We start from the raw sequence: 576716 nt of genomic DNA, 5'->3' as shown, positions 1-576716 counted from the left end.
GCCGAGAAGCTGAAAAGAAGCGCTGCTCAGCTGGGCTTCAAAAAGCCCAATTGTTGACAAAACTGCACCGAATTCGATCCAGTATTTGAGCCACGATCCGGCAATCAGCCCAGCCGCTTCGGCCAAATAGCCGTCCGTCCACGAATCTCGATTCAATTCGAGCGCCCCCGTGCCCGCCATTAATGGCAGAATGTACCCCAAGCAGGCCAAAACCCCCGCGCAGAGTAGCGCCCGGGGGAAAGTCCTCTGCGGGTTATCGACCTCCCCTGCGAGAGTGCTCGCGTTGTCCCAGAAATTGAGGTTCCAGAAAAGCGTGTTGAAGTAGAGCGACCAGTCCATGTCGCCCTCGGGCAAAAGACCCCACCTTGAGGGTTTCAATTTGGGAATCGAGAACAAAAACATGAGAACAAAGGGGGTGAGGGATACTAACCCTAGCGTGACGGCCGTCCATCCGACGATGCTGAGCCCCGTGAAATTGAGGTAGCTTAAGCCAATTGTGTAGAGAAGAATCGCTACGCTTCTGACGGGACCGCCATTAAAGGCCGGGAAGAGAAGCTTCAGGTAATCGACGCAGAGGACCGGATAAGCGGCGTTGTTAATTACGCCGCTGATCCATTTCCACCAGCCCATGAGAAATCCGCAGAACGGCCCGAACGCCGCCCACGCCCAGACGACGTAGCCGCCATTGCCGGGATACGCCGTCGCAAGCTCCGCCGTTACCAGGGCCTCTGGTATGCTCCATACGAACGGAAAGATTACAAACCCTAGCAGGGCTAACAGAGGTCCGGCTGCTTTTACCGCTGTTTCTTCGCCGAATGGACCACCGGAGACTTCGAAGTAGATGAGGAAGATCAAAGGGATCAGCTTCAGCTTCTTCGATTTCGACCCCGTTTCGTCGATCCGGAAGCCCTTGTTTGTGCTGTTTAAATCTTCTTCGTCGCCTCCTCGTAGGGTTTGCGACGATTCGCCCATTCAAGGGCTTTTTACGTGACCTGGGTGGACAGAAAGTTTGGCCCGATTTGGATCTGCGTCTCCGAATTTTGGCCGATTTGGATCTAAACCTTCGGGTTGTGGCCGGTTTTAAACTTGAAGATCCAAGTATTCGCGTTTTGGGCAGAAAATATTGGCGGATTCGGATCTGGATGAGCCAGTTTTGGCAGATTTCTAGCTGGATCTTCGAGTTGGGGCCGATTTAAGACTTGAATCTACAAGTTTTGCAGAAACAGTGAAAGGAATCTTTCACAATTCGAAGCTATTTTATTTGCGAAAGCTATCTTGTAAGTATGGTGGCGTGTCGTTGCGAATGAACGCATAAAAAAATCAACAGTAATATCCACGAGGATAACGGAATGTCATAAGACTAATTTTTTAAATGGGATGCGTCTGATCGGAGGATTAGAAACATCAGTTTGTTTTTTAATTGTTTAAAGGGGATTATGATTCAGTACTAAGTTCTCTTTAATTTATTTAGGGTTGATGTGAAATGGTCCCACGAAAGATTCTTTGGACATTTAACTATCATTGCAGGGCGATCTTCTGAATCAACGTGGATTCTGTGTAAAATGCAATAATAATTGTTATTATGTCGAAAGCGTTTTACATATGAAATGGACTATCTGGGATGAGCGATGGACGGTTGGCAATATGGGAGATGGGCGAGGATTGGGCTAAATGTGACGAGCAATTCCATTCGACAGTGAGATGATCATGACCTTGTCCACCGGCTGGTTTGACAACCGGAGCTGTTGCGGAAAGTAGATCCAAATCAATGCAAATTGTAAGACCGTCACGGCTAAAGTTGTGGACGAGTGCGATTCGAGGCATGGATGTGACCAAAGACATGATTTTCAGCCCCCCTGTGGAAATAATTTTGTGGACGCTTCTTCTGTTGTTTGGGATGCTCTCGGCCTCAATCAGGACGATGGAGAAGTTGACATCACCTGGTCAGATGTAATATCGTTTTAAACTATTTTTATAAATGTAGCATGGCCCTTCTACTTCTCGTGTATCAAGAGCAGACTAATCTTTAACGAGGATTTCAATTGAAATTTTGTACGGAGTTAACTCACATTAACAAAATGGAGTTAAAAATTTGTGAGTGAGGCTTGAATTCTTTTGACATTTCAAATATGTTCACCTCGAAAATCTACCAGTTGTTTTAAAGAAACTTTTGTCAAAATGTTTGATATGCATTTCTTATTTGGCATCCTAGCTTTCTTATAAAGGTGTAGAAAATATTAAAGAAATATAAATTTCAAAATATTTTACCAAATTCATGAAGTAACATATTTTTTACTTATCAGTTATAAAAAAATTAATTCTATTTTTTACTATTTAGTTTTCGCTGGAGGGTTGCAGTTAACTTGTCATTCTTGGATAGTTTATCACTAGCATATAAATCATAAATTTATATAGATTATGTGAATAAATACATTGAGTTATTAATTGATTGAAATAGAAGTATGCTCATGCTCTCTCCTTTCTATGATTAACCTCATCTTTACAAATGAGTGATTACTATTTTAAAACATAGAAACTATTCTATGTTTAGCTACATATTTAATAATTTTAAATTCCAATAACTCCATTCAGGTTTAATTTAATTTATGATACTCTCAAACTTCATTATTGCTATGATTTCTTCAAAAGGTAGGGACTATAGCTTGCCAAGAGCTCTTGTTTTTAGAGTGTATTTAATTTTAGTTTTAATTGTTTACAAGTTACAGTTCATAATGCGATATCAATGTTCATAATAAATATGATTGAATTTGTTTACAAGTTTCCATTTCATGTTCATCAAACTAGATTATATTAAGATTTTCTTATCTTAGTCAGTCTCTTCTATATGTGCAGTAATTTTACAATCATTGTTATTTTTATTTTGACAAAATTTTTAACAATTTGTAGACTAGTAAATTAACAGTAATAGATTTCCACAATCCATTTGTAAAGTACTGAGTTTTCTGGATTCGATTGTGTGTGTTTATTTATCATCAACGTTTCGGATCACACTACATGATCCATCATCAGGATGAGAAAGTGTAGGATAGTAAGATAAGCAAACTGGACCTTACTCAAGCAATATAAGAAGAGAAGGGGGAAGCTCGTAAATCAATGCACAGAAAATACAAAAATAAGAATTAAAGAGGTGTACCCACAAAAATATAAAAAGAGATAAAAGGAATATATATATATATATATATATATATATATGGTGTAATAGCTATTAAATTAGAACTATATAAGCTATAATATTATAATATAGCTATATATGTAGTGTATAGCTATGTATATAAATATAATAGTTATTATATTATAATATAGCTATATAAATTAAAAATATAATGCAAAAGCTAAATAGAAATAGAAATATATATATATATATATATATATATATATATATATAGGAATATATATGTATTATATATTTATTTATTAAGAATATATCTATAGGATGTGTGTGTGTGTGTGTGTGTGTGTGTAAACATGCTAAAAACTCTAAGAAGGCAAGCAAATGTCTAAATACATGCAAAATTAACAAGCAAATAAATGTATACACATATGTATATTTATATATATATAAAACAACGATGAAAATGTCAAACTTACCAAGCATGTAAGGATGAAAGAGAGAATCTAGTAAATTGTTAATTTATTGTGTCTATCTACATATATTTTTGACATACCCATTGCACATCAAGTTGCAATTGTTCATATAACAAGAGCTCTGAAGAGCTTGAGTCCATGTCTTACGTAGAGAAAGGCAAAATAAGAAGCATTGTTCATATAGTATTATAAATAGATGTGGTAATTATAAAATTTATTAAATATATTATAATAATGTAAGTTATAACAAGGCAATCATGACAAGCAACCCATGCATACTATCATATAGAATTAGAAACACTAATCTTATATTTATCTATAATGATCAGATCTAATGCAAACTTTGTATACTTCTAGGATTTTGCAATAAACCTAATTTCCAGTTATATTCAAGCCAAATACTTAGGTGGTTGAAATTTTTTTATCACACTACCTTTAGAACCATGTCACTATTATATTCTTCCCAGCCTTTGATACCTCTAGGATACACAAAATTGCCATTGGTCTATAGATATGCAAACTATTGGGGTAATACTATAATACACATCTCCACGGACTTAATCACATCTCCCTTATTATTTTTGTTGTTCGCAATTACTTGATGACTTCTACTAATACCTTTAATTGCTAACCTTGAAATAGTTGTCTCAAACATGAAGCGGTTTATAGTAGTGACACTTCATAAGTCCCACAATATGAACATGAATCCACCACTATCTAAGTGAATGAATGATTACGGGTTTGTGTCACTCTCTACCACTATAGTGATTTCTTGTGAATGGATATATGTTTCACTACTTTAGTGAGAGTTATTTTACACCAATAGACATCCTTTTGAAATATGTTCAAGCTTTTTTGTATTGATCACAATGGTACCGGTTTGGATATATCATCACTTTACACCCAACCGTGTCAGATGTTTGTCCTTAAACCAACTTATAACACTTGAATTTAGAAGGATCAACTTGAATCATTCTCCAATAACTTGAATCATATTTATGTTGTTATAACATTTATATTTTGTATTTCTTTTTTCTTATAAATTTTATGTTTCGTATGAGTCTAAATGTAATATTTTGAAGTTTGTAATTTAAAAAAAAAATGGATTGATTTAAATTACAGAATGTCTTAATCTAAAATACCTAATCAATAAATTTTGATCTTGAAATTAAAAAAACTTTTATCCTCCAAGACACCCAAAATAATCAATTCTAAATATTTAAATATTTCGAGTATATTTAAGTAAACTATAGGATCATATGTACTATTCATCAACCATGAATATATTGAAAAATGGAGATTCTATAAAATGTTTATGTTGCACTTTCACTACTTATTTAAGGATTGTATGAAATCAAGCTAGAGAAATCCCTAAAATATGAGGCTTACAAGGTCACAATAGAAGAGGTGGGGCGCAAAACTATGTCCAATTTTTTTTTGCAAAATGCATACAAATAAGTGGATATTATATAGCACATGTCTGGTCATTCCAACATTGATGCTTCATTCAATGTACTAAGATGCATATTCTTTGCATCTTGTAATGAAGATTTTTCTTTGGGGGAAGCTTGGTTATTTCTCTCATAAAGAATGACATTAAGATCATTTGGCATATAAAAGAAAAATTCACAAACTAGTTTAATAGAAATGAATTATTACAACAAACAAATAAGTCTGAATAGATATATTAAATCAAAACAATAAGGTACATGAAACTCCATAATAATTAGGCACAAATGGTTAGCTATTTAATGTAGAGGAGAAAGGGGAATTTATGACAATATTTATGAGATTGAGAGAGGAGATTAATGTTGGACATAACTAGTGGACGTTTGGTGGCCAAGGGAAAAACGTATTTTTTGGTCTCAATTCCGTAAGATGACAAGACTTTGTTAGAACTATATTGTAAGTAAACTTTATTTCACTTGCAACTAAACTTCTCTAGCCTAGTATTAGAGGATTATGGCTTCAAATTTTTCTTTTACTAAATAGAAGAATAATGTAGGTGGGCATCTACATTAATGACTATATGATCTAGTTTCTCTAACATTTTAAGGCAAGGATTGTATTTTTATTAATCTACTTAAACATACACCAGCAAATGTTCTCAATACATGTTCATGTATGTAAATGTGAAATCTTTAATGTTAGGGTTGAGTTATGTTTTAACTATGTGCCCAAAATTATAGAGAGATTTGGCAATGATTAATCACTTTTATCTTATTATACATCCCTAGTCCCTATTCACTAAGAGGCCCTCTCAAAATAGAATTTTTATATAATGCAATAAAATTACCAGAATTAAAAGGCTTGATGAAAGTTAAATCTCGAAAGCCTAAATTGAAAATATAGGTGTACATAGGAACACAATGCCTACACAATTCTAAGTTAAATTAGCCCTCTAGTCTCTTTAAAAATTAGACATTGAAGTTAAGTGTAAGGCCTTTTCTACATGCCTAAATGATAGCTTAGTTTAAAGACAACCCTAAAAGACCTCCATGTTTTAAGGATGCTTAAATGTCATGCCTTCCCAAACAAGACTGAATAACATAATGATTAAGTTTTTTAAGTCTATTATATTAAAAGGAAATGGCAATCCAACATTCACTTATTAAAAAAAATGTAACCAAAAAGTATGGGGTACATGAATAGGATTACTAAATTGTCTTTTGTGGTGAATAAAAACCTAACATTTAGAATAAGATTAAATGTAAGCCTAAATTTCCATAGAGAGGGAAGGAGAGAGGGGGAGAGGGTAGAGAGTGAGAGAGAGTAGAGGATGGGGAGAGAGTAAGGAGTTGGGAGAGGGTGGGATAGGGTGAGAGAGAGAGAGAGAGAGAGAGAGAGAGAGAGAGAGAGAGAGAGAGAGAGAGAGAGATGTGTGTGAGAAATATATATAGTAAAAGAGAGGAGTGGGAGAGAGATTTAGCTAGAGAAATATTGAGATGAAGATCAAGATATATATATATATATATATATATATATATATATATATATATATATATATATATATATATATATATATATATATATATATATATATATATATATATATATATATATATATATATAGAGAGAGAGAGAGAGAGAGAGAGAGAGGATGGGAGAGGGTGGGATAGAGAGAGAGGGTGGGATAGGGAGGGGGGAGGGGGGTGGAGAGATAGAGAGAGAGAGAGAGAGTAGGGAATGGGAGAGGGTGGGAGAGAGGGAGAGAGAGAGGGAAGGGGATGGGAGAGGGTGGGATAAAGGAGAGAGAGAGTAGGGGATGGGAGAGGGTGGGATAGGGGGAGAGAGATTTTTCACATAGTGTGTACGCACTATAGTACATGCATGCTTTATAGTGCATACGTACATGCTATACTGCATACGCACTATATGAAAACACCAAAAAATTGTTATAACAAAAGTTTGGGTCCCTACTGACCCATATTTTCTTTTTTGTCTGTTGTTTGTTCTGTTGTTCTGATAGAAAACATGGGTTTCATGTTGTTGGAAGCTAGCAAACACCAAATTCAATCATTGGATACACTATTTGAAGGCTTTTTGAACATTCTTTCTATAGAAAAGGTTAGTGCAATCCTTTTTAAATATTCTTTGTTACTATAGAGACAAATTTCATTATAATTTGACAAGTTGTTTAATATATAGTGAATTCATTGAAATTTGTATGTTTAAATGAATTTTTATTTGAAAATGGTTAGAAATTTGACAAGTTGTTTAATATATATTGTGTATTCATTGAAAAAATTATAATTTGTATATGTATTTGAATGATTTTTTATTTACAAATTGTAAGTAATTCAAATGTTTGAATAATTTGACATATAGAAATCATCATCATGCCAAAGAAGAAACTAAAAACTCAAACAACAGAAGAGAGGGAGAGAGATTTGGCAATTAAAAAAGATAAAATGGAACTACTACATGAACAAAGAAAATTGCAATGCAATAATGAAGAATTGTCTTTTGAAGAGGAACACGAACCACCAATACAAAGAACAAAGAAGAAGAATTGCAAAGACAAAGAGAATGAAAGAGACTCTTATGCTCAAGAAGACAATTGAATTGTGAAGCTACACCATCTTCCAATGTTGGAGTCATATCATCATCTCATGTTGAAGAAACACTAATTTCTATATCCGACAATGTACACACCTCATTATCTCATGTTGAAGGCACAACATCAACATATCAAGTAGGTGATATTCCATCTTTTGCATCTTATTACCAAGGCACATCATCTTCGATTCAAGGTATCAAAACACTCAACCTTATGTTGATGTTCAAAATGTTGAGGGAATGAAAGAGATTATAACACCTTTTAAAATTTGTTTTAGAAGATCAAAATATTTGATTGATTGTGAAGCCTCACCCCGACCCATCCTAGCATAGACCTTTTATTTCATTTTGATATTCGAGATTTTGATATTTTGACAGCTATTCGAGACTTAGATGGGTAGTGGATTGTTTTATCTATTGATTTTGGCACTGTAGCAATATTTTATACTATGATATGCACTAAGAACTTGTTATTGTGTATGAAATGATTAAACACATATGGATGCAATTTTATGACATTATACTATTAGATTTTGATGCGATGCGAAATGTTAACTTGATTATGATGGTTTATGATTTGTAGATAAATGTTAATTTGATTATGATGCTTTATGGGATGAATGATTATAATATGCAAATAAATGTTAATTTGATAATGGTGACTTATGACATGTAGATTTTGATATTTTAACATTTCAAATGGAATAATTAAAAATGACTAGGAAAGGAAATTAATTTGAATTATGTTAATATGGATATTATTATATGCATTATGGTTATATATGTTTATATGACCCCTTGGACTACTGATGCTTGAGTTTAATGTGCAGGAAGTGGAACCATGGAAATTCTTGGGGGGAAACAAGTTCCAAACCTATGTGAACACCGTTTAATCAAGGCAAATCTTTGGAAGATTCAAAAGCCTCGTTGTGAAAGTATTTTGTGTCGTAATGTAATTTTTCTTGTATGAGGAAATGTTAATCATAAAGATGCATTAGGAGCATGTCATGGTAATGTGAATGTATTTTTATTTGTCACTTGACACTTGTGAACTTTGTGTGTAATTGATATATCATTTAGGGTTTTGAACAAGGTGGTAATTTACCCTAAAACTAATTACCCTATTAATAAGTAAGTAAACCCTCTTGATAAGGTGAAGGATGGGTCTCAATCATAAGAAATTCGAATTTGGGCTTGACTAGGGTTTTGAGGGGTCATTAGGTGGTCCCAAGATGTCTTTTATGTTAAAATAAGTTACCCACATGATAGTATAGCAAGTTAGGGGCCTAATTTTGACCATGTGAGTGCATATATAGCCTAGGGGGCCCCTTTACCCATGCATTCTTCCGTCAATTCGAATTTGGAGTTGTCACATGTGTTTTCTCCCATGTTCCCACTAAGTCAAATATAGAAAATTTAGAGGAGACAAGTTTGTAAGAGGAAGTGGCTAGGTGTTTTTGCTAAAATAGATAGTGAGAAGGCCTTATTAGGGAGTCTTGGTCAAATTAGTGGGTTGTTCAACCACTCTCTAAGTTTAGAGACAGTTAGATTTTGGAGGGAGACTAAGGGAGCTCTACTACAAGTATCATTACCCTAGCTTGGACCAAGGTTGGTGTTTCAAACTATGCTTCATTTTTTTTCTTAAGTATTGCAAAGTAGATCTGCAAGTATGAGGAATGTGTCAATGGAGTATGCATTGTAGTGAGATTCTTTGCATTATGGATTTTGATATTGTGTTGTGGCAATGTGAAAATGTATTGTGTTCTTGAAGATTTCTTGGTTTTCCTTCTTGGTTTTATTTTCTTGTTTGGATTGGAATGTGAATGTGATCATGGGTGTGAGGACTTCACTCACCCTTTGGGAAGGGAAGAGAAGTCCAGGGTGAAGGGCATAGTTGGGCTTGAAACATAGTTGAGGACCTTGGAGTATGGGCTCCATTATATGCCATTTTAATTCATATCTTGCTTTAGGGGTGATAAGGTAAAAATGGTGAAGAAAGGAAGTAAATGAAGTATGGGTTTTCAAGGAAGCTACGGTGGTTGGTAGAGTGTTTTGGAGGATGTTTATGGAAGCCCCAAAAGGGCATGATAATTTGTTGATTTTTGAAGCCCCGAAAGGGCATGAAAGTTGTTTATTGCAGATATTATATGATATGGAAAACCTCCTTTGAAAAGCACACCTTCACCCTATGGTTAAGGTTCCATTGGTGAACCTTTGTGAAATACCTTGGGATGGGATTGTTGAAACTTGTAATGTGATGTTCATGCATTTGTAAGCTTGGAATGAAACCCGATTTGGTTCTTGTTTCTCCTACTTAGTGGGTGGCTTCATAAAAGCCTAGGATGGGAGGTGAGCCTCCATGGTTCCTAGTTTTTGTGTTATGTGTAGGTTATGTGAAGATGGATTGCTTGGAGACATTAGGGTTTCACGCTTGATAAAGTTGAAATGATTCAAGTGTGCAGAGAGAGATTATTATTCATGTCATCTTAAATGTGTTGTGTTTTCAAGTCCCCATTGTTATTTCAATGTGATTTAACATAAAAATTTCAGATTATTGCACTTTGTTAAAAAAATGTAAGAATTGATTTAGAAGTTGTATTGTAAGAAAGATCCATTCTATGTCTTTATGTTGAGTGATTGTGAAATTGTAAATAGTTGCTTGTAAGAGACATTCAATTCAAACTTTCAAATTTTGTAATTTGATGTAGTAGTGAGCATCATGAAAATGGGACATTTTTCCTTAGAATTCAATCAGTAAAATAAATTTCATAGTTGTTAGATCCCTTTGATATAGTTGATTTTATTTAGTGCTTAATTGGTTGTGTTGTAAAAATATATATTTAATGAAATCAAAGAAAGTTAACAAGTTGATAGTTCATTTTATATGCATGAAGATTAGTTCATTTGGGTGTCAAGCACTAATAGATCCTATTATGAGAGTGGAAGAAAACAAAATCCATATATGACATGGCTTAAAACAAACCCACAAAAAAAGAGTTGTTGTAGGTGCATTATCTCCACTCTAGAAAATGTATGGGAATGGAAAATAAATCCATTCCCATTGCAGACCAATATAATAATATAGGAATATGCCTTAGTACCCCTAGTAGGAGCCTATGAGTTGAGGGGTTACCATGTAGATTAGAAATCAAGTGACTCCTAATCCTTACCCCAAAAAAATCCAAATCATCCCAAGGAGTGGTACTAAAGTCACTCATAACACCTTACAAGAAAAAAGAAGAATAAAACAATTAAATAATCAAAAAACATAGAACCCAAACAAAATAAAATAAAGTAAATGGAATTTTTTTTTTTAATAAATAAAATGATATACTTTACCAACTTCCTCATTGGTAACCAAATCCTACCTAGGTGTCACCTTAGCATTTTGGTCAAGTAAGACCAAGGGAACTTGCAAGAAAAGAGGTCGTGGGACCCACTAGATGGTCTTACCCCTTGGGTTACATGAGCACATGTTATAGAGATGACAATAATTTTGTTGAACTAACCTTAGACAAAGTTCCCCTTCTAGGTGCCCATCATTGGTAGGAAGGAAATTTATTTCTTATCTATCACTCCAAATGCTTAAACCAAGAAAACTCCACCTTAACTTGGCGCATGCACTTCCCTTTAGGCGGCCTTGCTTGGGACATAACATAAGTCCATATCAAAAAGAAATTTTGGGGACATTTCCCCTTTGTTTGACTTGACATAAGGCATGCCTCCTCCCTAGGTGACTAGCCACTTTAAAAAGGTGAGGAATTATGTTAGATTTTCACTCAAATCATTACATGTCTAGGTAAGGAGAGTTAGGCATTTGTGCAGTAAAAGGTATGGATTAGTTATGGATCATGGTCATGTCAGAGAGTTAGGCATTTGTGCAGTAAAAGGTATGGATTAGTTATGGATCATGGTCATGTCAGACCACCTTGGGAGTAATGCATACCCAACCTTGCACATAGATGGCATAAGGAGGGAAGGTAAAGTGTATTGGGAGGAGAGATAAGGGGGCATGGGAGTCTGGCACCAGCTATGGTGCAACATATTTGCACCGAGCCCTGCCCATCTGCATGCCCGACCTTGCTTTTGCTCGTGCAATGACAATTTGGTCTGTTAGTGATTGTGCTATCCTTTGCTAATAGTGTAAAAAATAAAAAATTTCCCTTTCTCATGCAAGATAGATATTATAGCAGCAAATTAAATAATTAAAAGTGATTACTTTATTCTTTTTAAAACTAAAGCTTTAATATGTCCAAAGAGCGATTCTTGACTTTTTTTAAAACCAAACCATTTTTATATATTTTAACGTTCAGTTTAAATTCTAAAATCATAAGTTTAGAATGATATGTTAATTTTTTTTAGTTTAATCTTAAATTATTTTAATTTAAAGAATACTAAAATCATTTTTTTAAAAATAAAATATTTAAAATAATGATTATAATAGAAAAAAACTAATTTAGTTTTAAGATTATTTACATTAATTTCTAGTTATATTTTGACAAGAAATTTCTTTATTATTTTGTAATGATTTAAGTTTTATTCATATTCTTATATATAGCAATAATTATATTATTGATTAAAAAAATAAATAAATAATTTATCATTTTTTATTTTGATTAGCATAATAATACTCAATCTCTTAAAAATATTATTAATTTTTTATAATATTATACTCTAATAATTTTTAATAATATTATACTCTAATAAATTTCATAAATTTAAGTAAGTTAAAAACTTACTATTAAATAAATATTTAAAAGTAAATAAAAAACATATTTTTACTCTATAAAATAGAAAAATAAAAATAAAAAATTCTAAGATTATATCCATACTATTATTTTTAATTAAAACTTAGCTAACATTTTCACTATTTTATATGATTTAAGTTTTATTAAATACATAATAAAAGTGATGACCTAATATTAAAGAATTATTTAAAATTAAAATTTTATTTATTTTTGCCTTACTTAGAGTATTTAAAATGATATTTTAAATTATTATTAAACTTATCATTCAATTATTAAAAATAGTATTTGACTATTTTATTTATTTATTTAGTAATTATTAAATAATAGGCAAAAATAAATAAAATTCTAATTTTAAATAATTCTTTAATATTAGGTCTTCACTTTTATTATGTATTTAATAAAACTTAAATCATATAAAATAGTGAAAATGTTAGCTAAGTTTTAATTAAAAATAATAGTATAGATATAATCTTAGAATTAAATTAAATTTTTTTTCTATTTTATAGAGTAAAAATATGTTTTTTATTTACTTTTAAATATTTATTTAATAGTAAGTTTTTAGCTTACTTAAATTTATGAAATTTATTAGAGTATAATATTATTAAAAATTATTAGAGTATAATATTATAAAAAATTATTAGAGTATAATATTATAAAAAATTAATAATATTTTTTAGAGATTGAGTATTATTATGCTAATCAAAATAAAAAATTATAAAAATATTTTTTGATTTTTTTAATCAATAATATAATTATTTCTATATATAAGAATATGAATAAAACTTAAATTATTATAAAATAATAAAGAAATTTCTTGTCAAAATATAATTAGAAATTAATGTAAATAATCTTAAAACTAAATTAGTTTTTTCTATTATAATCATTATTTTAAATATTTTATTAAAAAAAAATTAAATGATTTTAATATTCTTTAAATTAAAATAATTTAAGATTAAACTAAAAAAAATGAACATATCATTCTAAACTTATGATTTTAGAATTTAAACCGAACGTTAGAATATATAAAAATGGTTTGGTTTTAAAAAAGTCAAGAATCGCTCTTTGGACATATTAAAGCTTTAGTTTTAAAAAGAATAAAGTAATTGCTTTTAAGTATTTAATTGGTTGCTATAATATCTATCTTGCACGAGAAAGATAAATTTTTTATTTTTATGCTATCAGCAAAGGACAACACAATCACTGACAGACCAAATTGTCACTGCACGAGCAAGAGCAGGGTCGGGCATGCAGACGGGCAGGGCTCGATGCAAATATGTTGCACCATAGCCGGTGCCATGGGAGCCTAGGGGTTAGCTCTTAAGAAATTCACTTGGGGAAGAAGAAGTCTGAATTTAAGAAGTTAGGGTGGATAAATGTTAGGAGATAAATGGGTTAGTAGAGCATTAAAGAGAGTTTATGTTATTTAATTATTTTGTTGATTAATGTGTAAGGAATAGAATGTAGGAAGTAATTAGTTAGTAGTTAAGGTAAGGATTTAGGTGATATGCTAGCTTAGGAGCAGAAATTATGGACTTAGATATTAATTGATTTATTTTGTTAATAAACCCCTTAATAGACATTCTTGATGCTTGCATAACAAGGATTACCTAGTACTTATTATAGCCACATAAAGATTAGTACTATTTTTCAAGATATTTAATCCAAAAGTTAACAATAAAAAGAGGGTTAATATGAATGATATTAATGGGATAATAAATAAATTAGTAAAGTAATATATGTATGTATGTATGTATGTATGTATATGCATATTGGCTCACAACTTGTTTGTTAGGATATGTTGAGACTAAAGTACAAATTAAGAAAATGTAAGAATCTAGGTAGATGTAAATGGATTAAAATGAGATTTGACGTCAAATAATATGAAAGAGACTAGTGGGAAACTCCAGGTTAGTAAGCAACGGAGTATCTGAAAACATGTAAGTTTAGTGTTAGAAATATTAAGATATTAATAATTAAAGAGTGCAAGTTCTAAAATTATAGTTAAAATTAAAATGGTAACTAAATCTATAATCAAAATAGTAGAGTTTAACGATGTGTGAGAGAATAATAAAATAAAGTAATAAAATAAAAACTAATAAAGGATAAAATGAAAGCATCCTATTTAAATAGCACTAGCTATACTCTATAGTATCAAACATAGAATGAAATGAGTAAGGTTACATGACATAATGTCGAAACATCTAGGGCAAATAAGAAACATAGTTGCATTCAAAAATGATGGAATCATCACAACATCATGGATATACAACTAGTATGTTACATTATACTTAGCACATTTGAGGATTGGATGTAGAATCAAAAAGATAACCTAACCCTATGATTGAAATTGTACCATTTTAACATTCTCGAGAACACATGTAATGTATACTCCGGACATTCCATGGGTCAATGGAATTTTTTGAACATAGTGTAGGTCTATATATGTTAATCTTTAGTGTACCTTTTCAAAAAAAATGGTGGTTGTGTTATGTAAAATTTAGGGCATGACATTGATATTGATACTAACATTTTGAAATCAATACTTGACAAGATTAGCAAGCATACTTGTCAAATAAAAGTTAATCATATCTGGAGATTATTCATTGAAGAATTAAATATTACAGGTCAATGCCAATTATTCATTGAAATAATGAGGAATTTAAAATTTAGGCCTATCATGAAGATTCTTGGGCTAAGAATGATGGATGATTCAAATAAAAAAAAACATTGCAAAGAATCTAATGAGTGCATATGACAATGTGGGTTCTAAATCATGCACCAAAGATAGTGATATCACAAGATGTGTACTTACATCGACATTAGTAAGTAACCAAATGAAAAAAGTTTGACTCATGAGAAAGACAAGAAAAAATTGAAAAACGATAGAGGTATTTTAAGGAGAGCCATGGTAAGACGTGAGAGAGTGGAAGATCCAACAAAAAATGAGTTACGGACATTTAGTGGTAGATTGCCATGAAAGGACAAAGAAATTAGTGAAGCTTTGAAATCATTGATTGAATATTTTTTGACAAATGACACATTTATTTCCCCTAATCAAAGAGATGTTTTAAGAAGGATGATTGGTAGCTGAAATCGTGATCCACATGCAAAAAACATTTTTTGGACTCAACTCAGATACATTTTTTTGCAAAGTTTTTTGGTATGTATCCTTAAATTAGAATAAGTCAAAGATTTTTTGAGATGGATAAGCCTTTTTATGGGAAGATAAATCACACACACACAACTTGTTGTTGTAGGATACATATTGAATTTTCTAACCATTTTGATGTTTTTAGGCATATATGTGTGTTTTTGCATTCTAAGTTTGTTTTGCAGGATTATGACATGAATGAGCCACTTAGATATTTAAGGGAATTCATATCCAACATTTTATGTGAAAGAGGGGATAGTCAACAATTTTACAAGATGTCATTCTTGGATGGTGCATGCTTATTTTGTGGTTCTTTGAAACTTTTATCAACTTGTGAACATGTGGATAGTACACATGCAATTGGAAATGAAATAGTAGATTATGGAAAATATAAGACAGTGAAATATACTCTAAAAGATGGGAAAGAAGGAAAAAGATGTGATTTAGTCATTGAATAGATTCCAGTGTATGAGTTCATGAAGATTTTTTATGAAAATATTATTTATGAGTATGCAAGGTATACACATAGAGCTCGATGTCTAGATTTGCAATTCAAGTTGTGCAAGGATACATTTCCACTGGATACCATTGTTTCATTTTTAGACTTCACAAAGAACTACACACTACAACCACAAAATGAGGTGTAAGCAAAGTAGTATACTTCTCAACAAGTTTCCATATTTGTTCACATAATGTTCATGCATTCACCTACAAGTATAGAGTATGACATGAAGATATTTAGGGAGTACCATTTTTACATCAATGATAATTGATCACATTCTACAGAGTTTGTATATGGTTGTATTCAACTATTTTATGGAGATTTGGCTAAGAAGGGCATACCATATCGCCAACAGATTATTTGGTCAGATAATCATGCATATCAATTGAAGAATGCACAAATGTTCTATTGGTTGAGTACGATGCACAAGCTATCTAGAATGCAATACATGTGAAATTTTTGAGAGGTTGATCATGGAAAGGGAGAGTACAGTGGTGCAAGTCCATGCACCAAAAGTGCCTTAGCTCGTGAAGAATTAAAGTACAAAGATGGAGCAACCTTAACAGATGCAAAATCCATCGTCCAATGGTGTAATGCTATAATGGGTCAGGTAAGGAAGGTGAGTCTATAGTTCGTAGATTTTTTTGGTTGATAGATAATACTAACATTGAACCATATGAGGATTGTTGCACACTAAATGATCAAGTGAGTTGCACTCTTTTAGAAGCTCTGATGCAAGTTCATGGAGTATCCACACACGAAAAATGGCATGCTTTTGTCCATCATGTGTAGAGGAAAATTGGGATGAGTGTGAGTCGACTGAATGGGTGGACAAATGGGATATATGAGATTTGGACTCAATTGACACCTATAGTCCCACAAACACTGGAAATGGTAGAGATGGATTCATCCATTGACTTTGGTCACTTGTCTGATCTAGTGCAACGTAGTTATATATATATATATATATATATATATATATATATATATATATATATATATATATATATATATATATATATATATATATATATACATACATATACATATATACATATATACATATACATATACATATACATATACATATATACATATATATATATATACATATATATATGTATATATGTATGTATACATATGTATGTATGTATACATACATATGTATGTATGTATACATACATATGTATGTATGTATACATACATACATATGTATGTATGTATAAATACATATGTATGTATGTATACATACATACATATGTATGTATGTATACATACATACATACATACATACATACATACATACATACATACATACATACATATATATATATATATATATATATATATATATATATATATATAACTTTATAATGTTTACCTAAGTATTTGCTGAATTAATGACCACATTTTGTGCATTGTCACTACAGGCCATGTTTTTATTGTTATTGCACCTGAAGACAATGAAGAAGGGACAAATTATTATTTGTGTCATTGTGTCCAAGCCAAAACAAATTGGATCACTTGGTTATAGATGGTGAAGGTTTAGATTACCATATAAGTGTGGTGGTTGTAACTGGCACATGGTTTAGAAAATATTATATGAAGAACCCTAACTTGTGGTTGTTCGAGGATTGGCAAATAGAGAAGAAGATTATTCATTATTCAAACCTTGTTGTTGCATAAAATGTCCACTTGATAAAATATGATGGAAAACCACATAATAAGACTCTTTGGAAGGTTCACAAGTCAGACCATGAGGCAATACTTGAGACATTAAAATGTGGAGTAGATATAGTTGGTTCATTAGATTGAATATAATTACTAAAACATGGACCTCTCTCACTTTTTTCGATGCAGAGTGGACAACTATGTAGATTCAAATGGACTTTCCCACTCTTTGGTGCAGGGCACCTCCCTTATTTTTGGTTTTTGAAGTTTTGAAAGGGTTAGTTAAGAGGTTGTGTGTGTCTAATAAGTTCCAAGAGTCCTTTGAATGCAACTAGTCCCATTGTGTTTGTAAAAGAGCCAAAATTGCTCATTAGGTCCTAAGTTGGTCAAAAGTTGTTCAATGAACCAATAGTTGCTCAATAGGTAAAATATTGTTAGGGTTGGAAAACTAAGGTATTTGGTTACCTAATAGGTCCTAGGAATCCTAACTAGGGTCCTAGAATGGTCTTGGATGGACCCATTTGATCAAAAGATGTAAAGAGCAAAAATTGCTCAAAAGTTGTGTAGTTGCTTGAGCAACTTTTGCATTTTTTGCAAAAAGTTGCAAATGATAGTTTGGGAAGTTGTAACTACCCATGCTCAGGTATTTGAGAATGGGGAAGCATATTTTGGAAGGTTAGAAGGTTTTTAGCATGGGTAAGTGTTACAAGCTAGAGTTTTTGTTGCACCAAAAGATTGACCTGTCAATGCCCAATACAACCACTAGACTTATAGAACATAGGAGGTGGTTAAGCCATGTCACGAATCCCAAAGGGGAATGTTGGTGGTTAGTCCAACAATCCCAACCCTCAGCATTACCCGAGGAGATTTGAACCTATGACCAAGCTCTGATACCACTTGTTATAAGCTATAGTTGTCGTTGCACCAAAAGATTGACCTGTCAAAGCCTAATACAACCACTAGACTTATAGAACATAGGAGGCAGTTAAGTCATGTCACGAATCCCAAAGGTGAACATTGGATTTTAGTGCAACAGTAAGCACTCAAATTCCTCAAAATTGCCTAGCAGCCCTAATTGCCTCCAACTAAGTCTCTAGCAAGAAAGATGTTAAGTTTTCTCCCAAACTCTCCAAAGAACTTCTCAAATAAAATAGGTTTTCAGATATCCATTTTAGACTTCTTTAACATATCTCAACCTTAATATAGGTTGTTTTGGACCAACAAACAAATCCTTCAACTAGGCACCCTTTTTAAGCATAAAATAAGGTGGTTTTCAAAGAAACTACCTATTTCCCTTGCTTTCAATGCTCCAGACTATCAATGGTCTCCTCAAATGGACCCAATAAAAGGAATATTAGGTCAATTTGATGCTCCAACCTCTGCAAGTAAGAAATCCCCAAATTGGTCTCTTACAAATCCTCAAACCTAGGGCTTTCTAAATGTATGAATTTCCAAGAGAAATTAAATCACATAAAGGTTGATTCACCATATACATGGCATATGTAGACATAATCTACCATAAAATACCCCTCTCCAATGGATAGATATCTTGTTGCTACTCCTTAGGCATGCATTTCATGCACCTATAGCCACTTAAACTCTGTTAGAGGCCTTCAACCATGCAAAATCCTTTCCAAAAATTATTATAAGGATGATTTACATAGTAATATAGGTTTTGTGTGTCTAGTAAGAAAATAGTCCCAAGGTGTTTGTAAAAGAGCCAAAATTGCTCATTAGGTCCTAAGTTGGTCAAAAATTGCTCAATGAGCCAAAAGTTACTCAATAGGTTAAAAGTTGTTAGAGATGGGAAACTAAGGTATTTGGTCACCTAATAGGTCCTAGTAATCTTAACTAGGGTCCTAGAATAGTCCTAGATGGACCCATTTGACCAAAAGATGTAAAGAGCAAAAAATACTCAAAAGTTGCAAAGTTGCTCAAAAAGTTGCTTGAGCAACTTTTGCAATTTTTGCAAATGGAGGTTTGGGAAGTTGTAACTACCCATGCTTAGATATATGATAATGGGAAACATATTTTGAAAGGTTAGAAGGTTTCCAGTCATATTTCACACTCCTTTCCAACCAAGTTGCATTTTTGAGCAACTTTTACAACTTTTGCAATTTTGCACAAAAAGTGCAACTTTTGCAAAGTTCACTAGATTTCACTTCTAGGACTTGGAAAAGTTTCCAAGTTATTTTAAAAAAACTAAGAATGCCTAATACTAGGTTATCTTGACCAAAAACTCAAAAAGACCCAATTTTGCCTAATTAGTAGCTTTTTCTCATATCTTGCACAGAGTGGCCTAGGCATATATATCTTGCTCATATCTCTCTCATTGTTCGTCCTGGGATTAAATTGTCTGCTCTATTAGCTTTGAGTGGTTAGGTAAACCCTTGTCCCAAGATCTTCCTATCCCATTGACTACTTGAACATTCTCAGGCACACCAAATAGAATTGACCCTAAGAGTCACTAAATGCCATAGGGCAACGATCTTTGACAGAACATATCTTGGAACTTATGTGAGGTATGGATGCAATTTTGGGTGCTACAAGATCATGTCTTTGACACCTAAAATAACCTCTCTCTTTTTTTGGAGATTGTATTTTTTTAATTTTGCAGCCGCATCTCGGGTGATGCTGAAACTTGTACTATTGGTCAGTACAAAGTCACCAACTAGCATATCTCTCTAACCGTTCATCATGGGATCTAACTGTATATTTTGTTAGCTATAGGTGACCACGTAAACCCTAGTCCCAATCTCATCCAATTTTTTTGACCACTCGAATATTCTCAGGCACACTGAATGGAATTGACCCGAAGAGTCACTAAATGCCATAGGGTAGCGATCTTTGACAAGGCATATCTTTGAGCTTGTACAAGGTATGGTTGTAATTTTGGGTGCTATAAGATCATTTTTCTGACACCTACAATAACCTCTCTCACTTTTTGGAGATTGGATTCCACTTTGATTTTGTGGCCCCATCTCAGGTGATGTTGAAACTTGTATTGTTGGCCAGTACAAAGTCACCAACTAGTGAATCTCTCTAACCATTCATCATGGCATCAAACTATATGTTTCATTAGCTCTAAGTAGCCAGGTAAACCCTAGTCCTAATCTTTTCTCATCTTTTTTACCACTTGAACATTCTTAGGCACACCGAACGGAATTGACCCTAAGAGTCACTAAATGCCATAGGACATCAATCTTTGACAAGGTATATCTCTGAGCTCGTGTGAGGTATGCATGCAATAACCTCTCTCTCTTTTTGGAGATTGGATTCTATTTTGATTTTGCAACCCCATCTTGAGTGATGTTGAAACTTCTAGTGTTGGCTAGTACAAAGTTGACAACTAATGAATCTCTCTAACCGTTCATTGTGGGATCAAACTATCTACTCTGTTAGCCCTGAGTGGTTGGGTAAATCCTGGTCCCAATCTTGTCCCATCCTATTGACCGCTTGAATGTTCTTGGGCACACAAAATAGAATTGACCCTAAGAGTCACTAAATATTGTGTGTCGATACTTGGAAGAATGAAAAAGATACATAAAATTGAACACTTAAAGAAAAGTTTAATGAAGCAAAAAGTATTGTACAAACATGAACTAACTTAATCCAAGGTAAAACTTCAACATTTAATGCAGTTTACTCTTTGGTCCCTCTCATGGAGATTGTGTTAGACATTCTTATAAGTTGTCTAAATCGATATTGCTTATGCTCAAGCGTTTCACAGATAGTGTTGCATTCTCATTTCCTTTTTATATTATTGTAGATAAGAAGCCCAATGTCATGATTATTTCTCCATGTAGGAAGTCGTGGATTCAACATACATTTTGTGTGGAACATTAGTTTATTTAGGACTTGACATGAAAATGTACGGAACACCGCCAAAAGGCTTCTTAGAAATGTTTTTCCCTACCATGACTTTCAAAATCAGATTTCTCATTCTACCATTGCCCTTACAAAGATATATTTTGAGGAATATCAGAGGCACAACAATTGTAGAAAACCATGACTCCCAATTTGAATCCATGGGTGCAAGAATTTATTCCTCCTATAGTACAATACATGACTCTCCCTCCACGTCCACCCACTTTCCTAACTGACCCTCCAATAGTGAAGGCAACCTTGTTGATATCATACAATATAGTTCTAGATCCATTCCAACCATAGATAAATTATGTTCCGCACATCATGAATTATATTCTAGAAATCTCTCCACCAATTTTCCCTCTCATGGGTTGCCCAATTCTTTTTTCTCCTATAAATAATCCCTTTCCTAGTGGAAGAATAGTGGAACCATCTAATTGTTTGCCCAAATTTTTCAATTTTCCCTCATGAGCAGAAAGATGTGAAGGGTCCTCTTCCACAACATCATTGTACTGACTTTGACACACTTTGCCAACCTAGTGTTTATTAGCTTGTACATACCTAAACAAGACTTGGCAAAACCAACTCGATCTAAACACACCAACACACCACCCTAACTTGGCTAGAGCCCACAACAAGCCTCAAAGTAACAACAACACAAACAAAACCTAAACAAGGATTTTTAGGTGCCCTGCACTAGGATAATGACAGACAAAAGATATCCAAGAAAAAATGCAACACCTATAGCTATAGGAATCATAAGAAGAGTATATATAATGTGTTTCCATGAATGAAGCTCTCAAAGAGATGGATAAGCAAGAAATATTGATATCAAATTCCATGAATAAATTAAAAACTTTATTTCAAGTCTTCTTGTGTTATGAAGATAAAGCATATAATATAAACTCTTCAAATGTTTATGATGACAATAAGATTCAAGCTTGGACATTTACATAATGTAGCCAACTCAAGACTTAAACTTCAATATTAATTGTATAATAACTTAATTATAAGAATTCAAGTTTCATTGTTCTTATCCCAACAAAAACTAGAGATAAGTTACTTATAATCAAAAGTACTCATAACTTGTACATTTTAAATACAAATTAATACCATAGCCTTATCCACATGTCAAAAGATACTATCAAAGCTTATATAATGATTCTTACCCTTATTTTGGATTCAAATTACATTAAAATGAAATACATGAAATACTTAAAATGTAAACAAGAAAAATAAGCTATATATCATGATAACCAATAATGTCATACATGAACAAATCGATGCATCAAAGAAGTAAGTCTAATAATGTCATGCATCAAATATATGTCATACATCAAATATAAAATGTCATATATACATCAAATGTATGTAGAATATGTCCACTGACATAAAATCTAAGATATATGTCCACTAATGCCTATACATGTGTGTCCATCCCTGTATCTTCTCCTTCCCATGAGGAGAAGGAAACAAATCCATAGAGGTCTTTAGTTATTTCATAGAGGGAGATGATGAGGATGATGGGGTCTTCCTCACATGCTTGTTCATCCTCTTGTTTAGGCTCCTCTCTAACTAGAGTTGATACAAGCAAAGTATATATGAATCAATAATTATTAAACATTAAAATAAAATATATGTACACACAAAATTAATTATTTTCTTACCGGCATCAAATAGTCACTCTATACATCCACCTCAAAGGCTTGCGAACAATCAGGAGTAACAAGGCCCTACAACAATTCAATCAATATAATCATTTGATCATACTTATAAATACCATTTGAAATTTCAATACTAACCATTATAAATAACAACTAAAACTATGAAAACTCTTTCATACCTCACTTAATGGCTCTGAACTAGCCATTGCAATAGCAACTCCACAATTTATGGACTTGCAAATATGAGGAGGAGTCTTAGACATCAACAACTGTAAATCATATAATAAAATTTATATATTTTTTATAGAATATAATATAATCAAATAAATTAAATTAACATAAAACAAATGTACCTCTATGAAGCTCATATCATGTCTAGGCTTAGAGTCCCTTGTGAATGTCAATGGCCCAGTAGAGAACTAATGCACATTGATGAGAGCCATTTACAACCCATTTAATACCATATTTTAATCCATCTCACACACTTTCCTACTTACTTCCTTATTCCATTTCTATCCCATTTCATTTCATTTTACCATTATAAAATTGCATACAGTTTAAAATAAATAAGTAGTATTCAATAATATTTTGGGATTAAATTTTGGAGAATTCATTATTGATTGCTTATACTAGTATGTTCATAGGTAAGTAGATCTTCTTGTTTTCTACAGATCTTCCTATCACATCTGAGACATCAATTATTGTGGATAATGTTGGCTTACAACTTATTCATGTTATTATTTAAAAACATAATTGTGGCTTTCATGGTGGCTTTACCTCTTCCAAATGAACTGTGTTAAAATGCATATTTATCAACTTGAAAAAGCATTGCCTTCTCCATCGCAGATTTCATACATTGAGAGAACATCCACGGTGAATTACATGCCAGCAAATGGAAACAAATGTGGTCAACCATGAACCTATTTTTCTGCCATGAATAGTATATAATGGATGTATAAAAACAAAAGAAATATCTCAGCTAAATTCTTATGTGGAAAACAAAAAATCCAATCAAGCAGTTGCTAAGAAGATGAGATTGTATAGTCTCACATGAAAATAAAAACCACTAAGCTCCAAACTATTTTCATTCTATATTATTTGCAAATCATTTTGGTTGAAGACAATGTTGCTTGCTGGAAATGGTTAAAATACATTACCTATTCCTAGCATAAGATTGGTTTTTTTGTTATGTAGTAGCTATTATCTGTATGGTTTATATCACCCAAATAGCTATATAACTGTTAGAGCTGCGTATATATAAATAGGGGGAGATAGAATGTAGGGTGTTCAGTCTTACAAAAATGCAGATTTCTATAGAAAAGAGGAAGATTTAAATAGATAGTTTTTGGCAAAGAGAAACTATTATATGCAGGTTGGAATGAAATTGTTTTGAAATAAATAAAAGCAACAGATTTTTGCATGGTTACAGTAGTGTAGATTTTGTCTTCTCTACTCATCGTGCAAACTAAGGAGTTTGGGCCTGCTCTTTGGTAAAGCACGATGACTAATTTATTTAGTGTAGTTTATTTGTTATACAATGTTAATAGTTCTATTATTTATTCATGTCTTTTAATAAATTAGATGTTCAGGTTTTCATCATTTTATTGATTTCTAGATTAGTTGATTTATATTCTAGATTAGTTAATACTTTAAATTATTATTGATATTATCTTATTATAGATTGATATTTTTGAGTTTGCTTTATTTCTGATGTTCCTGTTGCTAGGAAGTGATAGTTCTTGTCACTAGGATTTACTTGGCTTTTTATAGATTCAATTTCATGTGTTGTAAATGCATTCATAAATTCTCATCTCACAACTATCATCCCTTGATAGCATATTGCTCGGACACCTTTCAGAAGTTTATGCTCTCGGATTGACACATATAGACCAGATAAACTTCGTCATAAAATTATTAATTCTTTTGTTATAATTTTTTTTGTCAATCCTTTATACAATTACTTGATAAATATATGTATTAATTTAAATGACTAAATCGATACATACCTCTCGACTCATTGATGAGATGTAAAATGGGGTCAAGGAATCTGTACTAGGGCCATCAGCACTCTTACCCTAAATTTTGAACAATGTCAAGACATGCTAATTAATTAGTCATTCATTGTACATACGAAATGTGATCATATTAGTTTATTATAATTGTAATTTACCTATGTGTAACTCAGGAACTCATCAATGACTAGCCCATCATCCATAATATCTCCAACATGACTGCCAAATGTGCATAAGGATCCACATGACATGCACATGTGACCATGATGCAAAGAAGGCTCCTCCTCAACTAATGGACTGACACAATGAATGAGGGTTTGTGTCAAAGCACTGATAGTCCCTAGAGTACTGGTCTCTACATGTTCCTTCACAACTGAAGGAATAATTATATGCTCACCCTATGGCTTGAAAACAAGTGTCCTAACTACATTAGGGTAATGACATGACCTTGCCCTCTCAAATGATGACCCCTCACCTCTACCTTAAGAATCTAACATGTCAAAATAATTGAGGATCTCCCCAAGGACAAATTCACAATACAATTTCTTTAAAAACTACATTGGAACCTCATGATTATTGCAAGGAGGGGAATCAAATACCATCCCCTATCTATCCCAAAAGTTATTTCTAATATCATCATGTATGCACTAGTGGATGGGGAACTTTTTAGTTGTATGTTTAACAGTGTCTTGTTCTCCAAGATTTTTAAATAATGCACATATGATACCTTTTGCATTGTCTTTTTTTCTTACATCTTTATAGGATAATTTGTTTGTATAATATCTTCTTTGTTCTTCTCTCTTAACATGTTAAATATCCAACTGACCACTAACATAAGCTACATGGCTCATAATGGACTCAAGGGAAGATGCCAATTGTGCTCTCATAGGATTAGTTTTCCCACAAGCTTTCAACCTACCAATGATTGATTATAATTCATTTTTCCCTCTTTCTATTTCATTCAGTATATTGTCTTCGGTGCTAGGAGGAGGTCTCTCAATTGGTGGAGGTTGTGGAAGTTCTTGTCTTCTTATGGAGGCTTTTGATTTTGATCTTGTAGAGGCTTTTGATTTTGATCTTGTGGATGGTTTTCATTTTGATTTTGTTGATTAGGCTGGGGATTTGGTTGTTGATTATTCACATTTCTTGATAAGAAACCAATTGCATTTTAGATAAATAAACAAATTTGAAGTAAAGCTAAAAAAATATACAAAATAATGCAAAAACATACAAAACAATTCAAAAACCTACAAATCAATGCAAAAACAAGAGTAGAAACCACACTTGATGACATTGATCTTGATATCCGGCAACAAGGAGGCATTTTGAGGAGGAGAGTGAGAAAATTCTTCAACTTCTACAAACCACATGCATGTTGTTGAGGGGAAAGAAGGCACCAACAAAAAGAAACAAGAGAAAATGGAATGGGTTGCAGGTTTGCAGCCCATATATAGAAATTTTAAAATTTTAGTTGTGTGTCATATTTTTGGCACCACAACTTGGTGCATTCACCCTTATACTTACCAGTCATTCCAATGCTTTTGGTATTACCATTCAAAGGCATCCCAATGATCATTTTGTGCCCCTTTAGAAAAGAAAGAAAAGAATCCATTTTTATTCTACTAAATGAAACATAGTGAATCTACGGACCAAAACTTAATGATTGCAATGTGAATATATTTGTAAAACTTTTAGATTAAATATATTAATAAACACATTCAAACTTCAAACTTAAATCTACACTATAGAAGAAAATTGTCACTCCAAGGCCCAAAACACCTGCAGTAAAATAATCAATCCCATTACTATAATATAAGAATTTTATAATTGATATTATTTTTAGATTAAATATTGTAGAAGAGATTTTTTATCAATATTTTTTTTGGATCATGCAGTATGATCAATCATCAAATGGAAAAATAGAACAAATAAATGTAAAAATGTAAGATAAAAATAGTACCCTAGAAGCAAAGAAAATGAAAATGGACCTGAACTTAGAGAAACATGTATTTTTTTACTTATTTGGTGAATCCTAGTTATTCCAACCCAGAGACATTCTCTAGGCATCCATCCATGTTTAAGAAAATATAACTCTAGCTAAGGGGTTCCATGGGCATCTTAGATATGCATACACTCTATTCCCATTATTAGTGTTACAACATCTATACAGGAAAGCCAATATTTTTTTTTTCATTCCTTCCTTTGTAGAAGCATAATGTTGAATGCCATTTTTTAACACTACAGACTACTGCAACTTAGGTTTTTTCATTGCTCGACCACTACCACTATTGTTCTTGTTTCTGTTGCCACTACCAATAATGAGACACTTTACATGAGAAATTAATACATTGTAGTAGAGAGGAAGAAATTTGGAAAAAAAGAATTATAATGTCAATGCTGCAACAAGATTTTGTTTCTCCTCAAGAAAATCTCAAATGGAATGTAGATTTCTCAATATTGATATATTTACAAGAAAATTGTAATGAAGGTCTTTTTAATCTTCTAGGTTGTTCTTCAAATTTTCTATGTGGAATAAGAACCTTCACACAATTAAAACTACCTATAGATAAAATAAAATTTTGATGATAACACTAACATGCATGATGCCACATGAATTCTTATGTAAAATGTAAAAGACACAACTTGTAGCCCCTACAAAGTGCCATGCTCCTATCTATTTTTGTTGAAATTTGAGATAGAAAATTAAAAAGACTACCAAGAAAAGGAGGAATGTCCAATCAGAAAATAGATAAAATACATAAATTATGTTTAATACACTAATTTATAATTACCATAGCATAAGCACAATATTTTGTCAAACTGCACAACCTTCAAAGCATAGTTTAATTGAAAAAGAAGACGTGAAAACTATAGTCTCCTTCCTTAACGACAAGGACTAATAATACAATTATTCTAAAATATTTTTTCATTGATTGAATTCAAATTACATGGAAGGTTGAACTTGAAGATTTGTATGAATAAGCTAACTAGCAATATAAGAGAATAATATATGGATACAAAACTTAAGCAACAACTCATTGACATGGGGCTCATAGGACCTTTAGCTTTGAAAGTACAAATATTTATAATTCTTTTCTTTGGTGTGAGATTCAAAAGAACTAAGAATTAGCATGGGATTCATAGTGTCTTTAGCTTTGAAAGTGTAGATATTTAGAGTTTTTTTTTTCCTATATGTGGGATTGAGATACTGTAGTGTTTGATTTGATTTGATTTTTATTTGTATCATAAAATTTTGTTATAGTTATTTTTCATAAAGGAAACCTTCTTGAATTAGACTCCGTATATTTTTCTTTTAAATGTTATTAGTAATATAAATTTGACTTTGTCCATTTGATGATAAAAAAATTAATTAACATGGGCTCAAATTACGACAATTAATAATTAACATAACATCATACTTTCTAATGACAATTAACAAGTGATAGAAAAACAATCTTTCTTAATATCTAATAAACATAGACTTGCAAGATAATAATTGAACTAAAACATAATAGCATTCATTTGTCTAGTACCATAAGTTTTTTCGAAGCTCTTAAATTATACTCCATGTTTAACATTTTTTTTTACTAATTTTTTTTGTAATTTGAGCTTTGATTCATGAAATTTAAAAGTCCAACTTTATGTTTATTTTGGTTTTTTAAGTCTATATTTAAGAGAATAGATATGTAAGACAATAAAAAATGTATAAAATGTCAAGAGTAAAGGCTTAGAAACACAAATTCTTAGTGATCATTGTTATTATTAAAGATAGATTTACTCCTTGTCTCCAAAAGTGCAACAAAATAACCTCTTACACTATCAACCACATAATATTAGTACGTAAACCAACTCCAAAAAGAACCTCCTTCTTACTTAATTTGTGACACAAAAAAATTGTATGCAAATGATTGAAAACAACATCCTATTGCTTTTCAAAAGCTAGTATATTCAGAAATATATATGTTATGATTTTTCACTTATAACATGACAAACAATTGATCAAATGGATAACCATGCATCTCAATCTATGTGGTATGTGTTATTTGTAATGTAATATCTTTCAATCAATCAATTGAGCATTTGAACTAATTTTTGACTTCCAAATTTGAACATAATTTTTTTACCAAAAAAGATTGTTGATCTAAATTCTAGATGCATTTGAGAAAGCAATTGCAAGTAAACCTTATTTAAAAGTGAAAAAGAGAATATGAAGACAAACATCGACTCTCTTTGAAAAAATCACATTATAAAAGTGTGTAATTTTATGATTATATCTAAATTAACTAAAGATTTTATAAAAACTAACAACACTCTATAATTGTTACTTAAGCTAAATTGAATTTTAAGAGTATATCATTATGTAAGTACCCAAATTTGATTAATTATGTTAAGTAAAGTTAATTATCCTTTGATTCATTAATGGGAAGCCATACCAACACCTTTCCTATAATTCAAATTATTACTATTGACTTGTATTATCATTTCAAAAGTATATTTTATTATTGTTACATTATATTTGCATGTGGCTGTAAATTGAAAGCTTCACATTGCACTAAGTTGGATGACACCTTTAAATTGACATTTGAATTTGATTGGAGTAGAAAACTGCAAAAAGAAATTTAATGTAGAATCATTAATGAATTTTGAGCCATGAGAAAATGAAAATTGAGAGCTTTCCACATTACATGATTTTCCTGTGAGTGCATGTAATTAAGATTTTTTTAATCTTTCCTAAATATTTGACATGTTGATTCTAACCTAAGTTGCATGCCTAGTAGTGACTCTAAAATGACAATCATGAATTGTGTAATTGTTCTTTTATCAAGTTTTGTATTTTTTTCAAAGTGTGTGAAAAATTGAAATTAAATAGAGTTGCATAAATTAGGTTTTGCCTTATTTAAGCTTTATCTCATTGTAATTTCTTTGATACTTTTAAATCTTGATAGGGTGGTCAATGGTATATATGCCTTGAATGTGTCAATAAATTTTCTATGTTACACATTTTTGAATGGTAAATGTACATTATAAATAGTTGACATAGGTAGAGCCTTCTTTCTATACAAAGTGCATGTACATACATGAAGGAGAGATATGTAGAAATTACATTGTATTCTTAATTTTAATAAGATTCAAATGATTTAATATAATGCAAAGCTTCGCTTGATAACAAAAAAAAAATTACTCCTTGAGAAGCATTGATGTTTTGTAGCTTATGTCAGATAAATCCTATGATTTTATATATATATATATATATATATATATATATAATATTATTAAGAGAAATTAATATAATATATGGTTACATAATTAATTAGTATAATTATTATATTCACCTTAATGAACACACATGTTCCTTCATGGGACATCTTTCTCTCTTTTCCTTGTTCCCAAATATAAATACGAGAGAGATTGTTAGATTTGAAACACATAGAAATAATGATAGTGTTATTACATCTACCTGGAGATCATATACCTTCACATGGTATCAGAGCATGGTGGAAATGTAAAATAAGGAATAAAGAATACATTTTATTATCTAGTAATCACTTCTATAGGAGCATGGAATGATGGTTCAATTAACCTGAGATTAAAAAGACTCTTTACTTTCAGTCTTTTAGGTCAAGAACTGGAGGACAAAGATTGATAGTTCTCAAGAGTTTCATGCAAAGAGCATCACCGTGCAAATCTAAGTTTGAATTAGTATAACCTTACAACCAGCCATAGATTGTTACTTTCTAGGGATAAACTTTCAAAGGAATATTTTGGTACATAATGCAGAATGATATAAATCCTTCAAGAAATCAGAATAACAGGATAAGCACTTTAGGAGTGAACAATTGAAATCATAAAAACTACAAATAGAGAACAATTGTTGGTGTTAGGAAGATTAAGATTTTCTAGAATGATCTAGAGTAGATGGGAAAAAGTGCCTAGAGTCTTCTATGGAACATTCCAAATTGTGAGTTCTATCTCTCTTCTATGGAACATTCCATATTTTGAGTAGAAAATTCTAGGATGTAGAATATTCTATAAGAGTAACTTCTAGATATTTGTATTACCACTAAGTTGGTTGACTACCTCTTCATTCACTGCTCCTTCTCTAGTGAGGTGCAGTCCCTTTTCTTTAGCAAGCTCAATCTTTTTTGGATATTTTCTTCTTCTTTGGCTCACTATGTTACCTAGTAAAGAGGTCAAATTTTTATGGGCCTTGTCTCTCCCTCATGTGGTTTGGGGCATTTGGAAGGAATGAAATAATAGCATTTTTAAAGATGAACCTCCCTCTCCATGGGTGGTCTTCTCCAAAATTGAACATGTTATTTTGAAAACTTCAATTGTTATGGGGGATGAATCTCTAATATTTGAATGATTATTGATTCTTCTCCAACACCTAATCCATTTAACTATAGGATAAAAGACAACGGGTGGCTTTTTCCTCCTATGAACTAGTGTAAAGCCAATTTTGATGGGGCAGCTAAGGGAAATCTTGAACTAGTTGGGTGTGGGGGAGTGATAAGAAATAAATTTGTTCATTTTCTTTCCGCTATGAAACTTCCCTTGGGAATATATACTAACCATTATGTGGAGGCGATAACAACCCTCCAAGCCACTAGATTATCTAAAGACATGGGAGTTTCAAAACTATGGTTAGAGGGTGATTCAAACAATATAATAAATTTTCTAAAAGGGAAGTCCAAACCTACATGGACCATTGACAACATTATTCAAGAGAATTTGGAGATCTTGAGAACCTTAGAAAGTTATTCCATTTCTCATATCTACCATGAATAAAATATGGTAGCTGACTCCATTGTCAATGCGGTAGTGAGACTTAACCGAGGTATGAGGTGGCAGGGGATGTAGTGCTTCCAACAGAGGTCATGTTGTGTATTAAATATGATTTGATATATTGAAAATAAGGAGTTATTTTAATTGATGAAGATGGTACTTTGGAGGGATGAATTTATGATTATGAGGAGTTAGGAGGATTGTAAGTACAAATTTCAAAATTATGTCGACTTTATCCTGCATTTTTTGTGGGTATTTTTGGAAGCCTTGGTTTTTATTTATTTTCTTACTCAGTTTTCCTCTACAAATATTACCTCTAGTTTTTAGTGACTTATCTGTGGTGTGTTAATGACATGGGTGGTCAAAAAAGGAGAAGAGAGTTGCCTAACTATAATAAATGGTAGAGGAGAACCAAAGTTTGGGAAATTCTAGAGAATGGGGGCTTAACTCCTTTCATGAAGGGACTGCGTAGTGGTAAACCCAAGGTTACCAAGTTGTTTCTTAAGTGATGGAATGAGGGTAAGTTGGATTTCATAGGATCAACCTTTACTATAACTAAAGACCTCATTTCCCAGGTAACTGGTATTCCAGTTCTTGGAAACAAAAATTACAGTGATAGGAAAGTGTCAGATGTTGATATGGAGGAGTTTCCTAAGGAGAAGGAGGAATGTGTCACCTTGATCAAAGGATGCAAAACCTATTATCAACCAAATGTATCAAAAAGATCTTGAGATTTGTGTTGTGGGCTATTGTGTATTATATTACCTTGATGGTATATTCTCTCAGGTTTGTACCCACTATTTGTGATTTTGAACCATTTTAGGCATGCCATCAAGATTTCCATTCTATTCTAGCTTTACAGTTCTATGAACGCCAATATTCATGGTCTTAGGGAAAAAGTTCTAACTAACCCCTCTCTACATGATTTGCAACTCATTTTGTGGGTAAGTTTATTGATGAGGAAGGGGATTTGGAGGTTGATTCAAATAAATCTGAATCTCAGCAGGATTAGTTAGATACTAAGGATGGTGAAGATATGCACTCAGAGGACATGGATAATTCGGCCCACAAGAGCAAAGGTAAGGGGCCCAAAAGTCACATGAAGAAGGTGAAGAAATAATTTAAAGCATTTAACTCAAAAAAACTGGATGAATATTGTCATTTTTTTGGAGGAGTATAATAAAGAAGATGATGACATGGAAACAGACATTGAGGAGTTGGGCAGTAGCATGAAGAAGAATAATTCCTCTTTAGATGATTAGGAGAACCCTATTGAGAGTTGGGGTGGCCTAGGTATAAGGACCAGGTCCAACATCAAGAAGAAAGCTTCTAAATCCACTAAGGAGATCACAAATAATTTTTTTTTTGAAAATATGGACCATCTTGAGTTGTAGACAATAGAGCTTCTTAAGAATATGGCCTGATTAGCCTTTATGTTGTGTGGATTCTGCTCTTTATATTTTCTTTTTTCTTTTTTGTGTTGTCTTTTAGCTACTATTCTTTGTTGGCTTTCTTTTTGTTCCTTCGCTAGCCTATTATGTTTTATCTTGTTTAGGCTATGTAGACTTAATGGTTTAAATATTTAGATCTTTGTACAAGGTTTTAGGGGCCCTTCAAAACCTATTTTACCTAATCAAAAACTTTGGATGCCTTCTTCTTTATTGTAAAATTCTCTTTGCATGCTTTGGTAAGATCTTATACTTTTTTTGGATCTTCATCATTTCCATTATTACCTGATACCACATAGTTAGAGCTTTTATTAGACAAAAGCTTCAACATTCTAGAGGAAGAAGTGGTACTACATGTACCATTTTTCTTCATAAGATTACCTCCTTTCTCTTAAGGACAGGTGATTATGGCTCCAATCATCTTCTTCTTAGTCAAGTCTTCAATTATCTTTACAATTACATTAGTTTTTTTAGGTTTTGTTCTTAATTTTGGTACCTTCCAATCCATGGGTGGCGACGACAACAACTTTAACTTCTCAAATAAAAAGGAATAATAGGATCTAATTTGTCATCCTCTATTCCAGTTACATCCAATCCTTATTTAAAAGAAATCAACTATCTCATAATGATTCAAGCATCCAATACCTCCTTCTAACTTCAAAATCATCTTCAAAAGTCCTCCCAAAATCCTCAATAGTAGGAAAGCGATCAAATATTTGACCAAGTCCTAACTCTTTTACCAAGTCATAGGTTTAAAGGTTGATTTTAACAATAGATCTCTAACTGTCCTTAACATATGCATAAGTTTCACATGTGTAGTGGCCAATACCTATTGGAAATTGAATGCTAGTGACTCACGTTCTTGCAAATTTAGTTGATCTAGCTAACTTGCCTGCAAACTTAAATAAATGTCAACTTGTTGTCCACAAACCTTGTGAGCATGAAAGGGTACTCACCATAACTTGTCAACCTAGAATAGGTAAACTTTGAGAATTAAATCAAATTAACTACCAAAATATTGAATCATCGTTGTTGCATCTAGTGAAATTTTGAGCCTTTGCTTTGAATTTCTTTAACTGTCAGCATAGTAAAGACATCATTTACCCTCTTGAAATGGTGATAAACATTCTCCAACTATAATTTTGGATACAAATTATAAATTAATGTGACATCATCATATATATCATATTCATTTAATCGTGGCTAAAATTTCAATCTGGGTATGTGCAGGATCATGGTCAACCAAAGTATGCCCTTAAGTGGCAGTGAAAAACCAACAAATCAGGGTTATGTCAACTTGACACATAATTTTAAAGTAGTTATGGACTTTATATCAAAAATTTGTAAGAAAAGAATTTGTAGTAAATTGAATGCAGTTTCTAAATTACTAGGCCTTATCTGAAGAAAAAAAATTGATTTGTTAAAATTTTAGATTTTAATGCAATGGTACAAAAGTTTCAGGACAAAAATAAGTAGGTGTATATCTGACTACCTTAATCAAAATTAAATGATAATTAATTTTTAATAATCTTCTAGAAATAAGAAGTACACTCATGCTTGGATGTGACATATATTTTTGGGTATTTTTATTCCAAATAAATTATTAATTGTGAATTTTCTACTATACCATTTTCAGAATTAAAAAACTCTTGTGTCTAGCCACCTTAACTAATTCAAAATTAATTTATTATTGTATAGTAGTCGAAGCATAGAATGTGACACATATTTTGGATTTCAAAAAATCTTATACTGTTTGAAAGTTATAACTATTTTTCAATCAGTATGTCAATCAACACTTTGTAGCTAGCTCCATTAAAAAATAAGTAATATTATTTACTAAACTCATAATTTAACAGACATTATATCGATGGAAAGCTGAGAACTTTCTCAAGAAACCCTTTTTGTTTCATCAAATTTGGATGAAAAAAAGTCGTAAGCTACATGGTTGAAGTCAAAAACACACAATAACATGACAAAAACACATTTTGGGAGATTTTTGATGTTGACTATGGAGGGTTGGTATCTGAAGCAAACCAAGCCTAATTGGATATCCATTCCCAAATTAGATACCCATTCTCAAATCAGATACCTAATTTTCTCAAATAAAATAAAATAAAATATATAATTTATAATTTAATAAATTTAGAATAAAAATTTTCATTTAAAAAAAATAATAGTATGACCCCTTTTTAGGATCCTTAGTATGATTTTTTAAGGTTTTAGGACACTTAACCATAAATATAATGGTTACAAAGGATCAAAAGTGGTCATAGGGTACCCTTTGACACTCTTTGACCCATTCAATCACAATATGTGTGCTTATGGATCCTAGGACCCCCAACCACATAAATGATGTGATCTAATGGCTCAAAAGGGGTTCTAGAATACCCTATGACCCCTTTTGACCCATTTGATGACATTAAGTGTTCTTAAGGGTCATAGGGTGCTCTATTACCCTTTTGACTCATTTGAAAACATGATATATGTTCCTAGGACCCCTAAGAATGTATTTTCTTGTCTAATGGGTCAAAAGGGGTCATAGGGAACTTTATGACCCCATTCAACCCATTCAAACACATAATATATGTCCCTAGGGGTCCTACCTAGCAACATATGTTGTCATATAATTTATCGAAAGGGGTCATAGGGTACTCTATGACCCCTTTCAACTCATTCAAACAAATGATATATGTTCGAAGTGGTCCTAGGACCCCTACGAACATATATTCTCATTTAATGGGTCAAAAGGGGTCATAGGGAACCCTATGACCCCATTCAACCAATAAAGACACATGATATATGTCACTAGAGGTCCTAGTACCCCTAGGAATATATCTTGACACATAATACATCGAAAGGGGTCATAGGGTATTCTATGACCCCTTTCGACTCATTCAAAGAAGTGATATATGTTCTAATATCATTTCATGGGTCAAAAGGGGTCATAGGGCACCCTATGATCACATTTGACCTGTTCAAACACATGATATATCTCCATACGTTGTCATATAATGGGTCGAGAGGGGTCATAATGTACCCTATGCCCCATTTTTTTATCCATTCAAACACATGATGTATGTTCCCAGGGGTCCTAGTATCCATAAGAGCATACATTGTCATATAATGGGTCAAAAGGGATCATAAGGTACCTTATGACCTCTTTGAATCCATTCAAACACATGATGTGTGTCCCTAGGGGTCCTAATACACCTATGCATGTATTTTGTCATCTAATGGGTTGAAAGGGGTCATAGGGTACTCTCTAACCCCTTTCAACTCATTCAAACACATGATATATGTTCCTCAGTGTCTAAGGACCCCTAAGAATGTATGTTATCATTTAATGGGTCAAAAAGGGTCATAGGGTACCATATGACCCATTTTGACCCATTTAAACACATAATGTATGTTCCTAGGGGTCCTAGGATCCCTAAGAACATATACTATCAAATAATAGGTTGAAATTGGATATAGGGTACTGTATGACCCCTTTTGACTCATTCAAACACATGAAATGTTTTTCTAGGGGTCTTAGGACACCTAGGAACATATATTCTCATTTAATGGATCAAAAGGGGTCATAGGGCACCTTATTGTTGGAAGATTAGGAAGATTGTTGGAAGATTGGTTGGAAGCATGAATGCTAATGATATTCCTATGGGGGAGTACTACTATGATAATATGTTACATTCATGACTGATTTTTTCATTGATGTCAACATGGCAAGTTTGATGTCAACATAGCAAGCTTTCTGTAGTATTTGACAAAAGAACAATGAAAATATCAAGTTGGTACAAATGGCTAGTTGAGCATTGTAACCACTCAAGGCTATGGGAGATACTTCTAAGTATCTGGTATATGAAGTTAACATTGGAAGAAGAAAGGACAAGACCATAAGAAGTTATGTAAGTTTTGGTGATGTTTTTTCTGAAATAGAGTTTACAGAGGCATGTTCTGATAAACTTGTTACATCTCTTAGCAACGTTGATATCTTGAGGATCAAGGTTGAGGACATAGAGAATACATGTTGAGGATGACATGGCTAAGCTCTCTTGTCATAATATTGCATGTAAGGAAAGTTATTCAAGTTGCAAGTAGAAGATTAATGTTATCGCTAAGTGTAACATGTTCTTAATGTGGTCCTATAATAATTAATTGAGAAGGTCTAACAGTCGACTCTGAAAATTGTTTTATGGACTTGGTATAAAGGAAGGACATTTTCCTTTATCATGAAAAAGAATGAGTGTGATGAGATGACTTTATGATCAACGATAAGAAACAAAGAGTGTGGAATACAAAGTTGAGCAGAGCCGTGCAAAAGTGAAGGAAAATTCATTGCCGATGTTTTGTTGAGTGATTTGAGGTTTGGTATTTGGATATGAGGTTTTGTGACCTAGTCAACAAGGTCTGACATGATTGGTCTAGTTAATAGGAAAAAGGAAACATCAAAGGAAAGAAGAAGATAATAGTAAATTACTTGTTTGAGTAGTGAGCTCTTCTTGTAGTTGAAATTGCATGTTTGGACAGTGGGCTCTTCTTGCATACATTATGCTGCAACTCCTAACAAGGTTGGAATCTTCTAATAGGGATTCAAAGTCTCCTAATAGGGACTCATTTTACTAAATGTTGTAATATACTCCTAACAAGGTCCATCCTCTAACAAGGAATATTTATATTAGTACATCATCTTGTGGGCATCATTTCCACCGAAGTTTTCCCTCTAATCAAGGGTTTCCCTAGTCAACATATCTGGTGTAATTGTTTATGAGAATTTTATTATGGTTGTTGTTTACTTTGGTTGATTGGTTAAGTTTGTTTAAAGAAGATGAATTTTTTAAATGTTGGATAACTGATTCAACACCCCCCCCCCCCAACATTTCAATTATCTTGGTGGACTATTGTTTCTAACAATTGGTATCAGAGCATCAGGTCCTTGAAGAAAATGTTTAACAACTTTGGGAGATCCATGGAAAACATGTTCAAGAAAGATAGTTTGAAGTTTGATGGAACAAATTATGATAGATGGAAGGAAAAGATGAAGCCACATTTGTTGTGTATGGGTTTGAGATATTGGATCTTGACAAAATTAGCAAAGACAATCATTGAGGAAAAGGATTCACAAATTTGCATTGAAGTAGAAAGAGATATTTTCATGTGTGACATGAGATCTAGGGAAACATACTGATTGCACTTCATGAAATTGAGTACAATCAAGTAAAATCACTTGCTACTTCACATTTGATTTGGAAAGCTTTGGAAAATAGTTTTGAAGGTGATGCACACTCTAAGAAGTTGAGGCTACAAAGTTGGACTTGTGTGTTTCAAGATGCAAAAATGATGGAAGATGAATTTGTAAGAAAATATATAGGCAAGATATTAGAAATTATTGTAGGTATTAAAGTTCAAGGAGGAACCAAAGAAGATGATGAGGTTATATGGAAGATATTGAAGACTCTAACACCACCATTTAAGTCAGTAGTTCAAATGATATAGTTGTTGATATCATGTACCAAAGATTTCACAAAGGAGACATTGCTTAGAAGACTTCAAGAAAGTTTAGAATGAACTTAAATAGTCCAAAGAATCAACCAGAACAGAGATAGCTTTCAGTGCCTTGAATATTCAACCTAACTTATCAAGGAGCACAAGTGCTAGAGGAGATTTTGCTAGTAGCAGAAAATTTGAGGAAGACTGAAAGATTGAAGGAGTAGCCCTTCTGGTAAGAAGAGAAAAAGGAGGTAAGAAAATCTTTAAATGTCAGACTTGTGATGAATATGGTCATTATTCATCTAAGTGTCCAAAAGGGAGAAAAAGTATAAGGGAAATCATAAACCTAGAAAAGATAGAGAAGGTTTGTATGCAAATGAAGATAACGATTCTAATGAAGAAGCATTAAGTGCTAATGATGATGAAATTGGATTTCTAGCAATTAAAAAAGAAAGTCCAGAGAAGGTAGCTTTGGTATCACAGGTTGAGAAGAAATAAAATTGGATAATTGACAGTGGTTTTTCACATCATATGACTAGTGATATGAACAAATTTGTTGATTTCAAAAGTTAGGATGGAGGAATTGTTAGAGTTGGAAATAATGCAATGTTATTTTCCTAAAATTGGTCAATTTTGGCATTATGAGCAACTTGTGATAAGTTGTCTTGTTCATAGGGTCCCTAGTGATTAGGGTTTTCCTTATTTTGGTGTAGGGTTGTGATAACCTAGTATTATCCTTATAGCCCAGTAAAAGGTATTGGATCTATAACTCTTGATGGTAAAACTAATACTGAGGATGTATACTTTTTTGATGGTTTAAAGCACAATCTTTTGAGTGTTGGACAGCTAGTAGACAAGGGTTATTAGTTGTAGTTCACAAAAAAGACTTGCATGATTCAAGATAAAGATGTAAAGGTAATTAGAATAGGAACCAAATCTAGAGGTAATGTATTTCAGTTGAATCCTACTGAAATGACATGTTTGGTTGCAAAGGTAGATGACAATTGGTTATGGCATAAGATATTTTGTCATATAAACTTTGACAGTATTGTGAAGACTAGTAGAATGTTTGCAACTAGAGATTTGTTGAAGATTGTAAAGCCTACTAACACAATTTTCAAGGAATGTGTTTTGGCAAAGCATAACATAACTTCTTTTCCCAACAAGAAGTTTACTACTATAGAAAAGTTGGAGATTGTACACACACATCTCAACAGTCCTACAAAGACTAAAGGATTCTATGGTGAAAGGTATTTTATGATTCTAGTTGACGATTTTTCTAGAATGATGTGGGTTACATTTCTTAAAGAGAAATATGAGGCATTTGACAAGTTCAAGATATTTAAAAATAGAGTTGAGAATGAATCTGCTGTAAGGATTAAATGTTTAAGATCATATAGAGGAGGAGAATTTACTTCAAATGAGTTTAACATGTTTTGTGAAGAAAATGGAATTAAAAGACAACTATTAGCTCTAAGAACCCCTAAATAGAATGGTGTTGCAGAGAGAAGGAAGAAGTCTATTACAGAAGTTGCAAGAGCTATGTTAGCAGAAAATGATGTATCCAAGACATTTTGGAGAGAATCTATGAATACAACAGTCTACATTATGAATAGAGTGCAAGTTAGGAAGGACACAAACAAGATACCTTATGAATTGTGGTTTGGTCACTCACCTATAGTTAAGTATTTCAGAATATTTCGAAGTAAGTCTTACATAAAGAGAGATGTTGACATTGGTAAGTTTGATGTTAAAAGTGATGAAGGTATGTTTCTTGGTTATTCACTGAAAAACAAGGCTTATGGATGTTATAATCAGAGAACTAAGACTATTATGGAAAGTGCAAATGTGAGAATTGATGAAAAATTCAAAATACAAGAGAGAATAGTTTATTACAATTCTGATGATGATGTTGTTACTAAGACAAGGAATAATGAGGTATTTCTTGAGACTAATAATGATTTTCAGAATGAATGAGATCCAAGGTAGGAACAAAGCTCAGAACCTTCAGTAGAACCAAGAATTGAGATAGCAACTCCTACTTCAGGAAATAACATGATAAAGAATCACCCATCCAAATAGATCATCAAAAGCAAAGACAAAGGTGTGAAAAAAAGAAGCAAAGTAAATGAAGAATTATGCTTGATATCTCAAGTTGAGCCTAAGAATGCAAATGAAGTATGTAAAGATGACTATTGGAAACAAGCTATGAAAGAGGAATTGGATTGAATAGAAAAGAATGAGACATGAGAATAACAAGAATGTAATAGGAACTAAATGGGTGTTCAAGAACAAGATGAATGAGCAAGGAGAAGTTGTAAGAAACAAAGAAAGATTGGTATGTAATGGTTACTCACAACAAGAAGAAATAGATTATGAGGAGACTTATGCTCCAGTGGCTAGAATAGAAGCAGTAAGATTATTCTTAGCCTATGTAGCACAAAGAAAATTCATTTATGTTAAGTCAACATTTCTAAATGGAGAACTTGAAGAAGAGGTATACATTGAGTAGCCTGAAGGATATCCTTTGACATATGACAAGGACATAGTATGTAGACTAAGGAAAGCATCTTATGGATTAAAGTAAGCACCCAGAACCTGGTATGCAAGGTTGGACAAGCATTTGTCAAAGCTTGGATATAACAAAGGTATGGTAGATAGTAATCTATATTGGAAAGAAATTGATGATGGTTTGATGATTTTGGTAATATTTCTTGATGATATTATATTTGGAGGAAATGATGAAGAAAGTAAGAAGTTTGCAGGAGAGATGAAGAAAGAATTTGAAATGAGTAATAATAGGAGAGATGAAATATTTCCTAGGATTGCAGATTGTACATAATAAAGAAAGAATCTTTATTTTTCAGACTAATTACTTGAAGGATTTATTGAAAAGGTTTGGTTTGGAAACATGCAAACCCATTGGAATACCTATGGTAATTGGAACAAGTTATCTACAAAGGATGAGACACCTATTTTTGAGTAGAAAAAGTACATATCTATGATCAGAGGATTGCAATATCTAACTCACAGAAGGCTAGATATAGCAAATGTAGTTGAAATTGTTGCAAGATTCCAAGCTGATTCCAGATAAGCACATTATGTAGTAGTGAAAAGGATATTTAGATATCTAAAGGGAACATCAGAGTAGAGATTGTGGTATGAGAAATCTAATTTTTTCACTCTAAGTGCTTATACTAATGTAGATTGGGCAGGCAATATGGATGATAGAAAAAGCACTAGTGGAGGAGCTTTTTTTCTTGGAGGAAGATTGGTTTCTTGGTTAAGTAAGAAGCATGATTGTACATCTCAAAGTACAACAGAAGTAGAGTATGTTGTAGCAAAAAATAATTACAATCAATTCATTTAGATGAAGCATATGTTGAAGGATATAAGGATAGAAATCAATGAATCTATTGTTATACATTGTGACAAGACAAGCATGTTAAATATGTCTAAGAATCTAATATTGCATTTGAGGACTAAGAAAATTTCTATTAAGTATCATATGTTGAGAGAAAAATTTGTAGAAAAGGAAATTAGATTGGAGTATGTGAGTACTAAAGAGTAGACTGCAGATATATTCACTAAGCCTCTTCCCAAAGAGACTTTTGAGTATTTGTGAGGTGTGCTTTGGGTTATGCCCCTTCCTACATCATAGTAGAAGATGCAAGAGTGCATCAATCCAGGGTAATAGAGTACCATTGTTGTCTAGAATGAATGATGATGATTCCTAAATGGGGGAGTATCTATGATGGACAGAGTCATCTAGGACACTTGTTGATGTTGTTTTGAACAATGTCTTTTGACACTCAAGTATCAGTTGTTGCAAAGTTTGATGTAGTTGAGTTGGTTAACTTTGACATTGATGTCAATGGAGGAGAAGTTCAACATAAGCATAGTATACAGAATGATAGTTTGGTATAGAGCACATTGAGGTATGTCAATGGGGGAGAATGATTGATGAAGAGGATTTGAATATGAACAATATTTTGTTGGTATTCTTGGAACTAGATGTTTTTCATCTATGTTGTCATCAACGCCAAAGGGGGAGATTGTTTGAAGATTGGTTAGAAGCATGAATACTGATGATATTCCTATGGGGGAGTACTACTATGATGATATGTTACATTCATGACTGAGTTTTTCATTGATGTCAACATAGCAAGTTTTTTGTGGGATCAGATAGAAGACTAGTGGAAAGATCAAGTTGGTACAAACAACTAGTTGAGTATTGTAACCACCTGAGGTTATGGGAGATACTTTTGAGTATCTGGTATATGTAGTTAATGTCAAAAGAAGAAAGGACAAGCCTAGAAGAAGTTATGTAAGTTTTGGTGATGTCTGTTCTAAGATAGAGTTTACAGAGGCATGTTCTGGTAAACTTGTCATATCTCTTAGCAGATTTGATATCTTGAGGATCAAGGTTGATGAAATGGAGAAGACATGTTGAGGATGATGTGGCTAATCTCACTCATCATAATATTGCATGTATGAAAAGTTATTCAAGTTTCAAGGTGGAACATTAATGTTATCACTAAGTGTAACATGTTCTTAATGTTGTCCTATAATATTAATTGAGGTGGTCTAATAGTTGACTCATGAAATTTTTTTATGGACTTGGTATAAAGGAAGGACATTTTCCTTTATCATGAAAAAGAATGAGTGTGATGAGATGACTTTATGATCGATGATAAGTAGTAGAGAGTGTGGAATGCAAAGTTAAGCAAAGCAGTGTGGAAGTGAAGGAAACTTCACTACTAAGATTTTGCTGAGTGATTCGAGGTTTGGTATTTGGATCCAAGGTTTCATGACCTGGTCTACAAGGTCTGACAGTGATTAGTCTGGTTGATAGGACAAAGGAAAGACCAAAGGAAAGAAGAAGATAATAGTAAATTAATTTTGAGTAGTGAGTTCTTCTTGTAGTTGAAATTGCATGTTTAGGTAGTGGGCTCTTCTTGCATACATTATACCACAACTCCTAACAAGGTTGGAATCTCCGAACAGGGATTCAAAGTCTCCTAACAAGGACTCATTATATGTAATAAACTCCTAACAGGGTCCATCCTCTAACAAGGAATATTTATATTAGTACACCATTTTGTGGGCATCATTCCCACTAGGGTTTTCCCTCTAATCAAGGTTTCCCCTAGTCAACATATCTAGTGTAATTGTCTATGAGCGTTTAATTATGGTTGTTGTTTACTTTGGTTGAATGGTTAAGTTTTTTTAAAGAAGATAAATATTTTAAATGTTGGAAAACTGATTCACCCCCATCCCCCCCCCTTCTTTTTAGTTATCTTGGTGGACTATTATTTCTAACACTTATGACCCCATTTGACCTGATCAAACACATGCTGTATGTACCTAGGGGTCCTAGGACCCCTAGGAAGATATGCTATCATTTAATGGATCAAAAGGGATCAAAGCATACCATATGACCCCTTTCGACCCATTCAAACAAATTAAATAGGTCCCTAGGAGTCTTAGGACCCCTAAAGACATATGTTGTTATGAAATATGTCGAAAGCGGTCATAGGGTACTCTATAACCCCTTTCGACTCATTCCAATACATGATATATGTTCCTAGGGGTCTTACGACCCACAAGAACATATGTTATAATTTAATGGGTCAAAAGGGACCATAGGTTACCCTATGACCCCTTTCGACCCATTCAAACACATGATTTATGTCTCTAGGGGTCCTACAACCCTTAGGAACATATGTTGTCATATAATATGTTGAAAGGGATCGTAGGGTACTCTATGACCCCTTTCCACTCATTTGAAAGGAACCCTATGAAAAAAGGTCATAGGGAACCCTATAACCCCTTTCGACCCATGTAAACACATGATGTATGTCCCTAGGGGAACAGACATACACGATGTGTTGTATCGGGTCAAAATGGGTCATAGGATACTCTATGACACCCTTCGACTCATTACACGAAAACTTATGTTCGTAGGGGTCCTAAGACCCCTAGGAACATATATGTTGTGTTCAAATTGGTAGAAGAGGGTCATACGTCATGCCATGGTACATTTCAACCCATTACATGACAAAATATGTTCATAGGGTTCCTAGGACCCCTAAGGACATACATGTTGTCTTCCAATGGGACGAATGAAGTTAAAGGATATCCTATAATCCCTTTCGACCCATTACATGACAAAATATGTTCTTGTGGGTCCTAGGACCCCTAGGGACAAACATGTGTTCAAATGGGTTGAATGGGGTCATAGGATAACCTATGACCCATTTCAATCAAATACATGACAACATATGTTCCTAGGGGTCCTAGGTCTCCTAGGGACATACATGTTGTGTTACAATGGGTAGAAAGGGGTCATAGGGTATCCTATGACCCCTTTGGACCCGTTACATGAAAACAGTCTTAGGGGTCCTAGGACCCCTAGGCACATACTTATTATATTCCAATGGATAAAAGGGGTCATAGGGTATCGTATAACCCCTTTCGACCCATTACACAAGAACATATATTCCTAGGGGTCCTGAGACCCTTATCATCATGTGTATTGTGTTCCAATGGGTTGAAATCCTATGACCCCTTTCAAGCCATTACATGATAACATGTGTTCCTAATATTAGGACCCCTAGGCCATACATGTTGTGTTCCAATGTGTCAAAAGGGGGTCATCAGATACCCTATGACCCTTTCAACCCATTACATGATAGCTTACATTCCTAGGGGTCCTATGGAACATACATTCCTAGGGGTCAACGTAATGGGTCAAAAGGGTCATAGGATACTCTATGACCCCTTTTGATCCATTGGAACACAACATGTATGTCTATAGGGGTCTTAGGACCCCTAGGAACATACGTTATCATGTAATAGGTCAAAAGGGGTCATAAGATACTCTATAACTACTTTCTACCCATTGAAACACAAGATGTATGTCCCTAGGCATCCTATGACCCCTAGGAACATATTTTGTTGTATAATGGGTTGAAAGGGGTCATAGGGTATCCCATGACCCCTTTGGACTTATTGGAACACAACATGTATGTCCCTAGGGGGACCCCTAGGAAGATACATCATCATATAGTTTATTAACTTAGGTTACTAATATATAAAAAAAATATAATTATAATATTTATAATCTATAATTATAATATATATGATATATAATTATATAATGATATATAATAAGTACTCACTATATATAAAATAATCATATAATAAATTATAATTATAATTATTTAATACTATATAGTAAATTTTAGTAACTATATATAATAATTGCCCCCCTCCCCCCCTGAAATTATGCTATACCTATATTATACTAGGACAATATAACTTAAAAATTGGTCCCCACTCCCTTTACATTTGAATTTGGCACTATGATTTGGGTGCATAGATCGGGTATTTGATTTCCAATTAGATATTCGTTCTCAAATCGGGTACCCAATAAGGAAAGATATTACATTTTTGGTTTGGTATCAGGATGGGTGAGAAAAAAGTCAAAGTAGATTTTGAAACACTTTTAAACGTTTCCAAACTACACATCACCACTTTTTGGCACACCATGATCCTACACATACCCATCTCAGAATAGCATAAAAGAGATAATAGATCATATAAAAAAGATTATTTGCTTCAAGTCTTATTAGTTGATTTTGTAGGTTGCACAAATAATTTGTGCCCAATCAATAAATTGCTTACCCTTGCATATGATGTTGGTAAAAAGAGACATCCAACAGGTTTTAAATTCATGCAATTCCTTATTCTTCCAAGAAAAATCACTATCTTAGCAACATTCTCTTTCAATAAGGATCAATGAATCACTTTTGGTAGTTGTGACTTACCTTTCTTCTACTAAAAGCCAATTTTTAGCTAGGCTATTAAGGTGAGTGTCCTTGTTTTTAGTAAAATATTATTTTGTGTATTCATTACTAATATATTTGTATATTGATCCCTGAGTGGTAATCGAAGCACACTTTCCATGGATATTGGGTTCACCCATGCCACTATCATGTTATTCAATGATATCACCTCCCACATATATGGATTATATATCTTCATGCATTCCAAGATGACCACCCTTAAACATCACACACTAACAAAGAAATTAAGCTTGCAAAAATAAGTCAACTTTGACTATTTAACACTTTTAGCCTAGGAATCAAGCCTTAGTGTGTGATATTTAAATTGTCGTTCCAAGACCAACTCTAGACATTGTATACATGTGAACATCCCTCTACATGTTGCCAAGCCACTAGATAGCATCTATTAGGTCAGTGGAGCATTTTCCCACTCTCCATTAATATCCAAAAACATCAAGTTTGCATTTTAAAATTCAAGCATAATCATATTTATGATACTTATAATTCATTTTTCCTCAACTCTACACAACTGGTTACAAAGTACCAGAATATTATTTTACACCATTTGTGTCATGTCACCTACTGATTACATGATTAAACGTGGATTTTAAAAATTTTGATAACTCAAACTTGATTACTTTTTATAAAACTCTTATTAGCTTTGATAATTTGGTGGAAATTCACATAATTTGACTCTGTTTCCATATGAGTTGGATTTATGTATCGAGAGGACATTTGTAGAGGTGTTCTTTGTAACTAATTTATTTGTTCACTTTAGAGTCTTCATCCTTCACGACATCTGTACCATATGTATTATTTACTGTATCAAATCTACAAGTTGTATCGCCAAACTCCAAGAATTAGGCAACTTGGAGGACACTAATAAGGGTGATGAAGAGTGTTTCATCTTTGTACAATGTTCCTATTAGGGCAAGCCATAGTTTCTTCAATCAAGCAAGAGCTTGAGTCCCTGCCTTGTGTTGTCAGTAACCATATGTAGAAATAAAGAGCGAGTTGTTGAATAACTATGTACATAACCACTTGATTAGTTTGAGGTTTTAGTTGAGAAGGGTAGGAAATTATTGATTTTTGTCATCCTAAGTTTGTTTTAGTGAAATTGAATTGGAATATTGAATTCAACAAGAGATCACATCACTGGAGAAGGAATTGAGAGGTGTAAGTTTAGTAGAAGAAAAATTGAATGGTTTTTTTTCTTTTATTGAATATATGTTCATTCCACTAAATTTTTTGAGAAGTATAACTTACATTCATTTTAAATTGAATTACAATTAAAGCTATAAAATAATTAAAAATATAAAATACAAAATCATAATGCTAAATGGGGTGCTCATGAATGTTAATGACAATTGGATTAGAAAAATCTTAGAATCATGAACAAATCAGAAACCATCAAGTTTTAGCTTTATTTGTTATAATATGATGATTGATAACTAATTAATTTTTTCAGGCATAGGCCATAGTTTCATCAAGTCAATCGTTTTGAAAATGTATATCTAAGTTGCCATACACAAATATTCGATTTAGTTTGTTGCATATAAGGTAGTTTTCATATTCGTTAATGAAAAAAAGATTTAGATTTAGATTTGGATTTTTTTTAAATATAAATATCTATTTATATTTTGGACACTATAATAAAAATAGATCTTAATGAATGAATTTCACATTTACTTTAAATATTAATTTTACATTTCTTTTATTTCTATTTTATTTTTATAACAATATAAAAATATTGTATTATGTATTCTTATATGATTGAATCACATAATATTGAATCAAACCAATTTAATTGCTCGATCTCCTAATTAATGGATTCAAATCTTAATAAATAAATATATAGTTACTCGTATTATAATTGGCCTCTCAAAAAGAAAATAGCTACATTTATATAATCCAACTTATTTGTTGGCCCATGTAACACCTCAATTTTGTCGTAAATCTCATTTCTTTTTAAATTTCCCTAAATTGATTAGCTTTACAAGGTGGCTTTCCTAATTAGCTTTGACATTTGAGCACTAAAATAGGTGGTCAGATGAACAAATTAATTATACATGACAATACATATAACTAAGATAGAACTAAAATCAAAGTCCACTAAACAATCGGAAAAAACTTATGATTTAAAAAAAAAAATTTAATTATCAAATACATAATTTAATGCACCAAAAAGCTTCATCAAAATTATATGAAATAAAAATAAATGTAACACATTTCTGATTATGATTACACGCAAAGCATTGAAAACAAAATATTGTTGAAAATGCGGCTCCATTGATAAATTGAATACAACCTAAAAAAAACATAATCAAATTGATAAATATTCATTTTCGTAAATAAAAAATTTGACATAGACATCTAAGGAAATAGTAATTAATATATATAGTCTAAATCTGATAGTATAAATTCTCCAGACTAAACATATTTCCATATGGTCATCTCAGAGAGAGAAGATCTTTGTATTTATGTAAGTTAAGTTCACAAAATTTGCCGACTGATGTGTATGTAGACGAAAGGAAGGGTGGCTGGCGTTTGAACGATTAAAACAAGATAAGTATTTGCAAATTTAAGATTTCAGTGACAATTGCATTGGAAAAATAACTATCCACCATAGTGAAATGGCAATCAAAATAACCCATTTTAGCCTGCTATGAGCTAGCATTCAAAGTGACTATTAATAATTAGTCTCAATACTATGATATCTCATCCTATGGCCATCCTAATGTAATTCAATATCAAGAAAATCCATACACAAAACAGCAATGACAATCGATTGTAGCCCGCTAATATCCGGTATTCAAACTAACTAAAAATAAACAGTCAGTCTCATTGATTTCGTTGTTATAGGTCAAACTGTGTGGGATGTGTATGATGGCTAGCAAATGATTTCACTGTTACAGGTCTTACTGTGTGGGATGTGTACGATGCCTAGCACGACTAGGCCACGGGGCTCTTGAAATGAATTGGTTAGAAGTTTCTAGATGCAGTACTTTTTGGCTGAATCGAATTCGAAAGAAGTTTCTGGAAATCTTTTTTCTTTAAATTTTAGTGGTATCATTCTTCCCTTACCTGCAACACATATTGAACATAACCAATCTACCCATGCACGACATTGCTCAACAAATTCATTAATTAAAATATGCTGATAATTTTTTCATTTAATCTCAAACCACCATATCAAAATCTGCAATCATAAGATATATGTGTATAGAATAAAATGGTATAGATTCTATTTAGAAAACCCTTCCATCCAAAACTCTTCTTTCATTTACTCTCATTTCTCTCTCTAGCAAACCTTCTTTATCTTACTCGTCAAAATTACATTACACTACATTAATACATATTTTGTATACACGTACTTTTAACACCAACATCACTTCTCGTTTCTATGAAAATATTACCTTGATATTGCTAAGCTATCTCAAAACTTCAGAAATGCTTTTTTCATCTTTATATCATCACACTTGCAATGTGACTACACAATTTCTTCTCCTCTCAAAATAATTAAAATCTCAAAACATGAACATATTTTCTCTGCATATTTCTCTGTCATCTACACTCAAGATGTCAGATTTAACCTTCATCTTTCCAATCAATTGTGTCTTTAGAAATATAAATAGAAAACTAGTCTCTTCAACTTCTAGCAAGTAGTTAATGGTTGGAATTTAAGATTGATACTTTTTTCAATATTAAAACATTTTTACTCATGTAAAATAGGATGCAAATACCAACCTTGATAGAAAATATCCTCTATAGTTTTTACTGACTTTAACATTTTAGTCATTTTAGTCATGTGAATAGGCAGGTACAAGACTCGTGTTGCACTTGTGTCATGAACTATTCAGTTTTTGTACATATTCATGTCACACTTTTGACTTGAACCAAAAATTTGAGCTACAATACCTTGATTTCAAACTTCAAATAATTTTTTTCCATTAAGACTTTGAGAAAAACATTATGATGAGGTATTCAACTCATTTTGATAACCATTAACCTTATTGCAAAGAACTTATATCTTCAGCAACTATGCACAATGCAATAATCAAACATGCCTCTTCAATGAAGCTCACTCATATCAAACTCACCTCTTTCATGAACACCTTTTTTAATCTCATACTATGTTCACCATATTAGTTGTTCCCAATAGGCTAACCATACTAACATTGTTATGAATATTAAAACTTGAATATGCTAACTAGTTCCATTAGCATATAACTTCTCCTTTGACAATGCACTTGGCATTGTTGAATCAATGCCAACGTAAACTCGTATTCACTTGCCAATCATGTCACCAAAAAAAAAATCTCTTCTAACCATATGAATAGAGGGATAATGCCCTCAAACACTTCTCCAAGCACCAAGTCATGGACAAGTGTTAGATTGATACATGAGCTCGATAAAACAATAGAATTAGTGAATGAAGTTCTGTTAGTATGAATAAAGTTATAAAAGGTTTGGTGGAAGAAGTACTTGTATGTGAGAAAATATACTCATTGGGATTAAGCTCAAACAATTAAGGGGTTAGTTAACAAGCATATATACATACACATGAAATCACAAGCATTCAACTAAACTAAGCATTGCAAATGAAAAGAACTTGGGTTAAAAAAATTATTTCATCAAAACTTTGTAGTAGTTCAATAAGGGCACCCAATCCTTGTCGGTTTCCTTATGGCTGAGGATTGTGGACGTGCTCTCCCAATACAAGTGTTTTTAATCTCACAACGAAGGATTAAAATGATATGATTAATGCAAAGAGTATGATACAAGTACATGAATCTTAGAATGAAGATAATTAATTAACTAAAGAGATAGTTATGGAATAACTACTCTCAAGCATTTAGTCCAACTAGAAAATAGAAGTAGATATAAATGCAAGAATTTTGTAGTAAAATTGCAACAATATGTGAAAATATATGATAATGCAACTAGAATTGAATACAAATCTACCAAGTAAAATTTAGCACATGAAAATCTAAATCCTCTAGAACAATACTAGCATAATAACTCTAATGCGAATAATAGGAGATGAATTTTCTTGAGACAAGGGCTATATTTATCTGATTTTGGGGAAGCCTGCAAAGGTAGCATATATGTGGCATCCACGTAGATGCTAAGGGAGACACATAAGCCATGCAAAATCTATAGTTCACTTACACATGTCATGTGAGCAACTTGGGATGTGATGGGTCAAAGTGTACTTGGAGTATAATGTATAAGTGTGTGCAAGATGTGTAAGAGGAAGACATCAATAAACAATTTTAGAAAGTGTAAGAGATTGTCATAAGAGGTATAGGAGTCCCTTGCTTGGGAGAAAATAAGGTAATTGAGTTAAAAAGTCAACTTGTGTGAGCAAATAATTAGGACTACTTTTTGTAGGAAGTAGGAAATTAGCCTAATTAACCTTAGTTAACTAGTGGATAGGGTTATTAGCTATAAAGGGATGTTAGTAAGGTAGGGCCTTGAGCTAGATTAGAATTAAATTAACAAAGATATTATTTTAAATAAGTTTATGCACTACGGTAAGTTTAAAATAAGGTTAATAATGAAGACCTGGACACAAATGCTAAACTTTTGGAATGGTTTGAAAGAAAATTTTAGGAAAAGTCAATGAGAAAATATTGGTGAGATAGCATAGTCACAAGCTGCATTGGCAACAAAAATTGAGGATGTGAAGAAGGTACTTGAGAACATATTCTCATTGTACACCAAATTGTGTGACCCCACACTCTTCACTCAAGACACCAGACATAGAATTCTGAGCCTGGAGAGGAATCTAAACATCTCAGGTACATAGCTACCTCAGAACCCAGCTCAGAGTGAGAAGCATTTTCATGCATTGCTTCAATCACAGAGTCAGTTAGTTGTGTTAACAATAGAAGGGATAATGTAAGAGCCAAGTTGACAAATATTCAAGCCTCCCTTACGCCACACATGAAAATTCTCCATAAAGAGCTAGGCTATGCAGAAACTTTACTAAAGAAAGCTCCCAATCTTTCTACACTAGATGGCCTAGTACACCTTGCAGCAGAGCTAGCTATCCAAATAAAGTTATTGGATGTTGCATGTGACAACTGGGATGCAGCTCTTAAGATAACAATGGAAGTCCATAAATCCTTTTTGGACAAATACACTATAAGTGTATAGCCCATTTGACAAAAGTGTCAAAAAGGGGGAGATAAAAGAAAAGGGGAGTAAGTAAGCAAGGCAATAGTGGGAGATAAAAGAAAAAAGTGAGATCAAGCAAGGGGGAGAATGACAAAAGGGGAAGATATTCATGAAGGGAAAAATAAAGAAAAAGGGAGAACATGCCAGAGCAAGAAAAGAGTAGAGAAAGGACAGAAACAGAGCATATCAGATGAAAGAGTATAAGTGCATTGAAGTCAAAGAGTATCAAATTTTGGATACAAAATAGACACATTAACTCAAGGGGAGTTATACATTTTGAGGTACATAGGTTATTACAAAATTTTGAAATTTTGTAGTTTTTTATATAAGCCGAGTCATGGATATGTTATACTCGAGAAGATTAGATTGATTATGTATATTCAAGTGTTTTTGACATTCATGTCGAAGGGGGAGATTGTTGATCTCAGATTAGTTTTGACAATTGAGTGTCAACACACTTAAGTCATTTACTTAGTTCATACCGAACTAGTAATGCATCCCAAGTACAACATGTAAATATTAGACCATGTCGAGTTGCAATGAGTGCCAAGTCACTCAAGTGCCGAGTAGACAGACCATGCCGAGTAATTCAAGTGTCGAGTAAAACAATAGATGCCGAGAAGTTCAGGTGTCGAGTCAGAAGAAAAATTACAGTATATGCCGAGCATTAGTAACTTCATATGCTAAGTAACACAAATTGGACATAGTTGTTTGTAATTGCACAAAAAACTATGTAAATCATTTCCAACCTGACCTAAGGATAGATTACGATCTTTTGGAGATAAGGATGAATCTATATGCAGAATCCCTATGCAATTACATGCAACCAATCAAAAAATGGGAAGGTTTAAATGACAATATGGATGAATCTCAACCATAGATTCATACCTAACCCTAAGCCACCAAAATATTTATAAGGAAGATGAAGCCCTAAAATTTCATATAGAAGGAGTTAGATCAAGTTACAGGAAGATAACAAAGGAGTGAATGATAGAGTTTATGAAGCAAACAAGAGAGTTTGTAGAGCATTCAAGGTGACTTAGCAGTAAGAGCAAATTTTAGAATCAGTTAGAGGAGAACAAAGGACAGAGAAGGATATAACATTGTTACATCTGATCTTGAAGGATCAAGAAGCACATTGTGTAGAGTTGATCTTTAATCAGGCAATCTAGTTTCAATCACAAGATCTATGTTGAGACATTCTAGCGGGTGATTTCAGTTAAATCTCCTAGGTGGAGTAGTCCTAATAGGCTTTTACCAAATCCTTTAACAGGGTAGCATTCCAAGAAAATGACCAAAAGTCCTCTAACCAGACACACTTCTAACAGCGTGTTAAAATCATCTCACATGGTGGGACTTAACAATCTTTGTAATCTTTTAACAAGACAAGCCTTCCACAAGGAAAATCATGATTCATGGTCAACCATTGTAACCTTAATTGGCTACACTTTACAAGTACAGTAGTAAATATTTGTGGGTGTCATCCCCACCCCAGTTTTACCTTCTCATTTGGAGGGTTTCTGGGTGACCATATATGGTGTTATTTGTTCGATTACTTATATGTTTTAGATGCATTTACTTTACATCTTATTTCAGTATGTTAATGCATGTGATGTATGAAAGGTGAAAGTTGTATGGGTACATGTTTAAACTCCTAATTCACACACCCGCCCCTGCTCCCGTCTCAGAAGTTTACTCCTTTCGTACTTGTAATTCCAAAAACACACACATACACATTATGTCAGATGTATATATAATTATATGTGTAAACTATTATTAAGAGAAATTAATAAAATATATGATTACATAATTAATTTATTATTATTATTATATTCACCTTAATGAATAGACATGTCCCTCCTTTCATGGGACATTTCTATCTCTTTTCCTCATTCCCAAATATAAATGTGAGAGAGAGTGTTAAATTTGAAACACACATAAATAATGGTAGTGCTATTACATCTACAGAGATCCTATACCTTCACAAGAAGAAGATCCAAGGTGAGATTTAGCTGGAATTTAGTTTCAAAAAAATTCTTAATGCATATCTAAATATTTTTTCTATACACTATATTATTTATGGAGATGTCTATATTCATGCATGAATGAAAGGCCCAAAGCTTACCATGCAAAGGAAGAGTATATTGTTTAAACAATTTGTTCATATAAATTGGCATATTTTGACTATCGATATCCAAATAAGTGGACACTAATGTTATGTTATTCCATTTATTTTGTTAAAGGATTTTTTAGGAGACATCATAGTTTCATGACCTAATGAATTGAAGATCAAAGACATCTCATTTTATTAGGAATAGACTTTTGTCCCTACAAAAAAGTCACAAGGATAAAGGAATAGGTTCCTTTGGTGAGAGTTTAGATCATAACATCACTAGCAAAGACAAGGAAGTTGAAGATGAAAAAAAGTTTGAAGTAACAAGAAAGGTATGGAATTTGGGAATAGCTACAAAAATACCTCCAATCAAGAAACCAAATTCTCAAAGGAACTTATCACTTAATAATCATTTTTCTCTATACAAAACATTTGGACATAATGTTTAGAGTGTAAAAGCAAGAAAGAATAAAGTGTTCAATGTTTTAACTATAAGAAGTCTGGTCATAAGGCATGTCAATTTTCTAATCTAGCTAGAATAAATGTGTTGAATAATATGATTCAATATAATTTCTATCTATGTCTTAATTATGGTCACAAATCTCATCAATGCAAATTGAGAGTTCAATCAATTAGGTTAGGATAAAGGAATATCAAATGCTACAAATGTAGTCATATTATACATTATGCTAACACATACAAATCTATGGTTTCTTCAAAAAATCTTGGAAATGAAAAGAAGGTTGATGAATCTAATGAATCTAAGAGGAAAATGATCATGGTATGGAGAAAGAAGCAAATAAGTGATAAGAGCTCATCCATGGTATTAAGTCTTGGTCCAAGCTCCTCTATAATTCTTAATCTCTTGATTCCCCCTTTCCAAAATGATATATGTCATGCCTCTAGTATGATTTGGTTTATTGAAAGGTGAAGTTGATGTAGTGCAAGGTAGGAAGATCCCCGAAGGAGATGTCCTAGCCCCCAGCAAATAACCACATAACGAAAACAAAATATCAATTTAAGATTTGAAGCTAAGTCACAATAATTTATTCATAAAATAACTGTTACATGCAATGTGTTAGGCTATAAGGCCTTCTCAGTTATGGCCAAATATAATAGCAATTACAATAACAGCTTTGCAAGGTCCCTCGAGATCCAATCTAAACCCTAGCTAGTTCAGATCCACACTCTGGTAGAAACCTCCAAGGAAGATCCCAACTTGTGCTCACAAGCCAACCAAGTAATCTCCTTGTTTTCTAGCTGCAGCCCTAGCTCTACTCCAACTTATCCAAGATCCAAGTGTAGACTACCTCACATTTAGTGCTCTATCCACACATTCACAACTCCATCACAATCCTATTGTAAATTGCCTCACATTCAGTGGTCTGTTCACAGACTCGGGAAAACTTGCTCTTCAACTACACTCCACACTCACTCCTCCTCCTCTGAATGAATAATGACTAAAGACTCCACCACAACCCCTATTTATACCCAACTAACCACAAGTCAACCTAGCAATTACAAATTAAATAAACCCCTTACATTAAATATATGTTAAGCCACAAGTCGGCTACAACACAAATTAAATACCCTATACACAAATTAAATGTCAAGGTCAGTTCATAGACAACTCGACACCAATAGGAACCAAGACCAAGCTAAGTGCCAGAGAAACCAAGCTGAGCATTAGCAAAACCACAAGAAATGCCGAGCTCCCAGACCATGCCGAGCTCCATATATCATGTCAAGCTCTGAGACCATGCCGAGCTCCATAGACCATGTCGAGCTTTGAGACCATGCTAAGCACTAGTCCTTCTTGACTGAGTACTAGGGACAAGCACCCTCCAAAGCAACTATCGAACCTCCTCCCATGAACTCCAAAGTAGTCACTGAGCAAACCCAAGATGCTTCCGCATCAGAAGTGTTGTTCTTTGGTGTCATCAATATATCATTTTGGTCAAAAGTTTAATCATGACTAATTAAGGTACAAGTGTTCAGTTCCAATTATTTGTAAGAAAGGATGAAAAGAAGTTTTAGAGTGTCAAAGGGTATGAAAAAGATAATTTGGTTGCTATCAAATAAAGTTGAAGTAGGGTCAAGATGGATAAATTTGACCATAAGAAGATAAGATAAATGGAAGTAGGGTCAAGAAGGTCATTGAGTTGTTTCATATTCAAACACTTTGTATGGATCTATGGGGGGAATTCCCCTAGTTTACTAATAGAGGGTGTATATAGTTCTTTTTTATTCAATTCAAGGATGGAAACATCATATTGGAAAAACCATATTTGGTCACAATGGAAACCATTGAAGTTATTATTGGATTATGCAGTGTTAGAGACCTCCTTAGGAAGATAAAAATATATACAAAACTTGAGGAACTTACTAGTATCAACATAGGACCCCATGCTTTACTAATAAACAACCTTGTCAATCATGTAGTAAGATATGTTGTGGATATGATATCTAATTGTTGATAAACATATTTTTCACTTTCATAATCTTGTATTTCAAATCAATGGAATAACTATGACAAACTAGTTTTCAATAGTACCTAATAATTAAAGTTCAAATCCTTTTCTTCACATAAATTGATAGTCTATTAAACCACTTATGTTGATAATCCTTCTATATAACTGATAACATTAATGATAGTTAATGTATTCATATAATGTGTAGTAATATAAAGTAACCAAATGAACCATAAACACATAACACAATAATTTTGGTATCGCAAAAAACCCTTGGTCAAAGGGGAAAAATGCAATGGGGACGATGCCCACAACTCATCACTGTAGTAACAAGATGCCTTGTTAAGAGCTTACAATAGTGTCATCTTCTAAATGACTACGCTCTATTAAAAGTGTCTAATAAAACACTACTAAGAGTATCAACAATCCTATTAAAGACTACTATGTTAAGAGATTCAATCACACTAATATAGTGTTCACCCTATTAAAGGATTTACAATGAGTTAAAATTAAGAATTTCTTAGTCTTGCTAAAGAACACCTTGTCAAATTATTTTACAATCTTGTTGACAAACTTGTATGGAAAAAGCTACAAGAAATTGACTTGTATTTTCCTTTCTTCTTTCTTGATAGTTCCACTTTACTCTTTATTGTTTATTCTTCTTCCAATCACTTGTTGTACTATTCACTATTTCAATAGCCATAGTACTCATGCTGAACTCAACTTCTCCAACTCTTTATTTTCTTGTATACATATTTTTGGCCTCTCTTTGTTCTCTTTTTTTATTAACATCCTTTTTGCCTTGCTTCATGACCTAGTTAGGGTTTCTAGACTATTCCATAAATCATTTTTTACTTTTCTTCTTTTGCTATGCCAATAAGTCTTATTTTCTCCAATAATGTAATAAATTTATAGTTTTGAGATCATTCTATCATCTAATAGAGTGCACTAAGCCAATAGTGTGACAATCATTTTCTTTATACTTTTCTTTAATCTCATTTTTTTTTTATTGAATCTTTTTTACAACAATGAAAAGCTCAAAAATCATTATCAAAAGGGTCTAATATTTTTTCAAAGTAACATTTCTCTCCACTTCATTAAGTTTCAAATTTTTCTTTTAAAATCCTCTCATGCCCCTTATATAAACATGTCTCTTTTCACTACCCAAGGTTGAGTTAGTGACTAACTATATTTCACGTATTTTAAGTGTAGTTAAGAACCTAAAAAATTATATGTGAAAGTAGTCAATTTTATAACTTTGACCAAAATACCACAATTGATTATTTACAAACAAAACAAAGAGATGTTGCAAAACTAAGACTAGGAGAATGCACAAAATTTATGTTCTTGTAACACTGTAGTATTTTGAATGAAAATTTTTGAGTCACCACCTATACTTGCAAACTTGAGGATTTAACTTTGTAAGATCTGTAGGCATAAAAGGAATTCTCCTATAAGTTCATATCCTAGGTTAAAAACATTGTTCATCCTTATTTTTGAAGTAATGTTTTTTCTTATATTTTATCTAGCTCATATTTAAATGCTAGTGCATCACATCCTTCTAAGGTGATAGAAATAAATCTCATTTATCACATCTTTATTAGATACTCTATTCTCAATTTATAAGTTGATACTTTCTATGAACATGTCTAAAAGGAGTTGAGAATCAATACAATGTAGTTCCTTTTCCTTTGATGAACCTATAATGATCGTGACAAGTTCCTCTAAAACCTTCATTCTAATATGATCACAGAGAACCTTGACTAATGTTTATCACTTTCTAGTTAATTTTTTTACACCATATATATGATTGGTTATCTTGTTTTGTCAAAAACCTTTTCACCAATTAGAATATCCAAATCAACTTTTGACATCTCTTGAACTTCATCTATCATGGCTTACAAAGAAAACATTTTCTCCTTGGTCATCTCCATTTCTTTTGTCACTTCTTGTTCCTATAAAGGAATCTTTTCATATCTATGTCTTTTGTTTTAGTCAAAAAATCTAAATTTTCTTTCTTCATGTCATCAATCCATGCTATCATTCTACTATGAGCTCTATACATGTGAGTATTCTTGACAACTCTCTTCTTGAGAATTTCTTCTAGACATGTAAGCGATGGTGTTGAAGTTGGACTTAAGGATGTAAAGTTTGAAGAATCAAATACATAAATAGTATATGATATCAAAATTTTCATTTGGTTTGTCAGTTATTCATTTGATTTCTTGTCTTATTAAGCTCTTTGCAATAGTTGAGTTGTAGATCATTTTAAATTCTAAAAATCTCCATTAGATGATGGTGATCCAAGGTCTATTTTTTATTATTTTGAAATCATCCACATTGGCTTCATTGACTTGCTTGTCTACAACTGGTCTAGCTACTTCAACACAAAGGTTTCCTAAGGTTACATAAACTATGAGCCTTTTCACAACTTCATCTTTGTTGACTTTTGTTGGCTTCTAGAGGATTCTCATAATTGTAGTAAGACCAAGGACTACTAACTTCTTTACCCTTTTCTTTTTAAGAAAACTATTCTAGAACCAAGATAAAGAAGGGGTATGCAAGGGTTTTTATACATCAATGAATGTTAGATTTAGGGATTTTCTAGGTTAGAAACTGGTGGTACTTGTTCTTCATCCAAAGTAAAGCCTATCATTGGTATTTCAAATGAGACAAAAACATCATGAGAAGGAGATGTCTCAATGATAGGTGAAGGGACATTGGGAATCTATTGACCTTTTTGAGCTAAAGGTTCTTGTATTATTGCAACATCCTTTTCCTCCACATATTCAGGAATTGCATCTGGCACTTTACTTTTAACTTTGGAACTCTTCTTACTTTTTGTTGACCCTAATATTTCTTTGAATGACCAGGACAAACTTCTCTGGGGTATTCCCTCAATTATTACTAGAGATCAAAATAAGATTATTTGTGCTATTCCAAAGGATGAGGAAGTTAAGAGGGATATATTTTCCTTTCAAGGAGGTAAAGCTCTGAGCCTAGATGGATTTCCCATGTTTTTTTTCCAAAATGTTTGGGATATTGTAAAAGGGGATGTCATCAAAGTTGTTCAAGAATTTTTTGGTTCCAGAAATCTTCTAAAAAAAATTAATATGACCTTCCTTGTTTACATTCTGAAGGTGGCTAGAGCAAACACAATGGATTAGTTTTGTTCCATTAGCCTATGTAACTCTTTCTACAAGATTATCTCAAAGGTCCTCACTCTTAGGATTTTGACTATTGTCTCTTCAATTATTTCACACCAACATCAGGTTTTGTATTGGGCAAGAATTTTCTTGATTCCATTTTGTTCATGAAGTGATTCACTCTTTGGCTAATTCCATCGATCAAGGATTTCTCCTAAAGCTAGACCTTACCAAGGTTTATGATCGTGTAGATTGGAATTTTTTATCTAAGATCCTAGGGGCCTTTGGTTTTGTTAATAGAGTTTGCAAGATTATACTCAACTTGTCTCATCTACTTCTCTAGAAATTATGGTAAATGGTTCTCCTTCCTCTTTCTTCAAAACCTTTTAGAGATCTGAGACGAGGAGACCCTCTCTCTTTGATTTTTTTTAATTTTTTGTGAAATTCCTTGGAAGAATGATCAGTGTTGGCATTTTTGCAAGATATTTACAAGGCATTCGATCCTCTTCTGCTGGTACCACTTTCTCACAAAAATAAAATATAGATAATACTATTATGGGAGGAGGGACAACTATAAAGAAGCTAGTAATATTAAAAGGGCTCTTTATTGTTACAAGAACTCTTCAGGGGCAATTGGTCAACTATGATAAGAGATCTCTATACTTCACCAATACCTCCCAGGATAGAAAAAGGAAAATTGCAAATATTCTTAGATGCAACATCACTGATCTCCCTGCTATCTATCTAGGGCTCCCTCTTGGCCTAAAACCCCCATATTTCTTTTGGAGTGACCTAGTAGATAAATTCAACAAGTTGGTTGGTTCGAAAGGGGTTATCCTTAGCTAAGTATGTAAGATCCAACTGCTTAAATCCATGCTTCAAAATCTACCTACTTATGTTTAAAGACTTTTTCCAATTCCTTCTAAGATTGAGAAGGTTGTTGAGAGAATTTAGAAGAATTTCTTATGGTCAGGAGCTCATGACCATAAGAGACTCCCTCTGATTTCTTGGGATAAGTTTTCCTTCCTAAGAGTAGAGGTAGACTTGGTTTGAGGAAGATCAAGATCTTTAATCAAACTTTGATGGCTAAATAGGCTTGGAAAATCTTTCTTAAAAAAGGGGAATGTAGGGGGTTATTGGTATAGAGAGAGATCAAAAAATGAGAATCCATATCAAAATATGTAGGAGAAGAAATTATCAACATGTTCATACATACCACTTAACATTTCTTTTCACTGAACAAAAACTCTTTCATATTCCATTTTCACAAAGCAAGAACTTTCCATATTTCCAAATTTAAGTCATTCTTCCATGTCAACAAAATAGAGAAAATGTTTTCATAATATTAGAAAACCTTTTCAACATAGCAAGAAATGCCCACAAATGAAATTAGTTTGAAGAAACCTTTCAAGTCTACCACAATAAAATGACATATGGCACCAACACTTTTCTAATAATAAATGCCACGTTCAATTGGGTATATCAAATGTAGGTTATTCATAAATGCCCCAAGTACATGTCATTTCTCTTACACATTTTAATAGTATTGAAATGCTTTGATTATAACAAAATTTGCCACCTTGCATCTATCATAGTCCAATAGAATTGACACCTTTGAATGCCATGTCTTTATTCATTTTTCCATCTTTCATATGTAGAGTGTGGTATGGTCAACAATCTCCCCAATTTTTTGAGGAAATTTTTTAAACTTTCATCACCTAATATATACAAGATGATATACAAAAACATAAATTCAAACTCTTTCTCATTTACCATCTAATATATAGCATATAATGAAGAGAAAATATGCTAAATAAAGAACAAGTATGGTATATACAAGTAGATCATTGTCACAAAAAAAAAATGATGAACACAAAACATTGAACACAGATGCTGAACTGATCACTATTACATCAAAAATGTTGAACACAAAATATTAACATAGATGTTGAACTGATCACAAAAGAATATGCAGGTGCTGATCACTATTAAGAAATATGCTGAGTGTTGATCATTGTTAAGAAATATGTTGATCACTAAAAATATGTAGGTGCTGATTACTACTACATATGAATGTTGATTAATCACCAAACATAACTAATTTTGATTAACCACCAAACATAAGGAATGTTGATTAACCACCAATTTTGATATCTCCCCCAAAAATTTTGAATCAAAAAAAAAATTGGACCATCAACTTTTGATGTAGAAGAAAATTTTTGTGAATAGGAGTAGAAACCTAACGCACAATATTTGTTTGCAAAAACTTTATATCAGCATTGATTGAGAGAAAACTCCCAATCAATTTCTTAAGTGCTCAAAGGATTCCCTAGGTAGAGCTTTAGTGAAAATATTTGCTACCTGTCCTTGAGTAGAAACATAGATCAACTTGAATTCATTATTAAGAACTTTATCATGCAAGAAGTGAAGTTTAATAGCCACATGTTTTGTACAAGAGTGCATTACTAGATTTTTACTCAATTGAATAGCACTCATATTATCACACATATAGAGATAGACTTTGGGACTTGAATATCTAAATCAATCAATTGATAATCCATCCAAATCAATTGAATACAATAGGTAGTAGAAGCAACATACTTAGATTCACAGGTAGATAATGTAACACATTCTTGTTTTTTGCTATGCTAAGCAACTAAACAATCTCCAAGGAAGAATGTTGCTCCACTAGTACTCTTTTCATCACTGGATCCACCCAAATCTGCATCGGTATAACCACAAAGTGTAAAATCATTACTGTAAGGATACCATAAACCAAAGTCAAGTGTACCTTGAATGTACTTTAGAATTCAATTTACTGCATTAAGAAGAGATTGTTTTGGATCATACAGGAATCTTGAAACCATGCACACTGCTTGCATTATATCAGGTCTAGATGTTGTAAGATATAATAGACTTCTAATCATGGATCTATATACTATTTAATTTATAAAAAGTGAGTCATCATTCTTTAATAACTTGCAGCTTGTCTCCATAGGAGTACTAACAGGTTTACAATCAGTCATATTAAACTTCCTCAACATTTCCTTTGCATATTTTGTTTGAGAAAGAAAAAGACCATGTTCAAGCTGTGGGACCTGTAGTCTAAGAAAAAATGTGAGCACACCCAATAGTGACATTTCAAACTTAGATTCCATAATATTTGAAAAATGTTTTTTTGATTCATCATTAGTAGACCCAAAGATAATATCATCCACATAGGTTTCAACTACAAAAATATCATCATTTATAACTTTGATGCATAGAGTACTATCTGCTTTTCCACAAGAGAATCTATTTGCAATCAGATGTTTATCCAACCTGGAATACCAAGCTCTAGGAGCTTGCTTTAGACCATAAAATGCCTTTTTGAGTTGGAATACATAATCAAGTTTGTCAGAAGATTCAAAGTCTTCTGGCTATTCCATATAGACTTCCTCTTTAGGGTACCCATTCAAAAAAGTAGTTTTAACATGCATTTGATAAATAGTAAACCTTTTATAACTTGCATATGCAAGAAAGATTCTAATTGATTCCATCCTTGCAACTGGTGCAAATGTTTCACCAAAATCAATTCCTTCCTCCTGAGCATATCCTTTGCACACAAATCTAGCTTTGTTCCTTATTACTTTGCCATCTTCATTCAGTTTATTGCAAACCCATTTTCCACCTATGACATTTTTGCTATCAGGTCTAGGAACAAGTTCACAGGTTTTTTTTTTTCTCAATTTGATTTATTTCATCTTGCATAGCATTTTTCCAGCAAGAATTTGATAAAGCTTCAGATACTATTTTGGGTTCAAAATCTAATATCAAACAGAAATGTTTAGCAATATTTGCTTGTTCATCTACTTTGGCCTTTCCTCTAGTCAAAATTCCCTTTTCAACATCTCCAATGACTTAAGATTTAGGGTGTCTTTTAGCAATAATTCTAAATGGGGTTTTTGTCATTCTTAAACCAGTATTTGTTATTTTGGAATTTGAATAGTTTTCTTGTTCAATTTCATCAGCAACTTCTGACTCAACATTTTCAAAGTTTTCATCATCATGCAAAGTTTCTAGTTTTTGAAATGATACTTCTTCAGGATCCTTTCTATTATTGTAAGATAAACAGTTTTCATCAAATACAACATTTATGGCTTCCACTATCTTATTCAACCTCTTGTTATAGCATTTAAAAGCTTTTCTATGTGTAGAATAGCCAAGAAAAATTCATTCATCAGATCTTGAATTGAAATTTTCTAAACAATCATCATTCTTTTTGATGAACCATTTACAACGAAAATTTTTAAAAATTTTAACATTAGCTATTTTACCATTCCATAATTCATATGGTGTATGAGTTGTTCTTACTCTTATTTGAGCTCGATTTAAAATGTAGACAGTTGTATGAACGGCTTCTTTCTAGAATTTATTAGGTAATTTTACTTCATTTAGCAAAGTTCTAGCCATTTCTTTAACAGTTCTATTTTTCCTTTCCACAACACCATTTTCCTGTGGTGTTCGAGCAGTCGAGTATTGTCTTTTAATGCCATGTTTCTCACAATACTCAATGAATTCTTGAGAAGTGAATTCTCCACCCCTGTCTAACCTTAAACACTTTAACTTTAAGTTAGTTTCCCTTTCAACCATTTTTTTGAAAATTCTGAAATGATCAAAAGCTTTTGATTTGTGTTTTAGAAAAGTTACCCAAACCATTCTTGAATAAACATCTATGAATAACATAAAATATTTCTCACCATTTAATGATGTTGTTTTAGTAGGTCCACATAGATCAGTATGCACAAGTTCAAGTGGATTGTTAGATAAGTATTCTCTTGTTTTAAAAGATAGTCTCATTTTTTTTTTCCTTTCACACATTCTTTACAAATGTTCACTAGTTTGCTAATTTGAGGTAGCCCTCTGACCTTTTTATTCTTACTAATCCTAGCAAGATTATCAAAGCTAAGATGTCCCAATCTTTTATACCACAACCAATTTTCTTCTACCTAACTCATAAGACAAGTGTTAATTAATGATGTTTCCTAAACTGTAGAATCAATCAGATTATAAAGGTTTCCCCCTGTCCTTAAGCCACTAGCAATGACTTTATCCCTTCCATTTTTAATGAAGCATCCTTTAGCATTAAAGGAGATAGAATACCCACTATCACAAATTTGACTAACACTCAAAAGATTATGTTTCAAACCTTCTACAAAGTATACATCATGAATATGTGTATCTTTGTTTAAAATTATTAAACCTCTTCTGGTTATATAGGCTCCTAAATTATCACCAAAACAAACAAACCCTCCATCAAAATCTTCCAAGCTTTTGAGCTTACTTCTACATCCAGTCATATGATGTGAGTAGCCACTATCCAAAACCCATGTTGTAGGCTTTTGAGCAAATAGGGATATTTCAACTATTAAAGATTTTTCAAATGTCTTAACTTGTTTCCAAATCTGTTTAGGTTTTAGATTTAGTTTGCACTGATTTGCAAAGTGACCATAATGAAAACATCTAAAACATCTGATGACTTTTCTTTTACCTTGACTAGTATTGGTTTCACAAAAAGTTTCTTTATGCCCAAAAATATTATAGTTAAAATAGTAGCCCTTAAAGAAGAATTTAGTTTTCTATTTAGAAAACTCCTCAGATGAGCATTGCAAAGGACTCAATTTTTTATCCTTTTCAACAAGTAAAATTTTGTGATTTTCAATGACTTGATTTGCTTTTTCTAATTCTTCTTGAAGTCTTTTATTGTTATTTTCATGGTTTAAAATTACCTTCTTTAATCTGTTAAGCTCTTGTAGAGATTTTAGAAGTTCTTCTTCAAGATCAATTTCTTCATCTAAATTAGATGAAGATTCAGATTCACTAGATTTAGATTTAGAAGTGTTGACTATTTCAGCCATGAACAACCTTTCCCCTTCTTCATCAAGATCAATAGACTCTTCATTTGAGTCTTCTTTTGACAGAAGACTTCTCTTTTTGAAATCCTTGAATCTTTTGTTTTGATTCCAAGGTTTCCTTTTTGAAAACTTTTTAGTTTTCTCATCATTGTCTTCTTGTTCTACATTTGGGCATTTTGCTGCAAAATGTCCTAATTGACTACAACTGAAACACTTTGGTTTTCCTTTGTATTTCTTTCTCATTTTCCTGACTAATAATGCTTCTAGAGCATATGTTAAATTTGTATCACTTTCTTCAACCTTAAAGGCTATCTCTTTTGATGTAGAACTAGCTTGATTGCTAATTCTCATTTCATAACCAGTTAGGGTTCCTTGTAATTGGTGCAAAGTCATTTTAGAAAAACTTTTCTTTTCTTCTAAAGTGGAAATTTTAGTTTCAATTTTAGGTAGAATTGACCGTATAACTTTTTGAAATTATATCATGTTCTTCAATTTGTTCACCTAGACCTTTTCTAGCATTGACTATTTCATCAATTTTCAAGAAGTATGCTGAAATATTTTTATCTTCATTCATCTTTAAGTTATCAAATTGTGTTTTGAGAGTTAACAATTTTGACTCTTCAACCTTTTCATCTCCTTGATAAATAGTTTCCAATTTTTCCCAAATATCATTTGTTGATTTATAGTAGACTATGTTTGCAAACACATCTTTGGTGAGACCACACAGAAAAGCATATCTTGCCTTTTTATCCAGTTCATATGTTAGTTTATCATTAGCATTAGTAGATACTATTGGTGGAACAGTATACTTTGTAATAACAACATCCCACATTCTAACATCTAAAGAATGTATAAATGCCTCCATCATAACCTTCCAAAAAACATAGTCATTACCATCAAATAATGAAGCCTGGTTAAGGGAAGCTCCTTCACCCTATGCCATTTTACTTCTAATAAAAATCCTTGGGACAATTCCTAAAAGGAATCCTACGCTCTGATACCAATTGTTGGAAGTATTAGAGTTCTAAGAGGGGGGGTGAATCAGAACTTGCTGTTTTTAATTAAACAAGTTACAAATTTCAACTTAAAATTTTCATAAACTGAATGCATTCAAATCTTGCTCAAATAATAATCATTCACCATGCATGAATAAGAAAACATGAACTCATAGAAGATAGAAACACAAACTTTTTTCGAGTGGGAAACACTTAAAATTCCTTAAGGATTCGTCATAGGGAGAAAAACCACTCCATGAACCTGTAATCTTTATTGAGCTTCAACTCTTTACAATCAGCAACAACAATTGCTTAGGGATTCAACCCTGTTTATCTCTTTTCAATTGTATTACAACCTTACATACACATATAATTGTATGTAATATGCCATACACCTATACATGTAGATAAGTTTATAATCAATCCTTCAGATCATTCTTACACAATTTGAAAATGTTTTGTGTCTCTATTGTTTACATCACTATATCACACTTCTCATTTCAAGTGTTTACAACAATCTCTTTAAATAGAGATATAACTTGTACATAAATAATCAGTTTTAAAACAAACTGAACCAGTTGGGGCCGTTTTAGAAATGCCCTCATGATATATATGGTTTAAACAACCTTACAACTGTTAAACCATTGAACAAAAATCAGCATAGGCCTTTTATAATGATAAACAAATAGTGAATCTTCAACTTCTGAGAAACCTTTTGAAATGGTGCTATCAAGATTTGTGAGTAAAAACCTTTTATATTTTACACAAAAACCCATTCCTTCAAAAAAAAATCTTTTATTTTTACAAAGAAAACTTCATTATCATTCCTTCAAAGAAAACCTATACAAGATTTTCAAACAATATTTCTTTTTGAAGGAACTAGACTGTGAAACATTCCAGTCAAAAATCATTTAAGTAATTTAACAAGAAGTTGGCCATTATGCATACATGAAAGAAAAAAACATTCTCTTCCATTTACCTCTTTCTCAATAGTGGTTTTTACCACTTTTCTTCTGCCCTGTTTGTAACCATTTTGCCATTCTTTTTCATTTTCCCTCAGCCACCATTATCATGCACAGAGAGAGATCAAAAAATGAGAATCCATATCAAAATATGCAGGAGAAGAAATTATCAACATGTTCATACTATACCACTTAACATTTCTTTTTGCTAAAAAAAACTCTTTCATATTCCATTTTCACAAAGCAAGAACTTTCCATATTTCCAAATTTCAATCATTCTTCCATGTCGACAGAGTAGAGAAAACGTTTTCATAATATTAGAAAACCTTTTCAACATAGCAAGAAATGCCCAGAAATGAAATTAGTTTGGAGAAACCTTTCAAGTCCGCCAAAATAAAATGAAATATGGTGCCACCACTTTTCTAATAATAAATGCCACGTTCAATTAGGTATATCAAATGCAAGTTATTCGTAAATGCCCCAAGTACATGCCATTTCTTTTACACATTTTACATACCATTGAAATGCTTTGATTATAACAAAATTTTCCACCTTGCGACTATCATAGTCTAATAGAATTGACACCTTTGAATGCCACGTCTTTATTCATGTTGCCATCTTTCATATGTAGACTGTGGTATGGTCAACAATTTCATCTCTATACAATGTTCCTATTAGGGAAAACCATAGTTTCTTCAATCAAATAATGGAAAGACTTCACATTTGAAATGTAGAACCACTAAAATGCATGATACCATGATGTGTAGATTATTGTTGTTAACATGCTAAAACACAATTTTTCTTTATCGACATGAATCGCTACGATTTCTTGTTGTAGATCAGTAGTAAAATTCAATACATGCTATTTGGGAAAATGCACCTATTCAAAGGTTTTTAAATTCCATAAAAGCTTATGCCCATTGCTACCATTGATGCAATTTGTCAAATAGTTGGCATGCATGCTTTAACTGGCAATACCCCTGTGAAGCCATTCGATCATAGACGTGTATTTCCAAATGAGTATTTTCCCAAACAGCTTGGGCTCCCTTTCTTGTCATTCCCACAGCTTATTTAGACACTAAATGAAGTAGTAATGCCCATAATCTTTGACCAATCTCTCTTTCTTTCAACTCCTATGTCTCTACTCCTCTTCTAGGGTATCAATAAGTTTTCAATATCGGCGTTTTGGCTTTGTTTTAATCAATCTCAATAGAAAACTCCTAAGGATAAAAAATCACTTTATAAATAATTTATTAGGCTTACTAGCCAGAATTTAGATCACCCACTCTTGGGAAACCAACACCTTAAAATTTGAGGAACACCCATTACAAGGAGAATCAACACCTTATTAACTTTTAGGAATACCCATACCAAGGAGCATCAACACCTTAAACTAACTTTAGAATATTAAATTAGAGGGTTACTCTATTTCTGTGTATATACCTTGATGCAATTTACAACCATAAAGATATTGTCTCTGTTTCACACATCTCCACCTTACAATATATTCATATCAAGAATGATGATTAAGACAAAACCAATCTCTTCTATCAACACTACAAATTTAGTGGTATATATGGAACTAAATTGAACATAACCAATCTACCCATATGCAAGATTGCTCAACAAATTCATTAACTAAAATACGCTAATAATTCTGCCATTCAATCTCAAACCACCATATCAAAATCTGTAATCATAAGATATATGTGTATAGAATAAAATGGTATAGATTCTATTTAGAAAACAATTCCATCCAAAAGTCTTCTTTCATTTACTCTCATTTCTTTCTCTAGCAACCCTTCTTTATCTTCTCATCAAAATTACATTACACTACATTAATACATATTTTGTATATACATACTTTTAACACCAACATTACTTCTCATTTCTATGAAATTTATATTACCTTGATAGCTAAATGTATTTTTCATCTTTATATCATCACACTTGCAATGTGACTATACAATTTCTTCTCCTCTCAAAATTATAAAAATCTCAGAACATGAATATATTTGCTCTGCATATGTCTCTTTGTCATCTGCACTCAAGACGTCAGATTTAACCTTCATCTTCCCAATCAATTCTATCTTCAGAAATATAAATAAAAAGCTAGTCTCTTCAACTTTTAGCAAGTAGTTAATGGTTGGAATTTGAGATTGATACATTTTTTTTAATATTAAAATATTTGACTCATGTAAAATAAGATGCAAATACCAACCTTGATAGAAAATATCCTTCATAGTTTTGACTTGACTTTAACAATTTAGTCATTTTAATCATGTGAATAGGCAGGTACAGGGCTCCTGTTGCACTTGTGTCATGAACTGTTTAGTTTTGTACATATTCATGTCGCACTTGTGACTTGAAGGAAAAGTTTGAGCTACAATACCTTGATTTCAAACTTCAAACAAGAGCCCTACTTATAGTGTTAACAAAGGGCACTTAGATGACTTATTTTACAATGTGTTGTATATTTGTTTGAAGGTCATATATTTGTCTAAGAAACTATAGGGCGAGAACATGTTTGCATATTAGTAAAAAGTTATTTAGTTGTTAATTGTAAAAATTTAAAATCATTTATCTTTCTTGCGTCTAAGCCCTTTCTGCATTACTGCCTATCATTCCTCATTTAGTGCAGGATTTTATTTTAGCTTATAATGGCCTTGGCCCTCTCTAGCCCAGTAGTTACTACTGGTGTTGGAGTTGCTACTACATGTGATAATGGCCCTGCCGAGAAAATGCCCACACAAATTTGTGCCCAAGGTATTTCATGAGGTAATTCCTCTCCCAACTTGGTTTTGAATATTTCTACTTTTGAATCTTTTTGCCAATGGCTAGTAACCCAAACCCTTATTGGGTATTTTGTGGGTTGCACTCCATCTAAAAGCACACTGTGTGAAGGGTATCCAAAGCCTGGTCTCCCCAAGGGATTCGTCTTGAAGGGATTCAAAACCTCACCAAGGGTTTTTTCTTGTTTCATTTTGGTAACCCCTCCCAGGCTGAGAGTATTTTCAGCTATGGGTCATGGACAGTTCATTCATCTTTGCTCATTTTCTAGAGATGGTCTCGAGACTTCTGCATCTTAGATGACTGCAAACTAAGGGTTCTAGTTTGGGTAGAGTTCCCTGGGTTGCCCATCCCTTGCTGGTCTTTTCTCACTAAAATTTCCCAAACTATGGGCAAAGTCATTTGCATGGAACTGGACAAATTTTTTAATGCCCATCCTCAATGGAGGGTTTGTGTTGAGGTCGACCTTTCTAGGGACCTTAAAGAGACTAGAAATTCAGATTGGTGCTACCAACTTTTCTCAAAAGGTTCTTTACTTGAATCTCTCAAATACTTGTTTTCGCTATCAATCTACGAGTCAAAAGATTAAGGATTGTCCTCTTCTTGAGCACAATCACTCTCCAATGCAGGAACCCAAGCCAGCTTCAGCTATTAAAAAAGATGAGTGAACAATGGTTTTCAAGAAAGGCAAGGGCATTTCTAAGCCAAACTCTGTTTCTCAAGAACCTAGCTAACCCAGTTCCAGTGCAGCTCCTCTTGTGCCCTTGACACCAGAGGCTCCTCTGGGTGTGTCACCTCTGCTCATTTCAAACCTTGCATTGTAGGGGACAACTAATCCAGAGGTACAAGTTGTCTAGGTTCGGGCACCTCAAGCAACATCTATGATTTCTTCTTCATCTCCCCATCACTTGCGCAACCTTGAAGGCAATAAGCAAAGAGCCATCACTTTGGGTGACTCATCATTTGAACCCTCCGCTTTCTTGCATAATAGTTTTTCCTTGCTTGAGGACGAGGAGAATATGCAAGTTAGTTTATGATGAATTTTCTCTCATAGAATGTGTGGCGGCTAATAGACCTCCCTAGAAAGTATTCTATTCATGATACCAAGCATAGGCTTGGCAATATTGATGTTCTATGTTTGCAAGAAGTTAAAGTCTCTAGGTTCCTTCTCAACTCAGCTTACCATGTGATATGGCCGAATGGTGTTAGTTTTGCTTCTTAGCATGAAGCATGTCGACGTGGTGTAGTCACTCTCCTCTCCCCTTAGCTTTCTCCTTTTTTTTATTTCTCATGGTTCTAACCCAATGCAGAGAGTAGTTTGTATTTTGTTGTCTTTTCAAAATCATTCTTTTGGCGTTGTCAATACCTATGCTTCTAATGATGCAATTGAGCATTCACAATTGTGGAGGTGGCTAGCTGACTCTTTGCCACTTGCCACTTGGTTATTCTACAGGGATTTTAATATGGTTGAGTTGGATGTTGATGAAGTGGGTCTTCTGCCTTTTTGATGGTCAGTTGGTGAGCAAGAAGCTTGGTTCTACATGCAAAACAAGTTGGGTCTTTTTTATCCCAATGTTCATCACTACCACACTGATGGCATCTAGTACACATGGTCCAACTTTTGAGAGGGAGCTGACAGGGTCCTTAAAAGGTTGGACCATGCTATATTTTTTCTCAGTCCTATTTTTCTTTTTCTTACATGAGTCTGCTACTTGTCACTCCGCTCCCTGACATGACTCTTTTAGACCATTTTCCCATCCACTTCTCAATTACCTAGCATTCTGCCCCTTCTCATAATTATAAAACTCAATTTTACCTTAATACTTATGTGTTGTCCCATCCACCCACCACTGCCCATATTTTACAAACTTGGAACCTTGAATCTAGGCCCCACTCATCCTCTAGGTGGATCTAGTGGTGGAATGATGCCATCACCCGTATTGTGAGGTTTCTTCACATTTATGGGAGGCAATTGGCTACGTATCGCAAAAGATCCTATAAGGCCACTATCAAAGATCTCCATACGGCCACTGAAGCTCTTGCCATGAATCTGTTTGATACAGACCTCTAGGTTCGGCTTGCCAACCTTCGCCATTAGAAACAAGTTGCAAATAATTATCCTACCTGGGAAGCTCAACTCAAAGCCTTCTTTCACTGGTTGGAGGTTGGTGATCAAGCTTCAAAGGATTTTTTTAATGTGTTGAGGGCAAGCCACTCTGTGGTGGGGATCAAGTGCATTCAGGAGGGTTAGCATACCCTCTACGAGCTTCCTGATATTCTTCAAGCCTTTGTTCACCACTATGAAAAAGTTTTCACAACTTAGGGTCCCTCAGTGGCTAAGGACCAAGCCTTGCAGGCTTGTTTGGCTATCAGGCCTAAAAAATTCACTCTAAAACAATATGCATTTTGTGAGAAGAAGCTCACTCTAGAGGACCTTAAGGAAGTTATCTTCTCCATGGCAGATGATAAGGCCCCTAGTTGTGATGGCTTCCCTTGTGAATTTTACAAAGCATTTTGGGATGAGATTGGTCCAGACCTGCATAAGGTTTATATCAAGGCATACAATTCTCGTTCTTTGAGTAGGGAATATTAAGTTCATACCTAAGGTAGGCAACCCTAAAGACATCTACAATTGGAGGCCCATCACATTGTTGAATTTTTCATAAAAGATCATTGCCAAGGCTTTCTCACTCAAAATCCGTCACCTTCTTCCTTAGATCATTCACCCTGAACAAACGAGTTTTATCAAGTCCTATTATAATTTGGATAATATAATTGTTGTGTGGGAAGGGATGGAACAGGCTTGTCATTCCAAGCAATAGGCCATTTTCTCAAAATTGATTTTGCTAAAGCTTATGACAGGATTGAGTGGCCTTTCATTCTAGCCATGCTTCAGGCTCTTGGGTTTGGCCCTACCTTTTTGCAATCAATCCAAATGCTCTTTGGAGATGCCTCTACTTGAATCTCCATTAATGGCTATCAATCTCAAGAATTTGGGCTTTATCGTTCAATTTTCTAAGGCTACCTACTAGCGCCCTCATTATATGTCTTGGCAATAGAAGGTTTTGGGTATTTGCTCGCAAATGCCATCTCCCAAAGAAGGGTCTGAGGTATTTCCCTTTCGGATTCCCTTGAACAACTTGTGAATGGTCATTTTGTAGATGACTCTTTCCTCACTCTCATTGAGGATCAAGAGAATGTTGCCTCAGCTTTGCAATGTCTTGACACATTCTGTCTTGCTTTAGGGTATGCCATTCAATGACACAAAACCCTTTGTTACAAACAATCTTACCTTCCTTGTCCTACTTGGCTTGAGAAATACCAATAGAAATGGGTTCAACATGGGGAAGTTTTTCATTTTCTAGATATCCCCTTCACATTCCAAGCATCAACTATTGAGCTCTGGAATGCGGTTCTTGCCAAAATAGAGAAGAAGCTGGAGTATTGGATCACCAAACCTCTCTCACTTGCAGGAAAATTTTAGATTTGTTCCAAAGTGCTAGCTACCACCCATGTTTATTATTCTTCCTATTGGGCTCTGTCAAAGGACGTGTACCTCAAACTTGAACACCTTTTATATGACTTCCTTTAGGCATCAAACGCTTCTCACTAGGGCTTTCATAGAGTTGCTTAGGATTTCTACTATCTTCCCAAGGAGTCTGGTGGCCTTGGCTTGTTGTCCACCCAAAAGAAAGGTACTACTTTATGTGCCAAATTAGTGATTCAAGCTCTTTCCAGTAATGAAGCCTGGAAGATTTTGTTAAGGCATTGTATTTCTTCAAGATTTCCAGTTCACCGACCAGCCTGGAAGGGGATTGGGTTTCAAACCCTTCTGATTACCCCTGAACCTATTCAAATTCAGGGTACATTTGTTTCCAAGAGTATTTGGAAAGCCTAGGAAATAGTTAAGCCCTAGCTTCACTAGGTTGGCGATGGATTCAGAGATGGGCTTTCCTTGAACTAGCATAATCTCTAGTGGTCACCTTTATTTTCTATACAAGGTGTTCCCTTGGCTAAAGTGCACGGGGCTAGTGCTTTGCATTTTTTTAGATGTGGCATAAGGACCCCTAAAGATATTTTCTCCAGGGTTGCTATGAGCTTGCGGTCATGGGAAGACATGCAAGTACAATTTTGGTTCACTTGTCCAAATCAGTAGACTTTTGATCTTCTAGTTTCCATGGTGCCTTCTTATTTGTTACACAAAGTGGGCATTCAGTCTTCTCACCCTTGATGGAAAGATTGGAAGTGGTATTAAGACACTCTGGTAACCAATGATAAACCTAGGCTAGGTTACTAATGGCTAGTTCCTCACCTGTCCATGGTTGATGTTCTCAACCAACGTTGGCATTTACAATCTTCGCATCGCACTTGAAGTCATAGGTTCTCCACTGTATGACATGCCATTACTGAACCCAAAATTGCACACTTCGCCTAGTGTATTCTTTTCTAGGGCTTGCCTTTGGGCTCCCGATTGCGGCATCTGGGAGTTTCTGACCTATCTTGCCCTTTTTGTGGTCAACCAGAGTCCTTTTTGCACATTTTTTGGTTATGTAGACGGGCTCAGTCTTACTAGTGATGGATCCATGATCTCTTTCGCCCCTTTCACCCAAAACCTTTTTCTTGGCATATGGTTCTTCTAGGTGATAATACCTTGATTCCCTTCAAATATGCCCAGATATGGCATGCTTTCAGATTGGAGATCTTATTTACCATTTGGAAAGATCGCAATGCAATCATTTATGCTCACAACACACTTGCCATTAATGTGGCTATGTACTCTAAAGCATGTATTTATAACAATGTCATGTTGTAGATTCAAGTACAGACGGATAAAGTGGCTCTAGAGGTGGTGCACTTACAAGGCCTTTTGGCTCATTAGGGAAATACCCCCTCTACGGTTACACGTGTTCTACCAGATTTGGCCTTTGGCGACCATACCCCTTGTCGCGGTCACAGTCAAGGACGTAGCAGTTTCATTCATCGCTCGCGCACGCCTCACTCTCAACAACACCGCTCTACCAGCAGTGGTGTTTTTGGTTGGCACCGCATTTTGGGAGGTTCTGGTGATTGGCATCGCTCGACCTCACCTCCTCGAAGGTCTAGTTTGGGGTGGTCCCTAATGGCTCCTCCTGCTGCTTCTACTATTGGTTGGCCCTCTACTCACCCGAACCCCAAGTGGGTGTTTCCCCAGTTGGATTTAGCCATTTCTCCTCCCAAGCCTGAGGGAGAGAAAGATGAAGATAATGTTGTTGTTGCAGATGATGGTTGGGCTCCCCCTGAACCATCTACTCTCCCCACTTTTGGGTGGGGCTCTGATGATAAGGATCCTCCTTCCTCGGCTGGCGTTGCGCTAGCAACTTAAGGATTTTGTTTTTTATTGTTATTTTCTACAAGTTTTTGATGAATATTTGATTTCCAACCAGTGGTCATATGAACTCATGAGGTGATCATGTATCCCCTAACCCCTTTTTTTGTGAATATGTAACTTTATTGGTTTTTTTTAATATAAGGAAGGGACTATTCATAAAAAAAATTAAAAATTAAAATCAATTGAACAAATAAAAATATTCTTAGAATATGATTTTGAATAGCTAAAAAAATATTTTGGTGAATTGAGAAAATCTATATGTCTAATAATCAATTTATTATCAATCAAACAAAATAATTGTCTTAATTGTATCTATTAATTTTATTTTTATTAAATATTGATTTATTTTAAATAAATTTAAGATATGAGTTTGCATATTGTGACTAGTAATTGGAGAAATAAAAATATAACAATTAAATAGAAAAAATAATTTTAATATTTTATAATAATATTATGATTAATATACTAAATTTAATCTTTTCTAAAGATATTTCCAATTCAAAGTATTTTGTGCTCATGGATATTATTGTGAAAAAAAAAATTAACACTACTCTAATTTTAGTTGGAAGTAGGAGCAATTTAAAACTTTTGATTTTTTTATACAATTAGATTTGTAAGAAATGATAATGTTGAGCAAGGAACGAGAAACAATCCAAGTAAGTTAAGTGTGAAACAATGTTACCATAAGATAAGCAACTCCAAGAGCATACACCAAGATGGTTCAACAATGGAGACACAGATTTATAAGAGGAAAGCAAAGAAAACCCCTTGTGAGTATTATGAATGAAGGCAAATGCCTAGAGAAGAGAGAGAGAGAGTGTTGGAGCAAAAGTAGCTCAATACAATAACATCAAGTGCTAAGAGTGTTGAAGAAAGAAGGAGGACCGTCTCTTATATAGAGATGAGAGAGGAGTTGCATTTGTAACTCCCATTTCTATGAATGCCACATTCATAATAGGTGTGTGCAAAGTGTCACAATCCTCTTAAGGAGGATAAACTAAATAAAGAAATAAACAAGAGTTTTCCTTACATGTGGAATAAAGGACAAACAATGACATGGCCTCCACATGTGTACAAGTGGACAAACTACATTTAGGGACCCTTGGAATATCCAATTAATATATATCCAAGGAAAGATTAACCTTTATAACACCCCCCCTTAATCTTTACTTGGGGAGTTTACTTCAACGGGTTGTAAACCCAAATTTTTACAATGGAACTGAAATCTCTCTTTAGAAAGTGGTTTGGTTAAAATATTAGCCACTTGATCTTCTCCTTTACAATAAAGAAGAATAATTTGATTGTCTTCAACTTGTTCTCAAATGAAGTGATGTTGAAGTGAAATATGTTTGGTGCGTGCATGATAAACTAGATTCTTTGCCAAGGCAATAGCACTTTGATTGTCACAATGTATAGGTGTAGGTGATTGTTGAGGTAGACCCAAATCGTCAAGAAGTCTTCGAATCCAAAAAGCTTCCTTAGTTGCATTGGTACAACCTTTTTATTCAGCTTCAGTTGAGCATAGGGAAATAGAGTGTTCTTTTTTGCTTTTCCAAGAAATTGGACCTGAACCAACAAAGAAAAAATAACCACAAGTGGATTTCCCATCATTGGGATTTCCACCCAGATCGGAATCAGTATAGCCATGTAAAATAAATTCAGAATTTGCATCATAAAATAATCCCATAATAATAGTTCCTTTAATGTACCTTAAGATGTGTTTAGCAACTTTAAAATGAGTTTGTTGAGGTTTAGACATAAATCGAGAAACTAAACCAACACTATAAGCAATATCAGGTCTAGCAAGAGTTAAATAATTTAAACTTCCTACCAACTGTCTATTCAAAGTTTCATCAACAAAAGGAGTATTCATATCATTAATTAATTTAGTTCCTAATTCACATGGAATTGAAACATGGTTAGATTCATTCATCTTAAATTTTTCTAAAAGATCAGAAGCATACTTGCTTTGAGAAACAAAGATACCTTTAGGAGTTTGAAAAATTTGCATACCTAAGAAATAATGTAAGATTCCTAAGTCTGTCATTTGAAATTTTTGTTTAAGTTGGAATTTAATATCAGAAATCAAAACGTCTGAACTAGAAGTGAGTATTAGATCATCTACATAAACAATAACAATGATAATATCATCATTAGTATGTTTAATATACAAATTAGGATCATTTTTACTTCTAGTAAAACCTTGAGAAATAAAGAAAGAATTAATTTTAGAATACCATTCTCTAGGTGATTGTTTAAGACCATAAATAGATTTGTTCAATTTGCAAACCAGATTTTCACTACCTTTCTTAACAAATCCAGGAGGTTGAGCCATATAGATTTATTCATGTAAATCACCATTTAAGAAGGCACTTTTAACATCCATTTGATGAATGGGCCAATTCATTTTAGATGCTAAAACAAGAACTAATTTGATAGTAGGCATCTTAGCAACAGGAGCAAAAGTTTCATTATAGTCTAATCCTTCAATTTGGGAAAAACCTCTAGCAACTAGTCTAGCCTTGAATTTACTAATTTCATTATTAGTATTCAATTTTGTTTTGTATAACCATTTACATGAAACTAGATTCTTGCCAGGAGGTAATTTGACTAAGTCCCAAGTTTGATTAGCAAGTAAAGAGTCATATTCCTCTTGCATGGCTTTCTGCCAATGAGGTTGAGAGTTAGCTTGATCAAAAGACTTAGGATCGTTAGAATTCATAATAGTAGTCATCAAAGCATAATTACAATAATTAATCCTTCTATGTTTAATTCCACTAGATTTAGAAATATAATCATCAGCTTCATTGATTAGGTTTTGAGCCCATTTAGGTTTACGTTTAGTTGTAATGGAATTATCACTAGAGGAAGAATCATTAGTAATAAAAGTATCATTAGTATCTACTTGAGTATCATGAGATGTAGGAGCAGAAATAATCGGTGGTACTTGATTTGAAGGATTAAGAGAAAGAGTAGGGTTAAGAGAAGGAGGTTGGTCCTCCACCAGCACAATTTTAGTGCCACTGAATTCTTCATCATGTGTAGTAGAGCAATCATGAACTCCATTTTCTGCAATACAAACATCTCTAGCAACTTGAACTTTGTTAGTAGTGGAATCATAAACACGATAACCCTTAGTGTTTTCATCATACCCAACAAACATATAAGGAGATGACTTAGCATCTAATTTATGCCTTTTCTGTTTAGGCGTATGAACATAAGCAATAGAACCAAATATCCGTAAATGATGTAAATTCGGTTTCCTACCAGACCAAGCCTCTTCGGGAGTGATAGCCTTGAGAGCTTTGGTAGGAGTCCGATTAAGAATATAAGTTGCACAAAACATGGCTTCAGCCCAAAATTTATAATGCAAATTCTTAGCATGCAACATGCTTCTAGCCATTTCAACAATGGTTCGATGCTTTCTTTTCGCCACACCAAGGAATAGTAAGCTCGTGTTTAATTCCACATGATTTCAAATAAGAATGAAATGCATTATTCACATATTCCTTCCCATTATCAGTTCTAAGAATTTTAAGTTTATACCCAAATTGCCTTTCAACATATAACTAAAATTCAATAAATATATCAAGAACTTGATCCTTGCTATGCAAAAAATAGATCCAAGTTCGTCTAGAAAAATCATCAACAAAGGTAAGTGCATACCGAGAACCTTGGATGGAGGTATTCTCCATGGGGCCCAAAAGATCACTATGGACAAGATGCAACTTATGAGTTGCTCGCCATGATTTTCCACTTGGAAAGGGCTCCCTATGCATCTTACCACTCATACAACCTGTACAGGCAATCTTGGAAGGAATAATGTGAGGCAAGCCATCAACCATATTATGCTTTTGCATGAAAGTAATATAGTCAGAATTTAAATGACCAAGTCTTTCATGCCATATATTGAAATCAATAGAAGTATGTAAAGAATATCGTGAACTAATAAATTCATGGAATTTAAACAAATTGTCATTATCCATTTTAGCATGAGCAATGACTTTGAGAGTTTGAGGATCTATGATATAACATGTATCTTTGTAGAATTCAACTTTATAGTTCTGACATAGCTGTGAAACAGAAAGCATATTAGTTTTCAAGTCAGGTACATATAAAACATCATGCAATTTACCATTAGGAATAGTAACATCACCTAGTCCTTCAAATTTACAAGTATGATTATTAGCTAACTAAATAGGAATGTTAGCAATATCAGGTTGTAAAGAATCAAAAATTTCTTTATGAGAAGTGACATGTTGTGATGCACCACTATCAACAATCCATTCTAAAGGTCTACAAAGATTAAAGCTACAAGTAAAAGCATGACGAGGATTAGAACTAGTCGAGTTACCTTTTTTATGGTTTGAGGTTTGATGATTGTTACTATGATTCATAGGTTTTTTATCATTTTTCTTTTTAAAACAGTTATTGACAATGTGACCATCTTTGCCACAATAAGAACAATGAGGTTTGGAATTGAAATGGTTCCTTTGATTATTAGTATTACGAGTATTATTATGATGATTGGTATTATTATTATATTTGGCATGAAATTTATTGTTGGAATTATTTGAATTAGTATTAGATTGTTTGTAATTATTATTATTGGAACGAAAATTATTAGTTGAATTTCTAGACACAAATGCATGTTCAGTTGATTTGAGGGTACCAAACTGAATTATCTTAGCTTCTTCCTGTTTTAATAGAGTTTGAAAAATAACATAAGTTAACTGAGAAGTTAAAGTAGGAATAGCAAGCTGTGCATGAATATTAGTTATAAACTGTTGAAACTGTCTAGGAAGACATTTTTTAAGAATAAGATGAATTAAATGAATGTCCTCTAATTGAACACCTAAAGCCATAATTTGACTTTTAAGAGAATCAAATTTTAAGAGAAATTCATCCATACTTTTAAAATCTGCATACCTGAGATCTTCGAGTTGATCCTGCAATTGTATTTTGCGGTATTCATTGCCATTGTCATACTTGGTTTTCAAGATGGACCATGCATCATGAGCTTTAGAACAGTGAGCAATTAAGACATATAAATCTAGAATAATGGAAATACCAATTAACCCTAAAGCTTTTTCGTTTTTAGCTTTCCAAGTATCTTTCACGTCTTGAGTAGCCGCTGAACCGAGTTCAAGAGAAGGGTCAGTGGCTATTTCAAAGAGGTGTTTAAAACGAAAAATAAATGAGATATGAGTTTTCCAAGAATGATAATTAGAATAATTAAGTTTGATCTCTGGAATTAATGTTGACATGATTAAGAAAAAAAAAAAAAAAATTTATTAAAAAATTCCTTAATTTGAAAATTAGATTAATTGAAAAAAAAGTTGTTAAATGAGAAAAAATAATTTTAATTTTATTAATGGAAAAAAATTTGTTTTTTTTTTTATAAGATTAAGATATATATTTTTTTAATTTCAATTATTTGTGTGAGAGAAAACAAGAAAAAAAAATTATAAAATTAAAAATTTGATTTATTAAAAATAAAAAATAAAAACAATAATATAAACACGTTTTATGAGTTTGATTTTTTTTTTTTAATAAATAAAACAAAATTTGGAAAAAAAATGAAAAGGTGGGCAAAGAGGGGGAAAAAATAAAAAAAGGTTTAAAAAAAAAAACGGAGCTCTGGCGGTGGCTGCCGCGTGGCCAAAGGGTGGCCCTGGTCGGTGGAAATGGCGGGTTAGAGAGTTTACAAAATGCGAACAGGATAAGGATGCAGGCTCTGCCCGCGTAGGCGATGGTTGCGGCGTGGCCTAGACGCGGGCCGCGCCGAAAGGTTTGCGCCTAGTGTTATGGGGGCGGCGGAAGCGGTGGTCAGGGGTTTATATTGCGAGCGGCAGTGAAGAGGGCGTGAGGGCAGAGTTATAGATCTGGCGGCATTGCAGACTGGTGGGGCGCGGTGGTGCGTAGCAGCGCAACAGGCTTGCGTCGGCGAGAGGGTGTCGCACGGCGGTGCCTCTGGGAACGCGCAGTGTCACGCGGCGGCGCGGGGGTGGTGCTGGCTCGCAGTGGCGCAGGGGTGGCGCGTCCGCCCAACAAATGAATATAAAAAAAATGTGTGTTTTGAAAAAACAACAAAGTTATTTGATTTATAAGGATGAAAATCCTATAAAAAGATGTATGTTGTATGCTTGAAATTTTCAAGAGCATACAAAGAAATATAGAAATTTTTTTTTTTTTTTTAAAGAGTAGGAAATTTTTTGTTTAAAATGAGTATAAAAATTAGAGAGTTATTTAAAACTTTACTAATGTAATACTTTTTGTTTTGGCGGCATGCTGTCCAAAACAAGAAAAAAATTGAAATTTACGAAGAAAACCCTTTGGCGGCAAGCCTTCCAAAGAGGGTTAGTAAAAAAAATATGAAGCTTTACAAGAAAACCCTTTGGCGGCAAGCCTTCCAAAGAGGGTTAGTAAAAAATATGAAACCTGCATACACAAGATTTGTTAAAAAGAGCTAAAATCACAACACAAACTTCTTTTCTCGATAACGTCTCCAAATAAGGTGTGCTCCAATGAATGGCAACCTTCACCACAAAACTTAAAACAAGGATTAGATAACCAAGCTCTGATACCATGTAAGAAATGATAATGTTGAGCAAGGAACGAGAAACAATCCAAGTAAGTTAAGTGTGAAACAATGTTACCATAAGATAAGCAACTCCAAGAGCATACACCAAGATGGTTCAACAATGGAGACAAGGATTTATAAGGGGAAAGCAAAGAAAACCCCTTGTGAGTATTATGAATGAAGGCAAATGCCTAGAGAAGAGAGAGAGAGAGTGTTGGAGCAAAAGTAGCTCAATACAATAACATCAAGTGCTAAGAGTGTTGAAGAAAGAAGGAGGAGCATCTCTTATATAGAGATGAGAGAGGAGTTGCATTTGTAACTCCCATTTCTATGAATGCCACATTCATAATAGGTGTGTGCAAAGTGTCACAATCCTCTTAAGGAGGATAAACTAAATAAAGAAATAAACAAGAGTTGTCCTTACATGTGGAATAAAGGACAAACAATGACATGTCCTCCACATGTGTACAAGTGGACAAACTACATTTAGGGACCCTTGGAATATCCAATTAATATATATCCAAGGAAAGATTAACCTTTCTAACAAGATTCTACTTGAATGCATCAAGTTATGATATATGACATCTTTGGTTTTTTTGTGTTGAAATTAATATTTTTCTAACCAAGAATATGACAATTGATTTTAAGTGTAAGATGATTTTAAGTGTAATTGTTTTAACTAAATTAATCTCATACTAATCTTACAATAATTTGGACTAACAAGAGCTCGTATGAGCTTGAGTCCCTGCCTTATGTTTGAGTGGCAAATAGGATTGGAAAGAGAAGAAATTGTTTTCATTTTTTTTTATGATTCTTATAATAAGTTGCCATACACAAAGCAATTGTTCATACCAAAGTGGGTCCTTGGTCTATTGTATGATTTATAACATATATGAACTTGGTGGTGATAAGTTCTATATAGATTGAGGACAAGAGGATATATCAAGAAAAGAGGAAGCAAATTTGAACAACACATTTATGCAATTCTATTGGAAGCAAAATTAAAATGAACATCATTAAAATCATAATATATTTATTTTTCTTCTATTAATTTTTTTTTTTACAATAGTATTGTTAATATACATTAAAATTAGAATTTAGATATAATAATTTATTAAATAAATACAATTTATATTTATTCATAAGTTTTGTTGATTTAATCAATTTCTAGACATATATTGTATTAAATAAATTTTACCATTTTAACTTGATTATGTTTTTTTTATTTGAATTTATTAATCTAATTAATTTATCAATAATATAATACTTATTATTAAATTAATAATTAATTACAAATAAATTTATATAATTATAATAAATAAATTACAAACAACTTTGTTTAAAAAATATATATCTATAGTTCTATTGTTAAAGATTTAAACATTTGAAAATAAATAAGTATTCAATTATTTAAATGTTTAAACATTATATAAAAGTGGTTGCATAGTTTTATAATTATAATATTCTTCAAACTTTAAAAAATGGTGGAGCATTGGGGTCATTATGTTTTGTTGAAGTTAGATTTTTTTAAAATTATTAGTTCCTGCCATGGGTAGGATACTATTGCATCCATTAGATGCAATAGTAACTTTTAACTAGTCAATCAAAGTCAAGAATTTTTAAAACATATGTCTATAAACTATAGTTTTAAATTTTCCATCTGTTTAAATGATTTAAACAAAATATTTTTTCTCTTCTCTGATTGGCTTAGACCAATAATAGTAAGGAGTAAAATTAATTTTCTTGATAAAATGGATGCAATAGTAACTCTTTTATATGAATATTGACCTTTTCTATTAATAAAATATACTTAGCTTACAATTCACAAAAAAGGGGTCGGTGGATACAAGATCACCCCACGAAAGAGTTCACACAACCGAAGCTAGACTAAAAACAAGGCTGCAACCAGAATCAGAAACTATACATCAAAAAAAAACATATAAGGCAACCTCAGGCTACCAAAGCAGTGCCAGCCGAGGGTGGTGGATCATCTTTATCTCAAAAACCCCAATCATCTTTAGGATTGGGGGACAGGTTGGGAACAATCCAGCCATCGTCAACAGCAACAACAATAGTGGCAGGCTCTGCATCTTTAACCTCTGGCTATAGAGGAGAAATTGCCAAGTCCAGGTGAGGCCACTTCCTCGAGTGCACACAATGAGAACCAAGAGGAGGAGCCAGGGACCAACCAGTACCACCATGGGGTGGGGAAGTTGAGTGACACCTCCATCCGCCATCACCACCATTGGGAGAGTGATGGTGGGAAGCCTAGGAGTGCGGGGTGTGCGAGTGGCAGCTAGAGGAGTGGCACCGAGGATGATGACCGCGGGGCGTTGAGGTCTTCGTTGAGGCATCAGGAGAAACTTTGGTGACAGTACAAGGAGCATTGCCCTAGTGATTGAGCAGCTCCTGTAGGTGAGCAACTTCGAGTGCAACTTTATTAGCTTGCACCTAAATCTGCATAATTACATTATTAAAAATGCATGCCTTAGTATACATAGCAATGTTAACATCCAAAAAACTGTGTGAAAAGAACAACATTCCTATATTTCCATAGAGAAAATAGGATCTCTAGCCTGAAGGTATGCCAAATCTAGGTGAACTTCTGAAAAAAATTGGGAGAATCACCCAGTAAAATCATATGCCAAGAGAAAGACTCAGGTCTGAATGGCTTGAAAAAATCATGAATCTAGTGCCAATAATTATGAGCATGCTTGTAGAACCAAAAAAATGCAAGAAAGACTCTAGTTTCCCACAAAAGGGGAATCTAGGGTTAGGAACCCTAATGTGTTTGAGCCAAGGCCCTAGGGGAAGACCTTGGAAGGCCAGGCACCAAGCAAAATGCGCAATCTTCGGTTCAGTTATAGCATTCCATATGGTGTCAAAGCATTTTCTCCATTGAGAAAGAGAAGATTGCAAATGTCATCTATGGTTTAGCGTATCCATGATGGGAAGATGAGGCGAAAGCCATCTATAACCTAAACTTGGCTTGTAATTAGAAAAAGGAGTGGCAAGAAACCACCTCCAATCAAGCCACCAAGGGTGAACAGACTGAATCCCCACTTTATGAACTAAGTGAATAGCGATGGAAGAAAGCAGAAGGTCAAAAGTTTGCCGATCTGAATGGACAAGGTGGTACTATACTTGCATATCTTCCCAGGTCCTGAAACTCATGGTGACCTATGAAAAGAGATCCTTAGGAGTTTTGATGCCATGTTTGAAAAAATGCAGAGCACTGGCTCCTTGAGTCTTGGCGAGGGGAGTACCCTGAATGGCAAACAAGGGAGACCACCACATGTTATGCTAATTCAAGGAGAGGCCATTACAAAATTTATCTCCAGCCCATCGAATCCAGGGCTTAACAGCCTCCCAGGCTTTCCAAATGCTCATGATGATGAAGAAGCCCTGAATGACCACAGGTTCACGCATAATGAGAAGGGTTTGGAAACCAATCCCCTTCCAAGCAGGCCTGTTGATAGGGAAGCCAGAAGAAATGCAGTGCCAAACCAAAATCTTCCAAGCTTCATCTCTTGAGAGATCCCTAATAATCCATTTTGCACAAAGAGCAAGGCCTTATCTCTGAGTGGAAAGCAAGCCAAGACCATCAGACTCTTTTGGGAGACAAAAGAAATCTCAGGCCACTTTGTGAAATCCATGGTGATCAGAACTAGAGGCCTAGAGAAAATCCCTAAGCAATCTTTCCAGCTTCATGTAGGAAGCTTTGGATAGAGCCTGGTAGGAGGAGTAATACACATGAGTGGCCTCAAGAATCTTAGAGAAAATCTAGAATTATCTCGCGAGGCAAAGGCACTTGGTGATCAAGTAGTCGAGGTTTTTGCTAATCTTAGCCAGCACAGCATTCCAAAGTTCCATAGGCAATGCCTGGAACACAAAAGGAATGCCAAGAAAGCAGAATATTTCTCCATGAGCAACCCATTTCCACTCAAACTAGCTGAGCCAAGGTGGAGCTGGCAGAAAGGACTGGTGGAAGCAGAGCATTTTATGCCATTGGATGGTAGAACAAGAAGCTTGACAAAAGGTGTCCAGGCAACTTAAAGCATTATTCATGTTTTCTTCATCCTCTAAAAGAGTGAGAAAAGAATCATTAGCAAAGTGTCCATTGACTAATTGGAAAGATGATTCAGGCAAGGAAATGCCACGAACTAGTCCTGAGGACATAGAATGCACAAGTAAATATCCAAAACCTTCCGCAACAAGGACATAAAGTGTAGGAGCTAGGAAACATTCTTGTCTGATAGAATGAAAAATTCCAAAAGCCTCTGATTGTGAATTGTTGATGGTAATGTAAGCATTAGCATCCCTAAAGAGCATCTCCATGCACTGGAGGAAGTTGGGGAAAAGGCTAGAGCCTGGAGCATAGCCAAGATGAAGGGCCATTCAATGCGATCATAGGCTTTAGCAAAATCTATCTTTAAAAAGATGGCCTTCTGATTGGACTTGCAAGCCCATTCCATTCCCTCCCAGAAAGCAATGATGTTGTCAAGAATATATCTGGACTCGATGAATCTAGTTTTCTTTGGTTGCACAATTAAGGGCAACATGTGCCTGATTTTGAGAGAGAGAGCCTTGGCAATGATCTTGTATGATGCATTCAGAAAGGTAATGGGTCTCCAATTACATATATCCTCTGGATCACTAGCTTTAGGTATGAATTTGATATTTCCTTTGTTTATAATGGCTCCTAAACTTTTAGAGTGATAGGCTTCAAGATAAACTTTGTGCAAATCAGGACCAATATGCTCCCAAAGGCGTTTCTAGAATTCACAAGGGAAACCATCACACCCAGGGGACTTGTCATCTGCCATGGAGTAGACCACCTCTTTAAGGTCTTAGAGGGAAAGAAGTTGCTCACAGAAAGCACGTTGCTCAACTGCTAGATGGTTTGGAGTAACAGAAATACACTTTTTGAGAGCTTCCTCCTGAGCAACTGAATTTTCCTGTGAAGCAAACATATTCTCATAGTGATGAACAAATGCTTGCAAGATGGTGGGGAGACTTGATAGAATAGCATTTCCTTGTTTGATTTTTTTAATCCCAAAATTGGTATGATGGGCATGAAGAGCCTGAAAAAACTCCTTTGAGGCTTTATCGCCAACCTCCAACCAGTGGAGACAGACTTTGATTTGGGCTCCCCGCATAACATAATTATCAACAATTTGTTTGTCATGGCGAAGCTTGGCAAGCTGAATTTGCAAGTCCACATCAAAGGGATTGAGGGTGAGGGCCTCAGAGGCTTTTTTGAGGGCAATCATACTGGCTTCATATGACCATTTATGGAACATAGCCAATTTTTGCCCATAAATGCACATGAACTGAGCAGTTCTGGTAATGGCATCATTCCACCATTGAATCCATCCCCTTTGAGAATGCGAACATGGCTCCAAGTTCCAAACATGTAGGATGTGTGAAATGGTGGAAGCATGCATCAGCACAGACGTGTTCAGGAAGAACTGAGACTTGGCCACTTTTGGGACAACTGTTTGCCAAGAAATGACAAAATAAATGGGGTAGTGGTCAGATAACATCACATCTGGTAGGGGAATGACAAGAAAATCTTGATCCTTAGAAAAAGAGAAAAAAGATTGCACAGTGATCATAACATGATCAAGGCATTTTAATATGTGGTCAGAGCAAGTTTGAAAGTTGGACCAAGTGTGCCAAACCCCACTATCCTGGCGGCAGTTGGTATTGGGATCAAAAATGCTTAATTTATTGTGCATGTAATAGCAGGCTTGTCTTTCCCTAGCTGTCCAACGAAAAGGTAGAAAGTCATCTTTTTTAGAGGCCACTTCAACCATATTAAAGTCCCCACACATAACCATGGTAGCTGGAGGCAAGTTGTCAGCTAGCCAAGCCCACATCTAGGATATTTCCACATCATCATTAGAAGAATAAACATTAATGACTCCAAAAGAATGATTGTTAATGGAAAGCAAAAGCCAAATAATTCTATGTGTGGGGTCAGAACCATGCGAAATAATAGAAAAATGAAGGTGAGGTGATAAGAGAGTAACTACACCACCTCAGCCAGCTTTGTGCTAGGAAGAAAACATCACGCCATCCTGCCAAATTACATGGCATATTGAAGAAAGCATGAAACCATAAATTTTAACTTTTTGCAGATAGAGAAAATCTAAATTACCAAGTCTATGACAGACATCCTAAACATAGTACTTTTTGGGGAGTTCTATGAGACCTCGAACATTCCATGATAGGAAGTTCATGAGAACTCTTCCATTTCATCTTTTTCCTCAAGAGAGGAGTAGTTATTCTATAAGAAGGTAGAAACATCATTGAAGTCAGATGGAAAACCCTTTGGACTTACAACCTGATGTTTCGCCTCTGGTATCTCCACATGTCCAGGAGGACTGCAAGAATGCCATGTTGCTGGTGGTGCTATGGAAGAGGTAGCAAGAGGAGTATGCACCCCAGCTAAGGCAGAAACCTTGGTGGCTGCCTTAATCCCCTAGGAGCCAGTAGGGTTTGAAACCTACGAAACTCTGGAAGCAGTTCCTTTGTCCATCGTTTGTGTCCCTATAGTGGCTAGAATTGACGCTCCTATAGGGATAGGAGGAACCATGGCGATCGCATAATAAGACTGCTTGGAGGGCAAGGGATTTAAGGGAGCCTTGCCCTTACGCCCAATAGTAAACCATTCTTCATTTTTCCCTTCGGCCTATTTGACAAGCGTGTCTTTAGGCATGGGCTTGACCCTAGGTGTAGCCATACGGCAGTCCTTTATCTTGTGTTCCGCAGACTAGCACCTATAACAGGTGTTGGGGAGGTTCAAGTAAAGAACCTTCTGAGAGAAGGTTTTAGTCCCAATCTGAATTCCCACATAATCCTTGAGATCCTTGGAAAGATCCACCTCTAAGAAAATGCGTCATTGCAGGCAGGCATTGAAGAATTTCTTAGGCTCCTTGGTGACAACTTTGCCAAGGGCTTTGGAAATAGACTCAATGAAAGGCCAGCAAGGCAGGTGTAAACCTGGGAACTCGACCCATAGAGGAGCCCTAAGCTTTTTATCATCCAAGACTGTGAAGTCTCGTGACCATTTTCGAAAACAAGCAAGGAAGAATGCACAGACCATGGTATGTTGTTAAAGACAACATCTACCTACGAGGGGTTGGCGAAGTGAAATTAAAAAAAACCTTTGGTATGGTTTTGCACAACGTTAGGGTGGACTCCATGAGGATTCTAGCTCTTGTTAACCCATTCTCGGAGCATAGCTTCAGGGGGAGTCCTACCCACAAAATAACCTATCAAGGTGTGTTGTTCTAACCAATCACATGCAGCATCAAATTGTTGCAAAGGAAGGATAATGTTAAGATTACCTTGTGAAAAACCTTTGGGACAAACTTGCACGGACGTTTTTTCTATGGAGGTGTCATGGCAGACCGAAGCAGTAACGTGAACACTAGAAACAACTAGTTCACCACTAGCCGGAGCCATTATATCCTAGCCTAAAAAACTCCTGCAATAAATGTGGTGTGACAAGTGGAGCTAACAGAGGGAAAGTTCAGATGAAAAGACGTATACAAAAAACTGGAAGATCACATGAAGCAAGAAACCCTCACAATAGTAACTTTTAACTAGTCAATCAAAGTCAAGAATTTTTAAAACATATGTCTATAAACTATAGTTTTAAATTTTCCATCTATTTAAATGATTTAAACAAAATATTTTTTCTCTTCTCTGATTGGATTAGACCAATAATAGTAAGGAGTAAAATTAATTTTCTTCATAAAAAATTAAGATATTTTGTACACTCTACTTTAATGCATTAATTATAGCTTGTGTCATCTTTTCTAAAAATCTTCCTTTACCATGGAAAATCATTTTTGAAACTATTTTAAACATAAAGATCAAATAGTAATTATATCAGTGACATGACATGTTGACTATTTTCTTTATATAAGAAATAAAACTTAAACCTTAATATTTTTCAATATAGTTTTATTTTATTTTTAGTATTTTATATTATTATCTTCAATTTTCTATTTTACTTCAATTATTGATTGTGAACTAGAATATTTATATAAATATTTAATGAAAATAATTTAATATAAATATATTAAATTTTATTTTATTTATAATTATTTATTTATTAAAGTTTATTTAAGAACATTATATAAACTTTAGGAATTAAGCTTTTACATTCTAAAAAATCAAAGATATTAAAATAAAAATTTAGCAGTTTTTTACATTTGAAATTATATTTGTAAATTTTAAACAATATCAAGACCAGCAATTCAAATATTTTGTTATGAATATAGAATGATTGTATAAAGAGTTCTTCCATATGTCTTTTGTCTTTTATATTTATTAATTTGGAATATCTCTACTTAAATATTGAATTTTATATAAAAATTTAACCTTCTCTCTTCCTCTCTTCCTCTATCTGCATCCCTATTTTTATACTCTATAAACTATCCACAAGGAACTTGTAAATAAATAATCTCTTTATTTTTAATAATGATTTGATAATATATTTATTAACTTTCTAATTTTCATTTTTTTAATTTTATAGTTATATTGTAAGGGTGCACAAAATAGAAGGCTTACATTCTTTCTATTTTAACATTCTATGTACTCATTATCAATGAATAATCTAATTAATCTCACATTGTATTCATACACAATAAATTTTGTAAATAAGAATGTTGATGACTTTTAATTCACCTACAATTGTTTATGAACTATGTGACTTGTCTATTTTTCTCTATTCTTGCATTATTTTCTTTTAGCTTATTTATCTTTTATATTTCTTATATTATAAGGTGAATTTGGTGCTAATATACTAGGGCACCATCTTATCTGAAGCTAGATTTTCTATCTAATGTGAATAAGCTAGTTTTACACTGTTCAAACCATAACAAGTTACTCACATCAAGATTCAGCATAGACAGCCTCATGTAATTATCAATGTCATTGATGAAATATATGAATAAAGATTCTGATTGCAATAAGACTTTGTATCCATTGCAAAGCAAGTTTTACATTGTTCAAACAATAGCAAGTCACTCACATCAAGATTCAACATAGATTATATCATACAATTATCAATGTCATTGACGAAATATTTGAATTAAGACTCTGATTGCATACATTATAAACATGTACGGTTGTAATGAATGTTGACTTCTAGATAGTTAGTACTTTTTGAGCACCTGAATTTCTTTTGAAAGTTACCATTTAATATATCTTCAATGGGAACATTGCTACTTCTATTTTGTTTAAACTAAAAATTCAAATGGCAGGAACTATGACACTTGTGTCTCTTGTTAAAATGTTGCATTTCATACATTTTGATGGGATGGTGTGGGTAGGGCAAAAATAATGGGTGCAAATATGTTCATCATACGCTGACAATAATTAATTGTTCTCATCTTTTTGGTTGATTAATTTTTAGTTTGGAAAAAAGAATTAGTCCCTAGCAAGGTGGTGCAAGAGAAATATGATCTTATGAACAATATATGAAGGAAAGAGGAAACAAATAAACCTTGACCTTTGTGAGCTTCTGCTTGGCAGCCAACAGTAGCTTTTATTCTGAACTCTGCTCAAAAGCATTATTAACTTGAATGTGTTTTTAGAAGTTAGAAATGAATGATCCTCATATTAAATGAAGTTATATTTAGATTATATTCTTTCTTTAATTTAAGATTCCTTCTTTTTTTTCTCTAGTTTCTAAATTTTGAAATATGTTAAGTAGTTTAGAATTTAAGGTTATAGATAGACAGATAAATGGGCGCGACTTTTGTTTATATATTAATTAAGTTTATAATTATATTTAAGTTGTTTATATAATTAATTTAATTACTAATTAGTAAATATATAAGTTTATTGTAATAGAATTAGCTAATTAGAGCTTATCAAATTAGCTTATCAAGTATTTTATAAATGATATTTTTAATAGAGTTTATTATTTTAATCATATTTTATCTATTCTAAATGAATGGTGATATTAGGTAAGAAAATAATGAAGTTGTTAGATTAAATTACTTACTATTGGGATTGAACGAGGCATCCTAACATTATAATTGGACATGTCAATTTATAGTTATGATATTAGATTATTTAAATTTAATGACTTTAAAGTTACTCATTGCATAGAATAATTTGTAATGTCTAGTCCAATATTGTAGTTAAGTGAACATATGAATATTAAATAGATAATCTTTGAATCAAATTCGGATTTCTCAAAGTAGACAAATGATTTATCTTGTGAATTTAATTAATAAATATAATATTTTTAACAAACTATTAGTCCAATAGCAATGTTGGATTTTCACAATTGAAAACCTCACAGAGCTTTCTGTGTGTGTTGAACTATTTGTGTTCAGCTTTATTATGCTAGACACATATTTTTGGTCCAATATATGTCAATATTTACTTTAGATGGAAAATATTAAAGGCTATTTATTATTTCCATTTGATTGCCTTCCTGCACATTCACAACTCATTACGGCTCATTTTGTATTCCCTATGCCAAGGCAATCAAATGACGCATGAAACCACAAAATATTTATTGTTTTTTAAAACTTTCTTCTTCATTCATTGAATCGAGCTACCTATATTTTGAGCAGAAAATTGGGGAATAATACGTATATTGGGTGGGTAGTTTTTTTTTTCACAAGACAGTGACTATGATGTCATAATTCCACAATGGAGTCGAGAGATTAGATTCGTAGTAGTCTGCAACAGCTTGGCTTTGTGTGTCGATCGAAGGTGAAGGTAACAAGAAGGATTGAACAACCCTTGCTTGCCTAAAGAGAACTACAAGATCGTTTCATTCCTTGGCCAAAAGACTCAGCAGTCATTCTGTATCATTTTGATGTTCAAGGAATTGAATCTATTCATAGTTGGACAGATTAGAAATTGTGTCATACAGACCTTTGCAATCAAACTTGAGGCAAAAGCAACTGACAAAATGTGGGAAAACTCTTCATTTGCTAGCCCTTCAGACAAAGATGGAGTTTTTTTTTTTGGTGTGTGAATAGAGACGGTGGAGAAGCAAAGCACGCCTGAAGATAGGCTTCAATGTTTTTCCGCTCGTAGTCATTCATGAAAACAATCATTTGTGTCATTTAATGCTCTTCTCGCCATGGTGGTAGACCCAGTTTCAATGCCCTCGAGATGGAATCTCCCTGTAGAAGAAGTTGTTGGAGAGTTTTAGAAACTGCTCATAATTTCTTTATGTTTTTTGAATTTAAAAAAATAATTAACCCTTGGGAAAATTGGTGTTGTCCAATAAGAAATTAGAAATAAGCTTTCAGAAAAACATTTTAAAAATAAAGATTTTCTAAACTTTAGACATAGAATAGTTTTGATTACGAAATTAATTAAAAGGGAGCAACCAGGAACATTAGTTCCCTGCCTTATAAATAAAGCAAAGCAAGGACTAATAAAAAAATATTTATATTAATTGATTATATAAAAATATAAATTAATTAAAATTGATAAAATTTAAAAATAACACTAAAATAAATTATAGATAGCTTTATAATAGTTTTTATGAAACATACAATGATTAATACTATTTAATCACCCACTATCAAACTCTTGGAAACTTACTTGAAGTTGAGTGCTTATACGACTAAAGTTAATAATTAAATAAAATCAATTGTCGTTGTCCTTTTTCTATAAATTATCAAAATTAGATATTTGCGAAGAAGAGTGTAGATTAGAAGAGAAGCATTTTGATGGGTTTACAGAGGGAAGGAATTTGAGGATTTTAACTTTTAAGAGGCATTTCCATGAATTGAGCGTTGGAATGTCGTCCCACCGTTCTGATTTTGTGCGGTAATATGCTCGAGATATACTCTTCATTTTGTGGGAGAAACATAGGAAAGGCATGATTAGTGGTGCCATTCGACTTCTCAGGGATTGTTGATTTTGGAGGAGTGTAGTTTTCTAATTAATTTAAGTTTGGAGGCAGATGACGTTTGCTTACAGTGTAGACATATAAGCTGGAAGCAAAATGGTGAAGAACACTAAATATATGTGGCACATGAGCTTTCAGCGTAAGCACTACGTCCATCACAAGAGCTTGGGCCCTCGTTGGATGTGGACTCTGGTGCTTTAAACTCCTCAGGGGCATACAATTTCCCCTAAAAAAGTAGGCCCAACGAAATCATTCACCTCAAACTTATCTTGATTCTGAAACTCCCCATACTCCTTCAGTGCCACTGGTATTTGGCACTGGCAGAGCCGCTATGGCTGATTGCAAAGTGGCTGAAGTAGATAATCTTAGCTTCGAGAAGATTCCAGAGCCTCCGCGTTTTTTAGTTAAAACTTTTAGAACATTCGAGAGTTCTATTTTTCTAATTTTTTTAGTGAAGAAATTAATTTTATCCCCAGGAAAAATGTCACCAACGAATCAGAAAATAGAAATTATTGACTCAAAATTAATTTAAAAATAATCTGATTTTTCAACTTTAGAAAATCATTGATTATAGTGATTAAAATTATTTGTCACCACCATAGTTCCTATAGGCCGAAACTAATAAATTTGTTCCATTAGACTTTGAGAAAAACATTATGATGAGGTATTCAACTCATTTTGATAACCATTAACCTTATTGCAAAGAACTTATATCTTTAGCAACTATGCACAATGCAAAAACCAAACATGCCTCTTCATTGAAGCTCACTCATATCAAACTCACCTCTTTCACGAACAACTTTTTTAATCTCATACTATGTTCACCATTTTAGTTGTCTCCAATAGGCTAACCATACTAACATTGTTATGAATATTAAAACTTGAATATGCTAACTAGTTCCATTAGCATATAACTTCTCCTTTGACAATGCACTTGACATTGTTGAATCAATGCCAACATAAACTCGTATTCACTTATCAATGATGTCAACAACAACAAAATCTTTTCTAACTAGAGGAACAAAGGGATAATGCCCTCAAACACTTCTCTAAGCACCAAGTCATGGACAAGTGTTAGATTGATACATGAGCTCAATAAAAGAAAGGAAACCATTCTAAATCCCATAGGCTCTGGCTCAAACCTTACCTTATTACCAAGGTATGAAAATTCAAAACATATCACATCAGTTCATTGACTAGAAAGATCATCTTGAATCCAATCAAAGATAAACTCCTATATCATTACTTTGGGTAAGATGTGAGCTTTCACCTATTCTACTTTTTATGTAAATTTCATATATCTCCCCAATGCAAATATCCTAGTGCACATGTTGTGCCTCTCTTACATATTGTTTTAGTGTCCCTATATATTTTTGTACACTTTTCCTCTCCTTTTCTTTCTTCTATCATTGATTTTGTTTTGATTCCTTTTTCTGTCTAATTTAACTAGTACATCCGAAATTGGCTACCCATTAGAAGACTCACCATGTACATATTAGGAGTTCAGTGTCTATTAAATGAGTTTGATGGGTAAATCTTACATTCATCCAACATGTGTTCAAAGTAATGACAAGAGAAGAAAGTGATTCACCATAAAGAATGGACAGATTTGTTGATTTCACGGTGGGATATTTTAAAACCTAACATCATTTGAAATAGGAAGAGGAGAATAACAAGGCTTAATCTCCCCTGAAGAATAGATCAATGATACTCAATCCAGGTCCAAGTGTAAATGCCTAAAGCCACCATAAGTTTTGATATTTTATTTATCTTAATGATTTATAAAATCGATAGAATTAGTTAATAAAGTCTTATTAGTATGAGCTTACTGATAAAGTTATCATAGGTTTGGTGGAAGAAGTACTTGTATGTGATGAAATCTACCCATTAGGATCAAGCTCAAACAATGAAGGGGTTAGTTAACAAGCATATATACATATATATGAAGTTACAAGCATTCAACTAAACTAAGAATTGCAAATGAAAAGAACTTGGGTTCAAAAAAATCACTTCCTCACAACTTTGGAGTAGTTCAATAAGGGCATCCAAGCCTTGTTGGTTTACTTATGGATGAGGATTGTAGATGTGCTCTCCCAACACAAGTGTTTTTAATCTCACAACGAAGGATTAAAATGATATGATTAATGTAAAGAGTATGATACAAGTGCATGAATCTCAGAATGAGGATAATTAAATAATTCAAGAGATGGTTATGGAACAACTACTCTCAAGCATTTAGTCCAAATGGAAAATAGAAGTAGATCTAAATGCAAGAATTTTGTAGTAAAAATGCAACAATATGTGAAAATAGACGATAATGCAACTAGAATTGAATGCAAATCTACCAAGTAAAAGTTAGCACATGAAAATCTAAATTCTCTAGAACAATACTAGCATAATAACTCTAATGCAAATAATGGGAGATGAATTTTCTTGAGACAAGGGCTATATTTATCTAATTTTGGGGAAGCCTACAAAGTTGGCATATATGTGGCATCCACATAGATGATAAGGGAGACACATAAGCCATGCAAAGTCTATAGTTCGCTCACACATGTCATGTGAGTAATTAGGGATGTGATGGGTCAAAGTGTACTTGGAGTACAATGTGTAAGTGTGTATAAGAGGTGTAAGAGGAAGACATCAATAAACAATTTTAGAAAGTGTAAGAGATTGTCATAAGAGGTGTAAGAGTCCCTTACTTAGGAAAAATAAGGTAATTGAGTTAAAAGGTCAACTCGTGTGAGCAAATAATTAGGACTAATGTTTGTAGGAAGTGGGAAATTAGCATAATTAACCTTAGTTAACTAGTGGATAGGGTTATTAGCTATAAATAGACTTTAGTAAGGTAGGACCTTGAGCTAGATTAGAATTATATCAACAAAGATTTTATTTAAAATAAGTTTAGGAAGAAATAAGTATGTTGAGGAATTAAATAAATATAATTTATCTCTCTAACCCTTATCCCCCCTCTCTCTAACCCAGCCCTAACCCCCCCCCCCCCCCTCTCACTAACCTTGAACCTCTCTTTCTCTAACCCATAATCCCCCCACCTCTCTAACCCCTAACCAACAACCTCCCCTAATTCCTCTCTGTCTCTAACCCCTAACACCCTGCTCTCTTTGACTAACCCCTAAAACCCCTCTCTCTTTGACTAACCCTCACCTCTCTCTCTAACCCCTAACTCCCTCTTTCTCTGTCTTTGCCTTTGTTTCTCTCTATCTTTGGATCTCTCTCTCTCTCTCTCTCTCTCTCTCTCTCTCTCTCTCTCTCTCTCTCTCTCTCTCTAACCCACCCCTAACCCCCTCTCGCTGGTATAGGAACACCTTCCCATTCACTCATGATCCTTGAGCAAGTTGTCCATCAAGGAAGGAGGGTGATTTAGTCCAAGGTGGCATGGAGAAGTTTTCTCAAGCTTGTAATAAACTAGGGTCCAATTCGGGACCAAAATGTCCTCTAGGGTCATTTAGGGTCAATAGATCAAATAGTTGTATTAATGGCCAATAGAGCCAAAAAACATGGTGTAATGACATGTTTGAGTTGTTTTTGCCATATTTAGACCCAATTTGGCCAAGTTGGAGTCACGGGTCAATATTTAAGCACATATGTGAAAAGTTGCAAAAGTTGTTGATGCAAGAGCATCCTGAGTTGCCTTGTAATCTTGCTCATTTTTGTTCATCCTATCTATTAGTGTCAAGTTGTAGTTAGTGCCTAGTTCTCAGGGGTGTCATGTTGCAGTTGTTCAATGTTGGCTGAGTTGCCCAATATTGATTGAGTGCTTTCGTGCCCAAGTGTTCCTTCATGTATCGAGTGAACCTGATTGTAATGGGCACCCCTGGATGTCCCAAAAAACTAAACCAAATTGCTGAAAGGAATTATGTCAAACAGTTTGCATTCAACTTCTTATTTCTCCGTTTAATGTTTTAAACCCCTTATAATTCTGGAAATCAAACATTTATTGTTTGTTGTGTTTCGTGCATGGAATTGGTATCATACAACATAAACAAGAAAGCAACTACAATGATATGCAAAGTGGAAATGAACTGCTGCTAATAAAATGTTATTTTCAGAATTCATAAAATCAAATACATAGCAGATTTATCAACTCACTAATTACTTCAGCAATATTGTCATAATACTCCAGCCCATGCTTACGAACTTGCTGCTACAATACTTTGTCCTCCAATCAGTCCACTACCTTCATAATACCATTCCCTCCAAGCGGCATAAGCGTCGGACAAGTAGTGAAGAAGATATGAGCTAAATATCAAATCTGCCTGTAGCCGGAAATGCAACTAAACTGCCTGATAATGAAGCCAATAAGAAAGAATTCCAAAGGCCAAACCCCAAGGGAATGACGTCTAGAATGTTACAAGAGAGGATAGATGTCCTCAAATGCCAATAACGGAGCTGCAACTCACACACCAATTTCTTCTCATATTCAACTTGTCTAATGAAGCCACAAATGCTTCCTTTTATTCTATTCCCACGGGTCCCCTCAACTCATATGGGCAATGTGGGATAAAAGATGTGTAATATAAAACATATATTAAAATACCCCTTATGTCTCCCTTGGGTACACATCACCATAAAATATATATTAAAGTAACACTTTAATATTTTACAATTAAATTAGACGTTACTTTAATAAAACTTCAGGCATTAAAATGTATTAGGAATCGGACTCCGAATAATGCGAGTGATAGCTCATCGGAAAGCTCTCACCGAGGAGTATCGAGTCCAATCACCAAAATTGACCTGCATTGTGTCCTGCCGACTTACTAAAAATAGTAAGTATGCCTGAAACTAAGTAAATCAACTTCATTTTGGCCCAAACTGGAAATGACTAGGCCAAAACACTCCAAGATCCCATTAAACCCTTCGTTAGCCCTCGGGACCATGTAGAACAAGGCTAACGCGCACACACTTGGTCATCTGCTAAAATGGGGACATTACAGTCCGCCCCCCTTAAAATTGCTTGTCCTCAAGCAACCTCAGTCCAGCCTGCTGAATAACCTGCTCACTCTCCCATGTAGAATCTTCCTCCGGCAGGTCTTTCCATTTGACCAAATACTCCTTCACTATCCTGTTTCTAAGCTTCCTCTCTCTGGTATCCACAATAGCCTCAGGTACTAACACAAGCTTCCCCTCCTCATCCAAAGGGGGTAAATCTGCAGAAGGCACTACACTCTGACCAATGGCTTTCTTAAGCCTAGACACGTGAAACACATTGTGCACTCGATTGCCCTCTGGAAGCTCAAGCTCATAGGCGACTTTGCCCACTTTGCGAATCACCCTGTAGGGACCATAAAATCTAGGTTTCAACTTTTCAGCTCCGCTCTTCTTGAGCGATGACTGTCTATATGGTTGTAGCCTCAAGTAAACCATATCCCCTACCTCGAAGCTACGCTCTATTCGGTGCTGATCAGCATACAATTTCTGTTGATTCTGGGCCTGTTGTATATTCTCTTTGAGCACTTTCAGGATGTCCTGACTATCCTGCAATAAGTTTTTGGCTTTGGGCACTCTACTGTCCCCCAAAACTAAATCCATGAAGCTAGGTGCTTCATAACCATAGAGTGCCATGAAAGGAGTCATCTTGATGGACATATGATAAGTGGTGTTATAACAATACTCTCCCATATGCAACCATCTGATCCAAGCCTTTTGTTGTGTAGTTACATAGTTCCTCAAATATCCTTCCGCCCATTTATTCACAATCTCTGTTTGCCCATCTGTTTGCGGATGATAACTAGTGCTAGGTGTAAGATCTGTACCACACAACCTAAACAACTCTTTCCAAAAAACACTCATAAACTTACTATCCCGGTCGCTGACAATGAATCTGGGCAGCCCATGTAACCTGAATATCTCTTTAAAGAAAAGATCTGCCACCTGTGCTGCTGTGTAAGTGGACGGAATAGCAAAGAAGTGAGCAAACTTCGTCAAGCGGTCCACCACCACATAGATGCAATCCCTTCCCTACACTCGTGGTAAACCAGTGATGAAGTCCATCGAAATACTTTCCCATTTCCTATCAGGAATGGGCAAGGGCTGTAATAAACCTGCAGGAAATGTGTGTTCTCCCTTATTCTGTTGACAAACCATACACTCCCTGACATACCTCTGAACATCATCCTTGAGCCCTTTCCATGAAAATCGCTCTCGGATCTGCCTGTAGGTCTTGAAGACCCCCGGATGTCCTGCTGTGGGTGCATCATGAAATGCCTTCAATATCGCCTCTCTCAAATGTGATGACGAAATCAAATAAACCCTGTCCTAAACTCTGATCAATCCATCTATCACCTCATAGCGATCATCCTGTATGGTACCTGAAATCAATCCAGAAGCCCAAGCATCTCCGACATACTCTGCTATAATCCGATCTCTCCAATCTCCTGAAATCTCTGCCAGAGCACATAAGTGAGGTCTCTGAGATAAGGCATCAGCCACCACATTTTTCTTACCTTTGACAAACTCTATGTCAAAGTCATAAGCCTTCAATTTAGTCACCCATTTTTGTTGCCGGTCATTAAGATCACGCTGGCTCATGAAGTATTTAATACTGTTGTGATCAGTCTTGATCACAAAACGTCCACCTACCAAATATGATCAAAATTTGGCCAATGCATGCATTATGGCCAACATCTCCTGGTCATAGACAGAATAACTTTTCTCAACTCCTCGCAGCTTCCTACTCTCGAATGCAATGGGATGCTTCTCCTGCATCAATACTGCTCCAATCCCATCACCTGATGCATCACAATGAAGCTCAAAAGGCTTTGTGAAATCCGGTAGAGCTAGAACTGGACATGAAGACATTACCTACTTGAAATGCTCAAAACACCTCTGTGCTGCCCCTGTCCACACGAAGGCTCTTTTCCTGGTAAGATCTGTCAAGGGTGTAGCAATCTGTGAGAATCCCTTAACAAACCTTCTATAAAAACCACATAAACCAAAGAATCCCTTAAGCTGTGTAAGGTTTGTGGGAGTAGGCCACTCTACAATAGCTCTAATCTTTTCTGGATCAACCCGAACGCCATCGGCACTAATGATATGCCCCAGGTAAAGGAGCTCAGTCATGCCAAACTCACATTTAGATTCCTTGGCATACAATGACTCTCTCTCCAGAATAGATAACACCTCCTCCAGATGATGTAAGTGCTCCTCCCAGGTCTTACTGAAGACCAAGATGTCATCAAAGAAGATCAAGACAAATCTCCTCAGCTGCTTCCTGAATACCTGGTTCATACAACTTTGAAATGTAGCAGGTGCATTGGTTAGACCAAATGGCATAACCATGAACTCAAAGTGGCCATAGTGACATCGGAAGGCTGTTTTCTCAATGTCGTTTGCTCTCATCCTGATCTGATGGTATCCGGATCGCAAATCAATTTTGGTGAAGAATCATGCCCCATGCAACTCATCAATCAGCTCATCAATCCCAGGAATGGGATACCTATTTTTAATTGTTTTCTTATTCAGTGCCCTGTAATCGATGCACATGCGCATTGTCCCATCCTTCTTCTTTACCAATACTACTGCTGAAGCAAAAGGGCTCTTACTGGGCCTGATATGCCCCATCTCCAACAAATCCTTAATCGCCTTCTCTATCTCATCCTTGTGTTTCTTAGGATGACGATAGGGAGTAATCATAACTGGTTTGGCTCCCTCCTCAAGCTCAATAACATGTTCCATCCCTCTGTCAGGAGGAACCCCATGAGGAATATCGCTAAATACTTTAGCGTGTCTATCAAGTATCTTCTGGACATCTAGTGGATGACTCTTTTCTTGTGGCTCTGGTGAAGTTGGCATAATGTGGCACTCTGCCGCCCACTCTATGTCATCATGACGAAAAAGTCTCTGCATTCTCCTCAAGGACACTATTCTGCAACCTCCATTTGAAAGCCCTCTAAGTACCACAGTTCTCCCCTCATGTTGGAATCTCATCTCCAATTTCACTAGATTGAGTGTGAACTCAACTAGTGAAGCCATCCATGTCATGCCGAGGATGACATCATAATCTCCCATGTCCACAACATAGAACTCATCTTCCAACTCGTAGCCATCTCCAAACCTGATGCGAAGATTAGATATCTTCCGAGTGCATAATAACTTATCACCATTAGCCACCATGACTCTAAACCCATCATGCTCCTCTGTCTGTAACCCTCTCCTGGCTACCAACTGTGCATCAATGAAGTTATGTGTAGCCCCAGTGTCAATAAGAGATATCACTTTCTGCCCCTGGATAGTACCCCTAACCTTAAATGTGATTGCCTTTTGGGCCCCTGTCAAGCGTGCCAACGATCTATCATCCTTAGGAATGTTGCTCTCCTCTATAGTGTTACCCTCATCTGAATCGGAGTGCTGATCCTCCCCTTCTGACTCTGACTCTTTTGCTGAAAAATACTCCATTTGATTTGCCTTAGCCTTGAGAGAACATTTATGAGATAAGTCCCAAGGCTCTCTACAATGGAAGCACAGCTTCTTCTTTCGAAGTTCATTCAAGGTTTCATTGTCTAGTCCTTTTGATCCTTCTTTGGGTTTGCTATACTCTTTCTGAAATGATTTTTTGTCTTTGTCCTTGCGGTAGGAAGAATCTGTTGAATGGTTTTTTCCTTTGTATACCGAAGGGGCTAAATCTCGTGCCTTTTTAGTTGCTTCAGCTAACGTGAGTGGATCATGTCCCTTCACCCAACCTCGTAATGGATCAGCAAGACCATCACAAAATAACACCACCAATCTCCTAGAAGAGATATCAGTAACAAGTACAGACATGCGCTGAAACTCGGCAATGTAAGCATCCACAGAACCTGACTGTTTTAACTGTGCTAGCTCCTTGAAATGTAACTTGGGATCCTTAGTGTCAAATCTCCCAATCAATGTTTCGGTGAATTCCTCATAAGATGTAATCTGATTATGCCCCAAAGTCACCATGCCATGATGCCACCATTCATGTGCAACGCCATCCAAGTGCATAGCCGCATACTTGATAGCCTCCTCCTCAGGCATAGGATTAAGCTGCAAGTATGTATCTACCTTCTGCACCCAAGCTCGTGCAGTCATCTTCCCTGAAGCATCATAATAAGGTAAAGAAAGTTTTCCAACTTTCTTCCTCAGCTCAAAGTTTTGATTCCTCCCTCCTGCTTTAGGCATGTGTCTCATCCTCAAGTCCATATAATCTCTAAGAGAAATATCCGCCTAAAACTCTGGTCCACTAGCCTCCCAGTCCCTCCTGAACTGATCCTGTAACTCGGTAATCTGCGGTTCGTTTACTGGATGAACCGGATCTCTGGGTGGAAAAGTGGGTAGAAGATGTCTCGAGCTCACAGTCCGTGCTGGGCGTGCAACGTGTCTAAAGTTATCAGCCTCATTCCCATTGTTGCCGTGTCCATTATTACCATTAATGTTATTCTCAGGACCATTGTTGTTGCCTTGGCCTTCATGGTTATTGTTTCCCCCGTTGTTATTGTTTCCCTCGTTGTTATTGTTTCTGTTGTTGGCATCACCTGGATTAATATTGACACCCATCTGTCTAGCCATGAGCTGCACCATCATGTCCATTCGCCTATTCTGCTCCTGCTGCATACGCTGCCCCTGCTCTAATGTATCCAGTAACTGTCGGAGCAGTACCTCCCCTTGATCTGGACCAGCATTTCTGCCTCCGCCTAATCCTGTATTCCTGTCATCTCGATCACCCATATTATTGTCCTGATCACAGAATATCTCCTCTGTGTCTGTATGGTTGAATTCAATGTCCCCCTGCACGGATGTACTAGACTGTTTGCTTTGCAAGTCTGAAATCCTATTTTGTCTTGCTCTGGTATCGCGGAAATTATAAGACCCCTGTCGCATGCTCAAACATAAATGCTTAGCCTGTGTTTTTTTTACTTACTTTTTCCCTCTATCCGGCTGTTCCAAATTCCCTATAAGACCTCCACAGGATGGCAGGACTTATAGCTCTGATACCACTGTAATGGGCACCCCTGGATGTCCCAAAAAACTAAACCAAATTGCTGAAAGGAATTATGTCAAACAGTTTGCATTCAACTTCTTATTTCTCCGTTTAATGTTTTAAACCCCTTATAATTCCGAAAATCAAACATTTATTGTTTGTTGTGTTTCGTGCATGGAATTGGTATCATACAACATAAACAAGAAAGCAACTACAATGATATGCAAAGTGGAAATGAACTGCTGCTAATAAAATGTTATTTTCAGAATTCATAAAATCAAATACATAGCAGATTTATCAACTCACTAATTACTTCAGCAATATTGTCATAATACTCCAGCCCATGCTTACGAACTTGCTGCTACAATACTTTGTCCTCCAATCAGTCCACTACCTTCATAATACCATTCCCTCCAAGCGGCATAAGCGTCGGACAAGTAGTGAAGAAGATATGAGCTAAATATCAAATCTGCCTGTAGCCGGAAATGCAACTAAACTGCCTGATAATGAAGCCAATAAGAAAGAATTCCAAAGGCCAAACCCCAAGGGAATGACGTCTAGAATGTTACAAGAGAGGATAGACGTCCTCAAATGCCAATAACGGAGCTGCAACTCACACACCAATTTCTTCTCATATTCAACTTGTCTAATGAAGCCACAAATGCTTCCTTTTATTCTATTCCCACGGGTCCCCTCAACTCATATGGGCAATGTGGGATAAAAGATGTGTAATATAAAACATATATTAAAATACCCCTTATGTCTCCCTTGGGTACACATCACCATAAAATATATATAAAAGTAACACTTTAATATTTTACAATTAAATTAGACGTTACTTTAATAAAACTTCAGGCATTAAAATGTATTAGGAATCGGACTCCGAATAATGCGAGTGATAGCTCATCGGAAAGCTCTCATCGAGGAGTATCGAGTCCAATCACCAAAATTGACCTGCACTGTGTCCTGCCGACTTACTAAAAATAGTAAGTATGCCTGAAATTAAGTAAATCAACTTCGTTTTGGCCCAAACTGGAAATGACTAGGCCAAAACACTCCAAGATCCCATTAAACCCTTCGTTAGCCCTCGGGACCATGTAGAACAAGGCTAACGCGCACACACTTGGTCAACTGCTAAAATGGGGACATTACATTGATATTTGTTGATGCCCAGTTCCTTATTTGATCGAAGTTATTTGTGATTGGTTCTTAGTTTGATCCAACTTATGTATTTAATTTGGATCGTGAATTTAATGTAAGGATATTGTCTTGGGATGTGTGTAGGTCATTTTAAGGTCGGCCTTATATTACATAATGATCTACAATCTTTTGTAAGCTATTTTGGCAAGCATAAATAGGGGTGTTTAGGTTTAGGTTAGACAAACGAAGAGATGATTAGGGGAAGAGTGTGAATTAGAATAGTCGAAAGTCCAAATTAAGGACATGTGAAAATTCTATGTCTGGGATTTTGTTAATTTTGTTGGTCATAACCCAGAAGGCCTCACAATCAGGCACATATGCTGATAATTGGATGAATCAATAAAGTATTTGTTGTTCATTCTTTCCTTGGTGTTATTCTTTTTATTGTTTTCTTCCGTTGTGTTTACTTGGAAATGTGGTTGGATAGTTAGGTGTGCCTCGGGCCCTATATATGTGTTCATCCCTCTTTACGCTAGGTGGTATCAGATCTCAAGGTTCATCCTTGAGGAGATTGGATTGTGTAGAACCCTAAGTCAATTTTTGTTGTAGGTTAGAAAATTTTTTGGTTTAACTTATAACTTACAGAGGGTTACGATCTGGCCAGATTCTATTTGTCAAGATGGTATGAGGTAGAGGAAATGTTGAAACTACTATTATGGATATGTTGAGATAGATTGCAGCCAGATTAGATGTTGTGGAGACAACCTAGAGGAGAGGAGTGCATCTTGATGATGTGAGTGATGATGAAGGAATGACACTAAACCCTAATCTAGAACCTGAGAAACATCAAGAAGAGGAAAGATTGTTGAGAGTGTTGTCTAGGGCACATTCAAAGTCTATTGTAGAAATTGTTTCTTATAATGGAAAATTGGACACCAATGTTGTGTTGGATTGGATCTCTGATATGGAGAAGTTATTTTCAAATTTGAAGGCACTCCTGATAATAGGAAGGTGAAAATTGTAGTCACTAGATTGAAAAGTCATACCTCATTGTGGTGGGAGCATTTGCAAACTAATAGACAAAGAAGAGGCAAAGAGAAGATCAAGAACTGGCTGAAAATGGTGAACAACGTGAAGAAGAAGTTCCTTCTTGTTGATTACCAAGTTAGGTTGTTAAGAAAGATGCAAATTTTGAGACAAAAGGACATGACTGTGAAGGAATACACTGATGAATTAGATTGGACATCAGATCTGGACATGCGGATGATGAGGTTCAAGAATAACTTTAAGAAACCTCTCCTAAGAAAAATATGTAAAATGTTGGCAAAATCAACATTAAATGTGTAGGAAAATTTTCTAATCGATGGCAATTTTTTAGTTCGAGGAAAGGGAGAAAATTATTTCCTATTGGTGAAATTTTCCTTTGCGCATTGAAACTTGATAATAATTGTGGCAAATTAAAAAAAATCGATATGCAAATAAATGTAGGCAATTTTCTTTTGTTAGTCATACACATTTTTGTAATATAAGAGGCTAATTAATATTTTCTTATACTGCAAAATATTAATATAGTTGGCTAATATGTCAGTTGTTACAAAGGGATTATTTAATTTTTTTGGTGAATTTACAGTCATAGGTGGTTCATGGCCCACATGCCCAGTGTACATTGTACAATGTACTTGTAGTCTTCCAATCCATTAAGATTCAATTATGTGTCTTTGTTTATTGCCAACTTGGTCATCATCACTTTTCATGTTATCATTTTTATGGGGAAAGGAATTAATCTGGACCGTCAATGTAAGATAGATCAATGACCTTGGCTCTATTTTGGGCCTAATTTTAAATATTATAACATAAAGTCTATTTCTTCCTTAAATTAGGACATCTTTCCCAAAGCCCAAAATATAAAATAATTGGCTAAACAAGGTTAGTTGGAGACATGTGTAGGTAAAATGGTAGGCGATGCTCAACCCCAGGGAAAATATTATCTTTTTCTACGGGTGAAATAACATTGTCCAATAAGAAAACATTAGGGAAAGGCTGAAAAAAAAATTAAAATAATTGTATCCTAAATGTAGATTACATTGGCAATTGGACCAGGTTTTGGGACCAATTATATGTAAACTAGTGAAGGATTAGCCTAGGATTTGGACCCAAATTATTTAATATCTGGGTGACATGGTTGACCCCATATGTAGGTTTTACTTGCCTAATTGTGATTTCCCGAAGAGACAAAATCACCAATTGGCAAAGATTCGCCACTAAAAAAATCACTATTGAGGTTGAGAAAGTTACAAGGTACCTGAATGGGTTGAGATCTAGAAATCAAGATGAAATATGTTTTGTGAAATTGGAAAGTGTGGAAGAAGCATACCAATATGCCTTGAAGGCTGGGCAGATTTTGACAAAGAAGCATGAACAAAGACAAAAAGGTAGAGGTGGTAGATTCTAGAGAGGTAGATGTAGATCTTATGGAGAAGGTGGCATATTTGACAATTATGTGCAAGATAAGGAAAAATATGAGTGGAAAGTGATGATAAGTGAAAGACCAAGTGGAAAGGTCATAGTTCTTACTGAGGAGGTACTAGTTCTTATCGAGGAGGAGGTAATTCTTATTCTAGAGGAGGTTTCTATGGTTATTGTTTCAGATGTGGCAAAGAATGGCATAGATCCTTTAAATGTAGATACTTTGGTGAGAATGAATGTGGTAGCAAGAATGTTGTGATACAAGGTGAACTTGTGCACCCTTAGAGTGATCTTGAGGTTGGAGAAAATTTTATGGTGAGAACTCTAACTAGTGAGAGAATTGAGGATAAAGAACCTATTCATAGGAGAAGTCTTTTCAAGACCCAATGTAAGATAGCTAGGAACGGTGCAAAGTGATCATTGACAATGTTAGTTCAGTGCATTTGGCATCAGAGGAGTTGGTTACAAAGTTGCAATTCCAGAGACTAAATCACCCTAAACTCTATCATGTTTCATGGATCAGGGATGAGCAATGTGTTGTGAAATTAAAGATTGGATATTACTTTGACGAAGTTCTATGTGATATTATGCCTATGGATTGTTGTCATATTTTGTTGGGTAGACCTTGACAATATGTAAACATGATGTATATGATGGAAGATTGAATCAATATACCATTTTAACAAATAGAGTTATGGATACATTGATGCCTTTGATTCAGTCTCCTTGTGAGATCAATTGTACTACTGTAAGAATTTGCATGGTTAGTGGAAAGTAATTTGAAAAGGAAATGAAAAAGAACCAAGCCTGTTTTGCTATAATTCCTAGAGGGTCGAATCGTAGTGGTAATGGACAAGCAATAGAATATTGTAATGACTGAGTGACAAATACAGGCCGAGTGACAACATAAATTAGTAGTATTAGCCAAGTGCCAACATAAATAGAAATCTTGTTAAATGAGTACAAGGAGATTATTGTTGAGGACATACATGATGGTTTATTGCCAGTGACAAGTATAAGTCATTATATGGATATGATCCCTTGAGTTAGTTTTCCAAATAAAGCACCATATAGATTTACACCTACTGAGAATAAAGAACTTAATAGACAAGTGCAAGAGTTGTTGCAGAAAGGTTCAATTAAAGAAAGCTTGAGTCCATATGTTGTACCTTTGGTATTGGCACCTAAGAAAAATGGGGAATGACAGATGTGTGTTGATTCCAGAGCTAATAACAAGATCATAGTGAAATGTATGTTTCCTATGCTAAGGATGGATGACATAATGGATTGTTTGAGTGGAGAAAAGTATTTTACCAAGATTGATTTGAAGAGTAGTTATCATCATATCACAATCAAAGAAGGTGATGAGTGGAATATTGTTTCAAGACAAAAGATGGTTTGTATGAGTAGTTGGTAATGCCTTTTCGTTTGACTAATGCACCTAAAAATTTCATGAGGTTGATGAATGAAGTTCTTAAGAGATTTTTGGGTAAGTTTTTGATTATTTATTTACATGATATACTGATATTCAGTAAGACTAAGGAAGAACATTTTGAGCATATTAGGCAAGTATTGCAGAGATTGAAAGAGAGGAAACTATTGATTAATTTGAAAAAGTGTTCCTTTATGTAAGAGGAGATTGTGTATTTGGGATTTGTGATTTCAGCTGATGGTTTGAGAATAGATCCTAAGAAGGTTAAAACAATTTTGGAATGGCCTACATTTGAAAATGTCAGTGAGGTAAGATCATTTCATGGTTTGGCTAGTTTTTACAGGAAGTTTATAAAGAATTCCAGTCCTGTTTGTAATGCTATGACTGAGATTATGAAAGTAGATAAAAAAGATTTGAGGTGAAAACATGAAATTGATAAGAGTTTTGAAACGTTGAAACAAAAGGTTGCTAAATTACTTGTATTGGCTTTGCCTGATTTCAATAAGCTATTTCAAGTTGAATGTGATGCAAGTGGCTGTGCAATAGGAGCTATGTTGAGTTAAGAAGGTAACCCTGTTGCTTTCTTTAATTAGAAGTTATACAATGTTAAAAGAACATATTAAGTGTATGATCAAGAGTTTTATGCTATTGTTCAAGCCTTGAAGAAGTGGAGACATTATTTGATTCCTAAGGAATTTGTGTTGTATACTGATCATAAAGCTTTACAATATTTGGGAAGTGAACATAAGTTGAATCAAAGACATATGAAATGGGTTGAATATTTGTAGAGTTTCACATTTGTGATAAAGCATAAGAGTGGATTACTAACCAAGTTTATGATGCATTGAGCAGAATAGATTGTTTGTTGATTGAGATGAAGGTTGAAGTTCTTGATTTTTATGAGATGGAGGAGTTGTATGATACTGGCCCTAATTTTTCTAAGGTGTGGAGAGAGTGCAAAGAACCAAATCTATCAAGTCAAATGAGTAAGCATACTTAATATTTCATTCAAGGAGGTATGTTGTTCAAAGGAATTCATTTGTGAATACCAAGAAGTTTGATGAGAGTCAATTTAATTAAGGAAAAGCATTGTGGAGGATTGGCTGGACATTTTGGAATTCAAAAAACATTGAGTTTTCTTAAGGATAAGTATTATTGGCCACATATGTATAAAGGATGTTTAGAAGTTTGTATGGAGTTGCGAAATTTGTTAAGTTGCAAGGAGTAAATTAAAATATTAGATTGTATACACCTATTTCTATTCCTAAGAAAACTTGGAGTGACATCAGTATGGATTTTGTTCTTGGATTACCTAAGACAACAAAAGGGCATGAGTCCATATTTGTTGTTGTGGATAGATTTTCTAAGATGACACATTTCATACCATGTAAGAAGACATTAGATGTCATGCATGTTGCTTAGATTTTCTTCAAAGAGATTGTTAGATTGCATAGATTACCAAGAAGTATTATTTCTGTTAGAGATAGTAAGTTTGTTGATTATTTATGGAGAAGTTTGTGGAAGATGGATACTAAGTTGAAGTTTACTTCTATATTTCATCCACAACCAGATGGAAATACAGAGGTTGTGAATAGAAGAAACTTGGATAATTTGTTGGTTGGAGATGAGTTGAGTAACTGGGATATGGTATTGGCACAAGTTGAGTTTGCATATAATAATTTTGTGATAGAAGTACAGGGAAAACACCTTTTGAGATCATTACTAGAATGCAACCTAGAGGTATATCAGATTTGAAGGATGTTGGTAAAGAGAAGAGAAGTGTTGAAAGGGAAGTATTTGTTGATTTGATGAAGTTTTTACATGAGGAAGTGGAGGTTGAGGTTGGAACAAAGTAATCCGAAGTATAAGGAGAATGTCAATAAGTCTAGGAGACATGTTTTTGAAGTTGGTGATGAAGTGATGGTTCATTTGAAGAAAGGTAGATTCAAATCATGGTTGAAATGGTTTCGGATGCCTGAAATATGATCATATAAGACCTCTAACATGAAAAGATGTGTTGTTGAAGAATTTTCGAAGGCCAAAGCAAATAGAACCACAAACTTTCTTAGTAATTTCCATGTTTTTCTTGTAACAACTATTTGTATTTAGATTAGCAAGGAAGATCAAGTGACATGGTAAGAAACTAGTCCAAATAAGCTTTCAAATGCAGTTGGTTTAAAGTTTGTATCTTCTCATAGGCGAAGTTGGCTAACAAATCTTTCTCGGGTGATTAGAAACCTTGATTGTTTGAGGGTTTGAGAAAGATCATAGGATTAAACCTATCATCCACTAGTGTAAACCATGAAACTTGGAGGAATGATAGCCTATTCATGTATTTTAAGAATTCAAAACTTGCAATTTGGCCCAACAAGCAGTGAATTTTAAGATCAACCCCTAGGCCTAACATTATATATGTTACATGTCAGTTTGATGCATTAGGCAATAGGATAATAGCCTAATAAATGAACTTGAGGTTTGAGTGAATGGAAAAAGTGAAAGATGTCTTAATATACCATTCCTTGCATGTTGGTGGTATCCTTGCATTATTCGAAATGAGTTTTGTGTAAAGTTGTAGGTTATGTTGGTGAATTAGGTCAATAGACCTAATTGGAGGGTTGTAAAGGAAGTAGGATTAAATCAAATAGTTGGAGTTTGATTTTGGAATATTGGTGAACAGGTTGTGCTAGTGAATTAGGTCTTTAGACCTAATAGGAGGGTTGTGAAGGAAGGAGGGTCAATTTAGAGAGTTGAATTTTGATTTTAGGTATTGTCAGAAGAGCCAAATAGGATATCCCAAAATGGTTTTAATTTCATTAGGGTTCTTTGGAGTCAAAAACGATAGTCGATTTCTACTATGAGGTCAACACAATTGGGGCAATTAGGCCTAGTTGAGAAAAACCAATGGATTGAGTATAAATGTAGGTTTTGGTCTCTAATTCTTTCATAAATTGGAATGTTTTGGCCCTAAGACAGAGTATCCAAGAGGTTGGAATCAAGAGTTAAGGGTTGGCACTCAAACCTCACATTGGCTACCAACCTTGGAAGGGAGCAAATGGTGTCTGTGAAAACAAGGCATAATATTAATGTGAGATCTACCTGGTCACAAGTTTTTAACATTCATTGAAAGGCCCAAAGGGAAGTATGAGCAAGTTGAACACTTTAGTATGAAGGCTAGAAGGCCTAGTTGGTTGAGGTTGGTTTAGTAAGAGCAAACAAAGAAGGATAAAGGGTAAAAGGCCATCAAGAAGTCATCACTCCTCATCACTATCCCCCACAATAACACACCTAACTCTCTCTCTCTCTCTCTCTCTCTCTCTCTCTCTCTCTCTCTCTCTCCCAAACACACACGCCTGTGCCCACACACATACACACCTCTAACCCCTTGTAATGCCCCACCCGGAGATCCTTGGAACAAGGATATATATAAGCCAAGCTAATATTTTTTCTTTAAAACAAGTATGGATGTGCACGGCAATCAACATACAAGGATCCCAAAGATCACAACGAAAGACTAAACAATTATCCAAACACCAAAGGACCTCCAAACGCCACTACTAACAAAAATGACAAAATACAGAAGATAGAAAACACATTCAAATCTGAAACATCTCGAATTCAAAAGGTCAAACACTAGGGTTCAAGAACTCCGCAATGGGTATTCCAAACACCTCTCAAAACCATTCGATCAAATCAAAAAGTGCTCACTGGTTGCCCAAGCAGGGTTTTCTCATAGGCCCAGGTGATACTTTCATACAACTTGGGTGATACTTTCCAGTATCGTACGACATTTCTTCAAAGGTTGTGCGATACTTTTAGGGTCTAGGCGATACTATATCTAAGGTCATACAACACTCTTCCAATGTCGTACGATAGTTTACCAAAAGGTGTGTGATACTTTCTAGAATCACGAGAGATTTCCCCTTAAGGCATGCAATACTTTCCAGTATTGCACGATACTTCTTCTTTGGGCATGGTATACTTTATAAGTATCACCTAGTGCTAGAACATTATCACCTTGAAATAGCATGAATTGTTCCAACATACATTTAGAGGGGTAAATAAAGAGTTAGAACCTCCACATCGGGGAGTATTGGATCTATGAGTCGAGGCTTGGTTGCTTGAACACAAGAGCAATATGATGGATAAACAACTAACCATCTAAACCATAGCAGTATAAGAAAGCGTACTGAAAGCAACATCACAATCTACAAAGACAACTAAACTCTTCCGTGGTTCCTCCCAACCATAATACCAGCATGAGACCTCGAAGGTCCTAGCCATCCTGGCGTATAACATCCCAAACTACCAACTAGATAGTCGGAGTTGTCTTATGAGGGCATCACTACTAAAACATAATAACATCATAAGAACAAGGAAATCTAACATGCTAATCCAATAAAGCAATATATACTCCAACTAAGTAAAATATATCATATAATCATATGCTAAACATCATAATGTAGGAATGCGTCCAATAAAATAACATCATTTAAACATGATATCCAAGCATTCCAATGAAAGCATAAATCACAAGGAAGCATACTATGAAATCCTGAATATATCATGTGAAACATCAAGCACTGGTCGCACTAGAATAATAGACCTTCTCTATACACCGGTCCCCAACAATGGTATAGATAGCTATGTCTCCCATGTGAAACACATAGGTTCACTCATGCAGTGCTGATGGAGATAATGATCCAACCACAAACACACAAAAAGAAAACGTCCATGGCTCATGCCAGACAATAAAGATGATTGAAACCAAGATCATGAGGCAATGCAAGTACAACAGGTCCTGGCAAGACACCATTGGGTAACTATGTAGGGACTCGCCTGAAGGGTAAATCGCTTGACATCAGGAAGCCCAAGCTAAATATCATACAATTCAACTTCCCAACAAAAGGCTCTCACATTGCGTGCTTTTATTATCTTGAATTTATTACCCAGTTAATTTATTTAATTATCACTTGTTAGAACTTCTTCATGCCAACCCTCTGGGTACAAAAATCACCAGGCTGCAAGATAGAAGCCCCCACCATACTACCCTACCTTACCCATACTCATCTAATGATGAGTGCCTGAAGGCATGCAAATTTCCAATCCCACCCCAAATGAATATACTCATCGAAATACAACTCGGAGTTCCAGCCTTGCAAGTCACCCAACAAATGCAGTGCACATGCTCGTGTGTGGCACACCACCATCATGAAGATCATAAGACCAGGGTTGGACAAGAACACGAGCAAAAGAACACTCAACTGAAAACAAGCTCCGAAGGATGGATGTGACACACATCCCAATGCAACATTAAGATGCAACAATGGTCTAACTGACATCCTACAGATAATCCAAGTCCACGACCAACATCATGCCAAGAAAACCTAAGAAAACTGGGTGGCACACAAATTGAGGTGAAAACTTCAAAACTCAAAAACTATGAAATTAAAACCCATTTGGTCTTAGGGCACAAAAGCCACGAAAATCCAATTAAATTCAAGTTCGAACGCCGAATGCAAAAATAATCACCATATTGGTGCGAAACCACAAACCCTCATCCCAAAAATTGGGGAAGCGTTCATACCCATCCAACCGAGTAGAACTAACAATCAGAAGCGAAGGGAAACACTAGTTCTCAACCTCCTAACATACATCTACCAGAAATGGAAGCAGAAACTGAGTAGAAATAGAAAAATGAGAGAGCCCTACTTGACAGCCAAAAGGGCTAAAACGAGAATCAACCAGATAAAATAAATATTCTTCGGAAGTTACTAAAAGTTGTGGCAAACCAAGGTCTCCACGAGCTAGATCCAATGAGACCAATCTTGCGAAGATCTCATGCCCGTAACTCTCACAATGAATAGAAACGCAATCCTCCAAAAGAGGATTTTGAAAAAAGCTCTCAATTTCTAATTTCCAAAGGTGAGAAGTAAGGAATAAATTTTCTCTTTGAATACTTATTCACTTTTCGAGTGAATAATCGTTTAGGGTAAATAACCAAGTAACCTAGTTAAACCCTGAATCAACCCAAACGAAAACATGATATTCCAAGTAATTGGAATTCATCTATGGCAAAGTTGCCAGACACTAAAATCAATTAAAATAAAGCCTAAAAACCCTTAAACCCAACATCATAGAAAACTTTACAAACTTTTGTGACAAATGAACCTCTAGATGCATAGATGCATTCATAGGTCTAGTCACATAATGCAAATGAGTCCGGATTTAATCAAATCACTGGAAGGTTTAACTCAAACAATCAAATATGATACATCGACCATACAGGGACGTTATTGGTTAAAATGAATGGTTGAATCACTAACTCCATGTGCCACTGTCAAGGATATAAATCTTGCAAATTAAAACACATGATTAAATGCAATTGCATATAATAACATAGTTGAAGCAATAAATGCATTATAAACCTAATTTAACCATTTATTTAATTATAGTGAATTTATTCATTTAAATCACTCAGTTTCGCATAAAACATAACAAAGCAAGAATGAAGTAAATTACCATAGCATTAAATCCAACATATAACATAATCAAGGATATCTCCAACTACCAGATAACCAAGTATCATCATAAAACATATTGTCATCTCAAAATGGCATCATCATGCAAATATGATCAACTGAACATCATAGTAATCTAGCAACTATGATACTGGAAATCAAAGTATAACATCTGACCCTCAGGTTATCTCAAATGTATAAATAACATGAGTAACAAGTATCTCTCAGATCAAAATATAACAAGGTACTAACTACAAACACGAGAGGCACTACACCCCTAACCTCTCCGTCACTAACCCCTAACCCCCCTCTCTCTATCACTAAACCCTAATCACCCTCCTCTCTCTCTCCCCACCTAACCCTAACCCCAATCAATTGTGAGATTATATGGATGTTGCATTTATGTCTTCAAGACCCTATCGGGTTATTGAAAAATCGTAATATATAAAATCCCCAACAGCTTAAAAGCTGTCATTTTGTCTTCTTGAAGGTCCCATTGTTGTATCACATGTTCTTCTCTCAAACAAGATTGCATATGTTTTATCACATTTGCCTGAAAATGATTGGTTTTATCTATTTTTTGGTGCCTTGTGTTATTATATCATTTTAACTTGACATTGTAACAAAACCATTAATTTCTCTTGTTTCTCACTTTGTTGTTTTAATTCAAATTATAAAATAATGATGCAAATTTTTTGCTTTTGTATTTAATTGTTTATTTTGACCATGATATTGTTTGTAGGACAATCTACACTATGAGAAGTATGAATGAAAATTGTTCAACTTAACTTCTTGAAAGGAACAAAATGTAAGTCTTCATCTTAAGCATCAAAAAATAAGAAATAAAATAAGTCTCCATCTTAACAAAGAATCTTTAATTATAAATATTCTTTGGGAGTGGTGAATCGCTCCCACTCCTCTCCTCTGATGTTTCTTGAGGTTTCTTTGACATTCCTTGATATTTCATCATAGCTTTAGTCTTCTCTAATTTCTTCTCTCCTAGTTTTAACTCCCAATAAATAAATTATTAAGCCTTATTAGTAACCTGGAAATCTAATCGTTAATGTCATTTTCTCAAAACTTTTTCCTCATTTGCTTGTCTTAACTCAGATGTGATGGATTGAACAATAACTCCTGATTTTCATATAATGCATTTTCTTCAATAGCATAGGCAGCAACGGGAATCAATATCTAAATTAAATTAAATTGTATGTGTTTTTCTCATTTAAATTTCTAAGATTTTTCTGGGATTGGTAATTGGCAGATCAATCTTCCTTCGCATGAATTTCTGCGCAGTAATTTAAGTACTTCGTAGAAAACAACTCACACCTCAGATACAGTGCTCATTTGTTCTTTACATTGGTCCATAGTCTAGGCGCTTATGCATCGTTTTATGCAACAGACAAAGCAACATTATCAGATTTCCACAATCCATTAGAAAATGTCAGTTTATTTCTGAATTTGATTGTGTGTGATTTTAGCATCAATGTTTCGGATCACACTCAGTGGTCCATCATCAGGAAGAGAGAGTGATCTGAAACGTTGATGCTAACACAATCGAATCCAGAAATAAACTGACATCAACAGACAACTTTATAAGCATCAAATCCTCTTTTTGTCTCTTGTTCTCTTTTGACATCTTGGTCTTTGTATTTTGTTCTTTGTTTAATACAATTTGGTCAATTTCTTCACTCAAAAATGTTAAGTTCTCAATGAATCCAAAAACTAGTTGATTTCTTGGAAACTTTCAGATTCGAGCAATAGCAAGAGTTGTATGCTAACCCTTGTTAACACATACCTATCCACTAAATTGCACAAACTATTAATCCTGGGAAAGAAGCACTAGCTTTTCCTTGGAGCTTTTGAGATTCGAGCAATAGCAAAAGTTGATATGCTAACCATCGTTACCACATACCTATCCACTAGCTTGCACAAACTATTAATCCTGAGTAACTGTTAGTCTGGAAGCAAAACAATCTTTGCAGATCACTTCAGATTTCTATAGTACAGGCTGGTAACAGTGCATCCAAAACTGTCCACTGGATCAGGAGATGAAAAATTAACTTGATCTACACCAGTATGAGGAAATATTTAATCAAGTTTTATAATTTAAAATTAACAAAAAATGTTTCAACCCTAAATACGAAGTTTTTTAGGCCATATTTAAATATTTGCCAACAATGAGATGTTTTATACCTATTATATCTTCTGCAGTGATGCCCATCCTTCCACCCTGCTGACCTTGTGTTGCTAAGAATTATGCTCTTTAAATCTGCTTGTCTGAGTAAACAAGAATAACCTATCACATCAAACTTTTGCTGCACTATGCAAAATTACAACAGTAGAAGCAATAATTCTCAAATACCTAAAATACAATATTAGAGTTGTAAAATTCACGGTAGCTTTATATTACTTTATGATGCCTTCAGCAAAAAATAGAAACACACAAAACTGTGCAACAAAATGTAAACAAACTTCAGGTTTATGCATAGCAGTTGCTATCATTAAGCCAAAAACAACAGCTATATCCAAACTCTTCTATTCTTATACCACTGTACTAAACTCACTGATTCATAAAATTTCTTTATACAAATAAGTGTCACTGCAGCAAACAATAATAAACAATTAATCACAAACTATCTTGGAGTGACTGGAAGGTTTATATAACTGGAATTAAATAGAAGTCATCTATCAGCCTTATTGGGTCCCAGTCTTTTAGATGGATGTACTCATTCTACTTTGCAGTAGCTGCTGTACAAATATATCTATATTACTTATTACAGAAAAATCATTCAAAGACTAATTCTTGGAAAAGTCTGAAGGGAAGATTTTCAATCCAACTGATCACTTTTTCATCTTTTATTCAGGTTGCCAATATCATACATCATGTATCATTCATCTCATGTATTGATATCATTGTTGGGAATCCTTAATTCAGTGATAGCTACTGCAACAAACAATAATAATTTAATAAACAATTAATCACGAATTATCTTATAGGGTGACTGGAAGGTTTATTTAACTGGAATTAAATAGAAGCCATCTATCAGGCTTATTGGGTCCCAGTCCTTTAGATGGATGTACTTATTCTACTTTGCAGCTGCTATGTACAAATATATCTATATTACATATACAGATAAATCATTCCAAGAAAAAATCTTGGAAATGTCTGAAAGGAAGATGCACGATCCAACTGATCATTTTGTTATATTTTATTCAGGATTCCAATATCATACATAATGTATCCTTCATCTCATGTATTCATATCATTGTTGGGCATCCACTTGATTCAATGATAGCACTTGAAATATTCTGTAGTGATGATATCATTTTTATTCTTATTTTCTTAGTTAAAGCTTCCAACACAGTTTAAGAACCATTACTTATGTTGCCGGGGAGTCTGTCAAATCAATGATATTCTTTGAAACAGGCCGAGGTGTAGATAGTACTGATATAACTTGTCTCTGAGAAGCTACTGGAGATGAAAAGGTACATCTTACACTAATTTGTTTCTTGGTGGGAGGGGATTTGAAGGGTGATGTGAATGAGAACAATACTTCCTCAGACATTTTCAGAGGCGAGATATAACACACAGGGCTATATTCCTGGAGAGATGGAAACTCTATCATATTTGAGCTTGCAGTTCTACTTTTTATGCTACAATCATCAATATTATTTACTATCTTGTCAACTTCACTATCTTTGGTAACACTGTAATCAATTTTCAATTCATCAGACAAATTATACTCCAATGAATCTGAGGCAGCAAAAATTTTACGTTTTATGCTGAACTCGTCTAAAATATCTTTTAGCTTGCCAGAGTCGTTAATATTGGGTGGAGAATAATCAGCTCTGAAGTTAATGGACCAATTATTTTTAACAGTAGTTGATGCTTCCTTACTAAGATTGACTGGTAAAGAGGTATTTGGCATTACAGATGAATCTGATGCACCATTACTATCCTCACTGTTCTCACTGTCTGATATTTGAATTTGCCAATCACTGTTGGAAAAAAATCTGTTCAACCTATCTGATCCATCACTTTCGGCACCTGTCTGTACTGAACATAAAGATATTTTACTTGGGGAAGGAACTTTAACTTTAGCACTTAATTCATCTGAATTACATTTAAATTGTTTTAAAGAGCAGCCTCTTCTCCTGCATTTCTTAGCAGTATTCTGATCACATTCTCGCTTTTTCTGCTTTTTTATTTTAGTATGTTGTTTCATTAATGCTGGTCCCTTCTCAACCTCCATTTCCTTTTCGGGATCACTGGCATCACTTTTTCCAATGTAATGCTCTTCTTCCAGATCATCCTCACAATCTGACACCCAATCATCTGTATAACAGGGGAGTTCATCCACAGCACAGATCTGAATTTTCATATGAGAAGGCAGAATTGGGCAACCCTTTGTATTACTCACGTACTTCGTTGACAAGAAATTGATAGTAAGATTTAAGCTACAAAAAAAAAGATATAAAAATTAGAAAAGATAGAATATTAGTTCCTCTGTAGAGATTTAAGTTACACAAAACAAGATATAACAATCAGGAAAGATAGAATATTAGTTCCTCTGTAGGCACTATATTATTTATAGAAAGTCCTCCAACTAAATCAATATGTTTTCTTATAACCATTGCCATAAATTTTATTCCTACACTCCTTTTGTTGTTGGAAATTCTTGCAGTTCTTAAGTTGTTATCCAGAGGCTATACTAGATGCAATCTAACCTTCTCCATTCGGAAAGTGTGAGCATAGTGTAAGCAAGCCTTATTTTACCCGCAGTGCCACCCAACTTCATTCCTTTGGCTGCTTCCCTTACGGCCAGAGATTCTTTTGGATGCTGCCAAGCCCACTCAAACTGCACATAATAACGATTAATGAAGAAATTGCAATGGAAAACAAAAGATACTAATTGAAAGACTGGAGTAGTGAAATACTAAAAACATATAGAGTAATATAATTTATTTGCACAAACTTATCATCTCCAAACATAATCACAAGCATAGAATTCAAGTATAATTGTAGGAAATGGATGAATTGAATTTACATGCAACTATTGTACAATCTTCCTGAAAAAAATGAAACTATGGAAAATTTTCAATTTTCAATTTTCAATTTATCTTCTTTCAGCATAAAGATTAGAAATATATAGGACAAACTGAGCAAGTCCACATTTGTCCAAAATTACAATGCCGAGAACATTACTGTCTGGTAAAACAATGATCCGTAGGGTTAAAATTAACCCATACTAGCATGACATTGGATAGCTCAAAGAAGAACCACATACATAATTGCAAGTATCCAACTAAATTTTTATTAAGAAAGCGGAGAGGGAAAGTAGGCTTTTCTAAAGTTATTCAAGAACAGGTCTGATCTATAGATGTCCTATCTAATAAATGGAGTTTCCACATCTCATAATAAAATCCAATCTTCCTAGAGCAAGTCTATGTCATTAACTATCCTGTTCAAGTACAATTTTCAATAGCTTGCTTATTTTGTGTAGTCAGTAGCTTGTTAATCTACTATACATTAGTAAAATGGTATGCAATTCTAGATCATGTTTTTGGACCCATGGCAACTACCTTATTCTTATCAATTTATGAGTATGCGAGTTGGTGCAATTTTGTGCGAAAGTTGGCGAATAACCATATCCCAGCCTTCCATCCACAATTCATCATCTTGGTTAATATGCTAATATCTGCATGTGCAAAATCAACCGTGTCACTTACAGGCCTACAAATCTTAACCTCAAATTTAAATTTGAATTCTTACATAGGGTAGATGCTTCCATCCTTTACCAGCTATCACCAGCCAACTAAAACATGAATAATGCTATACTGCTTCTGAAGTTTTGAATCAAGCTTTTGCTGGTCCAATTTTTAGCTGTTGATTGATCAGCTGCATAAAAATCTATTTGGTTTCCCAAAGCCTTCTACTGCACATTTATGACATGGGGCCCAAGGTTCTTTGATGTGAAGCATAATGTTTTCTTCCTTGGGTCAATTAGTTCATCACTATCTAGTTTGGAAGTTGTCTTTGTTGGCCGATTGAAGTCCATTGAAAAATGTGCAGCTCACTCCATGCTCTGTACTTTAAATAGCTTCTTACAAGGATGGGAGATCAGATGCCTCAACTCATTCCCTAATAGGATCCGCAAGTCCTTCACTGTAAATGACTATTAGTCTCCTCTCTGTAATCCCTGAAACCATCACAAATAATCTTTGCTATTCTGATGTGTAAGCCTCCAATGAGCCATACTGTTTCAACTGTGACAACTCCCTAAAATACAACATGGGATCCTTATCGAATCTCTCAACGAACCTATCAATGAACTCATCATATGTAGTAAATGACCTGTAACCCGATGTGATAAGGTCATGGTACCACCACTCTGTGCACAATACCATCTGTGTGTAGATTGGCAAACTTTATTGCCTTGTGCTCAACCATTGACCTAAGAGCCAAGTAATTGTCCAGCTTCTGAACCCATGTTCTAGTTGTGCATGTGTCACTACCACAAAGTGAGCAAGTGTAACCTTGCTCAGGGCTTGTTGTAGGTCTCTTTGAAGTTTGAACTGCTGGACCTCTATGATATATACCCCTGATTTATTAAAAAAACTGATGTAGAAATTCGACAAATAATTGCTTGCCAATACAAGTACATGCTTGCAAAAACTGACCTGATTTGTTTCATTCATATATAGCAAATACATGCCTATGGAGAAGCAACATCAAAATCATCTAAAAGTGAAATATGTGCACCATTTGTGCTGCTGTTCACAAAATAAGTATGTTTTTCCATTCAACTTGGACATTACTACAATCATGAATCAAGTATGAACTTGGCAAATAAACTAAACATGAGTACCTTCAGAATAATGTGTCTTCTTGCTGCTTCAAGTCTGAAAAGTCTTCCAAATCACCACCAAATACTCCTCGAAAGGCTACCATAGATACTAAGATATGCTATGAATTTTCAGTCACAACTCAATCACTATTCAATATAATTGGTCCCTTTCTAATTCACAATAATGACGATAATCATCTCTTGATCCCCAACCTGATATGAGCTTTTCAAACCCTAAGTAGAAGCCCTAGAAGCCTCTGTACAAGATAATATGCAGTTTATATCCTTTCAGAAACTCCAACACTGTTCCTAGTGGGCACTACTTCCAAGGTGGGGCAAAATTTCCAGAAAATCAAATGCATACCAATAAATTCAAATAACATATGCAAAACTGTAACTTAGGTGCAAGAAATCTATAGGAATCATACCCACAAGCGAGAAATAATTGTTTCAGGAGACATGAGCCAAAAGGCAATTATATGTGTAGCTGGAATGGTATGGCCACCACTAGGAAACTGTCTCCAGTACTTCAGAAACTCAAATAGCACTCAGAAAAAGCATAAATCACACCAAAAACATGAAATCCAAATGAAAAAACTTCACTAATATTCATCTCCATCAAACCCTTATCACCATACATCAAGACAAAGAACCTGAAACTCAAATTGAAAGCGAAAACCAGCTGGAGTGACTATTGCACCACTAAAACCAGATCAAAAGTAGAGAGTTTTTGCCTTCAGCAATCTACAGAAGAAATCAGAATGCAAGAATGAGAAGCCAAACTTCAATTTGTAGAGTTGGAGGGAAAATTAGGCCAATTCAAATTTAAAATATTTACATTCCCTCAAAAAACTCTTGTAAATTCTTTCAAAGAACACCTTATGTCTCCCCCCTGCCTAAGTGTTCTCCTTTTCGAGACATACATTATAATATATTTATAACTTGAGTTATAATAAAGTTACTTTTCTCGACACTTAAGTGAGAAATATAAAACATTATTTCTGTCACCTTAAAAACTTCGCCAAGGCATTTGAATTAACAACAATTCACATAGAAGCAAAAAGAAAACCAAAACTAAGACCAAACACTTACTAAAAATAGCATATGCCAAAAATATAAATATCGTCGGCACACACTAAAGCAAGCTGTAATCTTGAGCTCTCCAGAGAACTTTGAGTTCCCTAACCAACTTTAAATAGCTTACATGGACTTGGGAATAGGCTAATTTGAAGCCAAACTAAATAGGTGTGAAAAGGGGACCATTAAAATCTTTAAATTGCATTTGGTTTGCCTAGGGATCCATCTCCCCATCAATCATTTTGGTGAGCCCGATTTGTCTTATTCTTGAATATACTTCTACTTTAGATACAATCATTTCTAAATTTTGTTGCTTATTTACTTGCACATTTGGTGGTTAACTAATTACATAATTATTTTCGATTAATTTTAAAAAAAGGTTTTGAAGAGACCCAAAACCCTTTGCAACAACACAATGTAGAGATATTCAACAAGATCCCCAAAATAAAACACTACCAAAGCACCTAAACTAGCAAGCAACCAAAACAACATCAGTATAGAGAAGAGATCCACAACCGTTGTGATTCAAGCGATCCTAGTGATTTCGTGATACCAACAACCTTGGGCAATTTTTCCTAACCTCATGAATTGGATCACTATTTTTTTCCCATGAATCACCAAAAATTGCCAATTTAGGCAATTTGACCAAAAATCACAAAAAATGGCCCAAATCAGCTCAAAAAATAGGCCACATGGCTGTTTAAACTAGAGCCCAGAAACTAAAGATGAAATACAATAATAAAGAAAACATTAGAGAGAAAATCAACACCAGAAGATATCCTGGGAAAACCCTTCTAGAATGAAGGGAAAAACCCAGCCACACAACAAACAATCATTTTATTGATAATAAAAGTTCAAGTGTACAATATCCTTTAGTAGCTGCGAATATATAACAATAGGAGAGAGACTTCACATTATAATAGAAGGTCTCTTGAGATTCCCATAACTCTTATAATTAATAATAACTCTTTGGATATTCATGCCTCAATGCATATGAATGACACATGTCATTAAACTTAAGTGTCCTTTTCAGCTGAACGTAACAATAACGGTAACAACATTCATATTTCCAAATATAAAGATCTCTTTCGCAACTACCATCTTCAACACTCCCTCTTAGCCAGAGAGATCTTTAGCTGAACAATCACACAAGACTGCAACCAAAATGTTAATGATAAAATCTCATTGCATATATAAGATTGATGAAAACCTATAACAATCAATCACATTCATGGAATCGCTAAATATGAAACCATGTAACAATTACTTTGACCCGGTCTAACTAAGAGAGAAATTATTGGGTTACTTGCATTACATCTTTTCATGCACATGCAACTCGCATTACATGTACTTACATCTTTTCATGCAATGCATTCTCTTAGACCTATAAACAGAAAAAACAAAAATAACAATCTTAAAGATTGTTTTTTAGTGACTTGAACTTGATGATGACATCGCACACTGTAGGAAGATCATCAATCTCCATTGTCTTTGATATGGCTTCAATCCTCACTACATTTGCATATGCTGATTGCACAACCTTGGAATTTGTCGCCATAGAGTCTAACAAGTACTTCGTAGAGGATTTATACAAGACAAACTTGTTCATCGTGTGAGAACCAAAATCTTCAAAATCCAAATCAGCATTGATCCTAAATGTATATTCTGAACTTGCCCTTTCAACTACAATGAGATTACCGCGTTCATCAAGAACCTCGCATCCCATTTGTTCCAAATCACAAGTGACACCTATTTCAACTACTTGACAATCTCCAAGGGCTGCTTGCAACTTTGTAATCAACTTCTTCAATGTTTCTTCTTTGTAGCCCATAAGTCCTTGAAATTTGAAGAACATTTTGCATGACGGAAGAATGTCACATGAGACCAAGGTATCTAGATCAAATTTTGCAATTTCAACCCAATCATTGAGGATTTCCTTCAAATCATCTACTTCTCGAGTGTCACATGAGACCAAGGCATCTAGATCAAATTTTGCAATTTCATCCCAATCATTGAGTATTTCCTTCAAATCATTTGCTTCTCGAGTCAAAGAAGAGATCAAATTTTACTTCATTTCATTCATCTCTTTGACATGCCTAAGAACTACAAATATTTATGTGATGGCTTGAACTCCTTAAAAGATGATTTCTCCTATCCAAGACTTAGCGGCTTCAATCAACTTTCCTTCCTTGGATATCTAAGACATAATAATAACACTTTGAGAAAATTGTTGCCAAATAACTTCATTTAGGCGAGAAACCTCCTATTTGAGTTGATTTTTCTTCTCCCATAATTTCTGATTGCTTTTCAATACATTAGCTAATGCATCTTGAGCATCTTGCAAACAACTCAAACGTGATTGTTTCCCAATTTCAACCTTAGTGAACTTATGATCAAAACGAGTAAGTTCTTCAACAAGTTTGTCCCAGTGGCTCAACAACTTCTACAAACTTAGTTTTATCCGAATCAACTAAGATCCTCGAAACAATCTTATCTTTCAAAGATTTGGATTTGGTTTTCTTGACAAGGAGATTATCCGGAGATATAGCCAGTTTTCTTCTCTTTGTTGTGATTCTGCTCAACCATATAGGCAAGCCAAAACTTTCATTTGTTGAAGCAGGTATAGTGGAGACCATTGGCATTGATCCTGATTGTATCTCCGTCGTGACTGAATAAGATTCAATCTACACAGTTGAATTCACTGGTGCATGATAACATGATTCCATCATAAAAAGCTCAAAACCCATCAAAGATGTATCAAGTTGGGAAACTTGACCATCTGTAAGAGTTGGAAAATCCTCAAACATGCTTCCCAAATGCTCACATTGTTCATTTGCCAGGATGAGAGGAGCAACAAAAGAAATAGGAAAAGCCATTGTATTGACTTCCGAAACTGGAATAGAAGGAGAGAAAACAATGGAGAATGAATCCACATCATTATCTGCTTCATCCAAAAAAGGTGCTTCATGCATCGATGGTGCATGAGTTTGTGCAGGCCTTGGGGAAGATATGATCATAACTTTCCCTTCTTCTTCCTCATCTTCTTTGTTTGATTCTATTTCCAATTCCTCTTCTGATTCTTGAACTAGTTCAGAGATTAGAGATGTCTTAGATCCCTTACCGCCCTTTAACTTGAATTTGAGGGAACTCTTCACATCAGAAGAGGAAGCAACATCTTTCCTTGTAATTTCCAACTGTGACTTCCTTCCAGGAGGGTCAAAGCTTCCACAATCCAAACCCAACTTAGCATAACTCTTTTTAGGCCTTTAATTTTCAGCCACTTGTTGGTGTTTGCCAAAATAGATTGAAATCTATCCAAGATAGATGTACCTTCTTTCTACTACCATTGAATGGAAAAAGGGCACCTTTTATCGAAACCAGCCTGATGAAATTCTAGATCAAGGATGTTGCCATCATCTTCAATTTGTAAATCTGAAGGGATCTCCAACATGTTAAGATTGATTATCTATTGCAAAGTCAATTTGCAGTAGTCCATCTTCATTATATCCAGCTCTGTTCTCGTATCAATCCAGACATCCTCGATGCGATGAACATGTGTGAAAGCACTTTTGATTTGAGAATTCATTTCTCAATAATCAAAGTCAAATATGGCTTTGAACTTCTTCAAGTTGATCAATTACAGCTTTGCTTCTATATTCTTTGCTTCGTGCGTAGAGTTGATCGAATAGTTACCAATTGCCAAGGGTTTGGCAAAAGTGATACCGAAACCAAGCCTATGCAAAGTATGCTGATCACACTGCACTTCCATGAGTTGTTTGGCTAACTCCATCAGGATGATCCTATAAGTAGCATACCTAGGTAAGGTATACGACTCTCCTTTAAAGTATCCAACTCTCAAGTATGTAAAAGTTGGAAATTGGATGAAGAAAAAACCGTATTAATTCACCTTTTCCCAGGCTTCATTTGATACCCTCTTGATGGACAACTATCTATTGAACAAGCACCAGAAATGCCCAGAGAAGCATCTTGGACTCTTTTGTAATGAAACTTACTATTGGCTAGAGTGATCTGGTCATAGTAATCCCAAACTAGAATCTGAAGACGATCTCCTTTAGTTGAGAGACCAAAGAAAGATCCCATGGCAATAGCAATGTAGACGAGGTAGGAGTTCATGTAAAAAGGTGTCGAAGTTCCTATGTTGAGCAACTGCTGGTAGAGTGCAGTGCTAATCAACTCTCCCCAAAAGATGTGTTTTTTGTTTTCCATGATTTGAAAGATGAATTTGTACATCCATAGTTCGAAATCAGTGGAATCTTTAAGACCGCAAACTCTACTGAGAAGAATGATAAGGTCTTTTTATTCTTGCTTGAAGTTAGACCTATGAACGGTCTTTGGCCATCTTGAGAAGTTTTTTCTTTTATTATCTAACTAGTATTAGTTAACATACTTCTGATAATCACCTTTCTTCTCATTCTATCTTTTCAAAGATGATTCTTTGGTCAAATCTGCACACTACATTTTGTGGTACCTTGAAGATTTGTTCAATAACCTCTGGATCAAAACTAATGATAACCTTGCCATCAACATCTTTGATTGTTTTCGATTTCAGGCTGAAATGTCTTGCACATCCAAGAATGAAATCAGGTTCCATGGCAGCCATAGGAAATGCAGATACCAAGTGAATGTGACTTCTTTTGATGCGCTTCATCTTGTGGCCAACAGGAGTTTCTACTCTCCACAGAAAATCAGCCATGTCTACATAATCAATCTTTGTGTCTAGTACGTTGTCAAAAATAGATGCAACTAATGATGGAGTTGCATGAGCCAACTCTTTATCAAATTGATATTTCATCTTGCCTTTGAATTTTGATGATGAGGGCATCTCTTGCGCTTGTGCTGCAACACAAAAATCCCAAAACAAAAACACATCATCAGACGGATTCACATACAACTTGATTCTCAATCAGCAACAAAGGTTCGTATATGGATTGGAAACTTATTAGATCCTATGAAATGATCTCAAAGAGAAATCATATACAATTGTAGTGAATGGAGATGAAAATGGAAATGGAATGTGGAATTAAGTGTTATGAAGGTGGAAAATGGAAGATGAAAAGAAACAAAAAGAAATGAATGTGTGAAGGTGGAATGTATGGGAATGCATGCAAATGAAGATTGTTGATTTTCAAACGTGACTTAGGATTTTCAAAACATTATTGCATGGAAAACAGATTACGTGTAAGTGCAACATGTAATAAGAGATGAAAAGTGATATGAGATGTGAATGCGGATGGAGAATGAGCTTTACACACAAGTGCAGATAACGGATGAGATGCAAAGCATAGAAAGACATGGAAAATAGAAAAACATGTATTTGCTCATGAAAGCGTGAGTGCATATGGAGAGATGGAAATGGAAAATGAAAGAGAGAAAATGAGCTTTATAGTCTCGTTAATGGAAAAGTGAAGTCAAAGTACATGAAAAAACATGCATATGACATTTTTGACTTTTCAAAAATTGACTTTAAGTCAAAAATGGGTTTTGTAGATACATTTACACAAAACTTTTTCATGCAATCGTGTCATGTGAGTGGATATGGAAAGTGAGATGAGTGAAAATGGAAGCGGAAAATGAGATTATATGCATATGCAGATAATGGATGAGATGCGAAACATGTAATCACATTTGTCGGATGAGATGCAAAGTGTTGTGACATGGAAGATGGAAATGAAATGTGATGATGCTTTCGCATGAAAAGGAGGATGGAGTGAAGTGAAACATGACCAAGTTCTTGACAAAGAACTTGCAACTTCTCCAAAATGAAGAAAAAACGGAAAGAAAGCACACAAAACACAAAAACTTCAAAAGAAAAATGTACCTTTGGCAAATGACTCAAACATGTCAACAAGCAAAGCACTTCAATATGCAATTTTGAATTTGGAGTTTGGGAAAAAACCAAAAACATGAAAATGAACCATTTCATCATTTATAAAGGAAAAATGCCCTTTTCATGGCATCAATTTCAACAAGTGGCAATCATTAAGCACAAATGTGCATAATCTCAGCAAGATAAGCACAAATTAAATAACAAAAAAGAAAATGTCCACTTACATGAAGATTAAGTGCCAAAAATGATGGAGGGAAATGCTCCAATATTGAAAACTTCTTCAAAAAACTTGGACTCTTTCAACCCTTGCAAGGAGAATCCATAGAAGGCAGCAAAAGAGGTGTTTTCAAAGGCAAATACCAAAAACGTGCCTTGAAATGGTTCACAATCCAAATGTTTTTGGTATGCACGTGCTTATGGGATGTTTTTCTCCAATTATGTGTATCTTAAAACATGGAATGAAATTGTTTTGGCTGTTAAAGACCAAAACATGTACCAGGATGCAATATCAAACACTTAAAATGCCAAATCAATTCCTCTTTGGACCAAAACGTGAGCCAAAAATGGAGTTTTTGAAGATTTTCCCAAAAATGTGCCCTTGGAAGGAGTTGAAAAACACATTTTTTAGCAAAATAAATCCATTTTCATTGTTTGAAAACCCATGGATAGGCAAAAACGACCCTATTAGAGAAGATTTCGTGAAAAAACCATGAAGGAAATCAACCACAATCTTCAAAAACGGGATCTTGAAGGCTCTTTGCATGTGTTTTCTTCACAAATGTGTTTCTCAAGAGCAAGAACATGAACTTTCATGCAAAATGCACCTTTCTAAGATCAATGCATATTTTAAAATCTCTCCATAGTGAAAAACGCACCTTTGAGGAGTGATAGCATGTTTTAAAAACTCATCATGGTGCAAAATGCACCTTTTCATGGTCATTGCATATTTTAAAACATGCTTTTAGCTTGAAAACTCACCTTTTGGAGGTGATTGCATATTTTAAGTGAAAACTCACATTTTTGATGCAATACCATATTTAAGTTATAAAACTCACCTTTTTGATGTCATTGCACATTTCAAGTGAGTTTATATGCAATGGCATCAAAAAGTTCCACATTTGATGACTTTAACATGCAAAGACATGGAAAAAGTCCAATTTTGATGGATTTATGTTTCTAAGTTGAATTTGATCTGTAATATTAGCATGTGAAAGGTCCACTTTTAATGGATTTATATTTCTAAGTTGAATTTGATATGCAATGGCATGTAAAAGGCCCACTTTTAATGGATTTTACATGTAATGACATATAAAAAGTCCACTTTTGATGACTTTAAGTGATTTAATAAACACATGTCAATTTAAATTCATTAAAATATTACTTAAGTGGGACATAAATTATATTTGCATGTCATATTAATAATATAACATATAAATATCATTTAAAAAGTAATATTTACTAGAGCATTTGATTTATATTCTAGTTGTAGGATTTGAGCAAATATGTAAATCAAATCCACGAAGCCCATGAATATCTGCATGCAAAAAACCTGTCACGGAGAAGAAAAAGACAAGAAGAGGCAAGGGTTTGATCTGAAAAACATGTAAACTGTATATTCAGAATTAGAAAAGATAATTATTACAAACAGATCAATCCTTATAAAAGGAGATCGAAACCCAAAAAGGGTAACCTAATAAGTTACAAAGGGTAACCTAAAGGTGAAAGCTATTTAATAATTATTATAAAAGAGAAAGCTAAAAAATGCATAAAGCGAAATCTTAAGAAGGAAGAAAATATAATTTAATAAATAAAATATGATTAGTCTTTTTCTCTAACGCCCCCCCCCTTAAGATGAGCAACAATGCAGCTACAAACAATGCTGAAAGCAAACTTGGGTCCCGGCAACAAGGCCTGATGAGGTACCCGATCACAACAAAATCTCTATGAAACAGAGAAATAGAGAAAACCCAGTGGGAAAAACTCTACTCCAAAAAGAAATAGCAGAAAAAAACTAGTGAAGGACTGCAGAAGCCTCCAACTAAAGGAATGTTCCAGAAAATAGGAACAAAGAGTGATCATGGAGAAAACCACTGAAGCATGAAGAAGCCACAAACTCTGTCAAAAAGAAACTGCTGATCTGTAGAACCTCCTCTGAAATAGAACAAAAAGAAAAGTGTCTATATGGTAGATGATCCATCTCACCGAAATGCATAGGTATCCAATCACTGCAATCGCTTAATACATAGGATCAAATATTGAATACATAGCTCACTCCAACGAACCAAGGAAGCATTAGCAACAACAGAAGAACCCCCCCTAATGGACACCAGGGTGAGGTGACAAGCAACTGAGAAAGTGGGCCAAAATGTCCTGCAAAACAAAAAGAACCAAGAACATCAATAGTGAGGAAGAGGTACAAACACCTATAAAGGCATGTGTCACCGACACATCTTGGGGCTAATGTCATGGAAGGGACACTCACTTGACAAAGGAAGAGGACCTAAATGGCAATCAACTATCCCCCCATGGCACTTTATAATATAGTGCGAGTACAATAAATCACAATGATGAAAGAGACCCCGAAAAGCAACGAGTGGCACTTTATCTCAGTGCGTCTACATAAAAATGCTTACAAATGATATCAACAATGATTAGAAAGGGAAAAACGTTGATACAATAGATAGTATAGCCCAAAAGAAGAGATCCCATGCCAAAAATATGATAGAAACAGCATGGAGCAGAATATGGAAGAAATTACATCATTTCTGAAAAGTAGACAAAACCAGCTTTCCAAAGAGATAACGTTTTCGAAAAACGGAGATGGGACGCTCAAGATATGCCCTCCGGAGTGAAAACTGAACATCTGGCTTTGACTGCCAAAACAGGCAACCAAACTGCATCAAAACCCAAAAACGCCTACACCAATGTCTCCATCTCAAAACCAACTTTCTAGCACATTTTTCGGATCGAAAAAATACATCCATATGCTCAAGTTATGGAGAAAAAACCAACAGGGCCCTTGGAAATGCACAAATTTTTTTTTTTAATAAAAAAATAATTTAAAAAATTTAAAACAAAAAACCCCACACCGTCGGCGAAGCGGCGGTTGGGCAATGGGTGGGTGGATCTTTGGGTGGCCACAAGGATGGGCAGGAAGCGGTGGCGGCGGTCCGCTAGGTAGTGGCAGTCGTTGGGAGCCGCTGCGATCAATGGGACTGCCGGCGATTACCGCCAACCGCTAGTGGTCTCGGTGACTGCTGGTGGTTTTCCAAACCATTGCGCACAAAAAAATTGTTTTAAAATTTTTCTTTTGATTTTTGCAAAAATTTCAGCCTCAGAGTGCGTGCAAAGGTCGTACGGCCTTGCCGGGCAAAAAAAATTCTGCCTCCTGGGTCAACATTGTCCAAAATGGACAAACTTTATATGGAAAGAGGGGTTTTGATGCCTTCTGAATCCATCCGTGAAGTCCATTTGGCCTCAAACTGTTCCAAAAATCGATGACCCCCCAATTTTCTCAAAAAATACCCGAAAAATACTAGATTTGATCCGCCAAACCCTTGTTCTCCCTTTTTCTCCAAATACCGAACAAGCTACAGCAGATTTGGCTCTGATACCATGTAGGATTTGAGTAACTATGCAAATCAAATCCACGAAGCCCAAGAATATCTGCATGCAAAAAACCTATCACGGTGAAGAAAAAGACAAGAAGAAGCAAAGTTTTGATTTGAAAAACATGCAAACTATATATTCAGAATTAGAAGAATAATTATTACAAAGAGATCAATCCCTATAAAAGGAGATCGAAATCCAAAAAGGGTAACCTAATAAGTTACAAAGGGTAACCTAAAGGTGAAAGCTATTTAATAATTATAAAAGGTATAAAATAATTAATAAATAGAGAAAGCTAAAAAATGCATAAAGCGAAATCCTAAAAAGGGAGAAAAGGTAATTTAATAAATAAAATAAAATTAGCCTTTTTCTCTAGCACTAGTCACTTAAGTGAGAAAACAAAAAGTAAACTCAACTTAAAAATATAACATAAAGTGCACTATAGTTACTTTAAGTGAAAATTTAAATGATAAAGTAACTTAAAAACATAACATAAAGTGAATTTAAGTTATATTTTACAAAAAATGAATGTCAAATTAAAAATATAACATGATATTTTTTATTCATGCTGTTGCATCAAAAATGTCCACTTTTTGGGCACTAAAATGACCATATCTCTTGACTAACAACTCTGATTATGCTCTAGGTTAGATCAAATCGAAGGGGAAACCGAAAGCCATGACTTGAGCAAAACCAAATGACTAAAAACCAACAGACGCACACTCACAAAGAAAGAAAAAGACGATAAAGGCCTAAAAAATCAAGCATAGGCTCAACAAACAAAAAAACGAAAAAGGCTTGACGAAAGCCTTCACTAAAAGAATTTGATATGTGAATTGGAGTTGATTGATCGATCAACATTAAACAATTGAATAACAAATTCAGCTAAGAGAGATGCGAAACTAGATTGAAAAAGTTTTGTACTGTTACCTACATTTTGCAGTGACAAAATGCAGGACAACATCATTTATTCACACAAGAATAGAAATATGCATAACTATTAGTTTTTTAGTGATCTCTGATAGATAAAACTACTACTATAGATATAGACAATAATGGATATCCTTACTTGTATAATCGCTGAACCAGAGATGCAGAGTTTGTTCTCCCAATGGTGATTGCTAAGTCTTTAACTTTCGTGGTGAGGGTTGCTGAAGATATAATGTCTTACAATGCAGATTGCTGAGGATACAGAGAGAATATGTAAATTGACTTCCAATGAATAATGCTGAGAGTTATCCTGCAAAGTGATAATGCAGATTGTTATGACTGTAATGCCGTAGATTGAGTATTTTTCCCACCGATCTGCACCTACATTTATATACATTTGTGAAAAATCATGCCCTGTAGAGTCATGACTAACCATCTGTTAGTTAAGGTAAACAATAACAATGTACTAGTTTGTGTGATTGGCGGTAAAAGACAAAGCCCCTCGATAATATACACATCGCAATGTTTGCCGATAATATGGAGTGTTATGATAATCATCCAAACGTGTATATATATATATATATATGATGAACAGATTTCACATAACATAATTTTATCATTACTTCTACTGATGCTATACATCAACACTCCCTCTTAGCAAGGGAGAAGTAATACACTTTTTAATAGATTTCAGAATATCTGAATACATTATCTAATCTTAACACTCTGAAATAGTGACTAGTCAAATAATTAAAATCACCATGCTATGAACACTAACATAACATATATTATGATCTCTAATCGTCCGAAACAATATCTAGAGTAATCATAATGGATTCGTTACCAATGATCTCTAATTGTCCGAAACAATATATAGAGTTTTTCCATGATAACAGGCCTATCATTTGCAAGATTGTCACCTTACAAACGATTACCTTCTCAATATATATGTCTATGAAAGATTATCAACTTTCATTACATATTTGATGCAACTAAACAACAATAGAAGCATAAACTCACATGAATTGAAAACTGAAGTTCAATATTCAATATTACAACTTAATCATACCAAGTTTTCCTCTGAAGTAATCCAACTTTACTTTAGCAAGAGGCTTAGTAAAGATATATGTTGTTTGCTCATTAGTACTGATGTACTCTAGTTGAATGACTCCTCGATCCACCATATCTCTAATGTAGTGGTAAGGAATTTCAAATGTTTGGAACAATTGTGGAAAACTGGATTAGCTGAAAGCTTGATGCAACTTAGATTATCACAATGAATCACAGTTGACTTCAAAAGTCTTTTGAACAAATATATTAACAACTTTCGTAGCCACACCACTTCTCTAGCACCAAAGGAAGAGGCAATGTATTCTACTTGGGTAGAACTTAATGCAACTGAAGACTGTTTTCTACTAAACCAAGAAACCATTCCAGATCCTAGACTGAAGCAACATCCAAAAGTACTCTTACGTTCAATAGGGCTGCCTGCCCAATCGAAATCAGAATATCCATGAAGGTTGATGTTTACTTAATAATATTTGATTCCCATACCAATAGTTACTTTTAGATACCTCAAAATGTATTTAGCTGAATGTAGATGTGTCTTCTTTGGTGCACACATAAACTGACTCAAGGTGTTTGTTGCACAACATATGTCCGGACAAGTGTTCACCAAATACATTAAAGATCCGATAATCTGCCTATAGTAAGTAGGATCTATTGATTCTGATTTGATCATATCATTCTTCAATTTGTATAGATTGACTTCCATAAGAGTAGAAGCTGGTTTACATTCTATTATTCCAAATTTTGTTAAAATATCAACTATATATTTTCCTTGATTTAGAAAAACATAGTTACGCTTTGCTAGACTTCTAATTCAAAGAAGTAGTGTAGACGACCTAAATCCTTCATATCAAACTCTGTTGTGAGTTCTTGTTTGCATTTCTTTATGAGATGTTCTTCACCTATTATCAATAAGTCATCAACATATAACACAAGAATAATCATATCATCAACATCTATTTTGAAGTATAAGTTATGATCAGCTTCATTTTTAGAATATCCTAACTTCATTAGATAGTTGTCTATCGTTTCATACCACGCTCTGGGAGCCTGTTTAAGACCATATAGTGCTTTCTTTAATTTACAAACGTGAGTTTTGCTGTCGTGAGTGCAGAACCTTTTGGTTGCTCGATATTAACTTCTTCAAATTTTCCATTTAGGAATGTTGTTTTGACATCCGTTTGATGAATTTTCCATCCTTTGGATGTTGCGATAGCCAAGATGGTTCTAACTGAAGTGTATCTAGCAACTGGTGCAAATGTTTCTTCATAATCGATGCCTTCTTTTTGTGAAAAATCTCGTGGTACAAATCTGGCTTTGTACTTTTCAATGCTGCCATCAATGCATGCTTAATTTTAAACAACCATTTAGAAGAAATGACTGATTTGTTTTTAGGCCTAAGTACAACATCCCATACATCATTTTTTAGTACAGAATTATATTCTTCAATCATTGCTTCTTTCCAAGGTTGACTTGATAGAGCTTCTTTAACATTTGAAGGTTCTACTTTTATAAGTTCAGTTAATAATGCAACATAACATGACTGATTTCTCCTTCTTTTACTTTCTCGAATCACTTCATTAGGTTCAACCTGATTTTCTTCTATTATTTTCCTAGCCCAAAGCGGCCTCTTCTATTGTTAATGTTTTCAGAATCTTTATGATTAGATGTAGTGGTAGATGTTAATGTATAGCATTAGTAGAAGTAATGATGCCCATCTGATACATATACAGATCTGCATTTTGGGTTCTCAGATAAATGGTTATTATTGCTTATATATATATATATATATATAGATTTATGTGTGTTTGGATTAATATACTTATAATACCATTATCAGCAAACAAACCATGTTCTATTGGCAGCCTCTATTTGTATCGGCATGTTATTGATGTGTGAGTTATTGAGAGCACTACTTATGTGTTATCCTTGGAGACTACTTTAACTAACGGTTGTTAGTCATGCTACCGTAGAGGCATGACTCTTCGTGGCCAAAGGCCACATAGAGTCATGACTCTACAGGGGTCATGACCCTTCACCTCTATACATATGGGAAGGCAGATCGCTTAGGAAAGACATCAATACACTGCATCTTAGAGGCCACGAAGAGTCATGCCTCTACAGGGGTCATGACCCTTCACCTCTATACATATGGGAAGGCAGATCGCTTAGGAAAGACATCAATACACTGCATCTTAGACCCAACGATCTGCAAATCAAACATTGCTAATATTTTCCAGTACATTTCTTTTGAAATCTAATCTACTGGAGCATTATAATATTCGGCATACAATCTATATTATCAGCAATATACAGAGGAGATACTCAACTTAAGCAATTCAAAGGTCACCATTATTTGAAGAACAACTCTGCACTACTGTAATACAAGTAAGAGTACCTATTGTTCTCATATTTATTGTAATTGTTTTATCTATCAGAGGTCCACAAACTTAACATGGTATCAGAGCCATTCTGATAAGAAAATCTATTACTTAGAATAAAATCTAAAATTTTAGATTTTAAAAAAAAAGGCTAAATTATATTATTAAAATGGTGAATCATGTGAGACTAGAAGATAGGCTTGAGGGTGCATCTAATTTGTCATCATGGAAAATTAGAGTAATGATAATATTAAGAGAAATGGAGTTAGAGGAATATATTGAATCAAACATATCCATGCCTGAAAATGAACCAGAGAAAGTAACATGGAAAAGACATAATAATAAAGCAATGAAAATCATAATAGATTCTATAAAAGATCATATTCTTCCATCCATATCCAATCTCAAGACTGCATTTGAGATGTTCACTATTCGAGATACATTTGAGATCAACAATACCAGTAGATTATTAACCCTAAAGCAAGATCTACTATATATAAAAATGAAAAATGGAGAATCTATAACTTCATATTTTTTAAAGATTTCTAAACTAAAAGATCAACTTGCAACAATGGAAAATCGAATTGATGACACAAACTTAGCATGATAGCACTAAGAGGTCTTCCTCTATCATGGAAAACATTTATTTGAGGTTTAAGCTCTCGACTCAAACTCCCTAAATTCGATTTATTAAAGAATGAATACACACAAGAAGAATCTAGATTAGTCTCAAGAGGACTAAGTACAAATCAAGAGGGAGAAATTCAAGCACTTCATGTGTGTTAGAAATGGAAAAAAAAATCTGTAAATAAACAATACCAGGAAAGAATCTAAGTGAGTAAATGCATGAAAAGATATTACCATAAAATAGGAGAGAGAAAGCTTCAAGCTCCAACACCATGAGACAAGATATTTGGAAAGGGGAAAGCAAAGAAAACCCCTTGTGATATTATGAATAAGGCATGAAAAGCCTGAGAAGAAAAAGAGAGAGAGCAAGAGAGCAAGAGAGCAATTGCTCATACAATAATTAAGAAGAGGAAGAAACCTCATTGTTGTTAAATGAGAGAGGAGGGTCATCTCTTAAATAGAGATGAGAGAGAGGAGTTAGAATGTAACTCCCATGTCTATGAATGCCACCATTCATAAGTGTGTGAGGCCAAGTGTGAGATTCCTCTTAAGGAGGAATAATCTAAAATTAGAAATTACAATATATATTTGTCCTCACATATTCCACTAGATGACAAAATAAGATGTAGTGGAAAAAGGACAAAAAAGAAATATATTAGGATACCTTGGCTTATATCCTAATATATTATAATAATAAATAAATGAGGTCTAACCTTGGTTTATAAATACACCAAGGAAAGATTACAACTTCTAACAATGTGAAATCAAACAAGAAATGAAAATTCAAATAGAACAAAAAGGAATCTAACAAATCGTACAAGCAACATGATTGGTCCAAAGTTAGATGTTTTAAATATGATAAAATTGGTCACTTCCATAATTTCTGCCCTGAAAAGAAGAAAATTCAAGCAGCCTTAGCAGAAATCAAAGGAGAGGGTGTAGAGAAAGAAGAAAGAGAAAACTATGTTTTTTACTTAGCCCTTTCAAGTGAATTAAACTCTAACCACAACACTTGGATCATAGATAGTGGAACATCTCGGCACATCACCGGTTTTAAAGACAAATTTGAAACCTTCTCTGAACAAGCCTCAGAAGAAGTTACCATTGGAGATAACTCTACTCATCCTATTAAAGGAATTGGTTCCTATTCAATTTACCTAAATTCAGGTATTACACTACAACTCAAAAATATTCTATATGTACCAAGAATTAAAAAAAACCTAGTCTTTCTAATCAAGGATTCAAAATCACATTCCAAGAGGACAAAGTTCTATCTTGGCCCAAGAACTCTAATATCAAAAAAGCCATTTCCATCAGATTTAGAGATGGAAGTCTTTATAAACTTTGTAATAATCAAAACTTAGCTCTTAGTCATGAAACTTCAAATTCCACCAAAATTTGGCATAGGAGGCTAGGTCACCTTCACTATCGTGCATTATCATCCATAGGAAAGATTGTAAAAGGTTTACCTAGTCTCAAAATTGATCATATAAGTATTTGCAAAGGATGTGCTTTAAGCATAATTACTAAACAATCATTTCCTAAAAGTGTTCAAAAATCTAAATCCATTCTTGAACTAATCCATACTGATCTTTGCAGTCCTATGTCTATACCTTCTCTTAATGGGTGCTTCTTCTATGTAATTTTTATTGATGATTACTCTAGAAGAACTTGAATCTATTTTTTGAAACAGAAAGAATCAGCTGAAGTTTTATCAAAATTCAAAGATTTCAAAGCCTTAGCTGAAAATCAGTCAGAACAGAAAATAAAAACTCTAAGGTCAAACAATGGAGGTGAATACATCTTTGATATTTTTAAGAATTTTTGCATTTTTGTTGGGATTAAGAGGGAGTTTTTTGTACCTTATAATCCTCAATAGAATGAAATTGCTGAACGTAAAAATAGAGCAATTGTTGAATCTGCCAGAGCAGTGATGCACAATCAAAACCTTCATACTTTTGGGTTGAAGCATCTAACACTACAGTCTACATTCAAAATAGATGTCTACACTCAGTATTAGAGAAAACCACTCCAGAAGAAGTATTCAGAGGCATTAAACCTGATCTAAGCCCTCTAAGAATATTTGGATGTTCAGTTTATATTCACATTCCTATAGAGAAAATAACAAAACTAGAACCTTCTGGGAGGAAGGGGATATTTATTGGATATAGTGAAACAACAAAAGGATACAGGGTCTTCGTTCCAGGTCAAAAAACAATTGAGATTAGCAGAGATGTGAAATTTGAACAAGATATTGCCTTTAATATTTCTAGAAACAGTGATGAATCCATTACTGAATCTATTCCCGAAGTAGATGAAAATCAATAAGCAGAAATTGAGAGGGAGAATGATATTGAACCATCTTCTTCCACTATGTCTAATCATGAAGATTCTGAAAATGTCAATAATAAAAAGAGGCCACTTTGGGCAAGTAAAATGATAGAAGAAAATCAGGTTGAACCTAATGAAGTGATTCAAGAGAGCAAAAGAACAAGAAATCAATCATGTTATGTTGCATTATTAACTGAACTTATAAAAACAAAACCTTCTAATGTTAAAGAGCACTTTCAAATTAGTCTTAGAAAGAAGTAATGATTGAAGAATATAACTCTAAAAAATGATGTATGGGATGTTGTACCAAGACCTAAGAACATATTAATTGTTTCTTCCAAATGGCTATTTAAAACTAAACATGCATCTGATGGCAGCATTGAAAAGTACAAAGCCAGGTTTGTAACTTGAGGTTTCTCACAAAAAGAAGGCATTGATTATGAAGAAGCATTTGCTCCAATTGCTAGATATACTTCAGTCAAAACAACGTTCCTTAATGGCAAGATTGAAGAAGTCTATATCGAGCAACTAGAAGGATTCAACACTCATGACAGCAAAACTAATGTTTGTAAATTAAAGAAAGCACTTTATGGTCTCAAACAGGCTCCTAGAGCATGGTATGAAAGGATAGACAACTATTTAATGAAGTTAGGATATTTCAAAAATGAAGTTGATCCCAACCTATACTTCAAAATAGATGGTGATGATATGATTATTCTTGTATTATATGTTGATGATTTCTTGATAACAGGTGAGGAACATCTCATAAAGAAATGCAAACAAGAACTCACAGCAGAGTTTGAAATGAAAGACTTACGTCTACTTCACTACTTCTTGGATTAGATGTCTGGAAATAGGATAACTACATTCTTTTGAATCAAGGAAAATATACAATTGACATTCTAACAAAATTTGGAATGATGTTATGTAAACCAGCGGCTACTCCTATGGAAGTAAACCTGCATAAGTTGAAGGATGATATGATCAAATCAGAACCTACAGATTCTACTTACTACAAGCAGATTATTGGATCTTTAATGTATTTGGTGAATACTTGTCCTGACATATGCTATGCTACTAACACCTTGAGTCAGTTTGTGTGCACCAAAGAAGATACATCTACATGCAGCTAAATACATTTTGAGATATCTAAAGGGTACTATTGTAATGGGAATCAGATATGATAAAGTTAACATTGAACTTCATGGATATTCTGATTCTGATTGGGCCGGCAATCATACTGAATGTAAGAGTACTTCTGGATATTGCTTCACTCTAGGATTTGGTATGGTTTCTTGGTCCAACAGAAAACAGACTTCAATTGCATTAAGTTCCACCAAAGCAGAATGCATTGCATCTTCTTTGGGTGCTAGAGAAGTGGTATGGCTACGGAAGTTGTTAGCAAATTTGTTCAAAAGACCTTCGAAGCCCATTGTGATTCATTGTGATAATCAAAGTTGCATCAAGCTTTCAACCAATCCGGTTTTTCACAATCGCTCCAAACATATTGAAATTCCTTACCACTACATTCAAGATATGGTGAATCGAGGAATCATTCAACTAGAGTACATCTGTACTAATGAGCAAATGGTTGATATCTTCACCAAGCCTCTTGCTAAAGTGAAGTTGAAATATTTCAAAGCAAAACTTGGCATGATTAATTTGTAATATTGAATATTGAACTTAAAAAATTTAATTCATGTGAGTTTATGCTTCTATTGTTGCATCATAAATGTAATGAAAGGTGATGATCTTTCATGGACATATTTATTCAGTAGGTAATTGTTTGTAAGGTGACGATCTTGCAAATGATAAGCCTGTTATCATGGACATCTCTAGATATTGCTTCAAGCAATTAAAGATCATAGATAACAAACCCAGTGTGTTATCATGGATATCTCTAGATATTGCTTCGGGCAATTAGAGATCATAGATAACAAACTCATTTGTGTTACCATGGACATCTGTAGATATTGTTTCGGACAATTAGAGATCATGGGTAAACAAATTTTATGTTATTACTGTAGACATCTCTAGATATTGTTTCGGACAATTAGAGATCATAGATAACATATTCATTATGATTACTCTAGATATTGTTTCAGACAATTAGAGATCATAATGTACGTTATGATAGTATTCATAACTTCGTAGTTTTTATATGACTAGTCATTGTTTCAGAGTGTTAAGATCAAACAATGTGATAAGATTTTCTACTCATTGGTGTATTAATTCTCCCTTGCTAAGAGGGAGTGTTAGTGTATAGCATTAGTAGAAGTAATGATGCCCATTTGATACATATATAGATTTGTGTTTTGGGTTCTCAGATAAATGGTTATTATTGTTTCTTTTATATATAAATATACTTATAATAACATTATCAGCAAAGAAACCATGTTCTATTTGCAGTCTCTATTTGTATCGGCATGTTATTGCTGTGTTATCCTTGGAGATTACTTTAACTAACGGTTGTTAGTCATGCCACCATAGAGGCATGACTCTTCATGGCCAAAGGCCACATAGAGTCATGACTCTATGGGGGTCATGACCCTTCGCCTCTATACATATGGGAAGGCAAATCGCTGAGGAAAGACATCAATACCAGAGTAACATGACTCGCGGCGAGTCACACGAGTCCACGAGTTATGACCACCCTCCTTAGTCATAATGACCTGTGACTCGCGAGCAGCAAGTCAGTTGGCGTGACTCGTGAGTCACGTGGTGACTCGCCTGACTCGGCTCAACTTGACTCGACTGCGGCAGGCAAAAAATCAGGTAGTTAAAATAATATTTTTTGCAAAGTTTTTTAATGTTTTTTTTTGTTCTTCATCACTCTTATAACCCTAAAAGTGCTCCCATAACACTCTATTGTGAGAAGAAGAAAGAGAGGGAGAGAGGTAGAAGAGAAATAGAGTTACTTGTTTTGCAACCAGTTGAAAGGAACAAGAGAAAAGCTTGCATTTGTGACATTGGAGCTTGCATTTAGATCATCAAGGAGTTTATAAGAGCTCTTCTCAACACTTCCCAAAGCATTTGAAAGAGGTAAGAGTTGATTTTTTAGATTTTGATGATTTTTTTCTCTATGTTTATGAGTTTTTTGCATGAATTTTTTTTGTTTGTTTATGAGTTTTTTTTGACGTTAGATCTTCATAAAATACAATGCTTAAATGGTAATATTTGGTCTAAAATGTCTTATTGCAGCAACCTTTACATTTTTCCTTACTCATAATGGCTCCTGGAGGTAAAAAAACCCAAGCTCTCTAAAGGCAATAAAAAAGATGAGTGTTGGAAGTTCACCATAGACTTTCCAGGTAGAACTAGAACTCAAACAAAATGCCTATTTTGCAAAACCATTAATAGTGGGGGGATAAATAGATTGAAATACCATATTGCTGGCATACATGGTCATGATACTGAGCCTTGTAGAATTGTAACTATTGAGGCTCAACGTTTTTGTTATGTAGCCTTGGAAAAATATGAAGAAAAAGAATTTAAAAAAAACAATTAGACGAGTTAGCTCAGATTGGTTCTAGTTCCCTTCCACGCTAATCTAGAAATGTTTCTAAGTCAGTAGGTTGTGTTGGAGAAGGTTCTTCCCTTCTCCCCATCGTCCTAGTGCTTCTGCTAGTCGTACTTCTACATCTATGCCTTGCACTACTAGTGGTGCTACTGCTACAGCTGCTGCCCCTTCTAGTAGTACTGGGCCTATTGGCTTTACCTTTCATCCTAGAGTCAGAAAATCTAGGTTGGACAATTTTTTTGTATTACGCACCACTTGAGAGCTTGGGCTGGAATAGGGAGGTAAATGAAGCTGGAATAAGAGCAATTTGCAAGTTTTGGTTTTTCTACAACATTCCATTTATAGCAGCCAGGTACTTCAACTTCATTTATATTTTATTGTTTTACGTTTTAAGTTTTAAAATTTAAATTCAATTTTATACTTTTAAGTTTTAACTTAATGTTGAAAATTTGAAATATGCTAATTAAAATGTTTTTATAAATGTAACAAGACTCCTTATTGGCAGGGGATGATTGATGCAGTTTCCATCTATGGTGCGGGGTTAAAAGCCCCCACTAAAGATGAGTTGAGTGGCCCCCTCTTACTAGATATAGTTGAGGAGATGAAACTTGAGTTGGAGGACCATAAAAAAATTTGAAGCCAAAAGAGGTGTACTATTATGACGGATGGATGGACAGATAGGAGGAATAGGACCTTCCTAAATTTTTTTGTTTCTAGCGGAGGTAATTCATCATCCTCTACTTCTTGTCACTTGAAGTCTAAAATTTAATGTATTATTGAATAACGAAAATTTTGTTTTATTGACTATTGATTCTTAAATGATAATTATTTTATTTTATTTTCACTTTTAGGATCCACCATGTTTTTGAGGCCTATAGATGCTTCCTCACATGTGAAAAATGCAAAATTCTTATGTGAGACTATTGAGGAGGTCATAAGGGAGGTGGAGGTAAACAATGTTGTCCAAGTGGTGACTAATAATGCAACTAATGATAATGCAGCTAATTATGTTGCTGCAGGTAAAATTTTAACTTCTAACTTTCTAAGTTCTACTTTTAAAAAATTTGTTTTAGTTTTTCATTAAATTTTGAAAATTAAAAGTTTTTAAATACATCAAAAATTTTCATTGTTTACTAACTAATTTAAAATTGCTGCAGAAAAACTTTTGATGGAGAGACACCCAAAAATCTTTTGGACTCCATGTGCGGCCCATTGCATCAACCTCATGTTAGAGGATATTGGCAAGCTTGCATGGGTGAAATCATGTGTTACCAAGGCCAAAAATCTTAGTAAGTTCATCTATAATCATGCCTTGGTCCTCAGCACTATGAGGCAATACACGAAGGGAAAGGAGATGGCTCGTTCTAATATCACAAGATTTGCCTCTAATTTTATCACACTAAAATCCTTGCTGACTACAAGGTTAGATTTGAGGTGCATGTTTGTTGGTCCAGAGTTCCTCCTCCTTTGCCACCAGCCCTACAGGGATAGATGCAACAAAATTCATTTATAATGATGAAGGTTTTTGGGAGCCATGTTTGAAGATTGTGGAAGTAATTGAAATTTTAAATTTTAAAAGCTTAAGTCTTAAAATTTTATAAATTAATTTATCTCATACATATTTTTGTTTTATTTTCATTGTGCAATTTTGCAAAGTTTCATCATTCACTAAATTGTTTTTTTTATTTAATTGTTTTGTAGATCACTGAGCCCCATGTAGCCCTCCTACGAGTTGCTGATGGCGAGAAGCCCTCTATGGGCTACATTTATGAGGGCATGGATAGGGTCAAGGAGGCTATTAAGGCCAAACATGTAGGAGTTGAAGAAAACTATGGCCCTATTTGGGACATAATTGATAGGAGATGGAAAAATCAGCTTCATAAACCCATCCACGCATACATATTTTTGTTTTATTTTCATTGTGCAACTTTGCAAAGTTTCATCATTCACTAAATTGTTTTTTTGTTTAATTGTTTCATAGATCACTGAGCCCCATGTAGCCCTCCTTCGAGTTGCTGATGGCGAGAAGCCCTCTATGGGCTACATTTATGAGGGCATGGATAGGGTCAAGGAGGCTATTAAGGCCAAACATGTAGAAGTTGAGGAAGACTATGGCCCTATTTGGGACATAATTGATAGGAGATGGCAAAATCAGCTTCATAAGCGTATTACCTCAATCATGCATATAATCCCGGGAGATTCATAATTCCATGACGATTTCAAGGCAGATGAGGAGGTTCTTAGTGGCCTATACATAGTGATATCAAAGATGTCCCCTAATCCCACAGATATATTGCTTGAGATGGATGCCTATAATTATGAATCAAGGCCCATTTTTTCAAGTCAAATTTGCAAAGAAGGTCGTACAAAATTGTAGCCAGGTAAAAATTGCAACTTAATCCTTATACAATCTAGTTTCTAAATTTCTAGCTTTAAACTTTAAAGTTCAAATTTTGAAATGAGACATTTTTTTGTTTTCCTTTTTTCAAAATTCAAATAGATGGTGGAAAATATTTGGGCCTTCAACCAAAAACTTTCAGCAAATCGCCATCCACATTTTGAGCCAGCCAAGTAGCACATCCACTCGAAGAGGCGTAACAGGTTGTCTGTGCAAAAAATGAATAGGCTAGTCTTTGTGCATTACAACCTAGGCATTAGGATCAGGGAGATTTTGGATAGTGGCACCTCTTCGATTACTCTAGAGGAGGTTGATCCAGAGTTTGAGCAGATCATTGAGGCTACTGATCCTGTATTTGATGATGAGGACCTATAGTGGCTTGACTAGGCAAATAGAGAGGGCCAGGCTGAGGTTGTGGCTATGGCAGCAGAGGACTAGAGAGCTCCAGTTGTTCCTAGTGGCACCTCATAGGCATTGGCAGAGCCAAAGACTACAGTTGATCCTAGAGGCACCTCACAGGCTGATGCTATGGCTACTCAGACATCCAAGACCTACCTTAGATGCCTTACTAAGAGGTATTTTATAAATTATACTGAGGTTGAGGTTGAGGCTAAGGTTGGAGATGAGGATGAGGATGAGGATGATGATGATGATGAGGATGAGGATGAGGATGATGATGACTCTGACTAGGAGCCATAGCTATAGTCTTGTTTTAACTTTTTGTTTAACTTAATATATGATCAGAATTTGGAACATTTGATGATGACTATTGATTCATTGTATCTTGATGTGTTGGATTTATCATTTCATAATACATATACATTTTGATGGGTTGCATGGATTTATCATTTTATATATGATTATATGTTTTACTTTTATAATATTTCCTTCAGCTACTGTTTAAAATTTAAACTTTAATTACTAGTAATATAGTATTTAGCAATTTACCTTTGTAATATTGTACTTATGTAATCGATGTATGTTTGACTTTTAAAGTTTTAACTTTTAACTTTAAGTATGTGCATTATGATCAAATTATCTTCTATTTAATGATGTTATTGTGCCTTTATGCTTTATTCAATAATGGGTGCATGGAATGTTCTTTAAATCCTAAAAAGTCTAAAAAATTTGAAATTTTTTCAGTTTGTTGAGTCATCGTCGAGTCATTTCCGAATCCAAGCCGGGTCACGAGTCAAGTTACCCTTGCCGAGTTCGAGCCGGGTCCGAGTAACGTTACTTTGATCAATACACGACATCTTAGACCCAACGATTTGCAAATCATTCATTGCTAATATTTTCCAGTACATTTCTTATGAAATCTAATCTATAGGAGCATTATAATATTCGGCATACAATCTATATTATCAGCAATATACAGAGAAGGAGATACTGAACTTAAGCAATTCAAAGGTCACCATTATTTGAAGAACAACTCTGCACTACTATAATACAAGTAAGAGTACCTATTGTTCTCATATTTATTGTAATTGTTTTATCTATTAGAAGTCCACAGACTTAACAGTAGAGAATGGTTCAATATCATTCTCCCTCTCAATTTCTGCTTGGTGATTTTCATCTAATTCAAGAATAGATTCAGTAATAGATTCATCACTATTTCTAATAATATTAAAGGCGATATCTTCTTCAAATTTCATATCTCTACTAATCTCAATTGTTCTTTGACCTGGAATAAAGACCCTGTAGTCTTTTGTTGTTTCACTGTATCCAATGAGTATCCCCTTCTTTCCGGATGGTTCTAGTTTTGTTCTTTTCTCTTTAGGAATGTAAATATAAACAGGACATCGAAATATTCTTAGATGACTTAGATCTAGTTTAATATCCGTAAATACTTCTTCAGCAGTGATGTTCTCTAATACTGAATGTGGACATCTGTTTTGAATGTAGACTACAGTGTTAGATGCTTCAGCCCAGAAGGAAGTATGAAGATCTTGATTGTGCATCATTGCTTTAGCTGACTCAACAGTTGATCTATTTTTACGTTCTGCAACTCCATTCTGTTGCAGATTATATGGTACAGAAAACTCCCTCTTAATCTCAACAGCAATGCAAAAGTTTTTGAAAATTTCGGAAATGTATTCACCTCCATTATCTAACCTTGGTATTTTTATTTTCTGTCCTAACTGATTTTCAACCAGGGCTTTGAATTTTTTGAATTTTGACAATACTTCAACTGATTCTTTCTATTTTAGAAAGTAGATCCAAGTTCTTCTAAAGTACTCAACAATAAAAATTACATAAAAGAGATACCCATTAAGGGAAGGTATAGATTGTGTTTTTGCCTAGAGCACATCCTTTGCAAATGCTTAAGTGATCACTTTTGAGACTAGGTAAACCTTTTACAATTTTTCCTATAGATGATAATACACAATAGTGAAGGTAGCCTAGCCTCCTATGCCAAATTTCTGTTGAATTTGATGTTTCATGACTTAGAGCTAAGTTTTGATTGTCACAAAGTTTATATAGACTTCCGTCTCTAAATCTGATGGAAATGGCTTTCTTGATATTAGAGTTCTTTAGCCAAGATAGAACTTTGTCCTTTCGAAAAGTGATTGTGAATCCTTAATCAACAAGACCAGAAATAGAGACTAGATTTTTTTTTATTCCAGGTACATATAAAACATTTTTGAGTTGGAGAGTAATTCCTTAATTTAGCTAAATTGAATACGAACCAATACCTTTGATAGGATGAGTGGAGTTATCTCCAATGGTAACTTCTTCTGAGGAGTGTTCTGAGAAGGTTTCAAATTTGTTTCTAAAACCGGTAATGTGCCTAGATGCTCCACTGTCTATGATCCAATTGTTATTTGAGTTTAATTCACTTGAAAGAGCTAAATAAAATGCATAGTTTTCTTTTTCTTCTTTCTCTACTTCCTCTACTTTGATTTCAGCTAAGGCCGCTTGAATTCTTTTCCGTTCAGGGCACAAGTTATGAGAGTGACCAATTTTATCACATTTGAAACATCTAACTTTGGACTAATCATGTTTCTTATATGATTTGTCAGTTTCCCTTCTATTATGTTTGAATTTGCATGAAGCGCTTGAATGTCTCCCTCTTGATTTATACTTAATCCTCTTAAGACTAATCTAGATTCTTCTTGTGTGCATTCATTTTTTAGTAAATCAAATTTAGGAAGCTCGGGTCGGGAGCTTAGGCCTCGAATAAATGTTTCCCAAGATAGACGAAGTCCTCTTAATGCTATCATGCTAAGTTCTTTGTCATCAACTCGATTTTCCATTGTTGCAAGTTGATCTTTTAACCCAGAAATCCTTAGAAAATATGATGTAATAGATTCCCCTTTTTTCATCTTTATATATAGTAGATCTTGTTTTAGGGTTAATAATCCACTAGCATTGTTGATTTCAAATGTATCTCTTATAGTGGAGAACATCTCAAATGCAGTCTTGAGACTGGATATGGATGGAAGTATATAATCTTTTACAGAATCTATTATAATTTTCATTGCCTTGTTATTGTGTCTTTTCCATGTTACTTTATCTGGATCATTTTTAGGCATGGATACGTTTGTTTCTATATACTCCTCTAATTCCATTTCTCTTAATATTATCATGACTCAAATTTTCCATGATGAAAAATTTGATGCTCCCTCAAGTCTATCCTCTAGCCTTACATGATTCACCATTTTGATTTAAGAATATAATTTAACTTTTATAAATCTGAGACTTTAGATTTTAATTCTGAGTAATAGAGTTTCTTATTAGAATGACATTGATACCATGTTAGTTTTTTGGTGATCTCTGATAGATAAAACCAATGCCGTAGATATAGACAATAATGGATATCCTTACTTGTATAATCGCTGAACCAGAGATGCATAGTGTGTTCTCCCAATGGTGATTGTTGAGTCTTTAACTTTTGTGCTAAGGGTTGATGAAGATATAATGTCTTACAATGTAGATTGCTGAGGATGTGGAGAGAATATGTAAATTGCCTTCCAATGAATAATGCTGAGAGTTATCCTACAAAGTGATAATGCAGATCGTTGGGACTGTAATGCCATAGATTGATTATTTTTCCCATCGATCTGCACTTACATTTATATACATATGTGAAACTTGAAAGTTCATGCCCTGTAAAGTCATGACTCTACGTGGCCTTTGGCCACATAGGGTCATGCCTCTACGGAGGCATAACTAACCATCTGTTAGTTAAAGTCAGTGTAACGAGACTCGGACTCGGCTCGGACTCGACAAGGGTAACTTGACTTGTGACCTGGCTCTGACTCGTGACCCGGCTCGGCAGTGACTCGGCAAAGTGAAAAAACTTCAAAATTTTGAGATTTTTTAAGATTTAAAAACATTCCATGCACCCATTATTGAATAAAGGGTAAAGACACAATAACATCATTAAATAGAAGATAATTTGATCATAATGCACATGCCACATACTTAAAGTTAAAAACTTAAAACTTAAAAGTCAAACATCGATTACATATGTACAATACTACAAACTTACAAACTTACAAAGGTAAATTGCTAAAAGTAAATACTATATTGCTAGTAATTAAAGTCAAACTAAGATAAATCCATGCAAACCATCAAAATGTATATGTATTATCATTTATGCATTATGAAATCCAACACATCAAGATTCAACAGTCATCATCAAATTCAAATGTTCCAAATGCTGATCATATATTAAGTTACTGTTAAACTATTAAACAAAATGTTAAAACGAGACTATAAGTCTACAGCTATGGCTCCTAGTCGGAGTCCTCATCATCATCCTCACCCTCAGGCTCATCCTCATCGTCATCGTCATCATCATCGTCATCCTCATCCTCATCCCCAACCTCAACCCCAACCTCAAGCTCAGGCCATAGCATCAGTCGTCTAAGGTAGGTCCTGGATGTCTCAGTAGCCATAGCATCAACTCGTGAGGTGCCTCTAGGATCAACTGTACTCTCTGCCTCTGGCTCTGCCAATGTCTGTGAGGTGCCACTAGGAACAACTGGAGCTCTCTGGTCCTCTGCTGCCATAGCCACAGCCTTAGCCTGGCCCTCTCAATCTGCCTGGTCAAGCCACTATAGATCTTCATCATCAAAGACAGGATCAGTAGCCTCAGTGATCCAATCAAACTCTAGATCAACCTCCTCTAGAGTAATCGAAGAGGTGTCACTATCCAAAATCTCCCTGATCCTAATGCGCAGGTTGTAGTGCACAAAGACTAGACTATTCATTTTCTGCACAGACAACCTGTTACGCCTCTTCGAGTGGATGTGCTCGAACATGCTCCAGTTGCGCTCACATCCAGAAGCGCTACTTGGCTGGCTCAAAATGCGGATGGCGATTTGCTGAAGGTTTTGGGTTGAAGGCCCAAACATTTGCCACCATCTTTCTGAATTTTGAAAAAAGGAAAATAAAAAAATATTAGTCTCATTTCAAAATTTGAACTTTAAGTTTAAAGATAGAAATTTAGAAACTAGATTGTATAAGGCTTAAGCTGCAATCTTTACCTGGCTGCAATTTTGTACAACCTTTGCAAATTTGACTTGAAAAAATGGGCCCTGATGCATTATTATAGGCATCCATCTCAAGCAATATATTTGTGGGATTAGAGGAGATCTTCGATACCACTGTGTATAGGCCACTAAGAACCTCCTCATCTGCCTTGAAATCATCAAGAAAATGGTATGCGGGATTGAGGTAATAAGATGCTACATGGATGGGCTTATGAAGCTGATTTTGCCATCTCTTATCAATTATGTCCCAAATAGGGCCATAGTTTTCCTCAACTCCTACATATTTGGCCTTAATAGTCTCCTTGACCCTATCCATGCCCTCATAAATGTAGCCCATAGAGGGCTTCTCGCCATCAACAACTCGTAGGAGGGCTACAAGGGGCTCGGTGATCTACAAAACAATTAAACAAAAAATTAATTTAGTGAATGATGAAACTTTGCAAAGTTGCACAATGAAAATAAAACAAAAATATGTATGAGACAAATTAATTTATAAAATTTTAAGACTTAAGCTTTTAAAATTTAAAATTTAAATTTAAAACTACCTCCACAATCTTCGAACATGGCTCCCAAAAATCATCATCATCATAAATGCATTTTGTTGCATCTATGCAGGGTTGCTCGCAAAGGAGGAGGAACTCCATTCTGGACCAACAAACATGCACCTCAACTCTAACCTTGAACTCGGCAAGGATTTTAGTGTGATAAAGTTAGAGGCAAATCTTGTGATACCAAGACGAGCCAACTCCTTTCCCTTCATTTGTTTCCTCATAGTGCTGAGGACCAATGATGGGGACACAACCCAAGAACAGAATGGACACAACAGAAAAAGGGAAATTGTATTAACTGAAAAAATAAGCTAGTACATTCAGTATAGAGAAAATAAACTTCAAAACATGCCCTAAGGGCTTACAATAGCATAAATGTGGTATCAGAGCTGGTTTTCCTGAGTGTATAGACAGAGCGCCGACTGTGAGGCAGTTTGCACCAGGACTGTGTGGTTGTGGGTTTGAGTTAAGAAGATGCCTCCACGAAGAGAGCGTGGCAGAAGGGCCAGAGCTATTAATCCTGAGGAGGTTAGAGCCCTCCAAAGGCAAGTACAAGCATTGCAGGAGGAGCTCCGTAGAGGAGCAACTGTGGCCGCAGGTGATGAAAGTGAAGATGACAACGAAGAAGATGAAATGGGACCAGAAGGGGAATTTGACGGGGAAGTTCTGAATCATGCAGAGGAAAGGCTTTTTAGGGCCATTACTAAGTTTGGGAAAAGACCTACAACTGAAGTGGGTGTATTTTCAAGAAATTTGAAACCAGATGAGTTGATCGATTGGATCAATGAACTGAAAGAATACTTTGAGTATGAGGATATCAGGGACCCAGATAGGGTTAAGTTTGCAAAGGCCAAACTGAAAGGCCATGCCAAAATCTGGTGGCAAGAGGTTCAATTGGAAAGAAATAGAAGAGAAAAGGAGATCACAAAATGGGATCGCATGGTGGACAAATTGAAGAAGCAGTTCATTCCTATGGACTATGAACTTGATTTGTTTAAGAAGATGCATGGGTTAAAGCAAGCAAGAAGATCAGTCCAAGAATATACAGAGGAATTTTACCGACTCTTGATTAGAGCGAGGCATGCAGAAGCAAATAAGGAGAAGATTGCTCGTTATATCAGTGGGTTGCGACCTAGCATCCGGGAGGAATTAAGTCTGGTAAGAATGACCAGCGTTGAAGAGGCATACCAGTTTTCCCTACGGGTTGAAGAGAAGCTGAATAAAAGGTTTGAAGGAAGACAAAGAGGGCGCGGTCAAGGAGGAAGGGGAAGCGGTAGATCATCTGGAGGCCGCAATGAAACCCAAAAGAAAAATGAAGATGTGGGTACTAGCAGGAACCAGAGGAATGAGGGTTTCAACCGCTCCGATGATCAAGACTTTGGAAATCAAAGAGGAAGAGGTAGAGGACGTGGACAAGGAAGAGGCGGCTTTCGTGGTACCTGTTTCCATTGCAATGAAGAAGGTCATCGTGCCTTTGAATGCCCTCAACGACAAGGAAGGAGAGATAGGAGAGCTGAGGGCCAAGCTAGGGTTTCTCATGTGGATGAGGATGCACAATCATCACATTCAGAGGATGCAGAAAGAGGAGAGACCTTGGTAAATGAAAGTGTCCTACTAAGTGGTGAGATTGAACCAGGACAACGGAGAAGTTTGTTCCGTACCAAATGCAAGTGTGAGGATAAATGTTGTGACGTGATCATTGATGGTGGTAGCACTGATAACTTGGTATTAGAAGAGATGGTCTCTAAGCTGAAGCTCAAGAGGGAGAAACATCCCCAGCCCTATCGGATTGCTTGGGTAAAAGATGATCATAAGGTCTTGGTAACTGAACAATGTTTAGTGAAATTCAAAATTGGGAGTTACCATGATGAAGTTCTCTGTGATGTTATTCCGATGGATGTTTACTATCTATTATTGGGTAGACCATGGCAGTTTGATAGACATGCAGTACATGATTGACATGCAAACACATACTCTCTGACAAAGGATGGAGTTCGCCACAAATTGAAGCCCATGAAAAAGGAAGGTGAAAAGGTATGTAGCAGTGCTAGGATTTGTCTTGTTGATGAAAGGAAGTTTTTAGATGGCATGAAACATCAGCATATGTGCTATGCTTTGATTCCTAGGAAAGATAAAGAAGGTAGTAGTGAAATACCACTTGAAGTTTCAGATTTACTAGGGGAATTTGGAGATATTATCTCTGATAATGTTCCAGATGGATTGCCACTAGTAAGGCAAATCAGTCATCAGATAGATCTGATTCCAGGAGCTAGTTTGCCTAACAAGGCTGCTCACAGGATGATTCCTGCTGAAACAGAGGAGCTAAATAGACAAGTTCAGGAGCTGTTGAGGAAGGGCTTGATTCGAGAGAGCCTGAGTCCATGTGCAGTACCTGCAGTACTCGCACCAAAGAAGGATGGAGAGTGGAGGATGTGTAAAGATTCTCGAGCTATAAATAGGATAACCATCAAGTAGTGGTTTCCTTTGCCAAGGATGGATAATCTTATGGACTGCTTGAGTGGAGCTCAGTACTTCACAAAGATAGATCTCAAGAGTGGCTATCATCAGATACGGATTCGAGAAGGAGATGAGTGGAAAATAGCCTTCAAGACCAAGGAGGGTTTTTACGAGTGGTTAGTCATGCCCTTTGGATTGACGAACGCCCCAAGCACCTTCATGTGGCTCATGAATGAGGTACTTAAGAAGTTTTTGGAAAAATTTGTTATTGTCTATTTGGATGATATTTTAATTTTCAGCAAGACTTTGGAAGAACATTTACTACATATTCGTAGTGTCCTTGAAAGGCTAAGGGAAGAGAAACTGTTAATTAATCTGAAGAAGTGTATCTTTGCAATAAGGGAGTTAGTCTATTTGGGGTTTGTTATATCACCTGAAGGTCTCAAAATGGATCCAAAGAAGGTAAAAGCCATCTTGGAATGGCCTACTCCAAGGTCTGCTACTGAGGTAAGATCATTTCATAGTCTGGTTAGTTTTTACAGGAAGTTTATTAAGAATTTCAGTGGCATATGTGCACCCCTAACTAATACAATAAGAGGGGATAGAAAAGAGTTCAAATGGACTGCAGCAGCTGCGAGAAGTTTTGAATTGCTGAAGAAGGTAACAGAACAACCTGTGTTGGCACTTTCAGATTTTAGAAAGGTTTTCCAGGTGGATTGTGATGCCAGTGGTAGCGCTATTGGGGCTGTATTAAGCCAAGAAGGTAAGCCTATCGCATATTTTAGTGAAAAATTGAATAATGCAAAGAAGAAGTATTTTGTTTATGATCAAGAGTTCTATGCAATAATTCAGGCCTTAAAGAAATGGAGGCATTATTTATTGCCAAAAGAATTTGTTTTGTATATTGATCATCAGGCATTACAGTACCTAAATAGCCAAGGTAAATTGAATCAGAGGCATATGAAGTGGGTAGAATTCTTGCAGAGTTATACATTTGTGTTGAAGCATAGAAGTGGAAAATCTAACAGGGTTGTAGATGCACTAAGTAGGAGACAGTTGTTGCTTACAATAATGCAGGTTGAAGTAGTTGGGTTTGATGAACTCAAGAATTTGTACCCCGAGGATCCTGATTTTGCTGAAGCATGGAAAGCTTGTAAAGAACCTGTTGCTGTAGATAGAACCAAGCAGTTAGACTATTTGATTCAGGATGGCATGTTGTTCAAGGGTAGCCAATTGTGCATTCCAAAGAGTTCCATGAGGGAAAATCTGATTAAGGAGAAACACAGTGGAGGGATGGCAGGACATTCTGGTCGAGATAAGACCATTGCCATTCTTAGAGAACATTATTTTTAGCCTCAAATTTCACAGGATGTGAAGAAGTTTGTACAGAGTTGCCAGGTTTGTCAAGTTGCCAAGGGTTTAGTCACAATACTGGCCTATATCAGCCATTGCCTGTTCCATCAAGGCCACGAGATGACATAAGTATGGATTTTGTTCTTGGATTGCCAAGGACACAAAGGGGTAATGACTCAATATTCGTGGTGGTTGATAGGTTCTCCAAAATGGCACATTTCATTCCAGGCCACAAAACTCATGATGCTGTCCATATTGCAGACTTGTTTTTCAAAGAGGTGGTAAGACTACATGGACTTCCAAGGAGTATAGTTTTTTACAGAGATACTAAATTCGTGGGGTATTTCTGGAGGACATTGTGGAAAAAGTTAAGAACCGACTTGAAATTCAGTTTCACGCATCACCCACAAACTGACGGCCAAACAGAAGTGGTAAACAGAAGTCTGGGCAATTTGCTGAGATGTTTAGTTGGGGATAAGCCCAAGGGATGGGATTTGATTCTACCACAAGCAAAGTTTGCTTACAATAACTCTATAAATAGGAGTACTGGAAAATCACCATTCCAAATTGTATATGGGAATAGCCCAAGGACTGCACCAAAATTGAGGAAGATAGAGCAAGGGGAGAGGACAAGTGCTGGAGCAGAAGAATTTGCTGAACATATCAAGCGTCTACATGAGGAGGTTCAGGCACACATTACCAAGATGAATCAAGAGTATAAAGCTAGGGCTGATCAAAGGAGAAGACATAAGGAATTCCAAGTAGGGGATCTAGTCATGGTGCACTTACGAAAAGAAAGATTTCTAGCCAGTACTTACAACAAGCTGAAAATGAAGAAATTTGGCCCCTGCAAAATTTTGAAGAAACATGACTCAGGAAATGCATATGAGGTGGAGCTGCCAGATCGTATTCACATTTCTCCCATTTTCAACATTGCAGATTTAACAGAGTATCATGATGATGGTGCAGATGAGGAGCTGGTGTTAGAGCCATGTCCAATTCCTGCTTCTAAGAAGGAGGAGATAGAAGACATTCTAGATCATCGTGTGGGTAGGAGTACAAGAAACAAGCAGTATGAAGAGTATTTGGTCAAATGGAAAGGACGACCGATCGAGGACTCAACTTGGATTTCAGCAGCTGAGGTTTCCCATTTGGGATTTCCTCTACCATTCATAAAGAGACAGGGTCACTTTTCAATCTACCTAGGTGTCTGATGCAGGAGCATCCAGAGGTATAAGGGCAATCCTGTGTCACCCAAAAAAATGTACTTAGACTTAGTTTCTGATTCATGTGTTTTCATTTTTGGACACCCATTTGGGTCAATTAAAGGTTCCAACTCTTACAATCCCACTATCAGTGTGCTAGAAAATCTCGAAAAAATAGGAGCATGTAATTGGGCCATCATTTTGGTAAACGAGAAGGTGTGAATTGGCCAAATGAATGTAATTGTGATTTAGAACATTCCAAAAAAAGAATCAGGTCAAAAGGCCCCACGGTTTGAAAGTTATTGCAGTTTTTCGGGTTTTAGAGACCTCTTAAGAATGTTTCAAAGTCAAGTTAGGGGCATTAAATGACCTCGAAAAGGGTCGAAACGGTTCATCAATCGGAGCTACGGTTCAAAAGTTATGCCTCCCGAAAGTTCGGTTACCATTTTTGGATTCTTCTAGATTTGCGCCGACTTCTAACGCAGCTTCTGGAGCCTTTTATTTGGTCGGTGGATGCCTACTAGCACTTTCTAGAATGTATTCCTAGTCCTTAACCCTCCGGGGTCTATTTAAGGAGATTCCTGGCATTGTAAAAGGCAGTTCGGAGTGGAGTTTGAGAGGAGGTACTGAAAAGGAGAAATTATCTCCACATTTATGCTATTGTAAGCCCTTAGGGCATGTTTTGAAGTTTATTTTCTCTGTACTGAATGTACTAGCTTATTTTTCAGTTAATACAATTTTCCTTTTTCTTTTGTGTCCATTCTGTTCTTGGGTTGTGTCCCCATCAAGTGGTATCAGAGCTGGTTTTCCTGAGTGTGTAGACAGAGCGCCGACTGTGAGGCAGTTTGCACCAGGACTGTGTGGTTGTGGGTTTGAGTTAAGAAGATGCCTCCACGAAGAGAGCGTGGCGGAAGGGCCAGAGCTATTAATCCTGAGGTTAGAGCCCTCCAAAGGCAGGTACAATCATTGCAGGAGGAGCTCCGTAGAGGAGCAACTGTGGCCGCAGGTGATGAAAGTGAAGATGACAACGAAGAAGATGAAATGGGACCAGAAGGGGAAGTTCTAAATCATGTAGAGGAAAGGCTTTTTAGGGCCATTACTAAGTTTGGAAAAAGACCTACAATTGAAGTGGGTGTATTTTCAGGAGATCTAAAACTAGATGAGTTGATTGATTGGATCAATGAACTGGAAGAATACTTTGAGTATAAGGATATCAAGGACCCAGATAGGGTTAAGTTTGCAAAGGCCAAACTGAAAGGCCATGCCAAAATCTGGTGGCAAGAGGTTCTATTGGAAAGAAACAGAAGAGGAAAGGAGAAGATCACAAGATGGGATCGCATGGTGGACAAATTGAAGAAGCAGTTCATTCCTATGGACTACGAGCTTGATTTGTTTAAGAAAATGCATGGGTTAAAGCAAGTAGGAAGATCAGTCCAAGAATATACAGAGAAATTTTACTGACTCTTGATTAGAGCGGGGCATGCAGAAGCAAATAAGGAGAAGATTGCTCGTTATATCAGTGGGTTGCGACCTAGCATCCAGGAGGAATTAAGTCTGGTAAGAATGACCAACGTTGAAGAGGCATACCAGTTTGCCCTACGAGTTGAAGGGAAGCTGAATAAAAGGTTTGAAGGAAGACAAAGAGGGCGCGGTCAAGGAGGAAGGGGAAGCGGTAGATCATCTGGAGGCCGCAATGAAACCCAAAAGAAAAATGAAGATGTGGGTACTAGCAGGAACCAGAGGAATGAGGGTTTCAACCGCTCCCATGATCAAGACTTTGGAAATCAGAGAGGAAGAGGTAGAGGACGTGGACAAGGAAGAGGAGGCTTCCGTGTTTCCTGTTTCCATTGCAATGAAGAAGGTCATCCTGGCTTTGAATGCCCTCAACGACAAGGAAGGAGAGATAGGAGAGCTGAGGGCCAAGCTAGGGTTGCTCATGTGGATGAGGATGCACAATCATCACATTCAGAGGATGCAGAAAGAGGAGAGACCTTGGTAAATGAAAGAATCCTACTAAGTGGTGAGATTGAACCAGGACAACGGAGGAGTTTGTTCCGTACTAGATGCAAGTGTGAGGATAAATGTTGTGACGTGATCATTGATGGTGGTAGCACTGATAACTTGGTATCAGAAGAGATGGTCTCTAAGCTAAAGCCAAGTGATCAGATCATCTCTTAGAGACCATCTCTTCTGATATAAGGTTATCAGTGCTACCACCATCAATGATCACGTCACAACATTTATCCTCACACTTGCATCTGGTACGAAACAAACTCCTTCGTTGTCCTGGTTCAATCTCACCACTTAGTAGGACTCTTTCATTTACCAAGGTCTCTCCTCTTTCTGCATCCTCTGAATGTGATGATTGTGCATTCTCATCCACATGAGCAACCCTAGCTTGGCCCTCAGCTCTCCTATCTGTCCTTCCTTGTCATTGAGGGCATTCAAAGGCACGATGACCTTCTTCATTGCAATGGAAACAGGTACCACAAAAGCCTCCTCTTCCTTGTCCACGTCCTCTACCTCTTCCTCTCTGATTTCCAAAATCTTGATCATGGGAGCGGTTGAAACCCTCATTCCTCTGGTTCCTGCTAGTACCCACATCTTCATTTTTCTTTTGGGTTTCATTGCGGCCTCCAGATGATCTACCGCTTCCCCTTCCTCCTTGACCGTGCCCTCTTTGTCTTCCTTCAAACCTTTAATTCAGCTTCTCTTCAACTCGTAGGGCAAACTGGTATGCCTCTTCAACGCTGGTCATTCTTACTAAACTTAATTCCTCCTGGATGCTAAGTCGCAACCCACTGATATAACGAGAAACCTTCTCCTTATTTGCTTCTGCATGCCCCGCTCTAATCAAGAGTCGGTAAAATTCCTTTGTATATTCTTGGACTGATCTTCCTGCTTGCTTTAACCCATGCATCTTCTTAAAAAAATCAAACTCGTAGTCCACAAGAATGAACTGCTTTTTCAATTTGTCCACCATGCGATCCCATCTTGTGATCTTCTCCTTTCCTCTTCTGTTTCTTTCCAATTGAACTTCTTGCCACCAGATTTTGGCATGGCCTTTCAGTTTGGCCTTTGCAAACTTAACCCTATCTGGGTCCCTGATATCCTCATACTCAAAGTATTCTTCCAATTCATTGATCCAATCGATCAACTCATCTGGTTTCAGATTTCCTGAAAATACACCCACTTCAATTGTAGGTCTTTTCCCAAACTTAGTAATGGCCCTAAAAAGCCTTTCCTCTGCATGATTCAGAACTTCCCCATCAAATTCCCCTTCTGGTCTCATTTCTTCTTCTTCATTGTCATCCTCACTGTCGTCACCTGCGGCAACATTTGCTCCTCTACGGAGCTCCTCTTGCAATGCTTGTACCTGCCTTTGGAGGGCTCTAACCTCCTCAAGATTAATAGCTCTGGCCCTTCCGCCACGCTCTCTTCGTGGAGGCATCTTCTAACTCGAACCCACAACCACACAGTCCGGGTGCAAACTACCTCACAGTCGGCACTCTATCTACACACTTAGGAAAATCGCTCTGATACCACTTGATGGGGACACAACCCAAGAACAGAATGGACACAACAGAAAAAGGGAAATTGTATTAACTGAAAAATAAGCTAGTACATTCAGTATAGAGAAAATAAACTTCAAAACATGCCGTAAGGGCTTACAATAGCATAAATGTGGAGATAATTTCTCCTTTCAGTACCTCCTCTCAAACTCCACTCCGAACTGCCTTTTACAATGCCAGGAATCTCTTTAAATAGACCTCGAAGGGTTAAGGACTAGGAATACATTCTAGAAAGTGCTAGTAGGCATTCATCGACCAAATAGAAGGCTCCAGAAGCTGCGTTAGAAGTCGGCGCAAATCTAGAAGAATCCAGAAACGGTAACCGAACTTCCGGGAGGCATAACTTTTGAACCGTAGCTCCGATTGACGAACCGTTTACATTTTCGAAAAGCTCTCGAAGCGCTCTATAGCCCTATGGACCAACTTTACTTGTCTCCCATTTTTCGGCCCTTTTCGAAATCATTTAATGCCCCTAACCTGACTTTGAAGCATTCTTAGGAGGTCTCCAAAACCCGAAAAACTGCAATAACTTTCAAACCGTGGGGCCTTTTGACCTGATTCTTTTTCTAAAATGCTCTAAATCACAATTACTTTCATCTGGCCAATTCACACCTTCTAGTTTACCAAAATGATGGCCCAATTACATACTCCTATTTTTTCCGGATTTACTAGCACACTGATAGTGGAACTGTGAGAGTTGGAACCTTTATTTGACCCAAATGGGTGTCCAAAAATGAAAACACATGAAACAGAAACTAAGTCTAAGTACATTTTTTTTGGGTGACACAGGATTGCCCTTATACCTCTGGATGCTCCTGCATCAACCAAGGCATGATTATAGATGAACTTACAAAGATTTTTGGCCTTGGTAACACATGATTTCACCCATACAAGCTTGCCAATATCCTCTAACATGAGGTCGATGCAATGGGCCGCAAATGGAGTCCAAAAAAATTTTGGGTGTCTTTCCATCAATAGTTTTCCTGCAGCAATTTTAAATTAGTTAGTAAACAATGAAAATTTTTGATGTATTAAAAAGAATTTAATTTTCAAAATTTAATGAAAAACTAAAACAAATTTTTTAGAAGTAGAACTTAGAAAGTTAGAAATTAAAATTTTACCTGCAACAACATAATTAGCTACATTATCTGTCACCACTTGGACAACATTGTCTTCCCTCACCTCGCTTATGACCTCCTCAATAGTCTCACATAAGAATTTTGCATTTTTCACACATGAGGAAGCATCTATGGACCTCAAAAACATGGTGGATCCTGAAAGTGAAAATTAAATAAAATAATTATCATTCAAGAATCAATACTCAATAAAACAAAATTTTCGTTATTCAATAATAGTATACATTAAAATTTAGACTTCAAAAAGTAGAGCATGATGCATTACCTCCGCTAGAAACAAGAAAATTTAGGAGGGTTCTGGACCTCCTATCTGTCCATCCATCTATTATGATGGTACACTCCTTTTGGCTCCAAATCTTTTTGTGGTCCTCCAACTCAAGTTTCATCTCCTCAACCATATCTAGCAAGAGGGGGCCACTCAACTCATCTTCAGTGGGGGCTTTGAACCCCGCACCACAGATGAAAACTGCATCAATCATCCCCTGCCGATAAGGAGTCCTATTACGTTTATAAAAATATTTTAATTAGCATATTTCAAATTTTCAACATCAAGTTGAAAGTATAAAATTGAATATAAATTTTAAAACTTAAAACGTAAAACAATCAAATATAAATGAAGTTGAAAACTTGAAGTACCTGGCTGCTAAAAATGGAATGTTGCAGATAAACCAAAACTTGCAAATTGCTCTTACTCCAGCTTCATGTATCTCCCTATTCCAGCCCATGCTCTCAAGTGAGGGTTGTGCACCAGGAGTGGTACGCGGTACAAAAAAGTTGTCCAACTTACTAGATTTTTTGACTCTAGGACGAAGAAGAGCAGCACTACTAGAAGGGGCAACAGCAGTAGCATCACTAGAAGTGCAAGGAATAGATGTAGAAGAAGCACGAGCAACAGAAGCACTAGGACGATAGGGGTGACGGGAAGAACCTTCTCCAACACAACCTACTGACTCGGAAACATTTGTAGATGAGTGTGGAAGGGAACTAGAATCAATCAAAGCTAACTCTTCTAATTGTTTTTTTTTTAATTCTTTTTCTTGTTCATATTTTTCCAAGGCTACATAACAAAAACGTTGAGCCTCAATAGTTGTAGCTCCACAAGGCTCAATATCATGACCACGTAAGCCAGCAATATGGTATTTTAATCTATTTATCCCCCCACAATTAATGGTTTTACAAAATAGGCATTTTGTTTGACTTCTCTTTCTACCCGGAAATTCTATGGTGAACTTTCAACACTCATCTTTTTTGTTGCCTTTAGAGAGGTTGGGTTTTTTACCTCTAGAAGCCATTATGACTTAATTAAGGAAAAATGTAAAGGTTGCTGCAATAAGACATTTTAGAGCAAATATTACCATTTCAGCATTGCATTTTATGAAGATCTGAAGTAAAAAAAAAAACTCATAAACAAACAAAAAAAATTCATGCAAAAAACCCATAAGCATAGACAAAAAAATCATCAAAATCTAAACAATCAAGTCTTACCTCTTTCAAATGCTTTGGGAAGTGTTGAGAAGAGCTCCTATAAACTCCTTGATGATCTAAATGCAAATTCCAATGTCACAAATGCAAGCTTTTCTCCTCCTTTCAGCTGGTTGCAAAACAAGAAAACTCTATTTCTCTTCTACCTCTCTCTCTCTTTCTTCTTTTCACTATAGACTGTTATGGGAGCCCTTTTAGGGTTATATGAGTGAGAAATGTAAAAAAAAAAAAAATTAAAAAAAACATGTAAAAAATTATATTTTAAAGGCCCGGTTTCAAGCCTGCCACGGCCAAGTCAAGGAGGCCGGGTCACGCGAGTCACGCAAGTCACTCCTCGTGACTCGCTGCTCGCGGGTCACGAGTCATTGTGACTTGGTGAGGTCAGCGCAGCTCGCTGACTCGCGTGACTCACCGCGAGTCACGTTACCCTGGTTAAAGTAAACAATAACAATGCAACAGTTTATGTGATCGGCGGTAAAACACAAAGCTCCCCGATAACATACACATCACAATGTCTGCCATTAATATGGAGTGTTATGATAATCATCCAAACGTGTGTGTGTGTATGTGTGTGTGTGTAAGCATACATCTGATGAACAGATTTCAAATAACATAATTTTATCATTACTTCTACTAATGCTATACATCAACAATAACAAAATAAGACTTAGATCGACTTAAGTCAAATTTACAAATACCAAAAGCATCACAAGCATATATAACAATGAAGGGGATTCCATAAGCATTCCCTCTTAATTATGTAGCCTCCCTCTGAAGCTAATATCTCCCTTTAAAGCTAATATCTCCTTTAAAGCTCAACATCTCCTAAAGAAACCTACTGCCTTTCTTGTTGCATCCTGCAACGAAGAGAGAATAAATGAATTTATATAAAGATTAATTCAGGACTATTTTGATCATTAGAAAACAACAAATGAAATCTCCCTCTCAAGCTGAAACATTTCCCTCCGGATGCAAAGCAACACTCTCATCTTGATACTTCTTGTAGCATCCTGCAAAAGAGAGGAAAATCAACATACAATTTCAAAAACATTATGATCTATATGGGAAATATAATCATAAAATATTTTTCCTCTATGCTGGTGAGAAAACATTATTCTCTTTCTACAGCTTCATAAATATAAAATAACATACACTAATCAAATCAATATTCAAGGAAGAAAAGCTTAGCTCTTTGATTTTCTCCAATGTTGTTATTAGCCTTATCAACTTCTGATAGGTCTTCCTCTTCAACTTTATTCAATGCATCAAAACCTGGAACTCACACATATTGCAAATAGGAAATTTTGATGCCAAAAGATCAAACTTATAGCTAGGCCATTTTGATCCGATATACAATAAAATCTAATTCAATTCCCATAGAAACTACATGCCACTATCAAGAATGAGCACATAAATTGATAAATAAAGAGTGGATATAATGCACATCCTCACATGTGTTGAAGAAGACGTGGCAAGGAGAAACGATTAGGAAATCATAATAGCAGTATTCCATAACTCCCAATTACCATGCCGTTAGGAGCTCACATATCATAAGGCCAAGACAAAAAAAACTGACAATCATTGTCATTGCATCAATGAATAGCCACATGCAACACCTTTAACGTCTTCATTCCAATACACAAAAATCTACAAACTATCCACTCATTCCGTGAATTCTGAGAAATGATTTCAGGACAATTTCTTTCGTAGACAATTGCACATAGGCGCCTCCAAATACATATCACACGAGAGTACAAGACTCTCTAACATATTCTGGAAAGATACTAATAATTCTGAATAATATATGCAGTATTGTCATTATCAAAATCTTTTGCGCATTTAGAAGCTAATCGAGTTTTGACAAAAGACTCAATGCTCACACAACTGACCTCGTCAAGGAAAAATAATAATTTCAAATGCTGCCAATGAGACGATCAAGCAGTCAAGAGAATAAGAAATGGCACAAATGACAAATTGTCGACTTACAAAGGCCAGGCAATAGAAGAAGATGATGACGCCAAAAGAGTACATATTCCACGATGATGAACAGAAAGGAATAACAAAATGAACTAAGTAACGTGACATAGCTTAGGTATTTCCATTTCTAAATAAGTACAATGCTCTTGAACTGACCAGAACAACAACAAAAAAAACCCGATGATCAATATGCCATAATACTGAGTAAGACTTGTTCTTCATTGTAAAAACCATTGCTTTGAATTAAATCAAATACAAAAAAGAAAATATACGAGTTCCTTCAACAAATTTGAACATCCACAAATGATTAAAAAAACCATGAAAATAAACGATACTCCCTGATCATGCATGCAGTCACTGCAACCAACATTTAACCTTCATGACAATGCCTCCCAACTTTTTCAAAAATGTATGCATATATATTGAGCCCCATCTCCAGTCACTTGTTGTTTATTGCTTCCTTGAAGACATGCGACATCAAAAGAGTACTCTGTGATTGCATGCAAACTTTCCCTCTGTACATGCAACCGAAACTCTAATGATTCCTTCTAGACGATCAACCAATCTATATGCTTCCAAACATGGCTCTGATACCATGTTAAAACTAGAGCCCAGAAACTAAAGATGAAATACAATAATAAAGAAAACATTAGACAGAAAATCAACACTAGAAGGTATCCTGGGAAAACCCTTCTAGAATGAAGGGGAAAACCCAGCCACACAACAAATAATCATTTTATTGATGATAAAAGTTCAAGTGTACAATATCCTTTGGTAGCTACGAATATATAACAATAGCAGAGACTCTTCACATTATAACTGAAGGTCTCTTGAGATTCCCATAACTCCTATAATTAATAATAGTTCTTTGAATTTTCATGCCTCAATGCATGTGAATGACACATGTCATTAAACTTAAGTGTCCTTTTCAGCTGAACATAACAATAACGGTAATAACACTCATATTTCCAAAGATAAAGATCTCTATTGCAACTATCATCTTCAACAATGGCAGCCCAAATTAGCAACTTAAAAACATAAAAAAATAGAGCATTTTTGAATGATTTATTTTGACATTTCTCTTTCTTATAACCCTGAAAGGCCTTCTATTTGTTGAAAATGACAAAAAGAGAGGAAGAGAATAGAGAAACCATAAGTTTGTAGCCAGCAAGAAAGAAGAGCATCAAGGAGATCCTAAATCAATTTGGGGAGGCAATAAGTTTGTATTGGGAGCACTAAGGAGTTAATAGCAACACTCCTCAACTCATTGCAAGAGGCATGTAATAACCCTGCTTTTGCATTGGCAGTACATTCAACCTTTCTCAATGTCCTTTCTCAATGTCCTTTATCCAAAATGAGAAATGATCCCTTAGACAACTGGCGGCAGATCAGAAAATTGCAGAGACATCCCTTTGTGAATCAAATCACAAGTAATGTAATGAACTCGCTAGCCCTCAAATTCAATTTGCTAGCCCCAAAGCAAGGTCACAGATCCAATATATGTGCATTGACCTCCCAATCATACCTGCAGCTAATGTAAATGCCTCCACGCGACTAAATGGAAAATCGCAGGTTCATGATGTGTGTTGCCCAGCCTCTCACGTGAGGAATTGGCTTTATTATTTGCCAATGACAGCCAGAATGGTAAGAGCACTGCCTTCAACAGTCAATCGGCAACCTGAAATAACGAAATCGTGGCCTCAAAAACCCAATGCAGATTCGCAACTAAATTCACCACGTAATTACTAATCAACTTCTCACAAATACCTTCAACAATTTGATCTCCTAGGCACAAGTATTACAGTAGGAGAGAGAAAGAGATGCAAATTAAATACTTCAACATAAATTGCTTTCATAAACTTAGAATTCTCAGAACTATGATTCTAATCCCCCAGTCACAAATAATAACACTATGGGGATTTAACCAATAAAACCACTATAACTCAACAATGACTTCAAACAATCTTCAAAAACTCAGAGTCCCTTATACTTCATCAAGGGCATAGAATTTAGAAAACTTAGGAAAAGCCACAAAGGCAACAAAAGCAAATAAATTATCCAAGTGTGTTTTTCTCAACAAATGGGCTTGTATTTATAACCTCTAGGTGCCCTTTTTGTTGCCAAAATGTAACTTCACTCAAGAAACTTCACCACACAACATTAATTCGAAGTTTCCATTAGATTATTTCACTTGACTTGGCTTAACTAATTAATAAATGGCTCTTTCCAATGATAACTCAACTCTCAACTTAAGTGAAATTATAAAGTTAAATTATAACTTTATAATAAGCCATTTAATAAATGAATAATAATTTGGCCACTAACAATATAATAACTCCCAAAATACTCATCACTTAAATAAGTCAATTGATATAGGAGCCATACCTATTATTTCTCCATGTGACCAAATGCACTTTCCAAAAATAGAAAGGCTCCATCTCAATCAACACCTAACTTACCACAAATAGTAAGTACACAAAACTAAGCCCAAACGAAGTCCAATCTGAGCCAAACGAAGACCAACCTATAGTTTACTGAATTGTGGAGAAGATAAAACCCTCCTAAGCCAAGTCACTACCTCAGAAGACCCTCTATCCACAATAATTACGCTACGAGGATCACAATAATAGGCTAATCCCTGAAACTTTGATGCTGGCAAAAATGGGGACATTACAATCCTCCCTCCCTGAGATTGCTTGTCCTCAAACAATCCAGCAATATAGTGAACTCCAACCTCCACCTGGATCCCAAATGACGAAGTGTATGACATCCCTGTCGACACTAAACCAACTGCAAACCAACATCATCAAGACCAACCACATGTCCTACAACATAGCACTCAAAACTTGTGTTGATAACGTAGAAGTCAGAATGTAACTAGAAGGCAACCCCATAGAAGATCTATGCATCCTCTTCTTCTCGGTTTCCACCCACATAATATATATTGGACTGGAATCATGATCCTTACCAACAATCACTGAAAAAGGCATAGCGACTGGAGAACCATATGCACTCATGCCAGTTGTATCAACAATAGGTGTAGCCGTGTCAAAATATGTGAATGTAGGAACATCACAAACTGTCACAACAGAAAACTGAACCGAATTTGCAGATGGTGAAAACTGAGTCCAACTCCACTTAGGTGAGTGATCAACATCAACCTCAAACAGTGGATTGTCATAAGACAATAGTGTATCCATGTCAAACATAGGATTTTCCATGAAGTGAACCTCATCACTGTGTTGATCCGAACTATAACATGACACTGCCTCGACACCACTAACCTCATCATCAATGACATGTGTACGATCATAAAGGCACACATCTACAACCACTCCATGCATATTGCTAAACTCCACAACAAATGGCTTAACTGGCACAAAAGTGATATGATAATATCATCGCATGCTCTTGTTGTGGTTCCACAATGCACACCCCATTTCCTAGCAAAATGGGGACTCCCTACTTTATTTTTTGGATTTTGGACTCCTAATCTGGGATCCAAGTCATTTTTGAGGTCTTACCTAGCCCCCTAGTTCACCTCCCAAGTCTTGGCGAAGAAACCCAGTTGTTGAAAATCAATTTGGAGGAAAAATAACCCTTTTTGAAAAGATAAAAGGCACACCAGTGCACCTCAGAAGGTGTGCTAGTGTGCCAAAATCCATTTAAAAGAAAGAAAAAGGAAAATTTAGTTGTGCAACAACGCACCTACGCATCTGCATAATACCCAAGAAGTCTGGATCTATTTAACCCCTTTCACCCCCCTTTACCTTCTACATTGCTTTTGTCACCTTCATTTTTTGCATCTCCTGCTCAAACGCCGTAGCTCCGCATAAAACTAAGTGCGCTTCCTCCGCATCCTCCAAGTGCAACACCGCACCAGGTAAGATGCGGCTCCTTCCGTCCTCCGACCTGCAAGAACACAAATAAACATCAAAAGACCCGAGTTGGGTGCGCATCAGTGCACCTTCCCGAGTGCGCTGATGCACACCCAACTTACTCCACAAGACCAAAGATAAAAAGACTTCAAAAGACAAACCCAAAATGGGTGCGAATTAGCGCACCTACTTGGGTGTGGTGATGCGCATCCATTTTGATTACAAAACAACTTAAAAACAAAGCAAAACCCTAACAAGGGTGTCCAGTAGCGCACCTAATTAGGTGCGCTACTGCACTACTACACACCCCTCCTAAGCACAAAAAACGTAAACTTTAAAAAAGGAAAAGCCTAAGGTGCGCATCAATGCACCTCATGAGATGCGCTGATGCGCACCTTATCTTATGTTTTTCTTAGGGAATGGACGCATCAGGCACACCTATCAGGTGCGCCTATTTTGTTTTTTTTACATATTCGAGCTTTAAATAAGGGTTTTTCAATTTTTTCCGAAGGCTCCGATTTTCTGGGTTTTGTCTAGGTCAGTTTTAGGGTCTAAATCAAATCATCTTTTCTCCAACCTTGAACTAATGGGTGTCCTTTTGTGCAGATATAATGATATCCTCTTCAGCATCAATGGGCGAGAAAATGGCACTGAAACACATCGTCTTCAAGTTCTAAGGCATTCCTCCAGTGAAATCAAGGTTTCACGATGACAACTCTGAAATCAGAGATACAGAGTTAGGACACACAGATTTGGGAGAATTCTTGAAGATATGTAACAAACCTACTGAGAGATCGGCTATGGTTTCCGCTTTGATTCATTCGGGTTTAGTGAATGTAGCATCTCACCTGGTGTTAGTGCAATCTTCAAAGGTCGTTATGACACTTGCACAACACTTTGTCCCTGAAGAGAGGGTTGTTAAGAGTGTTACAGGAGAGATCGTTCTCAATCTACAACCCAACAACATTGAGAAAGTATTCCATCTCCCAAGGGCAGATCAATTTATCAGGTTAAACTATGAGGCAGCAGAGAGATGGTATAGAGAACACTTAGAAGAGGCTTCTGAGATCATCCAATCCTCTTATCTTGTAGAGAAGACTCCTCTAGGGAAGACAACCGGTAAATTGGACATGACAAGGGGATATATGAAGGAAGATATTGGGTACTCGATCATACTTTTGAGTAGAATAATGGGTCTTTCGGCAGCCGGACACTTAAATATCTTTATGGTACATTTTATTGAGACTATCAAGATGGCGAAGATGCCACTTGATTGGGCCACTACTTTGAGTGAAAATTTGTGTGAACAGTTGGAGACGACAAAAAACAAAAGGAAGTTCTACATGACGTCCTACTTGGTGTACTTATTAGCCGCGAGGGCGACAGACTATCCAAGGCTATACAAAAGAGGCAGCATGCAGGATCCTAATGCTTGGCCATATATTGTCTATCCACAATTGATGAAGAAGAGACTCTCAAGGCAGAGCAAGGAATATAGAATTGTTAATGATGCCTTCATATTCGAAATAATCAAATTCATAGAAGCAGACTATGTGAAGAGGTTATCAGATGATGCAATGGCATAGATAACGGCACTCAGAGCATATTACATTCATTTCAGAACATTCACATATCTAAGGGTAGTTGGTACCACGGTCAACCCGAAGAAGCTTCCAAGGTATCCTAGTCACAGACTTGTTCTCTTAGAGATTGCCCGACAACTCTCATCTGCATACAACCTAGTTAGAAAACAACATAAACAGTGTTGGGCATGGCCTCTGATCGTAGGACCTTTTCAAGTGAAACGGAAGCAAGATATTCCTTCTTTTGAGTGTGAATGGGATCAGCATCACTTGGAAGAGTACAATTCTCCACGACCATGTTTTGATAATATTGGGAGAATACAGTATCTAGCAAGTAAAGCATTCACACATGAAGAAGCTATTGAAGACCATTGGATGAATGTGACAAATGACTACAATATACCGTATCAGGGATTATTGCAGGATGACTTTGTATTTGGCAGAAAAGGCCTTAAAAATAAAGATTTCATTGCAGATATTGCAACAAGACTTAGGAGAGCTGCTTGACCCTTTGTTTAATGAAGATAAAATTGGGGAACAACCCATTATGAATGCTAAGGTTGACAGGCAAGAGAATGATGATATTAACCATCGGGCAAGGCACATCATCAAAATGACCCAAAATTGGATCAAGAAACCATTTAAACTTGATCCAATACTTGAGATAGTAATTTTCCATGCACAAGCCTGCCCAGCCAAAGGTAGAGGGATGAAAGTCACCATCCCTACCTTTGCAGCTCAATCACCAATAAGGCCTGAAACGGTATACCAACTTAACCGACCAGTTGGATACTATCATCCTCAGGAGAGAAAAGGAAAGGGCAAAAGAAAGAGGAGTTCTCCTCAAAGAGTCAAGCCAGAGGAAGGTGAAATCCTAGCACCTCCACAGCAAGAAGAAGCAAATGTACAAGGGTTCGAGGATATTGGGGCACCACAGGTTTAGATTGACTCGCAACTTCCACCAGCTGTTGTACCAAGCCAAACGGAGACGGAAGTTGAGATTCAAGAGGTTTCTCCACCTCGACAGACAGAACAAGCATCCCCTTCTGCCCCAAAGAAAGGAAGAAAGATCAAGACTCCGATTAAGAAGAGGCAAAGGGTGATCAAGAGAATGGTTCCTATCCCATCAATCCTCAAACCTATCCCTGAAGATGACAAAGAGGAGGATGATAAGGATGATGTACCTTTGAATAGAAGAACACGGCTAGCAAGAGCCATAAAACGAAAAGAAGTTACATTGTTATACTGCCATCAATCCCAGAAGAACCTCTGCAAACAACTACATCAGAGGATGAAATGCAAACAACTACATCAGAGTACTAACATATTTAAGATGTCAGATCTTGATTTTATGCCTGTAGGCACCGAATTGGTAGGAAACAAGGTCCAGGATACACCAACCAATGAGCCCCAACAAGAAGATTGGACTCAAATGCCTCCGGAATCACAAGGCCCTGAGCTTCCTCCTCCATCCCCATTGCAAATTTCAGTTGTGGAAAAAGGCTCTGCTACTCCTCTACCATTAGGTATAGAAGAAGAACAAATTCAAAAGGAGCAGGAGGAAGAGCCACAACAAATATCAACCGATGAAGTGTCCGGGGAAGGGAAAATGGTTCAATATCCTCAATAAGCTCCCCAAGACACCAAGGTAAGAACTGTGGGATCCACGGAAACAAAAACTACAAAAGAAGAACCTTCACAAAGGGAAAAGACCCCAGAAAGGAGAGATAAGGGAAAAGGGGTAGTAGAGCAAACTCTTTCATCCTCAAGAGGTAGGCCTTCGGTGGAACGAGTCCCAAGGTGGTTACACGAAGAAATGATAAGTAAAAGGCCACAATTCAACGCCGATCAAGAGGATATGATTGAGTTGATTGAGGTTCTGAGAAAGCCCGAGTCCCCATCAAAAGAGGCCAAAGCATTAACATTCATCAATAGTGACCAAAATCAAGATTTATTTGCACAAGTGGCTATTTCTCCTCCTGATGCTGATGTAGAAGATTTGACTCCGCAAGATTATCAAATCAAAGAGGTTATGCTTGGAAAGCCCACATTGGATACAACTAGGTTGATGGTCACAATGGGGATGAAGGAGGTGTTCAAAAGTTTAGAACATGAAGGGGCAGAACTAATGACACTTCGTAGGCAGAATGAAATCCTAAAAGGATATTTAGCTGAAGTGGTTGGTCCCTTGGATCTCGAACACCCCAAGGAGACTCTGAACGCTGCACTCAAGAGGAGTTAGGGGAGAAGTACAGTTAGATCCATTTTTGAATGCCTGTCAGCAATGGCGGAAAAGTTTTGAGGAAAAGGGCATTTTGATCATCCAAGGAAATCTAAAGCTACTACATGCTATGCTAGAAAATGTAGATAAAAAGGTAGCAATTTTGAAGCAAAATTTCAGTATTATGGATGAAGTACATGCATGGGAAAAATATTTATAGGTACTACAGGCCATAAAGAGGCAAAGGTATAGAATGCTCGTAGATGTATATACAATAGAGGAGTTAGATTTAATTGATAATTGATAATTGGATAATAAAGTAATGGAAACATTACATGTGGAGATCCACCAGCTCAAGGACCAAGCCCGAGAGCAGATTTTGTAGGCAAAGAAACATTATAGTGATGCATGTCTCGACATATTCGAAGACGATGCGTGGGAGAAATTGATGCCAGTAGAGGTAGTAGTAGAGAAATTCAAGAAGATTTTTGAAGAAGCTTCTAATGATGAGGATATCCGGTAAGCATTTAGAATAGAAGAAGCCTTGTTAGAGCTGGATACCAAACTCAGGGATTTTGCCGAGACCCATATAAAGGTAGATAACTACAGACAAAAGGTCAAGGATAAGTATGATGCCTTAGATTTACTGGATGCAATGAAAATCAATGAGATCATTGAGAAATTCAAGAGCAAGCATCTAGACATATCTCTAGTATGAAGAGGGACAAAACCCAGGGGCTAAAATTTCAATTTTGACACTTGGTGAAATTTTTGCATTTTTTGACCTTTGAGGTGTGCTGCTGCATTGGTGCGTTTTTTGGTTACAGAGTGTTGGAAGATTTTGGAGAAGTCAGAGGTGCACAGGTGCACTGGTGCGCTTCTTCAGAGGTGCACTTTTCCAAAGGTGCACTGACAGTTAACTGCCAATTCCAAGATTAGAGCTTTTCATGCATCAGAAACGCATTTTGACAGCAATTTAACTCCGACTGACGTCCAGTGAAAGTTGAGCTTCTATTTTTGACACTTCTACTTTGACTGAAGACTTTCTTCTTCTTATTTTCTCTCAATTTCTTTGTTTTATGACATGTAAAGGCTCATGCATCCAATTAATGAATATAAAAATGGATGGAGTCCTACTAAGCACCAGTTAGATTGTTAGTTTGTACATAATTAGTTTGTTTTATTAAATTAAAAGTACATTATTGCATGAAGATATCTCTCACTCTCAACACAAATTGAGGAGATGATTTCTTATAAATACAAGATTGTAATATGTAATCGGGGCCACTGTTATTTTGCAATAATATTATGCTTTTGGTGCTCGCATTTGGAGTGTAGTGATTCTTGCCTAAATGTGTCATTGTTTTGTGAATTTATGTTCATGGAATTGTGATTGAGCCAAAAGTTTAATGCGTTATTTCTGGTTGTGTGATCTCTTTTAATATTGGTGTTTGTCACGGTTTAACAAATTCCGCTGATGTATCTAGCTCGAGAAGAAATCACCAAATTGTGCCTGCATAACTTTTTGTCTCGCATGAGCGCACTTTCCGTGGCCTTGTGATTTAATGAAGACTGAAACATCATATGGTTATTAAGTTTCCCATCAACGATTGCATCAGTGGAATCAAGGAAGCGCTGCTCCTGTTTTCATTGGTTACCCACTGATTTCTTCGAAAGCTTAACTCGCAAACGCATCATTTATGTAGCTTATGTCCATTAGGATTTTATTTTCACGTTATTTGCTTTAAAGTTCTTGTTATTTGCTTTACTAACCCCTTGTTAATTAGGAATTCATATTAGCTACATTGTTAGATTGCATTCATTAGAAAACATAAAAAATACAAAAACATAGTTCTTTTGTGTGTTTATTTTGAAGCAATGTACAGATTCTACATCTCATCCGAAGTCATTCAAACCAACAAAGGCCTTCTCGTGAACAAAAATATTTATCTTCAACTGAGCGGATTTCAATAGGTCGCAAGATCACCCGGAACCTTGGAGTTGATTCACAAAATTGACTTTTCAAGAGAGGAGTTCAAAAGAATTCCTGTCATTTAGCATCGCGCATAACAATAGCTCAACAGCTCCTACTCCCACTGTCGCTACATTGCCATAAAATACATGATCCTGGGAACTCATGCCAACAACTTCATCATCTGACTCAACCAGAGATGAATTCTCGTCACATTCGACCTCAATTGTGCCCAACTCATGTGGTGTCTCATAAGAAATGTACCTCACATTTGTAGCCACAATTGTATTATCACATTTCGCTCTTCTAAAAAGCGATATCATGCTCTGCTCAAATGTCGGATTCGAAATCAGTTGGGCCATCCTTTTGTGAAGTTGATTCATCTCATTCACTAGCACATCCAATTGTTTCACAATACCCCATATCTTAGATTCTCCATCCCTAGGCGGAAAAGTACGTCCTCTATGGGTACAATGAACACCAAACCTCTTGTGACCATCCATAACACTGAAAACCGAATCTCCAAAACTAAGCACCAATCAAACTGAGCCCAATTCCTACAGGCTGGCAAGAAACCGCTCTGATACCACTGTAATAACCCTGATTTTGTATTGGCAATACATTTAGCCTTTCTCAATGCCCTTTATCCAAAATGTGAAATGATCCCTTAGACAACTCGCAGTAGATCAGAAAATTCCAGAGACATCCCTCTGTGAACCGAATCACAAGTAATGTAATGAATGCGTTGGCCCTCAAATTTAGTTCGCTAGCCCCAAAGCAAGGTCACAGATCCAATATATATGTGTGTTTACCTCCCAATCATACCCGCGGCTAATGCAAATGCCTCCACGCTGACTAAATGGATAATTGTAGGTTCAAAATGTGTGTTGCCCAACCTCTCACGTGAGGAATTGGCTTAATTATTTTCCCATGACACCCAAAATGGTAAGAGTGCTGCCTTCAATAGTCAATCGGCAACCTGAAATATCGAAATCGTGGCCTTCAAAACCAAATGCAGATTCGCAACTAAATTCACCATGTAATTACTGATCAACCTCTCACAAATACCTTCAACAATTCGATCTCCTAGGCACAGGTATTATAGTAGGAGAGAGAAAGAGATGAAAATTAAATACTTCAGCATAAATTGCTTTCACAAACTCAGAATTCTCAGAACTATGATTCCAATCCCCCAGTCACAAATAATAACAGTATTGAGATTTAATCAATGAAACCACTATACCTCAGCAGTGACTTCAAACAATCTTCAGAAACTCAGAGTCCCTTATACTTCAGCAAGGGCATAGAATTTAGAAAACTCAAGAAAAGACACAAAGGCAACAAAAGCAAATAAATTATCCAAGCGTGTTTTTCTCAACAACTAGGCTTGTATTTATAAACTCTAGATGCCCTTTTTGTTGCCAAAATGTAACTTCACTCAAGAAGCTTCACCACGCAATATTAATTAGAAACTTCCATTAGATTCTTTCACTTGACTTGGCTTAACTAATTAATAAATGGCTCTTTCCAATGATAACTCCACTCTGAAGTGAAATTATAAAGTTAAATTATAACTTTACAATAAGCTATTTAATAAATGAATAATAATTTGGCCACTAAAAATATAATAACTCCCAAAATACTCATCATTTAAACATTTCTCATACCTATTAATGTGACCAAATGCACTTTCCAAAAATAGAAAGAGTCCATCTCAATCAACACCCAACTTACCACAAATAGTAAGTACACAAATCTAAGCCCAAATGAAAGCCAATCTGAGCCAAACGAAGACCAACCTATAGCTTACTAAATTGTGGAGAAGATAAAACCCTCCTAAGCCAAGGCACTACCTCAAAAGACCCTCTATCCACAATAATTAGCCTACGAGGATCAAAAATAGGCTAATCCCTGAAACTTTGATGCTGGCAAAAATGGAGACATTACAAGGCAAGTGTTGATTTTTTTTGTATGTTAGTGTATTTTTCATTTTTGTTAAAAAAATTAGTTTTAATTTGTAAATCTTGAATGCTTTTTACTAAATTGCAAAGTGCAATCATGCAAACCCAATAATGATTTTAGAACAAATTTGCAAACATGTATTTATAATTTTCTCAAAAAGAATGTAGGGTTTGCTGTTTTTTTATTAGTTTTGAGTTTTTAATTGAATTTTCTTATTGCAGCAGCCTTAACTTTCATTTTCCACAATGCCTAAAAAGGATGAGACTTGGCAATATATCGAAGAATTTCATGGAAGAACAGAACATCAAACTAAATGTATGTTTCATAAAAACATAAATTATGGTGGCATCTATAGATTCATATACCATTTGCTAGCATACCTAGACATGATGTTACTATGTGCACTAAACAAACTACTAAGGCAAAACATTTTTGTTATGTGGCATTAGAGACATATGAACAAGAGAAGTTAAACAAGAAAAGGCAACTTGAATAGTTAGGTGTTATTGGCTGCAATGCTCTCGCATCTGCATTCCCATCCACAAGTTGTGTTGGAGAGGATTCTTCCAAGCCTCCCTTCATCCTAGTGCTAATGTTAGTGCTAGTTGTTCTGCTACTGAGACTAGCCCTATTACATTTGGACCTAGAGTACAATTGTCCAGATTGGATAGTTACTTTGTGTCGTGCACTACTTCTGGCTCACAACCCTCATTTGAGAGCATGGGTTGGAACAAGGATATTCATGATGCTGCCAAGAAAAAAATTTGCAAATTTTGGTACTCTTGCAACATTCCATTTATTGCAGCTAAGTGATTAATTTTTTTTATTTGTTTTCTAAAGTTAAATTTTAATTATTTCTACTTGTCTTATCATAGACTCATATTACATAATGATTTGTCATCTAATCATAATCTATGTCACAAGACTCCTTCCCAAGGCATGATAGTTGTAACTTCTTGTGGTATGGGGTTTAAAGCCCCTACTGAGGCTGAGTTGAATGGCTGCCTCTTAGATGAAATCGTAGAGGATTTGAAGCTTGAGCTAGAGGACCACCAAAAGGCATGGATCCAGAAGGGTTGCACCACCATGACTAATGGTTGGACAGATACGAGGAATATAACATTCCTTGATTTTCTTGTTTCCTATGGAGGTGTTGATCATTCTACTTTCCTACATGCATTGTGAATTGTGATTGAATAGCTTCAATTTTGATTTGTTGATTGCTAATTTGTTGATGATCCATGATAATTAATTATTTTAATCTATTTAAATTTTGTAAAATCCACCATGTTCCTCAAATCTATTGATGCTTCCTCTCATGTCAAAAACGCCACATACTTATGTGAGGTTATTGAGGAAGACATAGCAGAGGCAGGGATAGAAAATGTGGTGTAGGTGGTGACAAACAATGCAACAAGTGATGTTGTCGTGGTAAACTTTTAAGTTTTACATTTTAATGTTTCAAGTTTTGAAAATAAATAATTTGAGTTTTTCTAATTCTAAGTTTTTTAACATATGTAAATTTCTAATTAATTTAAAATTGTTGCAGCTAAACTTTTGATGGAGAGGCCCCTCACAATATTTTAGTCTCCTTGTGCGGCACACCTTGACCTCATGTTGGAGGACATTGGTAAGCTTCAGTGGGTCAATTCATGCATAGAATGGGCCAAAAAAATATGCAATTTTATCTACACTCATGCATTCGTCTTTAGCACAATGAGGAAATACGTAGGGGAAAGGGAGTTGGCTCATCCTAGCATCACGAGGTTTTCCTTGGATTTCATCACACTACAATCCTTGTTGACAACAAGGGAAGAATTGAAGTGCATGTTGTTGGGGAGGAGTGGACTTCCTCTTCCTATGCTACGACCACTGTAGGGATAGATGTGTAAATCTCCTCTTTGATGAGGATGGTTTTTGGGCACCTACTAAATAAATATTGAAGGTAAATTTCTTAACATTTAACATTTAGTATTTATTATTTAATTGTTTGATGATTTAATTTTACTTTTAGTTTTATATTTAAGTTTTGACTCAAATTTTTTTTTCCATTATGTGCAGGTCAGTGAGCCCCTTGTATCTCTCTTACGAACCACTGATGGGAGAAGCCCTCTGTGAGCTATATATATGAGGGCATGGATAGGGCCAAGGAGGCCATTAGATCCCACAATGCAAGAGTGCAGGAGAAGTATACCCCCATTTGGGAGATCATTGATAGGAGCTGGCATAATCAGTTCCACAGGCCCATCCATGCATCAACTTATTACCTGAATCCAGCATTTCGTTTTCATCCTGACTTCAAGGTGGATGAGGAAGTTCCAATTGGCCTATATACAATGATGCAGAGTATGAGTAGTGATGGAAGTGCCTCAGTTGTAACCATTGAGCTAAAGAAATTCAATAATCAAGAGGGGGCAATTTTCTCTAGCAGGATAGCCATAGATGCTCAGACATCATTAAGCCCAAACTGCCCCAATGGGCTTTAAAACTAGGACCCAACAACCTACATACCAAAAGGAAAAACTAGGACTTTTGCCTCCCTTTATTGGGAGCGTAGAGACATGTCAAAATGAGGGGAGGATTTCTTATGATGTTTTTCGATAATCAAGATCCAACCCTCCCCCACCATAGTCGCCTTATCCTGCCAATCTAGAGAGAGTCCAAAGATCTAGGGACAACAACAAGACGAGCCAACAACACTTGAGCCAGGAAGAAAATTATGTACAGGACTAGCAATGGAAATCTCCGACGAAGAATCCCCATTAGTATTAAACTAGGAAGAACCAACAATAATAGTCATTACAACATCATGCTAGATGGAGCTAGCCCCAACATACCACCACCAATTAGTTGGACAGAGTCGGCAATCACAAATCTAGCAACCTTGCGTTGATTAGAACTAGTTTGACCAATGACAATCTCCACCACCTCAACCAACTGTTCCAATCTAGCACTAACGGTTAACCTCAACAGTCACCATAGTGCCTCCATGCTTTTCCAGAAACAAGTTTTGCTTTCCTCAATATTTTCCTCTCTCTAAAAGATATCATGCAACTTCTTCAAAAACCTCTCATGAATTATCCAAAAAATTTCAAATCTTTCCTCTCAATTTTCTCTTCAATTTATGTGAGTGAGAATGAAATGGGAAGAGTTTCTTATACAAGCCTTTGTCTAGAAATGTTGTTATAATAGTTGTGGTCTAAACTTAGGCAATCACTTTTACTTCTCTTCCAAATTTCCCTAAATCTGCTACTTGTCTTGAATTTGGCCTTGTTTTTACAAAGATGTCAAATTGGGAGTTTTAACTTCACGAGGAAGTTTCATCATGCATATTGGATTTTTTAAAATTTTTTCCTGAATAAATTGTAAATATTAGAAATAATTCTCCATTTTTAATAACCTTTTCCTACACAATCCAAAAAATGATTTATACCATTTTTTGAATAATTTTTGCCTCTTTATCATTTTTTATTTTTTTAATATTTATTAATTGAATATTAAATTAAATCCAGTATTAAATTAAGATGAGGCTTAAATCCAAATATTGCTTTATCACTTTCCTCAATTTTCAAAGGTTTAAAAATTTAATATTAAAGATAAACTATAATATTCATTTGATTCTTAATTTAATTCAAAAAATTTGATTTATTTCTCAATTTGCCACTTTTTCAAATCAAATGATTAAACAATAAATATTCAATTCAATATTCAATTAACTCACAATTTAATTTCTAAAGCCGACTTCTCCACTTTTATTCACTTGGATTTACCCCCTCTAATGAACTTTCAAAATCCATTACTCCAACTTTCACATACCTCACAACACCTAAAATTCTCATGATCACCTCCATCTTTAGTCACTTTTCAAAACACTTGCAAACATGTATAGGACAAAAGGGGAATTTGAATGTTAAAACTTAATATTTCTAGACATCCTGATACTTCTCCCCACTTAGATATTTCATCGAGCTCCCATTATGGATTTTTGAATTTTATAGAATTTGTTGTGTACTCATGCCTTTATGTAATTGGGTGCACATCGATTATGATTATATGACAACTTTCATGTTCACCTCAAGATATCCCTGACTTTTGCAAATAAGTGTCTTGAGCACATTTTGAAGGCACTCATGGATATTTCCTTTTAAATATTCCTTCATTACCTATACAATACGCGCCCGAGTGCATATGGGGGTAGTTGGTGGACTTTTCATTTTTTCCAATTCCATGACTTACCCAAAGTAGCCCTCAAGCACACTTTAAGAGGATTGGTAGACAATTTGTCTTTGGCATTATTTTGTGAATGTGGTAAAATATCACTTGAGCACGTTCGGAGAATTATGGGGCATTTTCCTCTTTTTCACCATTATGTGACTCATGGAAACACGTGCTAGAATTGTACTCAAAGCATGTTTGAGTCCTCCTAATCAACTTTATTTTTGCTTCATTTGTTCATGCTAATTCATGTTGGGCATCCACAGTGAATGATCTTACATACCTAGTTCCTTAGGTCCTTTTGCACTAGGGACACATTCTTGGGGCCTCTATGGAGGATTTCATCTCTTGAATATCTCTAGTTCTTACATTTTGTGCCCAATGCAAACCCTAGGTCATTCGACAGTCTTTTAGACTTACTAAATTCCTTTATCATTGACAGTTGGCAGCAGACTTGTCTCTATGAACAAGGTATTCGCACTGGGCATCAATGGTGGATTGTCATTCACACCTAATTCCTTGACTTAGTCATGTATGTGCTATGGGCACACTCTTACGATCTCTATGGACAACTTCATCTTTAGAATACCTCTACTACTTGCGCCTTGCATCCATTGCACACCCTAAGTCATTCAATGATCTTTTAGACTTAGTAAACCCCTTCATCTTTTACGACTTGTGGCAGACTTGTCTCTATGAACAGGTTATTCGTACTAGACATCAATGGTGGATTGTCATTCACACCTAATTCCTTAACTTAGTCACGTATGTGCTATGGGCATGTTCTTGGGATCTGTGTGGGCAACTTCATCTTTAGAATACCTGTACTGCTTGCGTCTTTCATCCAATGCACACCCTAAGTCATTCAACGATCGTTTAGACTTAGTAAACCCCTTCATCTTTTATGGCTTGTGGCAGACTTGTCTCTATGAACAAGGTTTATTATACCCATAGATTTCAATTTCAAGGAAATTCTTTTGTTTTGTAGAGCTTGCACTAAGAGCACACAGAGGCATCCATTGGGGATTATTATGGTATTGTGACGCAATGCGAGGCAGGAGAATTCCCAAAGGAGATGTCCTAGCCCCCAGCTATACAACCATGCAGCGGAAACATAATAACAAGAAGCAAAAATGCAAGATCTGATACCAAATCACAATAATATATTCATAAAATATAACTGATTACATGCAATGTGTCGGGCTGTAAGGCCTTCCCGGTTACGGCCAAATACAAAGCAAGTAATAGTTCTGCAAGATCCCTCAAGATCCAATCCCAAACCCAAGCTAGTCCAAATTGGATGAATAATGCCTAAAGACTTCCCCACAACCCCTACTTATACCAATCTATGCCACAGGTCGGCCCAGAACACAAATTAAATACAAATGCATAAATTAAATGCCAAAGTCAGCCTTCTACAACAATTAAATTCCCAAAATTGATGTCTTAGTAAAATTGCGATATCTCCTAGCTCCGGATGAATTAGAACTCGAGCTTCAAACTGTAGTTAGAAATCTAGGCCCTCTTCCATCCCTGAAATTTTCACCCTCTAACTCATTGTAGAAAATTAGATACATGGCCTAAAACAGGTAAAAATTCTTAAGCAAAGCCGAGCTCCTCCAAGACCATGCCGAGCTCCAAAGAACATGCCGAGCTCCCAGAGCATGCCGAGCTCCAATCCTTTTTGACCGAGTACCAGTCCAAACACCCTCCAAGAAACTACTGAGCCTCCTCCTATGAACTCCAAAGTAGTCACCAAGTAAATCGAAGATGCTCCTGCATCATATTGATAACCATAAGTAGATTAGAGATTTGAAGTCTAGTTTTATTTGGACGAAATTCCTTCATTGAGTGTGCTTTAAGTTGTGAGTGTGTCCAAATTCTTTTGTTGTGTAGAGCTTGCACTAAGAGCGCACAGAGGCATCCATTGGGGATTATGATGGTATTAATAACCATAGGTAGATTAGAGATTTGAAGTCTAGTTTTATTTGGACCAAATTCCTTCATTGAGTGTGCTTTAAGTCGTGAGTGTGTTTCAGAATGTAGATAGACCATTTTTGCAACTTTCCCTCATTCATCATTCTCCAACCAACGTAGAAACACATTAGGTGCCCATTACGGGTTCTTGCAGATAATTCTTAGCATGTTGTAACTCCCTCATGTCTGTGGAATGGTAGTTGCCATTGTGAAGACTTCTTTGGCAAAGGTTTATTTTTTTATTGGGTTCCATGACTTCGCTATGTTCAAATCAATGAAGGCAGATTAAGGGCCCCAAACATTTGCTTTTTAGTAAATTTGTGCTCATAAATCCATGGTCCTTTGAGAGACTTTCGTACCTAAGCACAGATGTTTTACTACCTATAGATCAATGTTGGATCTAGCCTTTGTTTGAGGATTTCATTTGTGAGTGTCATCCTTAGTGTGACACTCCAATACTTCTAACAACCAAGTAATTTGTTGTTGTACTATGGGTGCTCTTTTCAAGAATCTTGTTTTTTTCTTCACATTCATCTACATTCCTAAAGGGATTTCATGTTGTACTTTTCAACTATCATTTCCATAGCGTCATCTATATGCATTATGCTTAATGTCTCTCCAAGAATTTTTTGTTTATATGTTACCTATCCACTAGATTCATGTCTCGTCTCATTTAAGGTATGAAAGGATCTTCAAGGTTTACGTCTTCTCTCTGTTCATCAATAACTCAGAATGTCAAAATAGAGGCTTCAAAATCTTATTGATTTTCAACAAAGGATCTAACCTCAAAAACTCAAAATTAGAAAGCACTTCAAAATCTAAACCTGAATAGACAAAGAGACTACACAGGATTCAAGACTCGGTAAATGCATCATTTCTCAGTTGGAACGAAAGGGAAACTAAGGAAACTAAAGTTAGAGCCACTGTGATAATGCAAAACAAGAGGGCTAGGCAAACAAAAAGATAGGCGCCCCATCTTCAATCCAGGATGTGTGAATCGATCACAACACACCCCAAAGACAGGTTCAAGGGTTCAAGACTTTTATTATTGTAGAACGGCATCACGAGTTATTTTCTCTATTGGCTAACAATTCTTACCCTATTTTTGTAATCAACATAAGTCTTGTTAAAATGCCTTAGAGTTAGGGCTTTTCAAATGAGAATTTGGTAGCTTCTTGCAATAGTATTGAGTTGCAAGGGATTGCAAATTGTAATCGGGTTGATTTATTGGACTCTCTATTTAGTGGATATAGCCTGAGATTGGGTGAACGACATCAAATCTGTCTCCTAGTTCTATTTTTGTGTGCTTTATTCCTGCACTTTATTAGTTAAATTAGCAATAGTTTGATATTTGTCTTTATTTAAACTGTAACATCTTTTGCCTTTAAACAATGATTTTAGACTGTGGTCAAGTTTTAATGAAGAAATTGTTAGCAAGTAATCAATGAGTTTTAATAAAAAAATCGGCAAGTAATCAGAGAGTTTTAATAATCAAATGGGTCTTATTTCTTTCTCATGGTTTTTCATATGTAGATATATAAAGATTATAATATATATATATATATATATATATATATATATTCTTTTTCTTTTTCTCCTTTTCCCATATTTTTCTAATTATTGGACCTCAAACTTTTCTTGATTGTTGTGCACCCATCCCCATGCCTTTCTCTTATTATCTACACTTGGTTTGCAATCTTACCATATGTTTCCTTCAGCTCTCTCATCCTAATGATGGATCACAAAGTGTGATCCGAAATGTTGATGCAAAAATTATAACACAATCTACCCAGAAAATATAGCAAATAATTCTAATGGATTGTGAAAAACTACTATCTAAAATATAAAGACCATAAAACATACATATTTACGAGGAAGGAAAAAGAGAGCAATATGATTTAGAAGGCCCGAGTGTGGATTATAGTACAGGTGAGTACGAAAACTTCACAAGGAATAGAATGCAGCAAGAAATTCCCCTAAAGCAGCAAATTTCCACGTAGGAAGAGGCAATGAAAGCGTGTGTGCCTTTGGGATATAGAGTCCAATGCACGCATTTTCCCATTCCTCTTAATGAATGTAGGGTCAAGGAGTTTTATTTTCCATGAAAAGTGCAAGCACAAAAGGCACACTTATGAGAAATGTGAGTACGAGTTGTTCATGGAACACGTCATGAGTACGAGTTGTTCATGGAACACGTCAAGAAGATCCACAAGATCCACAAGTAGGCTAAATTACTCAGCAAGGATCCCATGGAGTTGCTCGTAAAACGCGTTGCTATATATAATTGTCAAAATTTTGTAAAACTTTCATGGCGGAAAGTATAAGTTTCGCATTGGTCATCACCACGTAAAATTTGAGAGTTGTGATGGAACGTTGAAGGAATCAGGGTTGTATTTTAAGATCTACCGACTATCAGGGGAATGAAATCCAATGTTGTCGACTATCTTGCTAAGTTTCTTCACAGTCCTATGGTGAGTGTGTTCTATTTGTTGACATAGACTACTTCATTCGTTATCTATTATTTCTAGGCATACCTTTTACTCTTGAATTTATGGAATTTGTTACCCCATGTTATGCGTTCTTCCAAATAGCAAGCCTTGGTATTTATCTCAACCCCTCTGAGGCATATGCAAGTGGTTCTTGACTCTGTGTGTGTCAGCATCAAGTTTTCAGTGTCCCATCCATGGTGGTCATCTGTAACCACATGGAAACATAAGATTTTTATGTTGTCATTGGCTCTCGATTGCCGCTTCGTGATTTTGTGGCACCCCGTCCTCTTCATGAGCGAGCTCGACCATGACATCAATATTTGTAGCAAGTTGCACCATAAATATTGACTCGCAATGGTTGTATGCTAGTCTGTTTTCCTTTAGCATTGTTAATATTCTTTTATGGTTCATTTTATTTCTATCTTGGTACCCTTTTTAATAACTCGTTGATTATTTGTTCAAATTATTATGGTAGTCTTGTGTTGACGTCGTCAGTTCAGAAATTTTGTTGTTCTTGGCTTGATGTCCATTAACCTTATTATCTTTATTGTGTTGCTTGAACACTTCATGCTTCTTGTGCATCTATAGGTGCAGGATGATATATGTAGACTTTGCATAGAATTTGTGTTGTTCAATAACCAGTATTAAAGAACTTCATAGTGGTTGTATAATCTGTCGTCGTTCATTTATATCTCGAAGAAATCAAGGCCATTTGGGTCTTTGTCTTATGACAAATAAGAAAGAACAATTTAGAGAAGATAATTTTTATGAAGTTGCAATAGGCATTTTTCAAGAAAAATATGTACTTTGGATTGGCACCAGAATAGAGATAAGTATTCTATGATCATAGTTTTGTATAGATCATGAATTTTGGTATATAACTAGAAATAGTATGCTTTTAGCATTAATATCTATGATAGGTTGATCTCTTTTGGTTATAAGATGCAACAAGAAGCAATGGGATGAGGATGTTGCTTTAATGATACATATTTAGAGGGAGATGTTTTGGCTTCAAAGGGAGGTTTCATTTGCTATCTTCTTGTGATGATCAAAGTTGTTCTTGTTGAGAGGGAGTATTTTTATGGAATCCTTGCCATTCTTATACATGTTAATAAGTTAATGGTATTGTAGAGTTTAAGACTCTTGTTGGAAACGAGCCTCAACTATGATCTTCCTCCTTGTTGATTATGAGTACTCATTCATGTGAAAACAAATTTTAAAACGGAAGGCTAATGCCTATATATGTATATATAAAATTTTAAAATGGTTACGTAGACCTATACATTTTGCAAAATACATCAAAGGGGAATAAGAAGAAACTTAGAACCAAAGACAGAGTTTGAAAGAGCCATGAAAGACCCAAAAGGTTATACAGCTTATGACTAACCTATAACTATGAAATTTACAGACCTAGAAACAGAGCCGAGAACCAAAATCTTCATGCTAAGTGTTAAACTTTATTCAGCTGAAATTAATAAAGTTGTAAGAACAACTATGAAAACTCTTTCACTTATGAGGGAAATCATAGTGAACATATTGTAGAGAGAGTCCATGATGTCATCACATTGAGAGATTTTGTAATGGGAGTTGGATGTCATATTGAGAGATTCTGTGACAACATCACGTTGAGAGAGTTTGTGTTGTAAGCTAGTTGTCATCCTTGCAAGCCTTTCATGTTGAGAGATCTCATGACAACATCATGTTAAGAGAGTCTATGATATAAGTTGGTTGTGATCCTTGCAGACCTATCATGTTGAGTGATTCCATGATTTTTTTAAATATTAATTAGTTACTTGTTCTTTTATTGTTATGTTGAGAGAGTCCGTGACTGATAAATCCAGTAAATTTCATATTTGGTAAGAAGGAAAGCCCTCGGACCATCCTCTACAAGTAGGCATGGTGGGAGTCATGACTTTTATTTTATATAGCAACTATGGTGAGTTATTTTATGCTGAGATAGCATGTTTTAATGAATTTATATGATGAAAAACAAACTATCATTAACATCTTTGGTTGCAGCTATTTGTGCCTGCTTTTCTAAACATCTCTCTTGTGAAGACCGAGTGTTGAAGATTGTAGCTGCAATAGCGATCTTTATATTTGATTTAATAGAAATATGGCTGTTAGTACCATTATGGTCATCCTTAGCTGAAAGAGAGATTTATGATAATATTTGAGATAATATTATATAAAGTGACATGTGTCATGAATCATGCAAAGAGGCATGAATATGGAAATATAAAGAGTTTTATTTGGAAATTGAAGAGACCTTCAGTTGTGCAATGAAGTCTCTCTATTATTTATATATATTTTATCAAGTGAAAAGCATTATACTCGTACAGTTCTTTATCAATAAAAGTAATATTTTTCCCTTCACATGGAAGGGTTTTCCTAGGATAATCTTGTGTGTCTCTTGTATCTATTTTGTTCTTATTGTTATTTATCTTCATTTCTGGGGCAAAACTTAACACTTTTTTCATAAACTGGAAATAATATCATTATATCAAAAATGATGAGGAAAGATACCAAATAATTTAACCCTATAAGTGAAACCATAAAAAGATTACCTGTAAAGCAGAAACTTGTGAAGGAAAACCATATATACATAAAATCATTTCCCATGGCCTCTTCTTTTTAGTTTGTCGTGCCCCTGCCTTTATTTCTCCATTATGTTGTCTTATTCGACGTCGAGGATTGACAGTAAATCTATCAATTCAACACACAATAGACAGCCACCAAAATCATAGATCATAAGATAGGAAGGATAATAGAAAATAAAGAAACAATTTTCATAACTCAATGACTAAGTGCTCAATAACCTACATAGAACATAGAAGATTGCATTCCAAAAGATCAAATGTTAGAGCCAATTTTTATTTTTGAAAATCAAAATTACATGTGTTAAGCTAGTAATTAATTCACAGTTATTCATTAATTCTTTGAAATCCTTAGCCATATAATCTAAGTTAGACTCTACAAAAAAAAAAAGTTCAATTCAAGGTGAAATCCACAAATAGACCTCTACAAATCCATTTTGACCTAAAGAGATAACCATCCATTAAAGGTGACCATGAGGACTGCAAAATTATTTATAATGTCCCCATTTTTATGACCATGAACTCTCAAAGGATTAGCCTGTTTTCTGACCCTCCTAGGCTAATGGGGTTGCATGGAGGGTCCTTTGAGCTAGAGACCTAACATTTGTATAGGTTTTAGGAAAGGTTGCATGGGTATGCATACCCACACACCTAGGATACATACCCACATGCCCAAGAAGTACTCAGTAGAGAGCATCACAGCTAAGGAACTTGATTAAGATTTCTAATTTTTGTTTCAGTTTTTTGTTTGTGTATCAGCTTGTTATTTATTAGGTTTAATTTAATAGGTAATCAGTTGGAAACTTTGATACAATACTGATTAAACTTTATCATTGTTCAAGTCAAAAGTTTACCTTTTGTAATATGTCATTGTAATATGATTTATGAACTTCTTGTTCATGTTTAAAGTCCACCTTCTTTGTTATGCATCTATAACATTTAGCATATATTATTATTACAAACAGTTGGTTAACAGTTTGTCTCCCTTAATTCTTTGGTTTATACCTTAAATCTTCAAATGCCCAATAGCTAATGGAGAATAAAGAAGTTAACTACAAAATGGGTTAGTGTATTAATCTATCAAAGCCCCCTGAATTGAAAGGTACAACTCCCTTTTAGATGCAAGATTTGCAATGAATTTTGTTTTTCGGGTTTTGGGGGTATGCTCTTAACCAGAGAGCAGAAGAGGCCAATAACAAGATTGTTCAACACCTTAAACAACCTAGGCAGTTTGAAAATAGGGATTAACTCTTGAAATGCAAATTGTTCTAACTTAAATGCAAAGATGGAAACATGCAAGGCTAGCTACGACAACAAGAACGTAGAAGGAATGACAAAATCGAAAATACCTGGATCACTGAGTTAACTGATATTTGACAATACTTAGATTGTCTACTTTCAAGCTACTTCATTTATCAATTTCCAGCACTCTCATACATTGAACTAAACTACACGTATAAACTACAAAGTATGGCACAAAGAGCAGAATAGTGCTTATGCTGAAGAAAGTAAAGCTTACAATCCATTGAATGAAGGAAATAAAACCAAGTTCACTTGCATTCATTCAATTTTCAACGATAGCATACTTATTCCAAATACTATACTGTAACTAAATGAACAGCAAAATTAAAAGTAGACTCAGAATCACACACAGTAGTCCTAGCTACAGGGTTTCGCCCACAAGTAATTTTGTTGATCTTATTAACTTCTCAAAAAGTTACATATACAGGCCTTCTCAAATTGGCCAGTTACATAAGATGATTGCTTTGCAGAGCATCTCTGAACGGAATAAACTAAAAAGAGGACATGATTGAATCATTGTTTGTTATAGAGACTAGGCTAACTGACAGAATGCCATGAATGGCTACAAAAAGAAAGAGAGAGAGGGAATGATAGATGTCTGGAAGAATGTTAGAGCATCATGCCTTCTTAGGAGTAACTGCCTTAGCTCTATAAGCTTTCATTGCATTAGTTACTTTGTCTAACTCCTCGACACTTGGGATGATGATATTGTCAACTTGAATCATCCAGTAGTCGTGCATATCTGTTAGCTCATCCACTCTAGCAATCTTTAATTGGAACTTCTATAATGGCCTCCTTACTAGCTCTAAAGCTTGTACAGCCATGGGAAATCCGACCGCTTATACCAATCCGCTTTCTTTTAACTTTCGAGTGATCGGGTGAATAGGCTGAGAGAAAAGTCTTCTATGGAGATCACCTAAATCATAAAACTTGAACAATGTATTTGTGAAATCCTTCAATTCACTCTCTAGGCCTATACGCTTATCATAACCTGCAGCTCTGATTGCCATTTACTATGATTGCCCAAGATGCAATTCTCAATAAATAGCCCTTTAAAATACTTGAGGAAACGAATTTCAAGCAATTTCGATGAAATAGATATAGAAATCCAAATGTTGGCGCCACACGAACGAAATTAAGTTCGGCCATCGATCATAACGGCAAGATTTGCATTAAATTTCATAATGAAAGGCTATTTAAACTTTCCTTTTTCATGCACATAAAAACTCGTAACAACCGAAAGCCTTGTTACTTTACTTAAAGTAAAGTCTTATCATTAAAGGCCACTTACCGAAACAAGGACTTTAGTTTAGCGGAAAGTGTCTCTTTTCCCTTCAGAGTCCAGAATGAAGACTTAGTAGATAACTTAAAATGTGCGGAGGAGAGAGAGAAGATCAATTTTTCCGTAAGTGCAACTTTTATTTGATTCGGAATCGTAGTGCGGGGAATGATCTTTCAATAGCTTGCGCACTTCATTCTTTCATTTTTTGCCCTAAACATTTAACACTTGACTTGCTTTATGTTGGAGTCGCACCTTCATAGCTTACTTTGTCATAAGCATCTTTTGAGCATCTCCAAAGAATATTTGCATATTAAAGTGACTTGGCTTTCTATTTTCAAAGCCTTGGGAGATGTGGGCTTTTACATTACCCAGGGACGGAAAACCCTTCTGAAGACAGCATTTTCCGAAGCAAAGAGAACTCTATAGCATTTTTCAGAGCAAAGAGAACTCTATAGCATTTTCCTTTTAATCTCGATCTGATGGCCATGATGTGAGATCTCGAGTATGGATCATTCATTATGGGCTCAAAATAGTTCCTTTTAACATCATGCTCATTCTGCTTGTATATAAAGACTTAGAATTGGCACAAGTCATATTAGTATCGGAAGCAGAAAAGACCTATGTTTCCATTAGTGAGCTGTTGCAAACCCGCAGACCCGTCTTTCTTCAAAGAAACGGACATTACCTTTCAAACTCAATTCAAGACTTTCTTAGCTTCAACTTATACTTTCCTGGATCTTTCCCTTATGATATAATCATGGGTACAGCTTGTTAATCATTACCACGGCTTCGTTCCTCAGATACATGCTTGATCAACTTCGCCCACGGGGAAGATCAGTTCGATTCTTCAGAATCCGAAAGAAATGGGAATGTTGGAGTGAGATTGCAAATACAGAAACAAGAATAACTTCTCATCAGGAAGATGCTCGAAACACATCCAATCCCAACCTAAATTATCTAGACCCCAAACGCATTTGAATAGCAAGAAACCTGCATGGAAGAATAGGAAAGGCAAGGCAAAGGAGACCCAGAAAAGGTACAAAGTGAGAGCCTTGGGAATGGATGAGAAGTAAGTCACCTAGAGGCTACTTAGACATGCAATTTGAACAAAGACTCAATGAATACCAACAACTCTAACTTCACAAGAGAGAAACTAAAAGTTGGCAACACAAACATATTGCAAATCTGAAACTGAAAACAGTACATTAAATCCACAAACATTTATACCCTGTCCTTGTGCAACCTTGGTTTTAGAGATCAGTTCCTCATACTTAGTATTTATAGTAAGTTAGGAGATGATTGAAAGGGACCCTTACTATTTTTAGTAAGGAAGTTAAATGCGCAGTGGATGCAATAGTTGACTCCCTAGTTCAGATTGAATCGAGGAATAATAATATTAATAACGTAATTCCTTTTTAATAATTATTCATTTATGGCACATTATAAAATAAGATTTAAATGCACTTTTTAAAAGGGGTCAATTCACTTAAGCGCCTAGACCAAGGTGACCTTTTATTAGTTATAAAGTGCAAGCTCATAATTTACTAAATGCCAATGAAAAGTTTTTGAAAAAAAATGATTTTATGAAAGGAGAATGAATTAATTTATTAAATGTCAATGTTGCCACTTTAGCAAAATATATTTTAATGATTTAAAAAGGCAAAAGCAAAGCTTGGCATTAAGAATATAAGGATCCCATGAATGAATCAAAGGGCATTATGATCAATTTACTTTTAATTTTGGGAATTGGCATGAACCTCTGGAAGTGGTTCACTCTGCATCTGCGTTTCAGCTTTGAAGAATGGTAATTCTTCAGAGGAGATTAGGGCCTTGTGATGTTTAAAGATGCACTGAAATTTTGTGATTGGAAGATGTCGTCAGTAAATAGTGTATCAGGATGTATCTCGTTAGTGTATCAAGATGCATCTCGTCAGTGTATCAGGATGTACTTCGTCTGTATCAGGATGTATGTCGTTAGTATCGGCTGACAAGGTGTGTATCTGGATGTGTGTATCGGGAATGTTCTGTCAGTATCGGGAAGGTTCTACTATTGTAGCCGACATGTATGTGGCCGACAGATACCTTCGGGAAGGTTTCTCGGATAGTATTTATATCCCCCTTCGGGATCGTTGTAATCATCATATCATGGTATGCATAATGTGATATCTTGGCGTATGCGAATATAGTTCTGCTATTTTGTTCCATTATCTGTATGCATTATTTTCTTTACCCAGTACAGTAAACATTTGGCGCCGTTGCTTGATGGACCTGGAAAGGCAGGAGACTAATGGTGAATCAGCTAAACAAGAATAAGAGCAAGCTGAAGGACAAGGATGAAATATGCACAGCACACGGAGATCTAATTTTGGTGCAGCAAGCCGAATGCAAAAGGAGGTTCCAGAAGATTGCTGCCGACGAATGCAGAAGCGCGGAAGCATTGCTGGAGGAGACTCGACAGTGGGTAGAGTTGGTGAAAGAGGCAAGGGAGGAGTTTTTGAATTGGTGTTCGCCGAGGGAAGACAATTCAGACGGAAGAGAATCGACTCGCACGGCTTGAAGTGCCGAAGGAGCAAGAGCACGAAGTGAACTCTTTGTTTGGGATCCACTTCCAGAAGGAACAGATTCGCTTAACAGAGACCTTTCTTCATCAAACAACGTCAGCGTCGGGATACCAAGCGTCGGTGTCAAGATGGCAGGACCAAAGGAGAAGTTGCCTAAATTTGATGGTGATGGAGCAGTTGATCCCATCCGACATTGTAAAAACCTGTTAAAGGCCAATGGCATAATGGATACAAACGAATGGATGAGGCAATTTCTGACAACCCTACGGGGGGTGGCAATTGATTGGTTTACTGATACCGATCCACAAGATTTAAACAGTTGGGATAACATTAAAAAGGAGTTTATCGCAAAATTTCAACTCTTGTGCGACGATAATGAAATTGTAGCAGAGATATTCAATACTAGGCAGGGGAAGAATAAAACAGTCTGAGTCTTCGCCCAGAAGTTAAAGGACTTGATCAATAACATGGAGAATAAGCTGGCTAATGGTCTACAGAAAAGATGGTTCATTGAAATCCTTCACCCAAGGCTGTGAAAGAAGATGAAGATCGTGCCACCATCAACCTACACTGAAGCCTACAACTGGGCAATGAACCTCGAAAGTGAGCAGAAGACAAAGAAGAAGAAGAAGACTAGCTCATCCAATTCAGATGACGACGCGTCTTCAGGAGAGGATAGCAGCGATGATGAAGGCAGCAGCAAGAAGGTCCATGCCCTCCAGAAGGACATGATTCGAATGATGGAGTTCAAGAATATGAACAAGGAGACTAAGGGCAATGAGCTATGGTGCACAGAGTGCAAGAAAGAAGGCCATACGAAGGGATGTTGCCCGAAAGCTCAATTTTGTGAGATTTGCCAGATTATGGGACACTCGGTAAAGGAATGCCCTTTCAACATGAAAACAAGAACACCGCAGCAAGTGTTCCTAACACAGGTAGCGTCCGCGTCCGAAGGGAGTGGGAACAACAATATGGAGGGTGCCACGTCAGGAGGATACAGAAATAATCGATGCGGCCAAAACAACAACAACAATAGTGGCAACAACAATAATGGCAAGAGGAGTCGAATTCAGTATGATTCGAATGGCCCGCTGATAGTTCAATGCCGATGGTGCACTCTATAGGGTCACTTCGCCCGAGAGTGCACGACGGTGAACACACTGAAGTTGTTATGCAGATGGTGTGGACCTGGCAATCATGACAATGCTAAGTGCCCGAAGTCTGGAGTAAACTTGATCACCGTCGGGATAGACGAGGAAGAGGTTCTGGCAATCACTCGGAAGCAAGCAAAAGTGTATCCTGACCCGACGGAGGAAAAGAAGAGACTAGAAGAAGCACGGGTCGAGATCCAAAAAGCAACATAGGCAGAAACGGTACACCTGAAGGACACGCCTGGTACCTCCGTACGGAACTACGCAAAACATAACATTGTATGGCAAATATTGCAAGCCGAGGTACCTGTCAAGATAAATGATCTATTGCTCACTATGCCTCAACTCCGTACGGCACTCATGAATATAGTACTGATTGCTAAGCAACCAACAGAGCAAAAAAAGGAGAAACAAGGGGGCGCAAGTGCAAAAGACCCAATGCTGTTAGCTCTTTCATCTGGACGCTATCCGGCGGTTGTTGAAATGGGCATTCTCGGGACTGTGCTAACGGACGCGATCGTGGATGGAGGGTCCGGTGTCAATGTGCTGCCAGAGGATACTTGGAAAAAGTTGGGACAGCAGACATTGTAGCCACCTACCTTCCAGTTGCTAACAGCCGACCAACATGGAATCAAGCCATTGGGAATCCTGACAGCCCAACCAGTGACGATTGGAACCCAACCGTTCCTATTGGACTTCGTTGTGATCCCATTGAAGCGAAAAAGATACAATGCCATTCTGGGCCAGGGGTGGCTGATGCAAGCCAAGGCGAAACATGATTGGAAGAACAATACTTCATCACTTGAAAGCAAAGGCCAGAAATATGTCATTGATCTGCACACTCAAATGGTCGGGGAAGAAGCTCTGTCATCAGACTCTGAAGGTGAAGAGGATGAAGTCACGCAATGTCTCGACCCAGATCACGAAGGAGTCCTGCGATTGGAAAGGGGATCAACAGACGACGACTTGGATTTGGTGAGCGGTCTCTACCACTGGCAAATGGAGGAATACGAGCTGTTCCAGAGCTGCAACGTCTTGACAATTGAGGAACGACGAAACATAGAAGAATTTCCAAGCGAATTCACCAAGATAAAGGAAGGAGATGCACCATTGGATGTGACACCCACTCATAAGTTCACTGAAGGGGAACCCATCAAATATCATGAAGCCACACTACAAACTAGGATTTTGGGAGACGAAGCCGAACCACGAAACATACTAGTCAGAGACAAATAGGACCCAGTACTGAAGGCAACAGCTTTTAAGATATTTTTGGAGTATAAGGATGTGTTTGCATGGACATACAAGGACCTAAAAGGAGTACCCCTAGAGTTGTGTGTGCACCGCATCCCGTTGATTGAAGGAGCAATACCTGTACAGAAGTGGCCCTACAGGATGAACAAGAACTATGCGGCACGGGTTACAAAGGAAATCAATCACATGCTAGAGGTTGGCATTATCTTCAAGGTGCAGACCAATGAATGGGTGTCGCCGATAGTAATCTCACTGAAGAAGGATACCACTCAGATCCGGATATGCGTCAATTTCAGATGCCTAAATGCAGTCACCATCAAGGATCCATTTCCGATTCCATTCACGGACAGCATCCTAGAGGAGGTAGCGAGACATGAGATCTACTCATTTATGGATGGTTTTTCCGGATACAATCAAATTTCAATCGCAGAGGAGGATAAGTTGAAGACGACATTTGTCGTAGAAGACAGGATGTACACCTATAATTGGATGTCGTTCGGTCTGTGCAATGCGCCTGCGACATTCCAGCAGATCATAATGCACATCTTTGATAAGATGTCCATCAGAAACTTCAAGGCATTTCTAGATGATTGGTCGGTGTTCAGCGCAGAGGACAAACATCTGGCAGCATTGGGCGAATGTATGGAGAGATGTCGATGTGCATGCTTGGCTGTGAATCTGAAGAAGTGTAGGTTTATGGTCCCACAAGGAAAGTTGCTCGGACACATAGTTTGTAAGGAAGGGTTGAAGACAAATCCGAATAAGGTGAGAGTGATATTGGAGATGCAGTCGTCTACCAATGTAACGGAGATAAAATCTTTCCTCGGACATATAGGCTATTACAGACACTTCATAAAAAAATTTGCCAAGGTAGCATACCCACTAGACAGGTTAACATGCAAGGAAGAATCATTCCGATGGGAGAAGGAACAGGATGAAGCATTTGAAGGGCTCAAAGTACGATTGCCTATGGCACCCATCCTGGCGTATCTAGATTGGAGCAAAAAGTTTCATGTACATGTCGACGCGTCCAACTATGCAATTGGAGCAACCCTGGCACAAACAAGTACCCACGGGTTGGATCACTCGATCTACTTTGCCAGCCGCTTGCTATCAAGAGCCGAACAAAATTACAGTACGACCGAACTGGAAGCTTTGGGGATGGTCTACGCTGTACAAAAATTTCGTCATTACTTGCTGGCAACACCGTTCGTCTTCTATGTTGACCATCAGGCTCTGCTGTATATGATCAACAAACCTGTTATTCAAAGAAGGATCAGCCGCTGGTTACTTCTGCTGTAGGAGTTTACCTTCCAGATCATCGTACGAACGGGGAAGAAACATGTCAACGCAGATCATCTGTCATGCCTCAAGACAGGAGAGCCGCCAGACGGTGTGAATGATGACTTCCCTAATGCACAGCTATTTTAAATTGTTGTACTACCAAAGTGGTACACAAGCATTGGAGAGTACTTGTCGACAAGCCAGTTTGCAAGTAGCATGCCACCGAATGAAAGACGAAAATTGGTAATACGGAGCTGAACATTTCAGCTGATTAACAGGCTGTTATATAAAATGGAACTCAATCAGACCCTAAGGTGATGCGTCCTGGAGGAAGAGATCCCAAGGGTACTAAAGGAAGCACATGAAGGACCGGTAGGAGGACACATGGGCCCAAACACAACTGCACGGAAGATACTCTTAGCAGGACTATGGTGGCCGACGGTACAAAACGACGCCAAGGAGTGGGTCGTTTCATGCGATACATGTCAGCGAGCCGGGAAACCTTTGAAGAGAGACTTCATGCCTCTGAATCCCTCTCATGCTCCGGAACTCTTTGAACGATGGGGATTGGACTTCGTCGGACCTCTGAAGGCGAGCAGAACCAGAAGGTGCCGATATATTGTCATAGTGACGGAGTACCTGACTAAATGGGTGGAGGCACGTGCACTACTAGATAACTTGGCAGTAACCATAGCAAAGTTTATTTATGAGAAAATTGTTACTAGGTACGGGATTCCATTGCAACTAACGAGTGATAGAGGAGGACATTTTGTAAATCATGTTATCCGCTTGCTCACCACAGAGTTCAAGATTTATCATTCGTTATCAAGTCCGTACTACCCAAGAGCAAACGGACAGGCTGAGGCTACTAATAAAATCCTAGTATCAATTATATACAAATCCTGCGCAGTCGAGGGCGAGGACTGGGAGGAAAAATTACCCTCCGCCCTTTGGGCTTACCACACGATGTATAAAGTTACAACAGGGCACATGCCGTTTCAACTGATGTTCGGACAGGAGGCCGTAGTACCAGCGGAATTCATGATACCAAGCCTGTAGATAGCACTAGAAAACAAGTTGGGCGATATGGAAAGCTTAAGGGAGCGGCTGTACAAATTGAACAGGCTGGAAGAGAAGCGATTATTGGCGTCGTGGGCGACTGAGGTAACACAAAACAAGCGGAAAGCATGGTATGATAAGCACTTGAAACTGAATAGGTTTCAACCCGGTCAGTGGGTGTTGAAGTACGACGGTCGGGATGAGATCAAGCCAGGCAAGTTAAAGGTTAACTGGGTCGGGCCGTATCAGATTCGGGAGGTAGGCGACAATGGAGTGATCAAGTTGTGGATGCTGGATGGACAGGAAGTTTCGAACACCGTGAATGGGTGCAAGTTAAAAATTTATCGCGCGCCCGGTAAACCGTCGCCATCCACATGAAGGAATAGTTGAATTTTTGAAAAAAATTAAATTAAATTAAAGAATTGAACAAAAAAAAAACAATGGAAGCAGACATAAAGTGCACCGTATGGTGTTCTTCATGGTCATCGCACGGCAATCTTAACCCCAGCCACCGTATGGCATTCTATATGAACCGCATGACATTATATTACCTTCACAGACCAAGGGCGTCAGGAACATTAGCAAACAAAAACGTATGTATGGCGATCAAGCAAGTCTGGAGGCACACGTGAGCACCGTAAGGCATAAATTTAGCTGCACACTTTCTTCACCATACGCCTCTGTCCTAATTCATGAAGTAATCACTGTACGGCATTTTGGTGAAGTTGAACATAGTTTGCATTAGACCATCGTATGGACTCCCAGGCGTCAATATAAGAAGGATATGTATGGCTCTGGAGATAAGGCATTCTTTGGGAGGCATTCACTGCACATTTGTTGGGAAGCATTCACTGTACGGCTCTTCAAGCGTAGGTGTTGAACAAGTGTATGGGTTAAAACCCTTTATAGGCAAATATAATCGTTGTACGGATTGTGCATAGGAGGGCTGCCCCACAAGCTTTGAGGCTGAGTATTAGTTAGAAGATTGCTCTCCGAGGTGGATTTTCATGCAAAGGCAAGAATGTGGAGTGGTAAAATCATTCCAAGTGCCCAGACTGGAGATGTATAAGAGACCTAAGTAGCTGCAAATTGCTGGTGTACGGCATTCAAGAGGAGGGTTCAGTATGGCATACAGAGGAAAGAAGTCGTATGGCATACAAGAGCACAAGCAAAGGGCTAGTATCCGTACACATGTCTGGAAGGGGATTTTGCAGCCGTACGAACGAATAACTGCCCTAACGGCTTTATTTTCAACAAATTTGTAAAGCCATAATATGCAATCAGCTAGTAAGAGGGCTTGGAGGAAGCAATTGGAACAGGATTCAGCCATGAACCAAGATGTGCAGGCAAGACCTTCTCAAGCACGGCCGCGGGGAAAGGACAAAGGCAAGCACAGGGCAAAAGAGCAGAATCAGACTGATGTGCAGACAACCCCACGGACTGTTGTCTTCGAAGGGTTGAATGGATGGGATTGTCAGAAATGGTGGGATGAAAATCCAGATACTCACCTAGTAAAGCAAGCATCAGGAAGGCGCAGGTGGAGTGGGCTATCCGGATGCCCCTTTTTTGTATTAGAGATTTTGAGGGCGTCTTGCGTCCTATGATTGAGGCGTATGACAAGCATTCTCAAAAGTGCTCCATTTCGTATCTGGGGTATGACATAGTGGTATCATTTCGGCCAACTGATTTTACAAGAGTATTTAGTATAACAGGAGCGGCGCAACGAGGAGCCAAGATTGATGGTAAGCCAAAAAAGATGAGCAAGGAGATGAAGTTACCGCTGATATGGATGGTGTGTAACGACCAGGTACAGCAACAGATGGATAACCTTATAGACACTTCGAAGGGAAGAGGATTGCGAAAGTCTGATATTCAAGAGGGCCATTGGAAGTGCTTGATGGATGTGGTAAAAAGCAGGCTTACAGGATCCAGCAAGGCGTGCGACATTTCCTTTCCGTTGGTCAATATGATGAACGGGATCATGAATGGGAAGGTGTACGATTGGGCTTCTTTGTTAGCCATGTGCATGGATGAGTTCATGACCCTGCAGCACAAAACATTCTATATGCCGCACTACGCCATCAGACTCTTTCTGGAAGCTACGGCGAGGACGATACCCCATGAGCAGCTGGAAATTAAGCCAAGTCTGTCGGTACGTAGCGAGCCTCCGGTGATGCAATGGAAGCATTTGGATTCACCTACAGGGTAGAAGGGCATGGGCCAGAAGAGGGCGCAACAAGAGATGGAGGAATCAAGCAATACGAATAGTGGCCACTGGGACACATCTTGCGAGGAGGATGACTCTGAGGATATGGAGGTGGAGCAGGATGAGGAGGAAGATGATGAGGAAGGCAGAGTAGTTTTAGCAGTCCCACTTCACTTTCCACGTCAGTTGACGGCTGCACCAGTAACTACTACTTCTACTACTTCAGTTTAGGCAAGTCCAACACCACACATACACACCATGGCGGATGTCCACATCCCAGGATTCGGATAGTTTCAGCGTCCAATGGTGATGACCCCGGTCACTCTACATTCTAGATCACAGGCAGCAGTAGCGCCAAGATCAATCTCACATTCAGCAGCTGTCCAACCTAGAGTGAGCCAGAGGACAGCATCACTAGAGACCACAACTATGGGTACGCAGCCAACAGGATTGCTGTCGCAGCCAGCGGTTTAGGAACCGACTCCCGTACTTGTAGCAGAGAGTTTGCCTCAGCCCCTTCCTGTAGTGGAGCTAGTAGCAGAGGGAGGAGGCAGTCACGAAGGTGCACAGGAGGAGCAGGTTCATCTAGAGGTGATTGGAACGGATGCAGTAGTCACCATAGCAGACACTCTGTTGGATGAGGATCAAGATGCTGATTTCAGTATTCTGGAAGCGAAACCCCAAGTGCCAACAATGGACCGAATGAGTACAGCGAGTTAGGTGAGTGAGTACTTGAGGCGACGGCTGCTTGCCCTTGTTGCCAGAGGTCCTTCCATTCAATCTCCTATGAGAAAGCACACGCAGTTGGGAGCCATTTGGTCGATCAGCAAGGTAGTCGAGGTACCGGCATCACCAAGGGTGGAGGATCGGAGTCCAGTAGCAGCAGCAGAGAAAGTAGACAAAGGGGCACAGGCGACGGGCCCTCTACCCATAGCGGAGGAGAAGGATAAGGATGTTCATTCTAGCCTTGTTGTTATCACAAAGCAGAGGAAGTTCCTGGCAAAGTTGGTGCTTACAAAAAGAAGACGGGAAAAGGCTAGGCAAGAAGCTCAGGAGACGACCGAGAAGGCTCGAGAGGAGATGGCCAACCGACTTGCCACCCAGCAGAGTGTGTGGGAAACAGAGCGGACAGCATTGTTAGCACAGCTCGAGGAAAGTGCACAAGGGAAGCAGCAAGTGGAACAGCAGCTAGCAGTAGCGGAGCAGCAGTTGGTAGAAGCTCTTCAACAAAAGGACTCAGCAAAGAAGGCTCATGATCAGAAAGAAGCTGAGTGTCAGGAGGTTGCATTGATGCTGAAGGAAGTAGTGGAAGAGAACTCTCAGATCAGAGCTGATTTGAAGGTCCGGACAGATCAGGTGTGCTGGCTTCGACGCAGTCGGAGACACAGCCTTCAGGTTCATGATGTATAAGTCCATGTTTTTGTTGTGTCGTCATCGAAAGACGACTTTTTTTTTTGGGGGGGATGATGTTGTTAGTGAATAGTGTATCAGGATGTATCCCATTAGTGTATCAGGATGCATCCCGTTAGTGTATCAAGATGTACTCTGTTTGTATCTGGATGTATGTCGTCGGTATTTGTCGACAGGGTGTGTATCGGGAATGTTCTGTTGGTATCGGGAAGGTTCTACTATTGTAGCCGACATGTTGTATGTGGTTGACAGATATCTTTGGGAAGGTTCCTCGGATAGTATTTATATCCCCCTTCAGGATCGTTGTAATCATCATATCATGAGAAGCATAATGTAATATCTTGGCGTATGCAAATATAGTTCTGCTATTCTGTTCCATTGTATGTATGCATTATTTTCTTTACCCAGTACAGTAAACAGAAGAAATTAGCAGTCTTCATTTGAGCCGAACTAATTGACAATTCATTTGGTTTGCAGCATTGCAAGGGTTTGTTATCAAAGGAATTAAATGATCTTTCAGTTGCAGAAATTAAAGACTACTGACATCATAAATTGCAGCACTATGCACTTGCATTGGAATTTATTTGAGAGCCTCTAGGGTTTTAGCGGTCATGTGAGTCCTTGCAGGGAGACATCAGTGTTAGAGAGGCACGATCTTGGGGTTTCTGAGAGCCATTAGCCCATCCAATGTTGCCGTCCCAGGATATGCAGTTTAAGACAAGCTGCATTAATTCTTGGTTAAAAAAGTACTAGCTACGATCCAGTTTCAGGTTTTGATAATTGCAATTAATTAGTTATTCAATGCATTGTTCATCATTGTAATTGAATTCAAATACTTGAATTGCAAATAGAGTATTTGTGCACAGATTTAAGGTTGCATTTCAAATGTTTGACAAACTATCTGTTGCAGTTGACGAAGCTGATTCATTCTGAGTTAAAAAATTCTAGCTGCAATCCAGTTTCAGGTTTTAATAACTCCAATTAATTAGTTATTCAATGCACTATTTGTCATTGCAATTGAATTTGATCAAATACTTGAATTACGAATAAAGTATTTGTGCATAGATTAATGGTTGTATTTTAACTGTTTGCAAATTGTCCACTGTTGTTGACAAAGATTTCAGTCTTGAATATATATACCAAGTGTTTGTATAAATGTCCCTTGGGCCTTTTCTATAGATTAGTATGGCTTTTTCTAGGATGCATGGAAAGTGTTTTCCAATATGTTGTATGTTGATTATACCGTGTCATAAATTTGAAATATGGAAATCTAATATATGATGTATGACAAGTTGAACATGGTTCGAGCTAAGGGTGGTGACAACCCAAAGTCAAAAAAAGAAAGGGACTAGAGTGAAGATCTTTAGGAACATGAAAAGCGTGTAGCAATAATTTCAAGCAATGTACAACATGGAGGCTTCATAGATCAGAAAGTACAACATCATGATCAGGTCTACCAGCCAAAGGGAGACATTATCAAACTGAGATATTTCCCAACATCAAAGAGGGTATTTGTTAAGCCTATAAGGTGCACGCTGAGGTGGCACCTATTTCTTCAAACAATAAAAACGCGCCAAGTGTCCTAATGGAATAACTTCACCATATTGTGTCTAGATTAATTGAAGGTGCCAAGAGAGAAAAAGATAAAGGATAGAATACTCTTAGAGATAACTTGGTATAAATACAAGTGGCATCATCTTATTGGTCTACCAAATGGTGGATTCTTCTACAAGTTATCTTGAAAGCTTCTACCTAATATATTTTCTTATTGTCCGAAGAAGGCAATGTAATTTTCTAATTGGTCCACATGGTGGTGCTTAATTGTAATTAAATGCGCATTTAGTAATTGTTCTTGGAGGTTATAAGACCCTCATCAAAATTGTTGCCATAATGCTACCAAAGTAATTGTTGATTCATTGTTGGTCTTTCGGTGGATTACTTGTTTCTTTAGAATATTGCATGGTTTCTAGATTTCCTCACTTAGATTAGGATTTTGTTTCATGTTAAGCAGAAGTAGATGTAGATGAAAGGAAGACATTATTCAATGGTGATTAATGGTTAAGAGTCAAGACAGTGTTCATACATTTTAGTACTTGTTGATTGTAAGTAACAATGCAAGGTAAGGTTGGGTATAAATTGCAAGTGTTTGACTTTTATTGGAGATATTCATTTAGATTGTGCCTTCATAGGGTATTTGAAAGAGTATCAACAGTGTGACACCATTTTCACATCTGTAGAAGATAGTGCCCTCCTACACCTAGTTGACATAGTAAAGCAAGGATTAGTTAGAGGCTCGCCACATCATCAACATGATCTTACATTCTTAGACTAAGAATTTCTAAATTCTTATCTCTTAAAAAGTTGTTTGGTAGGAAGTAATTGAAGAAGTTAAAGTCAAGTTAATATCCATTGAATGATCAGCATAAGTCCCTTTGTCATAACCAGCATAGCACATCATTAAACTGAGTGAAACACAATAGGAAGGAACCTTGAGGTTGTCTCATTTGATCACACATCCATATAAATTGTTTAGCATATGAACATCCTTATTCAAGAGAGAGTTGAAGATTTCTCATCCTATAATACTAAGTATTCGATTTTGCATTTAATAGTCAAAGCTAGGTACTAAAGTAGTAAACGCTAGGCATTGTCATGCTCCTACCACAAAAACATGCTCAGGCAAAATTAAATTGCAGCCCTTCAAATACCAAACTCGAGGAACAGAAATAATAGGGGGCCGACTGTTTACCTCATAGATTAATTGATTGATGCACACAGACAATAGATGGAAATTGCAGAACTTCTTTCTTTATTCGCATATGCCAAAGATATTACAATGCGCTTCTTATGATTAGATGCTTTACAATGACCCAAGAGGGTGTATAAATACTTTCCGAAGAACCTTCCCAAAGAGGTCTGTCAGCCACATACAACATGTATAATAAGAATCTTCCCGAAGGGACCCATCGGCTACACAATATCTACCGACGAAATACATCTTGTTGGCTACACAATATTTACCTATGACACCGACCCATGTTTAAATGCAATAATCAGTAAAAAGGGGTGGGAGGTGAGGAGTGATGGCCGCAACCAAGGAACAATATTTATCTTTCAAGCCGGCCAAAATTAAAAGGGAATTCAGTAGGAGGGTTGATTAAATTTATTAGGGAACCGAACTTAATGGAATACTTGTTCTTGGCAAACCCTAATTGGATAAAGACGCACAACACATAAGGGTGTTCTACGAAGGGGAAAACAATTCCAATAAAGCAGTGAGTTATATTAAAAGCGAAGATTATGTATAATACGGCAATTTCCTGGGATTAAAAAAACTACATTTTTAATAACACTAACTAATAAATGACAGCAATTAATTAAAGCATCTAAAGCAGCTATTAGTGAATATGAAAATGGCAGCAATCAGGGCTGAAACGGCATGTCCATCTTCTGAAAAAGCAGCAACCATACAATTTTTATGAAAGGGTGAGTTAAGCAAGCAAGCATACAGCAGTGATTAGCAATTAATAATACAATGATTGAGTTGTTCATAAAGAGATACCAGTCCTCAAAAGAAGATGGCCACCCAAAAGGGACACCACCTTTCAGCAACAAGTAAGACTTTAATAATGGAAGATTTTGGATTGAGTAGTAGGAGGGAATTAGCAAGCAATCGGTTTAATGAGGCACATTGAACTGATATAAAGAGAAATAGAAGAAATGAAAATGAGCATTTGACCAAGGAAGACACTTTGAAATAGCCTATTAATGGGCTTCCACGGGTTGATCTGTGTCACTTGAGAAGTGAAGTTCAATGGGAAACCCTTGAAGAAGGATGGGTCAAAATAAATTTTGATGGGGCCTCAAAAGGAAACCCAGGACCTTCAAGTGTAAGGTGTGAAGCATGAGACTCTACAAGCAACATTTTCTCAACTACAGTCAAGAAATTGAAGGATGTAATGAATGATGAAGTAGAGGCTCAAGCTACCTTATAGGCAATCAACATGCCTAGAAATATAAAGGTGGACAGTTTACATTTGGAGAGTGATTTGCAGATTATTGTAAATGCAATAGCAACAAGGAAGTCCCATGAGTGGAAAATAGGCAAATTAATATAAATAATCAGAAGAAAATGGCGAAATTTTTGCAACTTCAAAATTTCCTATGTATACAGAGAGGATGATGTTGTAGCAAACTCACTATCCAAGTTGGCAGTCGACATACCACCCCAACAAATACCATATAATGTGGTGGTCACAATGTATGGTGGATGACATAGGTGAATAAATGAGGTGAGGTGGGAACGGTTTGGAAATGACGCAAGTTGAGACAAACTACTGTTGTCCTGCATTTTGTCACCACAAAATGTTGGTAATAGCACGAAACTTTTTCAAGCTAGTTTTGTGTTTCTCTAAGCTTGAATTTGATATTCAATTTCTTACTGTTGATCGATTGATCCATTTCAATTCGAATATCAAGTTGTTTTATTGAAGGCCTTCGTCAAGTCGTTTTTGTTTTGCTTTCTATCAAGCCTTTGCTTGATTTTTAAAGCCTTCACAGTCCGTTCTTTGCTTTTGAGTTTGTGTTTGCTTGTTTTTTGTCCTTTGAATTTGCTCATGTATGGCTTTCGATTTTCCCTTCAATTTGGTCTAACCTAGAGGTCAATCAGAGTTGTCAGTTAAGAGATATGGTCATTTTAGTGCCCAAAAAGTGGACCTTTTAGGTGCAGTAGCACGAATTTAAAAAATGATGTTATATTTTCATTTTGACATTCACTTTTTCAAAAACATAACATTTATTCACTTTTTGTTATGTTTTGAAGTTAATTTTCATTTAAATTTATAACTTAAAGTGACTATAGTGCACTTTATGTTTTAATTTTAAATTGAGTTACTTTTTAATTTTTCACTTAAAATGACTATAGAACTATATAGTTACTTTTTAAATTTTTTATTTTTAAATCAAATACTTATATAAATGTCACTTTAACTCAATGTTTATGACTTATATTGATTAATATAATGCATAAATGTTATTTTTGACCCATATTGTTGACATTTTTATAAAAATAAGTGAAATGCATAACTTCAAAGCCTAAAAATGGACATTTTATGTGCACATGCATGTAAAAAACCATAAAAAGTGGAAACTTTTCATGCTAATGCATATGAAAACTCATTCTGAGGACCTTTTTCAAGTCATTACATCAAAAGCTTGTAAAAGTGGACCCTTTTGATGCAATAACATGAAAAGTTGAGTTTCCATGCTTGTGCATGAAAAAGGTGAGATATGTTTATAAAATATGTAAGTGACTCCAAAAACTGAATTTTGGAGACTTGCACATTTTAAAATATGTAATGGGCTTCAAAAATTGAGATTTTGATCAAAGACATTTTAAAACATGCATTGGACTCAAAAAGGTCCTCTTTTGCCTTCCAACATGTTTTAAAATATGTAATGAACATAAAAATGTCCTATTATGTGAAGAAAACATGTTCTTGCTCCAAAAACCTCCGATTTCGCTCATAACTTTTGATTTTCTCCATGGATTTGAATAAAATCAGTTGCATTCATCATGTTTTGGAGAGGTGATCATTGTGCCCTCATCAAAAATCAAGTTATTGCACCCAAAAGCGTGCTTGAAACTCCCAAGCTAGGGCACATTTTTTGCATAGAACTCCATATATCTGCCAAGTTTGATCATGTTTTTGCATGAGATCAAGTCGTTTTTACCTCATTAGGTGATTACATTGGTTGAGGATCATTATTTTGGTGTTAAATCATCAAAACGTTTTACTTTGAAGATCACATTTTTTGCTTGTTTTGGCAAAAACGGCTCAAGAACATGCAATCTTTAAAACGTTGCAAGGAGGAGCTAATCTAGGGCACGTTTTGGCATTTTGCTAAATAATCTCCTTGTTTGCTGCCCTTCATCATTCGGATTTTGGAGATTTGAAAAGTTCTCATCACTTTTGAAGAAAATTTCAAACAAAGAGCATCTTTTCCTTCATTTTTGGCACATATTCATCATGTAAGTGGACCTCTTCTTTCTTACATTTTAATTCATGCTTATCCTTGCTGATTTTATGCATGAAATCCTTGAATGGATGCCATTTGTAAAAATCTTGGCCTTAGAATATGCATTTTTCCTTTAAATATGAATTTCTTTTTCATTTTGATGTCTTTGGTTCTTCCCCAAGTTCCAAATTCGAATTTCATCTTTGGAGTGCATTGCATCTTGGCATGTTTTGAGTTGTTTTCAAAGGTATGTTTTTCTTTTGTTTTGATTTTGTGTGTTTGTTTGCCGATTTTTCTCCATTTGGAGAAGTTGCAAGTTCAAGTTTTTCCTTCATTACATGCGAAAGCGTTATCATTTTTCACATTCCATTTCCATGTCATTACATCTCACATCTCATTCAAAAAATGCGATTACATGTTTATCATCTCATTTGCCATCCGCACATGCATGTAATCCCATTTTCCGTTTTCATTTTCATCTATCTCATTTTTCGCTTCCATTCGCACGACATGATTACACTAAATGCCTTACGTGTAATTGCATCCAAAAGGTCCGATTTTGATCAAAAGTCATATTTTGAAAAGACAAAAAAGATGTTATTTTCGCTTGCCATGAATTTTGACTTCTTTCTTCCTCCAAAAGTGACTATATAATTCATTATCTCACCTTCATTGTTTCATTTCCATCTTCATATATGCATTCGCACTTACATCAATGAGTACATGTTTCCACCTCATAACATATTTTACGTGTTATCCTTCATTTGCACCCACATGTACACGTAAAGTGTACCTTTCATTTGCACTTACATCTCATTTCACTTTCCACCTTCCGTTACATATTGCATTTTACATATATGCATGTTGCATTCAATAAAGCTTTGAAAACATTTAAATCACTTTTGAAATCAGCAACTTTCACTTTGCACGCATTCCCATGCGTTTCACCTTGGCGCATTTTCATTCCATTCTATTTCATTCCATTTTCCATATTCATACTTTCATTTCATTTCATTTCACATTCCGTTGTATATGCATATGCTTTCTCTTTGAAAGTCACTCATTTTCGAATCTTCACTACTACTCTGGAATCCACTTACATGGAGATTCCTTCTGACGATGTATTCGTGTTTTGAAATTTTTGTGTTATAGTACGAACACAAGAAATGTCCTCACCTTCCAAATCCAAGGGCAAGATGAAATACCAATATGACAAAGAATTGGCTCATGCAGTTCCTTCTTCAGTTATGTCTGTTCTGGATAACATACTGACACCAAGATTGGTCACGTAGATGTAGCCGATTTTCTACAAAGGATTGAAGCTCAAGCTATGCATGAGATGAAACGCATTAAAAGAAGCAACATTCATTTGGTTTCTACATTTCCCATGGCGGCCATAGAACCTGATTTTGTTTACGGATGTGCTCGGCGATTCACTCCGAAGACAAGGAATATCAAAGACACTGATGGCAAAGTCATCATTAGCCTTGATCCTAAAGTGTGATTGAACAAATCTTCAAAGTTCCTCGAAAATTAGAATGTGTTGACTTGACCAAAGATTCATCATTGGCTTGTTGGAATGAACAAAAAATCAACTATCAGAAGTATGTCAACCTTTACTGGTTAGACAACAAAAGAAGTAATTTTTCCAAGTGGCCAAAGACTCTTCATCAGTCCAATTTTAAACAGGAATACAAGGATCTCATCATCCTTCTCAGTAGGATCTGTGGTCTTAAGGATTCTTCCGACTTTGAGCCATGGATGTACAAATTTATGTTTCAAATCAAAGAGAACAAAGAACACATCTTTTGGGGAGAGCTTATTAGTACTGTGATCTATCAGCAGATATGCAATGTAGGAACATCAGTACCTTTTTACATGAATTCATATCTAGTTTATATTGTTGCTACCATGGGATCTTTTTCAAGGCTTTCCACCAAAGGTGATCGTCTTCAAGTACTTGTTTGGGAATACTATGACCAAATTACTTTGGCTAACAGTAAATATCATTACAGAAAAGTCCAAGATGCTTTCTTTGGACATTACAGATGTCTGTTCGACAAACAGTTGTGTATCAAAAGAGTGTCCGATGCAGCACGGAAAAAGGTAAAACTAGTACGGCTGCATTTTTCTTCAATTTTCCACTTTCACATACTTGAGAGTTGGATATTTCAAAAGAGAGCCGTATACCTTACCTAGTTATGCAACAAATCCAATCATTCTAATGGAGTTAGCTAGACAACTCATGGACATGCAGAATGATCAGCATGCGTCACATAGGCCCGGATTTGGCATCACCTCAGCTAGGCCTTTATCTATTGACAATTATTCAATTGTTTTTGTGCCTAAAGCGAAGAATATGGAAGCAAAGTTGCAATTAATTACATTGAAGAGGTTCAAAGATAGATTTGACTTTGATTATCGAGAGATGAACTCTCAGATAAAGAGGGCTTATACTCATGTTCATCAAATTGAAGACATTTGGATTGACTTGAGAACAGAGCTTGATATTATGAAGATGGATTATTGCAGGTTAACCTTGCAACAAATAATCGATCTTAATATGTTGGAAATCCCTCCAGATTTTCAAGTTAAAGATGATGGCAACATCCTTGAACCGGAATTTCATCAAGCCGGTTTTGATAAAATGTGTCCTTTCCTATTCAATGGCAACAAAAAGAAGGTACATCTATTATGGACAAGTTTCAATCCATCTTAGCAAACACTAACAAGTGGTTGAAAAGTAAAGGCCTAAAAAGAGTAAATCCTAAAATGGGTTTGGATTGTGGAAGCTTTGGTCCTCCTGGCAGGATGTCACAACTGGAAATTACAGGGAAAGATGGTGCTTCATCTTCAAATGTCAAGAATACTCTCAAATTCAAATTAAAGGGCAGAAAAGGGACTAAATCATCCCAAGTTCTTGAACCAATTCAAGAATCAGTGACAGAATCAGAAGAAGAATTGGAAACAGAATCCGAGAAAGAAGATTCAGATGAAGAAGGAGAAATTAGAATCATATCTCCTCCCAAGCCTGCACAAGCTTGCACATCTTCTCCACATGAAGAGTCTTTTTTGCATGAGGTTGATGATGATGTAGATTTATTTTCTACTGTTTTCACTCACTCTATTCCCGTCTCAGAAGTTAATACCATGGCTCTTCCGATTTCATCTACTACTCCTCGTGTTCCTGCACATGATCAATTTGAACACTTAGCAAATGTGTTTGAAGATTTTCCAACTCTTACTAGTGGTCAAGTTTTCCAACTTGATACATCTTTGACAGGATTTGAACTTTTCATGACAGAATCTTCACAACATGTTCCTATGCCTACAGCAGTGCAAACTAAATCTTGTTCAGTCACTACAGATATACAATTTGGATCAATGCCAATGGTCTGCACTGTGCTTGCTTCTACAGATGAAAGTTTCAGCCTACCTGCATGGTTGAGTAGAATAACAATGAAGAGAAGGAAGGTGGTTGTTCCTCCTGACAATCTTCCTGTGAAGAAGACTAAATCCAAATCTCTGAAGGACAAGATTGTTTCTAGAATTTTGGTTGATTCTGACAAAACCAAGTATGTTGAGGTTGTTGAGCCCTTAGTAGATAAACCTGTTGAAGAACTCACTAGCTCTGATTATAAATTTACCAAGATTGAAATTGGAAAGCAATCTCGTTTGAGTTCTTTACAAGATGCTCATGATGCATTGGCAAATGTATCAAAAAGCAGTCATGAGCTTTGGGAAAAGGAGAATCAATTGAAATAGGAAATAGCTCGTTTGAATGAGGTCATCCAGAAGCAATCTTCTCAGAATGTTGTTGCATCATAAACATCTAAAGAGAGAAGGTTGATTGAAGCTGCTAAGTCTTGGATACAGGAAATCATTGTTGGAGTTCGAGCTATCACAGAGACACTTGCAGTTCTAAAGCGTATCAAAGAGATGAACAAAATGGAACTAATTCTTTGACTCAGGAAGCAGATAACCTGAAGGAAATCCTTGAGGATTGGGATGAAATGATAAAGTTTGATCTAAATGCTATGGTCTCATCTGACGTTCTTCTGTCATGTGAAATGTTCTTCAGATTTCAAGGACTCATTGGTTACAAGGAAGAGACCTTAAGAAAGTTGATCACAAAATTGCAACTGGCTCTTGAAGATTGTCAAGCAGTTGAAACAAGCCTTACTTGTGATTTGGAGCAATTCGGATGCCGTGTTACTGATAATCTTGGTAATCTTTTGGCAGCAGAGAGAGTGAATTCAGAATATACAATCAGAATCGATGCTGATGTAGATTCCGAAGATTTTGGTTCACACACAATGAACAAGTTCGTTTTGTACAAATCTTTGACAAAACACTTGTTAGATACCACAACAGAAAATTCCAAAGTTGTGCAATCAGCATATGAAAATGTAGTGAGAATCGAAGCCATATCAAAGACTATGGAGATTGCTGATCTTCCAACAGTGCGTGATGTCATTGTGAAATTCAAGGCATTAAGAAGAAATCTTTAAGATTGTTATGTAATTTCTACTTCATAGTTGTTTAAAATGCATTACATGATAAAGTGTAATTGCATGTAATGCGAATTGCATGTATGTAAAAGATGTAATGCGAGTTGCATGTGCAGTTGCATGTAATCTATTAGTTTCTGTAGTTAGACTTGGTCAAAGTTGGTTGAGTTGCTCCCACTTTTTCCTCTCCCTTTTTCTCAACTTCTTTGCCTATATAAAGGAGTGCCCCCTCATTGTAAAATCATCATTATCTTTATGCAAGAGAGCTCTGGAGAAATTGTGCCAGCAGAACTTTGTTTGTATAGCACTATTTTGAGAGAAAGTGAATACAAAGGAGCATTTGAGATTTAACTTTGATTAAGTGAGATTGTTATTTGTGTGAATTGTAAGCTTTGTCTATAATTCATTCAAGTTACCTTTGATTCGTACTATCTTTTGTCATTGATATTGTATCTTGTGATTGATAGCAAAGAGTTAAGAAACAATTGAAGCTCGGGCTTTGACCAGGAGCAATTGTGAAAATCCATAGCTAGAAGCTTTGTCTGTGGCTTGTATTTTCATCTTAATTCGCAAAATAGTTAGATTGTTCTTACTTTTAGGAGTCTTTGTGCCCTAATTGTAAAACTTTTACCATATAGAAGTATGACCAGACTTAGAGCCAAACCGGTATGTTTTAGCTAGCCTTTGAGTTAGTGAAGATTTATCGGTATCACTGTTTCCAGCTCTTGATAGAAGTGTAGTTAGAGATTTACCTTGCCCATTATTTGTTCTACGAGTAAGTGGATCCTTTCTTGGAAGTTAAGAAGAAAGGATATTAGTAATACCCTGTTTAAGATCTCTCGACTTCTTGCTTACCTTGAGTTGATCCAAGGAACAGTGAGAATGGGGAGCCTTCCCTTTAAGGTAGGAGAGACTCTGTCTCACACGCTGTGGCTGCTCATCCTATTTTGCGACTGAATTTTTACCCAAAACTGTCGGTTGCAAAATATCCACACAACAACTACAATTGAAATTTAAATACAGACGAAGGTATATGGTGATATGACCCACATTCAATGTGAAGGGAATGTTGATGGGAAAATTCACGCACTCAAAGGACAAAAGTGAATGAACACACTACCTGGGAACACACATATCAAGGCAATAAAAATGGTCACTTTTTCCCTATGTATTTTCATTGAGAATGAAGAGGTTGGAGGTGAAGTGGCTAGTGATGGAGGCGAATTTCAGCCTATGCTCCTTCAAACAAAAAATGTCATTTTAAGGTAGAGTGTCAAGAGAGAGACTCAAGAATGTCTTTACTACAAATCATCCCTACTTTATCATTATAGTTTGTAGGTTTCTTGGAATCGATTTCTTGATTGCAAACTACAAACCATGGGCAAACACGGAGGGCAAACGCGGATAGGTCCTCTCTTTTTTGTGCATGGGGTTTGGAACGTAGTAGTATTCAAGAGGTTTGGAGGGTCATGGTGACGTTTGTAAAGCCAGAGTGGAGAGTTGGGCTTCAGTCTTTCTTTTAGAATGCAGAGCTAGGTATAGGGTTTCCAATAGGAAAATGGCGATTGGGTGTATGTCCCTAGATACTGATGACATATCCACCCTTCGTGCTATATACAAGGTAAGGACCAACTACCAAGACATGAAAATGAATGCACAAAAATGTGGCGAGCAATGTGCAATTATATGGTGGATTGGGAGATGGTGATAAATTCTAGGCAGAGATAGGAGTTTGATAAATCATGCCTCAAACTAAAATTGGCAAGCTACTAGAGGGATTCAACTATCAATCAAGTTGATCTCAATAGAGATTTGGGGGTGGGTGAGGGAGGAGAAATGGTTTTGCAACAACCACCTTAGAAAGCCAATGGGATCCACGACAAAGGAATCCTAAAGGCAATCGTAGGGGAAGAGGATTAGGTGTGTGATTGCAAAGGAGGGATCACATAAAACATCAATGAGAAGGAAGGATGGCATTGAGGATACGAGTTCTTCAAAACCTCGGGTATGATCAATCTCAATTGTAAATTTTGTTTTTTGTTGAATTTGAGATGTTGTTTGCAACATTATAGTCAATCAAATTTTTGAGATGATAATAAGTGTAGCTTTGATGTTTGTGAATGGTTTTGTATCAACTGTAATGGGCACTACTCAGATTGATACTACCTTTCAAGTGAAGAGGATTTTTGTGGTATACAAGTGATAACCAATGTACAGGGGTCAATGGTTTTTACGATGGAAGTACACATGGAATTTTCTACATATGATGGAAGTATTGGCATGTAATGCTCATTTTAATATTAATAGTAATATAAAAAAATTACCAATCCCAAAGAAAGGAAGAAACTTTGAGTTTCATAAATGATGAAACTAGACTACAAACTTATAATTGTTAAAATCATTTGGTATGATGCATAGTGCATTTTGTTCTGGCTGATTCATTATTTGTGTTCCATTTGGTATGATGCCTAGTGCATTCTGATCTAGCTGATTTATTATTTGTCTTCCATTTAATAGGGAATAGGAATGTTATACATATCACATATTCCTGCAATCATATATATACACACACATATATATAGAAGGCCAAATGGTGAGTGTCATTCCATGCTCTTAGGCTTGATGGAAAGTAATATGCTCGAGGCTACTTATATGCTGTTTCGAAGGGACTCACAATGACAAAAAGTAGTTAGGGAATGTATTATTGAATCCCAAGTGTAAATTGTAATGATCATTACAATTGTCTTTATAACATTGTTGGTTATATGTTTCTTCATCTTTCATAATGATAACTAGCGCAGTTGCTCACTTTTCTGAATCGAGATATAAAGTTGGTAATTTACATTCCTCAATATACTCCATACCTTATTTGGGAATCCTAGGAGACATTAGAGTAAAATCCCAATGGGGAGTTCTACAGTCATAGTGCACACATTTGACTTTCTAAATTAATATCATCCAAGACATTGAAAATACTGAAAAGAACTCTAGGCAAGATTGGAAAGTTGGCTCTATAAGCATTCCAAAGAAGAGGTAATGAGTCATTCAGAGTACAACCTTACACACAACCATTTTGGCTGTCAAGAAAAGTTGTTTACAAAACCATAAGATCGAATTGTTTTCTAGCTTCAAACAATCACAAGGAGAAAATGCATCAAACTCTGAGTTTGAATTCATGTGATTTGTTCAGCGGATAGTTTAGATGACCCATGGTCATCATTTACCAATGTTTCAATATGTCTCTGGATAAAGCTATTTAACTCAAATGCCTAAAATTACAGTACAAGGATCAACCATACAGGAGGCAAGGAAGGAGATAACATGTAAAATGCATGATGTTTAAAGCAATAAAACACGCTTGAACCATTATAGTTTTCAAATAAACTTATCTTCGTGGGTATCTAAAGGCAGTAATATGCAGTAGAGCAAGGACAGCAAATGAAATGTTCAATGAATATTATTACCCACTTTTGTAGTAGACTGATTTGAAAACATTCCAATTAAAAGTGAGTTTGCAATTAAAACAAATATTGATTATTACCAAATAAATTTAAAATCTCAGGCAAGGAAAAAATTCCCTCTGCAAAAATATACTTCATTTGACCCATATGATCGGTAACTATAACAAGATCTAGCATTATCTAAATGTTATGAACTATCATTTCAAACTTTATACAGTTGCCTAAAGTGTTTTTCCTTGAATTAATGAATCTCATGTAAAGGTCTTCTACTCTATATTTTAACTTGCCTCTTGCCAACTTGGACTGTTACTTCCAGTAAAATAAAGATGTAAAGAGATCATACCCGATATAGGTGCAACCCTTATAACGAGGACTCAAAGAACAAAGTAAGTAGCAGGCAAAAAATGACTGTTGCTTGGACCTCTGAGATGTATATGTTTCATCCATACTGGTTTCCATATGTGTGCTGTATAAAAAAATGTAAAATTAGGTTATAAAATATCCTTGCCTTGTGAAAATTATACATCGAACAACTGCAAATATTCCCAATAGTCTCTTAAGACATTTACAATTACTACATGAGTTCAAATTTTGGTATAATATACAAACATAAGTCAATAAATCTATCATTAATAATTTAATAGTAACAAGCAAATCCTGGACCTTAGCATAAAAGATGTCAACCCATATTAACCATAATAACACTATGGTCATTGGTAGATGCTTGTACAATACAATCTAAAGATAAATTTAAAGATAGTAAACGCTTTGTGCATCATGTAAATATATACAATATTCCGTGAAAAGTGAGGATTTGTCAAAAATAGAACAAAAAAAGATTTTACATCAAAAATAGAACTTCTTGCCCGTTTACTAACTCCATTGCAGACAGTATTTCTATTTGTCATAAAATTGCAGTTTCAGTCTGCATATATGCTTGTAGCTTAGAGAGAAGCTTAGGAAAATCTTGCTGTATGTGATGCTTTCGTTCATAGCGCCTCAATTCCTTTCACTCAAAATCACAATAAAGGACAGAAGAAAATAAAATACAATAGAAAACAGTTTGCATTTTCAAAACCACTAAATATAAATACATACAGAGGCTGGGGGTCTTGAAAAGGCATTCATAAAATAATACAGCTAGAAGACCAATTTAAGCAGCAAGAAAAAATATTTTTAAGGTTACAGGTGTGCTACAAAGTGAGGTACTACAAATTTGGATTCAAAATATATTGTCGTACTTCTATCATAATAAATTCAAGTCTACACTTCAGATGGTCTCGTCTCACAAAAATTCTCTATGGAGAACTAATCAAGGCTTCAGCATGTAGTCGTATCACATTTAGGTTAAGTGACTCAACACGCGGAGAATTTGAAGAGAGAGATACATGTTGGGTGGATACTTTGCAACTGATAGTTTTGTGAAAATCCAATTGCAAAATGGGATGACCAGCCACAGTGTATGAGACAAAGTCTCACCTACCTTAAAGGGAAGGTTCCCCCTTCTCATCATTCCTTGGATCAAATCAAGGTAAGCAAGAAGTTAAGAGATTCGTAAGGGGTGTTACCAATATTCTTTCCTCTTAACTTTCAGGAAAGAATCCACTTACCTGCAGAGCGAGTAATGGGCAAGATAAAATCTCTAACTACACTTCTATCTAGGAGCTAGAAACAGTGATACCGATAAACCAACACCAACTCAAAGGCTGATTGAAAGCATATCGGTTTGGCTCTAAGTCTTGTTTGTCTAATTTATAAGAAAAATCACTATCATTGGGGCGTAAAGACTTCCAAAAATAGATGATCTCTATTCTATAACTTATTTTTAGTTTTAATCTATTCTATAAGAAAAACCTCTACCATTGAGGTGCAAAGACTTCCAGAAGTAGGGAAATTCTAACCATTTTTTGTGAGTTTGAGATTGTAACACAAGCTATAGTCAAAGCTTCCGGTCTATGTATCACCACAAACGCTCTCAGTCAAAGTTTCAGCTCTGATTGCTTCTTAACCCACTATGCTCTTATATTTGAACACACACAATAATAACATGACTCAAAGACAATAGGCACAAATTATAGTCAAAGCTTCTAATTTGCTCTTTCACAATTCCTTCCAGCCAAAACTTCAAATCCAATTGCCTTTTTTATTCACTTTTCTCCCAAATTAGAACTACACAATCAAACTTTTGCTTGCACAAGTTTGGCAGAGCTTTCTTGTGTACAACAAAAGATGATTTTTTACAATGAGGGGGGGCACTCCTTTATATAGGAAAAGGAGTTGAGAAAAAGGAGGAAAAAGTGGGAGCAACTCAACCAACTTTGACCTTTTCTAACTAAACGGGAGAAATTATTGGATTACATATCATAAGGACATGTAATTATACAATTTCATGCAATACATCCTCTCTAACTACATGCATGAAAATAAAGAAAGAAGAAGACAGAAGTAGAGAGAATAATCCTAAGGATTATTCTGAAGTGCCTTGTACTTCATGATGATCGGGGGATTGAGAATTCCTGTATTATGCACCACTACATTCTCTTCGATGAGTAATCAAGATTTTTCTCATTCGAGTTGTCATGAATTCTCCTTCGTAGATTGGCATATTCTAGAGTCTCTGATACTTTTTGAGAACCTTCTCAATGGTGTCCATATGTAAACTCCGAACAATATTCCATCAGCACCTTAACTTTTTTTTTCCTTTTTTTTGCTTCGAAGCAAAGTGCTTGGCGCATTCCACACAAACTCGCGTTCTCAGACAACCATTGGGAAAATGGAGACCAAATGAATTACTAGTTCCTAAGGATCAAAGCATATCTTCTTGAAGAGTGCACCAAAACATGAAGATGAAAACATCTTCCAATGAGATTGGATCCATGAAAACTTTGGGATTTGAGTTACAATGACAAATCCATGAGGGATGAGTGTTCGAAGTATGGATTAGATACTTATGAAACACATATGTTGGTTGGAAATGAATCGGAAAGCATATGTATTTAGATGGAAAGGGCCAAAGTCAGACTTAGAAGGATGGATTGCGTGTAATGGATTTTTGTGGGTATGGACAAGAATACAAGTTGGTTTGCATATGGATGCGTGCAAATGGCGACTTTGGTGTTTAAAGAGTGACCTTTTACCAAAGTTGGATTCTTTGGATGCAATTACATGTAAAGTGATTTACATGTAATTGTGACTTGATGTAATCATGTTATTAGGTTCAAAGGATGAGATTACATGTAAGTGGGTTTGGAAAATGGATTTATATGTAAATGCATATGAAAGATGGAATTATATGTAATTGAGGATGGAGAATGAGATTACATGTAATTTCTGTCAATATGTAATTGTATATGAACGAAATGGATGCAATATGCTTTGAAATTAATTGGTGAGATACGAAAAGATGTGATACATTTGCATGGAAAGGTGGAAAGTGGATGGATGCAATATGCACTTGCATTCTTGGGAAAAATTCTTCAACTTTCTTCCAAGACAAGCAAGCAAACAAACAAGCAAAACAAAAACATACCCCTAGCTTTCAAACATGACAAAATATCAAGTTGCTCTCCTATATGCAATTTCGAAATTGGAATTTGGGGAAATTCCAAGCATTCAAAAATTGAAGTTTTCATCTTATTTAAAGGAATTTTGCACAATACATGGCATGTCTCTAAACAAGTGTGCAATAACAAGCCTTAAAATGCAACAAAATAGCAAAAATGCATGAATTGACAAGCATAGTTGAAAGAGCCAAAAATCCAAAGAAAGAAGTTGCAATGAAAGACTTATCTCCAACTTTGAAACTTTCAAACCAAATTTTGACCTTTTCAAACCTCACAATGATGAATCCGAAATGAGCAATAGATGAGGCATTTATGGATGGAGAAGCCAAAAAGATGCCCTCAAATCCCCACTATGAAAGACATTTTTGCAAAATACCATGTCTTTAGATGGTTTTGACCAAAAATGTGGTCTCAATCTCCCATTACAGGAATTGGTTTTGGCATTAAGAGGTAATAACGCAACCTCCAATGGCAAGATCAAGTATCCAAAGGTCAAAACGACTTCTCTTTGGCCCAAAACATGATCTCCAAACTCCAAACTTGGGCATTTTTTTGGGCAAAATGTGGACTCAAGATACAAAGAAATGAATCGGTTTTGCAAGGAAAAGCAACGCCTAGGGCATGGAAATGCATGAGAATGAAAAAACGCCCCCTATTGCATGGATATCATGCCATGAAATGAGAAGATCTAGACATTCTTGGTGGAGAACAAAAATGTGGTCTCAAAATGCAAATGCATGTATTGGGAGTCCAAACGCATTCTTGGAGAGGCATTACATGTTTTAAAAATGCATCTATGTTGGTCTTTTATGCAAAACGCACTCTTGGGGTGCCTTTGCATATTTTAAATAACATGTAAGAGGCAAAATGCACTCTCCAAGCCTCATTACATATTTTAAAACATGCTTTTGGAGTCTAGATGCAAAACGCACTCTTGGAGTAACTTTACATGTTTTAAAACTTGCAACAAGGGCAAATGATACAAAATGCACACTTTGGGCCTTGATTACATGCTTTAAAGTTATACCTTTAGAGGTTGAGTAAGCAAAATGCACTCTCCAAGTCTCATTAAATATTGTAAAACTTGCAACATGGGCAAACAATGCAAAATGCACGCTCGAGCCCTCATTACATATTTTAATAAATATGCAACATGTAGCATGCTTTTGACAATTTTGACCTTGGAAAGCCAAAATGTGGACTCAACATGTAATTACATGAAAAGTGGATTACATGTAAAGCAAGTTTTCTATGCAAAATGGACTCTACGAAGTCTACTACATGCATTTTTAGTGCAAAACGCACTCTCGGAGGTCTATTGCATGGAAAAATGTAAATGAATTGAAATTTGCTTTTACACAACTTAAATGATCAATCAAGCACATATTTAATTGATTTTTGAGGAAACATCACTTCATTGGGTCAAAAACAATATTTACACTATATATTTTAATATATCATGTGCAAATATCATTCAAAAACTAATATTGTTAAGTAACATGGATTGGTTTCTACAAATGTAATTATATCACCATTGTTATAGATATGTTCCAAATGCATATCTCAATCTCTTGTAAATATAAGAGTAGGAGACATGTCTCATGAAGGGAGATGTCTCTATGATTAATCATTATAACAATATATATTAACAATATAAATCAAAATATAACATATGTATTATGTATAATATATATGTATAATATATATTATATATATAATAAAATATATATATATATATTTATAATATTATATATATGTAGTATAATTATAATATTATATATATATGATATGTATATCAACATTGCATCTTAAGATGAAACCAATCCAACTATAGCTATAATCTTAACACTCCCTCTTAGCTAGGAAGAATTTGTTATGGAACACAACATGCTCTCAAGCATATGGAGATATGTCATCTCAATGTGATATTCTTGGAATGGCATATTTACGGATATCAACATAAATCCATCAACACACACATATATATTAACGTATATTACATATGGAATTTGCTTCAATTCACTATGAGGCTAAATTTTTTAACAAATATTATTTTAGATGTTTTGAATTAAAACATAAAGTAACTCAAAAAATAAATCAAACTATATAGTTAAGAAAATCACTTAAGTGAAAAAATTAAAAATTAACTCAACATGAAAATATAACATTAAGTGCTTTATAGTGACTTAAGTGATAAAGTAACTTAAAAACATAACATAAAGTGAATTTTTATTATATTTTTCAAAAAGTGAATGTCAACATTAAAATATAACATTGATATTTTAAAATATGCAATTGCATCTGGAGGTAACACTTTTTGAGCACCTAAATTGTCATATATTTTGATTGTCAAACCCGATTAAGCCCTAAGATATACCGAATCGAAGGGAAAACCAAAAGCAAGAGATTGAAAAAAACTAAAATACCAAAAGAAAATAAACACACACTCAAAAATGTGAAAAAGGACATTGAAGGCTTCAAAAATCAAGCATGCATAGGCTTATTAAAAAAAAAAAATTAAAAGAGACTTGACGAAAGCCTTCAGTAAAAGGATACATTATAGCAATTAGGGTTAATTGATTGATCAATGTTAGCCAATTAAATAATGAACTAACTAAGAGAAAAACAAAACTAAGTTGAAAAAGTTTCATACTGTTACCTACATTTTGTGGAGACAAAATGCAGGACAAACTCTATGGAGAAGTAATCAAGGCTTCAGCATGTAGTTGTATCACATTTAGGTTAAGCGACTCAAAACACAGGGAATATGAAGAGAGAGATACAAACATAAAATATCTTTCAATGTGATGACTTTAAGAGACTCCAACTAAAAATCTGCAATTGTTTGACTTGAAGAGTCCCACAATTCTACAAAATAAACAAATATAAGATTTGACAAAGTAAGAAACATTTTGGAGACATGTTGTAGTTGACAGAACAAATACAATGAATTGATATTCAAAGCTTGATGTGCCTTTATAAAGGAAAAATATATATAGTTGCAGCCATTAAACAGTTTTATAACCACTGGAAAGCAACAGTGGTTGTTAACAAACTTTATTTATAAGAATCTAATCCTACCAAAAATGTAATATGCCAACATCCCCCCCCCCCCTATTGCATTAATCCAAATAAGAGTGGAAGTTGCAAGGGTTTTAACCCAACCCTCTAGAGACTTCGATGAAGCATCTTCATCAATCCTCCTCACTTGCTCAAGAAGTACCAAACTAATCGCATCAGTAGATCTCCTGACCGCAAAAACTATCTCTTGTCTTCACAACACGAGTGTTCCCAACTCCCTTGCACAATAAGACACATTTCCTCCGAAATTCCACAACTCCTCTCAGTGTCTAATGCCTCCTCTAGTGTTGCACATGAGACGCCTTTCCTCCAAAAGTCCACATCTCCTTCGAGTGTGTCTAACGCCTCCTCCACTGTTATGAAAACAATCACCACCAATCTATCTGTGCATGAGATGCCTTTCCTCCGAAAGTCCACATCTCCTTCGATGCTCAATAAATCATATTCAAAATTTAAAGATATGAGAGAGAGGTTACAAATGACTTTAAATTGTCTCCACCAAAAGCACTTTCACGATTGAGAAGGGAGTCGTGCTTCCAATTAGCCACCAAAAAAAAAATCTACAATTTTGGCAACAAGACAGAAGATACACCAAACATGAGTCCCTTAGCAAGAACAACACATCAGATCCCTCATGCATCCATATAATTAATTACAGGCATTCTGTCAAACAGTATGTCATGCTTCCTCTATGCGCTAAATAAAACTATAATGTCTGTCAATCTCCTTCACAACTTCAAAATCAAACAACTCACACATTAATATACTCACACCACCCGTTAATGGAAACTCTATGAAGTCTTGCCTACCCTAGGAAGAGTTTACCTTGTACTATGAAGTACTTGCTGTGAAATTTCAGACAGAATATGCTCCATCGTTTCATTCTACTGGCAATAGCACTTAAATTTCTATTGTAACTTTCTGCAACTTCATGGACATTACACTGCTGAGAAAAATGTCAGTGGAGGATTAGCGACATTCGAATGATCAACCAAAATACATAAAATGATATGATAGTAACACTCTACAGATATGCAGCACATCTTTGGTAGCCATGCTCATCCAGTCACAGGCTCACTCTCTACCATTTCCCTTTCCATCATAGATTACAGACACGGTAGGGTTCAATGCTCTGATACCAAATGATAGAACAAATACAACAAATTGACAATTTATTCAGAACTTGACATGCCTATATAAAGCCAGAATACATATAGTTGCAGCCATTAATCAGTTTTATAAGCATTGGAAATGAACGGTGGTTGCAACCAAACTTTATTGATAAGAATCTAGTCCTACCAAATATGCAATATGCCAATACCTACACTGCTATGGAAACAGGTATGTAGAAAAAATCATATGCTAGTACCTCCTATTGCCTCAGTAGACATCACCTGCTATAAGATGTTAAAGACAAATATAAAAAGAGGATAAAACACACTAACCCTAAAAGTTAAATAAAGTACAGCCAAGCCACTTTCACTCAATGAAACAAAATAATGTGCCAAAATTTTGGACACCATGCAAACGATGGCACCTCTATTTTGAAGAAAAAAGAGAGCAAGCGTGCAAAGTTATAAAAGAAAAAAGACAAATGATTGATAAATAAAAGTTGGGTCGCTTGCCAACAGCAGCAAAAAAAAGGCATCCAAAGTAATTTATAGCAATGTTGTTGCAATAATATCAGTCAATTAGACCACCATTACTTAAGGCATTTTACCATGTGATTTCAGCATGCATCCACATTTTCATAGATTTTTTTTAGAACAAAAATATATTTCTTAATTCCTCAATGGAAACGCCTACATCTCATAGAGACATTATGACATATAGTTTATGAGCTATGTCTGTGTCTTTATTGTCACAAACTAAACAAGTTTTATTATGCCCTGATGAATATCCATAACATACAATGTAGCTTATGTCTCACAATACATTATAACAAACAGTTTCCAAGCAAAATGTACGATCCGTAGGAATTCATCAGATAAAAAAGTTTGATAGGCTCTCTCTGTATGTTTTTATTCAATATTGTGACACAAAATATAGTTCTATTATGCTTTTATGGATATCCATAGCATACATAGCCTGTGTCGCAAAAGACATTATGACAAAATTTACAAGCCATATATATGATCCGTAGGAATTCAATAGATAAAAGAGTTCAATAAGTTCTCTGAAAAAGAGTTTGATATGTTGTCTCTATGTAATTTTTGTGACAAACAAAAGAATTCTTATTATGTTTTGATGGATATCCACAACATAAATAGCTTAAATCCCATGAGACATTATAATGACCAGTTTTCAATGTATGATCCATGGGAGTTCATTAGATAAAAGGGTCGATATCATCCTTGCCAATTTTATGAATCATTACAGCCAATGAGACCACCTATTTTTTAAACCATTGAAGTCAATATGAACGCATATTTTTAAGTTTTCTAGAAAGAATAATGTGAATTTTGTATTTGTTTCCACATCTTGCATAGATGTATTAATGATAAGCTTACATTGGATGAAATTATTTGATAATTAACTTTTAAAAATCATTGTCCGCATAGGGCACATATAAAAGAGAACAAAAGCTCTGAAACTTTCTAACAGTTTAAAAACATAATACAATTAAATGTTGAATGACTTCGGACTGTTGAAATAAACAATGTATTCATCTTTACTAAGGCAGCAATGAATTGTTGAAATCGTAGTCCCAAAGCACATTTACAATGAACAACAAGAGGAACAACAATTTTCAGGCGGTAAAGGTAACTTAAAGAAGCTAAGATTTGCATTGGAGGATGAAACAATACAAAATGTAGAAGGTTCTTTTCATTTAGGGCAACAATGAAATACTACTAGTGCTTGCCCCAAAGGAGGTGCAATGGTTGCACCAATAGTAATATATACTCTATGATTTGTTGTAGAAGAAAAATAAGGAAAGTGAATTATGAATCTTACTTAGTAGGGCAGCTTGAATACGTTCATTTTGGAGTGAACAACTTGAGGGTAAATGGAACATTGCAACATGGAACCACCAAATTCCAAGCGTCACAAATAGATCCTTAGCATTAAATATTTTTGAATCTTCAAAATGGTTTGAAACATGAGATTATATGGTTTAAATTGATGAGTTATTTTTGTTGCCATTTATACTTATAATCTAAGTTACCATATTTGTTGCTTCACAGTAATGCAAGTCAATTCATTGTGGAGTTGTATGTGATTCAAAATCACTCAAAATTCTTCAACGGCCTGATTCATTCATGACAAAATTCAGTCCATAGGACCCTGGACGAATTTGCCACATTTGTCAATGAAATTTGGTTTTTCTTTTCGAACCCAGAACGACTTTGACTGTCGTCAAGCAAATTGAAGCTGAATTTGGACTTAAGTGCAATGTTTTTTCAGCTTTTAATGGCTTATTTTTTACATGTCATCCCTAAAGCAATGATTGACCAAGAATTCCAAATAAGTTAAAAAGGTAAAATGAAGGCAGCCATTTATTTTATAAAGGTTTAGAAACGAAGATAAACGTTTTCTAAAAGAACACGAACATTTACCCAACGGGAGAATCTAAGAGATTGGGAAACATTTACTTGATGACAAACTGTGAGACTAGGAACCATTTACCTGGCAATAGACTTGTTGGAGGCTAAGTTGCCTGTTTGGATTCTAGTACGGACGCAAGTTCGAGATTCAAGCTCGAAAATTCATCCAAATATTTTTTGGGTTGGGTTCGGACTCATTTTGGGTTCCTCTATACCAAAACATATGTTTTTTTATAATATGTGTGTGTGTGTGTATGCAACAACAAATAAATCCATACACCACTCTACTAATAGTAAAGCAACATAGCAAAATACACCACCATGTCTATGTTTCAATATAATAGGATATTAATTGCATCATTTAGCCATACATACAACATCATACACTTGTTTGGTTGCACGCATGGACATATTTCCCTATCAAGGGACACTTTGAGAATGAAAGGAATCATCAAAAGCTAAGTGCAGTTTTCTTAATTTTTTTTATATTGGTTAGAGGATTTCTAACCAAGCTAGATCGAAAGCTGAGATTCAGATTTTAAGCCCTAGATTCAATGAATATATCATAGTTTTTTTAAAGAAATTCCTCTATAATCGTCAATTTGGACTTCACTAATTGTCAATTTGGATTTCTCTATAAGCAAGTTCTCATTTTGACTCACAAATGCATAAATGACATATAAACCATATTTTTTGGCCTTTTTAGTGGTCACTTTTAGGGTTGGGAGGATCAAATAAACTAAATTAGGCAAAAAAAACTTTTTTTTAAAGTAAAAATAATTTGTGTTGAGACCGAATTCAGCTCGGGTTCGGCTGTTGGGCAGCAAATTCTTCAAAATTCGCTCTGAATTCTGCCCAAATTCCTCTGACAAAATTTGCAGAGAATCTGTGGCTCTCTAGGAGAATTTGGGGAGAATTTGACAAGGACCAGACTTTGGATAGAATCGAACCAGAATTTGAGGGTTGCTGGAGAGAATCTGGTAACTTAGGCTGGAGAAAAACAACAATTGGAAAACTTGAAGTAGAGATACACAAAATGGTTGCTTGATACACAAAAAATGAGGACTTGAAGCAAAGATACACAACCATAATTATATCTATATGTATAGATATGCTAACAAAACAGAAAATTATATTTTTATGTAAAATGACCATATTAAAGACCATATAAAAATAGAGTAGATGAATTAACACGCCGATGCGACTCTAATTTGTGAAAGTATTAAATTTATCAAATGATACGAATTTCTTTCAAGAGGTTGGGACTTAAGCCTCTAACCAGAAAAAAATGGGCTAACTTGGCACTAATGAAGCAAGAAATGTGTCTTTCGAAATCTTTGTGGGATGTGTATTTTTTGCATGTCTATTGTGTCCTTGATTTTGCTAAATATAAACAATCTTGTTTATTGTCTCACCACCTACATTGATATTCCTGGTAGAGGGTTGTGTTCTAGTGGTAAATGTGGTTTTCCAGTAAGGTGGAGTGTTTACTATAGTTTATGATAATGACCATAGTCAAGCCCTGTTGAGTATGGTCTCCTAGCCTTGGTTTACAAGCTTGACAATACTCTTGATAGTACCTCTCCCTTTCACTTGATTAGCATTAATAATACAAGAAGTATATCTTTATTTGCAGCAGTAATTAAGTTTTGAATACCACATGTGCATCACATAACAAAAAACCTCCATAAAAGTTAAATACGATTACAATGTCGAGCATTCATTTCACATAGTCAAACTCTTCTTTTCTTCTAAATCACTATTTCATGGTTCATAATGGTTGCGTGTTCTTTGTACATTTACAGAATGGTTGCAAGTGGTTCTGGCGCCAAAAAGCCCCATTTCAAAATAGACAGGCGTTCCCCGTTATTGAAATATGTGGACAAGGTTTGACCAATGCCCAATGGAGGTTATGTGTGGATTTCCAACCATTACAAAGAGGAATCTAGTAGCTCTTATAGGGAAGCCAAGAGTTGACGGAGTGCTACCTAAAACCCTCCTTCCAAACCACATTGTGAACAAATACATTCAAGAACAAAAGCAAGCAGATGAAGTTGCTGGGAGGACAAGTTCTTCTCACCCGTTGCAAAGTGATAGGCCTTCAAAGAAAGGAACAATATCGTCTGACTTCAATTACTAGTCCCAATGAACCACCCGCAAAGTGCCATCCATTCTTGCGTTCTCCTCAACAACAAATTGTAAGTAAAAGAGCAATCATTTCAAAATGAAGCTAGACAATTTGTCAATCAAGCCATAGCAAGATGTGCCTATGCAAACAGATTGTCATTTCACCATATTGACAATACATGGTGAGAGCAGTTAATGAGGCTCCAAAGGGGTTCAAGGGCCCTAGTTATGAGAAGATACACACCACTTTATTGGATGATGAGGTGGCTAGTGTAGAGGCTGCCATGTTGCCCATCAAGGATTCATGGATCGAAATAGATGTAACAATAGTATTGGGTGGATGGAAAGAGGTGCAATGTTTTTGAAAGTTGTGGGTTGTGAAGGAGACGTAATGGACGGTCCTTTATTGCAAACATTCTCATCTAAGTCATTGAGCAAGTTGGCCCTCAAATTGTTGTCCAAGTAGTAACCGACCATGCCAAGAATTGTAGGGTTATTGGCTTATTGTTTCAGGAGTGGTACAAACAAATTTTTTGGACACCTTGTGCTATGCACTCACTCAACCTAATGCTGCAAATAATTGCACTAAGGTTGAGTAGACAAAAAAATTGTATGAAGTGACATAGAATATCCAAATGTTTATCAGAAACCACCAAATGACGCAAGCCATATTTAGACAATTCTTGAAATTGGAGCTCTTGAGGTAAGTTCAATTGTTTAAAATTTAAACATGTTTTAGAAATCTAGTCACTTTGGTTTAGTAAACTTTCAATATTTTTAAATTTTAATTTTAATCTTGATTTTAAATTTCTAATCTATTATTGTTTTGATCTTAAAATAGGTTGCTAAGACAAGCTTTGCCTCCAACACTATTATTTTGAGACACCTTGTCAAGGTTAAAGAGGCATTATCTAGAATGATAATCCGTGCTAATTGGAGCATATGGAGGCAATCTAATAGTGCCAAGGAAATTGTCATTAAGGCATTGATACTAGATGACTCTTGGTGGGGTCGTGTTGAGTACCTTCTTGTTACACTTATATTTTTCTTCAGCCTTAACGTCAAACATTTAAGTCGTGGGAGTGTCCAAGTTGAAGTTGAAGTTGAACCTTCGGGTCAGTTCAACTTCAAGTTCAATGATTTCATAATATACTTTCGAGTGTCGAAGTCGAAGTTGAATCTTCTAGCCAGTTCAAGTTCAACTTCAAGTTCTGTCATTAGCACAAAATGTTAAAATCAGGCCAGCCATTCTCCTATTTGTCAGCATTCCTACTCACATATGGGGAGGTTGAAGTTGAAGTTTCGTGTCAGTTCAACTTCAACTTCAAGTTCATGTTGGAGTTGGTGCAAAGTGCAGTGTTAGTTCAAAGTTTCAGTTTCAGCCTTGGCAGTCAGAAGTTCGAGAATCATTATGATTCAATCAAGATTGGGAGCTTCAAAATTGTATTTGAAATGGTGAAGCCTGAAAAGAATCCACCATTCTTAAGTGCAAAGCTCATGGACAGTTTCAAGTATGCAGTTCACAGATCAAAGGCTCAGATTCATCAGTTCGAATTTGTGGCTCAAGTTTAAAATCAAGCTCTGATCCTGTTTCAAGGTTCGAAGTCCAAGATCCAAGGTTTGAAGGTGGTGGTGGATAACGAGATGTACAGAAAGTAAATTCCAACATGAGATTCAAGTGCAGGTATTGGTGTTTATATTGTTGTCAATTTTAATACAGCCTGTAACTACAGATTTCTGTCTGCATTAAAATAACAGTCACAATCCGGAGAGCATAACTTTTTATCCCACCGTCGGATTTTGCTCAATTTTCGATAAGTTGTAGAAAATCAAGTTTTATAAATCTTCACGGAAGCGATTTTCAAAATTTGGTCAAAGTCAAAAGTTATGATGGACTGTATGCAGGTCTGTCAACATACCAGCAAATGCAAAATGTTCTGCAGTCAGAAAAACAGTCATGTTGCAGGGCCCATAGATTTTAATCCAACCATTGGATTGAGCTGAATTTTGGATATGTTTGAGGAAACCTAGTTATCTAAATTCCCTCCAAACCGTTTTGCAAAATTCACAACGGATCAAAAGTTATGACTGTTACAAGATCATGACAGTACCCTGTAACCAGCATACACCACCTGTCCAACCTACACATGCAATTCATTTTTGTAGTGACAGGTGTCCATAAGAGGAGTTTGGACGAATGTAAGAAATATCATAATGTTTATTAAACATTATGTTTATCTTTTTTGATACATCACTCTTACTCAATAATGGACAGTGGAATACGAAAGGTTGGGAGCAGTTTCAAGAAACAGTTATTCAAACTGAAAAAGAATCGACAGAAGGAGAAGATAAACAGTACAGAGAATAATAAGAGAAAGATTCTTCTTTTTCTGGGGGGAGTTCTATAGCTGCTGCTACAGGGAGAAGAGATTTCTATTTTGTAACAGAGGAAGCAGTTTCATTTTATGCAGATTGACTGTGATAAGGGGATTGAACAATACTATTATTGTTTTATCATGTCTCTAAAATAAAGAGGGACATAAGTGTGTTAGATTTTACAATCATATACATTTGTGTTTCTTATCTGAAAGGATTTTGGAGTCCTTTTATTTCTGTTTTAGATGCGGTTCTTTATTACTATGTCTAATGTGATATATGTAGTCTTGTGGTTATGTATTCACATTTTTGCATAAAGATGTTTACAGCTTTCTCAATTTTCTCTGTAATATGGAAACATAGTAGATAGTCCTGTGGTTGTTTACTAGTTTTTCATTCATTTCTAGTTTAGCAATCTATTGATCGCATTTATTCCATATTGATGGATGAATGTCTGAAAAACCCTTCGTGTCTTCAGGTTAAAGACATAGCCAGATATCACATTCATTGAATATCTTTTATGAGGGAGCTATACCTCTCAATTCAAAGGAAGATTATCAATAAAACGATAATCTATCCAATCGTTAGTGCATTTTGTTCTTCTTTTGAAACCTATTGAGTCATTGTTTGCATTTCTATTCTAAGGACAAAACTGTTTACTAACACTTCTGAAGTTCACCAAGCCTATATTAGGCATGATCCAATATACTGACATGGATAAGCCTTGCTTGGGTGAGGTATATGATGGCATTGACTCCATGATTGAGGATATTTGAAATATCATAAATGAGAAAGAGCAAGATCCTGTTGAAATGTTTTTCGAGGAGCTACAGGTAATCATGGTAGAGAGATGGAACAAAATGACTACCCCTTTGCATTGAGCCCCAGCATCTGTAGCGAATTGGTCCTCAAGGAGTGCACAACTAGAGTTACCCCATACAGAGATCCTAAAGTTGCTCGAAGGTACAAGGAAGCCCTTTGAAGACTCTTTCCCGAGAATCTACAACCTGTTGTTTTGTCTATATTTATGAGTTTATGAGCACTAATTATTGTGGTCTTGAAGCTCTTGAAGACAAGAACAATGTTGATGCTCATTAACGATGGTATTTCCATGGAAAAATCTACCAGCACTTGCAAACCATTGCCATTAAAATTTTACCATGGGTAAGTTCTTTAATCTTGATATTCTAATTTCTTGTTGATTAATATTCAAAACTTTTCACTCTATAATTTCAAAAAATCTTGTTAGGTTGTTAGTTCATCATCATCTGAGAGGAATTAAAGTACATAATCCTTCATCCACTCAATAAAATGTAACCAACTAAACTCCAAGAAGGCAAATAAATTTGTCTTTGTGCATTCAAACTTGAATTTCACAAACTCACAAAGATAATACCTACAAAAAAGGAGAGGCAAAACATTGGGATGTTGAACCAGAGTATGCGGAGTTGGAAACTCACTTTGATGCACTTACAATTGATGATGGTGATCATGAGATACTTAATGATGTTGAAGTTGATCCTGAGACTATGGCTAAGACTATTAATACTAGTGGCACTAATTGTACTTCTAATCTGCTAATATGTAATTGCATAATAATGAAGATTTCTTTGATGGTTTTTGATGATATTTGATCACATGTGACTGATTAGTAATGTTGACATCACTATTTTTGAATTGAAACATTGATATGGTGGTGTATTTTGACATTTTGTCATGTCATTCGAACTAAATCATTAATATATGTCGTGGTGTATTTTACTAAGTTGCTTTAATATTAGCATAATGGTGTATGAATGTATTTGCTACAAAATGTTTTTACATTTTTCTTTTAACTTGTATAGATGAACCCAAACCCAAGCCCAAAAAAATTTGAGTGAATGTCAAACCAAAATGTTGAACCCACATCTGAACCAAAATCCGAACCGGTAGCTTAGCTTATTATTGTATTTAATTTTTAAAGCATAGACTAGATATTCAATTTTACTTATTGTTAATTATTTTAGAAAACTTTTACTCACCTATTACTATACTAATATTATCATTGTCCACACTCGTTGTGCTTTTGGTTGGGGGTTGTTCTAATTTTATTCCATTTTGCTTTCATTTGCCTATGAGGAACTATTTCATCCTTGTTGCGGGTATAGTAATCTTGATTTTTCTGAAGACTTTACAACCTCCTCAATTTCATTAGTTGGACTTCATCTCGATCTTTTACATGGCAAGAGTCCATGTTCTGCATGCTGAAAATGTTAGCTATATAAGTGTCTATATTAAGAAGAATGTTTTAAAACAAGTGCACATTGCAAGAGTACAAGATGGGTGCAATATCGAACAAAGAGTAAATATGTTTTCTTCAAATGTGGCAAATTTAAAGAACGTGTAGGAAGTGCATTGCAATTATATTGAACCGGTTAAGTTTTGCTGTACTTTTTTTATATTCATGTTAAATTTAGGATAATGATATTGGCAATTTTGTTCAATGCATCATTACTGACATGGGTTGTTTTTAATTTTAATATTTTATAACAAAATAAATTGTTGTATGACATATAATTCCATTTTTTTCTAAACTTTTCTATGGTAGGATACATTCCAATATCATTTATTTAGTTTATAAATAATTGTTTACTCTTTAAACCAGAGTAACGAGAATCGCCCAAAAATCGCCTGAATTGGCGATTCAACGATTAGATTCAGCGATGGCGATTTTTTTGGAGTCGGAAATCGCCATCGCCGATTTCATCAGGTGAATCGCCTGAATCTCCAAAAAATTGCATGAATCGCCTGAAAAAATGGGCATGAATCGCCTGCGGCCAATAAAGTATAGACTTGTAAAATTTAAAAAAATTGCTTGTTTTTTTTACTTTGTTTTTGACCTATTCTCTTTGTTATAACCCTAAAGGGCCTTCTATTTGTTTAACATGAGTAGAAGAGAGGAAAAGTGAGAGAGAAGAAGAGAAAAGAAAAGCCATAGGTTTCTAACTGGCAAGAACAAAGAGCACAAAAGAGATCAGCAATCCATTTGGGGAGGCCATCAATTGCATTGGAAGCATTAAGGAGCCAATTTCAACACTCCTCAATTCATTTGCAAGAGGTAAGTGCTCTTTTTTTTTTTGCATGTTAGTGTATTATGCATTTTTTGTTAAATTTTTATAGTTTTCAAGATTTTTAGTTTAGATCTTGAATGTTCTTTATTTTTACTAAGTTGCAAACTAGGGTTTGTTGTTTTGTAGCTTTTATTAACTTCAAACTTTGATATTTTACATATAAATTTTTATTGCAGCAGCCTTTGCTTTCATTTTTCGCAAATTCGCAATGGGTAGAAAAGATGAATGTTGGAAATATAACAAAGAGTTTCCTGGAAGAACCAAATATCAAACAAAATGTATTTTTTGTAAAGAAAAAATAACTTTTGGGGGTATTTATAGATTGAAATACCACATTGCTGCTATACCTGGACACGATGTTACAATTTGCACTCACCAAACTCCTGAGGCAAAACGCACTTGCTTAATGACATTAAAAAAAATTGAAAAAGACAAAGCCAATAGGAAAATGCAACTTGAAGGATTAAGGGGTATTGGCTCCCATGTTCCCGCATCCGCATCCACAGCCGCATCCACATCTGCATCTGCGTCAACTTCTGCATCTGTAGGTTGTGTTGGAGAGGGTTCTTCTAGGCCTCATTTTTCTCCTAGTTCTTCTACTCGTGCTAGTGCTAGTCGGTCACATACTGAGACAGAGTCCCACACCAACCTATTGCAGCCTAGAGTGCGGAAAAACAGAATGGATAGTTACTTTGTGCCCCACACTACTCCTGGTTCCCAACCCACGCTTGAGGGCATGGGTTTGAACAAGGAGATTCATGATGTTGCCAGAAAGGAGAAATGCAAATTTTGGTACTTTTGCAAAATTCCATTTATTGCAGCCAGGTAATTGATTCTTTTTTCGTTGTTTTCTTTAAAGTTAAAATTAAAAGTAAAAGTAAAACTTTAATTATATCTACTTGTTTTATAATTTGAGTCTTTGACATCTAAATTTTTATTTGTGACAGGGCTCCTTATTGGCAGAACATGATAGATGCGGTTGCTATTTGTGGTCCGGGGTTTAAAGCCCCAACTGAGGCTGAGTTGAGCGGATACCTCTTGGATGAGATGGTAGAGGACATGAGGGTTGAGCTCGAGGAGAACCGAAAGGAGTGGATTGCAAAGGGTTGCACCATCATGACTGATGGTTGGACAGATAGGAGGAATAGAACTCTCCTCAATTTTCTTGTATCCTGTGGAGGTAATTGATCATTCTACTTTCCTACATACATAATTGTAAATTTTGATTTGTTGAATGCTAATTTGTTGATGATCCATTTAATTTTAATATTCTAATTCGTTGTTTTGTTACTTGTAGGATATACCATGTTCATCAAATCCATCGATGCTTCCGCACATGTAAAAAATGCCACATACTTATGTGAGGCTATTGAGGAAGTCATAGCAGAGGTGGGAGAACAAAATGTGATCCAGGTGGTGACGGATAATGCAGCAAGTTATTTTGCTGCAGGTAAACTTTTAACTTTTCAAGTTTTGAAAATAAATTTATTTGAATTTTGAAATTTGAATTTCTAATTGACTTAAAATTGTTGTAGGTAAACTTTTGATGGAGAGGCACCCCACCATATTTTGGTCCCCTTGTGCGGCACATTGCATTGACCTCATGTTGGAGGAAATTGGCAAACTTGAGTTTGTCAAGTCATGTGTGGAAAGGGCAAAAAACATATGCAAATTCATTTATAATCATTCATTTGTCCTTAGCACAATGAGGAAGTACACAGAAGGCAAGGAGTTAGCTCACCCAGGTATCACGAGGTTTGCCTCAAATTTCATCACCTTGCAGTCCTTGTTGACATCAAAGGATGAATTGAGGAGCATGTTTGTTGGGCGGGAGTGGATTTCCTCTTCCTATGCTACGACCACTGCAGGGATAGATGTGGCGGATTGCATATTTGATGAGGATGGTTTTTGGAAACCTGCTAGAGAAATCCTGCAGGTAAATTTATTGCAATTTAACATTTAGTATTTTACTTTTACTTTAAGTTATATTATTTTATATTTAAGTTTTGACTCAAGTTTTTTGTTTCACTTTATATGTAGGTCACTGAGCCCCTTGTAACTTTGCTACGAACTGCTGATGGGGAGAAGCCCTCTATGGGCTACATTTATGAGGGCATGGATAGGGCCAAGGAGGCCATCAGAGCCCAATATGCAGGAGTGCAGGAGAGGTATGGCCCTATTTGGGACATCATCGATAGGAGATTACAGAATCAACTCCATCGACCCATCCATGCAGTAGCTTACTTTCTAAATCCGGCATATTGTTTCCGTCCTGAGTTCAAGGCGGATGCGGAGGTTCTCACTGGCTTATACACAGTGATTCAGAGGTTGAATAGCGATAAAGATAGCGATGCTGCGATTGTTGAGCTAGACCAGTTCAACAATAAAGAGGGGCCACTTTTCTTTGGTAGGATGGCCATAAATGCTCAGACAACACTACAGCCAGGTAAAAATTAAATAATATATTCAATGTTCATGAATCTAGATTCTAAACTTAAAATTGATTATGTAATTTTAGAGTTAACTTGTAATTTGTAAATGAGACTAATTGTTTCTATTTTCAATTTTTCCCTTATTGCAAATAGATGGTGGCAAATGTTTGGGGCCACAACCCCAAAACTTCAAAAAATTGCCATTCGTATTCTAACTCAGCCAAGGAGTGCTTCTGGATGTGAGCGCAATTGGTCCATGTTCGAGCACATCCATTCGAAGAGGAGAAACAGGTTGACAGTGCAGAAGTTGAATGATATTGTCTTTGTTCATTACAACCTCCGTCTTAGGATCAGATAGATTTTGGGCACTGACTCCTCTCCGATCATTCTGGAGGAGATTGATCCAGAATCAGAGTGGCTCACAGAGGTTGTGGATCCAGTCTTCACTGAGGAAGACCGTGTGTGGGTTGACGAGGTGGATATAGAGGCTGAGGCAGCTAGAGCACGTTCTTTAGGCATTGGTAGACGCACACGTGCACGCACAGGCACAGGCCCTAGCAACGTTTATGAGCCCATCTTACATGCGGGAGATATGGCTCGGCAGTCCTCTAGGACCTACATTAGACGCCTTGCTACTAGGCAGACTGGATACTCAGAGGCTGAGGCTGCAGTCGAGCTTCAGGATGATGTTGAGGATGATGATGATGACTATGAGTCTGAGGCTTGAGCTGGAGCCTTGTTTTTATATTTTGTTTATAGATATTGATACTGAATCATTGATAAACATATGTTTCAAACTTTCATGGATCTTCATCTTAGATTCTTACATACATTTATGATTTGATGTCTTATGGATCATCTTACATACATTCTATGATTTAAATCATTATAATCATTTGATTTCTATTTACTTCAGCTAGCCTACAATTTACATTTTAGATAACATAGTTACATATGTGATGGATTTTATGTTCCATGTTTATGTATGTTAAGTTTTAACTTCTATTTGATGATGTTATAGTGTGTTTAAGTTATATTCAATAAAGGGTGCATGAAATAAGTTTTAAATTGTTAAAATCTTTAAATTTAAAGGGTTTTTTCAAATTTGCCGATTCATCGTCGATTCATTGCCGATTCACGATTCGATTCGGCCTTGCCAATTCCGATTCTTGTTACTTTGCTTTAAACAACTGTTTGCTCTTTTAAATATTACATTTAACTAATTAACTTCTAATTGCACTTAAATATATAATGATAAATATAGGAATCTTCACATTAACTTTAGTGCTTGTAATGTCTGACCTCTCCCTATTTATGGCAATAAATTGAATTTCTTATAAACTAATTTTAATAAGTATAATATTGATTTTATGTAATATAAAATTAATTAAAAATACAATACTAATATATACATATGATTTTAGAGTATTGCATTATATTATAATACAATATATTAATTTAAATTTTAAATTACTATAGATATCATATAATGTTTTTTAATATAACTTTTAAATATTTGTTTAATAAATATTCAATATTTATATTTTTTATATATTTTAAGTTGATGTTTATATTTAAAATAAATTTAAAAAACTATCCTGAAATCTTGTGCATCATTGCGGCCAAATATATGGGATAAATTTTTTTGGTTGTCTGAAATTCTCTAAAAAAAGTAGCAAAATTTTGTTTCCAAGCTGTGGCAACGCAGACAGAGGTCATTGGCTTTTTTGGCATTGAGATCTCGTTTAAAGATGCCAATTTTGAAGTGGAGGCTCTGTCTCTCCCTCTATCCCTGCCATAGATCTGCCCACTCCCATTCAAGACATATCAAATTCTCCGTTTACATGGTTAGACTTTCAATCTGGAAATGTGTGCTGGAGAACTGTAAGGATTTTGTGCCACAAAATAAACAGACTAAAGAAGATGCGAGAGAGTGCATGCAAGAAGATTAGCTAGCAGAATAAATGAGATGATCTAAGTTAAATGCAGCCTTAAGTCTTAGACATCACTATTGAAAAAGTTGAAGGGCATGGAGGAAATAATGGTGCAGTTATAAATAGGAGATAAAAAGAAGAATATAAAGGTTTGAAGCTGAACAAAGATCAATACGCAGACTTTGCTAGCAATAGAAATAAAGCTTCTTTAAAACAAACAATAAAAAGATTGATTCCTAACATTTCTTAAGAAATTGTTCAATTGATTTATGACCATTTTGGGCATAATTAAACTTATGACAATGAAATTCAAAATTTAGTTACTCGAAAGGAAACATTTTTTCAAATAAATAGATGTGGGTTTCTATGTGAGCTTGAACTTTATTTTGACAACTGTACAAACACAACCAATTGAATTGTATCACAACTTGTAAGATATTGTGCTCGAATCAAGCCTAAGTTTCAATCACATAGTCATTTGGACAAACACATTGCAGGCTTTGTTTGCTAAATCTTATAGTTCTCCAGTTCACCTGCCTTAAATGGTTGAATCAGCAGCCTACCTCCTCTATTCTGTTTGTCTTCTTTGGAAGTGCGAGTGTTTTCTCCAGGGTACAAATTACATATCTAGCAACTGGATTCTAAGCTAGCAGCCAACATTTCCTACGGTAGGTACAAATCTAGGGATTCTTCTTCTGTAGAATATGACATTTCTCAGCTTCTACCAAAAGGTTTTGATTGCTGAACCAGGGACCAAGAATAGTTGGCTCTTAATTGGGCTCCTTAGGTACCTGTTCATTCTCATCCCTCTATCTGAGGCTTCATTTCTCATTGCGGGTGGAATTTTAAGGTGGATAGCGTCTGTCATGGAGTGCCTATGATCACTTGGCCCCTGTTTGCAGACAGAGGATGAACAAGGTCCTTTTGGTGAAGCAGATTCAGGTGGCCATTGATTTGAAGATGGACAAGAAGGGATTTGTGAAAAGAAAAGAATTGCAAAGAGCAGTGAAGGAATTGGTGGAAGAAAAAGAGGGAAGAAAGGCGAGGGCAAATATGAAGGAATTTAAGGAGAAGGCCAAGATGGAATTTTGGAAGAAGAGAGTACAATCAAGGACACAACCCGTGTAGCTGAAGATGTAGCAAATTCAGCTTCAAATGTTAAAAAGTAATTTATGTTTCAGTTGGTTAAACAATACAAATTGGGGAACACTGAGATATGGTTATGGTTGTTGGAGTTAATGTTCCAATGGGAGTCAATAATAATTGTTGCATATGTGGCAAGCCTTGTTGAGTTGCTAGCTACACAAGTGTAGTTTAGGATTGAATCAAAGAGTTTTAGTTTGAATCAAGTTCTTATTGTAGATGTGTTGAGTTAGGTGTCCATAAGTTTCAGTTAGTGTCAAGTTCATGTGTGTGTTGTCAATCATGAAGTAGTTTGTTGTCAATCTAATTAGCAATCATTTAGGAATGTTGTTGAGTCAAGCTATTGGATAAATTGGTATCTATTATTCAATAAAAACAAGCTGAAAGTTCTTTCTTCTCTTCTTTTTTACTGCTGTTCTATTTTTCCAATATGGTATCAAAGCTATCATCATATTAAGTTTTGTCTATTAGAGAAGAAATTGTGAAAATGAGGCCAGGAGAAGAACCACCAGATGATTATGTTTTTTATTGAAGAATTTGTTTTATTTTGAAGGAGTCTATGCTCTGAAAATAGGAAAGAATGTGGTAGAGGCTAGATGTATGCTCTTGAATAGCTTGAGGTGCTATAGGATCGGAGAAGCTATACCTTAACAAGGTCATGAGGCATTCCATGTGGAGATGGTGTGCCCAATGGTTCAGGGAGATCTGAAAGTCTGGAAGCTTGGCATTGTTTATGAGACATTTTATGTGGAGATGGTGTATCCAATGGTGTTTCGAAGCTGGATGATAGCTGCATAACTATGAGAAAGTCTTACTCCTCTATGCCATATTTTCGAAGTATAATTTCTAGATAATATTTCCCTTAGTTGTCACATTAAATGGGGGTGTTGGAGTTAATGTTCCAACAGTAGTCAATAATAATTGTTGCATATGTGGCAAGTCTTGTTGAGTTGCTAGCAACACAAGTTTAGTTTAGGATTGAGTCAAAGAGTTTTAGTTTGAATCAAGTTCTTATTATAGATGTGTTGAGTTAGGTGTCCATAAGTTTCAATTAATCTCAAATTTATGTGTGTATTGTCAATCATGAAGTAGTTTGTTGTCAATCTCATTAGCAGTCATTTAAGAATGTTATTGAGTCAAGCTATTGGATAAATTGGCATCTATTATTCAATAAAAATAAGCTGAAAGTTCTTTCTTCTCTTCTTTTTTACTGCTGGTCTATTTTTCCAATAATGGTATCACTATGTTTCTCAGCATACCAAACTAAATTTCAACAGAGGAAAAATAGAAGTCAGAAAATAACATACAGTACATAATACAAATGTTGAGTCTGAAATTTGTTAACAAACAATGCTATAGCCAGAGCGAACTGGTCATTTTTTTCCAGGCGAAAAAACATAACGTTTCAGACAGTTTACTTACCGGGTCACAGACGATGGTGGCTTTGGCTGATGCGGACAGGCATGAGGTCTTTTTCAAATTGATAGATTGTCGAAGGCCTATTCAAGCAACTCTATGTAAACCTCAAAAAACCTAGCAACTCGGCAGATTTGTCCAAGTGATACAGAGCTATGTGGGACCCTGTGCAACGAATTACTGAAATAGCGATGATCTTCTGGCCCAACGATAAGGGTAATTATGCATATCTCATCCACGAGCGGCCAGAATCTGAAAGGTGTCTGCAAGAGCTTTAGATTTAACCGATTCTGTCCGTGCTTTCTACAGAAGGTGTTACGAACAGCGTAAAATTGTATCAGATTTAAAGATTTGGCAGCCTTCTAATAAATGCACACGATGGAATTTGTTTATCTTTGCCGAGACCGCCCCAAAATCGTCGTAGGAGTCGAGTCGAAGCTCAATCTTTATTTTCAAAATCCGAAGACAGCTTAACGGTAATATTGATTTGAATTAAAAATATATATTCAGTTCGTCGTTAGGCTAGGTGTTTATGCCGAGAACTTACGCTAACAAATCAAATAGGGAATATTTTGCGGTTCGTCGGTTTCATTTTGCCGTTACCGGGAAATTTCGAAGCCGGAATTTTCCTTTTCATTTCGTCGTCCGTACATGCCGAGGGGGGCTACTTGTACGGATACAAAAACCCTAACCGACTCGGAAACCCTCATCGTCGCTCTTTTACACGTGTACCTAAACAGCCAGCTAAAACGTTTTAGTTTGCCATGTTATTCTCCCATTGACCGGAAGCCAATAGGTCGCTTTATCATGGTTTTTTTTTTTGTATATTTGGTTTTGCATTGTTTAGATATTTGATTTTACTAATAATGACTTTTTGAGGTGTTGTGTTTATAACTATAGGTACAATTTCTACACATATGGGTTGAAAATCATATTTTTAGCTTCATTTTTGTATATTTTCATATCTTTTATTACTTTTTTGTAAGAATTTGTTGAAATATCATGTGACATTGGATCTAGGCTTAGTTGAGAATTAAGTACTTGGGAAGACTTGCATGACACAACATCGTGGCTTGCATAAAACCTCAACTTACACAAATTTTTGCCTAGCACTATATCTTGTCTCATAGAAGGCAATACTTACTTGTCTAGTAGCTATGAACTTTCACGCAAGTTTTAACATCAATTTTTATGTCATTTCATAAACAATGAGCAAATTTTAGGATTTCTTAATTTATAATTTGATTATTACTAAGGTTGATCCTGGAGTGTTCATTGTGGTGATTCGATTTTGAAACAACTTAACGCATTTTTGCAGGACATATTATTGAAGACACTCATAAAACAAAGAGTATTGATGAATTGTTTTGCAAGTTGCCTCTGAAACATTCAAGAAAACATTATGTCTTCTTACTACATTTCATTTCTAGGAATCATAATCCCTTGTAACTTCGTCCAATTTAGAAGTTAGGGGATTACGCTTTGCCTTCTTAGTTTAATCAGAAACCTCAAAAATTGAATTGGGAGTGCTCATAAGGGGGTTTAATTCATGAATTACCAAATTTGTTTGGCGTGTTTGAGAGGATTCTAAGGATAGGAGAGTATGAACTTGTCCTTCTTGGTCCAATCATAAATCCTGACCTAAAAAATTTTCTAAGTCTTGTGAGTCTCTTTTAGAGGGCTTGTGACTGATTAAACAAGCATTGCACGAACAACCCAAGTGGGAACAAGAGAACCTGACTAATCTTGCCCACTATAATCAACAATCATTTGGGAATAAAGTCCCAAGTGGCATAATTATTTTATCATGTTTTACTCTAGTGAATGTATGGGGCCCTTGGGTTGTAATCTCAATTGCAAGACCATTGTTATCCTTGTACTCATAAAAATATGACATAATACACTAGTATTTGTACAAGGGCTAGAACTCTAAATCTTGTTTATGAGACCGCCTTATATTTGAGTTCTTATGAGGGGTGTGAAAAGTCCTTAATCTTGCTTTGTGGGGCCATGTGAAGTAATTATAATTAAGAACTCTAAGATAGAAGCTAATAGGCTCACCTCTGAAAGGGGGCATAATCTTTGTGCTTGGAGGGGGAAGAATATCTCCTTTAGATCCTCATAAAGGTATATACATTGACGTTTGACGGTGGCATATGACACTAGCCCCAAATACAGAGCAACCTTTGAATATATATTATTGAGTCATTGGAAACACCAAAAATATGGGTGCCCTCTAGGGGGTGAGATGACTATGTGAGGTTAATGTAGACACATAAGATGTGAGACAATGGTTTTGCCTTCTCTACCAATTTGTCCTTAGGTAGCTATGTACTTGAACTGCCTTCATTGATCTATACTAATCAAACCATTCTTGAACAGACACATGTCACATATTAGTCCATGAGTTAGCCTTCCCATGATTTTAATTCTATGAGATTCATTTGTCTCTTGTGGAATTGCTTGTTGACTACTGGTAAACCTAGTCATGTCATATCTGAGATTCACTATTACGTCATTGTCAAAATTGTCTTGTCTAGGAAGGTCAGTTGTCAAACCTAGTTTCAACATATCTAAGATTCATTATTGTGTCATTACACTGTCAGAATTCACCTGCACGATGTTGTCAAAACTATCAAGTCAAGGGAGATTTGTTGTCAAAACTAGTTCAAGTATCTCTAAGAGTCATCATAGTGTCATTAGCTATTCAAATTTTTCTATGAAATATCTCAAGCTATCAAAAATTAATAAATCTTTGTCTTTACTCATCTAGAATGTGGGAAAATTTTGTGCAAGTCAAAAACTTTGGGTCTAGTGCATTCTTTTACTCACAAGGTGACTACCTTTTTTTTCCTAGTAATTACCTTTTTGTCACATGAGAAATTGATCAAACACTACCAAAATTATGGTCAAAGTTGTCCAACTGTTAGACACTCTAGCCTAGTAAAGTCTTTACTCACCTAGGCCTTGCATTTACTTTCATGAAATTAGAAAAAAATTCACCTAGGAAAGAAAGTATTTCCTCACATAATGTATACAAAAATTGTCAAAATAGTGAGCTATTTTTCACCAATTGGGTCTCATATCTGATCTAGTCTTTTTTCTAGAAATTATCTAGTCTATCCTATGTCTTCGACAACCACATCTGGAATTGAAATCTTTATTTGAAAATGGGTCAAACATCTTGATTTGCATCCAAACTATTCTCATATACTTACATCTACTATTCTATATTGTGTTGTCACACCCATTACTGCGAGGGTCATTATCTCGGCTATTTAGCCACTTATTCTTTGAGGGTTCATTCCTTGGTGTACTTTACCCATTGGCATCTACCTACAAATTGAGACAAAATTTGAAATGTAATCTTGGTTTAAGCCTACTATATTGTTGCTATTACAAACTTTGATGCCTGCTAAAACTAGGAGTACTAGAAACTTACTGTTGAATGATCTAAGAGAGGTAAGATTCTTTCTCAAGTCCTAAAATTCTTTGGTGATTTGGATAGATCTCCATCACCACCAAAATGCCCTTATGTGAAATGAATATTTACCAAAAAGGTCAACCCTTTGTTCCAAGAAAAAAAAATTGAAAAGATATTTGACAATTCATCTCCTAAACCTGAGTATATCGCCAGGAGCATAACATATACACCAGCTAGACCTAACATTGAGATACCAAGTAGATAACCTTCTGCAAGGATTTTTTAACATAACATTGAAAATGATAAATGGAAAAGGAACAACAAGGATCAAAAAAAAAAAAAAAAACCAACAATATCCTTGATGTATCAAATGATGAAGAACCACCCCTTGAAAAAATTGAAAAAAATTTGAATGGCAAAAAAATTCCTTAAAATAATAGAACTATTGATGAAACAAGAGTAGGAGAATTACTTCCTTGAACTCGCTCTTGAAGGATCTAAACTATTCAAACACTATGGATTTGAGACACTTGTCACTGAGGAAGAAAAAAAACCCATGTCTCTTCTAACTAAAAAAACACAAACTATGCAAACACAAATGGAACTAATGAAGAAAGAGAAAGATAAACATACTACAAAATTCTCATTAAATGTCATTTAATCATTTCCTTTTAACAAAGACATGTACATGCCTCCTTTTCCTAAAGGGGTGAAGATGCCTAAATTGACAAGTACTTGGGTACATCTAACCCCCAATATCATATGAGAGAGCTTGGTGAACTATTTATGGAATTCATGCATGATCAATCTTATCTTATCTACTTCTTTTCATGAAGCTTAGGTGGATAAGCTATGGAACAATTTTCAAAACTACCTTTTGGAATTAAAACTTTTGACAAAATTGCAAACTGGTTTGTACAACAATATGCCTACAACATTCAACATCCAACTACCATGAAGAATCTTTGTAACATTAAGTAGATAACTGAAGAATATTTCTTGAACTTCCTTTAGTGATGGAGGCAACTACGTTCTAAGTATACATGAAAGATGCCTGAGGAAGAGAGACTAGACATCTTCTTGGACAACCTTGTACCTGAACTAGGTTATAAAATACAATTGCAAGGACAAACTTCATTTGATGACATGATCAAAATGTTGTACAAATAGAAGACTTCGTGATCAAGAAGGGAGAGCGGGAACTCTATAAAGAAACTAAATAAGGATCTAGCTCTAACAAATACAAGAACAAAACTGGAACAAAAATTGTGATGTTGTAGACGACGAAGTTGTGGAGATTGTAAATTCTAAGGCAACTAAAACTACTTTCAACTTGACGAGAAACTTACACACTAGCAAGGTTGTTGAGATGAGTGCATCAAACTCAAAAGATATTGGAAACATATCCAAAGATGGACCATGGATTTCGAGACCTAAACTTGAATTTTCAGCTTAGGGAGAACCTCTTGAAGTGGTTTTTAAAAACCTATTGCAACACAACATCATAATCTTATCAGATAACTCAAAACCTCAAGATAAGTGCATGACATCTATAGGATCCTTTGTATTCCATGTACTGGATAGATGGCAAGTAGTGTTGATAAGTTCCATAGTTACTATATGTACTTAATCTTTTTTGTATCAATTTTGACATAGAAAATTTGTTGCAATTGTACTTCAACCAGTCTCCAAAGGATGGTAATGCCACATAGGTAGTGTTTGCAGATGACACCATCCTAGGCAGATTCATTATGAGGGATATGGCACCATCCTAGATTGATAAACCCTTATTCTCAAAGAATCTCATGTAAGCAGTGACTTGAGAGGTGACTTATAGCTTCCTATCTATGGCATGCAAGAATAAAAGAGATGTGATCAATTAGCTCTCAAATGAACCTAGTAGTGAGTCTTGCAAGGTATGCCATATAATGGAAGATTCAAAGGCAAAATATATAATACTAGTATTCAAGAGTCAAGCGAATGCAAATGTGATGCAAAGTAATCTAAGATGATAATGCAAACTAATCTAGGTGTTATGCAAGTACAAGAAAGAAAAGCTAATCTAAGTACAAGGAAAGTCAAGTTCTGTGTTATGATGCAAGAATTAAGTTGCAAACCAAGCTAAATGAGTGCAAGAGTGCTTCGACATTGCAAGAGTGTAATGAAAGAGTCTCAATGGAGTAGTTAGTGCTCCAAGTGCTCTAGAGTAAAACCTGAAGCATAAAAATAACATGAACATGAGATGGATATGAGAGAGTGAGGAGAGAGCCTTTTTCTAAAGAAAAATGGATGATAGAGATTAAGAGGAAAAATTTACAATGGATAATTAATCTGATGTTGACTTTGTTAGCTTAAAGAATAAATTTGACAACTGAGTGTCAATACACTTAACCAAGATCAAGATAAAGTGCCGAATGATAACAAGTGCCGAGTGCAATAGGTGCCGAGTGATAACAAGTGCCGAGTGCAACATGTGTCGAGTACAACAGGTGTTGAGTGATAACAAGTGCCGAGTGCAACAGGTGCCGAGTACAACATGTGCCGAGGGATACAATTTTGTTCAAATGTCGAGCTATCCAGGAAACAACATGTGCCGAGTATCAAAAATACTTCAGGAGCGGAGTAACTCAGTATATCAATATAAGAGTTTGTAATTGCACAAACTATGATGCAAACAGTTTTTGCAACCGACAGAAGGTAAATTTTGAGGGATTTAATGATAAGATCGAATCTTTTATTTCTCCTATGAAATTTGCATGCAGCCAATAAGAAAAATGCTAAGGGCATGCAACCAATCAGCAAAAGATAATTATTGAGCGAAAAATGAAGATTGAATATGGATCGTAGATCCAAATCAAACCCTAAATCTTCAAATGTCTTTATAAGGAAGACGAAATTTCATTGTAAAAATATATATGTAAGGAACAAGCAATGTGAAAAGATATACAAGGATTCGTAAGGAATTTTATTTTCAAAAGCGAGGACTATCAGATCAAAAAAGGATCCAGATCAGAGAAAGCAGAACAAGTGCCTGCAATCAGCAATCAAGGATTGTAATCAGTCAGGTTCATTGTACCTAATACTTTCTAGCAATTGTATTAGAATGAAAATCCTATGGTGATAGGTTAGCTTAACAGCTATTTTGTTGAATCCTTTAACTAGGTGATGAAATCCTTTAATAGGGTAACACTTCATGTTAAGTGTTTGAAAGCCTCTAACCAGGTCACTATTGACACAATGTAAAGCCTTTAACAGGGCAAACCATCAGAAGTGGTTAAACATTAGTGCTGCAGTAATTTTTGTGGGTATCATCCCCACCCCAGTTTTACCTTCTTATTCCTGGAGGGTTTCTGGGTTACCAAAATTCCAGTGTTATGAGTTATTGATGCATGAGTTTTGTTACATGTTTATTTACATGCATGCAACTTACTTTCAGTTAAAATTTTATTGGCTAAAGTTTGATACTTATGATTCCCCCCCCTCTCATAAGTACTCTTTCCATATTTGAATATTCCAACAATTGGTATCAGAGCTAGCCAGGTTCTCACAAGGAAGAGCCTAACAACTTGGAGGGAAAGATCTAAAGATGGAAGCTTTCAAACTTGGAAAGATCATTGAAAATCAGGTGATAGATGTGCAACTTGCTCTGCATAGCTTGGAGGAATTCAGAAACAAATTGAGAAACTCATTAAAAAAGAGGAAGGATCTAGCCATAGCTGAAAATGATATACACTAAAAGGAGATTGATACCACCAATATATTTTCCAGTGGAGACACTAAAGAGTTTGATGCAGCAATAGCAGAACTGATGGAGAAAAATAAAATTCAAGTAGATGAGATAAGAACTCTCAAAATGGAACATGAATCACAGGCTATAATGATATGTGAAATTACTGAACAAAAGAAAAGAGCAGTTGATGATAAGGTCATGATGGAAAATGACAAAAGGAATCTTGCAAACAGACTTGAAGAAAAATGTACTGAACTGACAAGGATCTCAAACATGCAGATGGATACACTTGCCCAAATGATGAACCTTCATCATGAACTCAATGTAAAGGATATTGAGATCTCTACCTTGGAGATGCAAAATGAACAAATGCAGAATGAATTGAACAGGGAAAAAGAGGTAGCAGAGAATCTCAACAAATCAAGTGAAACAATCAAGTATTTTGAACAGTTGTTGAAATCACCAAAATCTTCCCATGATACATCAGGACTTGGATATAACAGCACGGAAGTTGGAGAATCATCAAAGAGTGCAGAACAAAGAAGTGAAAAAGGTAAAGATGTTAAACCTACATGTCATTTCTGTGGAAAGAAAGGACATACATCTAATGTCTGTAGAAGCAAGAATGCCCATCAGCATGATAAACCCAAAAGCATAAATCATTGTCATAAATGCAAGAAGCAAGGTCATCAAGCATATGAATGCAGAACCCAAATTATCAAGACATCAAGATTTGATGGACATTGTTATAATTGCAAGAAGTATGGACATAGAGCTTTTGAATGCAGATCAAAACCTATGTGGACATTAAATCAACCAACAAAAATAGAAGGGAACGAAAGCCATTATCATTGGGATTACAACACCAGGTATAGCTGTCACTATTGTCAACAATATGGACATATCCCATAGAACTGCATAAGAACACATTTTAGAGAGAACTACAAAAGATGGTTGAGTCAAACCACATGTTTCAGTTGCTTAAAAACTAGTCATGTTAGCAAAAATTGCCCAACAAGATCAAAGGCATCAAGTTCTTGAGTTCAGCAATGGAAAGGCAAAGATAGATGTTGGACATATTAGAAGTGAAATGAATAAGACATGGAGGAAGAAAGATGAGTCTAGCACATCAAGTACATAGAGCACTTCACCCAATAGGTCAAGTGATCACACTTCATCAAATTAAGCAAAGAACAAGTGTGAGGGATTGATAAACCAAGTTACATCATAAATTAGTCTCGAGACATATAAGAACTACAAAAATAAAATCAGCATAAACAAAGATGCTAAGTCAAAATTGACAACTTTTGTGAAGATCTGTCAAAGTTGCCTTCAGGAACCGAGTTGCTAACAACGACCGAGTTGATAGTTGATGTCGAGCTATGAAATATCAATAGGAGTCGAGTAAAGTAAAACACAATGGGAGCCGAGTCATGATAAAACTTTTTAAGTGTCGAGTAGACAGTTGGCAACGTACTAAGTATTTATTACTCTATTTTGAAGGGTACATAAATTTGATTTTCGATCATTTTCCCATCATTTGAACAAGAAGCAAAGCCGAAAAAGAGCGGAGAAGATCAAGATCAGCTCAAAAGCCATTTGTGAAGATTTCAACAGCGATTCAAGAAAAATTTCATCGATTTAAGGTATTTTACTTAAGTGTCGAGCTACATAGGACTTATAAACTTGTTTAAATTATAAACCCTAGTTTGGCAAACAATGGCATCTGGGTCAAGAACCACTAAGGGTATAGAGAGTCATGAAGTTCAGTTGGTTAGCAACGAAGTTAAACAACCTAAATTTAAGCCCATTCCAGAAGTAGCATACAAGAATGATCCTGTAGGTGCATTATCAGTTATTCCGGATAAAGTTGTTATGGTCCAAGATGTTCGCAGATGTTATAATTGCAAAATTGGTGCCATAGGAGACTTAGAAATTCATTATGCATATGATAAACTATGTAAAAACAAAGTACTGAAAAATGAGTTTTCAATAATAGAAAGAAAAGGATTGACCAAAACCCTAGCATTTTTTACTATTTTCAAAACTGAATGGGTACGGATAGTCTTGAGCCGAATACATGATAGAGCTTTTTGGTTAGAGTCAGGGGCAGTAAAATTTACCAAGAAAACTGTTCATAGGGTTACTGGTATTCCAACCCTAGATTGGCCAAAGACCCTGCAAAGTGACAAAAGGGAAATAATAGAAAAAAATACAAGTGCCAAATGGAACAATAGAGGAATGACTATCAACACAGTCACAGATCCCCTACTAGATTTTGCTGTGAGAGTCATTTCACATAAATTCTATCAATCAAGTAGGTTGAACAGTGTACCTTGTATAGCAGTTGATGTTGCATACAAGATAATCAAAAGAGATCACACTTATGATCTGGCAGAGCTCATGTTTCAACAGATTAATGAAAATCTGGGAGCTATAAGGAAGAGCAAGGGAGCTCAATGCAAATTTGGATCAATTTTGATATGCATGTTTTTCTATCTGATGAAAGAATTTCCTTCTATGGGTAAGGTAAGATGAAATCCAGATAAAACAATTGTTGAAAAAATTAATGGATACATTGAACAGATGGGTGAAAATTTTGATGCCCAAATGACTGGTTATTTTGAGGACTTCAAAAAGTCCATGAAACAAAGAATGAGAATTCCAGTCTCATTGACTGAGAAATATGAAAAAGACATTTGTTTCCTTGTAGATATAGATTATACTTACATACAAGCTGTTATACCTAGAGTAATATGGCTTAGGCCACTAGGTTATGAACTTGATGTTGATCAAGCCTCTGCAGCAATAACAACCCTACTTGCAGAAGAAGCTGATAAAAATGCAAAAAAAATTGGAACTTATGATGTTGTCAAATCAAAGGTAATAACAAATTTGAAGATTGCTTCAGCAGTAAAGAAAAAAGAGAAAATGGTGAGACAAATCAAAAGAAAATTTGGCGTGGAAGAAGAAGAAGGAACAACATAAGAAGAAGGAGAAGACATTGAAGAAGAAGGAGATAAATTTCAAGGTCAAACTCAAGGATTAGGAGAAGACAAAGAGGAAAGTGCTGAGGTAGAAGAAGCCAAGGAAGCACCAGTTAAGAGAAAGACCACAACTCCTTCTGCTCCTAAATCCAAGGGGAGGAAAGAAGTTGCCCCTACACCTAAGAGATTGACCACAAGGGCTGCAGCACAAAAAGCCCAAGAGGAGGCAAAAGGAAAGAAGAAAGACTCAAAGAAGACTACTGCTGAGTCAAAGAAAAGGAAATTTATTCCCCAACCTAAAATAGATGAGGAGAAAATAGAGTCATAGGACAATAGTCAATTTCAAGTGGTAAGACACAAACCCCAGACTACTGTTGATAAATTATGTTCAAAAATTAGAAATAATGATTTAAAAGGTCTAAAGAACCTGAATTTTTCTAAGCTCACCAAAGAAGAGCAAAATAAATTAGAGGAATCTGTGTATGCTATGATGGTTAAGTATAAGCACACACCTCTAGAATTAGATGAATCTATGCCAAGAGAATTGTATAAAATTGTAGAGGATAAATGGCATTTTTGTTTACAAATGGAGAAAGAAATAAGGGAGTCAACATTAGCCAGATTGTTGCCTGATTTGACTAAAGATCAAATAATAAATGCTGTAAAAAGGCATAATAACATATTCACTCCCAAGTATAGAGCATTCAGCATATTGCAGAATAAAATTGAAGAGGTAGTTACTAAATCCACAAGATTGTGGAAAATAGTTTACAAGAAAATTGAAGATGTATATAATGAAGAATATAAGGCAGAGGCAATTGCCAAGACAAAGGAAAAGAAAGCATCAGAAACCAAAGAAAAAGAAAAAGAACTAGTGGAGAAGAAGAGTAAAGAAGAAAAGGAAGAAGAGGCACATAATGAGGAGAAAGAGGAAGAGAAAGATACAGCTGAGCCACAAGATCAAAGTATGCAAGACATACAGGTATCCCCTCCCAGTCCTCCTCACGCCACCATCACACTTGCAGATATCATAAAAATAAAGGATGTTACAGATACTTCAAATCTAAACATCAATCCATTAACTGTAGAGGATTTGGAAATCCTTGACCAATCATCACTAGTAGCAAAATTAAGCTCAAATCCTATATTGGTTAGTGTTGATGAATTATAGAATCCAGAAGTCAAGGTAAAAGCACAAGTGCCACCTTTGACCATACAAGCTAATGGTATTCTATTCCTTCCACCACCACCTCCACCAAGTATAGTCACTTATACACTCCAAATTCCGAGTATAGCAGCAGGGGAAATAAAAGAAACATCTGAACAACCAACAAGTTCAACCCCACCTAGCATTCATAAAAGGGATATTCAAGCTGAAGAAAAAGATGAGACAAAGAAAAAGGAGGAGACTACAATACAAACACTGGTTGCATTACCAAAATTTGGTACTCCTACACAAACTCTTCAGCAATCAAGCACAGATGGATTACAGCTGAAAATCAGAACACCAGGCTCAAGCTCATCAAAGGCAGTCAGGAGACTTCACTATGGAGTTCCTTAGCTTGATGAAGAAATAAAGATCCCATATTATGAATCAAGCACTCTTACTGAAGAAAAGATTAATGAAATTCAGAGTGCATTGGACAAAAGAAGGAGACAAGAAGCACTAAGAAAGGACTACAAGCATAAGCTTACATTGAATGAAATTAAAGAAATATTCACAGAAGCTTTTTGCTTACAATCTCCAGATGAGTCAAGACCAATTATTGAGCAACTATCTGATATAGTTGACCAGGTGACTAATGAAGACCAGGAAACAAATGCCAGATTGCTTGAATGGTCAGAAAAGAAGTTCCAAGGTAAAGTAAATAGTAAAATATCTAGTGATATAGCACTATCTAAAGAAGAACTGGCAAAGAAAGTTATAACAGTTAAAATTGTACTAGGAAATATCTTTTCCCTATACAACAAGTTGTGTGATTTTTCCACATTCACATAGGACACTAGCCAGAAAATGCTGAGCTTGGAAAACAATCTGAAAATTTCTAGCACGCAACTTCCCACAGATCCAGCTCAGAGTGAGAAGCATTTTGTCCAATCGCTTCACACACAAAGAGAGGTAGTTGTCTTAGCAGGAGAGGAGGCAACCACAAAAGCAAAATTGATACAAATTCAATCGTAAATTACTCCTTATTTGGAATTACTTCACAAGGAGCAGATAAATGCAGAGACAGTCCTCAGGAAAGACCCCAATCTTTCTTCATCTGATGGACTTGTACACCTAGCAGCAGAGATTTCCATCCAGCATAAGACATTAGATGTCGCATTAGCAAATTGGGATGTAGCTCTGAAGGTACTCCTTGAAGTAAATAGCACATTTTTGGCTAAGTATGGCATTTCATTGTAAGACCCTTGACATAAGTGTCAAAAAGGGGGAGAATAAGTAATAAGAGTTAAGTACAGGAATGAAATGATAAGTATAATAAAAGGGGGAGATAGAAAAAAGGGGGAGATAGCGAATTTTGAGCAAATTTTGATAGCAAATTTTGAATGAAGGATAAATTCATGAGTTACATGGATCTTAATGAAGTGTTTTTGCCACTCATGTCAAAGGGGGAGATTGTTAGCTTAAAGAATAAATTTGACAACTGAGTGTCAATACACTTAACCAAGATCAAGATAAAGTGTCGAGTGATAACAAGTGCCGAGTGTAACAGGTGCCGAGTGATAACAAGTGCCGAATGCAATAGGTGCTGAGTGCAACAGGTGCTGAGTGATAACAAGTGCCAAGTGAAACAGGTGCTGAGTACAAAATGTGCCGAGTGATACAGTTTTGTTCAAATGCTGAGATATCCAGGGAAAAACATGTGTCGAGTATTAGAAATACTTCAAGAGCCGAGTAACTCAGTATATCAGTATAAGAGTTTATAATTGCACAAACTATGATGCAAACAGTTTTTGCAGCCAACAGAAGGTAAATTTTGAGGGATTTAATGATAAGATTGAATCTTTTATTTCTCCTATGAAATTTGCATGCAGTCAAAAAGAAAAATGCTAAGGGCATGCAACCAATCAGCAAAAGATAAGTATTGAGTGGAAAATGAAGATTGAATATAGATCGTAGATCCAAATCAAACCCTAAATCTTCAAATGTCTTTATAAGGAAGACAAAATTTCATTATATATATATATATATATATATATATATATATATATATATGTAAGGAACAAGCGGTGTGAAAAGATATACAAGGATTCGTAAGGAATTTTATTTTCAGAAGCGAGGACTATCAAATCAAAAAGGGATCCAGATCAGAGAAAGAAGAACAAGTACTTGCAATCAGCAATCAAGGATTGTAATCAGTCAGGTTCATTGTACCTAATAATTTCTAGCAATTGTATTAGAATGAAAATCCTATGGTGATAGGTTAGCTTAACGGCTATTTTGTTGAATCCTTTAACTAGGTGATGAAATCCTTTAACAGGGTAACACTTCATGTTAAGTGTTTGAAAGCCTCTAAGCAGGTCACTATTGACACAGTGTAAAGCCTTTAACAGGGCAAACCATCAGAAGTGGTTAAACATTATTGCTGCAGTAATTTTTGTGGGTATCATCCCCACCCCAGTTTTACCTTCTTATTCCTAGAGGGTTTCTAGGTTACCAAAATTCCAGTGTTATGAGTTATTGATGCATGAGTTTTGTCACATGTTTATTTACGTGCATGCAAATTACTTTTAGTTAAAATTTTATTGGCTAAAGTTTGATACTTATGATTCACCCCCCACCCCCCCCCCCCCCCCCCCCCCCCCCCCCCCTCTCATAAGTACTCTTTCCATATTTGAATATTCCAACAGACTTCACGCACAAGCTTCCAAGAGGAAAAATCAATGGATATGTATAAGAGGTAAAAGGTTTGTGGAGGGGAATTAATGTTATTAAATAAAAAAATTCCTCTCACATAAGAAATGTGCCTCCATGCATAGACAAAGGGTCATTTTTTATTTCATTTTTAAAATAGGAAAATGTATTCATGTGCATATAGGAGTTATATGAGATTTGGGGATTTTGTTTAATTAAAATAGGGAAAGTTCTTATAATTAAACAAGACTTAGGATATGATGACCAAACCATAGGATATATTCAAATTAATGATCAATTGATGATTTGATCAAAGATAAATTATTGATAAAATATGCAAAATGATTAATCATAGGATGTGATCATACATTAAAATTTTGAAAGGGGGCTTGTGATTTGGATGACCATTCTTTGGTTATTACATTTTCCCCTTTTTTACTAATGTGGGAGATATCTAGGAATACATTAAGTCAAAGAATGATGATGTTAAGATAGATGACAAAATTTGACTCCGAACCTAATCGAACGAAGCACAAAGAGATAGATAGAATGAATCAGAACTCATAATGATAAGATGATAATTGATATGTCCAAGATAGATATATAGATCAAGATGAATCAAGATGCATAATGATATGATGAAAATTGATACATCAAAATAGATAGGTCAAGAGTCTTCCCCATGGGAAGCCAAAATTAGATATATAGCAGAATCAATTTGAGGATAGATTATTCCTGGCCCCTTGGCATCAAAATCAAAATGATGTAGATAAGATGAAGAAATAAGAAAAATATGATCACATTGAGAAAAGATAATGCCCATAATGATGGACAAGAGATTAGAGATCAAAAACCATGTTTTGACCAACTAATAATGAAGATATGCCCCAGTTTGACTAAGCTTGACCAAGAAAGATAAAACATAAGAAGTAGGGAAAAGAAAGAAGAATCATAATGAAATGATGATGAAAGATAGAGAGAAATGATGATAAGAAATATGGAAATGATATAGGAGGAAGAAGTAATGATTTGGCTCAAAAAGTTAGTCAAATGTGTGGAAGATGGAAGATTTTAAAACAACATTTTGACAAGCATGATGAACTTGGATTTCAATTTCAATTCTAAAAATTGACCCAAGATGTTAAAATTAGGTTAGGCTCATCGAAATCCAAGATGTTGAAAAATTAGGTCAAAATGTTACATAAGGGGTCCAAAAGGATATATAGATGTGATGATAAGATTAACTCCTTTTGATGATAGGAAAAGAAAGAATATGATGAGAGAAAGATAGGAGATATGATGAAGACAAGATTGGTAAGAATAAAGAAGATGAATGTAGTTGACTGACATACCCATGAAAGATGAAGGAGGCTCTCTCCAAACTTGAATTCAAACTAGGATCAAGCCCTAAAATCAAATGTGAAAGTGCAATTGTAAGGGTCAATTAAGTAGGTCCTTTTTTTAATCATCGAGCCAAAATATGGGAACATAGAATAAGCATCAAAGACATAAAGGTTAAGATGACTCATTGGTAGATTTCCTAAGTTTAATATTGCAAGATTTCACCTTTACCAAGGCATAAGTGCCAAGATAACTATGAGTGTGGTCATTTGTGAGAAAACACAATGTAACAAACAAGAATGATGTCCCAAATCTCTTAAGTGTCTAATGGGTCAAAGAAAGAGACACCTAGAATCATCAAGGCTACACCCATAAGCATAAGATTTAAAAAACATGACTTGTGCCCCTAGTCCTCTAATTCAATGACATCTAGGAAAGACTACGAAGGGAACACTCTTCAAAAAAATGCATAAGCAACTTATAGAGAAAAAATATTTCTAGCATACATCTCAATCAATTTTAGTTTAAGCATGATGTAAAAGTGAAAATGTTGACTCTCTAGGACATGTCTGCAAGTGATAACTATCATTGCCTAAGACTAACAACAAGGTGTTAGCCTACATAAAAAATGATCATGTAAAAGTGTGCGTGTATAAAATAAATAGGCAAGTGGTGTGATGTGTAGATCTTGAATACCAGGTGACTATGACTCCATTCATTAATCTCATCAAACGTGTCAAGCAAAAATGTAAAAAAACACACACACCATACACATGCAAGTATGGTGTAATAATTCATAATTATTAACATAAAAATCATCATCATGTATAAATAATAATTTAAAAGTATCAATGTGGCAACCAAAGGAACCCCTAGGATGGCTAGGTGTAGGGGAGTGATACGAAATCAATTTGGTCATTGCTTGGCTACAGTGGTACTTCCCTTAGGAACTCGGACTAACCATTTTATAGAGGTGATGGTTACCCTTTAGGTTATCAAATTGGCCAAAGACAATGTTGTTACCAAGCTTTGGTCAGAGGATGATTTAATGAATATTGTTAAATGTCTCATGGGGTTATCTAGTCCCTCATGGACTATTGATAATATCATAAAGAAGATCCTTGATATCCTTAGAATAATAGAAAATTATTATATAGCACATGTATATAGGGAGTAAAGTAGGGTTGCTAACATAATTTCTAATGTGGCAATGAAGTGCAATCATAAGATGATATGGCAAGGTGACACAAATTTACCTATGGTTGTCATGTCAAGTATTGATTATGACTTAATTAACAAGAAGGAAAGATTCATAAATAATGGGAATGAAGGTACCTAGAAGGGATCAGTTTATGATTATAAGGTGCTAGTTGGGGTGTAAGGAAGGGAAAATTAATTATATCACATTTTATCCACATGTATTTTGGGTTCCTTTTAGTGCCCTGACACTTATTTACACTTATCTACTCTTGGATTTTGGTGCAAATACTTTCCTTTTTATAATAGAGACTTGGTTAGTTTATTGCAAACCAAGAATATGGGTGACCAATGTAGAAGACGAGAGCCTTCAAACTTTGAGAAAGGGAGAAGTAGAACTGAGGTTTGGAGGATTCTTCAAAATGGAGGTCCAACCCCATTCATGGAGAGATTATATGGAAGAAAACTTGAAGCTAAATAGTTGTTTTTGAGGAATTGGAATGAAGGAACATTGAATGTGGGTGGTGTGACTGTCAATGTTACTAAGGAACTCAATTCCAAAGTGACATGCATTTCAATTGTGGGCGTAATGTTTTACAAAGATCACGAACTTATGGATGTTTCTATTGATGAATTCCCTAAGGAGCCAGGTGATAGTGAGGCCTTGATCAAAACTACAAGTAAAAGATATTTTTAAACTAAATGTATTAAGAATCTATGGTGTTTTGTCTTGGGTGCTATTGTGTACTATGTAACTTTTGATGCTAGGTATATTAGGGTGTGTTCCAACCACTTTTCCATTCTAAATCATTTTAAGCATGGGATAAGGATTTGTATTCCCTTCTATCTGTAGTCATCTTTGAATTCTAGCATTAATGGTATCAGGGGAAAAAATATCTCTACCCTACCCCTCCATGAAAGCCTCATGTTACTCATTTATGAGTATATTAGGGCTCATTATGTGGGGAAGTTTATTGAGATGAAGGGTAGGGTGGATGGAGATGAGGAGTATAAGGATTCTTAGAGCTTTTCAGAAGCTAAAGATAGTGATAGTATGAACTTGAAGGACATTGAGGCTACCAATACCAAGGGTAGGGGAAATGGGTCCTCATCTAAAGCCCATGTGGCTTTTGCCAACAAATTAATGAAGATTTCACTAGCTAAGAGACAAGCTAATATGGAGACATCCTCTTATGAGGATTACTATGAGTGGGGGGGGAGATATGGTGATGGATGATGAGGAGGTTGATACTAGCAAGAAGAAATAATGAAAGAGGACCAAGAAGAAATAAAAGAGAGTGAGCCCTGTTAGGAAGGATATCAAGACTCTTGTAGCCAAGAAATAAGCTAAAGTGGTCTTATCTTCTGATGACTAAGAAATGGATATAGAGAATGATGTTGTAGGAATCAACAAGAAACTATTATCTTTGAGGAAAAGAAAGAAAAGGAGTGGATGGGTGAAAATGACAAGATGGTTTCAAAGTCTCCTCTAAAACTTACCCAGGATCAATATAGGGATCACTCCCTTGGTGATGAGGACAACCAAAGAATTAATGTTTCCATCTACTAACCCCAACAGGTTATAACTTCTTCAAAAACCAAATCCTTCTCAAATTCAATTTTTTGACATTTTTTCAAAAACTTTGCAAGCAAGCTCTGATACCAATGTATATCCCTTGCCCAAACTGACTGATTTTAGCTCAAGGAATATTGTCAAACACTTGTATACTACCTTGAATGCTGAGGAATTTAGAATGATTTCAAATGATATTGCCCTTACAATGAAATATTATGCAAGTGCAGTTCTTTTAGTACTTTCAATGCATATACATGAAAACTAGATATGGAATGCATACCTACAACTGACTGATATTTTGACAAACAATTGACATACAACTATTAAGCTGATCATATATGCTATTAGATGGAAATTTCATCAAACAAATGTCATGCAACATGTATTTCCTTTATTGGATTCATTCTCATGTACAATGTTGCTATGAGTTTGCCAAGACAAATGGACTTACTATAATGACTACAATAATGTCAAAATCTGATTTTGAATTATCATAGCAAAATCATATGCCTAAAAATTACCATGCTAACTATTAATATTTGCAAGAGGAACTTGATAATAGTGATTCCCAAGAAAGGAGATGAATCGAGCATAAGTATTGTAACGTGTCATCATTCTTGCATGTTGTAGCAGCCAATAATAAATGATTCTCCAATTTAATCACAAATAGAACTCCTGAATAAAGCCCTCTTGAATACCAAATTTAGTAGATATTTCACCACCTCAAATGGTTGCAACAGTGAAGAGTTGTCATTCTCCAATGGCTTACTGAAATTAGAAACCTTAGTTTCTTCTCTCAAGTTCTTATCAAATGCAATTCACAATAATCGGATGCTAAACAATGAGGCTCTCACCCCTATTTATTCTCTTCCTTCACCCTTCTAGAAGGACAATTAAATTACTAGAAGCTTCCCCCTTCCAATAATTAATGCACTCTCTATAAGTTTCTCCCTTGTAATACAATAGTTAATTGTACTTATAGAAAATTAAATTACTAGAAGCTTCCCCCTTCCAATAATTAATGCACTCTCTAGAAACTACTCCCTTGCAATACAATAATTAATTGTGCTTCTAGAATATTAAATTACTAGAGGCTTCCCCATTTCCAATAATTAGTGCACTCTCTAGAAGATTCTCCCTTGCAATATAATAATTAATTGTGCTTCTAGAAAATTAAATTAATTAAATATAAGTCACCTTGTAATTTTAACTTATTTAATGACTTTATAAGAAATTAATTTAATCAATTTCTCATTATTTCTCCACTTAGCCTTTGGAGAACGTAAAGGCTAAGAACTCCATTGAGTTGCTAAAAATATGGGGACATTATAGTCTACCCTCCTGAAATTGTTTGTCCTCAAGCAATCCAACAACACAATGAACTCCAACCTCCACTTGGATCCCAAATGAAGTAGTATGTGACATCCCTATGGATATTAAACCAACTGCAAACCAACATCATTAGGACCAACCACATGTCCTGTAGCCTAGCACCCAAAACTTGTGTTGATGACGTAGAAGTCAAAATGTCACTAGAAGGAAACTGTGTAGAAGATCTATGAAACCTCTTCTTCCCTGTATCCACCCACATAATATATATTGGACTGAAATCCTGATCATCATCAACATGCATTGAAAAAGATGTAGTAATAGGTGAACCATATGCACTTGTGCCAACTGTATCAACAATAGGTGTAGCCACATCAAAATATATGGACATAGGAACATTACCAACTGTCACAACACAAAACTGAATCTTTGCAAATGGTGAAAACTAAGCCCAACTCCACTCAGGTGAGTGATCAACATCAACCTCAAACATTAGATTATCATAAGACAATGTTGCATCCATGTTGAACATAATACTATCCAAGAAGTGAACATCAATACTTTGTTGATCGATAGTATAACATGACTATATCACTATATCACTCACCTCATTAGCATTTATAAGTGTACTATCATTAGAGCAGACATCTACAACCACATGCATACTACTAAACTCCTCGTTGGATGGTTCAACTGACACCAAAGTGGCTGCTGATATGACAGAATCCCCACATATTCCTACTCCTACTATTGTTGCATCGCGCCATCAAATACATGATCTAGGGAACTCATGCCAACAACTATATCATCTGACTTAACCTAACATGAATTCTCATCACCTTCCACCTCAATTGTGCCCAACGCATGTGGTACCTTATAAGAAATGTCCTACAAATATGAAGCCACAACTATGCCATCACATTTTTCTCTTCAAAAATGCAATATCATGCTCTACTCAAATCTTGAATTTGAAATTAGTTGCATCATCTGTTTGTGATTTTGATTCATCTCATTCACTAGCACATCCAACTATTTCACAATACCCTATATCTCAAAATCTTCAACCCTTAGCGAAGAAGTACAACCTCTATGAGTATAATCAATACCAAACCTTCTGTCACCATCCATAACGTTAAAAACCAAGTTCTCTAGCCATGGGTCAAAAGAAAAGTGATGCACACTCCTCACAGTGTAATGCCGATAAAATCTCCCAATCTCGTCATCATCAAACTAGGAATCAGAAGATGGCTCCACTTTTTGACTCTAAACTATTGGTCAAGCAAGATCCTGGGCAACCCTCTTAGCAAACCCAATCAGAAAATCCCTATTTGGAAGCATTGTAGCCAAGGTCTCTACAATCTTCCTCACCAATCGTCGTATAGCATGAGAGCCTCGAATAAGGGTTCCCTCAGATATACTATATGAAACCTCCAGCAAATCCAAGCTCTCAAGTAAATACTCCATGAATGACTCAGTATAGTAGAAATTATATGTGGAAGCATAAATTTTCTCCCTCGTAATCCACGTCTGATCCCTCTGAAAATGTGGCAATGCCAACTATCCAATTCTACCAATTGTATGAAAATAAGAAATAGATTTACTCCCATTAGAAGAAAGAAAATCACCATGAGAGCCTGTCTCAACTGATGCTCCCACCTCCTCTGTACATACTACACTCATATCTTGGATGAATGTGTTTGCCACATCATCACGTCCCTCATCCTCAACTATAGAAGCAAACTCATCACTAACCACAATATGTAATTGAATAGGATCTAGGATTGGTGTCAACTGTACCCATTCTAACTCCATGGAAACCTTATCCAATAGTGATTGTGACTCCTAAAGAGCCAACTGAGTATACTAGAGAGATTCCATAGTCACTTGAAGCTCCTAAGTAAGCTCAACCACCTCCTCCTCTTTCCCTAACAACATCTCATTGCAGGTGCTACCCCACTCTAGAAGGTAATCACTATCAACAACTAACTGAGAGTAACTATGCTTAAAGATCCTAACAACCTCTCGAAGCATATGAACCTCTGCTACACTCCAACCAAATGTAGCTAACATCTGATAGATAGCATCATAATGTTCAAGAGCCAAAGAAATATTACTATCACTCACCTTCAACTAACAAGTCACATGATGCCTCAGTAATCCCTGACTCCTATGCAAGCTCTCTATCTCACTAATTACATTGAAATAGGAAACTAAATTGAGCCTCTCCACCAAAAGATTGCTCATACATGTGTTATCTTCCTTTCACAATTATGCATCCTACATACAACTTCCATTCACCTCAACCAACTCCTCATCTAAAGAAATGGAAGCCCTTGCTGTATCAATCTCCCTGCATGTCTCAACTTCCAGCTCAATAGTAAGGTCCTATAAGCATCGATCCTAGAACCCATCCAAAACCTCCTCAGAGTCGTCACCTAGTATCTGACAAGGGGTGTCATGCCCAATACATCTCATAGCATCAGCAAATGGATCATCAAATGTGTCCATACTATCTGCATCAACATCTCCTAACAAAACTTCAATTGTGGACTCCTGACTCTGCACACTTGACTCAACACCAGGCTGTGAATCAGTAATACTAGAGCATAAACCCACATCTGCTAAAACAAACACATCACCAATATCATAGCTGAGTGACTCTATACATGCCTCTGTCCCACCTAAGGAAGAAACTACCTCTTGTACTATAGCAACACCATGAGATCTCAGATACAAATCTCCAATAATAATCTCATCATCAAGAAAGCTGAAAGTATTAGTAGTAACAACTGCATTAACCGTCTTTGCACTAACTGTAACAACTACTCTAGAAGCCTTAACCCGCTAAATCTTGGCACCGCTAAATTGATTGTCAACACTACATATAGGACTAGTAGGTGTCATACCAAATATAGGTACATCTGCATCAGGGAAAAATCAAGCTTCCTTCCTTGCAACCTCAATGTCGGCCTTCTAAAGGTGGAAACCATACACCTCACTACCCTTTCAATGGTCTCTAAATCTGACAAGCTCTTCCTCAATCTCTGTTGATGAAACTTAAGTTTCTCCATACTCTCTTGCAAATAATTCATCTTCGCGCTAACTTTCTCATTACTCTATTGACATTTATAACTGTCAGTCCTCTTATGTCTATCCATGGCTAGAAAATGCTAGAGTGTTGGTCACTCCAAATGCAATAGCAAATCTATCAATAATTAATATTTCCCTACCCCATAGGATGGTAGGAAACCACTCTAATACCATTGTAATAACCCCAACAAGTTATAATTTCTTCAAACACCAAATCCTTCTTAGATTCAATTGTTTGATATTTTATCAAACACTTTGCAAGAAAGCCCTAATACCAATGTAATATCCCTTGCCCAAATTAAGTGATTTTAGCTCAAGGAATATTGTCAAACACTTGTATGTTGCCTTGAATGCTAAGGAATTTAGAACATCACAAATGATATTATAATGCCCCTTACAATGAACTAATATGCAAGTGCAGTTCTTTGGGTACTTTCAATGCATATACATGGAAACTAGATATGGAATGCATACATACAACCAACAGACATTTTGACAAACAATTGACATACAACTATTATGCTGATCTTTTCTGCTATTAGATGGACATTTCGTCAAACAAATGTCATGCAACATATATTTCCTTTATTGAATTCATTCTCATGCACAATGTTGCTATGAGTTTGCCAAGACTAATGGGCTTATAAAAATGACTACAATAATGCCAAAATCTGATTTTGAATTTTCACAGCAAAATCATATGCCTAGAAATTAACATGCTAACTACTATTAGCTTCAAGAGGAACCTAACAATAGTGATGCCCAAGAATGGAGATGAATCAAGCATAAGTATTGTAGCATGACATCGTTCTTGTGTACTATAGCAGCCAACAATATTTGTATTCTCCAATTTAAGCACAAATAGAACTCTTGAATGAAGCCCTCCTAAATACCAAATTTAGTAGATATTTCACCACCTCAAATGGTTGCAACACTGAAGAGTTGTTGTTCTCCAATGGCTGACTAAAATTAGAAACCTTAGTTTCTTCTCCCAAGTTCTTATCAAATGCAATTCACAATAATCAGATCTAAACAATGAGGCTTTCACCCCTATTTATTCTTTTCCTTCACCCTTACAACAATATCATATTCTTAGAAATTACAATGATAACTACTAATAGTTGCAAGAAGAACCTGATAGTAGTGATGCCCAAAAATGGGAATGAATCAAACATAAATACTATAGCGTGACATCATGCATGCATACTGTAGTAGCCAAAATATATTCTCCAATTTAAGCACAAATAAAACTCTAGAATGAAGCTCTCCCGAATACCAAATTCAGTAGATATTTCACCACCTCAAATGGTTGCAATGCTGAAGAGTTAACATTCTCCAATGGCTGACTGAAATTAGAAACCTTAGTTTCTTCTCCCAAGTTCTTATCAAATGCAATTCACAATAATCAAATTCTAAACAATGAGACTCTCACCCCTATTTATTATTTTCCTTCACCCTTCTAGAAAGAAATAAAATATTAATTAATTTCACTCACTAGAAGCTTCCCCTTTCCAATAATTAATGCACTCTCTAGAAGCTTCTCCCTTGCAATACAATAATTAATTGTGTTTCTAGAAAATTAAATTACTAGAAGCTTTTCCCTTCCAATAATTAATTCACTCTTTAGAAGTTTCTCCCTTGCAATACAATGATTAATTGTGCTTCTAGAAAATTAAATTATTAGAAGCTTCCCCTTCCAATAATTAATGCACTCTCTAGAAGCTTCTCCCTTGCAATACAATAATTAATTATGCTTCTAAAAAATGAAATTACTAGAGGCTTCCCATTTCCAATAATTAATGCACTCTCTAGAAGATTATTCCTTGCAATACAATAATTAATTGTGCTTTTAGAAAATTAAATTAATTAAATATAAAATCACCTTTTAATTTTAATTTATTTAATGATTTTATAAGAAATTAATTTAATCAATTTCTCCTTATTTCTCCACTTAGCTTTTAGAGAACATAAAGGCTAAGAACTCCATTGAGTTGCTAAAAAGATGGGGACATTACATTCCCTATCCATGCAGACTTGGGGTCCTTAATGGGGCTTATTATTGGCTTATAGTTCTTTTGGTTTTTATGGTCATTTAGAAGATTTTTGTACTTTATTCTCAAAGACTTTTTTTATCGTATTTCTAAATAAACTTATGAATTTTTATGATCTCCCATACATGTTATGGTTTCATAGTTATAGTACTATAGTTAGAACTTATAGTTGTTAAATGAAATCAAATGTTTGCATATGAAAGAATATATTTCTTCTCTTATGTTTTAATGGTTATGTTCCTGTAGCCATGTGTACCATGAGAAAGAATTAGTTAGCTAGTACATTTAATATTTTTTATGGATTATTGAGATAAATATGTGTTAGCCCCAACTATTAATGTAATTGATAGAGGGAGATTACTAGATGATAACTGCTATGAATGTATGTAAAAGATTCATATCAATTACTTTAGTGTCATTGATGTCGAAGTCTTAGTTGGCTAGATATTATGCTAACTCAGTAGAGTACCATATCATTAGATTGATGAAAGGATTTGAAAAAAGTATGATGAAGATAAAAGTGATATGTAAGGTATTCAATAAGTACTTGAATGAGCTAGATAATGGTAATGTATTATTGAATGAGTTGAGCAATAAAAGGTAGTTTTCATTATAATAGATCATTTGTATATTGTTACTATTTAACCATTGTAATATAAAATCTTGGAAGTACTAAGTGGACCTAACAAGTCTATGACATCCTATATGGTAACATCAATTAGTGTTTTTTGCAAGTCCTTTAAATTAGACCACTCTTTTAAGTCAATAATTGGGAGTGATAAGGTCTAGATGATCTTTTGATGAAATCCTCTAACAAGGTCACATTAACAATATGTATGTAACCTTTAACAAGGTTGGCTTCCCAAGTGTTTTTTCTCTTCACAAGGTTTCGATGTTAAAACCACAGTATCAAATGTGTGAATTTTATTTGTGTTGAAAGTTATTTTATATGTTTTTATAGTTTAATACAAATTGGTAATAACTAAGATATCACTAGGTAATAATTGAATTTTACTGTCAATTGGTAATGCAATGAACAATGAGGTTACAATTTTCATTAAAGTGAATGATAGAGTTGATTAATGTTTCCACCTAGTGATTAGAGTTAATGCTTATGATGTTTACTTGGAATTGAAATGTTTGAAGGGACTATATGATAACTAAACATAACTAATTCACCCCTCCCCCCTCTTAGTTATCTAACAACTTGGTATTATAACTAAGTGCTTGGAAAAAGAAGTTTAAAGGAACTTGAGCCAAAGATCGAAGATGTATAAGAGAGAGGTACCAAAGATAAGAAAGGAGAACTATTTGCCATGGCAAGACCCAATGAAGTTGCATCCTTTTGCTATTGGAGATGATGTCACATACTAGTTTTAAAATGAATATACTATCCCTATTGGTCTCCTTGCTGTGGAGAAAATGAATGTGAAAAAGAATCCTAAAAGTCTAATGATTGATATTACATCTTCTCTCAATGATGTTAAATTTAATGATATCAAGAACTATGCCAATGATAAGAAAATGTGGGATAAACCAAAATTGGTACATGGAGGAGATGGTAATGTTAAAAGAGACAAGGTTGGAAGTCTTAGATGTAAGTACAATGACATGAGAACGAAAGAAGGAGAAAATGCTACACAATATGTAAACCAAATAAAAGATATTGTAAGTGAAATTAGAGCCACTAGAGGAACTATAATGGGCTCTAAAATTGTAAGTAAGGTTCTCATAAGGTTCTCATAACTCTTCTGCCTATTTATGCTACTAAAGTTTCTATAATTAAAGAAGAAAGGGCTATGTTTGGAAATGATTTGACACTTGATAATTTACTTGGCTAGTTGACTACATTTGAGCTGAAAAATTATGAAAATGGTGTGGTTACAATGGGTAATGCATTTAAATCCTCACTAACCATTAATAATTCAAAGAAAGAGAAGAAAAGTAAAGAAGAAAGTGAGTCTAAAACTGAAGATGATATAGTTGAGCTTGAAGCATTGTTTGCAAAAAGGTTATCATGAGGTAAGGTAAATACAAAGGTAAACTACCCTTGATTTGTTTCAAATATAATAAGGTTGGTCACTTTGATGCTAAATATCCTAACAAAGTTAAATCAAATACATCTGATAGAAATGACAAGAAATATTTCAAGTAGATGAAGAACATATAATATGAATTACAAAGAAAAAGGAAATAAATCATGCTACATTGATGAAGAAGAGCATACTGAGTCAATTTCTGAAGATGTCATAGAAGTAGTTGAGATGGTTTATGTTGTAATCAAGGAAGATCCAAATGGTGAAAGGTATGAGAATTAAACTGCCCTAACTTTACATGTTAGTAACAATGACTTGTGGATTCTTGATAGTGGTTGTTCACATCACATAATTAGCTACCTAAGTAAGTTTGACAAGGTTGAAGAAATTAATGATGGTGGAGCTATTAAGTTTGGTAATGATGTTCCATACTCCATGAAAGATAAAAGATTGTTAAAGTCTTAGTCAATTCATATGTCTTTATCTTATATGTGTATATATATCATGAGATATAATTATATATGTGATAAATTAATATAATAATATATATATATATATATATATATATATATATATATATATATATATATATATATATATATATATATATATATATATATATATATATATATATATATATATATATATATATATATATATATATATATATATATATATATATATATATATATATAAAACTATGGTTATATTTATTATATTTATATAATAATATTATTATAAATACGTTATAATACAAATTATTAGATTAACAAATAGACATGTCCCTTAAAGGGATATGTTTAAGGGACATGTCTATTCATGGCTTATGCTTATTAATATGAGGAGAGTTGTCTTTGGAAGACATATACCAAATTCATGACAATGATATTACATTTGCAATGACCTAAAAAATTTGACATGGTATCAAAGCTAGGTTGTTTGCTAAGAATAATTAGAGTACAAAGATCTAAACTTACAAAGTGTATTTAGAGGATTCGTAAAATCTAGTGTAGAGCTGCACTTTGAGAATAGTTGCAATCTAGACAATATGAAAATTTTATTGTCATTTTTAAAGAAGCTGATGTATTTTGATAACTAGGAGATTTCACAAAACCTGTAGATGAACTTGTTCTAGAAAGGATGTATGGTTCTATTTGGAAGACTATGACACTTTCTTTTTTCCCAGGTAGTGAAGGGAAATGACTTCATTGTTATCGAACTCTGATAAAATATGTCCAATTTACTGATATCAATATTTATGGAAATAAATATTCTCCAGCGTAGATGGATTTTGACAGTGGCCATAATAATATTTTTAGTGAAACAAAAAAAAAATAGACATTTATTAATATGCATCCCAAATTTTATTTGGAAAATATTTAGATTTTTATGAGCTAATTTGGTTGCAAGAAGATGCGGCGTGAAATAGGGTTACGGGGGCAAAAATTGGTTATGGAGCTAAAGATGGGCATTTGGTTCATCAAACTCAAAACCTAATTTTCACTTCCATCTTCCATTTTTGGACAAATATTGGAAGATGCATCTTCTAAAAAAGAGGTGGAATTCAAAATTAAAACCTTATTATTGTAGATTATGAATACATTTTAATAAATCCACCAGGTCCACAAAAATTATGGTTAGGTTTTTGGAAAATGAAAGAAGCATTTGGGAAAAGGAGGCGACATTGTTCTTGTGTGAGTTTTTGGGGGTTTTTGGCACCATTTTTCTTCAACAAGTTTGGGGTTTCTCTAGCTGTAGTTGTGGCTATGGCTGTTGGGTTTGTCTCACTTGTTCTTGGCTGATAGTTGTGACTGTAGGGTTTATTTGCCTTGTTCTTTGCTAGCATCTATGGCTGTGAGGTTTTTCTAGCTTTGGATGACAGTGACAACTTTGTCTAGTTCTCTTCTCCTGCCTACCTTTGTATTTTTTGTTTTTTGTTCAAAAGCCTCTTTTATTCAATCTAAGGCTAACAATGCATTTTGGGTTTTTTTCTTTATATTCAAGACATAAATAAGTTCAAAATGATAATTGTTTTTTTCTAGTCTACTTAAGAAAATGTTCAATATGTGTTTAGTAATAAGTTCCAGTATGTGCTCATGTCATTACCTTTGATTACATGTATATCATAGTTAAAGCTCTGATTATCTGTACCAATAACAATAAAATGTACAACTATAACAATAGTTTATGAGGTCATAAACTATGAATAGATCAAGTATATCTAGATCCATGCAATACCATTATACATAGGAAACTCATAAACTAGAACTACTTCAGATGCTAATCATGCCAAGGCCAATGAAATGAACAACTAAACTATGTAACAGTTTGTTGTTATAATGAGTTCTAGTTTAGTGTTGTGAGAGATCAATGCAATACCACTAAATAGATCCAAGTCATAAACTATGTATAGATCAATGGAAATCATGGCTTTTATCTGTACATAGTTTATGAGATTATAAACTATTGGATCTGATCTATACATAGTTCACATACACATAGTTTATGAGGTCATAAACTATGTATAGATCAATGCAATACCATTAAACACAACCAACTCATAAACTATATATGGATCAACTCAATAACAATCGTAGCTTTTATATACATAGTTGACCTATACATAGTTTATCATGGCTCTATTTCTATCTTCTTAGCAAAATAGTTAATATATGTTGTAACAATTTGTTTCGAATTTGCTTCGCAAAATAGTCAATATGTGCTCAGTAATAAGATCAATGCAAATCATGCCAATTAAATGAGCAACTAAACTATGTATAGATCAATGCAAAGATAAACCATATTCCCACATACCAACAATGCTCCTTTTCATCTTCTAAAAGATGAACCTTGGTTTTGATGGACTTAATGGTTTATTAAAACACATTTATAAAAACCCAAATTCAGGTTATAATTTTTACTTGTGTGTGTATATAGACATGTGTATACATAATACATACATGTGTGTGTACATATATACATGTGTCTTTGTATGCATATACATGTGTTTGTGTTCATATATACATGTATGTGTGTACATATAGACAAATTTAATCAGTAATATACATTCATTGGTATAGAGTACAGATAGATTACATGGAGTAGAATGACATGCTATTGTTGCATTGTTCATTATGGGCTTATGACCCTCACCAATTTGTATTCCTTGTTGTATTTGAATAAATAATTGACTTCTTAATGCAACGAGGCTAGCAAATAATCATGTTGTATCTCGATAGGTGATAGTTCATATCTCATAACTGATAGTGTATAATTTGTCCACATTTTAGGCCATTGATGGATCCTATGGACAACATAAAGGTTCAAGGATGCATAGTAAGGAAGACCACATACACCTGCATTCTCATAGTTCTTTTTTCTTTTTTTTTCCATAACCTAAGTACTGGTAGCCTAAGAAGGTAGTCAAATGGGTAAATGAATAAGAAAAAGGAAATTCCTTTTGTAGATACATTATTCATTCCAATGAGGTGGATTGTCATTATTAGATTCGGATGAGTAGGGAAGCCTTCTTTTGTCTAGCTAGTATTCTCAAGCTGAAAGGAAGCTTGAGAGACATGATTCACTTGAAGTTAGAGGAACAACTAGTGTTGTTCCTCTACACCCTTGGGCACAATCTGAGGAACCAAAAGATTTCCCATAACTTTGGACACTCAAGAGAGAGAGTAAGTTGGTACGCCCACAAGGTGTTGACAGTTGTCTCAGCCCTTCACAGGGATTACTTCATACCACCTAGTCCAAGCACTCCTCTTGAAATTAGTGGGAAGGACCATTTTGATCTATTCTTCAAGGTAAATTATACATTGTTACAAGTTTATTGTCTAGATTATTATTCTTATCTTATTATTTCTTGAGTATAGATTTGATCAGTATATCATAACCTATAGGATTGTGTTGGAGCTAACAATGGAACCCATATTCCAGTGTGAGTCAATGTCGACATACAAGGCAAATATCATGATAGAAAAGGGAACCTATCACAAAATGTTATGGGTGTCTGCTCCTTTGATTGTAAGTTTCAGTACTGCCTTGCTGGTTAGGAAGGCTCTGCTACAGATAGTCATGTTCTAGCCTCAACTCTCTCTAGAGAAGATCCACTTGTAGTTCCCCCTAGTAAGCCAAATCATATTTTAATATACTCAAGGGTATGCTAAATGTTTCAAGTATTGAAAATATACTTTCTTTATGTAGGAAAATATTTTCTAGTGGATGTTGGATATCCAAATGCATTGGATTTCTCTCTTCTTATTGGTGTACACGCTACCACTTGAAAGAATGGTCAAGAGAAAAACCAATAAAGTCTGCACATGAGTTGTTCAACCATTGATGCTCCTCACTTATAAATGTAGTAGAATGTATGTTTGGTATTTTGTAATAGCATTTTCCAATCTTGAGACATTCAACATCTTATGGTATCATGAAACAATCCTATATTGTTTTAGCATGTTGCATACTTCACAATTTTATTACAATAGAGGATGGCCTTCCATTGGAAGTAGCTATTGAAGAGGAAGATGATTGTGATGGAATAGAGGTACTAGTTCTTGAGACATATGGGTTTTCTCAAGAGGATAGGAATAAGTGGGCACAATTTTGAGAAGATATAGCAAGTAGGATGTGGGAAGATTATAGATATGGAGAATAATTGAGCTTTTATGGGACAATGTGTTTTATTTGATTAAAGTGATGTATGCATATACAATGATGGATGATTCCTTTTTTTGATGTTTATACCTATTGAATATGTTAGTCTCATTGCATTACAATGTATTACAAATGATAGCCCTCTTAGCCTCGTTGAATTAGGATGTTTAAATGAAATACAACAAGGAGTACCAAATGATGAAGATTATAACCCTACTAATAACAAGAGAACAATGAATTTTCTAAAAATCCTATTTTTATGATGTTAGTCCTTATTGCATTCCATTAAAAATTTAAACAACATTAACTTTCAATTTCAATCATATGATTTGTTTAAATTTTTAATACATTTATACCCATTGAATATGTTAGCAAGTAGGATGTGGGAAGGTTACAAATCCTAAGAATAATTGAACTTTTATGGGACAATGTGTTTTATTTGATTAAAGTGATCTATGCATATACAATGATGGATGATTTCTTTTTTTTGATGTTTATACCTATTGAATATGCTAGCCTTGTTGCATTAGGATGTTTAAATGAAATACAACAAGGAGTACCAAATGATGAAGATTATAAGCCCACTAATAACAAGAGAACAAAAAATTCATTGAAAATCATATTTTTCTGATGTTAGTCCTTGTTGCATTCTATTTAAATTTAAACAACATTAACTTTCAATTTCAATCATATGATTAGTTTAAATTGTAATACGTTTAAAGAAATGACAACAATATATATTTTGTGAATAGAAATTGTAGAATATGGCATATACTAAGCTCATAAACAACATGAACAAACCCGTTAGTGTAAGCCATATGTATTCTCTCATTAGTTTGAGTGGCATGGATGGATCCCTCAATGTGAGCAACAAATCCTCTTATTGTTCAAAGAAGATAATGTGGACAAATCATATGGAACACAAGTTTATAGACTTGCTCCTTGAACAAGTTCATCTCAGATGAAAAGGTGAAAGTGGTTTAAAAAAGAAGTGTGGATCACTATAGAGCGGACATTCAATGCAGAGGAACTTGAATCTATTATGAGATCATTTTAAGAATAAGCTAAAATCATGGAAAGCAGGATATAGAGTAATGAAGGACTCGAAAAATACAAGTGAGTTTTCTTGGAATGAAGCAACTCAAACTATGGATGCTAAGGATTATGTTTGAGATGACCTCTTAAAGGTAGGATGATCTTTGTACTCTTTTGATTGAAAAAATATTGCCTTCTTATTTTAATATTGAAAGACTAACAACCTAATCCATTTATTTGTGCTTACATGTGGAGGAGAGAATTAAAAAATGCAAAAATGTATAAGAGGTCACCCTTCCAATATTTCAATGAGTTTTTTGTAATTGTTGACAATGGCATTGCTGAAGGGTACACAACTTCAACACCTCTTGATGCTAAAGAAGGGCACCCTATGAATGATGCATTGCACCCACTTGATGAAGATGATATCAATTACAATACACCTCTTAACAACCAAATGGATTTGGATGAAGAGTTATATCATTCCAATTAGTCAAGTGCAAGTGCTAGAGGTACTCCTCGACCACCATCATCAAGGAGGGGAAAGAGGAAGAGGACAACTTTGGGTGTACCATTGGATGTGATATGTGAAACTATGAAGGAACTTAAAGATGGCCTTGGTAAGCCTTAGATTGTAAAAAAGGATAAATTTGAAGATGATAATGTATTGAGTACCACGTATACCACTCTCAAAGCCATCCCTGAACTGAGTCGAGGTGTTTTTGTTAAAGCACATGACACCTTTGTGCTTCAACATGAAAGATCCAAAGGGTTCTTGATGTTAGATGATGTGGAGAGAGTGGAGTAGATTGCAATGACATTTGGTTTAGTTTAGCTATTTCAGCTATTAATTACTAATTTTAATGATTAGCATTGATCAATACGTAGTTTAGTTTTTCATGAGCTGCCTCTGTTTAATGGTTTTGCATTCATGGAACCCATACCACTAAAGTGGAACTCATTACTAAGAACATATTAACTATTTTTGTAAGCATTCTAGAAAAAAACTATAACATAGTTTAGTTCATTTTATTGGAATTGGTATGATTGGCATCTGAAGTAATTCATGTTTATGAGTTGCCTCTGTTTAATAGTTTTGGATTGATCTCTGATAACACTAAACTGGAACTCATTACTGAGCACATATTAATTGTATTGCTAAGTAGACTAGCAATAAATTATCACATAGTTTAGTTGTTCATTTTATTGGCATTGACATGATTGGCATCTAAAGTAATTCCAGTTTATGAGTTGTCTTTGTTTAATGGTATTGCATGGATCTATACATACTTGATCTATCCATAGTTTAGTTATTCATTTTGGCATTATTGGAATTCATCAATACATAGTTTAGTTTTTCATTTCATTGACATTTTCATGATTGACATTTGTAGAAGTTTCACTTTATGAGTTGGCTCTGTTTATGACCACATAAACTATTGCTATAGTTGTACATTTCATTATTATTAGTACAAATAATCAAAGCTTTAACTATGATATATACATACTTGATCTATGCATGATTGGCATTGATAAATAAATAGTTTAGTTGTTCATTTCATTGACATTGGCATGATTGGCATCCGAAGAAATTCCAGTTTATGAGTTGGCTTTGTTTAATGGTATTGCATTCATCTGTCACAACACTAAAGTGGAACCCATTATTGAGCACATACTGACTATTTTTCTAAGTAGACTGGCAACAAACTATTACATAGTTTGATTGTTCATTTCAATGGGATTGGCATGATTGGCATCTGAAGTAATTCATGTTTATGAGTTGCCTATGTTTAATGGTATTGTATGGATCTATACATACTTGATCTATCCATAGTTTATGACCTAGTAAACTATTGATATAGTTGTGCATTTCATTGCTATTGGTACATATAATGAGAGCTTTTACTATGATATATATAGGTAATCAAAGGTAATGACACTACATCATTGATCTATACAAAGTTTATGACATCATAAACTATTATAGTATTATGTGTAGATGAACTATGTATAGATAAGAGGTGAGATTGGCATGGACCTATACATACTTGATCTATCCATAGTTTAGTTGTTCATTTCAATGGCATGATTGACATTGTTCAATACATAGTTTAGCTGTTCATTTCATTGGCATTAGCATGATTAACATCTGAAGTAATTCAAGTTTATGACTTGGCTTTGTTTAGTGGTATTGCATTGATCTCTCACAACACTAAATTGGAACTCATTACAACACTAAATTTTTACATAGTTTAGTTCATTTCATTGGCATTGGCATTGGCATGATTGGTATCTGAAGTGATTTCAGTTAATGGGTCACCTTTGTTTAATGGTATTGCATTGATCTCTCACTGCACTAAATTGGAACTCATTACAAAAAAAAATTGTTACATCGTTTAATTGTTCACTTCATTAGCATTGGCATGATTGGCATCTGAAGTAATTCAAGTTTATGAGTTGGCTTTGTTTAGTGGTATTGCATTAATCTCTCACAACACTAAACTAAAACTCATTACAAAACTAAATTGTTACATAGTTTAGTTGTTCATTTCATTGGCATTGGCATGATTAGCATTTGAAGTAATTCTAGTTGGTGAGTTGGCTTTGTTTAATGGTATTGCATTGATCTATGACAACACTACACTGGAACTCATTACAACACTAAATTGTTATATAGTTTAGTTGTTCATTTCATTAGCACTAGCATGATTGACATCTAAAGTAATTCCAGTTGGTGAGTTACCTTTGTTTAATGGTATTGCATTGACCTATGACAACACTAAACTAGAATGCATTGCTAATTAGAGCTATAATTGAACTATACTTATGTGGAATACACCAAGGAGTAGAAAATGATGAATGCTCAATTGTAGAACTTGAGAGCATATGTTAATAGAAATGTGTTCTAGTACATGATTGTACAGTTCATGATTTTGTCCCATGTTATATCTATAAGTCCTAATTTTCTTGGATATGTTTTTATCTCTTGTATTCTTGTCCCTATTTGATTTCCTAGGTATATTCTTGCTAACAAGATTATCAAAATTGTTGAGAAAGTGTTTTTTTGTGTTTTTCTGTTAAATGATTGTACAGTTCATGATTTTGTCCTATCTTATATGTATATTCCTAATTTGCTTGGATATTTCCTTTATTTCTTGTCTTTTTTTCCCTATTTGGTTTCCTATGTATGTGCTTCCTGACAGAATTGTCAATGATATTGACAAAGTGTCTTTCTTTTGTATTTTTCTAATTGATCCTGATTTGTTGATATTGCGAGACTACAAATATTGAAAAAAAAATGAGCTATCTAATGATTTTTTAGTGTTCATATTTGTAAATGGTCAATATTTTTGATGCTACTCCTTGGTGTATTCCATTAAAAAATAAACAAGTTTTACTTTTTCAAGCATGTTTAGTTTGTATATGCAGGATTGACCATCTAACAATATAGACAGTAATGGGAATATTGAGCAACATATGAGAGAGTTGCTCACCGAATGTGGGGCATAAGGGTGTAGATCATGGATTTCCCTATATTTTCATATTTAATGGTGTGTTTTCACAACACCATTCAAATCATGGATATTGTTCTTTCCCATCAATTCATGGATATTATTTGTGTGCACTATGGATTTCCCTATGTTTTCATATTAAACGATGTGTTTTCACACCACCATTCATATCATGGATATTTTACTTTCCCATCAGTTCATGGATATTTTTTTTCCATCTTCTATCTCATGCTAGATATGTTACTTTCAATTATTGATCAGATTCATAAATTGAACATATTTGGAACACTAGTGTTTTGTACTTTTTTGCTAGAATCACATTGTTATTTGAATGTTGGTATATGTTTACAATACTTTTGTTTCATAATAAAATAAGATTAAAAAATTTACATCAAATTTCAATTCCAATTTGATAATGAACAATCAAATGTAAGAAAAGAATATTCCCAGTCATATTCTATTCCAATTCCAATTTCTAAATTGGCAAGCAAATGCAGAAGATGGATTTGTATATTCATCTTTCGTGTCAACCAAATGGTCCAAATATCTTCCCAAAACACAAAACTAAGTTTTAGCCTAGTTATGAGATAATAAGGTTTTGAACCAAATTCCTCTTCCCCAACCAAGTAGGGCCTAAGTTATCATGGAGTTTAAAATTAGAAGATGTTAAAATGTTGACCAATATAGTTGGGCATCTAACTATGAACCAAGATATCTAAAGCTATATTCTAATATATTTATCTAGCCAAAGCATTTTATTGGTTAATGTTTTCATGTGTGAAGAATTCCTAATGTAGTTTTGGATCCTTGATGCTTGTATGTTCAATGAGATTTGATTATTGGAATGTTGTAGTTGACACCATGTATGTAGATCAGAGGTTTGATAAGTTAATTGAGCCCAAAAATTATAGTTGGTTCACATTTTCTGAGGAATTTTTTATATTGGCGAGTAATGGGTGAGTGTGAACTATAGCTTCTATTAAAACAGGTCATAAACAACATAAAAACCAAAGTAATAACTGTTGTAATGTAGAAAGTAAGGAAAAACAAAGATATATAACTGATAAACAACAATATATTAATCTAGCTTGCTTGCATGCATCAAGCCTTCAAATGTCTTCTATCAATGCATAGCTTGTATGTGCACATCACATATTTATGCATGTAGTGTCAAAATCTAGAAACTCCTCTAGAGTATTCTATATCTTAGAATGTTCTACATCTAATTTGGATTGTACAATGGAAGGCTCTAGGAAGCCTCTTCTCTAGATTCTTCTAGGCAATCTTAAACCCTTAACATCCCCACTTAAGATTAGCTACAAAAAAATACAAAAGAGAAGTGAAGAGGGGAACAATATATGATTATCCCCCCTTAGTGTTCACCTCAATCATACTGAGCATACTCCATAGCTTGACAAATTTAGTCTCAAGCATACTCTTAGTAAATATATCTGTTGTTTGATCTTCACTTGGACAAAATTTGAAGATTAACAATATTTTCTTGAACAAGATCCTTGATATAGTAAACATCAATTTCAATGTTCTTTGTTTTACCATGAAAAACAAGATTGCTTGCAACTTGTATAGCACTTTGATTATCACAATACAAAGTAGCAGTTGAACTTTTTTCAAAGCCAAGCTTAGATAAAATATGTTGAAGCCAAACTACTTCTTTTCCTGCTTCTTTTGTTGCTCTATATTCTACTTCACATGAAGATAGTGATGTAGTGACTTGTTTTTTGCTGCTCCATGTGATTGGATTTGAGCCAAGCTGAAATATATAGCCTCCAATAAATTTTCTATCATTAATATCACCGTCCCAATCTGAATCTGTAAAGAAAAGCAAAGAAATTGGGGACTTGTAATTGTAATGTATGTCGTTGTTCCACAAACATATCAAAAAATTTTCTTGGTAGCCATCCAATGACTTTCTTTAAGTTCTTTCATAAATTGAGATACTAGATTGACTACAAAACAAGTCTGGTCTAGAATGAGTTAGATAAACCAAGCTACCAATAAGTTGTCTATATAGAGTAGGATCTACTTTCTTGGAGGTTCATTCCTTAGTAAGCTTGACTCCGAATTGGAAAGGAGTAGGGGCTAGCTTGCAATCAAGCATTTTAAATTTCTCTAAAAGATCCAAAACATATTTTGTTTGAGAGATGAACAACCCATCATGAATTCACTAATTTGCAAGCTAAGAAAATAAGTTAGTTTACCCAAATCAGTCATATAGAATTCACCTTTGAGATTCAATTTCAAATCATTGATTAAACTAATATTTGGTCCAGAAATGAGTAAATCATCTACATAAACTACAACAATGATGATGCCATCTTTCACCTTCTTCACATAAAGATTTGGATCTTATTTACATTTTCTAAACCCATGAAGCTGAAAATACCTATCAATCTTCTCGTTCCATGCTCTTGGTTCTTTCTTAAGTCCATAGAGTGACTTCTTTAATCTGAAAACATGATTAGGATGTTGTTGATCTATAAAACCTGGAGGTTGATCCATATCGATTTCTTCATATAAATCTCCATTTAAAAAAGCATTTTTTACATCCATTTGGTGAACATGCCACCCAAGACTTGTAGCCAAAGATAAAATAAGTCTAATTGTATTCATTTTAATGACATGAGCAAATGTTTCTTCATAATCAACATCCTCTTTCTGATTAAATCCTTTAGCAACCAATCTAGCCTTGAATTTCTCTATATCACCATTTGATCTAAATTTTGTTTTGTAAACCCACTTGCAACCAATAACATTCTTACCTTAGGGTTGAGGTACAAGTTCCCAAGATTTATTTTCTATTAATGCATTATATTCTTCTTTTTGTGGCTTGCTCCCATTCTTTCTTCCCTCAAGCTTCATCATAGAATTTTGGATCATTTGCTTGTAATGCTTTGCCCATGAGAGCACGACCATTCCTTCCTTGGATTTTTGAGCCTTGTCTATAGATTTCTTCAATACTTCTTGTCTTTTGTCTAGTTGGAGAAACATCTTCTTCATTATCACTACCTAAATCAAAAGGTTCTTGGTGATGTTTCCCTAGCATACTTCACAAACTCCTTCAAATGGTGAGATTTTTGTTAACCCTCTAACCATGTCCATTCTAACCATATCTTGCAATTTCCTATAATTAATATGTCCAAGTCTAGCTTGCCAAAGTTTTGACATATAATTAGCTTGAGAAATATAAGCATGAGAATGTTTAAAATCTTCATTAGCAAATCCCACAAATTTAAAAAGACTTTCTTCATGATCAACTCTTCTTGAACTATTTTGTATACTAAAATTAGATTCACCCCTAATCCTTCAACCAATAAAACATTTTTCAAAGACCCATTTGTTACATTAACAGTTCTTGTACCTATAACTAGCAATTTCATTTTATTTCCAATAGTAATTTCTTGATCTAAATTCTAAGCAAGCAAAGATCTATTTCTAGTCATGCAAAATGATGCACCTGAATCTAAAATTCATTCTTTAATAGAAACTGAAGCAAAGTACCCGACTTAACATTAGATTTTATTTCAGGTGTAGCAATTACCTCCTTACTTTTTTTGTCTTCTTTTTTTTGGGAGATGGCTACAAAGTTGTATCTATCCTTCTTGCCATCCTTAAAATTTCCTTGCTTGGGCTTGTTTTGTTGGCTTTCATTGTCCTCCTTTTTCAAACAGAATTTCTTCATGTGATTTTCACCACCACAATACCTGCAAATAATGAGTTTTCTTCCACCTTGTTTCTCTAGACCATCATTTCTAAAAAATAGTTAGAACTCTCATTATTCTAAAATTTATTATATCCTCTCCAATTCTTCTTTCCATTATTTATAACAAACTTAATTCTAGCTGCATATGCATGATGTTTCTTAATATACCCTTCTTTAATAAGTTGGCCTTCTTCATCTATAATAGACTTACAAAATTGATCAAAAGTTTGTTGTGGAGTATTAGGATTTAGCTGAATAGTCCTTTCGTTCATTGCTTAAATACCTTGTATGGCTAGGAGAACTTACTTTCAACCATTGCAATCAAATGAAAATCTTTCTTTGCATACTCAACACCTATTTTCTTTAGTTGAGCATTTAAAAAAGTAACTTCATTGAAATAATTAGTCATTTTTTCAAAATAGGATGGATCCAAGTTCACTAATTTTTTCTCTATGCTAAATGTTTATAATGTTTTTCTAAAGTATCCCACAACACTATTGGATCATCAATATAAAAAAACCTTCTATTGAGATTGGGGCTTAAAGCTTTACCAATAATACCTCTAGCTTGCTCCAACTTGCATCTCCAAATCTCTTTTTCTTTATTAGTTTGGGGTTCTCCAATCTCCTTATTCACAATGCTCCATAAGGCCTTTTCTCTCAAAGCATTCTTGACTACAATCTTCCAATCTGCAAAGCCACTTCCATCAAATATAGGCAAAACTTCATTTGAAGAGCCCATGTTACCAAAAAAAATTAGCCTTACAAATAAACCACTTCCAACAATGTATTTCTTGCACCAAATCTCTCTAGAGATATTTCTAGCTAAATCTCCACCTGAACCACATAGAAATCTATTTCTAGCTGAGCCTAAGCTCTGATACCATGTTAAAATAGGCCATAAACAACATAAAAACCAAAGTAATAACTATTGTAATGTAGGAAGTAGGGCAAAAGAGATATATATAACTAATAAACAACAATATATTAATCTAGCTTGCTTACATACATTAGATCTTCAAATGTCTTCTAACAATGCACAACTTGTATGTGCACATACATATTTATACATGTAGTACCTAAATCTAGAAACTCCTTTTCTAGAGTATTCTATATCCTAGAATGTTCTACATCTAATCTAGATTGTATAATGGAAGGCTCTAGGAAGCCTCTTCTCTAGATTCTTCTAGACAATCTTAAACCCTTAACAACTTCTCTATATAAGTCACAAAAGAATATTGGCATGGATGGTGCATCCATAGATTGGGATTTAGCAGTTGGGAATCTATTATATATCCCCATAAATCATAGACATATAAGAACACAAACCAAGAAGTTCCTTCTTCAGCGTAGTAAAGATAGAGGCCGAGATTTTAGATTTGAAAGGATGGTTAAGAAGAAGAGAGGGCTTAACAATCAATTTGTGAAGGATGAATTAGGGAACTAAGAAATGCAGATTGGGATGATAAAAGCAACATTGTAGTTAATGATTGTATTGTTGGAAATATTATTTGTAGTTTTGCAATGACTTGAGCGGGCGGCTTAAACATCACACACAAAATTTCATTCCAACACTATAAAATGTTAAATAGTCAAATATACGAATAATAGTCCTTCGAAGAATATAGGTCATCTCTATGTGTAGATCCTCATACCATAAAATGGAACATAACACCACTTTACATAGATCATCTCAACAGCATGAAGACCATATTGCAATGCAATATCTCATTACAATAAGGGGTAATATCTATAGAGTTTCATGTTTTAATGTGCTTTATATATCAAAGAAAATAGTTAAAGAAAGGATTTTCATGTTGTTAATTAGTGCTTCTCTATAATTTGATCGAGCTCAATGTGAAGCACTTAATGTGTCATCTTCATACAAAGGTGAGTATTGAGGAGTATGTACGAACATGTCAATTGCCATAGAACCCTCCACAATGAACAAGGTTAGGCAAAAATGGTGTCCAATAAATGAACAAGGATTAGACACTTGATGGATCATCATTTAAATATTTACACATTGTTTTGAAGAGGATATTGAAATCATATTTAGAGAGTTTTCAATAATTTCCAAAGAGAAAATGCCCAATCTATAATGATTAATAACCATTTGGACCGATGGTAACCTACACTTGAGAAATGCGAGGTATCCAGGATAACATGAACAAATTAGTAAGGATGTGGGTATCCTCCCACAAAAATGCATAGTTGACCAATTTTCAAAAGATAGAAAACATCATGGATTTTTTTTGAAAATTTCAGCATTTGATCTTCATGATCTACATAGTTTGTAGTAAAAAAAAACAAAAACAATTGGAAAAATTTCACGATCTTTTTGTGAATTTGAAGGGAAAAAAAAGTTCAACTTTGTTTTGTCTTTGGTGCTATTTTTGTGGGACATTAGCCTATCCCAATTAGTAATACTAAGAATTTTATTGTGTGGCATGTGGGAGTGATGTGGGCTAAGGATCAATGAAGATGACAAAAAAATAGGCCTACAGATAGCAAGTAACTATGACTTATTAATTGTCATTATTTTAAAAGGTGGTGATTGATTAAAGTTTATATGATGAACTAACCCCCACGTGAGTGGAGAGGAAAGAAATACATGTAAGATCATTTTAAATTATTTGGAGACTATATTAAGGATATTGTGGACACAAACAAACCAATCATAAAACACTAATACCAAGGATTTTCATAGAGGACATTGCCCAATAAAAATTAAGATAACCAAATGAATTAAGAAGTGCAATTTATGAATAAATATGATTTGCAAAGAATGAGACACTGATTTTCTATAGGAAGCTTCTTCAACTAAGAGATTTCTAGCTCTTCCCAAGCTGCTCCTAGTCCACTTTAGGGTCTTCTCTCTTAACCATAGCTTATAGGATCCCTCTACAATTCCCTTTCTCCAAGAAACTCACCCACTAATTCAAACTTCAATGTCATTCTCCCAATTCAACCTATAATGCATTCTTTGGATTAGATTGCCAAAACTTCCTCAAGAGCACCAAGTGCCTCAAAAACAAGATTGAACCTTCCTCCTAAGGTTCTTGAATCTTTCCCCATCATTCTCCACCATTCTTTCAAGTTCCTCTCACCCAAATCACCAAATTGACTAGTTAGGCCTTGTAGCCCTAAGAGCCCCTATTATCCCTCCTAGAAACAAGGAAAGAGATATAACTCACAAAAACCCTTAATAAGGCCCATCGGTGTATAGTAGACTTTTGTTCCCTATGACCAACCTTTGAAGATTTTGTAGCTCTAGGGTTCTAACAATGTCCATACAATACAAATTTAGAAAACCCTACTTTTAAGGGTTTTGAAAGCAATGTTAGTGTTTTCTTCTCCACAAGTGTCAAACTCCATAACTAACCTCCTCCTTTGATTTTTTCTTCCTTCAAACATTTCTCCTACACTACCAATTTGAGATTGACCCATGCCAATCATCTATTCATCTCAATAACTCTTTATAAGCATCTCCTTGCACCTCGCAAAGCTTGTCTACTTTCCTAGGGCTCACTTGTAAAAATAGAATTTGGCCTTCCAAAACCTCCAAAAACTATATTTAAATTATGTATAGAGGCTATTTCTTGGTCTCCAAGAGCCATGGTGATTAGACCAAGGACACTCAAGCCATATCCCATTTCATTCTTGCAAAACAAAAATGAACAATAGGGTTGCTAAAAACAAATAATTTTCTAAACCTTATCAAATGTCTCATCTAAAGACAAAAAACTACACACAAATTCAAGGTATGAACACAAGATCTTACTCCATCAAACACATTTCCTTATTCAATCCAAAATTTTAATCAAAATTTCAAACTACGCTTCAAATGCTCAAAAAGTGTCTTGCTATAGTTGTTGTTTGTAGACCCAATTGTCCAACCCTTGGAACTGAGTTGGAAAAGTCTTAAATGGACTTCATCCTTAATCCTAGACTTCAGTTTGAACCATAACTCTCCAAATCATTGGTTTTGCAAAAACTGCCTAAAAGTTGTCAAGCAATTTTACAAAAATTGCAAAGTTGTATATGCAACCTTTTGACAACTTTTGCAATTTTGCTCCTAGAGTCTTCAAACTTGAAAAGAAAGTTGTGAAGCCTCCTAGGATGATCTTAGAACATCTAAGAGCCATATTTACACACTCTTTTCCCCTTTTTATGACATTTTACCTCAATTTGTCTCCTATAGCAATTTTTGCAATTTCCTCTTATCAGGACCTAATTGACAAAATTAGATTCCTAAAGCAAAACCTATCAACTCAAACCTCCTAAATGCATATTGGGACTTTATCTCTAGTACTTATTATCCACATGGTTTTTTAGACTATCTACAAACCAAAAATTATACTTAGGGTTTGACCTTATCCTAGGTGCTCCTGCACCATTCTACGCTTGCATGAAGATGTTTAAGGCACTACTAGAGATAAAAACTGCTTGTTGATGCCTATCTTCTTGAAGTCACCCTTAGAAATCCAAGTTGCCTCAGCCTTAGGTAAATCCATCCATTTCACCAAATGCTCCTTGTAGACCTTGTTTCTTGTGCTCTTCTTCACTCTAGAATCCAAGATCTTCTCAACCCGCAGTTGCTTCTTTTCAAGTACCTTCAGGTCTGCTACATCCTTGTTCAACTCTTCCTGATACTCTAAGTTATCCATCTTAGGACCTCTATATGGTACTAGGTCTCTCACATTGAAAATTGGAGAAAGAGACATGTCCTTTGGTAGATCTATTTTGTAGGCATTGGGTCCATACTTTTGAAGGATCTTGCATGGCCCAATCCTCCTCATCTAAAACTTGGGAGGGATTCCCTTTTGTAACCTAGTCTTCTTGAGATACACCATCACCAAGTCTTGTTGAAACCCCAAATACATCAGTTCCTCTTTCATGAACTCACCAATACCCTCCTCAACATGAGGTTTTCATCTTTTTCCACACCAAGGTCCACTTCTCTTTCCTTTTAATTGTCCTCTTCTTGGAAATATGCAATTTTATTTTCCCCATAAGAAGATGATGCCGTTTCTAGACATCTATAAGAAGGGTGTCCTAACTTAACATAGTTATATCACTTCATGTTATTGAAGTGTGAACCTCTGTTGTTGTTTCCATATCTACCTCTGCCACCATTGTGGGATCCTTTGCCTTTGCTAGAGCCTCCCCTCTGATTGGTCTCACTAGTCTTCTCACTCCACTTAGAGTCTCCATAGATTTTCCACTCATTAGTCCTACTATTGGTGCCTCCCCTTGAGCCATCTCTGAAGTCTTTACCACTGACCCTATTCTTAAAACTTGAGTCCCCTTTCTTCCTTGATTTTTGTTCCACCTTACTAGCCATTTGAAAATAAATATGAAGAGTGGTGAGGCTGAACAAACTCATCTTGTATAGACTATTTAAGGCCATTTAGGTACCTAGCCACCTTGATACTCTTTGCTTCTTGCACCCTTGATCTTACTACCAACTTATGAAACTCCTTAGTATGGGTAGCTACATCAAGACTTTTCTTCCTGAGATTTTTACTCTATTTATGGATTTGAATCTCATAATCTTATGGTAGATATGTTTCTTTGATCTTTTCCACCATTGTTTTCCAATTAGCTATAGGATTCTTCCCCTTACTTTCTCTTTCTTCCTACATAAACTTCCACCATGTCAAAGCTTGACCTTTCAACCTGTACTTTTCAAACCTCACCTTTTGGGCATTTCTTGTCCCTTCACACTCAAAGTAGTTCTCAATGCTCTCTAGCCATTCTAAGAATACCTCTGCATCCATCTTGCCATGGAATAAAGAAACATTCTCTAGGCTCTTCCCTCCAAATGCTTTGAGGGATTTTAGGAATGGTTCCTTCTCACCAAGTGAAAGATCTGGTTCAGGGATCTCATCCTCTAAACTCTCCTTTTCTTTACCCTTGCTAAAGTCTTCATCTTCCTTAGCTTGGGTTGCATCCTCTATCTCTTTCAACTTGTCTTTCATCTTCTCTAGGGCCTCATCTAGGACCCTAGTCTTCTCTTCTAAGAGGGCCTTTTTCTCATCGATGTCCTTTTCCAACTCTGCATTAGTCACCATCTTGGAAGACCGACTTGACTTAGTGGAATACAACATGCCACCACAAGCCTAATTTTATGGCTCTAATACCACTTTAATGGGAGCTTCTTTAACTAAGAGCTTTCTAGCTCTTCCCAGGCTACTCCTATCTCACTTTAGGTTCTTCTCTCTTAACCCTAGCTTAGAGGATCCCTCTACAATCCCCTTTCTCCATGAAACTCACCACCAATTCAAACTTCAATGTCATTCTCCCAATTCACCCTATAATGCATTCTTTGGCCTAGATTGAAAAAAATTTCCCAAGAGTACCAAGTGCCTCAAAAACAAGATTGAACCTTCCTACCGAGGTTCTTGACACATTCCCTATCATTCTCCACCATTCTTTCAAGTTCCTCTTACACAAATCACTGACTAGTTAGGCCTTGTAGCCCTAAGAGCCCGTATTAGCCCTCCTAGAAACAAGGAAAAGGCTATAACTCAAAAAAAAACCATTAATAAGGCCCCTTGGTGTATACTAGACTTATTTTTCCATATGACCAACCCTTGAAGATTTTGTAAGTCTAGGGTTCTAGCAATGTTTGTACAATAGAGAATTAGAAAACCCTACTTTTAAGGGTTTTAAAAGCAATGTTAGTGTTTTCTTCTCGATAAGCATCAAAATCCATACCCAAAATTCTCCTTTGAGATTTGCTTCCTTCAAAAATTTCTCCTAAACTACCAATTCAAGATTTACCCATGCCAATCATTTGTTCATCTCAAGAACTCTTTACAAGCATCTCCTTGTTCCTTGCCAAACTTGTCTGCTTGTCTAGGGCTCACTTGTAAAAATAGAATTTGGCCTTCAAAAAGCTCCAAAAACCATATTTACATTATGTATAGAGTAAATTTCTTGGTCTCCAAGATCTATGGTGATTAGACCAAGGACACTCAAGCCATAGCCCATTTCATTCTTGCAAAACAAAACTGAACAACATGGTTACTAAAAAAAAATAATTTTCTAAACCTTATCAAATGCTCATCTAAAGACAAAAAAAAATGCACACAGATTCAAGGCATGAACACAAGATCTTACTTCATCAATCAAAGTTCCTTATCTAATCCAAAATTTCAATCAAAACTTCAAACTACATTTCGAGTGCTCAAAAACTATCTTGCTACAATTGTTGTCCATACACCCAATTTTCCAACCCTTGGAACTAAGTTGGAAAAGTATTAAATAGAATTCATCCTTTATCATAGACTACAGTTCAAACCATAGCTTCTCAAATCATTGGTTTTGCAAAAACTGCCTAAAAGTTGTCAAGCAATTTTGCAAAAATTGCAATGTTGTCAATGCAACTTTTTGACAACTTTTGCTATTTTTCTCCTAGACTTTTCAAACTTTAAAAGAAAGTTGTTAAACCTCATAGAATGACCTTGGAACATCTAAAAGCCATATTTACACACTATTTTCCCCTTTGAGTGGCATTTTACTTCAGTTTGTCTCCTAGAACAATTTTTGCAATTTCCTCTTATTATGAGCTAACTGACAAAATTAGATTCCTAAATTAAAACCTATCAACTCAAACCTTCTAAACACACCTTGGGACTTTATGTATATTCCTTATTATCCCCATGGTTGGTTAGACCATCTAGTAACAAAAAATTATACTTAGGGTTTGACCTTACCCTAGGTGCTCTTTCACCAATTTCCATCTTCAAAGATAAGTTTGGCTCTTGGTCATGGTCAAAGTGAGAAGTGGGACCACACCACCACTTAGACATTGGTAATGGAGTCACTTTTTAAGGAGTGATTAGAATATTTAGAAATGAGATTGGTAAGGTAAACAAGGTGTGATATATATTTAAAATTCTTTTTTCTATTTGAAGATATTGTAGTGTCTACACACACACACACACTTGAGATAGGAATTAATTTAAAGTCATCAATGATTAATAATTAATAAGATTGTTTCTCATTATGGTTACACATTTTTTTTGGATAGTTAGTGTAAATCAAAGGAAATTTTACAATTTCTATTGTTAAGATGATTTTAATAATCTATTTGAATGGAGTATATGTATATATGTTCAAAGTATAGATTTTATCTATATTTTTGGAAAAATCTTATTTTGAGAATTATATTAGTTTCTCTCTTATTTTCAATTCAATATATATTATAAGAGCTACATGCCTTGATCTTTTTCCTCTAAGAATATTATTGCTGGAAAATGCATATTGAGATTTAGAGGGAGTCTGACATGTTATTAGAGGTAATCTTGAAAGAGAGGGGAAAGTCTGAGGATATTATTATATTAACCTTCAGTGATCTTGGTCTTATTGATTTAGAGAGAGTAAACCATTTTGAGATGGATACTCAGTAAATTGGAGCAACCAAGAGGACTATAATTCATGAATATATCTTGTGACTATGTGATTTAATGGGTCTAACCCTTGTGTACATCATGAGGAAGTGACAAATTCCAAATGATGCCACTTGTATTTGCAGAAGTTATTGTATGGTGACAATCTTACAATAACTTATATTATGTGATATCAAAACTTAGTTTGAGTACTTGGTGAATATTATTGATATTCTAAGAGGCCAATACTCTTGACATCAGATGTGATATCATATATTTGAGTAATTGGTGAATATCATGTATTCGAGAGACCAATACTCATGATATCATAATGATGGATATCTTCTAATCAAAGAGATCCTTAAAACTTGTCATTCATAACATTACCAATGGTGTAATATATGTCTTGTGTTTATCCTCCCTAGCTAAGAGGGAGTGTTGATGCGTGGCAACTTTAGTTGGATAAAATTTTATTCTATACATTTTGAGTAAGTGTTGTACTTAAATCACGTGAATATGTATTTTGTGAACCCTACAACTATGTGCTTAAATGTCATCTAATTGACTATCTTTGAATTGTTTGTATAAATACATATTAGAGATATTGGTAACTATGCATTTAGTGAGACTTATGACTAAGACCTTAGACATTAATTATAATGTCTTTGAATTATTTGTATAAATGCATACTATGTGTTTTACCTACTAAGAGTTTATATATTGGTAAATTGAATGTCTATGGATTGAGTAAAGTAGACATAGACCATTATCCTTGATTATCAAATTGTATTTATCCTTCTTGACTAAGAGGACATGTTAAAGTTTTAGCTAATTTGGATGTCTTTATCTTATATATACATATGTCACGAGGTATCATTATATATGTGATAAATTAATATAATAATAATATATAACTATGGTTATATATATTATATTTATATAATAATAATATTATAAATATGTTATAATATAAGTTATTAAATTAACAAATAAACATGTTCCTTAAAGGGACATGTCTATTCATGGCAGTGCTATTACATTTGCAGCAATCCAAAAAATTTAACAAGGATAAATAATATTGAATGATAAGATCAGACATGATGATGCATATTGGGTTCAAGAACTCTAATATTTTGAGTGTTGCATAGTTGAATAACTTGGGCTATAAGTTGGAATTTGAGAAAAAAAGGTCAAGGTCTTTGATAATGAGCGCAATCTAATTGGAATTAGACTACAAAAAAGGTAAGTTATTCTATCTTTATCCTATAATTGAAACATGATTATTTTCTGTAATTGAGGTTGTGTGGTTATGGCAGAAAAGGTTGTTCCATGTAAACTTTGAAAACATCGTGAAAATCTATAGAAAGAAAAGAGTAAGAGGCTTACCAAATCTGCACAAACCTAAAAACGCTATGTGTAAAGAATGTCATCTTGGTAAGATGAAAATGTCTATTTTTTCTAGCAAGGAACACACTTCAAATGATGTTTTGGAATTGGTGCATACTAATTTATGTGGTCCAACTGGTCTTGATAGTTACTATGGTGATAGATATTCCATATTGTTTGTGGATAATTATTTAACGATGATGACTCTAATATTTATGAAGGTTATATCACATGCATTTAACATGTTCAAATGGTATAAAGCTAGAGTTGAAAAGGAAACTAGTAAATCTTAGAAATATTTGAGATTTGATAGATGTGGTAAGCTTATGTTTGCTAAATTCACCAACTTTTGTGCTTAGAAAGGTATTAAAAGACAATATCTACATCGGGGACACCACAATAGAATGGTATTGTTGAAAGGAGAAATATGTCTATCATAGATTGTGCATGGAGTTTGATGATTGAGAAGGTATCTTAGATGTTCTAGAGAGAAGTAATTAGTACTGTCATTTATACACTTATTTGAGCTCAATTGAAGAAAGGAACAATTAAGATACTCTATGAATTGTGGTATAGTCATAAACCAAATGTAAATTATTTTTAAATTTTTGGAAGTAGGTGTTACATTCACAAGGATGCTAGGAATGGTAAACTTGATGTCAAAGGAGATGAAGGTATATTTCTTGGATATTCATCTAACATTAAGGCTTATAAATGTTTGAAAAAATCTAGTAACAAGATGCTTGAAAGTGCAATTATACAATTTGACAAGTTTCCAGAAAAGAATGATGTGAAAAGAAAGAAGGAACCTAAAGATTGCAATAATTTTTTCTATTTCTATGAGTAAGAATGTGATACTCTGCCTAAGTTACAAAATAAAGCTATCAAGAACTAGACAGTTGCTACTCACAAAAAACTATACCTGAGCACCAACTAATTCAACCTCAGTAGGAAGCTGAAATTTTATCAAGTGAAGGAAATATTGAGAATCAAAGAACTAAACTTGTATTAGCTAAATATGTAAGGAAGAACCATTCAAGTGAAAAGGTAATTGGAGATATAAGTGATGGAGTATAAACAAGAAACAAGATAAGAGAAGGTACACGTTTAATAGCTGATTTTGAACCAAAAATAGTTAAAGATGCATTAGAGGATGAATGTTGGGTTAATGGTATGAATGAGGAAATTTATCAAATTGATAAGAACAATACCTGGACACTAGTATCAAAACCTATTGATAAAAATGTGATTTGAGCAAAGTGGATTTTCAGAAACAAGTTGAATGAGAAGGGAGAAGTGGTAAGAAACATGGCAAGATTAGTTTGCAAGGGATATGCACAAGAAGAAGGAATTGATTATGGTGAAAATTTTGCACTTGCAATATTGGAAGGAGTAAGGACACTATTAGATTATGCTATATACAATAAATTCAAGGTATAGCAAATGAATATAAATTTGCATTTATGAATGAAATACTTGAAGAGGGACTCTATATTATTGAATAACTTACAAGATTCATTGAACTTAAGAAGAACATGGTCTACAAGTTTAACAAAGTTTTGTATGGATAGAAACAAGCCCCTAGAGCATGTTATGAAAGGTTATGCTCTTATTTGATTAAGATTTGATTTGCTAGAACAAGTAAAAACAATAATTTATATTTGAAGAATGAATCTAAAGTTATTGTCTTGATTGTTGAAATATTTGTTGAAGACATGATATTTGGTGGAAATGACATGTTGAGTAAGACATTTTTTGAACAAATGAGTACTAAGTTTGAAATGTCAATGTTTGATGAGACAAAAAAAAAAGGGATTACAAATAGACTGGATATTCCACTAGTTGTTGGAATTGCTGCAATGTTTTCATCGAATCTAAAGGAGACTCATATGACTACTATGAAAAGGATATTACGATATCTCAAAGGAACTATAGATTATGACCTATGTTATAAACAAGATGATGACTTTAATCTTAAAGTCTACACAAATGTTAATAAGGATGAAAATATTGATGATAGAAAAAGCACAAGTGGTGAATCTTTCTTTTTAGGAGAAGTGTTGATTACATGGATAAGCAAGAAACAAAGTTGTATTTCAAAATCCATTGTTGAAGCTAAATATGTTGTTGCTACTATCAATTGTTCAAATGTACTATAGATCAAACAATTTTTGGAAGGAATGCAAGATGAGGTACTCAAGCCTGTTACTATTTACTGTGATACTACAAGTGCCATAAATATTCGAAAGAATCTTGTAATGCCTACAAAAAAAAAGAACATAACAATAAAATATCATTACGTGAGGGAGAAAGTACAAGAGAAGCATGCGAGGCTTTAAAATGTGAAGTATAAGGAAAAAATTGTTGATATATATTCATTGAGCCATTGCCTAAGGATGCTTTTGAGTATCTAAGAGGTAAATTGGGGGTCCTGGCCCTATCCAAAATTCATTAGGAGAAGAGGCATGCTGGATCAACTCATGGATATATTGTAATAATTTTATGGAGTTGATGCAGATGTGTTAATACTTTAGGAGCATTTATGAATTTGTGAAGTTTAAATGTGACAAATTTGATGTAATTTGTACATACAAGGTACGAGGATAAGTACAAGGTTTTATAAATTTCATATTGGAATTTATAATGACCTTTGGAATTTTTTTCAAAGGGGGATATAAATAATTAGAAATGGGAGAAAATACTAGAAAGAGATGGATGGAGATGAAGATTGAACCTGCACTAAGACATCACAATCAAAGGGGGAGTAATATTGAATAAGTAAGAAGTTGTTGCTATTGAAAGGTACACACTGAGTTATAGTCTAGATTGAAGATAGTAAAGGTGTAAAGTTGTGTTGTTGTTAATGCATACATTTGAAAATATTATGTAATGTTTTGTAATGTAAAATCTTATATTATGTGTTGCCATCAATGCCAAAGGGGGGATTGTTAGGCTCAATTAATAATGTAATTGATAGTGGAAGATTGTTAGCTAATAAGTGCTATCGATATATGTAAAATAAACATATCAAATCTTATCTTGTCATTGATGTCAAAGTCTTAGTTGGCTAGATATTATGCTAACTCAGTAGAGTACCATATCATTAGATTGATGAAGAGGATTTGAAGAAAGTATGATGAAGACATAAGTGATATGTAAGGTATTCAATGTTTACTTAAATGAGATGGTCAATGATAATGTATTATTGGCTTGATTGTTTTACAATCATGTAATTTTGCAAAATGTCAAAGGATGCAAGCTTAATCGAGTCGCTCAGTTAATGAAGGCAGGTTGTATTCACCAAACACAATATTGCTGAGCAATTGATAAGCAAAAGGAGAAACACAATGTTTCTCGAGCATGTCACTATTAACTAAGTGTTATATTGCCTGAGTAAATGTTATGTTTACTGAGTAATAGATGGATGAACAAGTTTGGAAATTTGGATACGAGGTCAACTTTTCATTAAAATTTAGAAAGTTTGAGATGATCTAAAGAACGAGTCAAAGTTTTTGCAAAACCAACGATTGAGAAAATTCAAGAAGGATTTGATGATGGAAACTTATTGAAGACAAGGATGTGCACAATGTTCTTTAAAAGTTATATTTTATGAGTGTCTAGATTCATTTTATGAAGTTTTTGAATCTAGTAATTTCATATAAACCTAAGATCAATGATTTTTATTGAGTAGAAAAAGCTGGAAGGAACTAGAAGTGTTCAAAAAACTATTTAAGGATATGTTGGAGATAGTTTTAGGTTGTTGGTTTAAAGTTGATGTTGATTATTGTTTGTTTTTGTTAATCATATTACTAAGATGAGATCATAGTGTGAAGTTGAAAAAGGTGAAAGAAGATTCTTGAGCCAAGTGGATTGAGCAAAGCACAAAAAAGATAAGAAGCAAAATTGGTAAAAGAGTGAATTAGTTGAGTAAGAAAAAGATAGAGAAAGAGAAAGAACAAAGATCTGAACAAAAAAAGGTAGTTGTCATTCTAATAGATTATTTGTATATTATTACTATTTAACCATTATAGTAGAAAATTATAAGAAATGGTGAAAGAGTGTGTTGGAAATCTGATTGAAAAGATCAAAGATTGATTGAAAGAGGGAGATTGTTGTTAAAGAATGTTTTCAATCATTTTTTTGTCATTGATGTCAAACCTGCAATTTGCTAGAATGATAATGTTTATAATATCCAAGTACTATCACTTAGTTGATTGATGAAGAGGATTTAATCAACAAGATGTAACAAGAGTACCTAAGGGAAAGGTTGAGTTACAGTTTTGTAATGAAGTACAAGGATCAGTTAAGATAATGGTTAAATGATGTATTGATAACATACTTGAAAATACAAAGTTTGGCCACACTTAGAAACATTGGAGGGATAAGTTTTAACAAGGTTGACTGCAAAGCTTAACTAAGTTCATTAGTCAGAGCTGAGCAAGCTAGTTGGAGCCGAGAAAATAAAAAAATCTAGTGTGTGCCAAGTGATACAGAAGGAGCCAAACAAACTTTAGGTACTGATTAAAATAATAGGTGCCAAGCATCAGAAAAACTTAGTGGATGTTGAGTGACATAGTAATCGCCAAGCATCAATAAAATGTAGTTGATGCTGAGCAACATAGTATTTGCTAAGCACCAAAATTTCAATAATGCCGAGTTGCTACATTACTGGAAAAGTTAAAGATTTGCTAGATCTAAGACAACAAGTTTGCTACCTTGAATTTTGTGAACCAGTTGCAAGGTAAGGATGATGAGCTGGTGGCATAAAATTCTATGAATCCTACCTAATCCATTCAAAAAAAAATTAAAGGAGGGAAGAATCAAGTAGGAAAAGCAATTTCAGACTTCTATTTAAGGAGTCATAGGCCAAGAAGCAAGAGTTGTTGGAATGCCAAAATTGTGAAGTGATTGAAGGGTGTCAAAGAGAAGACATCAAGGTGAAGGAAGAATAGAGCACAAAGACTCTACTTTGATAAGTGGTTAGAAGGAAGATTGCACTGGTACATCGAGCATGAAGACTCAAGGAGACAAAGCTTGAAAAAAAAAGGGCAAGCTATCAAGAGTTGTAGAGACTGAAAGCAAAACAATGTGAAGAGCTAAATTGTAATATGAAATCTACAAGATAAGTTGTGAATTTTAATCAGGTCAAAAATCCTTATTGTTACTCTCTAGCAATTGTATCAGTTAGGGTAAAATTCTATGGACTTAGGTTGGTTTAACAACCATTTGTAAATCCTTTAATAGGGTAGCATTCCAAGTGAATGTTCTAAAGTCCTCTAACTAGGCCCACTTCTAATAGGGTGGTTAAATCCTTTAACCAGGTCACATTTAATAGTGTGTTGTAGCCTTTAACATGGTAGGCCTTTCATAGGGCATCACTTCAGAAGAGTGAGAATTGAGTAGCATCTTACTAGTGGTTTTTCCCAAATTGGGTTTCCACATAAATCACTATGTTATCTATTGATCTTTTGATGTGTTATTCTTGCATGTTGATTTACAGTAACTTGCTAAGTAAGAAAGTCTAAGCTTGGATGAAAGAATAGTTTTGAAAGCTCACTTTACTTGATGAAAAAGTTTTAATTGGACATTTGGACCTTAAATAACTAATTCACCGCCCCCCTGTGCCCCCCCCCCCCCCTTAGTTATTCTAAAGCATTTCTAACAATTGGTAACAGAGCCATCTGTTGATTTAGTTTCAAGGTACTAGAAGAAGGAAGATTAAGATCTCCAAAAGAGAAGTTTCCAAGCTCAACAAAGATAATTTCGTTGCATGGAAAAGTCTAATGAAACTATGCCTTTGATCAATAGGTGATTATGACAAAAATTGGAGTGGAACATGTAGATTTAGCTGGCCCCCTCTCTACAGATGATTTGAACAAAATGAAGGAGCATAATCAGGCAATGCTGGAGATTGCCTCTGCACTCAATTATGTTGAATTTGATGACGTCAAAGGATGTGATACTACATTCAAGATGTGGAAGGCCCTATTAGACATCTATGGAGGAGATCAAAATGTTCAAAGAGAAAAGAGAGAAATCCTCAAAGGAAAGTTTGATGACATAAAAATGGAGGAAGGTGAGAATGTTGCTCAGTATGCCTCTAGAATGAAAGAAGTGGTAAGTGCAATAATAAGTCTAGGTGGTCATTTGGAAGATGACACTATCAATAGCAAATATTTAAGAACTTTTCCCCCCATCTGTGCTTTTAGAGTTTCATCCATCCAAGAGCTAAGGTGTGTACTAGGAAACACACTAACCTTTGAAGGAATAGTAAGAAGACTCATTGCTTTTGAATTGTCCAATTATGATAACTATAGACTTGAAAATCTTGAATCTTCTTTCAAGGCTAAGCTAACATTGAAAGATACTAAGGAGGTGAAATCAAAGAAGAAAAATAGAAAAGGAAAACATGCATCTAGTGACAATGGCACAGATGAGGAAGATGTGGAACAGTTGGAAGCACTATTGGCTAGAAGATTCCACAGATGTAAAGGTAAATTCAAAGGTAAGCTCCCTATCATCTGTTTCAATTGCAATGAAGTGGACATATTGCTGAAAGGTGTACATAGAAGAAGAACTTCAAAGAAGGAAACAAATACAAGAACAAAAGAGAAGATGATAGTAGAGATTACAAGGACAAAGGCAAAAGATGCTACATTATTGAAGAAGATTTTGATGAGAATGATGATGAAGTAGTCTATGTAGCCATGAAGGATGAATTAGATGAAGATAAGGCAACAACACTGGTAACCTATGTAAACAAGAATGACAAATGGATCATAAACAGTGGATGCTCACGTCACATGACAGGAGACAAAAGTAAGTTTATTACCTTTACCCAATATGATGGAAATAGTGTTAGATTTGGAAATGATGCAACATGTCAAATCAAAGGAAAAGGTTCAATTAAACTTACAGAAAAAATTTCATGTGACAATGCATACTATGTTGAAGGATTGAACTACAATTTGCTAAGTGTCTCATAGTTAGGCAATGCAATTTGCAAAGTAGAATTTGGAAATAAAACTGCCAAAATCTATGACATTGATGGAAATCTGATAGGAAAAGGTGAAAAAACTAGGGGCAATATGTTTTACCTAGATATGGAAGATGCAACTTGTCTTGTTGTTAATTTTGATTATTTGTGGTTATGGCATAACAGCCTATGTCATGTTAACTTTGACAATCTGATTAGCAGAATAAAAAAGAAGAAAGTTAGAGGTTTTCCTAAGATGAAGAAGCCTAAAAATACAATGTGTAAACAATGTCAACTAGGAAAGATGACCAAATCAAGTTTCAAAAGTAAAACCTACACTTCCAAAGAAGTACTAGAACTAGTCCATACTAACTTATGTGGCCTAATAGAAGTGCAAAGCTACCTAGGAGACATATACATAATAATATTTGTGGATGACTACTCTAGGATGATGATTGTCATGTTCTTAAGGAAAAATTATGATGCATTTCAAATGTTTAAGTGGTATTTGGCCAGATTTGAGAAGGAAATAAGCAAGAGTCTAAAGTGCTCGAGATTAGACAGAGGAGTAGAATTTATATCAAAAGAATTTGAGATATTTTGCAATGATAAAGGTATCAAAAGACAAACATCAGCACCAAGAACTCCACTGCAAAATGGGATTGTAGAAAGAAGGAATAGATCTGTAATAAATTGTTCATGTTGCTCTGAAGTACTAGAGAGAAGCTGTAAGTACTGTTGTTTACACCTTAAATTGAGTACAAGTCAAGAAAGGTAAAAATGCAACACCTTTTGAACTATGGTATGGTCACTCAGCTAATGCAAAACCTTTCAAAGTATTTGGCTATAAGTGCTATATTTTTAAAGATACCAAAAATGGAAAGTTTGATGCAAAAAGTGATGAAGGCATATTCCTTGGATACTCCACTAGAAGCAAAGAATATAAGTGTTTGAGTACTAACACTAACAAGATTGTGGAGAGTGCAAATGTAAATTTTGATGAGCATGCAGAAGTCCAAGTTGATGAAACCAAGCAATCAGAAGATTATAGATATTTTGTATACTTCTATGAAGGAATACCAACTGAAGATGATGCTGCCAATCAAGGTGGGAATCAACAACAAGTTTTAGTATCAGCCAAGTCACAACTAGTGAATGTCGAGCCACATTTAGAAGCTGAGTTGAAGAATGAAGAAAATGTAGATTATGATTCTAAAATTAGTACACATGAAAGAGATAATGAAATACTAGATAGAGATGTGCAAATTGACTTTGAAGCTGAAGGATCAAACATGGAAAGAACTAAGACTAGCCAAGTATGTGAGAAGACATCACCCTCTAGATCAAATCATTGGTGACAAGAATGCAAGACCAATGACAGGGAACAAACTAAGGAATGAATCATTTTTGTTGACCAAAATTTAGCCCAAAACAATGAAATATGCACTACAAGATGATAATTGGCATAAAACTATGGAAGAGGAGATAGATTAGATTGTGAAGAACAAAACTTGGACTCTGGTTCCAAGGCCAGCTGATAAGAATGTAATTGATACCAAATGGGTCTTTAGGAACAAACTTGATGAGAATGGCGAGATAACAAGAAACAAGGCCAAATTAGTTTGCAAAGTTTATGCACAAGAAGGATTGGACTATGGGGAAACATTTGCCCCTATTGCAAGAATGGAAGGATTAAGAACATTGCTTGCATATGCTACTTACAAAGGTTTAAAAGTCTACCAAATGGATGTAAGGTCTGCATTTCTAAATGGTATACTGGAAGAGGAAGTCTACATAGAACAACAAGAGGGATTTGTTGATGAAAACAACAAGGATATGGTTTGAAAATTGCATAAAGAACTCTATGGTTTGAAGCAAACACCTAGAGCATGGTATGAGAGACTGCATAAATATCTTGTGAAGATAGGATTTGAAAGAACATATGACAACAACAACTTGTACATTAAGGTAGAAAAGGTAAAGATATTCTGATATTTGAAATCTTTGTTGATGATATAATATTTGGAGGAAAAGATGTTATATAAAAAGATTTTTCTAATCAAATGAAACATGAGTTTGAAATGTCAATGTTTGGAGAAATCAAATTCTTTGTTGGTTTGAAAGTACATCAACTGAAGCATGGCATATTTGTGACCCAATAAAAATACATCAAGGAGATACTCAAGAAATTTGGATTGGAAGACTCAAAACCAATTAGTACACCAATGGTAATAGGACATAAGTTATCAAAGAATGATGAGTCAGCTAAAGTGAATTAGACAATGTAAAGATCAATGATTGGAAAGTTGCAGTATGTTGTATATAGTAGATGAGACATTGCATTAGCTATTGGAATAGTGGAAATATTTTATGCTAATCCAAGAGAAAATCATTTGATGGTAATAAAGAGAATACTGAGGTACCTAAAAGGAACTAATGACTTTGGTTTATACTATTAGAGGAATGAAAAGTTTAAGCTGAGAGCCTACACTAATGCGAATTGGGGAGGTAATATTGATGATAGAAAAATCACAAGTGGAGGAGCACTTTTTTAAAGTAAAAGATTGATTAGTTGGACCAGCAAAAAGAAAAGTTGTACCTCACAGTCCACAACATAAGTTATCAATTGTACTAATATTGTATGGATCAAACATCTATTGTAAGGTATGGAGGAAGAGGTAAATGAGCCTATGATACTTTATTATGATAATTGAAGTGATATCAACATATCAAAAAATCATGTAATACATGCCAAAACAAAGCATATTGCAATCAAGTATCACTATGTAAGAGAATTGGTGGAAGAGAAACAACTACCTAAAGATTCTTTTGAGTATCTTAGAGGTAAATTAGGGGTGATACCCCTAGCCAAGGCTACTTAAGATAAAGCAAGACTGTCTTGCATCAAATGAGTTGATTGTTGGCATATTACAAATTGATGTAGAGGATGTTTACTTTGGGATCATGCCTAAAGTAATTAAAAGTGCTAAAGTTCCAAATTAGTCACATGTAAGGTGACAGAGGGAGAAATTAGAGTCCCTGCAAGTGCTACACTTGCATGTTAAGATGTTGAAATAGTATGTATTTGGCATTGTTGTCAAAGAGGGAGAAGAATGAAGAAAGTGATCAACAGTTGATCAACAAATGAGGGAGAAGAATGAAGAAATTGATCAACAACATTCAATTGGACAGAGGAAGAAGTAGCTAAAGTAGTTGATACCAGAATAGTAGAAGATGATTAAAGCATACAGAGGGATAAATAATGTAAGAGGAAATAGCAACTCAAAGGGAGAAAATTAGTGCAAACAAGACTCAATCAGAGGAATCGTAGAATAAAGAGGGAGAAGACAGTTTATCAGCAAAAAATTTAGAGGGAGTCATAAGCCAGTTTATGTTGCTGATATAATGAATAGTTTTGAATATAGTTTTCTTTTTGGCATTTGATTTACTGTTTTAACCTAGTTAGCATTTTGTTAACTTGGTTGATCAGTTTGGTTTGCCATCAATGCCAAAGAGGGAGATTGTTGGAAATCTGATTGAAAAGATCAAAGATTGATTGAAAGAGGAAGATTGTTGTTAAAAGAATATTTTCAACCATTATTTTTTCATTGATGTCAAACCTACTATTTGCTAGAATGACATTTTCTTATAAGATCCTAGTACTGTCACTTAGTTGATTGATGAAGAGGACTTAATCAACAAGATGTAACAAGAGCACCTAAGGGAAAGGTTGAGTTATGGTTTTGTAATGAAGTACAAGGATCAGTTAAGACAATGGTTAAATGATGTATTGATAACATACTTGAAATTATAGAGGTTGGCCACACTTAGAAACATTGGAGAGATAAGTTGTAACAAGGTTGACTGCAAAGCTTAACTAAGTTCATTAGTGAGAGCCGAGCAAGCTAGTTGGAGCCAAACAAATTTTCAGTTAGTGTTTAGCAAATAAAAAAATCTAGTGTGTGCCAAGTGATACAGAAGGAGCCAAGAAAAATTTAGGTGCCGATCAAAGTAATAGGTGCCGAGCATCAGAAAAACTTAGTGGATGCTGAGTGACATAGTAGGTGCCGAGTATCAGTAAAATGTAGTTGATGCTGAGAAACACAGTATGTGCCAAGCACCAGAATTTCAATAGTGTCTAGCTGCTGCATTATTGCAAAAGTCAAATATTTACCAGATGTAAGCCGACAAGTTTTCTACCTTGAATTTTGTGAACCAGTTGGAGGATAAGGATGATGAGCTGGTGGCACAAAATTCTATGTAAACTATTTTTGAGAAAATTCAAGAGAATTCTTCATGATGTTTCTAGAAGAAACAAAATCTAGGTTAGATTCAATGAATCCTACCTAATCCATTCAAAATAAAATTAAAGGAGGGAAGAATCGAGTAGGAAAAGCAATTCTAGACTTCTATTTAGAGAGTCACAGGCCAAGAAGCAAGAGTTGCTGGAGTGCCAAAATTATGAAGTGATTAAAGGGTGTCAAAGAGAAGACATCAAGGTGAAGGAAGAATAGAGCATAGAGACTCTGCTTCGATAAGTGTCTAGAAGAAAGATTGCACTGGTACATCGAGCATGAAGACTCAAGGAGACAAAGCTTGAAAAAAAAGGGCAAGATGTTAAGAGTTGCAGAGATTAAAAGCGAGGCAATGTGAAGAGCTGAATTGTGATATGAAATCTGCAAGATAAGTTGTGAATTGTAATCAGGTCAAAACTCCTTATTGTTACTCTCTAGCAATTATATTAGTTAGGGTAAAATCCTATGGACTTAGGTTGGTTTAACAACCATTTGTAAATCCTTTAATAGGGTAGCATTGCAAGTGAATGTTCTAAAGTCCTCTAACTAGGCCCACTTCTAACAGGGTGGTTAAATCCTTTAACCAGGTCACATTTAATAGTGTGTTGTAGCCTTTAACAGCGTAGGCCTTTCATAGGGCATCACTTTAGAAGAGTGAGAATTGAGTAGCATGTAACTGGTGATTTTTCCCAAATTGGGTTTCCACATAAATCACTATGTTAAGTGTTGATCTTTTCATGTGTTACACTTGCATGTTGATTTATAGTAACTTGCTAAGTAAGAAAGTCTAAGCTTGGATGAAAGAACAGTTTTGAAAGCTCACTTTACTTGATGAAAAAGTTTTAATTGGACATTTGGACCTTAAATAACTAATTCACCCCCCTCTCAATCATTCTAAAGCATTTCTAGAAAAATGAATTAGTCGAGTGAGAAAAAGGCAAAGAAAGAGCAAGAGCAAAGATCTGAATGAGCAAAGGTAGTTTCTATTTTAATAGATCAGTTGTTTATTGTTAATATTTAACTATTGTAGCAGAAAATATTGGGAATACCAAGTGAACCTAACAAGTCTTTGAAATTCTATATGGTAACATCAATTAGTGGTGTTTTTATGTCCTTTAAATCAAGCCACTCTTTTTAGTCAGGATTTGGGAGTGATAAGGTCTAGCTGATCTTTTGTTGAAATCCTCTAACAAGGTCACATTAACAATGTGTATGCAACCTTTAACACGGTTGGATCCTAACAGAGCTCACTTCAAAAGAATGATTTTTTTCATTGTCGGTTTGAGTTGATTTTTCCCTTCATAGGGTTTCCATGTTAAAATCATGGTGTCAAATGTGTGAATTTTATTTGTGTTGCAAGTTGTTTTACATAGTCTTATAGTTTACTACAACTTGGTAATAACTAAGATATCACTAGGTAATAGCTAGAATTTAATTATCAGTTGGTAATGCAAGGAACAATGAGTTTACAATTTTGATTAAAGTGAATGACATGATTGATTAATGTTTAAGAATTGGAGTAAATGTTTATGATGTTTAGTTACTATTGAAATGTTTGAAGGGATTGTATGATAACTTGGCATAACTAATTCACCCCCCTCCCCTCTTAGTTATCTAACAATGTATTTCAAAATTGGACATGCGTACTAACCTTTTGTAGGAATGAGTCAAGGGAGATTGGATAAGAACCATCAAGCATGTGTTGACATGTTCGGGCAATAACTACAACAAAGTAGATAACATAAGATAATATCAAAGAAACTACAAACTACCCATGCATAAAGAAAGAGTTATGTTGAGCTACATTTATGGAAGACTTGTTCGATAGGAAGCATGTTTCCTATATTATTGTAATTCATTTAAGTGTCTACTAAATCCTCGTTATTGAAGGATCCTAGGTTTACAAAGGTTTTTTCCCTTAGTTTTTTATAAATAAGTTATTGTTTGGACTTCTCAAGTTAGTCAAGAAGTCGATTGTAATTCAACAAAAATGTTTAATATAATAATTATGTTATTTTAGTTTTACTTATGATAGTTTGAATATCAATAAAATGACATATTTGAGTTCTACTACTTTATCTTGAGTGTTTTTTTCATTCTCTCATCCAAGGGAGCCACTTGGCAAGTGAATTTAGTTTTTAGAATTAATTTCTTGTTTTCCTTAGAATAGTTTTGTACTTTGTTTCTCCTAAAGCCACATAGTAGTAGAATTTTTGGTTGTTCCTACAATAAAGGAAAACAAAGTAGTACCCTAATTTCATTTTAATTCCTTTGAAATAGATTAAATGTTCTATTATGTACTTAGTTTTAAAATTTCAATTTCATAGTTTAGTGATGGAAATTAGGTTGGTTTAGAGAATATACTTTGCGGTTGATACATTAAATGAGTCTAATAAGTCATTTGGTCACTCCTTAGGGATGTTTAATCCATAGGTAATTGGTATAAATCTCTAGCTTCCAAACTAATTAGTTGGCCAAGCATTCCTATTGATGATTACCCTGCTTCCCCACCTGTGACTGGCATTCTCCCTAGGGTCAAAAAACTATCTAGAATAATTTAGAAATGAATATTATAAGGTTAGGCATTGCTAGAGAAGATATTGGCCTTATTTTGGTCATGTGGAGATCGATAAAATTGATCTCATGGAAATAATTAATCCCTCTAAATTAATCCTTAGCAAGTCAATAAAAAGGCAAAGATGGATTTGCTTAAAAATGCTAGAAATGACTCATTGGACAACTTCAAGTCCATTAAATGGTTTTATCATGAGATCAAAAACATAAATGATAGGATGGCTACTCTAGAAGGTAAAATGAATAATCTAAGGGATTATAATAAAATTGATAAGAAAAGATCGAATATAAGATCTTCAATTAACATTGCAACTTTCTATAGGATGGAAGCTAAGGTGTTGGAGCTAGACAAATAGGTAACAAGAATAGAAGACACTTTGAGGTGTATAGCTTATTAGAGTTATAAAATCCTTAAGGATTCCAATAAGCACATAAAAAATTTAATTAACAAGCTAAAGAATTTTCTTGGGGAGAAGGCCATCTCAAAAGTTCCTGATCAAGTGGTTCTTATAAATAGTAAGGATGGTCTTGGTAAAAGGAATAAGGGCAATACTATAAATATGGCTATGACTACCTCTACAGATGTCAAAAAAATCAAAGACATTGTGGAAACGATGGATGAGTAAAAGCTGTAGGCTGTGGAGCTCCTGAAGAATATGGGATAAGTTTCCCTTTGTGCCTTTTGTACTGGTTTTGTTAATTCATTTTTTTCTTGTTATTTTTTTAGTTGTTGTCCTTTTGTGGCTAGCCTTAGTTCAGTGGTTGGCCCTGTCCTTTTTTTTTACCTCTTGTTTTTCTCAATAGGGTTAATGGTTTAGACTTTTAGTTTCCTTCTACATGGTTTCAGTGGCCCTTCAAAATTGCTTTACTTGATAAAAAACATGTAAAAGTAGCCATGAAAGCATAATCATCAACACATGATATCTCATACTATCCAATAATTCATGATATAATTCAGATTGCAATATAATGTCATACATCATTAATCTCTAATAAAACTGAAATAATCATTGTGCAAGTAGCCTAAAAGAGTTTGGAAATATGAAATGAAAAGAAAACTATTCAGTAGGCATTACATCTAGTGGTTCATTTATCTATTTTCTTTATTCAACACAGAAAACATAGGAAAATTGCAAAGACTAGTTAAGAAAGATGTTTTAACAAGAATTTTATATCTTTGTGGATAGTTCTTGGTAATCTACATGGTTACACTTTATCTATTGTGATTACTAAAGTAAATATGCCTTTGATCTTTTGGATTTGACATTATCCAAGTAGTGGGAGTTCTTAAGTGTATTTATTCCTTATCAATTGATTTGCACATGAATCTTGATTTGTAGTTTATGTTTCTTTGTTATGTGGGCAGTCGGTGAGTTTTTTAGTGTTGGATAACTTTGAGTTATGGATGATTGTAGGGATTAATTTTTTTGTGGATTCTATTTATCAGTCTGGTGAGTTTATCAACTGAACATGAGCAATTAGTTTGGTTATTATTTTGACTAGTGTTTTTGTTAATTATGTAACTCTGATATCATAACTGATCTAAATTGTAGATCGTACAAATCTAATAAAGCATGGAGGTCCTTAGAAAGGATTGGCCTCTTAATACCTTATATAATTAAACCTAATTGACATCTTTCTCGGGAACATTTAATAATGTTCTATTTGCATATTTATAGTTAGTATATTTACTAACTAATTGTAAATCCTTGAGATGTCAATCTTGGCAATATAATTATTGGTTTATATGTAGGGTAGACTTGGAAAGAGTCATGTCCTTTCTAAGGACATGCCTCTTGGCTGTCATGCCTCTTGCATGCCATATAAATAAAAGGTAAGAATTTGGATAAAGGACACACAAATTACAATAAGTTTTCTCCTTTAGCATTGTGGCCTTATACCATTTATAGTAGGGATTAATTTTTTTTCAAAATAATTATCATACTCAAAGAAAAACTTAATATACAGGTCTAGTATATTTAAAGACCATCTTCAACAAGACTAAAAGACATTATATTAGTTTGGTTGTCCATAATTTGCAAAAACTTTACATGGTATTAGAGCTAGATTGTCGAACCTGGGCTTTGAAAATTGATAATCAGATTTAAAATATCAAGCAACATACTTCTATCTTTAATGGCTAGTAAAATCAGACCCGAAGACATGTTTGATGGAAAAGAACACTTCATTGGTTAGAAATTTAGAATTATGATGATTCCTGAAGACAATGATGTAACACTATTTTTTGATAAGGAATCCAAGCAACTTGATGTTGATCCTCATAAAACTATCTAGATTAAAGGAAATAGGAAAGTCATGCAAATCATATCAGATGGAGTTAAAAATGAAATAGTACCTATGCTAATGAAACATCATACAAAATTTAATATGATGAGTGCATTATTAAATGAATATGAGGTTAACAATGTAACTAGAACCCTTGCACTAAAAAGGCAACTAAATCATATACAGATAAGGAAGGGAAAATCTATGAATTCATACTTCCTAAGGGTGGCTAGTCTAAGAGATGAACTTGCAAGTATAGGGACCATAATTGAAGATAAAGAGCTATCACTTATGGCTATATGTGGGTTACTAGATTCATGGGAAACATTCCCACAAGGAGTAAGTGCTAGAGACAAACTTCCAAACTTCAATAGACTTAAAGGAGATTAGCTTCAAGAAGAATCTAGCCAACTCAAGAAAGGAAGGAAATTAAAAATTGAAGATGAAGAACTTCATGTCCTCAACACAAATTCCTATAAAGGTAAGAAGAAGCACTTTAAGAAGAAGAAGGGTAATCAAAGAAATGACAAACCTAAGAGACTTATCCAAAATAAAATGCTTCAAATGAGAAAAAATTGGATGCTATAAATCTAATTGCCCTGAGAATACAAAGCAACAAGTAAATTGTACAAATGTTACTAGGAAAGAGGAAAACTATGATCCTGAGAAACGTGTATTATATTCAACATTCTCAAATGAAGTATCAAGAAAAGCATGGGTAATTGACAGTGGATCATTTTGACACATTACAAGATACAAAAAAGTATTAGTCTAAATATCAGAAGCAATTAATGATGAAGTTACCATAGGTGATAATTCCACTCATTATTTCAAAGGAATTGGGAACTACTATTGGAATTAAAAATAGGAAAGGTAAACTTCTTTGGGGGGGGGGGTGGTTGGGGGATGAATCAGAAGTTCAAACTTCAACCAATAAAACTTTCACCATTCATATATCATATGCATTCAATATGTAAACTGAAATAACATGTAAAGCAAATGCTTCTAAAACATGTAATCAAACACACACACTTAACAGTAGATATAATTACCTAGAAACCCTCCAAATGAGAAGGTAAAATTGGGGCGAGGATGAAACCCAAAAATCTTTATTCCTACAACAATAAAGTGTGGCCAATTAAGGCTACAATAGTTTGACCATGAGACATGATCTGCCCTATGAAAGGCCTGCCCCATTAAAGGCTTACAGAGACTATTAAGTCCCGCCCTGTTAGAGGATTTTAACACCCTGTTAGAAGTGTGTCTGGTTAAAGGACTTTAGATCATTCACTTGGAATGCCACCCTATTAAAGGATTTTACAACCTGTTAAGACTACTCCACCTAGGAGATTTAACTAAAATCACTTGTTAAAATGTCTCAACATAGATCTTATGAATGGTATTGGATGGCCTAATTAAGGGTCAAATCCACATGCTATCCTTCTTGATCCTTTATGATTTAATATATCAATGTTGTATCCTTTATCCTCTATTCTATACTTAACTAATTTTGCAATTTACTCACACTATTAACTCACCTTGAATGCTCTCTGAACAATTTGATCATTCACCCCTGTTATCTTCCTTCTTTTTCATTATATTAAGTTTTAGGACTTAAAAACTTTGGTGGCTTGGGGTTAGGTATGAATATATGGCTAAGATTCATCCTTATTGTTGCTTTAAACCTTCCTATTTTCTGATTGGTTGCATGCAATTGCATAGGAAATTTGCATGTAGATTCATCCTTATCTCCAAAAAATTGAGATCTATCTTTAAGTCGACATAAAAATGGTTTGCATAGTTGTTTGTGCACCATTACAAACAAATATGTCCAATCTTTGCTACTCGGCACTTGAAGTTACCAATGCTCAACATCCATTGTATTTCTATTTCTGACTCAACACTTGAACTACTTGGCATCAACTATTTACTCGACACTTGAATCACTCGATATGGTCTATCTGCTTAGCACTTGAGTGACTCGACACATGACTGACTTGACACTCATTGCAACTTGGCATAGTCTATTATTCACATATTATGTTCACCATGTATTACTAGTTTGACATGAACTAAATAAATGGCTTAAGTGTGTTGACACTTGATTTTTAAATCTAATCTAAGATCAACAATCTCCCCCTCTGACATGAGTGTCAAAAACACTTAAATATACAATCAATCTTAATTTTCTTGAGCATAATATTGATAATTCTGCTTATATACAAAACATCAAAATTTCAAAATTTTGCAATAACCTATATACCTCAAAATTTATAACTCCCCTTGAGTTAATATGTTTGTTTTGTATCCAAAATATGTTCTCCATTCTAAGTAGATTTGTCTCTGTTGATACTCTTTGACTTTAGTGCACTTATACTCTTTCATCTAATATGTTCTATTTCTACTCTTTTCTTGTTCTAGTGTAGTTTCCCATTTTATTTATTTCTCCTTTTATGGATAACTCCCCATTTTTTTATTCTGCTCCTTTCACTTTTGTCTTTATCTCCCCCTCTAAATCTACTTCTCCTCCTTTAAAGGTGCTTTATCTCCCCCTTGTTATATATTTCTTTATCTCACCCTTTTGGACACTTATGTCAAATGGGCTATACATTGATAGTGTATTTGTCCAAAAAGGTTTTATGGACTTCCATTATTATTTTCAAAGTTGCATCCTAGTTGTCACATGCAACATCCAATGACTTAAGTTGGATTGCCAGCTCGGCTACAAGGTGCACTAGGACATCTAATGTAGAAAGATTGGGGTCTTTCTTCAATAAATTTTCTACATAGCCTAGCTCTTTATGGAGTATTTCCATATGTGGGGTAAGGGAGGCTTGAATATTAATCAATTTGGCTCTTACATTAGCCTCTTCTACTATTAACATAGCTAATTAATTCTATGTTTGAAGCAATGTATGAAAATGCTTCTCACTCTGAGATGGGTTTTGAGGTAGCTGTGTACCTAAAATGTTTAAATTCCTTTCGAGACTCAAAATCCTATGTTTGGTCTCTTGGGTGAAGAATGCAAGGTCACATAGTTTGGTGTATAATGAGAAAATATTCTTAAGTACCTTCTTTACATCCTCAACCTTTGTAGATAGTGCAACTTGATTAAGTGCTATTTCACTAGATATATTTTCATTCACTTTACTATGGAATTTCTTCTTTGACCACTCAAGAAGTTTTGCACTTATTTCAATATCTTCATCATTGACCTTTACAATAATTTCTGACAATTGTTCCAATAGTGGCTTTGTCTCTTCAAGTGTTGGCAAACTGAATGTACCCAAGAAGATTAAGGGAGGCTTGAATATTAATTAGTTTGGCTCTCATATTAGACTCTTCTACTATTAACATAGATAATTGATTCTATGTTTGAAGCAATGTATGAAAATGCTTCTCACTCTGAGATGGGTTTTGAGGTAGCTGTGTACCTAAAATGTTTAAATTACACTCCAAACTCAGAATCCTATGTTTGGTCTCTTGGGTGAAGAGTGTGGGGTCACACAGTTTGGTGTATAATGAGAAAACATTCTCAAGTACCTTCTTCACATCCTCAACCTTTGTAGATAGTGCAACTTGAGTAAGTGCTATCTCACTAGAAATCTTCTCATTCACTTCACTCTAGAATTTCTTCTTTGACCACTCAAGAAGTTTTGCACTTGTGTCAATATCTTCATTATTGACCTTTACAACAATTTATGACAATTGTTCCAACAGTGGCTTTGTCTCTTTAGGTGTTGGCAAACTGAATGCATCCAAGTAGATTAAGGGAGGCTTGAATATTAATCAATTTGGCTCTTATATTAGCCTCTTCTACTATTAACATAGCTAATTTATTTTGTGTTTGAAGCAATGTATGAAAATGCTTCTCACTTTGAGATGGGTTTTGAGGTAGCTGTGTACCTAAAATGTTTAAATTCCTCTCCAGACTTAGAATCCTATGTCTAGTCTCTTGGGTGAAGAGTGTGGGGTCACATAGTTTGGTGTATAATGATAAAATATTCAAAAGTACCTTCTTCACATCCTCAACCTTTGTAGACAGTGCAACTTGAGGAAGTGCTATCTCACCAGATATCTTCTCATTCACTTTACTTTGGAGTTTCTTCTTTGCACTTGTGTCAATATCTTCATTATTGACCTTTACAACAATTTCAGACAATTTTTCCAACAATGGCTTTGTCTCTTCAGGTGTTGACAAACTGAATGCATCCAAGAAGATGTCTTTGATTTCTTGCAGTGCCTACCTTTGCCTATACTCTTTCCTGAGTATTTCCTATTGCTTCTTCTTTTCTAAGGCTTGTTGCAACATGTTTATTTGTTCTAGTATCATTGTTGCATAGTCATATTTAGGAATCACTATTTCTTCATCTAAAGTTACATCTCTAGAGTGAATTACCTTATCAACCTTAGAAGAGCTTGAGCTTGGTGTTGCGATCTATAGGGGTATAGCTTCTATGCTCAACTTTTGAAGGACTTTTGTAGGAGTACCTAATGTTGGTAAGGTTACCAATGCTTGAATTTAACCTTGTGTTGGTGCATCAGGTTGATTGTTTTTTTTCTCTGTCTCTTCTATTGTAGTCTGTCTCTATACAACTGTATCATTTTTAACACTTGTGTCAACCTTAATAGATATGTCTACTAATGTTTGAATTGAAGGTTGATCACTAGTAGCTGAATGGATGGTAGAAGGTGGTTCTTGTGTATTCACCTTATCCTTTGTGATTTTAGCTACTACCTTTTGAAGTTCATCTACACTGACCAATACTGGGTTTTCACATAATCTTTCCTAAAGTGCAGATTATTCTAGTATCTTCTTCAGATCTTCTATAGTCAAAGGATTGATGTTCTAAGCTAAAATATTAGGAACATCCTTAAAAATTATAGTATCTACAGTTTCATTGGTGTCATGTGGAGGGATGACACCTAGCATTTGTGTGTCTTGCACATTCTATTCTTCTTGTTGCTGATCACCTATAGCCATGTCATCCATTTTCTTTTGTGTCTCCTCCACAATATTGTCCTTTTCTTTATCTTCCTCCTTGTCATCATCTTCATCTCCATTATTATTTCTACCCTCAAAACTATCTTCTTCTCCTTTTTTGACAATTGTTCCCATAAATCAATTTCCACATTTGGGTGGACTTCTTTATAACATCTTCAATGTTATTTCGAAGAATGATGAATGCCCTGTACTTGGGTGCAAACCTTCCTCCATATTTTTTGTTTGCTTTGGCAATCTATCCTTTTGTCAACTCTTTCTTTACCTAGGCTAATGTAGATTCTCCAATATATTTCTCCAGGTTTAAACAATAATGCCATTTCTGTTCAACAATGTCATATAGACTATTGGGCATAGTGTTATCTAATTCAAGTAGAGTGTTCTTGAATTTTGACATCATTGCATATATTGACTCTTCAACTAAATTCTTCTCTTCTCTACCATGTTTTTCAAAGTCAATATTTCTCAAACCAGATAGATTTGCATTATTTCTAACATTTTCACAAATGTTTTCAAGATCAGAAAGTGGGGTGTGACTTACCACCTTGAATTGGCTTATGTCCTCTGATTCATTTCTCTCATCATCTGAATCTAGTTGTGCATTGTATTTCCTTCTTTGTTTCTTCTACACTGGGCCTTTTTGTTATGTATCCTTGGTCTTCTATTTGGCTTTTTCCTTGGCCTTTTGTGTGGTGGCTCGTGTGCTTGCCCTGGTTGTTGGTGTTATTTGCTTTGTTGGGCTTGGCTTTGTGATTTTCTTTGCCTTGGTCCTAGCCACAAGTTATGCCTTAGCCTTTCTTTTCTTTGGCTCGGCTTGTGTTGGTTCTTCCTTAGCTTCTTCTTCCTCGACACCTTCTACCTCTTCTTCATCCTTATCTTCTCCCTTTCCTTGGGTTAATGCAAGAGGTTCTTGGCTTTGTTCCTATTCTTCCTCTTCATCCTCTTCATCATCTTCCTCTTCTTCTTTACCTACACCTTCAACAAATTTGGCCTTAAGCTTCTTTACTAGCTTGTCCTTTTTCTTTAGTGTGGAGGTAATCTTTAATTCCATTTCAACTTTGGACTTCATGACATCATAAGTGCCAAATATTTTTACATTCTTATCAACTTCTTCTATTAGAATTTTTGTTATTACTGCGGATGCTTCATCAACATTGATCTCATAACCTAGAGGTATTAACCATCTTACCCTAGGTATAGCAGCCTATATACATGTATAATCAATATCTACAAGAAAGCATATAACATTGGGATATTGTTTAACCAAAGAAACATGTATCCTCATTCTTTACTTCATAGACTTCTTAAAGTCCTCAAAATAGCTGGTCAAGATAATTTCAATATTCTCTCTCATATGCTCAATGCACTCATTGATTTGAACTGCTATAGATCTGTTTGTTTTTCAACTAACTATACCAAAGGATGGAAATGTATTTTGTACATAGAAAAATATGCAAAAAATTATCATTTCAAACTCGCACTGTGCACTCTTAGTTTTTCTAATTGCTCCTAGGTTCTCCATCAATTGTTGTAATTGTAGCTTCGTTAGATCATAGGTATGATCCTTCTTTACAATTTTGTAGCTCACATACACTACAATATAGGGTACACTGTTCAATCTGCTGGATTGATAGAATTTATGAGAAATTACTCTAATGGAAAAGTCCAATAGAGGGTCTATGATAGTATCTATAGTCATTCCATGTTTATTCCACTTTGCTCCTGTATTCTTTTCTATAACCTCTTTTGAGTCACTTCGCAGAGTCTTGGGGAGATCTAGGGTTGGGCATCTAGTTACTCTATGAACTATTCTCTTTGAAATTTTAATTGATCCATCTTCTAACCATAGGGTTTCATTGTGTATTCTGCTCAATACTATTTTGATCCATTCTATTTTGAACACCATGGGGAAATCTAGGGCATGGGTCAAACCCTTTCTTTCAGCAATGTTGAATTCTTCTTTTAGAATGCCATTTTCACACAATTTGTCATAGGCTTGCCTTGTTTCCATGTCACCTATTCATCCTATTTTGTAATTGTAGCATTTTTTGACATCTTGAACTATTATGAAGTTTGGGGGAATCATGGAAAGTGCACCTAAGGGATCTTGCTTGTACGCTATATTGGAGATGGCTTTGAAATATGGCTGTTTCACTTTGTTGCTAACTAATTTAACATTTAAAACTTCTCTCCCCTCTACATTTCTTGAACTGGATACTGTTTGACAAACTAGGGTTTATATAAATTTCAAACTACGTAGCTTAGCTTGTGAAGAATACCTTGGAAATTCAAAGAGTTGGAGTGAAGTCATTGTTGAGGTCTTTTGTAGATGCCTTGAACAAAATTTTGAGTTGCCTTTTGCTTCACTTTCTCTTGCTCAAATTTGAAATGACAAAAAATGAGTGAAAATCGATCATATACCCTTCAAAGCTTTGCTTTTAATGCTTGGTGCTTGTACAACTATAAACTCGGCATCAACATGATTTCTAGTCCACTCGACATCTATTGATATTATCCTTGCTCAACAATTACTATAGACTTGACATTAACTAATTTTGTTTGGTAGCTTGATATTAACTAACATTTCATTCAACATCTATTGAAGACTTTTTCATGCTCGGAAACAACATGAAAACTTGAAGATTTAACCTTTATTTTTTTTATAGAATCTTCCATTTTTATTCATGCTAATCCATTCTTTTTAGTGCTATTCTCTTTTGGAACTGATGTATGATATAACACTTTGAGTATCAGTCCCACATACCTCTTATTTGCTTAGTTTGATGAGGTGTGACCACTTGACCTATTAGGTGAAGTGATCCCTACTCCATTTGATGTATTGCATCCATCTCTCTTTTTTCATGTCTTGTTCATCTCACCTCTGATGTGTTCAACATTTGTTTTTCCTTTTCCTTTGTCAAACTCACAATTGGGTGCCTTTGACCTAGTTGGCCAATGCTTACTGATGTGACCTATCTTCAAACAACTAAAGCATGTAGTTTGACTTAACCATCTATTGTAGTTACCACTGAAGTGTGTACTAATGCAATTCTCAAGGATATGTCCATGTTCTTGAAAATAATGACAACTTTGTCTTGTATTGTAATCCCAATTATAAAAGTGCCCATGGCTTCTTTCTTTTCCTAACTTTTTTGGTGACCACATGGATTTGGATTTGCATTCAAAGGCTCTATATCTATATTTCTGACAATTGTAGCAGTAACCCTCAAATATTGGTACATGCACAGTTTTGGTTCTACATTCATATGCATGATGACCTTGCTTGTTGCACTTATGACAATGAGTCATGTTCTTAGGTTTGTCATGCTGACTTGCATTCTTGCTCTTGCACACATTAGTAGTATGTCCTTTCTCACCACAATAATGACAAGTGGGCTTGGAGTTCTTACCTTTGTTATTCTTTTCTTCAGAAAATTTGGATGATTCTCCTTCTTTAGTGCTTGTATAGCCTAATCCTAATGTATCATTGTTGGATCTAGTGGATCTCAATAATTTCTCAAAGCACTTGATGGCTTCGTTTGGCTTGTTGAAACTTTCAGTAATCTCTCTGTCTCTTCTTAGGTCATTTTGTAGTTGTTCATTCTGCAACTTCAATGTAGTTATCTCAATGTCTTTGACATTCAACACATGATGAGCATTCATCATCTAGCTTAGGGTATCCAATTACATTTTGGAGATTCCAGTTAGCTATATTGACTTCTCTTCTAGTCTTAATGCTAAAGTTCTCTTATCTTCTTCAATCATGGCCTTGTCTTCTATGGCTCTCTTCTTTTGTTTAGTTACCTCCAATAGCATCATGGCTTGAGATTCTTGTTCTAGCTTGAGATTTCTAATCTCCTCAGTTTTTACTCTGTTCTTTTCCATCAGATCTGCAGTTGCTGCATCAAATTCATTAGAGTCTCCATTGGTAAATAGTTTGGTGGTATTGATATATTTGTATTGTGTGTCATTCTCTACAATGGCTATCTCTTTTCTTCTTTTTAAGGATTTCCTTAACTTTTCTCTTGCCTCATCAAGTTGATGTAGAATGAGTTGTATCTCAATTCCTTGGTTCTCAATAATCTTTCCTAGTTTGTAGACTTCAGTTTCAAGATGTTTTCTCTAAGTTGCAAAGCTTCTCCTTCTGAGAACTTGGCTCTGGTAGCAATTGTTGGAATTAAAAATAGGAAAGGTAAACTTCTTGGTTGGGTGGGGGGGTGTGAATCAGAAGTTCAAACTTCAACCAATAAAACTTTCACCATTCATAAATCATATGCATTCAATATGTAAACTACAATAACATGTAAAACAAATTCTTCTAAGCCATGTAATCAAATATACATACTCAACACTAGATATTATTACCCAAAAACCCTCCAAATGAGAAGGTAAAACTAGGGTGGGGATGACACACACAAATCTTTACTCATATAGCAATAAAGTGTAGCCAATCAAGGTTATAATAGTTTGACCATGAGACATGATCTGCCCTGTTAAAAGCTTATAGAGATTGTTAAGTCCCACCTTGTTAGAGGATTTTAACACCTTGTTTGAAGTGTGCTTGGTTAAAGTACTTTAGATCATTCACTTGAAATTCCACCCTGTTAAAGGATTTTACTACAACCTATTAGGACTACTCTGCCTAGGAGATTTAATTGAAATCACCTGTTAAAATGTCTCAACATAGATCTTATGAATGGTACTGGATGGCCTGATTAAAGATTAAATCTGCATGCTATATGATATATCAATTTTTTTATCCTCTATCCTCTATTTTATACTTAACTAATTATGTAATTTACTCACATTGCTAAGTCACCTTGACTGCTCTCTGAACAATTCGATCATTCACCCTTGTTATCATCCTTCTTTTTCATTATATTACGTTTTAGGGCTTCATCTTCCTTATACAGACTTTGGTGGCTTAGGGTTAGGTATGAATCTACGGTTGAGATTCATCCGTATCGCCACTTTAAACCTTCCTATTTTCTAATTGGTTGCATGCAATTACAGAGGGGATTTACATGTAGATTTGTCCTTATCTCCAAAAGATCAAGATCTATCTTTAAGTTGGTATAAAAATGGTTTACATAGTTGTTTTGTGACATTACAAACAAGTATGTCCAATTTTTGTTACTTAGCACTTGAAGTTACTGATACTCGAAATCTATTGCATTTCTATTTTTGACTCGGCACTTGAACTACTCAGCATCAACTATGTACTCTACACTTGAATCACTCAGCATGGTCTATCTTCTTGACATTTAAGCGACTCGACACATGAGTGACTTAGCACTCATTACAACTCAACATAGTCTATTATTCACATATTACACTCGACATGTATTACTAGTTTGACATGAACTAAATAAATGGCTTAAGTGTGTTGACAATCGATTGTCAAAACCAATCTAAGATCAACAACTGCACCTTGAAGCTAAAGTTGGGTATTTCTCTTCATCTATGTCTTCTCTAGTGGAGACTAATTTACACAAACTTAAGGAAACAACAACATAATCACCTTCCATAAATTCTACTCTTTACAGAGATATGATTAGGTCCCTTATGTACTTGGTAAATACAAGACCTGATATTTCTATGTTGTTAAAACTTTAAGTTAGTTTATGTGTGAGCCAAAGGAAATTCACCTAGTTGCAGTCAAACACATTATGAGATACTTACAAGGAACTCTTAATCTTGGGATCAAATATGAGAAATTTGACTTGGACTTACATGGGTTCATAGACTTAGATTGGGTTGGAAGTGTTACTGATAGAAAAAGTACTTTAGGATATTGTTTTAATTTAGGCTCAACGATGATAACATGGATATGCAGAAAGCAAGCATCAACAGCACAAAGTTCCATAGAAGTTGGATACATTGTAGTAGCAATGGCCTCTCGAGAAGTAGTTTGGCTTAGAAAGTTACTCGTGGGATTATTTGGTCAACCCATGAATCTCACTATTATTCACTGTGATAATTAGAGTTCCATTAAACTTTCTGTGAATCCAATTTTTCATGACAGGTCCAAGCATATTGAAATTCCTTACCATTATGTAAGAGATGTGGTAGACAGGAAAACTATCAAGTTAGAATACATTTGCACTGCAAATCAAACAACATATATTCTTACCAAACCTCTCTCTTGAGTGAAGATAAATCACTTTAAAAAAAGAATTTGTATGGTTGAATTATAAGACATTTGTATTCTTTAAATTATCAATCAAATAATTTTGGGTTAAAATTATTATTGTTAGGGTATTGACTATGATGGGATTCACCATTTGTATTCATTATCCAAGAGGTGACGATCTTTGAGATAATGAACACTTGTATAAAAGACATTATGAGAGATGATGATCTCTAAGATAGTGTACTGAACAATAGAGAAATACTATCAGATCTGGATGAGTTGAAGATCAAATTGTGTGTTGAGATAATGGGTGTTGCACACATTGCATAATATTATTATATTATATTATTTTATTTTTATTATGTAATGTTGTATCTAGGAGCACCTAGATGGATGTGCAACATGTAAAGATTCCTATAGGATATACTTGATGAGTTGTATTGTAACATTGTGATAATATTTCATTTAATTATTTAATATTGGGGAAAAGAATTAAATTTTCAATATTAAATGTGGGGTCAATGGGTTAGGTAGCACATGGTTTATGTAATACCACTTGATGGTTTTGTGAGACTTGCTACTATATAAGTAGCCACAAGGGTAATTGTTGGTGTGAGAAAAGAGAGAAGAAGAAGGGGAAAAAGGAAAGAGTCAAGCGGGACAAGGCTTGACAGGTTAGCCAAAGGAGCATTTGTGAAGGTTGGAAGCATGCCATGGGATGTGTGGATTCATGCTTGTTCACATAGATTGTTCGGTTGTGGCTATGCCTTTGAAGGCTTGCATTGTTGTATTGCAATGGTGATTTTGTTAAATAATAAATGGTAATGGATGATTTTGGAGGCTAGGCTTTTCCCTCAATGGGGGTTTCTCAGGGTATATCTTGTGTCACAATTTTTGTGGGTATGTTATCTATTCTCTTACATGTGGATTTTAATATGTATTTATTTTAGATCTATTATGGATTATGTGGAAATTGTTACATTCTTTATTGCAAGTTTCCTTACAAGTGGTATTAGAGCTATGGTTTTATAATTATAACCCTAGATTGAATCTATGGGAATGCATGAGAAGATAAAAGAAAGGGAAAGATATATGAGTTGTTTATTGCAGATATGAGGGTTTTGGATTTTTTGTTATGATAGGATGTTGGCAAATTTTTTGGGCATCTGAAATTATCGGACAAAAAGATTTTTTGGATGTTTCATTTAAATGAGGGTTTTAGGGTGAGCTTACAAAAATGATCTCCTAGGTAAAAATAGACCTCACCATTGGATCCGAGTTGACATTTTCATAAATTTTGTATATAATATACACTAGATTGGCCATGTTCAGAGGAAATGAAAGAGTTTTTTAGTTTCAGCCCGTGATGGACGTCAAATTTAATCATAACAAAATTTTCATCACAACAAAAAAATCATACTGAAAATGTTAAATTTTTTTTTTTAGTAAAATGGCTATAACTTTTTCTCAGGATATTCAATTTTAGACTTCTTACAAACATTGGAAAGCTAATTTAGAGCACTACAACTTGGAGGAGTTTGGTTATGTGATTTTGATATTTTGTCAAGTTTTAAAAGACCAAAATTTAGATATTTTTTTATTTTGAGCAGAGATTAAGGCATAACTTGGGCATATAGAGTCAACTTTTGGACTTTGAGTAGTCAATAGAAAGCTCTTGGAGAGCTCTACACATTGGTTTAGATTTGGTGTAAGTTTGGCATGGTTTATTTGGTGATATATTGATCTGAATAGTTTCTACTATATATTGACTATGGCATCATTGTGAGTTTATGACATTTTATAGTTTGGAGATTTGAATTTGATGTCATTATATACTCAGTTCATATTTTAGATTGGTCTCATGGTGATATTGTTATCAATATTTGATTTGGATATATATGATGATTTTTTGGGTCTACAAGTTGTGTAGTGTTGTAAGCAGTCTATACTTATAGGTTGCATTTATTTCTTGGTTATGGGTTGTCTTTGCTCATTGATCTATCATTATTGATACACATTTAGATTGGTAGCTTGGATTTGGATTTTCTATGCCCTAAGTCACATGATTTGCTAATATTTTTTTCACTTGTTACTAGGTATAGTCATGGTGGAGGATTGTGGTTGACTATTTTATGCTAACAGGTTGGACACATTGAGAGTTAGATGCTTAGTTCATGGATGTGATCATGGTGCCATGGATTTTGGTATGACATGATTGGATATATAGGTACATTCTTGATGTTCATTGGTTTGGATTCCTGGTTTGGTTATGGTGGTATATCTTCTTGGTTGAGGATCATGGTTATTTGGTTTTCTTTTAAGGAGATCATGATGTGCACTTTTAGTTCTTTGATGGCTTGATGCCTTGGTTGATTCTCATGGTTAGAGGATTTTTTTCATCATGGTGTCATGGATATCTTGGATACATGGTTTAGTGGGAGCTTGTGATAGTGATGAGGTGATAGTGCAGGATTAGTTCCTAGTTTGGTTTGTATCTTCTTGGGTTTGGAGATTTTGGTTTCACTTGGGACTGATACTTTGGTTGTGTGAGTGTAGACCTGGAGGATCTTCATGTAGGAGATGGATTTTATGATGCAATGGGTGACTCGGTACCACGATTGAGTGGAAGTTGTTGGCATTGATATAATGATTGAGTGTTTGAAGATGTTGGAGGTTTTTCTTAGATCCTATTGCTACAAAAGCATTTTTGACATTTGCATGGTGCACTTGGTTATCTTTATGGTGTGTGAAGATGGTTAGATCTTGAGGATTCATGGGGTTCTTGGTTATCTTCATGGTGTGTGGAGATTTGTCTTCATAGTATGTGGAGATGGTTTTCTGATGGTTGCATGTTGAGGACTAATGGAGTTCTTAGTAAAGGTGTGGTTAATGATTTCATTTGGAATGTTATCCTTTGTGTGAGGATGATTTCATTTTTTATGTCATGGTATACTCTTGATACATGTTTAGAGTTGTGACATGTTATAGTATGTTCTTATGGAGCATGTTACCTCTATGGTTGAGATGGTAAGATCATGTTGCCATGTTTATGTTCCTAAGGCCATGGTTGGAATTTTGAGATTGATCTTGGTTTAGTTTCTTGGTATTGAGTACATTGACCATAAGCTAGATACTTCATGACATTGCTATGTTGCATTTGGAGTTGGCATAGATTGATTGGTTATAGGTGCTCATGGATACTTAGAGACGGTGGTGATGTTGATTTTCGTTGGATTAGAGAAGTATTTTTTGGGATAGTTGATAGTTTTAGCAGGAAGTTTGAGAGGCAGTCACCTGATATGGACATGAGAGTATATTATTCTTAGATGAGTCATGGTTGGATACTTGGGTATCTTGATGAGCATTATTATTTCCCATTATTGGTCTACTCAACGGTTTTCTACTTGAGAGGTATAGTCCATAATTTTTTTCAGGTGCATTATATTTATGCTTGTCTTTCATGGGTATGGATCTTGAGCTATGGTACATGACTTTTTTTTGGAGGGTTCATTTAAGAGATGGTTTAGCATTGGTTATCTCCATTTGCATATGTTGTTATGTTGGTTGAGTTTGGGATATGGTTTTATATTGGGCATATTCCTTGGATTAGGAATAGATTATGAGTGTGATCTTCTTGTGCGAGGCTTACATCTATGATTAGTTATATGATATGATTTGGGTGTTGTTCAGGCTTCTTGTTGGGGTTCTATGGAGGAGATCATATGTGCATAGTTTACATCTAGAGGTGTGTGTAGAAGGACATGATACAGGTTATTATTTGCAAGGTTTCTCTTTGACCTTGGCTATCTTTCTAGATATTTGGTTTCACTTACATTGGATTTGAGATTGGTTAGAGATTGTGATCAGTGGTTTGTGCTCATATAAGTCATGTGAGAGATGACATGGTTATTCTTTTATCTCTTTCCTTTGTTGGTTGTGAAGAGCTTGGAAGATTGTTGGAGTTTTTTTATGAGAGTTTTTCTTGTAGGTTATTGGTATATGTATTGTGGATGTCCTTGAGACTACATGGATTCAATTCTTTGAGATATTGTGAGTGGATTAGTTATAGATTTGACATTATCTTTTGTAGTGAGAGCTTCTTGGTATATATGTGGCTATTATTTCTCTTGAGGCTTGTGATTATAGATTACAAATTAGATATGTTGATGATGTGAGATTCATTTGGTATACCTTTGGAGGTATGGATAGTTGGGTTGGTTTGGCACTTGCTATGAGTGCTATTTCAACTATGGATATTTTAAAAACTACAAATACATGTGATTACCTTTGGATCAAGTTTTTTTTATGCTTGGCATTTTAGTTGGTACAGGATTTTATGATCTTTTAATGCGACAGGTTGGGTGGCTTCCTCTTTGGATGGCTTCTATGTATGTCTAGTGGTAGTGGCATAATCGAAGGTGAGATCATTCATATTTGAGATAGTGGATACTTTGATTTTGTTGCGGGTACCAAGATGGAGCACACAATGTACTTTGATCCATGATGGTTGATGTGCTAGGAGGGATTGTTCCCTTGTTCATTTATGTGGCTACAGATTGACCCTATGCAATGTATACAAAAAGTGGGAGATTGTTGAGATAATGGGTGTTGCACACATTGCATAATATTGTTATATTGTATTATCTTATTTTATTATGTAATATTGTATCTAGAAGGACCTAGATGGACATGCAACATGTAAAGATTCCTATAGGATATACTTGATGAGTTCTATTGTAACATTGTGATAATACTTCATGTAATTATTTAATATTGGAGAAAAGAATTAAATTTTCAATATTAAATGTGGGGTCAATGGGTTAGGTAGCACATGGTTTATGTAATACCACTTGGTGGTTTTGTGGGACTTGCTACTATATAAGCAACCACAAGGGTAGTTGTTGATGTGAGAAAAGAGAGAAGAAGAAGGGAAAAAAGGAAAGAGTCAAGTGGGACAAGGCTTGACAGGTTAGCCAAGGGAGCATTTGTGAAGGTTGGAAGCATGGCATGAGATGTGTGGATTCATGCTTGTTCACATAGCTTTTTTAGTTGTGGCTATGGCTATGGTTGAATAATAAATGGTGATGGATGCTTTTGGAGGCTGGGTTTTTCTCTCAATGAGGGTTTCCTAGGGTATATCTTATGCCACAATTTTTGTGGGTATGTTATCTATTCTCTTGCATGTGGATTTTAATTATGTATTTATTTCAGATCTCTATTATGTGTTATGTGGAAATTGTTATATTCTTTATTGCAAGTTTTCTTACATTGTGATGTAGACATTTCTAAGCTTATGATTCAAAACTTAGATAAATGAAAAATTTAATCATTCTCTAGATTTTATCCTATGGACTGGTAGATCTTAACTCAAGCTCATATTGTGATGTAGGCTTGCCAGTACCTATGAGTCACAACTTGGATAAAGGAAGAATTTATCATTCTCTCGATTTTATCCTATATATTGCATTCCATGCAATACTGTTATCACAAGTATAAGTGATAAGTCATATCACATGTATAGTAATATGACATAGTATCATGCGTTTAATGATACCTCATGCTTAGAAGATTCAGATAGATATAGAGTATTAATCTATGCTTATTCATCTTAATTTATGGTGCTAGATATGTTATCTCTTAGTATGATTATCAAGTTAAGAGGGAGTGTTAATTCTATAACTTTGATATCATAACTGATCTGAACTGTAGATCATAAAAATCTAGTAAAGCATGCAAATCCTTAGAAAGGATTAGCCTCTTAATACCTTATATAATTAAACCTAATTGATGTCTTCCTTGGGAACCTTTAATAATGTTCTATTTGCATAGTTATAGTTAGTATATTTACTAATTAATTGTAAATCCTTGAGATGTCAATCTTTGCAATATAATTATTGGTTTATATGTAGGGCCTGTATATGAGCAATGCTAGTATGCTAATAGAAACCAAATTTAAATAAAGCTTCTACAAACTAAACAAAATTTATAAACTTTAAGATAGACTAAGATGAGCTCTCAATTGAGAATATGAGCCATTAATGGGCTCTCTTCAATGAGAAGCTCTCTTGTTGAGTAGCTTTGTCTAAATAGATAGGATGTATGCTCAAGCTTATGCTTCAAAAAGGGCTTCAAATGGAGTTGGAATTTGGGTGTGAGTGCATGGTTTTGATGTAAAATGGCTTCTTAAAATGGCATTATGACTTTACTTCATGGATTGTGTTATTTTGCAAAGGGGAAGGATCCAATTTATAGGCAAGAGGCTTGAGAGATTGAGGGCTAAGATGCAAGGATGAGAAAAAGCTCATGGAGGGCTTAGATTGCATAAGAGGAGAGCACATGGATTGTGCTTCCTTACAGCCAATCAAGGAGTGACACATGTCACATGGTGAGAGGATGGAGGAAAGGGGAAGGATGAGTCAACAAAGGAGGCTCAAGGGATAAAATCTTCATAAAGACCCTCATAATGGCTTGTAAGAGCAATAAAAGGGCTTGGAAGAGTCATTTATGGCCTAGTGGACTTCATAAAGTTTTATGGTTGAGATATTTTGAGGGAGATGAGAGCAACTTCGACTTGGGCTTGATTAGGATTGTGCAAATGATTAGAGGATGGATTAGGATGGTTTAGGATTAGCTTAGGGATAGGCAAGTGGATGGCATTTAATGAGGGTGGGTGAAGGAGGAGATATTTGTTAACTTTGGCTTGGGTTAGGAAGTTTTAACTCATGTTTAGGGAATGTGACAAGGTTAGGAGGGGATTAGGATTAGTTTTAAAGACATCTTTTAGAAGAGTCTAGACTTTGGATGAGGATAAAGATTTTCTAGAATAGTCTAGAATTTCCTAGGATAAGGATGAAGACTTTCTAGAAGAGTCTAGAACTTCTTAGGATGAGGATAAATTAGATTTTTAGGAAATAAATAAAGTTTTATTTATTTCAAGGGTTTGGGTTGAGGAGATATTTATTAAAACTTTTTTAATAAACATGAGGATTAATATTTAATCTTAATTAAATATTTTGAGTTGGGATTAGGGGTAGGAAATGATGGGATTAGCCTTTAATCAAAATTAAAGAAGGATTAGAAGATTTTGGAAGAGGTTAGTGGTCTTAAGGAAATTGGCCAAGTTTTGGGCAAAAAATAAATTTTTTATTTATTTTGGATTTTTTGGTCAATTTATTAATTAAATAATTAATAAATAAGGAAATAATGTTTAAATAAGATTTAAACATTTTTGGGAGGGATTCCTTAATTAAATATTTTTAATTAAGATAAAGGGATTTAATGGCATAAAAATTAATTAATTAATTAATTAATTAATAAATGATGATGTCATTAGAAATTTTTCAGAAAATAAAAATACTTTATTTTCTAAAGGTTTTTAGGTGTCTACAGGGCCAACCTGGAAAGAGTCATATCCTTTCTAAGGAAACACCTCTTGGGTGCCATATCCATAGGAGGTAAGAATGTGGATAAAGAACACATGAATTACAATAAGTTTTCTCCTTTAGAATTGTTGTCATAGGCAATCTATAAAAGGGATAACAACATTTTTAGAATTATTATCATATTTTTAGAAGTAATAGTTCACCAAGATAGAGGGTTTTGTGGGGGGGGGGGGGGGGGGGGAGGGGGGAGGAGAGAGGGATGGGGGGTGAATCAGTTATCCAATTAAAAAATTTACCAACCTTAATTAATCTTAACATTCAATCAAAGTTAACAACAACCATAACAAGATGCACATACACAATTACACCAGATTCATTAACTACGAAAACTCTTGATTAGAGGGAAAACCCTGGTGAGAATGATGTCCACAAAGATACAAACACACACATACACACATTCCTTGTTAGAGGATGGACCCCGTTAGTAGTCTATAAACACATTCAATACATAAGAGTCCCTGTTAGGAGATTGTGAATCCCTATTAGGAGACTTCAACCCTATTAGGAGTTGTGCCAACCTTGTTAGGAGTCGTAGAAAGTCGAAGAACCCACTATCCAAACAACTTTCGGGGCAAGACCACTGAACTTCATTGTCCAACTAATCTTTCAATTATTCCTTGCAGAATAATTGTTTGTGTTGTACTTTATCCTCTTTCCTTTGTCCCGTCAACTAGACCAATCATTGTTTGACCTTGCAGACTAAGTCACAAACCTTGGATCCAAATATCGAGCCTCAGATCTCAAAATAAAACCTTTACAATGAATTTTCTCCAACTTCACTCTGCTATGCTTATCCTCGCATATGAACTTGTTTCTCTTCTATTCCACTCATCGTGCTTCTTGCAATCATTCATGCATAACAAAGAAAATTTTCCTTCCTTTATACTGAATCCATAAAATAATTCCCTAAGTTGGCTATTACACCTTCTCAATTAATTATTATAGGACCTCATTAAGAACACATTATACTTAGCGATAAAATTAATCTATCAAATTGTAACCTGAATAAATTTCTATACATGTAATATTATGATGAGTGAGCTTAGCCACATCATCTCCAACATGTCTTCTACACATATTTAACCTTTCTTCTTATAATAGCAACTCTACTAAGAGATATAACAAGTTTACCAGAACATGCTTTTGTAAACTCTATCTCAAAACAATCTTCACCAAAACTTGCATAACTTCTTCCAAACTTAATATCTTTTTCTTCCAAGGTTACTTGCATATATTAAACACTTAGTAGTATTTTCCTTTAACCTCACTAGTGAAAATGCTCAATGATTATTCTGTACTAACTCGATCTTTACCACTGTTCTTCTATCAAATACTACAAAAAATTGTTATGTTGACATCAATGACAAACACATTCATGAATGTAAAATATCATCAAAATAAAATTTCTACAATAATCCCCCACAGGAATATCATCAACGTTCATGCTTCCAACAATCTCCCCCTTTGGAATTGATGGAAACATAGGTGAAAAATATCTAGTTCCAAGAATACCAATTGTTAAAGATTGTTATCCTTTATTTTCAAATCCTCTTCATCAATCATTCTCCCCCATTGATATACCTCAATTTTCTCTATATCAAAATGTTTTTCATGATGTAATCTCTCCCCCATTAACATCAATGTCAAAGGTTTTAGCAACCATCTATGACTACAAAAATTGTCTCTGACCTGCTCAAGTGTCCAAAGACACTATTCAAAACATCATCTATCAAGAGTCCTAGATGACTCTATCCATCAAAAATACTCCCCCATATAGGAAGTATTAGCATTTAGTCTAGAAAAACAATAGTGCTCTATATCACTGGACTACTAAAATCTTGCATCATCTACTCTAATGTAGGTAGGGGCATAACCCCTAGCTTATCCCACAAATATTCAAAAGTCTCTTTGGGAAGAGGCTTGATGAAAATATCTACAATCTTCTATTTGGTGCTTACATACTCCAATTTGATTTCCTTTTCTGCAACTATCTCTCTTAACATGTGATATTTGATATAAATGTGTTTAGTCTTAGAATGCAACACTGGATTCTTAGAAATATTCACTATGCTTGTGTTATCACAATGTATGACAATAGGTTCACTAAATTCTATCCTTATATCCTTTAGCATCTGCTTCACCAAACAACTTGATTACAATTGTTTGTTGTTGCAACATATTCTAACTCTGTTGTACTTTGGGAGATATAGTCCCACTTCTTGCTTAACCAAGAGACCAATCTTCCTCTAAGAAAGAATGCTTCACCACTATTGCTCTTTCTATCATCCATATTGCATACCCAATTAGTATCAATATAAGCATATAAAGTGAAGTCATTAGATATGTCATACCATAATCCAAACTTTGGTGTTCCTTTTAGATATCTAAATATCCATTTAACTACTACATAATGTGCTTCTCTAGGATCATCTAAAATCTTGCAACAATTCCCAACTGCATTCACTATATCTAGCCTTGTGTGAGTCATATATTACAATCCTCCAATCATAGATCTATACTTCTTCTGCTCAATAGTAGGTGTCTCATTCTTTGTAGATAACTTATGTCAGATTATCATAGGTGTTCCAACTTGTTTACATGTTTCCAAACCAAACCTTTTCAATAGATCTTTCAAATACTTAGTCTAAGAATTAAAGATTCCTTCTTTATCCTACCAATATGTAATCCTAGGAAATATATCATTTATCCTATCATACTCATTTCAAATTCCTTCTTCATTTCTTTTGCAAACTTGTCACTCCATCATCATCTCCTCCAAATATGATATCTTCAAAAAATATTACCAAAATTATCAATCCATCATCTATTTATTTTTAGTATAGATTACTATCTGTCGTACCTTTGCTAAATCCAAGTTCTGTCAAATGCTTGTCCAACCTTGCAGACCAAGTTTTGGGTGCTTGTTTTAAGTCATACAATGCTTTCTTTAATCTGCATACCATGTCCTTGTCATCTGTTAAAGGAAAACCTTCAGGTTGTTCTATGTATACCTCTTCTTCAAGTTCTCCATTCAAAAATTTTGACTTGACATCCATCTGATACACTTTGAATTTCTTATGTGTTGCATAAGCTAAAAATAATCTTAATGCTTCAATTCTTTCCACATGAGAATAGGTTTTGTCATAGTCTATTCCTTTATGCTGTGAGTAACCTTTACATACAAATCTTGCTTTGTTCCTTACAACTTCACCTTGTTCATTCATCTTGTTCCTGAATACCCATTTTGTTCCTATCACATTCTTGTTTGCTGGTGTAGGGACTAATTCCCATGTATCATTCTTCACTATCTGATCCAATTCTTCTTTTGAATAGATTGATTCCAATAGTCATCTTTGCATGCCTCATCTACATTCTTTGGTTCTAGTTGAGATATCAGACATAGTTCTTCATTGATTCTTCTTCTTTTCATCACACATTTATCTCTGTTGTCAATGATCTGCTCTGGTGAATGATTCTTTTTCATATTCTTACCAGAAGTAGGAGTTGTTATCTCAACTCTTAGCTCAGTTCTAGGTTCAAAAATTTGTTCCTACTTTTCTCACCTTCATTCTGCAAATCATTATTAGTCTCAAAGAATACCTCATCATTCCTTGCTTTAGTAACACCAACATTCTCATCATCAGAATTGCGGTCAACTATTCTTTCTTGTATCTTGAGTTTCTCATCAACTCTTACAATTGCACTTTCAACAATAGTCTTTGTTCTTAGATTATAACATCTATAGGCTCTACTTTTCGATGAATAACCAAGAAACATACCTTCATCACTTCTAGCATCAAATTTACCAACATCATCATCTCTTTGATATAACATTTGCTGCCAAAAATTCTGAAATACTTAGTTGTAGGTGAGTGACCAAACCATAGTTCATAAGGAGTCTTGTTTGTGTCTTTCCTGACCTGCACTAGATGTTCATAGTGTAAGCTATTGTATTCACAAATTCTCTCCAAAATGTCTTGGATACATCATTCTCAGCTAACATAGCTCTTGTTGCTTCTGTTACTGACGTATTCCTCTTTCTAAAATGTCATTTTGTTTAGGGGTTCTAGGAGTAGAAAATTGTCTTTTGATTCTATTAGCTTCATAAAAGATGTTAAACTCATTTGAAGTAAATTCTCCTCCTCTATTTGATCTTAAACATTTAATCTTTGTACCCGATTCATTCTCAATTCTATTCTTGAATATCTTGAACTTGTCAAATGCCTTTGATTATTCTCTAAGAAATGTAACCCACATCATTTTAGACAAGTCATCAAAAATAATAATGAGGTACCTTTCACCATAGAATCATTTAGTCTTTGTAGGACAACTAAGATCTATGTCTACAATCTCCAACTTTGTTGTAGTAGTAAACTTCTTGCTAGGAAAAGAAGTTCTAGTATGCTTTGCCAATACACACTCCTTGCAAATTATGTTAATAGCATTTACAATATCAGGAAAATCTCTAAGCATGAACATATTATTAGTTTTCACAATGTTTTCAAAGCTTATATGAAAAAACCTCTTATGCCATAACCAAATTTTGTCTACCTTTGCAACCAAACATGTCATGTCAATGAGATTCAGCTGAAATATATTACCTCTAGATCTAGTTCCTGTTCCAATTACCTTTTCATCTTTCTCTCTGATCATGCATGTCTTCTTTATGAACTACAGCTGATAAAATTTATCCACTAGTTGTCTACCACTTAAAAGATTGTGTTTCAAACCATCAACAAAACATACTTCCTCAGTGTTAGTCTTACCATCAAGAGTTATAGATCCAATACCTCTAACATGGCAAGCCACATTGTTTCTAACTCTGACAATGCCTCCAACATAATTTTTGAAGTTACATTTTTTTTCATATGACTAGTCATATGATATAAACAACCACTATCAATTATCCAATCAGATTTCTTTTCAACCTATGATACCAAAGCCATTTTCTCTAGAGTTTCTTCTTCAATAGCTACAAATCCTATTTCATCATTACTGGCACTTACTACTTGTTCATCAAAAACATCTTCTTCATTGGCATACAAAAAATCTCTATCTCTTCTAGGTTTGAACTTTCCTTTATACTTTTTCTCTCTTTAAGGAAACTTAGATGCATGATGACCAAACTCATTACAAGTCCAACATTTAAAATTTTTCTTACCATCTTTTTCTCTTCTTGCAAGAAGGGCTACTCCTAGCAAAATCTCCTCTGGCACTAGTGCTCCTTGATAGACTAGGTGAGACCTGTCTCTATTCTAGATAATTCTCTAGACTGTCTTAGCTTATTCTCAACTACTTCAAGTCTCCCAAGTAACATTTCCTTGTTGAAATATTTGGTACAAGAGATCAACAATTGTATCATTTGAGCTGCCTGCTTAAATGGTGGTGTTAAACTCTTCAATATCTTCTAGATCACCTCATAATCTTCCTTGGTTCCTCCTTGAGATCTAATACCTATAGTAATTTCTAATATTTTGCCTACATATGTTGTTATAGATTCATCTTCCATCATTTTAGCATCTTGAAATGCACGAATGCAACTTTGTAGCCTTAATTTCTTAGAATGTTCATCACCTTCAAAACTATTTTCCAAGGCTTTCCAAATCTTATGAGAAGTATCAAGTGTTTTTACCTGGTTGTACTTTATTTTAGGATGTGCAAACAATAATTCTTCTCTTGCTCTCATCTCACACATGAAAAGTTCTCTCTCATCCTTGGTACAAGTTTCCAATGCACTTTCAACAATAATTATCTTTTTAGATTTTGTCAAGATCCAATATCCTGGACCCATACACAACAGACGTGTCTTCATATTTTCCTTCCAACTGTCATAATTTGTTCCATCAAACTTTAGACTATCCTTTTTGAATATGTTGGTCATGGATCTCCCAAAGCTATTAAACTTTATCTTCAAGGACTTACTGCTTTGATACCAATTGTTAGAAGTAATAGTCCAGCAAGATAACTAAGAGGGGGGGGGGGGGGGGGGGGGGCGTGAATCAGTTATCCAATCAAAACATTTATCAACATTAACTAATCTTAACCATTCAATCAAAGTAGACATCAACCTTAACAAGAGGCACATACACAATTACACTAGATTTGTTAACTAGGGAAACCCTTGATCAAAGGAAAAACCTTGATGGGAATGATGCCCACAAAAATATATATATATATATATATATTCTTTGTTAGAGTATGGACCTTGTTAGGAGTCTATAAGCACATTCAGTACATAAGAGTCCCTATTAGGAGACTTTGAATCCCTATTAGGAGATTCCAACCCTGTTGGGAGTTGTAGAAGGCAGAAGGATCCACTATCCAAACGACTTCTGGGGCAAGACCACTGAACTTCACTATCCAATTGATTTCTCAACTATTCCTTGCAGAATAATTGTTCATACTATGCTTTATCCTCTTTCCTCTATCCTGTCTATAGAAACCTAAATCTGATTACACAAATAGGTAATAGTATTTAGTCATCTCCTAGGACATTATTGATTGAATATTTACTATTTAATTAATTAATCATCACCCCCTAGTTAATTAATTAATTAAATTAACTATAGTCCAATTGATAAAATCAATTTATCAATTAAATCCCCATTCCTTTATTAAATCAAACAAATCCTCAAATCTATTTAATTTAATCCCATATCCCTATTTTATTAAGTAAATTATTTAATAAAATATCTAAAACCCTAAAAGCATCCCTAAACCCTATCCTAACCCCTAATCCAACCCATTCGCCCATACTAACCTCACTTAGCCACCTAAATAACCCATCCCATCAAAGTTAAACCACTTACCCCCTAACCCCCTTTCTAAGCTAATCCTAATCTCCCTCCTAAACATGTGCACAACCTTAAGCAAGGGTTAAGACTTGCTAACCCAAGCTAAGTCAAAATATCTCTTTCCCTCACCCTCCAACATTTATGACTCTTACATCCCCCTTTATGACTCTTACATGCCTCTTACATACTCAACCTCCCTCTTTACTCCCTTGACCAACCCTTATCCTATCCTCTCACACTCACCCTCCTTGTGACAAGTGTCACTTCCTTATTGGCTCTAAATAAGCATAATCCATGTGCTCCCTTTTGAGTGCATCTCTACCCTCCCCCACTAGTTTGTCATCCTTGCATCTTGACAATCCATCTCTCTACCCCTTGGCCTATAAATAGAACCCTCTCCCATCACAAATATCCATCCACCTTACATGCAAAGTTATAATGCTATTTTGAGAGCCTAAAAACTACCAAATACCATCATAATCTTGAAATCCCTCCCTACCTCCATTGTTTGAAACCCTCATCCATACACACATTTGATAATCACCCATCCACTGGAAGCTTGAGCACAACATGAGCATACATCCCCTCTCATCAAGGACATAACTTCATCATCATGAGAAGCTCTTGAGTAGTTTACCATCCTTGGTCTACTTTCCTCTATTTTTCCTTCTTTGGTCCTATCTTAAGTGTTAGCTTGTTTAGTTGTGTTAATGCTTTCGTTATTAGTTAGTATTTGAATTTTCACTAACTAGATTAGGTGATACACTATCAACTAGATCAATCACTGTCAGACCTTGTAGACTAGGTCACGAACCTCAAATCCAAATATAAAACCTCAAATCTCAAAATAAAACCTTGGCATCATAGTTTTCTCCAACTTCACTCTACTCTACTTATCCTTGCATATCAACTTGTTTCTCTTCTATTCCACTCTTCATACTTCTTGAAGCTATTAATATATAACATAGGAAAATGTCCTTCTGTTATATCAAATCCATAAAACAATTCCTTGAGTTTGCTATTACACCTTCTCAAATAATTATTATAGGACCTCATTGAGAACACATTATACTTAGCAATAAAATTAATCTGCCACCTTGAAAATTGAATAACTTTTTGTACATGTAATATTATGATGAGCAATCTTAGCCACACCATCTCCAACATGTCTTCTACATGTCTTTAACCTTGCTTCTTAGAATAACAACTCTGCTAAGAGATATAACAAGTTTACTAGAACATGCTTCTATAAACTCTATGTTAGAACAATCTTCACTAAAACTTGCATAACTTCCTCCAGACTTAATATCTTTTTCTTCTAAGATTAGCTGCATATACTAGACACTTAGTAGAATCTCCCTTTAACCTTTCTAGTGAAAATGCTCAACAATCTATCTGTACTAACTTGATCTTTAACACTGTTCTTTTGTTAGATACTACAGAAAATTGCTATGTTGACATCAATGACAAACACAGTCATGAATGTAACATATCATCAAAATAATGTTTCTACAATACTCCCCCATAGGAATATAATCAACATTCATACTTCCAACACATACTCCAAGAAATACTTAATATACATGTATGGTATATCTAAAGACCATCTTCAACAAGACTAAAAGGCATTATATTAGTTTGGTTTTTCAAAATTTGCAAAAACTTTACAGTTTTATCTTACATTTTCTAGAGGATTACTTCATGTATTTATTGGGTGTTTAAGTTTATGTTTTGGACATTTCCTCTCTCTCTCTCTCTCTCTCTCTCTCTATATATATATATATATATATATATATATATATATATATCATGAGCACAATAGAGTGGTGGTAGTATTATGTAGCCTTTTTTTTATCACTAGGGCCTTATGCTTGTATTATTTTGATAAGTGTCTAGATTAAGTAATAGAGCATATGTTGATATTTGTGTTTTATCATGGAGGGTTGCGATGATATAATCTCAATAATTTAACTTTTTAGAAGTTGATTTTGTAGAATCTTGATTGGTATTTGACATGTGGGAGAATCTTGGGATCGAGATGTCTCAACCTAATTAGAATTCTAACATGTTGAAATATATAATGTATTGATTTATTTGAAGTTATTAACTTTCTAAGTTTTCTTTCACTTTGTGAGACCTCTTAATAAGGTGGCATCCTACATGGAAAGTGATGGGATGAAATATTCCTTATTTCTAAGAAGTCTGCACCCACTTAGAAGATATTGAATTTTGGAAAGATATTGTTATATACACTTCTATTTGGTGTAGAAATTGATTTAGCAATTTCCTATGTTGGTCGAAGAGTCTTGGTTGGTAGTTTTTATTGTGCATTGGAGTTGTATTTTAGCAATTGGAATTTATGGCCGAGTTTACTTTTGGCAAGTGGTGTGAGGTTTAAGGAAGGTAGCCATTCTTGGTCATGGTAATTTATTTGTTGTACTTGTATTGCATTTAGAAATATGACTATTATGGATGAGATAGATGTTGTAACCTTGGAAGTTTCTATGAGCAATGTGTCATGAAATTATAAAGTTTCTTGTATTATGACTCAACTTACCTCTAACATATTGAAGATAGTTTTGGAAACTATAGTCACCTAACTCTTGTGTTGAGCTCCATATATGTTGGTGCCTTAGCTAATTTACAGAGAATACGTGAGAGTGTAGAGGAGTTCATTTCACAAGGTATGGTATTAGATATTCTCTAGGATGGAACAAGATGTAAATCTCTATGTAATGACTTAGAGCTTAGAAATGTATTATAACTTATTATTGAATAATACACTGACTTGATGTTTTAGAGTGTGGGGATTTTTACTTCAAGGGGCTTTCCCCTCATATATATGTGGTTTTTGTTTTGTCTCATTATATTAGTTCCATGACTCTAGAATATTAATTTTAAATATTGTAATGTTGCTGAAATTTCTTAGATCCATAAATTGCATTCACTTTCCTTTAAGATTTTAATTGTGGCAAATCAACTATCTATTTATGCTTTTACGACATAAAAATATGTGCTTGTATTAGTTTATTGGATTCTATTAAAGAAATTGATAGATATTGGATGTGCATATTGATCTTAGGTGGATTTATGAGATGCCTTCATTTCCCTTCAATTGGGAAGTCAAACAATTCTTTTGAATGAAATCCATGCACAATTATTAGGAAATTGAAAAAGTCTAAATTATATCAACCCATTATAATGAGTACAAGAGTGCAATTTTAAACTTAACATATTATAATAATAAAATCTTTCTTTTACTTACTATCTTTGTTGCATATTCTTAACAAAAAAGAGCACTCGTAGAAACAATTTCTTGTTGTAACTATAGAATGTAGTCATTGATGTCAACCTACGATATCCTTGTATGATAAAGAGGGAAATTGTTACAGAGATGGATAATGTTGTAGTTGCATGAACATACATTTATATTGTCATTGATATCAACATACATTTTCATTTTGATCAAATGTTCATGGTTAGATGTCAAAATGTATTGATCTAATGTTCATAGTTGGATGTTAGCGGTGTTGAAAAAAATGTTCATGGTTGGATGTCAAATGTGTTGATCTAATGATCATTTAGGTTGGATGTCAAATGTGTTGATCTAATTATCATGGTTCAATGATAGACATAGGAAAATGTGTATTATGTATGTATTTGATTTCTTATCACATGATGTATTTGATCTTATCACATGTGTTTGATGTAGTATGTATGTATTTGATCTTAACACATGAGTTAAGATCAGAGTTTCTAGAGCTTGCAAAGTAAAGTTAGTGTTATTGCTTGTTAGAATGGATACACAGAATGCTCTACACTTCTTCACACAATAATAATTGTTCTTTTAGTTTGGGTAACTTGGTCAAATTTATCTAGGTATTACTATGAACAAGTTTCATGTGCTTGGATATACTATATTGTACGAATCTACTTATTATATCTCAGGATTAGTTGACAATTTTTCATATGGTACTAGGTTCTTCGACATCACTATGTTGTACAAACTCAAAAGAAATATAGCAACGTGAAAGAATGATGTTGGGATGTTGAACTAAATGCCATACTAAATTCTTAAATATTCCTTCATCTTTTTGGTACTATTTGTCGACTGGAACATTTGGATGCAAGACTTAAGGGTGAACCTATATGATTTGTGTAACTTCTTCAATGGTTGTGCTCACACAAAGACATGTCCCTAAACATATTTTTATCCTAGCTCTCTCTTTCCTTGGTCCAAACTTACTTTCATATCAAAAAGTGTTTGAGGCTAGCCTCTTAATTGGTAGATTCTCGTCTTGGCTGACTTGGAGTTTAAGGATGTTAGTGCTTATGGAGGATATAAATGAAAGATAAAACCACTTGTGAGTTGTAGAAGTTGTGTGGTATTGAAGAGAATGTTACTAAATGCTTAATGGATATTGAAAGTAGTGAGCTTAAGGTACATTTGAATAATCCAAAAATGTGCCAAAAGAAGTGAGCCAAAGGTTCTTGCTCATTTAATTGTGTTATGGTGGAAGCTTAACAAATTTTTATGATATTCTAAAATTGTACAACCTCCTCCTCTAAGTGTAATTATTCTTAGTAAGTAGTGACTTCCTTTGATTTTAGCCATAAAAAATAGTACTTTAGAGAGTTGGTTCTTCCTTGGATTAGAGTCCTAAAATAAAGTTGTAATTCCATTATTAATTATATTTGAAATAGGGTTGCAAGTAGAGTGGATTTAACCATGGAGGAAACTTCATAGTTAAACGTTCTTGAGTTGGAGTAGTACTGGGATGGGTGACCTCCTGGGAAGTCTAGTTCTTCACCTTTGTGAGCATCAACTAGATCCAATGAGTACTAAGTGTTCCATTTATTCTCATGAGAGATGGATTCATGTGGAAATCACTATTCATGATACATGGGCCAATGAGTTTGACTCAAAAACTCTAGAATAGTATTGGGATGGGTGACCTCCTAGGATGTACTAGTTTTTCACGTTTGTGAGCATCAACTAGATCCAATGAGTGCTAAGTGTTCCATTTATTCTCATGAGAGATGGATTCATGTGGAAATCACCACTCATGATACATGGGCTAATGAGTTTGACTCAAAAAGTACAAAATTAAATCCTGATAGCAATATCACAATTTCTCACTATGATTTTTATTTATTAGATTTTCATAAATATAATATTCTCTCATACAATCCTATAAATGTTGTATTATTATTATTAGTCCTTGTCGTAAGGCAGGAGACTAAATTTATTGGGTGCTTCTTTTCTATTGATCTACCTCAAAAATTGTGCCTAATAAACATTTCGCCTAAGGTTTTCTTGGTTCAATTATATTATTGATTTTTTTTAAAAATTATTTCTATTTTCTAATTGGCTGGAGCTATTTTAGCTGTTGGTTTTTTTTAAATCAATCAATATTTTTCTAAAAATTGCATGTCGTATGAGATGGCATTATGAAAAAATTTCATGTGGAAGGTCTTTGCGTGTACATTTCATACATGCACATATTTACGTGTCATGTTGATTCTTCCACATTTTGAATTCATATATTGAGGTGTTCAATCTATTATCCATATTTTTTTTCTTTTGAGTCTGCATTCGAATTCTCTCACAGTAAAGGGAGGTTGGATCCTGCAACTAATTCCATTATATGTTTATAGTTTCTCAAAGTATTTTACCATTTTTATGAGTTCTTCTAAAACCCTCGACGTTGAAAATAGTAAAATCAAAGTGCCCTCTTTTATTCGATTTTCCACTAAAAATCCTAATTCCTAAAGAATCTATTGTTTTGTTTTGTTTGTTTCTTTCATTGTTTCCAATAAATCCTCTATGTGTTCTAGAAGATCAAACAGTTTATATGCCACTCTAGGCGAGAGACTTTTAATGGTTGAGTTGGCAATTTTTCAAACTAATAGAATTGTTGTGTTTGAATACAGAATTCTCTATAAATTTTGTGTCATATTTATGCTGAAGGTGTAGTTATACTAGAGAAAACAACTAAATATTGTTGATCAATTGTTGAAATCATATTGAATTTGAATGATGATTAAATTGGACTTCTCCATCGATCATTCTTCTATGATTTTGGTTAATGAGAATGCTAGAAGCATCAAGCATGACTGCATTTTGAAAGGAATCAGAACATTTCCTCATCCTGGAAGCACAGTGTGCTTGTATCAACGAGAGGGTGGAGAAATATGACGATGTTTTGAAGACGTCGTTGATCGGGCATCCAATGGTAGTGGTCTATGGCCCGTTCAAATGAGTCTTTTGTAAAATTGGTCCATGGGAAACAAAAGTGAAAAAGAGCATCTCCACAATCGCTCGCTTTCTCATGGGTACTTAGGCATTGAAGAATATATCTCTACAACAAGTTTCGAAATCTAGCACCATGTGAGGGAGAAATGGAAGGGACAATCCCAAGTTCAGATGGTTCCTCTTGTGAAAGAGCTTGTCTTTTTAGTCACTGCAACCCTCTTCATCAATATTACCAATGAGTCCGAGAGAAGCCGCATCCCTAATCTTGTGGAAATTGTACATGTTGGATGTATGTAGCATGCCTACGAAGGAAGAGTATTTCAGTGAGCCGGACAAATTTAGGTGTTCAAGGTTCCAAGAGGAAAGCAGAGAAATGGTACCTTACACCTTCCTACCATTTGGTGCAGGCTAACAAGTTTTTAAAGATGGATATATTATTGTTTTTTCATCATTTTGTTTAATGCTTCTAGATTTTTTTAACTGCAAAAAGCTTCTTCCATCATTCTCCACGATGACATGCATGAACCAAATTGTTGGAAAGATTTTTTCCCTACTTTAAGAAAGCATACTTTTTTGCTCTATTTTGTTCTTTTATTGTTGCTTTACCTCTACATTCAACACATCTTTGTGACTTTTCATCTTCATAATTGTGCAATCTTTGGTTTCTCTATTGAAACATTTTCCTTGGCTTCATGCTGGTGGTTACAAGGCAAGATAATTCTTCTCACCAAGGCCGATAAAACTTAGATGTCTTCATATTATAGGTTTTGAATTATGTTATATTTTCAAGAGCCCCTTTTTCTTTATACCAGTTCGTTACCTTTTTAATTAGGTAATGCACTTGCAATTTGTTACATCCACTTTTATTTGTGCACATAGAACTGTGTAGCTGAAATAGGAGATGAGGTTTCTTTGGGCTATTAAATTTGGGATTGTTTCATTGGGGCTTATTGATTGATATTGAAATCAGATTAAATTTGGGATTTGCTTTATTGGGGCTTTTATCTTCATTGGGGATTATTGACTGTTATTGAAATTAGAAAACTTGTTTTGTTTGCAATTGCTATGGTATGCTTCTCAAATTTGAAAAAGAGTTTTTAAAAGTTTCGGTAAATTTGTAGTCATTTATGTTCTTGATAATTTCATTTTGAGAAGAATAGTCATTTATGTTCTTGATAATTTCATTTTGAGAAGAATAGTCATTTATGTTCTTAATAATTTCATATTGAGAAGAATAGATAATGAAATGTGTTTTCTTCAATAATATTTTTATTTAATTATTAATAAATCGTTGAAATAGAATTCTGTAGAGGCAATTTAACTCAAAAAAAATCTCAAGATCAATATAGATTTTTAATTAAAACATATTTCACTAATAATAGATATATAATCACTAATAATAGATATATAATTTTAAATAGCCAGGGTCACTCCCATCAAGATTCAAAATATAGATCACTAATAACACAATCTTAAATTAAAACATAATTTAATCTAAGAATTTTTTTGTTTTACTTTCAAAATCAAGCTCCCTATAACACAAGGCAGGGACACAAGCTCTCCGAAGCTCTTGTTATTTAATGCTACATCATCACATATGAATGTAGGTAAAAGTTTCAATATGTGTATAATAAAATCCATCTCAATATTAGTCAATACAAACTATATAATTTTTTATATTTTCAGGAATTAGCATCTGTTCTTTAAAGAAAATAGTATGTGCACAATAAACAACAATATACAATGCACGTCTGTTAATTTACAATTACTTTTCTCTAAGGATAATCCGCACACCTCCTAACAGATACTAATTCCTAGAAATATAAAAGTATATTTCAAAAACTTTAGGTTGATGCTGGTTCAATCAGAGGGCGACAAACGATCTCTTTCGATACGGTGCACAACAAATTATGGTCAACTTTGGCCCGCTATGGAATCTGCTTTTATATTTTTTAACAAACGGTCCTTTCCTGAAAGAGCATTCCAGGAATCTTTCCAAACCGGTTAAAATCCTTCACGGGAAACACCTCCTTCGATTTCATCAATTTCAAACGATCTTCTTGAGTTTATTCATCCACACCCACCGACCCAACTAATTTGTTTCATGCATTTTCCACTCCCAACATGCTTCTTCCAACTATTTCAATAAAAAAAATCATTTTGCCTTCTCTGAAAGGGGTTCCGGTTCTCAGTCAATGTCTGGAGATTAGCCAGCGCTAAAAGTATACACTCTAGGTAACCTGAAATTAAAGATCCCAACGTAAAACTTAATTAATTTCACTGAGCTCCCTTTGCATGACCCACGTACGGTTAATGATCAAGATATTAAATTCTAACTGTAATATGATAATTTCTTTTATGAAGGGTTCAGATCTGTAAAGTAATTCAATGAGATACCAGTGAAAGAAAGAACATACATATGACTAGAGTTGAAATTCGGTAGTCATATTGACAGTTTTTAAACTTTTGAACAGTATATAATATATTAAATTTTGAGAAAACGGTCAATAAAACAAACAAGTAATTTTTAGAAGACCTACATATGACTGCTATAAAAGTTAAGGTATCGACAACTCATAAACAAAAGCTCGACAGTCTATACAACATGGAGTCTATACTACAATAGTAAATTGTGGACTCTAGATTCAATCTTAACAAATACTAAGAAAAACGTCAAAAACATTATCGCTGCCCGTGAACACTAGTTCCCATTGGTTCCGCCTCCGCCACGGTTCGAGGCTCACCGAGGCTCTGAAGCCCGCTCTCTTCCGTAACAGAAAACTCCATCCAATTCCTCTTCTTACACTCCCTCATAAGAAAATAGGCCAAAACGCCCGCAACGGTAACGCAGATAGAGAGCACATAGACAGCCCAATGAGCGAGAGTCATGACAAAGACGAGAAACCCAACAGGCACAAGGCACAAAACACCCAAAGCCGGCAAACCAAGAGGAACTCTGTAAGGCCTCCTCAGCCCAGGAAGCTTCCGTCTCAGCCACAAGAAAGAAGCGAATTCCAGCAGCATTCCGCAGCTGTAGAGAAAATTAGCGGCGGAAATGATGGTCGTGAAGTTGAGATACGAGAGCAGCAGAGTCCCGCCGGCGGAAACAAGAATCCCCAAAAACGGCGTGTTATAACACGATCTTTTCGCCATGAAACTCGGCAAGAGCCCGATTTCCGCCATGCCCAGCAGCTGAAAAGACCCGCTGCTCAGCTGCGCCTCGAAGAGCCCGATCGTCGACAAGACGGCGCCAACTTCGATCCAGTACTTCAGCCACGAACCGGCAATCTGACCGGCGGCGGCCGCCAGGTAACCGTTTCCCCACAGCTCCTGGTTCAGTTCCAGCGCCCCGGTGACCGCCAGCAACGGTACCATGTAGCCCACGCAGGTCAGCAGCCCCGCGCAGAGCAGCGCCCGCGGGAACGTCTTCTGCGGCCGCTCAACTTCACCCGCTAAAGTGCTCGCGTTGTCCCAGAAATTCAGGTTCCAGAACAGCGTGTTGAAGAACAGCCCCCAGTCCACGTGACCGTGTGGCTTGGCCCCCCACCGTGAGGGCTTAAGCCTAGGGATAGATATCAAAAACATGATGTAAAACGGAATCAACGAAACCAGCCCGAGAACAACCGCCGCCCAGCCGACAATCGTCAGTCCCCGGAAATTCAAGTAGCTGAGAACGACGGTGTAAACCAGAATTCCGACTTTCCTGACTCTGCCGTGACCGAACACCGGAAAAATGACTTCCAGGTAATCCAGGCAGAGGACCGGATAAGCCGCGTTGTTTATCACGCCGCTCACCCATTTCAACCACCCCATCATAAACCCACAAAACGGCCCGAACGCCGCCCACGCCCAGACAACATAGCCGCCGTTTCCCGGATACGCCGTCGCCAGCTCCGCCGTCACCAGAGCCTCCGGTATGCTCCATACGAACGGGAATACTATGAATCCCAGCAATGCTAGCAGCGGCCCGGCCGCCTGTACGGCTGGCTCTTCGCCGAAGGGGCCGCCCGAGACCTCGAAGTAGATGAGGAATATCAAAGGGATTAGCTTCAGCTTCTTCGATTTCGACGGCCTCGAGGTCGCGGGTTCGAGTCCCGCAGCCGCGGTACCGGTCGCGGGTTCGAATCCTCCTCCTACTCCTCCTGGTTCTTTCGCTGCTTCCATCTCCATTGACTGCAGCTTGGCAAAATTATTCAGCAAGCTACAGATTTGACGTGTTTTTGGCTTGTCCAATGGCCATTCCTTGCGTATCTGATCTTTATATCAATTGTACCGTCATGATTTGGAGCTTTATCTTAAGATGGGCTGTAGCGTAGTGTAGTGTAGTGGAGGAGTCGTGATTTTCGCCTCACGTCGAAAAGATCACCTTGTTCCCTGTATTATTGAAAGGAGCGAATCAAGTCCTGTTTTGGGGCCACCGTCCAGCAGAGGCTCATGCATACTTAAGATGCCAACTGGCACTTTCCCGGCACACCGCCGGCGGCGGCGGCATTGCTTTTTACAATATGCCTGGAACTCCCCATTTTCTTCAATGCTCGACGTTCTAGGAAAATTTGTTATATAGATGTTAGGAATCGTGTTCTTCAATTTTATTTATTCGTTGTTTCAATAAATTATTTTTTTATTGTTAATTTCTAAATTAACATACATGGGTGATTTTGGAGAAGTCTTGGTGTTTCAACTTTGAGAACATTATCTAAATATAAAATTGATTTATTACAATAATGAAAAATAATATAAGCTAGTCTTTGTGTTTCAATTGTATGAGCATCTTCTAAATATAAAATTGATTTATTAAAATAATAGAAAATAATATAAATAGCTACTTGATCTTGGAGAAGTCTTGGTGTTTCAACTTTATGAGCATCTTCTAAATATAAATTTGGTTTATTAAAATAATAGAAAATGATATAAATAGCTATGTGATCTTCGAAAAGTCTTGGTGTTTCAATTGTATTAGCATCTTCTAATTATAAAATTGATTCATATAATAATATAAATAGGTGATCTTCAAGAGGTCTTGTTGTTTCAACTTTATGAGCATCATCTAAATATAAATTTGATTTGTTGAAGTAACTAAAAATAATATAAATAGGTAATCTTGGTGAAGTCTTGACATTTCAATTTTATGAGCATCGTCTAAATATAAAATTGATTTATTCAAATAATGGAAAATAATATAAATAAATAATCCTAGAGAAGTCTTGGTATTTCAACTTTATGAGCATAGTCTAAATATAAAATTGATTTATTGAAATAATACAAAGTAATATAAATAGGCGATCTTGGAGAAGTCTTGGTGTTTTGACTTTATGAGCATCATCTAAATATAAATTTGATTTATTGAAAGACCAAAAATAATATAAATAGATCTTGGAGAAGCCTTCAACTTTATGAGGATCATCTAAATATAATGAGTGCTAATAATTTGGAAATATTTTTCACAAGAAGCTAAATTATGATATTGCTATTAATATTTAAATTGTAATTAGGCCAACCAATTTGACTCAAAAAACTTCACAAAAATATCACAATATCATAATTTGACTTACTATGAAAAATGTCTCCTACTCATCAAAGAGATAATATTGCTAGGGAATCATCATTTTAAAATGGACATTTAGTTTAATTGAATTTGTAATTGAGCCAACCAATTTGAATCAAAAAACTTCACAACAATATCACAATATCATAATTTGACTTACTATGAAAAATGTCTTCTACTCATCAAAGAGATAATATTGCTAGGAATCATCATTTTAAAATGGACATTTAGTTTAATTGTAAGCTTATGTTGGAGTAAACATTAGCAATAAATTTGATAGCTAAATGTTAGCAATCTTCTTTGTAAATTATGATTCTATTATTTTTTGGTGATGTAGTTCTTTAAAAGTCTACTAAAGTTTATGTTTTGGTTCACATAAATGTTAAAATTAGTCTTTCTTGAAAATGTTGAATTAGGTTCTTGATAAATCTATCAAGGTCCAAGTCTTTCAAGTTCAAGGATCTAACATTATAAGGAATGAGGTCATGGAACCAATTGGTGGAATGGATATTCTCAATCCTTAACTAAGAAGTCCATGTAGTATAAGCTAAAATGAGGAAAGGGAAAAGATGGAAATAAGAAAGAAAAGAATTAAAGTAAAATTTCTTCATTTTTTTTTTAAATTGTAAAATATTCAAAGCATCGTTTAGATAAACCATAAACTTTGTGATTAAATCAAGAATCCTTTGACAAGAATCCACCATTAAAATACTTTTCACTTTTTATTAATTTTTCCAAAAAAAGCTTAAATGGTCAAATTATTTTTATTCTACTTTATATAAAAATATTTTTTAAATAAATGACTCTTTTTTACATGTTATTCTCATTAATCTTACTTTTAATAATAAAAAAATTCAAACATCTTCAATTATTAGTTTTAATTGTTATTCCACTCTCAATTATTGTCATGAATTGTTCTTTATTTTCAATTTTAATATTGAATAGAGAATAAGTATCTTTAATATTAATATAGAGTCAATAGATAAATAATAGGAGAATTCAAAGTCTACCATAGACAAAAAGAATTATATATATATATATATATATATATATATATAATAAATTAAATAATAACCTAATAATATTATTCAAGAAGGATTTAAATAACAATTTAAAAATAACTTTTTATCTATTGTTTAAGAAAAACTTAAAATATGATATTTGTGTTAAATTTTAATATTCTTATTATTCTAATATTTTAATGTCATTCATATTTTTGTTTTAAATATTCTTACTATTCTAATATTTTAATGTCATTCATAAAAAATAAAAATATCTTCAACTATTAGTTTTAATTGTTATTTCTTCCCTTTTGAAATTGAAAAATAAATTTAGTGTGTGAAATTGAAATTTATTATGTGAGAATTTTGTTCATCAATGTTTCAACTCTGTAATCTATCATTGCGATGAAAGAGAGAAAGCAAAATAAGTGCAATCCATCACGGTGATCCCTTTGCTTTCTCTTTTTCATCTTGATGATAGATCAAAGAATGTGATACAAAAAGTTAAAAGAAATTCTTAATCAAAAGCTATAATTGAAAAATTGAAAAGCAATTCATTGCTTTCTTAATTATCAACATGAACTATTTTCTATTTTCATTTTAAATTTTTAATATATAAATATTTAATTTTTCAATTTTTCTCATGAATAAGTTTGTATTTTCACTTTAAAAATTAAATGGAAAGTAAAATATCTTTAACTTGAAAAATTAAAGCAGTCAAAATTTGTAATGGAAATAATAATAAAAGCATTCAAAATTTGTAATGGAAAAAAAATTATGGAGGTAATAAATTAAGTTTTCGTAATTTTAAAAATTTAAATTACAAACCATTTTTCTTTATTTTATAGAAAAATATTTTTAAAAATAGAATAATGTTATTTTAAGTTGTTATTAGTCTTAGTAGTACTTGTCGTGAGGCATAGTATTATTGTAATCAAAAGTATAGATGCACATTTCCTACATTTATAAATTAAGAACTTGAATAATTTAGAGTATTTGATTTGCTAAAAACATCGGGCATAGGGATTTGCACCTCTTCCAAATTCAAAGTTTAAGATGATTTTTAAGTGACTACTATTTATGCATAGTGCAATAATATTTTTTTATTATTATTATACAATAATCAAATTTTATTTTTAATGCTCCTATGCAAAGGGGTCTTACTGAGTTTTTTCAAAAACTCACTTATTTTAAAATCTACTTGCAGGTGCAAGCTACCATGTTGATTGAGTGGGAGAAATTGAGAAGGTTCCCACATGATGGGTACTAATGGCATAGAACTTTGGATGACTTGCAATTTTTCGCGCATGCTTATAATAGGCTGACCAGGGAGATCAGAGAGAAAGGGCAATGCCAGAAAAGAGGAATTGTTCATGCTGATGCAAATTCAATAGCACAAAAGAATTGTTTGGATGGAGGGCCCCATAGGTTGGATAGCGTGGGTGGATACGCCCTATGATGTTCTTGGCTAGACTGTTCCTCTTCTCTTCTGTTTTTTTTCTGACTTGATGTACAATGGTCTCTGATTCTTTGTGGTGAGGCTTGGCCTCCTTGTTTTCTCTCGTGGTGACCTTTTTGGTTCTCCTCCTTTTTGTAACTCTTATATCTAATAGAAAAAAAAAAAAAAAAATTCTAAAATTAAAATAGTTTATCATTTTAAATTTTTTTCCTTTTCTTATACTATTTCTATTTCTAACTATTTCAATTAAAATTTTTAAATTAATTATGAATAAAATTTAAATTATATTATATTTAAATTATTTATAACTTATAATAAATATCTATTATTAATAGACTTATATTTATTTTAAAATATTTAAATAATATTTATAGATTTATTATAAATGAAAATGTATTTATTTAAAATTAAGATTTAAATAATAATTGATATTTACTATTATAATTAGATTAAGATTATTAAAGTATTCAATTATATACAAATTAATATATTTAATATTTATAATAATATATAATAAAATTTATATACAAAATCTAGACTAATTGAAGGTAAGTACTAAGCCATTGTGTGGCACTTGTTAATCTTACTTTTAGATTAACAATAAAATTTTACACATCTTCATTTATTAGTTTTAATTGTTATTCTTCCACTTTTGAAATAAAAAGGAAATAGTTAATTTTTTAAATTATTGTAATGAACTATTTATTTGAGAATAAATAATAATTTAAGTAGTCATGTCCAATATAGATAATTAAAAAAATGGATGTAATAAATTCAATAGTAAAATAAAGTAATAATACTTAGTTAAAAAGAGTATAATGGATTGCAAATTTTAAATAAAGAAATGTTTCAAAATTTCAAAATATTTCTATATAATTTCTTGAGTCTTTTTTGTGCTTAAAAATGTTCCTTGTAAGTATAAACTAAATGTTACATCATAAATCTTATTTAGAGAAACATATACAATGTTTAAACACCTTAGAATACCACTTTAATCACACTTTAATGTCATGTGTTTTGTCCTTGTATGAAAAAAGATGTTTAAGGTATTTGCCAATTTATCCTTAATTATGTCATAGATATGCCTAGTCTTAAGAACTAAAATTCAAGATCAATGCATCAAATCATCTTAGGAATTTTATAAGACAATTGAAATTGTTTTGTCCATCGATCATGTAGTTTAGGCTTTTGGCTTATTTACACTTAAGTGGACATGATATTAATTTCAACTAAAAATATTTCACCCATTTTAAGTGTTCAATAGAGGTTTATGTCCCACTTCTATTGTTGTTATGTATGACATTCTCATTGGAGTGGTTGCATCACGTTCCTACAAAATTCACCCTCTTGTCTTGCTAATGTTTGACACTTAGCTACATTTGGGACACCTTGGTTTATTTCATCTGTCTCCTTCATATATAGCACTAGAATTTTGGTTATCTTTATTTGCTTCCTCCATCCGTCGACCAAGCTTTCCATAAATATGAGCATTCTCCAAAATTTTATTACTTTTCACTTTCAATCATAGCCAGGCTCTGGTGATGTTAGGTTTTTCCCTTATTTTTTTTTTAATGAATAGGCCTTCTCTATTAATTTATAATATTGAACTACATGTTAGGTGCATACAAGATCACCCTATGAGAGTCACATGATCATGTGCTAGAAGCGTATAACCTTCTTGGATGCTTATGACATGGTAGCATCAATTAATTTTAGTCTTTGAGATGTCGTCCCAAAAAGACTCTTCTTCATATCTCTTACTTGATTTTACTCCATTGTGTTGTAGTTCTACTTTATTTGGGGAATGTTGACACTTCATATTTAATATAATTCTATGCATATGATCATACTAACCCCAAAATTGGTAGAGCCTTCTTGTTCTCTTTTTATGTTGTGTTTATTTCCCTTTGAAGTATTCCCTCCTGGGGGCATTTCATAGTGGACATGTTCTTCTTAGATGCATGTAAACTTCTATTAAAGTCATTTCTCCCATTGAGGTATTTGCAATCACTTAAACATGGGGGCATACACTCTACTCACTTTTGCACACACCCACTTTGATGGTTTTCTCATAATTATTTTTATCCCTCTATCAAACCATTAACAATTTGAGGGCTTGATCCTTTTGGATCCCTCTATTAGATTGTTATCCTTGAGGATGAATCTTTGATTGATTGAGTGACATGCCATATACACTTTCTAGACCATTCAACTCTCTCTCTCTCTCTCTCTCTCTCTCTCTCTCTCTCTCTCTCTCTCTCTATTTGGAAATGGTGAAGACTCTAGTTTGTTGGGGGCTTGGTAGTTTATTTGTCTCCTTAGACATGATAAGATCAACTCTTGGTTTTGATCTACATTACCATGAGTATGAGGTGGGATCATGACCTCCTTCTAAAGTGGGGGATAAATATATCATCATTTAAGACCTTTTAGCTCTTGACCTCTTATTGTACATAGATGTATTGATGTTGAAACAACTCTTTTTCTTTGGGGTTTGCCTCCTTTCTCTTTTTTCATTGGGTTATTTTCATTAGTTTTATTTTCTTGCTTTAGTTACCTTGTTTTTGGTTTTAACCTTTGTTTTTAGTTTCTTTGGTTAATAAAATGTCCCCTGTTTCTTTCTTTTTCCCCTAGGTTTTGTTGGGTTTATATATATATATACACACACATACAATTCACTATATTTATATTTATATATAGATATGTGTGAATGTATATCTGTACACACACACACACACACACACACACACACACACACACACACATATAACATCATGTGCTTCGTGTTATGTGTGGTTTGTATGGTTTATTCCATTGTCTTTATTTATTTTTTAACTTTTGCTTTTATTTTATTTTTATAATTTTCTTATTGTTTTTCTTTTTTACTTTTATATTTAAATTTTTTTAGGGTTTCCTCTCTTGGTTTGTGTGCTCTCTCTCTCTCTCTCTCTCTCTCTCTCTGTAGTCCCCTATATCTTTGGAGTTAGTCCCAATCTACAACTCACTTTATTTTTTGCAACTCTTGCTCTCTCATCCTAATGATGAATCATGTAGTGTGATTCAAAACATTTTTAAAGTGATGATAAAAATTTCAACACAATCTAATCCATAAGAAATTATGAACAATTTTAATGGATTGAGGAAATTTGAACTCTTTTTCTTGCTCTTTTTCATTTTTCCTATTTCGTTATGGGCAATTTAAGAGATGCCAAGATCATCTCTCCTCGCGATAATCCTTGTATAGGCCAAGTATAGGTTGACTAGGTCAAGCTATACCTTGACATATTTTAGTGTCAAGACCAATTTTGTTTTGGGGGTTTAAATTTTAAAATGTGGTGACCTTGTTAGCTTGATAAGTAGGAGATAATTTCCACAAGAAGTCAAATTTTGATATTGCTACCAAGATTTAACTGTGAAGTTTTTGAGTCAAACTCATTGACCCATGTTTCATGAGTATTGATTCAACACGAATCCATCTCTCATGAGAATAAATGGAACACTTAACACTCATTGGATCTACGTGATGCTCGCATAGGTGAAGCTTGCTTTATTTTTTATCTTGAAAAATGGTATATAAGGAAGGTTGGTCACTTCATTTCTGCATCCCAAGACCTATACAAGCATTTCACACATTTTAATACAATAATTTTTATAACAAACAAGATTATTCATGGAATTCATCAAGTATTTAAAGCATTCTCAAGGTTCAAGGATCTATTGTGAGTATTTCATCTTCAAGATCTAACATCTTGTTAGCCATCAAGGGAGGAGATCTACATTATGGCATTTATCTTCTTCTTTATTTATGCACATATACATCCATGGCTCTAGTGATTTTTCATTGATTAGATCTATTTCATCGATGGAGATTTTTGACATTTTGATTGAATACTCAAGATCAACAACATCTAGCATAATAAAGCTCTTTTTGACAAGATTTTATTAATCATGTAAGGTGAGTCATTACATTTTTCTTACTTCTTTACATACTTTTACATACTTTTCTCTTTCAAGATTAAATCCTAAATGAGGGTTTGACTTTAAGGAAAGCCCCTCCCTCTCAACAAAAATCATTTTTTTATTATGCACAGGAACAAGCTATCAAGTTTGCAAATTTTGATCTGAAAACATATTGTCTGAAGTTTCTAGGAAATCTAAGGTTAATTTTGTTTCTATCCTCCGAGAACATGGTCGTCAGGTGGAACATATACCAGTATAGGTTGACTAGTTCAACTCATACCTAGAGATCTATACTAATTAGGGTTTGAGGGTTTTGTGTTCTAATTCTACATCTGTATTTAGTTTATGTACCACTGTTTCCAATCAATAATTGTATGAGAAGAAAGGTGTTTTGTATCACTCCTCTTTAAGGTGAGTCATTTTATCTCTCTTCCTTTAATCTCTTAGATCTAATTTCTTGCTTTATCAAGGTTGTACATGTGCTTCTTTCATTTGGATCATTCAATGTCACACATGAAAAATCAATTCAATCAATTTACTTTAATCACATTTCATATCTTAAGGTTGATGAACATTGCATGAAAGAGGAATTTCTCACATACTTCCTTAGTATGATTTGGGTTTAGTCTTGGCATCTCTACATCTTACTTGAGTTTGGCTAATCTAACTTGAGTTATATTTAGAGTTGTGTTTAGAATCCCCTCTATCTCTTGTATTGAATAACTTAGGTTGGAGATGTTTAACTAATGAACTCATCTCATCTAAGTTTACAATAACAAATTCATTGCTTCCATTTCCCCCCTAAACATCCCTAATGTCTTCTTGAAAATTATAAATAAAAATATGTTGCATATCAACATCACACACAAGATAAGGAATTTGAGTATGCTAATGTTTAAATATAAAAATACAATCATTCACTTTTTTTGTAATGCCTTGTTTACAATGCATCAAATAAATCAAATAAATCTTGGGATTGATATTATTTTCAAAACTTTGAATGCAAGTATTAACAATTATTTGAAATGAATTAATGAAATAAGTAGGTAACAAAAGATACAATTGTAATGTTCTATTAAACAATTTAGCCATGAACCTATGATCGTGAGAGAACTCATTACACATTGTTTGAAAGTTTTTAACCTAAGACAAGGATCACCCTTACCATTGTAAGTCTCTAAATTAGTTATTTCCATGTGTTGAGGAGTGACAATATTTGATGATCTCTAGGTATAAACACTAGCAATATCACAAATAAGACTGTTAAACTTGGATTGGATCATAGAAGCATTTTTTGTTAGAAAGATGAAATAATTTGTATCAAGACACTAATAGTAGATTCAAAAGAAAGAGTGGTTTGTGTGAAATATTTGGACCACTATGGGAAATAGAAGGAACACAAGAGTATGAAAAAGGAACTCTACTATAAGTGGGCATGGATGAAGGTAAGGACCCACATGAAACATTTGAAGGATGACTAAAAGGATTATGAGTCCTAACATGTGTAGGATTGGTTTTTTGAATGGAGGCTAGTATGATAGGTAGAGAATAAGTAGACATACTAGATATGGATGTAGGAATAGGAACATAGATCATAACATTAGTGGCAATTGGACTGAATCCTAACTCTTCAACACAAACACTAATAGGCTTCCCATTGTTATTAATGAGATGAGAGATACTACACCAGATGTTAACACTATGTTCATCATTATGAATTATCTTCCTCAAACCCTCTTCTATGAAAATGAATTTGGGATTGAAGTTTTCATGTCCTAACCATTGCTCAAAATTTTTAAAATCTTGGGAAATATTTTGAACTTGCATGAGGTTAAGATCCCATCTTTATCATGAGAAGAGTAGAAAGATTTTTTCTTAAAAGGAGGAATGTCATTAGTAGAGATGTTGGTCTTGTGAAGACTCCTAAGAAATAAAGAGGACTCAGGATCAAAGGAACCCATAAGTCTACAAATTTTCCTAACCAAAATTTTATAAGTAGAAATCAATGTTGTAAAAATTATCCACTATAAAATGAATAAGAGATAGATGTAATGTAAATAGGAACTTTGAAAGAGATATGCAAACATCAACTAAGCACAATAAATGAAAAATCACATCTAACTATCAAATGAAATATATGAAGATTTAAAACATAAAATGAAGTCAATGCAAGTATCAAAACCAAAAGATGAACTGTGTTGAGTTGGGTTGCCTAAAATGTGAATGGTGAAAAGAGAAGTAATTCAAATATAATAGATCACCTCTCCTTTTCAAGTTTTCACATTTAGAAGGAAGATGCCCCTAACAAGCTCAAGAGAAGACTCAAGCATGAGATGGGGACAATGATCCTTCTCTAAACATGTAATTTTGAAACAGGAAATGATAGTAAAGACAATAATACATGTTAGGAAAGATTTAAATATGTCTAGAAACTAAATAGGAAATAAGAAAATTTAGATATGAGTAACTAATAAATGAAATGTTGAAAGTATGTTTGGTATCAACTTTTCTAAGACCTTAACACTGGAACCTATCTATTTGCCAAATCTAAGACCATTTGAGCCAATTTGTACCCAGGTATATAACAACTAAGTCGGTCTATAGCCTAGGTTTTTATAAGAAAACCTCAAAGTTATTTTGACTGGTCCAATCTGCCCAAAAAAGTTCCACAACTTTGTAACCTATTCTCACACACTAATACATTAGGGGTCAATTTGCAATGACAGGAAAATGTAATGTGTTTTTGGCTCTTTTTTTTCAATTATAGCCCGACGACATCGCAATTGTGACGCTAATGGGATATAAGAGAAAAAAGAAAAGAAAACATTGCTCATTTGGGTAATTTGTTATACAACATCACCTCATTTGGCTCACCACTATCTTATTCTCCGCTACCAGACGCAATGTTGGATGGATGGATGATTTAGGGAAAGTTTGAGGTGAGGCCATTTTCAGACTCTTATTCACATTCTGACCTGAGTTGGCTTTGGTTTTCCTAGTGAAGGGGAGCAATGGAGCCGCTAAAGAAGCAGACAGAGTGGAAAGCCTCCCAGGCCAACCCCCCGTAGGTTTTTCTCAATATGCTGGTTATGTGAGCATTAATGAAAGGAAGGCCCTATTTTATTGGTTCTTCGAAGCCGTGAGGGATCCATTAGAAAGGCCTCTTGTTCTTTGGTATTGGACAAGACTTATGAAGGACTATGACATAACAAATGTGCAACTGGTATTTTGGATCCCTTCTCTTATACACATTCAAACACTTTAGCCAACTCCAAATTTCTTATACATGGGGATTGTCCCCATTCACTTTGTATTATTTTGTGAGTATCCACACTTCCCTTGTTTCATCTTTTCATTTTATTGTATTATTACAAGACCTCAACCCTAGATACTATTGCAGTTGCGCAAATTGTGGAATCCAATTGCAAGAGATATTATTTGTAAGTTGATTTTTAGAAAATCCAATATGGAAGGAGCAATATTAGAGCAAAGCAACAAACTTTCTAATTTGACAAAAATTGGAATTGGTGTCTAGAATTGTTCCACACACCTACTCATTAGAGGTGAAGATGTTCAAGGGTATTAGACTTGAAATGGTATCCATAATATATCCTTTAAGGATTCAATGTTGAAAAATATATTGAATAAAACAATCCCGTAATGTTTAGAGCAATTATACCCTTCAGCTCTTCCATTTCCTTAGGAATATTTCTTGGGAGCTTCTTGTAAAAAAAATCAATGAATTTGGAAGGCATTGATAATCTTAGGGTATGGCATTGCTTGTCCTTTAATCCAAAATATTGTTTGATTCATAAACATTATTTGAAACATGGAGCTAACGTGAAATCCAGTCCGAAACTCTAAATGTTGTCTCTATGTTTTTCACTTTGTGTCAAATTTGTCATATCATTCAACATCCTTGAACTCTCAAGAATCAATCCTCATAAATTATTATGAGATTAATCTAGAATTTGAAGATTCTTGAACGTAAACAACTTTGGTGAGAGAATGTTTTACAACTCATTAAAAGACAAGTTGAGAAATCGTAACTCTGCTAGTTCTCCAATACAAATTGAGATACACCCCTAAATTTTATTTTGCAAGTCAAATACTCAAAGTTTTGTGCAATTTACAATAGGAGGAGGAATAATAGCTTGCAATTTTTTCTTTACTCAGATTTAGTGTCTCAAGTAGAGGAAGATTCCCTAACTCTTCTAGTACCCCACCTTTGAAATAATTTTGAGTCAAATTCAAAATTCTCAATTGAGAACATCTGACCAGATTTGTAGGAGTGACATCACTTAGTGCATTCTTTGAAAAGTCCACAAATACTAAAATATTATTGGCAAGACATATAGATAGTGGAATAGAGCCAGTTAACAAGACAGCTGCAAATTTTGCATCACTGGAAATATATTGAAGAGCCTCCATGTTTTACTTGTTCTAATCTTTGTAATATATTGCTACAGATTGCTAGCCAAAGCTCTAAAACAATTTTCAGCAGAAAGAATATCAACAAACAACATTAATCATATTTAATTCAGTACAAATAAGCTCTTATGTTTGCACTCTTTAAAGGCAAACTATTAAGAAGATTCTATCAAGAATATGTATCTGGGGCAATTGAAATGTATTTTGAAATTCTCACATACATTCTACTCATTATCAAAATTATGCAAGAATTATATATTTTATTGTGTAGATCCACCAAATATTGGTCACCTTTCAAAGTGATAAGAAGTTGCCTCTTGAATAAAATCTGATTGTGCAGAATTATCTTGATTGTTAACAAAATGTTATATCTTTAATATTCAATTGCAAGCATTTAGGGAAAACTGGAATCAAATTTAATATGTGAACAATTAATTTTGAGAAATTTGGTCAATAAAATAAAGGAGAGGAAGAATTAGTTCAACCCATATAACAACTACTTCGTGGGACTTCTAATTGTATGTAAGAAGTTAAATATAAAAATTCAAATACATCAGGACCAACATGAAACCTTCATGAATTCAGCGTTCAAAAAGATATTGGATAAAACTATCCATCAAAGTAAAATACTTGTACCTTGATTTTGGGTGAAAGCACAACATTGCAATCATGCTAGCAAATCCAACTCTAAAACACAACCCCACTGACACTGCCCACCATTGATCCATCTTGTCTGCATCTCCATCTGCATCTGTCACTGCTGTGTTGTTCCTTTGTGTTTGGCCACCTATATCACCCCCACTAGATCTCATTGCTCCATTTTTAATATGCCCTATGGATGTCCCTATCTAACTATATATCTTTTAATTGCATATAATAACTAATTTATGTTCTTTTTCATGACTATGTTTGACTCATATAATTGTGATCTCTCTAGCACTATGATGTTGTTTAATATGTCTTGCTAAAGCTTGTAAATTTTGTTCCTTTTGCCATGTCATGTAATATGTCTTGCCTTGTAGCTTATATGTTTTGAAACTGCTGTTAGGCCTTGTAGCTTGTATAATTTGATTGCTGGAGAGCTTCTACAACTAAGCAAGAAGGTCATTGCATGAGTTATAGCTGCACGCTTGGGTATGAAAATTGTATATTTTTTAATCTAATGTATATTTTAACTAGACTTTTAGCTTATATTTTTTGAAATTTCTTTTGGTGGCTTAATGTTGTAAGGTCTCTTGAAATAAGACCTTCAGGCGGTTGGTCAAAGTTTTACAAATAATCTTATCCACAAATTTGCCTAGAGCAATTGACTAAATGTTATAAAAGGTGATTGGGTTAAATGTCTTAGGAATAAAGTCAAAGAAAGTATTTTTAAAATATTAAAGTATTTAGCTAGGTCTAAGAAGATTTGTGTACTTTTGACAATTTTCCTTAGTTTGTGAAAGTTGTAGACCGAAGTTTTCATAGCTCGATTTTTGCTTCTTGCGAAGAATGATCATGTTAGATTTAATATAAGTGAAGAACAAAATAGGGAGACAATCGCTAGATTTTGGTCTAACTTGAAAAGAAAAGGTGATGGAAAATGTTATTTTCCTTGCAAAATTTGTAAGGGCTTAAACCATAGAAGATTGCTAATCAAAATAGTTAAGAGACATTGTAGGGAGAATGGTCACATGAAGGGGGGCATGACTATAATCAACTAGTAAGTTGTTCATTATATCATTTTAACAATTTATATACATATGAAATCACTTGATGATGAGTTGATGATCATGGTTATTTATGTTAATCAATTTTATATAGGTTGATCTCCCTAGGGAAGTACATAATATGAACCACAACAATCCAAAGAATATGGTTTTCGAAGTGGAGGAACATGGAGGTGTGAATATCCAAGGTGAAGATAATGATCCTACGGAAGATGATGATCATGTGCTAGAAAACACAATTGAAGATGATGGTATAAATACATTGATCCATGACACATTTAGTCCAAGCTTATTTGATCATGATGATGATGATAGCCTCGATGTACCTCTACTTGAGAAGGCATACGAGCCCCTATACAAAGACTCCCAAACAACTCTTCTCTCTATTGTATTGTTGTTGTTGAACTTGAAGGTTATGAATGGTTTATCCAACATAACAATGTCACGTATGTTAAGGTATGTCATATATGTCTTTATATTTAACAAAGGGTGAATAATGTACCACTAATAATGTTTATATTAACAACAAATATTTTTTGTTGTAGATTGATAGGCAAGTTTCTGTTACCACCATCAAATATTCTACCTTGCTCATATCGAGAATTATCTATTGTTATGAAAGATATTGGAATGGAGTATGAAGCAATACATGCTTGTCCCAATGATCATATTATATATTATAAAGAACATGAATTTGCAACACAATGCCCTGTATGTCATACAAGTAGATATCAAATAGATTGACTAACAAAAAAGGTGCCTCAAAAGGTTTTTCGTTACATCCCCATTATTCCACGGATGTGATAATTATTCAGGTGTAGTAGCTTGGCTCAATTTATGGATTATCATGCATGCAATAGAAGTCGAGATGACATTATTCGAATCCCTGCGGATGGTTTGACATTTATGCACATAGAGAAAAAGTGGCAACACTTCAAAGAACTTCATAATCTCAAGCTTTCATTGGCAGCGGACGGTGTCAATTCATTTGGAGAGATGAGATCTGTTTGCTCGGTGTGGCCTATTTTTGTTATCAACAATAACATTCCTCCATGGATGTCAATAAAGAGGGAGCACATTATGTTGGCAATGATTGTTCCAGGTATCTTATCATTTGATAGTTATTAATTTACATGTACTTACAAATCTTGCAGTAAAATGGTCACAATAATTATGTAATTTTATTGTTTATTCAAGTAGGTAAATATCAAGTAAAAGATATGAATGTATATATTGAGCCTCTTATCGACGAGTTGGTGGAGTTATGGAACGGTGTCACTATGTATGACGTGTCTAGACCAATAGGACAAAGACAATTTCAATTCCATGCAACACTTGCATGGACAATACATGATGCCCCAGGGCTAACACATTTTTGTGGTATGTTATAGTGAATTCAAGTTGCGCACGATAATTCTAACTATAAAAATCAACATATTTAATAATCCAATTATATCATTATCTTGTAGGTCTTCAAACAAAGGGAAAATTTGCATGTCCAGTTTGTGGTCCAAAGATGAAATCTCGTCATTCAAAATGTTTAGGAAAGTAGGTGTTTGATGAGTGTAGACACTTCCTCCATAGGAATCATAAGTATCGAAGTACGAAAAAACATCTTTTCAATGGGAAAGAAGAGACTACATCAAAGCCATGAAGAATGACACCTCGCCTATGGAAGTTGGAATGTAATAGAATTAATCGTCGAGGTAATGTAGTTCCACCTAATGGTTTATGTTTGTAATATATATATTTCTATTGTGATTTTTGTTTACTAATTGTGTAATTGATGATCGTGAAGGTCGTCAAGGCAGTATTGACAACCTTCCAAAGGGACTAAAAAGCTATCCCAAACAATTTAGTAGGTTGCCCTACTATGAGCACTTACAAATTGTGCATTTTTTTGATACTATTCATATTGGAAAGAATATAATAGAGACATTGTGGAAAATATTGGATGGAAGGCGTGACATAGGAAAAAATTGTCAAAATTTGTAATGACATTCATGAATCGAATCATGCATTGAAGAATTTCATTCACTCAAATAGCAACAGAGATCAGATTAATATAAGTGCCCTTCCTTGGTTATTAATGGAGCAGAAAAGTGATGCCATAAAAGAAGTCATACGAAAAAATTAATTTCCCATAGGATTTACTGCAAACATAAACAATCTCATATAAAAAAAAAGTGAATTTGGGCCAAGGCTCAAAACGCATGATTGGCATACTTTTGTCAAGGTAAGTTATGTTCTTATGTATTTACAATATATTCATAAACTACGTGTATTGTTCATTATTTTATGTTAGAAAACAATGAAATGATTAGTTTATAATTACTACAGTACGTGCTTCCTCTATCTCTCCCAGAGCACTTCAACAATAACATCAAACAAGTGATATACAATCTTGGAAAATACATGAGTTAAGTAGTAATATCTGTTCAATTTGTTGTATATATTTATTATATTTGCGATTTATTTTTCTTGCTATGTAATCTATTGTATATTATTTTGTAAAGTCTCATATCTATATATTTTTTGTGACTTGAATCTCTTAATGTAGGTGGTTGTCATCTAAAGAAATCCATAAAGAAGATATAAACTATTAGAAGAGAAGAATTCCTCATTTACTATGTGAAATGCAAAAGTGTCTACCTCCAACTTTTTTTAATGCACGGGAACACTACCTCATACACCTAGTTGAGGAGATTGAATTGTGTGGACCTGTACACACTAGGTCAATTTGGATAGTTGAGAGGCACTTGAAATCTTTGAAGGCTTTGGTTCAGCAAAGAGCACATCCTGAGGGTTCTATGGTAGAGGGATATATGGTATACCAGACTATGGTGTACATTACTAAATATCTTCCTAAGTTTGCATCAAATATCCATGTAGATCGCATTTGGGATCTTGAGCCTTTTAAAAAATTAGAAGGGGAGTACTTGATGGGGAAAGGTACATTGAGAAAAGTGAGAGGTAATAAATTATAAGATGTTATTGTAATAAATTATTTCCTAATCTTCAAAATAAATCGGTTGTAAGTTGTCTTTTTTTTTTTGTATATGTGCTCAAGAGTGGGATGCACTACATTTGTATATTGCAAAAAATCTTGATAGGATGACGGTATGGATTGAACGATGTCAACATTTTGGTCGCACATTAACATGGGAAGGTGTATCTTCATTGGTTAAAGAAGCTCATCGTAATGGAGATTCCAATGTTACACAAAGGGAAATAGACTTAGCACATGGTTTAAGAGATTTCTAGGTATGTACAAATTTATTAATCACCTGTATGTTTATCAACTCACGATACAATAATTTTGACATGTTTCACATATTATTGTAGGTTAAACACCACAAGGCTATGTTTTGTAACGGTCAAAAATTTCGCGTCAAAGTGTTGGATGACACGAAGAAAACTTGTGATTCAGGAATAACTACAATCTTTCAAGTGACTAATATTTCATTTAGAAACAACTTACATCCTCGAGAGTTTGAAAATCGATACTATGGCATTTTGGATGATATACTTGAGTGTGACTTTAGTTCCTTCAAATTAGTACTCTTCGTTGTCAAATGGTATAGGCTACGACTTAATCCAAATGATCCTGATAGAACTGTTATTGAACATGATAATGGATTTACAATGGTTAATACAACGTCATTTGAGCCAGTTGGGGATGAGCCCTATGTTCTTTGAAGCCAATTTGAGTAGGTATTTTACTCAGAGGTTCCACATAAACCGGGTTGGTCATTTTTTGTTAGACATGAACCAAGAGGAAGGCCAATAAAGTATAATGCGATGGAAGAAGAAGATATCAAAGAAGTAGAAGATGATGTAGATGGTGATCATGATCAACAGTTATTGGATGATGTTCTTGACACAAATTTTCATGAAGAAAAAGAAGAAGATGATGACGATGATGTTGTTAATGATGATGATGATGAAGATGATGTTGATGTTGATGATGATGATATTGATGATGACGATGACAACGATGATGATGGCGAGGATGATGATGATGATGATGATGATGATGAGGATGATGATGATGATGATGATGATGATGATGATGACGATGAGGATGATGATGATGAAATTTAGAGGTATGCCATCAATCCTTAATCTATTTAATATTCATTTCTTGATAGAAATATATTTGTCTTATATGGTTACATAGTTTATTCATTATCTATTTAAAAGCTACAAGTTTCAACTACAAATAGAATACTGCTAATCTAAATTAACTATTAATCTAAATTAATTAAATAAAAATATTTAAAACACATATTGATGCGTGAATGTATTGAGCCTTATTTTCTTTCAGGTCAAAAGCATTTGTAAGTATTTAGTTTAGAAAAGGGAATTGATTAAATATCTATAAAAGGGAGTTGTACCTAGAATAAAATTCATAGGGAAAACATAATATAAGTGCTTACCCAATTTTTTGGTTAATAATTCTACCTCTATAGGTGATGCAGAGACCCTAGGTGGACTTGCAATCATTCATAACAAGAGGGACTTCCATAGTGTTCTCACAGCACCAACCAAGCATCTTCATAAGATCCCTCTCCTTAATCCAAGCCAACTCCATAACCTACCAGAGTGCACACCAAATCCTTATGCTACCTTAGGTTCTACATCTTTGGAATAATCCCATGAATGTCCCTCAATCCATCTAATGGATTCATCCAAGCAATCTAATCAACAAATTATCAAATGCTCACAATGCCTCAATAGGCGCCAAACTTGACTTCACCTTAACTAGGTGTTTCCTCCACCTCCACACACATCAAAAAACTTCAAATAATCTCCCCAAGGTGGCTAAGCCCTCAACTCATCAGCTGATACAAAAACCCAGTTTTAGCCCTTAACTAGGTCTACTTCCCTAGTAGGCTTATAATGTGATCTTGATTTAAGTGTTATATTGTGTACCTTTTAATGGTTTTAATTTTTATGTTATGCTTATGATGGATTTGATTATGATTATGATGTGATTCTACTCACGATAATTGAATTGCATTTGCAGGAAATTGAACCCCTTTCAGGAGCATCCCACACAATCTCATGGATCGACAGGTATAAGTCAATACTCCTTATAGACAGTCTATTTAATACACTTATCAATAGTAAGATTGATTTCTTCTAAGATCTCTCCCATTTGTAGGTAGTAGCGAATAGGTATTTTTTAGAAGTGTCTTCCTCGAGTGAGGGAAATATAGGAATAGAAGAGGAAAGTGAGACATGCATTTTATCTAGAACAGGGAGATTAACTAGAGGTCAAAGGACTAGAAGGAAATTCAATAAACACATGAAATTTTTCCTTGCTCAAGGGGGTTCATGTTCTTATGATGATGAGATGAAAGGCGACATCAAGGTGCCCTTGAGGTATCAACATCTACAGAAACATTGGGTACCCAAGGAACTTCCTCCAATAAACATTGATTTTTGTGTTAACGAGAGGATATATTGCATAACACCATCATCATTACCTGGGTCAACTATAAAGCAACCCAATTGCATATTTGAGGCGTGCAAGGGAAATTGTGTTTTCATCTATGTGATAAAATCAATATGTGCAAGGGAAGAGCTTCTTATTGATTACAATTTGAACCGCATAGATACAAATGAGGCTATTATCATGGGGATGGAACATACTATTAAACCAACTTCTAATCAATGACTCCAACATACCATTTAGTCAATAAATTTTTGGCTAAAATTTTTATACTTGATCTTTGACACAGGGGCACAATATGGAGTAACCACCCAGAGGGGATGTTGGCGATGTTCCTGGCTCATCTACACATCAGCAGGTAAAACTCATTGTAATTGTGCAAACTAGATAGAAGCAAAATGTTTTTTTTCAATATTGTTTTTTTCATTGTTTTGGAGTAATTTTGATAATACTAATACTATTGTTGTCACAGAGGGCCAGTGGTCGGAGGGAGGGAAAGGAACCTGCAGTTCCTCAATAGTCCCCCCCCGAGGAGGACCCTTTCTATATTGATTTAGTAGAGACCGATGACCTGATTGGTTTGATTAAAAAGGTGCTAAAGAAAACTGGCAAAGAAATTATACGTTTGTCAACCATAAAGCCTACTACTTAGGAAATAAAAGATAGGGGATCTGAATTTTTGCACACCTCTAAAACCTTAAAGGTAAGTATTAATGAAATTTTTAATTATAACAAGAGTTCAATAATGGTTTTTATGTTATGCTCTTTTATGGCATTAATTAAAATATGGATGCATTGTCTTTATAGAGGTTTTTGCGTGATTTCGAGCCCCATTCCCATGATGAGGGTGCTATAGGTGATTCAGGTAGATCGCATGCTCCATTCCCCACTTGTGTTTTCCATTGAATATATATAGGAATGATCATAATCATTGGCAATACATGCTCGAACAATCCTTTTTTTTTAATGCTCTAACAATCTTGTCCATGCTAGTCCACGCATTCTATATTTATGTATGCTCTAACAATTTTATTCTTTAGCTTCAAATCAATTGTATCCTATGACGACGTCGCCTCCATCCAGAACAACCAAAAATCTCTTTTCGACTATTGAATTGACAACACGCATCGACTGTTGCACCATCTACTAGTACACAAATCCCTCTTTTTCTCTCTTTTGTTATGTGTTTAAGTGTTATGTGTTTATGATGTAGATTGTAATGACCCCCCTTTGGTAGTCACTCAACGTTTAAACTTTTTCACAATTTTATGATTCCAAACCATAAGAACTTGACTCCATTCATAGCTTGGATATACAAGGTTATGTTATAGGTCAAACTTCAATTAGCTGTCTTTAGTTATGAAAGATTATAATATTGAAGATCATCTTCTCTTGTAGTATAGTATCACAATTATATTCTGATGCAGAGTCTAGCAGCCACTTCTTCTACTAGCCTTCAGAAGGCTTTCACAATCGAATTTTTGGATCTAGGATTTGGTATAAGTCCCCTTACCCACACTGGGTATACACAACTGTTGAGCCCAAATGGGGCAATCCACTTCAAAAACTTCACTCGCTAACACAAGAAATGGTGACAGCAACCAAGACCTTTAGTCCAACCACAATCCTCTGTTTGTTTGGAATCTACCAAATCCACAACAATCCTTTGCACTTCTAGGCCTACAATCCTTGTAGCCTTTCCAATCCATTTTCTTGTATTTTCACCAACTATCCCTCTATGGCATAGGGACTTCTCCACTATTTTAGGCACCTCTTAAGACACTTGCTAGAATCCAAAAAGCTTCTAGGATGATCTTGCTCTAGCACCCTCCAAACTGTTGCTTGGTACCTAGGCATAGTTGATCAAGTTAAGCTAGGGCTTCAAGGAAGGATGGACTAGGTGGGTTCCCAAGACCCCAATCACTTATGGCAATCCTAAACATATTCAATGCATCTAACTTCAACACTCACACTTGCAAGCATTTAGAGAAAATTGGAATCAAATGCAATATGTGAACAATTAATTTTGAGAAATTTGGTCAATAAAATAAAGGAGAGGAAGAATTAGTTCAACCCATATAACAACTACTTCATGGGACTTCTAACTGTATGTAAGAAGTTAAATATAAAAATTCAAATACATCAGGACCAACATAAAACCTTCATGAATTTAGCATTCAAAAAAGATATTGGATAAAACTATCCATCAAAGTAAAATACTTGTACCTTGATTTTAGGTGAAAGCACAACATTGAAAACATGCTAGCAAATCCAACTCCAAAACACAACCCCACTGACATTGCCCACCATCGATCCATCTCGTCTGCATCTCCATCTGCATCTGTCACTGCTGTGTTGTTCCTTTGTGTTTGGCCACCTATTTCACCCCCACCAGATCTCATTGCTCCATTTTCAATATGCTCTATGGATGTCCCTATCTAACTATATATCTTTTAATTGCATATAATAACTAATTTATGTGCTTTTTCATGACTATGTTTGACTCATATAATTGTGATCTCTCTAGCACTATGATGTTGTTTAATATGTCTTGCTAAAGCTTGTAAATTTTGTTCCTTTTGCCATGTCATGTAATATGTCTTGCCTTGTAGCTTATATGTTTTGAAATTGCTGTTAGGCCTTGTAGCTTGTATAATTTGATTGTTGGAGAGCTTCTACAGCTAAGCAAGAAGGTTGTTGCATGAGTTATAGTTGCACGCTAGAGTATGAAAATTGTATATTTTTTAATCTAATTTATATTTTAACTAGACTTTTAGCTTATATGTTTTGAAATTTCTTTTAGTGGCTTAATGTTGTAAGGTCTCTTGAAATAAGACCTTCAGGTGGTTGGTCAAAGTTTTACAAATAATCTTATCCACAAATTTGCCTAGAGCAATTGACTAAATGTTATAAAAGGTGATTGGGTTAAATATCTTAGGAATAAAGTCAAAGCAAGTATTTTTAAAATATTAAAGTGTTTAGCTAGGTCTAAGAAGATTTGTGTACTTTTGACAATTTTTCTTAATTTGTGAAAATTGTAGACCGAAGTTTTCATAGCTCGATTTTTGCTTCCTGTGAAGAACGATCATGTTAGATAATATAAGTGAAGAACAAAATAAGAGAGACAATGGCTAGATTGTGGTCTAACTTGAAAAGAAAAGGTGATGGAAAATGTTATTTTTCTTGCAAAATTTGTAAGGGCTTAAACCGTAGAAGACTGCTAATCAAAATAGTTAAGAGACATTGTAGGGAGAATGGTCACATTGAAGGGGGGCATGACTATCATCCACTAGTAAGTTGTTCATTATATCATTTTAACAATTTATAAACATATGAAATCACTTGATGATGAGTTGATGATCACGGTTTATTTATGTTAATCAATTTTACATAGGTTGATCTCCCAAGGGAAGTACATGATATGAACCACAACAATATGAAGAATATGGTTTTCAAAGTGGAGGAACATGGAGGTGCGAATATCCAAGGTGAAGATAATGATCCTATGGAAGATGATGATCATGTGCTAGAAAACACAATTGAAGATGATGGTATAAATACATTGATCCATGACACATTTATTCCAAGCTTATTTGATCATGATGATGATGATAGCCTCGATGTACCTCTACTTGAGAAGGCATACGAGCCCCTATACAAAGACTCCCAAACAACTCTTCTCTCTGTTGTATTGTTGTTGTTGAACTTGAAGGTTATGAATGGTTTATCCAACATAAAAATGTTACGTATGTTAAGGTATGTCATATATGTCTTTATAGTTAACAAAGGGTGAATAATGTACCACTAATATTGTTTATATTAACAAAAAATATTTTTGTTGTCGATTGATAAGAAAGTTTCTTTTACCACCATCAAATATTCTACCTTGCTCATATCGAGAATTATCTATTGTTATGAAAGATATTGGAATGGAGGATGAAGCAATACATGCTTGTCCCAATTATCATATTATATATTATAAAGAACATGAATTTGCAACACAATGCCCTATATGTCATATGAGTAGATATCAAACAGATCGACTAACAAAAAAGGTGCCTCAAAAGGTTCTTCGTTACATCCCCATTATTCCACGGATGCGAAAATTATTCAGGTGTAGTAGCTTGGCTCAATTTATGGATTATCATGCATGCAATAGAAGTCGAGAAACATTATTCAAATCTCTGTGGATGGTTCGACATTTATGCACATAGAGGAAAAGTGGCAACACTTCAAAGAAGAACCTCGTAATCTCAAGCTTTCATTGGCAGTGGATGATGTCAATCCATTTGGAGAGATGAGATCTGTTTACTCGGTGTGGCCTATTTTTGTTATCAACAATAACATTCCTCCGTGGATGTCAATAAAGTGGGAGCACATTATGTTGGCAATGATTGTTCTATGTATCTTATCATTTGATAGTTATTAATTTACATGTACTTACAAATCTTGCAGTAAAATGGTCACAATAATTATGTAATGTTACTGTTCATTCAAGTAGGTAAATATCAAGTAAAAGATATGAATGTATATATTGAGCCTCTTATCAACGAGTTGGTGGAGTTATGGAATGGTGTCACTATGTGTGACGTGTCTAGACCAATAGGACAAAGAAAATTTCAATTCCATGCAACACTTGCATGGACAATACATGATGCCCCAGGGCTAACACATTTTTGTGGTATGTTATAGTGAATTCAAGTTGCGCACGATAATTTTAATTATAAAAATCAACATATTTAATAATCCAATTATATCATTATCTTGTAGGTCTTCAAACAAAGGGAAATTTTGCATGTCCAGTTTGTGGTCCAAAGATGAAATCTCGTCATTCAAAAAGTTTAGGAAAGTAGGTGTTTGATGAGTGTAGACACTTCCTCCATAGGAATCATAAGTATCAAAGTACAGAAAAACATCTTTACAATGGGAAAGAAGAGACTACATCAAAGCCATGAAGAATGACACCTCGCCTATGGAAGTTGGAATATAATAGAATTAATCGTCGAGGTAATGTCATTCCACCTAATGGTTTATGTTTGTAATATATATATTTATATTGTGATTTTTGTTTACTAATTGTGTAATTGATGATCGTGAAGGTTGTCAAGGCAGTACTGACAACCTTCCAAAGGGACTAAAAAGCTATCCCAAACAATTTAGTAGGTTGCCCTACTACGAGCACTTACAAATTGTGCATTTTTTTGATACTATTCATATTGGAAAGAATATAATAGAGATATTGTGGAAAATATTGGATGGAAGGCGTGACATAGGAAAAAATTGTCAAAATTTGTAATGACATTGATGAATTGAATCATGCATTGAAGAATTTCATTCACTCAAATAGCAACAGAGATCAGATTAATATAAGTGTCCTTCCTTGGTTATTAACGGAGCAACAAAGTGATGCCATACAAGAAGTCATATGAAAAAATTAATTTCCCACAGGATTTGCTGTGAACATAAACAATCTCATATTAAAAAAAAGTGAATTTGGGCCAAGGCTCAAAACGCATGATTGGCATACTTTCGTCAAGGTAAGTTATGTTCTTCTGTATTTGCAATATATTCATAAACTACATGTATTGTTCGTTATGTTATGTTAGAAAACAATGAAATGATTGGTTTATAATTACTGCAGTACGTGCTTCCTCTATCTCTCCCAAAGCACTTCAACAATAACATCAAACAAGTGATATATGATCTTTTAAAATAAATGAGGTAAGCAGTAATATCTATTCAATTTGTTTTATATATTTATTATATTTGCGATTTATTTTTCTTTCTATGTAATCTATTGTATATTATTTTGTAAAGTCTCGTATCTATATATTTTTTGTGACTTGAATCTCTTAATGTAGGTGGTTGTCATCTAAAGAAATCCATAAAGAAGATATAAACTATTGGAAGAGAAGAATTTCTCATTTACTGTGTGAAATGCAAAAGTGTCTACCTCCAACTTTTTTTAATGCACAGGAACACTACCTCATACACTGATGAGGGGGGAATTGATGATGACACTGATGCTCCTCTTATAGCTTACATAGAAAAAAGAAATAGAGAGAAAAAAAAGAAGAAATGATTGTCATCTACATACCTTAATTGATAATGATTGGATTTTATGTCTCAATGAATTTAATTATGTGCTAATAAATGTTCATGCATTATGTGTTAATGTAGAATATTGATGAATGTTGCATGTTAACGAATCTAATGTGTTAATGAATGTTATCATGTGATATTGATTGAATGTTATCATGTGATATTGATTGAATGTTACATTTTATTAATGGTTGAAAGAATGAATGAATGTTATATGTTAACGGGGAATGTAGAGTGATGTTAGGGGGAGGGGGATGGGGCCAAATGAGCTTCCACCTTCACGTGGTTGGCCCTATTTAGTAGAGAATATTAAGCTATTCTCAAAATAAAGTGAAGCTCAATAAGATACTAAATATTCTCTATTTTGTCCTATGTTTAGACTGTTGTCCTATGCATCTAAGGCTTCATGCTTTGAACTGTCATGAAGTTCTAAATTTTTAGCTTTTTTATTGCATCCTTGGATCTCAGCACTATCTTGGGACTATGTTATCACCAATGATACGATTATCATAATTAACTAGGGAAACCCTTGATTAGCACTGTCTTGGGACTATGTTATCTGAATATGTTGCTACTTGGAAGAGGTTATTTTAAGCAAAGGGAATTAGGATTTGATCATATTAGATAGCTTTCCTAACAAATATATCTAACTCTTGGGCTTCAAATCAATTGTATCCATGAGTTCATGGTCAGATACAAAGCTTACCTCCAAGTTCCAAATCTTCCCACCCATAGTCTTTGAATTTTATATCGAATGGGCCCTCTGTCAGTTCACTAAGCATAGCTACTGCTTGTGCCAAGAGAGTCCAAGATATTGCAATATGGATTCAATGTTTAATCTTTTTGATCCAACTATCTTCCCGTTCAAGCCTATCCTAATTGGATTTGTATCCTCAGCATTCAACAAAGTTATGAATTGTATCATCATTTTTTTTTTTCTAAATTTCACCACAGCTTCCTAGTAGGGTGTTTTATATAAGTTGTTTCTTGCAACTTTTACTTAAAAGAGCTATTACTATTCATGGCTTTCCTAAACATTGTTTCTTATTTATTTACTGAAGTTAGCTTGGGTTGCGATATGTTTTGTGTATTTATTTTAGTGAAAGTTGCAAAGAGCTAATATGAAATTACATTTTTTAAAAAGCACATGTAAGCCAACTTTCATGGAGCTCCCTAATCATTTTTTGTTATGAAATTTTGCTATTTCAAACTGTGATAATAAATTATAATATCTGAATTTTGTGTTATTTTGTCATTCTGTCTGTTTATGGTCTCAATGTTTCTTTTGAACACAAACTAGTTTCTTATTTCAGTTCTAAGGTGATAGGGAACAAATTACTTCCCAAGCATGCCCCTCTGGATTTAGGGGTGTTCATGAAATTCAAAAAATGGATTTTTGTTTTGTTGTTGTTGTGATTTAACTTCTAAAATGTGAAGTCAAAAGCTAAATATTAAATTTTTAAAGTATGATCATGATAGTTTGATGGTTGGGCTTTGTTTTTGACAGGAAGAATCTAGAAAGGTCTCAATAGAAGGGCAGTAGAAACAGTTGGAAATTTCAAATAAATTTCATGATGCAATTAAGGTTTGTTCTATATCTGAATTTGATTTTCTGATATACAAATAAGACATCTACGCATTCTAATTCTCAACACGATATTTATATTTTATTTGCCCCAACTTGATTGCGAAGTGCAGGCCTACTATGCCAGTAATTTTTGTTGTCATCCCAAGATTGACAACAAATCAACTGAGATGGGGCTTTACGGGTGCATTTTAGGTATGCTATACATATTAAAAAAGAAAGTTGTTCTATTTTTCTTCTACCTGAGTGACATGGATTAAAAATCAAAGTAGCTTTATTATTTTGTGTATGTTTTTGTTCAAATAATTCAAGTAACATTAATTAAATAAATAATGATGAGATCAATACACACATCTCAAAAAATTATGATGCTGCTTTACTGGAATTAATATCCAAAGATATTTTTGATCCAATTACACATATCGATGTATTCAATCTAATGCCACATCATTGCAATCTTTCTTCATAATATTTGTTTTCATTGAACCTTCCCAATTTTACTTGCTTTTGCTTCCATGGTTTCACTACTTCTATATTTGTATAATCAGTTTCACTACGTGATATTATAGTGCACAAAATATATATTGCACATTCCTAGTCCACCATAGCTGGAAAAGTGTGTGCATGTTCAAGAGATTGTTTCTATCATAGTTTATCTTTATAAGAAAGCTTCTGAAAAGAGAAATGTAAGGAATCAATTTTAGCAAAATTGTCAATACTCAATGATTTAAGCAACATAAGTATGACATATTAAGGCCTGAGAAGGAGTGAGGCAAAGGGAGGAGACAAGGGAGGTGAAGCTTCCAGCTACGTCATTCTCAACTACCTCCAACATCAAACCAAATCAAGACTCTTAAACCCTACGTATCTTCATTTGGTCACATCTTATATTTGAGCAGGATGGTGTCTTATTAGTGTTGCTTCCATTATTTCATGATATATTATTATCAAGCCATCCAATCAGCTATAGGAAAAAGATGATTCCTGAACAATCAAATTAGCAATACGGTCAATCTGCATTGCATTTGGACACTTGGTTTGAGGTTCATCTCATCGATTCCCATTCATCACAAGATCTTTATCTAATTAGACCTCGATAGAAAACATTGAGATTTACTGAGCCCCAAGCCCAAATCATGCAGGCTTCAATCTCCACATATCATAAAGCCTATATATAGAGCTAAGCATTCTCACACCATTCGAGAGCTGATGCAGGTGAAGCTTCCAGCTACGGGATGCTCAACTCTATATACAAGCTTTATAATATGTAGAGATTGAAGCCTGCACGATTTGGGCTTGGGGCTTGGGAAATCTCAATGTTTTCTATCAAGGTCTAATCAAATAAAGATCCTATGATGAATGGGAATCAATGAGATGAACCTCAAACCAATTGTCCAAATACAATGTAGATCGACCGTATTGCTAATTCGATTGTTCAGGAATCATCTTTGTCCTATAGCTGATTGGATGGCCTGATAATAATATATCATGAAATAATGGAAGGAGCACTAATAAGACACCATCCTACTCAAATATAAGATGTGAGCAAATGAAGTTACACAAGGTTTAGGAGGTTTGATTTGGTTTGACGTAGCTAGAAGCCAACGATTTTTGTTTTGTTTTACTTTGTCTCCGTCGCTATTGCGATGTCAGCCACATGAATTGTGATGGGGTTGCTGTAGCAGTGATGCCCAATTTTTGTCGCAATTGCCAGGGTGTTTGTCGTAATTGTGATGTCAGCCACAAGCATTGCGACAGGGTTGCTGTAGCGATGACACCCAACTATTATCGCAATTGCCAGGGTATCCATCGCAATTGTGACATCAACCACAAGCATTGCGACAGGGTTTCTGTCACAATAAAGTGGTTTCATAGTGATAGATAGGCATCACAATTGTGACGGTATAGGATAGACATCGTAATTTGAGACTAAAAAATAGTGATGTTTATGATTGTTGCAATGGCAACACATTTCTATCGTAATTGCGACACATAGCCATCACAAAATGATGCCAAATGTATTAGTGACACACAAAAGATAGGGAAAAGGTTGGGCAAAAAGAGTTTTCCTTGATCAAACCCTCATTTGGGAATCAACCTTGAAAGTGAATTTAAATTTTATAAAGGAATGTAAGTAAAAAAAGTAAATGCTAGACTCGCCTTTTCATGAAACCTCATGGATGAATGTAGAAATCACTCACACCCATGAGGGTACTTAAATACACTTGAAATCAAGGAGTTGATCTTGATTTATAGAATATGAATCAAACATGACCTCATAAATGTGTAGATCTATAAATGTCTCTCCTAGATCTTCAATGTAGATATGCTTAACATTCACTTGCAATGAAAAAGAGATGAATGCATAGATCGATGGAAGGATCTCCTTGCTTGATTAGGAATTCCTCTACTTGGTCATAATAGGATAGAAACTTTCTTTAATGGAGAAGATCATCTTGAAATGAACTTGAATAAATTGGAGAAACTAGATCTTGGATGTTTGTCTTCAAATCTTAAAAAATTGCTCAATTACTCTTGATCACTTGATTTCTTATGAAAACTTGACTACAAAATGCTTGAGGATTATTCTCAGTTACAAACTGAGGAGATATTGGTTGTTTCTATATACCTTTCCACCATTCAAGGATTCAAATTCGATCTAAGTCAACAACTTTTTTTTTTTCTTACAACAACCTAACATATTGCTTTGGGCCAATTTTGGGCCCAAATCCAAAGTTATTGGTCCTAGGTTAATCTACATGGTTTAGGGGCACCTAGTCAAAGCCTTCATTTTTGGTTTCTAATTGGTTTGGATTTTGGGCATGTACTAACTCTAACCAATTCAGGGGTGTGGGTGAGTTTGGACCAAGGTCATCTTTTTGGGTTGCAGAACTTACTAGGTAGATGTTTTTGGTGTATGTTTGTAAGTGTAGCTTGTGTTAGGGGGCATAGGTCTAGGACCATAGGAAGTTTGAAGAAGGTTTGATTTTAACCCATAGTTTCCTTTATGATGTGGTTTAATTCTCTTGCATGAATTAGAAATCCTAACATGTCATTTGGGAGTTAGAAAGAGAGAGTAGATGTCAAAAGATGTCAAAATATGTCAAACTGGGCAACAATTGGAAAAAGTTGTCAGGAAGGTAAAAATGGCCTAAATCATGCATATTGATATCCCAGGGAATAAATCATGCCTAGAAATCATTTATGGATCAAACTAGACAGGTTTGGAAGTTCCCAAGTGAAGGAGAGAAAATTTTCTCAAAGATGCCAAAAGTTGTCAAGGTTGTGCAACCTTTTGAAAAGTTGCTTGACAACTTTTTGGCAGAAAAGTTACAAAACCGTTAGGAGGAGTATGGTGGTTATTCCAACCACTTGAAACCTCTTTGGGAACTTATAAAACCATCAATCAAACACATCCCAAGGATTGGGAGCTGTATTGAGCAATTTTGTGCAATTGAATACACGATTTTCCAATTTAGTTTTTAGACAATTTTTAGAATTCGGATTGCCTATATAGAAAAATACATTGAATCCTTCAATATGGGGTCGGATTTTTGTTTCTTATGTTAGTAAAATTATTTTCTATTCAAGTTGAAATTTTGTAAGTGCTCATCTAAGTAGGTTTTGAAATTCTTTTCTAAGTATCTTGTGTGTTGTTTCAGTTTTGATTGCCTAAGCAATAATGGCTCCCCCATGAGTTCCTACTATGAGTTATTCATGGATTTATGGGAGATGGGAGTAGAGCCAATGCACATATTGTATATAAGTTTTGGGGCCCTGGAAAGCATGGAAAGCTTTTTAAAAGTGATGCCCTAGGCAAGTCTGCTATACTTGGTTAGGCAATCACAATATTGCGAAGATAGTTTTTGGGGTTTGAAAGTTTTTGATACTTCAAACCAAGTGTTGTAGAATGAGGAGGGGTGAGTAGTGTCAAAATCTACTAGAGGAAAAGGTATCATGATAAGTTTTTTAGAGGGAAAGATAATGCCCTAGACATGCATGTCATCCTTATTGAGAAACCCTTAAATATAGGTTTAAAAGTTTCTTTTGGGTGTACGGACATCATAGAGACCTAAGACCCACAAATTATTTGAGATTTTTGAAAAGGGTACTTGAATATAAGGTTTTTTTTTCCACCTCCTTTGGAAAAAATTAAGACTAAACCCCAAAAGCTCAAGTTGGAGGGCTAATTCTAGTTGCCTTGTTTGTGGGAGTTTTGGCTTAGGAGCAAAGAACTTGATGATACCTTGTGCGATTGTTGTCCAGAAGTCCAAGGTAATTCTAACATCACTTGTGAGAGGCCCTCAATCTACAAAGTTGGGGAAAATGGTCAAGGAAGACTAAAGAAGTAGGTTAGCTAGTGAGTTTGAAGAGCAATTTGGAGAAGAAGGAACTACATGTTAGAGTAATAAAGTATTTTCTTATTAATTAAATCATATTGATTTAGTTATTAAGTCACCTATTATCTCTAGTTTACTTAAGCTAAACTTTGGGCATATAATAATTAATTCTTTTATAAATTATTATCATGCAACCTAGGTTAGTTACCTATTAGGGTTTTGATCTCCTTTTATAAGGATTGATCTCTTTGTAATTTATTCATTTAGTTTTGATAACAAAAATCTCTCTTTTTTCTCATCAAGAATGTCCCATATGTGGATCTGGGAATTCTAGCCTCCGTAGCTTTAGCTTCTCTCTTTCTGTGAATGGTGTTTGCATGCAGGTGATTCTTGACAGCTATGGGGTTGATCTTTCATCAAATTCAACATGGTATCAGAGCTCCAAATCTTCATGCCCCTATTCTATTTATGAGAATTTTTGGCTTGGCTTTCAGATCTATGTCTTTTCTTTCAGAAGGTTTCATTTTTTAAAATTATTTTAAGTTGAATCTAGGGACCACTGATTTTCAGGTCACTTTGAGCCCAAATAGACACCATCGTTGAGCTCTAAGCACCCAAAAAACCTTATTTTCATTTAAAATTTGTCCAATTTGGACATAGTTGAAATTTGAGGCAAAAAAATATTACATCCAAATTGGGCACATTTCCTAAGGTAGCGATTTTATGATTTTCAAGAATTTTTGGCTCAAAAATTGAGGTCTTTTTGCATAGAAATTGAGATCATTTTTCTCAAAAATTGAGATTTTTGGGCACACAAATCAATAATTTTTACAAAAATAAAAAAAATTGCACACAAATCAAGTTTTTTTGGCACACTACTCAAGATTTTTGGTATGTAAATTAATATTTTTGGTACAAAAATCAAGATTTTTGTACGTAAATCGAGGTAGTCTAGTACAAAAATTAAAGTGATTTGGCATGAATCCTGAGGTAATTTCTAGTACTGGTGGGCATGCTTCTTGAGGTATCTAGAAAGTTGGTTCTGAGCCCATTGTGATGGTGGAGTTTATTTGGACTGTTGATGTTATTTGGTATGCGGTTTATGCATTCAAAGTCATAGGTTCTATTTCACATTCCAAGAGACATATCTTGCGACATTCTATTTTCTAGATTCTGCTTTAGGCACATCCCATCCATTTTTTCAAATGATTTTGTTGCTTTAGATGATTTTTCATGGATTGTACTATTATTTGTATGAGCCTTATGCCTTTTTTGATTCTTGTTGACATCCTTTTGTAGCATTTATGCAAATGCATTGAGATAAAGTGTCACTTTATTGCATTTTAGGATCATGCACATCTTTTTGTTTTGTTGTACTCACACTACATTATAAAGTGCCTTGGGGGGTTACATGTTGGCCATATTCACCATCTTCCTTTGCCAAGTGAGTGTTCCTTTCACGACATTAGCCTCATGATGTGTCAATGACACGTGTCATTATAGGTATTTGTACTTCTTTTGCACTCTCGATGTTCTTGGTTCTTCTTTCTGTAGGAGATATTGCATTTAGTTTCAGTGTTCATGATGTCTTACCTCTCAGCATAGGGGGGTTATGTTGGTTCTATTTCTTTATTGGTTTGATGAAGTGAGCTATGTATTCAGTATTTGATCTTATGTACTAGGCGATTGTAGTGGTTGGATACCTATGCATTTCAATGAGATGGATCATTTACATATAGACATTCTTGCATTCCTATTTTTGGAGGCCATGAAGATAGCTTCCATCTTTTATTGATTAGCTCTTCAAACTTATTCTTCTCTACCTAGTCATGTTTTATATAGTGGAGGTTCTTCAGATCAATATTTTGATAGTGTTTGCAACTTCATGCTTCAATGGTGTTCTTCATGATCATCCTTTTGTTCCTATCTTCTAGAACATTCTTTCCATCTCTTTTTGGAGTGGGGTTTTTCACATTTGGTTTTCTCTATTTCTCTTATTTTTAGAGATGGTTTTCAATGAGATGGATCATTTACCATATATACATTCTTCCATTCATGCTTTTGGAGGCCACAAAGTTACCTTCCATCTTTGATTGATTAGCTTTTGAGACATAGTCTTCTCTACTTGGTCATGTTCTATATAGTGGAGGTTCTTTAGATCAGCAGTTTGGCAATGTTTGCAGCTTGTTCTTCATGATCATCCTTTTGTTCCTATCTTCTGGAACATTCTTTCCATCTCTTTTTGGAGCAGGGTTTTTCTCTATTTCTCCTATTTTTAGAGATTTGGTTGTTCTTGGGTACCTCATTAGGCCTTGTTGTTGAGACATAATTCTTCTTTCAGTAGTAGTTTCTAGGTTTTTAGCTACTTCCTAAGTTTATCTTAAGGGGGCGTGTTAGAGTAATAAAGTATTTTCTTATTAATTAAATGATATGGATTTAATTATTAAGTCACTTATTATCTCTAGTTTACTTAAGCTAAACTTTGGGCATATATTAATTTATTCTTTTATTAATTATTATCATGTAACCTAGGTTACTTACCTGTTAGGGTTTTGATCTCCTTTTATAAGGATTGATATCTTTGTAATTTATTTATTCAAATTTGATAACAACAATTTCTCTTTTTTCTCATCAAGAATGCCTCATCTATGGATCTAGGAATTCTAGTCTCCATAGATTTTTCTTTTCTCTTTCTATGACAGGTGTTTGCATGCAAGTGATTCTTGGGAGATGTGGGGTTGATCTTTCATCAACTTTAACACTACAACCATTGATTTAACTAGGTGGTGAGTGGTTGGATGATGGTGAAGAAGTCCTCTAGAGATTAGGACATCAAAGGAACCCTAATAGGCTAAGAGAAAGCCTAATAAATCCCTTGGGAAGGTAAGGACTAAGAACAAATTTAACCTAGAATTAAATTAGAGTGGTATCAGAGCTTGAAGATTGGGGTTTGTGGGTGGATATTTCAGCATGTAGAGTCAGTTGGAGAATTAAATATGTTGAAAAATGAAGAATTGGCCAAAAAGATGGGTGAGCAAAAGGAGAGAAATATAATCCTTGAAGAAGCTTTAGAAGAAATGAAGACCAAATTGAAGAAGTTGCTGAGGTAGCTAAGAAGAAGGATCAAGAAGGAGAAAGTAGAAGTAAGGGTAACAAGAAGGTTGATGAAGAAGACCTTATCCCTGAATTTGACCCTCCTATAAATGAAGAGTCATTCCTAAAAGTCATCAAAGAATTAGGTGGGAAGGCCCTAGAAGGAGTTCCTTTGTTCAATGGGAAGATGGACCCTAAGTTGGTGATGGAATGGGTTGAAGGAATGGACAATCACTTTGAATGTGAAGGTGTGAGTGAAGCACAAAAAGTTATAGTAGCCAAAGCTAGGCTAAGGAGATCAACCCTAGCATGGTGGAAGTACCTCCAAGAAGAGAGGCAAAAAGTGGGAAAGAATCCCATTGCAAATTGGAATTCCATGGTAACAAAGGTGAAGAAAAAATATCTACCAAATGATTATGAGGTTCAATTACACAAGACAAGAAATCTTTTGAAGCAAAAAGACATAGATACACGAGAGTTTCAAAATTTGTGTTCAAGGTCAAGAGTACAAAAAGATGAGGCCATTAAGGTGGCTAGGTATTTAGGGGGTTTGAAATTGAGCATACAAGAAGAGATCAATTTATGGACTCTTACAATAGTCCATAAATGCTTCCAATTTTCTTTGAAAGTGGAAGAGAATAAAAAGAAGGTAGACTCAAATTTCAGAGGAAGAGGTAAGGGTAGAGATGGAATAGGTAGAAGCTATGGTTGAAGAGAATTAGACTACAAGTTCCAAGGAGACAATAAAGTTACTGAGCACCAAGAGGGAAGTTTAGGAAGAGGAGGTTTCAACATGGGTAGAGGCTCTAACACTAGTTAGAGAGGAAGGAAGAACAATCAAGGGAGAGGCTCCTACTTTTCCATCATGAAGTGATATCATTGCCATTAGTTAGGTCACTCTACATATAGGTGCCCTTAGAAGAGCTCAACTTCCCAAGGAAGCACAAAAAGGGTCAACTATGTACAAGAGGAATCTAGTAGCAGTAACAAGCACTCTAAGGTACCCCTAGAATTAGAGGAAGGGGAGAATCTAATGATAAGGAGAACATTGATTAAGGAGCCAATGAAAGAAGAATCAAGTTAGAGGAGAGGACTCTTTAAGATCAGGTGTAAGATCATGGAAAAGGTGTGTAGAGTCATCATTGACTCAAACTCAACTGATAATATAATTAATGAAAGACAATAAACAAGTTGAAGTTAAAAAGAATCCCTCATGCCAATACATACAAGATCACATGGCTCAATAAAGGACAACATATACTTGTCAGAGAGCAATCATGGGTGGAGTTCACTATAGGGAGGTACAAAGATAGAGTGCTATGTGATACTCTTCCCATGGATGCATGCCACCTTCTACTTGGAAGGCCATGGCAGTTTGATAATTAGTCTATACATGATGGGACTAAAAATTCCTACTCATTCAAGAAGGACAGGGTAGCTTTCAAGATCCAATCCTTGCTAGAGGAAGGAGAGTTGAAGACTATAAGACCAAGTGTACTAATGGTTGGTGAGAAGGAGTTCTTGTAGACCCTAGAGGAAGGATATGGAGCTGAGTTTGCATTGGTTTTAAAACCTAAAGATGGAGCTTCTGCCAAGAAAATAGAGGTACCAAATGAAGTTCAAGAATTGCTAAAGGAGTATAAAGCCATTGTTAGTGATGGACAACTTGTCACCTTACCTCCTAAGAGACTTGCGAGCCACCAAATAGACTTTATCCCAGGAGCTACCCTACCTAATAAATATGCCTACAAGATGAATCCTCAACAAAATAAGGAAATTGCCAAGCAAATCCGAGAGCTCCTAAACCAAGGCCTAATTAGGAAAAGCATTAGTCCATGTGCAATCCCTATATTTTAGCACCCAAGAAAGGGGGAACTTGGAGATTTTGAACTGATTCTAGAGCCATTAATAGAATCACCATTAGGTATAGGTTCCCAATACCTAGAATTGAAGACCTAATGGACAGTTCAGGGGAAGCCAAGTATTTCACCAAGATAGACTTGAAAAGTGGCTATCATCAAATCAAGGTCAATGAAGGGGATGAATGGAAAAAAAAACTTCAAAACTACAAAAGGTTTATATGAGTGGCTTGTGATGCCATTTGGTTTATCTAGTGCTCCTCCTTTTACAATGTTGATGAACGAGGTGTTGGTAGAATACATTGGTAAGTTTGTTGTTGTCTATTTAGATGACATCTTAATTTTTAGCAAAACTAAAGAGGAACATATTAGGCATCTGCATATTGTTTTTAAGAAATTGCATGATGAAAAGCTTATGATCAATTTGGAGAAGTGTTACTTCATGAAGCAGGAGTTAGTGTACATTGGCCTTGTTCTATCTTAGGGTAACTTAAAAATGGATCAAGAGAAGGTAGATGCCATTCTAAGTTGGCCTACTCCTAAAACTCCATTAGATGTGAGGAGATTCCATGGTTTAGCTTAGTATTATAGGAAATTTATTAGGCATTATTAGTGGCATATGTGCTCCTATGTTGGACACAATCAAGGAAGGAATGAAGAAAAAGTTCTTTTGGACCCCTCAAGTAGATCAAGGCTTTGAAACACTCAAGAGGAAGATAGTAGAGTTGCATACACTAGTACTTCCTAGCTTTGAAATTTTTTTCCAAGTGGAATGTGATGCTAGAAATGTAGCTATTGGAGCTATCCTAATCTAAGAAGGGAGACTAGTGGCCTTTCATAGTGAGAAACTCAATGATGTTGAGAGAAAGTACTCCTCCTATGATCTAGAGTTGTATGCTCTCGTCTAGGCTCTAAGGAAGTGGAGGCAATATTTTCTCCCAAAGGAATTTGTTGTGTATTCAGACAACCAAGCCCTTAGCTTCCTTAAATCTCAAGACAAACTAAGAAGCAAGCATATGAAGTGGGTAGAATATGTTCAAGCCTAAACATTTACAATCAAGCACAAGAAGGGAGTACATAAAAAAATAGTTGATTCTTTGAGTAGAAGAATCCTCATAGTCCAAGAGGTTCAACTACAAAGCATAGGTATTGATAGCTTCAAAGACCTATATGTTGATGATGAAGACTTTGGTCAAATTTACAAGGTATGCAAGGAGTTTTAAAAAAAATTCATGGTGAGTTTTTTTATTATACATTGTAGAATGACCTATTGTTCAAGGGTAGTCAACTTTGTGTTCCTAGAGGGTCAGCGAGGGAGAATTTGATCTAAGAGAAGCATAATGGGGCACTTAGTGGTCATTTTGGAGTCAATAAGACTCAAGAGTTAGTTAGTAGGTTCTATTTTTGGCCTAGGATGACTAAAGACATTAAATAGTATGTTGAGAGTTGCATAGTGTGCCAAAAAGCCAAGGAAACATCCTCAAATGTTGGTCTTTACCAACCACTTCCAATCCTTAGAAGACCATGTTAGATTGTGGTGAATGATTAGGGAAGTATTGTATTACTCCATAATTCCTTGGTGGAGTTCAGGGCTAGGCTAGGCCCTAAGCGGGGGTTTGGGAGCAGTAGCCCCCAATACAACTAGGGCTATTAGGCCTCAGTTGTACAGGGGTTCAAGGGTGGAGCCCCCAAAAAATAAAAATTTGAGCACTATTTTATCAAGATTTTGGGCCGACATGTAATAATTAATTATAACCCCAAAGAAGTAAAAATACTTGTATAAAAGAGCTTACAATTAGGGATTGTTTCAATATGGTGATGTGAAAATTGGGTCTCGCGACAGTATTGAGCTGTAAGAGATTATAGATTGTAATCAGGTTGTAATCATTGGATCATAATAATATCAAAATTTTTGTTTAGTAGATGTAGCCCATTGATTGGGTGAACCACGTTAAATTCTGGTGTCTTGTGTTCTTTTCTATGAGATCTATTATTTTTTGATATTGTTTGTATTTGCATGTAATTGTTATTTCTGTCTATGGTTTAATCCTAGCAAGTAGTATTAGAGCGAAGTTGTTCTTTCAGTTATCCTCTGCAGGAAAGTCTCACAATTGAGTGGTAGTCTCATAATTGAGTGAGAGCGATGGCAGACGAGGATAAGATGAGGGTTGACATGTTAAATGGGTAGAACTTTTAGTTATGGAAGATGTAAATGGAAGGACTATCTTTATCATAAGGATTTATGGCAGCTGTTGGAAGGCAAAACCAAGAATCAGAGATCTATGTCAAATGATGACTAGGATCTTTTGGGGAGAAAGGTACTTGAAAGCATTCAATTATGCTTGGTACCATCGGTGGCATTTAATATTACAAAAGCAAAGACAACAGAAGAGTTGATACAAACCCTAGCGAAATTGTATGAAAAGCCCTCCGCTTCAAACAAGGTATTTCTCTTGAAATATTTATTTAATATGAAAATGACAGAAGGTGAATTTGTTGTAGATGATTTAAATGAGTTTAATACTATTACTAGTTAGTTATATTTTGTGGTTATTAATTATGATGAAGAAATTAGGGCTCTTTTGATTTTGTGTTCTTTGCTTGAAAGTTGGAATGGCTTGGTAATGGTTGTCAGTAATTATGTTCCTGGATCTAGTACCCAAAAATATGATGATGTGATCAGTGTTATTTTGAGTGAGGAAACTTGTAGGAAAGCCTCAGGTGGATCTACATCAAGAAGTGCTTTAAACAGACAAAGTCGAGGCAGAATGATTAAGAGAGGAAGTAATTCTGAAAAGCGTGGGAAATCAAGAGGAAAGTCAAAGGGGAGGAGGTCTCAATTGAGAGGACCGAAAGAATATTGGTACTATGGAAAACTAGGTCATAAAAAGAAAGATTGTTGAACTCAAAAGAAAAATGAAGGAGATAAACTAGATGGAGACAAGGAGGCAAATGTGGTAAGTAACAAATCTGAAGAGGATGCTTTGCTTCTGTCTTTAAAAAGTGTTGACAGTTCACGTGTTTTAGATTCTAGTGCTTCATTTCATGCTACACCTCATAGAGGTTATTTCATTGATTATGTCCAAGGGGATTATGGACTTGTTTATTTGGGGGATAATGAACCCTGTCAGATTGCTGGAAAGGGAAAAGTTAAGATTAAGTTGTAAAATGGGAATCATTGGCTACTACATGAGGTAAGACATGTTCCAAGGCTGAGTAGAAATTTAATTTCAACAGGGAAACTCGGTGATAATGGTTGTTTAGTTACTTTTAATAATAAAAATTGGAAGGTTTCAAAAGGTTCCCTTGTAGGAGCAAAAGGTGTGAAAATAGGCACCTTATATCTTGTTGGATACAATTATTCAATTGTGTGTTGTCTTTGATGTTACACAAATGTCATATCAATTATCAGACAGAGTCTACCGAGCTCAGTTAGTCAACAAGGCAAAAGACAGTGTCTACTGAGCATTCTCAGGCTTTACCTTGCATAGGTAGCTGCTACTGAACTTTCAAGGTTTAACAAAGGAAATTCAGTTGTTACCGATCTCACTCAGTCATCAAGAGAAAATAATGTAGGAAATTCAGTTGTTACCGAGCTCACTCAGTCATTGAGAGAAAATAGTGCAGAAAACAATTCTAACTGAGCTTTCATGGACAGTAAGGGAAATCTAGTTCTTACCAAGTTAACTCGAAAACCAAAGAATTTTGTAGCTTTTGTAGTGTTAACCAAGTTAAGATGGTTAACTTAGGAAATGATTTCTAGAAGCAGTATTTACCAAGCAGGGTCAGCCAGTGAAGGATTCCATTATTTTGTGAAATAAAACTTATTTATTTAATGTAATAGTTGTAGCTGACTGATATATGATTTATTGATAGATGAAACTTGTGAATGAGCCAACTTGATAATCTGAATGGTATATACAAGAGATCAAGTTGTGAATTCTAAGTGTGTGATATGTGTGAATGAAAAAGAAGGTCTAAGAGCGAATTGTGAAGGATGACCAGAGATCATTGAGGAGCAGCAAAGTTATATTTGATCAAGAATGATCTAATAGTGCAGAATGAAGATCTGTTATCAAAAAATTTAGTTGCATCTTATTCAGGTCAATCCATTATTACTTTCTAACCATTGTAGCAGTGATTTCAAATCTCTTAACATAGTTGGTTTAACAACCATTTTGTAAATCCTCTAACAAGGTGACAGTTCAATTGAATTGTTCTAAAGACCTCTAGCAAGGCCACTCCTAATAGGCTGATTAAATCCTCTAACAAGGTCACACCTAACAGTGTGTATTGTAACCTTTAACAGGGTTGCCTCCTAATAGGGCTCACTTTAGAAGAGTGAAAAATTGGTAGCTAGTTACTTGGTGGTTTTTCTCATATTGGATTTCCACGTTAAATTTGATGTCTCTTGTGTTCATTTTATTAAACTTTTGCATGCATACTAATAATTATGAATGCTAGAATGATCAATAACTAGTTAATCTACTGAGTTATAGCATTCTTACATTGTTTACCAAGTATCAACAGTAAATAAGCATTAAAGACATCTAAGGGATTCGTGAATTGTTTTTGTAGTAACTGATTCACGCCACCCTCCCCCCCTCTCTGTTACTCCATCTATAATCGCAAAAATTGGTATCAGAGCTCTTGGTGCTTGCAGGAAAAGATTTCAAGGATCTAAGCCAAAGGTTAGGATGTCTTATAAGAGGGAAATTTCAAGACTTAACAAGGACAAATTCTTAGCATGGCAAGGGTTGGTGAGACTTCATCTAGCTTCTATTGGAGACATAGGACTGAAGTACCTTGATGAGAAATATGCAGAACCTGCTGGTACATTATCTGTCAATGTTATTGCTAAAAAGAAGACCCACAACAACATGATCATAGATATAGCATCTGCTCTGCGTTATGAAGAATTTGATGACATTAAAGATTGCAAAACCACCTTTGAAATGTGGAACAAGCTGTAAGAAATCTATGGAGGAGATGATAATGTGAGAAGAGCCAAAGAAAAAAATTTGAGAGGACAATTTGATCAAATGAGGATGAGAGAGGATGAAAAAATTGCAAAATATGTTGAAAGAATTAAAGCATGTGTTAGTGTAATCAAAGCATCTGGAGGAGATATCCAAGAGGAGACAATTATAAATAAAGTTCTTAAAACTCTATTTCCCATTTATACAATTAGAGTCTCTAAAATTCAAGAAAAAAGATGTGAAGCAAATCATAAGATAAATCTAGAGGCCATAGTTGGAAGATTGACTGCATTTGAGCTAGACAACTATGATAATTATGTTCCAGCAGCCAAAAACATTGAATCAACATTTGAAGCCAAGCTTTCACTCAAAGAAAAAGGAAAAAAGTTAAATGATCCTCAATCAGATAGTGATGAAGAATAAGAATAGAGTTCAAACAGTGATCTTGAAGTGGTTGAAGCTCTGCTAGCAAGGAAATATTCAAGAGGCAAAGGAAAATACAAAGGTAAGGTTTCTCTAATCTATTTTTCTTGTGAAAAAATTGGACATATTGCTGCTAGGTGCCCAAATAAGCAAAACAATGATGAGAAAAAGGGTCACAAGTGCAATGGCAAGAAAGACTTCAAATCATTCAAGGACAAAGGTAAGAAAACATGTTTCATGGCTAAAGATTCTAATGATTCTGATGATGAAGAAGAAGATGAAATTGTTTACATAGTTGTAAAGGATGAATCTGATAATGATGAAAAAATGACACTTATTTCTCATATATAAAAAAATGATACATAGATTATAGATAGTGGTTGTTCTCATCACATGACTAGTGATAAAACTAAGTTTGAACACTTTGAAGACTATGATGGTGGTAGTGTAAGATTTGGTAACAATGAATCTTGTTGTATAAAAGGAAAAGGAAGAATCTCACTGACCAAGGAACTTGTGTGTGATAATGCATATTGGGTAGAAGGACTAAAGCATAATTTTTTGAGTGTGGCATAGCTACTCAATAATGGATTCAAAGTGGAATTTATGCATGTAAAAGCAAGACTGCTAGATGGCAAAGGAAAGCTGATCGGATCAGGCACTCAAACTAAAGGTAACTTGTTTTATCTTGAACTTAATGTGTGTTCATGTTTTATTGCTCAAGTTGAAGAAAATTGGTTATGGCATAGGAGCTTATGTCATGTAAACTTTGACAACTTGGTAAAAATAAGTAAATTCAAGAAAGTAAGAGGCATTCCTAACATGAAGAAACCTGAAGTTGGTCTATGCAAGAATTGTCAAATTGGTAAAATGGGAAAGACTAGCTTTAAAAACAAGAACTATCAGTCGGAATTTTTTTTAGAAATTGTGCATACTGATTTATGTAGACCTATTGGCATTGAAAGTTATATTGGTGAAAAATTCTTCATTCTTTTTGTTGATGATTATTCAAGAATAATGACTGTCATCTACCTAAGAGAGAAATCAGAAGCATTTGAAAAATTCAAATGGTATTTAGCTAGAGTTGAAAAGGAAACATGAAAAAGACTAAAATGTTTAAGGTCTGACAGAGGTGGTGAGTTTATTTCACATGAATTCAATAACTTTTGCATTGAAAGGGGAATCAAAAGATAGGTTTCAGCACTAGGAACTCCTGAACAAAATGGAATAGCCGAAAGAAGGAACAGATCTATCATGGACTGTGCAAGAACCTTAATGATTGAGAAGAGCATTGCCATCAAATAGTGGAAAGTAGCTATCAACACTGCAGTTCATACCTTGAACTGAGTACAGTTGAAAAAGGACTCATTCAAGACTCCCTATGAGTTATGGTATGGCTACAAACCTGATGTAAGTTACCTAAAAGTATTTGGAAGCAAATGTTACATTTTGAAAGAATCTGGAAAAGATAAATTTGATGTAAAGGGTGATGAAGGAATATTTTTGGGATATTCTTGCAAAAGTAAAGCATATAGATGTTTGAATTTGTCTACTCACAAAGTCATAGAAAGTGCACATGTGAAAGTTGATGAGTTTGCAAAAAGATCTGAAGAAGAAAGCAAAAGGGAACTTGAAAACTACATGAGATTTGTTTACATTGAACTTGATACAATGCCAAGTATACCTATTAATCAGGAATCCTCAACTCTAGAGTCTTCAGTTATCGAGTCACAGGAAGTTCAAACTGAGCTAATGCCTCTCGAGTTGCGAATAGAAGCTATCGAATCAACATCTACCGAGCCAAGCAACCAGATCCAGAACCAGAAGTTGAGACACAGAAAGATAACAATGGAAGTCATTCAAAAGGCTGTGTTGCATAAAATTGTAACCAAGATTATGCATGTATGAGCATTTTTGTTGTTGTGCCTCTATTATTGATTACGAGCATGGGTATGAAAGTGGAATGAAGGAAGGCATGAAAAAGGGATAATGATATGAAGGATATGAAAGGGGGATAATTATATGAAGGATATGGAGGAAATGTGTGATAAGAAGTGGATGAAATGAAAGGGATAACCAAGATCAAGGATATATGGAAGAAGGATAGACGTGCGTGGGATTATGGATGGAAAAGATATGAATGAATCATGAAAAGGATGGGAATATGTATGCATATGGATGGAAAATGGATGAACTTGACAAGGACTAGGGAATGCAAGATAGGGATAACATGTCAAGATCAAACATATGGAGGAATTATGGGAATATGTAGGAAAGGATATGTATAGAAGGTTTGTATGGATGAAGCACAACGGAAAATGGAAAGTGTAAGTCAAGATCAAAGATGTGAATGACGATGGACAATAGATGGAATATAGAAGATAGGTAAGGAAGAACAATATGGATGAAACTTGCCCCTAGTGTAGAGTGCAAGTGGAAAAAGAAGAATTTAATGGATAGGTAAGTGAAAGTGGAGGACAATGGATACATAGTAGGAAAATGAAGGGTGGACTCAAGCATTCTAGGTATATGGATGTATCCCTTGGTATTTATGCTTCTTTAATTTGTTTGTTATGTTTTTTTTTTTTTTTCAAGGAATTATTGGTATTCTCTCGTAGATGTTGATAGGGTAAGGAAAAGAATGCTAAAGTGAATTGGGGAATAGAAGACAATGACCTATGAAAAAGTTCGGATGAAGGGAGTTGAGTAGGTAGGAGGAAGACATGGTTGATGGATACTAGATTGGAAGACTTGTGAAGGAAGTGGAAAGATCTTCATTGGCACACACCTTGAAGGGTGGTGGAAAGGAGTAAATTGTGAAGGATGTGTAGGAGAATGTTGGAATTTTGGGATATAGGGACCCAAAATGGATGAAGGAGATGATAGAGTTGGGATGGCGGATTTAGGTGTATTAGTACCCAAAATGGATTTGGAAAATGGAGGTTGAGAGAATTTATGAAGGAGGGAGGCCTTTGGATTAGCAGAATTGGATGTCATTTGGAATCCTTCTTTGAGATTCATTGCTACATTAAGTAACTTGGGTATCCACATAACTTTTGCACTTTTGATTTTTAGCCTTTGTGGTATTTTGATTGCATTTTGGATCTGATTTTTCTTTTCTTGGACATGTCGCTTAAATGGGACATGTTGATCCTTGCGCTCTTGTGGACTCGTGACTTTGTTTTCTTTTTCTTTAGCATCCAATTGACTTCCATTGGCCATGGTATGGGTGCATGAAGGTAAATATGATGAAGAGTTTATGGAAGGTGAACGTTGGAAGGAATTCAAGGATGTGCGCCTTTGTTGATCTTTATTAGGACTATGAGGGGATAAATTGGAAAACGTGGATAAGATAGAAGGATGTATATAAGGACCTAATATGGAAGGAAGGGAAGAAGAGTTTGACGATGGAACATAAGGACCTAGAATGGATGGACTATAAGAACCTAGAATGGATGAACTATAAGGACCTAAAATGGACTTAGAAGATGAAGGAGGAAAAGTTTTAGGTGTGGAAGGAATAGTTTTGGAATTGGAAAAAGTGGAAGGTGTACCAACATCTTGAGGAATTATTTTTTTAAGAGGATACTTAGTATTCTCAACGCAAGATGCGAGTCTAGGTGTATAGGGTTCACGAGGAGATTGAATAGGTGTGATAGGATCATGTGAAGGAGTAGGATTATGAAATTTGGATGAAGGGGTGCATTGATCTTGTCTTGGAAGAGGATCAGTGAGTGGAACGAGTGGATTATGAGATGGAATAGGTTCATGAGATGGAATGAAGGGAGTGGAGCTATGAGATAGAGTACTTTGATCTTGACATGAAAGAATATCACATAGCTCAAGGAGTGGATCATAAAATGGACTAGAATCATATGAGGACGTGGAAGGAATGGAATCATGTGGTGAAAGAAGATCATATAGCATGGTAAGTGGATCATCATATGTGGATGTCGAGGAAATGGAATCACGAGATAGAGTAATTTGATCTTGACATGGAGAAGTATTAGTAAATGGAGTGGAAGAAACTTTTTGATGAAGGAGAATATCTATGGATGCTAATGTTGGAGACAGAATGGAATCAGTAATGTGCTTGGTAGGTGTAATGTCTTGATCTTGATTAGGAGGGGAATCAGAAGATGGACTAGGAGGGATGGATGAATCTTGGGGGATAGTGGAATGATGGGATGGAGAGGTGCTCAGATCTAGAGGAAAAAAATCATGCTTTGAAGGAAGGTCTTGAGATGGAACTGGAGGTGTGGCCTTGGGTGATTGGCTCACATTATGCTGAATATTTAATATAGCCAAAAGTGATGTGAAATACCCCTGACAAGGTGGAGATGACATTGTTGTAGGCTTAGGAGATGATGTTGGTGGAGTATTAGGGGATGATGTAGTTAGAGGACTAAGATTTTGTGGAGGTGGAATTATGGATAAAGGATTTGGATTAGGTTCATAATAAGGGGAATTACATGGAGGAATAGGATTGAATGGGACATGAGAACTACTGCCTTTGATATATGAGAGAAAAATTTTCATTTCTTCCATTTTCTTGATAAGGGTTTTTACGTCTGAGGCATTGTGTGGGCCAGGAATGGAATTGTATGGAGGTATATGAGAGCTAGAAAATGAAGGACACATAGCAAAGAAAATGACCTTTTCCTGCGGACTTAGTTTGTTCAAGAGTGTGTTCTTTAGTTTCTCAACTTCTGTGGCGAGGTCATTTATGATGGAGGAATTGTATTGGCTATGGATGGAATTGTCTACAGATGAAGGATAAGGAGATGGATTTCCCTTGTCAAAGGTAGGAGAATGGTGAACATGAGATAGATTAGAATTGAAGTTTTGAGAAGGAATTTGATATGGAGGAAGTATGAGACCATGTTGTCGTGCAATATTGTCAATCATTTGAAGAAGCAGATTTAGATCCATGGATGCAAGATGAAAAGTGATGAATAGATTTGAAGAGAGAATGTGAACTTGGAATTAGGAGCTGTGTGCTGATTGGACTTTGATTTGATTTGATTTGAAATTGATTGCACTTGATATGATTCGATTTGATTGAATTTGAATTGATTTGATATTGATTTGGTTTGAATTTGGATTGGATGAGGGTTCGATTTGATTTGATTAGAACCCTATGATAGTGCAAACAAAGTGAATGTTTGATTTGAATGAAAGTCCAATGATAAGACAATGCTCCTATGTCCGAAGCAAAATATGTGATGTCAAATTGAAATAGAAGAAGATGTGAATGAAGTTTTTGAAAGATTGATTATGACTTGGATGACTGAATTTGACAAGGGATTGGATTAGAAGAATGCGGATTTGAGAGATCGAATTAAGAATGCATGATGAATGATGATGAATTATGACTAGGATGAAGATTAGGAATGTGATTGGATGACAAGGAAATGATTTGGATAAATAAAGAAGATGAAGATGTCAAGTAACGTTTTGAATGATGAAGAAGATATGTAAGAGGGAACGATGCCTTGGATGGAAGGAATATATGTGACGTGAAATGATTTGGAATGATGATTAAGAAGAGGCATTTTTTTTTTTTTTTTTCTTCTGTTTTTGATTTTTTTTGGATTTTTGAACTTTTAGGTTTAAAATGCAAAAGCAAACAATGAAATATGTAGAATGCAAATGTGTTTCAGACACACCAAACACACCAACAGTCCTATAAGGTTTGACTAGGCTGTACAAGGCTCAACTAGGGGGTGTCCTTGATAGACACTAGGTACGTGAGGCCCAATTCTGTAGATGAAAGGAAATACTGCCACACAGTCGGGGGGAAACGGTAACCCAATCTCCTCCTTCACTTCCCAAAGGTATAAAGTTCTTTGGGGCTTAGCCAAGAGTGACAATATTACACTTCCAAGAGAGGTGTCTTTCGATTCACCTCCCGATTTTTATACTCCGCCAGAACGCTGGAGTTGAGGTCGTCCCAAGGGGTGATGAAATCCCCAAGCAGGCATCCTAGAAAAATAAAAACAAGTCCACTTATTTCTTGTGCACCCAAGATCACCCAAAGGCGCGAGGGGAGAGAATACGTAAGTGGACTTAGGTCTAAAAGACACTTGTTCGTTGCCAAAGAAATTTTAAGTTTTCTAATCTAATTGAAGACACATGTGATTAAAATGTACAATGTTCATTCAAGTTTGCAAAAAATTAGGCACACGAAAAGCAAATTTTTTTTTTTAATTTTTTGAATATTTGGCTAAAAGGAAAATAAAAATAAAAACTTAAATGCCTATATATACAAAATAAGTTTGACAAACGTAAAGGCCTATTTGAAAGAAATAAAAAACAAAAATGTTTTTATTTTATTTTTATTTTTTTGAATTTTTTTTTTATTATTTTATTATTTTTTAATTTTTTTAATTTTTTTTTTTTTTTTCAAAAACGAGATTTATTTCATTGATTTTAATTGAAATGTGATTACATTACATTAAGCATCAGATGTATGCTTCCTCTCATCTCAGATTGAACTGGATTGAAGTTGTCAAGGGTTCAAGCCTCTCCTTGGGCACTCCCTTCGCACGACAGGGCCACACAAATCTGGATTGCCTTCAAAGCTCATATATCCAAATAAAGACAGCGATCCGTCTGTTGGAATACGACTTTCCAGTTTATTGAAGTGAAGATTTAGAAGGCGGAGAGATCTGATTTGACCGAGCGATGCAGGTATATGCCCACTAAATTCGTTGTGTGATAGGTCAAGCGCGCGCAGTCTCTTTAGGTTCCCAGAGTTTTTGGTAAATTCATAAAAAATGAATTGCGAGACAAATCCAATGTGTCTAAGCTCTGAAGATCCGCGATCTTAGGAGAGAGAGCGCAATGAGCGCATCAACCGTAGGATATCGCAGGGGAGGAGAGAGAGGACAATGGAGAGGAAGGAGAGGGATATTAGCAGGCAAAGATGGCGGATTTGGGTTAACAGAGGAGCCGCCCCTTTTCATACAGCCCTATTCCACTGTTTTCCATCCTTTACTTCCTCTTCCCTATGTTTACAATGTCTTCCCTTCGAGCCCAATCCAGTGCACATGCAACCGACAAAAAAAGTCGTTACAGAGGAGTGAGAAAGAGGCATTCAAACCACTTTGCTGCGGAGATTAGAGATCCATCAAAGAGGCAATGTCTTGGATGGTATTTCACAAGTAGCGATGGCCGCAGTAACAGAGATGTGAATGTGAGGTTGTTAGCGGCGACGGAGGAATTGCAGTGGTGCGGTGAGCGTGGATTCATGCGAGGGCGGCGATAAGCACGGGTGGCAGTGGACGCAGCTGTAGCGATGGCGAGTATAGAACGCGGGCAGAGCAGGTCGCAGAACGGGCAGAGCACGGAAAACACCGACGGAGGAACGCGGGAGAGCGGCGCCGAGGTGGTTTCGCGGGCGGCGAGGAGAACAGCGCCGCGGAAGAAAGGGAACGGCTGCGGGAAGAGGAAATAAGTGGGCGCAAAAGTGAAACTGCGGTGGCGGCTGTGGAACGCGGGTGGAGAGTTGCTGACAGAGGCGGCAGCGGGGGCCGCAGGCGTTGCCGGAAAGGAGAACCGCTAGCGGAGGCGGCATCGGCGCCGAAAGTTGGGGGAGCCGCTGGAGCGGCGACGGCGGCAGAAGGAAGAGGGCTGCTGACGCGGCGGCGGCAGCGCCGGGTGTAAGGGGAGCCGCCGGAGAGGCGGCTCGGGCCTGCAAAAAAAATTTTATTTTTATTTTTTTATTTTTTGATTTTTTTATTTTATTTTTTGATTTTAAATTTTTTTTTTTAAAAACGAACTATATATATAAAATAAACAAAAACAAATAACCTAGACAAAATAAAAGAAAATATCCCCCCTATCACACTTTTAATTTTTATTTATTTATTTTTTTTAATAACAACCTAAATAGCATAAATTGAAGAAAACCTACCCCAAGTCGCTATTTTTTTTTCTTTTTTTAACAACGAAGAACAAGATATAGGGTACTTACCTCATGCGCTTCCAAAGATGATGACTGACCTCGTGGCTTGATTTGACGCTCCCTACGCAAGTTATTCTTCAACCGCAAGCCTCCAACCTTAGCGTGAATAAATTTGAACCCGCAAAGTGGGTCCCACCGGACGTGCCAAAATGTGTTGCATAAAATTGTAACCAAGATTATGCAAACCTCAAACTATGATTCAGAACAAATGGAGTGTATGTTCGGTATGCTCTTAGGAACACAACAATGGTTGAATCTCTTGGATGTATGAATGCAAATGGAATATGTGCCTAAACTAGATGATAGGAGAAATCAAAAATGACAAAATGATGATGCAATGATAAGTAATTCTAATGGTACCTAATGGATCCCTAGTGTATCTGCGATGTCTATATGTCTCCTAGTATCAAATGCTTGAGACAAGATGTCTATTTAAAGTGGATGGAGGAAGCTTCTAGAATGTGCTTAGAAACCACTAGGAGATAAGGATAAGGATAGACAACTAAGCACAGGAGATAAGGATAAGAATCAACAACTAAGCATCTTATCTCACATTCTAGATAGATAGATAAGACTGACATGTGTGTAGAAGATTCTTAAGGTGTAGACAACATGTGCTTAAAATATGTGATGACAACCCATATGAATGCACGTACTCTTAGGCGGTTGGAATAAAGATTAAATTAAATAAAATTTAATTTAATCAAGGTCTAGAAGAAATTAATAGGAAATGGAGGATTTTAAATAAATAAAATTTATTTTAAAAAGAAATAAATGGAGAATCATGTGTTAATTAAATTAACACATTAAGGCTAGGAAGTATTTAAATTAAATTTAAATACTTAGACAAAAATGAACTTATTTAATTAAAATAATTTAATTAAATAATTAGAATAATGTGACTATTATTAATTAAATTAATAAAGTCATTCGGAACAATTTTTAGTGTATACAAAGGCAAAGAGCCGGTGTTAGCCAAGTATGTCAGGAAGCATCATGGACCAGATCAGATCATTGGAGATAAATTAGAAGGAACAATGACAAGAAGTAAGTTGAAAGGCACTTGTTTACTTGCTGATTTTGAATCTAGAAATGTCAAAGATGCACTAGACAATGAAAGTTGGATTGAAGCTATGAATGAAGAGATAGAACAAATAGAGAAAAACAAAACATGGACTCTTGTACCTAGACCTAAAGACAAAAATGTGATTGGAAGTAAGTGGGTATTCAGAAACAAGTTAAATGAATATGGTAAAGTGTCAAGGAACAAAGCTAGACTGGTATGCAAAGGATACTCTCAAGAAGAAGGTGTAGACTATGAAGAAACTTTTGCTCCTGTTGCAAGATTAGAAGGTGTCAAAACCTTACTTGCATATGGTGCATACAAAAGATTCAAAGTTTATTAAAGGGATGTCAAGTCAGAATTTTTCAATGGCATATTGGATGAAGAAGTTTACATTGAACAGCTTGAAGGTTTTGTTGATCAAAACAAGAAGGACATGGTCTGCAAACTGCATAAAGCATTATATGGTCTGAAATAAGCCCCTAGAGTATGGTATGAAAGATTGCATAACTATTTTATTCAGATTGGTTTTCAAAGAACTAATTATATTAGTAGTTTGTACATAAAGGAAGGACCAGATAATAAGATTGTTTTACCAGAGATATTTGTAGATGATACTTTGTTCACAGGAAATGATGATCTTTGCAAAGAATTTTCAGAACAAATGAACAAAAAATTTGAAATGTCAATGTTTGGTGAAATCAAATTCTTTGTTGGTCTTCAAATTCAACAAAGTAAGAATGACATCTACATCACTCAATCTAAATACATCAAGGAGATACTGAAAAAGTTTGGTATGAAAGACTACAAGGGTAAGTGCACCAAGTTGTGGTGCCAAAAGGGGGGTATAAGTGGACAACTTTTTCCTGAAATCAGCAAATTCTGGACTTCAACAAGAATTTGAAGATAGTTACGCTCAAAATTTTAAGATATGACAAAAACAAAAGTCGTAGTCCTTTGAATCTAGTTTCTAAACTACTAATTTTTTTTTTCAAAATGGTTTAGTTTTAGGTCCTCAAAAAAAAGGGGGCCACAGAAAGTGGTACTGTTTATTCCAAAAAAACATAACATAGTACAAAGTGTGGCCCCCTAAAATTTTAACTTTTTTTTGAAATTCTTTAATCGCTCTGGTCAAAAGTTACCTAACACTATGTAGTTTATCCCAGATTTTTCGGGTAATTTTATAATGTGTATTTTTTTTTAAATGAATTTTTAAATTAGACCCATCCCAAAAATGTGAAATATCTATGTGCTCCCCCTAGAAATGATTGAAAACTAATCTAAAATCAAAACTTCTTTTTTTCAAAGTGTGTAGAATGGAGTCTAGTTTCTAAAAAACTAAGTTGTTACAAAATTCGATGAATGAGCTAAAATTTACAGCCCAATTAGTACATGGTGGTTTCTGACAAAAAATGAACATACATTCAAAAGAAATTATAGATGAAAGACTTAAAATAGTTCAAATTAAAAATAAATTATATGGTTAGATAGCTAACACAGAGACCTATAATGTTATGTAACCTGATCTTATCGATACCTAACCATGAGGAATCTTGAAGGGGAGCACACAAGAAAAATCAATCATTTTTTGTATGTTTGCTGGAAAACATGTCTCAGACCTGTTTATAAACTTCAAACCTTTGTGTTGGATCTCCAAGGAAAAATCAAGCCTTAGGCTTGGTTTTAATGCAAAGCTTTGAATAGCGCGTGCGCCCTATAGCATGCACACGGTATTAAAATGCTAGTGAATTCGAGGTAGTGCGCACGCACTATTGAGACCTAAATTGCAAACCAAAACCAAGAGAGAGCTAGGGGGTGGGGCGAGGGAATGGCTATTTGTGTGTGTGAGAGAGATAGAGAGAAAGTAGGGGATGGGAGAGGGGAGAGAGGAAATGAGAAAGAGTAGGGGTGGCAGAGAGAGTATAGGATGGGAGATAGAGGAAATGTGAGAGTAGGAGGGGTGGCAAAGAGAGTACAAGATGCAAGAGAGAGGAAGTGTGAGAGAGAGAGAGAGTAGAGGTGGCAAAGAGAGAGTACGAGATGGGGGAGAGAGATTGAAAGTAGGGGATGGGAGAGAGAGGAAGTGTGAGAGAGAGTACAAGTTGGGAGAGAGAGATTGAGAGTAGGGGATGGGGGAGAGAGAGAGTAGGTGGTGGGAGATAGAGTGGGAGAGGAAGAGCGAGAGAGAGGAGGATGGGAGTGCATGTGTGTGAAAGAGAGAGAGTAGGGAATGGGAGAGGGGGAAGATAGAGTAGCTTGAGAGAGAGTAGGGGATGGAAGAGAGAGTAGGAGATGGGAGAGGGAGTGGGAGAGGGAGAGAGAGAGGGGGGATGGAAATGTGTGTAAGAGAGAAAGAGAGAGAGTGTGAAAATGTGAGAGAGGGTAGGGGGTAGCAAAGAGAGAGTAGAGAGGGAGAGAGAGAGAGAGAGAGAGTGAGAGAGAGTGAGAGTAGGTAGTGGGAGAGGGAGAGTGAGTGAGAGAAAAAGTAGAGGATGGGAGAGGAGAGAGGGGGGATGGGTGTGTGTGAAAGAGAGAGAGTAGGGAATGAGAGAGGGGAGAGAGAGATAGAGAGAGTAGGGGATGGGATAGAAAGAGAGTAGGAAATGGTAGAGGGAGTGGGAGAGGGAGAGACAGGGTGGATGGAAGAGAAAGAGATTAGGCAATGGAAGAGGGAGAGAGAGGGGGGATGGAAGTGTGTGTAAGAGAGAAAGTAGGGGATGGGAGAAAGTGTGAGAGTGTGAGAGAGAGTAGGGGTGGCAGAGAGAGAGAGTGAGAGTAGGGGATGGGAGAGAGAGGGAGAGAGAGGGAGAGAGAGAGAGAGAGTAGGCGATGGGAGAGGGAGTGGGAGGGAGAGAGAGAGGGGGAATGGAAGTGTGTAAGAGAGATAGAGTTGGGGATGGGAGAGAGTAGGCAATGGGAGAGGGAGTGAGAGAGAGAGGGGGGTGGAATGGGAATGTGTATAAGAGAGATAGAGTAGGGGATGGGAGACAGTGTGAGAGTTTGAGAGAGAGTAGGGGGTGGTAGAGAGAGCTTGTACAGGATGGGGGTGAGAGAGAGAGAGAGAGAGAGTAGGGGATCAGAGAGAGTGTGAGAGAGAGTAGGGGATGGAAGAGAGAGAGTGAGAGTAGGGGATGGGAGAGAGAAAGTAAAGAGGGAAAGAGAGTACTTGAGAGAGAGAGAGATAGTAGGTGGTGCAAGAGGGAGTGGGAGAGGGAGAGAGAGGGGGGATGGGAGTGTGTGTTACAAATCTAGAGAGTAGGGGATGGGAGAGGAGAGAGAGAGGGGGGGGGATGGGAGTGTGTATCTATGAAAGAGAGAGAGTAGGGGATGGGAGAGGGGAGAGAGAGAGTAGGGGATGGGGGAGAGAAAGTAGGCAGTGGGAGAGGGAGTGGGAGAGGGAGAGAGAGAGGGGGAATGGGAATGTGTGTAAGAGAGATAGAGTAGGGGCTGGGAGAGAGTGTGAGAGTGTGAGAGAGAGTAGGTGGTGGCGGAGAGAGCTCGTACTGGATGGGAGAGAGAGAGTGAGATTAGGGGATGGGAGTGTGAGAGAGAGTAGGGGATGGGAGAGAGAGAGAGAGAGTAAGGGATGGGATGGGAGAGAGAGAGAGAGTAGAGAGGGAGAGAGAGAACTTGAGAGAGAGAGATCTAGTAGGCAGTAGGAGAGGGAGAGGGAGAGAGATAGGGGGGATGGGAGTGTGTGTGACAGATGTAGAGAGTAGGGGATGGGAGAGAAGAGAGTGGGGGGATAAGAGTGTGTGTGTCTGTGAAAGAGAGAGAGTAGGGGATGGGAGAGAGTGTGAGAGTGTGAGAGAGAGTAGGGGGTGGCAGAGAGAGAGTACGAGATGGGAGAGACAGAGTGAAAGGATGGGAGAGATAGAGTGAAAGGATGGGAGAGAGTGAGAGAGAGAGTAGGGGGCGGTAGAGAGAGAGAGTATGGGATGGGAGAGACAGAGTGAAAGGATGGGAGAGAGTGTGAGAGAGATTAGGGGATGGGAGAGAGTGTGTGAGAGAGTTGGGAATGGGAGAGAGAGAGAGTAAGAGTAGTGGATGGGAGAGAGAGAGTAGAGAGGGAGAGAGAGAAATAGTAGGTGACCTGGGAGGGAGTGGGAGAGGAGGAGAGAGAGGGATGGGAGTGCGTGTGAAAAATCTAGAGAGTAGGGGATGGGAGAGAAGAGAGAGGGGGGATGGGAGTGTGAGTGTGTGTGTGTGTGTGTGTGTGTGTGTGTGTGTGTGTGTGAAAGAGAGAGAGTAGGGGATAGGAGAGAGTGTGAGAGTGTGAGAGAGAGTAGGGGGTGGCAAAGAGAGAGTACGAGATGGGAGAGACAGAGTGAAAGGATGGGAAAGAGTGTGAGAGAGAGTAGGAGGTGGCAGAGAGAGAGAGAGTATGAGATGAGAGAGACATAGTGAAAGGATGAGAGAGAGTGTCAGAGAGAGTAGGGGATGGGAGAGAGTGTGAGAGAGAGTTGGGGATTGGAGAGAAAGAGAGAGTAAGAGTAGGGGATGGGAGAGAGAGAGAGAGAGAGTAGAGAGGGAGAGAGAGAACTTGAGAGAGAGAGAGAGATAGTAGGTGGTGGGAGAGGGAGTGGGAGAGGAGGAGAGAGAGGGATGGGAGTGCGTGTGAGCGATCTAGAGAGTAAGGGATGGGAGAGGGGAGAGAGAGAGGGGGATGGGAGTGTGTATCTGCAAAAGAGAGAGTTTAGGGGATGGGAGAGGGGAGAGAGAGAGTAGCCAAGAGAGAGAGAGAGAGAGAGTAGCAGATGGGAGAGAGGGGCAGATGGGAGTGTGTGTAAGAGAGAGTAGGGGATGGGAGAGAGTGTGAGAGAGAGTAGGAGGTGGTAGAGAGAGAGAGAGTAAGAAGTGGGAGAGGGAGGATGGGAGTGTGTGTGAGAGATCTAAAGAGTAGGGGATGGGAGAGGAGAGAGGGTGAGATAGATAGAGAGAGTAGGCGGTGGGAGAGGGAGAGCGAGAGAGAGTAAAGGATGGGAGAGGGGAGAGAGAGAGAGTGTAGGGGATGGGAGAGGGGATAGAGAGTAGGAAGAGAGAGAGAGTAGGGAGAGAGAGAGAGAGAGAGTAGGGAGGGTGGAGAGTGATGTGTTCTCATATAGTGCGTACGCGCTATAGCGCGTACGCACTATGTGAAATCACCTAAAAATGGTCAACAAACAACTTTGGGGTCCGTTTCATTCATTCTCTACTTTTGTTCTGTTCTGCACTCTGTTATCCCGACAGAAATCACGGGTTTCAACACAGCAAACACTCTTTCAAGGTGGCAAACACTATTTCAAGCTAACAAACACTATTTCAAGGTGGCAAACACTTTTGGAAGCTAGCAAACAACAAATTCAATCATTGGATACATGATTTGAAGACTTTTTGAATATTCCTTGTATAGAAAAGGTTAGTGTAATCTATTTTAAATATTGTTTATTGATATATAGATACAAATTTGATTATAATTTGACATGTTGTTTAATATATAGTGAATTCATTGAAATTTGTATGTTTCAATGAAATGTTATTTCGAAATGGTTAGAAATTTGACAAGTCGTTTTATATATATATATTGTGTATTCATTCAAATAATTATAATTTTTATATGTATTTGAATAATTTGTAATTTACACATTTTAAGTAATTCAAATGTTTGAATAATTTGACATGTAGAAATCATCATCATGCCAAGGAAGAAACCAAAAAATCAAACAAATGAAGATAGGGAGAGAGATTTGGAAATTAAAAAAGATAAAATGAAATTACTACGTGAGCAAAAAAAATTGCAAAGCAATAATGAAGAATTGACTTTTGAAGAGGATCAAGAACCACCGGTACCAAGAAACAAAGAGGAAGAATTGGAAAGACAAAGAGAACGAATGAGACTGTTACACTCAAGAAGACAATTGAATTGTGAAGCTACACCATCTTCTAATGTTGGAGTCATATCGTCCGCTACACCATCTTCCAATGTTGAAGTCATATCGTCCTCTCATGTTGAAGAGACACCGATTTGTAGATCCGACGATATACACACTCCATCATGTCATGTTGAAGGCACAACATCAACACATCAAGTAGGTGATATTCCATCTTTTGCATCTTATTGCCAAGGCACATCATCTTTGGTTCAAGGTACGCAATACACTCAACCTTATGTTGATGTTCAAAATGTTGAGAGAATTGAAGAGATTATAACATCTTCTAGAATTCGTTTTAGAAGACCAAAATATTTGATTGATATTGATAGTAACATTTTGAAATCAATGCCTGACAAGATTAGCAAGTGTACTTGTCAAAGAAAAGTTAATCGTATGTGGAGATTATTTTTTGATGAATTAAATATTACAGGTCAATGCCAATTATTTGTTGAAATGATGAGGAATTTAAAATTTAGGCCTATCATGAAGATTCTTGGGCTAAGAACGATGGATGATTCAAATGAAAAAAACATTGTAAAGAATCTAATGAATGCTTATGAAAAAGTGGGTTCTAAATCACACACCAAAGATAGTAATATCGCAAGACGAGTACTTACATCGACAATAGCAAGTAGCCAAATGAAGAAAGCTTGACTCATGAGAAAGACAAGAAAAATATTTAAAATTGGTAGAGGTACTCTAAGGAGAGCCATGCTAAGGCGTGAGAGATTGGAAGATCCAACAAAAAATGAGTTATGGACATTTAGCGGTAGACTACCGCGAAAGGATAAAGAAATTAGTGAAGCCTTGAAATCATTGATCAAAATTTTTTGGAAAAATAAGACACGTGTTTCCCCTAATCAAAGAGATGTTGTAAGAAGGAGGATTGGTAGCCAAAATCGCGAGCCACATGCGAAACATTTTTTGGACACAACTCAGATACAATTTTTTGCAAAATTTATTGGTATGTATCCTCAAATTCGAATAAGTCAAAGATTTTTTGAGATGGGTAAACCTTTTTATGTGAAGATAAATCACACACGCACAACTTGTTGTTGTAGGATAAATATTGAATTTTCTAACCATTTTGATGTTTTTAGGCATATATGTGTAATTTTGCATTCTTAGTTTGTTTTGAAGGATTGTGACATAAATGAGCCACCAAGATCTTCAAGAGAATTCATATCCAACAGTTTATGTGAAATAAGGGACGACCAACAATTTTACAAGACATCATGCTTGGATGGTACGTGCTTATTTTGTGGTTCTTTGCAACTTTTATCAACTTGTCAACATATGGATAGTACACATGCAATTGGAAATGAAATAGTAGATTATGGAAAATTTAAGACAGTGAAATATGCTCTAAAAGATGGAAAACATGGTAAAAGATGTGATTTAGTCATTGAAAAGATTCCAGTGTATGAGTTCATGAAGATTTTTTGTGAAAATATTATTTACGAGTATGCAAGGCATACCCATAGAGCTCGATGGTTGGATTTTCCATTCAAGTTGTGCAAGGATACGTTTCCACTAGATACCATTGTTTCGGTTGTAGATTTCGCAGAGAACTACAAACTACAACCAAAAAATGAGGTGCAAGCAAAGTATTATACTTCTCAACAGGTTTCCATATTTGTTCACATAACATTCATGCATTCACCTACAAGTACAGAGGATGACAGGAAGATTTTGAGGGAGTACCATTTTTACATTAGCGATGATCGATCACATTCTACAGAGTTCGTACATGGTTGTTTTCAACTATTTTATGGAGATTTGGCTAACAGGGGCATCACATGTCGTCAGCATATTATTTGGTCAGACAATTGTGCATCTCAATTCAAGAATGCACGGATGTTCTATTGGTTGAGCAGGATGCACAAGTTGTGTAGAATTTAATACATGTGGAATTTCACAGAGGCTGGTCATGGAAAGGGAGAGCACGATGGTGCAGGCGCATGCATCAAAAGAGCCTTAGCTCGTGAAGAACTAAAGTACAAAGATGGAGCAATATTGATAGATGCAAAATCCATCGTTCAGTGGTGTAACGCTACAATGGGTCCAGGTAAGGAAGGTGAGTCTACGGTTCGTAGATTTTTTTGGTTGATAGATAATACTAACATTGCACCATATCAGGATTGTTGCACACTAACAGGATCCAGTGAGTTGCACTCTTTTAGAAGCTCTGATGCAGGTTCATGGAGTATCCACACACGAAAAATGGCATGCTATTGTCCATCATGTGCAGAGGAAAATTGGGATGACTATGAGTTGACTGAATGGGTGGACAAATGGGATATACGGGTTTTGGACCCAATTAACACCTATCGTCCCCCACAAGCACTGGAAATGGTACAGATGGAATCGTCTATTGACTTTGACCGCTTTTCTGATCTAGTGCAACCTGGTAATATATATATTTATATATCTTTGTAATTTCAATATGTAACTTTATAACTTTTATGCAAGTATTTTTTGAATTAATGACCACATTTTGTACATTTGTCACTGCAGGCCATGTTTTTGCTGTTATTGCACCTGAAGACAATGAAGAAGGGACAAATTATTATTTGTATCGTTGTGTTCAAGCCAAACAAAAATTGGATCACTCAGTTATAAATGGTGAAGGTTTAGAGTACCATGTCGGTGCGGTGGTTGTAACTGGCACATGGCTTAGACGATATTCTATGAAGAACCCTAACTTGTGGTTATTCGAGGATTAGTAAACAGAGAGGAAGATTCTTCATTATTCAAATCTTGTTGTCGCATCAAATGTCCACTTGATAAAATATGGTGGAAAACCACATAATAAGAATCTTTGGAGAGTTCGCGAGTCAGACCATGAGGCAATACTTGAGACATTAAAATTTCGAGCAGATCAAGTTGGCTCATTAGATTGAATATAGAGAGAGGGAGAGAGAGAAAGAGTGATCAACTGGATCCAAATACATTGTTGCAACCTCTTCCCCAAGACTGTCCACATGACTAAGGTGGACCGTATTGTTATGATGCGTAAGTGATGAGATTTAGTTTAAATCATAGATTTTATGTTTTGATTTGTTTAGAATCTAGATTTTATGTTTTGATGTCTCCAATTTTTTTAAAGCTAGAACAATATTTTTCATATTTTCTTATTGTGATGATATTTTTCTTTCATTGCATGTTCTTTTGGATGACAGGAGGGAGAGAAGCAAAATAATTAGATTTCCAAACAGCCAGCCACCATTCTTCATGTAATTTATTCATTTAAGGTAAAAGTCCCATTTCCTTTGTTTGGCTTTGGTATTTGGTTATTTAAAGTCATTATTCTAGTTGGACCTTCGTATGTTTGAATTTGGGATTGTTTAGTGTCTATTTGTTATGATTATACTGAATTATTAATTCTACGATGTTTCTATTATTTAATTATTTAAAATAAATTAAATTTTTTTGTATAAAATTATTATTATTTATTTCTATCTATTTGTTATGATTATTTCTATTATTTAAAATAAATTAATTATATAATATCTCTATGATGAACTATTTATATTTCTAAACTTTACATATTTTACACCATGACCAACAATCAAACTATTATAACAATACAAACACATTTAAATAGTAATGTAAGAATGGTTTAGTTCACATAAAAAATAAGTCTATCTTAGATATTCTAAATACATCACAAAACTTTATCGCTTCAAAAAAATTTGAATTTCTCCCATCTACTTGAGTTCCCATCAGTTGTCCATAAAACTGGGAAAGGGAATAGGTGCTATGCTCCCAATCCCAACATCCTCCTGTCCACTACTAGGAGATGTGTGTAATGTAGGATTCAGCTCCATCAACTTAGTCATTTTTTTCACTAGTTGATTGGGACTCTCACCATTTGTTGCCAACTATGGTGACAATGCTTGGGGTTACACTTATTAAGTAAGAATATTTCCTAATCTAGGGATTAGAGCATTGAACATATCAGAATGTGATTTATGCTATGGGAGAAGAGGTATGTTGGGCATACTAATTGATTCTAGGGCTAGTGCAATTACATCTCCTTCCACTAGTGTTGTAAATATAATTTCTATAGTTGTTGAAGGTGCACCTCCAATATTTGGTCTATATCTCTTTCAAACATTTAGATTATCCTCTCTTTCTTTCCTCTTCTATTCCTTTAGTGCAACCTTCTTCGCAACTCATTTTCCCCTCTCTATAGCATCTAAGATCTCATATCTTGCAATCTTTTCCTCTCTCCCATCTTTCCTATCCCTGATCTTCTCCTTCATGTAAAGTGCATTAGCCTCAAATAACTTCTTAGTCTCTCTTGTTCCTTAGAATTTTGTATCCTTTTCTTTGGTAGCTATAGGAATCTACTGGGTAAACCACTATGTTGTTTTCTGTCTAGTGGCATGTAACGTATAAAATCAACATCTCCATCATAGTCATTTTGGGCCTGGGTATCAAAAAATTGTTAACTATTTATTTCATCATGGTTGCCACCATTTGCAAAGCATTAGATGACGTCCTTGGGGTCAACATGTGGTGGGGATGGAATTAAAAAGGAAACATTTTCATCCCCACAAGTATTTGGTTACCCAAGGTTTGTGACAACCTCCTACAACCAATCTGGTTGTGAATCTTGCATTAGCAAGCTTAATCTAATATCAATGTTTGTTGTATGCTCAAGGTTTTATCTCCTATAATAGTCCACTGGCTGGTTCAGGTTTTCTAGTTGGGTATTTTTAGGTGCAATTGTACCTAGTCCCTTCATATTTTGTCCATAACTCCTCAACAAAGTGTTAATTGGTTCATCTAATAAGCCATTGATTTTTAGGAAGGATTCAATAGTGATTTCCTCCCCCTCACTTTACAACTCATCAATATTTGCATCATCTATAGTAGTTGTTTCTTCTGATCCACTACTTGTGGGTATTGGTTTAGATCCCTATTTTCCATCCTCATCAACAACGAAGCACTTTCTTGGGCCTATATCATTCACTAAAACCTCCCTATTCAAAGACCATATCCCTATCCTATGGAAGCCACTCATTATATTATCGGGTGTAAGTGCCAAATTGGAGGCTTTGCTGGATAACATTCCTAACTCCTCACGACCAATATTGATTTGAGGGTTCCTAGCCAACCACACATTCCAAATATGTTTTAAGTAAGATTTTAATGGTGAGAAAAAATTAACATCCAATGATTGACACCTATAGATGGTATACGCTACAAGTGACACACGATCTATGCCCAACTTCTTTGCTTTATCAATTATTTTCCATGTCATGGATTCCATGATCATCAAATACTAGAAGACACCTTTTTGAGAGAAACACCCCACATGGAATTGTTCTTACAAAGTGGTCTAGCCAATTCAAGAATAATTATTTCATCATCCATCCATGTACTTGGACTGCCATGCAGGCCTTGAGATCATAATTGGAAATGTAGTTTTTTATATGTCTCTTAGCCTTGAACAAATAAAAATTGGAATTCTCTAACCAACAGTAATGTAAGGAGACCCACCCTGCTAGTTTAGGCCACTATGCCCAAACTAACCAATGACTTCTTCTGATCCTATAGGGTTTCTTCTTGACCCTATTCCCAAGAGGATATCTCCCAACTATCCCCTTCCCTAGGATCTATGCACACCAATTGACTATGTGACAAAGAACTCATGGTGGATAAATCTGAAGGAATTTCGTAGGAATACCTTTCTTTCCAAAACCACTCTCATCTATCCATGTTACTTCAGATTCTTTTTGATCCTTCCATTTGATAAGATGCTCCATATAGGTGCCATGCCAAGTCTTCTTCTTGATTCTTGAATCCATAACCTTTTCAGCTTTTGGCTGAGATTATAATGGGATAGTGACTTCTTCAACCTTTGATTTTGTTTGTCCTTCTATGAATGTAGGCCCTTTATATTGAACTTAGTCCTTGACATTAAAGATAAGGTAAATTTCCAAGTTTGGTGGGAGTTCTATTTTGTCGGCATTAGAACCATAATTTGCAAGTACCTTACAAGGTCCTATCCTATGCATTTGTAGCTTGGTTGGAACACCCTATGCAAGTACCAAAACTCGTCCTTGGCATCATATCATGGCCTCAACACCTTGGATCATCTCAAAACATCTCATCTAACATTTTCCAACTCCTTGCACACTCTCAGCAATTCATCTCTTACACTTTCTCAATTTTGTCTCTTCTAGGCTTGTTCCAACTAGCCCTTGCCAGTCACTAATTTGCTGTTTTCTCCAAAATTTTCCATAGAACTTCCTAAACTATTGGGTTATTAAAATACCCTTTTCCTCACTCTAAAATATACTCCAAAACCAACTACACTTGTTTTGTAAAATTTCACTCAAAACTGGCTATTTTAGTCTGCCAACTAGGCCTAGTTTGAGGCCATTTACAAAGCAACTCACAATCCCTTGACTTTTGGAACTCCCATGACCAAAAAAATTCTTAAGACACGACTCAAATGCAAGGATTCTTCTATTTTTTTGGTTTCATGATCAACTTTACAATGGTTTTTACAAAACCCTCCTTTCTAGCCCCTTTACCCTAGGGCTTTCTAGAACTCTTAGTTTGCAACGTCTCTAGAACCCAAAAATGGTTCAAACACCTTCACTTTGGTTATATTAGATGACTTCAAACATAAAATGCAACTCTTGTTTGGAGAAAACACTAAATCCACCTTGGGAGCAATCACATACCCCTTTTTATGCACTCAAATTTTAGGGAAAACTATGCAAATACTTCTTAAATGGTTTCAACACTCAACTTTTCAGATGGAAATGGTTTTTATAGACTCAAACCAACAAGAAAAATCCCAAACTTGAGGTTTCTCAACACTCAACAATCAAATTTCAAAATTGTTACCAGCACTTACTACTAGGACAATTTCTAGTTTTAATGGTCAAACTCCCAAACCATACAAAGGACCCCCCACTGTTTTTGCATTTTTAAACACTCTTTTTGGAGACCTACAATAACCTCTCTCACTTTTTGGAGATCACACTCCGTTTTCATTTTACGATGCCATCTCGGGTGATGCTGAAACTTGCAATGTCGGCTAGTACAAAGTTGCCAACTGCCAAATCTCTCTCACCTTTCCTCGTGGGATCGAACTGTCTGCTCTGTTAGCTCCACGTGGTAGGGTAAACCCTATCCCCAACCTCGTCCGATCCCCTTCACTGCTCAAACGTTCTCAGGCACGCCAATCCAAAATGTCCCCAAGGGTCACTAAATGCCATAGGGCTGCAATCTTTGACAGAGCATATCTCGAAGCTCGTGCAAGGTATGGATGTGATTCCAGTTCCTACAGGACCATGTTGCGGAGACCTACAATAAACTCTCTCACTTTTTGGAGATCACACTCCATTTTTGTTTTACAACGCCATCTCGGGTGATGCTAAAACTTGCAGTGTGGGCCAGTACAAAGTTGCCAACTGCCAAATCTCTCTCACCTTTCGTCGTGGGATCGAACTGTCTGCTCCGTTAGCTCCAGGTGGCTAGGTAAACCCTATCCCCAACCTCATCCTATCCCCTTCAGTGCTCGAACGTTCTCAGGCATGCCAATCCGAAATGTCCCCAAGGGTCACTAAATGCCATAGGGCTGCGATCTTTGACAGGGCCTATCTCGGAGCTCGTGCGAGGTATGGATGCGATTCTAGTTCCTACAGGACCGTGTTACAGAGACCTACAATAACCTCTCTCGCTTTTTGGAGATTACATTTTGTTTTCATTTTACAACGCCATCTCGGGTGATGCTGAAACTTGTAGTGTTGGCCAGTACAAAGTTGCCAACTGCCAAATCTCTCTCATCTTTCATCATGGGATCAAACTGTTTGCTCCATTAGCTCCGGGTGGCCGGGTAAAACCTATCCCCAACCTTGTCTTGTCCCCTTCAGTGCTCGAACGTTCTCAGGCACGCCGAACCAGAATGTCCCTAAGGGTCACTAAATGCCACAGGGCTGCGATCTTTGATGGGGCATATCTCAAAGCTCGTGCGAGATATGGATGAGATTCCAATTCCTACAGGACTGTGTTGCAGAGACCTACAATAACCTCTCTCACTTTTTGGAGATCACATTCTGTTTTCATTCTACAATGCCATCTCGGGTGATGCTGAAACTTGTAGTGTTGGCCAGTACAAAGTTGCCAACTGCCAAATCTCTCTCATCTTTCATCATGGGATCAAACTGTCTACTCCATTAGCTCCTGGTGGCTGGGTAAACCCTATCCCCAACCTCTTCCTATCCCCTTCAATGCTCGAACGTTCTCAGGCACACTGAACTAGAATGTCCCTAAGGGTCACTAAATGCCATAGGGCTGCGATCTTTGATGGGGCATATCTCGAAGCTCGTGCAAGGTATGGATGAGATTCTAGTTCCTACAGGACCGTGTTGTAGAGACCTACAATAACCTCTCTCACTTTTTGGAGATCACATTCTGTTTTCATTTTACAATGCCATCTCGGGTGATGCTGAAACTTGTAGTGTTGGCCAGTACAAAGTTGCCAACTGCCAAATCTCTCTCATCTTTCATCTTGGGATCAAACTGTCTGCTCCATTAGCTCCGAGTGGCTGGGTAAACCCTATCCCCAACCTTGTCTTGTCCCCTTCAGTGCTCGAACGTTCTCAGGCACACCGAACCAGAATGTCCCTAAGGGTCACTAAATGCCACAGGGCTGTGATCTTTGACGGGGCATATCTCGAAGCTCGTGCGAGATATGGATGAGATTCCAATTCCTACAGGACTGTGTTGCAGAGGTCTACAATAATCTCTCTCACTTTTTGGAGATCACACTCTGTTTTCATTTTACGACGCCATCTCGGGTGATGCTGAAACTTGCAATGTCGGCTAGTACAAAGTTGCCAACTACCAAATCTCTCTCACCTTTCCTCGTGGGATTGAACTGTCTGCTCCGTTAGCTCTGTGTGGTTGGGTAAACCCTATCCCCAACCTCGTCCTATCCCCTTCAGTGCTCGAACATTCTCAGGCACGCCAATCCAGAATGTCCCAAAGGGTCACTAAATGCCATAGGGCTGCGATCTTTGACAGGGCATATCTCGGAGCTCGTGCAAGGTATGGATGTGATTCCAGTTCCTATAGGACCGTGTTGTAGAGACCTACAATAACCTCTCTCACTTTTTGGAGATCACATTCCATTTTCATTTTACAACGCCATCTTGGGTGATGCTGAAACTTGTAGTGTTGGCCAGTACAAAGTTGTCAACTGCCAAATCTCTCTCATCTTTCGTCGTGAGATCAAACTGTCTACTCCATTAGCTCTAGGTGGCCGGGTAAACCCTATACCCAACCTTTTCTTGTCCCCTTCAATGCTCGAACGTTCTCAGGCACACCGAACCAGAATGTCCCTAAGGGTCACAAAATGCCACAGGGCTACGATCTTTGACGGGGCATATCTCAGAGCTCGTGCGAGATATGGATGAGATTCCAATTCCTACAGGACTATGTTGCAGAGACCTACAATAACCTCTCTCGCTTTTTGGAGATCACATTCCATTTTCATTCTACAATGCCATCTCGGGTGATGTTGAAACTTGTAGTGTTGGCCAGTACAAAGTTGCCAACTGCCAAATCTCTCTCATCTTTCGTCGTGGGATCAAACTGTCTGCTCCATTAGCTCCGGGTGGCCGGGTAAACCCTATCCCCAACCTCTTCCTGTCCCCTTCAGTGCTCGAACGTTCTCAGGCACGCAGAACCAGAATGTCCCTAAGGGTCACTAAATGCCACAGGGCTGCGATCTTTGACGGGGCATATCTATGGGCTGTCAATACTTTGACTATACTTTAAGTCAACGATTATCAATATGTGAAAAAATGGAACTCATTTTATTTTGAAGTACTGAGAAGATGGCCTTGCCCTTCCACAGGAGTTTCAGAAATGGGAGACATTAGGTAAGAGAGTGAAAATGTTACTATCACTTCAACGCACATGATGCAATTGGAAATGCAAATTTTGATGGTAATCATTTTGTGATAAGGGAGAGACTAGGGATGATCATTGTTACTATCTCTTTAGTAGTGGAATTTTGTTTTCTCTTGAATTTGGTGGTGGGGGATCAGTGGTAAGACTCCTTGGATATTCCTTCTTATGATGTTAGTGACAAGTGTTGCTCTTTGAAAACACTTGTACAATATTTTTAAAATTATTAGATAAAAATAGAGAATTGTAAGTATTAAACATGATTAGCCTTTAGTTCCTAGAAGATCTTTATTTCCCCATCAATGCATTTAGAAAGTTAAGTTTTAAGAAGATCATAAATAGAAAAAATTAGAGAAGCGATTTAAACATTTATATTGATTGGAAACATGTGAGTCTTGAGTTTCCTCTACCTTTTAAAGAACGTTCCTTAGCTAGCAGACCTAATTCCACATTCCATAAGACTGTCATTGCACTAAAGATTTAGGAAACCAACTGCTCTAAGATAAAGCTTCCCGTTCAATAATAATCTAGCCTATTGAGGTACATAATACTTCTCAATTAAACTTGTGTTAATTCAGTATTAATTTTGTAATTAACTACAATTTCAGTATCTGTGTACAGGGGGTGACTGAGAAAACTATTTGAGGTCCAATTTGAAAATATATTTGTAAGGATCTCGACCAAGGTTCACAACTTCGATGATTAATACATTCATTCAGGCCAGAACCTCACTACAAAAAAATAATATATAAAAAAGGTAGTGAATAACATCATGTCTAGACCCAAATCAACCAATGAAAGTCAAATTAGCATAATGTGGAACAACAATATATGCATTGAGTGGGTTGTCATAAAAAAGCTTCATAATAAAATTCATGTCTAGAATTAAAAGACCTTAAAGAACATTTATGCTTGTAACACAAATGGCCATTCAAAACTGAATATGATTACAATATGTGAAATAGCATTACAAGAACTTGTAATGCTCTTGTGAACATTGTGTTAATTCTTGTAAGAATCCCTAAGATGCTTGTTATACTCAAATTTTTTTTGAAATTGAATTAATTTTTATCTTGTCGGTTAATTGGCTTAGGGTGATATATGCTTCTTGGATGGAATAATGAGTTCGTGATTAACTCTGTATTAAGATTCATAGCATCTTCTAGTTATTTGCAAAGGAAATTTATAAATTACTTGCTAATGTCATATGGCTTGCTTGAGAAAGATGTCTGTGTTCTTATTGATGGGTACTAATGACTATCCACATTTAGTTCTTCAATATCCTATTTCAAAAGCTTTCCATAGACGTTTCTTTGCCATACTAAGTATTTTTGAAAACATATTTGAGTAGAAGGACTACAGTAGATACTACATGATGTTTTAACAAATAAAGTATGGGTTAAAGACTATTATTTCCAAGGTATTATGTCATAGTATTTTAATTGTAATGATCTTAGACTAATGATATTCTTGAAGGTAACTTTGACATGCAGCAAGAAAGACAACCTACAGCCAAGGCTATATTGTGCCTACAACCAAAGCCATAAATGCTCACAGCCAAAGCCACTAGTGCACATAGCCAAAGCCATGGATGCTTATAGCCAAAGTTACAAGTGTTCGCAGCCAAAGCCATGAGTACATGAAGTCGATGATCACAATTGTTTACAACTATTCACTAGAAACAACTTCTTTGTAGTTTTTGAGAAATACTAATAAAGCAAAAAAGAACATCTACTAGTTGGTAGACATAATGGCAACTCTCTAGCAATTGAATTTAATTTCATACATGCACATATCTAATTTAATGTCATACATGAACATATCTAATTTAATGTCATACATGAACAAACATATAATATAAAATGATAACCAATAATGTCATATACATTAACAAACACATAATATATTATGATAACCAATAATGTCGTATATGAACAAACATATCATATATTAACCAATAATGTCATACATCAAATATAGAATGTCATATGTACATCAAATGTGTATCGAATATGTCTCTCAGATGCCTATATATATACATGGGGAAGGAAACAAATCTCTATATATATGTATCAAATATCTCAACTACATCTTTTCCTTCCCACGAGGGGAAGGAAACAAGTCGCTTGACGTCCTTTTCCATCGTGTGGAGGGAGACAGTGGAGATGATGGGGCCCTCCTGACACGCTCACTTGACCTCTTGTTGAGGCTCTTCTCCAGGTCCAACTGATACAAAGAAAGTAGATATGAATCAATATTTATTATACGTTGAAATCAAATATATGTACTCACAAAATCAATTATTTTCTTACCGCCAACAAATAGTCACTCTGTAAGTCAAACTCAAATGCTCGTGGACGATCAGGTGTGAAAAGACCCTACAACAATTCAATAAATATAATCACTTATAAATAAAATTAGAAATTTTGAGATTAACTATTATAAACAACAACTAAAATGAAGAAAATTCTTTCATACCTCCGTCAGTGGCTGTGAGCTAGCCACAGCTGCGGCCACTCCACTATCAACAGACTGTCGCAGATGAGGAGGTGTGTCCGACATCATGAGCTGCATGTCATACAATACACGTTATATCTAACATGAAACATGGAATAAATATAATCAAATGAATTAAATTAACATGAAACAACTGTACTTGTGTGAAGCTCGTATGATGTCTCTGCTCTGCGTCTGTGGTAAAGGTTAAGGGTCCTGTGGAGAACTGATGCACATGCATATTTTTTTTGGTCAATCCTTAATATCATTACGTAATAAATATATGTATTAATTAAAATGATTAAATTGATACATACCTCAGGACTCGTCGAAGGGACAAAAAATGGGCCTGGAGGATCGCTGCTAGGCCCAGGAACACTTTGACCCTAAATTTTGAACAATGTCAATAAATCCTAATTAATTAATCATTCACTATACGTATGAAATGTGATCAAATTAGTAATTTACCTGTGTGTCAATGCCAAATGTCTCATTTAGGAACTAATCGGTGACAAGCCCATCATCTGCATCATCTCCAACATGAGTGCCAAATGTGCATAGGGATCCGCATGAAGTGCACATGTGACCATGACGTATAGAAGGCTCCCCCTCAACTAATGGGCTCGTGGAATGGATGAGAGTTTCTGTCAAAGCATTAATGGTCCCTAGAGTGCTGGCCTCTACATGTTCCTTCACAACTGAAGGAATAATCACATGCTCACGCTATGGATGGACCATGGGTGCCCTAACTACATTAGGGTCACGACATGCTCCGGGCCTCTCAAATGATGACCCCCCACCTCTACCCTGGGAGTCTAACATATCAAAATAATTGGGGATCTCCCCAAGGAAAAACTCACAATATAATTTCTTCAAAAAATACATGGGGACCTCGTGATTGTTGCAAGGAGGGGCATCAAAAACCATCCACCATCTATCCCAAAAATTATTTCTAATAGCATCATGTAGGCACCAATGGATGGGGAATCGTTTAGTACCCTCTCTAACAGTATTTTTCTCACCGAGTTTTCTAAATAATGCACATATACTACCTTTTGGTATTTCCTTTTTTCTAACATCTTCATATGACAATTTATTTGCATAAAATCTTTTTTGTTCATCCCTCTTAGCCTGCCAAATATCTAACTGACCACTAACTGAGGCTATCTGAGTGTTAATGGATTCAAGGGATGATGCCAATTGAGCCCTCATTGGATTGGTTTGTCTAGATTCTTTCAACCGAGCAATGATTCCTTCTAATTGAGTTTTGCCTCTCTCTATTTCATTTCTTATATTTTCTTGTGTGCCTGGTGGAGGTCTTGCAATTTGTTCGGGTTGTGGAATTTGTTCTTCTTCTTGAGGAGGGTTTTGGTTTTGGGGTTCTTGAGGGTTTTGATGTTCTTGTGGATTTTTTGGTTGATTATGAACATTTCCTGATAAAAAATCAATTGAAATTCAAATAAATAAACAAATCTAAATGAAATTTGTAAAAACCCTACAAAAGAATATAAAAAACTTACAAAACAATATGAAAAATATATCAAACAATGCAAAGTTAGGTTTATATCACTTACGGCGTCGTCGTGGGTGCGCTTGTGGTCTTGGATTTCGTCGACGAGGAGACATTTTGGAAAATGGTGGTGCAAATGTTGAGTCTTCAACTCGCGTACGCACTGCTCGCTGTAGGAGTAGAAGAAAATGCTGATGAAAATGATGGGTTGCGGGTTTGCAGCCCATCATATATAATTTTTATTTTTTTAAAAGCGCGTACGTGCTATAGCGCGCACACGCTTTTTAAAATAGAAAAAAAAAATCTCCTTGTCACCTTTTTGGCACCACAACTCGGTGCATATGCCCAAAAACCAGTTAGGACTCCTATGTGTACTGGATTGAAACTTACCAAAGATGATGAATCAAAAGAAGTGGATCAGACATTGTATAGATCTATGATTGGAAAGTTGCAATATGTAGTGCATACAAGACTAGACATTGGCCTTGCAGTAGGAATTGTGGCAAGATTTTCAGAAAAAAAAAAATAAAATCACATGATGGCAATCAAAAGGATCATGAGATATTTAAAAGGAACTGAAGATTATGGATTATGGTATAAAATTGGAGAAAATTTGAATTTAAAAGTGTTCACTGATGCAGATTGGGCAGGAAATGTTGATGCTAGAAAGAGCACAAGTGGAGGAGCTTTCTTTCTTGGAAAAAGGTTGGTTTCTTGGACAAGTAAAAAGCAGAATTATACATCCTAATCCACAGTAGAGGCTGAATATGTTGCAGTAGCATTAAACTATTCAAACATTGTGTAGTTCAAACAATTATTGGAAGGTATGAAGCAAGAAATCAAAGAACTTGTTGTTATGTTTTGTGATAACACAAGTGCAATTAATGTCTCCAAGAATCCAGTGATGCATTCAAAAACCAAGCATATTGCCATAAAGTATCACTTTGTTAGAGAATTAGTACAAGAAAAAAAAATTAGATTGGAATATGTCCATACAAAGGAACAAATTGTTGACATATTCACAAAGTCTTTACCTAAGGATGCATTCTTGTATCTTAGAGGTAAGTTAGGGGTCATTCCCCTATCTGAAGTTCACTAAAATACAATTTTAGTGATGCATCAATAGAAACAAAATTGAAGATCTATCAATTGATGCAACAAAGTAATGAAGACATTGCATATGAATCAGTACATTAGGTACAATGCTATTCAGTTGATTTATGTTGTCTTTGGCATGTGCTGTCAAAGAGGGAGAATATACTATCACATCTTTCTAAAATTTGCAATATAATAAGAGTTTGTGTAAGAGGGGGAGATTATTATGAAAGTGGGAGTTTGTTGTGTTTGAAGAAGAAAGTGAAGTATTTTGTTAGAAAAGACTTGTTTTCAAATTTCATTCTCTATGACATGTTGTGTTGCCATCAATGCCAAAGACGGAGATTGTTGGATACAATTATTCAATCGTGTGTTGTCTTTGATGTTACACAAATGTCATATCAGTTATCAGACAGAATCTACCGAGCTCAGTTGGTTAGCAAGGCAAAAGATAGTGTCTACTGAGCATTCTCAGGCTTTACCTTGCACAAGCAGTTGCTACCGAGATTTCAAGGTTTAGCAAAGGAAATCTAGTTGTTACCGAGCTCACTCGGTCATCAAGAGAAAATAATGCAGGAAATTCAGTTGTTACCGAGCTCACTCAGTCATCGAGAGAAAATAGTGCAGAAAATAGTTCTAACTGAGCTTTCATGGACAGTAAAGGAAATCTAGTTCTTACCGAGTTAACTCGGCAACCAAAGGATTTTGCGGCTTTTGTAGTGTTAACCAAGTTAAGACGGTAAACTCGAAAAAATATTTCTAGAAGCAGTATTTACCAAGCAGGGTCAGCCAGTGAAGGATTCCATTATTTTTTGAAATAAAACTCATTTGTTTAATGTAATAGTTGTATTCGACTGATATATGATTTATTGGTAAATGTAACTTGTGAATGAGCTGACTTGATAATCTGAATGGTATATACAAGAGATCAAGTTCCGAATTCTAAGTGTGTGATATGTGTGAATGAAAAAGAAGGTCTAAGAGTGTCAAATTGTGAAGGATGACCAGAGATCATTGAGGAGTAGCAAAGTTGTATCTGACAAGAAAGATCTAATAGTGCAGAATGAAGATCTATTATTTGCAAATTTAGTTGCATCTTATTTAGGTCAATTCATTGTTACTTTCTAACCATTGTAGCAGTGATTTCAAATCTCTTAATAGAGTTGGTTTAACAACCATTTTGTAAATCCTCTAACAAGGTGATAGTTCAGTTGAATTGTTCTAAAGACCTCTAGCAAGGCCACTCTTAACAAGGTGATTAAATCCTCTAATAGGGTCACACCTAATAGTGTGTATTGTAACCTTTAACAGGGTTGGCTCCTAACAGGGCTCACTTTAGAAGAGTGAAAAATTGGTAGCTAGTTACTTTGTGGTTTTTCTCATATTGAGTTTCCACGTTAAATCTCATGTCTCTTGTGTTCATTTTATTTAACTTTTGCATGCATACTAATAATTATAAATGCTAGAATGATCAGTAACTAGTTAATCTACTGAGTTACAACATTCTTACATTGTTTACCGAGTATTAGTAGTAAATAAGCATTAAAGACATCTAAGGGATCTGTGAATTATTTTTGTAGTAACTGATTCACCCCCCCCTCTCAATTACTCCATCTATAATCCCAACAATATCTTTTTACAAGTCATATTGTTCCTTCTACTTTAATTCTTTTAGAGAAGAATGAATGTTCAGAAACAATTACTGCAGTTGAGTAGGGAGAACAAATAGCTATTGTAGATTCTAATACAACACTATGGCACAACAAACTTGGGCATATGAGTGAGAAAGGTATGGAAGTACTTCATTCAAAGAATATTTTACCAGGTCTGAGATGTGTTAATATGGATTTCTATGAAAGTTGTGTGAGAAAGGTATGAAAGTACTTCATTCAAAGAATGTTTTACCAGGTCTGAGATGTGTTAATATGGATTTTTATAAAAGTTGTGTATTAAAAACAAAAGAGTGTGAGTTTTGTGAAGACTGGGGAGGAAAATAAAAAGGAGAAATTAGAGCTTGTGCATATCGATGTATGGGGACTGGCTCAGGTATCTTACCTTGGTGGCTCTCATTATTATGTTGCATTTATTGATGATGCAACTAAAAAAGTATGGATTTATTTCCTTAGATAGAAATCTAATATATTTCAAACTTTTAAGAAATGAAAATGCTTGGTTGAAAATGAAACTGGTAAGAAATTAAAATGTCTAAGATTTGATAATGGTGGTGAGTTTGCATTCATGAATTTGAAGATTAATGCTCCACTAATGGTATTCATAGACGAAAAACTATTCCAAGGACTCCATAGAAAAATGGAGTGGCTAAACACATGAACATGACTATAATGGAGCATGTAAGGAGCATGAGGTTGCATGTTGGGTTGCCCTTACACATGTGGGCAGAGGCTATCAATACTACTATATATTTGATTAATAGAGGTCCCTCTACTCCTTTGGGTTGTGGTATTCCAGAGGAAGCATGGACTGGTAAGAAGGTGAGTTATTCTTTTCTCAAAACCTTCGATTGTGAAGCATTTGCTCACATAGATTCTGAAAATAGAACCAAACTGAAAGCTAAGTCAAAGAAATGTGTATTTGTTGGATATGAAATTAATGAATCTGGTTATAGGCTTTGGGATTTTGAAAATCATAAAATTGTAAGAAGCAGGGATGTCATATTTAATGAGAAAGTGTTGTACAAAGATATAATGTAGCAACACAAGAAGAAAGAAGATGATAATGTAGTGTTGGATAATACTCCAAAAGATGATGTTCCAACCTTTCCTCATGATTTGCAACAACCACAACAACAAATACCACATACACCAGTGAATGTTAGACGGTCGACAAGGCTAATTAGACCTCCAGAAAGATTTTCTCCCTCTTTGTATTCTATTTTACTAATAGATGCTGATGAACTTGAATGTTATGATGAAGCTGTATAGGTGGACACTAAGATTTAGTGGGAGTTTGCAATGAAAGATAAAATGGACTCTTTGCTGAAAAATAAGACATGGGATTTATGTAAGTTGCCTACAGGTAAAAGTGCTTTACAGAATAAGTGGATTTACAGGTTAAAAGAAGAGGATGGAGGTAGGAAAAGATTTAAAGCCAGTTTAGTTGTAAAAGGAATTACACAGAAAAAGGGCATTGATTTTGATGAGATATTTTCTCCTGTTGTTAAGATGACTTCTATCCATACTGTTTTAAGTATTGTGGCTACTGAAAATTTGTATTTAGAGCAACTTGATGTTAAAACAACCTTCCTCCATGGTGATTTGGATATATATATATATATATGGCTCAGCCATAGGGATTTGAGGTCAAAGATAATGATAGCTTAGTATGTAAATTGAAGAAAAGTTTATATGGCTTAAAGCAAGCACCTCAACAATGGTGTCTGAAGTTTGACAGTTTTATGCATGAGCATGGATATAGTAGGTGTCATTCATATCATTGTGTTTACTTTAAGAGGTTGGATGATGATAGCTATATTATTTTATGTTTATATGTTGATGATATGCTTGTAGTTGGGTCTAACAAGGATCAGATTAAGGGTTTGAAATGCCAGTTAGCACATGCATTTTCTATGAAGGATTTGAGGATAGCAAAAAAAATTCTTGGTATGAAGATTTGTAGAGATAGGAAGAACAAGAAATTGATGCTATCTCAGGCTGATTATGTTGAAAAGGTGTTGCAATGTTTCTCTATGGAGAATGCTAAAGCTGTCAGCACACCTTTATCTGGTCATTTGAATTTGACTAAGGAGATGTGTCACAAGATACAAGAAGAGGAGGAGAAGATGTCAAAGGTACCCTATGCTTTAGTTGTAAGAAGTTTGATGTATGTTATGGTATGTACAAGGCCAAATATTGCACATGCAATGGGAGTTGTTGGTAGGTATATGAGTCATCCAGGAATTGAGCATTGGAATACAGTCAAATGGATTCTTAGATATTTGAGAGGAACATCTAATAAGTGTTTACACTTTGGGGGTCTACTACTAATTTGCAGGGCTATGTTGACTCATATTTGGTAGGGGATATTGATACCAGGCGGAGTACTACAGGTTATGTCTTTACTATTGGTGGGCCAATTGTGAGATGGATTTCTAGGTTATAGAAGATTAATTCTTTATCCGCTATAGAGGCAGAGTATGTTTCTACTATAGAGGTAGTGAAGGAGATGATATGGCTTCAGCTTTTCTTGGAAGAATTAGGACACCCTCAAAAGGATAATTATTTGTTTACAAATAGTCAGAATGCCATTCATCTTGCAAAGAATTCAGCTCTACATTCAAAGACCAAGCACATATAGTTGCAGTACCATTTCATTTAGTCAATTTTGGATGATGGATAGTTAAAGCCGGACAATATACATACAGATGAAAATCCAACAGATATGTTTACAAAAGTAGTAAGCATGGAGAAGTTGAACTCATCTTCAGCTTCGGTTGGTCTTCTAGACTAAACATGAATAAAAGAACAATAGAGTCCAAGGTGGTTTGATCTTGTGGGAACCTCATGGAGTAGCAACATAGCTATAGGATTAGTCTCCAAGTGAAAGATTGTTTTTTAGTGTGGAGCTTGATCATTCCCCAAGTGGGAGATTGTTAGATTGTGGTGACTGATCAGGGAAGTACTATACATACTCCATAATTCCTTGGCGGGGTTCGGAGCCAGGCCAGGCCCCAAGCGGGGGTTTGGACTGTCATGTATTAATTAATTGTAACCCTAAAGTGGTAAAAGTACTTGTATAAAAGGGTTTAGGGTTAGGGATTGTTTTAGTGTGGCGATGTGAAAATTGGGTCTTGCGATAGTATTGAGCTGTAAGGGATTATAGATTATAATCAAGTTGTAATCACTAGATTGTAATAATATCAAACTTGCTATTTGGTGGATGTAGCCTATTGATTGAGTGAACCACATTAAATTTTGGTGTCTTGTGTTCTTTTCTATGAGATCTATTATTTTTTGATATTGTTTATATTTGCACGTAATTATTATTTTTGTCTGTTGTTTAATCGTAACAGACCATGGGAATGTATATGTATGGATTTCATAGTTGACCTACCCAAAACAAGGCAAGGATACGATATGATCTATGTGATCATGGATAGGTTTAGTAAGATGGCTCACTTTGTGCATTGCAAGGCTATTCATGATGCTTGTCATATTTCTAATTTGTTTTGCTGAGAGGTGGTCAGGATCCATGGACTACCTATGAGTATTGTTTCAGACAGGGACACCAAATTCATGATCCACTTTTGGAAGACTCTATGGAGAAGACTTGGAACTAACTTGTCCTTTGGATTTTCCTACCACCCACAAACTAATGGCCAAACATAGGTAGCTAATTAGAGTCATGGCAACCTATTGACGTGAGTCACAAAGGAGTATGGGAAAACTTGGGATCAACTCATTGGGCAAGTTGAATATGCCTACAATGATACAATGAATAGATCTATAGGAAAGAGACCCTTTGAAGTAGTTTATGGTTTGCATCCTAGAGGGTTTTTTGAGTTGAGATCCTTGAGAGATGGGGTTCCAAGTAGTAGCTATGTTGAGGACTTTGCCCAATCCATGAGGCAAGTTCATGAAAGTGTAAGGAAGGCATTGATTGAAAATGCTGACAAATTGAAACAAAAGGTGGATGTCTCAAAGAGGGACTTACAATTTTAGATAGGGGATCTTGTGATGGCCATCTAACCAAACAAAGATTACCAAAGGGGATACCAAAAAAGCTCCAAATTAGAAGGTTAGGTCCTTGCAAAATACTTGCAAAATATGGGGACAATGCCTATAAGGTTGAGTTGCCTACAAACCTAGGTTTGTCACCAGCCTTCAATGTTGCAGATTTGGTTGCCTACAAAGGACCTATCCCAAATGTTGATCATAGTCTCCAAGAGGTCACACAGGATGTAGTAGACCTCCAACTAAACCTTACTCCACCTCTCCAAGCCAAATAGGGTACTAGATTCCAAACTATACAAATAGACTAGGAAGAAGGACTAATTAGAACACCTTGTCAAATGGATTGGCAAGGATGATGTTGAAGCTACCTGGATTAAAGAGACAAACTTCCACTAAGTGGGCATCCATCTCAACCTTCTAAATCCAAGGATAGATTAGCTTCTTTTGTTTGGGGGAGTATGGTGCAGGGGCACCTAGTCAAAGACTTCATTTTTGTTTTCTAATTGGTTTGGATTTTGGGCATGTATTGACTCTAGCCAAGTTAGGGGTGTGGGTGAGTTTGGGCCTTGTAAAGGCCATCATTTTGGGTTGCAAAAGTTAGTAGGTAGATGTTTTTGGTGTATGTTTGTGAGTGTAGCTTGTGTTAGGGGGCATAGGTTTAGGACCATAAGAAGTTTGAATGTGTGATTTTAACTCACCTTGTCCTCTATGATGTGGTTTAATCCTCTTGCATGAATTATGACTCCTAACATGTCATTTGGGAGTTAGAAAGAGAGTAGATGTCAAAAGCTGTCAAATTGGGAAACAATTGGGAAAAGTTGTCAAGAAGGCAAAAATGGCCTAAATTATGCATATTGATGTCCTAGGGGTTAAATCATGCCTAGACACATCATTTATGGATCAAATTAGATAGTTTTGGAAGTTTCCAAGTGAAGGAGAGAAAAGTAAAGTTGTCAAGTTTGTGACAACTTTTTGGCAGAAAAGTTGCAAAAGTGCAAGGAGGATTTTGGTGGTTATTCCAATGACCTACAAAATCTTTGGGAACTTATAAATCCATCAATCAAACACATCTTGATGGTTGGGAGTTGTATTGCGCAATTTTGTGCAATTGAATACACGATTTTTCAATTTAGTTTTTAGACAATTTTTAGAATTTGGATTGCCTGTATGGACAAATGGATTAAATCCTTCAATTTGGGGTTGGATTTGTGTTTCTTGTGTTAGTACAATGCTTTTCTATTCAAGTTTCAATTTTTTAAGTCCTCATCTAAGTAGGTTTTGAAATTCTTTTCTAAGTATCCTATGTGTTGTTTCAATTTTGACTGCTTGAGCAATAATGGCTCCCCCACGAGTTCCTACAGTGAGTTCTTCATGGCTTTAGGGGACATGCGAGTAGAACCAATGTACATGCTTTTTATAAGTTTTAAGGCCTTGGAAGGAATGCAAGCCTTTTAAAAGTGATGCCTTGGGGCAAGATTGCTATACTTGGTTAGGCGATCAAAATATTGGGAAGAGAGTTTTTAGGGTTTGAAAGTGTTTGATACTTCAAACCAAGTGTTGCAGAATGAGGGATGAGTAGTGTCAACATCTACTAGAGGAAAATGTATCATGATAAATTTTGTAGAGGGAAAGATCATGCCCTAAACAAACCTGTCATCCTTATTGAGAAACCCTTAAATATAATCTTAAAAGTTGCTTTTGGGTGTACAGACATCTTAAAGACCTAAGACCCACAAATTCTTTGAGATTTTCCAAAAGGGTACTCGAATATAAGGTTTTTTTGCCACCTCCTTTGTGGAAAATTAAGATTAAAGCCCAAAAACTCAAGTTGGAGGGCTAATTCTAGTAGCCTTATTTGTGGTAGTTTTGGCTTAGGAGCAAATAACTTGACGATGCCTTGTAAGATTGTTGTCTAGAAGTCCAAGGGAAGTCTGACATCACTTGTGAGAGCCCCTCACTCTACAAAGTTGGAGAAAATGGTCAAGAAAAACTAAAGAAGTAGGTTAGCTAGTGAGTTTGAAGAGCAATTTGGAGAAGAAGGAACTACAACCATTGATGTAAATAGGTAGTGAGTGGTTGGAGGATGGTGAAGAAGTCCTCTAGAGATTAGGGCATCAAAGGAACCCTAATAAGCTAAGAGAAATCCTGAGCAAGTCCTTGGGAAGGTAAGGATTAAGAAGCAATTTAACCTAGCATTACATCACTACACTTAGGATTTTGATCCCAAAATCGAATTGTGTGCTAATATGGTAGAGAAGAAGAGAGAAAAGATGTATAAAGTTGCAAAGATTACACATGACAAAAATCTAATCTCAAATTCACAAAATGGGGCCTAGTAGAACATCCAAATATGTGTACTGACTTTTAAGGAAAGTACAACTAGTTACAAAGAAAACAATGGCAATTAAAAGAGAACTACAAGAGTTAGCCTATTATATTATGCATTGAGAATATTGTTTGGTATTTCATTCAATATAAGTTAGCAATTAGAATTTGCTAACAATAAGATAAGAGTCTCATTCTTTTGGTAGTTGCTCATAATATGATTTTAAAAAAAAATTATTATAGAAAATACTGAGTACATCTTGATAATAATATAGTAGTTATCAATATAACCATATTCGGTAAAATAGTCACTATACTTTATATCGATTATTTATATAATTTTTAATTATACTTTTTATCAATCATTTATGTAATTTTCAATTATATTTCTTATTAATAACTATATATTCTTCAAATTTAATTATTTTTAAAATTTATTTATAACTTTTATTAATTGAATTCGAGCTAATAATGTACAGTTTAAATTCATATTTTGTAATTTTATAATTTAAAATTATTTTTTATATTCTTAAAGATGTCATTATATAACATCTCAATTTAATATTTTATTCTTAGCATTCATTAATAAATATTTTGAGCATATTATAAATGAACAATATTTTCATATTTTACATTACTTTAAATATTGTAAAAAAAAATCGTCAAATTGTATAAAATTCTGATACATAATTTTAATGTTAATTTTTTTTTTTTTTTTTTTGTAAAAGTATAAAATTCTGATTTGATACATAATTTTAATGTTTTTTTTTTTTTTTTTTTTTTTTTTTTTTTAATTTTAATTTTTATTGGTAAAAGAGAACAAATAATCAACATTTTCATATTTTACATTCTATTACATTGTCATAAAATATTATAATCAAAATTTCGAATTCGTTTATAATCCTGATTTGATAACATTCGACATAATTATAATGTTACACTTTCCCTAAAATAAAGGGCAAACAAGTAGACTACACGTCTTCAAATACTTATATTAACGCAATCTCATACTACAAACAACAAACAAAATTGAAAGATTCAAAATTATATTTACAATGGTATAAAATTTATTGTGAATTATCCTTGACATGTTCATAAGCAACTGTAACATGACAGAAAAAATATGCGGATATTCTGTATAATATTAAATAAGTTCAGCTATTAAGGGAAGTCGCTATGTTGCGTACGCATAGCAATCTTTATCATAGCCTGCTCTTTTGAACAGATAATTCTCGCTTGATCTGGTCCCGTAAAACTCTCCTCAATATTTTATTAGATGCTGTACGAGGAAAGTCGGAAATGACTTTGACAAAGCTCACCTACACATGAATTATAGATATCAGAAGGTCAAAATCTAGTTCAGCTGATTCTCAAAGAAAACTTTCCAGTAAGCAAATTCTATATTGGTCGATATTAACTATCAAGACTAGATTCCAACTAATAGAACAAAAGAATTCAGTGTCAACGCTGGTAAAATCTAATTTGCTGCCTGCGTACGTCATGCACCCAACCAAAATTATGAAGGAAGAGATGGGATGATGAATTTCACCTTGATCAAAGGATTTAGATTAGTTTGAATGACAAATTTCAATGGCAATGCTTCTAAACAAAAATCAAAGTTACAAAATACGTTTACTGATATAATCTAATTCGCTGCCTACATATAACATGCGCCCAACCAAAATAATATAGGAAGATGGGTTGATACTTTTTCCCTTGAACAAACGATTTAGATTAGTTTGACGAGCAACTTTTAATGGCCGTGATTGTCAAAAATTAAAAAAACAAAGGTATAAATTTCATTCATCTTCAATTATGGTACACCCAACCAAACTTTTGAAGTTGATCGAAATGAGAGAATTGACTTTCACCTTAAACAAAGGATTTAGGTTATTTTGAATGGCTCTTGAGAAAGACATCTTCAGTGTATCCATGCTAACATTGTGTCCATCCCTCAAAACTGCAACTATAGCAAGTAGTTCTGGACCACCTCCTGGAAATGATATGCTGATGGCAGCAGTTTCTAATACTTGTTCATGAGCTCTATTGCAAACCCGTTCGATCTCAATGGCACTGGTCTGTCATTCACCAATCATCTTTAAAAATTCAAACGGATTGCTATAATCCAGGCATGCATGATTTTTTGCAATATGGAAAGTGAACACTCACTAAATAGTAGCTTTATCATGAAATGTCTTACTGGAAATCTAGGACATAAATAGGCCTGGAAAAAAGATAGAGATTGAATGAGAAGTGTATTTCTGTCTACAAAAATCAATTAAATAAACCTTGATGCCACCAAGATTCATAGTGTCATCAGCACGACCATGTGCTTTGTAGTATCCTCCTACCATCCGCTCAATCATATCACCATGCCTCCTTAGACGCTGCCCAAAGAAAAGATCCATGTCAAGATGAAGCAACAGAACAATATAGGAAGTGAAGAAAATCTCTCTTCACGGGCAAATTTTCAATTCAAATGGCAAGTTGTGCCCTGGAAGTAGTATTTGAATTAATAGAAAACGAAGGCTGTAGAATCTATCATTTCTAGCATTGTCTCTCGCCTAAAGTAGATATAGAGAAGAGGACATGGGAGATTTGTTAGAGCATACCATTCCTTTGTATACTGGCATTCCTTTGAAGTATACAGCATCGTGATCTGCATTGAGCAATGTATATGATGCTCCAAAGAACGAAGGAAACAATCCTATCTCACCAATGCAAGGTTGATCATTTGGCTGAAATTGAACAGCAGAGAGCTCATTAACAGCAATAGTTAGAAAAAATATCTTCCCATCAAATGGCTAGTACTGCCTTTTGGTTTTCTGTAAGTTATTTAGAAAGAATTTGATTAAATGAAAAAATACCAAAGCAATTTGTTTTCTCACATATATAGTTTGTTCGTCATCAAATAACACAAATCCTGTTGTCATAGTGGGTGTGCTAAACACTCCTAAAGCCTGTGGCTGCAATAATGAGCCATGGACAAAGCAAGCTGAAAGTTCTGTACCACCACAGATCTCTATCACTGGCTTGTACCAACTTTTAGAACTCAGCCATAAATCATCATCAATACTAGAGGCCTCTCCTGTAGAGGCAAAAGTTCTGCAAGAAAATGGAAAATGTTCATCATCAGGCTATTTGACCAGCATGGGCATTAACAAAGACATATTTCTTGTAGACTTTGATATTCAAATGCCATATGGAGACCTTATATGAGACCAATCAAGCCCTTCCATGCAACCAGTGCTCTTCCATGTCTTTACCATACTTGGTACTGTACCTAGCACAGTTATCCCTGCATCCTGCACAAGGTTTGCCATTATGGATCTCTATACTAAGAGCTATTAGAGAGTTGTAAAATTAAAGCCAGGTATATTTTTTACCTGAACAAATTTTCCAAATCCACGACCAAGAGGAGAACCCTCATAGATGGCTGCTGTAGCGCCGCTAAGAAAAGATGAATAGATTAGAACTGGTCCCATGACCCATCCTAAGTTTGTTGGCCAGCAAAATACATCTCCAGCTTTAACATCTAAGTGTGACCAACACTCTGATGCACACCTAATTGGTGGAGCATGTGTCCATGGAATGGCCTTCGGTTCACCTTGCATGTATAGGAAAATATGTTAATACAAGAAACAACAATAGTACAAGAAGTGGATATGTTGGGAGAAACAATTTCTAATCAGTATAAACATGCATTGCAGAATAATTCCATCTTTACCTGATGTGCCAGAGGAAAACAAAATATTTGTTGTTGCATCTATGGTCTGACAAACAGGTGAATAATACTCTGGGCTGCAAGTAAATTAATTTTGAGCCATGTTATTTACAAACCCTATTATTTGTCAATGATTTCATTACATTACTCAGGATGTAACGTAGACACTGCAGTAACCGTTTTTATGAATGTAGGTGCATGTGAACAAAAGCGTGAGGACTATCTTATAAAGAGACTGCAGCTGGACTTGGTACATTTTATAGAACTGAACCAGGGATTTAAATTCAAATAACCAATATAATCATTTAATGTTGAGCATATAGCATACCTTTGAAGAGAATCTGCAGACGAAAGGAACTTGCTCCATGCTATGTCATTTTCTCTTAGTTGGGTTCCCAATCGCTCCTCGGCAGGGATCACAATTGCCTTGGGAGCGCCAGATTCAACGACTCGGCTATCATCGCATGTTGCCAAATAATAAACATAAATATTTAAGTGTGGTGTAAGTTATAGGCAGAATGATAGTATACTATTATGGTGTGTAGATTGATAATTTACCATTATGGTGTGTAGATGCGACTGAAACACATATAGCTCTTCTTAGTAAAAATAAAGCTTATGAGAGTAGCTTTCAATAAGATTGATGCTACGAAGCGTTGATTACATAATCAAATTACTTTTATCACTCAATCGTAGTTATGACTCGTGCAATATAAAATTTATAATATAATAAGATTTTGGACAAGAAAACTGCTTAACAACCGACCACTGAGCTTTCCAGTTTACCCAGGAAAACATTATTACAGGGTTGCAATTGGAACCAGAGATAATTTTTTTTACTGAAAACGAAATTAGGACTCTGATGTCGAAACTTCTGAACAAAATATTGCCTGAAAAGGAAATTAGTTGTGTTCCCTTATAACATATAATATATAACTCACAAAAGGAAAACCAATTAAAAATGGAAAATCAGCAAAGCATGATCTGCTTATCATGTGATGCTAGGTTAAGCTTCATCAGATCACGTTCATACTCCATTTTGTTTAGTCACCTCCAAGAATTACTTTCTTTTCATGCTTGCAAGAAGAAAACAAATACATAACATATCAAGATTTATGAAACTAATGAACTATTTAAGAAACAGACGCACTCAGAAATAAGTTACATACAGTGTTGCAATGGTTCAATTTTTCTCCTTTTTTTTATTTTGTCTCATTTTAAGTTAAATCCTTATTTATTCAAGTCATGAGTTATGCTTTAAATTTAGTTTGTCATGTTGTCCCTGTTGTTTTTTGGTCCATGTCTTGGGTGGGCAAGAAAAATAATTTTCCAACACAAATGATAGATAGGACAATGGAATGATCCAATGAATGATAGCAAAATTTAAGTAAAAAATTTGCATCTTATGTGTATGGAGTTTGGACATGTCCTATGTCATGAAGTGTCATTGATGCATGTATAATACAAATATATTTCTTGATGCAAATATATTTGATAAAAAATACATCGCTTTGATTACAAATACATAATTAAATTTTTTATTTATGTCAAGCAATAACTAATTCCTTACATAGGTATCTAGTAAAAAATAATGAAATAAACTTGGTCAATTAACAATGTTATTAATAAATTATATTCATTATTAATAATAACTTTAGTAAGTAAATAAGTAATAATGTTAATAATATTAAAAAAACACTTACTATATATATATATATATATATATATATATCCCGATCCAATGAATGTAAATATATATTTTTATAATAAATCTAACAGTAACAAATAATATATATTCATCCCTAATCATAGCAACTATATTATTATTATTGATAATATCAACAAATTAACATCTAACATAGTAATAGACTAAATAGTTAATTAGGAAGTCAAAATAACTGTTAGTAACTTTTCCTACACACGAGCGATGGGGATGGGAATAGTTGCATTAATGAGATGTGTCAGTTGGGTGGAAAAGAGTATATAATGGAGTGGAAATGTATTCCATTGGGAAGAAAATAAGGAGCATTGTCTACGTAGCAACATATTTGCACCTTGATAAAAAATAAGTGGCTAACAAACATTAGTGTGTTAACGTATATGTTAGCTAATTGTGGGTGTTTGCAAATTACTAACTCATACGAATACAATTAGCTAACATATATGCTAACAGACTAATGTTTGTTAGCAACATATTTTTTATTAAGGTGCAAATATATTGCTGTGTAGATAGTGCCAAAATTAGGAGAGGAGATTCAGGTACAATAACACAACCTTAAATAGATGGTAACAGTAGGCGACAAAGCAGGTACAAGTTTTCAATTAGATTAGAATGTTGACTGTAACTTTCACCAATGTGTGTGTGTGCGCATGTCCGTGCACGTGCGTGCATGTGTGTGCGTGTGTGTGTGCATGTGTGTGTGCGTGTCGTGTGTGTGCGTGTGCGTGTGCATGTGCATTTGCGTGTGCGTGTGCGTATGTTTGTGTGTCTGTTTAATAATTATATGATGAGTAAATTGTATATATAAACATATATAATGTATCGAATTTCATGATCATGAATATGAAATTATTTAACAATGGATTCTCCTAATTATAGACTATATATATAGCATTTGTATAATAATAAAATTAAAATATATATAGGCTAATAACATATATATGTCCCTTTTATTCATTGACATGCTCCCAACCATAAGAACCTAGCTCAAGTGTCAATTAATAAATAATAATTTTAATGATGGCAATAATATTAATTAAAACAATTATGGTTTTTGGACAATTTAGGATATTGGTATCTTTTTAGTTTAGATTATTAGGTTTATTTATGTGGTTAGAATAAATTCTATTTGGGTGACTAGAGCCAATTTGACATTTTTTGTAATCCTTGTGTAAATTTCTATTATTTAATACAATAAGGTGTGTAATTTTTTGCCATTTTTTTTTCTAAATATCAGTTGACAATAAAATACCACACAACATGGTGCTAGCATAACAACATTAAATTGCCCAAGTAACCAATAATCCTTGACCCCTCATCAGTGAATCAATCATAGCTTGAGAACCACTCACTATAAAGACTTGAGATAAGATAAAATAAGATATATAAGATAAATCTATTAATGTCCAACAAGAGACCGACAAAAGGGTCAAGGGATTGAGAAAACATAGGAAAACACACCCCTGTAGGAGCACCAAATAGTGAAAGAGCAAACAAGAAAGTAACTTGAGGAAACAACAAGAGGACTAGAAGTCCTTTCTCATTGAAAAGAAATCCAACATCAAAGGACCTAAGGTCTCGAATGATCAAAAGCCCCGACTCGTCTCTGAGTACTGTTGGGGGTAGAGTGTTGCTATCTAGTGAGCCTACAACAGGGTCTCACGGATCTAGTGTAGCCAAAAATGGGAGCATCGATTGACCGCTTCAAGCCCTAGGAAGGGGACATGGGAGGGAAAAAGCTAGTGATATGTTGATCTGAGACCTGGCTCTGAGTAAACAAGAGTTGTAAAGTGTGGTCACAAAGCTATGACCGAATGTAAAGTGTCAGGCATTGTTGGTCAGTGTATTTGAAAAAGGTTGACATGGACCTGCAATCTTTGACAAGGCAGTGGAACATGCCTCTAATCTCATAGTATATGGGACAGTGAAAGATGAAGTGGGTCTTAGTCTCTATCAAGCAGTCAAGGTGCAAAGGCAACAGATCTTGTCCCTCTCTAGTAATGTGATGGTCTGTTTGGCATTGAAGCTAGTGAGAGCCAACTCTGAAAGACCTTAGAGAGATATGGACATAATTGCTGCACCATCTAAGGATGCTGATAGGGAGGTTGGATGAACCAATCACATGTTCATGCTCTTAGTCTTCTTGGAAGACTTCTAGGGTGTCTTCACCACACCACTTGTCACCTATAGGATCTTCATTGTCTAAGGATCCCCTAGTCTCTCTAGCCAAACCAACTACCAAGAAAGATTCACCAATCAAGTCAAAACTTGATGCATTCTTGCTTAACTAACCATAGCCCTTAAACCACCTTAAAGGCTCTTTAACCTCCAAATCCTGTACTTAGCCTTGCAGAGGTCAAGAGGTGTCTCCAAGTACTTCAATTCAACCAACTAGGGGTGTTAGGAATCCCACTTGGTTCAATTGTTCATCCGATTTCATCAATTCTTTTAGAATAGGCCTAAAAGGCTACTAGGCCCAATTAGGTCTCCTACTCCGAGAAAATAGGGATTTTCTCCCAATCCTTCCAAATAAACCCTATAATTTTTCTTAGGATACTTGAATCAAATGCCAACCCCTCAAGGATTTTTGGGTTCTTGAGGTCACCACCTTCCGTACAGTACCCTAACCCAAGTTGAGTGAATTTAAGGGTTTTTAGGCTCTTACTGGCTACTTTGCAAGTTGGAAAGCTTTAGGCTAACAAATGGATTGGTATGACGGCTCCCTCTTCACCAAATCTTGGTAGGACTCCTATCTTAAAATTACACAAGGAATTTTGACTCTAGCTATTCACCTCTGCAAGTTAAGTTGTTTGCAACTTGGTCTTCCCTAGCCGGACTCACTATAAGCTTGCCTAGGGCAAGACATTAAAAATAGCTTACCTACATTTGAGGGCCCAAGCTTCTGCACAATGTATGCACATGGAGTCTACTCACTATTCCCAAGAGGCCGTTCAGAATGGACGGTGGGAAAGTGAGTTAAAACCCAATCTTTTCAAACTACCTGGATAGAACCAACAGTGCCAAAACAAGACTATTTACAAAAAGAAAGCAAATGTGCACAAAATTCCTATCTAATGCCACAAAGAATTAAGAAAAAATCTAAACTACACACAATAGGTGTTATAGTACCAACTTGAATCCTCTAACTACCTACTGTCATGGAAAATACACAAAAAATGCTCAAAAATCACTTCAAACTCCAATATTCAAAACTTATCTCCATACAATGGGTGCCCAACCCTACATCTTGTCCAAGGCATGCCATATGTAGGGTTTTTAGGTAGTTACTTACCTCTTTGGCTCCTTGTCACTGATTTGCAACATTTGGACAATGTTGTCCGAGCAATTTTTCAAAGTTGCAAAGTTGCACGATGCAACTTTTACATCTTTTTGGCAAGTTTTGGCACAACTTAACTAAATGAGCCCCAATGCTTCTTAAACCTTACCAAAGACCTTAACTATGGTAGAAACATAATTCTAACCCATCCTAGACCCTACTAACCTCATGCTGACATCAACATCAACTTTGTGCAAATCGGGGCTTTTACAACTTGTTGATCCCTAATTGCACCTAGAAATGTCCTAAGACTCTTCCAACAAACCCTATTGTACTCCTACCATGGTCCACATGACCTTAAACATTATACTTCCAAAATGCCCTAAAGACAGACACAACAAAACAAAAACTTGAATTGATTAAGCAATCCTTAGGTGCTCTTGCACCATTCTCCCCCCCTGCACAACTCTCAAGGACATGAGGAGAAATTAGAGACAAATCACTACCTAGCTTCTTGAAGTTAGCTTCCTCTACCCTTGTGGCTTCAGATTTGGTTGCTTCTTCCATTGTATCAAATGCTCCATGTATACCTTGTGTCTAGGTGATTTCTTCACCCTGGATCCCAAGATTCTCTCTGCTTGCAACTGAACCTTGGGAGGTAAAACTTTAACACTCACATCCCCCAATATCTCCTAGCTATTCTGATTCATATCAATCAATGGTCTTTTGTATTTGACTAAATCAGCCACATTGAACACTGGTGAGATACTTAACTCTACTAGAAGTTCTACCTTATATGTATTTTGTCCATATTTGGCTAATACTTTTCATGGTCCTACTCTCTTCATTTGCAACTTAGTTGGCATTCCCTTATGTAACCTAGACTTGTTTAGGTGGACCATGACATCATCTCCCACTTCAAACTGTACATCTCTCCTTGACATATCCACTTTAGTCTTTAGCTTGTGGGTAGCCTCTGTGTCTTCTTCACCTACTCTTGTATCTCCTTCATTATCTGTGAGAAATCTTTTGCATGTCAACTTCTATAATCCATGGCTCCTAAATCTCTGAGGTCACACACACCTCTTAGGTGCATACCATATACTATCTCAAAAGGACTCCTTCCCGTGGTCTTGTTCACAGTGCCATTGTAGGCATACTCAGCTTGTGGGATGATTAAGTCTCATGTTTGACCATATTTCTTGGTTAGACATTTGAGAAGGTTGCCTAACACTCTATTGATCACCTCAATTTGACCATCTGTTTGAGGATGGTAAGCTGAACCAAAAGATAAGCTAGTACCTAATCTGGTCCATAGAGTCTTCCAAAAATGACTCATAAACTTCACATCTTTGTCAGATACTATGCTTAGGGGTAGTCCGTGTATCCTTACAGTCTCCTTGAAAAATAGATGAGCAATATAACTAGTAACATGGGTGGTCTTGCAAGGGATAAAATGACTCATTTTACTAAATCTGTCTACCACTACATAGACACTCTCCATCCCTGTCTTGGTCTTAGGAATACCTGCCGCAAAATCCATGTTGATAAACTCCCATGGTCTATTGGGAATAGGAAATGGTTGGTATAAACCTGCATTACTAGTTCCCCCTTTGGCTTTTATACATACCACACATTGTTCCACATATCTCCTAACATCTATTGGCAACTTGGGCCAATAATTAAACCTCCATACCAACTCTATTTTCTTATTGATACCAAAATGGCCACTAAGATTGCCATTGTGCTTCTCTTGAACGAGGTTCTCTCTCATGGAACCTTGAGGAACACATAACTGATTCCCCTTAAAGAAAAGTCCACTCTATAGTCTATATTCTGAGAATTGACCATGACAATGGTTTTGGAAATCATAACATACCTTCTATGCTTCAGAGAAGTCTTCATCATCTCCATTGAGCTCTTTGAAACTCTCTATGCCAATGCTTTGGAGTTGTGTTTCTTGGATTGTCAACATCCTTCTACTTAGTGCATCTGTCACTTTGTTCAACTGTCCTTTCTTGTGCTCAATAGTAAATGTGAAAGCTTGCAGATATTCCATCCATTTTAAGTGTCTATTGCTCAACTTCTCTTGTGTGTTGATATAGCTAAGTGCTTGGTTATTTGTGAACACCACAAACTCCTTAGGTAGGAGATAATGTCTCCACTTCCTAAGTGACTACACTAGAGCATATAACTCCAAATCATAAGCAGAGTACTTCTTCTTGGCTTCATTGAGCTTTTCACTAAAGAAAGCTATAGGTCTATCTTCATGGCTCAGGACTTCTCCTATCACAATCCCACTTGCATTACACTCCACTATGAACAATTTATCAAAACTAGGTAACAAGAGGATAGCTTGGGTAGCCACTTCTTGTTTCAACTTCTCAAAAGCTCTCCTTGCTTCAAGAGTCCATTTGAACTTGGTCTTTAATCCACCTTGATAACGTCTAATACTGGTGCACAAATACCACTAAAGTTTCTTATAAACTTTCTATAGAATTGAGCTAACCCATGAAAACTCCTTACCTCTGTCCCTATTGTTGGTGTTGGCCAGTTCAAGATAGCCTCCACCTTGCTTGGGTCCATCTTCAATGAACCTTGGGATACTACAAATCCCAAATAAACAAGTTCTTGTTTGAGGAATTCACACTTTTCTAGATTGATAGACAATTTCTCTTCCTGCAATCTTTTAAGCACAATCTCTAAGTGTTTCAGATGTTCCTCCTTTGTTTTGCTAAAGATGAGTATATCATCTAAGTATACTACCACAAATCTTCCAATGTAATCCTTATGCACTTCATTCATTAGACTCATGAATGTGTTAGGGGCATTTATAAGCCCAAATGGCATAACTCTCCACTCATATAACCGTTCAGTGGTCTTGAATGTTGTCTTCTGCTCATCCTCTTCCTTGATCCTTATCTGATAGTAGCCACTCTTAAGGCCCAACATGGTGAAATACTTAGATCCACTTATACAATCCATCAAGTCCTTAATCCTAGGTATAGGAAACCTGTATTTGATTGTAATCCTATTTATAGCCCTAGAATCAGTACAAAGCTTTCACTTACCACCTTTCTTGGATGCCAATACCACTGATACGACAAAAGGGTTGATGCTATTCTTGATCAATCCTTGGTCTAGTAACTACTACACTTGTCTAGCCACTTCTTGGTTCTACTTTGGTGTGAACTTGTAGGCTTCCTTATTTGGTAAAGAAGCTCCTCGAATAAAGTCTATCTGATGACTAATAGACCTTTTAGGAGGTAATGTTGCAGGTGTCCCATCATTGATTATGTCTTTGAACTTCCCAAGTAAGTCTTGTACTTCTTTTGGTATTGTTGTCTTCATAGTCTTCTCTCCTTTAGTTTGAACCATTATAGCATATCCTTTACCTCCTTGTTGAAGAGTATTAACAAACTCCTTGCCACTACTTGATAAGACACTAGAGGTCTTTGACTATGTTTCCTCTTCATCTATTAGTGATTGGATTTTGAAGGTCCTTTCATCCTTCTTGAAAGAAATGGTGTTCTCCTTCCCATCATAGATGGCTCCTCTGTCATATTGCCATGTTCTTCCCAATAAGAGATGACATGCATCCATAGGCAACACATCACAAATCAACTTGCCTTTACATCCTCCAATGGAAAACTCTACCCATGTTTGCTCATTCACAAGTACACTTTGCTTCTTATTCAACCATGTCACCTTGTATGGATTCATATGGGGTAGCTTCTCCAACTCAAGATTCTTTACTACTTCCTTTGAGGTTATGCTATCTTGGAACCTGAATCCATGATAACCTTCCATACTTTACCAAGTATCTTGCACCTTATCTTGAATAAGGCTTTTCTCTCCTTTGGCTCCTCTTTGATTGGTTGTTTGATTAGAACTCTTCTAAACATTAAGTTCTCCCCCATCTATGATGCAATATGGCTAATCTCTAGTGACTTGACACTTGATGTGTCCTCTTGAACATATGTTACTCTTTTCTCACTATTTGAAGAAGATGCAGGGTGACCCATTTGTCCACAACTATAGCACTCCATGCTAGAAAAGTATGAGTTGCTTTTGCTTGCACCTCTTCCTCTGTCAGAACCCCCTCGAGTTCCTCTACCTCTTCCATGACCTCCTCTAGGAGTGGTTTCATTCCCATGCTCTACAGATTTAGACTCTCCCTGATTTCTTGATTCAATCCCTCTACCTTGGTATCCACCTCTATGACCTCTTCAATCTCTTCCTCTTCCTCTTCCCTTGGAAGTCTGATCATGTTTCCTTTTGCTCTTGTCTTCAACCTTGGTAACCAATTGATAGCATTGATCTACTTTTTTGGGACTAAGAAGAGTCATCTCTCCTTGAATACTCCAGTTTAATCCATTTAGGTATCTAGCTACCTTAAGGCTTTCATCTTTAGCTACATTTGACCTTAAGCAAAGCTTTTGAATTCCTGAGTATAGGAATACACATCAAGATCCCTTTGCCTCTTTTGATACAATTGAATTTCATAATCCTTTGGCATGTATGCCTCTCTCACTATGTGAACTATTCCCTTCCAAGTGGAAATTGGTTTCTTAACTTCTTTTTCTCTCTCTTCCTAGATGAACTTCCACCATGTCTATGCAGAGCCTCTCAGCCTTGACTTTGCTACCCTCACCTTCTATGCCTTAGTGATTCCATCACATTTGAAATGGTTTTCCATTCCTTCTATCCAGTCCATGACTAGATCTACCTCCATCTTCCCAATGAATAGTGGTATTCCTTTAAGTGCTTACCCACTCATGGCTTTCAATGCCTTTAAGAATGGTTCCTTTGTAAGGATATGACCAGGGGTAGGTTCTTCATCTTCTATAGCCACCTCTTTCTTCTTTCCTTCAACTTGACCCTTGACTTCCTTAGTCATTTCTTCCACTTGATCCAATTTTTCTTCTAGTTGAGTTAATCTATCTCTAAGTAGCCTGTTTTCTTCCTTTTGCTTGGTCACCTTCTTTGCTAACTATGCATTTGTTACCATTGTAGTTTCTCCTACTGATTCGTCTGTCTCAAACATCTATCCACAAGCCTAATCTTTTGAGGCTCTAATACCAATCTAATAGGGAGGTTGGATGAACCAATCACAGGTTCATGCTCTTAGTCTTCTTGGAAGATTTCTAAGGTGTCTTCACCACACCACTTATCACCTATAGGATCTTCATTATCTAAGGATCCCTTGGTCTCTCTAGCCAACCCAACTACCAAGAAAGATTCACCAATCAAGTCAAAACTTGATGCATTCTTGCTCAACTAACCATAGCCCTTAAACCACCTTAAAGGCTCTTTAACCTCCAAATCCTCTACTTAGCCTTGCAGAGGTGTGGAGGTATCTCCAAGTACTTCGATTCGACCAACTAGGGGTTTTAGGACTCCCACTTGGTTCAAATTTTCATCCAATTTCATCAAGTCTTTAAGAATAGGCCTAAAAGGCTACTAGCCCCAATTAGATCTCCTACTCCGAGAAAATAGGGATTTTCTCCCAATCCTTCCAAAGAAACCCTATAACTTTTCTTAGGATTCTTGAATCAAATGCCAACACTCAAGTATTTTTGGGGTCACGGGTCACCACCTTCCGTACAATACCTAACACAAATTGAGTGAATTTAAGGGTTTTTAGGCTCTTTTTGGCTGCTCTGCAAGTTGGAAAGCTTTAGGATGACAAATGAATTGGTAAGACCACTCCCTCTTTACAAAATCTTGCCAAGACTCCTATCTTCAAATTACAAAAAGAATTTTGACTCTAGCTATTCACCTCTGCAAGTTATGTTGTTTGAAACTTGGTCTTCCCTAGCCGGACTCACTACGGGCTCGCCTAGGGCAACACATTAAAAATAGATTGCCTGCATTTGAGGGCCCAAGATTCTGCACAATGTATGTACATGGGGTATACTCATTATTTCCAAGAGGTTGTTCAAAATGGACGGTGGGAAAGTGAGTTAGAACCTGATCTTTTCAAACTACCTAGACAGAACCAACAACACTGAAAAAACAAGACTATTTACAAAAAGAAAGAAAATGTGGACAAAATTCCTATCTAATGCCACACAGAATTAATAAAACATCTAAACTACACACAACGGGTGTTACAGTACCAACTTCAATCCTCTAACTACCCAATGTCATGGAAAATACATAGAAAACAATCAAAAATCACTTCAAACTCCAATATTCAAAACTTCTCTCCATACAACGGGTGCCCAACCTTGCATCTTGGTTAGGGCATGCCTTATGTATGGTGTTTAGGTAGTTACATACCCCTTTGGGCTCCTTGTCACCGATTTGCAACATCTGGACAATGTTGTCCAAGCAATTTTTCAAAGTTGCAAAGTTGCACAATGAAACTTTTACATATTTTGGCAAGCTTTTGCGCAACTTAACTAAATGAGCCCCAATGCTCCTTAAACCTTACCAAACACCTTAACTATGGTAAAAACATGATTCTGACCCGTCCTAGACCCTACTGACCTCATGCCAACATCATCATCAGCTTTGTGCAAATCGGGGCTTTTACATCTTGTTGATCCCTAATTGCACCTACAAATCTCCTAAGACTCTTCCAACAAACCCTATTGTACTCCTACCATGGTCCACATGACCTTAAACAACATACTTCCAAAATGCCCTAAAGACACACACACACACAGCAAAACAAAAACTTGGATTAATTAAGCAATCCTTAGGTGCTCCTGCATCAAATGTACAATAATCCCATCCTAAATATTAAGAAAGTGCTCAACATAAAAGGCCATCCATAGACGTAAACCCTTGGGAGGGTTACTCCAAGTCATGATAATGTATTGTCTGTAGATGTCAAATGTAACATGCTCATTCAACTCTTGCTATGAGGAGAGGAGGTGACCAGGAGCATCCAGAGAGAAATTACCAACTCATATGCATATCCAACAAGTGAACCTATCCTAGTGACCTTCCAAAAGAACATAAGAAATAGGAACAAGGTTTTTCTAGGTCACTTACAATGAATATGTACACTAAGAAATATGCAAGGAAATGAAGAATATCACAGTAAAAAGACACCCTTAGGGTGTGCTGATGTGAGTTTATTCCACTACAACATGCAGAATCAAATACGTAGTATTCTAGGATGAAACACCAAATCTCCAACTCTCACGTGAATAATGATGCTCATATGCTAGATTGTGTGATCAAATGAGACAGCCTAAGGGTTCCTTCTAATTTCACTCAATTATCATTTTGATGTGATATGTTGGTTATCACAAGGGGACTTTTGTTGTTCAATCAATGGATATCAACTCAACTTCAACTTATTCTCACTAAAAAAACTACAAAGGATAAAGGGTGTAGAGAATCTAATCTAACTCTAAGAATGTAAGACAATGTTGAGGATGGGGGTGGGCCTTTAACCAATCATTCACCCTATCAACCACGCATAAGAGGGTCATGTATTCTACAAATGTGGGAATGGTTACAACACAGTAAATACTCATACAAATATTCTATAAAGGTACAATCTAAATGAACATTTACAAAATATGTTAAAATGTTTGAAATTTAGGCCTACACTTAGCTTGCATTATTACTTACAATCAACAAATACCAAAAGGTATGGACACTAGCTCCACTATTAATAACCATTCAATAGTAACATGAAATGAAAACCTACTTTAAGTGAGAAAATGAAGAAACCATGCAATACTCCAAAAAAACACAAATAATCCACCATGAAGACCAACAATGAATTGACAATTACTCTGATAGCATTATGGTAACAATTTTAACAAGTCTCTCTACTCTATTGTACCCCTAATGAGTTACAAATGAGAAGGCCTTGTCCTATATAGTTGTTCAATTACAATGAAGGGTCAAGATCAATTCAAGAATAGGGGACAAGATTTAGCCAACAAAGACCTAATCTACCTAGCTTCTACAAGCATTAATGCTAGTCAAAAACAATTAAGCACCACTTTGTGAGCCAATAAGAAAATTACAATGCTTTGTGGGTCAATGAGAAGAGAGGTTAGGTATAAACTTGTAGAGGAAGGCAACAATTAGTGGGAAATGGTAAAATGACACATAGGCTAATAACAAGTCTTCTTTAAGAAGACAATTTTCTTTGACTTATCACTTTTTTGGTGAATTCAATGAATCTGGTCATCATATTGTTGATCTTGCCCACTAGGACATCTGGCATGATCTGATTGGTTGAAGATTTGGGTGATAATTACTTGTGAGAGATGTTTAGGTTTCTTAAAATCCTCTACATCCCTTACAAGCAGTGTTACGCATCAAGATTTCAGGAAAATATATAACCCCAACAATATATGCAACTAGGATATTGTGGAATGTCATAACTCTAATGGCCCAAACAATGAATTTACAAGGCTCAATGTCATGAGCCCAGACTGTTAAAGATATTTTATATATTAATTTACTAAAACATGTGTATTATATAGGTTATGATAAATCAAATAATATAATAATAATCAATGGATAATACAATCAATAATAATATGACATAATTTTAAATATCAATGGTCCATATTAAATAATATTTTAATAATTAATACAATGTTCTAAATAGTAATTTAATCCAAGTAATAATCAAATCTATTAAATTAGACACACACACAGTTATACATAACTAACTATACTATTGATCAAAATAATATACTGATGGCACGCTAAGTCCAAGCGCCTCTAGCCACCTATGGTCATACCGATCCATGTCATACTTATCATATAAAAATAGAGTATGAAGGGGACATCTGGGATACTTCAGGGAGAGATTTAATAGGATCAACGAAATAGTAAGCCACGTCACCATCTAAACAAAGGCAGAAGGGATGAACAATATATACATTTAAGGAGTCAAACTCATGGCATTAAGAAGATTGCCAATGAGTGAAAGACCTAACATGAGAGGAGGGTACAAAAAAGATAGAACAAACATCTATGCACAAACCGGGGCATAAAATCAAGACACATGACCCCATAAAAAGGATCGTGTGGTGGAGATCTTTTCAAGGACAAGATCATTGCGAGGATAGTAAAGGTAATTAAAAAATAAAGGGATAGGTTATGGGAAGATGATTTTATATTTGATTATCTATTTAGAGTCGTATGAAAATATATAAGGTACAAACCAAAGTAGTTCTATAATGGGTCTGCAGATTTAATAGATATAGACCTTAAAGACACCCCTTTCAAGAAGATGGCTAACTAATCGAGGGTCATTCTGAAGCTTGACTTGAAAGGTAGTTTCAAGGAGGAAGGCTAAGTAATTGAGGATCGTTCTCTAGGACATAGGGGATCCTCCCAAAGCATGAGGAAGCCTTAGTAAAGGAATTCTTAAGGATTTTGTAGAAATAATGCATACTTAGAAATTAATGATTAAAATGTATTTTAATAATTATTTCACTTCCAAAATAACCTACGAAAGGGGGACATTACATTCAAGAAAATCTCAAATGTCAACAACCATTACATTCAAGAAAATCTCAAATGTCAACAACCATGAACTAGAGATTGGACAAAATGAGGGTTGGAGTTCCTATGCAACCTCAATACCCAAACAAGAAGAGCATCACAAAGACTTCCAAAGTTCCAAACTCTGATGTAAGTGAAGGGAGAATTCCTTTTGAACCCTGACAATAATTGTGTTCATCGAAAGGATTGATACAAAGGAAACAAAGATGAACAGCTGAATTATTACGAAGAGGTTAGAGGATCAACTAGATCATGATACATTGGGAACTACTGATAGATTTCATAATGGGTAGAAAAGTGCTGATAAAGCCCAACATGACTTTCCAAGTTTTCATCAACATGTTAGAAGATGGTATGTGATAAGTTAATATTAGAAAGCTTATAAAAATTCAGTTCCAAATGTCAATTTTCCTCACATGGGAAGCATGAAATGAGGAAATGATATTTGTTTGAGGCTTTTCACTGTTAGAGAAAGAGAGGGAGGGTGTAGCTGAAGGAAGAGGAATATTGCCAACAAAGTTAAGGTGACAATGAATAGAAGATAATTTACAGACTGAGGAAGAGAGTGCAAAAGGAGTACTAAAGAAGTGACTGAGGGAAGAGGAAAGAATGCCAGAGAAAATGATGCCAAACTGAAGAAAAAGGTACTAATAGAGATAAAGGCTGTGAAATAAATGTTTTGAATTATTTGCAAAAAAGTTTAATTTGTATATCATGGTAGCGCTGCATGGTTGGGCTGCCTGACAAGGCACCCTAGCCACGACCTAATCATGTACTCATTCTCTTTGTGAAGGAAAAAGATGCAAATTGGAATTTATATAACTATCTTGGAAAAACACATCAAAATTCAACTATACCAAATGTAATTGTTCTTTCACAAATAAGGATATATAGTATCTTTAATAGTAAAAAAACAATTCCAAAAATTATTTTGTAATAATGCAAAGCATGTTGCATACCTGTACAAAGGAATCTTTTTACCACCCCTCAATATGAAATCCTGCATCAAAACCACTGATACTAATATCAGAACAAAAGCATATTTGCAGATATGGATATCTAAGTGTCATGAACAAACTGCATAACTAGTTTCACCTTGAAAGGTTTTGCTTCCTACTAACTCTCTCCATCCATGAAAAATTTTCAACATTCAAATCCATTCTTGTTCTATAGAAAGATGTTAGAACATAGTTAAAAACTTGAATTTTTCCAATTTCGCATTGTATTTTGTGATAAGATAGTCATTTTTGTTTAAAAATATTCTTGGAAACAAAAAAGAAAGATGGTTTTACATATACATTGTTATGTAGAAAATAAGGCTATGAAAACAACCTAAAGTATCAGTTTAACAAATAAATTGTCAAAAAGAAGCAAGATTAATATTAATTTTAATGAATTACCTTGCTAATGTTTGGTAATATCCAAATCCCTTCATCTACTATGGGACTTATTGTACCCATATGAGTTTTTCTATATTGTGACAGATTTCAAGCTAACTGTAGCCTTTTCATCAGATCAAGTGATCATGCATTTGTCCCTTTTGTCTTTATTTTTCTTGGTGTCTTCCATTTGTATCTTTTCTGGGTCAATGGCAAAGCTTTCAAATACAATTGACATGGAGGAGAACAGACAAAAACCAATGAAGGAAAAAACCTAAATTTTTCTAAGGCATGAGAATGTCCACCTTCCTTATGGAGAACCTATTTAAACAAAAAGTGTGCATTAATGAATATAGTAATGCACCATATAGCGGAGAGAGAAACTGCTAACTTTGAAAACTTGCACAGGTATACCAAAGGTCTGTGTTGTTCCATATAGAATCGTGGTTATCAATGTTCATGCACACTGGAGAGAGAAATTTCAGACTTTGAAAACTTGCAAAGGTATACTAAAGGTTCTGTGTTCTTCCATATAGAATCACAGTATTCAAAGTCCAAAATGTGTAAGACCAATGCTGGCTGGTAACAAAGAATGTGGAAACAATGTTTTGCAAAAAGGAAAACTGCAAGGGTATTCATTAGCCAATCTGAAACTTGGTATGACTGTTCAAATTCTAAAGGTCCCACAGTCAAGCTTTGTAGAATCATGAATGTTCACTGACAGCATGCTGCAAGTGTTAACTGTAGTAGGTGATGCAAGTATGACCTACAACTAGTGCTGCAAGTGCTTTGTTTTGCTGCAAATTTAATTGTCCCGATGTTGCAAGTGCTCTATTTTAGCTGCAAGTGATGTAGAATCCTATTCAATAGATTAGAGCACTTTTTTCTACTAGAATTATTTATACTGGGAAAAAAACTGCTTCCTGCAACACTTCAAGTTAGCGGATAAGCTTTATCCAATGCAAAAAGATGGATAGTGAACATGACAACTGGCAAGTGGTCATGTGGATGGGATAGGAATTATCTGGATATCATTATTGCAATGGAGACTATTTACCCAAGCCAGTGTTAGCAGAAGTAGAAGTAACAAAGTTTGAAAATATAGCAAGGAAGCTCTAGGGGTAGCCTTAGACATAGGTTACTATGATGGAAAGTCGAAGAGGGAATATCCACTTTGGTGATTTCTTAGGGTTTTGCCTAATTTCTTCAGTAGCAAGAGACTTCTTTCTATCTAATTCTTTGGTTTCTACTAATGTATGTATTTAATTACTGTATTTGGTCTGGCAACTGGAAATTCACAAGTCGGTTCACTGTATATGCGAAGTCGATTCATATTCGATTCCAAATTGCAATTTGAATGTAAAATTCGATGGAAATTCGGTTATATAGACCCGGGTCGAATACGTCTCCATTTTGAGCAAATGCGAAACCACGGGCACAAATTTATAATGAATTTAAAACGAATTTTGTTTTGATTGACTTCAATGGCAATAGTTTTAATTTTTTTCATTAATATTATAATGTAAAGACTAAAGTTGTGATAAACCTAGAAAGCATGGCTTGTAAAGTCGATGCAATCAGATGTTTCAATGTTGTGACTCGTGATTGATCTTGAAGCTTGACATTTCAATGATCCATTCCGCTGCGATTTTGCAATTAGAGGCTAAGTCAATTGGTATAAAAGAAAGGATGTGTGACAGCCAATAAGCTCCAATACATTATGCAGCAATCAATGATGTTTCAGATAAAAGAACATAATGCCTGAAGCAAATAGTGGATATGGTATAGCTGTACAAAAATGATATTTTGAAATCAAATTTCTCAAATTTTAATGCACTAAAATATAATAATTTTGGCACCAAAAAAATCTAAACCTGTGATAATACAGTTATGAAAAAGATAAGAATCTAAATCTAGAATATGTGAATCATTTTATAACAACGTAACTGATTTATTTACTTAAGGCCATGGAACCTGGTCCCGATTGCAGATAGATCCAAGTGTGGGTTATTGCAGGGGGTGATTTTTGGACTGTGGTATTATCCTGGACAAACCCAGATGGATCTGCCAAGAACCGAAAGAATTCTGTTTAGAACCTATGCAATAATTTGTTAATATTTGTTTTTGCTTTTTATTATTACTTTTGACAGTTTGACTGTGTCTGGGGAAGACAAAATTGGGTCTATGTGGGTAGTCTGCATTTTTAGTGCCACATTTGCAATGTTTTCTGCTCCTACAAATTTAATAGCGAACTCTAATTGCCTTTATAAAACAACAAAATAAGAACATAAACCTTTGTCCTTTATTTATTCGAGTTAAATCATGTTTTACTGAATTTATTAATAACTAGCTTTAATCACTTTTCAGAATTAATAACATATTTATATTAATATTAACTTTATTTATTATTTTATTGCTATATTTTATATTAACTATATTAATATTATATCAGGCTCATAAATAATCCTTTATATTTAAAAAGGATTAGGAAATATATATATTGACCCTAATATACATATATATAATTTCTCTTTAAAAAAAAAATCTAGTACAAACGAACCCAAAACTAACCAAACCCAGCCCAAGAAAATTTTGAGTGAATGTCGAACTTGAATATTGAACCTGCATACGAACCAGAATCCGAACCGGCAACTTAGATTTAATATGACTTGCATAATAACAGTATCTTTCATGTGGTGATTGATTAATGCAATGTCAGATATCTCAATATTATGCAAGAGTTAGATTGCTCAACAATATTTCTGGTATGAGGGTATAATTGCAAAATGATGGTGATTACCTTTGCTCAACAAATGTCTACTATATACACCCTATATACAATCACTTTGAGTTGCATGATCAATGTATATGAAATTATGAATCTATTTCAAATATCTAAGTATTTGGTCTACAATGTATTGGGGACCCTGTATAAATCGAATGTATTGTAATTGCAATAAATTGTAATACAATATGCAAGACAATATGTAATTGCTGATGTCACAAGATTGATCTGAATATGATAAAGATAGTACATCTTATCCAATACTTGCCAAATTTATGAAACTTGTATGAACTGAATATCGAACAATATAAGAGATGAATATTTATTGATATCATAGTTCAAAATATTGTTATCAGCAACTTATCAACGAGGGCAAAAAAAGATATTGAAATATCGGAGATAAGTCAGAAACTTCTCAGGACAGTCAAAATTCTGTTTTCCTAATTCTGATGGAACCTTATTTCTTTCCTCTCCAAATCTGTTTTTCCAAAGTGTCTTTTCCTTCTTTAGGCCATCAGGCAATAAGTTTTCTTTTTATTGCGATAAAATAGAGAAATATTGCTGATATTTAGCCAAGTTCTCTGTGATCTTTCAAAACTTCTCTGTGATGACTTATCCAAGATAAGTTGATGTTAATTCTCAAGAGCCAAAAATATTGTGACAAGTAGACTTATCGCAGATATATCTGAGATATTTTGAAGTATGAACGATGTAATATATCGATCAAGTTAGAACAATTTTGCTTCTTCTGATATCTTCTTTGTGATGTATATGAAAATGATCTACTATAGATTAACCTGATTGTTTATTGGATGTATGTCTTATAAAATGTTATTCCAATGATGCCAATCTGTAATTATCGATGTTTCGGATTTAAGGCTTATAGTTTATGCGATATTGGATTTCTTTTCCCGATTGACTTTTCTATGCTTATGCAATCTGATCTTCTGTCCAATGGTAGACAATTTCCACTCAAATCCAAAGAATTATAGAATAAAATGATTGAACAATGATTGAATGATTCTGGAATGGCATTGATGTCTCTTTAATGTTCCAAAGGGATATGAGGCCAATGGTTGCATCTTTTCATTATCAAATCATACCACTTAAATATATAACTTCCCATAGTATTCACACCCGTTTCTGGATAACTAATTGGTGATTAGTTAACACCATTTGATATACTTCCTTAGCGCCAGTAATGATGAGATTGTGTTTGTTTTTCTTGTTTAATATAATAAGAATTTCTGTCTACTAAGAAAATTCATCACAAACACCATTTTTAAGGAAAAATCACCATTTTACTGCAGAAAAACAACGAAAGACCACACAAAAAAATCATATACCTGAAAGTTGCCCCACTCTATGTAAACACAATTTCATTTTTCTCAAACATGCCCTTGCATGTGTTGATGTCAGTTTTGTACCATGACAAAACATATAGCAATTGAACACTTGATATGGGATATCAAACACTCAATTCCTCTCTTGAAAAGTTAATACTCATGAACACATGAGAAAAAAACTCCAATGTTCCTTATACCTATGGATACTAACTCAGTTATTGATGTGATTTGCTAGTAATCACATAGGCAGCCTTACGTTGTTCATTCAAGGATAATTTGGATTTTGGGTGTGATGGTGATGGGTTCGTAAAATATATGAGTGCCAGATAATGTTGATAGTGGTGGTGATGGGGGTGGTGTGTCTACCAATGATGTCATTCTTTACTTCCTTCCTCAAAGCTCCAAATACTAAACTATTCACTGCTCTACTCCTACTCCTATGAATGGAAAGATTACCAAATGGACAGGGATTGAATCTAATGAAAGTTTACCAGCGGCTCTAACTCCATAGATGTAATGATTCAAAGGGAAAAGGACTAGTTTACCACACAAGGCTTCCTAACAAGCCGTTAGGATGCTAGTGGCCTAGTTATAGATCCCTATCAAACATCCACTAATATCACCATGCAACTATCAATCTACTCTTACTCTTAACAACTTCTTGAAATAAAATCTACTTTAACAACTTCAAAGGAAATCTAATTCTAACTATTCGAAGTGGAAACCATGCAATAACCCAATTGTTCTTAATCACCATGCAAGTCACAACAATGATAAAGAGAAGCGATTTTGGTATTATCTTAGCAACAATTTTCTCCGACCCTTTACAAATGAGAGAAAATGGCCTTATATAGAGGCCAAAATTTACAATTGATGGTAGAGATAAAGAGGCAAAATGAACGATCTAGATTGGATCCAAGAAACCCTAATTAGGGTTGCCACCCCATTGGCCAATGAGAAGATGCCACCTCGTCAATGGACCAATGAAAAAAAGGAAAAGTGGCAACCAATGAGAAGGCACCAAAATGGTAGCCAATAAGAATTAGACACTTGTCCTATCCAAGAAGAGGGAGAAATTGCCACTTGGGCTTACATCAAATGATCTCCTAATATAAATCTACCATTTTCTTTCATCTTTTTACCCAAAGCAATGAATTTAGCTAGCCTTTCGTTGACTTCCTTCATGGGAGGACAAGGTGTGTGTTTCATCTTGAGCTCAGCTGAATTCATCATGCTGCTTGCTGCTTGTAGTGTCTTCTCATGGTCCTTGTCATACTATTTTGCATATTCGATAAAGGCATTGAGGGAGGCAAGGGTGCCCAAATGTTTCTTCTTGATAGCAACCTTCCCCAACTCATCCAATCTTGATCCCAACTCTGTCTCATTGATGCTCTCCTCTTTGATATCTTCAAAATCAAGTGCAGCCCCAACGTCGCTCATCATGGTTGAAATGGAAGTGTCAACGCCTGGGCTGTGCTGTGCGATTATATTTTGTATCTCCTCAAGTATTCTCAATCTGGTAGTCAAGGCAATGGACCAAGATTCCACCATACTCAATCCTCCTCCATCTATCAACTTGGCTTTTTCCAAATATTTATCCGGTAGCTCAATGAATGCCTGTAGTTCGGGGATGGCTAAGTCTTTGACTAGAAGGAAATCCTTCCACTCACCTCCAAATATTTTGAATTTATCTCTAATAGCCACTAATAACTTGAATGTCGAGACAAAGGAAGGCAAGAAATTCCACCCGTCTTAGATTGTATCATGGATCAAATCCTTGACTTCATGCAGCTGAGCCAATATCTCTTCTATGTTGCTCCCGTTGTCTTGAGGAAGGGCTGCCTGTGCAACTGTTGGATAGGCTGGCAATCTCTCCAATACTTGTTCTCGGCTTCCAACTTTATGATCCTTTCATTTGCCTTCCTCGACCTTTCTTTGACTGAAACTATGCCCTCTTGGATCTCCTCACGTTCCATGTCATCCGTGTTTCTTCCCAAGTTATGTTCTACTATCTTGTATTCCTGAGCTACAATCTCATCCAATGCCTTGCTAACCATTGGTATAGCAATTTAAACCTTTCGGTGACCATCGTTGTCACTCCTAATCACCTTTGCCACTGTTTTTACAATTTGTCTCTGGTTCTTGCTATCACCCTTTTCCATTAACCCTTGGATGTCTTCAACTGTTTAGGCAATTACTACCTCACCTCTCGACATAAGCATTTGCCTTAACCATAGTGGTGCAGTGCATCTCCCCAAATCTGGATTTGGTTCGATTAGCAAAGCATCGCCAACGGCCTCGAGAGCTTGACTTATTTCCTCAATATCAATCGGTCCATCTTCTTCTTCACTAGTAACTGCCATGTCATCTCCATGTTGATTATCTAAGAGAGGACAGTACTCGGCGCTGTCACTGTAATCGCTTGATTCTGAATCAGAGCTCACCTCTACCGTGGCCCCTTGTCCACTTGTATTATCTTCTTGACCTCTAGCCTCAATTATGCTCTCCATTGACGGTGCCGTATTCTGTCTCTTTGTTGGAGGTTCCTGATGGTCTTTACCTTTCTCAACCTCCAAACCTCTCTTCTTGCTTCTAACTATTCCTTGTTGTCAACTACTTCCTTTACCTTTATGTCTAACTGACTCCATTGGATCTTCCTTTCGCTTCATCTTCTAATAAGTATGGTGTACCCTCTAACTTTGTAGTTTCCTTAACTTCCCATTGTACCATGACTCGGTGTGCAAATCGACTATCCTTGTAACTGCCTCCAAGGAAGGATCCTGATGATCATCCCAATTGACTAGATTCAACTCTATTCCCTCAACTGTATCATAATCTTCTCTCAACACATTTTCATCATCCTGCAATTGATCGGGAATATCAAGGCCTCTCCATCTGATATCTGTCATCATGTTCACCGACAATCTTGAGAAAGCTAGCTTTCTCACATGAAATTCATCTTGGGCATTTGCCCAAAAATCTTCTATAGTAGGAACATGTTTAAATGTATTTCTGTGAGATGACTTGATAAGACCATTAGGATCGAATCCTTGCCTTGCTCTATACCATCCTAGATGATACCATTCTAATTCTTTCTCCATAGCTGCAAAGGCAACAGGATTGGGGCAGCTATCATTGCCAATTCCAAATGAGAAGGTAATCCTTGTCTCACCCTTAAGTTTCATTATTCTGTCATAATAATCAAGTTGCCTAGCCAACTCCATCAAAACTACCTTGTCGGGTGGGTACCTTGGAAGTCTCTTGGGACAAACTGTTCTTCTTGCTACTTTAATATAAGTGAATTGCGGAAACTAGATAAACCAACTCCCATACTTCTTAATCTTTGCTTCTGCTTTTGATCAGAGTCTCTTAGCAGGTATCCCTTGCAATATCCTTACTGTCTTCATGGCAAAGGCATCACAAAATATCTTATAGTCTTTGCTGTTGTGCAAATGAAGCTATGGATAGCACTCATGCACCAAACATTGCCCCGACCCATTGCCAATTACTCCTAAGGCCTTAAGTCCAGGGTTTTTATACAATCTTGCAATCAAATAGAACAGATAGGACGCCATATAGAATTGCTTTTGATTTTGTATAGTCTTAAATTTTAATTCTAGATTCTCGCTTATGATCCTAGCCCAATCAAATCTTCTTTTTCATTTTTTAATTTCATCAATAAAGAAGTACATCCAGTTTTTGAATTGCATACCTTGAGCTAGACCCATGATCCAACTGAGAAGCGGAATGAGATCACCATACTCTGATTTGAAATCTACCACGGTGAGCCTTGATGCTCCGGTGATTCCTTTCTTGCCTTCGTGTAGCCAATCTTGCTTTAGATGAATGAAATAAGCCTCCTGGTTATCCTGGAATAACTTAGCCACTTGATCCATCATTACCACTATCATGCTTCTGTACTGGGGGATATTGAATGCTTCTTTGACCACTTGTCTGCCAATGTTGGCTAACACCCTCTTCTCTTTATCAAAAATGATGGATTTACTAACCAAATCAAACTTGGATGCACACTCCATGACTAATTTTGGACAAGGCAAAGTAGGAGGGAAGGCCGCTGCGTGTACAATTTCGCTTTTGTCAATCTTCTTTGCCATGGGGGATTTTCCTTCCTTCAGTCTCTCCTTTAGCTGTATCATGTTCACTATACCAATATTGGTATCACTTATTCACCTCACTTTCAAGAAAAAGGTGGTCTTAGGTATCATGTCTTCCTTGCCTTTTTTAGTATTCATTCCCTTAGGGTCCTTGCTTGCACTAACATCTACCATCCTAAACACTTATTTCTGCCGCTTCGTTCTAAGTAATATGGACTACCCTTATCGATCTCCAACCTTCTTTCTATCAATGGATTCTAACTTATTTCTGCCTCGTCAAGTCCTATCACTACACTTATCAATCTCCAATCTTCAACCTAGGGGTGGGACTACCACTTATTTTTGCCTCTTCGTTAGGTTAGGATAGACTAAACTTATATCTCCCAACTTCATTCCTAGGGTGGTCTAGCTTATTTCTGCCTCGCCAAATGTCCTATCATGGAATCTACATTTATCTGTCCAAACTTCAACCTATAGATGGGATGATGAAGTGGTGGATCATGAATGCAAGAAGAACATGAGGGAAAGGAAACCAAACAAGAACAAGGAGTAAAATCTATTTTTAAACCAACCTTCAGCTCTAAATGAATTGAACTTTACCTTGATTTTGCCTTTATCAATCAGGCCTTCTTTGAATTCGGATCAGATTATAGAAAATTCAAGCCTCCTTGCAAAATCAGAATTTTAATCTCTTTGAAACTGCGTACACTTTGCCAAAAATTGGACTTTTAATCATTTGTTTCCTCCTCCAAGTAAAATCACCCAGATCTGCTGCAAAAAATCGCAGCCTTTTGCAAGAAAATCTGTCCTTGAAAAAATGCCAAACAAGAAGTTTCAGATCTGCCTTGAATTGCCTAGGGCAGAAATCGTAGCCCCTTATGCAAGTAGGAAATTGATGCCAAAACAATGACAAATTTGTTCCAAGGAAAATATTATCGCCAAGTCTGAAATTGTCTTCCAAGTGAGAGAGCTGCCCTTCCAAGGGAAAATTGCCAAATAAAGAGAAGAAAGCTGCTCCAAAAAAAATTGTTAAACACAAGAGAAGAAGGCTGTGATGGAGAGGGAGGAGCCCTCTTATACCATTTTCCTTTTACTCCTCCAAGCTGGCCGACTAGCACCTATAGGAGAAGACAATTAAATTAATGTCTCATTAATGGTCCCAATTTAATGTCAAGCCAAAATTAATTTTGCCTATAGTGAAATTTGCACATTTAATTGCCGGTTAGAACCAAAAATTGCAAAATAAAATTAAGAAAGCCTTGGAGATGTTAAAAAAATTTCATTTAATGACGTTTTGGTAATTAAAATATCATTAAAATCGGATTGAGATCGATTTTCAATTTTAGTTCACCAATCTCTTTAAATATTTTAAAATCTTCTAGGCAATTTTAACCAATTTAATGCAAAATTTTGCAATTAAGTCCACTTTCCATTTTGCAATGCAATTTTTAAATTCTTTTCTAAAATAAATCATTTTCTCTAGCGTCCGAAATCGATTTTCCAATTTAATTTCACTATCATAGAATTTTCCTTTTCACCGAAAAATTTAAGATTTTCCAAAACAATTAAATCTTTTAAAAAAAAATCATTTTGAAAATGCTCAAGATTATACAATTATATCCAATTTTCAAAATAAAATCGTCTAATTCCAAAAATTTGTAAATTTATCTTGTCAAGTATTGTTCTTTGAAATTTGTTCTGCCTAAGGATAAAATTACTCACTACGGAAAATCAAGTTAAGACCGGGTGAAAAAAGACAAATCTAGCCACATCTCTCTTGGCCCGAAGGTGTCCAAGGCGTAAAATTTTCTAAATCTAAAATTTTTGGACAAATTCAAAAAAATTTACCAAGGCGATAAAAAAAAGGGGGTCCCCAAAATTTTTGGGGCGATGATGTGAGAACCTCACAACATCTGGCAACTCCACGGGTGAAATGTTCCTAAACATTTCAAGAAATAAGACAATTTAGAACAAAAATCTCAGGGTGGCCTATCCGAAAACCTACTCAAGGACAAGCACTCAACAAGGGAAAGAACTCTCAAGTTGAACCAAAGCATCTTGACCATAAGTTACTCATGTGTGTGCAAATGATTTATTCCCCACTCAACAAGAACTGTATAATCTCTCAGATTCATTGAACTTAGCTATTGTAATATCCTTACTTCAAAAGCAACCTAGATAGAGCCCCACTACGAGTTAGGCATCTATATCCCCGACGGAGTTATTGCTGTGGTACCACAATCATGGTTTTACCTTTAGTGATTATTTTTATAGCACCGGTAGAGATGATTGCACACCTTTGAACCAAATTTCATTTTTATTTCCACTTTGATAATGCCTTTTCTTTTGCATACATTCTCATTTTTTATTTTATTTATGATATTCCTCTTTTTTCTTTTCAATCTTTTCTTTTCTTTTCAATCTTTTGTTTGGCTTGCAGGCAATGAAGCTTGCGGAGGATTTGGAAGACCATAATGGCACTGAAGCAGGTGTAAGATTTTTACCAAGTGTAACTTCACTTCAAAACACCAAGAACTCAGAGCAATTAAGTGTGGGTAGAATGTTGTAACCATGTCAAAGATAACTTAAGAACCTCTATCAAGTTTGACCTACATTTAGTACAAGTCCTACCATAAACTAACGACTAAGCACATCCTTTAATCTCTGAACCTTAGCAAATGTACTCGAGAAACGAACAAGACGGACTCCATTTTGTCACCAAAAATGTAAAATCTACACACCTGCCCACGAGTGATAACATGGACCCCCTTTGCACTTGCAAAGGCCCAAAACCAAAACTTCTTTCCAATTGAGGGAAGCTAAAAGATCTCAAGTCAAATGATTTGATGCAAATTAAACTCAAGTTCCCTTGCAACACTTAAACTAAACAACTGAAAGAAAACTACTCTAACCAACTGAGAGGGAAACTACTCTAACCCTTGGGCCAAATGGTCTAAAACAAACTCTACTCTAAAGAATGGAAAGCAAACTAACTCCTAACTGAAAGAAAACCTAAACTAACTATGTACAAAAAGGGCTCTGGATGGAGTCCTAGGCTTGGAAATAATGTTTGAGGAATTGCCCATTGACAGGCAATGGGACATCCTCACCAATGAGTGTCTTAAGTCTGAATGCATTATCCTCGATAATTTCTGAAATTTGGAAAGGACCCTTTCATAGCTTGTCAAATTTATCATGTTGTCCTTTCTTTTCATGGGCTTTGTCCCAATATAGGACCAAGTCAGAGATCCTAAAGGCCTTGTTTTGCACTTTTCTGTCAAACCAATGTTTTACTACCCCTTGATGTTTTGCAAATTTTTCTAGGGCTTCGTCTCTTTTTTCATCTAACTGCATCAATTGAGCCAACCTAACTTAGAATCGGTCTTCATTCTCATCATAGTACCCTTGTATGAATCTTAAAAGTTGGAATTTTCAATTGAATCGGGAATACAGAGTCTTGTCTATAAACCAAATGATAAGGAGTGATTTCTATGGACTCTTTAACTCTTGTTCTATCGACCCACAAAGCATATCTTAGTTGTGTGTGCCAATCTCTTGGGTTCCTTTCTAAAAGTTTTCCAATCATAGTCAAAAGGTTTTTGTTTGTAGATTCTGCTAGGCCATTACCCTGGGGATAGTAACCTGATGAAAATTTTAAAATAATCCCATGGCCGAATGCCCATGTATGAAATTTCAAGGAAATGAAAGCAAAACCATTATCACATACAAAAGCAGAAGGAAACCCAAACTTGGTAGTGATTCTTTCCTCTAAAATTTTGATGGCAATCTCAACTGTGCAATTCTTGAAAGCTTGGCTTTTGACCACTGAGTACGGTAGTCAGTTGCGAGTAGAATATACCTGTGTTGTGCCGAGGAAGGTGAATTGATAGGACCAATGAAGTTGAGCCCCCACATCGCGAAAGGTCTCACCTCAATAATTGGCCACGAAGGCATTGTTGGATTTTTTTCTCTCTTTGCCAATATCTGGCAAACATGACAAGTCTTTATGTGCTCATGAGTGTCTTTGAACAAGGTTGGCAAATAGTATTTGACTCTTAGTATCCAATGTGTCGTAGCCAAATCTGATCCATGTCCTGTTCCCCATTTATCATGAAAATGTTCCAAAATGTTTCTAGCTTCTTCTTTTCCAACACATCTCAAATATATCCCCTCATGATTTTTCTTGTAAGCATTGCTCCCTGCAACATGTACCTTTTGCTCTTGAATCTCAATGCTCGCTTCTGTACTAGATTCAAATGTGAAGGGCATTGGTGATTTAACAAATAATTGATTATGTCTTGATACCATTCGTCCAGGTGCACCTCCTCCAATTCGTAAACTTGTTGCACAAGTCCATGCCCCTCAGATGCCATGGTTTGCGCCAATTGTTGTCCTCTGACCAATTTCATCAGTTGAATTTCTACATCATATTCCTGGATAGTGGTGACCCACTTGCCTCTTCTTTCTCCAAGTTCGCTTTGCATTAAAAGAGTCTTCACTGCTATGTTAGGTACAATTACATGTACTTTGCTTCTCAAGATGTCATGCCTGAATTTCTTCACCGCCTTCACCAAGGCATAGGCTTGTTTCTCCACATTTGGATAATTCAATTCGGCCTCCCTGAAAGGTGCACTCATGAACGCTATTGGGTGCTCTTCACCTGACTCATTCTTTTGTGTTAAAATGGCCGCACATGCATGATCAAAGGCGAAAGAGTATATATTGAATGGTCTCTCATAATTCGGGCTTACTAGAACTGGTGCATTAATAATAGCATGCTTTATTTCTTTGAATGCCTTCTTTGCTGTTAGAGTCGAATCCATTTTTGCATCTTTCTTTAACATGTCATTCATTGGCTTTACAATCTCAGCGAATGCGGATATGAACTTTCTCACGAAGTTGATCTTTCCAAAGAATGATTTAAGCTCTTTCTTGCTAGCCAGTACGCCAAGTTTGGAAATTGCCTCCACTCTCTATGGATCTATCATGATACCCTTTTCTGAAATTACATGTCCTAAAAGTTTCCCCTTAGTGACTCCAAACATACATTTCTTCGGATTCAAAGAAACTCTGAACCTTCTACATCTCATAAAAACTTTCCTCAAATCCAGAATGTGATTTTCTCTATTCTTTGAAAATATTGTTATGTCGTCCATGTAAATAATAATGCACTTGTCTTTTAAGTCCTTGAAAGCATAATCCATGGCTCTTTGAAATGTTGTACCTATGTTGATCAAGCCAAAAGGCATCCTCTTGTATCCAAATGTTCCCCACTTCGTGGTGAAAGCTGTCTTCAATCTATCTTCTTCTTCACTAATCACTTGATTGTACCCCGAATATCCATCCATAAATGAAATCACCTGTGCTCCATTTACAATTTGCAAGACCTCATCTAGTGATGGCAATGGATAATTATCCTTTTTTGATGCTCTGTTCAAATTCCTAAAACTGACACATAACCTTATTTCTCTATTTTTCTTCCTAACTGGGACAAGATTGGCAACCCACGTTGAATGCCTCACTGGGAAGATGATCCACGCATTTAGCAGCTTCTTTACTTCTTGGAATATCAATGGTTCTAACAAAGGATTGACTGGCCTTTGTCATTGCCTGAATGGCTTACTCCCTTCCTTCAGTGGAATTGTATATGTGATGATGGAAGGATCATATGTTTTCAAATCTTCATACTCCCAAGCAATTACATCTGGGAATTCCTTCATCAAACTCAGTATATCTTCCTTCTCCTTAGGTGTACAAACTTTCCCAATATGAACTATTTTGGGACAATCCTTTGTTCCCAAATTTACCTTTTCGCATTCATCACCCCTCGTGGGTTGATATTGCACTTTGCTGAATTGGTCTATGTCGAATATTCTTTCTAACTCAATCATTACCTTTGGAATAGTATGTCTTCAAGCTCATAACTCCTAAATCGATCTCTGCTTCTTCATCCACTTCGCCATCAATGATTTGTGCTATGAAGACATTTGAATTGGTCAAGAATTTGAGGATATGTCTATCATCTTTGAACACTTGGAAGTTCTTGACATTATCTAATACTGATGGGACTGACGCTAACTCAACTCTAAATTTCTTCAAGCCGTCCAACATAATTGGTGCTAGTGAGCTTGCAGTTTGTGCGAGGGCATTAGCCACATGATTATTTACTCTATAGCTAAACTTGATATTGAAGGCATCAAAGTCCTCTATCAAATCCCAACTCTGTTTCTGTACCTTTTCAATCTCTTGTCATGGCAAGCAAACTTCTGCTTTATCTTCTCAATTACTAAATATGAATCTCAAGTACATGAAGTATCGTGGCACCTTTCTTGATAGCACACAACAAGCCTAAAATGAAAGCTTCATATTTTGCCATATTGTTGGTGCACGGGAATTGCAATCTATGTGCCTCCAAATATGTTGCCACTGTCGAGCTGACTAACTCAAATTCAGCTCCAGCTCCTTGCTTAGTTTTGGAACCATCGAACCTTAGGGTCCATACATCATCACTTTTGCCATATTGTTGGTGCATGGGAATTGCAATCTATGTGCCTCCAAATATGTTGTCACTGTCGAGCTGACTAACTCAAATCCGGCTCCAGCTCCTTGCTTAGTTTTGGAACCATCGAACCTTAGGGTCCATACATCATCACTTTCCTGATACTCCTTTTGGGAACCCTTGGACTTGTCTAATTCATCACTTTTCTTCATTTCTAGGTTAGGTGGTATAGTTTGGTTCTTTGTTTCATCCGTCATGCTACTTTCTGCTTCATCAACTTGTAAAGTTTCAATCTTCTATTTTCCATGTTGATCATCTTGTTTTGGTGCCCCTGGGATTCTCTTCTCTACTTGTTCTGAGGCAACTGTGCACAAGGAGCAAGATAATTCTGAATGGAATGCATTGTGGATTTTGCACCAGTTGGGCAATAACAAGTCGCTCACTGATGTTTGGTTACCCAACTCTACCCCTCGTTGTATAGTTCTAATCACAAAGTTCTTAAAATTCTCGAACATGCCTTGACCATCTTCTGATGAAGTATCTGGATCTGACTCAATTAGGATCTCAGTGGAATCCCTTCCTTCACTTATGATATTCATTGTCAACACTTCTTTCTCCTTAGGTCTATAGGTGTTCATATTTGTTTCTACAAACAATATTTCATTTGATTCCCCATACTTAGTAACTATCAATCTCAACCTTGGGGTGCTATCAATTCTGATTTGGTTGGCCAGTCCTCTCCATGGGAGCCACATGTGAGAAAAGTTAGTTGCCATGTATCCATTCAACCTTTTGGCCTAATCTCTACCTAGGATAAATCCATAGGTATCAGCCACATCTATGACTGAAATATCTACCATGTGTTCCATCCTTGGATCAGATGCCAACTGCATGTGTATGTTGTGTAGCTCACCTAACACCGATACTTCTGTCTTATCCAATTGAGTAACCTTTCTATTTGATCCCAAAGGTGTGATTTCCAAACTTCTACAAATATTCAAAGGCATGACATCACTCGATGCTCCTGAATCTATCAAACAATCATGCAGAAGCTTCCCAAATATCCTCACTGATAGCAAGAATGGGGCTGGCTCATCTTTCCCTTGCTAATATACCACTTGTGTCTTATGTACTTGCTTCAGCTTTACTCCAAAATCTGTCAATTGAGCTACCTCTTCTTTCTTCACCATTTCCTTATTGTTTACTAGGTCTTGACTCCTTTGATTCAGTGATTCCACTAGTGTTGATCCTTGGGCTACATAAACTAGTTGAGGCTCTGGCTGTCTGTTGAAATTACTAATGTCGCCATATGCAATCTCTTGTGTAGAGTTCTCTATCTCTTTATATGAAATATCTTGAGATGAATTCGTCACGTTCCCTCTTGGAATGTCTTGGATCACATGCACTGAGTTAGGAGGAGGCCTCCCTTGAGTATGTGTTATTGCACTTTGAGTGTGAGACCCTCGTGATTTGTTATCCTTCAAACTGTTAAGGAATGTATCTCTAATCTCCATTATCTTCAATAATTCAAACAAAGGGAGATTGATTTTGATCTTCTTCATCTCCTCAATTACACTTTGTCCTAATCTTTTCAACTCATCATTGCTCACGGCACTATTTCCTAGTGTTCCTCTATTTGCTTCTTGTGTTGATTGGACACTATGTGATCCTCAAACATCTTGATTGTTTTGTTGCATACTTTGTTGGGAACTCTGTATTCCACCTCCATTGTTATGGTTACCATGTCTGTACTTGGGTGCATTCCTTGAAGAATTTGATATGTTACTTGTATTGGTGTGTGGAGGCGTATTGAAATTGTTCGGGGGTATGGAGGATGTGAAAGGTCCATCATTCCTCTTATTGTTTCTTTGATAAAACCTTGCATTGCTAGCTGGTTGTTGAAATGTTTGGTTTCCACCTGTCCCTTGAACTAGAAGAACGTCACTCAAAGGTGGGAAAGAATCCGACCCATTGTTATACCCATTTTGATCTATTACCTCGCTAACTGGCCCGTTGACTGACTCGGGAGGAAATCTCCCTTATTCTTCATATGCTTCAAATTCTAGTGGAAATGAAATCTCAAAAGTCAAGCATTGATCATATCTCGAGGATGGGACAATTTTATACCCTGTGACCTTAATATCTTCTTGGTTGTTTGACTCATCTATTATGTTTTGAAATAGGTTAGATGCCCTCTTGAACTCAGCACATCCTAAGTCCGAACGTTGATTAGTCTCATGGAATCTGCAATATTTAGACATGGCGGACTCGGCTAGAAATATTCTATCCACCAACCTACTATCCGCTGAGGCTTGATTATCCAATGGTGACACCACATTTCCATTGTTTGGGCCTGTGTTCCATGTCCTCTTTTGGTTAGATTGATTGTTATATCCTTGATCTTGTGGCTGGCTATTACCTTGATGATTATTATTTTGATAGTTCCTTTTGTTGGTTCCCAAAACCGCAGATTGGAAATCCAAGAGCTTGCCACTTCTCCGATAGGATCTCTCAATCAAATTTTGGCCAACGAACAAAAATCGCTTAGATTCCCCTGCACTTCGGGCTCCGCTACTCCCAGGCGGGTAAACCTTCACCTTGAATACTGACTACTCAATTCAAGGGTTTTCTATAGCGAATTTAAACTTTGCGAGTTCCTCGGCTGGGAAGGTCTTTGAACTCGATCAAAATGAAACTGAAATGTTCAATAATGGTTAAATATTTTGAACAATTGAATAATAATAAATTTGATGCTTGCAGGAGGAATATATAGATTTTCTGACTTCAATAAAAAGACCAGTGCCTTTGCTCATTTGGGCGATAGAGTCAACTTCGGTGAACTTTTACATACAACTTCATAATGTTCAATGCACTTGTACTGCCAATAATTTTGATAATGCAGATGCGATAGACCAATTATAATGCAATTTTTAAATTAGTCCAGATTGAATTTTAACTCCACTGAGACAAACTGGACATAGCTGCGGAAACAATTAAATATTTCACAACACCTATGATGATCAAATTTAAAATGCTAATTGACCATGTCCACTTATCTGATAACAAAATCATATACAAAATTTTAAAATATAATTATGAAGGATGATTCACGTGCAGTTTAAATCTCCATGCCATTATAGGTAAACAAAAGACATTTTTATTTTATTTAAAAAATAAAATAATGGACTTTATTACAGAATCATAATATTGCCCTTATCTCTCCATACAATAAAATAAATATAAAATACTTCTCTCTAATTGAATAAAAATGTTCGGATGATACCATGTCCCCTTATTACAAATAAATTCTCCCTTATTTATATTTGCTCATGTTAGGACTCTTATAGAATTGAATCACATCTTTTAAATAATTGTATCCTATACTAACCACCGAAAACATAATATTTTGATACTTTAATTTAACGGATTCTAAAATTTATCATTTGACTTTAATATGCAACCTGACTAATCATAATTATTGCCGTAATACTCCTCCTGTTTGTCGTCTACATATGCCCGACTGAAGTTATCGCTGAAGGTATTAATCTTTTATTGACGATATTGCTGCCCTTTGATAAATCTCTGTGGAATTTTGAATATATTTGCATTTTTTGTTTGTATATCTTCCCGTCAATTATTCTTGGACCTGCTTGGGCTGATTGTTTTTCCGAATGATGTGAATATGGAAGAGAAAGGTTTTAGAATTGCACAGATGTATATATCTTCTCGTCAAAGATTTCCTGGGAAAGACATCTTCTCGCGTTCATCATCCGTATCATCTTCTTTAACCAGCAGAAGTCACGTGTAGAACATAGCATGCTGTGTTCCTTTTTACTACAAGCAAACACACAAATTCCTTTCATTTTTTATTTTTTTATTAGGCTGCGCACATAATTGTTTCTTCTCTATTGCCGTTCATACTCTAACATTCTCTTTTGCTTTGATGTCAGAAGTTTTGTCTTCAGAGTCGCTGAGAAGTGAATGGTGAGGCTTTCATATTGGCTCTGCATCCCACTTTGAGCCTGTATCCCATTGAGCTTCCACATCCCATATTGGTCCAGGATCAGACATTGTAAAAGAGATGTCTTTCCGATCAAGAGTTACTGGATTTCCCTATGAACATCTTGAAGAATCATTTGTTGTGCGTTGTCCTGTCCATCCTTTATCTGTTCGGGACTTCAATCTTTGGGGTCTAGTAGGAGTTGCAGATCCCTGCATTGTTATTACATCAAGATCTGCTGACATTCGGCTTGGTGTCATCAGAATTGAATCTATACTTGATAAATTTGAGGCCCTTGGCAATCTTTCAATATTTGATTTTCTTCCAAACATATCAGATTGATTCTCTGATACATCAATTGCAAACCCAGATTTCCACCAGCAGTACCATTGTTTGTTGTTGGTTCTGGTACAGGGAGATATTCAAGTTCATAGTTGTACTTTGGCAAGCAAAAGAATTTAAGAGCACTAGCTACAAAGTACCAAAATGCTTTAGGTACTTTTCTGAAAGCTCTAGAAAATCACTCGCGAAACCATAATATGCAACTGTAAGACCTGCATGAATGTCACCAGTTTGGACCCACTCAACTGCAAAAATGTCTGTCACTGTTAGACTGCCCTTTACAATAGCTAATGCAGCAAAGATAGGATCCCTAACCCCCATCACTGTCAAAACAAGGGAGTTATCAGAGCCTGCAGGAATAATTCCAATTGGGAGTCATTGCTTCTTTCGGATCATCTCTGTTAATCAAACCATTGAGAACCTGTCATTTGTTTACTGATATTTATGATACAGCCGCACTTTACTATCATATGATAACTCTGATGTATCTTAATATGGTGCAGGTTGGCTATCCAATACGTGTTCTCTTGTCCCTTCTTAGGTGCTGAAGGTTCCCATCTTTGTTTTGTATATTATTGAAACGTATATATCATAATCAATAAACAATCTTCTCCACCATCATTTCTTAAATGGAGACTCTAAAAATTAGAGTTCCATCACCTTTGATAACCACCACCTTGGTTGTTTCTTTGGTAGTCTCTGTCCTGACAGTTCCTTTGGTATCCACCTTCTTGATGATTTCTTTGATACCCTCCTTGATAACTTTTGCCATGATTTTGATAATTGTTTCCTTGATTACCTCCTTGGTTGTTCCTCTGGAAGGATTGGAGTTGACTGTTTTGATTTCTCAAATAAGTAACTTCTGTAGACAGTTTCTTGACTTGCTCGATCAATTCCTTCATTTCATCCTTTTCTTCTTGTGTTCTTGTGGATGAACTTGCACTTTGTAGATAAACTGGCATTGATGGTGGTGCCTAAGACAACGGAGGTCCTAGATTTACCACCAACTGATTTGTAGGCATTTGGTATGGAAGTTGTGGAACTAGATTTTTGGATACCTAGCACTTGGAGGTTCCATTCCTTGTTGGCCTAATTGCTTCCCTATTTCAATTGCTTTAGTGTAAGCCTCATTCAACGTTGTGGGAGCAGGATTTTCCATCCTTGTAAACATAGTTGTTTGACTAAGGCATTGTAATATGCCTCCAAAGCACCTGCCTCCATCATTGTGTAAGAGGCTTGCAATCTCATGTAGGCCTTACAGAAGCAATTGTTGAAGGAACTTATTGACTCTTTATCAAGTCTCCTAATGTCCAAAAACATCCTATGCAAATCCAATTGTGTGGTAGGCATGCCAAATTTTGCAATAAAAGCTCTCTGAGCTAAACCCATCCTGTTATCGATGATATTGGCAAATTGACAAACCGGTAGTAAGGTTCTTCCCCCATTGAATAAGGGAAAAGCCTGCATGCTACATCCTCATGTTGAATCCTTCTATTGCACAATACATCTTCAAATACTTTGATATGCTCCTCTATTGTATGATTAGGGTCATTAACAAAGAACTTGGAGTAGAATACTGTCGGATTCTTCAATAAATCATGATATTGTTCAAATGAAATGGGTGAGGCATTGTTTTGAATCCATGGTGGTTGAGCCATTGTTGCTTGATTGTCTTGAGCATGAACTGGCTGACTTGAGGAGCTAGCCAAATTTGAAGTATCAGCTACCCAACGATTCCTTGATTTCTTATGAAATTCTAACACAAGTAAATCCTCTTCTTGGTGTGGTGTGGATCTCAGTATCCTTTGTTTTCTATCAAATTGCAGTTTTCCAAACCTTTCGGAGGAAAAGACCCAATTCTTCTATCCAGCTTGACTATAATTCAAAAATGATTGATTTTCCTAATTTGAGTTTTCCTCATCATTAGCTTGAGCTTGTCTTCATGCTTTCCTTTCTCTTTCAAGCTTCCTTTCTAGTTCTCTTTAACGCTCCAACCTTTTTTGAATTTGCCTTTCAATAGCTCATGCTTTCCTTTCTTCATGATTCAATATGTCAACGGTGTCCAGATACTCTCTAGTGTTCTCACCTTCCTCCCAAGCAATTGAGCACACACTAGCTACAATATGGTCTTGGAGTGTTCTCCAAGTTGCTCTAGGTTGATTTGATCTAGGAAGCACCATTCTTCTTCATAATTGAATACCAACAAATCCTTAAACAAAACACTTTCAGGCCCTCCTAGCGCCAGATAATGTTGATGTCAGTTTTGTACCACTACATAACATATAGCAATTGAACACTTGATATGAGATATCAAACACTCAATTCCTCTCTTAAAAAGTTAATACTCAAGAACACATGAGGAAAAAAAACCAATGTTCCTTACACCTATGGATACTAACTCAGTTATCGATGTGATTTGTTGGTAATCACGTAGGCAGCCTTATGTTGTTCATTCAACAATAACTTGGAATTTGGGTGTGATGGTGATGGGTTTGTAAAATATATGACTGCCAGATAATGTTGATGGTGGTGGTGATGGGGGTGGTGTGTCTACCAATGATGCCTTTCTTTACTTCTTTCCTCAAAGCTCCAAATACTAAACTATTCATTTCTTTACTCCTACTCCTATGAATAGAAAGATTAGCAAATGGACGAGGATTGAATCTAATGAAAGTTTACCAGCGGCTCTACCTCTATAGATGCAATGATTCAAAGGGAAAAGGACTAGTTTACAACACAAGGCTTCCTAACAAGCCGCTAGGATGCTAGTGGCCTAGTTATAGATCCCTATCAAACATCCACTAATATCAGCATGCAACTATCCATCTACTCTTACTCTTACTTAACAACTTCTTGAAATAAAATCTACTTTAACAACTTCAAAGGAAATCTAATTCTAACTATTGGAAGTAGAAACCATGCAATAACACCAAATGTTCTTAATCACCATGCAAGTAACAACAATGATAAAGAGAAGCGATTTTGGTATTATCTTAGCAACAATTTTCTCTGACCCTTTACAAATGAGAGCAAATGGCCTTATATAGAGGCAAAAATTTACAATCAACGGTAGAGATGAAGAGGCAAAATGAACGATCTAGATTGGATCCAAGAAACCCTAATTAGGGTTGCCACCCCATCGGCCAATGAGAAGACGCCACCTCGTCAATGGACCAATGGAAAAAAGGAAAAGTGGCAACCAATGAGAAGGCACCAAAATGGTAGTCAATCAAAACTAGAAACTTGTCCTATCCAAGAAGAGGGAGAAATTGCCACTTGGGCTTACATCGAATGATCTCCTAATATAAATCTACCCTTTTCTTTTATCTTTTTAGCCAAAGCAATGAATTTGGCTAGCCTTTCATTGACTTCCTTCATAGGAGGACAAGGTGTGTGTTTCATCTTGAGCTCAACTGAATTCATCATGTTGCTTGCTGCTTGCTACTTGCAGTATCTTCTCATGGTCCTCATACTCTTTTGCATATCCAATAAAGGCATTGAGGGAGGCAAGGGTGTCCAAATGTTTCTTCTTGATAGCAACCTTCCCCAACTCATCCAATCTTGATCCCAACTCTGTCTCATTGATGCTCTCCTCTTTGATATCTTCAAGTGCAGCCCCAACATTACTCATCATGGTTGAAATGGAAGTGTCAATGCCTGGGCTATGTTGTGTGATTGCATTCTGTATCTCCTCAAGTATTCTCAATCTGGTAGTCAAGGCAACAAACAAAGATTCCACTGTACTCAATCCTCCTTCATCTATCAACTTGGCTTTTTCCAAATATTTCTCCAGTAGCTCAATGAATGCCTGTAGTCTAGGGATGGCTAAGTATTTGACTGGAGGGAAATCCTTCCTCTCACCTCCAAATATTTTGAATTTATCTCTAATAGCCACTAATTACCTAAATGTTGAGACAAAGGAAGGCAAGAAATTTCGCCTCTCTTGGATTGTATCATGGATCCAATCCTTGACTTCATGCAGCTGAGCCAATATCTCTTCTATGTTGCTCCCGCTATCTTGAGGAAGGGTTGCTTGGTGCAACTATTGGATAGGCTAGCAATCTCTCCAATACTTGTTCTCGGCTTCCAACTTTATGATCCTTTCATTTGCCTTCCTCAACCTTTCTCTGATTGAAACTATGCCCTCCTAGATCTCCTCACATTCCATGTCATCCGTGTTTCTTCCCAAGTTACATTCTACTATCTCGTATTTCTGAGCTACAATCTCATCCAATGCCTTGCTAACCATTGGTATAGCAATCTGAAACTTTCAATGACCATCGTTGTCACTCCTAATCAGCTTTGCCACTATTTTTGCAATTTGTCTCTAGTTCTCGCTATCACCCTTTTCCATTAACCCTTGGATGTCTTCAATTGTTCGGGCAGTTACTACCTCGCCTCTCAGCATAAGCATTTGCCTTAACCATAGTGGTGCAGTGCATCTCCCCAAATCTAGATTTAGTTTGATTAGCAAAGCATCGCCAATGGCCTTGGGAGCCTAACTTATTTCCTCAATTTCAATCGGTGCATCTTCTTCTTCACTAGTAACTACCGTGTCATCTCCATGTTCATTCTCTGAGAAAGGAGAGTACTCGGTGCTGTCACTGTAACCACTTGATTCTAAATCAGAGCTCACCTCTATCATGGCCCCTTGTCCACTTGTATTATCTTCTTGGCCTCTAGCCTCAATTATGCTCTCCCTTGATGGTATCATATTCTGTCTCTTTACTGGAGGTTCCTGATGTTCTTTACCTTTCTCAACCTCCAAACTTCTCTTCTTGCTTCTAACGTTCCTTGCTACTGGCTACTTTCTTCACCTTTTTGTCCGACTGACTCCGGTGGATTTTCCTTTGATTTCATCTTCTCATAAGTAAGGTGTACCCTCTGACTTCATAGTTTCCTTAACTTCCCATTGTACCACGTCTCAGTGTGCAAATCGACTGTCCTTGTAACTGCCTCCAAGGAAGGATAAAAAAGATGATCATCCCAATTGACTGGATTCAACTTTGTTCCCTCCAATGTATCATAATCTTCTCTCAACACATTTGCATCATCCTCCAATTGCTTAGGAATATCAAGGCCTCTCCATCTAATATCTCTCATCATGTTCACCGACAATCTTGAGAAAGCTAGCTTTTTCACATGAAAGCCATCTCGGGCATTGGCCCAAAAATCTTCTATAGTAGGAACATCTTTAAATGTATTTTCGTGAGATGCCTTGACAAGACCATTAGGATCAAATCTTTGCCTTGCTCTATACCATCCTAGATGATACCATTCTAATTCTTTCTCCGCAGCTACAAAGGCGACAGGATTGGGGCAGCTATCATTGCCAATTCCGAATGAGAAGGTAATCCCTGTCTCACCCTTAAGTTTCATTATTCTGTCATAATGCTCAAGTTGCCTAGTCAACTCCATCAAAACTACCTTGTCGGATGGGTACCTTGGAAGTCTCTTGGGACAAACTGTGCTTCCTGCTACTCTAATATAAGTGAATTGCAAAAACTAGATAAACCAACTCCCATACTTCTTACCTTTTTCTTTTGCTTCTGATGAGTCTCTTAGCAGGTGTCCCTTGCAATATCCTTAGTGTCTTCATGGAAAAGGCATCAAAAAATATCTTATAGTCTTTGTTGTTGTGCAAATGAAGCTATGGATAAGACTCATGCACCAAACATTGCCCCGACCCACTGCCAATTACTCCTAAGTCCTTAAGCCCAAGGTTCTTATACAATCTTGCAATCAAATAGAACAAATAGGATGCCATATAGAATTGCTTTTGATTTTGTGCGGTCCTAAGTTGCAATTCTAGATTCTCGCTTATGATCCCTGCCCAATCAAATCTTCTTTTTGCTTTTTCAATTTCATCAATAAAGAAGTACATCCACTTTTTGAATTGCATACCTTGAGCTAGCACCATGATCCGGCTAAGAAACGGAATGAGATCACCATACTCTGATTTGAAATTTGCCACAGTGAGCCTTGATGACCTAGTGACTCCTTTTTTGCCTTCGTGTAGCCAATCCTGCTTTAGATAAATGAAATAAGCCTCCTGGTTATCCTGAAATAACTTAGCCGCCTAATCCATCATTACCACTATCATGCTTTTGTACTGAGGGATATTGAATGCTTCTTCGACCACTTGTCTACCAATGTTGGCTAACACCCTCTTCCCTTTATCAAAAATGATGGATTTACTAACCAAATCAAACTTGGATGCACACTCCATGACCAATTCTAGACAGAGCAAGGTAGGAGTGAAGGCCGCCGCATGTACAATTTTGCTTTTGTAAATCTTCTTTGCCATGGGGGATTGTCCTTCCTTCAGTCTATCCTTTAGCTGTATCATGTTCACTATACTGATATTGGTATCACTTATTCGTCTCACTTTTGAGAAAAAGGTGGTCTTAGGCATCATGTCTTCCTTTTCTTTTTTAGTATTCATTCTCTTAGGGTTCTTGCTTGCACTAACATCTACCATCCTAAACACTTATTTCTGCCCCTTCATTCTAAGTGATATGGACTACCCTTATCGATCTCCAACCTTCTTTCTATCAATGGATTCTAACTTATTTCTACCTTGCCAAGTCCTATCACTACACTTATCAATCTCCAATTTTCAACCTAGGGGTGGGACTACCACTTATTTTTGCCTCTCCGTTACCTTAGGATGGATTACACTTATATCTCCCAACTTCATTCCTAAGGTGGTCTAGCTTATTTTTGCCTCACCAAATGTCCTATCATGAAATCTACACTTATCTCTCCAAACTTCAACCTATAGATGGGATGATGAAGTGGTGGATGATGAATGCAGGAAGAACATGAGGGAAACGAAACCAAACAAAAACAAGGAGTAAAATCCTCTCTTAAACCAACCTTCAGCTCTAAACGAATTGAATTTTACCTTGATTTTGCCTTTACCAATAATCGGGCCTTCTTTGAATTCGGATCAGATTATAGAAAATTCAATCCTCCTTGCAAAATCAGAATTTTAATCTCTTTGAGACTGCCCATACTTTGCCAAAAATCGGACTTTTGATCATGTATTTCATTGTCCAAGTAAAATCGCCCAGATCTGGTGCAAAAAATGGCAGCCCTTTGCTAGAAAATCAGTCCTTGAAAAAATGCCAAACAAGAAGAAGTTTCAAATCTACCTCGAATTGCCTAGGGCAGAAATCGTAGCCCTTTATGCAAGTAGGAAATTGATGCCAAAACAATGACAAATCCGCTCCAAGGAAAAAATATCGCCAAGTCTAAAATTGTCTTCCAAGAGAAAAATCGCCATGTGAGAGAGCTGCCCTTCCAAGGAAAAATTGCCAAATAAAGAGAAGAAAGCTGCTCCAAAAAAAATTGCTAAACACAAGAGAAGAAGGCTGTGATGCAATGAAGAAATGAGAGAGGTAGGAGCCCTCTTATACCATTTTCCTTTTACTCCTCCAAGCTGGCCGACGAGCACCTATAAGAGAAGACAATTAAATTAATGTCTCATTAATGGTCCCAATTTAAATGCAAAACCAAAAATAATTTTGCCTATAGTGAAATTTGCACATTTAATTGCCGGTTAGGAGGAAAAATTGCAAAATAAAATTAAGAAAGCCTTGGAGATGTTAAAAAAATTTCATTTAATGACGTTTTGGTAATTAAAATATCATTAAAATCAGATTGAGATCAATTTTCAATTTTAATTCACCAATCTCTTTAAATATTTAAAAATCTTCTAGGCAATTTTAACCAATTTAATGCAAAATTTTGCAATTAAATCCACTTTCCATTTAATTTTTTCCCAAAATAAATCATTTTCTATAGCGTCCGAAATCGATTTTCCAATTTAATTTTACAGTCACAATATTTTCCTTTTCACCAAAAAATTTAAGATTTTCCAAAACAGTTAAATCTTAAAAAAAAAAATCATTTTGAAAATGCTCAAGATTATACAATTACATCCAATTTTCAAAATAAAATCGTCTAATTCCAAAAATTTGTAAATTTATCTTGCCAAGTGTTGTTCTTCGAAATTTGTTCGGCCTGATGATAAAATTACTCGCTCCAGAAAATCAAGTTAAGATCAGCTCAAAAAAGACAAATCTAACCACATCTCTCTTGGCCCGAATGCATCCAAGGCGTAAAATTTTCTAAATCTAAAATTTTTGGACAACTTCAAAAAAATTTGTCAAGGCAATCAAAAAAAGGGGGGTCCCCAAAATTTTTGGGGCGATGATGTGAGAACCTCACAACAGTACGCCATTTGTGCATTTTGAAAGGTAGCTAGTTTTTCAAAAGGAGATTGATCATAAAGTGTCAAAGAGGTGAAGATAGTTTGCACAAAGGAAATCTAGTCATCTAAGTTAACCTTTTTAACTGATTCTTTTAGCTTTATAACAAGATTGGCTCAAATGAAGAGAACATAGAGGAAAAGGATGTCGTATGATGAGAATCCCCTTAATCTAGAAGACATCACTCTGAATCATGACATGTCATAGCACAAAGATCTCAAATGAAGAGAACATAGAGATCAAAAGTGCCATATGATGAGAAGCCCCTTAATCTAGAAGACATCAGTTTGAGTCATGAAATGTCATAGTAGAAAGAGCTTTTCCTTTGTTCTTACTTGTTCCATGTGTGCAACTCTTTCCCTTACTGAATTTTTTTTGTTGTGAAAAAGAAGATGAAGTAGGCATTCTTGAAGGAGAACTAATTTTATTCTTCTTAAGAAGATGTTTCAATTCATCAATATCCTTCTTATAAAATAGTATTCTTAGATGATTCCTTCTTAAGAGAGGATGAAGAATTTCCTTGTTGTGGAGACAATGATTGTTTTCTCTCTTGTTTTGGGTCACCCTATTTTTTCTTTTTGTGGTAACCCTTTCCTTGGTTCCATTGATTCTCATGATTAGGCACCAATGCTTTGGACTTTAACTACGTGGGAATCTCCATGTCAATCAATATTGAGTGCTCTAAGATCAACATTTGTTTGAAGGCATTAACTGGTGGTGAAGTGAATGAACCATAATTCAAAATCTCATTCTCGGCAAATATCGGAGATAAATTGGTAACTTCTCGAGAAAATGTCGAGAATTTTAAAAATGACTTAAATTTCATTTACAATGCATTTTTTTTGCAAAATCAACAAGGAGATGCATCTAATGAATCAATGAGTAAACAAAGAAAACAAGTAGATCTATATATATATATATATATATATATATATATATATATATATATATATATATATATATATATATATATATATATATATATATATATATATATATATATATATATATATATATATATATAATGAATGCAATATGTAACAAAATCGCATCCTCATGTGGAATGTTGACGATTGACATCCATAGCCTAAGACTCTAAACTCTGAAGAAAACTAAAATAGAAAATTGTCTTTGTAAAAAGACAAACAAATACAAATGTCAAGTACAATATAAAAACATTCTATATCTTCCTCTTCCCCTTCCCAGTAGCTCTAGTAAAAACTATGGGACTCAATATCCCTGGTAGTCCACTGTGGTTGTGGCTGTAGTTGTGACTCAATATCCATCCTAGATGTAGATGGTGCTAGCACTAGCAATGAATACTCATCATCTATATTCTCACTCTCGGTATCGTCACTTTCACTACCATCTTGAATGTCAACCAATCCCAGTGTGAATCCACCCTCTTTCAAATTAGTATTTCCTTGAAAAATCTCTTCAAATCCACTTCAAATCCACTTACAATCAATCTACAAGGAATCCAATGACTAGTTCTCTCCACCAAAACCCTTCTCCTCTCCTCCAAAGGATGCAAATTTTGAAATAGGCCACTAAATGATATCTCGCTGGGTCTCCCGTGAGATTTTTTCAACTTCTTGGGAGAAGTATGTGACTTCTCAATGATATATCGCCAACTTCTCGACCGAGATTTTGGTACGAAAACTATGTATTTTCTTTCCGGGCAAAACTTCTCGCAAGAAGTTGGTATATCAGCCACTGGCTTTGGAAGCTGGATTAAATGTTGCATGATTTGATGGAAACTTTCTCAACAAAATTTATATCAACTAAATATCCTTCTCATCAGCTCCATAGTCCTTGAGCTTTTCTCTTAGTTCATTTGCTTTAGTGACAGTCTTAGGTTACATCAAAATCCTTGGGGTCCAACATTATGAGATCATTATCAAGATGATAGCCCCTAATCTCATCAACTTGGCTATACAATCAACCAAATTTGTCCCAAGGCTCTATAATTGTCTTACACTTCTCATTGTGATCTATGAGATCCTCTGATACATATTTCCTCAAAAATCCAAGAGCTATAGAATTTTCAGTTTGCTAATGAATTGAGTGTTAGGATCAGTTTCAAGATCAGATGGTACAACAAAGTTCCGCCAATATAATTTGTTAATAATTTTCCCATTAACTTACTCCATGTATTAATTTTCCAAAAAGAGTAATTATATGGATTCCAATGAGGAAACTTAAGAGAACCCATAATGAAAAAATACAAAAGATAGAGACAGAATCACACAAGACACCCAACCCCCACCCTCCCAAAAAAACTAATCACTTGATTAAAGCCCCCTGCCCCTCCTAAAGAAAATATGAGTTTGGCACCTTAGGACATGCACAATTGCCACCTGCAAAACAAGGGAAAGCATCTGATTTTAGTGTTTACAATTATATCAAATATGCTATAGCTGATTCAAATGAACAATGCACAAAATCTATCATAGATCCAATCAAATAAAAGTGCCAAAATAGACCAAGTTCTGAAAGTGATATGTCCACTCACAATGGCTACAATCTAATAGAAAAATAAGAGTAAAGACAAATTATGCACTTAAAAAAGAATCACCTAAAAATGTGTTTGTATGTGCCCGAACGGAACCTTAGGAGTTCCAAAGATGAGGATTAGCTACAAATACAAAAATTTGAATTTGTGAAACATCTATACATCAAAATCAAGATCACCCACACCATTTTGTAGAGGACAAGAAGCCACCCAAATAAAAAAATGCAATGAAAAAGGAGTTAATATGGCCAAGTTATCAGTGTTTGAAAACCAACATCACAAAGTAAACTGTCATATGTAAGAGGGGTGTAAAACCATTTGTCCCTCATTCATTGGGATGTGGAAATTTTTTTTCGTTTAAATAAAAAAACACACAAACATTAAAGTGAGACATATAAAAGAGGTATGCATGAATGTAGGTGAAAACCAATCTCGATTGTCATGATACTAATTCACTAAGGATGTGGTGATTGTGTTTTGTATTGCCTGGGTGTGCCACATTGAATTGTTTTTGATGTGGCAAGTATGTGTGTCCTCTGAGGTGGCAGAAAGGTGTTGAGGTGGCACCTACATGTTAAACAACTTGGTGATAATGGAAATTTAATACATGCATTGTGGATTGAATTTTTTTGCTGTTTAAATTACTCGACACTCCAACAATTGATTGAATAAGAAACACCTAGATATACTTTGTGTGATATGTTAACCCTGGGTCATGGTTTGTGTGTTGCAAACCTCTTATTTTGCGATGCATGTTCAGAGAAGAAGAGGTGGTCAACTAGGCTAGCCAGAGTGCTAGGAGTTTGTGCTCGGGCTGGAAGAGGTGAAGCGGTCATCGATAGGATTAATCACGACAATTGAAGACAAAGTGAAGGGTTGCCAGGTCATATAGTATGCCAACAAGAGAAAACATTGGTTGTAGTGGCCCCAATGTATGCAGGGGTATGATCCTGCTAAATTGAATATGGCTCCTATGACAAATTAAAAAGGGTAAGGATTGTCTACAGACCCCCTACTATTTTTTTATTTTTTTTATTTTAAAAAATACTTATACAGAGTTGTAAATAATGCAGAAATGAAAGAAAAATTCAAAGATCATACCATCGGGTATGTAGGTTGTATAACCTTCCTACCTAAACATATTTTTCCCCAAAAACCATTTTCACTCAATATGGGCAAATTTATAATCATATTTTACCAAAATAGCCTCTTGAATGCAATGATGAGGTCAAATTTGGCTTAAGATGCTCCTAAAGATCGCTAGTCCTCGGATCTGCTACTATGCCTTCCTTCATATGCACAGAGATCTCTCCAATACGACTATGAAATGGCATGTCCAATGACTCTAATACCATGTATTAATTTTCCAATAGCAACAACCCAAGATCTAGATGCCAGTAAATAGCACAAAAGGAAGAGAGACAAAATGGACAAGAAAAGTTGTATTCTCATCAATGACACAATACTTGAATTAATTGAATTGACTAGAATGTAGATTTGTATTCTTATATGGGCAAGGAAATAAGAGAACATAATAACCCACACAAGGTGGAATCACATGTTCACCAAAGGCAGATCATTCTCCATTGTACAATGAAAGTTTGTGCAAACATGTGCAGCAAGGTGGAGGATGATAAAGTGATAAGTTCATTTAAAGGAGAAGATAGCACATAAAGTGCAATGTGATAAATATTATCACCACCTCAAATAGAAATTCTTCTACACTATGTGCAACTAAATGTGTATCTTCCTAAATGACACGTATGCAGAGTACTATTTTGTTCATTATCCTAAGAAAGCCTAAGAAAAGTGTAATTAGGTGGATAATTAATTACATCAATAGTTTCATTAGTTTAAACATATTGTGGGGTTGCGTTTATTTTATTTTTATTTAAATTACAAAACTTATAATCTCTTATCATAGAAAATTCAAATTGCATTATATTTGGAAATGACCACTAGTTGAAGTTCATTGGATATTGAGACAAACAAACAATTTAAAAATGATAAAGTGTCTCTTTTATGGAAATCTATTCTGATGCTTAATCAACTAGGAGTTATGGCTTTTATTTGGAATTTTAATGAATGCAAAGTCCAATTTAAGAGATCGTATAGACAAATGAAAGCTCATTTGTGTACTGTAAGTGAGCATGGGATTAGAATTTGTAAAGTGTGAAACAAGAAGTTGTTGGAAATCTAATAGGGAAGCGAGATACTGAGAGGGGGGGAGGGGGTGAATCAGGATCTATAAAACTTTTATCACTTCAAACATGAAACATATCTTCACATATATCCTCATTTGAGCATTAACCTCACATCAATGTAATCATTTACTTCAACATAGCATCAGATCTAACTTCTAATTACATAAATGAAAACTCACAAACACATAACACATTAACACACAGATTTGGTAACGCATAAACCCTCCAAGGTGAAGGTAAAACTGTGGTGGGGATGACACCCACAAAATCTTCACTACTACAGAAATAAAGCTTTGCCCATTAAACCTACAATAATTTGATCACTTTTGATGATCTACCCTATGAGGGGTTTGGCCAATTAAAAGCTAAAAAGACTGTTGAATCCTACCTCGATTAAAGGATTTTTACATCACAACTAAGTGTGTACTTTGTAAGGAGATTACGAAAGCCTATTAAAGCTACTACGTTAAGAGACTTGAACCTTGAAACACTTGTTAGAATGTTCAGTACTTGATCCTTTGGTATACACTTTAGTGTTGATATCAATACTCCTCTATGCAATGTATTATCACCTTGCAATGATTGATCTTCTTTATCTTTGCTCAAAATTGTTCACTGCACTGCTCTGTCACTTCTGTCGGATTAATCTCTATACTTCGCATGCAACCAAACTCTTAATCAAATTTGCTCCACATACACTCACTCACGTGAAATCTCTTGAACTAGGTCATAAACCCTTCTTAAATAGCTGTTTGGGTGAACCTTACAGATCCCAATCAAAGATCTAGATTCATTTCTTTTACCGATTATTCCTCGTAATTTTCTGATTAGTGGATTGCCTTAAATAGGGATTAATGATCCTCTATTTGGTGTGTAATCAGCTCCTTGATTAGCTCCTCGATCTTTAAAACATGCTTCTAGCTCGACCAAAAAAAAAAAGTTTACCTTAAAGTTTGTGCAATTCCAAACAAATATGCAAAACTGTGTTACTCGGAACTTACACCATACTAATGCTTGGCATAAACTACTCCATCCTATTGTCCTTCGGCCTCTATATCACTCGGCTTCTACTACTGTCCCTGAAAAACTCAGCAATCACTGGAGTACTCGGTGACCTCTGGCTTGCTCCACAGTAACTAAGGCTCGACACATAACTTGAAATATATTCAAGTCTTTAATACATGACTCTGCCTATATAGGATGGCTCGTTCGCAATGATGACTGAACAACCATACCTTGTGAATGACTTAAGTGTTTGACACTAATAGAAACTTTTCCTTAGGGATCAACATGAGGGGTTGCTAAAAGAAAAAATTGGTGCCTTCATTAATGAACAAGAAGCAACTAATATTTTTAGTGAAAGTAAAAAAAATGAATATCCCATCCTTCAGCGAGGAAAATTGTAATGTCCCCTCTCAAGAATAGTATTTGATAATAAACAATAATAATAATAAGATTAGATAAGTAATAATAAAATCTAATATAAAGACTTATAATAGTAAACTCAATTTTATGGAGTATAAACTAGCGGAGATTGGCACTTTAATCAAACATATTCTAATGATAATGATTATGTAGGAAAGCAACATCGGTGGCAGTATAAGAGTATATAGCTTGACCAAGACATATGAACTATGCAAATAGAAGAATGAAGGAAATTGGAAGTACTCAAACATAGACTAGGAATAAATAAGGAGTTCTTGTTAAGAAAATCGGGTATGCACCGGGTACAGGTACATCTATGAGTACCTTTTGGGTTCGTACAAGGTAATTATTGGGTACATATATGCATATTTGAATATTTTTCCACTATCAATTGTATTTAATATTATCTTTGGCATTTGCCATTGATCAATGATCAAGCATCATACTATGAAATGATTGAGTTTCAGAATTTTGTATATTTCTCTTCTTCTTTTTTAAATATATAATGCATAAATATACACATACACACATGTAGCCAAAGTGCTAAAATATATTCACATACTCACATACCAAGTTCTTGTACCCACACCCGCACCTGTCCTTGTCCCCAATCTAGTAACTTAGATTATTTTATTTATTTAAAAATTTAATCTATGCCATGTTTTCTTATATTTTAATGTGTTATAAACTTAATCTTTTACACATCATTAGGTTGTCGAAACACTATTTGTGTCACAGATGATTGTTTTGAGACTTGTGGAGGTACAAGAGGCACTGGGTGTCATGGTTATAAGTCACCAATGCAAGACTTGGAAGCAATCAAATTTGAAGTAGGCATAGAAGGTCAATTCATTGATCCTAGATGCAAATTAGTAGGCTCGTATGGACTATGTCTCGAGTTTTATAAAATACCCTACCGATTTGAACCAATTTTTTAACAACTTTCCCAATTTATTATTTTGTCAAACAGTTGGCATGCATGTGAGAATGATATTCAAGGAATCATTATTTTGGTTCTTTTCATATGTTCCTAGTTTGTTTTTTGATTGGAGTTGCAAAAATAGGAAAAAATGAATAGTATCTTATTTAATTTGCAAGTACGGAACAAACTGAGTAGATGTGTGTGTAAGTGTGGTCGTCCCCAAATAAATTGTACCTAAACAAAATTGTCATAACGACATACCAATACCCCCTACCAATACCTATTTCCATACCAAATTGGCAACTAACCTTTCCTATTCTCTATTGCATCCATTTGTTTTATTGGAAAGAGTTGATGTGAAAGGGCAGAAGGAAAAGTACAACATTGAAGAAAGATGATGAAAAAAAGACAAAAAAGGTAGTCTCTAGTTTATGATGCTGGAGGATGCCATTTTCTTCACTATTAGTATTGAGCAGTATTGAAAGAAGGCAATTGGTGAGAAGTGTTGAAGCAACACAATCATTGGAAAAAGAAGGAAGCTGTTAGAAGCTATGTGTGGAAGATGGCAGATCCCAAGGGCCTTGGTAAACATTTGTACCTTATCTTCCAAGAAATGTGTAGAGGTGTTTAAACTTGATTTTGCAAGGAAGACCTTTGTAAAGCCCATCTAGAAATATAAAAATTGAGTCAAAAGGTCTACCAAGTCACAAGGTTTGAGTTCAAGTTCGAGTTCAAGTTCATTTTTGTGTTGTGAAACAATAAAATTTGGATGAAGTTTGACGAGGATTAAAATTTGGAAAACAATTTGTCATACAATTCTCATATATAAATTCTTTTTCTTTTAAATATAAATAATATATACATAAAATTTCAAAATAGTTAGAATTTTTTAATAGGTTTAAAACATTATAAAAAGGGACACATTTATAAATCATAATAAAACTATCAAACTTGAACCGTAAAAGAAAATATATTTTCATTTAAAAATCTTAACTAGTATGTTTAAATTTATTTTTTTAAGTTAAAATTAAAAAGTTCATATATTTTACTTTATCTTTAAAAGTAAATTTTAGTGTTTAATTAAAAAACACAAACATTAGTTTATAAGACAGTAAAAATATATGTACTTTTTTACTTTTAAATTCAAAAACAATTTAAATAAATTGTAAACCAAAAGCTTATCAAAATAAACAAAATAATAAATTGAGTTCCATGTAAAAGTTGTATGATTAATAAATAAATTTAAATAGCACTAGTTTAAATAAATTAAAAATCTTACTATTTTAGTTTAACCTAGTATAAATAAAACAATACAAGGACAAAGGTATTTAAATAAAATCTGATTTATATAAAAGAATGGAAAGATAAACATATTTTTATTAATAAAATAATAAGACAAATATGTTAGTCATTAAAAAAAAACATTATTTAAAATTTATGAAAACAAATTTTGAATTTTTTTTTGATGAATAGTGCTTTTCTATTAAAAAATAATACACTAATATTAAAATTCACGAAAAAGGGGCCCGGGAATACAAGATCACCTTGCAAGAGTTCCCACAATCGAAGCCGAAATCAAAAAATATTCATCAAAAAAAAAAGAAGAAGCAACACCTCAGGCAACTAAAGTAGTGCCAACTAAGGGGGGTGGTTCATCCCAATCATGAAATCCCCAGTCATCCTTGGGGTTGGCAAGTGGGCTAGGAACAGTCCAGCCGTCAGCAACATCATCAGGGGCCTGGTCAGCATCCTTCGCATTAGGCCGCAAAGGAGAGATGACCAATTCTACGCAAAAAGGCCACTTTTTAGAAACCACCCACCAAGGACCAACCAGTGCCACCACAGGGCGAGGAAACCGAGTAGTGCCTCCACCCACCATCGCCATCACCGGTAGAGCAGTGGCGGGAAGCCTGGGAAAGCAGCGTATGCGAGCGGCGGCCTAAAGAAGTGCAGCTCTAGCAGTGGCCTCTGGGCATCATGGTATCAACTAAGGCATTTGGAGGTACCCTGGCAACAGTACAAGGGGCATTGCCCCAGTGATTAAGAAGCTCTTGAAGGTGGGCCACCTCCAGGGCCACCTTGTTTGCTTGTACTTGAATCTGCATCATTACATTATTACAAATGCACGCCTTAGCATACATAGCAATATTTATATCAAAAAAACTGAGTGAAAAGAACAGCATTTCTATCTTTCCACAGAGTGAACAAAATTTCCATCCTAAAGGTATGCCAAATTTGGGTAAATTTTCTAGGGATCCTGGGGGAATCCCCCAAAATAACCATGTGCCAAGAAAAGGGTTCAGGTCGAAACAGCTTAAAAAAATCATGAATCTAGTCCCAATAATTTTGAGCACGTCTACAAAACCAGAAAATATGCAGGAAAGACTTTGGTTGGCCACAAAATGGACACCTAGGATCTGGAACCCCAATATGCTTGAGTCGAGGCCCAAGGGAAAGACCTTGAAAAGCCAAGCACCTAGCAAAGTGGGCAATCTTGGGCTCTGTAATGGCACTCCAAATAGTGTCAAAGCACTTTCTCCATTGAGAAAGGGAAGATTCTAAGTGCCATCTCTGATTGAGCATATCCACCATCAGCAGATGGGGAGAAAGCCATCTATAACCCAGACTTGGTTTGTAGCTGTTGAAAGGAGTGGCAGGATACCACTTTCAATTAGTCCACCAAGGTCTAACAGACTGGATACCCACTTTATGAATTAAGTGACCTGGAATTGCAGAAAGCAATAAGTCAAAAGTCTGTCGATCTAAACAAGCAAGACGGTACTGGACTTGCATATCTTCTCAAGATCTGAGACTCATGGAGACCCTAGAGAAAAGATCTTTAGGAGTCTTGATGCTTCTTTTGAAAAAACACAGAGCACAAGCACCTTGAGTCTTGGCTAGGGGAATACCCTAGATGGCAAACAGGAGAGAGCAGCAAATGTTCTGTTGGTTCAAAGAAAGCCTATCACAGAACTCATCGCTAGACCAGTGAAGCCAAGGCTTAACAGCTTCCCAAGCTTTCCATAAGCTCTTGATAAAAAAAGAGCCCGGTATGAGCACAGGTTCTCGCATGATGAGAAGGGTTTGAAACCCAATACCCTTCCATGAAGTCTGTTAACAGGAAACCTAGAGGAAATGCAATGTCGAACCAGAATCTTCCAAGCTTCATCTCTAGTGATGGCACGAATAATCCATTTGGCACATAGAGCAAGGTCTTTCTTCTGTTTGGAGAGAAGGCCAAGGCCTCCAGACTCTTTGGGGAGACAACAAAAGTCCCAAGCAACTCTGTGAAAGCCATGATGATCGGAACCAAAAGCCCAAAGAAAATCACAGAGAAATCGCTCTAATTTTTGATAAGAGGCTTTTAAAGGAGCCCAACAAGAATAATAATAGACATGCGTAGCAACAAGAACTATAGAGCAAATCTAGAATTTGCCTGCAAGAGAAAGCAGTTTCGTAAGACAAAAATCCAACTTCTTAGTAACCTTGGCAAGCATAGCATTCCATAGATCCACTGGCGACGCTTAAAAGGAAAAAGGAATGCCTAAAAAGTAGAAAATCTCCCCGTGAGTGACCCATTTCCATTCAAACTGGTTAAGCCAAGGTGAAGCTGGCAAAAGACACTAGTGATAACAGAGCATTTTACGCCATTGAATAGCAAAGCCAGAGGCTCGAAAAAAGTGTCAAGGCAATTCAAGGCATTATTGATGTTTTCTTCATCCTCCAAAAGAGTGAGAAAGGAATCATCAGCAAAATGACCATTGACCAACTGGGAAGAGGATTTTGGTAAAGAGGTGCCACAAACCAAACCTGAGGACATGGAGTGACCTAGCAAGTAACCAAACCCTTCAACAGCAAGAACATAAAGCGGCGGAACCAGAGGGCAACCTTGCTTGATGGAACAGAAAAGCCCAAAGGCATTAGATTGGGAGTTATTGATGGTAATGCAAGCATTAGCATCTCTAAAGAGCATCTCCATGGATTGTAGGAAATTGGGACCAAAACCAAGAGCTTGGAGCATAGCCAAAATAAAAGGCCATTCAATCTAGTCATAAGCTTTAGCAAAATCTTTTTTCAAAAAGATAGCCGACTGCTTGGACTTGCGAGCCCACTCCATACCTTCCTAGACAACAATAATGTTGTCAAGAATATATCTGGATTTGATAAAGCCAATTTGCTCAGGCCGCACAATTAAAGAAAGGAGATGGCAAATTTTGAGAGAAATTGCGTTGGCAATAATCTTGTATGACACATTAAGAAGGGTAATGGGCCACCAATTGCAAATATCCTCAGGATCTCCAGCTTTAGGTATGAATTTAATGTTTCCTTTGTTGATAATAGCTCCTAAGCTTTTAGAATGATAGACTTCAAGATAAACTTTGTGCAGATTGGGACCAATATACTCCTAGAGGTGTTTGTAAAATTCACAAGGAAACCCATCACACCCAGGGGATTTATCATCTGCCATGGAGAAAACCACCTCTTTAAGGTCTCAGAGGGTAAGAAGTTGCTCACAGAAAGTACATTGCTCAATTGCTGGGCAGTTTGGAGTAACAAAAATACACATTTTGAGAGCTTCCTCTTGAGCAACTGAGTTTCCCTACGAAGCAAACACGTTTTCATAGTGATGAACAAATGTTTGTAGGATGTTAGGGAGACTGGAGAGAACAGAAGTGCCTTGTTTGATTTTTTTAATCCCAATATCGGTATGACGGGCTCGAAGAGCCTGAAAGAACTCTTTCGAAGCTTTATCGCCAACCTCCAAACAATGGAGGCGAGCTTTGATTTGGGCCCCTCGAGTAGCATAATTATCTGCAACCTGTTTGTCATGGCAAAATTTGGCAAGTTGAATTTGCAAAACAACATCAAAAGGGTTAAGGGTAAGAGCCTCAAAAGCTTTTCTGAGAGCAGTGGTAGTGGATTCATAAGACTGCCTTTTGAAAACCGCCAACTGCTGCCCATAGATGCACAGAAAGCAAGCGGTTCTGGTAATGACATCATTCCACCACTAAATCCACCCTGTTTGGGAATGCAGATGTGGCTTCAAATTCCAGACGTGTAGGATATAAGCAATAGTGGAAGTATGCATCAGCACTAACGTGCTAAGGAAAAATTGAGATCTGACAACTCTCTAGACAGCTGTATGCCACGGAATAGCAAAATAAATGGGATAGTGGTCAGATAATGTCACATCTGGCAAGGGAATGACTGGTAAATCTTGATCCTTAGAAAAGGAGAAAAAAATTGTGCAGTAATCATGGCACGACTGAGACATTTTAATATGTGGTTAGAGCCAGCTCGAAAGTTGGACCAAGTGTGCCAAACCCCACTATGTTGGCGGCGGCGTATTGGGATCAAAAAGGCCCATTTTATTGCGCATGTAGTACCAGGCTTCCCTTTCCCCAGTTGTCCAACGAAAAGGTGAAATGCCATCTTTGTCAAAGGCCAGCTCAACCATATTGAAGTCACCACACCTAACCCAAGTAGCTGGAGGCAAGTTGTCAGCCAGTCAGCCCCACAATTGAGATCTTTCCATAGCATCATTGGGAGCATAAACATTAACAACTCCAAAAGAATGATTGTTAATGGAAAGCAAAAGCCAAATGATTTTGTGCATGGAGTTAGAACCATGCAAAATAATAGCAGAATGAAGACGAGGTGACAAGAGAGTAACTACACCACCCTTGCCAGAATCGTGTTGAGAGGAAAACACAATGCCATCCGGCCAAATGACACTACATGTAGAAGAAATCATGAAGCCAGAGATCTTAACTTTTTGCATAAGGGAAAATCTAAATTTCCAAGTCTATGATGGGTATTCCTGACATAGTACTTTCTAGAGAGGTCTGTAAGACCTCGCACATTCCATGATAAAAAATTCATGAAAATTCTTCCATATCTTCCTCGTCCTCGAGAGAGGAGTAGCTATTCTCCAAGAAAGTTGAATCTAGGTCAAAGCCATAAGGAAAATCCTCTGGACTGATGGCCCAACGTTTCTTCTCTAGTTTCTCAACACGTCAGGGAGGACTACGAGAACATCCCACATTCTAAGTCACTATGGAAGAAGCAGAAAGAGGGGTGCAAATCACAACCGAGGTGTTAGCCCTAGCAGCCACCTTAATCCCCTATGAACCAGGGTTTGAAACCTGTGAAACACCAGGGTTTGGTTCTGAAAAAACCGCTTGCGTCCCTACGCTAGCTGGGGTTTGTGCTCTTGTTGAGATAGAAGGAACCGAAACGACAACCGCATATGACTGTTTAGGAGCTGAGGGAGCCTTGTCCTTGCACCCAACAGTAGTCCATTCTTCTTTTTTTCCCTTTTGTTGGTTTGGCAGGAGCCTCTTTAGGCAGGGGTTTAACCCTAGGCATAGCCAAAGGGCAATCCCTAAACTTGTGTTCTGTTGACTGGCACCTATAGTAGGTGTTAGGCAGGTTCAAATAAAGCACTTTCTAAGAGAAGGTTTGGGAACCAATCTGTATTTCCATAGAATTCTTAAGATCCTTGGAAAGATCAACCTTAATGCAAATGTGTTTCTGAGGACGAGCATTGAAAAAATTTCATGTTCCTTGGTAATAACTTTGCCAAGAGTATTGGCAATGGACTCAATAAAAGGCCAGCAAGGCAAGGGTAAACACGGGAACTCTACCCACACAGGAACCCTAATCTTTTCGTCATCAAAGACAGTGAAATCTCTCGACCATCTTTGAAAAACAAGCAAGGAAGAACGCACTGACCAAGGACCATTATTAAAAACCACGTCTGCTTACGACGGGTTGGCAAAGCAAAATAAAAAAAAACTTTGGTAAGGTTTTGCACAGCGTCAAGGTGGACTCCATGAGGAGTCCAACTCTTGTTAACCCATTCTCGGAGCATAGCTTCAGGAGGAGTCCTACCCACAAAATACCCTATCAAGGTATGTTGTTCTAACCAATCACAAGCAACATCAAATTCTTGCAAAGGAAGGATAATATCAGGATTACCTCATGAAAAACCTTCGGGATGAACTTGCGAGGATGTTTGTTCAATGGAGGCGCCATGGCTTTTTGAAGCAGCAGTGTGAACACTAGTATCAACAACTAGGTCACCATTGGCCGGGGCCATTATAAACTAGCCTAAAAACTCTCGTAGTAAATGCAGTTTGACAAGTGGAGGACACAGAACGAAAGCTCAGACAAAGAGTCATACACAAGGAAACTCAAAGATCGCATGAAACCCTAGCAAAGAAAAAAAAAACCCAATCCACTTCCCCTCTTTCATTTCAGCACACTAATTTACTTATTTTATTTTTTTTGAAAACTTTAAAAAAGCCCTAAAATAGAAATGAAGCTATGGTCTCTCTCAAAGCCTTGGAATTGAGCATAGGTTCGCAAGATGCAAGTTCATGAAGAGGTGTTCTCATGGCAAAAACTAAAAAATTCACCCTGCTCCACATCTTGGCCTTCTCGTTTGCTATCATGACTTGTGTCTTTTCAAAGCTTTTCCATGCAAACAAAGGAAATTTATCATGCCCTACCCACCAACAAGGGACGTTTGTCATTAACACATGGAAAAATGTTGTAAGAAAAACCTAAAAAATACTTTGCATTAATAATTTTATATTAAAACTAAGCTCACCTTCTTATATATGTGTCTATACATACATACATATGTGTGTATGTGCACATAAATACACACACACACATATAACGAATTTCAAGCATGCTTTTAAGGTTCACCAAATTTTGAACTTGAAGTTGAGAATTCGGAAAGCACTGCAACACCTATATATTTGTGAATTAGTAGCATGAGGAGAAAAATATCACTCCTACCTTGCGAGCTTCAACAAAATCCAACAGACCCTGTAGCTTGTACAATTCTTCAATGGTAACAAAGCAAGCATTGCCTTGTGCATTGTTTATTGGTTTGTGTGGTGTAGCAATGGGAAAATCGGATCCAACAATACTTTATTCCTCTCAACTTCTTCACGAAAATGTTCTCTACTAAAGCATCATAGAGATGTTAAAAATATCTAATGAGATTATGCTCCTGCTCTTGATTTGTTTCCACTACTTCATGGAAAACTGACCTTATTTGCTAGAGGCAATAATGCCAATGTTTTATATTAGTCAACTTAAGTTCAAACACACACAATGAAATAAACTAATAATGCATACCAGATAGGGTAACACAAAATAAGTGTTATTACAGAGTTTTTGTAGATATGGGTAGATCAAGAAAGACCATGTTGAAATCATACACTATGCCTATCTATGTTACTCAATATTAAGGAGGCAACAAATTCTGATTAGAGCAAAGCCATTAGAAGCCCCTGCAACTGAAACTAAGCCAACAAGTCAGCTAATAACATAGTCAGCTCCACAAGCCAACAAAATATTATGACTTCATTTAATGCTAATTACATGTGAAATATATAGTTCCTCATCCGTAACTGGTTTGTGCAGTTCCTAGGCCTTCACCCTCTTCAGCCTCTTCTTACCATAGCTCTAACACTATATTACAAAAACCGAGACATACAAAGAAACAAAGCAAGAACACAAGATAGAACTTCGAAATAGCTCGTATATATTAACAGAATAGCAATGGTCCCTTTGTAAGAAAGCAACAACATAAACCCTAATGTAATTGATACATATGAAGTCATCTTTACAATTTTAGATAATTTAAAATGAAGTGGTAAATTAACCTAATTCATGATTCTATCACTAAACAGTAGTATGACAATTACAACTTTATATTACAAACAATAACAGTCCTTTAAGGCCTAAGAAGAAAGTAGGTTAGTAATTGCGGCAAAAACGGTGCCAAATATGGTAAAATTCCTTATATTTCTCAAGTTTCTTCTTATATTGGGTTTTCCGAGGTAACCTTTTCCATTGTGATAGTATTCATGCAATGTTTCAGTTTGCATCTTTTTCACTTAAAGATTAAAACTATCTCTTTTCAGTTCAGCACTTAAACAACATTTTCTCGCACTCCAATTTGACTATTTTCTACCAATTCACTGATCAAGTTTTTTCTGGTGAATTAGTAATGGGATATATGTACTAATTACAGGTCAGCCACTCTTCAAGATGGCTACCCCATAAGTAGAGGATTGTCAGTACCCTTCAAGTGATGCCATTTTTAACCAAAGAAGGAACTCATTTTCCATCCATTAAACTTCTTTTTGAATAAAATAACATTCTGCACACACATTTCTAATGGGCTTAATCGAATTTTATTTTTATGTCTTGTCAAAAAGTAACCACTGCGCTTTCTAAAATAAAGCTGGATGGTTTAAATGGCTGTGGCTGTGCACCTGGGTAAAAATCCCCTTTGCTTTTGTTACTCGAATACGAGTTGCAATTTCCTTGGGAACGAAACTGTCTGCTATTGATACAACCACATACCCTGCAAGAACCAGTGCCAAGTATATAAGCACCGCATTCACAGTCATGGGCATGTCTATTGCAACTGCATCGCCCTTTGCAAATACTGCATCAAGTGCATTTGCAATTCGCCTGCACAGCATACGCAAAACCAAAGATAAATATTTTAGAGCTAGTTTTTCCCCTGGATAATTTCCCTTATGCTGGGATCTTCTGCATTATTTTATATCACAACTATTGGTTTTTCAACAAATGGATATTCTTATTTTGACAAAGTTATTGATATATAATTAAAGAAAGATGAATTAATGCTATTTTATTAGTGAGATTAAGGTACCAAAAAGTTGTCAGACATCTAAGATGCATGTCACTATAATATAGCAATAAAGACAAACTTTCTTGTTAAAAATTATTATACACAGAACATAAAAAATAACATAGAATAATTGATAATGAATAAATAGTGTATTTCTAAGATAGGGGAATCTTACATCACTCTAGCGCGTACTTCCCTCAATGTCATCTTATTCAAAGGATATTCATCTCGACCTTCCTCTCTCCAAACGATAGCTATGTTATCATCTGTTTTATTTATACTCTCCTTCGTTGAGAGGCAGCTTTCAGCAACATTTACAACTGAACCAGGCAGCCATATCCCACCAGGTCGGGACTTGTCACTGGTATTAAGAATACACCTAGGACTTTTATGGAAGATAATCGATAATTCCTTAAAAACAAGTGACCAATAAATCTGCAAAATGCACATAACAGAAATATCAGATCCCCTCCGTAGAATATTATCTCGCTGAAAAGACAGAGACAATAAATGGACTAAAACCACAATAACAGAATGACCATCACACTCAGCATATCCATCCCTAATAAAATCTCATAAATCGTAGTTTGCAATATTTTTTAGTGATCTTTTACATTCTTCCTAAATAAGATCACTACTGCAGAAACCCTACAAGTACAAGGTATAAATTCAAGTTACGGACCTCTGGATGATCTACAGAAAACTGCTGAAATGATTGAAAATTTGTGATAGGATTATAATAGGATGATCCCAAAAGCTGTGGTCCATGGGCTTCCATCATACGTCCTAGGTTTGTGAGTCTAGCCGATTCTCTGTGGTTTGGAACAGGAGAAGTAAATACAATTAGAATCTGTTGTAAAACATTATAAGAATACACATAAATAAGTTCAAAACATTACAAACATGATTATTAACTGGGAATTTGTTCAAGAGAATGCCAAGAAATTCACTATAGCAAACATGAGGCACTATGTGATGTCCCGTTGTGTAAATTCTTAGAAATAAGGGACTATTAATTTGCAATTCATTTTCAAGACACTTCTTTCTAATCAAAGACTTCTTATAACACAAAATTCCTTTGAAAACTTATATTGAAGATAGATGATAGCAATTACTATAAGAAAAACACTTAAGATTTGCTATATAGTTGTTTATCTATAGAATATATAATGTAATATGATAAACTTATTCACTATATAAAGTTCAAGTATAATTGGATGTAAGAGGACCCCCTAGTTGCAACTTTTATTATTTTCTCAGATGTTTTTGCAATGATAGTAAAATGCCAAGCCAATCCACAAGACACAATGCTGCATCTACTAAACCAATACCAATTGAAATGACCAAATACTGAAATGTATTAAAATGCTTGCAACAACAATATTCAGATGTAATTCAAACTTTCAATACTGAATTAGATTGCCATTAATCATTTTTCACGGATGCTTAGATAATAATGCAACCAAGATACTTATTAATGTTCGACAAATGAATATCGAAGTTGCATACTGAAAAACACAGCCCAAACACTGATTTCAGACCTGGTTTGGTCCCTATCAGACTTGTATGGCACACTGCAAAACCACGTAATTCCTTTTTAATTCATTATCAGACTTGTATTGCTCAGTTTCATGGAGTTTCAGACTGTTGTAGCATATTTCAGAGTTATTACTGACAAATATAGGCCCTTCCTGAGCATGTACAGCCAGCCCTAAATCTCTGAGATTTACTCCAGCAAGTATGACACCTCTTACTGGGGTTTAAACCTCAAACATCAGCCTTAGACTTACTGTAAGTGACGATATAAGTGCTCAACAAACAGAAGATTGTTTCCATATACTTCAATCCATAGATGGAAAAGTTGCCAAGGCCTGAAAAGAATTCGGGAAGACCTCAGCATGTTCTTGGCAAAAACTTGGCAAAAAAACTCAGGAGCTTAAAAAATTGCTTAAATAAGTTAAATTCAATTAGAAATGCATTGTTTTTTTGTAAAATTCAATAAGAAGATGCATCTAATGTGTCAATAAATGAGAACACAAAAGAAACAAGCTGAGTCTAGATATATTTAAATGCAAAGTGGGTACAAATTGCATTGTCATGAGGAATGTTGATGGCTGGAAGCAAAATAGTAAACAGTTTTTGTAAAAGTAAAAGTAAATACATCATTACAATTACATTTCCTAGCTCTAGTAAGAACTAAGGGAGAGGTAGAGCTATAGGGTGTAGTCCTAGAAGTCTGTGTTGGGCATGATTGTGCCTCCTCCATAGATGGAAAACTCACCAAGGCCTGAAAAAAAAAAATCAAGAAAACCTTGGCCAGTTCTCGGCAAAAAAAATCAGGAGCTTAAAAAATTGCTTAAATTCAATTAGAAATGTTTTTTTTTTTTTTGCAAAATTCAATAAGAAGATGCATCCAATGTGTCAATAAATGAGAACACAAAAGAAACAAGATGAGTCTAGATATATTTAAATGCAAGGTGGGTACAAAATTGCATTGTCATGAGGACTGTTAATGGCTGGAAGCAAAATGGTATACAGTTTTTGTAAAAGTAAATATATCATTACAATTACATATTACTCTTCCTAGCTCTAGTAAAACCTAAAGGAGAGGTAGAACTAGAGGGTGTAGTCCTAGAAGTCTGTGTTGGGCATGATTGTGCCTCCTCATTCAGTATGTCTACCTTAGTTTGTGGCACATCCTACATCCTAGATGTAGCTTTGCCACTAGCTTCTTGTAACACTGGCAAAGACTCCTCATCCAACTCATCCTCCTCAAAACCATCTACTATGAAACCAAATCCACCCCCAATGCCTCCACAGCCCGCCTCTCCAAATCATTGACACCATCCTCTAGTTGCTCCTGTGATGTCCAATCACTGTAAGGATTTATATTCTCTAAAGCGATTGGACAAGTTGCTACTTCTTGTGCCTTCTTTGCACACTACTGAAGATTATATTGCACAAAGACAAGGTCAGTGAGGTGTTTTTGAGTTAACTTGTTCCTCTCCTTTGTGTGGATGGCTTCAAACAAGGTCCAATTATGCTCAAAATTAGATGACCTACAAGGCTCACACAGATTTTTGAGGGAGCTTTTTAGAGTTTTGGAATATCTCCACCCCAACTTTGTTACCAAGAATCTATCAAATAAATATTAAAAAGTTAGAAAGCAAGAGAAAAGCGAAAACATATTTTATCAATTCATCAATTACTTTAGACCTCAAAATCCAAACGGGAGATGTTATAGCTAAGGTTTGAGTAGTTCTTCTTCTCCTTATTGAAGATTATTGCTGCGATAGAGATCTTTATCTTGATTATATGACCGTTATGGTCATCTTCAGCCGAAGAAGACATTTATGATAATATTTGAGACAATATTATATATAGAAACATATGTCATGCAAAGATGCATGCATATGGAAACATTAAGAGTTCTATAGAAATTGAAGAGACCTTCGGTTGTGTAAGGAAGAGTTTCTCTATTCTTTATATATATATCAAGTGAAAAGCATTGTACTTGAACATTTCATTATCAATAAAAGTGATATTTTCGTGGTGTGGCTGGGTTTTTCCCTTCAAGTGGAAGGGTTTTCCCAGGATATATATTTTGCATCTTTTGTTCTTCTTTATTACTGTTTATTATTTATTTCTGGGCAAAACATTAACATGGTAAGAAAGCCTAGTTTTGTTAACAGCAACAAAGAAGTCTCTAATTTGTTCAGATGGTAATTTGAATTTGGTGTATAATATAGTCACAATAGAGACTTCATATCTATTATGTTCTGCAATCAACTCTTCTCTGAATTTCTCCTATGTGTGTCCATGTTGGCTGCTCAATTCCTATCATTCTTCAGGCCCAATTTGTTTTTTGGCTATCTATTATAATTGTTGGAATCTTAAGTGTATGTGTCTTCTTCCAGCTGGGACGGTGACTGAACATGGTCATCGGGCTGGCCAATTCATCAAGCTCTTCATTCTTCCATTGATAGTTTTCTTCACATATGTGGTGGAGTTATTTTATGAATGATCATATATCGTCGTCGTTTTTTCTGTTAGATGTTTTTAGCAAATACAAAAGGTCATTTTGGAGTGTATTTGTTTCTGTATTAGCATTGATAACTTGGTTCCAAGGCATTGAGCCAAGTCTTCGGAGCTTAATTAAAAAAAAATACAAGGAAAAGAAGAAAGTGGGAGGAGTGTTATTGCAATGTATATTGCCTTAGCCGTTCTACAGTTGTATAGTCTCCTTTGCAACTATTCCGCTCAACATTCATGAAGAGTATATACAAGTATCATTATGCATTTAACTCAGGTGAATATGACATGCATAAGTGTAGAGGTTTCTTTTCATGTTCATGTGGATTGGGCACCACTGGAAAATCCCTATCGTATTCTAATTGTAACTGTTGTTGACTGTTTAATGCTAATGGTGATGTATCTTCAGCTTTTGGCTCTTAATCATTTTCAACACCAAGTCTTGTATGTGGAATGCTAGGGCATATTTCAATTTGATCAAGAGATTGTGAGAGAACTTCAGCAAAGAAAAAGACATTATATTTTGTGATTGTGAAGAATATATGAAAGATTGGTTGGATAGAGTACTAGTTTTTTATAGAGGATTGGGTGTTTATCATTTTTTTTTCTCTTTAGTATTGACAGAAACCTCAGTTTGTATGATGTTCTGACAGGCAGTTTTATACTTGCCTTCAAATTTGGAATTTCAAAAAGGGAATTCATGCTTTCTATAAAGAGAAGTGTATTGAGGAGCAATTTCATATTTGCTACATCTTATTGTAACAACCTCTTGCTCTAGGTTTTTCTAGTATTAATTTGTTTGGAAGATGCTGGTTTCAATTGTTGGTTCTCATTTTTATGTTTGTTGCATGGAAAGAGATAAGTATTTTATCTTGAATTCTTGTTATATCACTGGGAATAGTGTATGCTTATAGTATTGATATCTATTATAGTTGATTTTATGAGTTATTAATATCTCTCTTAGTTGTAGGGCGCAACACGAAGCAATGAGATGAGAATGTTGCCTTGATAAACATATTTAGAGGGAGATGTTTAGCTTTAGAGGGAGGTTGCATCAGCTATCTTATTGTGGCGATCAAGTTGTCCCTACAGAGAGGGAGTCTTTGTTGAGAAAGAATCTCAATCTTTCTTATACATGTGTTAATGAGTTCTTCTCCATGAGACAAGTTCAAGGTGAAATCTCTTGTTCCACCCTCTGTAAGTAAGTATGGTCAACCACCCTCTATGAGTAGGCATGGCGAAAATGCATTCTTATCTGTGAGAAGCCTATGTAAAAACCCCTGTTCCACCCTCTACGAGTAGGTATGGTGGACCACCCTCTGTGAGTAGGCATGATGAAAATGCATTTTTCTCTGGGAGAAATCTGAGGTGAAAACCCTCATTACACACTTGCGAGTAGGTATGGTGGTCCACCTCTACAAGTAGGCATGGCAGAAGTCATGTGTGTGACTCCATGATGGTAATCTTATGCTACTACAATGAATTATGTTACGCTGAGATAACATGTTTTATGTGATTAACACTATGGTTGCAGCTATGTATGTCTTCCATACTAAAATCTCTCTCTTGCTAAGAGGGGTGTTGAAGATTGTAGCTGCAACAAAAGTCTTTATCTCTGATTTTATGAAATAGAAATATGACCGTTATGGTTATTTTCAGTTGAAGAAGACATTTATGATAATAGTTGAGATAGTATTATATGTAGAAACATGTATCATGTGAAGAGGCATGAACATGGAAATACAAAGAGTTTTATGTTCTGGAAATTGAAGAGATCTGCAGTTGTGCAATGAAGAATTTCTCTATCCTTTATATATATATATATATATATATATATATAGTATCAAGCGGAAACCATTGTACTTGAACATTTCATTGTTAATAAAAGTGATATTTTCATGGTGTGGTTGGGTTTTTCCCTTCAAGTGGAAGGGTTTTCCTAGGACAAATGTTTTGCATCTTTTGTTCTTTTTCTGTTCTTCTTTATTGCTGATTATCATGTATTTTTAGGCAAAATGTTAACACTTGCCAGCTCTGAGGAGAATAGCTTACCCCTTCCTTAGACGTTTGGAGTTCGGCCAAAACAAGATCTCTCTCTCCTCAACCTCAATTATCATCCTCTGAATGCATGTAGTGAGGCCCTCCATGACCTCTCTATCAGAATTTGAGTATTCTTGAACCTAAAATGAAGGTTGAGAAAGTACCCTATTGCATGAATGGGTTAGTGTTGTTGATTGTTACATCTCCTATCAATAATTTCTCAAATAGAATCAAATTAGAGTCTATCCCCCTTGTAGTAATTTTTAAAGACTCCTTGTCCCTATCCATGGCCTCATTAATAGACCCCATTGGAGTTTGATCCTCATCTACCAAGTGCACAAAACTAACAAAGGGCTTGGGGACCTACAATTGAAAAATACAAATTACAAAAAGATTAATTAATGACGTTACAAATTAACAATGAGAGACTTGAATCAACAATAATTAAAATTCAAGTTTTGAAGTTAGCTTCACAATTTTTGCAGCCTTTTATTCATAATGGTTGTCGAAGACTATGCATGTGACACCTTCTCCTTCAGGCTTCTTTCAATAAGGTGAGTCTAGCCATGCTCTCACAAATGTTTGTTTCAAAGACTGCTTTGCAACATCAAGAAAAATTTTGCGAACCTTATGACACCAGATCTCACTAAATCTCTCCCTTGAGTGTGCTCTCTCATCGAATGTAGAACCCAAGGGTGACTGTAAATATATTTTGTGATCCTCCTTGCATCTTCCAAAACAAGAGTCACCTAATCAGATTTTCCTATATCCTCCAAAAGAAGGTAAAGGGCATGCATTGCACAAGGTGTCCAAAAAAGAGTGGGATGCCTTTCTTTGAGGATTCTACCTTCTTCCACATATGTGTTAGCATGAATGCTTATGCTATTCCTGTGGGGGAGTATCCTAGTAGTGTTGGAGACATGATTTAGTGATTATATGTTGCATTCATGACAAAGTTTGTCATTGATGTCAACATATTGGTTATTCTGTGAAGACTGGCAGAGCAACAGACAGAGATTGGCTTCACGTGGTTCGAGGATTGAAGATCATCTTATGTGCACTTGGGATTATGTTCTATAGTATGTCTAGATGCTCTAGATAAGATCATGTGTGGAAATATGAAGACTGGACAGAGTTATGAAGGATTTGGTGAAGGCAACTTTCAAACAGCGTTTCTGGAAAGTGGGTATTATTGTTTGGATTTTATCTCCTAACTGAAATGGAGTCTAAATAAGCGAGTTGAGACAGAGGTTGAAGGCATGTTGAAGATGGCTTGGTTAAACATGCATAATCAGATGATTAGTGAGTGGAAAGTTATGAAGACTGTAAGTCGACAAATTGTTTGTAATTGTGAAAAGATGTAATATTGTCATGTAACGTGTAATGTAATATTTTAAGTTGGTCCTATATTATTATTGTAAATTAAGAAGCCTCAAAGTTGACTCAATAACTTGTTTTAGGACTTGGTATAAAGGAAAGATGTTTTCCTTGAGGTAGAGTGTGTAGATCAGTAAGATCATATGGTGATATGTGGTCATATCTATGTGATGTATTGTGTGAGCTTAAATGTGAATATCTTTTGGACCAGAGAAGGGATTGGTGTAGTTGAGGCACGAGGAGCTTACAATGAACTGTATTTGGCAAGATAAGTCGTTGTTGAACAATTATTGATAGTATTGAAGCTCTTTGGACAGTGGGTCCATCTCTCTTCCTTTTAACTCCTAGTAGGGTTGGCACAACTCCTAACAAGGTTGGAATCTCCTAACTAGGATTCAAAGTCTCCTAACAAGGACTCACATTGACTAATTGTATTTCATTGATTCCTACCAGGGTCCATCCTTTCAAAAGAAACTTTTATATTAGTACATCATCTTGTGGGCATCATTCCCACCAAGGTTTTCCCTCTGATCAAGGGTTTCCCTAGATAACAAATCTGGTGTTATTATATTATCTTTCTCTGGTTGTTGTATCTACTATTTATATGCTTCAAAATTAATAAGGATATTCAGAGTTGTTTTAATTACATAACTAATTCACCCCCCATGCCCTCTCAATTATCTTGGTGGACTTTAGTTTCTAACAATATGTTGTTGCATTAACTATGATTATTTACACCACATTCTCTACTCCCACCTCCCTAAAAATATGCTCCAACATTCTAGCCAATATTTTTACATTTTTCACGTTATTGGAGACATCAAAAAACTAAAGTCTAAGTTTTTGCTCATTGTGAGTTCTTGATGATTCTTGATTGTTTTAACCTTTTATAAGGCTGAATGACTTTCATCTATCAAACTCTTCATATATTCTTCCTTAGATGCAATAACCTTCCAGGACTTCAATATCATGTGTCGTGATTTTTGACATCTCTTGTTCATCCAAGTGTCCATGCCTTTGCTTGATTTTCTGTGCATTCTCTCTTGCATTTGAAGCTATCAACTTGCAATGCTTAGCTCTCTCTTTCAACTATTCACATAGTCGAATAGTCCTTTCTACATCCTCACCGCTATCCATTAATTTCCCTGGTTCTTTTCTTCCCATAGGTTCATAAAAGAGTTTTCTCATTTGTTCGTCCTTACCTTCGATGTCACATTCTATTGTTTACCTTCTTCAATTTGATTAAATTTGACACACAATGCATCCTTCACTTCACTATCATTAGAAATGTTACCCTTCTCATCCACATCCATTGACATGTTAGTGGATGCCATGTACTCTTCAAGAGATGAAGTAGAATCATGAAGTCTATTTCGATTTCTAGACTTATTAGATAAGTTATCCTCAATATATGATTCTTGACATGGAGTGAGTACAGTCTCAGAATCCTTGTGCATCATTTCGTCGGTGGTTGAAGAAGCATATGAAGACAAAGCCATCTCTTTATTTTTAGAGATGTTGAAGATCACTTTCTTGTCTTGTCTTTCTTCATATGCTGGCATGAGATCACGAGCATTTGTTAGCTCCTTATTAGCATCTTAATATCCCACAACATGTGATTTATCCAGCTTTCAACACATTAATATCCCTACTTTGAACTTACAGGAAAGAGTGATGCTTTAGTTAGCAGTCATATCAAAGGGTCAATACATGAAGAGGTGCACATCAGAATAATATACCAAGTATATAGAAAGAAATCCCTATGTAAGCCTCCAAGTGGGTTTATATGCCAAGTTGGCATCTGATTTAGCTGTAAACTATGAGATAATCTTCATATTATTAGTTTGAGGCCTTCAAGTTGCAATTGGATTTCCCAGAATAAAAGCAGGTGTGAAGCATCAAAGCTATGATACCAAAGTGATGTAAACCAATTAACATTCAAATCAGAGAGGTGAGAGAATGTTTACTCCTACAATTTTGGGCATTTTATTTCAACATGGAGGTTATGTTTTCCTTAAATGGACTGCAAATTAACTGTCGTTTCCGTAACTGATGTCACCAAAACCTAGCTACCATGGCAGCTATATTTTAATCGGCAACTACTCTTTTACTGGACTCTTCTATTGTTAATAGATGGATGTCCCTTTTGGTCTCCATTTTGGCAGATTGAAGGTCTGATGTGTTTCAGTCAGTAGTCCCCTACTTTTGATATGTTAGGATCAAGCAACATTGAGAGGGGGCTGAATCAGTGGCGCAGCACTTTTAATCAAATAACCGAAATGATAAAGCACAGTAATAAAGCATACACAATAAGAGAACTCATAACACCATGATTTGTTCTTGTGAAAACATTGGCCAAGGGAAAACCTTGGCGGGGATTGAACCCACGAGATAATGCACTAGTTTTAATGTGCCCCTGTTAGGAAATCTGACTTTGTTAGAAGTCCATACAATATGTCCAGTAAATCAGTCCCTGTTTGGAGACTAGACCCTGTTAAAGGTTTTCAACCCTATTAGGAGTTGTGAGAACAAAAAGGGAGCTCACTGATCAAGGATGAAGGTTAAAGCCACCTTCAAGGACTCATTGTCCAATACATGATACATTACATTAAGATTAGATCATATAAAAATCAACCATACATAGCATCTCAATTCCTGATTAGTTCTAATGAAGCTCGCATCTGCTCTGTTCTGGCTTCCAGCATTAAGGCTTGCACATCACAACAGCATATTATATTCATCCATATCCTCACATACCAAATTGCCCTCATTTATACCACTTCAGTTCTTTATTCCTGTTGGCTTCAACAAGGCTTTACCAAACGTGTACATACCCATACCAAGCATAAAATTAGGTTATCCTATCCAAAATTTGCAACCTTGGATGTCGTCTCTTCATGCTAAGTAAACTGGTTTGCTTACCCAATTTATCCAAATATCAAAAACTGTCCTGTATTGCTGCCTTCCCGAACCTGTGCCAATTTGCACTACTATATCTTATTCAGCATCACATACTAAGACTAGAAGTCACAGTAATAGACCATATACATCCCATATAACATATTCCTTAAGTTGTAGACCCATTTGATAAAATCCTCTGTCGCCGCTGACCAAAACTGTCAAACTGTACTCTGTGTACCATTCCTGGACTTGGACATTTTTCACTAAACTGACCAACCAAAACTTGTCATCAACACTAGCGGCCATACCAGAACTATATGTTTTCATCAATGACAACATCTGTATTGTTACCTGGCATACACTTGCCAACACCATCTCTGATTACTAGGACATGGAATACTGTGACGAAGTTTACTGCTGACATGTTTTCAACGAGGCCAGGGATAATCATATCCACAGCAATGGTATCTTGCTAGGAGGTGGTATCCTGCATTTAATCGACCAAATATGCATGAATAAAAACAGAGAAGAGAACAGGTACAGAAGAGGAGGAGAGTGCAGCCATTCAGTATTTTCCTCCTCTGTCCGGGATTGAAAGATGTAAAGAGGGAAGATATGAGAAGTTATGATGGACCTCTTCCTCAACTGATTAAAACAGATAGAAAGGTGTGATTGGCTGTCCATTCAGCCCACATATAGGTCTTGTTTGCATCAGTTTTGATATTAAAGCAGTCTTTGATGCTTCCAGTGAACTGGTGGAGGGGTAGGAAGAGTGAAGGCCCTCAAACAAGGCTGCTAGAGTTTTCAATCCTCTGGAGAGGTTTAAAAAAGTTTAGAACTTATAAAAAAGATACCAATCAGTATAGGCTTATATGATTCAGATTATGAGGCTTAGAATTTCAATGGATACACAGGAGAGTGAAAGACAGGCAGAAGCATGATATCTGAATGGACTGAAGTTTCAACTTCAAGATGAGCTGACATTGGTAAAAGTAATTGCCGTAGAGGATGCTTATAATTATTTCATAAAGGTAGATGGAAAACTAAACCAGAATAACAAAATGGTGAGTAAAAGGGGTGATGGCAATCAAAGTAAAGGGAAAGAAGTTTCTTTTGAACCTACTATAAGCAAAGAAAGCTACAAGGCAAAAATGTGAGGAGTGATTTCAAAGGAAGGGGAGGCTTTCAAGTAGCAGACAAGGACAACAACCATTTGGAGATTGGAAGCCGTTGAGATGCTTTATTTGAAATGAAAGTATAATGCCATAAACAGAGAAGAAAACAAGCACTTAAAAAAGGAAAAGAAAAAGAGGAGAGAACAAGTACAGGATGGGCAGGGAAGTGTAGTGGTGCAATATTGTAATATCTTCCTCAGTTGAGGATTCCAAGATGCATAGTAGGATAGTGGAAGTTTTGATGTTTCCTCCAGAGCTAATTGAAACAGACAGAGACTTGTGAGAGACTGTATATTCAGCCTCTATGTCGGTCTTGTTTGCATCAAAAGTGGATGTATTTTTTTCTATAGACTTTCCAGGTGAAGTCACTGGCAATCAATATAGATCTGGTGAATAGGTGGGATATAAATTCATGTTTATTATTTACTTTGAGAATACACTAAGAGATATGAGATGGATTGGGCCAACAATTATGACCAGAGAGAAGCATAGGACACAATATATGTTGAAGAAACAGACCACCTCATTTATGACTGTTCAACCAAAGAACCTCAGAGACAAAACTAATTGCAGAAATTCCAAACACTTGTGCTATCGAACATTACAACCATCATCATCCAAGCAAAGCCAAACATTATTTACATAGCGACCTGATAATTACTGAAAAAAAAACATTTCAGAATAGCTTTCCCCAGAAAAAGAAGCACATTGCTTTATTAAGAGGGAAGATTACCAACCAATTTCCCAGATGAAATTTTTATCTGGTCACGCAGTCAAGGCAGGTGATTAACATTAATTGCGAAAGGTCTCCTGCCAGAGAAGACAAGAACCAGAGACCTAGCGATGCCTACACAGGAATCATTAGATCATGCACAAGGTTGCACAGGGACGGGGGTACTTGGGGTACGGGTATAGGTACGGCTATTATTCATAATAGGGGACGGGGTACTTGGGTATGTCAAACTTTATTTTAAATTACTTTTGTATTAAATCTGAAATTATGAGTCATGACAATGGTTTTTCAAACCAAGAACAGTGATGAAGTTTGCAAGTGTAATGTATTCTTAAAATGTTTCTGGATTCAATTGTGTTACTGTTTTTGATCCAAAACAGTAACACAATTGAATCCAGAAACATTTTAAGTATTCTATGGATAGTGGAAATCTGCTCTCTACTAATGTAATGTATTGAATTCAGTTTCAGATTTGCTATATGTTTGTAATAATAGTATATGATAAATGTTTAGATGCATAACAGAGAAGGCAGACTTTAAACATGAACAAGAAGATCATAAATCATATGACAATACAATATTGCAAACGATAAACTATTATTAATGTTAATCAATATTGTATGAGAGTTTCAAACTAATTAGGTATTAAATTAAGCTTGATAAACAATAAGCCGATATGCAAATGAAAAAAAATCACAAATCTTAATCCAATGTCCTTAGGAGTACGCGGCACTTGGATACATGTACTCATAAATCTTAATCAATGTCCTTAGGAGTACCTAGCACTTAGATACATGTACCTGGTACTTGAGTCATGTACTTGGGTCGTGGTATGAGTACCAGAGGTGTGGGTATGAGTACCCATGCAATCTTGATCATGCACCATGATCCAGTACTCCCAAGGAATTATGCGTATAGATTGATTGGTTTTAATCAACTAAGTAGTGGTGAAAAGCTTTTCAAACATACTTTCAGATTTCTGGATTTGATTGTGTACAGTTTTTTTACGTCAACGTTTCGGATCATACTACATGATCCATCATCAGGATCATACAATTTGATGTTCTTTTCTCTCTAGCATCCTGATGATGGATCATGTACTATGATCCAAAATGTTTATGTAAAAAAACTATACACAATCAAATCCAGAAATCTGAAAGTATTAACATAGATTGTAGAAATCTAATAGATCTCAGCTTTTCAAACGTTTCTCTAAAGACTTGGAAAATGGGGAAAAAGAAGAAGACGCCAATAGGACGATCCAAACAGAAATCGCTTGTTCTATAAATTAAGCTTCCCAGTCTAGGTAGACGGCCAAATAAAAAGTAAAAGCGACATGTCAGCGGGAACTAGACTCGTTATATAATAACGAAAATAATTATTTGCAGTATCTTTGGAGCTTGAATACGTCCTAACTCCTGCCTGCAATGAAATTCATAAGCATTTTGATTTAAATATGAAAAGAAGCTTACTGGGTAGGGAACCAATAAAGGGGTGGTCCATTCTTGGTAGTGTTCCAGTCTTTATAAATGGAATAATACATGAGCTGGTGCAGAGCATGCGGGTAATGAGGTGCCAGAAGCTCCTTTGAAACTCTCTGCCATAGCGAGGTTGGTGATCCCCCAATGTCTCCAATGGCTCCTTGAAGTTGCCTGTAAAAAACCTCTGCCCTGGGAGGTGGTAAGCCTGCATGGATTATGTCATCTAATCCCACCTCTCTCACACTCTTCACTGTTTCACTATCCATTGCACAAATGTATCACCAGAGAGTCAAAACTCTTTCCTGCAAAAACACACCAGGATGAATTTCAAAATTAATAGATTTCCACTGGATTTATCATAATCAAAACTAGGATGAATTTCAAAATTAATAGATTTCCACTGGATTTATCATAATCAAAACTATCATCCTTTTAATAGACATTCATTCTGATAATAAAATCTTATTTACTTCTGATTAAAGCAATTTGAAGTGTCCACAAATCCGAGTCCGAAAAGCAACGAGGAAATAAAATATCAAATATCGAATGAATAAATTTTGATCAAGAATCTTCAACTTTTTGTTTTCCTCCACAGTCACTACCAGTACAGTACAAATCCAGACTCGTATCCACTTGTGGAATAATAAGTTGATAAATCGTTGTGAAATAGAAGAGTTGTTATGCTTACCTTCCCATTTCAAATTGCATCTGAATGTTAGATGGAAATGGATTGGTGGATGGAATATACCGACTCCCCGAGAAGGTGATAATTCCAGTAAACTGCAGCCAAAACGTGATGGTGATATTCGATCGCAGTGGTGGGTTTGGTGCGCTACAACAATAAACATTCATTATTACTTTTGAATATGCACATGACTGTAAATTGTTGTTTCTCGATTGTGTCCAGACAAATATTTTAGATGAAATTTGACCAGTCGGTCCCGTAACAAATGTTTCCCTATGCGGGGAAGCAGAATAGATGGTGTATATGGCTCATTTAAACATTTGGAATCAAAATATTATCCTTTTAATGTATATAGAATTATTTATTTCTATTTTATAAATAAATTTCTATGTAGAAGATGATATTAAATTTAAATTGGTATTTATTAAAAAAATAATAATAATATCTAGAGATAAAGGAAAGTTATCATTGTCAAAGAAAATGACTTATTTTTATAGCAAGAATAAGAATGGGGTACAATAGTATACTTATCTTCTTAATGTAATGAATGAGCAAAAAATTATATATGTAATTAAAAAATTTAAAAGTGGTGAGAAAATTATTCTATTCTGAATTATTTATTAAGAGGGTTTTTATTTTTAAAATATTCAATTATCGAATAATTAAATTAAGAGTTGCACAACACCACCAAAATTTTCTATTGTACAATAGCAACAAGAAAAATTATATAGTTGTGGAGTAGAGACAAAAATCAAACACATTCATTGATTATTGATTTCATGCCACAATAATAGTTTAAAGGAAGTTGCTCAAGTAGGCGTCCCTTTGTCAATCTTGAAATTTAGATGAAAATATAAGGTGTGTCATGTAGAGAATTCAATTATGATGTTCATCGTCAATAACTTTGCAACAATGGAAAGGAATGTAGAACAAGTCAAATATTGTAAAGATAGAAAGTGTCCCACATAGTTAGTGTCAATGATGGAGGTAGGATTGACATTTGGATCTTCTAAGAAGGCATGTTGTCAAGACTAAACTCCTCTACAATCTAAAGTTGAACTAAGAGCTTGTGAATGGTAGTTGACAAGCTAGAATTGGTGTCATTTTGAATGTGGCAAGAAGAATAGCCACCAAAGTGAACATGCAACTAGATCATGCCAGTAGAAGCACAACTCGGGTAGGATAAATTATATTGGATAACATAGAGAAATGCACGAATTTCTACATGTGCTTGAAGATGAATTGTCTATGAGTATTGAAAATAAGGTTGGGCTTATTGGAAGTATCCAAAAGAACCAGTTGCCAAGACCACGTAAAAGGGGAGAAGCACAAAAATGGAGAAGAGGGTAAGCCAAAGACTTTTTCCACTCAATGAATTTTTTTTTTTTTTATACTAATTTGAAAAGTAATCTTGATAGAAAACAAATTGTATACTTTTAGTTTGCCAACCCCTACAAGACCTACCTTCAAACCCTAGCTTAAACTATCTTCTACATATAATCACTATCTCTTGTAGTCATTAAGATGCAAAACATATAAATTCATAACATAGTCTATATTCATATCTTGAGTTGGTTATCCCTCACATTGAAACAATGCAAACTGTATAGAACAACCCAATCTATTCAAATGACAAAATAAATTATCAAAAAGTAGAAGGCAACAATCTAAATAGAGAACAAAAATTCTTTTCCAGGTCATACTTTCATTATGCCTAGGCCTTCATTGTGCCTTGGTACTTGTAGCCCATGCTCTTGACCCCATCGTTGAGCTCCAACATTTTGTGTTCACCAACCTCATCCTTGTCTATGTCCTTGACCTCTACTTTCACCATCCTCCACACTATTTTCCTTTCTCATGACCTTAATTCCTTGGCCTCTTCCTTAATTTGTGACCATAGGGTAAGCACACAAATATGTGGTACAAAAGGATGTCACTTTTTTTTGTTTTTCCCTATCTAAGGCATAGCACAATTTTCCAATAATGTGATCATAGTATAGGGTGATTGCACTATGGATTGGATAGCATGAGCCACAAGCTTAAGAAATTCAAAACATAGCATGATTGCCCTATAATGAAATCATGCAATGCAAATTTAAATGCATTTACATGTAAAAAGCCCTTCTTAATTTGTAAGCAAAATCCAATAGCCCTACCAAGCCAATTTTAACACTCGGGTCATACATAAAATGTAGCATTTAAGTATACGTAAGTTATGTTTTATGTATATACTTTTAGGATGCTTGAGAGTGGTTTTAGCTTCATAGAGAATACGATAAAGATTCTAGATTTTGAGGGTTTCTAAGAAATTTTAGACTTAGTTAAATTTCAAGAATCAACACATTATTGCGAACATGATTCCTAGTGAACTATTGATTGTAACCTTAAGCCCTTCACTTGTGCAAGATCAATTAAGGATCATTACTCATGTATTGATTATATTCTATTATTAGTTTGGTAGCTAACATCTATGTTCAATCATGTTGAGAGTGTGTGAGAGAGAGAGAGAGAGCATTAATAATTATAGAGCACACTTTAGGGTTCTAAGTTGTTGTTATGATTCATAAGGGGTCATAACTGGTCTTAGGACCCCTTAAGGCCCATTACAAATCCTTAAGAGGCATTAGGAGCCATCAAGACCCCTTAGGACACATTAGGACCTCTAGGACCCATTATAAAAATTATTGTAGGAAACTAATGCTTTCTAATGAGTCCTAACATATTTTAATGTTTTATAAGGGGTTTTAATGGATCCTAAGTGGTCATAAGAAACTTAGGACCCATTGTGACCCATTAGGAACCCTTATAATACAATATTAATCATAGGGCACACTTTAGGGTTCCAATGTGTCCTAATCAGTCTTAAGGGGCTTTAGTGGGTCTTAAGTAGTTTTAGGAACTCTTGGGACTCATTACGACCCATTATGACACATTAAGGCCCCTTAGAGCATATTGATCAATGTAAAACATACTTTTGGGGTCTCATGTGTCCTAATGGGTCCTAAGAGGTCATTAAGGTACATTAGGGACACATTAGGACACATTAAGTCATATTAGGACCTATTAATGCCCATTATCACACATTAAGACCCAATAGGAAACAATAATGTATTTTAAGGGGTCTTTATGTCTCATAGAGGGTCATAACTTTTCCTAAATGGTCCAATGACCCATTATGACCCATTAAGACCCTTTACAATACATTAGGCCCAATTAAGACACATTATCTAACCCATTAATACCACGTAGAACACCTTTAGGGGCATAGGACACACTAATGGGTTATAATGTGTCCTAATGTGTTCTAATGGGTTTTAATGTTATCTAAATTATCCAATGACCCCTTATGGTCCATTAGGAGCCCTTAGGATCCATTGGGAGTCTACATATAAGAACCACTTACGACCCCTTATAACACATTACCTATCATAAGACACACTAATTTATCCTAAGGACTAGTAATGGGTCTTGAGTGGTTATAATAAGTCCTAGTGTGTTATATATCCTTATGTGTCATAAGGGGTAATAATGGGTCCTAAGTGGTCTTTGGACCCCTCATGACCTATAATGAGACCTTATAACACATCAACCACTATAGAACACGTGAATGGGATGTAAATGATTCTAATGTATCATAAGGGGTCATAATGGATCCTGAGTGGTCCTAGGACTTATTATGGCCCATTACAACCCTTAGGAAATAATACAACTGAATAAGAAACATTTGAGTCAATTAATACCCCTTAGAACATATTAAGGGGTCTATGACATGTTGTCCTAAATTTTGTCATCACAAAATGGAGGTAATAGTACAAAACATTTTCAACTAATTTTTGCATATCTCATAGACAATTTACTATTAAGTTGGTTAAGATTGATCAACCAATAATTCCCAAATTGCATAGAGAATCCTTTTACTAAAGGCTTTCATCAAGTCCTTTTTATTTTTCATTTTATTAAGCCCATGCTTGATTTTTGAAGCCTTCAATGTCCTTATTTGCGCTTTTGAGTGTTTGTTTAGTTTTCTTTAATCTTTTTGTTCTGCTCAATCTCTTGCTTTCAACTTTTCCTTTGATTTGGTATATCTTAGGGCTTAATCAAACTTATTTGTTAAAAGATATGACCAACCAAAAAGTGGGCCTCCAAGTGTAATCACATGTTTAAAATATGGATATTATATTTTAATGTTGTGTTTCACTTTTTGAAAAATGTAACTTAAAATGACTTTATGTTATGTTTTTAGTTACTTTTGTCACTTTTGATTTATCACTTGAGTGATTTAAGTAGGTATAGTGCACTTTATGTTATAATTTCATGTTGAGTTGTCTTTTGACTTTTCACTGAAGTGAGTATAGTTCACTATATAGTCTAATTTAATGGTGAGATTTACTTTAATGTTTTATTTAAAACATTTAAGGAAAATATTGGTTTTAAATAAATATTTGCATAATATGTAAACTATATAGTGTAAATATTATATTTTGACTAGTTAAAGTGATTTTCACTCAATAATCAATTAGACATGTGCTAAATATGTCACATGCAAATGCTTCTAGAGAATGAGATTTACCTGTTGCATGCAAATGTAAATGCAAATGACTAAAACGTGCAAATGCATCTAGAGAATGAGATTTACCTCTTGCATGCAAATGCATCTAGAGCTTGAGATTTACCTTGTCAAACCCAAATGCATGTAAAGTTAAAGCATATTTTCAACACATGCAAATGCACTTGGAGAGTACAATTTGCACTTAAGCCCAAAATTAAAACATGCATATGCACTTGGAGGGTATGATTTTTCTCTTGGAGACATCAAATGAAAAGTAAAAGAATAAAACATGTGTTTGCATGTCTAGACTCTGATTTGCATGTAAAGAGACATTTCTAGCCTAGGCATCACATGCAAATGGCCTCCTAGAGTGTGATTTGCACTAAAACATGTCATTTCTGAGTCATTTTAAATATGCAATGCCCTCTCTAGAGTCTAATTTGCATGAAAAGTGTCTTCTACATGTAAACATCACATATAATGGCTCCTCTAAAGTGTGATTCTCCTCTTCCCAACCAAAATGCCACATGTCTTTGCATGTTGAAAATGTGTTTTCTCTCTCCAAGAAAAATGTTGGAGTCTGAGGAAGAAATAAAAAATGCAAATGCATCCCAAGAGTGTGATTTGACTCTTGGATGCATCTAAATAACATTCAAAGCATTTTCCTCTTTCTCAAAGACCACCAAAATGCCACATGTCAAGGCATCCAAAGGGCAAGTTTTTCTCCAAAAATGCCTAAAGAAATTCATTCTTGCTCATGTGTTTGTATTTGAAGGACACATTTTAGCATTTGAACACATATAAACGCATTGATAGACCCTATTTTTTACCATTTGAAGAAAAAATGGCTCATGTAAATACATTTTTAGGGCATGTTTTTTTGCAAAATCACCTAAGAACATGTGTTTTTAAAAAAAAAATCATATAAAGGACTTTGGAGAATAGATTTTGGCATCTAGAGCCACAAATGCCCATACTATTGGGCCTTCTAAGTCCAATTAGCACCAAAAATGTTTGAAGGTAGAAGATTGCAACAACATCTGCGTCTTTCATATGCATGTATTTGACTTTGGAGACCATAATATCCATTAAAACTTTGAATTTTTCAAAGGCTCTTGGTTGTTTCATGTATTTGCACTTGGAGAACCCAATTTTGGAGAATACTTATGTTGATAACAATTATTCAATTGTATATTGTCATTGATGTTGCACAAATGTTATACTCTAACTGAGCACTGCCAGATGGAACCAAGCTAAGAAGACTCCAATATTAGTTGAGTGTAAGTTTAGAAGAAGCAAGTTTAGGATTCCTATGTAAACCAAGTCTGGTCAATTACCAAAGGAGTTCAGTGTAAACCAAGCCAGGTTAGTTACTAAGGAACTTAGTGTAGACACCTAAATTTGATTACACCATTAGGTAATCTTATTTAGTCATCTTCTAAGACATTAATAATTAAATATTTATTATTTAATTAATTAATCATCATCCCCTGATTAATTAATTAATTAAATTAATTATAGTCCAATTGATGAAATCAAATAATAACCCAAAATCAATTTATCAATTAAATCCCTATTCCTCTATTAAATTAAATAAATGCCAAAATATATTTGATTTAATTTATCAACCCCCTTTTGTTAAATAAATCATTTAATAAATCATCCCAACCCCTAAACCATCCCTAAAACCTATCTTTACCCCTAATCTAATCCATTCACCCTTACTAACCTCACTTACCCATACCATCAAAGCTAAGCCGCTTACCTCTTAACCCCCTTCTTAAGCCAAGCCTAATCCCCCTCCTAATCCTATGCACAACTTTAAGCAAGGGTTAAGACTTGCTAACCCAAGCCAAATTCAATGGTCTCTCTTGTCCTATTCCATCCCTATCTAAAGCATTAATGGCTCTTACGCCATTAATGCCTCTTACATTCCTCTTACACACTCTTCCTCGCTCAGTACTCCCCTTGACCCTCCATTTTGACCACTCAATCCCCTTGTGACACTTCTCACAAAGATAGAGCTTTGAAGAAGCACAATACATATGCTCTCCTCTCATTACATCCTAGCCCTTCCTCACCTTTTCTCCATCCTCACATCCTATCCCTCTGTCTCACTACCCCTTGGCCTATAAATTGATCCCTTCCCCTCTCACAATATATCATCTACCCATGCAAACTTATACTGCCCCACTAACCACTACATCATAACCATTTACACCCTTACCATGTTATTCACTTCCATTGTTGAATCCTTCACTCATCTCCATGCATGATAACAAACCCACCACTTGAAGCTTTAGCACAATTGAGCACACATCCACCCTTATCTAGACATATCTACATCATCATAGGTCACACTCAAGGATCTTACCATTTTTGGTTTGCCTTCCTCCATGGTGTCCAACTTTATCTTATCATAAGTGATGTAAATAGAAGAAATGGAGTAAACCACATGTTGGGATACATGAGTATCCTTTAAAAATCCATGAAATAAATTCCATTTTAAAGACATCTCATGAGGCAAAACAAAACTCTTTCCAACACTGGTTTACAATACTAACCCATTCACATGGTTTGACTGCTATACCCAAGTACATTAATCATAGCTTTCAATCCTTACATTTTCATGCAAAGAAATTTGGATTATTTGTTTCAAATTAGAAATACTAAAACATATCAAAAGCTGAGACAAAAAAACTAAATCCATTAGACGTTATAGTCTTTGCATGTAGACCCATTTTCTCTGTCATAAATCAGAAGTAAAACCAGTAACCCTTCCTTGGGAGTCTAATAAATTTCTCAAAACGACTCCAAATGAAACAAAACCAACTTTTCATAAACCCTAAATCAGTCTAGTTTTTGAATATATAATCCATTAAATTTTCCAATTCATAAACTGTTCTACAAGCACCAATCATTGCCTGTAACTTCAAAATAAATCCTTAAAAACCAGTCTTCTTTAAAATGACCATAACTAACACATATCTGAATGAAAATGACTCAAACAAATTGGAAATAAAAGCTGATTCATATATATTTCCAATGAATATAACTAGAACTTCTGTTTCATCCAAATATGCCTGTAACAAACATATAAATCTGACTATAGCTGGGCATCCTCAAATTTGCAAATGACCACTTTTACCAAAACTAGCATAACTTCTTCAAAACTTAATAAAATTGTTCCAAAACAAAAGGAGAGAGAATATTATTCATCCTACTCTTAAAATATATAGAAAATACAAGGGTTCCAAGCTGTACATGGCCGTACAAGACCTGGAACCAGCACTAAAACAGTTAAAACCAATCAAAATGGAAAATTCTTGAAAACCAATTGCTTCAAAATGACTTTTTTTTGTTCTCATTCACCCCTCTCTATTTGGAACAACCAATACAATGATTTTAAAGTGGCTTTGGTGGTTTACAACTTCCCAACCACCTTTTTAACCAACCCAACACAATCTTTTAACCCTTGTACATTTTTCAATGCTTTTTGAAGCACTCCCATTACAATGAAAATGTATTTTTTTTTTTTTTTAATACATCACAATGCAAAGTTATGCATTTTAACCATTTTTTCAACATGGCTATATGAAATCTAAATGACTTAAATATTACAATATTATGCAATTCATCATAATGTATGAAGGGTCAAGATGCTCCCGCATCATACTCCCAGGCTTAAAAGATTTCCATGTCCCATGGAAATGTGCAGTGGAGAGTTCTGCAAACAAATCTTTCACTTCCTTGTCTTTATCACCAAGTCCATGCTTCTTCTGCATACTCTATCTTTTTCAAATGACTCCCATCAACGGAGTAAATATTGGCTGCTAGCCATCATGCTTTATTCTGCTTCTTCATACCACCTTATTGTCATCTTACCCAACAGTAGACTTGGTCTGGTGATGAACTTCCCACTCTCGCTCAGTGGTTGCTCTCAACATCCTACTCCAGACGTATCTCTGATGGAGACAATACCAAGATCCTAGCTTGAGATCTTCCCATGCACAATTGCAAATGCATCCTTCTTGCAGCTATGATGGATCCACATACCACCAATTATCTCTACCCACAAAAACACCAGATCTTTCGCTGGCTCTGATACCAATCTGATGTAAATAGAAGCAATGGAGTAAACCATATGTTGGGATACATGAGTATCCTTTAAAAATCCATGAAATAAATTCCATTTTAAAGACATCTCATGAGGAAAAACAAAACTCTTTCCAACACTCGTTTACAATACTAACCCATTCACATGGTTTGACTGCTATACCCAAGTACATTAATCATAACTTTCAATATTTAAATTTTCATTCAAATAACTTTGGATTATTTGTTTCAAATTAGAAATACTAAAACATATCAAAATATGAGACAAAAAAACTAAATCCATTAGACGTTATAGTCTTTTCATGTAGACCCATTTTCTCTGTCATAAATCAGAAGTAAAACCAATAACCCTTCCTTGGGAGTCTAATAAATTTCTCAAAACGACTCCAAATGAAACAAAACCAATTTTTCATAAACCCTATATGAGTCTAGTTTCTGAATATACAAGCCATTAAATTTTCCAATTCATAAACTGTTCTACAAGCACCAATCATTGCCTGTAACTTCAAAATAAATCCTTAAAAACCAGTCTTCATTAAAATGACCATAACTGACACATATCTAAATGAAAAATGACTCAAACAAATTGAAAATAAAAGCTTATTCATATATCTTTCCAATGAATATAACAATAACTTTTTTTTCATCCAAATATGCCCGTACCAAACATATAAATCTGACTGTAGCTGGGCATCCTCAAATCTGCAAATGACCACTTTTACCAAAACTAGCATAACTTCTTCAAAACTTAATAAAATTGTTCCAAACCAAAAGGAGAGAGAATATTATTCATCCTACTCTTCAAATATATAGAAAATACAAGGGTTCCAGGCTGTACATGGCCTTACAAGACCTAGAACCAACACTAAAATAGTTAAAACCAATCAAAATGGAAAATTCTTGAAAACCAATTGCTTCAAAATGACTTTTTTTTGTTCTCATTCACCCCTCTCTATTTGGAACGACCAATACAATGATTTTAAAGTGGCTTTGGTGGTTTACAACTTCCCAACCACTTTTTAAACCAACCCAACACAATCTTTTAACCCTTGTACATTTTTCAATGCTTTTTGAAGCACTCCCATTACAATGAAAATGTTTTTTTTTTTAATACATCACAATGCAAAGTTACGCATTTTAACCATTTTTTCAACATGGTTATATGAAATCTAAATGACTTAAATATTACAATATTATGCAATTCATCATAATGTATGAAGGGTCAAGATGCTCCCGCATCAATAAGTGTTGTTATTTTATTTAGTTGTGGATGTTAAGCTAGTTATTAATGTTCTTAGTACACTAGGTTTTATAGCATTACATTTTGGCATGCTCAGTGGGACCCCACATTTGGGTCATTCTAATCATGTTTTTGCACTTATTTTGTTAACTAATCAAATTGACATATTGCGCCTGCTTGTGTATGTAGTGGGTTTCCTAACATTGTTTGCAAGTGCTAAAATCTCTAATAAGGAAGCATGTTCCTAGCCACCTAATCAATTTATTGTTCAACTACCTTTGAAATACACATTATTCATGAATCCACAGTTGTGAATTCGCATACACAAATTGGCAAGATTGCAAACCTACGCCGACAAGAATGTGTTTATTATAAACCCTCTTTACCACATGCCATCAAAAACACCCCTATCATTTATGTAGACCAATTCTCCCATGGGAACATTGTATCACCTATTCTAGTAGTGCAAATTGAAAACTAACTATTAAATGAAAGCTTTAACACAACTAAATAGTTAACACTTAAGATAGGACCAATTGTTATCACCACAAAAGGAAGCAAACTAAGAATGGTAGGTTCCTGATGGTATAACATCCTGATGCAATGGATTTGTCCCTAATTTGGGATGTGTATTCTCACAAGATATGCTCAAGCTTTAGATGGATGGATGGAGTGAATGAAGCAAGGTTTCAATAATGGATTCATGGAGTGATTCCAACATTATAATGGTATTTTGGTAGTTTATGAGCTCTCAAAATAGCATTATAACTTTGCATCGAAGGTGGATGATTTTAGTGAAGAAAGGAGGTTCAATTTATAGGCCAAGGGTTGGAGGAATGGAGGGTCAAGATGTCAAGATGATGAGATGGTGAGGGAGGGTCAAGATGCACTCAAAAGGGAGCACAAGGATTGTGCTTGTTTAGCACCAATGGGGAGGTGAGAAGTGTCACAAGGAGGATGCATGTGAGGGGATAGGATATGGGTTGGTGAAGGGCTTGATGAGGGTGGTTGAGTATGTAAGAGGGATGTAAGAGTCATGAGTGAGGATGGGAGAGGTGTAAGAGTCATAAATGTTGGAGGGTGAGGGGAGAAGATGTTTTTTGACTTTGGTTTGGGTTATCAAGCCTTAACCCATGTTTATGGTTGTGCACATGCTTAGGAGGGGGAATAGGATTAGCTTAGAAAGAGGGTTAGGAGGGCAAGTAGCTTAGCTTTGATGGGATGGGTTAGTTAGGTGGCTAAGTAAGGTTAGTATGGGTGAATAGGTTGGATTAGAGGTTAGGATAGGGTTTTAGGATTTTAGATTTTTTATTAAATGATTTATTCAATAAAATGGGAGTATGTAATTAAATTGAATAGATTTGATGATTTATCCAATTTAATAGAGGAATAGGTATTTAATTGATAAATTGATTTTGGGTGATCATTTGATTTTATCAGTTGGACTATATTTTATTTAATTTAATTAATTAACTAGGGGATGATGATTAATTAATTAAATAGTAAATATTTAATCAATAATGTCCTAGGAGATGACTAAATATGACTACTTATTGATGTAATCAAATTGAGGTGTCTACAAACACAAGTTTTTACTAATGAGATTGTTGTAAAAACCTACGAGAATGCTCAACCAAAATAACCAGACCCACAAATCCAATTTTACTTTTCACTTTCAAACTCGTGAATACCCCTGTCAGCAGGAACAACACCCTAAAAACCTACGGGATTGCACTATTGTGAGATCACTCTTTGATATTTTTTCCTACGGCCCACTTTTCCTAAGTTTTTGCTAGTTTTGTGCACCATGATCCCACATTTTTTTGACTGCTTTCCCATGTTGTGAGATTGCAAGTTAACGCTCGTAGGTTCACTGGTTTGACTGACAAGCTCTAGTCTCTGACTATTATGTGTTGTAGGGGTAGCTCACTAGAATCCTAATAGTTCTTTTTGTAGGGTTAATTAGTATATTTGTCAAAACTCAATTTTGAATGCTTAAAGGAAAATTTTTGATTTTTTGATGGAATGAATGTTTACACCTCAGGACACTTTTTTTCATTGGGATGATTGTTAGATAATTACAAAATAAGCTCTCAAGTGCTAAAAAAATGAACGTTATGTGGAAACACTTCAACTTTGGGGCTTAAAAATAATTCACTCAATCTCGAATGCCTTAAGAAAACTAATCCTTATTCTCATATTATTCAAACTTTTCACATGGTTGATTTCTTTTGTTGATGTGATTTATTATGTTGTCCATCGTTGTAAGTTGGAAATAAACATTGTATGCTAAAATCACATGTATTTTCAAATTAGCTATTAAGATACACTAAACATCCAAATTATAAATGAGTCAAGTGCCTTTTGTGTCATGAGATTGTGCCTTTTAGCACATCTCTATCTTCTCTACTTTTGCAAATTAAAACCCTTAAATAAGTGACACATGTATTGAAGTTGATCATTTGCAACAACCTAGGAGTGCTTCTAGCGAGTTCATCCACCTCTGGGAAGTGCATACCCTTTGATGAGAAGCTCAAACTAGTAAAAATCTAGCTAGTATATAAATGAGAGGAAGGGTAAACTTTCTCACTCCATCAAGCAAGTTTGGGTAGTGTGTTTCTGGGGGTAGCCTGAGATGGGAAAACTCTCCCACAATTTCAGCATGACCAAAATAGATCCTTAAGTGGATCACATACGTAACAACCAATTCTTTGACTCCACAAACCTATTTAGAAACTGTTGGTCAATAAAATTTTCTTCACATAATAAACCATCAAAATAACCCTTATTTTCTCAAAAATGAAGACACAAAAAGATGCCAACAGTTGGGTCACTTTTCCATTGAATTGTGCAAGTGCACTGTAAATTTTACAAGGTATAGCTCCTTGATTAGATATACAATGAATAAGATTTAAGAAATGCTTTTAATCTGAAAGTGAAGGCTACTACACTATTCTTGGATCGGGGGTAAATTATTACAACTAAAATAGAAAGGAAAGACTTAACATACAATAATGGAAGCATACAATCTTCACACACATAAATGCACTCTAAAAGAAAGAGAAAGATTAGACAAATAGGAACATCCCATACAATAAATGAATATAGCATTAGAATTTTATTCTATTATTTAGTCATTATTCACACCTAAACCAAGAATGAGAACAATCTAAAGCACATAATCTTCAAATTGATAGAATCCTTATTCAACTCAAAAACAATGATATTTCTGAATGCACTACTGACAATCAAATTATTTTAGAGAACTAAATAAGGAAACTAAAATGAATAGTTCTGAATACAATCTAAAACTACCCCCTTTACACAATCTAAATTTCCCCAAATATGCAACACATAGTCTGCAAAGATGGTAGAATCTTTAGGACTCTCCACACCCGAAAGAAGAAGCACACCATCTGCTCTTTTCAAAAAAAAGAAGAACCTCCTCTCTTCCAAATTTCTCCCACTAAATAAACTTCTCAAGAGCTTTATTCAGTTTCATAATTAATTCTTGGAAATTATTATAAATTAAATCTCCTTTCCTTTGATCATTGTTCACAGTCACTTTCCTTTATCCATTTCCTTTTATAACATAAAGTCTTTATAACATTATAACTAAGACTTTATGGATATCATTTTATAATTTTTATAAGAAGACTTTGACATGTGGTATTTACTGGTGATGAAATGTTGTCATCTTTTCATAATGGTCATGATAGTTTTGATAGTCATGAGCATATGGAGAGGATTTAGAGAATTATGTTGGTCAAAACATATCCAAAATTTAGACAAATTCAATGGCTAGAATAAAATTTATGAACCCCAAAGTATGACTAATATTCTTTGATTTGCATTTTGTGAGTGTTAGTACTAATTTCGATAGTGCCACACTCAGAAACCTATAAATTTTGATCCATAATGAATCTGATAAAAAAATTTGGAGGAGATTTAGAGAATTATGTTTGGCAAGACATATTTGAAAATCAGCTTGATCCAACCATTGGATTGAGAAATATGGCCCCCGAAATATGACTATGGAACTTCAGTTCTTGAACAAACATAATAACTCCTTCATACCTTTATAATTAAATGCACTGATTATTCTCATTAAACAGATGAGCTTAGGAATTTGACTGAAACAAAATGAACCTTCATGCTTCCTATTCCACTTTGAATTAAAGAAGCTAAATGCTAGAACTTGAACCATGTATCTTGAAACTGGACTAAAAATTTGAAGTCGAACTTCAAACTAGGATATTTGAATCTGCATATCAAAATCTAACTTGGATTTGCATTTGAACTTCAAACTGTTTGATCCATATCAAATCAACGAATCCATTTGAAAAGCATATTAAACCTTCATACCCTTTGAACCATGTTCCTTGTTCAATTAGTTCCACATTTATAAAGGAAATCCTTGAACATGTGCGTTTGAGCATTTTGATCCATTATCATGAAACTTCATCTGGAACTTGCTTCACACAACATTCCTTCACACAACATTTTCAACATAAATCATAGGAGAAGACTGAGATTCTGAGGGAGGGTCATATTGGGAAGGCTGTATTTCCAAGCTTAAAAATTGGGCAACTAACAAAAACCAATTTAGTTATCATGGTTTTATCCTTGGTATGTTAATTCGTGGTGCAAGGGAAACAACATCCCTCAAGATTACTCACCATCATGCTCTCTTGGTAGAGGCATAAGGCTACTTGGGTTTCACCTCCAAGAATCATTTTCCCTGCAAAAGGGGGACTTTTATTTTCCATGCCTTGAAGATTCTTTGATGTGTATCATTTGTCGATTGACTCTTGTATTGACTCACCTCTTCAATTAGAGGGACATATTGCAATAGAATCAGGAGACATGAAGCTGTGGGCCATTAAATGATATATTGCAACCAAATTTGACCTTAGGGATAAAAAGTGTGTTTGAATACTTAGCATAGTCACTAGTCACTACCTTAGGGATAAAAAGGGTATACTTAGCATAGTCACTACCTTAACCCACAGTTGAAATAAAACTAGTAAAGTTATCTCATGTCAGACCCACCCAAAACCATGTTCAAAAGGCTAAATTTCCACAAATACCATCTTACAAAGAAATAGAAATAGAACGCAAGAGGCATACCCCTGATCCAAGGATTGCTAAAATAAATCAAATTGAGAAAGATGGTGTTGAAGTTTTACTACAAACTAAATGGGATTATAAAATACAAAACTTAACTCTTAGATGCAGTGTCAACCAAAGCCTTATCAATAACTCTAGTATTACTTACTCTGATTAGCTCCTTCTTTTTCCACACACACTTATGCACTTATCACCTCATAGGTTTAGTCTTTCATATAGATCCTCATCCTATTTAGGAATTTTGTAGATTTATCCCCTCCCTTTTGTCATCAATATTAGGTTTTTGAAAATCATCCAAGACAAACATCATAGATCAAAACATCCCCCATTATCTACTCCTCACTTAAGCATTTGGTGTTACCTTGTTGAGAATTGTTTACCCAAAAACTTGCATCCATCACACTATCATAGTTATACTTAAAATAAGCATTTTTTAGGATAAATTTTCCTTTTCATTTGTGTCCCTTGTCAACTTGAGCAAAATGTTAGGATACACACTTGATCATCATTTGTCTTCCAAAAGGTCACAAGGCTATCTTAGGGTTGATATCACCATCATATTTCAAGCTCACACATAAGGTAAATATACTCTCTTTTACTTAGCACCATATCATTTGGGTTCCCTAGATATCATTAGGATCATTCCCACCACATTCTCTTTTGAATCTTCAAAAGTATCTTCATCATAGTAATTTCTAGAAAACTCATTTACTCATGTATGCTTGCATCCATCTTGCACTCCATCGTTAGGGAAGTCATCATTTCATGCCACCTACCACACATCTCAGTAAGAATAAACAAAAGAAGGACATGGATCCTAGTCTTAATAGTAATACAACTCGGGTACAAACATACCCCATAGTCTCCTCAACACTACATGATCCACCACCATAAATTCTAGAAGAATCAGGTTCTACACTAGACACAGATGCTTTTATGAACCAACTTTGTCATGCAACCATTGTCAATGCCATCATAGATCAAAACAAGGAGACCATCATGGGAAACTTATTAAGGGATAATGTTGGTGCCTTTGATTTTGGAAGACCACCACTAGTTGACATTATAGATCCTGTGCATCCTCTGTTTGGGTGGAAACTACCACTCGTAGGGCCATCTGCCCCTCATGATCCCTTCTTTTTATCAAGCGATGGATACCAACCAACACAAATAGAACTGGTGGACCCAAATATCCCTTCAACCCAAGTCAATGCTCCTATTCCACAAATCAATCAACCCATCATCACTTAACCATTGATCCACACCACATCTCAAACAATCGCAAGTATACTATCTGTATCTACTTCTACCACTCCTATCCCCATTTCACAATATACTCCTTTTCCACCTATCAATAATGCATCTTCCTTCCATCACAAACCACCTCCAATCCATTCATTAGTGCCACAAATGTCCAACCCACATCCTAGTACACTACAGGAATGCCTCCATTAGGGTCAAGCACTTCATCTTCCATCCCACCCAACATCATTATCAACCCATTTATCACTAGCCATAGTACCTCTGCCTCATTTCCACTAGGACCTTGGAGTTTTGGTCAGACACGAGGGTCTATCACAAGTTCCCTTTAGTATTACATCCATGCCTATATCCAAATCACATCCATCCCTTCTGCCTCAAGCCTATTCATTACCACCCATTACCAACTAATTTTCTATGCCACCCTTAGGCAATAGCTAAATTATCCCTTAGTCACAACAACTTGTATTGAACACCCTTCCCCACATCAATTATTTAGCACCAGTTAACACTCAGTTACTTTCTCGAACAAGAGCACAACCAACATATATTGGGCAAGGTATACATTCTCAGAGCATGGCCCATGTTCTATCCACACTACCACCCTTTTAGTCGCAATCATCACACCAACAGTATGTCTAGGCATTTATGCAGAGTTATCTAGCTAGGCTTCAACCCCATACCTATATATCCCAACCTTAACTCCCCCATCAATAGTCTACCCATCAAGCGCAACAGTATGCCCAACCCTCATTCCAACAACCCATAACACCTATCCCAATTGTTAGAGTAAATAATTAATTAATTGTTAATTATTTATTCTATTACTTAAGCTTACTTAGGTTAATGCATGTAGTTGAGGTTAGTTGTTGACAACACGGGAGTTTGTTCACTTTAGCATACTTATCTTTTCCACCTCTTATGGATGTGTGCTTAGTTGTCAACCTTATCTCCTACCTCATTCCAGCTTGTTCTACAAGCTTCCATGAGGCCTTTTTATTCGATCTCTCATTCATTATAAATTCATTCTATTTTCACATAGCAATTCTAATTTCCTATTGTGAAATATTCTCTTGTGCGGTATTTGCTTCAAGCTCTTTGCTCCCTAGGTTTCTTTTCAGCAAGCTCTTTGTATTGCAAGTGATCTTGGTGCATTATCGAAGTTAGATTCTCAACTCCTACATGGTATCAGAGCCTCCCTGCCGCTTTTTGTTCGAAGGATTTTTGAAGTCGTAATTTGGAGTCATAAACCCTAGTTTTTTTGTGCATTTTTTCTTCAAATTGAGGGTAGAGCAATTTTTTGGAGCACTTTGTAGTCAAATGGACACTACCATTGGATCTAGAAGGCTATTTGCAGTTAGGTTTCATATAAAAATTTTTGTTTTTGGCTACAAGCATTTTTTTTGAAATTTTTTTAGCCTCCCAAGGTTGCCGTATGGATGAATTTGCAAAAAAAAAAAATAAAAAAAAAATTAATTTTTGGACACCGCCGTAGCAGTACTAATGTGCCACCGCTGGCCACCGGCAGCAGACACCAGAGTGCCACCCAGAGCCCGCTCCGCCCAGCCGCTACCAGTGCGCCACTAGCAACTAGCAGTGCTATCGAGTTTTCCTCCCGAGTGCCACCATCACTGACAGTTTTTTTCATTCCACCGCTCTGTGGCCACTTCACCCTGCTGACATCACTTCTCAACTAGGTGACATCATTGTCAAGCATGCTGACATCATCTTTCTATCAACTGATGTCATCTCGACCGACGACCCTATTGACGTCATCTTCCCGTCAGTTAATGTCATCTTTCCATTTGCTGACATTGTCATTTTGAAAGTGATGTCATCTTATCAGTGATGGCCATCTGACGGCTGTACGAGCATCAAATTTAACACAATGTCTGTAATTTTCTAGCAAGGTGCATTTTTGGAGCAGTAGTCAATTTTTTGGCCATAACTTCAGCATACAAAGGTCTTTTCCCGATCTGAAAGAAGTGTTGGAAAGCTAACTCAGAGATGGAGACATTAGTTTTATAAGATTCCAAGTTTGTTTGAGCTCTCATTTTTGGCATCAAAGTTGAGGCTTGTGTTTCCTCCTATTCTGCATCAACAAATCCAAGTTCTTTTCCATTTTTTTGCTTTCTATAGTTTTTTTTGTGGTATTTGAGGGATATTATTGTACATTTGTGGGGGGGGGGGGGTGTCTTTCTTTTCTATAATTTACTTCATTTAAGACCCTTCTACTTCCATCTTATTCTTTCTCTCAATGGCAGATCCATCTGTGACTTGTCTCACACCACACAACTACCACACTTGGAAGGCACAAATGACTAGGCTTCTCATGTCAAGAGGTCTATGGTCTTGTCTGGATGAGAATCAGCCTGCTCTTACATGACCTTTTTGGTTCTACAACATAGGAACAAAATGGATGAAGCCATGGGACTAATTGCACTCAACATTTTCAAACAATCTGTTATTTCACTTGGATGGTTTGACTACTCCACGGGCTTATTGGCAAAAATTATAGAATTTGTTTGGATAGGTGAATGAGTTCCAAGCACTTTAGTTGGATGCAGAATTGACTTCTTTGTCACCAAGAAACTTTCCCACCATCGAGGACTTTCTGATGAAGTTCAAATCTCTACGTGTAGTTTTACAGGGATGTGGGAAGAACAAAATAGATGATGAGTGCATATTCTTGATACTCTCAAAGTTGAAGGGGTAGTATCAGGTTTTTTCTTCTACTTTCTACTCCACCATGGATGCCCTTGGAGATAGACATAGGATGCCTACTTTTGAGACATTTTGTGACAGGTTGACTAGGGAATAGGCAAAGATCCAATAGGTGGATGGCTCTAGCTCTTCCAGCCAAGCTTTGGTTGCTCAAAATTCTAAGGGGAAATCAAAGAAGAAAGGAAAATTAAAGAAAGACACATCAAAATTTGATCCTAAGCCTCCAGCTAATCCTCCAGCAAACCCTCCCAAGGGTAAATATTCTTCAAAGTCGGGTGAGTCTACCTCTAAGACCAAGAAAAAATTGAGTGAGAACTGCAGTTTTTGTGGGAAAGATGGACATTCAGTTTCTAGGTGTTGGAAATGATTGGAGGCTTTAGAAGAAGCCATGAAGGAGCATCACATTTTAGCTCCTTAGTCTTCATCTCCACCTATAGGGAAAGGTCATGCTCTTTCTACATGAGCTATGACTTTAGCACCTACATGGATTCTTGATTCTAGGGCTTCTCACCACTTAACAAACACTCCTAAGTTGCTTACTTCACTTGCTCCTTGTACCACCACATAGATTTTAGTTGGGAACTATTCACAACTTTTAGTTTTGGGTTCTAGCACTGTTTCTTTGGCCAAGGGCTCTCTTCAGGATGTACTTTGTGTTCTTGATATTTTGATGAACCTTCTGTCTATCTATCAGTTTTGCCAATCTGGCGTTGGGAAGATAGTCAAGTTCTCACCACATGATGTGGTTATTTGGGACTTGCATGATCCAGAGATGATCATGGCCACTGGGAGTGTTGACTTTGCATCTCACCTCTACAAATTTGATGGATTTGAGTCTTCTGATGACACAGGTTCATGTTTAGTTGCACATGCAGATTCAGTAAGCAGACTTTGGCATGAACGTTTTGGGCATGTCAATTACAAATATCTTCAACAAATGAGCACATGGGCACTTGTTCTTGGTCTTTCCCAAATTTCCTGTCTAGATGGTGTTTGTTAGGGATGTGCACTTGGCAAGCAACATAGGGATTCTTTTCCACGTGGATGAGCCACTTATGCTTTAGCACCTTTGGAGTTGATTCATAGTGACCTCATGTCATTTCTTACTCCTTTTTTGGGTGCTAGATATGTTCTTACATTCATTGATGACTTCTCCAAATGCACATGGGTGTACTTTCTTAAGTACAAGTCTAATGCCTTCAACTCATTTCGAGTTTTTAAGACATTTTTAGAGAAGCAGTCTGGGTTTTCTATTCGACGCATATGCATGGATAATGGGGGGGAGTATGTGAAACAAACTTTCAGAGATTTTTGTTCTGAGCATGATCATTAGCATCAACTTTTAGTGCCCTACACTCCTCAGTAGAATGGTGTGGCCGAGAGGAAGAATAGAAACCTTCTGTAGGGCCCATTTGCCGTTGCACCAAAAGCCATGACTTTTAGTGAACATGGAACACCACATAATTAACCACCTGTGGGTAGGGGAGCGCATCGCATCACCCAACAATCTCCCCCTCAATGCGCATACTAGGTACTTACGTGGGTCGGGAAGGCACTGGGGAGATTTGAACCCATGACCAGGCCAAAACCAGGCTCTGATACCAATTGATGGGCCCATTTGCCATTGCAGCAAAAGCCATAACTGTTAGTGAACATGGAACACCACATAATTAACCACCTGTGGGCAGGGGAGCGCGTTGCATCACCCAACACCTTTGAGAGATGGCAAATTGCATGATTCAGTCTAGGTCCATGGATTCATGTTTTTGTGCAAAGGTAGTCAATTGTGCCAACTACATTTATAATCAGATGCCTCATAAGGCACTTTGACATATGACTCCTGAGGAGGCTTGGTCCCATTTCAAGCCTGATGTGTCATCATTTAGAGTTTTTGGGAATACAACATATGCATTTTTACCTGATGCTCAGAGGAAAGCAGTGGAACTGAAGAGCTGACCATTGATTTTTGTTGGCTACTGTGAGGATGTAAAGGCTTATAGGTTATTTGATCTTGATTCCAGAGAGGTCTTATTTTGACGGGATGTCCAGTTTGATGAGATCCCTCCTGCAGTTCATTCCTCATCTCCAACACCTCCTCCTACTCCCACTACTCCCTCTTCATTGCCAGTTTTTTCCATGGATGATGAGGATGGTGATCATGGTGATCCCGATATACCTCCACCATAGGATCCTCCCCAGATGCCTAAATGGGCTTGAGCTACTATTGAGGTTGCAGGATCTCTAGCTAGTGACCCATCCACTTCTTGTTGCACCCGTTCTCACACTGCAGGTTCCAGTCTACTCAGTCATGCTATTAGTACTGATCCTCAAACATTTGTGGAGGTGATCGGACATTCAAAATGGGACAGTGCAATGGAAGAGGAATATTCTTCTTTAATGAAGAACCACACATGGGATCTTTGTTCTCTTCCTAAGGGGAGAAAACTAGTGTGTTGTAAGTGGATTTACCGCACTAAGTATGCTATTGATGGTTCCATTGATAAGCATAAGGCTCCTCTTGCTGTGAAGGGTTTTTTGTAAGTCGAGGGTGTTGATTATTCTGAGACATTTTCCCCTATCACCAAGATGAATTCTATTCGCCTTGTCTTATCCCGTGCAGCTTCACAGGGATGGTTAGTCTATTAGATGGATGTGAAAAGTGCCTTCCTGCATGGTGATATCACTGAGGATATTTATATGGAGCAGCCTCCAAGTTTTGTGTAGGATCCCACCTTGGTTTGTAAACTTTGACATTCATTATATGGTCTCAAGCAAGCCCCTAGGGCTTGGTATGAGAAGATGGACTCATTTCTACTATCTACAAGCTTCACTCATTTCCATTCTGATCCCACAATGTACATTCAACATCTTGGTGATGAGATTTTGATTCTTGTTTTGTATGTTGATGATCTTATCCTTACAATTAGTTCATCATCCATGCTCCAGGATGTTAAGCATGCATTGATGGACTAGTTTGAGATGACTGATCTTGGTTTGTTGCACTACTTTCTTGGTCTTCAGATTCATCAGTCTCCTACTAGCATTTTTGTGTATCAATAGAAGTATGCTCTTGACATGATTCATCACTTTCACATGCTTGATTGTAAGGCTGCTCCTACACCATTTCATTTGGGTGTTACTTTGTCTACCTCTTGCTCTTCATCTATAGTGGATGCTACTTTGTATCGATAGTTGGTTGGCAACCTGTTGCACTTGACACACACCCACCCTGATCTTTCTTTTGTGGTTGGCCTTGTCTCTCAGTTTTCTTAGGACCCTCATGAGAGTCATTGGCAAGTTGCCAGGCATATTTTGTGCTACATTTAGGGCACACTCATGTATGGCATTCATTACACTATAGGGACTCCACACATTGTTGGCTACACTAACTTAGATTGGGCCGGTGATATTGATGATCAGAAGTCTATTTCTAGCTTTGTGTTTTGCCTTGGCTCCGGTCCCATTACATGGTCATGCAAGAAGCAGCATGCTCAAGCACTTTCATCTATAGAGGCTAAGTACAGGGCCATAATTCTTGCTAGTTAGGAGGCTTTATGGCTTTGTCAATTGATAATTGAGTTTGGATTTCCTCCCGATCATCCCACTATTTTGTGGTGTAATAATTAGAGTGCCATCCACATTTCTCGCAACCCGGTGGAACATCAATGTACCGAGCACATTGAGTTGCATATGTATTTCATTCGTCAGTTGATCTAGGATGGTGTTATTGCATTGGAGTATATTCCTACCACTAGTCAGGTTGCAGACATCTTCACTAAGCTTTTTGCATCACCTCACTTTCTTTAGCTATGTCAATGCTTGGGGTTACGAAAGTTGTCCTTGGGGGGATTGGTTGAGGCCTTCCTTCCTGCACTTCATGTTTTTTTCAGCATGTTATTTTACCTCTTTTTGGGAGAGATTTTTTCCCATGTGGTTTTCTCTCTTTCCCCATTTTACAGAGGTTTCATTTAGTTGCATTGTACTTGGGTACCTAAAATGGCCTCATTGATGGGACCCATTTTGCATTTTTCCTTTGTTTTATTTGTTTAAGGCATTCCCCTAAGTTACACTTAAGGGGGGTGTTAGAGAAAATAACTAATTAATTGTTAATTATTTATTCTATTACTTAAGCTTACTTAGGTTAATGCATGTAGTTGAGGTTAGTTGTTGACAACATGGGAGTTTGTTCCCTTTAGCATACTTATCTTTTCCACCTCTTGTGGATGTGTGCTTAGTTGTCAACCTTATCTCCTACCTCATTCCAGTCTGTTCTACAAGCTTCCATGAGGCCTTTTTATTCGATCTCTCATTCATTGTAAATTCATTCCATTTTCACATAGCAATTCTAATTTCCTATTGTGAAATATTCTCTTGTGCGGTATTTGCTTCAAGCTCTTTGCTCCCTAGGTTTCTCTTCAGCAAGCTATTTGCATTACAGGTGATCTTGGCACATTATTAGAGTCAGATTCTCAACTCCTACACCAATAATCTTGCAACCCATATTCCAAACAACACCATATGGAAGCCAAGGTTTTATGTGTCAACCTACATAATTTGCTACATACCTCACATTGGGGTCACTAGGATTGGGGACACCTATTATCCCACCTATAAACTTTGAGTAGGAAGAGATGAAAAATGCTCTCAAATCCCTTAAAGATCGAACAAAATCTAAAACCTTCAAATTTGAAAATGATTGTCGATACCCATTTGACAAAACCATTACAATGATGTCTTTTCCTAAACACTTTGAAATCTCAAAATTTGTTAAATTTAGGGGGAAAGGCGATCTAGTCACACACGTCAAAGATTTCTATATGCACTACTAGGAAGTGGCCTATAATGACATTTTCCTCATGCAATTTTTTTCCAAAAAGCCTAGGAGGCCCCACCCTTGAATGGTTTTGTCATATACCCTAAGGCACAATTAAAACTTTTGCAGATCTCTCCAAAGCCTTTGTGGCTTAGTATGCTCATTTAATCAAGATTGAGTTACTTGTAGTAGATCTAGTTCATACTAAATAGAAAGGAGGAAAAAGCCTCACAAAATACTTATATCAGTTACAAACTCTTACAACTTAGATCTCATACACCATCCTCGAATGTCACCTTGTCAAGATGGTCATTAACAATGTGCATCCTAGTCTCGCCCATCACATGGTTATGAATTGCTTACAAACATACAAAGACATTAAAGAAAATGGGATGGGACTTGAGCAAGGGCTCATTAAAGATGTTGTCATCAAGCTTTACAAGGAAAACACCTGAGATTGTGGTCCAAGCAATGACAAACCATGATACTATAACAAAAATAAGAACATAGTTATTGATGGAGTCATCAACACATGATATGTTCATGTCATCAAAGCAGCATCCAACACCCCCACCACATTTTTTCAACAACAACCCTATTAATAACAACCACCAGTCTACTAGCAACTACCTATACAAAATAATCAACACAATGTCTAAGTACCCAGCCATCAAAATTGGACCAATGCTATCACACTCTCAGTTGGACCAAAACCACGTGTTCAAAGGAAACCTTGAGTATACACCCCATTGGGTGAATCCCTTGATGTTATTTTTGAGAAACTAGCCAAGGATGACCTTATTCAACATCCACAGACACAACCCTTAGAACATGATCAGTCTAGGGCATCCTAGTATAAGGACAACAAGTTTTGCAAATTACATCATGTCAAGGTGCATACCATCATAAAATGCATGCAACTCAAGGACTATGTCCAAGACCTTATTGATCAAAAGGAGATCATAGTGGGGGCACAAGCCTTGCCAAATGTAGGGTTATTGATATATCAAAATGTTTTTCTTCCACACAACACAACCACAGGAAAAGCAAGGTGATAACTAAGGAAAATTGTAGAACTATACATCAGCCTACTTGGACTATGGAAACCTGATCAGATGTGTATCACAAGTCAAGCCTGTATAAATGTTATAAATATCGAGGGCTCAGAAGCCTAATGTGTGGCCACCACTAGAAGATCTTGACTCAGCATAGCTGGACCATTTGTATCTACCCCATCAAGACCACCTCTATCAAGACCACCCCCATTAGGACAGCAATATAACATCTTGGAACACCTTGGAAAATGCCAGCTCAAATTTACATTTTAGTTCTCTTATGCACAAACCCACTTTATCAAGAGATCCTTGATAGTGATCTTCATGAGTCATGTATCCCTACTGACATCAATGCCACTAAATTTTGCAACTTGGTAGGCCATCTATCCTCATCATGTGTTCTATCCTTCAAACTTTCCACATCCTAGCTATTGAGCCCGATCATATACTTCCACTTCATATAGCTATCATGGTTTCTGTCTTTGTGGTCAAATGAGTCATGATAGATAATGGATTGGCTCTGAATCTATGTACTTTAAAATTCATCAAATAGGCAAGATACACTAAGGTAGATATCCCTAATGAGATCATCACCATCAAAGTGTATGACAAGTTAGAGTGCAACACTAAAGGAACCATCATGCTACCTCTCAGAGTTGGCGTAGCCACTCAAGAAATAGTTTGGCACATAGTTAATCATAGCCTTTCATACAACATCCTCCTTGGTCAACCATGGATTCATGCCATGAAGGCCAATCCATCCACATATCATTAGTACATCAAGTTTCTACATAATGGCACTGAGATAACCATCCATGCAAATCCCAAACCCTTTTGGTTATTGCAATATGGTGGGAGCTTCATACACCAACCATTGTCCTAGAATCAAGATTGGAAACATTGTGGCTAGCTTCTCTAGCACCTGCAATGATTTGGATACTATTTTAGCAACCACCCTTTCCATAGTTAAGATCAAATACCAAGGTTTTGGAGAATACAATCTCTCAGATGCTTTTGTTGTCAGGGCTTTACCACTTGATCCTCATACTCAAGGGCACTTAATGCATCGGGCCTAGCTAGATAAGACCCCTCAACTCATACAACTTGTAACCATTACATTTGTCACCAATAGGATCCTCAATGGAGAGGAAACAACTCTTGGCATTAACACCTAGTTACATAGAGAATCACCTCCAAAGAGTGAAGAACTTCTTCACCATTTCAAACTAAAATACCCATGGTTGCATCACGTTACTATAGAACAGTGGGATTATCAAGGAGGTGATCTAGGCCATGAAGAGTTAGGCATTAGATAGCCTATTAAAGTCTACAAGAAAGAAAAGAAGAAAGGCCAAGGTTATGGACTCCCTGAAATAGGGGGCACCACAAAGGATGGTCATGCCTTCATAAACATCCAAAACACTCCTATTGAGGTCAAAGACATTCTTGAGGAAGTAGAAAAAAAGCCTACAACAATATTTTCCTTGAAAAAATCATCTTAGGAGCCTCTATGATTTGTGAGCTCTCCATTAACCTCATAGATTTACCATTCACACATTCCAAACTCACTGATTGGGACCAACCAAGTGTTGTCCATAATGACGAATTCTCCATAGAGCATGCGCTCCTTAGATTCATGGAGGCTGAAACACCACAAAAGAAACAACCTTCATAGTCTACTTATGTCTACAAGTTGGATACAAAAGGTTACTTAGGAGAGGAGGAAATATCAAGTTGCAAAATTAAATAGAAAAAAGAAACTAAAAAGTAAAAAAGAAAAGCAAAGGCATTCTTTGGTGAAAACTCTTCTAGAGCACCATTAAATGACTCAAAAAATGAAAAGAAAATAAAGGATGCATCCAATAGTTTAAACATTTTTGAGGCACCTAAGGATGGAGATTTCATGCTTCCCCCATAGGATCATAGGCTCGTACTATCATTAGTCTTGACAGAGGAAACTAGATCGATCAATATCAGTCTAATGGAGATACCAAAAATCACATACATTGTGGCATCTCTACCACCTAAAAAAGTAGAACTTCTCATCAAATTCCTTTCTAAAAATATTATTTCTTTACATGGTCCTATCAATGCATGTCAGGATTGGACTATAAGTTAGTGGTACACCACTTGGCTGTGGATCCAAAGGTTAAGTCCATCAAGAAAAAATTCTATAAGATATATCCCAAAGTTGCTTTACTGATTAAAGTGGATTAGAAAAACTACTAGATGCAAAGCTTATTCACCTCATTAACTATTCAGAATGGATCTCCAATATGGTACTTGTCACAAAGCCTTTTTGTGATATTAGGAACTACACAAACTTTCCCAACAAAGATCTCAACAAAGCTTTCCCAAAGGATGATTTCCCATTGCCAAACATAGATATGATTGCTGATCTCACTGCAAGCCATGAGCTCTTATCACTCATGGATGGTTTCTTAGGATACAATCAGATTCAAATAGCAAAAGTAGATTAGCATAAGACAACATTCACCACCCCTTGGGGGACATTTTGTTATAACATGATGCCATTCATATTAAAGAACACCAGGGCAACCTATCAATGAGCCATGACAGTCATCTTCCATGACCTAATGCACAAAAATCTTGAGGATTATGTGTATGATATTCTAGTCAAGTCTCTTAATGCCCTTGATTAGTTATCTCATCTTGAGGAAGTGCTTGATCAATTGGCTAAGCACCGTCGCATGCTCAACCCCAAGAGATTTTTCTTCGACGTCACATCTAGAAAGCTCCTAGGGTTCATTGTATCATGGCATGGTATTGATATTGACCCTAAAAAAGTCAAGGCCATCATGGATATGGCTCCTCCTAAGACACTCAAACAAATTCTCTCTCTCCAAGGGAAACTACAATCAATCAGAAGATTCATCTCCCAGCTAGCTGATACGTGTCAATCATTTACACATTTGCTCAAAAAGGATCAAAGTTTCAGGTGGGATCCTATTTTCCAACATAACTTTGAACTAATCAAGCAATACTTGGCTAATCCACTTATCTTGGTTCCTCTAGTTGCGGGACACCTAATCATATTATACATCATAACCACCCCAATAGTACTAGGTTCTCTTCACGAACAACTTGATGATGAAGGAAAAGAGAGGGTTATTTACTACATCAGTTGTACTCTAGTTAAGTACGAAATTAATTACACAATAGTGGAAAAGGCTTGCTTAGCTATAGTCTTTGCCACTTAGAAGCTTTGTCATTAAAATATATGTTGTCACACACAGTACTCATAGGGTGTCTAGCTGAGTGGGTCATGCTTCTAAGTGAATTTTACATCTAATGTATTGACAAGAAAGCTATCAAAGGTCAAGCTATAGTAGATCATTTGGCCAATGCGCCCTTAGTTGTTCATCAACCTCTTGTTATGGAGTTCCCATATGAACACCTCTTCCTAATAGAGGAACAACCATCCTAGAAATTATACTTTGATGGATCTTACACCTCCCATGGTTCTAGAGCTGGCATACTCTTTGTCACCCCTCAAGGTGATTACATTCCTAAATCTTTTAAAATCCAGTTCTAGTGTACCAACAACATCTTAGAATATGAAGCCCTTATTTTAGGGCTCAAAATAAAAGTTGAGTGGAACATCATAGATCTATGAGGTCTTCAAAGATTCACAACTTATTATCAAGCAAGTCGTGGATGAATATCAAACTAAGGATGACAAGCTTCAACCTTAAAAAGAATTGATAGATTAGTTGAAGCAACACTTTAATCAAATCTAATTCACACAAATACCTAGATTACAAAACAAGGTTGCAGATGCCATGGCTACTATTGGTTCACTTTTGGAGATCCCTTAGGAGGCTACACAATATGAATCCTTAGTTGAGTAGCTATACGAGCCTACATACCATAACGATGAATCGACATGGGTATGCATCTTTGTTGGTCCCCAATCCCCATGGTACCATGAAATTCATGCTTACCTACTAAATGGTATCATATCTCCCCATCTCACATGAACCCAGTGCTAGAACCTTATTCAAAGAGCATCTTGTTACACTATCATAGCTAACACCCTATATCACCGTGGTTATCATGAGACTCTCTCTTAGTGTTTAGACCAAAATGAGGTTGTAATGGATCTCAAAGAGGTACACGCTATACTTTGTGGTGCTCACATGAGCGGTATACTCCTAGCTAAGCATATACTTCAAGCTAGATATTATTGGCCTACTCTAGAGCATGATGCATGCAACTTTGTCAAAAGGTGTCTACCTTGTTAGCAACATGCCAATTTGATTCGAGGCCCAACTCAAGACGTTCAACCTATTGCACCACCATGGTCATTTGCATGTTGGGGGTTTGACCTTGTTGGTGTTATAGTGCCTCTCTCTTTAGAAGGACATAAGTGGATAATCATTGCAACTAATTACTTCACTAAGTGGGTAGAGGCAGTCCCACTTATCATTGCCATAGGAGTTCAGGTTTTCAAGTTTATCCTCTATCATATCATATGTTGCTTTGGCATCCCGAATACCATTTTTATTGACCATGGAGGTAAGTTTGAAAACCTCAATATGGAAGAATTATGCACCTCCCTTCATATTGATCATCACGTTTCTAGCTCATACTTTCCACAATGTAACAGTTAGGTTGAGGAAACTAATAAAACCCTCCTCAAAATCCTAAAGAAAGTTTCTAATAATTCTAGCCATGATTGGCATCTACAAATCAACCCTACCCTATGGGCTTATCACACCTCATTCCGTACATCCATAGGAACAACCCCATACTCACTAGTCTATGGTGTTGAAGCAATATTACCTAGTGAGGTTGAACTCTCATCCTTTGGCATTTCTTTGTGAGGCTAGTTATTTGATGAGGATTATAGAGTCACTAGACTCACCCAACTAGATCTACTTGATGAAAAAAGGAAACAAGCCTATGACCATCTCATGGTCTATCAAAATCGCCTCAAGCACAACTTCAACAAGAAGGTCCATTTTTGCCAATTTCAAGAAGGATACATGGTCCTCAAAGAAAGTGTGAAGGTCTAAATAGATTGAGAAAAGAAAGGCAATTTCGAGCTCACATGGCTGGGTCCTTACATGGTCACAACATCTTTTGTCTTAGGGGCCTATCAACTATCAATTGTTGAAGGTGAAGTACTGAATGATCCCACCAACATCATTCATCTTAAGAAATTCTATGCTTAAGGTCCTTAGTGTTGTTGCCCCACTTTTCACCTTGTAACCATTTTGAAAAAGTAGAAAATTTTGTGTCTCAGTTAAGCCTAAGTTTGTTTGGGTCTAGTCTTAATTCCTCTTAGGTGAAAAGAGTCTTCATTAGATTTTTCATCCTTTCCTTCTCTCAAATTTTATGGCTGGGTGGTTTTCCTTGATGTTGTGAGTTTATGGGTAGCTTAGGACCTAATTCAGTGGGGATTCTTACAATATGAAAAATTTATTCACAAAGCTAGGCTTGTTTGTGGGTTATCATGTTTTCGATGAAAGAAGGAAGCTTGCAAAAAAATGAGCATTGCCTTCTCCTCAATAGGTTTTCTACCCATGAAGGAAATTTCCTACAAAGAGCAAAAAATGAGGCTCACGAATCGATGTAAGAAGATAATGAGCTATCTTATGGAAAATCCCTATTTTCACTATGATATTCTACCTTGATAAACATTCAAGATTCATCATAGCACTTAGAATCATCTTAGGTAGAAAACTCAAAGTTGGCTTCTCTTCGGCGGGCATTTGACCCATGAAGTCCATTTTCCACCAAAGGAAATTGCAAAGGAAAGAAAAGAGAAAGTGGGCCCCCTTTCAACTTTCACAGTCCTTCTAAGGCTTACTAAACCCAAAGGAAATATTAATTCAAAAGTCAAAGTTTAAAGGAAAGCCTGGGCAGAAAAATGAGAATTTTCATCTCCTTGACAAATTTTCAACCCATGAGGATGATTTTCTGCATTCAAGAGAAAATCAACTTCAAAAGTGGATTGGGCCCAAAAATTACACACAAAGCATCTTATGATGATAATGGAAACAATCTAACCATTGTGGGAAAGGTATATTGATCAGAATTTAATCAGGCAAATATTTCCTTATGAAGTACTTTATTCATAATTCTTTAAAACTTAACGTAAAATGGAAAAGTAAGTATGAAAGAAAGGAAAGTTACCGTTGGGCTAATGGAAATAGTGAAAAGACACCAAAATATCCATTAGAGCTCCCACATTTACGGTTTCAATGGATTCATCCTTTAATTCATTCATGTGGCACGAAACCTAAAGATCAACGGATGAATTGAGACTCCTATATAGATGGAAACATAATAGTATTCAAAATACTACTTTTTCTTGAACTGTTATTCTGTTAAATTATAAAATTCTTTCAAAAAGTCCATATTTGTAATTTCAATATCTTGTTCTTTATCTACATTCAAAATTTCAATTTACTTCATTCTTAGACAGAATGACAACTAGGTTTGCAGGTTTTGATGCGCTAAATGGAATCAAGTCCACATTGCAGAATTTCATGGATACTTCACTCCATTTTTATGATATGAAAGATTTCCAAAGGAGGTTGAAGTTGGAGCCAATTCATCCCATAACTGAGAAGCTCTGAGGAAGTGGACTAGAAGAGGCAGCTAGTTTTGCAATGGTAGTCCAAGCTCCAAAATTGATTTATGAATGGATAAATCGCTACAATCTGGAGACCAGACAAATCGTGTTACTTGATCATACAATATTAATCTCCATTGATAGGAAAACTATGGTGAATTTCCTCTGAGTTCCAGAATGGGAGGATTTTTCAAACTTGATAGTAGGAGGAGCAGTCTCTAAGTTCTCCATAAAGAAGATGGTGTGGAGGAAGAAAATTATGCAATCCTGGTTTCAAAAGTGATAGAGTGCTAAGAGTAAGGTCCCTAAAAATCTATTTGGTACTAATCTCAAACTTGAAATTGTAGACATTCTAGTTCTCCTACACAGACTGAAAGGTGAGGTAGAAGCTCTAAATTTCATTGAATAATATTTCTTTTTGGTACAAGTTATTTTTTCAGATATGCAATATATTGATTGTGCTCATGAGGTAAGTGAAAATATTTCCAATTCTCTTAGTGCCACAAAGTTCTACAACACTTTCTATATGTCTTCCTTTCTGATTTACATGCTAGCATCTCTATCGTTATGGTCAGGCCTTCCAAGAACAGAAAAATTTCCTAATAATGTGAAGTGTTATGAGTTCTATCCATGTTTGTAATTGTAAAATAGTTATGCGGAGTATGTCAAAGTTAATGATGCATTCACAATGAGAATTGCAGGGAACTCCAAGGATGCTCAAAGAGGAGATTCAGTCTGGAGGTAATGGCAGCTATTAGTCAGTTTAGAAGCTATTTTATCTAGTTCTCATCTTTCTCATATTTGCATCTTGTGGCTTTCGATGGATTCCCCTTGAAGCTTCCCAGGTATCTGAATGACATGATCATGTTGATAAAGATCGTGAGGCAGGTGGTCCAAGTGTACGTGCTAAGTGAAAGGTTGAAGAAGAAGGGATATGAGTTCCCTATGAAAGTAGGAGCTTACAATTGTGAGTCTCGATATAATGCAAAGAATATGCTCAAAGTGTTTGAGATGGAATACAAATTGGAGATGTATGATTTCTTGAGACCTATGTTTGATCCAAATGGATATGCTAGGGATGTGTTGCAGATTGGGAGTGTGATTAAACACATTACCACTATTGAAGACTACTGGGCAGATTGTAAAGATGAATTTGAAAGTCAAGATCATGCTTTTTCCAGGCTCATAGTGGAGTGAATAAAAACATATAATATCAATCTTAATGTTGAAGGATTGGAGGATGATGGGCAATATATGTATAGTATTACATATCTGACTAAGTTAAAAAACACTCCTATCAATTTGGAGCCTTATGAGGATGTTGAGGAAGATTTAGACATTATTATGGCTCAAATCATCAAAAGAAATGGGAAGTAGGTCAAAGGGACAACCAAAAGAAGCTAGAGTAAGGGCATAGCCACTCAAGCTTCTCTAGCAATTGCAAATCCCTCTTCCTCCTAGAGTGTTACACCAGGTGTAACACTAGCTATCACTAAAGGACTAGCTCAAACTTTAGGAGGAGGTAACCAACCTCCAAACAAGAGCATTCCCATAGCTAAGACGTGTCATGATGGCTCCCTCCTAGATATTGGAACCCAAACTGATGCTGAGGAGAAGAAGACAGAGGAGCCAAAGGATAGGGTTGTTACCTTAGTTCCCTCTCCTCATGTTACACTAGTTCCCTCTCCTCATGTTACACCAATCTCCTCTCCTCATCATAGCCCAATTCTACTAGTAAGTACTATACTTCTACAACCAAGTGGTTCCCTAATACATATAGTAGATTTGGGAGATGGAAATGGAAAGAGTATTAGCAGTGAATCTACTAAATCTGATAAGGCAATGAAGAGAACCTCAGAGGTGGAGAAAGGCTAGAGCTCTTCCAAGCTCATACCTTAGACCCCAAAGAATCCTTTCTCTTCAACTATGATGACAATCACTCTGGTCAAGAAGAAGATGTTTAGCATAGATTCACTTGGGATAGCCTCCAAGATGATAGGCATTGATTCCTAGTTAGAGGAAACTCTAGAGAGAAAGAGAAAAAGGAAAGATGAAAGCACCCCTGCTAAGGATACCACATCTCTTGCAGTTCATTTTGGATCTACATTAATCAAGGTAAAGTAGCAAAAAACTTTGTCTATACTTGGGCAAGATCTAGAAGTAGGGCACCTAACAATAGAGATAGCCAAGCCCAAAAAAGAAGGAAGAATTGAAGATATGACTACTGATGATTTTACTCTACACTTGATGGACCTTGGAGAGGCTAGACATGACACCAAGGTTGGCTTATGGAAGTCAACCAATGAAGTAATTGAGGGATGATTGGAAAATATGAAGTTGTCAAAAGTTAGGATGAAGGCTGAGATAGAAGAGTTGAACAAATTAATCAGGCAATTGGTCACTCCATTGGAAACTATCTCCAGGGTATCAATAACAAGAAATCCTACTAATGTCGAAGTTCAGGCCCTTATCTCCCAACTTCAGGAAGATAGGTAGTTTGGCCAAATTGGTAAAGACTAGATTCGGAAGCTCAAATTAGAGGGAGTCGCTATAATAGAACAAATTAGCAATGTTATCTTAAGATTAGAAATAGAGAAGGATAACATCTTAGAAAATAGTAGTACTCCTGCTGGAGAAAGAGCAAAGAGTGAAGATTGTAGCTCCCTTTTGAAAATGATCATTCAAATGAAGGCAAAGGAAGCTGTTGAAGCAAAAATCTTGCCAAAGAAAGATGAACCTCTGTTGGAATGGCTTCAAAGCATGCAGTTCAAGTAAAAAATGATCTTATTGGTAGAAAAAGGACTTAAGGAAATAGAGGATAAAGTGAAGAAAACCCAAGATGGAGGATTTGAACTCATGATGGGATTACATACAGATTCATAGATTAGTGGCCAAGGGAAAGCACTCATTGGAATAAATATCATGAAGGATAATTTATCTAAATTCTTAGATAGTCTGATTGATGTATCTTCTAGTAATCAAAATAGAGTCATATAACTCTAGAGACTCAGTGGGTGCATACATATGTCCACAAAGGAATTGCCAAATCAATTGAATGCTATGAAGGAGTTAGCTAGGGAACATTCTAAGTGGCTCTTGAGATACACCAACATACATATGCCTTGGCATGAAGAGCTAATCCCAATCATAGTTGCCTCTAAGGCCTATAGAACAAAAGTAGAAAAGGGGAAGAACACAAAGTGATTCACATTCCTCCCCTTTTTCACTTTCTTATGTAATTATTGCAATACGACAAACTAGTTTCTTGCCATTTGTCATTCTTTGAGGAGATGAACCAATTCAACTTCTATTGTAACGGTCATCTCAGATATATGTATGAAATTGAAAGATTAATAAAAGGTCAGAAAATTTTTGGTGTGAAGTACTTGATGTTGTAGAGTCAATTGAATGGTATTTTGTATCAACAATTTTCTATTCCATTTCTATTAGTTGTTAGTTATATGTTTCCTCTTTTTTCTAAATTGATGCAAGGAAAGAATGAAGTTTCATTCCCCTATTTCAAGGAAACGAATAGATGTGATAAGTAGTGTCATTACACATTTAAAGAGGAATCCCTTAAAAATTTTCCCCTTTTAGTTAACTTCTTCTTCTCTATAGTTCAGATCCTAGTTAATTTAGTTCAATATTAGTTGTTATGCTATTTTAAGCCATTAAGCTTTGTGAGTTCATAAGATGTGTGGGTTCATGAACTTAATCAATTCTTTTGAAGTCTTTTTCTACTTGAGTTAGATCTTGTTTAGGTCTAGCTTGGTTTTACCTCTTCTGTTCTTGGGTCAAGAACACACCCCCACATTAATTTTAGGAATAAAACATAATTCATTGCAAATCCACCATAGGAAGCTATACCTATTAATTCAATGAAAGGCCAATCTATCTAGAAGTGGCTTTTCAACTACTTGTAATCAGATATAGTTCATAATTTGGGCTTTCAAGAGTCATAATAAAAGAAGAACCAATCTATTTATAAACAAGTGTATCTTCCTAAATGAGAGAAAAATATTAAAGAAACAAATAAGCATCCAATGGTGAATGTATGCACCCTAAAATGGTCGCTTAGACTATAGGCCCTAATTCTTCAATTGATCAATTTCCTGAATCAATGCATTGCAATATTTTATTGAATCAATTCAAATCATTTTCCTTAATCACATTGCAATTAATTTAATTGTTTCAATATTTCCTAAGGTTTGTGTTGGAAATCTAATTGAAAAGCTCATTGTTTTTGAAGATCAAAGAGGGAGATTGTTGTGAAAGATTGTTTTCAATCATTATTTTTCCATTGATGTCAAAATTGCTATTTGTAGGGATGATATTTTCTTATAAGATTCATGCTACACTATCACTTAGTTGATTGATGAAGAGGATTTGATCAACAAGATGTAATAAGAGCACCTAAGGGAAAGGTTGAGTTATGATGTAGTAATGGAGTGCAAGGATCAATTAAGACAATGGTTAAATTATGTATTAATGACATACTGAAAGATATAGAGGTTGGTCACACTTAGATAAATTGAAGGAAGAAGTTGTAACAAGGTTGACTGCAAAGCTTTAACCAAGATCATTAGTGGGTGTCGAGCAAGTCAGTTGAAGCCAAGAAAATTCTTAGTTGAAGCTGAGTAACAGATATTTTCAGTATGTGCCGAGTAAAGATTAGGTGCTGAGCATAAGAAAATCTTCAATATGTGTTGAGTGATCTTCAGGTGCCGAGCATCAGGAAAAACATAGTTGATGCCGAGTAACATAGTATGTGTCGAGCACCAGTATTTCAATAGTGCCAAGTTGCTGCATTATTTCAAATAACGTAGATTCACCAAATCCAAGCTAACTTAGTGGTTACATTGAATTTTGTGAACAAGTTGGAGGATAAGGATGATGAGTTCTTGGAACAGAATCCTATGTAAACCATTTTTGGACAAATTCTAATGGATTATTCAAGAAGTTTCTAGAGGAAACATAATATGGGTTAGATGCAATGAATCCTACCTAATCCATGTGAATTGAACCAAGGAAAAGATGATTTGAGCGGGAAAAGGAACTCCAAGACTTCTATTTAAGAAGTCATAAACCAAGAAGAAGAGAGCTGCTGATACTGTTGTTGCAGAAGTGTCAAATATGAGAAGTAATTGAAAGAGCGTGAAGAAGGAGACATCTAGGAGATGGAAGAGCACAGAGGCTCTGCTTCTAAGAGTAGTTATGAAGAGATGATTGCACTAGTACATTGAGTATGGAGACTTAAGGAGACAAAGCTTGAAAGATAAGGGAAGCAGTTAAGAGTTGCAAAGATAGAAGGCCAGGCAAGCGTATGAGTTGAGAAGTGATCTAAGATCTGCAAGATAAGTTGTATGTTGTAATCAAGTCAAAGTTTTTTTTATGCTCTCTAGCAATTGTTTTAGATCTAAAAATCCTATGGAATTAGGTTGGCTTAACAACCATTTGTAAATCCTTTAATAGGGTGGCCTTCCAAGTGAATGTTCTAAAGTCCTTTTACCAGGCTCACTTCTAATAGGGTGGTTAAATCCTCTAACGAGGTCACATTTAACAGTGTGTGTTGTAAACCTTTAATAGGGAAGGCCTTTCATTGGGCATCACTTCAGAAGGGAGAGAATTGAGTAGCATGTTACTGGTGGTTTTTTCTAAATTGGGTTTCCACGTAAATCACTATGTCATGTGTTGATTTCTTGTGTGTTATACTTGCATGTTGATTTATAGTAACTTTCTGATTAGATAAGTAAAAGCTTGGATGAATGAATGGTTAAATTGGTTCACTACATTCAGTGAAATTTTTGAATAGGACATTTGGACCTTGAATAACTGATTCACACCCCCCCTCTTAGTTTTTCTAACTTGATTCTAATAGTTTGATCATTTCATCAATAATCTTATTTAATTAAAAGAAAGCATCCCTCTTAAATTAATAAAATAATCTTATTTAATTAAAAGAAAATCTCTCTTTTAATTAAATAATTTTATCTTATTTAAATAAAATCTCTATTTTTATTAAATAATCTAATCTTATTTAATTAAAAGAAAATCTCTCTTTTTATTAAATAATCTTATCTTATTTAATTAAAAGAAAATATCCTTTTATATAAATAAAATATTCTTATTTAATTATAAGAAAATCTCTCTTTTAATTAAATAATTTTATTTTATTTAATTAAAATCTCCCTTTTAATTAAATTATCTTATCTTATTTAATTTTTAAAAAAAGCTTTCTGAATTAAATAAATAAATCCCCACTTCTTTTTGATGAAAAAAGAAAATAAATCAAATAAAATCTTATAAAGATTCATTTTTTGCACATGTCTCTAAGTGGTGGGCTTTTTCCTCTTACTTTCCTTTTTAGGGATTTAGCCTCATTTCTCTTGTGAGAAGCCTCCCACCTCCACACTTTTGTTGATAAGGAGATTTCTCCTTCTCATTTGGATAGATCTTAGTTGCTATAGTATTGTTCATCGATAGGTTTGGAGAGCGATTTTGGAGGAGTTTGAGCATTAGAGTTTGAGCCTTAGGTTTTGGACGTTAGAGATTAATTGAAACTTCTCTCTTATTAACTTCTTCTCTCATGCATCCATGGCTTCCATCATCATGCTTCATCCTTGCATTTTCATATCAGCTTAGAGTCATATTTGCTTTCATAGATTAATCTTGCATTGTTATTTCCTTTCATAGATTAGATTTCTTTTCTTGCATTGCTTTGCACTATTATCATTTAACCTATCTTGCATCTTCATTTGCATACATATTTGATGATCATGGAGACTAGCACTCTTGCTTTTCCTCTTTGAATCTCTCATTTTATGGTATACTTGCATGGGCACAAACTAGGTCAAACTGAGGGCCTCCATTATAAACCCTTACACTCTATGAATAGAGAGCTATGAGTCACCATTTGAGATATCATTCTTGAGCAATCTTGGATATAATGACTCATGGAAATGTGTCAACATTTTAGCATACAGTGAAAACTTTGCAATTCAAGCACCTTGGATAGGTACCTTGGTGAAAACCTAGTAAATAGGTGTCATGCATACTTGGCCTATTCATTATCTATCAATGACCTACACCTTCCCCATTACTCATCCTCATCTCGTCACCCATCCTCCCATTTTCCAAAGATGTTCCAAGGATTCCATCCTCGCACTACTATAAATCATGTCATCTTATCATTATCCCTTAGCTTGGAAAACCCATCGAAATAGTGTATTCTACCATGGTCTGCACATCTATCATACCCATGTACCTTATACGTGTCTTATATCAGTTATATTTATCTCTTGTGCCATATCCATGTATCATACCCTTAAAAAAGTAATGTATTGTAGACATCATGCTACCTCCTCATCCTAAGATTTTTCCATCATATACAAACTTGCTACCATATTTTACCACAGTATCTGAATCGTCCGAAAGTTTGTATAGTCACACTTGTAAATTTTCAAATCCTATAGTGAGACCTTGCATCATCAACAACTTGTCCTTAGAAAGTTATAGTTTCCAATTGTGTCATCATCCCAAATACTACCGCTAGGTTCTTATAGGATGTTTCCTTCCTCATGTCTAACTTTGGCCCATGAATATCTAGTCATACTGATCTCTTTGGTAAAAGGTTACTTTTTCATGGATTTATTCTTTCTTGTGATATTGGGTTTTTCTTGTAGGTTTTTCAAATGGATCTTTCCAAGTAATTTAGTTGTTCCCTCCTCATGGTCACCATGATATTTTATATCATGGTGTGCTATTACTGGGGCAATTCAAAGGCAAGGTTTTGATCAAGGTCTTTTTCTGCTTGTAAGTCAATTTGATATGACCCTTGCATATTCCAAACATGTTTCCATTTGTGATCACATGATGCAATTGGGAAATATCATTTTCTTGTGGATCACAGAGCATCATTTCCATGCTGATTTCTCTGGAACTAATGTGTGATGTTGGGGCGATCCTTGTGTAATTGTTTGAGTCAGTCCTATGTAATATTAGGGTAAAGGCCTTGATGTTCTTAGTAACCTTGGCATATCACTAATATTCCTATATCAAATAAAGTTCTCACACTACATGGTGGTACTTCTTTATGAAGTACCCCACCCTCAAGCTTTAAGCGTATCCCATCAACCCCATCATTTTTTCCCATAAAGAGAATTTCTCATTCATCCATCTTTTCCACACATTCATACTACCCACATCCTACATGTTCTCATCTTACCATACACATTTATCCTATTTTACCCACTCATTCCTTCGTTGATCCAATCTATGATACTATCACCTCTTCATTTTGTCCTAATCTCCTATCCCATCCCATCTTTCTGAGTCTCCTACAAATGTTATGGTTAAAGTTGTGCATATTCTTCCTACCCCTAGAAAAAGGTTACGATCACTCAGTGATCTACTCCAAAACCTTCCTACATACTACATGCATTTCCTTATCACTCTACTTGCATTTCATATTATGTTCACTCATCTCTCCTTGCATTCCCATGATCACTTTTATTATTTTTAGTCATCATTTGCATCATCTTAATTCTTTAAAGCCCCACATCACTCATCATTTTCACTCATCCTAATCTTTATGGTTCATTCTTAGGTCATCTTTGTAGTATCATAGCTTTAGATCACCTCTATTATCACGATCTCTCAATTCACTTTCCCTATCCTATACATTAGGTTCATTTTCATTATCATAAACTTAAGAATCCTATACATTAGGATCATTTTCATCATCATAATTTTAAGGTTCATTTTATCCTATTTTCATCATCATAGTTTCAATTCATTTTATCCTGTTTCACCATCATAGCGTAAGTTCATTTTTATCCTATTTCATCATCATAGTTTTAAGTTTCATTTAATCCTATTTCATCATCATAGTTTTAGGTTCATTTTATCTTGTTTCATTATCATAGTTTAAGCTTCATTTTTTCCTGTTAAATCATCATAGTTTAAGGTTCATTTGATCCTATTTCATCATTATAATTTTAAGGTTCATTTTATCCTATTTCATCATCATAGTTTCAATTCATTTTATCCTATTTCACCATCATAGTTTTAAGTTCATTTTTATCATCTTTCATCACCACAATTTTAAATTCATTTTATCATCTTTCATCATCATAGTTAAGCTCATTTTATCATCATAGTTTAAATTCATTCTATCATTCTCTCATGTTTCATCATCATTGCTTAAGTCTATTTATTTATTGTTGCAATCATAAGGTTAAAGATCATTTTTCCATCATCATAGATCAAATTCATTTCCATTTTTAAGCTATCATAAAAATCATCATAATCGATCTGCAACATCTATCTTAAACACATCACAAACATGTTAGTACCATCATGCTTGTCATACATCTCATCATCACAATATCACATCCTACATCACAAAGTGTCAGTAACATCATGCATCTCATAAAACATTGAAACATCACATCTTGCATAAAACCATTTCAATCTATCTCCTACATCTACCCACGTGCATCTCATACAAACATCTACATCAAAAGGATCTCATGGCATAGTATTCTGTACATCCATATCCCACCCCAAAGAAGGATCATATCTATATATCACACCCACAAAGAATAAAGAATACATCACCCATCCCTGAAAAAATACCAAAGTCCATCATAGTCCACAAATCCAATATCCATATAGTAAAAATGCTCATACCAATACATTGGGTTTGTGCTTGTAAAAATACATCCAAAGATACTATACAAAATGCAGCATGTCACTACTCCTCATCCATTGTCTCCTTTCCATGAGCCTCATAAGGGTCTCTCTCTACACACGACACTAGTGGTGGTGGTGCTGGTAGCCTCATCTATCCTCCTCCAATATTTGAGCTCTCTACCTCATCGCTCCTCCCACCAGCCCCCCTATCTCACCTCTAGCTCAACCCTATCCTATGGCTTTTCCCTATGCACTAAGACCTACTAATAATCTGTAAGCCAGTAGTGCTCCACCCCCTCTCTCCTTCTCCATGCATACATGTATGGGTCCCAGCTAAACTTGACCATATTGGTTGCCTATAATGCTCTATTTTCCTTTTTGACACCATTGCATGGTATCTCCCATGATAGAACCTTCTCTCTCCCTCAGATCCTCCACCTCCCCCTTAACCACCTCACCTCCTCTAATCCTCCACCTACTACCACCTATGCCCTCAATGTTTCCACCTCTACTACTAATCTATCCCTCTCCTCCTCGACACTGTCCATTTCCCTTGTGATTTCTGTCTCTTCAAAGCTATCACCTCCAACCTCCTCTTCAATTGCCTAGACTCTATCTACAACATCCCCAAATCTATCTTTGCTATGTCTACATATCCTTGCACCACATCATGATCATGAAAAAACTAGTACCACTCTATCTTAAGTCGATTTCTCTCCTATTGTGTATCCCACAACAACTAGCTAGACGCCTCATGTGCCTATCGCGAGAATGCATACCTACCAACCAATCCATCATCCCCTCTCCCTAAGGATGATCTTACTACACGTCCCCCTCCACCTACTGGCCCCTATCCACCTTCCTCTTGTGGTCTCCTCTCCTCCTCTTGCTTTTCCTCTCTCCTCTTTGGTTGTCGCCTAGCATCCTCCTATCTCTCCTCCCTTATAACCCTCCACCTCTGCCTTGGCAGTGCCTCCTCCTATACCACTACCTCTTCTTGCTATCATAACCCCCAGGCCACATATCTCCCCTACCTTGCCCCTTGAGAAATCTCTCCCACAATTACTACTGCTCTAGTAACCTAGGCCTAGCCTACTGGCATAGGGCACTCAAACCAATCTTAGTACACTTAAGTCAAGCTTACATCTACTAGCCCACCAAACCCATCCTAGTCCTCTGGTGCTAGGTCCCATCATACCTATAGCAAAGACTCCCTCTATAATGCTGACCCAAAAATGGTCACTGGCTCTTGCATCACACATTGATACCAATTTAGCTCCCCTAGGGAAACCCATGGCCATTTGAACTATCGTAAGCCCCTATCTAGCTGATACTACTCTACGATATACTCCCACTACCCAAGAAATTTAACATGGAAAAATGGTGTATGAAAAATGCTACCTCTCCTCCACCCATAGCCTAAGGCCCATATATGGCCTTCATGTGATGACCTAAATCTCATCTAATTGGACTCACTAGTAATCCACCTCCTCTGTATGGTGATAGGTGAGAGGATTGCCCCAGCTATACAAAACTGGCTCCTCTTTCTACCTCTCCCTCTACCCAATTTTCCTAAATGCTGCAATATGCTCCTAGACCCACACTTGTAACAATATCAAAAACCCCACACTCCTCCACTAATGCCTTGCACCCTAGTATACAATATGATGAAGGTCATGGTATAGCTTAGCTAACATCAGTAAGCCCCATGCCACAGGGACTTCGTCATCCACAATTTGTATGCTCATTAATATCAAATCCAATGTCACTATTGTATCACTAGTATTTGGGACAATATACCTTGAAACCAACCTATACACATAAAAATAAATCCTCCTCTCCACTGCTACCCAATCCAAGTGCTCATCTAGATGAAACTAGCCGCTCTAGATATGATACTAGACTTCGGGCCCCACCATTTATTACACCACTACCTCTCCTAATATCTCCTTCCTAGTCTCCACTAGTGTCCCCTGCATGGGTAACCAAAAGATCTTGTACACATCCTCGAGGGTAATTTTCATATTCCCTATTGACTAGTGGAATGTGCTAGTCTCACTATGCCAATGCTCACATAATGCTATAATCATCACCATGTATGTCTACGTACGAGGTAACTTAGCTAGATACCCCAGTCCAATACTATCAATCCTCACCCAATCTTCTGGTGTAAACTACTCTCTAGCATGTATCACAACTACATTTCGCTCTCATAATAGCAAAGCGTCTAATGACCATTGCATTCATGCCAAGAAAAAACTCACATCAATTTTCCTTTCCTCTTCTGACATAGTGTAACCATGTTAAGAACCCCCTCCCCCCTTTTTTCCCATCCAAATATTACTTTACCCTTTCCTAGCATTCCTGCATGAGCATTCCCACAAAAGATCATCCCCCATGTTTTCACCATTATAATTTACAATGGAATCACTGCTTGACCATTTTCAACCCCCCAAACCCTAACTAGCATTTCCACTATTATAGGTACACCCCCACATTCCTATAGCCCCAACATATTACAAGAATGTGCTCGACCCATTATCCTTGTCGGTCAACCTTTCCCCATTCTTGCATTGACCTACTCATAAAACTACCCTTCCGTGTGAGACTACATTCCCACAAAAAGGAACTTGTTTTTGCTTGCGAACATGCTAGCCCACATAAAATTGTAGGAAAATTTGCATTCTCGCGATAACTACTTTCCAAATACATGATCTCACAAAAATGGCTTCCAACCCCTACTTTCACCCCTACCCTCTAGATGATTTTATAGGATCACAGTCCCACCGATCCCTAGAGCAATCCCATTAGACCCATGCTTGTGGGAACGTGTTTTCTAAATGGTAGGAACACTAAAAAATTAAATGCATAAATCATAAGGTAAATTTTTTTGACCCTATTAATCAGTCTAGTGTCTATTACACCCATACTCATCGTACCACATCCATTCGATGCTCCGATCATCGCCACATAGCCATTGTGTCATCCAAATTACAGCTCCAAACAACAATATAACAACATTAGTATGAGAGAAAATGACCCTTTCTACCCCTCCTAGCCTCCCTTATAGACCCCCTATAGCACCTTATTTCCCTCTATGACCCCTCTTGCACCCATCTTTTGCTCTTGTCCTATTATTTTTGCAATATAATTATCTTTTTAACACTTCCTTTGCCCTTCTATGTCCCCCTACTCCCGTAAACTTGTTATAACTTTTCAATAAGTCACTGAGTTTCATTTTCTCTCCCTACCACCTTCTTGAGGGAGCATCATGAAGCCCATTCTATCCTCTTCTATTCAAGACTGAGGCAACCATGTTGCTTTAAAATCTTCTTCATATTATTTATATTCAAACTTCTTTGAAGTAGTGTTGTCCCAACACTATGTCAAAGAGGGGCAAAATTTAGACACCTAAATTTGATTACACGATTAGGTAATCTTATTTAGTCATCCTCTAAGACATTATTATTTAAATATTAATTATTTAATTAATTAATATTCATCCCCTAATTAATTAATTAACTATAGTCCAATTGATGAAATCAAATGATAACCCAAAATTAATTTCTCAATTAAATCCCAATTTCTCTATTAAATTAAATAAATGTCAAAATCTATTTGATTTAATTTCTCAACCCCCTTTGATTAAATAAATCATTTAATATATCATCCCAACCCTAAACCATCCCTAAAACCTATCTTTACCCCTAATCCAACTCATTCATCCTTACTAACCTCACTTAGCCAACTAACTAACACATCCCATAAAATCTAAGCCACTTACCCCTTAACCCCCTTCCTAAGCCAAGCTTAATCCCCATCCTAATAATATGCACAAATTTAACCAAGGGTTAAGACTTGTTAACCCAGGCCAAAGTCAATGGTCTCCCTTGTTCTCTTATGTCCCTATCCAAGAGCATCAATGGCTCTTACATGTCATTAATGCCTCTTACATTCCTCTTACACACTCTTCCTTCCTCATTACTCCTCTTGACCCTTCATTTTGACCACCCAATCCCCTTGTGACACTTGTCACAAGGCTAGAGATTTGAAGAAGCACAATCCATGTGCTCTCCTCTCATTGCATCCTAGCCCTTCCTCACCTTTCCTCCATCCTCACATCCTAGCCCTCCATCTCACTACCCCTTAGCCCATAAATTAAGCACTTCCCCACTCACAATATATCATCTACCAATGCAAACTTATAATGCCCCACTAACCACTAAAACATATCCATTTACACCTTACCATGTTAAAATCCATCTTCACTTCCATTTTTTAATCTTTCACTCATCTCCATGCATGTTAACAAACCACCACTTGAAGCTTGAGAACAACTGAGCACACATCCACTGATATCTGGACTTATCTACATTATTACAAGTCACACTTGAGGAGCTTGCCATTTTTTGGTTTTCCTCCCTTCATAGTGCCCACCTTTTTCTTATCATAAGTGTTGTTATTTTATTTAGTAGTGGATGTTAAGCTAGTTATTAATATTCTTAGCATACTAGGTTTTATAGCATTGCACTTAGTGGTAATTAAGTGACCTAGTTTTTAGTCTTGGATGACCTACAATATATTAGTTTTATTTATTAGTTGGATCATGCAAGTTGATTCAATGTATGTTATTTATTTATTTGAAAGGGTATTCAATCCGACTTAACATTGTGTTTCATATATATGAAAGGTCAAAATGTGAATTGGAATATGAGAAAGTGGAGAAGAAGATAAGATGCGAATAAAGAAGGATATCTAATTTAGAAAAGAGTATCAAGGGAGCTACAAAAAATATTATGATCAAGAAGGATCTAGAGGATAAGCTAGAACAATGAGCTGAATCTATAATTTAGTTGCTTCACCAATCAGGTCAATCATTATTACTCTCTAACAATTATAGTAGTGAAGAAATCTTTGAATAGAGTTGACTTAACAATCACTTTGTACATCCTATAACAAGGTGAAATTTCTAGATTGAAGTGTCTTAAGACCTCTAAAAAGGCCACTCCTAATAGGGTAATATAAATCCTTTAACATAGTCGCACCTAATAGTGTGTTTTGTAAACTTTAATAGGGTTGGCTCCTAACAGGGCTTACTTTTAGAAGAGTGAAAATTTGTAACTAGTTGCATTGATGGTTTTTTTTAATTGGGTTTCCACATTAAATCTTTGTGTCTCATGTGTTCATGTTATTCTCTTATTACTTCATCTTTCTATAACTAAGTTACTAAAGGTTAATACACATCATTATCTTAATATTACTTTCTTAATCGAGTTACAATGAATATCTAGTTCTAATTGAGATGTGAGTTAAAAGAAAGTTTATATTGGCATCTAAGGGACTTGGAATTATTTTTGTGGTAACTAATGTTTTAGATTAAGGTAAAAAAAAGTTTTGAAGGGACTTGAAACCTTTTATAGAAAACTAGAGATAAACATTAAGAACCACCAGGTTTTGCAAGGACCTAAAACCTAAAGAAAGACAAAACCATCACAAAAACTAGGCTTACAGGGACCTGAAACCATAAGTTAAAACCAAATAAAAGCAACCATGTTTTACAAGGACATAGAACCTAGAGTTTTAAACAAGCTAGAGAACAAAAAGAAAAACTAGGAAAACCACATGGACCAACAACTAGCACACCAACACCTACAACAACTCTTTGATGATATTCACCATCTCTTTACCTACTTTTGTGGTGCTCTAGATAATTTCAGCTGAAGGTAAAATAGTAACCTCAAGAGCCTTAGTGACCTTTTTCCTCATGCTCTATCTAGTTCTCTTACTAGGTCCTCCAAGACTCCCCATCCTAACATTACTTGGAGACATAATCTCCTTGTTGCTCTTCTTGCTCAGACTGGCCGCCACTATGCATAAACTAGATGTAACTTGTTCCATTCTTTGCCCACTTTCATTTATTAAGTAATGGAGCTCCTCATACTCCTTGAGCTTTTCAGGAATATTTCCAATTTATATCTCCAACTGAGCTCTCATGGTACGTTCATAATCCAACTCTTTTGTGGTAACTAATGTTAGAGTAAAAGGTTAATTTAATTTAATTTATTAAATTACCTTTACTCCCTTCTTAAGATTTCAATTTATGTACCTTGAATTTCCATTTACTAATTAATTAGTAATTATTAAATTTCATTTACCTTTTAGGTTTTTGATTTCCTTCATAAGGATTGATCGGTTGTAAATTCATTCATTCTATTTTGCACAAGAAAATACAATTTTCTTGTTTATTGGGAAAACCCTTCTCTCTCTCTCTCTCTCTATTTTTCTTTCTTCCTTGTAATAGGTTATTTGCATGTAGGATATCCAAGGTCTTTGGATTTGTTCATCCTCAAATCCTACATGATATTGGAGCCAGATCTGTTGTAGTTTTTCAATATTTGGAGAAAAAGGAGAATGAGGTTTGACAGAACAGATTTGGTATTTTTTAGGCTTTTTATTTTATTTTTGGAAGTACGATGACAATGATTCAGAAAAATAATTATAGAGGTGATTTTCAAAATGATATCTTACTCATATAGACTCTTTTTTTGAGCAATTGTTTTTGTTTTGGGGTAGAATTTTGTGATCTACACATTATTGTAGGTTGTGTGTAATCTATTTTCTTAAATGTTTCTAAAAATTGGAAATCCCATTTTTTGCAACTTCAAAGGCTTCATTCGAGCTCATATTGGCACATACTCAAGTGCTATTTTTTTAAAGTGCATAATTTTTTGTCTACTTTCCAGATCTAGTATTAGTTTGGAGTAATATTGAGTGGACATAGTACTTTAAGAATTTGGTCATTTTTTTCTTGCAAAAACAATCTAACACCTTCTAAAACAATGATCAAGACCTCTTCTTTTCTAGAACTTCTGACTCCTCATAACTATCACACATGGAAGACCTTGATAACACAACTTCTCTGGACAAAATGGTTGTGGTCTTTTTTAGATGTCATGCAACCAATTTTATAGAGGCCTTTTGAGGTAATGCAACACAAGAACAAGATGTATGATGCAATGGGGTTGATTTCTTTACAAGTATCTGACAGTCTATAGTTTCATCTTGATGGGTGAAATACCCCTCTAGCTATTTGGACCAACCTTGAAGGCTTGTTTGTTATAGTGAATGAGTTTAGGCACTTCAAATTGAGGCATACCTTACCTCTCTTGTATGAGATTTTTTTCCTTCCATTGAGGACTTCTTGATGAAGTTCAATCAACAAAGGTCTTTATTTCAAGGTTGTGGGAAGACCAAAACTAATACTAAGTGCATCTACCTAATTCTTCTAAGCTTCATGTAAACTTTCATATTTTTGCTTCCACCTTCTATTCCACCAAAGATGTTTTGGGAAATATATTTACCATGAAATCCTTTGATGTTTTTCGTGATCATTTCACTTGAGAGAAAGCTAAGCTCTCTCAGTTGGATTCTCTCACAAGCTCATAGACTTATGCATTGGTAGCTCAGTCATCTTTAGGGATGAAGGAGAAGACACATAAATCTCATTCTACAAAGTCTCAGATTGATTATATCACTCATAGTTCATCAGTACCACCTCCTCCTAAAGGGGGTAAACCAAACATAGAAAGACCAAAGTGTGCTTATTGTAATAAGCCTAATCATGATGAGTCACATTTCTATGAGAAGAATTTAGATGACTATGCCAAATAGGTTTTAGATTTGACAACTCTCCTTCATAATAGAAACATTGATATTCCTTCTACTTTTCATAGATCTTCTTCATCATCATCATTTCAGTCAGATGGTAAAGATATAGGAAAGGGTCATGCACTATGTGTAACTACTATTCTGCATTCTTCTAGATTGTTACTAGATTCAGGTGCTTCCCACCATATGACATCTTCTTAGGATTTGGTCTCTTCTTTTGAAGCTTCTCCTACTCCACACATTTTGATGGGGAGAAATACTATTATGACTGTATGTGGGAAAGGTTATATTGACATTGATGATGATACATTTCATGATGTACTTTGTGTTCCATCTTTGCCCTCTAACCTTCTCTCTATTTATCAGATTACACACAATGGGACAGGGAAGAAAATTGAGTTTGCACAAGATTTAGTGCACATCAGAGATAGTGAGATAGACAATATTGATCATGGAATGTTGATCATGTGGAATGTTGATCATGTTTCCCACTTATATTCCTTCTTACAATTTGGTCCACCATCTCCACTATCAAAAAATCACTTTCTTTTTTCATGAGAGTCCACTAAGGTGAAGTAATGTCACTTGAACTCATGTGTTGTTCCTAAGACTAGTGTTGTGACTTCTACACCTCCACCTCTTGTTCAGGTTCCATCTCTTGGACATGATTACTCTTTAGCATTGCCTAGTATTTCAGCTCTAGTCATCAAGCCACCTACTATAGTTGTTGATGATATATCAAAGGACACATCTCCTCTAAAATGATAGATTCAAAACACCTATTATCCCACCTCCATTGGAGATTCCATTTCAAGATTCACATGATTTCTCCTTTGAGAATCACTTAGGATTTCTAGTTGCACTTTACATATATTGGTTTTATCATCCTTGTCCAGTTCCTTTTGATTGGAGCCACATTGGTATGTTCATCGACACAAGAGTTTTTTCATTCTTAGGGGGGGGGGGGGGGGGGGGGTGGGGTGGTAGCTATGGAGTCTCAAGCTTCTATCATGCGGGCCTTCATTGCACGTATAGTCTTGAGAGAGTCTCTTGAGATGTTTCATTTGTGCATCCTTTTCTATCTCTTTTTGGAGTAGGGTTTTTTGCACTGGGTTCTCTCTATTTCTCTATTTCATAGAGATTAGATTATGATTGGGTACCTCATCAAACCTTGCTTTTGGAACCCAAGTTTTCTTTCAGCATTGTATTTTCCTTGCATTGCTACTAATCTTAAGGGGTGTGTTAGACAAAAAGTTTTATTTTATTTTATTTATTAAATTAAATTTACTCCTTTCTTAAGATTTCACTTTATGCACCTTGCATTTCCATTTAATAATTAATTAGTAATTATTAAATGCCATTTATGATTTAGGGTTTTGATATCCTTCATAAGGATTTATTGGTTTTAAATAAATTCATTATGTTTTGCACAAGCAAATATAGTTTTCTTGTTTGTTGAGAAAACCCTTCTCTCTCTCTCTCTCTCTACTTTTCTTTCTTCCTTGTAATAGGTTATTTGCATGCAGGATATCAAGGAGCTTTGGATTTTTTTATCATCAAATCCTACAACTAATTCACCCCTCCCCTCTCAGTTACTCCTCTTATATTTCCAACAATTGGTATCAGAGCTCCTAGTGATTACAGGAAAGGTTTCAAGGACCTAAGCTAAAGATCAAGATGTCTTGCAGAAGAGAGATTCTTAAGTTGGACACAGATAACTTCAAAGCATGGTAGGATCTCATGAAGCTACATTTTGGAACCACTAGAGATACAATCCTAAGATTCCTAGAGAGCCATTATAAGTTACCTCTTGATCGTTCGATTGTGGATCAGATGGTAGATAAAAATATTTACAACACAATGATGATTGACATTGCTTCTACTCTCAATTATGTTGAATTTGATGAAGTCAAAGATTGTCCTACTACTCATGAAATGTGGAAAAAGATGAAAAAGATCTATGGAGGAGATGAAAATGTGAGGAAAGCCAAAAGATAAAGTCTAGGAGGCCTATTTGATCAATTAAAATGAGAGAAGATGAAAACATTACAAAATACAGTGAGAGAATCAAAGCAAGTGTGAGTGCAATCAGAGCTTCAAGCGGAAAAATTGAAGATGCAACAATAATCAACAAGGTATTAAGAACTCTTCTTCTTATTTATGCAATTAGAGTTTTAGCTATTCAAGAGATGAGATGTAATCCCAAAAATGATATAAATTTGGATGCACTAGTGGGAAAGTTAACAACTTTTAAGTTGGATAAATTTAATAACTATCTTCCTGGATCTCACAACATAGAATCAACATTGAAATAAAAACTAACTCTTGGTAGAAAGGGAGGAAACTCAAAAGGAAAATAGTTTGACAATGAAGAAGAAGAAGATTCTAATGATGACCTTGAAGACATTGAAGCCCTATTTGCAACAAGGTTACCAAAAGGAAAAGTTAAATATAAAGGCAAACTTCCATTGATTTGTTTTTCTTGTGAAGAAGTTGGTTACATTTCTGCAAGGTGTCCAAACAAGGAAAGTAAGGATGATAGAAAATCTAGCAAGTTCAAAGGCAAGAAAGATTTCACAAGCAACAAAGACTATAAAGACAAAGGTAAGAAATCTCATTATATTGCTAAAGTATCTGACAGTGATGATGAAGATGAAATGGTATATATTGCTATTTAAGATGAAATATATGATGAGGATAATGAAATGATGGCACTTATTTATCATGTTAGTAAGAATGACACATGGATAATAGATAGTGGGTGTTCTCATCATGTGACTGCTGATAAAACTAAGTTTGAACGCTTGGAGCACTATGATGATGGAAGTGTCAAATTTGGAAACAATGAACCATGTGATGTGAATGGAAAAGTTTGCATTGCATTGACTGATGAAATAAAATGTGATAATGCTTACTAGGTTGAAGGACTGAGACATAATATTCTAAGTGTGGCATAACTAAACAACATTGGATACAAGGTAGATTTCATGAATGGGAAGGTTGGGCTTTTGGATGGTACAGGAAACCTAGTTGGAACTGGCAATAAGATAAAAGGTAATTTGTTTTACCTATACTTCACTAAAACTGCATATTTTCTAGCTTAGATAGAGGAAGTCAAGTCATAGACTATGGGAATTGAGTCTCACATAGAGGAGACCAAGTTGAAGCTAGTGCAACCCTAATTGTAGCCAGTGCAACCCAACTTAGAAATAGTTCTAACCATGTCTTTGATAGAAGAAGCTGAGTTACAGATAGAGGAGATATTGGAGGCCTTTGGAATGGGACATAAGCTATCCAAGAATGATGATTTAAAAGAGGTAAATTTGACTACTTATAGATCTATGATTGGGAAACTTCAGTATGTTGTTCATACAAGACCTAATATTGCATTATCAGTTGGTATAGTTGCAAGATTATCTATAAATTCTAGAGAAAATCATTTGATGGCAATCGAAAGAAGTATGAGACATCTAAAAGGCACTTAATAATATGATCTATGGTATAAGAAAGGAGGAAATTTTGAGTTGAAATCATTTATTGATGCTGATTGGGCTGGAAGCATTGATGATAGGAAGAGCACCAGTGGAGAAGCATTCTTTCTTGGAAGAGGTCAGTATATTGGACAAGAAAAAAGAATAATTGCATATCTCATTCTACAATAGAAGCATAATATGTTGTTGCAATAGTTAATTTCTCCAACATAATGTAGATCAAGAAACTGGTATCAGGAATGAAGGAAGAAATCAAGGATCTAGCAGTTATCTATTATGATAACACAAGTGCAATTAATATATCTAAAAATCTAGCGATCCACTCCAAGACAAAACATATTGCAATCAAGTATTATTTTCTAAGAGAATTAGTTCAAGATAAAGAGGTCATATTAGAATATTGTAACACAAAGGAGAAGGTTGCTAACATATTTACCAAACCATTACCTAAGGATGTATTTTGTTATCTAAGAGGAAAGCTAGGGGTCATTCCCCTATCTAATGCTCACTGGAGTACATATTACTAATGCATCGACTAAACTACTCTGAACATCTATCAAGTTGATGCAAAAAAGTTAGAGCTCATTGCATATGAATCAATACATCAGGTACAATATAAAATCACTAGGTCAAATCTTTGGCATTTGATGTCAAAGAGGGAGAGAATCATGTCATATATTCATTAAGGGAGACATTGATGTAATCATAGAAGAGTTAGAGGTAGTAATCTACAAGAGGGAGAACTTGATCTGATGGAGTCTCAAGATAAGATGGCAGAGGGAGAATCTCAGAAGGAGTTCTCATGGATGGATAGAGAATTAGAATGAAACTAAGGATATTATAAAATTTTACAAATCATTTTGATTTCTCTAAGTTTTCTTTGTTTAATGACATGTTTTATTTCCATCAATTCCAAAGAGGGATATTGTTGATAACAATTATTCAATTGTATATTGTCATTGATGTTACACAAATGTTATACTCTAACTAAGCACTACTTGTTGGAACCAATTTTGGAAGAATCTAGTATCAACCAAGCATAAGTTCAGAAGAAACAAGTTTAAGATTCTTGTGTAAACAAAGTTAGGTTAGTTTCCAAAGGAGTTCAGTGTAAACTAAGTTAGGTCGGTTACCAAGGAACTCAATGGTAACCAAGTGACCCAGTTTTTAGTTGTAGCCAACCTACAACAAATTAGTTTTATTTATTAATTGGTTCATGCAAGATGATTCAAGCCAACTTGAATCATGTAAGGTCAAAATGTGGATTGAAATGTGAGAAAGTGGAGAAGAAGATAAGATGCGAATAAAAAAGGATATCTAATTTAGAGTAAAGTGTCCAAGGAGTTGCAAAGAATATTTTGATTAGAAAGGATCTAGAGGGTAAGCTAGAATAATGATTTTAATTTGCAATTCAGTTGGTTTTTCAATTAGGTCAATCATTTTTGCTCTCTAACAATTGAAGCAGTGAAGAAATCTCTTAACAGAGTTGACTTAACGGTCATTTTGTAAATCCTCTAACAAGGTGGCATTTCTAGATTGAAGTGTCTTAAGACCTCTAACAAGGAAACTCCTAATAGGGTGATATAAATCTTTTAATAGGGTCACACCTAATAGTTGTTTTTGTAACCTTTAATGGGATTGGCTCCTAACATGGCTTACTTTAGAAGAGTGAAAAGTTGTAACTAGTTGCATTGGTAGTTTTGCCAAATTGGGTTTCCACATTAAATCTTGGTGTCTCATGTGATCATGTTATTTGCTTATTGCTTCATCTTTCTGCAACTAAGTTACTAAAGGTTAATACATATCATTATCTTAAGATTTTTTTGTTAACTAAGTTACAGTGAATATCTAGTTCTAACCAAGTTGTGAGTTAAAAGGAAGTTTGTATTAACATCTAAGGGATTTGGAATTGTTTTTGTGGTAACTATTTCACCCCTCCCCTCTCAATTACTCCTCTTTTATTTCCAACAAATTGTTCATCCAAACTTCTCTTTCCTCCATTTTTGGATCACTGAGCTCCAAGTAGAAGGATTCAACTTTCTATGTATTTCTTACTCGTTTTTCTATAGTATTGAATTCTTTGGCTCATTTTTTTTTCTATTTGTTCAAATGCAGCCCTTGTCTTTTTCATTTTGTCTTTAAATAAGTTTTAAATCTTCTCATTACAATTTCTTAAAAAACCTTAGCACTCTAAAAATGAAATTGCATGTAAAGGGATATCTTGATGTTTGTCATGTCTAAGTCAATAGAAAAGGTATATTTTTGTTTTTTTATTAGTTTTTTTTTTTTTTTTTGTTGCTTGTTTTCGTTTTCTTTTTTGGAATAAACTTGAGGATTCCTACCCAATAATTCAAGTTCATGTACATGATTTTACCTTCCACGACAATCCATAGTACATCCATTCTCCAACACATGCAATTAAATCCTTCGAACCCATAATTATATGTTTACCTCAAGTAAAGATTATTCATTTTTTCCCACATGAAATTACCTCTAGACAACCCAATTTTGGTAAAAGATCACACTTTTAAATGCCAAAAACCTCATTTTTCACATATCCATATGCTTCCAACTTGCATTCTTGGTCACCCAAAGAAAAAGTGTCGTTTTAACCATATGTAATCCACCATCTTAAACCTGATTTTGGCCAATTTTGGCCAATATACAAGTTGTCCTAAAAACTTCTAGCCTTCCAAAGTGTTCAATAAGTATCTAATCTATACTTTCAAAACTTTTCCCTCATAGATCCATCATTTTAACTTAAATCATAAGGTTTTCATGGGTCTAGTCTTATTGGAAGATGTTTTCATCTTCATGTTGCAGTGCACTTTTCAAGATATGTCAAAAATTCTTCAAAGAACAAAGATATCTTGTCATGAAGAGATGCTTTGAATCCAAGGAAGCAATACTTAATTTGGTCTGTAATTTCCAAGTGGATAGCCTAGGACCTGAGTTCGTGTGCACCAAATCACTTTCATTTGTTTAAAAAAAATAGAGAGAATAATAATTTGAAGATGCTAATGGGAAGTTGTTCTAAGGAGGTTTTCAAGTGTTGAAAACTCCAAGATGGGGAAAACTGACAGAGGGGGATGCACAACAACTTGATTAGATCAAGTTTCTCAAATAAGAATTTGAAATTTATTAAAGTGAATGTAGTAGTGTGGACTACAAGGGTTTCCAATCCAATGATTATCCATGTTTTTGTCACCAAGTTCAAAGGCATTCTACAAGATTGGTTCAACAATTCCAACTTTTTCTTCATATTTTTATAGTTGTAGAAGATGAATTGCATGTAATCTAATTATGTGTAATTAGATTGCATGTCCTCATGACATGTAATCCAATAATTCTTCTCACCTAGTTTGACTAGGTTGAGGTGGTTGAGTTCCTCCCACCTTTGTCTCCTTCCTTTTCCCACTTATTTTTCATATATGAGAAGTACCCTCTCATTGTAAAATTAATCTTTTATTGTATGCAAGAAATATCTAATAAAATTTTGCAAGCATAGCTTTGATTATGTAGTATTATTTTTAAGAATACAAAGAAGCAATCAGAGTTGAAACATTGAATGAGAGAAATTATTATAGTACAAATTAGAAACTTTGACTATAATTTGTGTCTATTATCTTTGATTCATGTTGTTATTGTATGTTTAATAATAGAATGTAACAAGTAAAGAAGAAATCAAAGCCAAAGCTTTGAGTGAGAGTGATTATGGTGATACATAGACTATAAGCTTTGATTGTAACTTATATTATCATCTTAATTTATAAAAATAGTTAGAATTTCCTATTTCTAGAAGTCTTTGCACTCCAATAATAGAGTTTATTCTTATAGTATAGATTAAAACTAGACTTAGAGCCAAATTGGTATCCTTTCAATCAACCTTTGAGATACTGTTGGTTTATCGATATCATCATTTCAAGCTATTAGATAGAAGTGTAGTTAGAGATTTTATCTTTCCCATTACTCACTCCATGGGTAAGTGGATTCTTTCCAAATAGTTAAGAGAAAAGAATATTGGTAACACCCCTTACAAAATATCTCAACTTCTTGCTTACCTTGAGTTGATCTAAGGAGTGGTGAGAAGGGGAGCCTTTCCTTAAATGAAGGAGATACTCAATCTTGTGCATTGTGGCTAGTATACCTATTTTTAAATTAAATTTTAACAAAATTGTTGCTTGCAAAATATTCCCCCAACATGACACACTAAGATAATTTACTGTGTTCTATTATATGGTAGTGGGTTTGAAGTGGTCCTAAAGGGTCCTAAAATACATTAATGTGTCTTAGGACCCCTCACCATACATCTTACAGTCCCCAAAGGGTCTAAAGGTGGTGTAAGGGGTCCTAGGAACCATTATCGTACACTAATATATCCATTAAGGAATTAAAAAGAGTTTTAGAGAACATTAATGTGTTTTATGACCCCTTAAGGCTCCTTACAATAGCTTAAGAAATATTACCATACATTAGTGAATGGTAAGGGGTCCAAAGGGTTCTTAAATGGTCCTAAAATACATTAATGTATCTAGATACCCCTTATGACCCTTTGGGAATACATATCATACACTAATACATGGTAAGGATTCTTAATGGATCGTAAAGCATTTTAAGGAGTTTTAAGGGGTCTTAAGGGGTCATAGGACAGAGTAATGTGTTCTAGGACCCCTCAAAAACTCTTATCATACATGTTGAGGGGTTTTAAGGACACCTAGGATACATCAATGTGTCATAAAACCCCTTACCATGTACCAATGTATGGAAAGGGGTCATATGATGCCTTAAGGGGATCTAGAAAAAATTAATGTGTCCTAAGACCACTTATGATTTGTTCACAACACCCACTCTAAATATTGGGGGTTTTATGAGTTGTTAAGGAGCTCTCAGATGCCCCACAACCCTTAGGACCCCTTAACATACACTAATGTATGTAAATGGGTCCTAAAGTGTTGTAAGGGGTCTTAAGGGGTTCTAAAACCCATTATTGTGTTGTAGGAAACCTTACGATATATTGATGCATGGTAACGGATCCTAAAAAATATTAAATAGTCCTATTACACCTTAAGACCCCTTACCATACATTGGTCTTGAGGGGTCCTAAGAGGTTTTAAGGGGTCATAGGACACATTAATGTGTTCTAGGAACACTTAATTCCCCTTACCATATATTTGTGTATGATAAGGGGTCCTAGGATCCCTTATGATCCCTTTGGACCCTTTAGGAACCATAAAATATATATAGTAAGGTGTCCTAATGTAGGTAGGTACAGAGGGAGTGTGGAGATGGGGGGACAAAGAAACAGAGAGAGGCTGAACTAATAAATAATACAATGACAAATGATCCTATAATGGTCATGCATAACTCAAAGGTTTAAGGTTATAATTGATAGTCCATTAGAAATCATGTTAAAGATAATGTGCTAATTCCTGAAATTTGGTTGTGTCTTAATTTGTTTAAAAAATTTCAAATTCAACAATCTTTATATTAACTCCTATGAAGTTGAAATCTCTCTCAAACATCCTAAAAGTATATACATAAAATGTAATATAAGTATAAGAAAGGAAAAGTTCATTTCTTATACTTAAATAGAACATTTTATGTATATGATCTCATTTTTGAAATTGGCATCAGTGTTCCCTATCTAAAAGAGTTTTCTTGTCTTTCTTTATTCCCCATAGGGTGTATGCATAATTGAGCATGTGTATTATATCACATATATGCTGTTGATCTCATATTGGTTTTGGCAAGTGATTGTCAACATAGTTAAGCCATTTACTTAGTTCATGTCAAACTAGTAGTACATGTCGAGCACAACATGTAAATAATAGACCATGCCGAGTCATAATGAGTGTCAAGCCACTCATGTGCTGAGTCACTCAAGTGTTAAGTAGATAGTATATGCTGAGTGACATAGGAGCTAAGTAAATAATGGATGTCGATCGATATGGATGTTGAGTCACAACAGCTAGATTAGTGTATGCCGAGCATTAAAGACTTCAAATGCCGAGTAAGACCATTTTGACATATTTATTTGTAAAGACACAAACAACTATGTAAACCATTTTTGAGCTAACTTAAGATTGAATTTTGATATTTTGGAGATAAGAATGAATCTCTAGTTGTATTACTTATGCAATTACATGCAACCAATCATAAAATGGGAAGATTTAAGTGGTAAAATGGATGTATCTCATCCATAGATTCATACCTAACCATACATCACCATAGTCTTCTTAAGGAGGACGAAACCCTAAACTTTCTAAAAGTGTTAAAGGAGTGAAAAGGATGGTTTGCATGTGCAAACATAGTATTCATGGTGATTTAGAAGTAAGATTGCATTGCAAAATTAGTTAGAGTAGAATAGAGTAAAGAACAAGATACAACAAAGGGACATCTGATCAAGAGGGATTAAGAAGACATTGTTTAGAGGTGATCTATTATCAGGAAAGCAAGTGCTAATTGCAAGATCAAAGCTAAGACATTCTAACAAGTGATTTCATTCAAAATCTCTTAAAAAAGTAGTTCTAACATGCTATATGAAATCCTTTGATAGGGTGCTTACTTAGTTGTAAATTAAAGTCCTTTAACTAGACACACTTCTAACAGAGTGTTGAAATCCTCTAAAAAAGTGAGACCTAACAGTCTTTGTAAGCCTTTAATAGGACAAACCTTTCATAGGGTAGATCATGTTTCATGGTCAAAAAATTGTAACCTTCATTGGATACACTTTATTACTGCAATAGTGAAGATTTGTGAGTGTCATCCCCACCCCAGTTTTACCTTCTCACTTGGAGGGTTTCTGGGTAATCATATCTAGTGTCATATGTGTGTGATTACTTATTTGTGTTTACATAATTTAGATGCATATGCTTTATATATTATTCATTGAATGTATAAGATGGATGTGTGGTGAAAGTTTTATGGGTCCAAGTTTAAACTACTGATTCACCCCTGCCCCCCATCATAAGTTTACATTTCTCATTGTAATTCCAACAATTGGTATCCAAGCTATGTTCTCTAAAAGAGAAGCTTTGAAGCTTTGAGGAAAGATCTTAAAATGGAAGTCTACAAATTGGGAAAAATTATTGAGAATCAAGGAATTGAGATACAACTCATTCTACATCAATTGGATAAAGCAAGAGAAGAACTAAAGAAGTACTTGAAGAGACGGAAAGAAATTGCTATTGCAAAAAATGACACACAATACAAAGAGATTGACACTACCAAGCTATTTTCCAATGCAAACTCTAATGAATTTGATGTAGCAATTGCAGATCTAATGGAAAAGAATAGAGTCCAAGTTGAAGAAATCAAAAATCTCAAGTTAGAGCAAGAATCACAAGCCATACTGCTATGTGAGGTAACTAAACAAAAGAAGAAAGCTATGGAAGACAAAGCCATGATTGAAGAAGACAAAAGAATTCTAAGTAACAGACAAGAAGAGAAGTCAATAGAGCTAACCAAGATTTCCAACATGCATTTGGATACTCTAAGTCAAACGATGAATACCAACTATGAACTCAATGTCAAGAATATTGAGATAACTACATTGAAATTGTAGAATGGGAAATTGCAAAATGATCTAAAGAGAGAAAAGGAAATACTAAAGTTTCAACAAACCAAATGAATCCATCAAATACTTTGAGCAATTATTGAGATCCCCTAGATCCAATAATGACACATCTAGACTAGGATATATAAGTAGAAGAAGGAGAATCATCCAAGAGTGTAGAAGAAAGGAACAACAAAGGTAAGAACTCCAAACCTATTTGTCATAATTGTGGTAAGAAAGAATATACTACTAATGTGTGTAGGGGAAAGACTACAAATCATAATGTTAAGCCTAAGAGCATGGTTTAGTGTCATAAGTGCAACAAGCAAGGTCATCGAGCACATGAATGTAAAACCAAGACCATAAATACACAAAGATATTAAGGTTATTGCTACAACTGTTAGAAGTATGGACACAGAGCTTTTGAATGTAGATCCAAACCCATGTGGTCATCAAACAGGCAAGAAAAGGTAAGGAACAATGGCAATTCTTATAGCTAGGATTATAATACAAGATATAAGTCATTATTGTCAAGAATATGGACATGTTCTTGAAAATTATATTAGGAAACACTTTAGTGGTAACTACCAAAGGTGGCTAAGTCAAACCACATGTTTCAATTATTTGAAGATTGGTCACACTAGTAGGTATTATCCAACAAAGTAAAAAGAAGGATAAGGCAAGGAAAATGTTTAACACATCAAAGATGAGATGAATAAGACATGGAAAAATAAAGATGATTGCAACACATCAAATGGAGAAGGGATCACTTCACCCAATGGGTCAAGTGATCACACCTCATCAAACTAGGAAATCAAAAGGTATGTGGGACTAATATCTAAAAGTTATATCATACATTAGTTCCAAAGGAATATAGTACTGAAAAGACTACATCATGAATAAAGATGCAAGATGTTAGGAATTCAAGATAAATCTTTAAGTTTTTCATGTTGTTGTCAAGCATGGAAATTTTTCTATGTGTGCTAAGTGGAATGTTAGAAGGTTTCGAGCTATCAGACTAGCTAGTTGATGCCAAGCTCATAGTGATTGTTGAGTGATGTAAATGTCAATGGATGCCAAGTGAGCCTAAAGTTGGTTGATGTCGAGCTTACAGCTATGTAAGCACTTAGCATTAATTGTAGGTTTTTCAAAGGGTATTTGATCTGTTTTATCTCATTTTTCATCATTTCAAATTTGAGAAAGATTGAGCAGAGCAGAATGTGATCTAGAAATACATTCCAAGCAATTGTAGAAGATTCTAGCAGCAATCTCACACCAATTTTTCAGATTTCATAAAGTATTAATCAAGAGCTGAGCTATGTAGTTTAAATTTTGTAAACCCTAGTTTTGCATTATGGCATCAAGTTTAAAGAATGTAGTGGGAAAGGAAGCTTTAAATGTTTAGTTAGTAAGTAATGAAGTCAAGCAACCCACTTTCAAAGCTATTCTTGACATTTCTTAAAAGAAAGAACCTTTTGGTGCATTGTCGATAATTCCACCAAATGTGATAATGGTACAAGATGTGGGAAAATGCTACAACTATAAGATAGGAAGCATTGGGGATATGGGAATTAGGGAAAAATACAACAAACTTTGTGATAATGGTGTTTTGAAAGAAGAGTTCAAAATCATCAAGAGGAAGGGATTAACATGAGCCCTAAATTTTTTGAATTTATTCAAGGCAGAGTGGATCAGGATAGTGCTTAGCCAAATTCACGATGGTTCATTATGGCTGGACAATGGACCTATAAAAATCACTAATAGAATAATCCATAGGGTTATTTGTTACTCAAACCTAGATCAGCCTAAGACACTGAGAAGTGATTTGAAGGAAGTGATTGAAAAGAATGCTAGAGCTGTCTGGAACAAGAGAGGCATGACAATAGACATAATCACTGATCCTCTGATAAAATTTGTTGTAAGGGTTATATCACACAAGTTCTATCAATCTAGTAGATTGAATAGTGTGCCCCATATAGCTATGGATGTTGGATACAATATTGTTAAGAAAGATCAGACATATGATATAGTAGAGCTACAATTGCAACCATTGATGGAGAATCTTGGAGCAATAAGGAAAACTAAGACTGCACAATGTAAATTTGGCTCTATATTAATTTATATATTCTTTATGTGCAAAACACATTCCCCTCATTTGGTACTGTGGGATGGAAAACAAATAGATTAGCAGCTATATAGATTGGTGAGTATATTGAGCAGTTAGGAGAGAATTTTGAATCTTTGATGACAAGTTATTTTGAAGACTTCAAGAATTCAATGAAGAAAAGATTGAGAATACCAGTATCTTTAGTTGAGAAACACTATAATGATGTATTTTTTCTTTTGGATACTAATTATACATTTGTACAAGCTGCTACACTAAGGGTAAGATGGTTGAGAACCTTAGGTTATAAAATAAATTTGGATGAAGCCTCTATAGCTATAACAACTTTACTAGCAAAAGAGGTAGATAAAACTATGAAATTATTTAGAAATTATGAGATGGTAAAGTCCAAGATTACTATGGAATTGAAAACTTATTTAGCTTTGAAGAAAAAGGAGAAGATAGTGAAGAAATTGAAAGCTAAGTTTGGAGAGGGTAGCAAGGAGGAAGAAGAAGAAGAAGAAGAGGATGAAGAGGAAGAAAAAACCCAAGCACAATCACCTCTAGCTTTGACACAAGGTATGGGAGAAGACCAAGAAGAGGAGGAGACTAAAGGTATCAAGGGAAGAAGCTGAGGAAGCACCTACTTCTATCGAGCCAAAGAAGAGGAAGGCCAAGGCACAACCTATGGCAAGGGCTAAGAAAATTGTCAAACCAAGTCAACCCAAGCCCACTACACCTACTACAAGAGCTAACACATGTGAAACTACACAAAATGCCAATGAAAAGACCAAACAAATAGAGCAAGGAGGTAAAGAGTAGAAGAGACCAAGAAGGAAGTATATTGCATAAGTAGATTTTAATGAGGAGAAAATAGAATTAGATGACAACAACCAATTTAAGGTGGTGAATCACAATCCTCTTTTAGATCTTGAAAATTTATGTGAAAATGTTAAGAATAATGTAGACCTATTAGGATTTAGTCATGTTTATTTTGATAAACTAGATAAAGTGGAGAAAAACCAAATGGAGGATGCCATATATGCCATGATGGAAAAATTCAAGACAACTCCACTAGAACTTGCCAACTCTATGCATAAGAGTCTATATGACAGAGTTGAGCAAAAATGGCAATATTGTCTAGACTTAGAGAAAAAAATTAGAGAAACATCTCTAGTCCAAGTGATGCCTAAATTAACTAAGCCACAAATTGCTAAGGCTATGAAGAAGTATGTAGTTAGGTTTGTACCCAAATGCAAAGCCTTTAGCATTTTGTAAAATAATATTGAACATGTAGTCAAGAAGACCACACAAATGTGGAAAGTGACATATGGGTTGACTACAACAAAGGAAGGTAAGGAAGAACCCATTGAGGTCAAGGATGATGAAGAAGATGATGAAAAAGATAACATTATTGAGGGAGGAAGAGAAATGAAAGTAGATGACAAGGAAACATTTAAGCCAGAGTAGCCAAAAGAACAGAGTGTGTAAGACATACAATTTCCAAGTGTCAATCCTCCACATGTCACAATTGAGACTACTGCAATAGTAATTGTCAAGGATGTTTATAATCTATCAACTCAAAACATCAATCCCCTTACTTAAGATAATTTGAATAATATATTAGATCAGTCTACACTATAGGCCAAACTTTGTGATAATCCTATTTTGGTCAGTGTTGATGAGCTACAAAAAATAGTGACTGATGTTGCAAGGGAAAAGGTGAATCCACAAGGACCACCTTCTATCATTCCTCTAGTCATTAATGTACAACCTTTGGTGCAAATGCCAGAAGATACATCTAACAAGGTTGATAAAATTGCCAAGATCGATACTGTAGAGAAGAGTACAATGGAAACACATGTTGCTACTATAGAACAACAAGAAAAGGTCAAATAGACCTATCTGCACCTACAATACAAGGACAAGGTGCAACTCAAGTAATTATGGTAGAATAGGGCAAGCCTAAAGAGAGTGAGATGACACTGCAACTAAATCAACAAACTATCATCAAAGCCTTGATAACCTTACCAGTATCTAGCACTCCATTAAGTCATACTCTTCAGAAGTTGAGCATAGATGCTACTTCATTATAGATCTCAGTGCTAAGCCCAAGTTTATCAAAGGTTGAAGAAGTAATTCAATATGGAGATGTGGGCCTTGATGAAGAAATTGTTCTACCCAAGTATGAATATGATACCATAACCATAGAATAGATTGGCATACTACATCAAGCCCTAGAAAGGAAAAAAATCAAGAAATGCTTAGGAGAGAGCATAGGTAGAAGTAGGCACTATAGGATATTAAAGACATATTTTTAGATGCATTTAGTCTAAAACTCCTGATGAGACCAAGCCACTAATAGAGTAGTTAACAGACATAGGGGAGAAGGTCAGTAATGAAGAAAAAGATAAAAATTCTAAGTTATTAGAATGGTCAGAAAAGAAGTTCCAAAACAAAGTGAATGAGAAAATATCTCGTGATATAGCATTAACACAAGTTGCATTGACAACTAAGGTTGAGGATGTGAAGAAGGTACTTGAGAACATATTCTCATTGTACACTAAATTGTGCAATCCATCACTCTTCACCCAAGAGACCAGAAGTCACATTTTGAGTCTGGAGAGGCAAATTACTACATCAGGTGCAAAACTACCAATGAATCTATCTCAGAGTGAGAAGCATTTCAGGACATTGCTTCAAACCTAGAGTTAGTTGTATTTACAATAAATGAGGCCAACATAAGGGCCAAACTAACTACCTTCCACGAAACTCTCACCCTCATATAGAAATTTTGCACAAGGAACTAGGCTATGCTAAAACCCTAATGAAGAAAGACCCCAATCTTTCTACCTTAGATGGTCTAGTCCATCGTGCTACCAAGCTTGCAATCCAAATCAAGTCATTGGATGTAGCATGTGATAAGTGGGATGTAGCCCTTAAGATGGTATTGGATGTCCATAAATATTTTCTAGACAAACACACAATAAGTGTATATCCCATTGACATAAGCATCAAAAAGGGGGAGATATATTTTTGGGGGAGAAATACATAAAAGGAGGAGAATGAAATAAGAGACATAAGGGAGAACAAGTAAAGAGGGAGCATCAAAATACAATAAGTATCAAATGAAAGAATATCAACAAAACAAAGCATGAAGTCAAAGTGTATCAGCAGAAACACATTTACTTAGAAGGAGTATAGAATTTTGGTTACAAAATAGACCCATCAACTCAGGGGGTGTTATCAAATTTTGAGGTATACAAGTTATTACAAAATTTTTATGTTTTGAAGTTTTGTATATAAGCCGAGTTGAGATATGTTATGCTCGTAAGATTAAGGATGATAATGTATACTCAAGTGTTTTTGACACTCATGTCAAAGGGGGAGATTGTTGATCTTAGATTGGTTTTGACAAGTGAGTGTCAACACACTTAAGCCATTTACTTAGTTCATACCAAACTAGTAGTACATGTCAAGCACAAAATGTAAATAATAGACCATGTCGAGTCATAGTGAGTGTCGAGCGACTCATGTGCTAAGTTACTCAAGGGTCAAGAAGATAGTATATGCTAAGTGACATAGAAGCCAAGTAAACAGTGGATGGCGAGTGATATAGGTGTCAAGTTACAACAACTAGATTAGTGTATGTCAAGCATTAGAGACTTCAGATGCCAAGTAAGATAGTTTTGACATATTTGTTTGTAAAGGCACAAACAACTATGTAAAGCATTTTTGAGCCAACTTAAGATTGAATTTTGATATTTTGGAAATAAGGACAAATCTCTAGTTGGATTCCCTATGAAATTACATGCAACCAATCAAAAAATAGGAAGGATTAAGAAACAAAATAGATGAATCTCAATCATAGATTCATACCTAACCCTAAGTCACCATAGTCTTCTTAAGGAGGATGAAACCCTAAACTATATTAGAGTCTTAAAGGAGCGAAAAGGATAGTTTGCATGTACAAACAGAGTATTCATGGTGATTTAGAAGTAAGATTGCATTGCAAAATTAGTTAGAGAAAAACGGAGTAAAGAAGAGGATACACCAAAGAGATAACTAATTAAGAAGGATCAAGAAGACATTTTTTAGAGGTGATCTATTATTAGGAAAGTAAGTGCTAATCAAAGGATCAAAGCTGAGACATTCTAATAGGTGATCTCAATCAAAATCTCTTAACATAGTAGTCCTAACCAGCTATATGAAATCCTTTAATAGGGTGCTTAGTTGTAAGTTAAAGTCTTTTAACCAGACACACTTCTAATAGAGTGTTGAAATCCTCTAACAAGGTGAGACCTAATAGTCTTTGAATGCCTTTAATAAGGCAAACCTTTCACAAGGTAGATCATGTTTCATGGTCAAAACATTGTAACCTTCATTAGATACACTTCATCACTATAGTAGTGAAGATTTGTGGGTGTCATCCCCACCCCACTTTTACCTTCTCACTTGGAGGGTCTCTAGGTAATCATATTTGGTGCCATATGTATGTGATTACTTATTTATGTTTACATGATTTAGATGTATATGCTTTATATATTATTCATTGAATGTATGAGATGGATGTGTGGAGAAAGTTTTATAGGTCCAAGTTTAAATTATTGATTCACCCTCCCCCTCTCTCTCTCAAAAGTTTACATTTCTCATTGTGATTCCAACATGTGCTATATAATCTACTAAATTTTTATTGTTGGCTCATGCTTTAGGGAAAACACACTTTCTAATGCATTGGAATTCACCAAGCCTAAGGCTTGGATTTTCCTTAGAGATCCAACCCAAAGGTTTGGTGAACTCAAACAGGTTTGAGACATGTTTTCCAGAAAGCATACAAAAATGTATAATATTTTTTATGTGATGTCCATTACTATTTCCTAGTGATTTAATATTGATAAAATCAGGTCACACAATATTGTAGATCTTTTTGTTAGCTATGTAGCCATATAATATATTTTAAATTCAAACTATAATAAGCCTTTCAACTCTAATTTATTTTGAATGTGTCTATTTTCTATCAAAAACTAATACATAATATTTGGGGGTTAAATTTTAGCTCGTTTGTTGGATTTTAGTAAAAGTTAGTTTTTAAGATACCACACTCCATTCTAAACCCTTAAAAAAAATTTAGTTTTAAAATTAGTTTTTAATGATCTCAAGGGATTGCACATACATTTTCACATTTTTGGGATGTGTCCACTTACAAAATTTATGAAAACTTAAATATACATTAAGACATTATCTGGAAACTTCGAGATAAAATACATGGTGCTAGGTAACTTCTAACTATAGTGATTAAGTAATTTTTTTTAAAAAAATTAGGATTTTAGGGAGAGTACATTAGACACTATGTTATGTTTTTATCAAAACAAATAGTACCACTTTGTGTACTCCCCCTTTTGAGGGCCTTAGTCTCAATAATTTAATAAAAAAAATAGTAGTTTAGAAACTAGATTTAGAGGACTACTATTTTGTTCTTGTCGTATCCTAAAATTTTGAGTCTAACTATCTTTAATTTCTCACTGAAGTTCAAAAATTACTGATTTTAGAAAAAAAAAAAAGAAGTGGCATCGTAAACCCCCCTTTTGGCACCACATCTTTGTTCACTTACCCCACAATCTCTCCTTACCCCATATACTTCAATATTCTTCTCTATAAATTTCTCCATTGTCATCCTCCAATAGTCTTCTAATTGGAAGGTAATCTTGGATTCGTCAAACTCTTTTTTTACTATACTAGATTTCATGAACAATTCCCAAATGAAAGTAAGATCACACAAATGTATCTATATACACCTTCCCTAGGCCTTAATCCTTTCATAGTTCTCCACTACTCTCTATAACACAAATAGGTGAATATGTCTCAAATTTCCCTGGTACATGAACCCAATCCCCTATCTCACTAATAAATTCATATTCAAGTCATGTGACACAAAAAAAATCTTACATACCTCTCTCCATTCTCATCTCACACATCTCTTCTCATCTCTCCTTATATCATCTACACTTTGAATTCAACAAGTAGGTATTACTTGCCAAGAATCCCTTTCACCATCACCACGAAGATTGTATTGTCTATTGAGAACATACTCTTCAATCGTGTAATGGATATTTGTCCCCTAAAAGGCCATGCTATTTATTTATTTTTAAGCCCTCAAAATGAAGATAGATTCCATTCTAGATAATACTACTCAAAATATGATCACTTCCTTCTCAAAAAATGAAAAGATTTCATAAAGAAAACTCCCTCTTGAAGGCATCCCATGAGAAAAGTATATAATAAATGCATTTATTCTACAACAAAAATAATCTTCACTCATAAAAGTTAATAAGTGGAAAGTATATGCAACATTCAAGTGACACCATGTTGAGATGTGACAAGATGTTTATTACTTTGGAGCTGACATCAATCCTTACCACATTATCCTTGAGCTTCAATTTTATCTAATGAGTTGGTTGTTGGTATGTGGTGACTGCTAATGCTAGTATTGTATACTTGTTGGCATCCTAAAGGGATGCTATAAAAGAGGCTTGAAGGGCCTAAAAATGGAGGTCCAAAGGCCCCATTTATGCATGATAATATATATGTACAAGAATATTATTATGTGTACAAGGAAAATATTAGGAGAATAATTTTTAAGGGTTAGGGCTAATTTTAAACTAACATTGTAAATCACCTTAAATGACTAGATAAAGTGGTTGTGTGATGTGAAAATATTATATATTGTAGTTTTCTCTTGTTTAGATAATAAAATAAGTGGTGGAATATTTCTCTAGTGGATGTAGTCCATATTTGGTCAACCATTTTAAATATTTGTGTTATTTATGTTTTTGTCTTCTTTATTTTTGTATTATTTTAATTTTTTTCTTTCTCATATATGTCTAAACTCTAACAAATATTGCCAAAGTAGTGTATATTTTGAATGTTTTGGAAAAAAAAAACCTCTGATTTGAGTGGGGACAATGGTAGTCAAATGCAAGCTTAAGGTTGATAAGTTTAATGGCCAACACTAGAATCTATTGAAGATGTAAATGGTAGATTATTTATTAGAAGAATTATAATTACCATTGCATGGAGAAGAAAATAAGACAGTAGCTATATGAGGTGAATAATGGGAATAACTTAATAGGAAGGCACTAGGATAAATATAGTTGTATATGGTGTCATTGGTCACTTTCAATATAGTAAAAGAAATAAAAACTAAGGATCTAATGAAGGCATTAGGAAAACTATAAGAGGAACTCTCAACCTCAAATAAGATATTAAAGTGTTTATTTAATATGAAAATGCTAGAGGGTGGGTGTGTTAATGATTATTTGAATTATTCTAACATGGTTACCAATTATCTAAGTTCTATAAAAGTGAACTTTGATGATGAGGTTAAGGATCTCTCTAGATCTCTCTATTTTATGCTCATGCCTAAAAAATGGAATGTCTTGGTCATGGACGTGAGTAACTCTTTCTTTCATTGAAACATGTTAAATTTTGATGATTTTAATGATTGTATCCTTTGTGAGGAAATACAACATAAAATCATAGGTAACACATTTGGTAATATTTTGACTATTAAGAATGTGTGATGACAAAAGGAAAGAGGAAAGAGCTTAGTGATCATGGGAAATATATAAAGTAAAGATCCAAATATAGGGTAAATGTGGAGTGTTGGTATTGTGGAAAGAAAGGACATCTGAAGCAACCTTGTTGGTATTGAACAAGAAAATAAGGAGATGGACAATAAGAAAGTAACAAGGAAACAAACATAGTAGGTAATGTGTTGCAAGATGATTTAATTATTTCTTTAGATAATATTTATTGATTCTTGGGTGTTAGATTCAAATTTTCCTTTTCATGCCTTACCACATAGAAATTATTTTCTAGAGTATGTTCTAGGTGATTTTGGGTAAGCTTTTTTAGGTGATGATGAAATTTGCCATTTTTTGGAAAGGGAAACATACAAATAAAATAACCAAATGCAAATCAATGGATACTAAAAGAGGTGAGGCATGTTCCTAATTTGAGGAGAACTTTAACATCATCAAAATGACTAGGAAGTGAAGGTTGCACAACCATACTCATAGAAAACTCATGGAAGATTACACTACAATGAAACAAGAAAATAATGCTTAAATTATTGTCAGATTTTAGTGTATTTTTTGTTAAAAAATGAGCCTTTTTGATAGGAGAAAAAGTTTCCACCCAAATGCATTAAGTACTTAGAACTATATTTAATGATGCTAGAACATCTTTGGTTCTTGGCAATCTTGCATCAACAAAATAAAGATAAAAATAAATCCAGTTTGTTTCTGTTTCCCTATTCAAATGTTCTTGGAATTGGTCATGCATACTTTAGAGAACCAATTACTATCTTGGAATCTAGTTAAGGACATTCTAGAGATCACATCCTTATGATAGTACCTCTTTTGGATTGATTTTTGGTCATCTACTGGATTGATTGTGATATCATCAGTTTGGTTGTTCATTGTGTTTAACTATTTTCTTGGGTAAGTGTTCATTGATCCTTCCTTTGTATCAGTTCATTTATGTTCACCAATTGGTTTCCTATTCACTAATTCTTTATGTAGTTTGCTTTTTCTCTTTGTGTTATGAGTTTATCTTTTGCATTAAACAATTTTTTGGTTGTAGATTGCACTTAAAGCTATTGATTGATAAAACTATTTGGCATAGATATTGAGGTGGATTCCTGCATGACAAACCTATTGGTTGTACCATTTCTAGAATTTTTTTGAATCTTTTAAATTATTTATAATTCAAGGCTGGCTAGTTTAATACATTTTCCTTGGGACATGTTCCATTTGAATGTTGACCTATTAGGGTATTGTCTTTAAATCTAGGGTTTGTGTTTGTAGTTAGATATCAAGAGAGAATGAAGAAGTCAAAGATAAAGCTAGGGGCATCATGTGGGGTGATAGCTTGTGGCAAAAGGATCACATTCAATCTATCATTCTTGTTTTGTATTGGCCATAACCAAGGCCTTATAACCTAACATATTTGATGCACATGTTAGATTAATTGATTGATCTAGCATTATTTCTCTCCATATTCTATGTAATTTCTTTTGTACTTGTTTACTTGTAAGGTTGGACATCTCATCTTAGGATTTCTCTACCTTGAACTGCATCAAGTGGAATTAGAGTAAGTTTTCTTTACATGTACTAATTCATGATTTGGTTTTAGAGTGGAAGGCTATGGTCTGACCTATAATTATAGAAGGTTGTGAAGAAGGTTCAAGTGAAAAGTTTCTCCATCAGGTTTTTTACCTTTTCTCTTCTCCTGCATTACATAACTGGGTGGGTTTTTCTTGTTGTCATGAGTTGGTGGGTAGTCTAGAACCTAATTCAATGGAGATTCTTGTGTTTTATAATGATTTTCAGAAAGCTATTTCTAAGGATGAACTTGTTCATGCCTTATCATAGTTTGCACATAAATAAAATGAAGCTTGTGGAGAATCCAACGTTGCCTTCTCCTTGGCAGATTTTCAACCCGTGAAGGTGATTTTCTGTAGAGATCAACAAATGAGGTTTATAGGCTAAAGTAAGAAGGAAATGAGTTTTTTTATGGATATATCAACCCTACATTATAGTATTTTACCCTAGGAGTCACTCAGGATTCATTATAGTGCTTAGAATTACATCTAGCGAAAAACTCTGAAGTAACTTCTCCATAGTGGGCTTTCAACCCATGAAGTTAGTTTTCTAATAGAGGCATTTGTGAGAAAGAAAAGTAAGTAAGTGGATTTATTTCTCACTTTTGCAGCCCTTTTGAGATTTTTTGAATCTTAGAAGCATGTTGACTTAAAGGATAAAGTAAAAAGAAAGGTAAGGGCTGAAAAATAGAAGTTGCTTTCTCCTCAGCAGGTTTCCAACCTTGGAAGGTGATTTTCTGCATCTATTGAAAAATCAATTCTGCAAGCATGTTGGTCTCATAGATTGATCACAAGATACTTAAAAATGGTAATGGAAACAAGTTAATCACAATTGGGAAGGTATTTTAAGAAAAATATAGCTGAGCAAATATTTCCTTACGGAGTACTTCATTCTTAATTCTTTGGAACTTGGTGAAAAATGGGAAACTAAGTATGTAATAAAATAAAGTTACCATTGGGCCAATAGAAATAGTGAAAAGACATGGAAAAATTCATTAGAAACTCCCATATTTACTAATCCAATGGACTTATCCTTTAATTCACTTCTGTGGCATGGATCTTGAAGATTAACAGGTGAATTAGGATTTCTATATAGAGATGAACATAACAAATTTTCAAATTACCACTTTCTTTATTGAACTGTTATGCTATTGAATTAAATAGATTTTTCAAAGCTCTTATACTTGAAAAGTTCTACTCTCTACATTGCTTCCAATTTTAAGGTTTGAATTCATCTCTATCTCAGATAAAATGGCAACTAGATTCACTAGATTCGATGGGCTAAATGGAATTAAGTCAACATTGCAGAATGTTACAGATACCTCGCTTCATTTCTTCAACATGCAAGATTTTCAAAGGAGGCTGAGGATGGAGCCAATTCACCCTATAACAGAGAAACTCTAAGGAAGTGGGCTAGTGGAAGTAGTTGGATTTCTAGTGGCAATTCAAGGTCATGATCTGATTGTTGAATGTATAAATCACTACAACCTAGACACCAAACAAATTTTGTTGCCTAACCATATAGTTTTAATCTTGATTGATAGGAAAACTATAGTAAATTGCCTCCAAGTTCCAGAGTGAGAAGAATTTTTTGAGTTGAAAGTAAAAGGAGCCATGTCCGAGTTCTCTTTGAAGAAAATGGTGTGGAGAAAGAAAATTATGAGGTCCTAGTTCCAAAAGCCATAGGGAGCTAAAAGTAAGGTTCCTATGACCCTATTCAACATTGATTTCAAGTCTAAGATCATAGACATTCTGGTTCATTTACATTGATTGAAAGGTGAGTTAGAAGCGATTAATTTTGTTGAATAATATTTCTTTTTGGTAAAAATTATCTATTCAGATACACATTATGTTGATTGGGCATATGAGGTAAGTGAGCATCTATCTAGAGCCATCAATACCACAAAGTTTTACAATACCTTCTACATGTCTTCTTTCTTGATTTATATGTTAGCTTCTCTACAATTGTGGCCAGGCCTTCCCAGAATAGAGAACTTCCCTAATGATGTGAAAAGTTATGAATTTTATCCATGCTTGCAATTATAGAATAACTATGTAGAATATGCCAGAGTTAATGACTTATTTAGAATGAGGATTCAAAAAGAACTCCAAGGATGCTTGGAGAGGAGGATCAACCCAGAAGCAATGGTAACCATTAGTAAGTTTGGTAGGTACTTTATTTAGTTCTCATCCTTTTCATATTTACATCTTGTAGCTTTCGACAGATTTCCTTTGAAGCTGCCCAGATACCCAAGTGATCTAATTGCACTAATGGAGATTGTGAGACAAGTGATCTAGTTGAATGTACTGAGTGCCAACTTGAAAAAGAAAGGGTATGAATTCCCTATGAAGGTTGGAGCTTACAATTGTGAGTCTCAATTTGATGCCAAAAATATGCTCAAGGCATTCAAGACTAAGTACAAGTTGGAAGAATATGAGGTTGTGAGACCCATGTTTGATCCAAATGGATATGTAAGAGAGATGCTACAAATTGGGAGTGTGATCAATCATGTCACCACTGTAGAAGATTATTGGGAAGATTGCAAAGATGAGTTGGAGAGCCAAGATCATGCTTTTGTCAGGCTCATGGTGGAACAAGTAAAGACATATGGTATTGATCTCAATGTTGAAGGATTGGAGGATGATGGTCAAAATATGTATAGTAATACCTATTTGACCAAGTTAAGGGGGATTCCTATCAGTTTTGAGCCATATGTGGATGTGGAAGAGAATCTTGATATCATGATGGTTAGAATCATCAAGAGAATGGGGAAATGGGTTGAGTGGACAACCAAGAGGAGCCAGAGTAAAGGTGCAACCACTCAAGCTTCTCTAGCAACTACAACCCCTACTTCATCTTAGAGCGCTACACTAGGTGTGACCATAGCTTGCACTCAAGGGATAGCTCAACCTTCAGGAGGAGGTGATCAGCCTCTAGACAAAAATGTCCCTATAGCTAAGACATGTCATGATAGTTGCCTAACAGTCATAGGAACCTAGACTGGTACTAAAGAGAAGAAGATAGAAGATCCAAAGGACAATGCCTCTACTCAAGTCCCAACCCCTCATACTACTCTAGTTCCATCTCGCCACACTACCCTAACTCCTTCTCCACATATCACTCCAATTCCATCAACTCATCATAGCACCATTACATTAGTAAGTGCTTTAGTTCTAAGGCCAAGTGGTTCCCCTATACAGATAGTAGACTTAGGGGATGGAAAAAGTAGTAACATTGAGTCTACTGAGTTAGATGAGGCAATGAAGAAGACTCTAGAAGTGGAGAAGGGGAAAAATTCTTCAAGGTTCATCTCTCAAGATCTTAAAAATCCTTTTTCTTTAGCTACTGTAACAATAACCCCAGTTAAGGAAAAAATGTTCAATATTGAATCACTTGGAATGGCTTCTAAAGTGATAGGAACAAATTCTTGGTTGGAAGATACTTTGGAAAGGAAGAGAAAGAGAAAGGATGAAAGTGTTTCCACAAAAGATACTGTATCTCTCATAGTTCATTCCAGAACTACCTTCACAAAAGTTAAGAAGCAAAAGACTTTGTCAATACTTGACAAGATCTAGAAACAGGGCATTTGACAATGGAAATAGACAAGCCAAATAAAGGAGGGAGAATCAAGGGCATGACAACTGATGATTTCACTCTACATTCAATTGATCTTGGAGAGGCTAGACATGACAAAAAGGTTGGCCTATGGAGGTCAAGTAATGAAGTTATAGAAGGATAATTGGAAAGCCTTAAGTTATCAAAGATCAGAATGAAAGTCGAGATAGAAGAGTTGAACAAATTCATCAGGAAACTAGTCACCCCACTGGAAACTATCTCTAGTGTGTCAGTAACTCAGAATCCTACTGCTGCTGAAGTACAAGCTCTCATCTCTCAACTTTAGGAGGATAAAAACTTTGGTTAGACTAGAAAAGAATGGATTGAGAGACTCAAATCAGAAGGAGTTTCTCTCATAGATCAAATTGGTAATGTTATCCTAAGACTAGAAAAAGAAAAGGACAACATCATGTCCAATAGTAATACTCTGGCAGGAGAAAGGGTCAAATGTGATGACTGCATCTCTCTTCTAAAGATGATCATCCAAGTAATAGCAAAAGCAGTAGTTGAAGTAAAGATTTTAAAGAAAGGAAATGAACCTTTGTTTGAATGGCTCCAAAGTATGTAGTTCAAGCTAGAAATGATCCAGTTAGCTGAGAAGGACTCAAGGAAACAAAAGATAAAGCAAAGAAGACTCAAGATAGAGGATTCAAACTCATGAAAGGGTTACACACTAATTCACAAACCAGTGACCAAGGAAAAGCTCTCACTGGAGTAGATGTAATGAAAAATAACTTATCTACATTTTTGGATAATCTATCTAGAGTGACTTCCAGTAGTCAACATAGAATTGTAGAACTCCAGACACTCAATGGTTGTATACACATGGCCATGGAGGAGTTGCCAAATTAGTTGAATGCTGTGAAAGAGTTAGCAAGGGAACATTCAAAATGGCTCTTGAGATTCACCAATATACATGTGCCCAACCATGAGGAGCTAATTCTAGTAAAAGCTGCTGCTAAAGCATATAGAGCAAAAAAAAAAAAGGGGAAGAAGTC

At 35.4% G+C, this 576716-nt stretch overlaps 5 protein-coding genes, 1 long non-coding RNA gene and 2 pseudogenes across 15 annotated transcripts in view; 1 reads left to right on the top strand and 7 right to left on the bottom strand.

Annotated features, from left to right (window-relative positions):
• LOC149575853 (putative polyamine transporter At3g13620 pseudogene) overlaps window positions 1-2154 on the bottom strand; it is a 2897-nt pseudogene extending 743 nt beyond the window's left edge. Inside the window, exon 1 of the transcript XR_016360261.1 lies at window positions 1-2154. This exon is cut by the window's left edge and continues 743 nt beyond it. The product of XR_016360261.1 is annotated as a putative polyamine transporter At3g13620 pseudogene (transcript).
• Window positions 2155-118488: 116334 nt separating this feature from the next.
• Window positions 118489-119057, bottom strand: LOC149575852 (uncharacterized). Its single transcript, XR_016363889.1, has 2 exons — window positions 118972-119057; window positions 118489-118844 (listed from the first exon to the last, which is right to left on the bottom strand). It is a non-coding gene; the product is annotated as an uncharacterized LOC149575852 (long non-coding RNA).
• A 546-nt stretch (window positions 119058-119603) lies between these two features.
• LOC149575848 (uncharacterized) lies at window positions 119604-393164 on the bottom strand. Of its 7 annotated transcripts, none has more exons than XM_089815776.1 (6): window positions 392781-393164; window positions 355891-356041; window positions 217383-217505; window positions 189511-189649; window positions 121507-121637; window positions 119604-121236 (listed from the first exon to the last, which is right to left on the bottom strand). In XM_089815776.1, the coding sequence occupies exons 2-6, from the start codon at window positions 355980-355982 to the stop codon at window positions 120159-120161; spliced, it is 1563 nt and encodes a 520-aa protein (XP_089671902.1). In that variant the 5' UTR covers window positions 355983-356041; window positions 392781-393164; the 3' UTR covers window positions 119604-120158. The 7 variants fall into 7 exon arrangements, with proteins under 7 accessions (XP_089671902.1, XP_089671903.1, XP_089671913.1 ...); XM_089815777.1 differs by lacking the exon at window positions 355891-356041 and adding an exon at window positions 224509-224629; XM_089815787.1 differs by lacking the exons at window positions 355891-356041; window positions 392781-393164 and adding exons at window positions 281155-281289; window positions 281877-282023.
• LOC149575851 (uncharacterized) lies at window positions 152066-153301 on the bottom strand. Of its 2 annotated transcripts, none has more exons than XM_089810899.1 (2): window positions 152911-153301; window positions 152066-152792 (listed from the first exon to the last, which is right to left on the bottom strand). In XM_089810899.1, the coding sequence occupies exons 1-2, from the start codon at window positions 153251-153253 to the stop codon at window positions 152479-152481; spliced, it is 657 nt and encodes a 218-aa protein (XP_089667025.1). In that variant the 5' UTR covers window positions 153254-153301; the 3' UTR covers window positions 152066-152478. Both variants share the same exon structure in this region, with proteins under 2 accessions (XP_089667025.1, XP_089672726.1).
• LOC149575850 (uncharacterized) lies at window positions 234846-241887 on the top strand. Its single transcript, XM_089814671.1, has 5 exons — window positions 234846-236276; window positions 236377-236777; window positions 236882-237117; window positions 240110-240308; window positions 241738-241887. The coding sequence occupies exons 1-5, from the start codon at window positions 236147-236149 to the stop codon at window positions 241885-241887; spliced, it is 1116 nt and encodes a 371-aa protein (XP_089670797.1). The 5' UTR covers window positions 234846-236146.
• Window positions 341314-343572, bottom strand: LOC149575849 (putative polyamine transporter At3g13620). The gene has a single exon (XM_089815794.1). It carries the CDS (start codon window positions 343026-343028, stop codon window positions 341541-341543), a length of 1488 nt encoding a protein of 495 aa, XP_089671920.1. The 5' UTR covers window positions 343029-343572; the 3' UTR covers window positions 341314-341540.
• A 30666-nt stretch (window positions 393165-423830) lies between the features above and the next one.
• On the bottom strand, window positions 423831-501214 carry AAE18 (acyl-activating enzyme 18). 2 transcript variants are annotated; one of them, XM_089815773.1, is made up of 15 exons: window positions 500941-501214; window positions 500244-500554; window positions 487196-487325; window positions 486689-486948; window positions 486128-486329; window positions 441980-442020; window positions 426857-426982; window positions 426532-426605; window positions 426191-426411; window positions 426015-426109; window positions 425693-425909; window positions 425417-425542; window positions 425093-425191; window positions 424676-424882; window positions 423831-424123 (listed from the first exon to the last, which is right to left on the bottom strand). In XM_089815773.1, the coding sequence occupies exons 2-15, from the start codon at window positions 500516-500518 to the stop codon at window positions 424007-424009; spliced, it is 2190 nt and encodes a 729-aa protein (XP_089671899.1). In that variant the 5' UTR covers window positions 500519-500554; window positions 500941-501214; the 3' UTR covers window positions 423831-424006. The 2 variants fall into 2 exon arrangements, with proteins under 2 accessions (XP_089671899.1, XP_089671896.1); XM_089815770.1 differs by having other exon boundaries at window positions 500723-500966.
• On the bottom strand, window positions 461060-478713 carry LOC149575847 (sphingoid long-chain bases kinase 1 pseudogene; annotated as a pseudogene).
• Window positions 501215-576716: the final 75502 nt, after the last annotated feature.

This window comes from Cupressus sempervirens, chromosome 1 (assembly GCF_028749045.1).
Source record: "Cupressus sempervirens isolate cs-2001-9-10 chromosome 1, ASM2874904v1, whole genome shotgun sequence".
Lineage (NCBI taxonomy): Eukaryota > Viridiplantae > Streptophyta > Pinopsida > Cupressales > Cupressaceae > Cupressus > Cupressus sempervirens.
The sequence above is the reverse complement of the archived record's forward strand: the minus strand, read 5'-3'. Positions and strand labels throughout refer to the sequence as shown.

What these genes read in the sequence shown, in the direction of transcription:
- LOC149575851 (XM_089810899.1), bottom strand. Translation starts at nt 153,253, where the DNA reads ATGGGCTACATTTATGAGGGCATGGATAGGGTCAAGGAGACTATTAAG. An exon ending in TTGTACAAAATTGCAGCCAG is followed by an intron (nt 152,793 to 152,910) that starts GTAAAGATTGCA and finishes TTCAAAATTCAG; the next exon opens with AAAGATGGTGGCAAATGTTT.
- LOC149575850 (XM_089814671.1), top strand. Translation starts at nt 236,147, where the DNA reads ATGTTCATCAAATCCATCGATGCTTCCGCACATGTAAAAAATGCCACA. An exon ending in GGTGACGGATAATGCAGCAA is followed by an intron (nt 236,277 to 236,376) that starts GTTATTTTGCTG and finishes AAATTGTTGTAG; the next exon opens with GTAAACTTTTGATGGAGAGG. An exon ending in GCATATTGTTTCCGTCCTGA is followed by an intron (nt 237,118 to 240,109) that starts GTTCAAGGCGGA and finishes CCCTGTTTGCAG; the next exon opens with ACAGAGGATGAACAAGGTCC.
- LOC149575849 (XM_089815794.1), bottom strand. Translation starts at nt 343,028, where the DNA reads ATGGAGATGGAAGCAGCGAAAGAACCAGGAGGAGTAGGAGGAGGATTC.
- LOC149575848 (XM_089815776.1), bottom strand. Translation starts at nt 355,982, where the DNA reads ATGGATCAATGGTGGGCAGTGTCAGTGGGGTTGTGTTTTAGAGTTGGA. An exon ending in AAGGGTTGCACCTATATCGG is followed by an intron (nt 189,650 to 217,382) that starts GTATGATCTCTT and finishes TTGAATTGATAG; the next exon opens with ATTTACTGTCAATCCTCGAC. An exon ending in CACAAGTTTCTGCTTTACAG is followed by an intron (nt 121,638 to 189,510) that starts GTAATCTTTTTA and finishes TATTATGTGCAG; the next exon opens with TTTGAGTGGGCTTGGCAGCA.
- AAE18 (XM_089815773.1), bottom strand. Translation starts at nt 500,518, where the DNA reads ATGGATAGTGAAACAGTGAAGAGTGTGAGAGAGGTGGGATTAGATGAC. An exon ending in GAAGTACGCGCTAGAGTGAT is followed by an intron (nt 486,330 to 486,688) that starts GTAAGATTCCCC and finishes TATGCTGTGCAG; the next exon opens with GCGAATTGCAAATGCACTTG. An exon ending in GATTTGGAAAATTTGTTCAG is followed by an intron (nt 426,110 to 426,190) that starts GTAAAAAATATA and finishes AACCTTGTGCAG; the next exon opens with GATGCAGGGATAACTGTGCT.